The 464,726-nt window shown below is 41.7% G+C and overlaps 10 protein-coding genes and 3 long non-coding RNA genes across 75 annotated transcripts in view; 7 read left to right on the top strand and 6 right to left on the bottom strand.

The window, feature by feature from the left end:
- The first annotated feature begins 2,245 nt into the window (after positions 1-2,245).
- ANKRD37 (ankyrin repeat domain 37) lies at positions 2,246-6,133 on the top strand. Its single transcript, XM_028744824.2, has 4 exons — positions 2,246-2,855; positions 3,063-3,215; positions 3,691-3,782; positions 4,477-6,133. The coding sequence occupies exons 1-4, from the start codon at positions 2,829-2,831 to the stop codon at positions 4,724-4,726; spliced, it is 522 nt and encodes a 173-aa protein (XP_028600657.2). The 5' UTR covers positions 2,246-2,828; the 3' UTR covers positions 4,727-6,133.
- On the bottom strand, positions 4,444-18,375 carry UFSP2 (UFM1 specific peptidase 2). Of its 3 annotated transcripts, none has more exons than XM_028744817.2 (12): positions 18,148-18,375; positions 16,390-16,468; positions 15,454-15,637; positions 15,293-15,359; positions 14,622-14,779; positions 13,395-13,587; positions 12,232-12,378; positions 11,485-11,649; positions 10,735-10,859; positions 9,366-9,442; positions 7,260-7,384; positions 4,444-6,752 (listed from the first exon to the last, which is right to left on the bottom strand). In XM_028744817.2, exons 1-12 carry the CDS (start codon positions 18,181-18,183, stop codon positions 6,666-6,668), a joined length of 1,443 nt encoding a protein of 480 aa, XP_028600650.1. In that variant the 5' UTR covers positions 18,184-18,375; the 3' UTR covers positions 4,444-6,665. The 3 variants fall into 3 exon arrangements, with proteins under 3 accessions (XP_028600650.1, XP_028600649.1, XP_028600651.1); XM_028744816.2 differs by lacking the exon at positions 18,148-18,375 and adding an exon at positions 17,975-18,067; XM_028744818.2 differs by lacking the exon at positions 18,148-18,375 and adding an exon at positions 17,628-17,959.
- Positions 18,376-18,461: 86 nt separating this feature from the next.
- On the top strand, positions 18,462-30,133 carry CFAP96 (cilia and flagella associated protein 96). 2 transcript variants are annotated; one of them, XM_028744822.2, is made up of 9 exons: positions 18,462-18,653; positions 20,611-20,661; positions 21,038-21,194; positions 23,475-23,694; positions 25,039-25,176; positions 25,287-25,362; positions 26,743-26,922; positions 27,957-28,129; positions 29,791-30,133. In XM_028744822.2, exons 3-9 carry the CDS (start codon positions 21,095-21,097, stop codon positions 29,837-29,839), a joined length of 936 nt encoding a protein of 311 aa, XP_028600655.1. In that variant the 5' UTR covers positions 18,462-18,653; positions 20,611-20,661; positions 21,038-21,094; the 3' UTR covers positions 29,840-30,133. The 2 variants fall into 2 exon arrangements, with proteins under 2 accessions (XP_028600655.1, XP_028600656.1); XM_028744823.2 differs by lacking the exon at positions 20,611-20,661.
- A 1,805-nt stretch (positions 30,134-31,938) lies between these two features.
- Positions 31,939-44,651, bottom strand: CCDC110 (coiled-coil domain containing 110). Its single transcript, XM_077934268.1, has 7 exons — positions 44,547-44,651; positions 44,341-44,439; positions 42,723-42,775; positions 41,324-41,389; positions 40,368-40,478; positions 37,522-39,466; positions 31,939-32,504 (listed from the first exon to the last, which is right to left on the bottom strand). Exons 1-7 carry the CDS (start codon positions 44,605-44,607, stop codon positions 32,317-32,319), a joined length of 2,523 nt encoding a protein of 840 aa, XP_077790394.1. The 5' UTR covers positions 44,608-44,651; the 3' UTR covers positions 31,939-32,316.
- On the top strand, positions 44,433-150,371 carry LOC114604632 (uncharacterized). Of its 5 annotated transcripts, none has more exons than XR_013394260.1 (9): positions 44,814-44,940; positions 45,184-45,264; positions 53,883-54,103; positions 101,799-101,920; positions 103,505-103,640; positions 104,821-104,881; positions 111,497-111,581; positions 132,203-132,420; positions 136,987-150,371. It is a non-coding gene; the product is annotated as an uncharacterized LOC114604632 (long non-coding RNA). The 5 variants fall into 5 exon arrangements; XR_013394258.1 differs by lacking the exon at positions 53,883-54,103 and adding an exon at positions 130,974-131,472; XR_013394259.1 differs by lacking the exons at positions 44,814-44,940; positions 53,883-54,103 and adding an exon at positions 44,433-44,796.
- Positions 47,435-71,141, bottom strand: PDLIM3 (PDZ and LIM domain 3). Of its 3 annotated transcripts, XM_028744955.2 has the most exons (8): positions 70,751-71,141; positions 64,253-64,404; positions 61,695-61,779; positions 56,076-56,143; positions 51,510-51,773; positions 50,113-50,243; positions 48,563-48,674; positions 47,435-47,996 (listed from the first exon to the last, which is right to left on the bottom strand). In XM_028744955.2, exons 1-8 carry the CDS (start codon positions 70,841-70,843, stop codon positions 47,807-47,809), a joined length of 1,095 nt encoding a protein of 364 aa, XP_028600788.1. In that variant the 5' UTR covers positions 70,844-71,141; the 3' UTR covers positions 47,435-47,806. The 3 variants fall into 3 exon arrangements, with proteins under 3 accessions (XP_028600788.1, XP_077790398.1, XP_028600789.1); XM_077934272.1 differs by lacking the exon at positions 51,510-51,773 and having other exon boundaries at positions 70,751-71,136; XM_028744956.2 differs by lacking the exons at positions 51,510-51,773; positions 56,076-56,143 and adding an exon at positions 56,825-57,012 and having other exon boundaries at positions 70,751-71,136.
- Positions 84,893-242,648, bottom strand: SORBS2 (sorbin and SH3 domain containing 2). 50 transcript variants are annotated; one of them, XM_028744900.2, is made up of 30 exons: positions 242,561-242,643; positions 195,177-195,299; positions 167,617-167,666; positions 164,066-164,158; positions 160,077-160,103; positions 157,627-157,751; positions 156,162-156,770; positions 148,549-149,037; positions 145,725-145,866; positions 144,520-144,695; positions 135,894-135,960; positions 133,925-133,969; positions 131,823-132,000; positions 130,127-130,241; positions 120,261-120,344; positions 119,151-119,207; positions 114,312-114,361; positions 113,068-113,255; positions 110,338-111,921; positions 107,951-108,039; positions 106,444-106,490; positions 105,186-105,300; positions 104,953-105,081; positions 103,921-104,124; positions 99,718-100,524; positions 97,537-97,731; positions 95,420-95,527; positions 93,145-93,194; positions 88,476-88,582; positions 84,893-87,260 (listed from the first exon to the last, which is right to left on the bottom strand). In XM_028744900.2, the coding sequence occupies exons 3-30, from the start codon at positions 167,624-167,626 to the stop codon at positions 87,199-87,201; spliced, it is 5,952 nt and encodes a 1,983-aa protein (XP_028600733.2). In that variant the 5' UTR covers positions 167,627-167,666; positions 195,177-195,299; positions 242,561-242,643; the 3' UTR covers positions 84,893-87,198. The 50 variants fall into 50 exon arrangements, with proteins under 50 accessions (XP_028600733.2, XP_077790380.1, XP_077790377.1 ...); XM_077934254.1 differs by lacking the exons at positions 156,162-156,770; positions 195,177-195,299 and adding an exon at positions 153,053-153,070 and having other exon boundaries at positions 149,002-149,037; positions 157,627-157,682; positions 242,561-242,644; XM_077934251.1 differs by lacking the exon at positions 195,177-195,299 and having other exon boundaries at positions 149,002-149,037; positions 156,162-156,305; positions 157,627-157,682; positions 242,561-242,644.
- On the bottom strand, positions 215,414-218,670 carry LOC144328891 (uncharacterized). The gene is made up of 2 exons (XR_013394254.1): positions 218,423-218,670; positions 215,414-217,895 (listed from the first exon to the last, which is right to left on the bottom strand). It is a non-coding gene; the product is annotated as an uncharacterized LOC144328891 (long non-coding RNA).
- Positions 242,642-273,435, bottom strand: LOC144328892 (uncharacterized). 2 transcript variants are annotated; one of them, XR_013394256.1, is made up of 4 exons: positions 273,222-273,435; positions 273,013-273,119; positions 260,812-260,885; positions 242,642-242,685 (listed from the first exon to the last, which is right to left on the bottom strand). It is a non-coding gene; the product is annotated as an uncharacterized LOC144328892 (long non-coding RNA). The 2 variants fall into 2 exon arrangements; XR_013394255.1 differs by lacking the exon at positions 260,812-260,885 and having other exon boundaries at positions 273,222-273,428.
- Positions 273,436-374,704: 101,269 nt separating this feature from the next.
- On the top strand, positions 374,705-386,622 carry TLR3 (toll like receptor 3). The gene is made up of 5 exons (XM_028744949.2): positions 374,705-374,843; positions 378,102-378,546; positions 380,537-380,728; positions 381,658-383,474; positions 384,876-386,622. The coding sequence occupies exons 2-5, from the start codon at positions 378,106-378,108 to the stop codon at positions 385,102-385,104; spliced, it is 2,679 nt and encodes an 892-aa protein (XP_028600782.2). The 5' UTR covers positions 374,705-374,843; positions 378,102-378,105; the 3' UTR covers positions 385,105-386,622.
- Positions 386,623-390,538: 3,916 nt separating this feature from the next.
- Positions 390,539-427,092, top strand: FAM149A (family with sequence similarity 149 member A). 4 transcript variants are annotated; one of them, XM_028744951.2, is made up of 14 exons: positions 390,539-390,975; positions 404,811-404,921; positions 406,304-406,436; positions 408,370-408,512; positions 409,138-409,263; positions 409,820-409,996; positions 410,957-411,147; positions 412,991-413,145; positions 414,876-414,979; positions 415,273-415,494; positions 419,314-419,434; positions 420,473-420,601; positions 421,493-421,571; positions 424,691-427,092. In XM_028744951.2, exons 1-14 carry the CDS (start codon positions 390,539-390,541, stop codon positions 424,762-424,764), a joined length of 2,202 nt encoding a protein of 733 aa, XP_028600784.2. In that variant the 3' UTR covers positions 424,765-427,092. The 4 variants fall into 4 exon arrangements, with proteins under 4 accessions (XP_028600784.2, XP_077790399.1, XP_028600785.2 ...); XM_028744953.2 differs by lacking the exon at positions 390,539-390,975 and adding an exon at positions 402,197-402,437; XM_077934273.1 differs by lacking the exon at positions 421,493-421,571.
- Positions 427,093-435,603: 8,511 nt separating this feature from the next.
- LOC114604215 (cytochrome P450 4V2-like) lies at positions 435,604-453,801 on the top strand. Its single transcript, XM_028744129.2, has 11 exons — positions 435,604-435,898; positions 439,702-439,814; positions 442,176-442,261; positions 442,770-442,960; positions 444,008-444,077; positions 444,608-444,734; positions 444,942-445,133; positions 446,379-446,481; positions 447,673-447,807; positions 447,918-448,097; positions 453,265-453,801. Exons 1-11 carry the CDS (start codon positions 435,688-435,690, stop codon positions 453,435-453,437), a joined length of 1,581 nt encoding a protein of 526 aa, XP_028599962.2. The 5' UTR covers positions 435,604-435,687; the 3' UTR covers positions 453,438-453,801.
- A 6,355-nt stretch (positions 453,802-460,156) lies between these two features.
- The window catches only part of LOC114604282 (cytochrome P450 4V2-like), a 7,617-nt gene continuing 3,047 nt past the window's right edge, over positions 460,157-464,726 (top strand). The window contains exons 1-6 of the mRNA XM_077934604.1: positions 460,157-460,671; positions 461,703-461,815; positions 462,325-462,410; positions 463,261-463,451; positions 463,808-463,877; positions 464,413-464,539. Of these exons, the coding sequence (XP_077790730.1) occupies positions 460,461-460,671; positions 461,703-461,815; positions 462,325-462,410; positions 463,261-463,451; positions 463,808-463,877; positions 464,413-464,539 (798 nt within the window). The 5' untranslated portion in view covers positions 460,157-460,460. The remainder of the gene's footprint in view (positions 460,672-461,702; positions 461,816-462,324; positions 462,411-463,260; positions 463,452-463,807; positions 463,878-464,412; positions 464,540-464,726) is intronic.

The raw sequence follows: 464,726 nt of genomic DNA on the forward strand, positions 1-464,726 counted from the left end.
GTAGAGAGTGTCAGGTGCTGGGAAACCTGAGTTACAGATATGTGCTAAAATATTTAGGACTCACTGCTGGTTTCTGTGATGAATGAATTATGCCCATAAAGGGGGGGGGGGATGACTACTGCTAGCAATAATAAATTAGATTCTCTTTAGAATAGCAGTAGCCAAAGGCACATCACAGTCTTATACTTTAAAACATTACACGGACAATCTCACTAAATATAGCACTTCTAAATTCACACTTTGTCACCACAGTGGCAGTGACAAAGTGTAAATTGTTCTCTCTTACATTTCTAGCTCTTCTGTAAATTGGCAGGGGGAAGATGCACACATCTTCCCCTTTACACAAGACTCAGATAAGAGGAGAAGCAAGATTCAAAGCTTTCTTCTTGCTTCATTATGCAGCATCTTAATGATTCTGTCGAAAAATCAGGATTGAAACCAGACTGAATTAGCTCTTGATTCTGTTTCATTAAGAAGCCGTCAAACTAAGATGCTGCATGTGTGCATGGGACAGGAAATATTTCTGCGGACAAACAACTATAGTGAATGTATTTGCTAGGTTTAGAATTCGTTTTTATCATAGGCCAGATAAGCTTTTATAAATTTAAAAAACTAAGTCCTGTGGGCAGTCTACATGAATCTATTCTCTTAACTTAGTGTGTTAAATATACTACAGCGGTCCCTGCAGGAGATTGGCATACACACCCATAATAAAATGTGAGGGATTGTGATGTAAGAATAATCTCCATTTACTATCTTAGTTGCTAATTGTTAGATATTTCTTTGCTTAACTCCCTTTTCTGAATAAACTCTTTATGCCTTCTATTGCCTTTAAGTCAGTACAGTGTGCTAGATGGATTACTGTGAACTGTAAACTGTCAATAGTATCTAGAAGTTTATGAGAAATAACTCAAGTTCTTTGGTTTCTATTTGTAACCACCATTGCTATGCATAGATACTATTTATAAACTGAGCATTAAGCAATATGGTTTCCATTTATATGGTTCTAGATGTTTCCAGTTCTATTGTTTACTTGTATGGAGATATGTAATAACATACTTTAGCCAAGTCCGGCATAAGAAACACAAAGGGTAGCCAGAGCAGCTGTTATCCCAAACTATTGAGTTGGCTTGCGTGGATGAAAGATCCTGTGCTTGGCAACCATTGACTGTCTCTGGGGGTCAGGAAGCCCCCCCCCCCCTTACTAATTCAGAATGAACTTAAGTATGCATTTCCCCCACATGGGACACAAATAGCAACTTGAGGAAGCAGTAATTTAAAACCAGGAAAATGATGGGGGTGAAGAAAACCCCAGCTTCTCAGCTGACTAAGTTCCTGTTTACTGATCTTAGCCACATCTATAGTTTGGTTCTTAGCCATTAACCAGTTTGCAGCCTTAGGCAAGCCGCTATTTATTTGTCTCCTATATGCATTATGAAAATAACAGCACTCAGCTATATCACCAGGCTGTTGTAAGGATTACTAGAGATAACATATATGAAGCAATTAGTTTTTAATCATTATTTTCCTGGAACATGGACAAATATCAATCCAAATTATTTTCTTGCTCATTACTTCCACCTAGAGTCTCTCAAATATTTGAGACACCAGCGCTGAAGTAGTGAACCACTTTTAAACTTTAGTATCTGCTCCATATGGAATTATTTGCTTCAAGTGTTTTCATGACCAATCACATTGTAAGACTTCTTGCTTCACATCTTATAGAAACAGGCTGCAGTTTAAAGGCATTTAAATATAGAGCCTGTGGCTGATCATAGAACTTAAGATTCCCATTAGGCTGCCCAGCATAGCTTTATCCTTGGCTAACTGGTTCTAGCAGGTATAACTCCCAGCTCTCAAACTGATTACCATGAGGTCCTGAGCCCAATTCAGTATTAGTCTTTAACCTTTAAAGCTGCAATCCCAAATACACTTGCTAATAAATGCTAAGCCCCACTGAACACTCTTTAAAGAAATATGCCTATAACATTGAGCTATGAAGGCTGAAATGATCTGGGTCCAGGATATCTAAAGCACTCCCCCATAGGCTTTCTCATACCTTAAATAAGAGAGGAGCTGCTATGGATGCCCCTTCATTCCAAGCTTTTGTGAGCAGTGACACCCAGCCAGCCAGCCTTCTTTGTGATAGCATCCACTCTTTTGAAGCACCTTTCTAAGAGAGGCTCAGCTGGCTACCTCCTTCCCTATATCCAGGTAAGCGATTATGGTGTTGCTTATTATTATTTTTAGTGCCTTTATGGGTAGTTGACTGTTTTAATGCTTTGCAGCATTATCTTTTCTGGTTTTTGGCCTTATTTCTTTGCTTAAGTATCTCGAATGCATTTTATCCAAGACCCACTTCAGAAGGAAATGTCAATACTTATTACAGAGGGATTGTTTTGCTTCCTGCCTTCTTCTCTGGAGGAGGCTGCAAAGGGAGGGGGGCAGACTGCGGGTGGCTGAGTGTGTGGGTGTGTGATACGTGTCTAGCTGTACTGTGCTCCATGGCTGCCCCACCTGCCATAAGTCTTTCCTGCTCCCTCCCATCTCATAAGCATAGCAAACACAGGATGCATGGGGAAAGCAACAGCAGGAGCCAATCAGGACACAGCAAGGCGGGTCGAGTTGCATGTGCTCTTGTTTGTGTACGTGCAAAAGACAGCTCCCGGCAGAGAGGGCGGGATTGCAGCCAGAGTGTCTCACTGTTCTTTAGCTGGCACTGCCCGTCTTGGGTTAGATTCACTGGATAGAGTAAAGCTGTGCTGGAAGTCAACCAATCCAACCACAACTTTTGCCGCAAGTATACTGGAGGAAGGCAAGAAGAAATAATGTTACTGTTGGATTGCAACACAGAGGTAATGCTTGGAAAGCCTTTGTTTTTAATGTGCTTTTAGATTTATAGATGTTAACATTGCCAGTTAAACTCACAGACTTTTAAGATCAATGAGAAGTCACACTTCTACAATGCTTCATCATTTTCATCATCATTTATTGGGAACCTTGGTTTTTGCTACCGAGGGGGTAGGAACAATAAATGTTTCAAACATTTATCTGACTTGTAGGCTGATGGGCAGAGCCACCTTTTGGAAGCTGGGACTGAAGTGAATTTAGCTGCTGATGGATTTTGTCAGTCCCCAGCTCATCTGGCTGCTTGTGGAGGACATGCTTTCTTCCTACTTTGGCAACAGCAGACAGGAGCCAATCTGAACCAACAGGTATAAGTTATGTTTTCTATTTTTCAGGAAGGCAGTCCGGTTCCAACAGACCTCATCCTCTTAAACAATAGCTGTCCATTCTAGTGTAACACTTAACACTACGAACAAGGTTGATGCAAAGCTAGATATGCTAGAATTGTTTTGATAGTACTTCGGTTTAGCATATACTAGGTGCCATTGTATAGCAAAATGTTAAAAAATCACTATTTGGGGGGAGAGTAATTTTGGTTACAATGCACATATTTTCCCAGTGGGGCCCAATCCAGAGAACTGTGGGCTGTACGTCTAATTCTGTTGCAGGAGTTGGTCTTGGTTTGTGAATTGTGCCCTTAAAGATAAGGATTTTTGGATTGGAGATTGTGGCAATTTTTAGTAGTATAGCACTACGCTAGAGATCCCCACCACTTTTATAGTAACTGATTACAACCATTATGTACGGCTATGCTTACAAAAGGAAACCTCTCTGTTTATTCAGGACTGGATTGGGGAAGCTCCAATTCACAAGGCAGCTAAAGTTGGGAGTTTGGAGTGTCTCACTTTGCTGGTTGCCAGTCATGCTGACATTGAGTAAGTGTACAAATTCAATTACTAATCACATAATGTATCCAAACAAAGCTATGGTGTTTATATTGAGGAAATGTGAATGGAGATTTGAATATGAACCCTAAAGTTAGCAACAACAACAAAAATAGTTATTACTGATCTCTTTAGTTTTGGGAAACAATGCAAGGGGAGGGGAATTATTACAGCGGAGTTATTTTGATTAAATAAAATATGCTGTACAAGTTTGAATTGCAGTTTAATTTATGAATAATCACTTGCACACAACTTTTACAATGGCCTTTGAGGCAAGTTTGGTAAAGGATGGAAATTTAGGTCCCGATATACTTTAGTTAGATCTACTTAGGTTTTACTGAAATCAAGGGGGCTTAAAATTAGCTATGCCTAAATTGTCATGTTGATTTCAACATAACAATCATGACCTTTAGTTAGATCAGAGCCATGTAGCTCTATCTTACACATTTAGCCAGACGTAGGTCCTATTGGATTCAATGTAATTTACTCCCCCAAAACAATGCAAAGGATTCCCAACTAAACTCATTGAGACCCGCTTTTGGGTATTTAGAGAACTGCACTCTTAAAAGTGTTTTTAAAATTCATAATAGTTCACTTAACACTTGTTATTTCACTTTACTTTATCAATAATAATCATCATCACTCAGTCAAATGTATTGATTTTGTTTTAATTCTCTTTTCTTAGCTTGCGTAATAAGAATGGTGAAACAGCAGAAGACCTTGCATGGGCTTTTGGATTTTTGGACTGTGCACAGTTCCTCAGGAAAATGAAACACATTCAAAACAGGAAAGCAACAACACAGCTTAGTTACTCTCTGCATGATGACAGCTTGCTTAAAGACACAGAGGCAAGACAGAAACGAGCATATGAAAGCAAGAGATCCATAAGCAAGAAGAGGAGGAGATCAAATGGTATGGAATTTAGCTTTCACTAGACAACAGATACAAGGCAGCTTCTTCAAAGCACAATGTTTTATCTGACACAACTTCTATCTGTTAAAAGATGTATCAAACAGGCACAGTGAAAATGAACATATTCATTTGTATAGTAGGCTAGCTTACACACCCACACCCCTCTAACCTGGCAAGCAAGAAACCAGAGTTCAAGGGCATGCTTCAGCCATGCAAAAACACTCAAGTGGGAGGTGGAGATGGAGCACAGCTGGTGTGATGTGTGGCCTGGAGAGAGCCCCAGGACCAGACAGGAAGGCCTGGAAAGCCACATTTGACCCCTGAGCCCAAGGTTTATCACCCCTGCCCTAGGACACTTCAATCACAGTAGTGCAAGTACAAAATGTATTTCAGATACTGTTAGTTATGCAACCTAATCCTGAACAGGCTTACTCAGAAGTAAGCCCACTCGATTTTAGTGGAAATTCTTAGTAAGAGTGTTTAGTATTACTGTCCCAGTCTAGGAACCCTATCCTTCCTCCTTAAACAGCACCCATTTAATATTACCTCTTCCAATGAAAGGAATACAGATTGCACATTTATATAACATTATATACTGAGTGTCATTTCCTCACCACACAGCAATATGCACTTAGAATTAAGGAGAAGGGCTCCTTCCAGGACAGGTAACAGGTATTTCACATATCTGCCTAGGTCTTCTCAACAATCTTTTAAAGGGTACCACAGTCTCTCTTGACATTTTGAGAACACAGCTCCAAACAATTTTTAAAAGTGTTTACAGTTCACAGCCATATTATTGCGCTCTTATGCTGGTACTGTATACATGGTCATCTCCACTCATTTTAATTGGATGATTTGTTCTGTGTGTTCAAGTGTTGCTTTTTTTTTGTTTTGTTAAAGTTCTAAAGGGATTTTTTTTTGTTTAAAAATTCTCTATGGTCATTATGTTGACTGCTTATATAAGATGGAAAACTGACATAAAATGTTCTAAACAAAAAAGAAAGCTGTAACAACCCTGCCATGGTCAATCTGTATGCAAGGGGTGGGGGGGAGAGCATCTAAGCTGCCAAAGGGAGTGGGAATAAGCAACTACCTCCCACAAAACTGATTTCTAAGACTGAGATATGCCAAGCTGAAACCGAGTGCTATGTATAGGTTAGCAAATGCTTAATTCAGATGCACGATTTATATATGAAATACAAATCTTCTCTTTGCATTTAAATAAAGATGAAGTCTTCGATGTCACGTGAAAGCCAATTACTGCAAGAAGACGTGTGAACACTAAGAACTTTACAAAGAAATAAGTCTGCATCTCAAAACCAAATATTTTGAACAGTGCCTTCTAAGAAGGAGAATGGGTTGCTTCTTGAAGAAGATTTTAAAAAATATTAATTCCTGTATTCACACAATAAAAAATATGTATGTATAAATTGTGCCCTCTCTTTCTACCATCTATGCCCCAAGTAACTATGTGACATTTAGCACTGATTTTGTGATTGGTATTTTGTTCCTTCCACAACAAATGCTCCACATATATACACACACAAACACACTCAAGGAGTGCAGAGGAACAAAGATGGTATATTAAAAATTAGCATTGTTATGAGGTCCCAAGATCCACTTTACAAATACCTTTAACCAGTGTTCAAACAGAGGATTAAAATGTACATGATTTTGTTGAGCAGTGTCTGAACAGATATGTATAGGATTGCACTGTTAGGATCAGATTATAAATGCAGAAAAGCCAGCTATTAGGAAATAACAATGTTTGATAATCAGGTTTTATTTGAAACTTCATTATTTGGACTCTAATATATTGGATTAGCATTTTTATTTTAACTGGTGGTGAGCAACATAATACTATGTTAAGGAAAAATAAATAATCACTGCTTAAGTGTGTTTGTATACCTATATGTATTTACAGAACTTCTGGTAGTTCACCATGATCATCTAAATAGCCATTTAAATAGTTTTTGGTCGTTGAGGAAGACACAGGTTATAATAAGCATCTTTGTTCCAGAAATCTGGACCCTTCCATCCACACCAGCCCTGTACAGAAGAAAAACAATACACTATTAAGTCTGTTGCTTCTAATAAAATAGCTGGCATTTTAGTAAAATTGATATGAATGTCAGAGGTTTTGTTCTACTAATTCATACACACCAAGGATAACAAAACACCTCTTGGATATTCAGCTCTGTTGGGAATGTGCAGCAGGAAACCTTGGCTTGCAATTCCTCTTCTCTCCCCATCATGGCCAGATTGGAAACTTTTGCACCCACTTTTGATTAACTATTGTTTAAAATTATGTCTGAAGCCTAAATTGTAATTAATCTTAAGCATGGCTTATTGCAACAAACCAGCTTCATAAGCAATGGTTTGAAGATAACTTGTTTCCAAACAAGATACAGTTACATCACCATTTGTCAGGTAAAGATGAAACAAAAAGTCATGGTTAATGATAGAGAAGTGAATCGCAGACTTTTTAAAACATGTCACAAAATGTTCCCTTTCAGTATTAACATATGCAGTTGGAATGTGAAGGCAGAGTCTCACCTTTTCTAATATAATATGCAGATCCTCTGCTCCGGTATAATGTGGGTCCAGGATCAGAAATCTTATGTGCCCTGTGATCTCATTCCATGCTACTCCTAATATTGTGTGAGCCAAGACTCCACCACCTGAATAGAGAAGAGGAGAGAAAGAAGATGGAGAGGTAAGACAGTACATTCAGAGACAAAATTATCATTTGCTAATCATACTTTTAAATGATCCTCTGAAGTCAAGAAGGAAATTTTCATTTCTGAACATCTAAAAGTCAATTCTAAAAGCCTTTCGTGGAAGTGCATGGTAGAAGAAATCTGGACAAAGGCTGAAAGAAGCCAAATTGGAACTGTGCAGGAAATAAGCTATTATAGATAAACATGCACAGGACTGAAAATAAAATGAGTTAACTGAGAAGGAATTCCAACTGTGTTCAATGGGGCTTACTCCCTAGTAAGTATATTTAGAATTGCACTCTGTTTTGTTTTCAGCAATATAACCACTCAAAACAACTGATAAGAAAACATCATGTATGATCCTTAAAAAAAAGTCTTTTCTAGAGGTTAGGAAGTCTAAAGAAAATTGCCCAAACAGTATGAAATATCTGCATAAAACACAGTTTTTTTTAGTGTCAACAGCAAGTTGAGAACAATGTGCTGAAGAGATGAAAAAAGGAATAAGTGAACACTGCATTTTCTGTCTCTGGAGGCTAAGAGCACATCAAGTGGGCAAACATAGGCTAAAGCATAAAATTGTAAAAGTAGGTCCTTTATCTTACTAGATGTTGGCGTACACTATCCGGCTCATAAGTTGTGTTATCCCATTAGTGGGAATGGAAGTTGTGTTGTTCCACCATGTGAAGAGCACCACTCTTGTGATGTTCAAATTGGGGCTGAGAGAACTGAATCATTTTGCTCCCACTCCCTCTTCTACAAACTTGGACCTTGGAAACTGAATAGAATGTCTAAAATTACAGGAGACACCTTTGGCAGCTGATGTGGAAATCCTCTGAAAACATGCCTGGGTGCTGTACATCTTTGCCACAGGTGCCATTTGTGAAAACAGAGGGCAAGGAAGACATTCAAGTTGTATGGATAATTACAAGGTCTCTTGGAAAGTAAGTTTAATTAAGCCCCATCTTATTTCTTAAGTAAGATGGGACAGAAACAACTAGTGGATGAAGGTCACCTACAGGGGCTCTTATCTTGCTTAAGACTCCAGAAGATCTTTTTTCTTTAAGGAGCCGCACACGGGATAAAAAATAAAAATAAATCACAGGCCAGATGTTTCTTTACTGCTGTTAAGCCACCTCAAAGCTATCTAAAAAGCAAGGTAAACAAAAGAAAGACCATGATTCACAATCATGTGGTGATAGAGGTTTTTGTTAAAGATTCCTGACAAGCTCTGCTTTCAAACACTGCATTCCTATGTGTGTTTACTCAGAAGGATGTCCAGTTGTGTCCACTCCCAGAAAAGTGTTCATAGGATAGGACTGCAGTCTAAAAGAAGTTACTCAATTTATAGCTTCCCAGATTGGAAATCATTAAGTATATCCTGCAGACTTTAAAAACAATTGGGGAAAGAATATTCTTTTTCAGTTTCTAAGTTAAGGTCATTATTCTGAATAATAGATTTCTTAGACAGTAAGGACCAGCAAAAACATATCTCAGGAATAGCTTAGATGTTCTTTGGAAATGGAACATTGCACTAATAGACTCAACATGTCAGTAGTGGAAAAAAAGTTGCCACAGACATAGCTTTACATTCTAAGCCGTGTGTTCCAAATTCTCAAATGATACAGCTCTTCCCAAGACTGCATCACCTCAAAATGCAAATAGAGGATCACATGACTGAAAGGTGTCCATTTATAAAAAGGAAAATGTTGGTAGAAGCAGCTTTTCCTGGATGTGCTATTTTCTCCCAGGAAAAATAGTTGCAGAACATTCAAACATTTAACAAGCAATCCCTTATCTGTGTGCTAAAGTAGCACAGTCCCAAGACAGGGTTAAGAATGTAACCAGAATCTCCAAAGCCAACACACTGCTTTTAAAGGGCCAGGGGCATATTTAGAAAAGAAAAGTTGGGATAATGTGGATTGGGCGGTATTTAAAATCTTACCAATCATCACTGGTGTTCCCTCAGTCTTGAAATGATTAGCAAGTTCTCTTCCCTGAGAAGCCAGCTCAGACCCTTGGCTAGAAGAAAAAGTTGTCATCGTTTTCAGCTAGTGCTTAAATTGGGGGTGGGGGGTTCATGAAAGCCACAAGTTCCAATCCATTATATTCCTCGCAATCATGCACACCATAGCCTGATAAAAACAGTAACGTCACAAAAGACTGAGCCCCCTCTGCCTCCCCCTGACCTGTGTTTTGAGCATTGCTTTCAGCAGTACCCATCTAAGGTGTGTTGCAATGGATTCCCCTGAAAACACGGTAGTCAGAACTACTGGTAATGTCTAAGTTGTAGCATTCTCAGTTGAAAAAAACCACCTCATTTTAAGTACTTCAACAGATGAACGGTATACTGGACTTTCTTATTTTCATTAGAGAAATATTGGAAGGAATGATATTGGCATTGCCACTTATGACAAATAGTTACCAATAGTTATATATTCTTCATGAAACTATACAGCATACAGGTCAGTGTATTAAGCTGCACTCTTCATAACACAAATTAGGAACTTATACAGCTTGGTTTTTCTCTTTGCAATCACTTAAAACAGCACATTGACTACACATTAAAGGGAAATCTCCAAGGTGCTCTACAGATGCTATAAAAACATCACTACTGGTATGTCTGCCAGTCCCAATAATAAAAATCTAAAGAAACTGTATGCTGCTTCTAACAGTGACAGAAAATAACATTAGGATATTTTTTTACGTAGAAAACGGAAACCAATTTTACAAAGGTTATAGTATTATATCAGTGGTAAAAATGTTGTGTTTGGTCTAGAATGAAATTACTATTGAATAAAATGTCCTCTCTTTAATTCCATTTTAGAGTTGACCATCATAAACAAAATAATTCAGAATCAAAACATTTTTACAGTCTCTTGATAATGAACATAATGGTCACTAAATAACAAAATATCCAATCGCTATCCACTCAGGTGCTGACTGTGCTTCTTTTTGTTAACATGGAATCTGGTGCATTATCTGTCATTTAATGGTGTATTCTATGATTTGCGCTATGGTATTGTGGCTCATCCTCTGAGGCACTTGTTTCTTCACCTGATTCTTGAGCCATCTTGGTTTTGTTAGAAATTAGGAACAGAGGAAGCTACCATACACTGAGTCAGACCATTGATCCATCTAGTTCAGTATTGTTTACACTTACTGGTAGCAGCTCTTCAGGGTTTCAAGCAGCAGTTAATTCCCAGCTTTATCTAGAGATGCTGGGGATTAAAGATGGAACATTTTGCATGCAAATCATGTGTTCTGCCGCTGAGCTGCAGCCCTTCCTCAGTTTTCCCCGTGAGCATTCTTACCTGACGAAGAGTATTTTTGAAGTTATCCCTAGGAGTTGGTTCAGTACAAGCTGCACTTCGATAGAACCAATCCATTGGCGTGATCCAACAAATCCTGGTTGCTTGTCTCCAACATCAACTAGAGCCTTTGGAACCACCACAAATGAAAACACAAAAGTAACAAGTCATTTGTACCATAACTGTAATTAATAATAATAATAATAATAATAATAATAATAATAATAATATTTACCTGTCTACTACTATTTTAAATCTGGTTTATTAAAAACAGGACGGGGTAAAGAGGGGGAAATATCTTTACAAAATTAAATAATTATTCATTACAATTGATACACAATTTTATTAACATAAGGTGTGCTGTGGAAAAAGCTTGACTTAAGATGTTACATCTGACACCAAAACTGCCCCTGCCATATTAAAGTTTGCTTTTAGCCAGTATATGATAAATATCAAAATAGAAAATGTATATAACTGTAATTATAGGCTAGACTAGGATCCTTCTGCCCAACATGGTATATGAAGCCTTTTATCAGGTGTGTCCATTTCCGATCTAAAGTGGAATGCAGACACAGGTTTGCCAGCTCAGTGCTGCAGTGATGGGGCACAAACATAAAGTAATCATTCAAAATGCAAGCTTCAGAAATGTCAAACCGCATATAGTCTGGTAAGTGTAGGTGGGCTATCCCAAACATACAATTCCACTGGGAGCTGTTGTTTTTCAATGAACCCAAACCTGGAAGTCTTCAGTACCTGTTGGATTTCCTTGTGTGTTGGTATTGATCGGTCCATGTATCCCTGATGCCTGAACCATGAGCATATAGTCTGTAGAGACCGATAGGCACAGCCCCAGCCATTATCATCAATACGATCCTGCATGTAATGATGGTAACTATATGTGCCATATACCACATACACCTGGGTAGGAAAGAAAAAGCACATTGTAGTCCTGCATGTCAGGTTCAGAATATTATTATGATAGTAATTTTGTATTTCAAATTGGTATTTTTATTGCTGCTGTTACTAATTTTATTAAAAGTATTTTTATTAAAGATTTCTGGGGGCCGTAAAAACCAACAAGAATATGCTACTAAAGGGAAAAAAGGATGGAGAGCCAACAGGAAAGCAAGCAGAATCAGGTAGTAATTCTTCATAATTGTGTCATAAAATGTTTAATGACCATGTGGAACAGCCACTGAGAAAGAAGTCTGGGGAGAGCTGTCTAAGAGCAGCTAGTCCCATTGTGTGTTCTGTGCTGTCTCCCCTCTCCTTTCAACACTGCCAGTATATTTCCCAGTAGAACACAGTGAATTTGTTTGCAAATTAGGGGACTGGCACTAGGATACCGCTAAGTATGCATGCACTACGAAGAACCATCGATGTCAAAATGTTAACTGCAATTCCCAAGAATAGCCTCCCAGTTCTCTTGCAATGCAGTCAGCATATGTACCTGTTTCCTTATTGGGCCATTAGATGAGAGCAAGTACAAATGAAACTCACCATCCCAGACTCTATACCAGGTGGGTTGAGATGTACATGTGGGTTCCTGAGATATCCATCTTTGAATGGTTCATCTGGAAAATGATAGGCATTAGCCCTTCGGAAATAAGGTCTGTCAAATGGTAGATTAAACCGTCTATGTAATTCCTAAAAGCAAGGTAAAAATGAGAGAGAGTGTGTATCCATAGGAAACAGAAAAGCCTTTGCAGATTTCAAGCCATCAAGCTCTACCCAGATTCTCTGAAGGAAGAACCGGATGGTGTGAGAGATGTGCAGATGACACGGAATCCAGTAACCTAGCATTTCTTCTTTCTCTTTGCCTGGATAATATGTAGAAGAAAAAAACATGTGGCAGCATCACGCGCCAACTTTCTCTCACCCCACAAAAGCAACCCATGAAATAGCACAAGAAAAGGGAAAGCTTGGCATTTGATGACATCACATTACAACCTTCATTTCTGTGGATGTTACCAGAGGAGGGAGCAATGCTGCACTACAGCTTTTGGCAGTAGCCACACACATATATCACAATGTCTGGCTTTGTTTGTACTGAGTGCCCAGCACACACTATAAGGAATCCCTGTGCAAATACAGAGCAATTTGTATATAGAAAAGGCACACCCACTCTCCTCAGGCCACACCCCCACCAGATGTGCTCCATACATTCCTTGAAGACTTTTGCCTGGCTGGAAGGTCTCCTGCATAATTCCTCTTGCTTAACTGGATGGAGGTTGGAGAAGCAAAAGTGAATGAAGAAAACTGATTTCTGCATGGCTGTGAGGTAGTCTATTTTACAAAGGTAAGCACCAGAGTTATATCCACTTGATCCATTCACTTTGGACACACCCAGCATCAGCATGCAGCCCAAGGAAGGTTTCCTATGGGAGGATGTGACCTTCAAGCTGACAACAGTCCCCCATTCTTGTGCTATTTTAAAAATATCATAGTCGGAAAAACAGTATACATCATAATCTGTATGGAAGTAGACATAGGCCACTTGATAGTAATGAACTTCAGTACTAGAACCTAACATAACTTTTAAAAGGCCAGTTTAGTTTAAAAAAGAGAACTATAGATTACTTTTATTAATAATTATATAAAGTAAAACTATTAACTATGCCATGTTTTAGTCACCATCCAAACAATCTTTCAACATAAGGTACCTGTCTGTAAGTCTCCAATTGCTGATCAGAAACGCCTGTAGGATATGAGATTGTAACAAGGTGTTTTTTTCCTGGTAGCATGAAATGAAATTGTTCAGGTACCACAACAGTTGTTCCTCTCATATATTTCAAAATGCACTTTTCCATATCAGTTAGCTGAGTATGAATCGCATTCACCAGGAGACTTCGTACACTGCAAGATATTGATGGAACTATTTAAGAACACCAGAAAATCAGAATAACTTTCTTACTCTCAAACTATGTGTATTTTTCAAGAGATGGAGGAAAAAGTCCCATAATACGCTGCTTTGCTTCACTTTATACAGTTGTATCTATACTGGGGTTAATGACAATTGACCAGTGAGTGTGCATATGCGAAAGAAGGCATGGAGCATGTGCTCAAGATGACAGAATTGATTGGGGATTTTGCACATTGGTCGTTTTAGATTACATAGTCTAATAAAAAACTTAGGATACATCTAAACAGCTTTTTGTAGCCTTTTTGGATTTATCAGCAGCTTTTGATATGGCAGACAGCTTTTGATATGGCAGTTCAGGAATCAACTGAAAGAAACCAATACAGATTGAGGAGTACTTGTTTAAATTCAATAACGACATACTGGCACATATATAAGAGTAAAATGAGCCTGCCTATTGGCACCTAGTCAGTTTAATATTTATATAAATGGCAGTCTATATATTGAAAACAGAGGATGCATGCTCCACTGCAATACGTGGCAGGATTACATTGTACTACATACTATCTCTTCCTTGCTTAGGCTTGAAGAAACTTTTTAAAGGGTTTATAACATTTTGTATGCATAAATATAAAATAGCACTACCCAAAGCTTACCAACACTGTGCCTTTTTCTTCTCGCATCATGGTGTAGCTGAAATACTACTTCTCTCAAGCCCAATGAAGATAACTATTCCCTGCCAGAAGATTTTAATTAATTTCCAAGTGCATAACCTCTAGTTATAACATTGGGTTATGTTATGCACACCTTTAGGTATTTCAGTCTTTCTGAACAATCTGCTTCTTGGGCATCTACTTTTCTGAGTAACAAGACAACAATTCAGCACACTTCTTTTCGCCCTAATTATTACAACTGTAGATTTAAGGATGTTATAAAATTCAGCAGAGATATATCCACCTTCGCATGATAAATATGCAAAGATCATACAATAGAAAAACTCAAGCACATCCTTTATACATAATCTACTTACTTCCGCCACACTTCTTCTGGAGACACGGAGACAACAGCATCAACTGGCAAGGTCATGCTTATGTAGTGATGCCCCCTGCTCTCCTTTTCAATGATTGGAGAAAGAGGATCTAACGAAGTTGTCATTTCCAGCATAAGATCTATATTTACTATAGGTTGCTGTAAATAATAACAATTTAAATGTGCAAGCTGTGCAGTTTACTGCCCTTGTTTTCCTTAACAAAGCACAAAATATTTTTTGTGGAGGGAAATCTCATTCTTAAAATTGACCATGTTAAAAGGGTTAAACACCTTTTTCCTCCAAGCATCACAGTTCCAATCCAAATTAGGTGCCCTGTAACTGCATTTAAAAGAAATTAAGAGACAAAGATATCTAACATCTAATTTGACCCACAGACTCGCAAGGAGGTGGGGTAGGGGGTTGAGCTGACTGATCAATCCACCAGTGCAGTATTATAGCAAAACAGCAGGACTGCTATGCCTATGTTGCAGGCAGATCTGCTGGGAACATGTTAGGATCTGCAAGTCAACAATCGCAGATGAGATTTTAAAATTTTATCGGAATGTGTAAACTTCTGCATTTACACCAAATGCATGATTTGGCTATAAAAATGTCACAATGGTTTCACTCACTCAGTTCTACAAAGCCATAGCAAGGAAAGGTAAACATACCAGTTCTTGTAACTTTTTATCTTTCTTTTTTGAAAACCTGCGTTTGTTATCATCTTCCTGCTCAAATCTGAAAAACAGTAATAAAATCAACTCATACTGAGAAATGCGTATACTATCAGAACCCTCAAAAATCATTCTTATTTTTGTTGAGCTATACTCACTGAATAAATCGTAGTATCTCCTTACATGCAGAATCATCTGTAAGCTCTGTTGCAACTGAATTTTTACCACTATTTGGCCACAGATACACTGAGCTGTGACAGATTCTGAATACCAGCACATCTGAAGCCAGTTTGGCTGAAAGATCACTGAAAACATACTTCAGTCCCTCTTTTGTTGACGAATCTAAAACACACAGAGAAAAGAAAGAAGATGAAAGGAATTGGGGAGATAGTTGCACATTTTAAATATTCTGAAGGATGATGGAACAAAAAGAAATAGTAATTTCTTTAGTTGTCAAAACTATTTGCTAAAGTGAAAGCATAAAACTGCCTCAGACCTACTTGCCCATCTACCTCATTATTGTCTGACTGGTAATGACTCTCCAGTATCTCAGGTAGAAGTTTTTCCCATCACCTGCTATCTCACCTTTTTAAGGGGAAATAGTCCAGGGACTGAATGTGGAACCTCTGGCATGCAAAGCTCTGCCTTCTTTTCTGTGGTATCCTTTACTTGGGAAGGAGGATGGATTCACTCAGCTTCAACTATTTTTTCAAGCAAACCACTTAACAAATTAGAGGCACAAGTGCTTGTGCTGATTTTCTGGTTTATGTCTTACAGAAACAACTTTGGATGCTGCCCATAAAACCAACATTGGCTCATTCACTTTCTGCTGCTTTGTATTGTTTATATGCTGATGCAAAACCAGAGAAAGTTATAGTGCAAAAGGACCCACTGCTGCTGTTGTGCTAACAAAGCATTGCAACTGTATCTGGATCCTTCAAAAAATATTTTTAAAGGACCTGAATCCTTAAAAATTATGCCTGCCTAGATCCACCAAAAACTTATTCCCATGCCAATCTGGTTAAAATGAAATATTTTCCTTACATTAGTTTCAGTAATAATATTGTAACACAGTGTTTGATATGAAGACTCACCATCAGTAGTGGCAAGTTGAAATGCCAGATCAAGGCCACCTCTTATTCTAAAAAGTATGTCCATAGTCTCTAAGATGACCTATTTGGAGGGTAAGAAAAAGTTGAGTTAGTATGAAGTGCTGCTGCTTTGGTTGTAAATTTTCACAAGTTGTGATTGGAGTGTGGCCCATGCCTAACACTCAATTCTACTCTCCATGCATCAAAACTGTATGTTGTTAACGTGCTGAATCTCATTTATAAGATGAAACTAATACAGTACACCTCTACTTCACAATGGAACTGAAATATGATGCAAGACTGAACTGAAACTGAGATTTGAGTGCTCAGGAATGCTCAGATCCAGTCTCATGATAAGGCCATGACAGCAATCACAAAAAGCCAGTTGACATTTTGTTAATCTTAAGACTCAATAAAAAGGTGCAAATGTGTGCAAGGAAAATTGTGCTAGGCACCATGTTTACATATTAATGTCCAAATCCTCCAGTTCCCCATCTGCTAAGGGAAGCTCATTTAGCATCTATGTGCGGGAAGTGTGCAACAAATGCTGGCCATAGCCACAACAGGTCTCTTCTGTTGGCTCCTATTAACATGTAATCCATAACTGCTTAATTTGATCATTATTTAAGGTTGCATCTTATATGTATTACATGCTGTTTATTGCAACCCTAGTAAAAAGTAAAGGACCCCTGACAGTTAAGTCCAATCATGAATGACTCTGGGGTTATGGCGCTCATCTCGCTTTACTAGCCGAGGGAGCAGACGTTTGTCCGCAGACAGGTTTTCCGAGTCATGTGGCCAGTATGACTAAGCCGCTTCTGGCGAAACCAGAAAACCATTTACCTTCCCGCCGGAGTGGTACCTATTTATCTACTTGCCTTTTGACATGCTTTCGAACTGCTAGGTTGGCAGGAGCAGGGACCGAACAACAGGAGCTCACCCCATTGCGGGGATTCGAATCACCGCCCTTCCAATCGGCAAGCCCTAGGCTCAGTGGTTTAGACCACAGCGCCACCCGCGTACTAGTACTTAGACCAATTTAAAATTTGTAAATCAGACTCTGGAGCAGGTATTTAGTACAGGAACATGCCTTACACAACCCACCCAGTCATCCACACATTGGATTTGTCTGCCTCAAACGCCTCATGTGCATAGGCTAGTATAACCTGGTTGTCTCCCAGATTCTTTTTTATTGTTATTACTGTATTATCATTTTAGGGCTGGTGTTCTTTTTGTATTACCCCAACTCAGAATTGGGTGTGGACAGGCCAGAACTTTTCTTCACCATCACGTTTATATCCCACCCCACGAATCCTCAAAGGAGGAAAAAAGAAAAATGGCAGTCATGGTTCCTCATTTCATCTTCACAACGACCCTGTGAGGTAGGTTGTGTTGGAAGACGGTGCCTGGCCCAATGTGAACTTTATGGCCCTGTAGGCATTTGAACTTTTGTCTTCCAGGTCTTGGTTCACTTATTATATTCCTCCACCTTACTCCATATTCTTGGTGGTGGGGAAGATGGAGGGGTTAATAAACTAGGGGGAATCCGGTCTTTCCTCTCATTGGCCACGCCAAGTCCAGTGCCCACCGGCTGCATGGCAGAGTTAAATTTATGCCCCAGGGAGGCACTGTTTTGTTGGCAGAGGAGCCCCATGGCAGCATCGCGACCGTCCCCCAACCCCCTCTCTTCCTCTTCCTTCTCCCCTCACAGCGACCCCTTCCTCGCGCGGGGAGAGAGTGGCGGTTACCCGCGTCACTTACCACGTCCGTCAACGGCACGCTCAGGGGCGGCTGCATGGCTCCTCCCCCTCAACCTGAGGCAAGGTTAGAGCTACTCCTCTGCACACGCCCCTAACGAGCTGACACGTCACCCTCTCGCTGCCTCTCCAGGGCAAAGCAAAGACACCCCTCTGCGTTTTTGTTTTTTTTTAAAGCCACCGACGGGCTTGCGTACGCCGGCATCCGGGCTCTTGAACTACATTTCCCGTCATGCCCTTCTCACCGCGCAGCCGCCGCCGTCGCGATCCTTTCGGGTTGTGCCATACGAGAGCTGCGGGCGGGGGGGGGGGGAGGAGGAAGTGAAATATTTAATGATGGTGCTAACCCGAATCCATGGCAACCGCGCATCAACAAAGAGACGCTTCTGCGCAAAGGAGAAATTGGCGCTTATTGCGGGTGGAAGAGGGAGGCCGAGGAAGTTTCTGCTGCTGAGCCAGAGTAGCCCATCTTGGTGGGGAGAAAGGGAGGGAGAGAGAGAAAGAAAGAAGGTGGGTGACGACAGTTTTTAAAAATATTTTTCGTATCCTTAAATTTGTATTTTTTCTGTTGCGAACTAACCTGGTATTTTCGGATGAGGGGCGGTATACAAATTTAATAAACAACAATCATTCAAGGGCTTCCTATTTCCTGCACCGAACCTGGGCTCCAAGCCCTGTTTCCGACAGCTGTGAGGCATAAATGGTGCAAACTGAAGGAATAATTAGCCTAATTGTAATGCAGTTTCTTCCCTAAAAGTGTGTGTGTGCCTTGTGAAGAGAAACTTTAACGTGCAACGATAAATGCGTGTCATGTGTATGGATACAGCATTACACGTGTGCGCTTAAGCCTTTCCCGGGGCACCAGGTGGACTGCAGTCATTTTGCCATTTTGCCCTTGCTATTCTTCCAAGGGCTCACAATTGAATTTGTGCTTCTTTTTTTACATGGTGCTTTTATTGCTTTATGCCTAATAAGGTACAACTAGTATTTTATCCATAGGCATTTAGGATTGTGGCAAAAGTTCTTTCTCAGCAGGTGGTGCAATTCTTTGCAAGCTTAAGTTTTCCCAAGCTTGGAGGTTGCCTAAGGATTTCGTTCTCCTATGCTTTATTAATTATCTATATAAACCTGCTGGGAAGTTTGGGTAGAAGTGTCATCAATATGCAGATGACACTTAGCTCTCCCATACTTTTCCATCTGCTTATTGCAAAGAGGCTGTTGAACTTTTGAATTGGTGTCTCAAGACTGCACTGGTTTTAGCAGATGCTTGTCTGCATCGATATTTAAAAGTCTGGATTGCTGAGGTGCCACTGTAGCCTTATGAGGCTTTGCCCTCGGGTGGGAAAAAGTATTGCATCCGGGAAAGGGAGATGGGAGTCAAAACAGACACTCAAGGAATAGTTTCAGAGGAAAAGCTTTATTTCTACCATCCATGAACTGGTAGAATGAGCAAGTGTGATAACTCACAAACAAGCACGAGTTCACAGCCATTTGCACAGAGCATATATTCCCCTTCTAGTTCCCTCCCCTTTCTCCTCCTCCTCAAGAGTCCTCCCTCGAGTTCCCCTGAGCATGAACAGAAAGCTCCTGTCTTGGGACTCTTTTGGACTCTTCCCAGGAAAGGGGGTGAGAAGCCAAGGGGTTGAGGAGCCTTGCAGTTCAGCATGTCCAAGATGTTGCAACTGAATGAGATAAAAGTCAGTTTTCAGGCTTGCTTTGAACAGAGCCTATTCATTAGCTTTTTGAAGCCTTCTCGTGCTGATAAAAGTAACATTTTGCCTATGCACAGCATCTTGTGAGAAAACAGAGGAAAACTTTAGCTGTGGATTTTTAGAAGACAGAAAAGGAATTTTGGACAGTTTTGAGGCCTGGGGTGATTATTGAGGGGGTGTGTGACTTCGGGCCTAGGTGGGGTCACCTGTCCTCACCTCCTTTACCACAAAGTGCTTCAGTGGTCCCTGTTTTGATTTGTGTTGCCTCATACAGATCCTGCCAGGTTTCTGAATATGATGCACATCCCTAGTAGTTTGTTGCTGATCAGTATTTGGAAGACTTTTATATCCATAACATAAAAATCAACTATTTTTATCTGCTTAAACTGTGTCAGCATAATGAAACAGATAATAAATGGATTTTTGAAATCCAGTAATATATTAATGCTCATAAATCACATAAACATACTAATCTTTGCACATATTAATATATAAGATGGATTAAAAAACAACAATGAATGGAGGGAGGGAGAGGAAAGCAAGCATTGGAACAGCTGCACCTTCAGTGGCCAAAGGGATGGTCCAGGTTGGTCTCCCCCTTGTCAGGATTTTCCGTCTGGGAATGAGTGCATATTCCAAATGACACGTAGTATCAGCAGAGTGCTGTTTCCCCCCTCATTGTAATATTATTTATATTAGCACTTTTGCTTCACGTACATTATCTCAAGTCTTACAACACTCCATCTATATTTCAGATGAAGGAATGAGGGGCTTGCCTAAGGCTATGCAGTGAATTTGTGTTTGAGGTGAGGCTTGAGCCATTTCTGTACTTCAATATGCCCAATCCTAGCCTGTTATGTTTCCTGAATTACTTATTGAGACAAAAAGTAGGATCAGCTATGTACATACCAGATTGGTGGTCTAATTCTAGGTGTATGAGTGTGAGGGAGAGTAATACATCAGTTGGATCAGAGAGTCTGATAAAATAGATTCAAATGAATTTACTGCTGCTTCATCCGCTGTGCCAAAGAGAAACTAAAAATTCTGTTTGTACCTTAATTTGAAATTTGCTACTGAGTTCTGCTATCTGTTTAAACCAGTATTTTCAGCAGTAAATTGACAGTGATTGTTTTGGAAATGTCTTGAAAACTGACATGTATGAATCCATCTCTTTTTCTCTAGGAAAGGAAGGAATTTGCACATATTTTAGAGTAGCGGGGTTATCACACAAAAGTAAACATGCCTTCAGAAACAGGAAAATCAGACATGGAGAGGATTGGCCTCTTTAGTGAAATGGAATATATTTCTATTGGGGATAAATATGTCTCACCATTTAACCGTAAGTATATTTTTTTCTCATTTTACAATACTGTGTTTTTTCTTTCTGGGGGAAAAAAATCTTCAAAACTATGAATGGGTTATAGCAAGGAAAATAAAACAGGTATGTTTGACATTAACTCCTCATTACACATGAGAAATGTTTAAAAATTGCTTTGATGAATCCTTCACTGTGTAAACCTCAAATGTATAGAATAAAGGCCAACATAATTTTTAAAATTGTGCCAATGTTTCCAGGACACTGCATATGTATAGCAGCATGAGTTGGAAGCACTGCTTTGGTAGTAGCTAGCAGTAAATGTTAGTTTATTTGCCTTATTTAACCAATCTAGTTTGTGGCATGGGAGCTTGGGTAAAACTGCAGTGAAGAAGGTAGGATGATTGGAGAGCTGCTCCATCGTGCTGTTGGCCAGTTACATTAGTTCAGCCTATATGCTGAAGAATTGATGCTTTTGAATTATGGTGGTGAGGAGACTCTTGAGAGTCCCACGGACTGCAAGAAGATCAAACCTATCCATTCTGAAGGAAATCAGCCCTGAGTGCTCACTGGAAGGACAGATCCTGAAGCTGAGGCTGAGGCTCCAATACTTTGGCCACCTCATGAGACGTGAAGACTCCCTGGAAAAGACCTTGATGTTGGGAAAGATTGAGGGCACAAGGAGAAGGGGACGACAGAGGATGAGATGGCTGGACAGTGTTCTTGAAGCTACCAACATGAGTTTGACCAAACTGTGGGAGGCAGTGGAAGACAGGAGTGCCTGGTGTGCTCTGGTCCATGGGGTCACAAAGAGTCAGACACGACTAGAAGAATAAACAACAACATATGTCTATATATTGTAATAGGAAATGACAGTGGGTTTGTGGCTATTAGGCAGGATAGAGGTGTCCCAATGCTTTACAGAGGGTGCCACTAGAGTTCTGCATTGTATGCCACCACATAGAATTGAGAAAGTAGCCTCTATAAACTTCATCCACAATAATTGGGGGCTTTTCTTACAAAAGTGCTTGGATTGAAAGCAATTCACGCATTGTTGTTGTTGTTGTTTAGTCTTCCACTGCCTCCCGCAGTTTGGTCAAACTCATGTTGGTAGCTTCGAGAACACTGTCCAACCATCTTGTCCACTGTCGTCCCCTTCTCCTTGTGCCCTCAATCTTTCCCAACATCAGGGTCTTTTCCAGGGAGTCTTCTCTTCTCATAAGGTGGCCAAAGTATTGGAGCCTCAGCTTTACGATCTGTCCTTCCAGTGAGCACTCAGGGCTGATTTCCTTAAGAATGGATAGATTTGATCTTCTTGCAGTCCATGGGACTCTCAAGAGTCTCCTCCAGCACCATAATTCAAAAGCATCAATTCTTCGGTGATCAGCCTTCTTTATGGTCCAGCTCTCACTTCCACACATCACTACTGGGAAAACTGTGGCTTTAACTATACGGACAATTCATGCATACTTCTTTGCAATTAGAATCTTTAATAAAACAATAATAACTTCCATCTGGGTCCTGATTATCAGAGAGGAACTTTTCTTTCTTTACCAGTTCATGGGCAGTTTAACCCCAATTCTTTACCCCTACATGATGTTATTCTCCCATCTAGTTAAAATTCTTTTATATATATTGGGGAATGTGTTTTGAAGGCAGTCTTTTTCTGCTATTGCTTGGAAAAATGCCCTGTTCAAATAGAACCAGGACACAGTTGACCTTTCTCACTTCCTAGTTTGTGATAATTATGGTTTCTTGTTATGTCTGAATGAGGCAATCTGTGGTTTTATCCTGATCTGCCTGGACTTTCTGCCCCATCATCCTTCAGTTAAACTTCTGTATGGTTAACCAGATTCTAGGCTCAATAATTCTCAAACTAAGGGGCCCTGGGAATATTTTTGCAATAGCATTCCTTTTGGTGTAGTAGTAGATCTTTAGATTATGTTAAAATCTATTCCAGGCGTCTATTCCTCAGAAACAAATTACGTTCTTACAGGGGGAAAGGGTCAAAAATCTCTAATTAGGGGTTCCATATGGTCATATTACTACCCTCTACTTGGAGGCAGGGTCAGGGTCTTTAGTTTAGAACAAATGTTCACAATTATTACTTTTCAGCGCATCTTGAAGATATATAGCTTATTGTAATGTCTTATTGGCATAGATGTAGTAGCAGTTCATGCCCTAAATTTCTTCTACATAGTTCAAGAGTCTGAAAATCTGGCACAGATGTAAATATCTAAAAATTAAAACTAAGTAAAGCCATGCCCATTAAACCAAAACTGACAGCACTAACTTGTTTTAAAGGCCCCTTTAATGAAGCTGCAAGCAAGAACAAGCAGATGTTACCAGGGGGTAACAAAGAGAAGGCAGCTACCCAGGCAGGTTACTTTGACCCTGTATATGCAAGAATTTTTGAAGGTGAAAGCTATCTGAATCCTGTTCAGCTAAGGAGAAGATACCGAATGGCAGAGTCAAAGAAAAACCTGAGCAAACCCTTCCTTCCTAGTAATGGAGAGAAATATCCGTAAGTGCTGGGGAAAGGCGTTAATTTTGGTCCTCATATGGGTTCTATTTATTTTTACATGTTAAATTAAAATAACTTTAGAAACCTTGAAAGATTCTTTTGTTAGGCTTTTATTTCTTGCTAAAATAAATGTATTTACTTCTGAATTTTATATATACCTTTGGTCCCACAGTTTCTATGTCACCCTCCACCACTGTGCATCACATTTTTTTCTTTTCTATGAAAGGAGAATAAACAGCTAGTGGAATGGAAAATGTTCATGAGCACACAGATTAGTTCTTTCTCATAGAGGAACCAAGGAAGCATGCATGCCTTGGGCTCTAAATCACAGGCCAGGGTCTTGAGGGAAGACCTAGGTTACGGTAGGTCTTTCATTTAGTGATCCTGAAAATGAAGCAGTTCTTGACAGAGTTGGTAATCAGTAGATTAATGTGGCTTGGAGAGGAATATAGAAGAAGAAATGACCAATGTCTTTTACTCCACTGACACATGTGCCACAAATGCCTTTCCCCCTCTGGGGCTGCTTATTTTAATTTCTACAAACTTTCTCAAACTTCCCAGGAGCCATTTCTAGGATACAATAGGAGAATGCAGCTATGGCAGCCGAAGGCATGTGCAGAGAGATGAAGGGGAATCATTTGGAGATGGCTGTCTGTTGTCCTCTATTCCCACAGGATAACCCCAGGCATTAGCCCTTGTCAGGGGAAAAAAGGGATTCTGAGCATGATGGGGCCTCTGGTCTGATATAGTACGTTAATTCTTGCATTTCTAACCAAACCAAATATGAATATTAAAATGCAGCACTAAATAAAAAAAAGCAGCCAACCACTGGCAAATACAGATGTTTGAATAAGGTTTTGAGCATCTTGCAGTGCTATCCTATACATAACTACTCAGAAAAAAGTCCAACTGAGTTCAGTTGTGGTCACTGGGGAAGAAAGGCAGCTTATGTATGCTCATTTTTTTACCCTGAAACTCCCATCACCTCCTCAGTTGCTCCAGAGGATTGAGGGACCCTTTAGATCAGCACAGGAGGTGGCATAGATCGCTTGCCCCCCACCCTCTCTCTCTCTCTCTGTGTGTGTGTGTGTGTGTGTGTGTGTTTGTTTCGTTGAAAATAGCATCCCACTCCACTGATGAGAGCCTCTACTGAATCAACGAACCTTTTGTCCCAGGAGGGAAAACCTTGGACACAATACTTAAGGCAATATTTCTTAGCATAAGCTAGCAGTGTTTCAGTCCAACAACATTTGGAGGGCCACAGGTTCCTCATCTGTTCTTACATAATTAAGTTGCAAATTTAATGGATAAATATTTGCTTATTTGTTTTTTTATTTATTTCAGTTGTGGTATAGGAACCTACTATGGAACAATCGGTGGCCCATGTGCTTACTTCAGTGCGCAAGCAAAAGACAAAGTGCCATATGTTGCACCTGGGAAGAATCTGTATACCAATCCAGGGAAGAAGGGAACTGGCTACGGGTAAAACATGACATCAACTTTCTAGAGTTGTAATAGTCTCTGATATGTTTTCTTTAATTTTAGAGGCTTTTGAATGTTGGTGTCACCATTATTTTCTTTTCTTTACCCAGGTATGCAAATCTTACCATAGGTAAACCATACCCACACTCAGTGGAACTGTATGACACAGGAAGGATAAACTTTAAGGTAAAATTCTGTTGGATTTCCATTTAATTAATGTCTGTGAATAGAGAACATTACCCTGTTTCAGATGATCCGATCTTAGTTTGCTCTGTGCTAATGAGAATGTACATGAATCATATTTCTTTTGTAAAATGAACTAGTTAAGACTGTTAGCTCTTTGTTGTTTCAGCTTGCTGATTCAAAAATGGGAATTGTTCCACTGTAGCATTCTTTCTGTTTCATAAGAATTTTTATTAGTACTCTCTAAACGTTCATAGTTTGTTATCTAGTATCAGCAATGTGCTAGGTAGCAAGGTTTACAGCCCTCTCTGCCCCATACTGAGACCGACCTGATCATTTTGATGGATTACTGTCTTGGGCGTGTGTGTTGGGGGGTGGGGGATACACCATTAGAGCCCTCTTAGACCTAACATTGTAACCTGAACTCATCGTCTGAGCCAACCACAATATGTTTGAAATTAGTCTACTATGAACTTAAGCCACATCCCTTTTGGATATAAGCTGCTCAAGTCCTTTCTCAACAACTAGGAGATTTGGATAGTGGCCCATTGGTACAGTCATTGCCTTTGGGGCCCATTTGTTTGTCCCAGATGGAACTACTGACATGAAGCCCTACTATTGGGGGGAAACTGAAAGGTGTTGGGAAAGTGGAAAAGCAGGGAAATGGGAAAAAATCCATTTACATTTACAAGCATTGCTCTCTGCTTCCTATTACTTCAGTAAGGGTCATACCCTTCATATATCTAGTTTGCGTGGTTCCTGTGTGAAGCTTTTGAGGAATATGATACTGTGCCAGCAACCCCAATGATTAATCTGAGGCAGTCCAAAGCTAGGCTGATTATTCTTTCTCCTATAAGCATTAATTATTTGGATCGAGAAGGAAAGATATCATTTCCTCCATTCTGCAGCTCTGCCATGGTACACATTTCGTACAAATCATGTGTTAGCCTTCTGATATAACCCTTTAACATGTACCATGGATTGGGACTCTGTAGCCCTCCAGAGGTCTTACCTGGGCTTATTTTGTTCTGGGCTTATTCTGTATACCACCTTGATATCTAATTGATGAAGGGTGGTGTTATTATCAATGGATGGATGGATGTTGTTGGCTAGTGGTTTGGGATGGTGAACTACAGGTGTCCCACTCCTGACATGTTCAGATCGCTAATGTTGTTACACATCTGCATCTACTTTGTAGCATTTATTGCATTATCATCTCAAACAGTGCAGTCCTGTGCATGTGTTTGTTCAGTTTAGTAAGACTTACTATCAGATAAGTAAACATAGGATTCCAGCCATAAATTATTTCCTAGTCATTCCCTATTGAAAATAATCTTAATTAGAAGTACTCAATGTGATATCTTTCCTCTCTGGTTTACACAGAAAATGAGTGAAGAACACCACCGTTTGATGAAAGGTGGAGCTTTCAAGTTGAATCTTTACCCACGAGAATATTTTGATGTAAATCCTTACCATGATGACAAACCATTGCCACCACCAAAGAAACAACCCCCGCCAGCACCAGTTACCCATCCATTTAAGCCAACTTCTCCTGCAAAGAAGGTGCAGTTGTTCTCTAAAAACGTTTCTTCTTTGTCATTTAATTTTTATTGCAGACATTTTCATTTAGCTAGAAAGAGAAGATGGGTGTGATGGTTTACTTTTGTTGCAGTTTAGAGAGCTATTTTGAATGGTGGAAACATAAATAAGTTTGAAAAATTGTTTTTACAATTATTTATTTAATCAAATGGCATTTTGTTTAAAGGTGGTGCTAAGAGTAAGTGGGAAATATCCACAAGTCCTGAAGTGATTTGTTGTTATTCTTCGGTCTCGTCTGACATGTTTCTAATTTCTTCAGCTCTTTCTTGAAGGTGCTAATATACAAAGTAAACTTATTAGGGCTCCAAAGTTTGATACATTAATCAATGGAATTAATAACATTTGAAATTGATTAAAATGGTGCTCCCAGTAAATTGAAGAGCCATTTTTAAAAAATAATAATACCAATGCTAATTTTTTTAACAGAATAGTTTTTTTTTTTTAAAAATGCAGCATTATTTTATGAGGCATTCCTCCTTATCTCTTACATTGGATGTAATGCCTTTTCTAAGATGCCGTAATGACACTTGTGCATCAGTGTAAAAAAAAGTATTTTTCTTGCTTCATAACTATTTGTTTTACTTATGTGCTAATTTAATTAATCAACTAAAAGTTAAACGATTGACTAAGATTTCTTTGGTGACGCCTGTAAAATGTAGTGGAGTAAAGATGCAATTGAATGTACTTACCCAGGAGTTAGCTCCACCTAACAGAATGGGACCTACTTCTAGGTAGCCATGCAAAGTACACCCGCTGAAATTCACTCTTGTGCACAGCTTTTGGGGATGAAATAGGATAAATGTACACCATTTTGTGCTGCTTAGGACTGTGATAAGCAAGTTTTCTGTGTAAGCATTTGGGTTTTGGCTGCCTAGTTATTTACATAATACACTCTGTTTCGTGAAATAATATTTCTGAACTGCTGCTTCAGGCTCTGTATTTTTGTGCGAAGTATTTTTGTTACCAACTTATCAAAATTCTTTATCCTTGCTTTCCAGCCTGGGGGCATGAAAGCAGGCACATTTGATCCTTATCCAACCCATTCCGTAGACCCTTACATCGTTAAACAGGCAAAGCCTGTCACAACCAATAAACAAGGGCGAGTATTTCATCCTTCTCCTGGACCGAAGAGCAGACCAGTAAGAAGTATTATGTCATTAAATGTTGAAAAGTAAGTATGACATACCTTTTATTACTTAATGTTCGCGATAAGTTTTGCTGCGGCTTCTTTGAGAGGCGGAGCAAGGTGGGGGCAGTGGGGGTGGCCCACCTCGGGTGTCATCCTTGAGGGGGGGTGACATCGTCGCGGGTGGCACCCCTGGGACGCTCTCTGCCGCAGCGCACCCCCCTGGGAAGCTCTCTGCCACTAAGCACCCCCCCCCCCCCGGGACGCAAGCTGCCGCCACAAGCTCCACCTCTGCTTGTCCCCATGTGGCATGGTGCCCCCCGCCCCTATGGGTAGTTTGCCCACCCCTGGGCGCACCGCCCCAGGTGTCCAAGAGGCTTCTTCCACCACTGGCTTCCTTCTGTCGGAACATAACTCTTACGTACTGAGTTGAATAGGATCCAAAATGCAGCAGTCTGTTCTAGTTGGTCCTAGAACAATAGGATTCAGAATGCAGCAGTCTGATTGGTCCTAGAACAATAGGACCCAGAATGCAGCAGTCTGATTGGTCCACAGGAGCCACCCAATCCAGCTCCAGGTGGAAGTGACTTCGCAACCTGATTGGCCTACAGTAGAATCTTGGAATTAGCCTATCACATGGGGCCCATTGTGTAAATAATGTATATAAAGTAGACATTCTGGGGGAACTTCCATTCCTCCTCACCACTATGAGCTGAATAAAGAGCATGAAATCCACTCTCAACTCCGAGTATATTTCAACAACATTCTCTGGTCTGGAATCCATTCTTCTTATTTGTGGGAATTTTCTTACTACTTACTCATTGCTGTGGGTAATAATACTTCAAACATACTCATGGGCACTTTGATCTATTTTCTCTCCTTATGTTCTAGATCAGGAATGGGGAGTCTCAATTTCCTAAAGCTGAATGCACCCCTCTAGATTTCTATCTGGCTCCCAGGAGTCATAGAATCCTAACAATTGGAAGGCATCACCAGATGCCTGCACATTAATTATTTGCTTCATAAAATATGGCTTGATTTAAACTGATTTTAATAATAGTGGCTGTAATATGAAGAGTGGTTACGATGATTCCATTAGGTCTGTTTGCCAGATATGCCACTTCATGTGTTTTGGAGATCAACTTCCATATAGGCCTTAAAAAGTGGGATACAAATCTAATGAATTTGTGCCTCTAGTACTGCAAGTAATATGAAGACCCTTTTTAGGTGGGGTGGAGGAATGTGCAGGTTGCCAGTTTACCTTCTCAACAGATAAATGTAAGTGAAAGGAAGGTATTGTTAGCATTATGCAACTGGCTGAAACTGTAAAGTTTCCTTCCTTCCTATTTATCTATCTATCTATCCATCCATTCACCTCTAATCCAGGGCTTATTTCAGTGGCCTGGAATGCAGCTATGGAGAGGTTCATTGTTTAAGACAATTTCACCAACTATGGGAAAATAGTATTATATCAAAAGTTGCATAATACTCTATATTATTAGTATTATTATTTTTAAAAACACCATAGGTTTTAAAATGAAGAATAGAATATGTTACTGACTACTGTATAAGCTCTAGTTTGATGCGTTAAGATCTTGTTTGACAATGAAGAGCTTATGTGGGAAAGCCAGGGTGAAGAAATGGCTATTTATCTTAGCAAAATGTCACAAATGCTCTGACACTTTTCTTTCAAATTTGAATTTCAGATCATTAAATGCAACCAACTACACGAATCCGCAAGTGATGTCATATTAGCTGCACCAAAGCAAGGTGAATGAACTTTTTAGATACTGCAAACAGTAGCATTTTAACAGCTTAAGGGTGTCTGAAGCAAATAAAAAAAATGTGGGAAATATGTCAAATATGGCTATCCTTTGCCAAAACTGTTTACCACACATGACGATGTTTTATGAATATATTCTTTATATATATAAAGAAATAGATAATATATTTACAAATAATGTTTATAAAATGTGAAGTATATTTTGGTATAAATGTTATTTTGATTGTATGTAGCACTAGCAAAAATAAATACTTGCACTTGATGAACCTCAAGCTTATGTCCAACCATTTACAAAATCTTGTTATGGACATCTAGTCTGGTCCTAGTTAATAGATATTGATCTACTAAAAGCTATTTCGTTGGGTTCCTAAACACTCTCGTATGGCTACAAGAATGCAATCTAGGGTATAGGCATGCAGATAAGGGCTGGTTCTGTGCTGTGAGACAAAGGGTGATATCCATTGTGAGTCATTCTCAGAGTAGGCCAATTGAAAACAATGGACACAAGTTAATTGATTTTAGTGGGTCTACTCTGAGTGTGTCTAACACTGGATATCACGTTCTCATATTTTTCAAAAAATTAAGAGTTTCTAAAATTAAAGTTGAAGATTTAAGGAATATCTGGGAATCCAGATCCCCAAAGCCTCTTTCCCATGGTTGCAACTCCAAAAGCTCCACGGTGAGAGACTATTCCAAGTGTTCCATTTCCTCCTTTCTTTTGCTATCATGGTGAACCTTTAAAGTCTGCAGATCTCTCTTCCTTACCCCCCTATTCCAATCTAGACTAAGGTTACCAATTTTTTTTCAAAGAATCCAGTGGCACTTTTTTTAAAAAAAGAGAAAAGTTATTAAAAAGTTATTTTTAAAGAAAATTAAGAAGTAATATCTTCTCTTCTGTGGTCTCCTCTGTCACGCGGCCTTCCTCTGGGCCCTGGCCTGCTCTCTTGAAGCGCTAGCCACTGTGGAGTAGGCTCGGCGACGTGTCCTTGTCCTCCTGGTGCTCTCCTACCTCTGTTCCTCAGCGGTGGCAGCGGTGTGGCAAAGTCAGGGCTCCTCTCTTTTTTCCTCCTTCCTCTTTTTCTCTTCCTTCTCCTCCTCCTCTCCCCCTTCTCCCTGCGTTGGCTCCGGGGTTTTCCTGGCCCCGGAGCGCTGCTGGGCAGTCGGGCGGGTGCTCTTGCTCCCAGCTCAATTTGGGTCATGGTGTGTGTGTGAGCGGTTCCCCGTTGATGCGCCGGGCGTCCCCGGTTCCCCCTTGACAGTGGCGGCGGTGGCAGCAGCAGTCTCAGCAGCCCAGAGCCAGTCTGGTAGTGCAGTTGGCTCAGGCTGTCTTCAGGAGCTGCTCGCTGCTGTGGCGCCTGCCATTTTGCCTCGCCAGAAGTCCCTATATGATGTGTCTTGTGCCGTTGAACCAATCATGCAACATTCATTCTCTACTAATAAATCTACAACACTTAAAATATAAATCCGGGGACATTAAATGAAATCCGGGGACATTCCGGGGACAGATTTTGTCTGGGGATGGATTTGTAAATCCGGGGTCTGTCCCCGGGAAACGGGGACATCTGGTAACCATAATCTAGACACAATGCTATTATTGCTTTGATAGGAATGCAGTGGGGGATTAAACAACAGATCCGTTTAAAATGCTTTTGGTCAACTTTAAAATATGATTTTGATGCTATTCTGGGTAGCAGGGTTTTTATTATTTTAAAACATTATTGGTTTACTGGAAGAACTATAAACGGCAGACACTATCTTAGAAGGAGCATTTGTTCCTATGAAAAAGAGAAGAGGAAATGAATTTTCTAAGTAGTCCATTTTCTAAATGCATGATCTAAAAAAAAGTGTTTGCCTCTTTTATTATGTTCAATAACTCATATGAATAATTAGCTAAGATGTCCTTAATGGGATGACCTAGTATTATGGTTTCCTGCAAGGTACCCTTAACTTCTACTTTAGTTTTGTTTTTCTCTACCAACTACAAATAGTGTCCAAAGAAACATTGATATAAAGCACAGCAATAATAAAACTCTTTCAAGTGTTTTAAATGCAAAGATTTTGGGTACAATACTCAAGTTTTACATTTCACCAGAAATTGTCTTTATTTCCAGTTTGCCTCCTTTTATATTCAGTGAACAATTATGACAAAGCTCAGATGATTACCTCCTTTCTTAGAATTGAAATAGCATAACATATCATTCAAAACATTGTCAGGTGTTTCATTCTTTGAGGAAAAAGCTCCAGCTGAAACGAATGGGAATAGTATAAAAGTAACCATAAATATGTATTATGTGTGTGCAGCTCAAATCTCTTTCTCATCTACAACCTCAAGTTAGTTTCTTTCATAGTACTTAGATTTCTGATTGCTCTGCTCTTTGTTATGCTTCTCAGGCACAACCATTGGAAAATAGAGTAGTGCTTAACTTCTGTGGGCAGAACCCTTAAAGCACTAAGTAGCAGAGCAAATAGTGCTATATTTCTTCCGCACAGCAGTTGGAAAACCCGACTCTTTTATGACGGATGTGGTGCAGCTGACTGAAAAAGCACTGTAGAGCTTCTTGGTGGTGTTGCGCTTCTTTTCTGTATAGAGTTCCTCCTCTTCCAGTTTCTTTCGGATTTCAGAAATCTTTCCACACTCTACCAAATTGGAAATGTTAGGAAAGAAGACAAGATAGCTTTAAGATCTAATGAACTAACCAACTTAATTATTTGCAGTGGAATTCCCACAGCTGATAGGACGTAAAACAAACTTTCCTTCCCTGTTTGATAAGTATATATCTCTCCCTTAGATGTTTAGGAACAAATAATATAGCATGCAGTCTTGAGAGAGACAGGGTAGTTTAACCTTCTCTTCTTCCTAGGTGAGTTAGTGGGGCGCTCAATGCACTCAAAAGTTAGCCTTACAGGAGCTCAGTGATTCTGCCAAAGATGAGGACAGAGGGTGTAATCTGTTGACAGACAACATCCCTGCTTTTGCAAGACCTTTTAAACCTTGACCTATGCCCTTAGTGTATAGGAAAGTTCTGTGGAGATAGTAGATGTCTAGGAAAGAGATATTTCAGCAACAGCTATCATCTTCCAGTAAAGGAGAACATGGTAAGTGCCACACACAAGCAAGTTTATATACTTAATCTGTTTCACATTTAAATGTGGAACAATCATCCTGATTATTGCAGTACTTGTAACCACAACTGAAAGCTTTCTTCTTGTCTGATTTTTGTGTGTGGGTTTTTCTCTATATTCATAAATACAGAGCAACTAAATTGCCTAAGTCTGTTAATCTACCTAAGCAGAGGCTTGCTCCATTTCAGTTACAAAAGGATGGAACAGAGCTGTTTGGCTCCAATTTACTTGGCATGAAAGTCCCTACCTTTGAACCCTACAGTGAGATTGTTGCCACCCACTGTAACCCCTAAAGATCTGGAAGACTCTGAATGTTCTGTGAAGGGACTAGAGGATGCTGTCAGTGTCACACCTCACTTTAATGCCATGGCAGTAAGCAGGGGGAACCACCTGTGCTACATAGGGACTTACTTGTGCTCTTGCATTGGAGTTGGGAAGGTGATGCCCAATCCTGTGTGCACAGAGCACAGGAAATTGCATTAGGTATAATTATAATTGGAGGGAAGCTTGTTTTAGATGTGTTCTGACACCATCAAGATATTAATTCAATTTTCAAAAAGCAAATGAATGAAATTAGAATTCACATTGTAAACAAAAAGGCACTAAAATATTCATGCTCTTATACTTTTATGACAGACATAAATCCACCCTCCCCAAGATTTGCAAATACAGACATGAATTGATTGCTTATCTGCAATATAATGCAATTGTCAGAATACAGATATATACACCATTGCATAAAAATGAAATTGCTGTATTGTGTCAGAAGAGGTGTAATGGGTTCACATATTAATTCTTATGGGCAGACACCAAAGGGTATGAATTTTTTACAAGCTATCACTCTTTCTACTGAAGTAACATTAATATTCAGTCACTCATAAACTTTTACAGCCTTTTGTGTGTATGTAAATAATGCAGAGGCTATTTCAGCAGTCTGTCTGAAATAGTATCCCTGTATTTTGCAGTGGGTATGTTTATGACCCCATGGCATGGACACTATTTGCACAGATGTGGCATTATTCAGTCTGAACAGAATGTGTGGTAAAATAATTTATATGGACTCCACATAGCAGCAGGTCTATTGAAGAGACTGGTGCCACTGAGAGTAACTGCATATATTTGGTTGATGTGCCATTCTATGGAAAAAATAGCATATCAAATGCTTGGTGTAACTATGTAGAAAGTCCTAGACACCAGTGGTTTGGATTTGCTTCAGCTTCAGTACCAATTATACTATATATGCATATAAGGTTGGCCAAACCTGAAGGTGTGGCCAACAAATCAAAAAGAAACACAAGGAACAGGCCAAAGATTTGCAAATTTTCAAAATCTGACTACTGCTGTCAAAGGGTTGTAAACCATGCTTCATAGACTATAGAAATATATGTAGCAGAAAAATATAGACCCTGGCTGTATTATTGCTAACAATATAACCATCCTGTATTGCAACGGGTTGCACTAGATTACCCTTGGGGTCCCTTCAATGAGTCTGTGATCATTATTAATCTACAGAATAATCTCAAGGTGATGTACAATAAAAACAGCAAAAACTAATAAAAACTCTCAAGAAGCATAAATTTTAAACAAAGCTAAAACTACTAAACAGACATTCACAGAAAAGATCCATTTATCCAGTTGGGGAAGCCTATCGGAACAAAAATGTCTTCAATTGTTTCCAGAAAGTGCAGGTGGAGGCCTGTCATAGTGAGATGAACACTATTCCATAGAAGGGGCAGCCACACTCAAAGCCCTGATCTGAGCAGGCTTCTGAGATCTTTGGAATTTACAGAAGAAATTTGCCAACAGACCACAGTGATCTACTGGGTATATAAGGGCTAAGGCGGTCTCTCAAGCAAGCTAGTCCTAAACTTTATAAGGCCTTATATGTTAGAACCAACTCTTTGAATGTAGGCGAGTAGCATATCGGCAGCCAGTACAAATCCTGCAAGCAACCTAGTCTTGGCAGGCTGCAGCAGCTGCAGATTCCAGACCAACCCCAAGGACAGCCCTGCAAAGAGCACATTGCAGTAATCAAGCCATGAGGTTACTGGTGCATGCACAACTGTGTGCAAGCTATCCTGATCCAGGAATAGCCAGTTATCTTAGCAACTGAAGTTGGTAAAATGAGGTAGGTATCCGAGGTAGGTATCTTGAGCCTCATCCACCGCTATAGGTGTTAACAGTCTTGGCCCACCCTGAAGAGTTCTGCTGGCCAATTTCTTGAGGACACAGTGGAAGCAGCAAAATAGGTTGCCTTTGCTGCTTTCACTGCCATGCAGCAAGCATGGTTATGTGCTCTTAATGCATGTTCAGTCGTCTTTGCAATAGTATTTCCGTCACCTGCTTTCTGGCAATCACCCAGCCTGTTTCACTGCATGTAGTTCCCCAGTGTACCAGGAAGCCAAATATGCTCCACATTGTCAGAGAGGGCACTCAGGAGCAATCATATCTCTGGTCCTCTGCATCTTAGTGCCCTTAGTGAGACAAGGGCCTTCTCAAGATCACCATTTCTATCCACCAGAATATCTCCCAGAGCATTCAAGAATCCATTGGACTCAAGTCTCCAGATGCGAGCCATTCTAACAGGTTTCCCAGTGCTAAAGGGGTAAGTTGGTACTTTTCACCAGGAAGTGGTCTGACCATGACAGTGGGATCATCCGAGAGCAAAGGAAATAAACATGGTGCCCTCTAGATGTTGTAGACTATAGCTCCCATCATCACTGACCATTGACCGTTGGCCATAATGGCTGGGGGCTGTTGGAAATTCACAACATTTGGAGGGTAACAGGTTGTCCTAGAAATTATTAATTCAGTAAGTCAATACAGTCATACCTCATGTTATGTCCGCTTCATGTTACGTTCTTTCAGGTTACGTCCTGCGGCAATCCGGAAGTACCAGAAAGGGTTACTTCTGGGTTTTGCCGCTCGCACATGCGCATAAGCAGTGAATCACAACCCGCGCATGCACAGACATGCCACTGAGGGTTGCACTCTTTTCATGTTGCGAACGGGCCTCCGGAACGGATCCTGTTCGCAACCAGAGGTACCACTGTATTAGTGCAACTTCACTATGGTGTTCATATAGAAATATATAAGATTGTGTTTTACATACATTTCATCTTTCTTCTGAGCAGGCAGGCATAGGCTTGTGGTGTAAAGCATTTTAAAATGTGTGCATATTGTGCATAGCTGCTACCAAAATTTACAATGATTAACTGGATTGAGCTAACAGGATTTAATGTCATAAGGAAGTATTTTTATCTTCTCATATGGCCTGCTCTTTGGAAGCAATACAAACTACTTTGATGCCTGTAGGATATGAAACATATTTGACTAATGCACTCTTCCCTATATAGTTGTCTCAGTGTGGTGGTTTTGTTTCCAGGTATTGTTAGAACTTGATGTTATAATTCTGTAGCTTCTGCTAGTTCATCAGGCTACATTATTGCTTGTTTAGCCATCAGGTATGTATATACTATACTGGATTAGGCAACGATATGTGAAAAAAGAGATGTAAAACTTCATTATCATTGGTTACCTGTAAAACATCATCCCAATTTTTTATTCAAAGACTTAAGGGGAAATGGTAGTAAATGGATAGGAGAGTTTAAAAACAGGTTTCAAAGAAGAAAATTTTATTATGCTTTCTTTGAAGGACAGATTGTTGGAGTTTGTCTGGAACTGCCTGGAAAAAAAGACAGCTTTCTTTAAGAAAAAACCCCCTGAGCAATTCACTGTTGGAGACTGTGGTATCTACAAACCTATATAACCATGATGTCTCAGGAATCAGTCAAATAAGTCACTGAAGCTAATGTTTATATTTCACTGATGGTAGGTTAGTTTAAACCAATTCCAAAAGCAATCAAAGCTAATAATTCTTATGACCAGCTCTTTATCAACATTAAATAGATTTCTCCCAGTTTGTTTATGACATAAATGAGTAAAAAGCATCTGTCAGGATCATATTCTACACACATTTCAGAGAAAAGGTCACTTAAAAAACTATTTTCTTACCAGAACTATAAATTTATAAAAAGCTGAATTCATTGAATTTTTTTATATGTAACACAGACAAAATCAAATGTGTTTTAAAAATCAGCTATACCTAGCAATTTCTCTCAGTACTGGTTGTGGCTGAAAATATCTATAGATTGAGTGCACAATATTTCCCCCCCCCCCCCCACAAGTCCAGCTGTGTCCAGACCTCATGCTCAGGTCTGTAATACTTCTGGGCCAAGGGCATATTGAGAAGGGGGACCACTAATGACTATATGAGTTATATACCTGGGTGCACTTCAAGAAATGACTGGCTTGCACATGTCCAAGGGTCTTGCCTGAGAGGGAGGGGAAAGGCCTGATGAATTGCTCCCTAAGATTTCAGGCATTGCCAGTGATTTCTTGTTGTTTTTAATCTAAGCATTTATTCCTTTATTTTACATTAACCCTAAGGATGATACCAACTGTCATTTTCCTGAGAATAATAAAGACTTAGAACTGAGTTGAATTTTACATATCAGAAAGCAAAACATACCTGGTGAGTTATGTATTAAAGAAATATGCTGATAGCTAGATATTTCTTCACAGATTTCACTGGGATCTGCAAATTGGTCGTTTTGCTTTTGGCTTCTGGCATTATGCCTTTGCTTAAATTGTTGATCGACCAAAGCCGTAACTTGGTCCCTGAGGCTAGCATTATTCTTTTGGAGACGGCGCGCTTCAAACTGCAACACATCTCTCTCGTTCTCTGTAGAGCGTACTTCATTTTCCATCAGCAGGAGCTGCTCGCTCAGTAGTCTTGTTTTATTTCTGCAGTCAGAAGCCTCCTGTTTATATGCATTCAGCTCCTTTTTAAGAACGTGGTTTTCGTCTGTCATGTCTGCTACTACCATTCTCATCCTCTCACACTCTCGTTCCATGTTTGACAAGTTAGTTTTCAAAACTCCAATTTCTATTTTTGTACTTTTGCGTTCCATCAGAAGTTTTTCCTCAGTATTAGTTCTGCCTGACTGGGCCTCTTCAAGCCCCTTCTGCAGGACTTCTTTCACAGTGAGCACCTCCTGCAATGCCTTTTCAAGACTCTGTTTTTCATCTTTAAGCGACTGTGTCATCCTAATAAGAGCCTCCAGATTCGATAGTGTCGTTTTCTCATTTATCTTCAGTTGTTGCATTTCATTCTGGTTTTCTCCAACCACCTTTTCTAACAAACCCTTGTTGTCTGTTAGCTGAAGTACTTCCCCGCCTAGCTTCTTATTTTCTTCTTGAAGGGTTGAAACTTGTTTTTCCAAATTTTTTAAGGACACAATCAGATCGCTTTTTTCATGTGTGGAAAAAGCCAAGGTTTCCTGTGTTTTCTGGTCTTTCTGTTGTAAATCATTTATCTCAGACATCATACGTTGATTCTCAGAATAAAGCTGCTCCTGCTTTTCTTCCAGAGCTGACTTTTGCTGTTGAAACTCCTTGCATTTCTTCAGTAGTCTTTTCACTTCTTTCAGGCATTCCTTGCAATCTTCTTCAGATTTAACTAGCCTTTCTTGAAGGCTATTCTTCTCATCATGCAAATCCTTGATTTGCTTCTGATATTTTGAATTTTGCTCTGTCAGAGACTGTATAACGTCAGTAAGAGGTTTCGATTCATTTTCATCTTCATGGCTCATCACCTTATTACAGACATGTTGAGATTCTCTGTCAGATGTCTCTAACCATCTGACTTTTTTAGCATATTCATCAGACACAGCACCACAGAATTCCTGATGCTTTCTGAGCTCTTGGTTTGTGCTAAGCTGCTGCCTTGGTTGGTCTATCTTTGTTGGTCTGTATTTGGACAGGAAATTCATCTGCCGCTTTCTATCATATGCTGCTTGTGCAATATTTTCTTTAATATGCAACTCATCGGAATCCTCTAGTTCTGAAATCCCCCTAGGTTTAAAATCCTCATATGACATTCCCTTTTCTATTAGATCCTGTTCTGACAGATAACCAGAATCATTGTCTTTACCACTCATAACATTAGGAGAGTTTTGAAGTTCAAAAGTAAATAGTTCATGCTTACATGTCTGTTTGCCGTCCTCTTTCGTATCCTTGAAAGAAGAACTCACACTCTCAGTCAAGGACTCCTCTTCTTCCTCCTCATACTTACGGAATGCCACACACACTTTAGGTTCATCCTGATTTTTCTTCTCCCTTCGAAGAGTCCTCTCTTCTGCTTCCAAACCAACAAAAGATGGGGAGGAAAAGTTGTTGGCAGACCTCTTCAATATTTGGTCAGTATTCCAAGGCAGAATACCTTTATTTCTACACGTTGGGGCATGGTTTTCAACTGTTATATATTTTGATAGAACCTGATCTGGAATGCGTTCACCTGTGACCGGCTTTCCAAATACAGTGTTGAAATTGGTTTGTAGACAATTACTGGCACCTGGTCTGTTACCAAGATGAAGTTTTTTCTTCAATGGAAGCGCTTCTTGATGCCCTCTTGGCTGAGAGACGGAGAAAGGGATGACAGTCAGATCAGAAGGCCTTCAGTATTTAACAACCGAGGAAACATAGCTAGGAACCACCAATGAGTTGCATAGAGTGGCTATTTTCAAAAGGGAATATAGGTTTTGATACAGATTTTATTCCACAGAATCACTGCCTCCTGACATCTGCACCTTTCTCTCTTTGCAACTGTCTGAACAGCATTTGAAAGTATGCTAGTTCTCCCCAATTTATGACCTCTAGTTACTGCCTCCCTTTCCTTTTGTGTCCCTTCTCCTCTCCTTTCCATCTTGAGTTCTTGTGTGTGGGTGCTTGTTTTTAAGATGGTAGGGCTGTGGGCAGGGTTGGTTTGTTTGAATATAATCATTGTACACTATCTAGCTTTTAAGGCATTTTAAAAATCATTAATAGTAGGGAAAAGCAAAGAGTGATTCAACAAGGAATTGGGTTGTGCACAGATGCAGTTTGCGACCGCTTGGGACAGACCCTGGAGAGAAGGAGCCATAGAGTGTGGTGGGAAGGTGGGGACCTTCAGTCCTTGCAACTGTTTCATTGGGGCAAGACCTACTGGGATCACTAGGCCTGTGCTGTTTGGTTTCTTTGAATAAAGAGCTACCATGTTTTTGTTTTATTGCTGACCTACGCCTGACTCTAGCTCCTGACCTCAGGAAACTGGGGCATTTATGTCCAATATTATCACAAAGTCAAGGAGAATTATATCCTAAGTGGCAGTACACCTGCTCCCTACTTTATGGAGCACTGTGGTGCATATTACATGGACTGCTCTCTGGATCAGCAATGATGGTAAATTCAGCTGAGGGATTAGTTCCTTTGAACCGTAAAATGCCATTATATAATTATTGTCAGCAAAACAAAACAAAGCAAAACAACCCCACATACCATAGTAGTGTTGATAGGCGAGCTGGTCAAAAGTAAATTGTCTGGAATAAATTCTGGGCTCTTCATATCAGTTATATTTTTATTAAGTATATGGTTGATTTCAGACTGAACCTGAAGAAACAGGAAGTGAGATAGTTATTCTTATCCTGCTTTCATCCTGTTTATATTGGTTTAAAGGCAGAGGTGGAAGGTTTGGCCCTCAAGACATTGTTGGACTCCAGCTTGTATCATCCCCAAGAAGCATGGCCAATAGTCAAGGATGATGGGAATTGTATTAGCCCGCTAATATTGAGAGAACCACACCCACGTTTTAAGCCTGGTAGCAACTTATTTTTATTCTTAAAAATACTTGAGTACAAATGTATGCATGTCACTTACTCAGAAGTAAGTTCCACTGCGTTCAGTGGGACTTACCACCACCCAACCCTACAGCATTTGCAGAATTTAAATATTTAGTATTACTGATTATCAGATGTGTTGCTGGATAGCAAACCATGGTATCTCTGGCTATAATATTTACCTCTGGAAAAAAACAACAATAATATTTATATATGCATATATTGTGGGCAAGCATGACCAGTCCCTTCTTGCTTCCACAATGGGAAAACCCCAAAGTTTATCAGAACTTTGATATATACGTATAACCATATCTTGTAGGAATGGGAATTGTTGGAAAAAGTAAAGGGAAGGTGATTTGACACTTGAAACGGCCTTCTTCACCACAGGCATTTATACAAAGTGTCCAATAGCCAGTCAGCTGCAATTTATCTACTATCTGGAATTGGGGAACCAAGTGGCAGATGATCATGCAAGGAATTTTGAGAGGATGAGGTGATCCAGAGCAGGAGAATAACAAGAAAAAGTTGACATGTAAAAGCAACATGCGAATATTAGAGGCCTTTAGAAAGGTTGTGTATTGAATGAGGAATTAAACCTTGTTTAGGGCTTGGTCTTACCATGCTGACATTCTGCAAAGTTTGTTGTCGAAGGGCTTGAAATGAATCCAACTGCTGTTGTAAGATCTATATTGTAAAATTAATTAATTAGACATATTCTGCAATAGTCTGCACTTTTTCTTCCTATGCCTAGATTGTGATCTTTACTTGCTATTTATTATCTTACCAGATATAAACTGCATACCATTGTAGCAGGAGGAAATTGTTGAAGGTATGGCAGGGCACAATGGCAGAGCCAAATCCAGGCCTGATCACTGATCTAACTCCAAGCTGGCGCAGCCATCAGGCCCAGATCAGGTCTCATGCCACTTCACAACAGTACTGAGACCTGCTCAGAATCCTATGGATCCCATGCCAGCTCAGCGCTGCCCCCAGAACACATTTTGAGTTTTTCCACTGACTCCTGCTGGTGGGACTCCTCTTTGCTGGCTGGCTGAACTGGACAGAGAAGGAATTTGATTGCTCTGTTAGACAGTGATCTCTCTTTAGGCCATGTACAGTTTTGAAAACAGTTGATCTAGGTATATTTGATATCTGTACTGTACATGTTGAATTCTGTACTATGTTCACAACATTGCTGCCAAAAGAAAAGTCTTATCTTTGCATCGGGTTATCCAAATGTTTCAGGATAATGAGGCAAGCCCGTTCTCTCTTTATCTTAAAGAAACGCAAACATTAAAAACCTACCTGTACAGGGCTGCCTTCAGATGTCTTCGAAAAGTCAGATAAATATTTAATCCCTTGACATCTGATGGGAGGATGTTCCACAGGGCGGGCACCACTACTGAGAAGGCCCTCTGCCTGGTTTCCTGTAACCTTGCAATGAGGGAACCCCCAGAAGGCCCTTGGAGCTGGATCTCAGTGTCCAGACTGAACAATGGGGGTAGAGACACTCCTTGAGGTATACAGGGCCAAAGCCATTTAGGGCTTTAAAAGTTAGCACCAATACTTTTAATTATGCTCAGAAATGTACTGGGAGCCAATGTAGATCTTTTAGGACTGATGTTATATGGTCCAGGCGGCTACTCCCTGTCACCAGTGTGGCAGCCGCATTCTGGTTTAGTTATAGTTTCTGAGTCACCTTCAAAGGTAACCCCATGTAGAGTGCATTGTAGTAGTTCAAGCAGGAGGTAACCAGAGCATGTAAAATTATGGCGATCCAGTGTGCAGGCAAGTAGGGTCCCAGCTGGTGTACCTGATGGAGCTGGTAGACAGCTGCAGGAGCACAGGCTGGACAATCCTAACAACATATTATGTAAGAACAAGGGAACAGCCTAAAGAACTTTAGTAAGGTTAAAATCCATACTGAACCACCTTCTCTTCTAGCCATTATGTATGTATTTTAGCAAGGATATTATCCCTCAGCCAGCCACCCAAAATCCAAAACAGATAAACTTACTTTTAATGCTGATGGTGGCTGGACTTGCCCATCTCTTCCTGAAGCAGATTTATCTGAAAAATCAGTGCAATAAGCCCTGAAGAATATAATGTTGGAATGTCTGGAGGCTTTAAACTTTAGTACTTTGACCAGGAGTGGAGAATCTATGACCCTTGAGATGCTATTGGACTCCAACCCCATCAGCCCCAGCTAGCATGGTCAGTGGTCAGCAATGGTAGGAGCTCAACAGCTTTTGGAAGACTACGTAATCACTACCCCTGACCTATACCAAGAGTGTGTTCCCTAAATCAAGAACATCTTAATGCATATTTACACTTGTTCCTTCTGACATTCTGTATTTTTATGTGCCTCTTTCGTTCTTAGTAAGCATATTCAGTATTCATGCCAAAGTGGGAACAAATATAAGTTACTTTTTTGTTACCTCCATAAAAGTCATAATTTCTAAGGCTTGGAAATTTACATATTAAAGGTCCTAAGCCTGTTTGAAACACTATATCCAGCAGTAAATTTGCCATCGTATAATCTGGTTGATACTAGAAGATATTCCAGAATATTTTATTCCTGAGAAATAGAGAAAAATATATGAACAGACCTGCCACTGGATAGCTCAGGCAGTAGAGCATGAGACTCTTAATCTCAGGGTTGTGGGTTCCAGCCCCACGTTGGGCAAAAAGATTCTTGCTGTGCAGGGGCTTGTAATTCTACAGTTCTATGATTCTCTCAACTGAGTCCATGTCTTTATATGTCAAATGTTCCACAGCCATAAGGAATCATTTATGGTGCACAGCTTGTTGCTTTTGTGTAATAGTATTCAACAGGGTCAAAGAAGATGTGTTCTCCCGCCAGTTTAGCCTTTGTTGCTGTGGCTGACTTAAACCCTCCTCCCCCAATTGGCTTTTGCCCATGGAGGGTGAAACCGACAGCCCTCCCTCCCTCCCTCCCATTCATTTCTCCCCATGTGTCATATCTTTGTGGGCCATCTTAGTACTGATTTTGGTAAGCCCCTCCAACAGCCTTTTAAACCAGTGTTTCCCAAACTTGGATCTCCAGCTGGTTTTTTGCACCACAACTCCCATCATCCCTATAGCTAGCAGGACCCGTGGCCAGGGATGATGGGAATTGTAGCCCCCAAACTGCTGGAGACCCACATTTGGGAGACACTGTTTTAAACTAAAGTGCAGGGGTACAAATCCCATAAATAAATAAGTGACATTGCCCTGCTGACCACAGGAAAAAGAAAATTGGCACTCAGTGGCACCTTAGTTCTGGAGGTTGGGGACAGCTGTGGAAATGAAGTACTTTACCGCTGGTTACTGCTAGAGTAAGTAGTTTGGGGAGAGAGGTGCAAGGGCGCATCCGGGTGCTGAAGTCTGTTAGTAATGATTTTTTAAAAAACTGTTATTTTCACATTATGATGGAGGAAGGGTGCAGGGAAACATCTCACAGAGGGTGGGCACAATAACCCACCACGGCGCTGTGCTGTTGCAGGAAATTACATCATTGCCCATCGCAGCATCCCTACACCAACCAGGGAGGAGGACAGGGCAGCATTTTCAACAACAATAATAAAAGTGTCATCATAGGCCTGTCGACGTCCAGGTGAGAGGAGTCGGCTCACCTGCAGCTGAGGCGTCTTGGCGCCCCACGGGAGAGCCTTTCTCTTCCTCCCTCAGCCTCCCGAAATTGGGGGCGCTCGTCCTGCCGCACTCCTGGGTTCCTGCAACGCAGTTTGCGTTAATACTGTTAATATAGATGTCTCCTGCCGGAAGCTTTCCCCGCCCGCCCGGCTAACTTTTAACCCCTCCCCGCTCCCTCCTGACTCACTATAGCCAACACCGGCTCTCATCATTCCTCCTCGCGTGCGCCCGCACGATCCTAGTCCCATTCAAACTGAGGCTCTCAGGCTTTCTAACCGCCACTCGGCTACCTGGGGTTGCTAAGGAACGTGTTTCCATAGAGACGGGGGGGGGGGCGCGCGCGCGCGAGGGAAGGTTGCTTGTGCAGCGTCCTCTACGTCACGCGTCGTTTCGCTACGCCCCCTGGAGGCCGCGCGCTACCACTGCAGGATTCTGAGGTAAATTCTGAGGTAGATTCGAAAAGTTGGAATAACCGTCATTTTAGATGTTCGTTAAACGGATTTTGTCACCTGGGGAGTTGTAGAGCAAAGCACCTGAGCACCCAGGGGGGAGGGACACACAGTATTATGAGTTCCTAAAAGGTAGGTTAATTGTGTCAGAGTCATTTGTTCGAAAAGGTGGTTCTTGTTCTTGTTTTATTTTGCCTTTTAAGACCCAAGCCTTCTCAAGGCTGGTGGCACTATGCAAAATAAGAAATCCCAGATTGAAACATTACTGCAATAAGTATAGAAGAATCCGTAGAATAGAATCAGATTGAAATTCTGCCAGTCAGTAAACCAGTATGTAATAATAATAATAATAATAATGGCTTTTTTTTTTTTTAGTCAGAACTCGATGGAACTCAGATCTGGCACCTCTCAGGTGGGTGCCATTGCCATTATAAGAGAACGAGGGAGAAGTTCATGGTGAGTTCCGGCACCTTTTTTCCGATAAAAATAGCACTAATAATAATAATAATAATAATAATAATAATAATAAAGTTTTATCTGTTTGAAAACTTCAAAAAAAGGAAACCAAAGTTGAGGGGGAGGTTAGAGAGTTCCTAAAATTATAAAGATCTGAAAACCAGGGACACTATTTCTTGGTTATTTTGAGTTCAGGTCTCTTAAACTACAGGAAATATTGTAATGTAGCCCCACTATTAAGGGTCTCCAAATAGTTCTAGCATTTAGAGCACGGTTAGCAAACCCTTCCTACACCTGTTCCACAGCAGCTGAGGAGTCCAACCAACTGGGCTCGATCCCAACAATATTATACAACAGCGTATATGTTACTGCTATATTTAAAAGTTTACTCTGCATTGTGGTTTTGCAGGTACCTTTGTTTGTTATAATGGTTTTGACTAGCATATAAAATTAGACCTGGCATGATGTCACCATTGTCGTGTGGTAGCAGCAGCAACACTTCTCCTTTCCATTTCAGTAGATTCTTATAGAGAACAAAAAGATTCTGTCTCATTTATTTTAATATAGCAGGATTTGAGTCTTATATGTCAGTGTTTCGTGACAATGAAAGAACTGCAGGCTCAATATCTATTTCATTGGAGAAGGAAGATTTTCTGTGTTCACAGTGAGACCAATCCCTCCTGTAACCCACGGGTGAAAGCAAATTTTATAACTTGTTTTGCTTACAGAAGGTTCCAGGATGAACCCCAAGCCATCTTCAGATAGGGCTGGGAAAGGTCCCTGGTTGAAACCCTGGTGAGCTGCTGCCAGTCAGTGTAGACAATACTGAGCTAGATGGATTGATGGTCTGACTTAATATAAGGCAGTTTCTTATGTTTCTATGTGCACTCCCTACCGCTTAAGCCTCCAGCTGAATAAATGGTACCTTGACATGGTAGGGCCTGTCTTAGGAAATTTATTAGTTGCTGTGGCAACTGTGCTTTTATTTTCCCCCACACATAGCATAAGGGAACTGATGGACACAGCTTGGCCCAGAAAGCAGCAACTTTTCAGTTGACCACTGCAATTGGCAGGTTGACAGTTGTACAATTTAGTCATTTTAGACTTTGGATTTAAGGCAGGGAGGCCTCCATAGATGATAATGTTTTACTTAACTGACTTCAAAATATACTAAGCCATTGTTGTTGCCTTTGGGGCCCTGGAACTCCACTGCAGGTTGATACAGATAACCAAGGTACCCTAGGATAGTTTGGTCATCTGTGTGGGCTCTCTTTGTGAGGATTGCCATACTGACAATGTAGATTTTTTATTATTGGGAAGAGCAAACATCTGTCCTTGTAAGGTAACTCGCCAGAGTTAATCTCTTCCCCTGTATTTAACTTGTTGAATGACCCCACAGTAAGTGTCATGTGCTGGCAGAAACCTCTGGCACACAACCAAACATGGTTCACATATCTTATGCTACTTGTGTCTCTGTTGGGAAAACGATATGCATCGTGCCCTCTGATAGCTTTATTCTCCAGCTCTTTCCTTTCCTCTGAGAACTCAATTCACAAGTACATTTGCAATCTCTTCTCATGTATTTGTTTTCAATGTACTCCCAACCACTACTCTTTCCCCAGCAAAAATCATTTTGGTGTCTCCCAGAGAAGGGGCATATTTTCAGGTGGGGGATGTGGCCTGGGGATAGAGCCAGAGGCTAGATGGGGGCCTGGATTAGGAGGTTTAGAAAGGGTTTGAGGACTGATGTTTTTCCTTCAGGTAAGATATAGGTTACATCAGAACATTGCAATAACAATGCCTTAGGGAGATAAAGTAGGCTACAGTCTTAACATTAAGGTATATATTCCATTTTCATACTAGCCATCACCTGTCAACAGTCTTGCACTTGACTTCTCTAGACACGAGCTTAAACTTATTTTATCACAGAGTTTTCTTCCAAAAATGTATGAGGTTGAAGTTATTTTTCCCTATGCAGATACAACAACTGCTAATTTGAGATATCTGCCTCTATTTCACTTCCCTTTAAAAACTTGTGATATTTGCCACCACTGCTTCTACCACCACAAGTCATATTTCTTCAGACATTATATTCCTGAATGTGTCTTCCCACTTCCACTGGATATGAAGGTAACAAACACCTGGGGAGTAAATGCTGCTGCAGAACATGTCTTTTTTAAAAAAGCCATTTAATTGCACTTGTACAGAGAAACAGAGGTACATTTTAAAAATACAGTATGGTTCTCTCACTGTAGATTACTCATAGTATTATACATGAACTCAATTTGCAAAGGATCTTAATATAGCATGTCAGATTTATAACTCATTGGATTACACTGGCAGCCATAGTGATAATGTTTTGGGAAATAATCCCATAGATACCAACATGGGCTACAAGAATGATCATCCTTCTCCCAACTTCTCCATCCTGTCTCCCTCCCTGTTTTAAAAAGCAGAATGCTGGATTGCATTCAGTCGTATTGCTGCTGTAAGCGGATAGTGCCTTATGTGAGCATGCAGGTATTTGTGTCTCTCCGGACAGCTAAGCCTTGGGATAAACAGTGACGGCTTCATATCCCTCTGGGGGCCTCATACGAGCTCGTGCATGAGCTTCACAGTATAATTGCCCCTCCACAAAGAAGTAGCCTTTCTGCTTCAGGTTGAGGTTGCAGTCAGAGCACACGAAACATTCAGGATGCCTGTACTTATCACGTGCCTTCACCACTGTGCCACTGTAGATCAAAGAAAGGGGGGGGTGAAAATAAAAGAAGTTAAAGTTCAATTATGAATATACAAAATCGGGTTTCTTAAAAATAAAAAATAAAAATAAAATATACCTAGATGCCTGCAAGCCAAAATTTGACTGATGAAAACCACTAAGTAAATTTCAGATACCTTCACCTCTGCAGCTCCTGATCATATGCTGTTACAGCCAATCTGTACAGCATCTGTTAGGCACCCTGCTGAGGTTGAATTTCAGTGGGAGCTAAGAAGAGCATGTAAAATCAAGAAGCTTCGCCAACATTTCTTTTAGAGCAACACAGGCTATGCAGACTTTATTTATAGCATTGTCCCAAACCTTATGTAACCTTTTAAAAATATATGCTGCACCAACAAAATAAAACAAAATGCATTAAAATGTGTAATAAAAAATAGCTCTATAAAGAGGTATGAATGCTTTGAATTTTGTTTAACTTCATGAAAGAGAAATCACAGATACCCACCCACCACAAACTGATGTGAACTTTTCCAAAGACCTATGCCATGAATCAATTAGAAGTAAAATAAAATATCTTACACAATTCCATTTCCACACTTGTCACACAAGGGCACCTTTGGCACACTTCCCCCAGCAGCAGGTACCTTCGTTACTGGTGCTTTCACACTCCTTATAGCAGGGGCCCGACCATCTGGAGAAAAAGAAAAATATGCCACTTTTGTTTACAGGACAGGACAGACCTCAAGGCTTCTTCTAAGTGTCTTGGGTTAAATGCAATTTAGACGGAGGAAATGGTGTAGGAGAAAAATTATTAAAAATACTCCCTTAGTGTCACATTCTCATCTGCAAAGTTACTAGATGAGATTGCTCATTAGTATTAAAACAAAATAAAAGAAAACAAGGGATTGCCTAACAAAACACATGAAGCCTGATTATTATTTTAACCGTCCAAATTCTCTGGCATAATGTTGGTCATTTCCTCAATTTTTAAGCTGTTTTTAAAAATAAGTTTACTCATTATCTGCAGGTGCCATGTCTATAGCCTCTCTCCCTTAGGCACATTCCGATAAACACTAGGGGGCAATCCTCATTCAACACAATTGGATTTACTTCTGAGTTATGGGACTGCTCAGTAAGTTACAGGATTCCATTTAATTAAGCAATAGATATATGCTGCTACTTTTATCTCCCTCTCATTTTTACTGTGAACACATGGTCTGCATTTGTTTAACCCTCTTGGTTAACATTTTATATTGGTATCACTGTGCATGTTCCAGTTAGGCTTTACTTTATTTAGTGCCTTTCTTCCATTATGGAACTCAAGGTTCCATGTGTGCCTACTTTACAGTTCTTTATTTGAATGGCTATCAGGGGATAGCTCACTCTTTAAAGGAATATTTTATTTGAAGTGCACTCCAATCCAAGTCTCCCATCTCTGTAAGAAGAGAGAACAGCAACCTTGGAAGTTTCCTATCAACAGGTTGAGTAGGCACACAGGTTACCTGGTCACAGTGTTCCCCACAATAATGAGAAGTATCTTACGTCTAGCTAAATTATTGTAATTCTTTCTTAATTCACATCTGTATATGTTAATCATAGCACGCAAATTTTATGCAGGCTTGTGCCCTTTTTTTGGTGATGTCTTCCCTCTTTTTTGACAATGTGTAAGTGATGTCCTGAGTTGCCTCCTATTAAGTAATTAACAAGCCCAAAACCTGCTTAGCTTAAGCAAAGTGGCTGCATCCAGAGGCGCTGTCTTGCGTGCAAGATTGGGGGCTGGCATACATCATGTGTGAGTGATGTCATGTGCCTGGCACACAATGCATGTGCAATGTTGCACCAGCGGGAGGAGGCCGAGTGCAGGACAGTTTAGTGCCTGACTCCTGAGCATAGGAGAGGTAGTTGCATCGTGCAGCTTCCTTTCTCAAGCTCAGGAGGAGGCAGCCACTGAACAGTGTCGTGCTCAGCCTTCTCCGCCCTCTCAATATTGAGGGGGCCTGGCCCTCTGCTAGCATATATTGAGGGGGCCGAAGAAACCTCTGCCCCTAGGAGGTGGCGTGCCTGGCTGCATCATAGACATGTAATGCAATGTAAGTGAAGAGAGATGCCGTACAAAAATGGCAACTAACCAGATTCATCAGAGACCATGTCTTGGAGAATCTTAAAGGAACCGGACTGACGTGGCTTACTCGGTCCTTGCTGATCATCATGTAGCAGCCTATACACATCAGACTGGGGCACTGCAGCTGGTACTGGGTCACTGAAAAATCAATGAGCTGCATGAGATAGTTAACCAGTAAATGTTCACTATAATTGCATTGTTTAAAACAAAAGTGGAAGGCACAGAACTGAATGAAGTCAGATCATGTTCCATTCTAGCAATGTGCAAAAGAAAATCTACACAGAGAACAAATATAAAGCTCAGAAAATGAAGTTTACCAGTTTCAAAGGAAATTAAAGCTTAATCACTTTAGATTTAACTCTTGATTTTTAATCATCATCTTATAGGCAACTGGCGCATCCCACAAGAAGGGTTAAAGCTTCTATTAGTTACTAGACACAAAATACCCCTAGGGAATAATATGGCATTTCCAAGTTCATACTTGGTGAAAATGAACCCCATCAACAAAAACAACTCAAAGCTTTTTTTTTACATGCTTGCCACTACTTGTAATATGATAAATAAACATTTAGTCCAGGAGTGCAGTATGGGTAAAGTCAGTTCACTTAATGAACACCCCAGGGAATCACTGTCCAGAAAATGTAGCTACTTTGTGAGTGCACACAAAATTCTAAAAGTTTAGAGATGCCCAATTTCCAGCAGATTAGCAGGACAATTGCTATATACTTTAATGTAAATGTAATTTATATATAGGGCAATTTATCTGACTGTCTCATTTCCTGTTGACATCAATTATGGGACTCTTGTGACTGTTTACAAGCTGAGTAAACAGTGACTGTTTACAAGCTGAGATTGAGATTTGTTATCAAGTCTCTAGTTGTCAAACTATCACAAAGTAGGAGCTGGACATATAAGGGGAGCTATATACCCATATCAAAGTAACATTTACACAAATTGTATAAAGCTATATAAAAACTTAACCAAACTTAAAACTCTTCATTTCCCTAGGAAGTCACAATATTTTCTTTCAAGCATTTGTCCCTAATTTAAACATAAGTTAGAATGCATAAAATTTTCACAAACCTAAAAACATTTATATGAAACTTAACCAAACTTCATTTTTAATCTCCCTGGCATGACACAGTGGTTCTCCTAATAATTCTCAATTTAGGCTACATTTTGTCCATCTGTACATCTTCCATAGAACATTTTCACCAAGGTGGCAGTCTTTATCCCACTGAAATTGATGACTAAATAGGCATTGACTTTCAGAATTTCACACTGACTTTCAAATTGGCATGGTTTAGATATATTTAAAAGTCTTAACGACTAATGAAGCAACAATAATGGCAGCACTATTCATGCCTTAGAAATAAGCTAACCATACATTGTGGCTTGGATTACCTTATCGGGGTGGCTTCCCCCAGTGCTGTAGAAACCTGCCCCTGCAGTGTTTCCATAATATTGTCATCTGAATACAATTGCATAGGTGTGTTAAACTGAGCATGTACAATCTTGACACCAGGCAGTTCCATTTCTAAAGGAATGTTGGGGGCCATCTTAGATGCAGCTTTCAATTCGGTAGGACAGATAGTGCTAACAGTGCTAACTGAAGAGGGTGTGCTACGTCCGCTGCCGCCGTCAATACCGGAAGGAGTACTGCAAACACTGTGCCAAAAACCAGTACACAAAAATACGTGATGCAAACCAGAGAGGAAAAGAAGATGAATAACAGGGAGCAGAAGTATTCCCCAGAGTGACAAAAGCGCCCAAAAGAATCAAATGCAAGAAAAAACACATTTTATGAAAGATAACTTTTGTGTATTTTTCTACTGAGTATAATCTGCCATAATTTTAAAGAGATCACAACTATTATGCAAAACTTCTAAGTTTTATAGTTCATCAAATGTTTGTTTGTCTCATACTACCTCCTTCAGCACATAATTACGTCAAGGATGGCACAGGTTAATGGCCAGATTCAAACAGTAAATCAGAATCAGAAGAAATTTTGGAAGTTAAAGCTTCTCTTGCCAATCGTATGTATAAAATAACAACTTCGTGAGATAATACTGATATTTCCAGTACTGTTCCAATGCATAACTATGATGCTTGCACAGCATTGCAACAGCACTAGTGGAATCTGTTTCCTAAGAACACATTGAGGTAATGGCACCACAAGGCATCCCAAGCACCAGTATGCTAATATAGCAGGTGTAAAGATCTGTTAATTATTTAGTCTTTGATGCCACAGAAATAATCAGACGTGTCAGATTTTCTTCTTGCATTCGTTTTGGATTACAAAAGCATGCATTCTCTGTCAGTTTTTAATTTAGAGTCATCAATTTTAAATATTCAATGGTCCAAGACACAAACTACATAGACTAGGACTGTATTAGGAGTTGACCACATATTTTTTTCTTGGTTCAGAATTGCTATGTGACACAAATCTCACTGTGGTAGGAAAAGCTGTGCCTTCTTTACCCATTTAAAAGCCATTGGAACATTACCAATAGAATCAACACATGAGAAGCTGAGAAGAAGAAGAAGAAGAGGAGGAGTTTGGATTTGATATCCTGCTTTATCACTACCCGAAGGAGTCTCAAAGCGGCTAACATTCTCCTTTCCCTTCCTCCCCCACAACAAACACTCTGTGAGGTGAGTGGGGCTAAGAGACTTCAAAGAAGTGTGACTAGCCCAAGGTCACCCAGCAGCTGCACGTGGAGGAGTGGAGACGCGAACCCAGTTCCACAGATTACGAGTCTACCGCTCTTAACCACTACACCACACTGGCTCTCCAGTGTGGAAAAACACAAAAGGGAATGCCTAGTAGTATGAACAGGAAAGACTCAAGTTGCTCCTAATGTATTTCTTATTTATTGTTGTTGTTTAATAAATTTCTATGTACAAATTCAGGTATATATGGGGTGGACTACTTGAGTCTAATTCAAATGGGATGGGGAGTGGATTACTGGCTAAATAATGCTCAGTTGTGGCTAAGCCCTATAATAGTTATATGGCATGATCTGCCTCCTAAGCATGGTTTACTAAGACAGATAGATGGAAACCCCCTTAATTTACAGTTAATTTAATTTGGGAGCTTAGGGGTAACTTTGAATATTGCAGGAGGCAATTAGCAAGAAATAAATGGGCAACTTGTACATTTCTCCCATGGTGAGATGCCCATGGGGTGCCCATAGCAGGTAACGAGAGGTGTGTAAGTGCCCTTTTTAGTTGTTAGATGGGAACTGTGGGGAGTGAACAGACAGTTCAGCTGCACATCCTCTATTGCCAACATTACCATTTTTTAAGATATGTGAAACTACTCTAAGGATGTGGACTTATTTAGCAGAAATATAACAAAAATAATTAAGTTTTAATTCTGGATAAACATGCTGTAGGACTAATATGTAAATACTACAGCAGCATAATCCTACTAAACACGTTACGTCAGAAAGAAATTATACTCTGCATGCGTGCAAAGGACTGCAGCCTTACAGAACAATCCTATGCCTCTTTCAAAAGTAAGCCCCACTGATTTCAGTGCGTATTACTGCCTCCCAGACAGTGAGGGTGTAAAATTATTGGACTGGAACCTTAATGTTCCAAATTTGGTGAACATTCACAGTGCCAAATTTTGGGAACATTGAAACCAGATTTCTGATTCATCACTTTTAGTGACTGATAGCAACATGTAGATTATTTGTTGCATCTACTGATACCTCTGAGTTTTCAGACATTCACAATATTCATTATTTGTCATCTTTCACTGAATTTCAGGTGTTTACTCTCACAAATATTATAAAGAGGGAAGTATCACCTACAGCTAAATGGCAGCTTTATCTACATCATGGATCCTTTTTCATTGAACTAACTTCCCTCAGGGATGCCATGTGGAATTTAAGTAGGACCATGTTGTCAACTGCCTTAAGAAAAGTGCATTCCTTACCATCAAAGGCAAGACAAAGAATTCCAGAAGAGCTGCACATGTGCCAAAGCAAGTAAGAAACTTTACAGTTGCCAGATCACTCAAGCTAAATATCCATACAAGGGGATAGCCATACAGCCACACACCGTTACTCAGAAATAAAACCATGATCCATGTTTGGAAAGCATGAGCAAAGCTTGTCAATGATGATGCTGTTAACTCCAGAAGCTGAAGTGCACTGTTAACAGCCAGGTATTGTTAGAAGCAATAGGGCACTTCCCACGAGTGCTGCAGAAGGAGAAGGAGTGCATTTAGCAAAATATTTCAGACGCCCACCAGCTGATATTTTATGTTGCTATGTAAACTCAAAAATTATGCTCAGCATGGAACTATATACTCTGCAACACAACACAACTTATTCTTACAACACAACTTGGGAGATTGGTGAGGGAGGCCTTAGCTATTGCCTGTTGGCGCTGGTCCTAGGGCATACAGGGTACTGCCCCAACAACCTCAGACTGATCTCAGCCAGTCTTCCTCTGCCTGCCTGCCTTGATAATAATTTTTATTAGTTTTCAATAACAATCTAATAATAGCCTCGCTATAGCAATACCAATTTATACTACAATTACCAACACCAATCGTTCAAATACCAAATTATATAATTTAGATAAGGTGGCCCCCCGCATGCTAGAATTGATGGTTTGATGATTTTCTTTATTTCTGCGTTCCAAAATCTTATTAATTTCAATTGCATTCTGGTCATAATAATAATCCCTTATACAGCAACTGCAATATTAATAACTTCTATTCGTGTTGACACATTAAATGTTTTATAAAACTACAAGTGAGGCACTCTGCCTGCCTTCTTGCCTACAAAAAGTCAGAAGGTGGTTCCACCTGTCATCATATCTCGCTCCACCTGATGTTGGTCTCCTGGACTTCTGCCCAGCAGTCGAATTGTGCACCAGCCCCTGCCCCGCAATTAGTGCTTCAGCACTAGGAGTGGTGATGTGCATGCCAGCTTCTGTGGTGGCACCCTGGCTTTGAAACTCCCTGTCCCTTGGAATTCAGTTGGCACTTACTCTAAAAAGCTCAAAACATAGCTTTTTTATTTAGACTTGAGGGAATGGTCACTGACATTTAGTAACTTATTTTGCTTTTATTGTGTTTTTAATGGTATGTATGGATGTGAACTGTATTTTACTGAATTTAACTGCTACCCACCCCTAAGATTTTCAGATGAAAGGCGATGTGCAAAACAATCTAACCAAATAAACAAAATAGTATCATTTGCCTATGAAATAGAAATTGAGAGTATCAATGTGTAATTTGTTAATGACACATTAACTGCAAAATGGTCAGCTCCGTGCAGGACATAAACTTATGTAGCTCTCCATTTTCAACCCTCAAGTAACATCCTCCATTGAAGAATTGTATAAGAATGATCATTAAGCATTCCATAAAGGACAGAAACATCCCTATCAAACTATCCCTGCTCTATTTCATCAGAGTGCCATCTTGTTCTTATCCACTGGCGTCCTTGGATGTACACTGGGTAGCCTTAGCCTGTGGAGGTTCCATATGAGGTCCTTCCCTCCTTTCTTATTCTCCCTTCTAGCCCAACATCATAGTGTTGTTGTAGTTTGTTTGTTTGTATGTACGTTACTACATATTTTAAAGCCCTGTAAGTAATGTTACGTGTGATATTTCAGTTTTGATCTCTGTAATGCACCAAACAATTCTCTGATGTAGGTTCAGTTGAAATTAACCTGATTGCAGGCACATTACTGCTTGGCAGATTGTTGTGACTTTGATCAATAACTGCACAAAAAGTGTGCCCTTTCACTACTCTTCTCCATGACAAATGAAACAGGTGTGTCTTTTGGCATTTGATGGCATTTGATCTCAGATTTATAGGTGCTGCAAAGCAAGCATTTATTCATTAGAAGGCTTTACAACATACTGAAATAGCATTGTTACTGTTTTCATTAAAAAACCAAACACCATGCACCCAGTTACAGATTACACAGAGAAGTTATAACCTGCTCGGGCCAGAGACTATGAAAGGTTTGGGCCGAATGTTATGCTTGTGTTCAAAGTAGCCCAAGTCCTGGAGAAGAAGAAGAAAAGGAAATACAGGGTTGTTGTTTTTAACTTAAGCAAGCATATTTGCTTCCAGAAAAGATTAGTTAACATACATGTTGTAAATTATTGAGTTGTAAGTTATATAGTAGTAACATTAATACATCTGATGTTATTGTGAGAAAAAGAGAACAATAGGAACAATCAAGCCAAAGTTAACTTTTTAGGCTACAAGCCTAAACTCATGTACTTTGGAATATGTCCCATTGAACACAGTGGGACTTACATATGTGTACACATAGGATGAAGCTGCACACCATTTATATATATATTGCCTGTTGCAATCAATAAGACTTGCAGTCTGATCCTATCCATGTTTACTCAGAAGTAAGTCAAACCAATGGGGCTTGCTCCTGTGTGCATCTTGTGTGTGCATGCACATAGGATGTGCCTTCAGTATTTAGCTTTGGCTGGAATGTGCGTAATAAGAATAATGTCTTGTGTAGCCAACCCCCTGAAAGAGAAATGTCTATAATATTGGTCTTGCTTATTTGAAGATTCATTTTAGAGGTAAATTTTTTGAATAACATTTTGTATATTTTGAGCATCAGGAAAGAAAGAAAAAAGAATAGCAAGAGCTGGACTTGAGACCATGAAGCCAGTTAAACAGATGTTGCAGCAAAAGACCATCTTAGAGCATCTTACTTACTTTGCAGGTGAATTGGGGATAAGGCCCCGTAGCTGTCCATGAAGAGCATCATGTATATTGCCAGATGAATACAGCCCAATGGGAGAGTTATAGGCAGAGCTCACCACCTGTCTTTTGTTATCGAGGTTTGCTGCTGCAACAAAAGGCTGGGCCCTTCTGTTGTGAGCTGTACCAATGGGCTTGAATTCCTGTGCATAACAGGCAGACAAAATACACAAAGCTACAATGCACATTAAAGCCAATAACAAGCACAACTGGCAATGCTGCTACTTATTAATAAAACGCATCTTGCTGCAAACCACTAAGCAAGCATCCTGTGTTTCACCATAGAAAATATATAGAGGAGTATAGGGAGGATATATACTTATAGACAATAACATGTCATTGCTAATTTCTGTAGAAGAAACTGTAAATTTGGCTGTGTAGCTAAATATGGCTGTAATTAGATATTACATAAGAGGTGCAGTCAATATTAGCAGCCACCGTGCCCTCTGTCTTCCCCAGTAACTTCTAGTAATCCCAATATGAGTCAACTCACATTGTCATTGAAGTTTATTTGTCCCTGCAAATTGCATCCAATAAAAGGACATGGTATTGCAAAACTCTGCATTACACATGTAATGACATAGTTTGGATTGCTAGACGTTATCAGGGATTGGGGAGGGGGTTCTCTGTCTCAGATTAAATAACAGAAACCTGCAATCCTAAACATATTTAATTTGGGAGTAGGTCCCATTTAAATCAGTAGGATTTATGTCAGAGTAAACATGTTTCAGATTAAACTGTGAAATGATACTTTCAGTCAGTCTTGGACATGGATAGCTTGCCCTGGCCACAAGGCATTGGTAACTTTAAGACTTCGATTATTGCAATGCTCTCTGTGGAGTCAACATTGGGCCCAGTCTGCTGCAGCTGTATTGCTGGTAGGGCCAAACTACCACCAGCACATGACTCTAGTGCTTAAAAGCTTGCACTGGCTATCCTTATATTACTGGGCCAGGTTCAAGGTTCTTGTATTAATTACTGCAGGATATTTATAGCCGTCAAATCAAAAAATCATGTTTTTCTAGCTAGGCACATAATAGGGGCTGAAGCTCATAGAGTTTTCTTTCGGTTCTTACTAGAGAGGACTGTGAGATCACTTCCCTTTTGTGTCCTGACAGGAAGAGGCATAACTTAGTATGCTCCTCCCTTCCTGGGCACACCTTTTTTTCTTATAATACCTGTAACCTCCAGCTCAGACTCCATATCTAAGCTAGACTTTAATGTCTCTTAGTAACTTAAATAGCATTTTAAGCCTGCCTACATTTTGCTGCTGTAACTGCTGTTCTTGAAGATGTAGACTGAGTGAGTAAATTTTATTTTAACTTTTCCAGAAAACCTATTGTGTGGTTATTATTTGAGGGGGAGGAAAAGGTGGGTAATATCAGGAAAATCCAGCCTGCCTTAAAGCACCCTGGTTTATTCTAAAAGGCTAAAGCTAGCTTATACAAGCTCCCTTTTAAGTGGCAAAGGAATGGCACTCTGCTGAACTCAACAATGTGAGGAAGGATAAAATCTAATACATTTATCCTCTCCTAGCCTCTAATCAAATCTCAACAATTACAAAACAACAATTGGGGTCAGATATTTTAAGGACCACTGATTCCTTATATTCCTGCCTAATTGCTGAGGTATTTGGGGGAGTCACTGTTAGTGATCCCCCATAGCTCGCATGCACAGTTCATAACTATGTATTCAGTATTGTGGGTCCAGTTCTGTGGAATATGCTCCTGGCTGGGATCAAACAGTCTGCCTCTGTTTAACTTGTGGTACTTCTTATTTTAGCAGGCATTTTAATGCTAAGATTTTCTGATTTTATGTTTTAACCAGATTTGTGCTTATTGAATTTTTTGTAACCTTATTGTTTACCACTTAGAGGCTACTGTTGAAACAATCCTAATAATATTTTGCAGGAGGGATTCAAGCACATTCCAGGAAATTTAGGTTTGTGCAATTAGTGTGGATCAAAGTACTCTAGCACAACAAAGCCATTAAAAAAAATCTGCTTTTTTCAATTTGGAAGGTAAATAGTGTGGAATAAGCAAATGATTCACAGGAAGATGTATAAACACCCTGTAAGCAAATCAAGATGAATGCTCCTTGTTGTATATCATGGGTAGGCAAACTTAGGCCCGGGGGCCGGATCCGGCTCAATTGCCTTCTAAATCCGGCCCACAGACGGCCTGGGAATCAGCGTGTTTTTACATGAGTAGAATGTGTTCTTTTTATTTAAAATGCATCTCTGGGTTGTTTGTGGGGCATAGGAATTCATACGTTTCCCCCCCAAAATATAGTCCATCCCCCCACAAACTCTGAGGGACAGTGAACCGGCCCCCTGCTGAAAAAGTTTGCTGACCCCTGTTGTATATCCTCCCACAAATGCATCAGAACAAATGCTCCATAAAGACCAGATATAATCTAACTTCTGCATAAGCTTTGTGTAACCAAGTCAAGATTAATGCTAAATAAACAAGCTGTCTGGGAGTGCCCACAGCAATTTTTGAAATGAAAAGGCTAAATAGTCATTTAAACTTTTTAAAATGCATCTATTTTCCACATGCACAGCCACAAATCAGCTTAACCTTCAGTAAAAAAGACATGGACACATAATAGGTATATATATGTGTGTGCGCGCGGGGGTAGATCAGTGTTCTAAAAGTAGGCAAGACTAAACTGAAAAAACCCGCATATAAGCAAACACCATAGTGTGGAGTTCTAAATAGAATGCTTCACTTCATTGAAGTCAAAGGACAAAAGTGCCACTGAAACCAAAAACCTACATCTACAGCCTACTTAAGTGAGGCTGTTCACTTGCTTGAGTCATTTTGGTTGATTTAGTAAACTAATCTTTAAATAGTGTCGGCACACCTGGCATTGAAATATCTTGTAAACTCAGCCACATGTTTCAGCTGTGCACATTCTGTAGCTAGAAGCAAATGCAGCAAACCCATAGCATGCCATATTTAGCACATCAGCATCCTAACAATAAAATCTGCAGTTGTATTTTTTTATTCAAACACCCACCCTTCGTCCATATAGCTGAGAAAATGCTTAAAAATGTGGGAAATATTTGTTAATATCTCAAAAGCCAGACAGGTTGAGCAAGATTTCCACTTGTTTGGTATATCAACCTAGTGGGATTGTTGATAAATGCAAAGTTTTATACTATCAGTGGGGCTTACTTCCAAGTAAATGTGCTTGTGGAATCAAGGTGCATTTCTAAGAATGCAAGTAAATCCTAAATAGTCAGAAACCATGTTATATCTAAATTAACTGATAAATATATCATCAACTAGTTTTTAACTGGGATTAGTTTACAGATGGAAGTGCAGAAAGAGTACATATTATAACAACATCATATTTGTAATGTCTTACTGTAAAAGTATATCATTGCTGCAATGAGTTTGAGTTAATTTTAGTTTCTAGAAATATCATCATGTGCACAAAGTGTAAATGGCAAAGCAAGCAACAGAAAAAATAACAGTCCAGCTTTTGCATTTATCGTATGAATAAACCTCTAAAATTTGTCTGATTTGTTTGATAAATTCACTGACAACTCAAGACCAAATTTAAATAGTAATCACTGCACATAATTTATAAGTCCCAACAAAGCTGTTAGGGGCATAATCACACAGATAGCTCTAAATGGTGGACATCTTTTGAATTTTACAAGCATCAGAAGAGTATTTTCAAACAAACCAGTTGGCCTGTTTATCAGGATGGCATTGTATAGGTTAAAATGTGTGATTTGAAAAGACCATTTTCAGCATTATAAAATGAATTCAGTATTTTTGATTTTGACATATCATTTTTTTACTGAGATTTCAAACAATGCAGTATTTCTATTATGCGTGCCTTAGTTTCCAAATATTATTACTATTCAAGCTCACGGTGTGGTGTGCCCCTAACAGATATCACAAGTTACTTCAGACCAGTTCATCTAGAATAATGACTACCCGAATGGGTAATCTGTTTAGTGTCACACACTAACTAACCATAAGCATGCATTGTTAAGAAAGTTACATCAGTGTTACATCCAGGATGGCTGTAAATCAACCAGGCTGAGGATACAGTAGAGGGTTTCTGCCTGACCAAGAAGATAAGACTCCCTCAGAATTCTGAGACTTACAAATTTCAATTTGGGGACACATCCACATTATACATTTAAAGTACTACTATACCACTAACAGACAAGGCTTCTCCCAAATAATTCTGGCAATTGTAGCTTGTTAAGGCTGCTGAGAATTGTTAGGAGACCCCTGTTCTCCTCACAGAGCTACAATTCCCAGTGTGGTTTAACAATAAGTCCCTCTTCCCAGGAAACTCTGGGAATTGTAGCCCTGTGAGGGCAGGGGGTCACCGAACAATTCTCAGCTCCCTTAACAAACTACAATTCATAGGATTCTCTGGGAGAAGCCATGGCTGTTCAAGTGGTATACAGTAATAGTGCTTTAAATGTATGGTGCGGATGTGGCCTGGGTTAAGACAGTAGACTTATTTGGATTAGGTGTGATACTCAGGTGAGTGAGGATGGGTAAATTTAACCAGGGGTCCTTGGGGCCTTTCCCTAGAAGCTGTTTTCAGTGTCGGGACTCGGCTCTGGAACATGTGAGATATTAAGAATTTAATGGCTCAAGATCATGTCCAGAACAGATGTAAGAATCTTACAGTTTCCAATGGTTTTTCATACAAAAGTATAGGGATGTACTGCTTTAAGATATCTTATGTTTAACAGGAGGTTAACTAGACGTTGGGAAACATAATAAAGATGTAAGTAAGCTGCTGCAAAATACAATGGGAATGCTGCTGATTTAAAGTGATTTGCTACCTGTGGTTCAGCTTCCAAGTTTACTTTGAATGGATGTGGACTACCATCTTCTGTTATTTGTGGAGACCACATTCTTGTTTCTGCCCTGTAGGGTGAAAAATGAAGAATCCTTAATATAGCACATCTGCATTCAATGTGTTATGCAATCCTAAAGCCCCCAAAGCTTTTGTCTCCCTTTTATCACAACATGAAAACTTATCTTTTAAATAAGTTAACTTTTTTTGTATATTAAATATTACATGAAAAGTAGACAATACTGAATTGGTAACTAAAGAAAAATAGGACAGTGGTCCTTTCGTTTTTGTTGAGTAGGGAAAATTTCAGATAATGCTTGTAAGCTTACTTGTGGCAAAAGAAAGATAAGAGGAATTGTGAAAGTCTAAGGATGCTTCCAAATGGGGGTTTAATACAGTGGTACCTCGGGTTAAGTACGTACAGTGGTACCTCACAAGACGAATGCCTCGCAAGACGGAAAACTCGCAAGACGAAAGGGTTTTTGTTTTTTTGAGTTGCTTCGCAAGACGATTTCCCCTATGGACTTGCTTCGCAAGACGAAAACGTCTTGCAAGTTTGTTTCCTTTTTCTTAAAACTGTTAATACAGTTGCGACTTGACTTCGAGGAGCAACTCATAGCACACGGTGTGGTAGCCTTTTTTGAGGTTTTTTGAAGACTAGTGATTTTTGAAGCTTTTCCAAAACTTTTCCGACGAATTAGTTTCGTCTTGCGAGGCACCACTGTAATTCGTTCCAGAGGTCTGTACTTAACCTGAAACTGTTCTTAACCTGAAGCACCACTTTAGCTAATGGGGCCTCCTGCTGCTGCCGCGCCGCTGGAGCACAATTTTTGTTCTCATCCTGAAGGAAAGTTCTTAACCTGAACCAATATTTCTGGGTTAACGGAGTCTGTAACCTGAAGCGTATGTAACCCGAGGTACCACTGTATTGCAAATGGGTCATTGGCAACAAGTTATGTCAACTTAACAGAATTATCTCAGACAGGGTAAATCTAAATTAAATGTGGGTGGGATGCAAGCTGGCATTTTGAAGTCAGTGTGTATGGATGCTTTGTATGCAAAGTGAAAAACTTTGCCTAAGCAGCACTGATCCCCCCAATAAATATCTATCTGGGAGCACCCCATAGCAATACAGGCAGGAGTGACTTGCTGGGTGGGGTGGAGCCACTATACCAGCTTCCTAGCAGATGGACTGCTGTTGCTTATTCAGAGGGAGAGGAGGGGAGAGGCAGTGGGGATGTTGGCACTAATCTGCTGGTGTGTTTGTGCCACACCAACCTCCCCACTGCCTTGTCCTTCCCAGTAAGCAACAGCAACACACCTACCAGGAAGCTAGCAAAGTGGCTGCGTCCAAACTGAGCCACTTCTGAATCCAAAGTGTGTGTTTTTAAACAAAACATAAAATGGATACAATCAACCTGTTTTGGGTTTTCTTTTAAAGAAAAGGTTGTGCTTGGTAAGAATGTGCACAGTGGAAAAGCTGAAGCATGTAAGGACAATGGTAACATCAAGAATAGAATGGGTGGGCTGTATCTTAAAATGCAATTAGGCGAAATGCAAACTTTTGCCCTTTACTGCAAATTGAGCTGGGACTTAGAATTTGGTTGCTTTGGTGTCTGTGAGAAGAAGCAATGCCCCAAGTTTCCATGGACAATAGCATACTGGAATTTGAACCAGCAGCCTTGGGCCTGGAGACAACTTTCCTTATACCTCAGAGTCATACTCCCTTGCTGAATTCTTTGTTATCTTATCCAGCTACTGTCTCCAGCTTCTGCAGTCTCACATTCCTCTTGTTGAGTCCTGCAGGGCCCTGACTAACTAAACATTGCCCAATCCAATTCCAGCTCACTCTTGAGCAGCAGGTTATTCTGTGCTCATGCTTTCTCCCTGTCCTTACTTTGCTTGCTTCTACCTGATTGGCCCCTTGACTAGCATTTCTTGCTCTCAAATCACCCACTGATGGGTGGCCTGGGAGACAGCCTGATTCGATTTTGTGCCTTCCCTTCAAGGCCAAACTGAGTACTATTTTGTTTTGAACCTGTAAGGAGCAGTGCTGTTTATCAGAGGGACTATTTAGTTGAAAATAGTCTGAGAAACTGCATAAGATATATCACACCAAGGGAAACAGGACTAGGAATTGTCATGGAAATCTTGCCACATATCATGCCAATAACATCTAAATCTAGGATGTTGGGCCCAGAAATCTATTGGATCCATGGCTATGAATGTTTGAAATCATCAGATAATGGCAAACTTTAATTTAGATGGGAAACATTGAATCCATTACAGTGGTACCTCGGGTTAAGAACTTAATTAATTCTGGAGGTCCGTTCTTAACCTGAAACTGTTCTTAACCTGAGGTACCACTTTAGCTAATGGGGCCTTCTGCTGCCAGTGTGCCACCACCGCACGATTCCTGTTCTCATCCTGAAGCAAAGTTCTTAACCCGAGGTACTATTTCTGGGTTAGCGGAGTCTGTAACCTGAAGTGTCTGTAACCTGAGGTACCACTGTATTGTACTCCAAGAATATAGTGAAATCTTACCTCTCAATTTTCAGACAGAGCTGGTGTGACGCTGCTTTAATTCTCTCTTGTGCATCATTGTGAGTCATGTTCTCTGTGCCATAGCCGTCGATAGCTATAATGATGTCACCAGGGCACAAATTGGCTTGTGAAGCTTTGCTTCCTGGAGTGATCTGGAAAAAAACATAAGATGTTTCTTTTAAATGATAAGTAGGCCTGTTTCCACCTAAGAAGTTGTATTGATCTCAGTGCAACTTATTTTGACACACATAAGGGAGGCGATGAAACTTCACTTAATTTCAAGTATGAGCTGTAGTTTATCTGTGGCTCATTGTGGCAAGCATGTAAGCATTAGCTTCTATTTTTTATTATTATTTTGGTGCTAGCTGATATTTTAGCATTTATTTATTTATTTCATAAAATTTATACACTGTTGATTGTAGAAAAAACAAAGCTGTTTACAAAAAACCCCCTCAATAAAATTATACAGCAATAGTTTAAAACAAGCTTATGTTCAAAAGAGTTTTGGCGCTGCCAGTGAGGACAGACAACTGTCATCTACATTATGTTGCATGACATGGAATGTGCAGCAAGGGACCATGAGTCAACAAGTCTATCTGCAATGGTAATATCAATTTCTCAGTGTTTTATATGAGTTATAATGCCATTGTTTAGCAGTATGGATGTATAAAACAGAAACTTGCTCTCTAATATTTTCTTTATCTGCTTTGCATATGGATGGGGTGATGATGGTTGGCACACAGGTTATATAATTTGTTGTGCTTTATACAGTTTTATGCATGTAACAGGTTTTGTGGTTGGCTTAATACTTTTGAAATTTGTCATAATTACAAAACAGAGGAAATAGCAAATATTGCTCATTCAAGTCTGGTGTAGGTGATGGTTGTGGCCTGGCAACCTTGGGACTAGTTTCTGCCATGAACCACTCCTTCCTATTGGTTTCTACACCTCTCCTTGTGAAAGAGAATGTTAAACTGCACAAGCCTTTTCTAGAAGGCTGAAGAATTACAGAAATATTTCTCCCTTCAAAAAATACCAGACATGAAGTATGTCTGATAGAGAGTTTAGCAAGTGATATATTGGCTTGAGCAAATGCTAAGGGTTTTGGAAGTTCCAGACCTGATCTCCTCCTCAGCACATTCCAGTGTTGCACAGTGGTAAGAGTGTCAGGCTAGAAGCTGGGAGTCCAGGGTTTAAATCTCCACTTAGCCATGGAGTCCACTGGGTGACCTTGAGCCAATCACTGTTTCTCAGTCTTACCTACCACACAGGGCTGTTGTGAGGATAAAATGGAGAGGAGGAGAAGCATGTACACCACCTTGAACTCCTTGGAGGAAAGGTGGGATTCTAATTGTAGCAAGAAATAAAAATTTCAGACAACTGAAATGGTTTCCAAACTCTTGTGGCATTGTCACAAAGTGACCAAACAGAGAATATAGTCTCACTTTGGGGATTTATTTTTTTAAATTATAATTTTGCCATTGAGAACACTTAGGGGTAATTTCTGGTATGTTGCAGTTTCATTATAATGCCCTGCACAGCACAGGGCATTTAGAAATCTCATCTGGTGCAGCCTTCCCTAGAATGTACCAGTTCAGACTCCAGATAGGAGATTCCTTGTCTACATAATTCGCCCCTCGTATGTTAAAAGCTAGTGTGACTGAAAAAAGTTTTTGATGTGCTAAAAATTTTTATGTGCACCCATGTTGGATTTCTACCTGTCATGCCATTAGTAAAGGCTCACCAACCCTACTAGGGAATAAAAGTTGTCTGCCTTACTAATGTGTGGTTCTTACTGATGTGTGTATCCTGGTTCTCAAAAGAGAGAGCTATTGCTTGGAAGCATCATTGCTTGATAAAGCTTTTTTGTGAAACATGACAATATTGTAATCTACTTGTCAGTTGCCTAATCTGTAAATCCAGCTTCTCACAGTTATTAGATAAGGAAATATTTTGTTTCTTGCATTGATGTGCTTAACTGTTTCTTAGCATGCTTTGATTAATCCACAAACTGCTGTTTTTGCCTTAGTTGCTTTTATTTTGGTGGCCTTCAAGCAAGCAGTGCAGTATGTTGACGATTGGGCTGCAGTTCAATCCACTTCTATACTTAGCTTGTCTGGATTATCTGCCCTGAGGTTTTACATTTGCTTGAAACCTTCCAGAGGGTTGTCTTACTGTATTTGGTTTGGGTAACCACAGATAGCTTTTTGATTATGACATTACTTCTCTAGATAAACAGGTGGTAGTAACCCCTTCTGTCTCTCCCTTGTGAAGTCTTTACCTGATTGACTAGGCTACTCTGTTTTGCTATGGTCTGTTTAAAACTCTACGCTACTAGAAAATCAATTCCAAAAAGATTTATTGCTTAATTTGAAAGCTATTTTTGAATGATCATGCTATCTTGTCACAAATTGATGGGAAATTGGCATAGCTAAAGAAATATTTTTTAAAAAATATGTACATCTTCATCTTGAAAAACATAGATCTGTCCTGTATCATTTTCCTAAGGATTCAGTACAATTCTCTTAAAATGATAGCCTGAGCCACTAGGAAATAAGTCCCTCATCCATAAATACCTTTACGTAGAAAAGTCCAATAAGTTGTCATTAAAAGCTCCCAATAGTGAAAAGTTAAAACTCTACAATGTATGGTAGACACTATTGCCTTGATGCAATTATTCTTTAAAGGTGTGGCTCCCTTTAATGTGTACAACATGGGGAACCTGCAGCCCTCCAGATGTTGTTGATCTATAACTTCAGTCAGCTCCACCATGTAGCCAAAGACCTGGAATGACAGGAACTGCATCTTCTGAACGGCTGCAGGTTCCTTGTCCATGGTATACAGTATACACGGATCCCACTCAATCTTCAGGTGTTCCAGCACTCACTTCAAATAAGGGTTCAGTTCTGGATGTGCAAAAGGATGCTCACACAGAGCTTGTTCCTTCCATTGAAGTGTATAGGGAAAGTCTGATTATCCAGGAGCTCAACTTCATTTACCGGTACTTGGAGTTCAACCTGAGATAAATGTATTCTTAAAACTGTAACTGTGGCTGTGTTCACACTTCCATTTGCTGTGCACTTACTGTGTTTCCACTGTTCAGTTTTAAATTTGTGTTCACACAGTGTTATCAAAAATGCATATGTATCCTGTACTTTGTTATAAAATGCTACGGTTTGGTGTTTTGTTTCTCAAACAAAATAATTTGACTCCCATATATATTTCCTGTGGTTTGCACATGGATAGTTCAAGATACCCTCAAGCCAGTTACCTTAAAAATGGTTAACCTAAGCTGCTTTAGGGCCATTGATTTTAGAACTTGCTCTGATAAATCCACATCTTTTGGATCAAGGAGTTAAGGTTTTATTGAACTGATTTAAAGTATTCTGGGGCTTGGGCCCGCACTTTAGAGATCCATTTCTAAATACCGAACTGTTACATATAAATGAGAAAAAGAATCAAAGTAGTTGACATATGTTAACATCAAACAGATGTACCAGTAAAACTCAAGGCATCCGTCTTCACATTTGTCTTTTTATGTAAACACGCCTTGCAGTGCGGAGCAGCAGGCCTTGAAACAGACAGTTAATGAGTCTTGTTCAGCAGCTCCCAAAGCTACTTGTCTCACAGTGACTCAGATAATACCAAACAATTTACTTCTCAGTAATTAGGTATAAATGCAGCTCCTCTTTTGTTAATAGAACTTTAAACTTGACTGAGCTTATTGTAAACAAATGCAGGCAAGAAGCCTAGCGTTACTAAAATACTTTTCTTGAGAGATAATGGAAAGTCCTTCCCTCTTATAATGCCATAAAAGGCAATAGGAGTCCAAAAACTCCACAGTGTCTTCTATTGTTTTTAAGCTCAGACATTGTTTCCCTTTCTCCAGTGTGTCCATGTCAGATGCCATAAGCATGCACCACATCAGCTTACATGTGCTTTGTGCATTTTATGAAGGTTAAACACTCAGAGTGCATGGAGTTCTGGTGAAACAAACTACTCTTTGTTTATGGTACTAACTAGCTGTGTTGGTTTTTCTTTGAGTGCCTAAATTTAGTACCTTAACTCTAACAAGAGTTCTGATTTGAAATACTGTTAAGTCAGCAATAATTCTTCAACTCCTTACACTGGCATTTTTTATTTGTGTAGTTGTACTTTTTCAATCAGACAAATTTGAGAGGATAATACGTTTAGATATTCTCATTCTGAAAGGAATACTAGCTGTATATGTAGCATCCAGTGAAATTGAAGTTGTTTGTAAAATAGTGATATTGAAAGTACATATGGAATTTTTAACACTTAAAGGGCACGATCTGCTCTGTAAGGCTACGATTCAGTGCACAGTTATTTGTGAGTAATCACCACTGAATGCAATAGGAATTTATTATGAGTAAGCCAACAAAGGGCTGTGCTGTTAATCACTTTTCAAAGTTCTATTAATGTCAGTTAAGGATGTGCCTGTCATTTCAATTGACCTCAATGAGATTTAAACTACTTTGTTGCAGTAGGAGCATTTTTATTTTTGTTATTTATTTCAAATATTTATCCTATCTTTCAGTCTGTAGAGGTCTTCAAGGTTGTGGCCAATTAATTCTACTTGTGCATGCAGTAAAATGAAATAAATGAGAGAGGTGTTGAAATCACAGTTCTTGCATAAGGCATTGGCACTGACTTTATTTGATCAGCATTATAAAGTAATGGAAAATGCAGAAATGTGAATTCCAAAATTAGGTCTCACAGTTTTTGTCCACAATGGCAACATTCCACATCCTTGTGCATGCTGCCTCAGGATAAAGATATGGAGTGGCTGTGCATGTTTGGGCAAAAATGTATATCAATCTGGATGGCTCAACAAGGATTTATGCTCCTGTAAAGGACGTTGTGTACAGATGGTGTGGCCTTGAAATAGTTTGTTGTTAATGAATCAATCCTAAAACTATATCTCTTTGCTGATTTTTGAGGTCAGCAAAGTAACCCCAACTGATTCAGTATGAAGACTCTCTGAGTTAGCATTGTAATAGACATGTTAAGTTGCTCCTAGATGAACTCAATAAAATTACTAACCTGATTTGCTTTAGGAAGGTATATCCCACTTGACAACAAGTTCCCAGTTACAAACTAACAGGGTGAGTGTGTAATCATTTTGAAAAATATCTGAAGATAGCACTCAGAAATGTCTACATTTGATCCTTCAGTTGTCCCCTTATTAGGCACAATTAATTACATCATTACCCCACTCTCCCCGTGAACTCTCATTATGCTGATTTTGTGTGAACTTACCCTAAATGTGAAAATAAATATGTATAGCTCCTTTCCCCAAGAAGCTATCCTGCAAATTCCTTTTGTACAACTTAGTTAAACTAGTTAACTGACACCCAGCTGTGTTGTTGTATGGAGATGCACATCTGGAGTGGCTTGAGGAGGTGATGAAATGGAAAAGCAGTGGGCTAGAAAAGGATTGTGTCCCCTTGCTTCTCTACCTCAAATTTCTGACTCCTTGAGTTTCTTTTCACTAGAATAAGTAGCATAAGGGTTTCAGTTGAAGAGTTTGCATGATGTTCCGTTCTTTATATATGCCATCTTTGTGCTTGAACAGGGAAGAGAACATCCTTTTAAATTTTCAAGTTATCATATGCACGTTAGAGTTCCAGTTAGGTGAAGTGAAGTGGGTGGCTGTGTACCTCTCAGTTTGAAAGCAAAACATCACAACCAAAAATAAGGAGGTGGTTTCTATAAACTTGAGGGAGCCCTGGGTAGATTGACGTATGCAAGTTTGTTAATTAAAATAAAACCCCCAAAATGGTCCAAGAGGAACCTGTGAGTTTCCAGGACATACAGAATATGATAGTAGTTGAGCCTATATGGAGAAAGCAAGAACAGACACATCTTATTTCATCAGAGATGGAAGTTCTAGATTCACATTAATGCTATGGTTAGGAACTCCTGTATTTGCTGCTACATTTTGCTTTTTTTTGAGGAGGAAACTCAAGTATGCAAAAAATTGAATTTATCCATTGCTTTCTACAGGTTTCTCTCATTTCTGTTCATAGGGGAGGTGGGAGGAAGGCTCTGAAAGCATTGGAGGGGTGAATAATCAAGATGTTACAGGAGGAAGCAAAGGAAAAGAAGACACATTCTCCAGTTCCTTAGTCTCCAAACCCTGACTCCCCTTCATGTAGAAACAAAATGCTCAAGTTTGGGGCTGGCAGCCAGAGTAGATGAATACTACATCAGAGTAAGGGGTGCATGGGAAGAAATAGCAGTGTCAAGACTGCTCACTCTTCTTGACAAGCATATTAAAAGAAACCCTTCAACCATTGATTGCACAGTGCAAAATTAACAACCACCTGTGTTGTGTTCTTTAAAAATACAAAGCATTCAGCAAAGCATGTATTGTCTGAGTAAGACACCATCACCTCCTGCAGACTCCACACTTCCACAACTTCAAGGATGCCATTGTAAGAAAAAGAAAAGAGAAGAAAAGGGAAAAGGACATACCCTGGATATGATTAACGGCTGCTTAAAATCTATCCCTCCTGTCAGCCTGAAGCCCCAAGGCGCCGGTCCTGGGAGGACAACGTTCTGTGGCATTTTTCAGCAATTTTCTGAGGGTATCTTTAATGGTTCCCTTTTCTTCTTCCTCCTCCCTAGATCTCTGTAAGAAAGGGTTCCTGTCAGCTTAGCAGTGGTTCCCTGGACTGAGCAGTTGAGCCTCTCTACAGCACGCCTTAGAAGTTTTCGCTTTCCAGCTGCTGTATATCACCCCTTTATCTCTGCTCCTCAGTGACGTCAGCAGTCCCAGGCTGCCTCCACTCAGAGGGGGGAGCAGTACCAACTTTGGTAAACTAAAATCTGGACACTGCTCTGTGGACTTTACAACTCCCAAGCAGCTTATTAGCTGTTTCCCAGGAGTCTCCCAAGCCTGCACTCAGTGGCGCTTCGGGTTACAGCCTCCTGTTGGCCTCTTAAAACTGGCCGGCTTCCTTTTTGATGATGTGGTGATTGAATTGTGCATCTCTTGACCACCGAATCTGTGCTCTCTAACTCTCTGGCTGTCCTGCCAGTCAATTAATACGCACCTCAGAATACATAAATACATAGTCTTCCTTAGTTTGCCTCTGCCTCTGTTTCCCCTCCACTCTTCTCCCTTGATTCCTATGTGCTGAATTTTGGTTAAGTTATTCAGGAAAAGTCCCTGTTCCCTTGTAAATTCATCATGCATATTGATGGCACTTTATAATAATTAAAAATGGCAAGATATTTATTTTATATAAATAATTGGTTTACAAAAGAGACAGTTTGCCAAGCACTCATTTCCCTGCTATTCACTTCCCACATCATCTCTTTTCTTCATATTAATATTTAAAATTGCTACTATAAGATTTATTCATGAATTCATTTTATTTCTTAGTGTGTTTGTCCTGCCTTTTGGCCAAGAAAAAAGGCTGAATTTCACACAATTTGCATTCTGTTTTTTTCCAAAGAACTCAGGGTGTCCTATTCTGTTTTCACAACAACCCTGTGAGGTGGATTGTATGACAAGAGTGCCCAAGGCCATGCAGTGACCTTCAGAGCTGCAAAGGGATTTGAATTCAGGTGTCCCCAATTCATGCTTTGGATGCCGTTGACATGATTTGGTGTAATGTAAAGGTTTGATCCCCCCCCCCTTTCATGATGAAGGTTTTTTTGCCAGCATGGTTACCATCACAGAACAAAATTGCAAAGCAGGTGAGGAAGGCATGAAGCACTCATGGCCTGCTCAAGACATTTTGCAGCCCAAGGCAGAATAGCAAATAGTGCTCTCCCTAAGGCTATGTTCACATTAGTAGTTTTAAATGTAGCAAATATATCCCCCCCCTCCCCGTGTTTCAAGCCATATTTGCATGGTGTTCACATCAGAGATGGGGCAGGAATGTCTTCACCAAGCATGCACAATCTTTTAAGTTTTCCCTTGCAATCTGCTTGAATTCTCAATTAATGAAGCTGTTCACACCATTCTGAAGTACTAAGTGACTGCTGTTAGTTTTCTGCTTCAATGGAAGGTGGTCTCTTAGAAGTAACACATGAATCAGCAGTATTTGACAGGAAACTACAGGATTGATATGGATTGTGGCTAACGTGAACGTGGCTTCAAAAACTAGCAGTAGGAGCATCCTGGATGTGGAATATGTAGTGATGCAGACATACCCTAAATCAAGGTGCAGAATATTATTATTTATTATTGATTACATTTGTTGGTGTCTTTATCTTGCCCAGGGCAACCCAAAGCATGTCCAAGGCTGGCCAGGTTATTTTGGCACTTGAAACAGAAAATCCCATATGTGCTTCTTGATGGAAATAAAAATACAACAATAATAGATGAAATAACTAACAATATGCTATCCTTCCATGACATCCAAGATGAGCTGCCTGAAGCACTTGATGAGGATCTGTTACTTTTTGGGAGTTAATGAATTACAGTTCATGATGGGTAGGGCTGTAAATTAGTAGTTAATTACTTGTGTTACTTGGAGGGAGGTATCACGTTTAATCCCCGAAGTGAGACATGATCATATGACTTTGGAATTAGGCTTGATGGTACCTATAGAAACTATTGGGCTAAACGATTGCTTGGTTTGATTTGATTATAATTTACCTTCCAGCACATAGCATCAGAATCTGTGTGCAGACAGACCAGAGTTTGGTTTCTCAAAAGTATTTTGAATCCATTTTTAAAATTTACATAGCTGTTTGTCGCAAGGCTCCTCCAGATTACCTCTTTGAGCTTTCAGCCTGATTTACTTGCATGGAGGTTAGAATATGGCTGTATATACCTTTAAAGCACATGACTTTTCCCAAAGAATCCTGGGAACTGTGGTTTGTTAAGGCTGCTGGGAATTGTAGCTCTGTGAGGTGTAAACTGTGGCTCCCGGGATTCTTTGGAGGAAATATAGGGTGAGTGTTCAGACTTAGGCCAGTCTTTATTGAATATTCATTCGTTGTTTGCTTTACGCTGCTCAGATTTGTTTGCTATGACATTGAACATTTAGTCTAAATTGCTGCTTCAACGTTTGTATGCCTTCCTGTTAATCGTTCGTTCATCCCACTCATTTTTAGTGCATTTCCCTGTCACTGTCCTAAGCACAAAACCCTCACTTTTACAAAAATGTCTTTGTTGTGTTGGGGTGACAGACTGCTTTAATCAACTTTAATTGAGCATATCTAAATTTCCTGGTATGTATTTGAACCCAGTACTGGCGCTGTGGTCTAAATCACAGAACCTAGGGCTTGTCGATCAGAAGGTCGGCGGTTCAAATCCCTGCCACAGGGTGAGCTCCCGTTGCTCGGTCCCAGCTCCTGCCCACCTAGCAGTTTGAAAGCACGTCAAAGTGCAAGTAGATAAATAGGTACCGCTCCGGTGGGAAGGTAAACGGCATTTCCGTGCACTGCTCTGGTTCGCTAGAAGCAGCTTAGTCATGCTGGCCACATGACCCAGAAGCTGTACGCTGGCTCCCTCGGCCAATAAAGCGAGATGGGCGCCACAACCCCAGAGTCGGCCACGACTGGACCTAATGGTCAGGGGTCCCTTTACCTTTACCTTTTACTGACAGTTTGGAGATGACCTGAATGAAATTGGTTGAGCCAGTTTGTTAATATCTGCTTTCTTCATAACTGAAAATCTTAAGGAGACATTTTCCAATTTTTTTGTTTATGTTTTTGTTAAGTGGTATGAAATATAAAAATTCTTTTGAAACGAACACCAGTCTGCTGAAGTGCCATTGTGTGTTCTGGAACCTACTATGACAGCTTAGTCTTGTGACACCTGAGGCAGTAGGACTGACTCTGGTCAGTAGGGATGTAGGTTCTCTTACATTTTTACAGCTGGGATAAATCAGTTGATAACATTTGAGTCTTGGTGACATTTTTTCACAGCTTTGATTGGGGACATGGCTAATACTTTAGCCATGGTTGCCATAGAAAAATTGGCCTTGTTTATTGGCCTTTAACAAACAGCAACAGCTGCAAGACAAATATGGTGACATGTTTTCAGTCTGGGGATGGGACGCAAGCCAGCAGTTTGGCAGATACAGAATCTAGTTAGTCATACTCAGGCTTTTCAGTGAGTTGACATATGTAGTCATTCAGAGATTGCTGTAGATAAGATATAAGGTTCCAGCCCTCTCTTCTTTCAACATAGTGTTGTATGAGGCTAACCAGGGATCTGCATCAGTCCTTCCTCTCCTCTCCTCTCCTCTCCTCTCCTCCCCTCTCCTCTCCTCTCCTCCTCCTCTCGTTGTTTCATTGCCTCTTGTCTGTCCCTGCGCCATCTTTCATGAGATTGTGAGCATACGATGTACATGTAGGAAGCAGTCACAGGGCAAAGACGAACAAGGAAAACAAACATGGACCTTGAAAAGGCCACCTGGTGCACCCACTTGTGAGTAAATGGAGGGAGCTGCTCCAGCTTGTTGCTTGAAATCATAAGCAAACATGCCCACTCACACAAGGCAGAATGTAACTTGAATCTTAGGGTAGGGGGTCTGTGTGTTTCATAAATAGAGTTGCCAGATAAAATAGTTTATAGAGTAAACAGGGATTGGCTCTACAGATGAACTACTTTGGAGAAGTACATGTGAGAAATATAGGCAGGACCAATTCAAAAAATATGAGATGGTAAGAAGACGACAAAATCCTAATGTGTCTTGCCTAGTGTCTTTAGTTGTTGTTCTCAAAGTTCACTCTTTAGCAATTGAGAAGACTGTTGCCACATCAGGAAAAATGCAGTAAAATATGAGGAGGAATTCACACTGTGCTTGAACTTGTCAGTGTGATATTACCTTTGCAAACACTTATGGCACATTCGGGCCAAAGTTAAGCACTTCTTCTTAACCCTCCAAATGAAGTTAATGGGATGTACAAGAGCTCAGTTTTCATGATTGTATTGGGTTTTGCATGCTAAACCCTCCAGGAATGCAAAATTACCTTATTACTTTCTGATCTTTGACTGTTTTTGGAGACACCTGTCATCACTGTACTAAAGATGGTTAGTTTATCCATATCCTTGGGGAACTAAAATCATGTACAGTTCCATAAGCTACCTGGATCAAAACTACAGTCTGTTTGCACTGTCAGAATTTTGAGAGAATGTAGAATTCACAAAGTCCACTGAGTTCTTAAATAGCTGTTATTCATGTCTTGTGGCATTTAACAGAGGTGTGAGAAAGTGAGAAGAGGCTAAATTTACCTGTTCAAAGATATCAAACTTTGACAGTTTGAAAGTCAGAAGAAGACAACAAATAAATCAGTGTCAATGAAACAAACAGGCAAAATAAATCCTTAATACAGTGGTACCCTGGGTTACATACGCTTCAGGTTACATACGCTTCATGTTACACACTCCGCTAACCCAGAAATAGTGCTTCAGGTTAAGAACTTTGCTTCAGGATGAGAACAGGAATCGGGCTCCGGTGGCATGGCGGCAGCTGGAGGCCCCATTAGCTAAAGTGGTGCTTCAGGTTAAGAACAGTTTCAGGTTAAGAACAGACCTCCGGAACGAATTAAGCACTTAACCCGAGGTACCACTGTAAGTCTTATAGTAGCTGGAATCTTGAAGCGTCTTGGGGCACTGCATGTATTCTTTCCTGTTTCATATTACAGCCTCCTGTACTTGGGACATAGCCTATCCCTGGAAGGAAATTCTACTTTGAATGATGGAGCAATTGCTCTGGATTCTTTTAGTGAGCCATATTAACTGACTGAAAAGCAAGTAAGCTCCAGATTCTGTTGGCCACACCTTTGACCCATTGGATTCTTCCAGGCTGGGCTCATAACCAAGTGTAGATCAATGTGCAGCATTCTTGACAGGGCCAACCCACCCATGAGGCAAGGTGAGGTGACCGCCTCAGGTGGCTGGATCTGCAGGGGGACAAGTGCATTGCCCGCTGCTGCTGCTCTTGGCAAATAGGAGGCACTGCTGGTCTCCTCCCACCCTTGTTTCTGAAGTAGGTCTTTATTCTCCCATTATTCCTTCAGTCCTTATTGCCTGGGGTGGGACACCATTTTATGGTTTGCCTCAGGTGCCAAAATGCCTTAAGCCAGCCCTGATTCTTGGGCAGCCCCACAGAGCCTCCAAAGGGCACACCACAGATGCTAGCCCTGACCCCCCTTTAAACAGTGCTCCAATAAGCAACTGTGTTTGGTTGCTGTCATTTTAATTTACCACAATATCTCTGATATGAAATTATTCTGGGGCAAGGGCAGCCAAAAATAGGTGACTAATAGCTAATATAGAAGGCAATCCGTATTTTAACCAAGAAAATGAAAAATGAAAACCAGCTGGCAAAAAACAATGTTTGACTTTAATGGAGCAGGACTGCTGCACCCCCTGTGATCTTTCTGAAATTGCCACAGTTGTTATTTGTCCAGTCACCCACATAGCCACCTTCATTAATCTGTCTCAGTGAAATCTGTGCAGTTTAAAAGCAGTGCTATAGATTTATTATGAGGAATAATGGTACATCCTCAGGAAAGTACTCAAAGCCATCTGCTTTGCAGAAAAGCAAATTAACACAGGAACTAGGCCCAGTAAATGGTCTGAGAACACCTAATGCTGTAGCATTCTTGAAGCTAAGCAGCTGTCCAGATGTGGATTAGAAGCCCATAGCAACCTCTATTAGCTTCTCTGAGATTTCAAATAAGACCAGGGCAGAACATTTTTCATTCACTTAGGCTTTATTAACAAGAAACAGGCCCGCAGCACCTTAAATAATAACAGATTTATGATGGCATAAGCTTTTGTAGACTAGTGTCCACTTCATCAGATCATAGAATCCTGGATTTGGGTCAGTGAAGGTCATTTAGTCCGATCCCCTGACAATTCAACAAACCTACCACTACAGCATGCCTGAGAGGTGGCTCCCAAGCCACTGCTTAAACTCTTCTAATGGAGAGTCCTCCACCTTCTGAGTCAGTCTGTTCCACTGTCAAACAGCAAGTTTTTTTCTAAAGTTTATTCTAAATCCTTATTCTTGTAATTTGAATCCATTGGTTTTGGATGTATCTGCTATAGCAGAAGAAAATACATTTGGACTATTATGTGATAGCCCTTTTCAAAGACCTTATTGGCACTATATATTTAAAGCAGTATTATATTCCTTTCAACAGTTATGGTTTCCCCCTAAGAATTGTCCTAAAATGTTTGAAGATATATCCTTGGATTGTCTTGTATCTCCCCAATCCTGTAAAGCTGGTCAGTATTATTAGCCCCCTATTTAAGATGGGAGACAATGGGTGAGGATTGGGTTTGCTTTACTTAAACCACTTAGTGATTTTGTGACAGAGATTCAAAGCAGACCTTTACTGGTTTGTACCTCAGTCTCATAACTACAGTGGTACCTTGGGTTAAGTACTTAATTTGTTCCAGAGGTCTGTTCTTAACCTGAAACTGTTCTTAACCTGAAGCACCACTTTAGCTAATGGGGCCTCCTGCTGCCGTGCCGCTGGAGCTCGATTTCTGTTCTCATCCTGAACCAAAGTTCTTAACCTGAGGTACTATTTCTGGGTTAGCGGAGTCTGTAACCTGAAGCGTCTGTAACCCGAGGTACCACTGTACTACAATCACAACAGTTCTCTTGTTGTAGTTCTTTTTCTTTTTTTTAAAGAGAGGATTTTTGGGAGTCCAGAAAAGGAACCAATAGTTGGCATCTGTGTCACCATGTAACTATTCTGGGACAAAATGTACTGCTGAGCTGACCAGCGAAGTGTGCAGAGCAAAAAAGAAACTTAACACGTTCCACGTTGTCACTCAGGAGCAGTTCTGCAATGCACTCAGCAAGTGAATGCTATTTTGCTCCAGGGGAAACCTCTGTGTACCAGAACCTAGATTAGATATGACATCACCCAACCATGGATTATCACAGACCACATTCCCAGAATTCCACATTGTACACAAGATCCTGAAATCAGCACTTGCTACAGAGCTAAGTTGTGCAGAACTGCAGAGCATAATAGCCCTTTCCTGGAGCTGCCTATGTGCTTTGGCACTGCAGTTTCATTTTCTTTCCTTGGGTTTCTTATTGGATTCAAACATTTTGCATGACATGTAGGGTGGGCGGACACACACACACACACACACACACACACACACACACACAGAGAGAGAGAGAGACTTTCAGCAATTGCATTTTGTAAAAGTATTTTATTTATGTATTTAGACCTTTTACCCCACCTCATTCTTGAAGACTTGAAGTAGGAAACACTATCATTTCCAAACACAATTAACCACCAGCAAATCTTTATCTTATTTCTTCTGCACTGATATAAAGTGAATTTTATTGTCTTTAAGGATAGAGTTGTGTAGGCTTTAAAGATAGAGTGAGAAGGCTGAAAACATGACAGCAATGATTGGTGAATTCTCAGAAGCTGTGTAGGTTTCCTTTTTTAACAAATTATTTTTATTAAAGATTTTATTGGATTAGGAAAGTTCATACAGCGTCTCTGCTTTCTGTTCATATAATCCTTTATACAGATCATTTATATTCAATGTGAGACACTAATGTTACAGACAGTATAAGGTTGAGAGAGAAGAGAGGTGGGGAGTAAGAGGGGAAAGAGAAGGGGGGTAATGTACTTTCATTCTTTCACATAGCATATGTCAGCATCACATGAGTAGGTTCTCTTTCTATTAATTTATTAGTTTTCATTGGTGGTGAAAGAGGTTGGAGGGCCCAGGGCATGGTTGGTTGCCTTCAGTTGACTGCAGTGTGTTTTGTTTGTGTGTGTGAGGCAGAGGGTTGTTGGGTTAAGTTAGCCATATTGATGGGTATGCTGTTGGTGGGTTCTTGTTGTTTTGTAGGGTTGTGTATGTAATGAAGGGGAGCCACACCAGGGAGCTGTGTGTGTTTCTCTGAAGGGGAGTTAGCATAAATAGCGGCATTAAGTAGTGACACTTGTGTTTAGCTTGAGATAATATAATTGAGATGGATATCCATTTCCCCCCAGTGAATACAGTGGTACCTTGGGTTACATACGCTTCAGGTTATATATGCTTCAGGTTACAGACTCCGCTAACCCAGAAATAGTGCTTCAGGTTAAGAACTTTGCTTCAGGATAAGAACAGAAATCGTGCTCTGGCAGCCCGGCGGCAGCAGGAGGCCCCCATTAGCTAAAGTGGTGCTACAGGTTAAGAACAGTTTCAGGTTAAGAACGGACCTCCGGAACAAATTAAGTACTTAACCCGAGGTACCACTGTACCTCAAATAGAGCTTCAACATAGCTCCCCCCTTCCCTGATACAGTGGCAAAAATGGGCAACTGCTTTCTGTTGTGCTGACAATTCTTGTTAGTGCAAAGTGTCATCCTTTCAAAGAGACTTCCTATCCCTACTACAACCCAAAAAAAGTGAGGTAAGAGTGCTGTCAGTAGAGCAGCCTTTCCTAGACTTGGGTCCCCAGTTGGACTACAGCTCCTGTTATCCACAGCCAGCACGGCAAATGATGAGAGATGATGAGGCTGTAGTGCAACAGCATGTGGGGACCTGAGGTTGGGGAAGGCTGTCAACCATGCAACATATTCTCCAGATTTCACTGCTGCAATGCAGGAGTGACCAAAGACATTTTGCTGACTCAGGAGAAGTGCAGGATGGTGGTGCCTCACCATATTCCATGTAGAAAAGCCAGCTAGACTGGTAGTCAAATATTTTTTTGACACTGGCAATGAGACAACATCTTCCATTGTACCTGAATGCAACAGGCTAGCTTTGGTGGCACAGAGCAGGCCATGTAGCGCGCACACAGCTCTGTCATTCCCTGACCCTCAGCACTTGACCTAATGATGTCTGTCTCAATCTGCCTATTGGTAAAGCTGGCTTTTGTAATGTGTTGTATGCAGGGTTGCCCTTGTAGACTGTTCAGAAACTGTAGTTAGTTCAAAATACAGCTATTATCCTGTGTTTTTCCAATGCCCAAAACAACTGTGCTGACTCCTGGTATGTTTCCAGGAATGATTCAAGTGCTGGTGCTTGCATTTAAAGCCCCAAATGGCTTGATGTCTGGATACCTGAAGGATTACGTTAGCCTGCTTGTACACAAAGATCAAAATCAGAGGCTTTTATCTTGGTGCCCCTGCCATTTGAAGTGATTAGGGAGTGGGAAAAATGTTCTTTTGGTAGGCACCAGGAAAAACTCTTTTTATCTTGTTTTCTAGAGCTTTTTAACCATTTTTAACAACTGTACCTTTTACACTTTATTGCTTTTATCTGCAGTTTAGATTTTATTGTTTGACAAGTTGCAGTGTTTTCATTTTGTATGTATTTGTGGATTGTGGAAGGGTGGCAAATCACATGTTTGAAAATAATTATATTGAATTATATTGAAAATAACCTCCAAATATCTCACAATCTGTCTCTCTTGGTGGAAATAAGAGGTTGCCAATAATGTGGTTGTGCATTGTGTCAGTGGACAGCAACTAGTGGCTTACAGGCCAAATTACAGCTTTGGGGTAACTGCCTCAAGATGACCTATGTTTACCTCACTAACCATCTGCTTATTTGTTGATTTAAACTGATTTAAGAGTATTCCAAAAGCCACTTGAGTTTGATTTTTAAACAGATAAAAATTTATGGCAGCTGTGAAAAAAAATTCCTAAGAACATAAAGAATAGCTTTGTTGGCTCAGACGAAAGACCCATCTAGTCCCGCATCCTGTTCTCACAGTGGCCAACCAGGTATAGGTGTGAAGCCCACAAACAGGACATGAGTTCAACAGCACTCTCCCCACTTGTGTTCCCCAGCAACTGGTGTTCAGGTGTAATGCATTTGATACTGGAAGTAGTACGCAGCCATCATGACTAGTAGTCATTGATAGATTTATCCTCCATGAATCTGTCAAAGCTCCTTTTAAAGCCACCCGAGTTGGTGACCACTACATTTTCTGTAGGTGAAATCCATACTATTAACTATGCACTGAGTGAAGAAGTACTTCCTTTTATCTGGCCTGAGTCTTCCAACATTCAGCTTTGTTAGATCAGTGTTTCCCAACCTTGGGCCTCCAGCTGTTTTTGAACTACAATTCCCATCATCCCTGACCACTGGTCTTGCTAGCTAGGGATGATGGGAGTTGTAGTCCAAAAACAGCTGGAGGCCCAAGGTTGGGAAACACCGTGTTAGATGACCTTGGAGAGAGGAAGGCAAAACTTCACTGTATCCGCTTTCTGCACATGAGGAATAGTTTTGTACACCTCTGTCATGCCCTCCCCTTTCTTGCCTTTTTCCAAAATCAAAAAGCTTCTTTCTGTATATGTGATTGGATTCTTTTGGTTGGCTTTTTCTTGCTCTAAACCATCATTTTGAGGAGAGGTGACTTTTCTTTAAGGCAGTTGTACAGAGCTTCCTTGTAAGAGGAGTGTTTTGCATCTTAGTTCCCTTTGTCCACTTACCGTAATTTGTTCATATTAGATGATGAGCTTGTCACAAGTTTGATAGCTATATTATAATAAGAATACAAGAATAAATTTGAACTGGTTCTCACTTTGAGAGCCTTTGCAGCATTTTAGTGTTACTTCGAATGTATTTAAACCACATGTAGCTGACTGTCAGTTTGGCAGGAACTTGAAACAGACTTATTATTTCATGAGCTTTAAGTGTACAAAGGAATTTGAATTGATGTTTTCGGGGGTATAGCCGAATGAACACATTTTGCCTTGCACATTTAAGAATAAGGCATTGTCTGAAGGACAGTTCAGTAGCTAAACGCTTATATTTTGTCCGTTGTCACAACTCTGCCAGTTTCAAGGCTACCCCACTAACATACCTGCAGCTCTTCCAAGGGAGTAAAAATAGCAGTGACCTAAAACCCTGTTGGAAAGATGCTTACTTAATGCTTCTTCAGATAGCTCTGTGCTATTTCATGTTTGGTGACAGATCATTTTGTTTTTTAAATGTGCACCCCATGTTCCTGTTAACCCATTGCAGGAATTAAAGAATTCCCACTGCATTATATAAGAACTGTAGAAACTTCCCACCAACTTCTGTGTAGTGAATGGAGAGGATTACTTTAGGTCAAACCACACTGCCAGGCTGTCGAGGGTTATTGGAGGAATCTATAGCCAACAATCTCTGATTTGCAGAGATTACTGTACAAACTTGGCCAGAAAAGGTTATACAGTATAAGGAGTTATTACTCCATTTTCTTTGGCCTATTGATGTATTCTTGGCTGGTCTGATTTCTCTGCAGTTCCTTCCCTTTGTTGAAGCCAGTGTAGTATAATGGTTAGTATGTTAGACTGCGATTAGCTAGACTGAAGTTCAAATTCCTCATCCAGTGATGAAATTCACTGACTGACCTTGTAGTAGTCACTTTCCCCATGCTTAACCTACCTCACAAGGTTGTTAGTAAGGAACATATTGCAAGTGGAGGAGAGAACAGTGCAAACTTTAGAAGACATTATTTCTCTCAGAGGACCCGGGGAGCTAGAGCTTACCCCTCGCAGAGCTACAATTCCCAGCACCTGTAGCAAACTACAGTTATGAGGATTCTTCAGGGCAACTGAGGTGCTTTAAATGTGTGGAGTGTAGGCATAATACATGAATTTAAAATTGATTTCTAGATAAAGTAAGATAGGGTCTAGATTGTGGAATGAAGGATAAAACATACAAACAAGGACAGCATAATGCTCCAGCTGGTGCTTTCCTCCGCTCTTTTGTGAAATATCAGATTGTTTTTAAATTGTCACTTCTGAGATACAGGCTTTGCTTGTCTTGACATCTTCCCACACTATCGCTTAAATTGTAATACTTACACCATAATAACTGATTTCCCACCAAATAACTAAACCACATTTATTTGCAGGCAGTGCTTGGGATGTAACAAAAGCTGAGGGGTCAAATAAAAATTAGATTTTTAAACCAAGTAAAATAATTTAATCATAGAATTACAGAGTTGGAAGTGATCCCCAAAGCTCACCTAGTCCAGTCCCCTGCAATGCAGCTGTTCTGTATGGGGATTAAACCCTTATCAGCATCACACTCTAACCAACTGAGCTAATTTGAAGGTCTCAAATGTTATACCTTGTATGCCATCATACTTAGAGTCCCGAAGAAATTTTTTATTCAGAATTTAGCCATTTCCAGGATTTAAATTATTCTCTTTACTTTAACCTGCAACCTTGGTGTTCATAGCACCATGCTCTAACTAACACAGACGGTATAGTGGAGGGAGAATGGAGGGGAGCACAGCTCCAGGACCTTTTTAAAGGAGCAACAATTAGGAAACCTGCTGATGCATCAGAGTAATTGGCAAACCTTACTTGCTCTGCAGGTAAGAGGTGATAATGAAGCAGTTAACTTCTACTATTGTTTGTGACAGATTAACATAGGGAAAGTCAGAAAATGTGCAAAAGAATTAAGAATAGGCTAGAGGACTATTTTGACAGGTGGACAGGCCTGACTTAAAGCTCCACTTTCTACAGGGAACTTCTAGCACGTTAAAAGCCAGATAGTAACACTCTGTGCACAAAATTAATTATTGTGGAGTGGTCATTCATTTTAGGAATAAATCCTTTAGCAAAGTATGCATGAGGCTCCTTTGAATGCTATGCAGGGCTGTTGGGACATGCCAATATTAAAATGTGGGACACAGATCCGCTGCAGTGCTTCAGAGTCTAGGATTCCATGGCCAAGAAAATATACTGTATTTGTAAAGCAGCTTAACACATTGTTGTTTAATTATTACTCACGCTTGAATATGAGTCATGTTTAATGGAGGGGAAACAATTGCTGCACACAGTATGGCTATCATCAGCATTTGCCATTCAACACTTTCGTATGACACAATGATATACTATCTCCACCCATTTTTCTCTCTGTGATTATTCCTGATAAAAATGGATGAAACATTTGCTGTACAGTCTCTTTCTTTGCATTTAAAATACTCTGAGCTTTGTAGACTGATGTGTGGTATAAGAACTATACTTTATGGCTGATCTGTGTGTTCAGGAAAAACAAAGTGTGACCGTTTCCCTGCTAGCTGTGCATGTGTGCTGTGTTTAGCTTCAGCATAATGCCTATATTCTTACAGTCTCTTTATTTCCCCAGCTTACATTATTGCCTGGGGTCATGATATCCTATTTTTTAAAATTAGTTTTTAATTATAGTTTTTCTTGTGTTACAAAACAGGCAAATAAACAGAGAAAATTACAGTTGGGGAAAATGAGGAGAGAGAGAGGAAAGGAGAAAGATGGGGGTGTTGTTCTTTCATTCTGTTGCCTAGTGTGACATGTGGATAGGTCCTTTGTTTAGATATTGCCATTGTGAGAGTTTGGAGGGTTCAGAATTTGGTTGGTTGTGTTCAGTTGGTTGCAGTGTGGCTTGTTTGCATGTTTGTGCGGTGGGGTAGGTTTTTGGGTCAAGGTAGGCATATTTATTTGTATGCTGTTCGTGGATATAGGCCATTGTCCTGTTTATGTGCTAAAGAGGAACCACACTGGGTAAATGATATCCTATTTGTTGTAGAAGCAGCAGTAGAAAAGGCACTGTGTCGTTGCTTTCTCTGGTGCCTCTGTTGTTTATAGGATAATGAACCTTGCTGTTCAGGATTTTAATTCCAGCATATTCAACTTAAATGTGTGATGATTTCCAGTAAGGATGCTAATCAAAAAGGCATACCAGTGTACTCCAAGCAAATTTTATTAGAAGTCTATTCAAGGGAAAAAACACAGAGACCCTTTGCATGTAAGAATTCAAAGTCAATTACCTGAAAGCCAGGTATGAAAAATGTTCTATTAAAATCAGATAGAGAATAGAAACAGTGCTTTTTTAAAATATCACAGGCAACAGACATTTAAGTCTTCCATCATAAATGGCATCAAAGATAGGTATTGATTTCACAGCAAAGCTGCATGCACATCTAGTTTATAATGGAAAGCCTTTGAAATATAAAGCTTTTGCCATGAAATTTGCAGTAATAAAGGTATGCTGCACAAATATGATTTATTGTCTGTCTTACTGACATTTCTCCATAATAAAGACATATGTACATTTTTTAAAGATTTGGTTGGTAAAACCATATTATACTTCATAAAACTTTTGCAGCAAATGCTATTTTACAGAATTGCACTATCCAAATGTGCTTATACATTGGGAGGAGGACAGGGGTAAAGAAGACGAGGAAATGTTGATATTTATTAGTGGAAGGGGGGTAGCTTTTCTTCTTCAAAAAAACCCCAACAATAAAATGGCTCTGTAGAAAAAAAACCAAACATATGTACAAAATGCTACAAGACTACAAATATTTGTGAGAAGATCTGTCCTTTACCCAGAAAAGGGTTTTGTTTTGTTTTTGCCTTCTATATGGTGCCAGCAAAACCAAATCTGGACTCTTACATAAAGCCATAGATGTGGGAAATCATGTGTTTTCCCTCATACACTATTGATTCCTCTCTTTGCATAAGGAAAACAAATACTATATTCAAATATTTGATACTATTTCATTACATCCACCCACATGTACCTGTGTTCATTTTTGTGCCTTTCTGTTTCTTTCTTTTAATGCTGGAGGGCCAGGAAGAAAATATTGTTCAGGTTTATTAATGTATGTGTATACATATGTAGGAAAAAATAAAAGCATTGTGTGATACTTTCTGCAGAATTCCCCCAACTCGGTGTTGCAGTAAAATTGTGCACTGGATATTGGTTTTTTTTGTTGCAGAAACTTTGTATGATAAATGAATGTTGAATACTGTACTAGACTTTCAGATATTCTGTTGAACTCAGGGTATTTTTGATGTAGTAGAGAAGCATACGACATCAACAATTTCATTATTGGCTTGCTTAATTGTTTCCCAGTATTTTTGTTTTGTTTTGTACACTTCTTTAATATTAAGCAGTAAACATGGATTCCTTTGGGATAAGTTTGCCCATATCGCTGATGTTGGAAGTGGGGCCTTTGAACATGCACTTGCAATAGGAAGATCTACTTCTTCTTGCAAAGACATGCATACTTCTCTCCTGACTTAGGGCATTAACATATGCAAATACAGAAGATGCATTTCATCTGCTTCCATACATCATTAATGTATGACTCACATATTTTCTCTATGGAGAGAGAACACTGCTTTAGGAACATCTGCATGCCCTCCCGGACATTAATGTGTACACATGCAGGAAGTGCAAGTTGTGCTTACTGTATTTGCAAATAGCTTCATGCATGAAGCTGCTCTTAGCTGTGGAAACGGGGGATTTAACCAATGTATGACCTCCGTTCACTCAAGCCTCATGAAATCTTTGAGATCCAACCAGAAGTCATGGCTTGTCAACTATTAAGAGCAATTCCCCATTTGAATTATTCCTGCTCAAAATTTTATAACCACTCTGCATATGTTGCAGCATACAAGGCCATGGAAGCTATATGTCTGAGTGATTATTATATATTGCAAATGAGTTAAAAACAGGCAAATGTGTGACACAGCAACGTAAAAGCAACATATGCTGCTGAGCTTAAAAAGAATGTGAAAACTCAAAACAATGATTGAAAAGTAGTAAGCCACAACCTGTTCTATATATGAGGTGAAAGAAGATAAAACATTTTTCTTAAGGACAGTACTGCAATTTCCCTCAAATAATATGGATAACCACTTGGAGTGTCACAATGTACCTTCCATTAAGCTTTTTCTTCTTGGCATATTTCAGATTGGTAGGGGCAGGCAAATATTTAATGCATACAGAAAAAGATGTACTAAAGGTTGAACTAATTCCTCTTGTTTCATAAAAGCTGAGTTATCCCATTGTAGCTGTTAACGGTAATACTGCTGGCTGGCGGATGAGGATGGGAATGGTGAGGATGAACTAGATGACTTCTACCTGGAATTGCAAAGCAGCATAACAGAAGACTGGTGGAGCATGTTTTCTAGCAGCTTTATATGCAGATGTGTTGCAGAAATGCAGCATAAATAAGTAGGAAAAAAATAAGCAACATTTCACAGCCTCTTGACATAGTTTCCAGGGAAAGTACCAAAGAATTTTGTTCTTCTGGAGGTTCCTGAAAGTAGAAGTAATAAGTGAAACATGGCAGTAGTGGTAACATATTGCTCTCTAGAGAAGATAGTTACATTTCATTTTAGCATCCTTCATTAGTATATTCAGCTATGTAATTTGGAAAACATGGAATAATACATTGCAAAAGGGAATTAAATATCACATTCAATAAAGCCACGGTAGGTTTGGGGAACCTTTAGCCCTCCAGGTGTCACTGAGCTACAATTCCCTTCAACCCCAGCCAGCATGGTTAGTGGTGAGAGATAATGGGAGCTGTAGTTCAGCAATATCTGGAGAGTCAAAGTTTCCTACACCTAAGCTGCAGGTGCAAAACAGGAAAAACGTAGAACTGTTGGAAGTTTTAATTACAGCAGCTCACATTGATGAGGAGGCAAGATGGTTTTAAAATGCAGCATGCCTCTTCAGCAGTACAGGTAGATGCAGTTGAAACTTCGAAGAAACCTCTGATATCATCCATGGTTCTTCCCAAGTCCTATATTCAGTTTTGTTGGACAGTGCTTTCTTAACAGGGAACAAGTGTTACTCAAATGCTTGTTCCATCGAAGTTAACGGGGAAGCCTTCTATGACCAATGCTTAGCACGTGTCAATGCCAGGCATTTGCTGAGGTGTAAATGGAGGGAGCCACTGAGCTCTGAATATTGCAATCTCAGTGGTGCAAGAGAATTCTGAGGGTGTGCTCTCATGTCAAGCAAGCAATCCCACCAGTTAGAAGCAGGAAGATGAATACACACTGCCTCTGACTTGGCCAGGTCTCATATAGTGGTCATCTGTAAACCTTGCCAGTCAACAGCTCATGCTTGGGATGCAAGAGCCCAAACACCCTACACTGGTTGGCATACTGCTGCATTATCAGTGACTCAGATACAAATGGTTATGGGATTTGGGAAGCTCAAAACATTTTTTGGAGCTGGCCCTTTGTGCAAGCTCCATGCGTGCTTTACAGCATCTGCAGAACTCTGGGTAAGGGGATGATATGCATTGTGTGTGTGAAGGAATTAATGCTTGCCACATTCTTTCTAAACAGTGTGATACAATTCATACCAAAGGTTTTTGAAAAGATTCTAACAGGTTTAGTGTCACTGCAGGTATCTCATGAAGTCTGATTTGCCAGCCACAAAGTACTGAGAGTATCCTGCTATGCAATCTCTGAGGTAGCACATATATCCTAGAGCACTACTAAATTTAAAATTAACATACCCACAAACCATCCATCATCACATTTTTCCATCACATCAATGACATCTCCCTCTCTGAGCTCCAATTCATCTTCGTTCCTAGGAGTATAGTTATACAGAACCTGAAACCTTAAACAGGACAAATGGATGCATTTAAAGAAAAAAAATTGAGCAGCTTTCATTTTTACTTAGCTGGAAAAGCTTGTTAAATAATAATCCTTTGAAGTTAAAAATAGGTTGCTTACAGGTTGTTGTAGAGACTACAACTCATTATACATATGGAGTACTTTGAGCACTTGAATATTCTATAGAAATGCAAATTATTCTAACTTACTATTTATTTAAAACAAAAAAAATTCCTTTTGACTATGGCAGACCAACACGGCTACCTATCTGTTACTATTTATTTGGTTAGCTTGTCAACCGGCTACAGTTAAGCTCTGATCATTTCCCTATATCTTCCTTCCTATTCTCTTGTACATGACTGTATTTTCATATAATAACCAGGCAGTTGTTTACTAATTTGCCAAGGGAATCCAGACATCTTTCCACAGAGGCTTGGATCCTAAGGTAAGTTAACTTCACCAAGGTCACAGAAGTTCCCTGTCCCTTAATCTCTGTAACTACCTGCACCCACCAAAGTCTATCTGGAGAATCAGAGGACTCTCTTGAACAATGTGGGATGAGTAGTTTGTATATGTGTGTGGGGGGGAGGCCTACCGAAGGAGGAAGAGTTATCAAAAACTAATCTTGGATTTGAATATAAGTTAGTTCATGGAAGGGATGCTTCCCACCCCTCCCCCAGTAGCTCCCTCTCATGGACTGGCTGGATGCAGAGGAGTGGGGGGGGGCACCACCTGGGGAATCCCCAGAGCCAGGGGATTGGCGGTGAGACAACAATGAATGGTCCGAGGGAGGAGGAGGAGCAGACTGGGGGGAGGTGGTGTTCGAAGCAGAAAACAGAGTTTAGTGAGCAGAAAGAGGCTGTGGCAGAGAGAAGTTCTGACTCTGAGGCTGGAGAGGAGGTTGGGCAAGAGGCAGAGTTGAGGGAGACACCCCTCCTCTTGTGACCAGCTCCCCTCCCCTAGTATCCTAGAACATGCAGAGAAATGAAAAGAACGGAGATTGGTTTTGTGCAGACACAGTTTGCGACTGCTTGGGGAAGACCCTGCAGAGGTGGAGCCTTAGAAAGTGGTGGAAAGGTGGGGACCTTCAGTCCTCACAGCTGCTTGATTGGGGCAAGACTAGGGCTGGGCAATATTAGATTTTCAACATTGCAGTGTATCACCAGCCAAACATCACAGTTTGTCAATATATCACTATGTTGAAAGAGCTGTGTTGGCCCCAGCCTGTGAGACCCTGGGTGAAACCACTTCAGCTCTCACTGCGCAGGAGCTAAGGTGCTTTTACCCCAGGGATTTGCAGGCTGGGGTGAATGCAGCTGGCCCCAGCCCGCTGCTCGGCACGAAGGCTCCCACCCCCCAGCTGAGCTAGGCCTCAGCTCCCCAAGATGGAGAGAGCCCTGCAAACACAGCCTGACAGGCTCCGTTTGCAGGGCTCCTTCAGCTTTGCTGGCAAGGAGGGGGGGGGGCAGGGAAGCGGCTTCCTTTTCCTCAGAGAAAGAGGCTGCTTGCTCTCCCCCTTCCTTGCCTGAAGATGGAAGGAGTGCTGAGACTGAACCTGACAGGCTCCGTCATCAGGGCTCCCTTTGCCTTTGCTGGCATGGCCCTTTCAGCCAGGCAGCATGAAGCAGAATCTCTGTTCATCCAGCGCATGCACATGCTAGAGTGACGGGGTCTTATTTGCACACATCAGCCTGAGATCCCTAATCCTCCTACTTGTGTGCAAGTAGAAGAATGCTTCCTCAGCTGGGGAGCAGGAGCAGTTAACGGAGCCCCCCACCCCACCACTGGCTCATGCCAGCTGGTGGCAGGTTGGGGGCTCCATAAAACTGCTTGGCTGAGGTGAGGGCAGCCACGTGCTCCTCAGCCAAGCATTTTAAAGAAAAGGAGGGAGGAACAAGCTGTCCTGCCTGCTACCTTGCTGTGTTGGTAGCAGAGGGACTCAGGAACTGTGGTGGTTTCACTAGCTGAGTGAAACCACCATCACAGTCTTACCCTCATATCGGTCCTGGGTGATATATTGCCCAAGCCTAGGGAAGAGTTGCTGGGATCACTAGGCCTGCACTGTTTTGGTTTCTTTGACTAAAGACTTAACTGCAATGACACCATGTTTTTTATTGCTGACCTGCGCTTAATTCTGACTCCTGACACTCCCTAGCCCATCCTTTCAGGGGGCATAATTGACTGCATGGCGAAAATGAGGATAGGGAATGTTTCCTTCCATGAAGTTACTTAAATTAACTTCCTTAGGGCCAAGCCATAGTATCTATTGTGTGGATACTACATTTCTTAAAGATAAACTTGTAATAATTTGTTCCTTAGGGAAAACAAATGTATTCTCCCTACCACCTCCTCCTTAGTTCATCTCAGCAATCTGCCAATGCCAGATGAAATGTGAACTGGGCAAGGCACCTATTGGTTTGTGCCTGTGACAGCACCAGACCTATTTCCACTGAGTCCTCTCTTGCTGCATCACACAAGTGATGGAGAGCTCATGCAGTCCTTAAAAGATAAAGGTGCATGTGTATATAGGAGCGAGCCCTAGTAAGGCTGTCCCATCCTGGGATTCTGGAGAATTTAAATTTTAATGGACTGAAATGTGCCCAACTGTGATGGATTGTGCACTGGCATTCTTTTTATTGTCTGCTGTTATTACTATGCTGTAAGCAGAGTTACAGGGACGCGGGTGGCGCTGTGGGTAAAACCTCAGCGCCTAGGACTTGCCAATCGTCAGGTCGGCGGTTCGAATCACCGCGGCGGGGTGCGCTCCCGTTGCTCGGTCCCAGCGCCTGCCAACCTAGCAGTTCGAAAGCACCCCTGAGTGCAAGTAGATAAATAGGGACTGCTTACTAGCGGGAAGGTAAACGGCGTTTCCGTGTGCTGCGCTGGCTCGCCAGATGCAGCTTGTCACGCTGGCCACGTGACCCGGAAGTGTCTGCGGCCAGCGCTGGCCCCCGGCCTCTTAAGTAAGATGGGCGCACAACCCTAGAGTCGGACACGAGTGGCCCGTACAGGCAGGGGTACCTTTAAGCAAAGTTACAGGGTTGTGCAGTAACTAAGTAAAATAGATCTAATATACTGAGTGTTCAGATCTTATGCTTCATTGTTAGAAATTATTGACCGACTAGCGAGAATGTTGAACAGGAACAACCAGTCATGTCTTCTTTCCAGAATATAAGAAGAGCCCTGCCAAGTCAGAACAAAGGCTCATTCTGTTCTCACAGTGGTCAACCAGAAACCTATAGGAAGCCTGCAAGAAGCATCTGAGTGCAACAGCACTCTCCACTCTCCCCATTTGTGGTTCTAAGCAGTTGGTATACAAAAGCTCCCCCTCTTTACACCATTTGCAGGCTAACTCTTGACTTTTTCCTACTTTAAGTACTATGTCCAACACATCAACAAAGGAGGTATTTATGTATAAATCTCATAAGCTAATTCACTTCCCATCATAATTGGAAATAGAACTCATTTCTGAGATTAAAATTGCATTAAGTTCCAAAAGTGGATTTGATCAGTAATTTGTAAGTTGCCTGTCACCACTAAGAGGTGCCAGAATATTCAGTGTAACAACTTAATTAGCATGACATTTACTTGTGTGTGCTTGAATTTCAACTACAACTGTTAAGTTGTTTTCAGTAATGGTGATACATGTTCAGATTTTAACACTCCAAAGGAGCTATAAAAGGAAAGCTTTCGGCAACTGAATAAAATGATGCAATACACCAGCTACACAACTTGCACAACTTCCACTGGCATTGTTATGTGCAAATGAAGTCTGTCTAGATTTTCACAAAAAATGAAGTTGCCTTCTACTTAGCTGGACCAATGGTCCATCTAGCCAGTACAGTTTCTCCTGACTGGCAGAGCAGCTTTCCAAGGTCTCATTCAGAGAGTTTTTCCAGCCCTGCTAACAGTACCAGTGAGGTGGTGCATTGCTCACCTAGCTTCCCAGCGCCAGGTGTTGCTGCTGGTTATTGAGATGGGGAGGGGCAGGGGAAGCTCAGTGTGGTGTAGATGCAGTGGCAGATTGGCTTTGCCATTGTGCTCACACTGCACTGAGCAGCCTGTACTTCATCCCTTTGCCTCTAACCAGCAGCGATGCTCAGCATGCATCTCCCCACTTCTGCCTAATACCCAATATCACTTTGACTGAAGATAACAACATAGAGTTGTTCCTTGCCATAGAGTTTTGAAAAAGCTCTCTAATATGTTCATGACCAGAGTGCACAACCCAACTTCAACTCACTTTGAAAGGGATGCTGCTGATGTTATGCCTCTTGTGCATGAACAGGAGCTTTTGAGTTTTAGGAGCGTTTAATGAATGGCAATATGGGTCATGGGTCTATGTATGAGTCAATGGTGAGAGTCAGAGGCAGATAGCAGCATGTTTTGAAGGGACAGCCAACACCGCCCATATCATTACACATATGTTGTCCATGCACTGCTGTGCCATGGGATGCAAGCTGCCTCAGTAGACAGCTTCTGGGATGGCAAATACTCCCTACTCAACCACACTAGAAATTCACCAATGTCATTTAGATAAAAACTTTAGTAGATTAAAATACTTACGGTTCCCCCCCACTGTGTATATTTTCATGAGCAAACACAGGGCGCTGTGGCTGAAATGAAATGAGTTGAAATGTAATAAGAGTATAAATGGTTACAAATCCAGGTATAGCTTTCCACAGTCCTATATAATTTGCACCCCTAGGACCACCATGCACAGCTCACCAAGTGCTCAACAACAACAACAACAATCCTCCCCATATTACTGGTCCTGAGGCTGCATATAGAAACAGTTTAACAAATAGCTAAAGGTCACAATGCAGAAGCACATAGAGCCAAGTAGGATATTTGTGATGCAGGCCTCATTTACTGGCTGTCTGCTTCACAAATAAATTAAACAACTAAAAGCAAAGCAAACCAACCCCCAAAGCGTAAAAGAAAAGAGGAGATGCTAGGATTTCTTTAACACCTTTTGCAACCTTAATTATCATCAGCATAAATATCACCATGCCAAAGAAAGCTGTTAAGTGTCATATATACTGCTAGTCTATAAAATGCACAGATGAATATACAATTTTAATCCAAACAAGCAGCCTCAGACAAGCAGAAAGCAAATCAGTGTGAATAACACTGACCGAACAAGCAGCCATTCCTTATGATTGCTCAATACCACATTCTTGCAAAAGTACTCTCAGATATCTAATTGGCAACTACCACATGCTATGTTTGTTAATGATACTGCCTAGTTCTGAGAGGACTGTGGAAGGTTTTTTTTTTAAAACAAAAATAAACTATCCCATAGGGAATGAGAAAAGAGAAAAACAAATTATTAAAAGAATGCAGATAAATTATCAACATGTAGCCTTTTAAGGGGAAAATGGTAACCAATGCCAGTATAAAAAGCTGAAAAGCAATTTTCATTTCCCACCATGGATTGGCATTAATTAAAGTTCTGAAAAACAAACTGAATATTTTTAACATAAAAGAAACTGCCTTTATTGAACAGAAAGGTAAGTAAACATACATAAATACCCAGCAGACTTAGTGTAACAAAATAAATATGGAAGTTTTCAAAATATAAAAGAGAATCCATGGTTTAGGATTCATGACTTGAAGTTCACAGGTCAAAAGAACAGCTATTAGGGTACATTTATGTAACTGTCTCATAGTTTGATTTTATGTGGATCCTGATTTTATGAATGGACCACCAATGATGGACATGAAGTGAACAATGTAGTCTGAGCTTTTTCAGATCAGTATAACCCAATTCCATCTTAAATGCGAGAGAAAGGTAGTCCTTGGACTTGCAGGACTGGACTTGCAATGATTTGTACCAATTATAGACGCTAACTAGTCTTCAAGATGGGTCTATCAAGAGTACAGCAAAGTAATCAAGTCTCGGGATCATATGGTCAACAAATGGTTGATGAGAAAAGAATATAGCTTTCTTGGTAAAAGGCCCTTGCCTTTTACAAGCCTCATAAATAATTAAGCCTCTTAAATAAGCATCCAATAGTTTTTCCGTGTAACTGTACATGATTGTAACACTATAAGAACACTTACATTTTTTCAAACATAAACATCTTAATGCAAACATGATCATCCCTGACTCCTTCTCTTGTAGTTCAGATAAATGAAGTTTGTAATGTATACAAAAATGATTAGATTCAAATATGTATAACATTTGGTTTGTACATAAAATGCAGAAATCACACACATTACTTTCAAAGACAGAGTATGGACAATTATAATAAGAGATTAAACTGTATAGAGGATGCAGCTTAATGTGAATAAGCAAGAAAAAGCTGATGCAGATGGTAGCTCAGAGAATCAGTGCGATGAAAAAGCATGGCGTCAAGTGAGTGCAACATATGTTGCCATAGCAGCAAAATATTTTGGTGTGTGTGTGCGATCGTGCATTTGGAAACAACAAGGAACAGCAACATAGACATTACGAATGAGGTCTTCTTATTTAGTCTTTGCAAATGGTCTCATAAGTAAGATACTTAGAAATGAGAGGAACTACTTAAGAAGGAAGGGAGAGTTAAACACAGATTGGTTAGAGAAATTGCTTCTTTTTAGGGCTGTTTCACACATACTTGCAATTTACAATTCCCCAGCAGAACGGTCCAAATCAAGCACAGCTTCCTGTGGCCTCCACACTTTTATCACTCAAGCTTTTTCCATTTTAAAGAGAAGTTTTTCCATTTTCCATTTTAAGCCTTTTCCATTTTAAAGAGAATTTACTTAAGCATGTGAGCCCCAGACTTCACAATGAGAAACCAAATTCCTTATGCTAGGGGAAACCTGGCAATATCAGGGCCATATGGTACCATACCCTATGTAAATAGCTGTGCCCTCTGACTGGCGAGCTGCAAGATCTCCTTGTCATAACAGGGCTACGAGGAGGTTTGCCGATGACAAATATCTCTCTTTTTAAATCGGCCTGGAAAAACCATAAACATGGGGGTCAATTCATCTAAAAGTTCTAGACGGGCAATTTTACTGTTGTCATATCATTCTCACTTGCAAGCTGCACAAACCAGCTTTCAAATCTCCAAAATGCCCTTGTGCAAAAAGACATGCACATCTGTTAATCCACTGTGTCACAAAGCTATGATGATCATTTTCCTTAATTCGACACTCCCCCCACCCACCCCTGTCCTCAAGCACTTAAAAATTGCAATGCCTACCAGTCTACCTGGGGAAGAAGATCCTATCACACAATGCAGCACTGTACATTTTCAAGTTTAATAATGGAGCAACTTCAAAAGCAAACAGCACTCATAGCCAGGAGGAAAATATTAGTAGCTGAGGCATTATAACTCTCGAGAGATTAAAAGGAGATCATTGCGAAAATCTGACCTGCATTCTAAGCATCTCAATGTGTCTTTTGCATGAGTGAATATAAGTAGAGAGGAAGTGATATATGAAAGGGAGATGAAGCTGATGCCTCCTTAAATTAGATTCCAAAGCTTGACTGAGAAGATGGGTGTGAAAAAATAAACAAACAATTACAGGATTCTAAGAGTGCCTTTGCACATTCCAATAAGTGTTGAAGCAGACAGTGTGAGTCACACATTCCTTCTGCAAAATTCAAAAGCACTCTTACAAAGTGATTTTTTGTGTGTGTCAAAAAGCAATGATTTATTATTTCTCAGTGCCATTACACTAGTTCTTGTTTCAGTTGTAGTACCTGCTAATGATAGAACAGGCTAAAATGCTAACTGGATTTGTAGCACCATAAGCAGTGCATGAATAATATTCTCTTGCAGGAATTCCTGCAATGGTGGATTGGATATCTGTGAATAGACCATGAAACTGTGAGTGGCTTACCAGTGTTGGTAGGAATAGCATAATTCAATGAAAGGGAATAATGAGATTTCAGTTCAGATTGGCTACACCTTCCCCCCACATGATTCCAGATGTGTGGTATGCTTTTGATCTAAAATGTCTGTATGTGAGTTCAGAAGGGTTGCTATGCATGATTTATAATTGAGCAATATGGAAGTGGTATCAACCTAGGCCGAGTCTAACCAGGTGCTTCACGATGAGACACACCACCAACTTGGCAAGAAGCCCCAGGCCTCCTGAGTCCCTTCCTATGAGACTAGGTGTGTTATCAAAAAGAGAGTCGTCTAATTATCTGTTTGCTGGTAGGAATGGCAAGGTATCTGAGGCCTGTGATAGCCTCTTCCACTTGTCCATTCCCATCGGGACTTCCAAGACCATGGTTCTCCCTAGTTAGTAAGTTGTCATGTGTATGGGGATCCCAGCTATGCTGGTGTCTCAATTCTAGCCTGGCTTTGTGTACTCCTAGAACTGACTGGGAAGCCAGGCAGGCAAGTGTAATTTGGCTCTCAAGAATAGGAATGAATATGCTTGCTATAAGAGTAAGAAATACATATGCATGCTAGGTAGCTTGTTCAGGATTTTAATGAGTTATTTATGTTTATACTGGCCGAGTAGATAAAAGTCCACACCATAAAATTCAATAGTGATTTTCCAGAAGATTGGATGAAGGGCTTTGGATGAAGTCCTTACTGATAAAAATTTGTATAGCAAATGTCTTAGTAGTATTAAGGAGGAATCAAAATCTAGACAAGAAAAATTGTAGGAAGTAAGGACTATGAATGATTCTGTGTGCCAAAATTTTATCTCTGCTGATTTATATATTTATTGTTTGGCATGTCCTAATTCTGATGCACTGATTTCCGTAGTGACATAACTTTTGCTCAGTTGCACCAGTGTATTGAAGATTGGAGTATTTGGTGAATGGTGTATATTTAAATACTTGGTGCTCCAACATTTTGATCTGACTGCATGCTTATGTCATTAAATGTTAGTCACCATCAAATCTGATTTTAAATTATTAGGTTAACCTCCAGGCTTCCTGAATGTCAGGCATTTGAGAAAGCATGCAGCATTTCATATTCTAACAGATATTGTTGTTACCTTTAATTTTGGAGAATGTTTCTCCTGTCTGTATGACAGTTTGGAAAGGAGAGGGGGTGAGTGGGTGACAGCAGGCTTGGAAGATGTAGAAACGCATTCAGAGAAAGATGTTTTGGCTGAGTGAAATGGAGGACTGGAAGCAAGGCAAGAAGGAGAGGTGGAAGGTGCTTGCGTCTCATAGGGAAGTGAAGCTGGCTTAAACATTTAAAGAAAGACAACAGTAATTGAGCAGAAGAGCAATTACAAAGGGAGCAATAAAGCAGAGAGAGGAATACTGCACCACCACCAGTGAAAGGAAATGAGACACCCCCAACCTTCCCACCCATTGCTGTGTTCAGTAGGGTTAATTGAGTACATATAGGACAATGCAGTTATTGGAAATACATGGATCGATCTCTGTGCTCAGCAGGACTGCTCCCTATCTGCTTACTTGAATAGCAACTCCCTGTTCCTAGCATAGTGGGTCCCTGCTCCTGCACCTCACAGTGCAGCAAGCTGCTTCTTAAATGCTCCCACATTTAGAAAGCAGTCTACAGTGAAGGTCAGGGAGGAAAAGAAAAGGCTTGTGCATGTAGAGTTAACAAGTATGCCTGGAAAATGTTTGCTGGATTGCAGCCCTTGTCTCTCTTGGACAAGGATAGCCAATGCTTGCATTCTTGCAGGTGGCGAAGGCATATTCTGCTTCTCAGAAAAGGGCCTGAAGCATGTTTTGTCATGCAAACTGATCACTCCATGCAGGTTCAGGCTTTAACACTGTTGGGAGCAAGTCTAACCCTTCAAGCGGAATGCAAGTGACCAGGGACCACAACAGACACACTGTTTTTGCTGCCTGTGTGTGCACAGTGGTGATGCTGGAAAACAAACACTGGGCAGGCCATTATAAATGGCTGGTTCCACAGCTGGGATGCTACATACAAATTCTTAAGAGAGATGTAACATTAGACGAAAGACAATCTTACAAGCCAAAAATCCTCCCCCCTTTTCTTATGAGTAAAACTGTGGGAAACATTTTATGACAACTTGATTAAAATTCAGTAGAACCACCAGGGACTAATTAGAATGGCGCTGGGGCCAGACTCAACTGCTGCCAGTTGGCAGTTTCTAAAGCTAGATGGTTCTTTTTTGTTATCAAGCAAAGCTCTGTGCTCAATGATTGTGTAAACTGGCTACCCTCACCCTTCATGTGGTGGGGTAAGCAGAAGTTGTTTGTGGCTTGCTCACATTTCAAGGAATTCAGTGTTATACACACCATGTGTAGGTATAAAGTATAAAACAGCATTAACTTTAATGGGTATTCTGGGTAATGCTTCCTTTATATCAGAAACCTATGGGGAATTGTTCAAGTTAAGTAGATCAGGGTAGCCAATGCAGTACCTTCCAAATGCTGTTGGATTACTGTTACCTGACTACTGGCAATGCTTGCTGAGGCTGTCAGGAATTTTAGTCCAATGACATCCGGAGGACATGTTGGTCACTTCTGAACAAGAGAGTGACCTATAAATAAATGGGCATTTCCTGAATGACTTACTGTAAAGTTTTCGAGTCAAAACTAGATGGCATGTTAAAGGTGTGTGTCTCTGAATAAATAGCAACCCATGGTGGTGCGACTTGAATCAGTGCCCTTTGTAGAGGGAGAGGTGTTAATTATCTATTAAAAGCCAGAAGTTTCTGTTTGCCATAGGAGAAGAGATGGTATAGCTACAAATAGCATCTCCCCTTCTGGGGCAAATTGGCCGCTGTGGTCTGGTGGTGGAGCATTTGTATTGGGGAAATTGCATGGGGGTGACAGATTTTACACTCCTTCCTCCCTAGGAAAGTATGATCACATTGGCATGTCTTCTAGTTTGACCAGGAGTTGTGCCAAACTACTTAGTGCCCATCAAAGGAACCAATGGTTTTTCATTCCTGATGACAGCCACAACTAATGGCAGCTAGCTCCAGAAGGAAGGAAGGAGAGACTTTATTCAGTTAGGGTAAACTAAATTACAATGTGACATTTCTTCCCATCTCCAAAAGAAAAGAACTGGAGAGAGGGCTTGTGTGTTAATGTGCATGCTACTGTTCTCAAAATATTCCAGTTTATACTAGAAAGGCACATGCAGGCAGAAACACACACAACAGAAAGTTAAGACTTGAATTCATGATGAGAATGTAGGAGTTTATCTTAAGAAGTTTAAATACCTCTTTTTTAGTATCTGGTGAACTGTCCCCTTCGCAAGGTATCATAGGTTCTCTCTTAACTGATATGAGTGACTCTAAATTGTCATGACTCAGCTCTTCCTCTATATGAAGCCTTGCCAGTTGTTCTGTTACATCAGGGGCACGCCTGTAGAAACCTGAATCTTTACATTTTGACCGGCCCCCTTGGATTATCGCTAGCAGCTCTTCACAGATTTCTTCTTCTGGTTCGTCAGTCTCCGTCAGGGTTCTGAATAATGGGTCTTCTTTGGAGAGAACAAGAGCAGGGCCTGCTATTCCTTGAACTTCCGGAGTTGTTTGTGAGAAATTTTTCCTTTCCTTGGTGAGGCTTCCTCTCAGCTCTCTGAAATTGCTACATTTACTTTCGCTCAGATTTACACTATTGGTAACAGGCTTACGCACGCTGTCATGAAACCAGGTTGCTGGAGGAGGTGATTTACAGGCAGATGAAGAAAATGGCTGAGGTGAAGTTGGAGATTCGGGGATGGAGTGGGAAGCCTTTGGTGAGGTAATTGGAACAAAATGACCATGCTTTACTTGAGGAGTGATATTATCTGAATGCCCCAGCACGCTCTGCGGACCTGTCAAAGCTAGAGTGCCAAGTTCCTCTAAATCAGAAAGAGTGAGTTTGGGAAAAGGTGGAGGAGTTGGGGAAGGTGTGCTTGAAGGTGAGACGGCAAGAGTCAGTGACAACCATTCATCGGTGACAGCCTGAAGATTCCCTTTATTAGAATCTGGACAAGGAGAGGATCGGTACCTGAGAGGAGGGGATGATGCTTTGGAATCCAACTTGAGAAATAAGGGAAAGCATAGAAATTAAAACAAAGTGAAAAAAGGCAATGGGCTCAGGTAGGTGTGTGTGTGTGTGTGTGTGTGTGTGTGTGTGTGTGTGTGTGTGTGTGTGTACACCCACACCCACACACCCTATGACATCTCCTAGCCATAGGATATTATTACATTGAGCATAAATGTCTGAAATCATTATCACATGAATCAGAAGAGCAGAAAGCATATCTGAAAAGTGAAACTGTATCAGGTTCATGCCCAGAGCTTAAATGTCAAACATCAAGACAGATCTGAATCACTGAGTTCATGAAGTGAATTTGATCCATGAGAGTTATGTTCTCTCTACTGTCCTTTAGTAAGCCTATGACTAACGGTCCAAATGTTATTGCCAAAATTCCCCAAACCATGGCTATTCTTATTTTTAGAGCAGAGTGGTGCTGTCAAAAAAATAAAAATGCAGCTCAGATTGGGGTACTATTAAATACTAGTAAATATTAACACCAACTGGGCAATCTCAGGTTGTGCAAGCATTAAAAAAAATTCATCACTTGACATGGAAACTTTGCAGAAACATTTTAAATACAACTGCATACTGCATTTGACGTATAATTACATGTCTTTCGAAAGTATACAGCATTCCGATGCTACTTATTGCACATCATAGACAATAATTGTAAACACACACAGCCATATATTTTGAATATCCTTATTGGCTGAATCATATTGTAAAATTAAATATTGATTGAAGTTTCCTTCTGGCAAAATAAAGGTCCTTTTTGTAAGAACGGGAAGAGTTGGGATTCATACGTATATTGCATCGGTAGATATCCATTGCTTCAGTAAATACTGAAAATGTAGTTTTTGTTATTAAAACTTAAAATTAAACCTTCATTTGAAAAGAAAAGATAAAAACTTTTGAGATAATTCTTGGAATGATTGAAATCAACTCTAGGGGTAAAGGGAGGCACCTTATACAGCATCAGACCACTGGTCTATCTAGCGTGGTATTTTCCGGACTGATAGGCAGCAGCTCTCTAGGGTTTTATCTACCTCACACTAGCCTTCCCCCCTTCCTCTCCCTCTCTGCACAGCAAGAGAGAGACAGAGCTCCGTGCGATAGCTGGTAGCCAACTGCCATTCTTTTCAACCCTGTTGCCACAGCTGGGGTGACACAGTGTCAGGATACCACTCTGAGGAACACTCTTGCAAGGAAGAGGATTCAGTGACCCTTGAGCAGGAGGCTTGGCAGAGCTCTTTATTCTCTTTTTCTCTTCCAGGCTTGCCCTCAGCCAGGTCTCAGTGAAAAATACCCAGCCAGTATGGGCACCAGCCATATATAGATCCCACAGGGCCACTCTTCTCTTTCCATGATACAGGCTACTCCTGCTTGCACCAGTTGGTATGTATGGTTGTGGGGACAAGTAGGCCATTTGGACCTATATATGGGAGGGTGTGTGCAGGCCTGTGCACACTTCTCTGTGCTCTTCTGACAAAGGGCAAGTGAGCAAGGAGAGGAAATTGTTTCATAATTTTCTCTGTGATGCAGTTAGAGCAATGGTCCTCAATTTTATCATTATTAGGGACAACTTGATGATTGCTGGGGGCCTCAGATGACTACTTACTACAACCTTTTAGCTCTTCAGCACCACCAGTGCAGTATTGTGGAAATGAGGTGTCTGAGGTTGAGAAAAGTCCTTTTAACTGGTAATTTTTAGGGAAAAATAAGTAAACAGCATTTAAAAAAAATGAAGATCATGGGTCATAGGCCAGAGCCTGGCTATTTTGAGACATCTGTCCATGGTCAAAAGAGACTTGACCCCAGTCATTAGGAAAAATCAGGTGCAGGGCCAAGTACAGGTGATCTCTACTGAAATATAACCTTTGTGTAGACCACAAAAATGGAGCTTGCCGACCACTAGTGATCTGTAGGCCACAATATGAGAACCTCTGGGTTTGAGGATGATTTGAACTGATTACATGGTAAACATTAAAAGAGTTCATCAACTATATTTTTGGTGCTCAGAAGAGACAAGAGAAGTGGGGATGGAAAGAGCTCAACTGCTAGTCGACATATGTTTTGGACACATAGAGAGGGAGAAAATGAATTCTGTTTGCAAAATGTTAAAGCTTTTTCAATTAGCACCCCTCTAGTAATCATCTATAGATAGAAAATATTATGAACAATGACACATAAAGTGATAGTTCTCCACTAACATCCAATATATTCATGGATTGAAGAGATTTTATGGTGGGTGGTGGTGGTAGTAAGAGAGTCTATTCTCTCTTTTGTTATGAAACATTTAGGTGGAGAGTGTCCACCAATTGCTAGCTGCAACTGTATACTAGCAAAATACCCTACTGACACCTGCACATATTAAAGTGCTGGAGAAATTGCAATTAATAGTACATCACAATGACAGTAACACCTCACATTCAAATAGTTTATCATAGTGTTAATCCTCTTTTGTTCAACATCTGACACTACAAGAGTGGAGATTTGAGATATGATTTTAGGACAGAAACATGGCTTGATGGACAGGATATAGATTGTGATCCATCAGTGGACTGCAGAATAATTTCTGATGAACTGTTGCTGCTGCCCACGCAGGTCCTCAACAAAAAGGACAGTGAAATACACACAGCACTGGCACCATACATTTCTGTATAAGGATGCCCATGCCTCTGTAGCACCAAGGCAGTCTATTCAAAGCTACCTGTGGGTTGCTGCCACTTCTACTAAGCGATAGTATAATTATTGCCTGTTGTATGCTATTATAAAGAATACATGCATTACTACACACATCTCCTCCCGTTATACATATTTTTATACACATCAGTTGCTTGACAAACTAGAAGGCAAAATTCAGAGAAGTGTGAATTTTGAAGGATAGCTTCATTTTTGTTTAGGCATTGTTTTGGGAAGTGCAGATTAATTAAGTTCACCTTAACCTGAAAACTGAACCAAACTTCTTCCTCATCACAGGTTTATACATGTGAAAAGAGGAACCTTCAATTTGACCAATCCACATTGCATTTACGGGAGCAAGAAACTGGACGAAGTGGAAGCAGCTTACAATAAACGGTAGCAAATGAAGTGGCTTTCCATTGGCTTTAATACGGTTAGTGCTAACAAACTCTGAGAATCATTTTTTTAAAAAACAAAAAGGAAACATTTTTTAAAACATAAAGGTAACACAATGGGGAGAATTTTTTTTGATATAAATACTGCAAACAAAAAACTATGCATTTGTGTTTTCATAGAGGAAAGTATTGTAAGTATGGTAGTGCTGTGTGCTGGATCGTTTCAGTAAATATGTACCAATTCCACTGGTTAATTTGGCTCGAGTCTGTGCATAGGAATATTCTAGACATGTTTGAAAAGATCAAAGTTCTCCTTACCTTAGTTGAACTTAAATTATGTATTCTGTCGCTGGAATAACTCTGGGGTATTGGAGGAACAGGAGAAACATCTGCTCCTTTGGTGGCATTCTTTTTTATGATTTCCACATAGGACACGGGGAAGATTCCTTGTCGGTTGGTTCCTGGTAGTTTGCCTTCATACCAGTTTTGATCAACCCGTCTAAGGAGAATTACTCTGTCTCCCTGGAAGGCAAAACTTGGAAGCTGAGATGTGATAATTTTCTACAAAGCATCACATGTTCATTACCACCCAATCTTTCAGGTTGTGGGGGGTAGTGTAGTGACAAAGAGTGAGAGTTGCGAGCCTGAAAACTCCAACCCCAAAGCTCACCTCAACCAGGGGGGTCTTGGTACTTTCAGAATGGCCCACAACCACAAAATGAGAATAATGTGGAATTGAGGAATTGTTCCTCCTGATTTTTATTCCAGAAAGATAATTGTAAAAAAGATTCCTCCCCCTCCCCCCGGTTGCTCTCTACAGCAACTTTTCTTACTAGTGGAGACAGTTTCTAGTTATTTATTTCACTCAATTTATATGATTGTATTTTTAATTTTCCACTGTTGCTGTAACACACTGGAAAGGTGAGACACATGTAAAAACATAAGAAGAGTCCTGCTGGATAAGACCAAGGACCTATTTAGTCCAGAGTCCTGTTCTCATATTGGGCAACCAGGCGCCTGTGAAAGGTCTCCAAGCAGGAAGGACCTGAGCGCAACAGCACTTATTTCAAACAATATATTGTCTAACTTATAGGACCCTTTTAAAGAGATTAGCAAGATAGCGTATGTGAATTATTTCGAACACTTCAAATATGTGTGAAACACTAGGTACTATTAAAAGTTGACTAGTCTCTTGTTTTTCACCTGTTTTCTCATTAGATGAGCCACAAATCTCACCAGCCACAGTGTGAAACAGCAGCGTTCCGTTCCATCACTTCAGGTAATTTTAGTTCTGAATAACAATACTGTTTAAATGCTTACTTGACAAAGAAGCTGTTAGTCATTGCTTACCTTTCTCAGTGACAGTTCCACATTTGTATCTGCATTGAAATTGTATTTTGCAACAGCTTCTCCAATCTCTGCAATGTGTGCTGGGGGTGGTGGCCTTGCTGGCTGTGCTTTTTCGGGGGGAAGAAGTTTCTGGAAAGAGAATGGTGGTTGCTTTAAATCAGTCTATTCAGTTTGCGCAAGTACTCTGCAAAGCTAACACAGAAGGGGGGAAAAAGATGGCAATACACACAAACCTCAATGTAAGAAATTGGAAAAATCCCAACTCTTCCATAGTGTTCACCCTCATACCAGTTTTGATCCACTTTCCTGAGGATATAGACCGTATCGCCTTTCTTAAAGGATAACTCCCTGTAACAGATATTTATAAACAGTAATGTTAAGCTAGCTGTTTGGATTTTCTGTACTTCAAATGAGCTTTATATTGAGATCTGATTTGAATGTTTATTATTATTATTATTATTATTATTATTATTATTATTATTACTCCTCCTCCTCCACCTCCTCAATGTCTGTGGAAGGAGAGTCATGAGCACATAAACTGTAATTGATGTTATTGGCCTAGTGCAAACATAAAAACAATTATGATGCTTTTTTCTGTGAGAACTTGCTTTAAGTTAAATACCCTTCTATTTCTGTCATTCTTTAGTTCTGGTTCCCTCCTCACTTTTTGTATTTCTCTTGCTGAACAGGAATGTAAAAGAACAATATTGGTTACAATGTACATGCAAGCAGGAAAAAACACCATATAGTGATACCTATAAACTTAATTTGTTCTGGAAGTCCATTCTTAAACCAAAGTGTTCTTAAACTGAGGCATGCTTTCCCTCCCACCGCCAGTGCCCTTCCACTGTTTGTCTTCCAGGGCAGAGTTCGCTAACTGCAACACCTACTTCTGGTTTTGCGGAGTTCATTGTGTGAATAGTTCGTTAACAGGACTGTTTGTAGACCGAGGTACCACTGTATTTCCATGTCCACATTAGCAGCATCTATTCATGTGCTCCCATTGTGCAAAGGGAGCTAAAATGAACTTTTAGTATCACACATAAATATACATAGTTCACTTTAAAACTGTTTCCTGTATTGGGATGGGGGAGTCTTCAGTTGCTATCCAACTAAGGGTAAATCCATTGAAATTAATGACTTTAAGTTACTAACAATATATATCGCCCTTCAGCTTTAAAAACCAGTAACATTTTATGTTTCCTAAAATTTATTATGCCTTTGATATAGCTGAATACTTCATGAGAATGATTCTATGCATTATTTTGCAGTTAAACACTGCAGAGACTCATTCAAGTTAAATGACTGAACATTTGCATATTGTAGAATGCTTAAATATTCCACAATTAGCCCACAATAGTTTAACTACATCTAATCTACAGACTCATCTAGATCAATTAAAAGTGCTACATATAGCTCTTGTTTCCTCTGCAAACAGCTCCAACATACATAATAATTTTTAAAGGAAAAACAGCAGTCACTAATACTTACTTAGGGGTTTGAGCCTTAAAATCATATATTGCTCTAGCTGGCAGTCTCTGAAATGGAGGGAAAGAAATGAGTCTACATGAATATAAATATTTAAATGTTATGTTGAAAACTTTGCAAAGAAGGGAACCATTTAAAAATCTTTTTTATGTAAGCCCTTAAGTAAAAGGCCTAACATTTTAAAATAATAGTGCCTCCAATGTCTCTTATTAGCATTTATGCTATAAATGATTTGTCTATTATTCAGTTAACTTATTTAAGAGACTTTTATATTGCTTTTTAACTGCATGGCATACTTTCCAACATCTGGGGGATGAAAATCAGGATGAACATTTTTTTAACAGGATGATTAAAGAGTGTTAAGGAATCAGGAGTCACAGATAGGCCAGAGTCCGATGATTGTTGCCTATATATACGCCAGATTAGAAGATCCCCCCAACTTTCAATCTCTGGACCATGTGTCAATCCTTTTCAGTCTTTCTCGCCCCACCAATCCTTTCTCCATTGTCTGCCTCTCCTTTCACACCTGCCTGCCCTTGCCCACCTCCCTGCCAAAGCTCCCAATTTGAGCCGCCCTGCTCAAATTGGGATGTTTGGCAGGCATGGTATGGCACCTATTTAGTTTTTTGGTACCTGTGAGTATCAAATGTGCAATGGGAACCTGAGGGTGAGCCTTACTCCATAAATGCTAGTGTGCCACGCCAGCCACTGTTGAGAGTGACAAATAATCATCTATCTCACATAAATGCATTTGTCATTGGAGCCCCCTCAATGGAGACACAACTCTGTCCCCCGACATGTTAAATGCATTCATGCATTTAACATTACAGGCAGTTAGGCCTTCAGAGACAACATCAAGACTTCTGGGGACCAGAATCTCACTTTCTTCTCCCTTTCCTTTTTCCATCCTAGTTCCATTGTGTTGGCAAATAAATTACTGTATACACTCGAGTATAAGCCAACTTTTCCAGCACATTTTTTATGCTGAAAAAGCCCCCCTCGGCTTATACTTGAGTGAGGGTCCTTTTGGGCTGCTCCTTCCTCCTCCTCTGCCTTTGCCACTGTTGGCGGTGGTGGAACGAGTAGCCAAAAAGCAGCCCTTTTGGGCTGCTTGTTCTTCCTCCGCTGCTGCCACCACCAGCCTCTGTCTCTTGGCAGAACCCTAGGTGGGCAGGGAGACGGGAGGGGCTGGGGGGGGAGAGAGAAGCCCCCTCTGCTGTGAGCGCATGCACATGCACACACACTCCAGCCCACCAGGAGGTTTGTGGTGTGGTGAACCACCTTATACTCGAGTCAATAAGTTTTCCCAGTTTTTTTGTGGTAAAATTAGGTGCCTCGGCTTATATTCGGTCGGCTTATATTTGAGTATATATGGTACCTGTTTTGTAGCACCTGGGCAAGAAAAAGTACCATTGATAAACAGTGGACTTTTATAAATGTCAGTGACAACTACAGAGAATGCCTTTTTTGGGTTCAAACTCTTTTAAATTATTCATTTTCTTTTAAATACCTCTCTCTCTGGAGTTCCTCTTCTTTCCTTTGGAGCACATCGACCCACATCCGTGAAAGCAGAATAGTTCCCAGGAGACTCCTGGTCTACTGAAAATAAGATGCCACTTCGTGAAATTCAGTTTAATTAAAAATAAAGCCGTTGGGCTCTATTTGAAGGGGCACTACATCTAAATTATATGCAAAATGCAAGTCGGGGCTAAAAAAATAAAAACCAACAAATGAAAAGGACAAACAGAAGCTAAAAACTGAACTGTGGGAAATTTCTTCCACTAATACTTTATGCTTTAAAACTGAACTTGAGCAATTAAAGAGCAAAAGCAGGACCAGAGCATCCTAATTCTAACTTGTACAACAGTGATTTGAGCAACTAAAGGAACAGAAGTATGAGATATTAAGGATGCAAAGGGTAAGAAAAGCATAGCAATGAATCATAAGATTTTAAATATGGAACCACATGCAAGGGAATGTATCGGATACATGCCACAATCACAGAAAGGTGAACTACATGACATTTTTCAGATTATCAATAAGTATGCATTCCTCTTTTATATAAGTCCAGAACTAGACAACTAGGATCACAACTGCAACATCTATCTCTGAGCCACTTTCTCACTGAAAATCACTCCCACAGCTCCTGTTCCCCCAGGAAGGTGCCATTTCCCAAAAGAGCATATTTGGGGGCAATTTACAGTGGTAGAACAGATGATGAAGAGTAAAAGGTAGGGTAAAAGGTAAAGGACCCCTGGATGGTTAAGTCCAGTCAAAGGCGACTGTGGGGTGCGGAACTCATCTTGCTATCAGGCCAAGGGAGCCGGTGTTTGTCCACAGACAGCTTTCCGGGTCATTTGGCCAGCATGACTAAGCCGCTTCTGGCACAACGGAAACACCGGGACGGAAACCAGAGCGCACGGAAACACCATTTACCTTCCCATCGCAGCGGTACCTATTTATCTACTTGCACTGGTGTGCTTTCAAACTGCTAGGTTGGCAGAAGCTAGGACAGAGCAACGGGAGCTCACCCCATCGCGTGGATTCAAACTGCAAACCTTCTGATCAGCAAACCCAAGGGGCTCAGTGGTTTACACCACAGTGCCACCCATGTCCCTATGAGGAGGAGTAAAAGTCCTCCCTGAACTGCACGATTAAACTCAGATCATCCCTACCCTTACTTTTATTTCTAGAAAGAAAACCCCCAGGCTAGATGCTTACGGAATGAATATGCACATAAGTGGAGAGCACTCGGAGAGCCCTAGTGGCTTGTGAGGAGACCCTCCCCACAGCCTAAAGAGGATGTGCTCTTTGGGCTCCAGGGAGGGTCTTCTTGCGATCTGGAGGGGCAGTGGAGCTCTGTTGAGGCTGCTCAGCCTCCTCACCTAACAGCTTACAGTTGTTTCAGCAACCCATAGTTTAAACTAACCAGAGCACACACTGAGCGTGGATCCAACAGAAAACTAGTTAGTTAAAAATGGATGTTTCCAAATTCTTCCTTGGAGAAGGGGAGGGGAGTGCACAAGCCTGAGGCTTGCTGCTGCTTGTGCACATAATGCTAATTTATAGATTAGTGTTATGTGTAAAACAGGCCATTGTAGAGTTGAATATCTCAGAATAGTATTCTGTGCAATTAATATATACCAACATCTTTTTGTTGTTGTTAAAATGGGACGTTAAGCTAAGTTATGCAAGATGGAACTGTTAGAAATGGCTATCAATTCTCCTTGTCTTTGTCTTCTGGCCTTTGTGCCTCTCAAATCTGAATGGAGGCATTTTAAAATAGTTAAAGAGATCTAGTTTTGCCACCCTCAAAAATGAATAGTTGTACAATGGACACTTCTCTTAAAGGGTCTAACATTCTATTTACCTAAAAAGGGAGGGTTAACTGAGCAACGTAAAAATACGTTTCAGCTATAACTGTGCATACTCTTTGTGAGCCTAGTTAGAACCAGTTAAAAAAGCAGCTTTTCTTGCATTGTTTAATGCTATTATTGCACAACATAGCTTCTCTAATAGCTTCCCATGGTCTACTGCCTATGCATTTTATTGGGATATTTTTGCCCTGATCATAGGCATCTTCCTACCTTTAAAAACTCTGGGTGAGGAAATTACATCACTTCCTTGGGAGCAGATTTTCAAGGGTGTGACCTTCATTTCCAGTATGAACCACAACTTTACTATTTTAGAAGCCTATGAAGATCTGATAATTGCATCTCTATGCACAGATAGCTTTAATTTTACACTCATCAATGAGCCTTTCACTCCTATGACTTTTTGCATAACAAACAATTTGTTTCTAAAAACACAATATAAATGCAATGACAGTGGGCTGGAAGTGAAAGGATAGGGGGTGGATGACTCAATCACAAGCATAAAGAAAAGGAGATAATCAACCTTGGAAACATAGTGCACTATCATTTTCTTGGCTGCTGCTGTTGGTTGTTTCCATGTCTTGGTAAGAGGCACTAAGTGGTAATCTTCCACATTCGTTCTGGTACAAAGGGCAATGAATAGCACCATCTTGAGGCAGTGGATGAAAAGGCTGGAGCATGGGACTCTTCCTAAGAGCTTTAAGGGAGGAATTCCTCTCGGGAATGTCTGGAAGCAGCTCAGAAATAAGTCTGTGCAAGATGCTGTTGTCAGGCAAGCTTCCCCTTCTTCTTTCTGCTTTGATTTGGTCACAGATATCTTTAAGCGCAGAGTCCAGAGCGTCAAAGACAGCTGATTTGCATTTAGTCTTTTCAGCCTGCTTTTTGGGGGCTGCCGTTTTTTTCCTCCGGAAAGGCACTGGGCTGACTAGGAATGCTATCTTAGAGAGGCCAGAGTCAGAGTCTTGTCTTCTAGGGTCTTCTGGGGTACTTTCTTGTTTAGCCCTTTCATGCTTCCGCATGGTGGTGAAGCGGGTGTACGATGCTGGGCACCTCCCTTTGCAGGAGCTGATGAGATGCTTGTGATGGTGATGGTGGTGGTGGTGGTGGTGGTGGCCCGATCCATAAAAGCTTTCCGACGACGTAAAGGAAAAGTGGTCAAAATCACTTTCACTACAAAAGGAAGAGCCTTCTATCTGTATAAAGTCACTGAGGTCAGAGACCACCCCATCTTGGTCACTGTCTGAAAAGTCCAGATTAGATCTTTGCGGTTCCTCACTAGTCACTTCAATGTGAATTGGCACCAGAGTTTTAGATTTGTAATTCCGTTGTACCTGAGTAGCATGTCTGCCTTGGTTTTCCTCCTCCAGCAAGGACTCGATGGAAAACCGTCTCTTTGTACAGAAGCCATTTTTAGGGGGTTCGAGGAGGGTTACTGCTGACAGTGCTTCTTCAGCTAAGTTTGGCATTGATTTTGACTTCTGAATCAGCTTTTCAAATTCAGATATTCTATTGGGCACCATGTCTCTGGGCACTTCCTCAGCAGAGGAGTCTTTCCAGCCCTGCAGCAGGTCTTTATGCTGTTCCTTTTCATACTGCAATACCCTGGACTTTACAGAACAGATTACCTCAGAATTCAGCAAGTCTTTCCGATTGATACGGTGCATCCTCTTATACATTTTCAGGAAGCCAGGAGCGTCGTGTGCTGATCTATGACGTGCCCGTGAGTGACTGGAGCCACGGCTTTCAGAAGCATATGGGGAAGCCCAGGTAAGTGTGGAGCCACCTTTCGAATCTTCCTCACATAAGAGAGACACCATGCTTTCCGATTTATTCTGTGGGTCAGGAAAGCTACAACGATCATCTGCTAGCAGGTCATCACAACTGCGAGATTTCCGCTTGGGAGAGGAAGTCTCTTCCGTGCTGCTCCAGATTTCTGCATTCTGACGGGACATTTGCCAGCCATTCTTGTAGCTGATTGCCCTTCTTGAGTCACTTGGCACAGCCAAGCGCTGTCCATAGGTTCTACAGTAATCTAATTCATTTGAGCTGCTGTAGTTGGGCACTGAGTAACTGGAAAGGGGTGAACACACTTTGCTAATATCCCCACCTTTATAATCCACAGAGCAGCATGGTGAAAAAGAGACATTGCCAGAAATTAAGAGATTCAAAAGTAGATAGGAAATAAGACAATCAGCACATGCCAGAAAGAACAGAGAGAAGGCAGTTAGTCTTCCTAACCTAGCATTAAGCACTAATATAAGATACACATTACCAAAGCATAGGGGATGAAAAACAGATCTAAGCCTTTATTAGACCCTGGGCTGCAATCCTTTACACACTTACTGGATGTAAGCCTCATTGAAATCAATGGTACTTACTTTTGATTGAGTAGACAGGTATAGGATTGCACTGTTAAAATCTAAAGGTTCAGCAAATAGAATCTCATGCTTCTACTAGCAGTTAAATATTTTTATAGGTTGCAGTGGGAGGACCGAGCACCTGTTTCCAGCAAGTCTACCAGGACTGTCTCATTTCTGACCATATGAAAATCCATGGGTTTATACGCAGTGATCATGTCACCTCTTTAGGGCAATCAAAGCAGACAAGTCAAAACACACATCCTGTTCAGAAACTGATAGCAAGGCATAGCAAGAAATGTAGAGACAGACTTCTAACCTAGACACTTCTAAACTATCTTTCCCTTTCCTCAAGAGGCTGCACCCTTGGTAAGATATATGATGGATTCAGTTTAACTGTGAACAAATGAGAGTTGGTTATTATAATGCTCTAGTAGCCACAGCCATAGCCTACTAGGAGGTCTCGTATGTAGGGGGGGGATGTGTGCCCCCCATTTATTTTTGAGATCCAAATCCTCATTCAAACTCTTGTGTATGACAGAAGGTATAACATTCTTTATATCTTCAAAAATAGAACATTCTTTTCTGTCCAGACAACAGAAGAAATGCAGTTAAATGGCATGTCATACATTACAGTCACAAATGCTGACTGCATTAAAAAAACAACAGAATATTCTTCATATAGAGAACTTTTTAAAATACCCAAACCCCAGAGGATGAATATAAATATAAGCACATAATTTTGACTTCTTGCTTGTAGACATTTGAGAGATCAGTGAATGCTTACCATCTAATAACATTCGGCATCCATCAACAGCTCATCAATATTTTGCAGTTTATAAGGAATGTTTGTATAATTACATCATAGCCTGTTTACAACTGTGCTAATTTCTTACCTTTTGCTTTTGAAGGAGACGATGGAGAAGAGGTTGTAACAGGCTTCCTAAGTGTAGAATATGTGCTCTGCGTATTTGTATGGCCCAGACTAGTCCGATTTGCATTTTGATCACTGTGTGCCTTCTGATGAGGTACCGCTGGCTCAGACTTCCTTCTTTTCCTGTAGTCACTTGCAGTACTTGTTGAACTAAGGAAATAAGCAGTATGAGTGTCATTGCACAGGACGCATTAAAAAAACTTCAGTGATGTTCTCTTCACCCAGTGCCGACTTAATTACGTAGTAATAATAAAAACCAAACAACAAGATGATTAGGCCAAATAGTGTGACAACAATCTCATTTTGAACCCGATTTATTTGTTTACATGTCTCAAGCTCTTTTAAGTTGGCAAGAATCAGAGCTGGGGTCTGTTGGTTGACAACTTTGTGGCCTTGACTTCTTTTTGACAGCACACAAAACATACAACACAAGTTCCAGTTCCCTACAGCATCTGTGGGATGCTCTTTTGCAGTTTAGCAACTGAATGGACAATGTGAAACATAATTACCAAACTATGATTTTGTGGAAGAACAGAAAGCTTCCTGAAGCACTGCATGACACTAACAACAACAAGTCCAGTTATAGTGACAGTGTAACCTGCCTGTTTTTCACTTCCAATTAGGGGGTACCTTAATAAATTCAAAGCATTTTCCAAAACCATGGTTTCCCGGCAAGAAGGAAGGCTTCTACTGCTGCCATATAATTTACAGACAGTTGACATAAGCCTAATGGAGAGCTGGTGATTACATTATTCTTAATCTGAATGCATGATAAACATGGCTAGCAGCAACATACATCCTTTCACTTCATGGGTTTGGCACTTGAAAAACAACACAAAATGAGAATGCAAACAATTTAACCACACTAACAAATCTTGCGATGGAGGTGCTGAAAACAGAGAGGAGGGAAATTTGATGGTGTGTGGAGCATCAGGACAAATTATGCTTCATATTCAAACAGAAAGGGACAAGAACAGATTATTAGATTTGTACTGAGGTAAGGAGTAAGGAAACATGCATATCAGTCTGGGCATAGCAAAAATAGGGAGGGGTGGAGCCTCTGCTTTACCCAAAAAGGCTATATGGAAATGTCTTCCTGTAGGAGGAAGACCAAGTCCAGTTACTTTCAAATGCAAGCTGCTCTCTAGATGAGCAGAAGTCTCTGTACAGCCCCCCCCCCCGTTCATTGATCAAAGTTATTCTTACCTAGAAGGTCTGCCCAAGCCTCTGTCTGTTGGACTGTAATATAAGGAAGTCTGGAGGTACAAACAAGCAAGACAGTTAGCCTTTCATATGGGATTTCACTGGTATAATTCATAAGAAATCACTATGCAATGACTATAGGAACATCATAATTTATCACACCAAGAGAAGCTTGAAAAATTAGAAGAGAGGCAGCTTTCAAAGTTAATTTTATGTCCCTCATTTAATACCTGAAAGGTCAAGCAGCAAACTGTTCCTTTTTAAGCTTGTTCCCAAAATGATAGGTGCAATGATTTACATTGGCTAAAAGGTGGAAGCTATAAAATCTCAGATAAATACATTAATCAATCAGTAAATGAGAGACTTGAGATATCCTATAATTACTTACCAAAGTATTAATGTCAAAGAAAGCTTGAAATTCTCTGTATACATAGCTTACACATCTATAACTTGCACGGCCACTTGGTGACCTTCTTAACTTCATGTTAAGAGCAGAGTTGGTCCCACCAACCTAAAGACTTTTTCCGTTGCTTAAGAAGTGACAGCCGAATGACCTTTGGGAATGCAAATACTTAAAACTTGTCAATATATGCTCAGTCCTTAGTGACACACTATTTTTAATCTAGTCACTTAACTGGTGTGAAAGCTTGCGCTGGAATTAGACACACATCGTACTACAGTTTGTGGGAGCTAGAAAAAGAATCATGTTATCCCAGGGACATCTTTTCATGGGCACAAAACTATGCATTCACATATTAAGCATATTTTACATTCAGGCTATGTAATTTCAGAGATGACCCAAGGAACTGAAAATAGAATTTTCACACTGTGTGCTACTGTTCTTTGTGGAAAAGCAGGAGGTCAGGCTGAAATCACACATAAAATGTATTATGGGAAGCAATCGCTATTGCATTGCATCTGGGTGAACCCATTTACTTTTGGCGAGTGACAGCAGAGCTTGTATTCGTATTTACATTTTAATTTTCTTATACATCACTTCAGTAATTTCTTTTTTCGCTGTGCCGAGAGAGACGGCAAAAGAGCTTTTGCATCACCACCCACCCAGAATGGACTCCAGAATTTATTGAGCCTGGGCACCAGACTATTCCTGTGTTCTGTCCTCTTCCTCCTTGCTGTGCACCACCCTAACAGTGGGGACTGGGAGCCCAGCAGGAGACAAGGCCGGTGGACTGCTGAATCTGCTCTGCCTCTTATAGTGTTAGTAGCTATTCTGGGGGATCCAGTCAGCAGTGAGTTCCCTGCCAATCTGCAGGCTCTTGCCAAATGCCTAAACATGCTGACTACTGACATCAGGGCCTTTTACCACAACTGGCATTCATTACAAATGCATTGTATAGTAGAACACAGAAACAAAGGAAGTTGCTATGTGCTAGCTGCCACCTAACCCAGTTTTGTCTATTCTGACAGACAATGGACGGGGTATCAGGCAGTGGCCTTTCCCATCACCTGCTACCTGGAGAAGCTAGGAATTAAACCTGGCACCTTCTGAATGTGGAGCATGAGTTCCACTACTGAGCTACAGTCCCTTCTCAGTAATAAGACCCAAAAGTAATTTGGGAACAGGATCTGTTGGAGATATTTAAGTACATAAGAAGAGCTTGCTGGATCAGGCCAGTGGCCCATCTAGTCCAGCATCCATTTTTCACAGAGGTCTGTGGGAAGCCCACAAGCAAGACCTAAGTGCACCTCCTCTCCTGCAGATCTCAGAAACTGGTATTCAGAGACGTACTGCCTCCAACTGTGGAGGTAGACCATAGTCACTATGACTAGTAGCCATCAATAGCCTTTTCCTCCAAGAATTTCCCTGTTTAGGGAAGTTTTTAATGTTTGAAGTTTTATTCTGTTTTTAGTGTTCTGTTGGTAGCTGCCCAGAGTGGCTGGGGAAACCCAGCCAGATGGGTGGGGTATAAATAATAAAATTATTATTATTATAACCCTTTTTTAAAGCCATCCAGGTTTGTGGCCATCACTGCCTCCTGTGGGAGCTAAAATACCAAAGGAGCATACACATTTCCAACATCTCCAACTTGATTTTTCCCTTGGAAACCAAGTTATGCAGAAGTCATTATCAACAAGTATTCAAGATCTTAATCATATTTTAAAGGCAGAGAAGTAGTATTTTTGAACATAATAGAAATGCAGTTGAAACCTAGAAAATGATTTAATTTAGTATGCACTTTAAAAGTGTAACATTTTAAGAAAGTTCACACACCCCAATTTGATCATGAAATAGATGCTGATGAGACAAGACACTATGTGTATTATTATTATTTATTATTACCGTATTTACTCGAATCTAATGCTCACCTGTTTTTGCCAAATTATGTTGCAAAAATTAAGGTTTGTATTAGATTCGATGGCACATTTACATTTGCCAGCAAATACTTTTTTCTGTTTCAAGGTTCTAAAAATTGAGGTGTGCATTAGATTTGATGGCACATTAGACTCTAGTAAATACGGCATTTAGATTTCTTACCCACCCTCCCCCATAAGATTCCAGGGCAAGTTAAAAAAATATAAAAACATAATATTAAAATCAGTTAAACAAATGTCTATCAAAAAAGAATAGGGTAAGTCCTAAAACATCTCTCAGGTATCAAAGACCAAGGTAAAGAAATGTGTCTTCAGCATGGGATGAAATGAGAATTATTCCAGTGGAGTTTGCAGAGAAAAAAGCTTAAGAACTGGAGATGTGAAAAACTTACTTGAGTTTAGTCACCAATTTCATTGCTTCATGCAAATGGATGAACAAATAATGAAGGGGATAGCTTACTTAACAATATAGAATAGTGGTTTGTTTCTCCCTAACAAACCAGGATTCATAAACCAAGAACAAACCTTGATTTAAGGTTGACTTGTTAAGGAGAAATAAACCATCCTTCTGGGTTTAAATGAATATTAAGTGAAACCTTTCCTGTTTTGTTTAACTGCTTGTGCACCAGCATGCAGCCAGGGCTGACCAACTCCATTTTACTGCTGAGAGTGAAGGCTAAGATTCTATCTCCAGAAGCTCATTTGACAGGCAGCTGAATCTTACGTCAACACTTGGCAGTAGGACAGTATGGTCTACCTCACCTGGGGGAAACAGCAAGCTGTATGGTATGCACTGCTCTGTTCTTTAGGACCTTGTGGCTATTCCCTATGCCTCACTTTGCCTAAAGGTAGGGCCAGCCTGCATCCATCTTATGCACAAAACATTTCCTTAAGTCAAAATTCATGCCTTGTTATAATGTGTAACATTACCTACATACAGCTGCCCAAATAATTGCAAATGTTGCTTATTCTGCATTTCATGAACAATGAAGAGATATGAAAACCACACATCTCCAAGAAATTAGGTTAATCATAGTAGAGTTGGAAGGGACCTCGAGGGTCATCTAGTCCAACTCTGCAATGCAGGATGCTAAGTTTTCCTCCAGATTGCCTCAGTCATACAGAAACCTCCATATCTGTCTTGTATTTTGATATGGGCAAAATATGGTGGCTACTCTATTTAGAATGGCTCCAGGAAATGACTCAGCATTTTAAATGTTTCTTCAAATTGTCCCATTCCACCCCCTCGATGCTGTCCCTATCTTTTCTTGCTGTCTCATGGAAATCTTAAACCACTGCCTTGTTTTAAACTGACAACAAAAGAGAGAGAAAACGTCAGAACTGTTTAACTTTGCATTTTCTAAAACAAATAGGCCTCGTTTTCCTTTAAGCAAGGTGGAAATACATTTCCTGCTGAATTTAATGTTTCAAGGGAAAACTGTTTTCAAAATATTTGTGACATTGAGCAAACTAATTTGCTCATTATAAATTGCCTGTTCAGGGGCAGGTACTAACTGTTTGCAGCTGCAAAATGCATCACCAAATCATCACCAAATTTTATTTTTAAAAGTGAAAAGGAGATATACAATAGTGCAAGTTAACGGTACCTGGAGAACATCATCAAGGTATTTGAATATTACCAAAACAGTCCTGTTTGTTTCATTTTGAAGGCTCGTTTTTTGGTCCTGCTAAACCGTAAAATATTCATACTGCTACACTCTGTTACATTCTGATACATGAAGGATACCAAGGCTCTCAAATCTGAGGATGTGCATATTGTCTACTCTAGATGACAAGAACTGCCTTCTACTTTCTATGCTGCTGGATTAGAGAGAGGGGCCACTGCCAAGTTGCCTAGTCTCTGCTATTCCTTGTCTTGCTTCCTCCAATCCATTCATCTCACGTGTGCCTCTGGTCTGCTGAGAGATGCCAGCTACCAACCTCTCCCTCTCTTGCTGCTGCCTAGCTGTGCTCCTAGGCAACATGACTTGCTGGGAGCAGCCACCAGCAACAACATTCCACCAAAACTCCAACCCCTGTGTCCTGATTTGTGTTCACTGTGTAAATCCCAGAAATTCCAGGGTAAATAAGCAGAGCACTGGACCTGGACATCCTGCTTAAGGCAATTTCACACTGAAGAACAACACCTAGTTTCTTCTTTCCCTTGAGAGAAAGAGGAGAAGGCACAGAGGCGGCGGCAAGACACAGAACAGGTCAGAAGAAGAGCAGTGAGCATGTGCAGCAGTCAGAATGGACCTTTGTGGAGAAGCAAGTATGTCTTGTACGTACAAGTCAGGACAGGAGAGTGCAGTGTGCTGCCTCATTGCCCGTATGAGGGACCCTCCACTGATGCTAGAAAGAAACCGAGTTATAATTGTACTTAATTAGAAGGCCTGTTTATAGGGTGTTGTGTCTATGAGCACTACATAGAAACCAAGCGAAAGAGAACTCATGATGTATGCAGTTCCCAAGTTTTAATCATTGATAGAAGAAACATGCTTAATTTACCTCATTGGAAAGACCTGGAGGATTGTCTTGAACATAATCCAAAAGCTTTTTAGGAGGCTGCATCATTTTAGCAGAATTGCGAGATGAAATGGAGGAGAATCAATGGCAGCAAGGAATGGAACATGTGGAGAAGGTGAACATAGTTAGAAACTGAGTGTGGACAGATTACAAGAGTGGCACAAACATAACAAAAATGTGGGGAATAGTGAATGTGGAAAATGTGCAACAGAAAGTATACAACCATCTTATTAAACCCTTGCCTAGTTTAAAATCAGCTGCCTTAATTCTTACAAGACAAACAAATGTCAAGAAAATCCATTCAAATATATCACCAGCTCCTATTTAGATCTCTGCTGATTTTTAGGGTGAGGGAAAAGTGTTCTGGGGTGCAAATAACCAAAGTTCTGCTTCTCTCCCTTCCACCTTCATTCATTTTGTTGGACTTGAATGAACAGCTAGGGATGCTTGGGTAATTTTCTCTTTGAATTCTGATACAAACTACACTAATCATCACCTACCAGACTAAGGTACAGACCCAGACATACTCATTCTCTGTATTTGGCATTTCTGTTAACATTGTGGTGCAGTGTAGAAGATGGTGGTCTCTTTCTCTACTTATTTCATTATCACTGATTTTGTGTTTCTGCAACTATAACAGAAGATCTCTTAGGGTCTAAATTAGAGTAATGATCAATTTAATTATTAAATCTAAACAAGCATAGTAAAACTTTAATAAAAAGTATAACATACTATGTTTTTCTTGTCATTTAAAATTGCTTTTAGATATTAGTCTCAGGAATCAGTACTCCAAATTAGTGATCATGTGTGTTTTCAATAGTAAAGGGCTCAGGAAAAACTATTAAAGGAAGTTCAGTTTGGTGAGCCATTCTTATGAAACATTCTCTGAGCTTTAGTGGATTTTCTTCAAACATTCCAAATGTATATACCACAACCACAATATCTAACACACGAGACCTTTGACGGTGTGCATCTATTATTCCTTTTTTAAGTCACTGAAGCATGTCTGGAATCTAGGCAATTTGATCTAGAAAAGTGTAAACTGCATCTTATTTCCTAAAGTTTATCTATTGATATTCTAGCCTCACTTACCGGGCGTCCAAACTCCAGCTCAGAAAAGAATTTATACCAGGGTTCATTTTCTAAATCTATGTCATCTGGGTTTATGCGACCCGTCTGGAAGAATTGTGAAGGAGAAAGGGAAGGAAAAGGCACACACTGATCAAAGTGTTGGAAATGACATGGCACACTGATGACACACAGACATTAACACAAATAATAGGAAAGAAAGAGTGAAACAAAAACAAAGGGATGGAGGGGACTTCATGGTGAAGTGAGATTTGATTTGAGAGTTGTCACACTGTGGTGGTTTGAACTCCTCCTTTTCAGCTTCTCCTCCAAAGGATTGTTGTGTACACACAATACAGAAAATATGATGGGTTTTTAAGAAGATTACATCAGATTACTTTGTGCCGCTGTTTCTTTTTTAAAAAAGCACTATTATACAACAAATAGAAGCATGTTTGGTTGCATTCGGGGATGCAGTATATATGCTTTCTTTTTCAGGATCTATGTAACTCTCAATGATAGGTAAATGCACATGATTTGGGGCAGAATTTGGACGACCCAAGGAAAAAAAGTTAATTTTGCATTTTGAAGTCAAGCACTCTGAAGTAGTATGCAGGATGATGACAGCACAACCACCTCCTTCAGCCATTATAAAATAAACTACTCATATAGTACTGACAGGTGCGTCTCTGTGTGTGAAATGTTTCGCATCACTACCTGACATTTGAAGAAAAAGGTTATTTGGGGAGATGGGATCTAGGGTGAGTTCAAGGTACTTGGCCAGACAGGCAGCTAGTGCTGTCAATTTTGGACAGCATGTATGACTTTTCAAGGATGGGAGAATAAATGTAGCCACCCTTTCAATAAATAATCAGGTGTCTGAATAATCATGATGAAGTAGTTAGAGAGTGTTGAATTTGGAGTGAGATGACCTAGTTTAAACCCCCTTTCACCCATAAAGCTCACTGACCTTTGACCACTTCCTCTCAACTAATTTCCTATGTTGTTTCGAGAATAAAAAAAATAAAGGATGGGCCACATCCTTGGAGGAAGGGCGGTATATGAATGAGATAATAAAATATATGTTATTAATTTTTATTTTCCTGGCAATTTGATATTCATTCAGCACACTGATTTACCCCCAGTGGTGATGGTTTGTGAAGAAGGCAGCCACAGCTGATTGGGTGCTTCCATGAGGGTCTGTCTTTAGTGTGCACTCTTTAAAGTGATGAACAACTTTTTAGAGCATCATCAATACATAGTCAAATAAAGCAGCCTTTTCCCCCCACAGTCATCATGGGACACATCCTTTTGATTCACCTATTGTGCTGTAGAGGGCAGCAAGAAACAAGAATTTCTGCTCAGAGCCTTTTGCAATTGTACAGCCGCAGCTTCACCTTTCAGGACAAGTCTTTAGCAAAATTATTCCCATCAGAAGCAGCAGGAGTCTCAAATAACATCTAACATCCTATATTCCAAGTGGGGGAATTAGGTGAACACAAGAACAAGTGATTTTCCTTTTGACACCACTGCTGAGCATCTTCCTTTTTGCCATGGCACAATTCTTTTTATCTGCTACTTTGGTAGCTGCTGTTTTTTGTTAGTTATAATTTCTTTATGAGTTACATTTTTTAATTAGTCACCATGAGACAGTATGGAACCAAAGAGGAGATAAAATATTTAAAGTAAATTTCTTACACACAAATTCAGAAATTGCCATTCCTGACATTCCTTTAGGTTTTTTTCAGATCCACAGAACAAATGCCCTGAACTTACATACTGCTCAGAGTGCCAGCTTGTAAGCTCAGATGCTATTAGTTTCCACCAGCTGAATATCACAATTTGTGTTAGCTGTGCAACAGTAAATGCATTAGTGTTAGAGTAAGCATCCCCAGGATTCCCCTCTTTCATTCACCATGCCATACCATCCTCTTCAGTAGTCAAATGCTAACATTTCTGGCTTTGTAACACTTTTCTGTGTTTATTTTTCTGTGTTTACTCATAAAGATGATGGATAACTACCATGCACAAAGCTTATTACTTTCTGTCTCCAATTTTTGTTCCATGATTAATTGAAAAGTTGAACTTGGTTCAAGTACAATATTCTTGGTCAGATAAAATGTGGTTTATCAGTCTGAGAAAGAGCAGTGTCCTTCCTTCCTTCCTTCCTTCCTTCCTTCCTTCCTTCCTTCCTTCCTTCCTCTCTCTCTCTCTCTCTCTCTCTCTCTCTCTCTCTCTCTCTCTCCCTCTCTCTCTCTCTCTCTCTCTCCTGAATGACTTGATGCAAGGTTTCCAGAACTCCTTACATAAAAATCAGAGAACTGTGGTTAAGGCTACCGAAAATTGCTAACCACAGATTGCACCAGTTCACAAACAAGAGGACTGCAGCCCTTGTTTAAAGCACTGTTTACTGGTTTATATGTATATAGGAAACTGGATATAACAGGAAACTCTGGAAGTCTTGCACTAAGGTAGGAAGGAAGCACTGTGGCATAGGTAAAGGTAAAGGTACCCCTGCCCGTACGGGCCAGTCTTGACAGACTCTAGGGTTCTGCGCTAATCTCACTCTAGAGGCCAGGAGCCAGCGCTGTCCGGAGACACTTCCGGGTCACGTGGCCAGCGTGACGAAGCTGCTCTGGCGAACCAGCACCAGAGCAGCACACGGAAACGCCGTTTACCTTCCCGCCCGTAAGCGGTCCCTATTTATCTACTTGCACCCGGGGGTGCTTTCGAACTGCTAGGTTGGCAGGCGCTGGGACCGAGCGACAGGAGCGCATCCCGCCGTGGGGATTCGAACCGCCGACCTTTCGATCGGCAAGTCCTAGGCGCTGAGGCTTTTACCCACAGCGCCACCCGTGTCCCAACAAACCATAATTTATCAGATTGAGATCATTCCATCTGAACTGAGTCAAATGTATTTTTTTGGGGGGGGGGGGAGGGCATGGATATAGGAAGGCATCTAGCTCAAAGGTTTCTGAATATGGAGACTCCATTTGGTTATTATGACTAAAATGATCTGCTAGAGAAATTTATGGAGAATGTCCTATATCTAGACTTACATGTAGATAAGCTTTTGACACAATCTAACATTGTGTACAACTGCAGCTGGTTGACTGGTGGAACCCAAAGGGACTGGAGAAGAGATCATTGAGATGTGATATGATAGCCATCTTCAAATATATCTGAAGGGCCATCATATGGATGATGGAGCAAGCTTGTTTCTGCTGCTCCAGAGCATAGACTCTGGACCAATGAATTCAAATTAGAAGAATGGATATTCTGACTAAACATTAGGAATAACTTTTTGACAGTAAGAGCTGTTTGACAGGGGAATGGACTACTTCAAAAGGACTACTCCAATGGACTCTCCATTGGAGGTTTTTAAATAGAAGCTGGATGGTCATCTGTCAGGGATTCCTTAGCTGCTGTTGATGCACTGCAGGGGGTTGGACTAGATGCCATTGGGATCCCTTCCAACTCTATAATTCCGATTCTGTGAAATAGGCTTGCTCAACTGGTTTGTTAACTTGCCAACTGGCACAACATCTATTCAGAATCCTGGTAATCCACCAGAGCCTGATAACAGGCTAGTGAGCGAATGTTGCGTTTCTGATTTTTGTAATAAGGTAAGCCCATACACCAGGGGTCAGCAAACATTTTCAGCTGTGGGCTGGTCCACCATTCCTCAGACCATGTGGTGTGCCAGACTATATTTTGAAGAGAGAGAAAAAGAACAAATTCCTATGCCCCACAAATCACCCAGAGATGCATTTTAAATAAAAGTACACATTCTACTCATGTAAAAACATGCTAATTCCTGGACTGTTCATAGGCTGGATTTGGAAGGTGATTGGGCTGCATCTGGCCCACAGGTCTTAGGTTGCCTACCCCTGCTATACACTATACATGTTTAAAAAGCTGCCCCCCCAAAAAAGTAATACAGCAACTCCATACAGCTATGTGTGTAAGCAGGACAGTAAAAAATTGTGTTACTTGATCTGCACTGTCAAAATGTAAGATGTTGTGTGTGCATAAATAAAGAGGCAACTGAGGTCTCAATCAAAAATAGAGCCCTGGATACATATCTCCACTTTTTGTCCTGGTACTAATTTACACATGCCTCCTCTCTTTATATGCTTTTGGGGGAGGACTACAAACTGTCAGTTGAAGGTATGGGGTTTTCTTCTTAAAAAATGCAGAATTTGCACAACTGTACTCATGCATGCAACATGCATACAAACAGATGTTGGGAAAAATCATAATTTGTTTTAAAGGAAAAAGTGCTCTAAATATATTTCAGGGATGGACATGTATGATCTAACATTCATTATTGAAAAACATTTAGAGTTGTTTTTGATGCAGCACTCATGTTGCTGAGCTGTTTCAGTGATGTCTCATTTTAGATTTTATTTTTTCTTGCAGAATTTCATAAAACTGCACTAGTTGTAAGCCTTACTGAGAGTTATTTTGACAGAGAACATGGAATATAAGCACCTTGAGAGCCAAAAGCAGACTTAGAAATAACTGAAAGGGCTCAACAAAACAAGGGCTGCCCCCCAAAACAGCTCTATTTCCCCTCCAAGTAATTGATACTTTTCAATCAATGATGTGACAAACCCAACATAGAAAAATGTCTGTCAATTATGAATTGCACACCCAACCCTGTGTAATATGGGCCTCTTGGGTGGGCAGTTCCTTGTAATAATTTGATAGCCTTCCTTTGATGAAATGACAGATATCCATGAGGCTATGAATGCTGCTTTCTGACATACTGAATAAAGCAAAGCTGTAATGCTAATTGAGGAATAGCACTTTGCCAGGGTATCAAGATGACATCTTTAAAAATGTATTTGCTCCTCTTTTTTACCCTGGACTTGGGTCCAAACTAGCCTGGGCACTGAGAGAGGTCCTCAGTTGGATCTCCCACATATTATTTAAAGCATTAGGGAGGGGATCTGAGCCAGGAGTACCATCAATATGGTTATGTAGTAAATAGCAGCTTCAGCTTGTTCTGTTGAGCAGTGCGCCTATCTATGTTTGCAGACTGCTTGCCTGGAATCTCTAGTCAACTGAGGCCAAGCCACATGTGATAAGGCCTTACATAGGCCTCCCTGTATTTTTGCCTCCAAATCTCACAAGATACAGGGGATCCCGAGTAAAGAGATTATATGCCTCTCTACTCTCAAAGTGGCTCTACTCTCCCATGACTTCCCTTCCCATCTTGTTGTGGTGTTCCAGTTTCCCTAGGCATCATGCACTGCTGTTGACAGTAGCCAGGAAGTAGAGAGGAAGGCAGGTGGTGTTGCCTCTACTTCCTGTGCCACAACCCCAGCACAGATGGCTGGAGGGTTTGTTTGTGTTGGAGGGGAGGGGCTTTCTATAATAGTCAAACTCTGAGTTGGCTTAAGAGCCTCTACCTCAAGATGAAGGATAAGCATCATCGCACCTATGATGCCTGGTAAAAACATTCTTGTTTAGGCAAGCTTACCCAGAGGCTTTAAATATGTTGGTGTGAGTTTTAAACATGTTTTGGTATTTTAACTTTTTATATGTTTTAAAGTATTGTATTTTTTATTGATTTTATCTTTTGGTAAACTGCTTTGAGGTCATTGTTGTTTTTACAAACAGGCAGGCAGTGTATAAATTTTGCAAAATAAATATCTATAGATTTTGACACATGGCATACTAAAATGTAGAACTTTCAACTTCTGTTTTGAGACGTTTGAAATGGCACACCTGTTTGATACAAAGCGCCTTTTAGGATCAAATACATATTTTTTGGTATTATTTCTAAGTACATATTTCTAAAGCTACTGCTAAAAATAATATACATTCTGAAGAGTAAAAACATATGAGCACAAGGAATACTGTGTACCTCCTGGCTTTGACTGCTAACTTCTTTACATTTTTCTCCATAAACAGAGGAACGCAGCAGAGCTCTTGGAAAGCGGAGGAATTGGGGTTTAGCTTGCTAGAGGAATGATAAGACAGGAGCTCTCAAAAGCTGTTCAGAAGATAATTTATTACCCAACACATTTTTAATATAACTATTCTTCCTCAGGGTCAACCCTGATTTCAAACTATTCCACACCATGCCTTTCCCTGCTTTTTGAGATACTTCAAAGTGCAGTTTTGGTCCCTTTCTGAAAGAGAGGAATAAATTATTTTCTGTATGCTTTTGAAGTCTCCTCCCCTTTTGATCCTGTGTTTGGTGCCTTTCTTTCCCTCTTCTGTTATCTTTTCGGAGGAACTCAGCAATTGAAAAAACTATGAAAAAACAAGTCTGTGATGCATTTAAGTATCCAGGGCTGCTAATGTTACATTGGCATCATGGGCAGTTGTGTGGTTTCCAAATAGCTAGCATTCAACAGGCCCTTGAAGCAAAACCTCTATAACCTATGCCTACAGGGGCCATGTGTTTTGCAAAAATGGTGAAACTGGTGAAAATCGGCCCTTATGAGAATGAATGTGGCCTCCCTCTGGCTTGTGCTCCCCTCCTCCTCTTCCCTCCCCCACTTAACCACAGTTTAGCATGTTGTCTGAATCCTAAACATGCTTAAATTTGACTATGGTTAGTGAAAACAAGCCATCTTCACAAATGATTGCTTGAAGTTGGCTTGTTGTTACTAACCATGGCTAAGAACAACTGCATTTTTTCCTCTGGTCAACATTGTTAGTACTTATTATTATTACCACCAAAGAGCAGGGTACGCTCCCATTTTCTTTTCTAGCAAGGTTCGGGCAACTTTAACAGCTGTGTGACCAAAAGAATTTCAACACACAAAAGTTCTGCTATGCTAGAAGTTGCACCTGCTAAATGTCTTCCTGTCATAAGCAGTTAAAAGCACAGGAGGATTTCTAGAGAAGGAGGTGCCAACCATACATCAAGGAAGCAAATCTGGAGCCTTTAATACTATGATTCTAAGATCCAATTGTGAAAGCAATGTGGGTGAATTCATGATGTGAACACAAGTGATATCCCTAAAGTGCAAAACCACATTCTTTTGCTTTCTGGGCCAGAAAATAGTCTCTCTCTCTCTCTCTCTCTCTCTCTCTCTCTGTGTGTGTGTGTGTGTGCGCGTGCACACACACACACACACACACACACACACACACATATATATATATTTATGCCCATTCTCTCCATATTAGATTTCAATTCGCGTTACAGCCCCAGGTAATGGGAATTAATTTCCCACTTCATGAGCATGCTATAAAAAGGCAAAAGTCCCAATTATAGTGCACTCTGTAGATTGCATTTCTTTTGTCCACAAATTTTGCAGCTCTGACACAAAAAGACATTGCCTATTACTTTATGCAAATGAACTGTTTTACAATTAACATCAGTTGTACAGTGAAGACTTCAAAATTAATGTTACATTAACAACTTGGCTCTGTGCTAATTGATTTAGCGTCTGTTCAAAAGGAAGCGATTGTCAGAACACCACAGCTACCGTTTAAGATCCAGACCTCCAAAGTTCTTTGAAACATTTAACATTTTGCAGCTCCCTTTGAACATTTAGCAACAAACTTACTCAATTTGTCACAACGTGAAATGGAGTCCTTGGCAATCAGTGCCAGCTACAAGCGCAAGCAGGGTTTGGGGAGATGGTTATATTTAGATTACATCAATGATGAATCTCACATAACTAAAGCTTTATTCCAAGGGGGAAATCTGGTAAAAAATAAAGTGAATTAATTTAGGATTTGCTAGGCATTACAGTGGAACCTTGGTTCCCAATCTTAATCTGTTCTGGGAGTCTGTTTGATTCCCAAAACAGTTTGGGGACCAAGGCAGGGCTTCTGATTGGCCGCCGCAGCTTCCTGCAGTCAATTAGAAGCTGTGGAAGCCGCGCTGGGCATTTGGCTTCCAAAGAACGTTCAAAAACTGAACAATTACTTCTGGTTTTTGTTCGTTCCAGAGCCAGAAAGTTCAGCTCCCAAGGCGTTCAGGAGCCGAGGTTCCACTGTACTAAACAAGGGTGCATTTGTGAAAAATTTCAATATGCAGAGTTATTTGTATTGGGTGGGTTTTTTGCTCCATTATATTTCTATTGCAGAAGTTGAATACCAGACAAGGATAGTTATTTGAGAGTGTTTGAATTATAAATGTTTCTGAAGTGGTGCAGAGGAGAGGAATCCAAACCCCTAATCTGCTGTCCTAGAGAGGATTTGGATAGGGCAGAAGGCTCCCTCCACTCAGCTCTGCCATTACCAGCAGAAACTCCCCAAATGGGCTGTTTGGGGTGCAGGGATTAATGCAGAAATGGAACTTATGAATGCGCACATGTAATACTGACACAGACTGGAAATTGACTGATTTCTCCATGTTACTGTAGAGAGCAGAAGTATGGTAATTTTCAGCAGTGATCTTGTATTTCTCATAACAAATAATTTCACCCCAACTTCCTTCAGATTGCGCAGTGTGCCTGTCCATGGGAGGCAAAGCACAGACATTTTCTTAAATCAATATAGGGTCAGGTTTTTATGCTTGGCCTTCAGAAGTTTCAATAGATGTGATATTACAGTTAATTCATCACTACTTTTTTTTTTATAAAAAAAAGAATGGTACACTCTTATTGTGAATGTTGGCTGGTCGGAATTGGCCAATGTTAACTTCAATTTTTCCCAAATATCAAGTTACACTTATCCCACATGTATATAAAATTTCATCATGCATCATATGCTGATACAAGTTATTGCATTTGTGACAAATAATCTATATTCCCACTGAAACCTTCATTATTAATCATACTTGAGAAATAAAAACTGGAAACTACCCCCTAACTGGTTTAACCGATAAGACAGGGAAATATTAAGACACACCCATTCAGTGCAGTTTATATGCTAAATAACTGCTATGGTAAAATTCGGCTTCAAAAGCAATGGCCACAAAGTAACATGTCATAAGTAAAACTCAGCATTTGGGTACCTACATCAATCAGTATTTTAATTCCTGAACAGTGGAAATATAAAATCATTTACAACTTCTAAAATGATATATTAGAATGCTAAAGATCAACCCTAAAAATGCTGAGTATTTAAAGACAATTGCTGCATCCAAGTTAGGCAACATAAATTGTACTGGTCTGGTTAAAGCCAGCTGAGCTAGACCACCACCTGGGTAATGAAGAAAGATACTGCCTTTGTGTCCACTAAAGGTATAAAAGATGTTACTTTTGCAAGGACAGTATTGTGTTTTAGTACGTTTGAGCAAAGCACACTTCCCCCAAGACTACACATATGCAATAAAAATCAATGAGCAGAATATGCCATAGAGTTACTGGGAACATTAGTGGTGATTTTGCAAGTATCAGCCTTATTAAACATGCTTTTAAATAATTTTATATGAAACCTAGCTTAAAAAATGCAACAGAGACATTTAGCCACAAGTTAGTGTGCATTGAGCCATCATTTGTGAAGACCTCATTAAGCATAAATAATGAAAACACATTTGTGGATATATTTTTTCTGGAGTGCCTAGGAACAAGGATTCCCCCCCCCCCCCATGTGTAACAACTTTCATGTTATACATGTGCTGGTAAAATTGCTACAAAGGTGACAAACTCCCCACATTCATTCTGCAACTAGGGGCTTATAAGACTGCTTACCTATGTGACAAGTTAAATAAGAACATTTTTCAGATTGAGTCCAACATTTAAAAAAATCCAAAGTAGTCAAATGTGGCAAGCAAACCAAAATTGTGACATTTCAGCCACAAAATGTGAACTCTTCAACCACCAGAACAAATCTCTTTAAAAAGAGTTCAGTGCTTTTCATTTCTTTTCAAAGCATTTAATGATATCCGTTAAAACTATGTCAGCTTTTATGACTAGAAATGAACTCATTAAACTATTTGTCGTGTTTAAATACAAACTGACTTCACTTACCGGTCTCTCATGTTCGAGGATAGAAGACTTCCCTGGCTCGTATTCAAAAATACTCCTTGGTTCTGAACGGAATTTGCGTGTGTCTACTTTTCTATCAGGAGGGTCCCACTCATTTCTAAGATAAAATAAAATTTGACAACTGAATTAAATTATCTTTCCCACCAAGCTCTATTCATATATAAAAAAAATGTATTGTGGGTACTGCAAGCCTACTTTCTCCATGTGCCATTTGTAAAATCACAATAAAACTGACACTAAAAGCAGAGATTTCATAGAAAGGAAAACCGTGTTTCGCAATAGCATAATTAGTGACATTATGGTATTTGAAAGTCAAGAGGCAATGCAGCAGTTTAGATTTTTTTTTTAACCAGCTTTTATAAACATGAAAAATGTTATACAAACAAGTACACCAAGTTTCCTCATGTCGTTTGTGTATCACAAAAATAGCATAATAAATGTGGGAAAGTATCTACAACATATGTTTCATTATTAGTGGTTATTGTGTAAATTCTTGGTTTATGAATTGGTTTAAACAATTAGGAAGAAGAAGAAGAAAAAGAAAAAAGAGGGGGAGTGGCGAGTGGGGTGGGGTGGGGTGGTTATTCTACTTAGTGTGTGTGAGGGGTTGTGTCAGTGTTACTTGTATGGGTTCTCTTACTATTCACTTGTATTTCCTTGGTGGTGAGAGAGGTTGGGTGTGGTTGGTTGTCTTTGGCTGGCTGTAATGAGAATTGTTTTTGTGTGTGAGTGTGTATTTTTGAATCAGGCTAGCCAGATTGAAAAAGCAATGACAAACCCAGACAGCATCTTAAAAAGGACCATATAGTAAAAGCTATGTTTTTTCCAGTAGTGATGTATGGAAGTGAGAGCTGGACCATAAAGAAGGCTGATCACCGAAGAATTGATGCTTTTGAATTATGGTGCTGGAGGAGACTCTTGAGAGTCCCATGGACTGCAAGAAGATCAAACCTATCCATTCTTAAGGAAATCAGCCCTGAGTGCTCACTGGAAGGACAGATCGTGAAGCTGAGGCTCCAATACTTTGGCCACCTCATGAGAAGAGAAGACTCCCTGGAAAAGACCCTGATGTTGGGAAAGATGGAGGGCACAAGGAGAATAGAACGACAGAGGACGAGATGGTTGACCAAACTGCGGGAGGCAGTGGAAGACAGGAGTGCCTGGCGTGCTCTGGTCCATGGGGTCACGAAGAGTTGGACACAACTAAACAACAACAAAGCCAGATTGATTCGTATGCGGTCGGGGGATTCTTGTTGTCTTGTTGGGCTGTGTATGTGATAAAGGGGAGCCATACCAAGGTGAAGGCGTCGTCTTCTATTTGTCCCTGTGTGAGTTTAAGTATATTGGTTAGTTTTTCCAATAAGGCTGCTTCCCATACTATTTGATACCCTTGGTCCATGCTTACTCCTGACAGGTCTCTCCAGTGTCTGGTTATGATGTTTCTGGCTACTGAGAGTAGGTGGGTTATGAGCTCTTTGTGGTGTGAGTGGAGCAGTTTAGATTGTTAAGTTATTTATGGTGAAGCAAGGCACACTGTGTAAAAGCATTTGCAGCAAGTATAAAAATACTTCTTATGTGCTTTACACATTAAAAGAGCCTGAAATAATGCCTCTCACATTATGCCTCATGGAATTTGCTGCTTCTAGATTGACTGCTACAAAATGGCTGCAAGGCTTACTTCTCTGGTGCAGATCGTTGCCGTGGGCGAATTGGTGGTGCTGGGGGTGGTGGAGGTACAGGGGACGAGACCTTAAAGGCCTCCGTGCCATTGTCAGAAGTACTTTTCGTCAGCGGTCTGTATGTCTGTGTTCTTGCAGCAGGGTGTGCTTGAGCAGAAAAGGATGGGCTGAAGTTACCTAATAAAATGACAAAACAGAAAAAAGCCAAAATATAACTATTAAGATCACTTGATATGATACATATATGCCACATTCAATTATGGGTTTTAAAAAATTAATGTGAATTTAATGGTAGTTCTTCTTGGCTTATATCCTCAGTTCCATGAATGGAATAGAGTTTACAGAATGGAATTTTCCTGCTTCTTCTTTTCCTCTGCAGCAACCTGTACCCCTAAACATCGGCGCCTAGAGACTGGGGCATCCTCTAGAACAGACTAGCATGTGGCGTGGAAGGCTGCAGCAAGAAGGGCAGATTTCCAAAGACCAGGGCTCCCAGGATGAGAACAAAAGAGTCATCCACTTGTACGCCGTCACCTTGGATTCCACATCATATACCCAACACAGAGGATACTTGTGGACCTATCTTTGAGAAGAAGGGTATGTAACGACAAACATTTCAGTCCCTAAACACATTTATTGGAAGTAAAGCCCACTAAATTCAACAACTGGTCTTGACTGGAGTGGGCAGACTTCAGGCTTGAGGGATCTACTTTGATTTTTACTAGAACCCTGAGCTCTATCAACTGGAGCCAGGTTCAAAAGAGTAGATCAAGTTGAGGCAAACAACATACTCCTAAAAGTTAATAAAAAGGGTGCCTCTAGGCAATTGTTCAATTTAAATAAAGTGTTTTTGGTACCAGTAGCCCCATATTGATTCATGGTAAGCATGGCTTGCAAAACTTGTAAACCATAAAGTGAAATGCAGCACACCACCTGGGTATAGGGCCGTATCAATGGCTTGACAGGACCCCTATTTCTGCAGTCCAAAGCAAGTGGTTTATCACGCCCTAGGTGGACTTGATACATGGATAAAAGGTTCTGTTCACATTTCTCTAAAATCTGGAAATGCCTTGAGGCACAGCCATAGTTGGGATAATTTACTGCTGGCTGCCATTGTTATCTTGGTGGTTGCTTGCTAGCAGAAAACTGAAAAAGAAATACACACATGCTTGAATTTAAGCCTGCCTTTGTTAATTTTGTAACAATGCATTTCTGGTTAGTAATATAATATTTATCAGCATTAGTTCTGGACAGTCACCCAAGCAGATCACATAGATGTAATTTTTTCGCAAGTGAAGACTGAATCTATGCGGATTGTAATGTGAACTTGTGCAGACAGTTTTAATGGAATGCACAGTGTGGAAGCTTGAGTTTTGGATTCATGTTTTGTCCCATGGTAAAGGGGATGATCTAGTGAAAATTCAATGAAACAGAGCGCCAAACTACATATTACACTTAATGAAGAGCATGCAGATACAGTTCTGGATTTATTTTAATTAATTACAGATGCAGGGGGCTTTTCCTATGCTTCCTGGCTACATGGCCAGAAAGCAGGCAATTTTTGTCCCAAATGTGACAATGTGTTGTTATATAACAATTGCCCAAATAACAATTGCCCACCTGCTGTATAGTTTAGCCCTGAGCAGAATTTATTTATTTCAGTGTTAACTCTCTCATATTAAAATTAATGAGACACAAAAATATATGACTTTGGATTGTTCCCATGTTTTATGCATACAATGCAGTATTCTACTCAGCTACTACCTTTATCATCCCTAATGCATGTTGATGGAGGTTATGCTAGGAATCAAGCTCTGCTTTGAAATTGTTCCCAAAGCCAGAATCTGTCCAAATTAGTACAAAATCAAAGCACTGGAAGGTCACCATTGAAAATACATTTTGGGTTATTTGGCTGGAAAAAGAATTCACACACAATCATTCAGGTGTCAGGAAAATAACGAAATGACAACAATACACTGAGATCCCACAACACAACAATAAAAACTGCAGTTACACAAGCACAAGAAGGATGGGCCTACAAGGTTAGGTAATCGCCAGAATTAACGAGAACAGACTCATGAAGGGAAGGAATAATTCCTACCAGTATTATATGCATAGGCAGTATTATACATGTCTGTGTCATCATCTACAAAAAGAAAGATAAATGTTATAGTGGTGCAACACTGGTCCGCTTAGAACAGCAAGGCAGCTCTACCATCCCAAATACTGTAAAACAAACAAACAAACAAACAAGCAAATTGTAGCCAGCTTTATACTTCAGGAGTCTATCTCATATGCTACCAATCCTGGATCGCATACAGCTGTTCTGTCACTTGAGATGCAAATACAGCAATATGCTCTATCCCTGAGCTATGGCCCTTCCAGTTAGGTATGGAATATTTAGCTGATTCGTTAGTTAAAGGTAAAGGTAAAGGTAAAGGTACCCCTGCCCGTACGGGCCAGTCTTGCCAGACTCTAGGGTTGTGCGCCCATCTCACTCAAGAGGCCGGGGGCCAGCGCTGTCCGGAGACACTTCCGGGTCACGTGGCCAGCGTGACATCGCTGCTCTGGCGAGCCAGAGCTGCACACGGAAACGCCGTTTACCTTCCCGCTAGTAAGCGGTCCCTATTTATCTACTTGCACCCGAGGGTGCTTTCGAACTGCTAGGTTGGCAGGCGCTGGGACCGAGCAACGGGAGCGCACCCCGCCGCGGGGATTCGAACCGCCGACCTTTCGATCGGCAAGCCCTAGGCGCTGAGGCTTTTACCCACAGCGCCACCCGCGTCCCGATTCGTTAGTTAATCTACAATAAATATTTAATCAACTTAAATATGGCCCTGATTAATTGGCAGTGGGGGTTTTATGTTAATTATTTTTAAAACAGGAATTTAAAAATGCAACAGGTGGCAGCATCACCTTTCACACACATCCAGAAAGGCTTTTTTGAAGATGGTGCCATTGTAATGTATATGTAGATTAAGAAGGCAGTCCTGACCTCCTGATATTGCCTGTTTGCAGAGGGGGTGTAATTGGGAAAAGGCATAGGTATTTGTCCTTTGCTAGTGGAGATGGATAGACTGAGATTGTGGAGGCTCCCTACTGTACCCTCAGAAAGCTTGGTGGATAGAAAGCTACCCCCGTTTGATATTCTTGATTTTGATAGCAAACCTATGGCCCCAAAGTGTGGAGCATTATGACAATAGAACAAAATCAACTATAGATCTACTGGATTCAAGGATGTTTTGTTTCCGTGTGAGGGACTGAATTTAGGCTCTTCATCTATGCTAACCTGGAGCAGATGAAGCTAATTTCTCCAGTGCTTTTGGTGATGGTGGGGAGGGTGTAGATACAAAATATAGTGATCCACTGCGCTGAAAAGCCCAGCAAGAGTGCTCCCCTCAGCTTCCATTTTGGCTGCCACGTCCATCTTTTAGCTCCCTCTCCCCTTTGCTCCTCCAGGATTGCTTGGTTAATCAATAAATTAACTGTTATTTGATCAATATCCTGCTTAGCCATGAAACTCACTTCATAACCCTGGACCAGTCACTGTCTTTTATTCTTGGATTAAACATTATTCTCAGTACTTACTACGCAAAGCGACTCCTTTTACAATAACTAAACCATAGCTTGTGGATATGAGGAGAACCAAATGACTCCATACCTAGGCTAGGATCATTTTGTCATTAACTTTGTTGAATTTATAAAAGGAAGAAAAAAAAGAAGAGCTCTTTATTTGATTTGTTGCCTTGGCAGGATTACAGCAATGAAATTTTTCCCAAGCTAATTCTAAGGGATGAACACAAAACCCTGAGCTACTTTGTTTCCCTAACACACTCATTGTAGCCTCTCTTATTTTTCCGTACTTCTTAAAAATGTTAATTTCTGTTGGAGAATTCCTTAAGTTTCCCCCACAGAAAAATGCACCAGCTGTATTGAATATACTTATTTGGCTTGAAGTGCCTACTGGACCTTGGTATTTTATTATTGAATGACCACTGGCATATATTATTATCTGACAGCAAAACAGCAAGATGTATGAAAATACAACAAGGAGAGGAAGTTGGACATACCAGGCTTGTGAACCATGTGTATTTGCTTGAACATCGTCTTATACCAGTCTTTCGGCCTGTCAACTGTCTAAAAATGACAAAGTTTAAACAATTAGCAAGAAAACAACAACAAAGATTAAATTGGTTATACAATAGTTTGAATTAATGTACAATAGAGGTAACTAGGAGGGTCGTTTACTCCTTTGACGGGTCCTCATACTTAGCTGATGGGTGTATTAATAATACAAAAATAATAATGTGATTTTAAAAATCACCTTATTTGCAGAAAAGAACCTCAAAAGCAAGGAACGAACAATAATAAAATCTCAATTCAATATGTAAACCTATTAAATAATCATTAAACTGCTCCAGAGTTGATAATGACCAGGTGGGGATTCGCCTTCTCTGCATGCCTACTGGAATAAAAATCTCTCCAATAGGCACCAAAATCTCAAAAGTACTTGTCTGTTAGCCACCTGAAGGGAGTTCCATACTAAAAGTCCAGGCCCATGTCACCACACTGGGGACATGACTCCATAAGACATGCTTCTCCTGGTAACTGCAATGACTGCACCAGCATATAGGGAGCAAGACCAACTCTCAGGTTGTGTTTGGCTTAATAGGTCATAGATGATATAGCTCTGTCTTTTGCAGTACTATTTAATGTCTCCTTCATTAGGAATGTTCGGATTTGATTGATATCTCAGTACTTCAAGGCACTGGATTGGATAACCTTCAGAACTGCTCCAAAGAAATAATTCTGTGGAAAATAATGGACTAGAAAACTAGGGATGGAATGAGCATTTGAAGCGGGGTTGCTTGAATATTCAAATGAGTGGGAGCATAACATAGCCAACCTTGAGCTGAGTCCAGGATAACCTCTAAACTGTGCACCTGGTGGGAGTACAATCCTATCCAGCATTAGCCATATAGCTCTATCCAGATCAGCAGATTTACAGGACTTACAGGACCTTTATGTTCAACTCATTTGCCTTCATTCATCCCCAAACTGACTCCAAACCTCTGTTCAGGATTTCTACAGACTCCCTACAATGAGAGGTCATCAGCATACCAACGACATCTTAACTCTAACCTCCATATGATTTCTCCCCAGGGCTTCATGTCAGTGTGGGACAGAATGGAATCCTGTGGCATCTCGCAGGCCAAAGGCCATAGAGTGAAGTCCCCCAGTACTGCTTTTTGTGCTCATCCCTTTGGAAAGGACCGGCACTACCATAGCACTGCATCCTCGGGTCTCACTCTGGCCAGATGACCCGAGGAAGAGACTATGGTTGATGACGACGATGACTGCCAAGAGGTCCAGTAGGACTAGCAGAGTTACATTTTGCCTTTGGCAGAAATGTAAACAAGGTTGGAAAGGATCCAAATACAGTGGTACCTCGAGTTACATACGCTTCAGGTTACAGACTCCGCTAACCCAGAAATAGTGCTTCAGGTTAAGAACTTTGCTTCAGGATAAGAACAGAAAAAGTGCTCCGGCAGCACGGGGGCAGCAGGAGGCCCCATTAGCTAAAGTGGTGCTTCAGGTTAAGAACAGACCTCCGGAACGAATTAAGTACTTAACCCGAGGTACCACTGTATCCATGTTTCAGGTTCTGAACAGTAAACTACTCCATGGGTTGTTGAGAAAGCAACTCGGCTCACCCCTGCTTTATCCAAGGAAAGGTTTCTTGTCTTGGGAGAATGGGGAGCAGTACCAAATCAAGCCTTACCAAGGGTTCCAACTGGAAAACCAGTAAGCTCCTCAAGTGCTTTCAGTATCAGCTGGAAGGGGGGTGGGGAATAACAACTCATCTTTATAGATAACTGTCTTTGTGAAGCATTAGTCCTTTCCTTTGTTTTCAGCAAGAAGGGCTAAATATAATATGAATGATCTAGCACAACAGGTCTTCATAGGTCCTATTTCATGTGATTACATTGAGAGGGGTAGGGGGAAGCGCAGGACTGGGTGACTGCTCCTACCTCAACATATATCAAGTTAAAATGGGTGCTTATGTGATTATCAGCCTAGTGCTACTGGGAGCCCTGATCATCTGAGGATGCATCAGCTGTGAACATGCATGTGCTGAGGGAAGGGCCAGTGGGGTGCTCCAATGGTCAACAGGAATAGTCCTGCCATCTCTCTACACACAGACTAAGCACATGGAGGAAAAGCCACCTTTTATTGGGGCTAAATAAAGGAGGGATGGTGGGAATGCACTACATGAAGATTCGTCATTACTACAAAGGCAAATAATTAAATTAAGTGTTAGCGTTATCCACCAATGCATGCAGTTTCAGTTGCACTGAAATGTATTGAATTGCTGGACAAATTCCTTTGATGTAAAAGAATTAAGCACCACAATTATAAAATCAGACTGTAGCAACGATGTAAAAAAAGGAAGAGATGTAAGTATTGTTTGAGAGGCTTGAAGAAATAAATGCCGTGGAGTGATGATCAATGAGGAAATTCACAGCTAACGGAGGCATTTATTCTTCTCAGTGGAGAGTCTCCTCTTTGCCCTACATTCTGTTTAGCCTTTGTAACAATCCATAATCAAGCAATGCTTTGTGCAAACAGGCTTCTAATTTTCTCTGGGCAAAAGCCCACTTAAAAAACAGAAAAGCTAGCTACAGTATTCCAACACTGCTTAAGTCAAACAAATCCGGATGGACCGGATTTAGTTATTCACACATAAATGAAAGGCCTCTTTGTCGTACAAATAATCAGAAGGTTGACCGTGAAGCAATTATAATGGATTGTTGGTTTAAAGTAAAACACACACAATCCAGTAGCTACACAAAACTTCTTGCAGCTCGATTCTTTTCTAGATAAGATCCTTTGTAGTGGTAGTCAAATCCATTGACAGCAAGCATCTTTTATTCTCTTTGTAGGCACAGCCAATATACTCACCATTTACTTTTTTTTAAAAAAGCATTATAATTGGATATAGTGTAGGGTATTTTAAAAATTCTTATTACCAAATCCTGGGAATCTTGTAAATGCACAACTAAGCTGTGCATGGATGTAAGCTTATTTTGTTCCACTGAAAACAATATGGAAGAAAATAATCTTAAATCCATCAGCTTAAAAGGTAGGGAAACAGGCAATGCTTAGAACCAATGTTGAAGCTGGACACAATAGTGGATTCTAGTTTGTCATTGGTATATGTGCATGTGTGGCAATACTGCATTCAATTCTTTATCTTTCCATAGTGCTTAGCATCACATTGTGCTTCTCCCCATCTTAGCACCATGTTACTGGCTGCTGAAGTGGTGGGGTGTTATTTATCACTTGCCAGAATTCCTTCACTGTCAATGCATCTAAGGGACATGTTGGTAACTTTGACGAACTTCAAATATTAATGGTTTTTCTGTGGAAGTTTCCATGGGGGAAACTGCAGGAAGACCTGTGTGGGATGAGGGCATTAGCCTCTCTATTTTGATAAGGTTTGAATGAGCCCTTATATCTGGGGTTCTAGCTGACCTGAGTTCTGCAGTCCTACAAGCAAGTGTTTAACAAGCACCTTTTGCAAACACTCATACCAAGCACTGGCAAAAGTTAAGTTTATTTTGGAAAGAGAAATTGGGTTGCTCATAAATTAGGTGACAGCATTTAAATATTCAATGGGTCAGTGGGGGAAAATCATAAGACAACAAGAAATGACATCAATTATGTTAACAGTAGCATTCATTTTTTTTTCAAAGTCCACTATGTTCAACTGACAGTAAACCTTTTCTATTCCTGAAAATTCATCATCTGTCTGTACAAGTATCATGGATGAAGCAAAATAAGACTTATTTATAAGAAAAACAGCTAATCTCGAAGTCTGCCACCTACAGACACAGCTTTAAGAAAACATACAGTGCAAGCTGGCTACAAAACTGCCCATTTTGGGGAACAAGTGGTTGAGAAACCTGGGCTGCATTTCTGGTGCACAAGGACGTTTTTTGCATGGTCATTCATGGCAACCTAAAGGATCACAACTTCTAAAAATGCAGAGTAGTGCCAGTAAAAAAATGAAACAGAGCACACCAAAAGCCAGTTGCAAAACCACCTTAAACAGTGATGCATGCAAGCTGCAAAGATAACAAATTTGTACACTCATTCCTTCCCTGTAATGCATAATCCTATGATCTTGATAAAATGTCAGACAACACAATTCTATTTTGATCTGAAGTCTGTATCCCTCTATTATCTGCACATCATATCCTAATATTTCACATTCAGTGTTCTACATATACTTTCCAAAGACCTCTACATACAAAAGCTGCTTCTAAATCTGAAATAACTGACTTGCATAAATTTTTGGTTCCCATTATTTTAGTACATTGCATCTAACTGAATGCTGCATAGTTTGCTTGTCTATCTTGCTCAATATACAGAAAACTATCATGTATTGCATTAAAATAATTGAGTATCTGTAACTATACTTGGAATACATTTTGATGAGTCCTCAGCCAAAAACTAAAGAAATGATATAATACACATTCTCATATATGATACGGAATTTTTTTAAAGAAATGAAACATAAAAATTTACATAGCCAAAATATTGGAGTCTTTTAAGATGACGCAGTATCTGAAACTGGGTGTATAACATGAATGTAGATATCTTTATCTTAATTTTCAATTTACTTAGCACTCCAGCTCTTTGGAGTATGGTACAATGACCAAACGTTAACACAGAGTATAAAAATGACAATGATGTAATTCACTATAGGGCACCTGTAGTTGTCTAAGCTGCGCCTTGTAGATCTACCTAGAAGAACTAGTTACTCAAGGTTGAAAATTTGGTTTTCTATGTCAGAGGCTGACAGTGAGCTTAATTGCTGTAAGCTCTTGGAAAGTGACCAGGGTTCTTAAATGGGCAGGCATTACATGCTGCAAAAATATGCATTTCCAAACTCTTGGCTGAAAGATATCTTTGTTCAAAAACTGGCCCAGTATACAGTAGACATATTTACTATACTGCTGAAACCTCCCTTTACTGCCGCTAAGCTTTGCTTTATGAAGAAGCTAGATTTCTCACTTCACATAGACAAGCATGCTTACAATATTTATGCTCCTACAAATGGACAGAATGAAATCTAAGGAAAAGCTTAATATCTGAATAGACGCTGTCCTTTCAATAAAGAGCAAATTCCACATTCTGGTTTTCCTAAGGATAGCTTTTATACAATTTTTGGTGCTTGGCATTTTGCATCTGAAGTGTGCACAAGTCCATCTTCTGCAGCTGCCACCTTTAAAATATACGGAAGGAAGCCCCATCTCCAGTTTATAGGTTTCCCTTGGCCAAGATGCCTTTCGTGGTGCCACCATAGGAGCCAACTCCTAGGGGCTGAGGTCCATTTGCCCCCCCCCCCAAGTTGATGGGCTTTACCATTCAAATGGTATGTGTGTGTGTGCCATGACTTGTGATCAATTACGCAGAGTGGGGCTTCCCTGCCCCCCCAATATTATATTCAAGTTGACACTCCTGGATGCCACTGAGTAGGAATTGCTTCCTTGCTGCAATCTACACTGCCCAACAGCTCAGCTTCTTGGTCTATGCCAATCTGTACTCAGCTTAGAATGAATGAACAGAGACCAATGAATACACTGCCAGCCAATGCAAAATTAAAAGGCAGAATAAAAAAATGAGTAAGTCATTTCCTCCCATCAGTGATGCCATGGACACTCTCCAGTAGGAATCCGAGGCTGTTGCAAAACAATTTTACAAATGGCAATCTTAATGTCAATAAAGGAACAGCTTGATGGAGAATTGTGTTCAAAGCAATCTTCCGCTGTGGTTGGAGTACCGAGTTCTGCCAAATAGGCACACAATCCCCTGGGAAGATCTCTGCATCCCTTCCAACATATTGTGTGCATATGTGTGTTCCTGTTGTAAATCATTTTTTAAAAAAGAAATGTCTACAGAATCTGAAAGTAGTTAATGGATTGCAACCAAATTATTTCTAGTGGGCAATGCATTTGATCCTCAAATTGTTAAGTGTCCGCTACTTAAATGTTATCTTATCTACAATACTTTTTTATAGTAAGCACATACAGCTGCTGGGAGGGATCATTAGACAATATGGAGTGCAGTGTCAACAATATGCTGAGCACTCTCAGCTTTATTTTTCTTTCAAACTGGATCTGGGAGCTGAAGTTAGGTGCTTGTGCAAATGTTATGGGCTGGATGAAGGAGAACTTCAGATGAATCCAGATAAGACAGAAGCGATTATATCCACTTGAACAGCTAGAAAACTGATCCACCATTGTCAATTATGGGTGGCTTTCAATGCTACTTTTTAAAGGCACATCTGACATCTGTGCACATTGGTATTCTATGATTCATTCAGACACATTGCTGGAATGTTAACAAGCATACCAATTTCCCAGCGAAGGTGCAAGCTCAGCAAACCACTTGAAAAGGAGAAAGTATATCAACTAGACAACTGGTGCCTGATTTAGGGCATATTTACACTGAATAAAAAAGCCAAATTGATTAGCAAAATTTCCTTTAAAAATCAAATCTCCCAATTTCCATTCTAATTTCTAACTGACAAGATGAAATTTAAGTTAATCACAATAACTAATATGCTCCGCTGGCTTCACTGAAAGTGAAACAGTGACTGACAGTGTGATCTTGTGCACAGCTACAAAGAAGCTTCAATTGAGATCAGCAGTGCTTACTCCTTGGTAAGTGTACCTAGAATTGCAGACTAACTGTAGCTGGATTGGTAACTCAGGCAGAAATGTGGTTTACACTTGATTATTTACCATCCCTCCTAAAAAGATGTGCATGATAATGCACAGTTTTCTCTGTACTAAATTACAGAACACAGCAGCAGCAGCAACAACAACAACAGTACTAAGCCCTGTTGAACTCAGCAAGATGTATGGACAAGTACAGTGATATATGATCCAATACAATTGCATCTGAAACACTTGTGCTGTTTTGCATGGATCTTAAGATGAATATGCAATCAGTAAAAATTAAAAAGTAACTGATGCTGCAGAGCATTAAGCACTCCAACTTATCTAGTTTGTGTATCTGTGGTCACTTAACACATACCTCTTTGTTTATATGACATTCTGAGCAAACTATGTAGCTGCTATTCTATACATGCCTAATTGGGAGTAGGTCCTATTGAGGCCAGTAGGACTTACTTCTGAATGAGCATGCCTAGGACGGCATTGTGCATGTCTTAAATCACATCGGCTTATAACATTTTATGCAATAATAGTTCTACAAGCTAAAAACATGTTTTTATATAGAAACAGCTATCCAAAAATGGGAGGAATTTCATAGCCAATCTTAAAGAGATCAAGAGAATCTGGAGGCTTAAATATATAGCTGGCAATGGGCCAGGCCCATTAAGTACAGTTGGGAGGATTTTAATTCATGCTCTTATATAACTAATAGCCATCCTATTTGATTAGTCTGTGATTCTTTTAAAAAGACACAGAGGGATCTGCCTCTGTTAAATGGGATGGAAATGTCTTCAGAATTGTTATAGTGAGAGTTAGTCATTTTAAAAAAACCACTTTACATGACTTAGCTAGATCACAACCATGGTAAAAGGAAGCAAGAACTGACTGAGCTTCTCCCCTCCCTTATTCTTTTTAAAAGCCACAGTCTTACCACTTAGAGCGAAGTCTTTCCCTATCACTTTTTCTCCATCAATTCCATTTCTCTCTCTCACCCCACCCCACCCTGTTCCCCTCTCCACTGAATCTGTTCCTGGCAACGCCACATCCCCGTATGTTGGTCTTGGCCGGCAAAGTATACCCACAGCTGCAATATCCTTGCACCTCCCAAAGAGTTCACCTGCAAGGGCTCTGCTGCCTTCATCCTGGCTCCTAGTCGTTTCATTCAGCCAGTGCAGCAGCAGCAGCAGCAGCAGCAGCAGCAAGAACTCCTTCAGACCGGCAAACAGTTCCTTCCCTACAAGAGCTGCAGCTGCTACTGCTGCCGCCTGGACCGGCCAGAAGGGGATGCCGGGGCAGCAGCGTGGAAAGAATGCTTCAGCATAGCTAAAAACAAAACACTTCAGTGTGGCATCCTGAAAGCACTCAAGCACTAACTAGTGGCAAGCTGTCAAAGCTGACCCGAAAGCTTTTTCCACCCGCTCAGCAAAGGAGAGCTAGTTCTGCACTGGGCTTCCTGGTGATAATGGTTAAATAAATGATTGCCTGGTGTGTGTGTGTGTGTGTGTGTGTGTGTGTGTGTACATTAATTCATCTTATAACTGTTAACTCATGAATACAAGGAAGGATTAGGCATGCAAGGACATCTTGATAAAAGTTACAAAATGCACCAAACTTTAGGAAACTTTTCAAAGGCAAAATAAACAAAAGAAGGAAAGGTGGAGCAAAGGAAAGGAAAGGAAAACAAAATACAGAGAAAGCGGCAGATCTTCTCACAACTTTACAATGAAAAGTAAAAAAAAAGTCAAGGCTCTCCAATTATACACCACCAGCCTCCCCCTTTCCCCACTACTCACAGAATTATAATCATGAGTCCCCTGATTATGCACATTCTATTACACATTATATAAGCCTAGAAGAATGTGAAAAAGCCATTACCAACAATCAATTCATTGTACGACGTGTTCATGCACTCACACACACAGAGCCACACTCACTCAACATTTCCTACCGTTCTAATTGCAGTTGGGATTCCTGATTCATCGACTGGGCCAATCCCTGCATAATGTGGTGCTTTAATGACTGTGACTTTCTTCTCTTCCTCCGAAGTTCTGCAGATTGGTATTGTGCTGGTGGTACTGCTGCCGCCAACAGAATGAGCATGCTGTGAGTATGTCTCTGCGGATTCTACAAAGATAATGTTAACACAGCGCTGTATAACCATTTAATTAACATGCTTCACCTCCGTTATCAGACTAGGCACTTTCAATGTGGCAAATTGACACAGGATTAGGAAGATGCTTCATGATACTAGATATTGGATGAATTGGGCCTCTGTGCTCAGGGGGACTCAAACTCCGTAGCACACCACATGCTCTGTTTCTTTCTAGAAGGTTCCAGATGTGTAATGTCTAGTGTTTTTTTAGAATCTTTAGAAACTTTTTGACCCACCTCATTCCACCCTTTCCATTTCCCTGATATTTTATAAGGGGCAAACATTTATTTCTGCTATATTATGAGTTCAGTTATTGGGAACGTATTGCTCAGATGGTAACAGGAGGCAGCACCTATATCTTTGCAGTGTCCCTCACATGCCCCCATAAAATGCCTTGGGATGACAATGATTCTGGGTAATTTAGGGGTTAAGAAAATGGTGGCTGGGTCACTGACAGCCACTGGCACCAACTCCAGGGGGCCCTGCTGTGTGCCTGCAAACTTTTCACTGTGGGTGCCTGGCCTGCGGCACTGACTGGGCCAGGGTCTCGCCCTCCGTTGTAGGGCTTCTGTCGGGGCCCACTGTGGGCGTGGACATGCACACATGCTCTGCCACCACTGCGGAGGCACAGAAGTGGCACCAGAAGGCAGCTGTGGCACACAGAGCAATGTGACAGCTTCACGTTGCAGCACACAGTGCTAAGCACCCACGGTCTGGGACCCAAATCAGCAACTCTGCTGACAGCAAAGCTATGATGCTTCTACTGCTGCTGCCAGCAATATAAAAGCGACACATACACACACACCCCTGCCACCATAGCTTAAGAAAATGTTTTTCTGTTGCACACATTATCCCCTGCAGAAATCAGAGAAATATCCTCCAGATTCATGGCTTACAAAGGGAGCAGTGTCATTCAGAGGGACATTTCATTGCAGCCCTAGTATTATTCAGTGTATACATTTTTAAATAAATGTATGTTATTTGTTTATGTGGGAACTCACCCATTGTTCTGCTCTGTTGCAGGAGAACCAGGCTTGAATTGAGTGAGACTGGTGGGGAATATCCTGAAGGGGAAAAAGGCCTTTGAAAGTGGCTCATGGGACTGGTTGCTGAACTAGAGTTCCCATTCACTGTTATCTGAGCCTGAGAGGTAGAAAAGAAACAAAGCAAAAATCACATCCCAGTAAATTAATCCTAGAACTGTCCAAATCCTACCATCCATGTACAGAAGGTGAAGAATGAATTGCTATCCCTTTAGCAAAGATCCAGCTGTCAGATTCTTAGCTATAACAGTCCGTGTTCAGGATTATGTCCCCTATGCAACCCTGTTCTATTCCCCCTACAAAAAACAGCATGCTGGAATTATGGGAAGGCATCAAGAAAGTCTTAGGTCAAAGCAGTACAAAATGAAAGAGACAGTAAAACTTGCACTTCCAATTTTCTCTTGAAGGCAATTTTCTCTTCCATTTCCAAGTGCTTAAATCTTATTGCCATTCACTTGAAGACAAAGAAAAAAGATGCCAGGAAGAAGAGCTGAAATCTCCTTCAAATATTGTGGCCAGAATCTGGATGCAAACTAGATGTGATGGTCAAGTTTAACCCACAGCATGTTCTAAAAATATAATACATGGCCAAAGTAATCCATTGTTATGTGATTAACATCCTAGGCAATGAATTCTGTCACACATCTTGCCTTTTTTTGGGGGGGGGGGGAATAAGTCATTGCCAATATTTGGGCATGCTTTGGTTTATTAAGAACACACACTGAAAAGCTTTTTTTCAGTGCATGTCTACTCAGAAATCAACCCCATTAACTTCGATGGGGTTTGGCTCATTTGTAAGTATGTGTGGGATTGCAGCCTTAGAAACCGATGGCTATAGATGAAGAAACCTTACTTTGTGTGATGCACCAACTTGCTTTTCCTTAGCACTTCTGGTTGACTTGTAACCTCATGTATAGCAAGGAGGTCACATCCTGAAGTCATGCAAACTTTCTAACCTTGTACCCATTTACTTGGATTAAAATCCCACTGAGTTCTAGCATTCTGGTTTAAGTATACCAAAGATTCCATTTACATTTGTCATGTTAACCCTTACAGCATGATACTGGATTATAACGGCTTTTCATTCAGAAAAGTCTTCTAGAATCTACTGTTTTATTATCTTGTAATACAGTGACCTATAAAATATTAGATATTCCAGCTTGTTTTAAGAGTGTGACCTGTATCTATAGGATGCTTCATTTGAAATTAACTAAGCAAGTTGCTGATTTTAACTCATATATGTATATATCACATGTATTAGACTTTTGAGTTATACATAAGGACAAGTGTATTTAAACAGTTGAAGGGAAGTGACAAGAATAAAGAAAATGCATTCCTGGAAAAGAAAAGAAACAATACATTTTGTAGCAAGTGAATGTCAGAATATCCATAGTTTTATTCCTGGAAGACAAGAATGCTTAAGAGGGGAAATGTTAGTTGGAGAAAAAGTGAAAATCGGAAGCAAACTCATGCAGTCAGTGATCACTGCTAATGGAAGATAATGTTGGGTTAAGTGCTATACTAATCAAACACCTTAAAATCCATTTTTGAGGCATACATCATACATCATAGTGGTCGCTCAGTAGTTTCTGACAGGTTTGTAGTTGTACTAACATTCTGTTTGAGCATTCTATCTGCATGTGCATTTATCTAACATCTTAAGATAGTTCTGCCTATATTCCAAATGTCACTTCCTTTTTAGCACAGTGAGACTGAAGAATAACCATTACAAGATTCGTTCAGGGCTTAATTTGAGCAAGAGTTTTCCAGAGCAAATCCCCAAAGAGTCTGTTGTACTGCCAATGCTTGGCACTGGAACATAAGGAGCAGAGATAAATGAGACAGCATCTCCAAGAATGTGCAAAGTACTTTTCCCTCGCTACTATGAGCTGCTTTGACTGTTGCACTGTTCCAAAATGAACTGTGTGTGTCTTGTGTTTCCTGTTTCATTGCACCACCATTACAACCAAAAGACAACTTCTACAATTCTCACACTTCGGTGGGATCCATGCTCCCTGATAGGCTGCTTGTGTATTTCTTAGGTAGGAAAGATCCAAATGGGGTGAGAGGATGTTGTGGAGAAACAAGGAACACAGGTGACTTGTGCTTCTTGTTCACCACACCACCACACACAAACCTACCTGTCTCCACAACCTGCCTCTAAATTGATGGATCAGAACTTCTAGATAGAAGGTTAAAATTAAAACAGGTATTGTAAAAAATACTATTATACCTCAGCCTTAACTATGAATACTTTAATTATCTGTACTGTTACAAATTGTAAAAAATTAAAATAATACTGTCATGTATTTTTAAAAATCCAGAATAAAACAATAATTATTAAACACAATATAATTAAAAAGCAGTGCAGCAGATAAAATAATGTTCAGCCTTTTTAAGGCCTGGGAAAATGAGGATAATAAATATTTAAGAGCTGATACTTCCCTGAGGAAGAGTATTCCAAACACTACTTGTTATGTAGCGAGCGATTCAGGAGCACTTCAGGCTTCTGACTAATTATCCAAGGAAGCTAGGAAGCTACCATCACATCTATCACAGGAAGCATCACTCCTCCAGAGTACTGGGATTATTGATCAGCAAATTTAGATTGCGTTTACATGTAGCGAGTTTGAAATGTTCCCATTAAGGAAAGTTATAGAACCTGAGTAGGCCATTTCCAGCATGCTCATCGAGTAAAAGGGACAAGAACAAGGGTTATCTCTTTTCCACTTTGATAGCCTGGTTGAACAAAATGGGAGGAGGAAAGAGGAAGGATAATTACATGAGCTCTGGCAGCAGTGGTGGTTAAGGTGGTGGCATCTGACACAGCAGACATCTGGCTCAAGGTTGGGGAAGGTGTTTCAGAACAGTCAGTAGTATCATAGTTACAGCTCTGGAGATCATCTAGAATGGCAGTGGAGGACTCGCTCACCGGGCGAGAGGAGTACTCACTCATGGCTGAGTCGGTCATAACAGAGGCCGTTTCAGTCCTGTGGATAGTACTGTCAGGAGCTAGGAAAGGGTATGCGTATGAAAAACGTGAAAGGGCCAGGGTTCTATACAAGCGTGACGGCCAAAAATCATCCCGTGTTGGCAAAATAAATGATGTTACGGGGTGGGTGCCACTGTCGGGTGAGAGAGAGGGTCTGTTAATCGATACCAATGAAGGAGGTGGTGAAGGAGGCAGTGGCGAAGCTTCTGCTGAAGTTTGTCTGTGTGTCTGTGAAGCATTTACCTCCATCACATTGGCAGTTACTTTCTGGTTTCCAAGCTGAGTTTTGAGAAACAAAAGAACAAATAAACATATTACTAAATTTATTTATTTTTTACTCTTTTCCTTACCCTTTTGTTGTGTACAAGAGTTCTCAGAAATCAAAAAAACCCACACACCATGTGTTTTCTAGCAGTCTTAGGAAGTACACAGTCAAATAGATTAGGAAATAAACAAACTCTGTATTACAAAAGAAAACACAGTAAGTGAATTTGTCAAGTATTAATGGGAAGCAATGCCAGAAACTACAGTGTGTTGGAATAAGCCTGATGTTCATTTCCAAGATTTTAATTGTTTGACGTTTAATTCAAATAGTGTTCCGCCTGTTTATCTGCCACAAACCTTAAAAGGTTTTTCTTCCCATATGCAAAATTGGAATTGCCCTTTGGGCCAATAGTAAGCTTAATTCTCAGCCATATCACTATTTCCATAGTAGTAACCAAAGTGTCTCATTTTAGGACTAGGCAGCTGACCTTCTCAGCCAATGGTAAAATGTATCACAATAATAGCCGCTTTCACACACTATGCATAGGAAGGGGGCTCTACACAATGAAGCGAAAGCAGGACCGAATCCTGGTTATGCCCCATTTCATATGTATCCCTGCCCACCTGCTCAAATATCCATGCACCATGTGCAACAAAACCATTTTATGCCAGAGTGACTTTTTCCAATAAGGGAAGTGATAGAGAAATGCACTTGAAAGTGTGGGGTAACATTTGCTTAAGGCAACAATATCTAGCCTCCCTAAAGACAAAAACAAATCGGAAAGCATAGATAGCTAGCATTGTCCGTTTTCCCTATAAACAAATTGGGATCAACACTCAGTAGCACTCAATAAACCAGGCCTCTGAAGTGACCTAAAACCTAGACTTCAGTATACTTTAAAAGGAAGTTCTCTTGTACAAAGTAAGTTTTTGTAAAACTTTTTTTACAATTAAAAGAAATCACAACTTCAAATTTGCAAATGTCTGTGCTGCAGGTTGAACTTTTTTTTTTTAAAAAAATGTAAAGTCTAGAATTCACAAGTCAGCAGACTGATGACTCTGAGCTGATTGACTAAAAATGAGGAAACTATTCTTTTTAAGAATGAAGGCAAAATAATGGTACCTAAATAGCACTGATACTCCTAGAAAACAAAAAGAGCGAGTGGGGTTGGGAAGTGAAGCTACCATGGAAAATGCTCACTTGGTAAAAACCCAAGACTGATGTAATCACCATTGCTACTCAAAAGGTACACAGAAAGTTAATATACAACCTTGAAGGCAGCTGGGTAGACAACTCAGAGGAAACTTGATGTTCCTAAGCAGTTAATATAGCAAAATATTTAATAAATGTATGTATGTATGTATGTATGTATGTATGTATGTATGTATGTATGTAACTTCTAGGTCTAATTTATAAAATCTGTAACAGTGTCATCAGGAACATAATGGGAGGGGTGTTTCCAGCTTCCCCACTATAAGAAGCTTCTGCAGGGAAGGGACTGAAGAACATCATGGGAATGGTGTTTTTTTGGATTAAGGTGAAACTGTTATTTATTTTTTCTTTGGGATGATGCATGTTGTTTAAGTAATCATGTTATATTTATAGCTCTGAATTTTTTTGGGGGGGGTATGTTATAATAGTTGCTATTGTTTTGCTGTGCTATTATGAAACAGTTTTTGTAGTGCTTGGAATGTATCCCTGTTTACTTTGTTGTAAGCCACTTTGAGCATGGCGTGTGTGTGTGTGTGTGTGAAAAAGCAGCATACAAATAAAATGAGTGAGTGAATGAATGAACAGTGAGCATGATCTAAGCCATGTTTCCTCTATGAAGTGAAATTTATTTTTCATGCTGAGAAATTGTCCACCGAATATGCAGATTTTAGAAAACAACAGCACATTCAATTGTGAGTATGAGGCCCGGGAACTGAGAGCAATGTATATGGAAGTCATGGAATTCCAGATAGCACACTCTCAAATTAGAAATATCTTACAATGGAAACAGGTAAATGTGAAATTGACAAATATTGAGGGTTTGCAGGGGACAGTAGGGGGAATGAGAGGGGGGAACAGTTCTGTTCCGCAAGCAGAACAGTAGCATTGGATACAACACATAAGCTTAGGTTTCTTCATACTTCCTTTTCTTTTAATGTACTGTAGGCAGGGTGGCAAGCATATCAGTGATAAAATAATATGATTAAAACCGTATCATTGCACTCCCACGGCCAAGGACCCATGACTGGAGGCTGCAATTGGTGGGAGACAACTGGTCCAACACACTGGCCCCGTGCAAGGCAAGACTGGTTTTGCCCCAATCTTCCTTTCTAGATATTCATTGCTCAGACTTTGACCTGACCTTGACCTGCTGCTGATCCTTCCCAGAAAGGTCTTGCATGCCTTATGATAGGCTGTTTCCTACCATCACTTGCTTAAACTTCTTCTGCATGCATCTGAATTCCACAGGAAGTATATATACACTGTCTATGTATTGAGTTGTAATCATTCTCCAATAAAAAATATTAACCTGATAAGAAGTGTTCCCTCACATGCTACATTTTTTTCGAAAAGTAGTTGTAAAGCATCACAAGAACTTATCTGTTGTAAAAATTCCTTCTCAATTCCTCATAACATGGTGAAAACCGATACCCTACAGCTCTTTAACGTTGTTTTCTAGGATATAGGGAACGAGGGGCATATTCTTAAGGAATTATCACCATGTAAGAATGGAAGATAAAAGTCACTTTGCTGTGATTTTTCCATGTCAAAAAAACAACATGTTCACGAGACCACTATTTGTGAAATGGAAATTCCCCCCAAAAAACTTGAATCCAAACACGTTGTGACTACTCTTAGATTTTTAGACAGTGGTCTTGGATAAACACAGTGTGCTTATTACAAATCTTTGCACCGAGATATATTTCCCAGATTGCTTATATAGGCAATTAACATTAAGTATGTAGATACAGATATATTATAAGCACTGTGGGCAATTTCAGATTTTAATAAGAGGTTCGTGAATGGGTGCATGATAATGACACCAAATTGCTGGCCTTGCTTCAAAGGAACAAGACACGATTAAGATTCTAAGATGAAAAAGTGAACTGATTGTTGTTAATTAACACATAAGAAAAGATAGCACACAAAACTCAGATTTTAACACACACACACACACACACACAAACACACACTTGGGTAAAAATACCTCTTGCTTTAATTGTTAAGAGGGTCATGCTCAACATTTTAAAATTTGGTTGCTTAAAGTTAGGTGTAAAAGTTTTTTCCAATTTTAAGTCTTCAATTCATGGAACTAGTCTAGTTTTATGAACACCTGCATTCCTTTGGGTCCCTTGTTTATGTCTGTAAACTTCTGATAATACAAAAGAACAGCACCAACAGCTGCATGAAAATATGCTGTGTTTTGAAATATCAAGCCCCCCTTTTCTTTTTTAAAAATCTTCAATCTTCTGCACTTTCCCAAGCACAACCTCTTTTGGACATGTAGGACAATCATCCATGATCTAGTAATTGGTAACACAGAATTTCACAATATTCTTTAACTATTCTTTTGTTAGAATGTTTACATCTTAATGCTAATACGAACCTACTTGGCTCATCTTTCCAATACATTGCACTACAATATTGGTGGCTATGGTGAACTCTTCCTACACAGTGTGAAGATTATGTGTATTTTCCACCCTCCCACAGATGAGAAAGGGATCTAGTTCCCAAAATACATAAATACAAATCCAGGCATCTTGCGTCAAAACAACAATACACATTTTACAATCTAAAAGAAAAAACACTTGTCTCAACTGCACACCTCTGCATGCAAGTATACTGCAGCATCTGCACTAGTGGTTTCCCTTAAACATAAGCACACCTTAAATTCTTGTGGATAGATACAATGGCACTCTAACATATGCATATTCACCAGGAATCTTCATGCTGTTCACACACTTCTTAGTGCAGCAGTAAGCACACATTCTTAGTGCAGGAATGACTACACAGGGCCCTTTCCACATGCTCTCTCACCTTTGTCTGGGCACTCACCTAGAACCATGAACATACTTGTCATTAGGATTCAGTTTACATGTCCTATAACTTCTCTCAAAACTGGAAGTTTGAAATACATTTTGCTTTTTACTGAGACGTATACAACAGGTCTTATATCTGCCCTTTCCCTATAAGGAAACTAATTCAATTCCATATTTTTCTTCTACTGACACTTCAAACTTTCTGTAAAGTGTTTAACCTCGTTGCTGAAATAAATCCACACTTCCCTATCCAATTATGGCATACCTATGAACATTTCTGTGCCTGAGGCAGTACAGAAAATGGCAACCCACTCCCAGTCAGGGTGCGCTATATTCAAGACTAGTCAGATCATAGAGACAGGAATTGCCACAGTACCTCACGTTTTCAGTAACAATACAATAATAAATGAAAATAACAAATTGCTTCCCTTTCATGACACCCCAAGCAAGCTGCCTTGGGCAGATGTTTCATTCTTCCTAACAGTAGGACTGGCCCTGACTGCCATTACAATAACTGTGACCCAAACCAATATGTAAAAATTCCAGATACCTGGTAGATGTTATGATCTGCATGCCAATGAGAGCTTTAAATGGGATACCTAAGGTTTAATTGTGGCAAAGTAAATGATTGGACGGATGAACCTGACAGACTCATTTTATTTTACTGATATGGAATTCACCAGTAATTTCTCCTATGAGCTCCCCACCAAAATAAGTGAGAGCTTTACTAAAAATTAATGTACTACTAAAACCATATTTTTTATCAGAAATTGCAAGGTGCCTTTATTTCATGAAGACATGATATATATATGATAGCATTTCCTGAATGCTTTGGCCCAGTGTTGAAAAAACCAACCCAGCTTTCTACCAAAAAGGCGGATTCTTACTAAAAATGGAAGAAATAAATGTGAGTGGCTCATACCACTTCCATAGAGTGAGCCTGCAGTGAAATCCACAGGCTATCCACCACATAATAAAAGCAGGAAAGCAAGTGCTTTTTTCCTGGTTTCCTGGAGAAACATAAGCTGGGCCTTGGTTTATGTTTTACCAAGAGATTGCCAAAAGAAATGTTTTTACAAAAGCTGGTAACATTTGGAGGCTACTAAAAGTAGCTCCTTACTGGAATGCAAGTCTCCAGGCGATTCAAGTAATAACATCCCCACTTGCTTTTTCAATTGTGTGGGCCCCCCAATGTGGCATTTTTTACTCATTCCAGTTTCTCAGAGCAGAGGCAGAATGGCAAAGAATGCTCAGCTCTGTCTGCTGCCCAAACTAATCACCCTCTTGCTCGTTTAAAAGCCCCTCTGTAGATTGGCACATATGCTTTGCTTGCCTCCATCTTCCATCTTGGCTGGGGTCCAAACTGTCCTATGGGATTTGGAGTTTATTTTTGAAACTGAAGTCGGCTTCAAAAGCTGTTTCCCATGTTGAGCCAGGTCTCCCACCCCCCTTGGGCAAATGCCAGTTTTATGCTCCCCGCACCATGGCACACAAAACTAGTTGGGACCATTTTGGATCCTGGGCTTTCACATTTTGATTCTAGGGATTCAGGACACGAACATCATGACAACCAAACTCCGCTTTTATTCTGATTAATAAAAGCAACACCTGTACTAATATTAATACAGTTGTAACAATTGTTTAGCTTTCCCATAGCTCTGTCTGTATAATGATTTATGGTAACTCATTTCTAAAATATATAAATAAAACGGTTCTATAGCAACCTTGATCAGATCAGATTCCAGGGTGCTGCACTGCATTTGCAGATCCTAATGCAATTATATTATGAATCCTCATATCAGCTCTGAGGCAGTTGCATTTCTTGGCTCGAACATTAAACAGCACCCTCTCCATATCATCACAATCGAGCACTGGCATCTGGCAAGTCATTAGACCAGAAAGAAACAACACCACCACACTGTTACGCCTCCTCCTCTGATGTCAGAGAATTTTATCCTTTTGGAATTGGACTCTTTATGAAATACTTTTCTGTTAGCCATACTGTTCTGTTGCTTGCATTTAGTATACCAAAGAGTGCCGTCAAAAATAATAAAAATTGCTGAAGACATCAGAACAGTTGACCTTGTTCAATGATCCTGTTTCTAATGAGGCATATCTTATGGGTGACTGGGGTGTGTGTGCAGGGGCAGAGATAACCCCTCTGATTAACATAGGGGTGCTTTTTTCAAACTTGTGTTTTAAACAGCAGAGCCTCTAAGGAGCATGGCGATCAGAGCAGCTTGTGTGAAGTGTGAACACACTCACTCAAGATGTAATTAATGCCAATATCCCTAGCAATTCAAGCGCCTACATAAATTAACAGCTCAGTCTTCTGCCTTTGTTGCGGAAGCCTTGTAATCTGTGCACCACTAAGGGCTGGATTTAGATGCATCTTGTAAAGCCACTTTATGTGCTTTTGGTGTAATTAAAGAAGAATTTCATCTGTGAAGAACGACCACAGAATTCGTGGTGCAAAACAAGCACAACAGCTGGAATCCAGGTAGATTGGCACACATGTGCAAAGGACTTTTGTGTGCACAGAGGTGGACAGGATTGAAGGGTTTTCTGATTTATTTATTTATTTGTTCAGCCCCTTGTACTTAATGGAATGCTATGCTGGTGTGTTTCCTAACCTTTGGAGACAGGTTTTTGGTTTTTTTTAGGATGTGTAGGTCTGTAGGAGGAAGGCGGGGGTAAGTGGGGAGAAAAGCCATGCACGCATAGAAGAGAAAACATGCCCCTCTGGATCCCAGACACTTCCTTTTAGGATTTCAATACCTCCAAGCAGTGTCATTCAGGTGTCACTCAGACTGCCTTCCCTACAGAACTGAATTTTGCAATACCTAGGACACAAGCAATAAGGTGCGCACTTAACAGGTACCTAAACATCACTTGTTCCTTCCCTCTCTCCATGTACTAAGGCAGGCCATAAACATCTTTGAAAACCAATAAAAAATAAACAGCAACACTATTCTCAATACGGTGTTTCAGGTAGTTTTACCCAGGAAGTGTAAACCACTACTCAGAGCCAGGTGAGTAGACTAAAGAGAAAAAGGTTAGGTGACACAGGAAAGATCTAAAATAAACAAGAGAGAAACATAATATACCACATTGCATTCTGTGGACTGTGCGGAAGGAACTGTAGACATTTGTTGCATATTGTTTGGAGGCGTCTCTGAAGTGTCTGGAGAAAGCCTAGGTGGATGTTGTTGGCTTTCAGGCGCCGCTTTATTATCAGGGATGGGAGCTATCTGAATGGAAAGAGATGCTTTGTGTATCTCAGGTACTGGGTTACAAGCGGGTGAGACAGGCCTCCGTGGAGTTGCTGGGGCTTCAACAGGCACAGGCTGCTGCTGTACACAAGAAGGAATACTACTAGATGCATTTCGTGCCCTAGTTAATTTCAGGGCAGAAACTCTACGTTTTTGACCTGGTTGTTTGTGGCCTTGGCGGAAACTTGTTCTAATTCCAGCTATTGTTTTTGTGCTGTAAACAGAGGCCAGTGGCTTAGTGGTTTTGTGTGTATAGGACACACTGCTGTTAGATTTTTTAGAATAAACTGCCCTCCGTATAAACTCCTTGTTAGTACAGTGGTCAGCATCAGGAGATTTCTTAGTTTGTTTGGTTGTTACGGACCGGGAGTTAATTTCGCTCTTCTTGTGACTAATTATTCCAGATCTACTCAAACTTTCTTTCCTAGGAGGAAGTGGGGGTGCCTTGTGTGCCAAAAGCATCCACGCAACAAAATAAATATTACAGGAGAAAGAGAGAAAGCAAAACATTAGCAGGAAAGTAAACAGAGATAAAACATGTCACTTCTTAAACAGAGATACCGACACAAATCCAGCCAATGGTTTTGAATCAGGCCTCAACATTCTTCATCATTCCAGTTTGTAAACATTTTTTTTTTTTTTGATGTTTGGAAAGCCAGGATGCATATATTAATTGTAAATTCATTGTGAGGTCAATACTGACCCATTAACATGAAGCATCCCCCTCTTGGGATCAATATTGCTAGTTATCACCTTTAAATTATAGAGATGAAAATTAACAAGATAGATCACTGGAATGAACAGACTGTTCTGATGGAAATTAATGTATAGCCCCTTAAATTTTCTGGTCAACAGTAATAGAAAGTGTGTGTGTGTGCGCGCGCGTGCGTGTGTGTGTGTGCGCATGTGTGTGCGTGGGGGAGGGTATCTTAAGTAATTTGTAGAATGGATGAATGTTTCAAATTTATGTCAAACTCTATACTTTGGGCTACAAAAAATAACCGTGCTGTTGTTCCAACACCAGGCATATGTTTCAACCTGATGAACACTGCATAGCTGTGCTTTACTCCTTGAAAGGAATTCAGTGCATGAGTGAAGCAAAAGCTGTGCATCCAAACCAGTATTTGTATGCACAGCCAAAACAGAGGTCATACTACAAACCAATGCAATAATGTCAGGAAAGCACCCCAAAAGCAATAATCAAATGGAAATTGCCTCTCCTTACTTCACAAAATCACAGTATTAAACTTTAGAATTTCACATAATCTCAGAGTGTGAGTCTGCATATCTGCCATTTTACCTGAGCTGGCGATCTCTTTTCTTGTAGGTTTGGCCGGACACTTCGAAAGCCTTTTGCTGCAAGAGAGGAGCTGCTAGTGTCGCCATTCAGTGTTTCTCTACTCCCACTGTTAAATGATCTCCAAGCTTTTATATGAAAAGAAATCCAAGCAAATTTATTTCTGACAAAGGATTTGCTTTGATTATGTCAAGTAACTGAAATGAGCTCTACAGTGACTGGAATCAATATAATACAGATGATGTGGCACAAACGTGAAAGAAGTCTAAGGGATATAATGCACATACGTCAATAACAAAGGGTACATTCATACTATTTGCAGCCAGTCTGCCAGATTACAGCGGAGGAAGACGGCAGACAAGTGCTGGCCCATTCCATTGGCTCAGTTGGAACCAACTGCCATTTGGATCTTCCTCTTCTATAACTATCTTCCTAAGTGGTTAGGCAGTCTGGTCATTAATGTGACTTTATGGGGGGAAAGTGCCTGTTTTTGCTTGTTTTGCTGTTCCCTCTCTATCCTCCCCTGCTTTAAATCATGCCCTGTGCTATTTTTCTAGAAAAAGAGGTCCCGGAACTCACCTCCCTTGTTCTTTTTTAATGGCAATGGCGCCCACCTGAGAGGTGCTGGAACTGAGTTCGGGTGCATTATGGCTGGGGGAAAACCCCCTAATAGGACTGTAGGCCTGCAGGAACAGGGCTATGTTGTTTTTATAATAGATATGTATGAAATGCCTAGAAAATACTAGGCATTACAACATCATGGGAAGCCAGAAGCAGCGCTGCTGAGCTCCTGACTAGGTCAGGATTTTATGATGGTGTTGCTTTCTATTGTTTTGCTTTATATCACTCTCTTAATCCCAAAGTCAATTTACCTACTGAATTCAAGGGGACTTGAAATGAGGATATCTGTATGGGATTGCACAGTAAATATAGTGTAGCTGTATATGCCTGGCAGGTAAGGAGTCCAGGTTGCAATTGCCTCTGGATTATGAATCTTAACTAGGGAGCCCTGGGCAAATCAGTACCCTTCACCCAAATGTATGCCTTAAAGTAGCTATGTGGATAAAATGAGATAAATCCCACACATGGATTATAACTGTTGGGAGAGGAAAGGCTAGTTCTAGATTCTTCAGATAACACTAAAAAATAAATGAATGCTCAAATCAGAACAACATTCCCAGATGCTCTAATCCTTCAGCTTTTGCTTATGTCATTTACTGATTTGCCACATTTGGTCTGGTTTTTACATGTATCTGCCCTTAGTCAGTTCAGGAGAATGCATGGGTACTCCATTTGTACAAGCCTCTTAGATGTAGCTTCCAGCAAAAACGGCTGCCCCCATGACTTGTTTTGCCACTAAATGATACTCAAGAGATCTATGGATTCCTTGTGTTACAGAAGCAGCAGTCAATGGCATGGAGCGGGGTGAGGAAAACTTGCAGCACAATGATATGTTGAACATTCCTAGGGAACAGTCACGGGGCTGGTATTTTTCATGGCATTTCTGTGGCATTCATGATGGCCAGTCCTGTCCTTGAACGACGGGTATAAGCTGGAGCAAAGCTTTTATTTCTAAATTTAAATTTTGTCATAGGAAGGTGCTTCCTGCTGAACCAAACCATTGGTCCACCCAGCTCAGCAGTGGGCATACCAACTGGCAGTAGCAATCCAGGGTGTCAGACAGGAATCCTCCCCGGTCATATTTGCAGTGCTTTAGGTTTGAATCTAGGACCTTTTGCATGCAGAGCCTGTGTTCTACCTCCAAACAGTGAATTGGGTGTAAGTTTGCCTTTGACTCAGATGCTTGGCAAACACCAACTTAGAGAGGTGAAGAAACGCAAAGTGTATACACATGGCTTCCTTTGGGAAGATGGAAAAAAATCAGAACTATAAGCTATCCAAAAGAGATGCTGCAGGATTAGACTGATCGCTGCAGCTAGCAGCTTTATTGTTGGCTAAAAGGACCAGTAAAGCCCTTATTAACTGAAAGCTGTTCCAAATTATATCTCATGCAGCAGTATAGTCTTTCTGGTGTAAGGTTGCAGAATTACCCATTTTATGCCCACTGGCACCTTAAAAACCTCCTGCTATACACCTGCAAGAACAGATTTCTTCTGTTTCACTACCGCTTCGTAACTGAAGATAATGAGCACTTTTGCTATAAATTACATAGAAATGTTGGTATGTAATGTAGGGTCTTTTTGGATGAGTGGTCTGCATTTAAAAAAGTCATTAAGAAAGCAAAAAATTAGGTTATCATCCATTATATAAAGGCCAGCAAATGTAAAAGAAAGCCTTTCACACGTATCAAAAGTCTTTAGTTCAAGATTTAGAATCTCAAAATTAGTACAGTTTGGCTAGAGAAACAGTGGGGAGGGGGTTTAAATGCATGCCTTATTTATTCCACTCACAGTGTTGTTATATTCAGCTTAAAATAACAGCAACCTATTTACCTGAATCTGGTGACTGAGAATCAAGTCCTAAAGAAAGAGAACATCAAAGTTAATATGTGGAAAGTACAGTTAGCATTCCTACTTTAAGCTTTGATACCACTGTGGTAGACAAGGGGTAATTCACTTACCAAAAATTATTGGCACACATACTTTAATGACTCTTACTATACCGGCATATGTAGCCAAGGATCTTTTTTTCTAAAGACCACAATCTTAAGCATATTTAAGTTGGGCATAAGCACTGCTGAGCTCTGAAGTAAATTTTGCTAAGTAAATATGCACAACATCAGACTGAATGGCTCATTATGCCATTTTTGCTCGGTCAAAGAGCCCTCTAACCTTCATTAAAGTTATGTGGCCCAAAACAAGAGTGAACAAGCATAACACAACAGCACTTTTGCTTCAATTTCACACTGGTTCAGCTTGGATGAGACATTAAACCATAGTTTAGCACTACACAAGTCAGCATCAGACACATATACTCCTTTTTCCTCTATGTTCAGAAGCACATAATGAGCACAGTGCCTCCTTGACCTAGCATAACCTATTATGCTATTATTAACAACCCAATATCATAAACTTATGTGCAGACCAGGGGAATTGGACCCATTTGACCTTGCCAGGTCAATTTGTTTTAAGAGATGGCAGCAATAGAAAAACCATTCAAATCTCAAGGTAACTAAAAGCGTTTTGGGACAAGTTAGGGGGAAGCTAAACTAAGGCAGGGCATTCTAACGTTACTATTGTCAGCAACATTGTGACCTTATTGATAGACAATGTATGAACCTCTGCCATGGTGCCCTTCTTCATAGAAATTGATTGAAATCCCTGCTCCATTGTTAGTCTTTGATTAATTATGTGAGGGTGCTTTAAGATGCATTAGAGAAAATTTTATAGACAATTGCAGAGGATTTGCTCTATGGCAGGCACAGGCAACCTCAGCCCTCCAGATGTTTTGGGGCTACAACTCCCATGATCGCTAGCTAACAGGACCAGTGGTCAGGGATGATCAGGGCTGGAACTCCGATGCAAAGGGCCCTTGTGGCCACCCCCTCCACACCCAGTTGAGCACCCGGCTGATGGTGCGATCCTGGGCAGATGCGGAGGCCACAGTGGCAGCCGACACAGGCGCTGCCGGAAGATCCTCAATCAGAAGGAGCGATGAAGCTGGAGCCGGGTCTTCCACAAATGCTGGAAGAGGGCAACGGCTGAGGGCGTCGGCATGGCCCATCGATTTCCCCGGGCGGTGGATGAGCCGGTAGTGGTAGGCAGCCAGGAAAACAGTCCATCGCAGCATGCGTGGTGAGAGGACCGGTGGAGTTGGACGATCACCGGCGAGGAGGCCCAGGAGTGGCTTGTGGTCAGTGATGAGGTCAAAAGTCCTGCCATAGAGGTATTCATGAAACCTCTTCACTCCAGCCACAAGTGCCAATGCCTCCTTGTCGAGCTGGCTGTAATTCCGTTCCGTCGGAGATAGTGTCCTGGAAAAGTAGGCGAGCGGTGCTTCTCTTCCATCTGGAAAACGGTGACTAAGGACAGCCCCGATGCCAAAAGGTGAGGCGTCGCAGGCAAGGACCAGCGGCCTGGATTCACTGTACTGTACCAGCACACTGTCCGAAGAAAGGAGAGCCTTGACCGCGTTGAAGGCCGCCGTCTCCCGATGACCCCAGGCCCAAGGCGTCTTAGTGCTAAGGAGTCGGTGAAGAGGCTCAGCCACTGTGGCTTTGTGGGGCAGGAACATGTTATAAAAGTTCAGCAGCCCCAGGAACGCCTGCAACTCCGTTTTGTTCTTTGGAGTGGGGGCCTGCTGGATAGCGCGGATCTTGGATGTGGTTGGATGAAGACCGGAGGCATCGATAAGATAGCCCAGGAACTCTACCTGTGGAACGGGCTCCCTAGCAAGACGCAGGCTGCTGGACTTGCGGATCTCCTGAGCGGAGCGTTCAGCAGCTTCTGAGGCCACAGCCTCCTCAATGGCTTTCTGTAGCGTGAGGTCTGGCTTGGCTAGGAGACGCCGTTGCAGATGGATGTCCCGGACCCCGCAGACGATTCGATCCATCAGGGCATCATCTAAGTCTCGGAACTCACAGTGCATTGCAGCCTGTCGCAGGGCGGTGGTGTAGTTGTTGATTGACTCCCCCTCTGCCTGGTTCCTGTGGTAGAACGCATGGCGGGCAGCAATCTTGGACGGCTTTGGTGCGTAGTGGTTGCGGAGCTTCTCTTGGATCGTGTCCCATGGTGATGCCTGGACTGCTTCAGGCGCAACCAACGCTCGGGCCGTCTCAAACACCTCAGGCCCACAGAGGCTGAGGAATAGGCCCCGCTTCCGATCCTGTGATACTGCTGTCAGTTCGTTGGCTTGGAGGTAGCAGTCGAACCGAGCGAGGTAGGAGTCCCATGATTCAGAGGCTGGCGCAAACGGCGGTAGAGGCACAAGTGAAGCCATGATTCCGATGCCGGCGTGAAGGGCGATGGATGGAACACAGTGCTCTAGCCAGAACAGTCAGCTCTGAATTGGTTCTGCCCAGTGATTTCGCTCAGTGATTTCGCTCTGTGATTCAGCTCAGTGATTCAGCTCAGTTCAGAGGCTGGCCGCATCTGGCTGTGCTCTGATGTCCATCTATCCCATCCTCGTCGCCAGTGTTAAGTCGTGGGTTGACATAGCAGCCGGCACAGCGATTTCTTCAAGTAGCTCTTTATTCTGGTAAGCTGGAGTAGAACTGACAGTGAACAGCTCAGCCGGCCTGTATTTATAGGCAGCCGGCTGTCACATTGTAACCACAACAGCCCAGAGTTCCCGCCTAAAATAACTGCCGCGGACCTGAGTGAAAACTATCTACAGACCTGAGTGAAAACTATATACAGTATCCCCCTGTTGGCCCAGGGTGAAACTACACTACATAACAGGAATTGTAGTCCCAAAACATCTGGAGGGCCGAGGTTGCCTATGCCTGCTCTATGGAATCAATCTCTTTAAAAGAGGTATATGATAGTAGTTGTAGGCTGAAAAGGGCATGTTCTTCATGAGGCAGTGTCCAATTTACCCTTTGCAAATTTCCTTATGTCAGCTTAGTAAGGAGCTACAAAACATGCATTGATTAACTGAAATTCAATGGCCAAACTCACATTAATTTCTGAAACCTGGTTTATGATTTCGAACAGCCAAAGGGAAGGATTTCAACCCAGCATTCTGAAGAGTACTGAGAATATTGTAAATGCTACATTGCTTCCAATTTGGCGATGATGCATGAAAACGGCTTCCTATAAAAATTTGGCCTGGCATTCATATATCTTGTAATAGATACTGACTGGCGTTACAGGACACTTGCACTGTCATTTTATAGAGAATATTATGGTACTTTCCTTCTTCCATCCCCAAGGGATTTCAATCAGTTTCTAGCTAAGCAACCACAGTGATAAAATAGGAAAAAAAATGAATTAGTACTACTTAGTCCCACTTAAAAAATTCTGTGCCATTGGTCGTCCACTGCCAGAGACATCAGTGTATAGAAGTGTGGATGGATACTCCATATCTCCCCTCTGTTCTTTAAAGAACACCTCTGCTTGATTATGGCTCCAGCTCACATGATCACTCTCCCTCAAATGGGGGTGGGGGAGAGAAGCCCATTGATTTCAATGGGTCTACTCTGAGTATGACTTGGTTGGACACTACTCAAAAGCTATTATTTCACATGAGCTCTGGTGTGGAAAATAAGTTCTGGGGCTGAGCCCAGATAAGCTCTCGTTCAAATTAAGGCATGTGCACTGCTGGTCTAGTTCTCAGTGGACACAGCCCAGAATGCCTGAGAAGTTCCCACAAGGACATAGCTTAAGATTACATCAGCAGGACAGAAACATTTCGTAATAACAGTTGTGAGCAGCAGCTGCAGCCACATTCATTATCAACCATGATATTCAGCTCCAACACTGTACAGAAACCATGCCACAATGGCACCCAAGTGGGACATTCCATGGTTAATATTTAATACCTGCTGTCAATAGGTTTGGAGAACTCTGAACTCTCTTCACGGCTGTTAATTTGACAGACATGGCAGCACGTTTGCGAGCACACCCACCACTATCTGAAAGCACAAAATGACACAGGCCCACAACATAGAGAGAGCAAGCACATGCAACACAGATCAAGTGGAGTTAAGTGAACTATGTAAATGTGGACATAGAACTCATGCGGTTAGAAATTGCTGTTGATCTTCTGGGTTTTGTACATACATACCGAAGGGCTGGGGAAGCTGTAGTTAATTATTACTGCCATTCCAAAGAATACCCAAGCCAAGAGAGATTTATCATGTGCTTTCCAGTACTGGAAAGACCACTTGTTGTGTGTACCTAACTCACCAAAAAAAGACTAAAACGGAAGATCAAAATTGACACAACATTACTTTTTCAATAAAGAACACATTGTGTGGCCCTAAAAAAGATCTGAGTCATAAAGTAGGATTTGTTGTGTGATTTGGTATGTTCGTTCATGGAATACTTTGATACAGATTACTAAAATGGGTGTCTTCCCCCTATGTGTAACAGGAGATATCTAGGAAGAAACTGAATTGTGTTGTTACAGGACCCTCTCCTAAGTGTCTTCCAGATAAGCTAGATAGATAAAGGAGAACATTTATAGTCCATTTAAAGGTAGTGCAGAATGGGGAGAAGACTCCAGTCCTCTAGAATGCTGCATTTTTAATGTCTGGCAGTTCTTTGTATCTTCCCTTTGACATCTGTGCCTATACCCTGGATGGACAATGATGAATACAAAGGTCTTGAATTCATTTTGTTCCCTGAAATACTGGGGGCATCATGAGCTGCAAAGTTGCCTGCGAGTGCTTTTGGCCAAACTGCAGGCAGTAGTGCTCTCTTCCCCCAAGGTATATGCACACTGCTGAAACAGGCAATCCTGGGTAAGTTTGCTCCTAAGGTTAGATGGGCCTTGCAAAGCAGAATATAGCTGAAGGGACAGCAGAAAACTCAACCATCCTTTGGGTGCGTTGGATCCAATCAAAATCCCATCTCAGCAATTTCTAGCTGCTCAATCAGGTGTAATTTATGTGGCCCGTTCTTTGCAAGGGAACAGCCAAGTCAGCATCATGATGTTGGGCCACGTTTAAAATTGCCAGCTCAGGGAATGTATGCTCTTTGTAGTCAGCTGAAGGAGAGCATCTATTGTGAGCCCAAATTTAGAATAAAGCTGCCACTAACAGGAAGATCATATTGGGTGTCTTAAACACATGGCTACTATACATCCCACATACTACATGGCACAATCTCTCACTGAATAATTATACGAAGTACAAGAGTTGTGGTGATCAATCCTAATCCTATGCAAGGGCAAGGAACCTGTCTACACAGGGCATGTTTGCTAAAGCGAAAGGGAAACTCAGCTTCATTTGATCACAAATTCTCTGCAGCTGCAAGCCAAAGTTTCTTCAGCACCAAGGGCAGGTAACTTTAAAGGGGAAAGATTCCATGCAAATTCATTAATTTGAGTATTCAGTGCACTGAAGAGTGGGCTTCCTATCAAAAGTAGTTGGAATATGGAGCAGTGATGGTGGCAGAAGGAAGCCTCTAGAGTGCATGCTATTGTTAAGTTTAGAAAATGCTCTTCAAAACTGTGGGTGGTCTTCCTTTGCCTGCTGCTGCGTTACAGAAACATATTTGATAAATTGCAAGAAGTTTGCATCATCATGATTTAACAGTAACAAAGTTAAGCCTCACAGATTTTTGCAGTCTCTGAGGGCGGTGTGTTTGCTGTGGTTTGTATTTATGTCTTTCATTTATTATATAACAGTTGGCTTCTTTAATCATTTTTAAATTAGATGCATTTATCACACATATTATCATCGTACATTCCTGCCTAAAATATTTATTGGAGGACACTAAATATATATTTTAGCAAATTAAGTTTGACCCATTCATTATCCATCTGTGAAAAAAAGGGAAGTGAGTCTGCAGATTGCCCAGACATTTTGTGGTGAAGAGTCCTTTGAAATTCTTTGAAATTTTGTCTGCTTAGAAGCCACCAGGATTTACACATAGCTTGGACAACAACCCACTTTAAGTTTAAATGCTTGGATTTTAGCCAATTTTGGGTGCAACACTAACCCCACTTACCTGGGAGTAAGCCCCATTGAATCCAATGGGGCACATTGGATTCAATGGGACTTACCTCTAAATAGACATGGTTAGAATTGTGCTGTTAGTCACACTGGAGATAGCGGCACCACTAATAGAAGCTATTCCTCAGTGTTAAGGATATACTTAGATTCTGTCATTGAAATTAATAGGATTTGGGCCAGTTCTTATGTTACAGCTACAACATGGTTGCCACTCCCCATGCGATGTAGGATTGCAGAAACTGCGCCAGTGTGTGTGTGTGTGTGTGTGTGTGTGTGTGTGTGTGTGATGTAGGACAGGCTTTCTCAACCTTGGTTCCCCACGTGTTTGTTGTTGGACTACAACTCCCATCATCCCTGACCACTGGTCCTGTTAGTTAGGGATAGTGGAAGTTGTAGTCCAACAAACATGTGGAGACCCAAGGTTGAGAAAGGCTGATGTAGAAAGAAGCAAACACGCTGTTCAATATTTGAGGCCTTGCTTCCAGTTCACTGCTGACTTAAGTTCAGAGGGAGGGTAGAAGAAACACAATCTTCTTGGTTAAGGTGCCAATGCTCTGAAATACTCCATCAATACTGAAATACTCCATCAATGGCTTCCAAAATTTGGCTCTATAATTATTATTATTATTATTATTATTTGCAGAAGCTTAACTGGTAACCTGTTATCTAGGATGATTCTATCATAATTTTATTTTATCATGCCCTTTGATAGTATCTTGATTATTTCTATCACTCTATTGTTAGTTGATTTGCGCTCTCACCCATTGAAAAAAATAAAAGCAGAGTATAATTTTTCTTAATATGTATGGTAATCCAAACAGGATTAATGACCATCGCTAACTACCACATTTTCTGACCCAAGATTAACATTAAACATAGTGGTCTCAAAAGGCAAGTATGCAATGTATCCTAAACTGAATTTTAGGAATATGAATAGGTGTTTAGAAATGCACCAATAAAAATACTAATTTTCTGCAAAGTATGACTGTGATCCTATACAAACTTGCCTGAGAGTAAGTCCCATTTAATTCAATGGAGCTTACTTCTGATGTCTGGGATTGCACTGTAAGTAAGTCACAGCACAATCATTTTAGAATTAAACAGCACACCATAAACACAAGTGTCTTGATTTATGCCACTGTGTTGGACTATGTACATGTGCATTGTGCCCCAATATATTTTACTAAATGCCAGAAAATATATTGAAATGGAACACACATGCATATGCATGTATAAATCCATATATTTATACATAGCAGCACATATAAGTAGATACACATAGATAAGTCATCTATATTTTTTTACAGTTATTATTTGAAGCAAATTAGGATAGTTCTACTTGCATTTGAACAATATGCTTAATGAAAGAGTTTAAGCCTAATATTCCCTGCCCCACCATAGAAATTGCATACCTGTATTCATTTTGACTCTGGATGATTTGCTGTTGAAGTCTTCAGTTTTCCTGTCAAATACAAAAGCAATCTATTAATTTATCACAAGGGCATAAAATGTTTTTGAGGTGGTGGTGGAGGAGGTGATAAAGGAGAGTTACTGGTAACTCTACATCTTGTCAATGATTGCTGTATTTGGCTTTCATTGTGTGGTAGTAGGCCCCCGATATGCTTCTATACAAATGTAATTGTTAAGTTTCACCCTCTGTTGTGTTCTAATCACATGCATATTAATTGATTACAAACTTTGTCCAGAACTGGAAAGGATACCCTATTTGGGCTGCAATCCCAAAAGGAGAATATTCCCTAGAACATAGCGTGGCATTTCTGAGGAAACATTCCTAGAACAGCACTGCATGTTGTCTAAATTCACACTTCCAAAATTGTCTGTAACTTAAAGACATTTATTTATTAGAACAGTTTTTACTTAATTTTTAATATATGTAACCCTTCAGCCTGGGTGGCATCACATAAAAGACCAAAACCACCATAACGTAACATGTAAAAGGTAAAGGTAAAGGTACCCCTGCCCGTACGGGCCAGTCGTGACCGACTCTGGGGTTGCGTGCTCATCTCGCTTAAGAGGCCGGGAGCCAGCACTGTCCGCAGACACTTCCGGGTCACGTGGCCAGCGTGACGAAGCTGCTCTGGCGAGCCAGCACCAGCGCAGCACACAGAAACGCCATTTACCTTCCCGCTATAAAGCGGTACCTATTTATCTACTTGCACTTAGGGGTGCTTTCGAACTGCTAGGTGGGCAGGAGCTGGGACCGAACGACGGGAGCTCCCCCCGCCACGGGGATTCGAACCGCTGACCATACGATCGGCAAGTCCTAGGCACTGAGGTTTTACCCACAGCGCCACCCGCGTCCCTTACGTAACATGTAAGTATCAAATAAAACCCAAAGAATTTTGATAGCAACAACAACCCCCATAGTCACTCCAACAAAACAGTACAGCTTTCATCATCCAAATGCCTGGACAAATAGGAAAGTCTTCACTTACGCTTAAAAAAGTTGACTGTGGGGGAAGATGTGGTGCCCCCCACCAGGAGCAAGTTCCATAACTAGGGTGCCCCACCAGTAAGGCCCTCTCTCAAGTTACCACCCTCCTAGCTTTTGCTGTGGGTGGGACAATCAGCAGGGTCTTTCTTGCTCCCTGCAGCCCTCAATCAGGTGGATGTATTGAGGGGAGAAACAGGAGAGACCCAGGCTCTGTTTTGTAAAAAGGACCATGAGGTCATATGTTGGTTTTTACAAGGTGTACATTATGTTTCAAGCGCTAATGTTGCGTTTTGAATGTGGTTAGGCTGAGGCAGTTCTTTCTACTGGCTGTGTAAGAATTACTGCTTCTGAAGACATCAATTCAACACAGTAAAAATCACTGAGTGCAAGGAATGCTGAATCAGGTCCCAACCGAGCCTGCCAGATACTTAACATGCACTGAAAGCAAATTATAAATACATTAATCCAAGAAGTTGGAAGGGTTTCAGCAGCTGTGGTATTCCGTTTGGGGACTTGATGCTCCATGGCATTCAAAACACAAACGAATACACAAACAAACAGGAAACAAGACATGAAATAGCAACTAAAAAGGAGCCAGAGCGATGCTATCTAAAGGCTGATAAAATTGCTTTTAACTACGGGTGATGTTGTGACTCTGTTTATTGCATATAGTGCTGAAGTAAGCAAAACTGTGTCAGGAACACAGGTAGGTGCTACTGGTGATGTTACATCCATCAAGGATTCTCCCCCACCCCCTTGAATAGAATTTTGGGATTTGCAAGAAGCATGTTGCTTCTGGGTTACCTCAGCCTATTAGCATCCAGGCACTTAGGGACAAACTATTGCAGTGTTGGCTGCTGCCCATTGGGACTGGTAGAACATAAGGCAGGAGGCCAACAGTAGATGGAGCCACAGCCAATGACAGGTGGAGCCAGGACCAGTGATGACTGGAACCAACTAATTGTAGTTTTGTTCCCATTTCTCCCTTTGTTGAGTTCTACAAGGGCAACACTGAGTCTAAGGAGGAGGAGGCTGGCAGTCAGTGTCACCCTCTGAACTTGTAGGTAAGAAGCCAGCAAAGGACTTATGGTGGCTAAGATTGAGGTGGTTGGGTGCAGTGCTTTGAATGGACTCGCCTCCACTTAACTATTAAACATGACCACTGGACCGTTTCTGTGCAACTGGAACTTTTATAGGTGTTACCTAGGCTGGATCTAGACACATCCAAGAAGTGATTCAGTTAAACGCGTTGTAAACGTTATACAGGGGAATCCCATTGGCAAAAGACTGGACTCCACAGTGCCATCTGGTGTCACAGTGTTATAACGCATATAAAGTGTTTTATCTTTACAAATGTAGCTGAGTCCCTAATGTTCATTTTGAACCTGTTGATTGATATTAGGGAGGGCCTCTTCATTGTACTGTTTTCAATGCCTATTACAAAAAAGAAGGAATTGGTTCAAGCCTATCTAACCATGTAAATTTGACATGCAATTCTACGTTATTTATTTTGAATGTGTATTGCAAAAACTGATTTCATTTCCATTTTCAAAAAACAAATAAGGTTAACTTCTTTTAAATATCTGATTTTCACAGTAATTTTAATGTATGTTTTATGCAAGCCACTTTGAGGCTTTGATGATTAAGCAGTTTATAAATTTGATTAAGTAAATAAAAATGAATAATAGGAAATAAGCACCCCGTTCTAAAACCTATGGCTCTGCAGAATGCCAGCTGACATGAACGGGGATTCTGGTAGTAAACTCCTTGGGTTGTCAGCCCGCAAAATGCACACTGGATGCAGCCCTTTGAATCTCTCCCTAATGCAGGCAAAAGGGAAGGCATGCATCATTTTGCCATGGTCCTGCTGCCCGCCTCCTTCCACACCAGCTGTTCTTTACTGAAGAAGTAAAAACAACAGCAGATGAGGTGAGGGTAGATGGCAAGTCTGGGAAGAGAATGGTTGGGAAGAGCAGAAGCAGACATGTCTCTTTCTCTGAGGTTCAGGAGATCTGGCCTGCAGCCTCATACCCATTTGGTTCTGGTAGACATGTATAGGACTGTACTTTTAAAGGATTGTGTCCAGTGCTCAGTTTTTTAGATGGTGGGAACTCCACAACTTCCACTGAACTGCCAATCACTCGGTCTTTCTACAGTGACACTCATGTAAGAAATACTGAATATATCAAAAATAAAATAATTTGTCTAACAAATAGGGAATTCTGACAATTCAAATCATTTTTCAATGGCCATGAAAAATATTGTCCGCAACTCAAGAAAAAAAGCATAATCTCCTTCATCATATTTAGAGTGAAATAGCTGCCGTCTATATAAAAGCTTTAGCGCAGATCAAGGTGAATAATAAAGAAAAGGACAATTGCAGGAATTCATGGAATGTCTAATAAAATTTCTTGTCATTCAATTTAGAGAGAAACGAGACTCAAGTTAGCCCATCAAACTCTCCCCAATTATTCAAAGATTAAAATGAGAGTCCAGTCTGTTTTGTTCTATTTCAATAAACAGTCTTTGATTGTAACGCTGGTTTCCTTAACAGCCACAAATTATTCCTGAAAGCATCAGATTCCTGGAGTGTTTCCTCGCTGCTGGGGAGACAGCATTTTAAAATGTTCTGTTAGCTGGGAACTGAACAAACAGTAGCACCATGAAAACAGGCTATAAAATGCAATGCTACACACCAAGCCTCAGCAAAGACACACTGAGTACAGAACTCTTTGTACAGAAGGATGTCAATGTGATTTTTACTGAGAGCTTTGATTCATTTACATAAACTGTATTTAGCTCAGCTGAAGTTATATACATTTTCACTATTTGGCATTATTAGAGTGCAAAAATGTATAGTGGACATGTTGTGTTCTGTTGTGAAGATGATGCTGTCTTGTCTTGCCTCAGTAACGGACTGGATAAGAGCCAACAAACTGAAGCTGAATCCAGATAAAACTGGATGGATGGGAGGTTGCCTGCTCTTGATGAGCTTACATTTCCTCTGAAGGAGCAGGTACACAGCTTGGGGGTAATTCTGGATCTATTGCTGTGGCTTGAGGCTCAGGTGGCCCTGGTGGCACAGAGCGCCTTCCATCAGCTTTGGCTGGTAGCCTAGCTGTGCACCTATCTGAACAGAGATAGCCTAACATCTGTTGTCTATGCTCTGGTAACCTCTAAGTTAGATTTCTGCAACTCAATATAGGTGTGACTGCTTCTGAATATGATTCAGAAACTTCAGCTGGTGCAGAATTCAGCGGCCAGGTGGCTCATCAGGGCATGATGGTTTGAGCATATAACTTATGGTTACCAGATTTTTTGCAATGAATCCGGGGGCACTTTTTTTTTTTAAGCTGAGTAGCAACAGGGAGTCAGTAGTGGGGATGGTGAGGCAAAAGACCCTGGGCCCAAGCATCATGCATATTGTATAAAGGTGCAAAGCTCTTCTTTCGCACCCTGTGAAACATAAATGCACAGAGCTTTTTTTAAAAAAACTGGGCAATGGCTGGCCGGCCGCAACTCCCGATCCTCCCCTGATCAGTCAAAACAAAGGGGGAAAGGGACAGGAGATTGCACAAGAGACATGATATGCACACAAGACACATCATATGGAGACTTCCGGCTAGGAAAAATGGTGGATGCCACGGCAGCGAGCAGCTCCTGAAGCCAGCCAGAGCCAGTTAACTGCGCTACCAGGCTGGCTCCGGGCTGCTGAGGCTGCCACTGCCATGTTTCCCGGGGTCAGATTTGCAAATCCGGGGACTGTCAATGGGAACCGGGGATGTCTGGTAACCCTAATATAACGGTCTGTCAATTAGTTTCTGGGCCCAATTCAAAGTGCTGGTTTTGAACTATAAAGCCTTAAAGGGCTCAGAACCACAATACCTCAGGGACCGCATTTCCCCATTTGAACCAACCCAGACCCTGCAATCACCATCTCAGGCCCTTCTTCATGTGCCTCCTCCACAAGAGGTCCAGAGGGGGGCAACACGAGAATGGGCCACAAGCTCTTCACTTGTGGAATGCTCTCTCCGGGGAGTCTAACCTGGCATCTTCATTTCATACCTTAAGATGCCAGGCAAAAACATTCCCCCTCTTCCAGGCCTTTGGCTAATTAAACAATCTATGGCCTTTTAAACTGTGGGTGCAGGCAGAGCCTTCTTCTTTTTGTTCGTTATTGTTATTTGTTCGTTATATAATGTTTAATGCTGTATTGTGCTTTAATATTCAGTTGGGAACCACCCAGAGTGGCTGGGGAAACCCAGCCAGATGGGCGGGTTATAAATAATTTAAAAAATAAAAAGGAAGAAAGGAAGAAAGGAAGGAAGGAAGGAAGGAAGGAAGGAAGGAAGAAAGAAAGAAAGAAAGAAAGAAAGAAAGAAAGAAAGAAAGAAAGAAAGAAAGAAAAGTTATTATGGTATGTATTTTTGTTTTTTAATATTGTAAAATCAAAAGACACCTGCTTCTTGGGAGAAAAGCAATGACAAACCTAGACAGCATCTTAAAAAGCAGAGACATCACCTTGCCAGCAAAGGTCCGTATAGTTAAAGCTATGGTTTTCCCAGGAGTGATGTATGGAAGTGAGAGCTGGACAATAAAGAAGGCTGATTGCCGAAGAATTGATGCTTTTGAATTATGGTGCTGGAGGAGACTCTTGAGAGTCCCATGGACTGCAAGAAGATCAAACCTATCCATTCTTAAGGAAATCAGCCCTGAGTGCTCACTGGAAGGACAGATCCTGAAGCTGAGGCTCCAACACTTTGGCCACCTCATGAGAAGAGAAGACTCCCTGGAAAAGACCCTGATGTTGGGAAAGATGGAGGGCACAAGGAGAATAGAACGACAGAGGACGAGATGGTTGGACAGTGTTGTCGAAGCTACCAGCATGAGTTTGACCAAACTGCGGGAGGCAGTGGAAGACAGGAGTGCCTGGCGTGCTCTGGTCCATGGGGTCACAAAGAGTGGGACACGACTAAACGACTAAACAACAACAACAAATATTGTAAGGCGCCCTGTGTTCTTTGGACAAAGGGCAGTTTGGAAACAACAACAGGCAAATATAAACTAGGGGGGGATCTATTAACTGCGGTAATTTATATACTGCCTCACAGTTTAGAAAAACAGTTCTAAGCAGTTTACAAGCATTTCAAGCAGAACACATGGACTCTATATGGACACTGGAGGAGATGGGACACCACGAAATATCAGATGTGCCCTGCATCTGAGACATATATTTATTACTCTACATAAACATCCAGAATTTTGCGCATTGAATGAAGAAACAAGTCTGCCACCCTTACCACCATCGAGTGACACCAGGTGATCTGATGGAAAGAATTCAAGGTAAGACAGACTGTTGTACTTAAAGGATGTGTTTGTGTTCACTGAGTATGCCTCAAGCCACTGGACTTAGTAGCAATGCTGGGGAGACTTTGTGCCATTACATTATCCCATTTAAGTGAAAACAAAGCAACAGAGCATAAAGGCATTTGACAAGCTGTGTGCTGAAAGGTGGCAATTTGATCCTTGACCTTTAGTGCTGAAATGTGGTAAGTCCTGTCTCTTTATATGGATTCCCCACCACTCATGCCCAAGATATTTAAGCCATTTTCTGAAAACCAAACCATGTGTGTCAGACCAAAAATGTCAAGGAAGTGATGCAAATTGACAGCACAATATGCACATTTCATGGGTGGTTTTTATAGCTGCAAAAATAGTTCTTTACAGTGAAGCAAATAATAAAGAGTTCTTTTTAGATTCTAAGTATCTCCAACAAATTAGGGTTTATTTAGCCATTCAGATGGTGCATGCAATTTTTTTGGCTTCAAAATTAAACAGGAAGAAAACAACTTTTGAATAAACACCTACTTCACATTCACAGCCTGAAATTTGCTTTATATTATCTGGCTTCTTCATGCTCCCATGCATTCTTTCATTACCCAAAATTAATTGGACAGTGGTAATCCTTGGACATTGCTTCTTCTTCTTTTTGTCTACATTATGTCAAAAGGGTCTGGCACATATAGATGTGCACTGTCAATTAAAAAGTGGCCAGGCACAAGGCTCTCTAAAACATGGGTAACAGACTGAGAGTCCTTTCTGGTTTCGTGCGTTTATTTAGACATTTTTCTTCTTCTCTCCCCCCCCCCCCATCAAAATATCAAAGAATCAAGTAGCTGCTTCTCAGACATTAGACACTGCCTTCCTAGATATTACAAATAGCTAGCTAGCTAGCTTCAAGTCCAATCCACAGATGCTCCTGCAGCAAATATGAATTTAATAAAAGCCGGAACAGCTTGTAATCTGTATCATCATGCCAGATTTGAAAGCCAACTCAGGAAGATGAATTGGTGCACTAACATGGCTTGGTCCTGCTACTCTGGCGATTGCCAGAAGGTTTGGAGCAGGAGCCTTGGAGACCAGGTGCTCGTTTTCTACTCACTGGAGCACAAAGGCAGCTGGTGTCTTCTGCAAGGAAGAAATGAACCATGCAAAGCCAATGAGTTATTAAGAGAAAGCCTGTGGAAATCAAGGATTGACTCTTTGCTCTCAATTCTGTCAACCGGCAGAGATGGGGAAAACGTAGCCAGTCATTTCCTATGGTTGGGAAGTGGGATTGACTCTGGTTCTCCATTTGATGATCTATTTTGTGGATGTGTCCAAGAGGAACAATTCCCTCCCCTCCCCAGCACTTTCCCTTAAGAAAGTCTACATCTCTCTCTGAATATTTAAGTGATGAAATTAAGACCCAAATTAGAACGATTGCCAGGTATGAATGGTCAAGTTCACTTTTAGAATGGGGTGGTGACCTCTTGGCCATTCAGATGTTGTTGGGCTCCTACTCCCGCCAGCGTACTCAGAACAGCTGATGGTCAGGATGATGTTAGACAGCATCTTCTGGTTCCCCACCCTGGTTTAGAAAAGTTAGCCCCTTTACCCTGCTGTGCTTGAAACAAAAAGAAAGCAGATTGTATAATCAGCTGTTTAAAGAGTAACTCAAGCATGCCAGCCTCTTTCAGTCTCTGAATTAGACACAAGCAATTCCACAAAATGTTGCTGTGCCCTAGTGAGGCTCTCAAACTAAGTTTGTTGTCCCGACTTTGAAGAATCTAGTGGTTTAGCAAAATGATTGTGGCAGTGGCACTCAACTTATGCGAGGTCACCTTAAGGGCTGCCTGAAAAACCCCTCAAGAATTTAGAAGCAGTAACACAATACTGTCTATGTTGTGGACACAGTGCGTGCGTGTAACCCTCAAGATGGAGCTAAGCCTATTTACGCTATTAAAAACTAAAAGCTGCATGCATTATTATTAGAATCACACAAGATGTCAGGGCAGTCTGTCCTCCCAAGTATGAGTGCAGTGCCCTCACACACTTGCAGCGCTGACTGTATTTCACATCCATTTTTGGGTTGCATATTTCTGTTTCTTTTCGGCCAGAATGTAGTGATATTTTCTTTTTTCATCAAGATAAGAGGGCTCTAGTTTAGTGCGATTATTTTTAAATATTTGGCGCAGTTTTCTTTTTAGCTGGAAACATTCATCATCAAACCAAGGGCTAGCGCTATGTTTAAGTACCCAAACTTTAGGTGGAGTACTAAGCTCTACGAACATTTGGAAGATTTCATTATAAATTTTCGGAATATCACTGTGGGAATTAGTGGTCTTTAAGTTGGATAATATTTGTTTTCTCAGGTTGGCTGTAAGTTTTTGCCCCACTGCTGCACTCATTTCCTGGGACCATTTTAATTGGGTCATTTGCTTGTATTGAGAAGGTTCTATGATATTGTACTTGGTTATTTTGGTTTCGACCTTTAAGTTAATAGACAACGATAATGGCTGATGGTCGCTTTCAGTACGCGTTCCAATTTTGAGGTCCATGATCGAATTTATAATATTATAAGGGACAAGAATATAGTCGATGACACTGCATCCTCGGGGGGAGAAGTATGTAAACTCCCCGCTTCTGTCGCCTTTTGTTGAACCGTTCACAATCTGCAAATTAAAGTTGTTACATAATTCAAGTAGGCGTAGGCCTTCGTTGTTTACAACCCTATCTCTGGAGAATCGTCCTATTTTCAGGGCATGTGCGATATCATTATCAGTATTCCAATTTAGTTTGCTACATAGTTGTTCATTGTTGGTTCCCACGCTTGCATTAAAATCACCTGCTATTATCAGTGAGGCGTTTGGGTATTTATCGGTCAAATTTTCTATATAAAAGGTTAGTTGTGACCAATTTTCACTGCGGCTGTTGTTTTTAGTTGGGGGGATATAGACATTTACAAGTAGCAAAGTATCGTCTTTTTGGGTTAAAAGTAGAGCTTGTGCAAGTGGTAAGCATTTTTCTAGCTGCTTGATTTCAAACCCTAAGTTGTCTTTGATCATACAACAGAACCCTGCTTTCGGCCGGCCCTTCGTGTTTGTTTTCAGTGCGGGTTTCGTATAGGAGGTGAATCCATTGATTTTAATATCTCTAGTTGACCATGTTTCTTGTAGAAGTATTAATTCAAAATCTTTAAAGAAGTTCATTAGGTCTGGGTCTCCGTCTTTGTTTCCCCACCCTGCAATATTCCAGGACAGCAAGCGTAGGATCCGTTTTTGAGTTGGTGGCTGGTTGACAGCATTTAGTCATTCTAGTTCTGTTATTGAGTCCAGCGAGGGATTTTGTCTTGTGCAGATACAGCCATTTGTCGCTGCTTTTCGGTGGGGAACATAATGGTGGATCTTTTAGACTCTTTTTTAAAGTGCGGGAAATTAAAATTTCCTCCCTTTCTTGATTTTCTTCCTTAGCTGTTCCTTGTTCCTGAGAAATTTCTGTGGTTGGTGGACTGTTATGGACAGTAGGACTGTTTTCAGTCTCTACTTCCATTTCTTTGGCCTCATTTGGTGTTGAGCTCAGTGTGTCAGGTCTGTTGGAGGTCATCTTTTGTTCAGCAATGTTAGAGTCCTTTGTAGTACTTAAATAAGGGGTACCTATTTCGTTTGGAGCTAGTATTTGATATCTCAGCCAGGAATTTGTGGTTACACTGGTTACTGGTTACGCTGCCATTTTCGCTGCCCTCCATCAAGTCTGCTCGCTGATTTGCTCAAAGACTCCTATAAATCAAGATGGTATCAGTACCTCGAAAAAAAGATTGAATCTTTAGGCATCGAGCTGGAGCCCCTGTACAATTCTAATGAGCAATACATTTTCCATAATATCCTAACTAGACTAAAGGATGTCGAGAGACAAAATATTATGGCAGCTGTAAACAAAATTTGCTCCCCCATATTCTATGATTTAAACATCTTAGATAGCAGAGCCAATTATGTCACTAAATTAATAATCCCAGCCCAACGTAGGGCTTTTATGCTGGCCCGTTTGAATGTTTTTCCCTCAGCATTTGTCAGGGGAAGATATCAAAACATTCCCAGAAACAAGAGATTCTGCAGATGTTCTATGAATGTCCCGGACACTGTAGAGCATATTCTCTTTCACTGCCCATTGTACAGTACGCTCCGTCAACGCGTGCTGTCCCCTCTTTTGGGTGGTCTGGAACCCCAGCAAGGTGAATGTGTGGGATTCTGCCTATCCGACGTTGACCAAAGGGTAACGGCGGGGGTAGCCGAGTTTTTGGTAGCAGTCCTCCAAGGAGCAGGTTAACAAGGAAAACCACTGATTTTATATGTATATATATAAATATGTATGTAGCCAACTGCTGCCTTTCTGTATATATTTTAAGGCTTTTATATGCTATTTTCTCTTTTATGGTTTTATTTGCATAATGCCTAATAAAGGTTTGATAAGTAAGTAAGTATTTCACATCAATCCAATGGCAATTTTGACAGCACTTGCAATTTTCAGCTACGTGAAGACCCCCAAAACTCACAGACCTTGCGTCTGCTGTTAACCCAACTTGTACACACAATGCTGCCTCCTGTTTTATACCTAATATAGTCCTGCAAGTCTTGTCACTATTAAAAGCAAAATATCTGCTATTCTGCCCCCCTATAAATAGCCAAAGTAAACATGACCACGAAAATTAAACTTGGCAGGGCTGAAAAACTCACATGATTATGAACAGTTAAAATAACTGCTTGGCTTTAACAATTGCCAGCACTTAAGCCTAAAAACCTTTGAGATTTACTTCATTTCAAGCCTGAACTGAACCAGTTATCTACTTGTTTCTTCTGCCATTGTTCAGATTCAACATTTATCCATAGCTACCCTTTCAATTTTCTTCTAATTAATTAATGATCAGGAATGTTGTAAAGATTTTATTCCAGTTAACATCTTAATTAGTGACCAGGAATAAGTTTCATCAGCATTTAGTTGCTGAAAAAGCAGAATGAATTAAAACAAAGGAAAACTGCTTATACTGTTAAGAACACTAATTCATAGAGATCTGTTGAGATAGAAAGCCTTCAATAAAATGTGATTTACCAGCCGAATTAGGTCTGGAGCTAGAAGTCATGTGTGAAAAATTAAAGAAGGCATCATTCTGAAAGAGGTCTTCAGGAGAATGGAAATTTCTCTGGAGAAGTTAGTAAAAAGAGAGAGAGAGAGAGAGAGAGAGAGAGAGAGAGAGAGAGAGAGAGAGAAGCAGAATGGGAGTCAGAGGTTGAAGGCAATTAATTATGTTTCCCATTAATATGACTCTGGAGAAATTCTGCCTGCGCTATTACATTTATTAATGCCTTTTATCCCAGATGATAGAAGCTATTACCACAGTGTGTATGCTAACTACTGACTGACCTCTATTGCATTCATATGCAAGTCTGCTTCAATCTTTAATTTGTTTAGATTATTGTCTTGTCCTGCCTAGAAGACTCTGCATAGGGCATTATGCATTTGAAACAAAGCCCAACAATAATAGCATGTAAAGAACTGTAATATAATAATACATGCCCAAAACACCAGCAGTTAAAACTGTTGAATCCTCTCCACAGCATCCAGTACCAGCTTCATCCTAGTCCCCAGAAACCAGCTTGAATAGGATGATATTGCAACTCTCTCTTACTCTCTTTTTGAAGATATGAAAATTCCTGCACGGAATTAAGAGTTCCACAATGGTGAAAAAGCTGCCAATTTTCCAAGCACACTTTTCATTTGACTTTTGTATGCATGGCTTTGCAAAGAAGGCTTACATGAGCAGGTGCTCAGGCCATTTTTCAGGTGGGCAAACCAAATGCATGTTTCAGGCAGGTAGGGTGGAGATAAGATGGATGAAGGCCCATAGTCTGATGTGGAGAGAGAAAACGTGAGCATCCCAGTTCAGTTTCCTGCATTTCCACATCAGTTTGTGGTTTGTTTGTTTGTTTTTAAAGTCCTACTGAAAATTCGCCAGCATTTTAGTGCAAACCTTCTTTAATACTTTTGCAAAGCAATCTCTCCTAATATAATGCATTCTTGTATATTATTTTGAGTAATATATGCATGAACACACACACACACTTCACCATAGTATATGCTTTTTTGTATACTTTTCTTGGCTGCAGAAGTGTGAATCTTGAAGGATGGCTGTGTTTTGGTTGACCAGGCCTGATAAACATACCAGAATCCTGGCCTTTTGCCACTGCCTAGTCAACAAGGCAATGTGTTCTGTTCGCTGAACTTCAGGCTCTATATTTGCCACTTTCCAATTCAAGGCAGTCACTGAACTCAAGGGCCTCCAAGCCTATATTTGGATATGGCTACCCACAGCCTTGGCCTGGCCCTGACTGCTAGATACCTTTCCATACCCCAGCCTTCTTTGACATTAGGACAGCTCAGCCAGTTATCACGAGAGGCTTTAACAAAACCACTACAAAAGCCCTTAGTGTGTTACAGGTAAAAAGAAATGATACGTTTTTAAAGGCATACTTCCTTCTAGTGCTGATCAGTATCTCCTTTATATCTCGTTTAATCTGATACAAACTAAAGGACATGGCTGCCTACTAAGGGAAGGAAAAATGAACAAGAAATATAAATGGCCTTTTTATATGATTATGTCGTTCTTTTCTATTGCATACATTTGTGCACAGTGGCATGCATTTTAAGAAATCCACTTTCATTTTTTTCTCTGGACTTAATAGTTTTGTTAGGTAAGTAAAGCTACATCTCTAAGACAATTTTATGACACCATTTAGTTGATGCCTCCCTCTAAATGTGCATTTTAACAGCACATTATTAAACAGGTAAGGCAGCAATATATATATATATATATATATATATATATATATATATATATATATATATATATATATCATTATGGGTATGAAACAAGAGATTAATTCTAATTCTGAGCTTTAAATTGCTGTCCCTGCTCAACTTGCTTCAGTTGTATTTCTCTGTTCTGCTATCTAAAAACAAAGACATTCAGTCTGCATATATTTCTAATACCTGATGATTATTAAAAGTCATATATATTTTGCTACTGGACCAATCGGGAAAACCTCTTCATTTCCCTTTTGTAGCATCCAATATAGACAGATTCTGGAGCTGGCTGTCAGAATTGATGACAAACCATCACAGACTCTTCCCACTTTCTACTTAGCAACATGACTATATGGAAGAACTAGAGCTACTGTCTGAAAGTTAAAAACCCACCAATCCTCATTATCAGCTTATATTACAGCACTTTCAAATGTGTGATGAACTTTACAACAGTTGTGATTTAGCCTAATGTGGCTAAATCAAAAATACAGACAAGGAAGGGTTTAGCAAACAGTTGCATAACTAGAGTGGGTGTGAGGAATGTCCCAAATTATGTGCAAGATGCGGGATAATCAGTCTCATATAACCAACATGCTTAAGTCTAATTAATGCACGAAGGGGTTAATACCATAGAGTAAGCTGTCCTGTCAGGCTTAGTATGTCCAGTTTCTCTCACCTTGGAAGGAACTAGGTACCTGAGTAACTCAGTGGGTGAAGAGGTTAGAGCTGATTGCTCCAGCGCAGACTGCATGGCTCAAAATTATCCACATGGAATTCGTAAAATTGTCATAAACTGTAAGTAATAGTTTTATTAATGTCACATGGGCATTATTTTGAAATATGAAAAACATTTATATATGTAAAATATATTTAGTTAAAATAATTTTGGCTCAAATTTACCTGTTAATAAATTGTTCTTACGTCATTTTGTTAAATTGGGATGTTTATTGGAGCCTCAATTTAAATTGAATGAGCTAACTTGCCTTTATAAAACAATAGTTGGATATTGTTTGTAATTTTTCTTATTTAAGTCTAATTCTAAATATCTAGATAATATTTATCAGTCTATTCCCCTGTGGAAAAAAATCATTAAACATATGATCAAAGTGGCTGTCTGGTGCTGAATATAAACAGGAAAGAAAATACATTTTGGTGTTGTTGGTTTTTTTACAGTTTATACTGCTGTCACTTCACTCATTTGAAAATCTTCATAACAAAGATGATAGCTCATTACTGTTACTGTTCATTAAATATATATGTTAACCTACTGCAAAATGCCTCTAGGCGACTAACAGTTAAAACAGAGCATACAACCCTACAAGCGACTAATTTTCAAAATACCGTACAAGTCATCAACTTCACTGACAAAATTCCAACTTAAACAGAAAACTAAATAAACACAAAATCCCTATTTGGAATATTAAAGCCAACGGCTGAGAAAGATGGTACTTCAAAACACCAAATACTTGCTACTGCAGCTAAAACTATCAACATACTAAAGGGGGGGGGATTCTTGCAAGGGGGAAAGGCTAGAAGGTATACATCTCTTGGGGTGAGCATTCCAAAGGCAGGGGGCCACTGCCAAGAAGGCCCACTCTTTCTTGTTCCCATTCTGCCCATGTTAGCAGGAGGGCACTCTGATAAAGCAAGAAAGGAATGAATATTAGGATAGCTTTGCTGTCTCAATGATATGAATACCAGCCCAGAACCATTTGCAAGTCTACTAGAATCTATAGCAAGGTTTCCACCACATCCACTGGTTTGAATCAGGGAGGTCTCTTTTTTAAAAAACGATACGATTGCAGTCATACAAACACATACAGAGCAAGAGAGCGCAAAGGGCCTAAGAGTTGTTCAGGGCCCTGCTGTTTTTCAAGAAAAAACAAATCTATCTAGGAAAGAGCTGCTAAACATAGCAAAGCAATAAGGTAGCACTTGTATTTGCCATGAGGTAAAAGCTATTTTAAAAGAGATTTTAATATATTTCTTAAAAACCAAAACCAGAAGAAACCTACAAAGAATTTCATTTCAAGAGTTGAACATTCTTCATATATATTTTAATGGCAAGAGTGCCTAACCTATGGCCATCCAGAAGTTGTTGGACTACAACTCCCATCAGCCCCAGTCAGCAAGGGGTTATGGGAGTTGGAGTCCAGCAACATTTGGAGGCCCACAGGTTAGACAAGCTTGCTTTATAGAAATGAGCAACAGAACACAGATGGATGAAGAGCATCCTTGTCAAAGGCCAGTTCCCTATGAATGGACCACTGCAGGTGTGAGAGAACCTTGAGGAACTGGCACCCTTTCTTCTGCTTTTGGATTCTGAAATGAGCAAGCAGCTACCTTGAAAGAGATGCTGACTATTTATGGCTCCTAATAGACTCAAAGGCCACAGAGAATCAATGGAGGCTGTTAAATGCTTAGCACTTCTGAATCTCAGGCCAGTTATTTAGGTGCCAATCTTGCGCAGCAGAGTTGGTTTTTTCTAAAGCTGGAGTGGCTTGCCAAGGTCACACAGGAGGGCCGTGGCAAAACAGAAATAGAACCCCATATCATCGCCATAGCTGTAAGACCATCTTTCATCCAAAGTTGTCTACTTATTGCAACGTCTGTGTTTAAATTAGTGTTGGGTAGATCTGGAACTCAGGCTTTGTTTCCAGCCCTGATACAAAAAGATAGAGAGAGAAAGCTGCAATTCTGAAAGTTCAGTTTTCACCCGAAAGTCATGGCAAATTTTATTCTATGGGGCTATATTGTAGCGATGCTCACATTTGAATACAGGTGCTTGGAACAACTGGAGTACCCTCTCTCTGCCAGAAATAATACAAATCACTTTTCCCTCCCTGCTGGTATGCTGGGACTGGTAGGCATCTTTGCTGCTGCCGCCCAAATCTCTTTACTCATTTGAAAGGGGAGTTGTAATTAGGAAAAAAACCACTGTTATGGACCCTTGCTCCACAGGCTCTGGGGACTAAGCAGTTGGGGAAGTATCCCACCCCCCAGCAGTCTTCCCAGTTGGGTCCACCCAAAAATTCAAGCCAATGATACAATCCCACAAATGCCTAGCTGCATTATATGTGCTGTTCTGTTCCGTGGAATTTGAACATTGTTACAACCTGCTTACAAATACATGTGTTCTTCCTAAATTGCTGCTTCAAAAAACATTTCTGCGGCAACTTATTGTTGGATTATACCAAATCATAAATAATAAATTCCACATAAATATGAAATCATCTCTCTTGATAAAATGTTAAGCAGCATTTTCAGAATGAATACTAATAGCTTGTTTGTTAGGAAGCAAAATATTCAGCATATCCATGTACTTCATAGCCTCTTTTTGAAATTGCTGAGCATTGAAGGGGCTTAGTTTCTAAACCATAAAAAAACCATTCCCCCTCCATTTGATAGCAACATATTTGGGCCATGGAGGATTCTGTCTTAGGTGCATGTACTGTAATTGTGCCCCACCCAGAACAGAAGCAAGTATGGAGACTGTCTTCTTACGATGGAATAACCACAGTGTAGTTTGTCTAAGGGGTAAATGTGAGCTCCATAATTAGAGAGACGGCTCATACAGCCTAGTTTCTAAACCATAAAAACAAACCATTCCCCCTCCATTTGATAGCAACATATTTGGGCCATGGAGGATTCTGTCTTAGGTGCATGTACTGTAATTGTGCCCCACCCAGAACAGAAGCAAGTATGGAGACTGTCTTCTTACGATGGAATAACCACAGTGTAGTTTGTCTAAGGGGTAAATGTGAGCTCCATAATTAGAGAGACGGCTCATACAGCCTAGTTTCTAAACCATAAAAACAAACCATTCCCCCTCCATTTGATAGCAACATATTTGGGCCATGGAGGATTCTGTCTTAGGTGCATGTACTGTAATTGTGCCCCACCCAGAACAGAAGCAAGTATGGAGACTGTCTTCTTACGATGGAATAACCACAGTGTAGTTTGTCTAAGGGGTAAATGTGAGCTCCATAATTAGAGAGACGGCTCATACAGCCTAGTTTCTAAACCATAAAAACAAACCATTCCCCCTCCATTTGATAGCAACATATTTGGGCCATGGAGGATTCTGTCTTAGGTGCATGTACTGTAATTGTGCCCCACCCAGAACAGAAGCAAGTATGGAGACTGTCTTCTTACGATGGAATAACCACAGTGTAGTTTGTCTAAGGGGTAAATGTGAGCTCCATAATTAGAGAGACGGCTCATACAGCCTACATTGAACTAGAAAACAAAATGTCCATAAAACCAGGGGGGGGGGGAATGGCTGCAAGGGATTGGGCAACACTGCAGGTATTTGAAACTCTTTGGCAGGTGGGCAGGACATAATGATATCAGGTGAGCCATTTTCCTTTGCGCCCATGCTTTGCAGGCTCTGAAAATCAGCTTTGCAGGAACCAGTGATCAGCAAATTATATTTGCCCAGCGAGACAATGTTGTGCTTTTGAGTGCTGGGGAAATGGGTTATCTGCAAGACAAATCTAGCAATCAGGAAAAACATCTGGGCCTTGTACATGTAACAATTGCACAACAGCCATACTAAAAATTCTATGGGAAGGCTCCACGCAAGAGGTATGTGGAATTATTTATATGCAGTTAAAACAACCCTGAAGCTTTTCCATTTGATTCAGTTTCTACCACAAAAGAATGAAAACATACATTTTCTATGCTTATATACTAAAAGAAGCAAAACTATCTCTTCTAAAAAGAAACCAGACCCTAGATTGTTGGCATTCCTGAGTGAACACCTGGAAATTTAAATTTTGATTTACCCTTTGAAAAAATGTTTTAAAGCATTTACATGAACCACATGTGCAATTTTATGGTATTGTCCCCCTAAAAACCATTCTGGAGGATAGTGTGTTGGATGGTTAGCATGTATCATAACAGACATATACTTACACAGCTAAGCTGATAGGCATGCCATCAAAGGTATTAAGTGAGCCAGCTTGCTTTTACTCATTTCTGTAGTAACTGAACAAAATTTGCAACCATGTCACTTTGACACTGGCAGCCTATTGTGGTGGCAAGACCAAGCTACCAATTTATAATTACCTCTGACTGGCCTTCAAAAAATGTTCCCTCTTTTATATAAAGATCAGCCTCAAGCAACTAATCAAGCAGGTGACATGTTCTCCCCATTGGTTTTGAAACAGAAGGCAATTCAGAACCATTTTCAATATAGTCATTAAAATAAAAACTGAAACCTACTGATTGGTAAATGTCCCAAGTCTTTCTTCTAACTGTTCCATCATTATTGTCCATCCCCACACAACTCCTGCTACTTTTCTGCCTTCCCCCCACTTTTTGTTTTGTCCTTGCTACCCACGCATGATGAGTTTATTTCAGCTTCCTGAAATGTCTCTTCAGTACCTTTCTGGATCAGCATACAGTTCACAAAAACCATCTCATTCTCCTTTGTAGTAAACCTCCAAGAGGTTATCATGTTTTCCCCCCTACAATGAAGTATAGGGAATCAGTGGCCTTTGAAGTTCTCTGTTTTCTCCTTTGCTGCAGCTCAAAGGAGGATACCTGAAGCCTCTGCTTCTGTTTTAGATTAACTGCGGTTCAGCATGTTGTCTGAACCCTAAACTGTTGTAAATTTTAACTACAGTTAACAAAAACAAGCCAGTTTCATAAACTATGGCTTGTGAAGTTTGGGTGACACAGCTAGCCAGGAGTAATAGAAAACTGGAAGAAAAAGCCTGAAGGTGTGGGCAGCATGTGAGGTTAAGTTCAGCCCCATCACAATAAGCCATGGTCTACCATGACATTTGTACGCACCCAATAAACTGAAAATAGAATGCCTTCCTCACAAAGAAACTGCATTCACACACTGAAAACTCCAGTTTAGTTCTTCAGAGAATATATAGGTTCACCACTTTTGGAATATATAAATTATAGTAAATCATAGAAAACAATTACATATACCAAAATAGATTGTTTTAAAGGTTCTCAGTTACTTAAAGGCAAGATGCAATGCCCAATCAATATCCCAATTAGCCTTGAGAAAACTAAATCGGATTAAATTCAAGTATGCTAGAATAGCCAACTTTTGAAGGGGCCTTTAAGCATTTCTCTGTTAAATATTGCAGACAGTGTGATTAATATTATATGAACTACAGTGGGCTACATCAATTTGCAAATGAAGACATCTTGACACCTTTAGAACATGAATTCTAGCAACAAAGATGTACATCCTGCTTTCTTTGCTCTTTTATGCCCTCTAAGCGATCACTTGCCCAGGAGTTTGTTAATTCTTCTCCAAGGCCATGCTGGTACTTCGGGGGAAGCTGGCAAATGAATGCTCTACTTTTGCATTTTAAAAATCAGTGTTCTGTTACAAGATTTTGAAAACATGAAACGTAGGGCCTCATTGAATAAAGCTGTTTCCACCCCTTCAATAGTGAAAATTCTAAGTCCCACCTGTATTTGTCTCTAAAGGTATTTTCATGGGGTAGGGTTGGCTCAATATAAGAGTACTTAATCATTACATCCCAGAATAGGCACTTGGACATGTTTGTGCCACTGAATCTTGTCACATGCTTGCTGTGGGCTTGCCAAAAGTGGCTACAGAACAGCCTTCTGCTGGGCTTACAGACAATTTCCATGATATCTGAAGTCTGTAAATACTTCTGCCCTGACCATTTTTTCTTCCCTCATATGTGCAGACCCTCCAAGTGTCCCTATTTTCCAAGGAATTAAGTTCTTAACCCGAGGTACCACTGTACACTCTCTGTACATTGCTATAGCTCAGCTATTTGGCCAACTAAGAAAGCCCACATTGTGCTACATGGCTATTCCTGAATCTCTCCTCTTTCCCTTTTCTTCTGTCACCACAGCACAGTGGGGTTTGTTTGTTAAGTGGTGCTGTTGTTAACCTCAGCATTGCACTGCCTGAGGCAATGGACCTCTAGACAACATTGAGAGTGAAGCCAATGAGTGACCCATTTCATTGAAAGGACTGCAGTGAATGTCACTGCCCATTCCCCCACCCGATCCCCACCCTGAAGGTGATGGGCAGGAAACCAAAAGTCTTCTGAGGTCAAAGAAAACTTGGTCTAGCCCTGCTACCAAATTCTTATAGTACAGGAAGAAGGAAAAACTCATTGGACAGCCTCTCTCGCCCCTGCCCACCGCATGCAATAGAGCTACAGAGATAAAATGAGAGAGATATCAAGTGGTGACAGCTTAAGAAACATAACAGTGATTGAATGGGTTGGATAATGGTTCCCATCAGCACCTCAGTGACAAGGAAGGAATACACATTTCAGCACGTCAAATCAGATGCAATGAAAGAAAGAAAAAACGGCGAGAGGTTATGGTAAGGTGTGATAAAGCAAAATTAAGTAGGACTAAGTTTCGAAAACCATGTACAGTGGTTCCTCGGGTTACATATGCTTCAGGTTATATACACTTCAGGTTACAGACTCCGCTAACCCAGAAATATTACCTCGGGTTAAGAACTTTGCTTCAGGATGAGAACAGAAATCGTGCTCTGGTGGCACGGCGGCAGCAGGAGGCCCCATTAGCTAAAGTGGTTAAGAACAGTTTCAGGTTAAGAACGGACCTTCGGAACGAATTAAGTACTTAACCTGAGGTACCACTGTAAGTTGTTTTTGACAATTATTTTCACAAATTATTTGGTGTGGAAGAAAACCATGAATGCTCATAAAAAGATTGACCACCTAATTTGGGCGGTGTAGAAACTAACAATGGATTAGTTTTTTATTGTGTTTCTCTGCCATCCCTATTCTTGAGTGCTGCTTTTTGATGACATTATTGAACAAAAGTAGTGTATAATTTGAGAGGAAAGGAACACAGAGCCTTTGTCTTCCTTACTTCAGCAGAGAGACATTCAACCAAACAGACAGAGGAAAAACTTCCTCAGAACAGCACAACCAGTAAACATCATAGCAGTCTGCCTAACTGGTAAGCGCTGCCAGCACCATAGGTGCCAACTCCCTGGGGCCCTGGGTGCCCAAGCACCCACAAAATTCCCCATGAAGGGGTAAGGCACCCACAAATTTCAGTGCCAGGGTCATGCACGCTGCATAGCACCCACAGTCCTGGGCACCCATGGCTGTGGGGCCAAGTTGGCACCCCCAGCCAGCACCAGCAGCACCACCACACCCTCTTGGTTAGCTGCCTTTAACATGGACAGAATTAACCCTTAAGTGACAAACTGCTGTTGCACTTCCAACAGGTGTGTGGCCCCAAAAGTATGGATGTAGATCTGCAGTGGGCTCATCTCTCCATCTATGCTCATCTAGCTGCACTCTTTCAAAAGCAGTACATATATTGGCATTGAATGATTAGCCAAAATGGAAATGCTCTTCCATTTCAAGGACCATGCTATTTGTGATCTTTAGCATAATTAGAGTGAGGGTTTCTTCTGTTTGAGGCAATATTGTCAAGAAAAGGTATTTTGCTAAATGATCTTCTCATGCTTCTTAATAGCTTAATCTGCGTCTTAAGTACATGGATTTGAAAAATAAATTGATTCTCTGCAGAGTGTGACAGCCCAATCTCCAAACAGAATCCTGTAAACCAGTGGAGCCTAACTGTGAATTAATGCACTGGAAAACTGCTGAGAGACAAAAAAGAATACTAAAAGCAGAGAACCGAGGCACCTAATAGATCCTGCAAGTGGCAACATTGCTTCAGAATTTATCACAAGGCAGAAAAATGTGACATCCTAGCTAACACCTCATTAAAAGCAGTGGTCGATAAAAGTGGGGCAGATATTCATAAAGCATGGTGGACACTCATAATCTAAGGACACTTCCAGATGAAGGCCTTGGTGAGTGTTGAGCATGTCGATTCCTGAAAGACCTACAGTAGTGATTGTGCTGATCCCCATGCTAATTACTGCAGATTGGAAAATCACAGAACACGAGTGTAGTATTACACCAACAAGTGTAGTAAGAACCTAAGAACAGCCTTCTGGATCAGGCCAGTGGCCCATCTAGTGCAGTATCCTTTTCTCACAGTGGCCAACCAGATGCAAATGGGAAGCCTGCGAGCAAGACCTCAGCACAACAGCACTCTCCCCACCTGAGGCTTCCAGCAACTGGTATTTAGAAGCATTATCACCTCCTACTGGGGAGGTAGAACACAGCCATCAGGGTTAGTAGCCTTATCCTCTATGAATTTGTCTATTCATCTTTTTAAAGCTATCCAAGTTGGCAGCCATCACTGCCTCTTCTGGAAGCAAATTCTGGAAGCTAAGGTTATAAGAGAGGAAGAAAAACATTTCTTTAACCTCTTTCTCCACACAATGCATAACTTCATCCACTTCTCTCACGTTGCCTCTTATACACATTTCCCAAACTCCCTAATAATAATAATAATAATAATAATAATAATAATAATAATAATAATAAAATTTATATGCTACCCATCTCACTGGGGTGCCCCAGCCACTCTGGGTGGCTTCCAGGAAATTAAAACATCAAACACAGTAAAACAACCCTATATAGGGCTTTCTTCAGATGTCTTCTAAAAGTCAGGTAGTTGTTTATTTTCTTGACAGAAGGGTGTTCCAGAGGGAGGGCACCACTACCATGAAGACCCTGGTTCCCTGTAACCTCACTTCTTGCGATGAGGGAACTGCCAGAAGGCCCTCAGAGCTAGATCTCAGTGTCCAGGCTGAATGATGGGGGTGGAGACTCTCTTTCATGTATACAGGGCAAAAGCCATTTAGGAAGGCCCATTTTTATATACTCCCTGTTCCACTTTCTATGCTGGTGCTACTGTGGCAAAAGAAGTTCAAAGCACCATAAGAGGAAAAAACACAGAGGGGGGAATCTTCTGAGGGAAAATAAGGGGAAAGGACAAGAAGGAGCTGTCCAAGATGAAAACAGCAATCCAATCAGCAAGAAGAACTGAACCACAACCTCCAGAGATTTTGATAACTGCTTATTCAATGGCATGTTATTTAAAAGAACAGAGAGCAATCTGAAACTGAAAATGCCCGCAAGAAGTTGGGGTCTCTATAGAAATACAGTGTTCAGCAGTATAGATGAAATATGTGGCTGAATCAGAACAGGGAAAGAATGCAGTCAGACATGCAAGAGGAAATGCTTGTCTATTCTTAATGCTCTCTCCTTCCTCAATAAGGGGAAGTCTGTGGGCAGTGCTACGGCATTCAGCCACCATAGGATAAGCGAACACATGCAATGGAGACTTACAGTGTCTTTTATTATATTTGTTATGTTTTATTCACAAATATATATAGGAGGACCATAGCTGAGGTATACCAAGTCCCTCAGCACACAGCACAGCCACAAGTCCTGCACCAGATCCCCAAACAGCAACTGTGTCCAAAAGAGCCTTCAGCTTGGACCAATGTACAGCTCTCTCTCTTCTCTGTCTGATCATCTCTAAAACTGCATGCTTCCTACATCAGCCGGGAAAAGGCTGTTTTCTCACTGACACCCTTAAAAAGCACCGGTCTCAGACCCCACCCTGCAGATAAATAGTCAATTCAGGAAAGCATCCTCACTAATTAAGAAAACTGTTGTATTTAATCCCCGTCTCTTAGGCTGTGTACACACAGTGTTTTATTCTAGAAACAATGGAGACTGAGTGTTTGTTTTTTCTACACAGTCCACATATAATCTAGTTCTGCTGCATATTTTATTGCACCCAAAAAGCACTTCTTGAGAAAGTGGTTCATTCCCAAAACAAAAGCTCATTGCGGATTGATTCTTTTTTACCCTGCATCTAATGACATAGTAACAAACAGAGTTGACACTTGGGCTACACCTGTATGGAAGCGGGGCTGGCTTGGGCAGGAGACAGCTACACAGTCAAGCCTGGTGTGGTAAGATGGGTTGGAAGGCAAGTTGCTGATGGGGCCAGCCAGCAGCTGGAAACACAGGGAGGGACAAGCCAAAAAAGAAGGAGCACAGGTATAGCTGGGAGCAGACAGAGCCCTGGCAATGGGAAGTTACAGTAATGGTCTGTCTGTGGGTCTCCACACCTGCCCAATGAAGTTGTGGGTAAGCATTTACCAAGATTGCAATCACCACTTCCTTCTTCATTCACCTGGGGAATCTGTGTGGAATGTGGTGGGCTTTCAAATGTGCAGCAAGTAATCACAGCCACTCTTGGGGGTGGCAGGATCTGAAATCAGCATGTTGAGGATGAGTGCGAATGACTCTGGACTGAGAAAACAAACAAACTCCTACGCTTTTGTGCTACACATACAAAGATAACCAGTGTTGAAGCTATGATTCTTCAACATCAACTTCGTTGGACTGGTCATGTTGTGTGGATGCCTGATGATAGTCTTCCAAAGCAACTACTCTGTTCTGAACTTAAAAACGGAAAGCGTAATGCTGGTGGTCAACAAAAGAGGTTTAAAGACAAGGCAAATCTAAAAAAATGTAGTATAAGCACTGACAACTGGGAAACACTGGCCTGCGAGCGCTCCAGTTGGAGAACAGCCTTTACCAAAGGTGTCATGGACTTTTAAGACACTTGAACTCAGGACGCATGGGAGAAATGTGCTAAGAGGAAGGCACGCTTGGCAAATCCACACCATGATCAACTCCTGCCCAGAAACCAATGTCCCCACTGTGGAAGGACGTGTGCATCCAGAATTGGCCTCCACAGTCACAGACTCATTGCTAAAACCGTTTTTATGGAAGACAATCTTACTTGGCTACAAGTGATTGCCAAAGAAGAAGAAAGACATTACTTTGTATGCAGTCATAGGCAAAACCATACTGAGCATCTGACAGTCAAACTAAATGTGAAATACATAGCATTTCTTCTTCTTCTTCTTCTAAACTAATTATGGGGAAAGCAGAGACCAGTTAACACTATGAAGTCACCAATGGGGACTTTCCCTGCTAAAGGTTTCTCTCTCTCTCTCTCTCTCTCTCTGTGTGTGTGTGTGTGTGCGCGCGCGCATGCAGAATTATCCTGAAAAATACAACTTATGTGTTTATTACAGCAAACCATAAAATAGTCATTAACACTGGAGTATCAGTAATCAACCATGTCAATACAATATCTTTTTCAAGTTCATATGCAGGTAGTTTTTAATTTCTTGAGGAAAGCGTTTGGTGTTGAAGTTTTTTCTATTTTAATAATAGCATATGCTCATATTTGTGAGTACAATATAGAACTAATGTATATGTATTGGGGTTTTGTGTTTGTGTTGTGTTTATTGATCTCTGTCAGAAACCAGGTCACAAAATAACATCACATTACAAAACCAGGTCACAATATAATGTCACATTACAAAAGACGTATCTACCTACTTGCACTTCTTGCCCTGTAAAGTGTTACATCATGCACCGACAGAGCCATGGATCTAATACCCTTAAAATGTCAGTGACACCTGCACAACCTCAATCTATCCTGAAATTACAAAACCTATTGATGCATTCTGGATTTTCCCAGATGCGCGATATAGCCTTTGTTTAGATTACGTGAAAACAATCCTGTGAAAAAGGCACTGCTAGGGCAAAATATGTGAGAGTTGTTTACAAGAATTGGGAAATAAGGGTGCAATGCCCTGTGAGAGCAACTAAGCTGACAGAGCTTTGGATTTTGCTCAATGGATACAACCCAGAATACAGTTAATATGCTTAAAACCCCACTGAAATCAGTAGAACCTAAGTATGCTTTCTTACCTCTCTGTACATGGCCTTCCTTTGATATTCTTCAAGGATCTGTAGGTCATCAGGACATTTTTTGCAAGTGATCAAATATCCCTTCCTGTGATATAAGCATTTCCCCCTCTAAACAGTAGAGATCTTTTTTCCTTATAGCTCAGAAAGGTGGGTATAAAGGGAAGGGGGCCTGGTTCTCCGCAGGTAGTAATTCAAAAAACTTAAGTGACTATGTAAATAGAAATGACTGCTATCTGATAATAAATCACATGCAGGCACCCACAGCATAACATGGTTATGGTTAATATGCTTGGGTAAATCACGAACTGTAATGGCCTGTCAGCATTAAAATGAAGGGGGTGAGGAGATTATACTATTACATTACAGGGTGGCAGACGGGAGGCGACAGAACAGCTGTGATTGTGTAGAAGTTATATCTTTGTACCCAGAGAAGGCTGAGGCAGGACATTTGTATTACAGTCTGAAGGCTGGTGGAATACGAGAACTTTGCTTGATTAATCAAGTTAAGTACTGAGATATGGAGGACTTGCTATTCATTGGCTCAGAAGCAATTCTTTGATCTCGTCAGCCCAATAAATGTACCATTTTGATTTGTGCAGCAGGGGCAGTTAATGAAAGACTGGCATGCTTCTTCATTCCTTTTCTGGGGAGCAGATTTAATGATTTATGGGGTGATCAGAATGCTCTGTTTATGAAGTGTATGTCTGGCGCTCTCAAACATATCAACCAACAACAACTGTCAAAGACCAGTATTTCCTTAAGAATGTCAGAGTGATATATGCTACTTTCTGGCGCACTGGTGAAAATGGCAGCATTTTCCAAGAACTGCTTAATATTATGATGCTGTAGCTTAGAGGGTGGTGGAAGTCTGTTGTATAAATTTGGAATTATCATTTGGATAAGCCATTGAAGCTGCAATCCTATGCACACTTACTTTGGAGTAAACTTCATTGGACTCTGTGGAGCTTGCTTATGCATAGGATTTGGGTTCAGCTTTATACCCACTGCTATGGCCTTTTCCCAGTTATGCCACAACAAATTATTTTGGTAAAAAGCAAGCCAGTGATACATAGTGAATTTTGAACTGCATATCTTTAATGTGCTCTAATTGTGAGAAACTAAAGACTTCAGTCCACACACCTTTAAAATACAACTGTACAGCAAAGACTGCATTCATAAAGATGCAATAAATCCTGCTTTTTGCGGGGAGGGGGACTGCACTCTCCATTTCAGGACAAGTGATGTTTTATTATATTCCAGGCAGTCAATGCAGCGATACATATAGCCACCTGAAAAAACAGACTGACCATTATATTTTGATAATTCCATCACTTCAGCACTGCAAAAATCCTATGGTGGTGTTCCTACCAGAATCTTTGCCTGCCCTATTTTGCAGTACTGTATTCAAAAATAAACATGAATCTCCTTTAATCACATCTAAATGAAGATTGAGGAATATGAACTATAGTTCTAAATAATTGTGGATTTACATCTGCATATATCTGACTATGCTACTAAAGTAATCAACATCACAGATCTTCATATGAAACAGAGAAAGAAAATTATAAACCTGAACAGACCCTTTTAAAAAAGGCAGGTATGGGGAAAAGAGTAGTAAAACGAAGGAAGCACAAAACATAAACAAATCACGGCTGCAAAGCTATACAGTACTCACCCATAACAATCTAGGTGCACAGGTTATCATAGAAAAGCCACCGTGTCCATATAAATCATCACTGCCAAACTCTCGCAAAGACGGCACCACATCATTTTCCGTCTATGTTCCAGAATCAAAGTACTGAAAAAGTCCACGGAAGCGTTTGCTTTCACTTTGACGAATGTAGCAGTAGAGGCAACACAAACTGAACTATATTGATCCACAGCAGCAGTCAGTTGCCTCTTGGCTCAGTATGTTTAGTAACTATTTGGTTTCACACTGTTTTGTTTGGATGACTCACACACAAGATGCATCTCCCTTTAATATTTCAACTTGTGCTGCTTTCAGATGTCTGGCTGCTAGCCTCTTTGCAAGGGGCGATTTTGCATATTGTGTCTCAAGTGTGACTACAGGAAACCACCCTGGGTGTAGCAAGAAGCTTTCCATTGTTTCCAGCTTCCACAGGATGCAGGATTTTTGAACAGGTTAAGTGCCACCATCCTTCATCTCATTCCCAGAGATATATATGCAGAGATATGTGGCTATGAAATAAGGTGGAAATGGTTTGCTGCATGCTAAGAATGAATGACAGAAAGCATTTTCCAAAAGTAAGAATGGAATGTTGCCAAAACTATGGAATTGTCTTTGGGAGGTTGGAAATCTTGTTGCCCTGAGAGTTTTGGCTAACAACCCTTGCTGCAACTTTGAACTCTAATTGACTATCAAACTGTAATCCATAATTACCTTTGTGTGCTGGGTACTTGCAGGAAAGAAACTAAAAGTACCCACTCCACCCTTGTCACATTTTGAAAAAAATAAGGCTATTAGCTCTTTGATTGGCCCTGCTGCCTTGCACCCATTCCAAACCTGACAGTCCTGTGCTCCTACTATGAATACAGGTACAGAAATAAAACATACAGTTCATTAAAGCAATTAAAATCATATAGATATAAACACACATTTCGTCCTCCTCTCTCTCTCTCTGGCCCTCAAGCCTATAGAAATTTTATCCTGATCTGCACTGAAGTCAGTTTTTGTTTTTTTCTGCAACCCCCTCAACTAATGTAGGAGGAAGCATTTGTGAAGCAGTGCCATTCAGAATCTTCAGGTGATCTTCCCAAGAGAATTATTAGAAAGAGAATCAACTGTTTTCTGTACTCACTGTACAGGTTACAGTACAGAAGAACATGGTCAAGAGATTTTATTGCTCCAGTTCCACACACACACAAACAACCATTCATTAGCCAAAGTTCCATTGAATCATCCACTCAATGGTGCAGATTGAAAAAGCAAGAATAAATGTTCTATGCTTCATGTGCTCATACTACGGAACTCACTACCACTCGTATAGCCTAAAAAGGAATTAGGCAAATTTGGAGAGGACAGGGCTATTGATACCTACTATTCATTGCTTACTAGTGCCAGAGTGTAAGCTGCTGAGCATAGGAGCCAATTCCTAGCAGCCAAGGGATCTTCACCCCCCCCAATAAAATATTTGAGGGGACCGTCCCCCAAAGTTCATGGGCATTGCCATTCAAATGGTGTGCGTGCAGAACTTATGTCCAGAACTTACTGCTTTTCTGCCTCACTGAAACTTAATCAAGAAATCCTTCCTTCTTTATCTTTCTTGCCTCCTACATGTAACATCCATTACATTATTTTGTGGGGCAGCAACTAAAACTGAGTGCAAATATTCTTGCAATCACACAGTCATATTCACCAATTTTCCTCGTAGCGCAAACATACAGCCATGAAATGTATCATGTGAATTGCTATGGTTCCCAATTTATTACTGAGACTACTCAGGCTTAAAGGCAGGGGATAGCTTTTTCAGTTTATTAGCATAATGTCTAAATAGTCTAAACTGTGTATGGTGGCTATTTCGCAGAAGAGCAAATGGCACGTGGCCACAGTATGTAGTCTAAACTCTCTTAGATTCTGCATTCCTCAGAACAAGGAACCATCTTATTTCTGTGTTTTCGCATAGCAGCTCTGACTGCATTTTCCTTGTTTAATGAATAAATAATAACGCGTGTTATTAAACCAGAGGATAGCCAGCTTTAGCAAGAATATTTATTTTGGAAAGAGTGGTTAGGGTACAGGAAAGCTGCTAAACTCACTCTTGATTTTAAAGTACCGTAATTCCTTCAGAATTCATCATATCCATACATTTAAATAACTTCCTTTAAAAAAGACCTTAGCAGATCATGTTAAGCTTCATCTCAAGATGAACGTTCTGATTATTCTAGGGTGTAGTTTTGGCCATCTTCCAATTTCCTAACAGGAGTTTATTAAAGTAGCTTGGTAAGCCTTCATTTTGGTCATAACTGAAAAGTAGCCTCTGTTCTTGGGGAAAACATCTATCTGGGTCAAGCACCAATAGCTAGCAAAATCAGCTTATTCCTCAACAGACAAAGGATTTGGTTGCTGCTGACCTTGAACAATAAAGATTTTGTCACTCACCCTGCTGAAATAATGCATTCCTAGAGACCTGCAGCAAACATTTGCTTAGCAAGTTCAATCAATATATGAAATTCATCTGCAATCTCCATTGCCTGTTTGGCCTCTCTGGCTAAAAGCCCCCAAGGGCTCCCCTTGCCTGCCTACACACTGACAAGCACACACTCCCCATCCTGTCTTTATGGGATTTTGATACTCTCTTCCTAGCCACTCTCTCTTGCTTCCTCAATCTCTTTCCTCATCCATTTCCTACTTTTCAGCCCAACGTCAATTCTGTCCTGCTTCCTTTGGCCACCTGAATTATTGGATCTGTTCTCACTTGGCCTTCCAGCATGCAACCTATTTTTCTACGCCAAACAATGTTGCCTGCAGCATACAATCACTACTGCCTCTAGTTTCTGTATAATTTTTTTCTCGGGCCTTCTACCCAGCACTGGGAACTCATTTCCCCTGTTTCACCAGCCCTTCATTTAGAGTTTGGATTTGATATCCCGCTTTATCACTACCCGAAGGAGTCTCAAAGCGGCTAACATTCTCCTTTCCCTTCCTCCCCCACAACAAACACTCTGTGAGGAGAGTGGGGCTGAGAGACTTCAGAGAAGTGTGACTAGCCCAAGGTCAACCAGCAGCTGCATGTGGAGGAGCTGAGACGCGAACCCGGTTCACCTGATTACGAGTCTACCGCTCTTAACTACTACGCCACACTAGCTCTCTAACTATTCTAACTATTTACACTGTGCAATGATCCCAATGCTTGGTGGAAGCCTTGAATGAGGCTAAGTTTCAGGACACTTCCTTGGTGGTGGCAAGGGGAGAACTGTTGGGGCTTCATTCAAGGTCCTTCAAACAGTTCAGTCATCATCACTAATCAAAATATGAGTCCTCCAGTTCTTCTGCCTCCCCAACATCACACAATCCAAAGATTACAAATCAACGGGAGAGTCCTTTAACATGTTATATTGTGGAGCCTACCATGCTTCAAGCCTGGGCATCCTACATAAGACTTCAGGTGGCTCTCACTCTCTGCCAATACAACTTCAAGGTGCTGTAAGCTGGTCTCTGCCTGCTTCCCTGTGAACTTTAAGCTTCAAGGTTTCTAGTAATCCTGTCTCAAGGGTGGAATTTTAATCCAGGAAGAAGGTAGGTCTCCACAGATCATATGAGACACTAAGCACATTATGTCAAATTGTGACCATCATTCAGCTTTAAGCACCCAGGACAACCAAACATATGCCAAAAAAGCAGGGGCTTTCTGGAGCCATAATATGGTTAACAGTGTGCGTAAATCTTTTGATGAAAAGAAAAATTAACATATAAGTTTAAAGTTAATTTTCCAAATATCTGTTTTCTGCGAACCAAACACAAGTTAAATACTTATTTCCAGCCTTCAGCCACTATATTTCTTTTCTGTCAGGGATCTTAAGAGAGTTTTTCCCAGCTAAATTGACACCTCAAACCTCATATATTGTGAACCAACAAACTGCTGGTCTCGCCTGACACTGTAGCCCCATGCAGACCATGTGGCAAAGCCTAACTAGCTGTTTACATAAAATGGATAGTCAGTCTGTGGATGGGGAGCTGAGTGTTAGGTTTGAGGACAACTTAATTGGCAAGTTAACTGAATGACATTTGTTAAACTGATACATTGGTACCTGAATGTTAAGAGCTTCCAAATGACCCTTTGTTGCTGATGCACGTTTGCTGATGATACAGATAGATGTTTATGAGTTGAATCAAGACTTCTAAAAAAAAACCCTAAGGTACTCTAAGGTGCAAGAAAATAGGGAACAATCAGGGATACATTTGACATGAAACCTCATTTGACAGCTGTGGCAATAAAAATCTAAAATGACACACAAACTTTGCAAATTTAGCTGTTTTGGAATGCTAATGGAACTATGTAGTCAGCCTTGCAAAACTCTTGTTCAAATCTGCTAGCTCAGAAAATCACCAGTTTGCCAGTTTTATGTCATTAATATGGATGGTGACAGAAGTCTACTACTGTACTGAACCACTGGAGAATATAGATGGCACTGGAGAATATAGATGGTGACAGTCTTACCAGAATCCTAAACTTGATGACCCTCATGGTCCCTTCCAGCTCTACAATTCTATGATTCTCAAAACAGCACATTTGGTACAATGGCTGCCCCCCTAGAGCTTTTGCAATCAACACAGCATCACCAAGGCAACTATCTGAAAACAAACAATAAATGTCCATAAAAATGGCAAAAGTAGTTTCTTTCCAAAAATAGGTTTTTCCAAAATAGTCTTTCCAAAATAGGTTTTATCTTAAACAATTGCAAACACAATCCTGCAGTAGTCATTGTATCACCATCCTGTTCATTGTCTTGTTGTTCCCCTACAACCTCTAGCACCATTTATGACTGGTCCACTAAGTCAAATCCTTTATCGTAGTTTAGGGTTACCATACGTCTGGACATATTTGGAACACTGCATTCATCAGCAGTGTCCGGTGTGGTCTTGCTCCGAAAAAAGCTCATCAACTTTGGGCAAAAGAAGTGCAACAACTTTTCTGTTCGGATTTTCACTGTTTGAAATATGGCAACCCTAACGTAGTCCACAATAGAGCTTGAGAAACCTCCTGTTTTTTGGTGCTGGCCAGAGACACTGAAACCAGGGGTATTCCAGGTATGAAATAGGCTGCAATACAAGGGATGGAGGGCTGAGTTCAGTTTGGCAGGTCACAAGTTGTGAAGAACTGTGATAGAACTATCATTACTAGGGGTGCCGCAAGGATTCAATAAAGCAAATTTGAGGCAAAAGGGCTTTATAAGTCTTCAAGATGAGAACAACCACATCCCCCTATACCAAGGACCCAGTTGTTCAACCTGGGCTAGTGGAAGGTGGCAGCAAGCAATCAGGGGCCACAACAGTGCTTGTGCTCATCCCACCAGGGAATCCACATTGGGAAACTAACACTACTGGCATCATTTCTACAAGGTAGAAGAGCTTCCTCTTTGATGTAAATAGTTCCCCCAAAAGGGATTATGGAAGTGGCAATCTCAGTCCCATACCTGGCACAAAACCAAACTCTACTGAAGCTTCCATACCACTTGCCACTACTGCTTTCCCTTACTCCAAAGGAAAGGGATTGGAGCAGGAAACAGTGAAAGAGGAGCTAAATGAGCGAGTGCTCAAATGAAGCACTCACAAAATCTCTTTTTGGTGCAAGACTCAAATTCATGCTTTTATTCCACACTAGGCTATCTCATCAAAAAGGTTTTATAATTTTGTAAAATCTGCAGGATCTGTTTGCCCGGGGACTGTGGGTGCTTGCAGACAATCTGGCTATTTAGCATTCATTCTGATGTGTTTGCAGGGCGGTTACATGATGTTGTGTCAAAGCAAGTGTTACCCCATACTTTCCAGTCACTTTCCTTTTTAGCAAAAAGTCAGATCTTTTGAGGAAGCAGGTTTGTTCCGCCAGATCTCCCAGTAAACTATAATTGTGCTACCTGAATTTGCCAGTATGCAACTGAATCCTGAAAACAGCAACAGTCCAGGAGCACCCTGGGTGAAGCAGGAAGGGAATTTAATAGATGTGCCATGAGCAATGATAGCTCCCTATCACAGCACCTTCCAGTCTGTGAAAAACTTATGCTGCAGATGATCTTTTTCTTTTTTACATCCCAAGGTAATTTTAATGTAAACAAGCAGATTTTGGCAGGAACTCCCAGTCTGCTGTGGGCAAAACGAACCAAGATCCCTAAACAGAAGCTTCTTTGAATCCAACCAGACCTCCTTAGGGCCTGTAATTATGGCTAAAAGGACTGCAAAAAAGAAGAAGAAGAAGCAGGTGACTGCCAGTGCACTACTCTGAAGTCAGTGGTTTGAGGACCTCAGCCAAAGCTCATACCCATCTACTAGTAGAAGAGTTATGTATGTGGCCTTAAAATCCTTAAAGGGCCATCATTCACCAGGAGTTGCTCCAGATTCAGTTTGAAGTGTGATCCTATCTGAGCAGCTGTTAAGCCTGGAATTCAGGCTGTTCACTTGATTGACTGCTGTTTAAATCACACAGTCACGTCTGCGGTGTCTTCACAAATTATCGGAGCATTGATGCTCTCAGGTGTTTATACTAGAATTACTGTATGAGAGCAGATAATCCAATGCAGATGTATATGCACAACCTACTGATGAAGGTTGTGAGGTAAAGGCATATCCAGCCAACAGAGGGGTACATTTTATTACTGGATAATAGTGGTACTTCATAGCACTTTTTAAGAAACTTGCTTTTGACAAAGCATGTTAGATGTAAGTCATGGAACTTTGGAGTGTCAGGCATAGCCCTACTGGCTTTAGCCCAAACGTAGCAGAGTTTTCCTGCACAGCGAAGAAGCTAGTTGCGGCGGTAATGACTAGTCAGCTAGACTCAGAATAACTATTTACAGGATTTATTAAAAGGAGAAAATAAAACCAGCAGAGTTTCTGCATACAAATCAAAGTAAAATAAATCCTCTCTTTCTCTCTCTCTCTCTCTCTCTCTCTCTCTCATAACCATACACAGCACTTCTACTCCTAACAACACCTCACCTCAAACTGAGCTAGCAGTCCCTTGATAACAGAGCAGAGTGCTGGTCGTTAACCAATCAGAGTAGTTTCTAGGTCAAGCAGACCTGGGCTTTCTGCCAAGAGTAAATTGACACCACCTTGAGTTAATTGTGAGAAGCTAGAATCTGCAAGTTTCCCACGAGAACCAATTAACAGAAACTGAACACCCCCTCACAGATTCTGCTGAACAATTAACACCAAATACACCTATGTAGGAGATCATTTTTCCAGCAAACCTAAACCCTTGCACATTCGCTTGTTCTTTATCTTTGCCAATGGTTTAGTTAACACATCTGCTACATTTTCTTCACTTGATACATAAGTACAGGTGATTACATTGTCTTGTACACAGCAACGTACATTTTGGTATTTTACAGAGATATGTTTGGAACGCGATTTGAAACCCTCTGTTTTACTTAAGGTTATACAAGCTTGATTATCAATGTAAACTTGTACTGGTTCTCCACAATTTACATTTAAATCTGCTAACAAATGCTTGAAATAAATCACCTCGTTGCACAATTCACTCAATGCGGCGTACTCTGATTCCGTTGATGACACACTTACAACGTCTTGCTTGCGTGACCGCCAGCTGATTAAAGCTCCACCGACCATTATGACTAGTCCTGTGACAGATTTTCTATCCGGCAAATTTCCCCAGTCACTATCACAGTAGCAACTCAACATTTCATCCTCTGAAGAATTTAATTGTAACATATAGCCAATTGTCTGTTTGAGATACCTCAGAACTTGTTTTACCCCTTTCCAGGCATTTAGTGTGGGTTTTGAGACCAATCTACTTAATATGCCTACTGCATAGCTAATATCAGGTCTGGACCACTGTGCTATATACAATAAACTTCCAATTACAGAGTGATATACATCAGGATGTTCAAATTCAGGACTCTCATCTATATGAAGTGTTTTTATGAAACCTGGATCCATAGGCACCACTGCCCCTTTGCAATCCTGCATCCTGTATGTAGTCAGTAGTTGTTTAACTTTGTTCTGCTGACTAATTAGACAGCTGCCATCTTGGGCCCAGCACACTTCCAACCCTAGATATGTCCTAACCGGGCCTAAGTCTCGTCATAATCTTTTCCAGGCCTCTGAGAGTATCCTTGAGCCACTAAACGAGCTTTGTATTTGTACTCTCCTGTCACCAGAGGTTTAAGTTTGTACACCCACCTGCAGCCTACAATCTTTGCCCCCTCAGGCGCTGCTACTGGTGTAAAAACCTTGTGCTCATTCAGAGAGGACATCTCTTCCTCCATTGCCTGTTTCCAGAGCTCTGCCTCCTCTTTTGGTAACTTTAACACCTCCTGAAAACTCTTGGGTTCTGCAATCACACTAAACACATTTGCAGTATCTGGGGAAAAACGCACCGGAGGCACTCCTTTGTTTTGTCTTTTAGACCTTCTGGGAGAAAATTTTTCTTCTGACCCACTTTCCTCCTCAGAACTACAACCTCTCTTTTGTTGCTTAGCATCTGGTCTTTGGCTAACTCCACTTTCTTGAGAGCTCTTATCTGAACTTTCCTCCCCCTCAGACTCTGATTCTCTGTGTCTACCTTCAGAGTCATGAAGCTCCTGGGAAGGTTCAAACCAAACCTCAGTATTGGCATGTAGTCTCTCCCAGCCACTATGTTCACAAAAACTGGCATTCCTGGAGATCACAATGCCATTTGTCCCTTCAGCAAAGCGGAAACCTTTTCCCAGCTCCTGGTAACCCACAAACACTAACTGTTTGGTCTTAGGATCTCCCTTCTTCCTCATTTGTTTTGGAATTAATACCCAGGCTTTTGATCCAAACACATGCAAATGGTCAATTTTGGGTTTTTTCTGAAACAATTTAAAGTACGGAGTTGTACCTATTGTTTGATGAAAGAGCCTGTTTTGGAGATAACACGCGGTGAGCATGCTCTCCCCCCAATAAGACATGGGCAAATCAGCATCATCAAGCATGGCAAACATCATATCTTGTAAAGATCTGTTTTTTCGCTCTGCAACGCCATTCTCCTCTGGGGAAAAAACGTTCGTTTTTCTATGCCCAATGCCACGCTTTTGTAACCAATCTTTAAAGGCATTTGACATAAATTCGCCACCTCTGTCCGTCTGAATCCTTTTGAGTTTAGTGGACAGAAATCTTTCCACAGATGCCACCCAGCCTTTAAACTTAGTGAACACGTCACCCTTATTCTTCATGGGAAAAACCCAGGAGTAACGCGTGGCGTCATCCACAATTGTTAGTGAAAAGCGCGATCCACCCCTACTTACAGCAAATGGACCAATTACGTCCATGTGAACCAGCTGTAGCGGTGACTCACTAACTCTGTCACTTCTGGGGTAAGAGACTCTGTGGGTTTTAACCTTTTTACAAACATTACAATCAAGGTACTTGTTACAGCTCTTTAAATTACCCCCATCAGCCAATTCAGACATTTTTAGTACACTTTTCCAGCAAGCATGCCCCATTTTCCTATGCAATAAGTGCACACAGTTGTCATGTATAGCTTTGTTATTCACTGCAGGCTGAGATTTACTGACTACTGCTGCAACTTGAGATCCTGCTTTAAGCCAAAACAAGCCTCCCTCTGACTTAGCAGTGCCTAAAATCTCACCAGCCTTCTTAATCATGCAACTGTCTCCTTCAAAATGCACTTTAAACCCAGCTTTTAGCAAACAATCTACAGACATCAGATTGCTCCTTAATGAAGGCACACACAGTACATTTTGCAGGCATTCACGAAGACAAGGAACAAAAACTGCACCCCCCGAAATCACTTCAGAAGTACTTCCGTCTGCTAGAGCCACCTGGCTGCGCTGTGCTGAGTTCTTGGAAACAAACAATTCATCTGAATTCACAATGTGGCGAGATGCTCCCGAATCGACCACCCAGACCGCTTGTTTCTCATCAGCACTCTTGACCTCGCCGGTCACCAGCTGAGCCGACTGTTTTTGTTTGAAGAACTTCTTTTTACGCTGCTGCTTCTGCTGATCTCGTCTCTGCTCCTGCACCGGCAACTGAGACTTGACCAACTCCGGACATTGTTGTTTTAGATGCGCTGAGGACCCACATCGGAAACAACGCCTAACAGCAAACGCTGACTCCTCACCGGTACGCTGCTTTTGCTCCACCTCTGGCACGGCATGAGAACTCCTTCCAAACCGCCCACCTGTAGAAGCCTCTGCAGCCAACGACCTTTCTTGCCTCTTCTGCCATTCTTCAATCAAACGCCCAGTAACGTAACTGACTGATAAATCATGCTCCTGCATGCCTTCTAGAGACAAAACTAAATTATCCCAGCTTTCCGGGAGAGAACTCAAAATAATAGCCACCTTCTCCTGCTGGTCTAACGCACAGTCTCTTTCCTGTAGCGCAACAAACTTTAACTGTAAACTGTGTAGGTGTTCCTGCATTGTAACCCCAGGCTGTAACATTGCCTTGTACAATGCCTTGCGAATGAACAGCTTGGAAACCGCTGTCTCACGCACATGGAGTTCTTTAAGTGCTTGCCACACACCTCTAGCTGTCTTGATTCCCCTCACATACGGCAACTGGGAATCTTCCAGCCCCAAGACAATTGTGGCCCTTGCTCTTTGGTCTTTATCGAGGTCTTCATCATCAGGCTTCGCAGGAAACTTACTCACCACTTGCCAGAGACGATCCCTCTGCAGCACTGCCTGCATGCGTTCCGACCACAGCAAGTAATTGGAGTCATTCAGACGCTCAAAAGCCATCTGAACTGGTTGTGAGGCCATCTTGAGAGCGATGTCCCTGGAACCCGGAACCAGCTACTCACGACCACCGAGAGAGAGAACAGGAACCACAGCACCCAGCACTCACACGCTGCAGCTGTTGTCCTTGTGTCCGCTGCGTCACCAGCTCACCACGGTCAGGAACCAGCCAGGAACAACAACCTCTGGAACTACTGGAACCAACGCCGTTGATGCTGACACCACCGCAACTCAGGCTGGCAGCACAATGCCCATAACCTCATGGAACTTTGGAGTGTCAGGCATAGCCCTACTGGCTTTAGCCCAAACGTAGCAGAGTTTTCCTGCACAGCGAAGAAGCTAGTTGCGGCGGTAATGACTAGTCAGCTAGACTCAGAATAACTATTTACAGGATTTATTAAAAGGAGAAAATAAAACCAGCAGAGTTTCTGCATACAAATCAAAGTAAAATAAATCCTCTCTTTCTCTCTCTCTCTCTCTCTCTCTCTCTCTCTCATAACCATACACAGCACTTCTACTCCTAACAACACCTCACCTCAAACTGAGCTAGCAGTCCCTTGATAACAGAGCAGAGTGCTGGTCGTTAACCAATCAGAGTAGTTTCTAGGTCAAGCAGACCTGGGCTTTCTGCCAAGAGTAAATTGACACCACCTTGAGTTAATTGTGAGAAGCTAGAATCTGCAAGTTTCCCACGAGAACCAATTAACAGAAACTGAACAGTAAGCTTCCTTACTGATACCAGCTGCTGCTGTGCCTTTAACACAGCTTGACAATAGCAAATAGTTCCTCATCCCATTACCCCTTGCTTCATGCAATGTTTTGCCTGACAAGGAGTTCTAGAGAATTTATAAGCTTATCATATTTTTTGTGACTTTTTGGTTGGTCCTAATAAAAGTTATTATCCAGTTTGGTTTGTTGTATTTGCCTAGATATTTTTTTTTTTAAGGGGGTTAAACGCTGTTGTAAGCTAGTTTGTTTTTGGCAATTGCAGCAAAGAAGTCTCCAGCTTAATCTTACCAGGCTGAATTAATGCAGTCACAATTTTGAAAAAAATAATATAGTCCTTAGATGTGCAACGTTCCTAAAAGTAAATGTGCCAAACCTAACAAGGTGTTAATGAATCAGCATGAAAGTTAAACATAAATATATGAACTTGAGCTACAGTGGTACCTCGGGTTAAATACTTAATTTGTTCCGGAGGTCCGTTCTTAACCTGAAACTGTTCTTAACCTGAAGCACCACTTTAACTAATGGGGCCTCCTGCTGCTGCTGCGCCACCGGAGAACAATTTCTGTTCTCATCCTGAAGCAAAGTTCTTAACCCAAGGTACTATTTCTGGGTTAGCAGAGTCTGTAACCTGAAGCGTATGTAACCTGAAGCGTATGTAACCCGAGGTACCACTGTATAAGAAAAAGTTAGCATCCCTTAAATATGCTTAGTCTCAAATGTGCTATGCTTAAAGGAAAAAAGAAAAGTTGAAGGCATTTTTCCCAGCTGTTAGCTGGAGTCCAACAACATGGATGCAGTTGAGCCAAGAAGAATTCTGACCCTAATAGGATCACACTTTAGCCTTTGAAAAACCTCTACTGTACTGGAAGCCTGCTTCCTATTTTCATTAGAGAACAACAGCTCCTTTTACTAAAGTATCACTAACATTAAAAAAATCACAGCCAAAACCTTTTGAATGTTAAGCTGATGAAGAAAAAAAACCTGAACAGTGAACACTCATGAAGTTGCCCCTTTCAGGTCATGTTGAAAAATCAAAAGAAAGATTGTACAATAGGTATTATTTTGATTCAGTCCTTTGGCTAGAGATAATTAACTTGACACTTTTCTGGTGTTATTCTGTTGTCATACTTTGAAAGCAGCTATTGGGTTGGGATTTGTTTTTGTCTTTTAGAGCTTCTCTGAGGGTATGTGTGTACATGCAGGCCAGGGAACACATTCTGATATTGATGTAACAAGCTAGAGCAATTGGATGCTCTTTTGGCACATATCATCACAACAATGGTATACAGAGCACTAATGAAAAAAAATTGATTGTATAACATTGATTTGAAAGTTTTTTTGTTTCTTTTTAAAAGAAACACATTGGGCCATAGCCAAGGCCTCATGTGAATAATTATACCTTCCTTTATCCTGTGCTTTGTAAACATGCAGGCATAGATAAAAGCAGGAGCTCCAATTCTTTAACATTCTCCTAGATCTTCCAGTACTTGACAAAGGTAAATATACCTAGCTTTTATACTGAAGGCTGCTCTCCAAGTTACAATTAATTCTTAGCCAGAGGATTACTATTACAAGTCATTAAAATGACTAAAATTGTAACCTGGGAAGGCTTCATATAAACATGCTGAAGGTCACAGAGAAAGCAGCTCAGAACAACTGCAAGGAAGTAAAAGTAGAGTGGACAGAGAACAGCCCGGAGGGGTGTCCTTTATATTAAGATATTCTTTCTCCCATCCCTAAGGAAAAGCTTTCAGCTTTAGTGCCTAATCGGAACCATATACAGAGAATCCAAAAGCGTACTTACACACACACACACACACACACACACACACACACACACACACACACAGTGCAGGCTGGCCCATTATGGAGGATTGCCCCATCAACCACAAGAATGTAAGAACAGCCTGCTGGTTAAGAACAAATGGCCCATCTAGTCCAGTTTTCTATTCTGGCAGTGGCCAACCACATGCCTGTGAGAAGCCCACAAGTAGGACCAGATCACACTCCCTTCCTGTGGTCTGCAGCAACTGGTAATCACCCCCCCAACCAGGGAGAAAGAGCATGGCCTCCATGGGTCCATCCATTTGCCCTCAGCCATCCCTTGCCTTGCCTGCCTTCTTACTTGCAACCAGTCCAGGGGGTGGCAGTGCTGCCTTTCAACTTCCTTTTCTTTAGTCTCTCGGTGTTGCTTTTGTAAAACTCAAGCTGATGTGTCTTTTGTTTTTGTTGAGGGGTATACCAGGGAGGGATATACCAAACACCCCTTGGTCCATTGGTTTCATGATATAATGAACAAAGGAATCAGACAAAGCAGTATTATTCATTGCTGGTTAATATGAAGGAAATGTCCCTTCATGGGGGGAAGAGCTGCCTGTTGAATCCTCAGTTAAGACAGGTCCATCTTCAACTTCAAAGATCCTGTATGTACTTGGAATGGTAAGGGGTGGGGTGCTACCTCTACCCCTGAGGCTCTGACCTCTCTCTGTAATTTCTCAGAAATCTACCTCTCCTTCCCTTCTATTTGTGTTCTGTCTTCCTGCCTTTCTCCCAGGACCTCTTCTCCATCATCATGTCCATGTATCCAACTCTCAATGTCTCCTAAGCTTTCTACCTGCTGCATCTCTCCTTGCTGGGGTTTATGATCAGCTACATTTCCTCCCAACATGTGGGACAACTGAAAAGGGAGACTGTTGTGTGTAGATCTCCAGCTTGTTGAGCTGATGTGGGAGACAGCCACACAATACACTCTCTCTCTTCAGTTGGGTGCAGCCTCTTGATGACATCTTGGTGCGTTCTCAGAAGGGTACAGTGCCTGGCACCACTTATCACCCAAGCCTTCAGTTCCAGTGATGTCCCCACAAGTAAAGGTGATGATGATGCTAGCAGTGTTGGCAGGACAGACCCCAGCAGTTTTCTGATATTTGTATCCTGCCCTTTTCTGTCATGGAACCCAAGGAAATACACATGTGGTTCCCAGGTGGTCACTCATCCAGGTACTGACCAGACCCAGACCTCCTTAGCTTCAGCAGATGGTGACCTCCTGTGCCTTTAGGTCACATTCTGAGACAGTGGCAGACTAGTATGTGTTGACATTTGACATGCTCAAATGTATGCATGATATTGCTTGTCACACTATAGTTTTCATTCACTTCTGCTGCCCTGCCTTGATGCCCAAACACATGCACAACTTGAGAAGGTAAGTGGAGCCAAGTTGAATCTGGAAAGTGTTCAACATTCTTTTGTTTAGATAGCACTTTAGGCTCTGCCAATGAACACCCTAATCCAGCTTTGGCCATGCATAGTTATGCATTAGGAGCGCCATTTGAAACAAAGGCACATCAGTGAGAATAATGCAGTACTGACAGACATTGGATGTGCATTCTGATACATTTTCACTTTCTCTCTCATCCTAGTTCCCTGTGCAGTTTGCCAACAGTTTGCACATCAGCCATCATTCCCCTCTCTGTGCATGTAGTAGAAAGCAAATCAGAGCGAAGGCGAGGGGTAATTGTTTGCACAAGCAGGACAGCAATATCTATGTCAGAAATTTAACATAGTAATTTATCGTGGAATTCCTAGCAAGAACAGCCCTAGGAGTGAAATTTATACTGTGAGAAGCCGCCACCAGCAAAATCTTTATAACATGGCAGTAAGCAAGTTATGAACAAGACCATTCTATGAGGTCTGATAGAATACTGTACTTGAAGGGTATATAAAAGCAGGCAGTACTCAGCATTTAGCTGGTGGGGATGTAAGCAGTAGTAGCAGCGGGTATGACATCAGAACACTCAAGCAGCTAGTAGACACAGAGGGAAAATAGATACCGCTGAACCTATTAAATATCTATTATTAAGCATTCCAGTTAAGCTCTCCCCACGCCTGCAATATCTGTCAAAGTTCCATGCTTCCAGCCTATTCGCCTGTAATTTCATCTCTAAATACTGAACACCACAAGGCACTCATTTTCTTTGAAGCTATACTGCTTCAAGAGGCCTCTCATTACCAGGCATGTTTAAAACCTCTCTTTCTCTCTCAACCATTCCCATTCATCACACAGAGACCTGTAATCTATGGAATATTTCTGACTGTACTCTCCTGCATAGATAGGCTTTATCCAAATCTTGTTTTCCATTATCTGATAATATCTCAAAACCAAGTCTTCTCTCCTTCCTGCATGTGCACACACACATACTGAAATTTATTCATGGACTCATACAGATAGAAATGGACCTCAGAAATCATCAAGCTCAGTCCCCTGCTGATGCAGAAAACCTACTGCTACAGTATCCCTGATAGGTGACCATCCAACTGCTGCTTATACACCCCTCGTGATGGAGAGTTAAACATTATCCAGAGAAGGCAGTCTGTTCCATTATGGCACAAGGTGTGCCACCAGAAAGTTCTTCCCAACGTTTAGTCAAAATCACCCTCTTTGTAATTTGAACATGTTGGTTCAGATACCACCCTCTGCAGAATCAGAAAACAGCTTTGTCCCATCATCTATGTAATAGCACTTCACATATTTGAGAACTGCTAGCACATTGCCTCTTAACAATCTCTTCTCCAGGATAAATACATACTTGCTTCTTCCAACTTTCCTTCATCACATTAGGTATCCAGGCCCTTCATCATCATTCCTTTGGACATGTCCCAGTTTGTCAATATCCTTTTTAAACTCTGGCACCCAGAACTGGACCAAGTTCTGCAGGTGAGGTCTGACCAAAGCAGAACAGAGTGGTATCATTTATTCTTGTGAAACCAACATTTTATTTATTTACTTCCTCACCTTTTGGTCCCAGAACCGATAAGGCAGCTCACATATAAATTCACACAGAAAATACTTAACTGCTACCAGAGTCCAGATATACTCTGCTTACAATTGTGCTTCTGGTTGCACTTCAAGCACTGGATGCACAATAGCCTACATCTGGGAGATTCAGTGATTCATTGAACTAGAATGTCCATTGCTATAATAATTGCTATGTGGTCCTTGGTTGTGGAGGCATCTGCTGAGATATTGCCAAGGCTAATTCAAAACTAGGTTTTAATCTAGGCTTTGAGAAGTATGGAAAGCAGACACTACCACTCTCTCATACATTACTATGGCATTTTGGGGACCTGAACTTAGAGTTGTTTTGGTGTTGTTTTTAAATTTCCCTACCTGGCTGTGCGTATTTCTCATGTGCAAAGGCAGAGTTGGAGTTCTCATACCACCAACTCATACTTTGCTTCATGCCCCATAGCAAGGCTTACTCCCTGCTTCCAAACAAGTTCCCCCCTAAATCATTATGGCAATAAGATATTTAAACGGTGACACTGCATCGGGGCCAGCACAGAACACACAGTGATTAAATGTATGTATTTTTCCATCCAAGAATCTGAAATGGGCCTTCGTGTTCAGGGAAGAAAGCTTGAGGTATGATCAGCCAAAGCCAAAACACTTTCAAGCGCCATTGGTCTCAAAGGGACAGATTAAGCATATATTTATAACTCTCCAATTTAAGCTATTAGGTCTGAAAAGTATTTTACTTTCTTTGAACTGCACTTTCCCCCTTTTTAAAACTCTCTCCAAAAGCAATTTTAGGAAAGGCTTTGAGAAAAGCCTTTACTATGTATTTCAAAACCTGAAAACAATCCAAAATAATTGCACAGCCTTTTCAACCTGTTATCCCTTTTCCTGGTTTTGCAATAATCACTACTGCTATCTCAATGTCACATACCTATTTAGATGGTCTGGCCCCATTTATAAACTTTTCTGATCTGCTTCTTTACAAAAGTTTTTATGTACACTATTTATTTATTTATTTATTTATTTATTTATGAATGAAAAAAAATCAATAAGGTTCTCAAACTGCTTTACAGATCTATGAAAATGAATATCTCAGGACTACCATCCAAAATGACTAAAACAATGTTGCTGTAAGATTAAACCCCTCTATTAACTTAAAAAAAACAATCCCTTCATTGATGAGATATCTAACTATATTTTTACAGCCAGAAAACTTAAGGGCCCATTCAGACAACTTGTTTCTTCAATACTCATCCAGATTTGCTTGCACAAAGCTTACGCAGATGCTAGACTATATCCCGTCTTTAATGAGCACTCATTCTGATTTGTTCATGGGGAGGTTATATGACAAGGAACATTTGTTCTAAATTCATCCTAATTCCCTTGTGTTGTGATTACATGTCTTCCCACTTATTTCTCTGTCACTTCCTAACCACAAAATTCTGAGCGTTTTTTTTTAAAGTGTTTTTTTGTGGCCAAAGCAACAGAACACTTTATAAACCTAAAGTTCTGGTATGCACTCGAATCCCTCCCACAAAATACTGTCAGCCTTGGAGGCAACCTTTGTTTCTTAAAGCACATTTACTAGGTCAATAATAACTCATAGCAGGGATAAGACACCTGAAGATTTCCCAGTGCTACAGCTCTCATTATTATATGAACTGCCTTGATATTTTATGACGAAGGGTGGTGTATAAATTTAATAAATTAAATCAACCCTGACTGTTGGCTATGTTGCCTGGAACTAAGGAAGGTGGAGTCCAACAAAACTGGAAGGTTCTCAATCCCTTTTATAAATTATAAGGAAAAGACAAGTTAAACAGTGCAAGAACTCTACAATTGGGTATGTTTCTAAACATGTTTTAAGAGAGACCAGCTAAGGTTTTGTTTTTGAAGTTCCACTTTTGCCTGCTTTAGGAGCATGGGAAACTGCCTTATAGTGAGTCAGGCTGTTGGTCTATCCTGGTGAGTACTGCCTACACGGACTGGCAGCAACTCTCCAGGGTTTCAGGAAAGGGTACATTCCTAGACTTTACCTAGAGATGCAGGAGATTGAAACCTTTTGCATGCAAAGCAGATGCTCTATGACTGAGCTATGGCCCTCCCCCTCCCCCATAACAAAAAAACCCTGTAACATTTATATATATATATATATATATATATAAGAATAGATGAGTCAAACTACTGAGCAAGAAAGGGCAAAAGCAGCCAGCTGGCAAGACAAGCTGTAATAAAACTGCTGAGGTTTATGTGCACATTCATTTCCCTATTTAATTACACACACACTCTTCTCATCACCACAGCAAGTTCTACACTGTGGTTGCATTTCATATGGAGAGAATACCCGGAAACAGGCATCCATTCTGTCTGCTGTACCTGCTGATCCTTACAGCAACTAGGGAAACAAATTCTGAGGGACGAAATGTAACTGTAAATGGGGGGTAGTTTTAATCTGTTTCAGTATTTCAACTTTTGTATGTTTTGTTTTGTTTCATTATGAGATTTTTATTAAAGTTTTTCACAACAGAGTAAGATAACTGTGAAAAAAATACAGAGAATGGAGTCCTCTCCTGAAAGCAATTCTCAGTCCCCGGCACCCACAGAAGGTAGCAGCAGCTCGTCCCAGCTCTCAGCTGGGATCCTTCCTTTCTCCTCCCAGCCTCTCACTCTGGGGAGACTTGACCTTACCCAGGGCCTACACAATCCCTGGGTCTTATCACAGGCCCCAAACATAGGATTCCAAAAGAAGAAGAAATGACAAAAGAAACAAGGAGAAAGGAGAGAGAGAAAGAGATTAAAAGAAAGAGAGAAGCAACAGAAAATGAAAGACAAAAGGAAAAGAAACATTAGAGAAAAAGAAAAAGGACCAATTTTTCCTCTGATGGCTACATTCTAAAAAGTGTGTGTTAGGTGGGGGAGGTAGGGGAGATTATTTAAGATATTCAGTCCATGGTAACATCCATCTTTCCCACTTTCTGTTAAAGAGTTTTTCTTTTAGGTCAAAGTTTCTCAGAATCATTTCTTTCCCCCCACAAAAAGCATGTTTTTAAAGCTCAATTGTGAATTTCCCCTAGGTTTTCTTGTTTCATCTTTTTATAAACCACTCTGAGTTGTTTTTACAACTGAGCATTTATTTAAATAAAAATTATTTAAACAATAAATAAATAAATAAATAAATAAATAAATAAATAAATAAATATTCCTTCCTGTCACGTTTAAGAATAAATTTCATGACATTCCATACACCTACATTAATAATGGTATCAGGTCAGCAGACATACAACTTCACAAGATACTAGAAGTGTGTGTGTGTGTGTGTGTGTGTGTGTGTGTGTGTGTGTGTGCGTGCATGCTGAGCCCTTTAAAGTAATTCTGAGCTTACATTTATTACGGGGTGGTTTTTGTTTGGTGTCTTGCAGGTTTTCCTCGATTCTCCAATACACCAAACTCTTAAATCACGTCAGCACAAAAAGGGTTTTTCAACCTGTGCTGCGGGCCCTTCAGCATGCTCTTTGTAGAGATGGGGAACCCTTTTTCAAGCCCAGGGTTGCACTCAGCCCAAGGGAAAATTGCTGGGCAGAATAGAGGAACCTCTCATCAGATTGATAGACAGACCTACACACCTGAATGGGATTGCCACCTTTTTGCAAGCACAAAAAGATAGCAACTTGCTCAAGGTCGTTTGGAGTTCATAATGAGCTGGGGTTTGATCCCTGTTTGATAAGCTTAAGTATTTTTCCTGCAGGATTAAACAGGCTACCAGTTATGATAAATACACACTTTGACTTCCTAAAATATTAGAACTAATTTGGCAAAGAATTTGGACACTTAGTTAATGGGTTAGAAATGTATATCGTCAATTGACTCTAAGTGGAACCTGCAAGCATATATTTATCCAATTGTTTTTAATTCATATGAGTCACACTCTCTGCTAGTAGCAGCACTGGAGGCAACACACAGCATCCAGTTAATAGATACATTTATTATTTCAACAGAGTAGAATTACAATAGGTTTTTAGTTTCCATTGCCCCAGACCAACATATAGATGACAATAGGCTCCTCTGTGTGCAGTTGATGCAGATGTGTATCCAGATGTTTAATCTGTACCATATCTTCATCTAAACCCCATGAAGCTGGTGAGAAGGCTATGGATACAAATGGTAATGCACTTTACCAATGAGGACCATTCATTTTTACATGCGCACAACTAAAGCAAATAAAGCTGTTGTGGTTACCCTCTCCACATGCCATACAGAACCTATGTGAAGCATTTCAAAAAGTAGTTTAGGAAATTCAGCCTTTCATGTTGCACAAACACACGCACGCTATGCTTCTTGTTTCAGAACCATATGAAGACATCTCACTCATGGCAAACTCCTACTATATTATTAGCAGATTAAAGACAAATATCTCAATGCCTAGTTTGACTACATTAGTGGTGACATTGAAAGCTACAGTATATGTTACCACTGATAAAACAGAAGTGATATTCTGCCACACTACAGCAGTGCATTTCAGATGCAACTTGACTTTTTCTTCTTTCTTGACCACAAAATATGATACAGAGTTACAGTTCATCTGACAAGGCTTGACTCCGCACAATTTCACTAACTGTTCCACAAAGTGTAAAGGACACTTCAATCCCAGCAATTTGCAACTGGGCACATTTGTAGATATTTTTACTTCTTTATGTTTTGCCAGACTGTTACGGTTTTATTTTTCCTAAAGCCTCCCTAAGATGCCCATTCCAGATATTTTTCCCATGCCTAACGTTATTCTGGTGTCCCCCCCCTCCCCATCCTAAACTAAAACAAATTATTCGGCTTACCAAAATGTCAGTCACCCAACACGAACTGAACATATCTTTATATAGTAAAAGCATCCAAAGCAATTGCTCAAGATGGTGTTATAGAAAGGGACCAGCTTATAGTGGTAGACTTATTTACAGCACAATCCTATGCACTTTTACTCACAAGGAAGTCCCACCGTATTCACTGTATTTTTTATTAATTGTAGGTTGCTTTTTGTCCTTTTGTTTTTGACATACATTGGTACCTCGGGTTACACACACTTCAGGTTACATATGCTTCAGGTTACAGACTCCGCTAACCCAGAAATAGTACCTCGGGTTAAGAACTTTGCTTCAGGATGAGAACAGAAATTGTGCTCCGGCAGCGCGGCTAAAGTGGTTAGCTAAAGTGGTGCTTCAGGTTAAGAACAGTTTCAGGTTAAGAACGGACCTCCGGAACGAATTAAGTACTTAACGCGAGGTACCACTGTAGATGTAGTTCTGTCAGGGTTCACCTGGGAGGAAAGGAGCTGTTTCATTCATTCTAAGGCAGGCTCCGATCAAGCTACCTCTACTAGGGCCTGTGAGAAGAAGCAAGAAGCCTCCTGTTATTAAGAGACAATAACAATTCTGAAGCTTGACTTGGCCATAAATCCAGAAGATTACTTCCCCAGAACAATCCTGAAGGAGCACACACCCTCGGACTGTGGCAGTGCATTCTGCTGTATACTTGGACCAGGCCCTTGTGATATGACTGTCAGGGCACAAAACAAAGTCATGCACACTGTCAGATGCAGAGCTTCCAGTGTTGCTGGAGGAGACATTGCCCCTCCATCCTGGGCAGTTCCTGCAGCCAGTAAATTTTCCTCCTCGCTTCCCCTTAGAAGAAGTAGGCTGGAATCAATGTTAGCTTGCCATGGTAATTGGAAGAGGGAAATGTCTGTCAATTCTTGACAAATACCAGCACGTAGTGTTTCATATATTAGTGGGGCTGAAAGGCTTCCATGATGATGCACAATCATTCTTCTACTTGGGGCCATGTAGTACTGAGGTTAGAGTGTGGGACAAGGGTTAAAATCAACACTCAGCCATGAAGCTCACTACCTTCTCAGGGTTGTTGCAAGGATAAAATAAGGATAGGGATAACCACGCATGCCATCTTGAGATGGGATATATATGTAAAAAGTGTGTGGGGAGGGAGGGGAATCTAATCATCTTCCCTCATTGCACAGAACATAAAGAGAACAAACTTATGGTAATAAGAAACTTCCTGCATATGTAGATGAAGTGACTTGCTAGACCTCCTGAGAAAGAGCTGACATGTGCTGAACATAATTCGCTTCACAAACAAAATGTTAAATGTTTCCAAGCAGCTACCAAAACCCCCCCACAAAAACACCCACCGCTCTTAGCATCAGCGATATCAGTGATAATAAACTTTTTCAGATTTCTAGTAATTATGCACATCAAGCAATTTTAAAGCCCCATCTGTGAGCACATGATGTGCAAATATTTTCTGCATGTTGAATGTAATCTAAAGTAGTTTTTTGGTTTTTTTAGTAGTATCCATTTTCTAACGTAAGACTGATGAGCATGAAGGCCATGATGATGTGGGGGGTGGGGGGCGGAGGGAAGGGGGGAGCACAAGTTAGCCCTTGCAAAAAACCCCATCAAATAGATGAATTGGAAAACAAAACTTTTAATTTAGGGACAAAACCGAAGAGGAGCTGGAGATCCAGGATCAATCTCCCAGCGTTTTCATTCTTACCTAAAAAGCTGGCATAAGAGGTAGGGGTGTGGGCATTAGCGTCCCAATTTTCACCAGGCTAGGTAAAGGTAAAGGTAAACCGACCCCTGACCATTAGGTCCAGTTGTGGCCAACTAACAAAGCTCATCTCGCTTTATTGGCTGAGGGAGCTGGCGTACAGCTTCCAGGTCATATGGCCAGCATGACTAAGCTGCTTCTGGCAAACCAGAGCAGCGCATGGAAATGCCATTTACCTTCCCGTCGGAGTGGTACCTATTTATCTACAGTGGTACCTCGCAAGACGAATGCCTCGCAAGACAAAAAACTCGCTAGACGAAAGGGTTTTTTGTTTTTTGAGCTGCTTCGCAAGACGATTTTCCCTATGGGCTTGCTTCACAAAACGTCTTGCAAGTTTGTTTCCTTTTTCTTAACACCGTTAATACAGTTGCGACTTGACTTCGAGGAGCAACTCATAGAACGCGGTGTGGTAGCCTTTTTTGAGGTTTTTTAAAGACTTTGGTGATTTTTGAAGCTTTTCCAAGACTTTCCCGACACCGTGCTTCGCAAGACGAAAAAAATTGCAAGACGACAAAACTCGCGGAACGAATTAATTTCGTCTTGCGAGGCACCACTGTACTTGCACTTTGGCGTGCTTTTGAACTGCTAGGTTGGCAGGAGCAGGGACCGAACCGCCGACCTTCTGATCGGCAAGTCCTAGGCTCTCTGGTTTAACCTACAGTGCCACCTGTGTCCCTTCATCACTGATGAAGGAAAAAGAGGGAAACCTTTCTCCCTGGAAGGTTTTCCAAAAACCATTTTGAGGTTTCATTCTACAATCAAGCCCCACCACTGCCCAAAGTTGCTATGAGTTTTACAGTCAAAAGTACTTAATTTTGAGAAAGGTTTGTGTATGTGGGTGTGAATGTGCGTGCATGCAAGGATTAACTCCCTCCTTCTAGTGAACCTAATGAAGCCCTTCATCATACCAGCTGGTTAGGGAGCGGGTGAAACTATTAGAAATGTGACATTGGCCCTAAGAGTCAACAGTGCTTACAACCGAGAAAACATTAATATGTCTCAAAATCTCTGGTGCGTTCCCGCCAAGGCCAGTTTTCGCCCCTCCTGCCATAGAGATAGGCAAATGAGTCCATTTTGGTTTGTATCAGTTCCTCATCTTTCCAGGCTTAAATTTAGTTCTCCACCTTCCTACATCAAACGGCGCATTTCTCCTTATACATCCTTGTATGTAATTGCACATAAAAATGTGTACATTAGGAGAAATTCACACTAAAGTACTGGTGGATTTTCATTTTCAAAGTAAACAAATAAGCAAACCACAAACAGATATGCAATTGTAGAAAACTGAACTTAAAATTGGGGGGAAAGGTGATAAACTGCGAAATGTTGAAAAATGGAGAGATTTTTCAATCCCTATTCAAAACAATTCTTGGTAATGGAGCACCTTCCCTGAGGGGAAAGGCAAAAATGTGGGGTGGTGTGTGTTTTTTTTGGGGGGGAGAGGGGTTGTTAAGAAAGAAGATGGCTAGAGGGATGATGTGAAGTTACGCCTGGTGTGAAGAAAATGGCTAGAGAGTCAATTCTTCCCAGCTAGGCCTGTTCGTTGTGAGAGGAAGAAGACACCTAGAACCTTTCTAGAAAACAGCAAAACCTTCACTGATCATGTACAGCTCAAAGTGCTACTGCCTTCTCTATTCATAGGGCTAGCAGGAGACTATTACTGACATAGAGGAAAAACAACTGGCACTACATGGGGCTTTTCTTTTATTGCTCCAAAGCGAATATAGAGTACATGCATCCATAAGTGGTGAATTACCATATTTTTCGCTCTATAAAACGCACCAGACCACAAGACGCACCTAGTTTTTGGAGGAGGGAAACAAGAAAAAAAATATTCTGAATCTCAGAAGCCAGAACAGCAAGAGGGATCACTGCACAGTGAAAGCAGCAATCCCTCTTCCTGTTCTGGCTTCTGGGATAGCTGCGCAGCCTGCATTCGCTCCATAAGACGCACACACATTTCCCCTTACTTTTTAGGAGGGGAAAAGTGAGTCTTATAGAGCAAAAAATACGGTAGTTTTCATGACACATTTCAGCTCCTCTCACTACACACTGGTCTGCCCTGGCCAACAGTTTGGGAATAAATGGGTTACAAGGCCAAATTTGGTGCGGATGACCCAATCTGGGGTGTCAGGCTTGAGGGTTACTGGACAATCTACTGGTCCAAGTTTTGTTTTGTTTTATTTATTACAGCAGGACAATTTATAACACTGAATCATGACTGTGGTCATTATCATGAACATATCCATCCATTCGCATACACCCATGAGAGAGAGAGAGGAATCATGCAGGCAAAAAAAAAGAATCAAAATCTTGAAATGGACTACAAAGGCAATTGAAAAATAGAACAAATGGATGGTTAGATGTGCCTAGCCAGGGATACTATGTAGCACAGAGCCACCCCCAACTGGTTCACTTCCACTGGCAGTGGCTCTCTAAGGCAACAAGCAAAGGTCTTGGGTCACTGTGCTACCTAAGAACCATTTTTTAATCGCTGGTGCAAGGGACCATCTTTCTGCTACAGAGCCAATAATCCAATATTGAAGATATTGTTTAGGAAAGTTTTTAATGTTTGATGTTGTCGCTTCTTATTATTAATATTCTGTCGGGAGCCACCCAGAGCCAGGGGCGGAGGAAGGGGGGTGCAGTGGTTGTGGGCCACCCCAGGTGTCACCACTGGGGGGGGTTTGACAAAATGTTGCGTGGCACTCCCTGCGGGGCCTGCAGCGTGCCTGAGCCACACGTCTCTCCTGGGAGAGACGTGGTGGCTTGGGCGCCCGCAGGCTCCGCACTGCTCAAACGGTCCGCCTGCTGCCTTCCCCCCGAGCTGTAGGGCGGCTGAGTGCAAGGAGACAGGCAGACTCTGGAGGCCCCGTGGTGCATCCCACCCTTATGTGCAGCTCACCCCACCCTCACCCCACCCCTATGGGTGGCTTGCCCTGCCCCAGGCGCCTGAGCTGCTTCCTCCCTTGCTGCCCAGAGTGGCTGGGGAAACCCAGTGAGATGGGCGGGGTATAAATAAATAAATTATTATTATTACACTGGAATTTTATTTTCTAGATTTCAGGTACAACACCAAAGTCAGCTATAAGGTTCCCTATATGTTGGCAGGATATCAGGTTGAGTTATTTCACTGTGTGGAATTTATTACAATTGAGAAATGTAACTGATATGTTGTTTACAGCCAGCAGAGGCTGAGCATCGTACAAAAATCTTGGTCCCCCCCCCCAACTAACTACATTTCTTGTGATATAATCTTTTAACATAAGGGTAACATAAAGTACCGATTGATTCTAACATGCTGTTTTTACAGCTAGGCAAGTGTTAATATTTATTAGATCCATCACCTTTAGTTGCCCAAAGAGGAACATTACTCTTGTTAGATATGGGTATGAGGGAGAAAGAAGCCTGCAGAATACATATTAAGGAATACATGGCTGAGAATTTTCTACAGCTGTTAGTGGGCAGGCACTATAAAGTAACACTTACTATGATGCCAATGATTCTTTGGAAAGCTGTATGCGATTATATATTGTGGCCTATTCATATACTTGGAAAATTTTGTACATTCAAATCCTGGATCTGCCCGTCATGCTTCCAGATTCCTCAACAAACACAGCATTAAATGCATATAAACAATCATATCCATGCCCAATACATATAATATTTTATTCTCCCTGCCTCTCTATGGATCCCACTCTAACACACATAAAGACCTTTAAAATCTATCATTTCTTTATTTGCATGCTGCCTTTCCACACAAAAATATGCTCAAAAAGCAATTTACACGCGTAGGAATAATTTCATAGTAATAGCAATAATAAAACAGCAGCGTATAGTTAACAGTATACTAAAGGCAACATTTCCATATAAGTTTAGCAACTTTTTACCTCCTGGCAGCAACAAAAATAACAAGGGAGTTTGAACAGTTTCAACTTGGTCCTAGGCTTCACTACATTAAATCGTTCTGTATCCTTTTATATATTGCAACACAGTAGTACCTCGGAAGTTGAATGGAATCTATTCTGGAAGTCTGACTTCCAAATCTTTCAGAAACCAAGGCACAGCTTCTGATTGGCTGCAGGAAGCTCCTGCAGCCAATCAGAAGTCACGTCGGACATTCAGATTCCAAAGAACGTTCGCAAACCGGAACACTCACTTTCAGGTTTGCGGCATTCAGCAGCCAAAACGTTCAACTCGCAAGGCGTTCAGGATCCAAGGTACAACTGTAGCAGTATAGAAGCTTGGCTTTCCCCTTGATTTCACTCTCTCATTCCCTTGCCACCCAGTCTGTCACCAAACCAGTTTTACAACTTTCCAGCCTCTCTGCCAGTCCCCTTGGCAAAAAATAAAAATAAGAATTCCTTCATCACCTCTTGCCTTGACTACTGCAATCTTCTCTCTGGCCTTGGTCCACCCACTCTTTCTTGCCGCCTTCCAAGCAGCTCTTGCATATCTACCTTGGGTAACATTTTGGATCACTGAAACTTTCACACGATGAAAACAGCTCCTAGATTAGCTTTCAACGGCAAATAGGGATTCCTTAAGAAATGCGATATTTGCAAATTCTGATTGGACCAGAACTAACAACCCCGCTTTGCATCGGGCAGAGGAGAGGGGACTGTCAATTTGGCAGAGGTGTTTCTCCGCCGAGACCTGCTATCCCCTGTAACTGAGTGATACTAGAATAATTTTCTGTCAGTACAGAGCTCTGCCCTATTCTACCCGCCGAACATGCGGGCAACCGAAAGTGCTTCTGGCCAGATATCTACAGAAGAAGAAGAAGAAGAGTTTGGATTTGATATCCCACTTTATCACTACCCGAAGGAGTCTCAAAGCGGCTAACTTTCTCCTTTCCCTTCCTCCCCCACAACAAACACTCTGTGAGGTGCGTGGGGCTGAGAGACTTCAAAGAAGTGTGACTAGCCCAAGGTCACCCAGCAGCTGCATGTGAAGGAGCGGGGAAGCGAACCCAGTTCACCAGATTACGAGTCCACTGCTCTTAACCACTACACCACACTGGCTCTCAGAGAACAATCGATGGAAAGCTCCAAGATGAGGAATTTGGAGGTGGTGAAGTGCTAAGTCATTGGATCCTGGTCCAGGCTCACTGCTACCATGTGACAGCATCAGCCCAGATTTGGGCTTGATTGCTGTACCAGTTCCAGGTTGCTACAGCAGTTTGCCTGCCTCCCATCTTCCCCCCTGATCTGTGTGGACTGCAGGACTACAGCGCACTGCTCCATTAGCCCCTGCGGGCAGTGGCCATGGTTAGGATTTGATATTTACTGGCTTTCATACTTTCCAGTTTACTTTCACAATTCGTGGTTCCAAAAAGTATAAATAATTTTCTTTAGAATGTGCCTTTTAGGAGAGAATGCATTTTGAAATGCATAGCTGGAGGCAAAATGCTTCCAGCTTAGAATGATGAATTTAAGTATCTATTTAAATGTGATTTGGGGGAAGCATTTGCATTTATAGATCCAATCATTGAATATTATGGGTAACCATTTCTTTTTCCAAAAATAAATTTAGTATGAATATAAACAACAACAACAACATGAAACCAAGTATGGTCATTAATGCCATGCTCTTATTTTGCTTTCAAGGATCAATTTGGCAAAGTAGTGCAGAAGCAGAGTGGAATGGGCTTAAGGATGAACACGTGTAGAAATGATGTGAACAAAGTGATTCATCCATCTCTGGAAATAAGAAACTGGTTGGTGGAGGCTACGCGCCTGTTCTCCAGTGACACAAATCACTGAGATTCAAGCATGCGCCTATCCATATTTTCCCATTCTGAATTCTGTTTCTGAACATCATCAGTTTGTTTTATAAGGACTGGATGCTCTCTTTACACACACCCCCATCTGAGAGGCACTAGCGAACACTGGCTTTGCTTGCATTAGCATTAATTAACTGCAATGCTAGCTATTAGCTTAATACAAGATAGGCATCTGCTTCATGTTCTTCATACTGCCCCCTTCATCTTGTTCCACCTCATCACATCGATGATAAGTGATTTATGTTACTCCTCATTGCCTCTTTAATGACAATTAGCAGTGCAATGTTGAGCAGCATTGAGCAAAAGACCCAGTCCATTAACATTCTCTCAATCCACATCCAACAGTATGTGTTCAATTCTCATAGTATTTCCCCCTTTTCCAGTGTTCAGGCATGAGTGTTGTTACTTATGTAGTCAAAATGGCATCACTCATGCACAAGGTCTCATTTTTTTTTCAAACCTTATCCTCAGCTTGCCACACAAGTCTTCAGAAATGTTCATCAGCATCTAAGCATGCATTTCTCCTACTTTTTTGGGTTTTTTTGCAACTCCCCCCAATATACTCATTTTTGCAAGCAATTCCACCTAATATAGGGAACCTCGCCCCCCCCCCCCAGATGTTGCTGAACTACAACTCCCCTTTGCCTTGACTATCAGCCACACAGGCTGGGTTGTAGTGTCAGCAACATCTGAAGAGCTGAAAGTCCCCAACCCCTGCCTTAATATAATTCATTTTTGTGCATTACTTTCACCAATATGTACTTTTTCACACACACTTCCCCTAACACACACATCTTCTGGCTGGAAAACTGCTTCACAAAGTTCAGAGAAATGTGGATTTTGAAGGACAGCTGTCTTTTGGTTTGCACATTGTTTTGGGAAGTGCAAAGTGAGTTAGCCTCGCCTTAAAATACCAAGCAAACCAAATTCTGCCTTCATCACCAATGCACAAGACGGAGATATCTTTGTGACTTCAGGTTAAGAAGAAGAAAACACTAAGGGAGGAGAAGAGAACCCTCAAAACTTTGCAAGGAGGACGGAACATACTTGGTGGCCCCATGAAATGCTGCTTGATTCTTTTAGTTTGGGTGGGGGGAGAGACCAGGCTAGAAGGACTAGACGAGTACTGTGGAGAATCATAGAACTGCAGAATTGGAAGGGACTACAAGGGCCATTTAGTCAAACCCTCTGCAATGCAGGAATCTTTTTGCCCAACATGGGGCTGAAAGCCATGACCCTGATATTAAGAGTCTCATGTTCTACCGGCTGAGCCTTATAGCTGACTGATCGGAACAGAAGCTACAGCACACATTATGAGCAGGGGCGGAGGAAGGGGGCAGTGGGGGTGGGCTGCCCTGGGTGCCACCTCTGAGGGGGGTGACAAAATGCCGGGCGGCACTCACTGTGGGGCCTGCAATGCACCTGAGCCACACATCTCTCCTGGGAGTGACACGGTGGCTTTGGCGCCCGCAGGCTCTGTGCTGCCCCAAACGGTCCGCCCGCTTCCTCCCCCTCAGCTGTAGGGTGGCTGAGAGGGAAGAAGCAAGCAGACTCCTCGGAAGTCCTGTGGAGTGTCCTGGCCTGGCTGGCTCCGTCCCCACGGGTGCCTGGCCCTGCCCCTGGGCGCAGGGCATGCACGTTGCCCCAGGCGCCTGATCAGCTTGCTCTGTCGCTGGTTATAGGGTCCCCTTGTTCTGTTTCTGTGGCTCAATTTTTGCCATGTACTTATTTAAAGCGCCTTTACCCCACTCATCATCCAAAACAGCTCTGAGAGTGCTCACAGTTCTCCAAGCTGTATGAATTACCTCCAGACTCCCCCCCCCCCATTTTAGTTTAAAGGATAGTTAGAGAAAATCGCTGACCTACTTCCACCCCATATAATTTACATTCAAGCATCTCAAGTGGATGCCGCTGGCTCGGCTGCTAAATTTTATCATCATTAGGTTGCAAAGATAATTTCTTTTGTGGTTCGGGGATTTGATCATGTCATGGAAGTCGACTCCCTTTGAGCCCAATTTTAGATGCAATTTGCGGAAGATGTAGATCCCCGATTCTCAAACTTTGCGCGCTTCTCTCTCTCTTTTTACCCCTTTCACCCTGAGAGGTTTGCTTGCTCAGTGACATTGATCTTAAAAACCCAGTAGCTGAGAGGCTTACAGAGGCAGCTTGGGCCAATATTCTTTATTATATCTGGAAGAGTGTCAAATAGATTTGGTTTCCTTTTTTATTTTTTCCCCCCTTTTAGTATTCTGCCTTGTCTGGAATGCTGATTATATATTTAACATTCAGTTCCAGCTGCCAGCTGGTTATATTGAATATACATAAGCGAGTCAGAACATCACACAACAAAGCCTAGAAGAATCAATATCAGAATCTAAGAACTGGTTCATACTTCCAAAAAAGAAGTAAAAGAAGAAACTTGATAAATTTAATATTCTTCTCCCTCCCCTAGTACTTGTGACAAGTTGAACTCATGGCATTCCCCTGTAGAGAACATCAGTGGCTTCTAGTAGTCCTGAAGGAAACCCATGAATTCTACTTCTTGTGAGACAGCAGAAGCCATTTCTCCTTTCACAGTTTCTTTGAAGGTATGAACAGTGTCAGCTGAGTTCAGGGAAAACTAGAACACTGATGGCTAAACTTTGCTGTACTGCAGAACACCGTGTTTCTTTGCTTGTTCTCTGTTAATCACCATATTCTCATATTATGTGGCTGACAATGAATCAGAATCACAGAATTGTAGAGGTGGAATACAGGGATATGCAGCTATCACATCACAGTGTTTCAAGAAACATCCAATTGTTGGACAGGAGTAGCAACGCTTTACTTTTCCATCTGCTCTTGTGTTCTGTAGAACTTAATCTGAGTGAATTGATGTGGAAGTCTTTCACAGTTCTCCCAGTGCCGATACAGACATAGCAATGGTACTCTTAACTAGGGATGGCCAACATGATGATGCCCTCCAGATTTTTGGACTAGAAATCTCATCGCACCTAACTATTTAACATGGTGGCTAGGGCTGCTGAGAAATCTAGTCCAAAATACCTGGAGGACCCTCACTAACAATCCCTGGCTTAGATATTCAGCTTTGGCTGGCATAACTGCTGAGACAACACTTAAACATGGGTTATGCTGATGAGAGAAGGAACACAAAAATCCATCCTCTCTCTCTTAACACCCCAGCCCCTATGTGGCAATAAGAAAACACTGGTCTGCCAAGACATACAGACCAGACTAATAGTCCACAAAGCAATAAATTATAGGTAAAAAGGTAAAGGACCCCTGGATGGTTAAGTCCAGTCAAAGGTGACTATGGGGTGTGGCACTCATCTCGCTTTCAGGCCGAAGGAACCAGCGTTTGTCTGCAGACAGCTTTCTGGGTCATGTGACCAGCATGACTAAACCACTTCGGGCATAACGGGACACCGTAGCATGGAAATGCCATTTACCACTGCAGCAGTACCTATTTATCTACTTGCACTGGCATGCTTTCGAACTGCTAGGTTGGTAGAAGCTGGGACAGAGCAATGGGAAGCTCACTCCATCATGGTGACTCAATCCGCTAATCTTCTGATCGGCAAGCCCAAGAGGCTCAGTGGTTTAGTTAGACCACAGCGCCACCCACATCCCATCAATCAATTATGCCCTTATAACAATGCAGTGTTTGAAGGACTTATATGTAGAAACTATTACTGTTTGAGTCTCACTCAAACGAATTAGTTGTAGTTTTGGTACATCATTAACTGCATCAACTCTTTAAACAAAATAAACTGCTTTTTTTGTAGTTCACTTTACATACAGGAAGAGAGGCAGTGAAGGTACTGCAGTTTAACAACAACAACAACAACAACAACAACAACAACAACAACAACAACAAAAAGCTATGCATTGTCCTAAAGAGGCATTAATTTCAAGTACATTTGTTGGACCCCAGACCATGCTTTCACAAAACTAATCTGAAGTTCCAGTGATTTTTGCAATTCCAGATGAGCCCAAATTAGTTTAGTACTTGGCTGTTTTGTATATCAGCCCAGCTCTTGTCCCGTGTCACATAAATTACATATAAGCAGGGAGATACTAATTTTTGCGTGTGGGAATAATTATTTTAAATTCTTTACCACTTTTATGCAGCTTGATGAAAACGAACATTTTAAAGGAAAGATGTAAGTAGTAATTATTTAATTTTCCTGTTTTCTGACATTTGGGGTGGCTATATACTTATACTTACAAACGACAACAGAATTTACACTTTCTTCTGCATTATTTATATTGCAAATGTATTTTGATGTAGATACTCAAGAACGGTGGGAAAGTAATATATTGAGTATGAAAAAATTCTAGTTAGCTAAAAGACATTCCACAAGGGGTGAAAAATCTCTGAAGAGGTTTATTCAACCATGCATACTTCAGTTGTTACTTCTACAGCACATTACCCCCAAACAATTTCTCAGCCTCCGTGAGTACATGAGGTTCAGCTACCAGAGCTTACTAAATATTTGATCCTAATTAGACCTAATGATCATGTTTGTTTCTCTCCATCTGTGATTTTGCAGAGGCAACCTTTGAGTTAATCCTGAGGACCTGATGTGGGGTGTAAGCATTGTTGAATGGGTCAGGAACAGTGACCAGACTGCAGTGAAATTCAACATGTAAGTAAGAAGAAAGTCTGACACGCTCACAATTACTTAACAGAAGCAGAAGAGAGAACCTCAAAAATGAAGAAATTAGTTAAGCAGGAAAGTTGTAAGGGCCAAGCTCCTTTAGGACATTTGGAAGTTACTTAAAATCATTTTAAAAGAAGTTCAGATGAATCGTGTACCGCAGATCAGGAAACACACCAAGTTCAAGAAGATGCCAGAATGGTAAATGAGTGAAGTCAAGGAAGGAATGTTATTGCTGTTAATGTGTTTTGTAAGCCTCTTTGAATGACTCATTTTTGGAGGGGAGAAGTGGACTGTAATTTTTGTGTGTAAGTGGTATGAAATAATAATAATAGCAAGAATTATTCCTTTAAAAATATATTGCTAAAAAAACAACACCCCACTGGCTTCTGAGAAACATCTGGCTGGTTACTATAGGGCTGAAAAAGATAATAGACTAGATGACTCTTGGTCTGCTCCAGCAAAGCTCATCTTATGTTCTGGTGGAAATCAATTAGTAAGAAAAAGTTAGTTACCAGCTAATCTTTTGATAATGCAAGTACCCACATAATACTTGAATATTTTTGACCACATGACAAATATAAATTCTTTTGGGTGGCATGAGAATTTAATCGGAAATACAGCACAGGCAAAGAGGTTAAAATCCACTTCCACCAGCACTTCAGTCCTGATGTAAGTATCACACACTGTAGCAGCGACAACAATATGGGACATCCTATTAACAAATCCTGCATTACATCCATTTTGGCTCCTAGCCTCAAATATATGCACAGAAGGAAAAACAACTGTTTGCAATGTGCCAGAAAGAAACATTTAGGAAAAGAGGAGGAGAAGTAGCACTTGCATGATTTGAAAAGCAAGAGTTAGCTGTGGCCTTGTGAAGATTGATTAATTTCCATCAGAAACAAAAAGATTACTAGATAAGACAAGGAAACCCTTCAGGCAAAGAGAGCACGAGCAATTTGCTTCTAGCTTGGCTTAGTCAGCACTATAAAATATTGATGAATACTGCTGCTTGAAACAGCATCTTGTAGTGAGGAAAGAGTGCTATTACTTTGAACTTTATCCACTGGTGACTTTAGTAATATAAAGCAGGAAAGATGGTTTTACAGAAGTAATGCACTTTTTTCTCAAGGAGAGTATATTTACTTAATATCAAAGGAACGTGAAGGCATGCCATTTCAACATCCAATTTTTTCCCATGATCTTTACTGTGCAACTTGAAATCTACGCCAGTCAAATTTAAAATTTACAGCATTTGATTTCAGGAATTTGTGGGCCTCCTACATTCTGTAACTGAAATAAACTTAGTATTGCTATATAAAATGACCACTATTGCATCTGATGACCTAAAACTCAGAGCTATAGCTCAGAAATGGAAAACAAATGTCTTTGCACGGAAAAGGTCCCATGTTCCCTGAATCTCAAGGTAAAGGATGTTGGGAAACAGAGCTCAGAATCAGCAATACCTAATACCCTAAAGCAGGTCCCCTCAACCCGGTGCCCTTCAAATGTTTAAAACTAAAACTCCCATCGATGCCCACCAGCATTGGCAATGGTCAGGGATGATGGGATTTATAAGCTGGATCTACACTGATCTGTAAAAACGCTGTAAAAATGTAATATAGCACTCAATGAAATTTTCCATTGCTGACAGATTGCTGCTCTACAGTGCCCTCTGGTGTCACATTTTAATAACACATTTTAACATTATAACCAATCAGTGTAGATTCGTCCATAGTCCAAAAGATGTGGAGGGCACTAAACTGGGAAAGGTTGCTATGGAGAGCCTGACAGTTGAAGTAAACAGCTCTCAACTTGATGAACCAGTGATCAAACTTCATAAAGCCAGCTTCAAACTCACAAAATTAAAATCACATGCTTCTCAGAGAATAGTAGTGCTCTTGTAGTGTCTCAATTAATTGTACAGATCAGCCCTCCTCAACTTGATGCCTTTCAACCTTGTGCACCAGCACAGTGCTGGGGGCCAGGGCTGATGGATTGGTATCCAAAACATCCACGTTGGGGAAGGCTAGTGTTGATTAACAGAGCACTGTTTTATTCCCCTTTACTGTGTGCTTCAGATAGGCTGCATTCCAGGGCCAACCCAAGACATTTTGACACCCGAGGCAAACCACAAAATGGTGCACCCATGTCAGGGATGAGTGAAGATCTACTACAGGAACAAGGGGACAATAATGATCTACATCGGGAACAAGAGTGGGAGGAGAACAGCAGCTCCTTCTATTTGCCAAGAGGCTACTATAGAGGTGGTATGGGTGGGGGGTACTGCTGAGAATGCTCAGATCTGACTTCCAAGGAGTGCACCCTAGTTGTTGCTCCTCTGTAGCAGTGGCAGCAGCAGCAGCAGACAATGCATTACCTGGAGGGTAGATCTGCTGCTCCTGTGGATCCTGCCACCTGAGGCAGTCACCTTGCCTGCCTCATGGGTGGGCTGGCCCTGCTGCACTCTCTTTCAGTATAAGATCTCCATATAATTATTTCATATTTTGACGTTGGATGTCTCTGCATTGTTCTTTCTGTTGTGGGCCTCCCAGTTTCAAGTTGTGCCTATTCTGACGAGACAGTGTTGCTTCTGCATTCGCAGGTCCGTGATCACCAGCTGCCATGGACCAAGGGGTGCCTATGGTTGAAGTTAAACAATATGGTTGTTCATGGCTACAGACAGAGATTTGCCAGGCCATAAATTGCACAACCTGCTATCATTTACAATGTTATGTCGATAGACAAGAAGTGGCTTAGCTGCCAACAGACTTTCGGAACATCTGTTTGCCCTTAGGTGAATGAAATGCAATGACTGGATGCGCATGGGGTCACGTACCAATATAATACAAACCCAGCATAAGGCACTAAAAATACTGCTTGAATATTCTACTTTCACTCCCTCTTGTCAGTTTCAGTCACCAAGCTGTGAGGCTTATCACTGGGAAGACCTCTCTACAGCACAGCATGCGTTTTAGCTAAATGAGAAGAAACTGCCACACTTTGTCAGATCTGAAAGTACTGGGTTGTATAATTGTTAAATGCACATTCTTCTGCTTTAAGGCTAACAGAAACCTATGGCTGTCACAAGAAGAGGCTTACTTCCCTAACAGACTGAATGTTTATTAAATATCAGGAACAGAGCAGACTTTTAATATATACAACTGCATTAAGTCAATTCCTTAAAAGTTTACACCACATTGATGCAGCAGGTACAACCGTTTCAGATCTTTAGGTATTTGACAGCAAATCACGCACAGGACTTACATAGTGCTTTTCAACATTCACACATACACATCTCAGTAATTCTTACAATACATCTGTGAGATAGATTAATAAGTTTACCCCACTACTGTCTCTGTGTGTTTGTGTGTGTGTAGGGCAGCAATTAAGAATGAAAGTTCATGGATGAGCCATTAGGCAGGATTCAACTAAATTGTTGTGCAAGTGGAACAAGGGCCACTTGTGCAATGAGATTCCCCTCTCTCCTCTCCTCGTGCCCTCTAAGCCTGCTCTGGAGGGTTGGGGGAAAACCCAGGCTTGTGGGGCATGGGGGGGGGGAAGGACGGGGAAAACTCCATTGCGCGAGTAGACCTCATTTCACCTGTGCATATCCCACTTAATGCTACATTTAATTATTTAAAAATAATAATTAATAGCAGCAGGAAGTTCAGGGCTTGGTGAGAGCTTTAACTCTTAGTCTACACCCTTACCTACCCACTAGACACCTACACCAGTCACACCCCCTGGCTGACATGCTGTCACGGTCAGTCTGAAGAGGGTCTATGTGAGTGCAGATGTAAGCAGGGCTCACTCCATGAGGAAAGAAACCCACACTGATCAGCATTCATGGCCCTGTGTAAGGGGCATTGCCCTCATACACCCACACAGTCAGACACAAATTTCCCCTTTGGCTGGGGGGGGGGCATAGCCAATGTGCACACAGGTGTCTGTGGGGCGGGGCTTGGTTGCTTTTACATGCGAGGTCCCCTCTTGCATTCACCCTGAATGCCTGAAGGCAGCTACGATAAGGTGTGGAAAGCTGAAGATCCTTTAGATGACACGTGGGTTTCATATTTTGAATTTTGTGGCTCCCACTGTTAAGTGGTGCAAACAACTCAGCTAAGTCCTATCCGTATCTTAGAAAGCAACTAGCCAGTGCTGGCCAGACAGCAGCACTAACATTGCACTATGCAGGTGCTGCTAAAAGTAGTGCCAGTGTTGCCAAAAGCACACCCAGTATTGAACAGGGTGATTTAGATGCAGTATGGATCATTTTCAACAAGCTTGGCCCATGCTGATGCGCACATATCATAATGCAACACCATCAATAATAGCCAAGATGGCACACTATGGCCTTGGCTCAGAGATTTACCAGCCTTCCCTAACATTCCATTGTTTCTTGTGAGACGTCTATGATATTGTGTGTGTGTGTGTGTTTATTAAGGGTTTGCTGTACAAATCTTTCACATCTGTATGAGAATAATTATTATTTTTTAAATCCTGTAAAGCTATCTACAAACCACAGCACACTTTGGAGACAGATATTCTGACAAGATTAATAATAACAAAAAACCTGCTTAAGAACTACTGTTGGGTAAGACCTTGTATTTATACGTGTGGAAACAGGATACTTTCAGAGAGTATCTAGGTGGTGGTGTGTGTTTTTTTAAATGAACCCAGTTCTGTCATTCTTAATGTCAGCTAAATCAATGGACTCTTTGTGGAATCAGGTGGTAAGCAGTATAAGGAGGTTCAAAGCACAGGGTTCTGTTTTAACAGGTGTGCTTTTACCTATTTTATGATCCCCAGAAAGCGGGGTTTTCCCAATTTTCTATTAACCTCAGAGGGTTAAAAATTATTTATGGGGTTATTCACTCTTTAAGGCAAAATGGCAGCTGTTTAATGAATAAGGAAATATTTTAGGGAAAACAGGGCCATTCAGACAGCTGCATTAATGCACCAATAACCACAGTGATGTTTCATGGAGGATAACATGCCCAGTGTCGCCCAGTGGTCAACAATATTGACATAAGGCAATGTGTACAACTCACATTTGTAGGTAATCTAAGGCCCTTTTTTATAATATTGAAGCAGTGCAGGAATCATATCTCCATAGCTCTTTCCCCCACCTTGTTTAACATTTGGAAGCTCAGAATCACATTGGGTTTGGGTGTGTTCCAGTTGTGCAAGGCTCTTGTGTAAGAGAGGGCAGTGACTGGATGGGAAGGACTGTGTGACTGGCTACACACACTAGTGGTTCTGGCTTCCAAACCAGTATGGAAATGGCATAGAAGGAAGTTTCTGGGAAGAGACTCTTACGGCATAAGACGTATGCTGTTGTGAGAGATCTCTAGCTCTGTTTAAAGGACAAGCAAATATCATTTTGACCATATTTAGCAACATGATTTGTTTGCCAGGCAGTTTTGTTCATTAAACAAATGAACACTCCTGTTTCCACAATTCAGCACTTAAAAAATGAAATTATATAAAATATTTCCAAATATATGTTATTATATTAATGCATTGCAATATAAACACTTTTGAATAATCTGCTTTGTGTTCACCATCATTTTGCAAGAAGAATTGTATGCCCCAAATTTAAAGTTAAGTCCATTGGCCAGTCTATGGGAAATTGAAATAGCTCTACCAGAACAAATGTATTTTTAATGTTCCGCTACTTTGTTTAGACAAATATAAATGATAATTTAATGATTTAATGAGAGGCTAACATTTGAAAACATACAAACTTTGGAGAGAGAACTAGCACCATGCTTTCAGGGAGTGATTTTTAGAAGTGCTGGATATAACCTTCGCACAGTGAAGCATGAACAAGCTTAGCACTTGCTGTGAAACAGCACAACAGCATCCACAGAGAACTACTGTATGTTAACCTTTAAAATGAGTTTTACAGTGCAATCCTTTACATGCCTACTCAATAGTAAACCCCAGTGAATGCAACGGGCTTACTCCCATAGTAAGGTAAAGGACCCCAGATAGTTATGTCTAGTCAAAGGCGACTATGGGGTGTGGCGCTCATCTCGCTTTTCAGGCTGAGGGAGTCGGCGTTTGTCCACAGACAGCTTTCCGGGTAATGTGGCCAGCATTACTAAACCACTTCTGGTGCAACAGAACACCGGGATGGAAAACAGAGCGTAAGGAAACGCTGTTTACCTTCCTGCCACAGCAGTACCTATTTATCTACTTGCACTGGTATGCTTTCAAACTGCTAGGTTGGCAGGAGCTGGGACAGAGCAACGGGAGCTCACTCCATCATGGGGATTTGAACCGCCGACCTTCCGATCGGCAAGCCCAAGAGGCTCAGCGGTTTAGATCACAGCGCCAGGCACATCTCTCTACTTTTTTTTTTGACCTTTACTCCCAGAGTAGTAGGTATAGGCCTGAAGCCTTAAGGATGTCTTCAGGTGTTCACATGAATGTTCAAAGGGTGGACAGGAGAATGCATGCAAAGCTGCTGCCCACATCAATGTGTGTACTGCTTCCCTCTCAGTTCCTGCCTGAATGCAAGTAGAACCATCCATGTGATCAGGGACCCTGGTAAAGAGTAAGATCCCTGATCATGTAAGGTGTTCTACCCACTATAAAGCTCTTTGCAGACCTTCCCCACTCAATGTAGGGAAAGTCCAGGACTGAGGGTGTGGGACAAGAAGCAAGGGGATGTTGGGGGCAGGACCTATGCCCCATCCACAGATATAGCATTCATATGCTGAGGCAAAAGCCTGAACACGCCCTTAGTTAAACACACATGGCTTCCTGAAAACAACATTAAGAGAAAAAACAGAGCTCCAACAGAAGGCTTCATCTGAACATCTGTGAACTGGAAACTGTTTTCTTAAGAAGATTCCCCCCCCCCCCCATTTACTTTTGCAACTCAATCTATTTTGCTCCTCATTTACTACAAATATACAGCCTAGCTCTCACGACTATGTAATTTTCACTGCTGTTTAAAAGACTTTGCATAGGAGGTGAATGAGTAGGAATAAACTGTGGGCACACTCTGGTTTCAAAATGAACTGTAGCTCTGCTACTGATTCAGCGTAGTGTGAATCATACACTTGAGTATCTACTAATGAGGGTATGCAAATCAAAATATTTCAGACCTGCTATGCTAGAATCAATGTAGACAAGAGGTGGTTCTGCTCTGTGCAGAGGGGAACTGGGACAATGCTCACGTCTTCTTCTGAACCTGGGTAGGTGGTGAGACTCAAAAAGTGGGGCCAAAAGTAGCATATGCACAGCAACTGACTACCCAGAAACAAGAAGTCAGAAGCCCAGACAAATAGGGTGTGGTCTAGACGTTATTTCCATCACTGAAAACCCAGAGAGTGATTCAGCTGAACACCATCCCTCTGCATTCTTTCTCTCTGTGTTATTTCTAGATATGCCGCAGAAAGTAAGTGACAGAGAATTAAGAAATGAGAAGGGTGTGCGTGTTGACAAATGTACAAGAAAGTGCCTAACTAATGAGCTGAAAAGCAATTCCTCAATAACCCTAGATGAAGAGAAAAACAATACTCTCTTACAATACGCCTGTCACAATACCAATTCATATTCATTCATTCATTCTCATTCTCATTCTCATTTTCATTCTCTCTTCCATACCAGCTGTCAGGGAGTGGCAGGATGATGAGTGTGCACTAGGGGGAGGGAGGCTGGAGTGTGACTTGGGAGAGGGAGTCAGTGATTTGTGAGGAACTGGACTGGCCAGGAGACAAGAGTCAGAGGGTAGGAAGTTTCAGAGCTTGAGCGTGGAACAAAGAATGGGTGAGAAGAAGAGGAGGAAGAAGAGGAAAGTCAGGCAAGTGAAAGACCAGGTGCTTCCTCACCTTCTCTTGAACCACTGTCTCCAAGAACCAGGATGAGATTTAAAAGGGATGAGCAGAGGAAGCTTTCGTGCAGGTGTAGTTTCCAGTTGTACACAGCCTGTTGGGGGAAGGTACATAGACTGGTGGAGGGGAAGTGGTCCCCTGTTGTGGCAACTGCTCCATAGAGCACGGACCTAGGAATTTCTAAACCTGCCCTGGCGACAGAGGGCATTACTCCCCCCCCCCCCCGGATTCTTGAAGGTGGATAAGCTGCCTAAAGGTTTTAAAGGTAGCATGAGGGCTCAAGAAGCCATTTGTTTGTCTTTGCCCCCATTCAACTAAAGAGGAGGACAGAATCTTTTTTTAAAAAAGGAAGAGATATCCAGGGCTCAATAAAACAACACACAAGTTCACTAAATAAACTCATTAATAATGAGAAGCATGTCAGACTAAAAGAAAAACCGGCTGAGGCTGTAGGATGCCTACGAAACTGAACTGCGAAACACACTCATACCTTGATCCTAAACAAGTATAATCAGAAGTCAGTCCTATGCAAGCTCTTACTCCAAATTACTAATAACATCAGGCTCTAAGTAGGTGAATATGTCAATTTTGGCTTCTCTCAGTTTCTCACTTTTCCATTCTTAAGTACTGTTTTCCAAATTTCCACATCTCACAAAAATTTAACAACAGTTTAGTGCAGATTTCTCCTAATAGACACATTTTGTATGCAATTTTGCCTAATATACATTTTTTTGCCAAGAATTTTCCCCAATATAATGTATGAATGTATGCTATCTTCACCAATATATACATTTTAGCCAAGTTTATGCATTTTTGTACATGTCATTTGGCTAGAAAAGTGCCTTGCAAAATTCGGAGGTGTGCAGTTTTCTAGGCTGTTTCTGTTTTGGTTCATGTATTGTCTTAGATAGTGCAGATTTGGCTAGCTTAATCTTTAAAGACAAACTGAATCAAACATCTCCCCCATCCCTACTTTGTGATTTATAAAAAGCACAGGTGTGAAGCCCCAAGAGATGTTTCAGACAGACAGACAGACAGACAGACAGACAGGCAGGCAGGCAGGCAGACAGGCAAGCAAGCAAGCAAGCAAGCAAGCAAGCTGCAAAGTGAGTGACTATTTTAAATGAAGCACCAGCAAAGAGAAGGAGTTGTGTAAACCATTCCTCACTGCTTACCGGCTCCAAATCCCACAGCTCCAAATCCCACAATTGCTTTTCCCTTATGGCACTCCAAACATGTTTCATTAGCTTTGTTTATTAATTCCCATCTTCTCCATTTCCAAGTTTAGTGCCATTCATTTAGTTTATTAATTTAATCCATTCTATATAAAAAACACCCAGAGCAGTTTACAATAAATAAAAACAGAAATAATATTTGTTTTCATCTCCAACCCAGCAGGGGAATGTGCTTTCTTTGTATGCATTTTAAGAAAGTCACACCAGTGAATTCATAACACACATTTGATCTGTAACATATAGCTTACCCCTTAAAACCAAGAGATTTCCCTTCTTTCTACACAATTTTGAACCCTACAATGTATTCCTCAATGTAAGCAAATGTTACTCTCCTCTCTGACATTTATTTTCTCTTCCATTAACTATTAACTTATACAAAGGAATGAGAAGTAAATTTCCAACTATTGATTTGACCTCAATGCTTTATTTGTGTTAAATTCTTTCCCCTAAGTTTCAAGCTTCCTCAATGTTGCAGCCACTTACTTGGGAGCTCTTTTCCCCAAATTATGTGAGAGAAGCTGGAAGCTGGTTGTGCTTTCTTAAAGTAAGGAAAATGCACTATGATTAAATTCAAAGACATTTCATCCTTCATTATTCATGCACATGCTCCATATTAATCCCCTTAACACTTAAATTTCATAACTAAGGGCTTATCCACACTATCCTCCATGCTTTCCAGGCATAGCTAGCGCTTTAAGCTCCTTGCCTAAATACATTTTTTTTGAGCTCCCTCCCCCACAAACTCTACTCTTTAAAGCTGAATCAGAGCAAATGGCAATTCACGGACCCATGTCTGGAAAGAGTGGGGCAAAAGGTGTGGGCAATCCCTAAGCCTTGTGAGTCCTAGCTACTGTTAGGTTTCATTGGACCTTTATCTATCCTTCCCATGTCCCTCCAAACTATCTTATCAATCATGTAGCCCAGGGTTTCCTAAACCTGGGTCTCTAGCTGTAGCTGATGGGCTACAATTCCCATCATCCCTGACCACTGGTCCTGTTAGCTAGGGAAGATGGGAGTTGTAGTCAAATAGCAGCTGGAGACCAAAGTTTGGGAAATGCTCACAGAGTCCTATGAAACTGGATTCCATCCATGCACCCAAATCCAGAGACCAGGGCAGACTCCGCCTTGCACACAAGGCTCTAGTAGCCACAAGCAACTCCATTCATGTCAATGAAAGAAGCAAATCTGCAATTGGAACAAGATGTACCTAATATGAACCTGCATTTTGTATTGAAAATGCTGTTTGGGGTGAAGAGAGCTCCATACGTATGTTAGATGCTTTGGACAGATCAGAGGGGTGGGATTTTCAAGAAGCAATACATTTTTGAAAGCAATATTTCTACAATGCACTGTATTAATTTTACACTGGAAACTAAATTCAGAAACATTCCAAGATGAGGTGGCATTTTCATTGTCAATAGCCTAATAAAACACACATGTGTGCATTTTCTCATTTGAATATTTATAAAAACACAGGAGGCAGTTCATTTTACAATCCTCTGCATGGTTACTCAAAAGTACATTCTGTGTTCAGGTTAAGTACATAGCATTGCATTCTTATTCAGCTAATGGCCCAGTGCGGACAATTATTACCAGCTTCATAAAGCCATAGTTTATTAAGCCAGGAATTGCCTCTTCCCACCCTTCACATCAGATGTCAGTGAAAAGATCCTAGCTTGTATTGAGTCAGAGTTCCTTGCTATGGTTGAATCAGGGAAATCTTTCTTATAGCTGGTTAACAAACCAGGAAAATAAGCCAGGAGTGCTCAACTCAACACTCATTCCTGGCTTAATAAACCGTGGTTTATGAAGCAGAGAATAATTGTCCAAAATGGGTCAAAGTCAATTATGCCAAGTACTCCTTTTACTCATAGCACTGAGCTTTTGAAGGCTTACAGTGTTCCCTGGGAGTGAAACAGGTAAGTTAAACAAAAAATGCAAATGGGGAAATTTCGTATTACTTTTTCACTAACATACTTGACACCACCATTGGAGAGTGAACAAAGAACACACTGTCAAAGACGAAACCTGCACAGAATGTTACCACTTGTTTTCTATGAATGCAGAGGTATATTTACTAAAAGAAAGACATTCCATTCCTCTCCAGAGATTTCTCCTTCATTCAGAAGAACTACAGTGCTGTGTTCATAGTGTTTGGATTCCAGGTTACATCAACATTTCAGTTACAGACCCCTATTTGCAGGAGCAATATTAGTTTGATATATTAAAAAAATGCAAGCTTAGACTTCAATTTGGCATTGCTTGGTTCTAATTGGAGGAGAATTTTAAGTGTATGTAATTTGGCTTTTGTGAACTAAGTGAGGGTACTTAAATATTAAACAAACAGAAAAGAATAATGTAGAAGACATTGTTCGGCACAAAATCTTTTAATTCAAATTTTATTTCCATTAAAACTAATACTCCACGCTCTGGTAACTACCAGACTGGATTATTATTACGTACTCTACATGGGCTGCCCATGATGATGACCCAAAAATTTCAGTTTGCTCCAAAATGCAGCAGTCAGTTGCTCACATTAGTGTTTAAAGCCCACCCCCACCCTCTTGGATATTAAGATCAGCAGTGGAGGCCTTCTTAGCAGTTCCACCACCTTTATAAGTTCGGGGGCTTGGATAGAGCATTCTTTGTGGCAGCACCTAAAGTTGTGGCATTCCCTCTCCACAGAGGTTCATCTGACAACTTCATTATGTTCTTCCTGCCACATGCTGAAGACTCACTTTTTTACTCTGGTCTTTGACACCTGAGTTATATGTTTGTAGGACCCACCCTATTCTCTTGACTGCAGTTTGTTTTAAACTGATTTTAATATCATATTTTAAAATTGCTGTAACCAGCAAAGGGAATTTAGGGTGGAAAGCAGGTAGGAAATCAAATAAGTAATCAGTGGCGTAGCAAGGTCAGGCGGTACCCGGTGTGGAAAATTTCTTGTCACCCACCCCCCCTCCCTGCCACTGAAATCTAGTTGGACTCCCAAGAGACTGCGATCTACTCACAGTATAAAAAGACCGGCTGTGATCTCCCCATTGTCATTGTTGTTGAGCTTTTTAAGGGAAGGATTGACCAAAGTTGTTAAGCTTTTTCAGGGGTTGCAGGGTTTGGGCCCCGAGTTGAGAGAACTTCTGCTTCTCTCCTTCCCTCCACTCTCCACTTGTTTGCTTGCTTGCCTCCTTCCCGTCCTTTCTCTGCCTGCGGGGCTGTCAAAACGAAGCAACGCAAAGCAGCGCAACTACCCCCTTCTCCCGACGGCTCCAGGTAGGCGGGAGTCGTGGGCGGGTGGCACGCCAAATGTCACCCCCCTCGGTGATGACACCTGGGGCGGTCTGCCCCCACCTTGCTCTGCCCCTGTAAGTAATAATCATATTTTCGCAGTATGGTGTGCAAAACACTTGCCAGTTTCTCCTCCCCCTGTCATAGGTCTGTCCAACTATGAAAGTAACAAAAAACAAGAGGAAGTACCTACAAGACTACTACTATTTGTAGGGTGGACACAAGGTATCTTTAAGCTTTTTCAGCTCTTTCTCAACGGTACCTTCTTCTGAAAAATAGTCATCTTCTTTTGAATGGTTTCACTAGAGATCACACCCCTTCTGGATTTGCACGTTATGCCCCTTATCATATAAAATGACTCAAGCCTTAAAATCAACATCAGATTCGCCCTCTGGCTTATCATTAGCAACAATACGAGTCAAAGAGTCCAGGGATGAGAACTAAGTGGTGATGGCATTGTTGATATGATGTTCCCTCTCTAAGGGGTGGAGGTTAATAAGCCCACCCTTCCTATTCTTAGATGAATTCGTAAAACATTTTAATTCCATAAAGGGCTTTATGATTGATTTCTGCTGTTTTTATTTCTCTTTTCTGGTTTTTAAATGCTGTTATGTTTTTATCTGCATACTGTGCTTTATTGTCATGCTCTTATTGTGAAGCTCCTTTAGAAAACTAGTTTGAAAAGCAGGATATAAATAACTAGCAACAATTTCCTTCATCCACATTTTCCTGGGAATTGGCAGTCTACCCACCAACCTTTCAGCTAAGGTGGGTGCCTTTTTTCAAAGCCAACAGAACATTTGCATAAGGAAGCTTTAACCCTTCATCATGGCAGCTCATTGCTGGACAGTGGTCAGACCAAGGAGTCCGACAGAAAAAAAGGGACAGGTCACGACCGAAGGATTTCAGGAAGGCAAGTGGAGCTACTTATATACTTTTGCTATTCAAGAAGCAAGTTGCAAGGCAAAGTTGAGAAGAGATTAATAAACTGAAGGCAGAAGAAGGCGGCGGCAACCCATAGCAAGTATATTTTCAGCAAAATGAAGAGATAAAGCTTTTCCTGTACCCACTTCAGGCTGTCATTGGAAGGCTGGTGACGGCTGTCACTGCAGATACTGAAATGAATTCTGAACATTTACTGTATCAGAATACCAAGGACTAAGGAAATACAGATCAACTCAAAAATATACAATTACATCCCCTTATTTCCCTCCCTTTTTTCCAGGAGAAATGGAGTATGGCAGCAAATTATAGTATTCCGAGTTTCAAGTACTTGAAAGCTAGCAAACAATTTAAAAAGAAAGTCACTGACTAGTTTGCTTCAGACCTTTTCAAAGGCAATTACCAGACCAAATAAATTAATAGGAAAAAAATATTATTTTCTTAAAAACAAAATTAGCATTTCATTAAATTTCCTGAATTACTATTAATTTAGCAACACACAGCATAAACCTCACATGCCTCTGCACACCCTTAGCTTGCTGAGATTTCAAAGAGACACTCTCTCTCTCTCTCTCTCTCTCTCTCTCTAAGAAATACCAACTCTCTATGGCAGGTTCTTACAGTATGTTAATTAATGACCAAGGAATGCCAGCTATGAATGCAGAATGAAATTGTAAATCCCTAACACACACACACACACACACAAGCACACACACAAAGAGAAAATTACCGGTCAGACGAGTCTTCTTGTTTTTCAGATGTAGGAGATTTTAATATTTTTGTTCTTGTACATCAAGATCTTGTTAACTCAGTTTAGCTTCTGTAAAGGTCTAAGTTTAACTGGAGAACAAGAACCTGCAATAGAGAGGAAAAGAGAGGGCGATAAGAGCATGAAAGAATTTCAGCTGCTGGCTGCAGCTACTGTTCTAGGAGCATTTGAGCTATTTTCAGCACCGGACGGGTTTGTCTGCAATAAGAGAAACCAGAAAAGTACACAGGCAGGAAACTCACAACAACTTTGTTCACTGTTCAGATTCCACATCCAAACTTGCAATGCTGAGCAAAATCAGTTTTCAGACAATTTAAAGCAGCATGCCGCACAAGAAATAAACCCTGATTGACTTCATTTTTCTTGGATCGGGTGACCAGCCTGGAAAATACTGTAAATATTATGCCTCCTTTTAATAGCATCAACCCAGATTCTTTGAATGAGCAGCTTTCTCTTATATGCTTTATTTTGCTTCCAAGGCTTTTAGATCTCACTGGCTCACTTGGCTTCCTAAAAGGGAAACCAGAAGTTTATTTCCTGTTTGCAACAAAATGTTTGGAATCTGCAACCCTTCTATTTTTGAATGCTTAGTGACCTAAGAATGATTGTTGACTCTATAGCGTTTATGTGACAAGGGAAATGAGGAGCCAATTGGTATTGCAATTGCCCACCTATTCACTACTGCAGAGAAGGAACAACTGCCGAAGGTTTCTTCATGTTGGGATACAATGGTAAGCATACTCATCAGGTACATTACAACAAGAACAACTTTAATATCTGTGTCTATATATAACACTTTCGACTGTTCAAAATGGTTAGTGTACATTATCCTGAAAGAATCCTGTAAAATAAATCAATATTACTTATTTTGTAAATGGGGTGACTGAAGCTGAGGTGGGGGGCAGCTTAGGTAAGTTTATGGAAAAGATGAGATTCAAACCCTCAACTTCCTGATTCCAGAGGATCAGTCTAGACACCATTTTCACACTGGGGAATAAAGAACACTAACTTATTAATTAGACTCCCCCCCCCCAATATTCCATCATTATAGATGTGGGAGATTTAAAATGGAAAAGGAAGAAGAAATTGCTGCCGTTTGCAATGGCCAGGAATGGAAATGAGTCAGGAGAATACAATCAATATTTTTTTTACATTACTGTTGTTGTTTTTTTAATGTCCACAAATGACATGTAATTAATGAAAACACTGTTTTGACATGTCCCTTGCATCGAAATGTATGTAAGTTAGGTAAATACTTTGCAACTTACATTAAGTAGAAGATAGCAAGATGAATAATGTAGTAATAATCAAACTGCAAGGGACGCGGGTGGGGCTGTGGTCTAAACCACAGAGCCTAGGGCTTGCCGATCAGAAGGTCGGCAGTTCAAATCCCTGCGACGGGGTGAGCTCCTGTTGCCCGGTCCCTGCTCCTGCCAATCTAGCAGTTCAAAAGCACATCAAGTGCAAGCAGATAAATAGGTACTGCTCCAGTGGGAAGGTAAAAGGAGTTTCCCTGCGCTGTTCTGGTTCGCCAGAAGCAGCTTAGTCATGCTGACCACATGATCCGGAAGCTGTCTGCGGACAAATGCTGGCTCCCTCGGCCAGTAAAGCGAGATGAGCGCCACAACCCTAGAGTCGTCTATGACTGGACTTAAGGCTCAGGGGTCCCTTTACCTTTACTCAAACTGCCGTGGAACAGAAACCAGCAATGGTTGTGGGGCAAATACAGGTCGGAACAGAAATTGCTGCCTTCTTATATGCCATCATGCCAGAGAACTTTCATGGATGTCCTCTACAAACATCTTTCCTAACTGGGAAACCCTTCATCACCAAGAAACAACCCTCATCTCTAACAGTTTATCTTGCAGTGCCTTCACAGGACTTTTATTTCCACTAGGTAGAAAATTAGCTCATTGATCCTCATATCAAGGGATGGGGAGAAATTTACTCGGTCCACATTTTAATGCAAACCCATCAAATTTGCACTTTATGAACCAATGAATGAACCCTTCAAAATTCACACTTCTCCAACGTTTGTGATGCAGCTCTCCAACCAAAGAGTGCATACAAAATGTGTATATTAGAGGAAAATGCATGCAAAAATGCAGATATTGCTGAAAACAATGTGCAAAACTCTGATTGTATTAGGGGAAATTGCTTACAAAAATGTCTATATTTGGAGAAGTGTGCACAAGAATGCAAATGAAAATTAACTAACATATGTGGGACATACAAAACTTAAGACTGGAAAAATAAAAAAAACTGGGTGATGAGATTTTTTCTGGTTCCGCTCATTCCTCATCTAATGCACTCAGAATGGCAACAAAAGGATCAATATCACCAAGACCACAAATGAAAATTGAATGTTGCCTATTTTGGAGTGGTTCTGCAACATTATTGTTGTTTGCAAAGTAATGCTCAAAAGCTTTGTTTCAGAAGCAAACACAAACAGCGCTTTATGAATCAACCCATGCAATAATTTTGCAACTTCCTGTCCATGTGACTGACAACTTCCTTCTCTTAAAGGTACAGGCAAACTTTACAGAACAGGGGTAACCAACATAGTACCCTACAGATGTTTTGGGCTACAGTTCCCATTAGTGCCAACCAGCATGACCAATAGTGAGGGATGATGGGACTTGCAGTCTGTAACTTCTGGGAGGGCACCATGTTGGCTACATCTGTTCTAGGAAATGCCTCAGGAGCCAGTAAGGTGTATTGGTTACTGTGTCAGACCAAGATCTAGGAGACCAGGATTCAAATCCCTACTCGGTCATGAAGCTCACTGGGTGACTCTGGGCCAACCATTCACTCTCAGCTTAACATACCTCACTGGGTTGCTGTGAGGATAAAAATGGGGGAAATGAGAAAACGATGTGTGCCTCCTTGAACTCTAAAAAGGGAAAGGTGGGATATAAATGTAAAAATAAATACATAAAATAAAAATACAGGACACTATAGGAGAATCTCAGTTGAGAAATGGATCATTCAAATATATGTGTTTGTTACAGGAGTTGTAAAATCAAGATTCATAAAAGATATCCAGTAAAAGAGCTCAGGATTGAATGAGTGGTACATCTGGTTAAGAACTTAATTTGTTCCGGAGGTCCATTCTTAACCTGAAACCGTTCTTAACCTGAGGTACCACTTTAGCTAATGGGGCCTCCTGCTGTTGCCGCGCCGCCGGTGCACAATTTCTGTTCTCATTCTGAGGTAAAGTTCTTAACGAGAGGTACTACTTCTGGGTTAGCCGAGTTTGTAACCTGAAGTGTTTGTAACCCAAAGTGTTTGTAGCCCGAGGTACCATTGTATGCAGACAGGCAGCTGGTTCTTGCCTGGACAAGACAGAAATTCCCTGTTCTCTCTCTCACCAAGGAACAAGTTCCAGTTCTAGCCGCTTTTCAAAGAACTACCCCTGTTCATTCCAGCCCTAAATACTACACTGGGCTGCTTGCTCCACTTCTCCTTCAACACTGCTGTTTTGGGGTTTTTCCACACTAGGGAGATACGGCTACTCTTGTCCCAGCCAGCAAGATGCAAGAAAAAACAAATGTATGATGCTCTGCAGAGCTATATTTCTTTCCCTTCCCTGAAACAGTCTCCTCAAGCAGACAGCTTCTCCATCCACCTTCAGATCCCCTCATTTACCAGCGGCACAAAATTCAGTCTTGCAACTTGATTGTTTTGCTGTAAATCTATCTTACCTGTCACTATGATAGCATTTACTAAGCTTGTTAAGTAGCACTGCTTTTGGGGTGAGTTAATCATTTGCAGCAACTGCCCACAATAATTCTCCGCTTTTGCTCGATTTCAAGAAATATGTTTTATAGGTCGCAAATATTATTAAAATTTTTGCAGCCAGCCTGTCTGTCTCCAGGACACGACAGATTTCCATAACTCTGAAAACAGCCATGCCAAAAAAGAAGTCCAGAAACATCACCCTTAAATCTAGACAACTGCTTGCCAAATATTTTGCTACACCCTATGTTTTAAAACGGGAATGGGGAACCTTTGGCCCCCTAGATGTTGCATAACAACTCCCATAAACCCCAGCCAGCATGGTCACTAGTGAGGGCTAGCTGGATTTGTAGTCCAACAACATTTAAGACCAACAGCTCCCCACTCCAGTTTTAGGCAAGGTTATTGATATTGCTTGCCATTTTTGATAATACTAACGTTTTAGCAAAAATATGAAAGCCTTTGGGAAAGTATTAAGTCAGTCGTACATGCATTTGCCCATCTGTTGTTAGCCATAATAGCAAAATAGAACCACATTCACAGACAACATACCTTGCAATGCCAGATGCTGGGGAGAAACGGAGAAGCTATCACCTCCACACTCTGCTTGAGAATACCGAGATACATCAGGCTGGCCACTTATGGGCAATCATTTTGCCATTACCTTCTAGATCAGGTGTGTGCACCATATCTTGTGATCGATTATGCAGGGCAGGGCTTACCTGGGTTACCCAACATCTTATTCAGATTGGTGCCCCTGCTGCCCCTGAACCTAGAGCGGGGTTTCCAAAAATTGGGTCTCCAGCTGTATTTGGACTACAGTTCCCATCATCCTTGACCGCTGGCCCTGCTAGCTAGGGATGATGGGAGTTGTAGTCTAAAAACAATTGGAGTCCCAAGTATGGGAAACCCTGTTCTAGATCCTCCCACATATTTGCACTCCCTTGTCAGTTTTATACTAAAGTTAAACCTTTGGAAAGGCTACTTCCTGAGCTTGCCACACCACAGACCAACTCCTGGTCCTTTGCACTTGTTTCTCTTTCTGTGAAAGCACGTATGACTATGAGTGGATTATGGGCCTCTCCTGCAAGAAGGTAAGAAAGGTGTTTTCAACATGTTCCCTGGCCAAGATCTGGTGGAGACGTCCTTCCCTGTGTTACACCTATGGTGGAAGGGTGGCTGCGGTGATCAGAGAAGACTTCCTTGTCGAAGCTGTGCAACACATCACATCATGAGTTTCAGTGGTCCCCTCTTTTGCTGTTCAACAATTGGTGTTTTTTTGTTTTTTGTTTTTTTTGTATTCCAGCAAGCTTCTGCAATGCTTAGGACACTACTTTAATCTGTCATGTCTGATCTCTATTGTATTTTAATTATGTTATGGTTTTACTATCAAATTGCAGCTTTTAACTGATCTAAGTCATCTTGAATGGTGTATACATCAGAGGGGTGGTGGTAAATAAATAAAGAAGGGTCAGCTGGACTGTTGTGGGCAACAGACCACTTACTGAAAGGGTGTTATAACTATTCCCATTAACAGTTCAAAGCAAATAAAAAATAAAATTGGAGACATTTGAATGCCAAAATCTAGTCCTTAAGTCCAGTAAAACTGACCTACTTCATGACTGCCTACTGCAGAAGACAGCTAAAACAAGCAACTCCTTTCTGCATATTGTCATAAGCCGAAACACATTTGAAAATCCTAGGAGTGAATTGAAATGCTTAAGAGTCAGCAATCAAATTGTTTAGTTTTCTGAATAATCAGGCATTTGGGATCTTCACAGCTCTGCTTCAAAGCAAATGGTAAATAATATAGTTTTTGATCTGCAGCCACACAAGTAGAATTCTGCTTGCTGAAGAGGGCTTTCCTCCCCCCACCCCAGCTCCCCATACCACCCAAAAAGCCACTCCAGAGAGACTGAGGGGGCTGCAGTGGAATGGGGAAATCAGTGGAAATCAGTGAGGTTGTCTTGCACACATGGAAAGGCCCTTCCACCCATGGAAGTCATCTCTGGATCCCATCCATCATTGCAGTGTTTGCCAACATAGTGTCTTTCAAGTTTTGGACTACAACTCTCATCAGCCTCAGCTCTGGTGGCTGGGGCTGATGGAAGCTGTAACTCAAAACATCTGGATGGAATCAGGTTTGTGAAGGCTGTGTTATTGGGTGCGGTCTACAAATTATGAGGCCTGCTTAATCAATAGAACACAGGTTTTAATTTTGTGTTTAAGTCTGTGATAAAACAAAGAAATCCTGTTGAAGCTGCACACTTTTAGGACTGGATTGTAAGTGCTGTGAATTGTCAGTGGGGCTTAGACACACCTGCTTTTCTCTGCAACCACCATTTCCGTAGCACTACTGAGAAAACAACATACCAGGAATGGGGAAGCTGTGACCCTTCAGATGTTCTTGAACTGAAACTCCCATCAATCTCAACCAGCAAGGCCAATGGTTATTTATGATGTAAGTGCCTCATCATCTGGAGGGTCACAGGCTCCCCATCACTATCATATGATGTAATCGTGAATAGAAATATAATTTTGTTAGGAACAAGTTCAAAGCCAGACTTTTGCCCTTGGTTATATGAATGACTTCTTGGCCGAATGACACTGGTAGGCTATGACTGTAAAGTTTAACTACCTGAAGGTAGTGTTCCAGAGCAGTAAGAAAGAAACACAGACCTTTTTAACGCAACCACAGAACTTCTGGATGTACTTGACTATTCCTAAATCACCTGTTTGGATAGCATCCATCATATAGCTTAGTTACCTGGTGGCAATGGACTTAGCTATATCTGGATGGTGTCAAGGAGTTTCCTTGTTATCTATTGGGGGTAGGGGGCCAAACCCTACAAATTAATATATGGTAAGATTTTGATTATTTGCAATATTGAAGGGAAGATTGCAGGCCAGTGGAAAAGTACAGGCTAAGATTCCTTTCCAAGCCAGTACCTCACATGGGATAGAGGCATTAACATGACAAAAAGGTTTGATGGCCCATCTAGGAAGAATCTTGGGCGTAGGCAGATAGAGCTTGCCATGGTGGCGGGGTGTGTATTTCAAGTGGCAGGGGAAAAAAGAGACTTTAGAGCAAGGTGTGCTGAGAAGAGAAAGAAAAAAAAAAAGACTGGGATCCATCTTGAGCAGGCTGGCTGAAGGCTGGGAGAGATGCCTTTAACTCCAGTGCTGCACTGCTGTGAGGAACAAGCCCCTCTTGCTGTAAGATTCAGACTCCCTCCATGCAGACTGAAGGTGTAAATATATGAATAAATCATATTTCTTAAAGCTAAGACAGTCTCTGCCGTTTCTCCATTCTCCAAAGAAACACAGATTGCTTTGGGTGAGTGCCAGGAGCCCCCTGGCATCTTACTACCACTTGGCAGAGAGTTGGGCTGGGACCCAACTTCCGTAACATCCTGATACATTCTTGTTTAAGAAAAATAATAAAGTTATTTTCTATTTTTCAGACTGGTGTCATCTGAGCCTTCCATGACAACCTTCATTTCTTAATATATTTTCCCCAAATATGCAAACACTTTCTCCCCCTTGCATGTATTTGTTAAATTGCATGGAAGCATTGAATTAAAGAATTTGACCAATAATAACTATTTTCCCCTGAGAAAAAAATATTGGTGGGTATCCACAGATGCCATGGGGACCGTTTACCAAAGCAGTCATCTATAGCATGTTTTCACTCCTGTAATTTCCTTGAATACATGTCTGAGGGTGGGGTAACAATCAGGGGACCCCAATAGATCTTTTCTGTAGGGACAGCTTTGATAGATGAGATCAGGTTAGCTGGCAGCTGGCCCAATGAACACTTTCATTCCTCTTCTCAGATGGTAAGGTGCTAAGCTGTGGGAAGCTTTGAAGTTGCAGATTAGGTTGCTGACAGGTGGACTGATTCCCCACTTTCAAAGGCATCCTTCCTTAGACAGAAGGCTGCCCAACTGATTATGCTGTCATCTCTCTCCTCCTCAGCTTGAGTAGAGGATGGGTGCAAGTTTGGTCCAGAGGCACCTCACCTATAGTTTAGCACTCTGGCTCCCTTTCTCCTGTCCTCTGTCTCTCATCCAGACAAGCACAACAGAGGTTTTCCCTTTTAGGAGGGAATGCTGAATGCTCTATTAAGTACCTTCTGCATCCACTTATTTGGCATCACACTCAAAGCTGTGGGTGATAAGAAAGGGAGCAGATGTCGGGAAATCACAAAAGCTTATTCTACTTAGCAATGGGAAGGACGATTTGTTTCAAAGGACATATTCAAGGAATCTGGACATTTGTTACCATAACTAAGGCACAATGAACAATAAGGTGGCCAACCTGTTTCTCAAATGCATTACTTCAGACTGCCAATGATAGCTCACAATATCAAATACTCCTCTATATGTAAAATCCTTGCACACAGAAAAGTAGATACCAGGGAGGATTCTAGTGAAGCCATCTGTCTTGACATATCAGTTTTCCATGTGCAGGGAAAGCATACCAATCAATCAATAAATAAATTCCCTCATCTAAGTAGAACAGTTCAGAAAACAGGTCAGTTGCCTTGTCTACTATTTGTGAGAACTAGGCCTCAGAGTAAAAGGGAGATCATTTTGCCATCTTGCAGAAAAGCATCCATTGTTCCCTCTGAAAAGGAATGTCCGGGTAGAGGATCAGGGCTGTGTAGAATACCTGGTAAATATTGTGTTAAGTCAGTATTTGCACATTTGGATCTTAAATGTGAAATCAGGAAGTCTAAAAAAGTCATCTAACTGCAAGCAACCGTGTTCAGGCTATAAAGGTGGCATGGGACACCTAAAAATGAGCTTTTATTATAAACCCTGAAGGCAGCGCCAGGCTAACAATGCCATGTATCATTTAGTCCCCTGGTGGATCCCAGGTCTGCCTTAGAGGCAATTCAGAAAGATGGATCAAAGTAAGAGATGACTGGCTATTCCTGCTAGTGACCCAAAAAGGACAAAGGAGAGAAGAAAAGATAGGTGCGAGGTGACAAGGATTATATACGAGCCATTCAGAACTACAAAATGTTCTGTGTGCTGCAGTGTGTGCTGCCAATGAAAAGAAATCACCTAGGCTGTCAAATTTCAGAGGGATAGACATCCAAGTGTGTTCAGGGTGAATTTTAGAAATCAAGCTCTGCTGGGCTACAAACTCATACATCCACACTGTCCTCATTTTTCTGGTACCTATCCCTTCTAAATCACTGCGGCTATTTTACAATTGAGGGGCGGCTTTATGTTGTTTATGCGTACACATGTGCACTAGCCCCAACTCGCTTTGGGCCAAACTGCACATTACATTATTCACACTGAGCAGAGGGGATCGTGCTTAAAATCATGCTCGCAGTCCAGGTAGCCCCCACCCAACAATTTCCTGTAAATCAAACAGCCCCAAGGTGGCCTGAGACATTTTGAATGCTGAGGCCAAATATCCCACTGACAGCCCTGCAAGGGCTTCACCTCAACGACAAATACTTCAAGCGTATCTGGAACGCCTCCCTCTCACAGGAAGCAGCAGTACATTTTTATTGTCAAGTTCTACATGCTACCATTCGGTTAACAATGCCACTGATATATATGGAGGCATTCTTCATGAGCAGACTTACTGCTTTTGGGGAGAAATGGGACAAAACAAAAATTGGCCTTCCAGAGCACAGACAAACAACATGGCGATGGGACTTTTCTTCTTGTAAATTAGACGGAATGAAATTCAAATGAATGCTTTCTTCATGTCAACATAAAGTGCTGTAAGTTATCATCTAAACTGGAGGAACTCATCACTCAGAAGCAATACTTTTTCCTGATAAAGGAAATATGTGTTATCTCTTCTTAATGTATATTCAACTGTTAACTCACAGTCACCACACCACTGCAAAATTAAGAAAATTCCATACCCTCCAATAGTTCTCTATTAAAATAGGGATGTCCCATTCCATAATGTTAATTTTACTATTTATACTCCACACATCCTACTGAGTTGCCCCAGCCACTCTGGGCAGCTTCCAACATATATAAAAACATAATAAAACATTAAGCATTAAAAAAACACTTCCCTATACAAGATTGGCTTCCAATGGCTCAGGGGTCGGATAACTCCATACCCTCCAGCATTTCTCCAATGAAAATAGGGACATCCTAAGGAAAAGTGGGATCAAATCAGAAACTGGGATGGCTTCGCTAAATCAGGGATGTCCCTGGAAAATAGGAACACTAGGAAGATCTGGAGTTCTACTGGGGGAAAGTCAACAAACTTTCTGTGTTCTCTAGCCTTTAAAAGCCCAAAGCTTTATATATATTTTTAATTGGTATGTATCCACAGATATGCAATTTTATGCAGTTTTACTGTCAGCTAACCTGACACGGGTGGCGCTGTGGGTAAAAGCCTCAGCGCCTAGGGCTTGCCGATCGCATGGTCGGCGGTTCGAATCCCCGCGGCGGGGTGCGCTCCCGTCGTTCGGTCCCAGCGCCTGCCAACCTAGCAGTTTGAAAGCACCCCTGGGTGCAAGTAGATAAATAGGGACCGCTTACCAGTGGGAAGGTAAACGGCGTTCCGTGTGCTGCGCTGGCTCACCAGATGCAGCTTTGTCACGCTGGCCACGTGACCCGGAAGTGTCTCCGGACAGCGCTGGCCCCCGGCCTCTTAAGTGAGATGGGCGCACAACCCCAGAGTCTGTCAAGACTGGCCCGTACGGGCAGGGGTACCTTTACCTTTACCTTAACCTGAGGCTGTAATGTCTCCAGTCCAAAGCCAGGCAGGTCCATTGTTATCAGTGGGCTTATAATATGTATAAGGAACTATCATAATGCAGAACCTTAGTTTAAAACAATTTCTCTTCTGGCTAGGTGCTGAATATAGCAGGTGGAATCTACATGCATGTGGAAGCATGCAAGTCATCTGAAAACAGTCCATAAGGAACGTATAAAGCTCAATGAAGTCAGTGGGACTACTGGTGAGTATATCTATACAGTTGCATCTTTATGTTGAAAGGCATTCTTCACACATATCTTTCTAAGGAATCTTTGCTGTATAGGCTAGACAAGATCCCATTACTTAGGTCATTGTTTTCACAGGATATATTTTAGAAGACCCTTGAATGTAGTTAATCTTACCTGCACCACCTGGTGTATGTTGTGTGTGCTTTGCAAACTTCCATACCTATAGGTATGCAATAGGTAGTTGACAGCAAGGGGTGAAATATTTCGGTCCTACCTCAGTGGCACTGGTTAATCATTAATACACCATTTTGATTAATTCCAAAACAATTACAGCCAACACCAATCTAGCTGCAACTGATTAATTCTGGACAGGAACATGCACAGATCTCGTCAAATGTCTTCATTTGAGCATAGCTTCACATATATCACCACATATGCTTCTGGTTTCCTCAGTTAACTCACAGTCAACAATTAATTTTGTAGTATGCTAAAATAATGTGTTATGCATCCAAGGAGCAACCTTATCCTTAGATTATGCCCTGATTCTAACATTATGCTGCTATTTACAGCCTGAGCAGTATATACCAAGTCTGAGAGATGTGATCTTTGCAGGACAAGATTCAAATTTCACTTCCGTCACAAACCCTATCAAATGGCCTTATGCGAGTCACTGTTCTATCAACTTTTCACATCCACATCTGCAATATGGAGAGAATATGGCTGACAGGACTTCGAGAGACTGATGTCCTACTTCAGACATCATATTTCTGAATGAGCCACATCTTTGTTGCCACTTACACCCCCTCTCCCCGGTCACTTTCTTCTCCTTACAAGCTCAGCTTACTGCAGTACTACCTATTTGGCCAATTCAGTTTGCCATGATACCCAAGGTGGAAAGCTGTAGTTTGAGTGCTCCTTACAAACTTGAATGGCAAACAAATATTTCAATGTATTTAATTTACTTGTATTATTAATACATTTATGGCTCACCTTTCCTCCAAAGAGGGCTCAGGGTGATAGGTGTGAATCTCCCCCTCCTCATTCCATCCTCACAACAACCATATGAAGTCATTTACACTGAGATAAACTGACTGGTCCAAGGTCACTTAGTGAGCCCCATGGCTGAGTGGGGATTTGAACCCTGGTCTCCCAGGTCCTAGTCAGGCACTCTAACCACTACAGCATATTGAACCACTGAAACAGGCCCATGCATTTTTGAAGAAATGAAATGTGATTTTTAAAAAGAGAGAAAGACTGTGTCGAGCAAGATCACTCCTAACCCCAAACCAGACTGATGAAGAATGAAACTGAGCTGTTTCCCCTAATTTCAGAAATACCATATTTTGTGCTCTATAGGACTCACTTTTTCCCTCCTAAAAAGTAAGGGGAAATGTGTGCGCGTCTTATGGAGCGAATGCAGGCTGCACAGCTATCCCAGAAGCTAGAACAGCAAGCAGGATCGCTGCTTTCACTGTGCAACAATCCCTCTTGTTGTTCTGGCTTCTGAAATTCAGAATATATTTTTTTCTTGTTTTCCTCCTCCAAAAACTAGGTGCATCTTATGGTCTGGTGCGTCTTATAGAGCAAAAAATATGGTATTTTCTGCGCTACTCCAAGTTCAGAAGCGTGCCTTGCTACTGCAGTGCCAGTAGGTCCTGGGAAATTCCAAGGGCCACCCATACTCTAGAAAGAAAAGTGGGATCTGAACTTGGTCCTTTCTTTCTTTTCATGTCTGGGGCATACCTGTTCTGCCACCCAGTAAATGGAGAGGGAATGGAAGAGGAGGTTTCAGGGATTGGGGTGACTGGCTGGCTGGAAGAGCCAGAAGTTATTCTCTAGCCTGGATTTTAATTTGAGCTAGAGAGGTATGTTGAGGTTGCATCAGAAGCTTCTCAGAGAGCCTGGGATACCTCGCTTGCACCTGTAAAATGCTCCTTCAGTAGCAATGTTATTTAACAGTTAATAACACATACAGGGCAAATCAGCATATAAACCAAACAGAAGCCTATTGTTTAATGAGACACCTGAACGTGCTGCCAAACAATTGCTCCTTAATTCTAACAAGGTCAATTCTCTTTACATGCATTGTATTTTTAAAATACTGTAAATAAATAAGAGAGGCTAAGAATGTGATGCAATCAGCTCTCTGCCACACAGCAGAACGGATCAGAGAAACAGAACATCTCTTCCCAAGCAAACTGTTCACTATCTTAAAACTTAGGCAGTGTGAAGATGGGCAGACTTTGTATTAAAAGTGAGTCCTGGGGGTTGCCCTATAGCCTAGAATTTATAGCATCACACTCAAGTGTAACTAAGAAACAGAATACAAGGCAGGACACCCCATTTTTTCTCACGAGATCTCGGTGGCCATTTTGGGTGAGAGTGAGGTGCAGGCCATGTGACTCTCCCAGCAGCATGTCTTGGAAGACGTGCGCCCCAGTTTTGACTATGCAGAAAAGTGTGGGCTCATTTTTAATCATTCTCATTAAGATGGATGAGGCAAATCCAAACAGCTGCTGTTTGCAGAGGTGGGGAGACAAAACTTGCTGCTCCCCTATGTATGGTCAGTTTAACTGCTGTATATTTTACATTCTCACATATATGACCTAAAGGCTGCCCTTCATAGTTATGGTGAAATGCTACACTGGGAGATACCAGTCCATCTTAATGAGAATAAATTAGCCTCAGAAACTCCAGGGAGAGCAATTGCAAAAGCAGGCATAGGGAACCTGTGACCCTCCAGATATTTTTCAGCACCCATCACCCCTGACCATTGGGCCATGCAGATTGATGGGAGTTGTAGTCAAACAACATCTAGAGGGCCAGAGGTTCTCTGTCCCTGCTATAGTTCTGCTATGAGATCACTGCAATAGGCAAACCCTCTCTTTGCCCTTGGGTCATTATAAGAATGCATTCTTAACTTACAGGCCTCAACAGTGGCGTAGCGTGGGGGGTGCAGGGGGGGCCAGCCGCACCAGGCGCAACATCGGGGGGGGGGCGCTCGCAGCTCTCTGCCCCTACCTGGCTCACTCACTCTCTCTCACTGCAGTGCTGGCTGTGCCCCGGGTGCTGACAACCCACGCTACGCCACTGGGCCTCAGAACTAGACAGCCAGGAATTACTTTGCTTCATGGCTGACTCAAGAGCATCTTGAAGCATCTGGATGGCTGCTAAGAAAGCAGAATACTGGCTGAGTTAGACCTCTGTCTCATCCAGAAAGGCACTGCTTATAGTCTCTCATAAACATAATTTTGCTATTAACTAAATGGCTCTGCTGGATTTATTCTTTAGAAACCAATAAATGCCACTAGTAAAACTGCTCCTTTTTCTACAAATAGCCCAGCAATTCTGCTAAGGAAAGTTCAGTGTTACTTGTGCATTTCTAATGGATGGATGTGGGCCAGCCAAGTTAAAGCTTTTTAAAAAGGGAAGTTTTTTTTTTTTAAAAAAGTGGGAAGTATCAGTTTTCAAGTATCAGAGATAATGAATTAGGGAAATAGTCTCAGTGCATCATCCAGAGAATTAAACACAAAATGGAAGCCTTTACAATTAGGACCAAGAGAGAAACAATATTCTTTTAACTAGAAATATCTCACACTGCCAGTCTGTTAGAAATTGAACTGGCAACCTGGAAAATGAGCTTAAGCAAAATCAGATTGGAAGAGATCAGGCTGTAGGGATTCCTTAAAGTACAGAGGCAGGAGAACCTGTCACATCTATTCTAATTAGTGGATTAGGAAACAGCAGTGAATTAACTCTATATACCAATCTTCACTAAGGGATGACACAGTTGTCAAAGGAAGGCAATTGCTACAGAATGCATTTGCTCACTATTATGAGGGCTGTTGTGAAGATCCAAGTAATGAATTATGCTTTGTTATTACACATGGACAATGTGAAGCCTTGCAGATGGCACAATATAAAAATGCTCCAGTTCCAGTCTTGAGGAACCTATGAAGCAGCAAATGGAATCATAACACACATCACAGTAAGAAGCGCAAGCGATAACAGTATCACAGTATCATTGATATATTCCAAGTGACAGTTTAGGGTGTTGAAACGGCAGAAAACGCAGCAGTGCCAAACCTGAGGCTGTTCCTGTCCCACGCCCCTGCAGTTCTTGAAAAACATTCCCCCCTGAATTTTTTGCTGCTCTTCAAAACTTTTTGGTGGGTGGGAAGTTACCACTTTCCTTACTAGGTCTCAATGAGCCCTAATGAGACCTCTCATCAGCAAGAAGAGCCAGTGTAAAGCTGAAGAAAGCATCCTTGCACTGTTTCCCACCCTCCACACTTCCTCAGGACCTACAGGATCATGCACAACACGGGAATGCAGGAGGAATTCAGTGAGACATGATCTTAGCTCAAGTGGTAAACACATGAGACTCTTAATCTTAGGGTCATGGTTTTGAGCCCCACATTGGGCAAAAAGATCCCTGCATTGTAAGGGGTTGGCGGACCCTTGTGGTCCCTTCCAATTCTATGATTCTACGAAGTGGACACACCTGACCACTCCAGGTTAATGTCGGGTTTGGGGCAGGAGTGCACTTGGGAATCGGCACTTTATCATTTTCCTATTCCAATCCCATACAGGTATCCCCACATTTGCATGCAACCACAAATACACATGGCACTGGGAAATAAATAGAACCACACCAAGAAATGGCAGGAGAGAGCTAGAGTGTCCTCGTGGCTCACAAGGAGACCCTCTCCGGAGCCCAAAGGGTATGTTGGTGAGGGAGGAAGAAGCCCCAAAGAGACAGGAGGCACAGCAGGACTTTGTTTAGGCTGCTCAGCCTTCCCACCTATCAACTGATACATGAGAAGCATCTTCCAACCTCCAGCAGACTCCAGAGTTTCAACTCTAGTTATTTTGTTCTGAACTGAAGAGACAGTGGGAGAGAACACTGGAGATCAGGGGGGGGGGGGGAATAAGCATTTAGAGGGTGCTCTCCAAATATGTGGTTTTTGTTTATGCACAGGGCCCTTCAGAATGTAAACCCAATTTTAACAGTGGGGTTAAATACACACACCTGTATTTCCTGTATTTGTATATGATTTGGTCTGAGGGCTGTCTGCCAGTCTTCTCTTCTTGTTTTTTTGGCTGCAGGAAGGTGATTGTATTGCTAACATTTCAGCACAGCTCTAGCCCAGATTTAGAGAACCTGTGGCCCTCGGAGTTTATGGGAGTACAACCCTACTCCTGCCAAAACTCAACTCCAAATTATTTTGGGCTTTGGGAACTCAGAAAGGACAAGCCATTACATATATTTAAGAAGTTGCACTTGGGATGAAGACAGATGCACCATAAAAAGAAAAGTCAGTGCCTTCTTCAGTCAAGTGGTAAACCTGACTCTGCAACTGAACTAATGGAGCTTATCTGGACTGAGGGGGAGTAAAGACTTATCCCTTGCCTTAGCCAAATACAGACAGTACAGGATGTTCCTTAGCTCAGTGTTTCCCAACCGGTGTTCCGCGGCACACTAGTGTGCCGCCGGACGTTGCCTAGTGTGCCGTGGGAGGGAGGCGGGCGAGTCGGGCTAATCCTCCGACGAGCTCCACCTCCAGACCCATTGCTCAAATCCTTTAACCCAGGAGGGCGGGGGGGGGGGGGGGGGAGAAAGAGAAAAAAGAAAGGGTGGAAAAAAAGAAGGGGAAGAGAAAATATTTTTTTAAAAAAAGGAAAGAGAGGGAAAAAAGCGAGGGATGGAGGAAGGGGAATAAACAGAAGGGGAGGACAATGAAGAGGGGCGGGGCTTGGCAGGCAGCAGATAACTGGGGAGGGGGGCGCGGCTGGCGGCGGCTCAAGGCAGGAAGGGAGGAGCTGCCTCGCGGAGAGTCTTGGGCTGCAGAGATTTCCCGTTCAGGAGCGCGGGAGGCCACGCCGTGGATGGGAATCTCCTCCTCCTCTTCCTCCTCCTCCTCCTCCAGGAGAGAGGGTGGTCCGCCCCACCGAGTCGGGCCTGCTCAAGCGTGGGAGCCTATAGTTAGAGCTCAGCTCCTTTTCTTGCCTTCCCCGCCCCCCCACGGAGCACATTTTCCTCTCCCCCCCAACCCCCGCATGTAGAATAGAAGCCCTCCAGCCTCCACGGTGCACAAACTCTCCCCTCTGCAACGAAGCGCTTTGTTGCATATCTTTGGTGAGGTTTTTAGGCAGTCTTGGTGCACCTTAAATCAGCGCTAATTGCGCCTGGACGCAGTATTTACTTCCGAGTAGGCCCCCTTCTCCCCCCCCCCCCCGGTAGCACCTGACGTTGCTATTCGTATCATCAGGTTTGTTTGTTGATAATTTAATTGTTTTAAAAGCATCATGCTAAAGAGCTCTCTCCCACCCCCAGACCCTTGGGCAAAACAGAAACACACACATACACAAACACAGAGATTGAGCCCTGCAGGTTTTATGAAATGAATGGATTCTGAATGCCTGTTTCAGTGGCTTGTCCGCCTTAGGCTGCTGGGCCAGACACCTGTTACACGGTGCAGTCCGTAAGCTGTGAGCGCTGCTACCTGCCGCAGAGACCACGTAACGACAGTCTTGAAAGACCTACATTGGCTCCCAGTACCTTTCCGAGCACAATTCAAAGTGTTGGTGCTGACCTTTAAAGCCCTAAGCGGTTTCGGTCCAGTATACCTGAAGTAGCGTCTCCGCCACCATCGTTCAGCCCAGACACTGAGATCCAGTGCCAAGGGCCTTCTGGCAATTCCCTCACTGTGAAAAGTGAGGTTACAGGGAACCAGGCAGAGGGCCTTCTCGGTAGTGGCGCCCGCCCTGTGGAATGCCCTCCCATCAGACATCAAAGAGATAACCATTACCTTCTATGCTGTTACTAATTTTTTATTTTTTTTTACATAAGTAAAAAGTGACCTTTCCCCATCTGGCATGGTGGTGTGCCTCGAGATTTTTTTCATGAAACAAGTGTGCCTTTGCCCAAAAAAGGTTGGGAAACACTGCCTTAGCTAACTGACTGCCCAAAAGCCAAGAGCATATGTTGTTGTTACTGCTGTTTTGAAAAACAACCCCCCGAAACACTGAATATTTAAAATAGGAACATAATTAATCGATGATAATTGTAATCTCTTACCTGGAATTAAATTATCTATTTCACCACAGCTTTGGACGCCAGCTTTGAGGACTGCCAACCAGACAGACACACGTGTCACATATGAAAATCCCTGCCAGGTGAGTTTTGGTTGATACCCTCATATTAGGAATATTCAGGCGAATTATAAAAAATGTTGCCCAGGTTTTAGGGACTTAGATGAAGTTGGTTGATAAATACTTTTTTTGGTTTTGTGGTTATTTTATGTTTTTAATAGTATTGTTAGGTAAACTTTTAAGATATTAGCTGCCGTTCAGAGGAAGGGCAGGGTATAACAATGATGTAATAAATCCTATATAATAAATATGATAAAGACACACACATATGCAATTTGCATGTATATAATACACCCATATAAATATGCACAGTATGTATATATGTGTATGCGACACAGAAAAATTAACTCTAAACTGAGCAAGAATTTCAATGAAAGGTACCTTGACTTGAAGTCCAATCAAACACTGCAAGCGGGGGAGGGTTGGGGATTGTATTTTGAGTGTTTAATCCAGATCTAGAAAACAGCACATCCTATGGTGAAAGCGAATTATGCAGCCACATAATTAAGAAAGCTGAAAACTTGTGTGTGACACGACCCCCCCCCCACTTGACAAGAATAAGGTTGTGTAATTTCACTCATGGTTTGAACCGAGATTCTCTCATCTGGCACTGAGTATAGTATATATGAGAGAGACTTATCCACATGCACCTGTACTCACATGTAGCCCTTTAACTTAACAAATAACATGGGACAGGGGTAAAGAAACAATACAATAATTTAAATGCTGAGGTCGCTTTTTGTTGGCAAATAAACATATTTAATATTTGGTATGTTATCATGTGCTACTTCAGCTTTTTGCAGGCAAAAGAGAGAAAGAGGAGATAGATATTGTTTGCCACTGAAGGTCTCCTCAGAGTACCACTGATGGGAGTGCAGGTTGTGTTTGTTTCAAGCAATTGTGGGAAGTATATTTTGCTTTTTTTGTGGCTGAGGAAAGATAAGTGGATGTTGAGACCACAAGAGGAGATTAGGGATTCTATGCTTGTACTGCTAATAAATCACACTCTGCCCACTGATTTGCAAGACCAAATTACATTTCAGAAACTCTGGGGAGCTAACATTGGGTGGAAGGAGGTGATGATTGCCTGCACGGTCAGTGCTTAGAAAAGTCTAATGCGAATAATCTGGACAGGACATTGGAGCGCTTTTCTGAGTAACTGGGAGTGCAACTGGCAGTTTTTGCCTGCACCATTTGGTACACTGGAAGCCTGTAATCCTGTGGGGAGGTGTCCATTATTAAATTCCTTCCCCTATCAGAACAGATCTTCCTGGGACACTAGAGCAATGATGGCCAAATCAACAATGACCACACACTATGAACTCCTACATGACTGGACTTCCAACATTATCGCAATTCATTAGAAGGAGACATACTACCGTGGCTCCCGCTCTGCTAAAGGCAGCATCAGCTAGCATCCTACATTTCTACACATTTCTTAAAGAGTGCAGGTAAGCTATGCTGGACTCACTGCACGGCCAGAACTTGCAAATAACCTGTTTTCTATATAGCTGGAATTCTGCTACATAGGCAGTAGAAGATGATTTGTTCTTACTAAATAGAAGCATTTAAGCAGTGAAAATACAACTGTCTAGTTCCACCCTTAGAAAGGGTAACAAAATTACTTAGTTAGATACTTGGTGTGATTCAATAAAAGAGAGGAACCTTTTTTGATGACTAGTGAAGATGCTGAGTGGCAAAACGTAAGCATAACAGCAGAAGTGGATAGCATGATGGGGCAGCATAGATCAGCAGGACATAGTTGCAGAGCATCATCAGACAGGGAAAGAAAACAATCCCTTGGATTTAAAACATTTCACCCGAGTTGTGGAGATTATCACTTCCAACCACCTTTTTTTTTTTTTTTGTATTCCTTCCAGGAATGTGACCTGTCACTGCTTTTCTTCCTAGAAAAAATGTGCTCTACTCACCATGAAATTGTAACAGTAAGTGCCACACTTATTAACAACAAAAAAGACGTCTGGGTACTGCATACCTTTGAGTACCCCCCGAAAAAGCACTGTGACGTGTCCTTTCAATGCATCCACACCCATCACAACTGGTATGAAATTTAACAGTGAACTGAAACTCCCTTCCCATTTTTTCAGTCTCGTTTGTTATCTCCATACTCCTCCCTGCAAGGGGAAGGTTTTCATTTGCTTTTTTGAGAGCACAAGAAAGAGAGATTTCTGTTAAATTCAGTGTGTGTGTTTGGCTTACCTAACTGTAAGGGGACAAGGCTGAGGTTTCTTCCCCTCACCCCCACTTTTTACACTTTAAGAAAAAAGTCTGCATTTTGTCATGTCACTATCACAACCCAGTGTTGCGTTGTGCAGGTGCACAAATAAGAAGAAACTGATATGTGGCTCTGTTGCAGTTGCCCTGTGGAGAATTCATATGAAATGACCACACTGCAAATGCTTGCCCAAAACACATGAAATGGTAAACAGGTTAAAATCTGTTGTGTTTTTGTTTAGATGTGTTTTTTTAACTTGGGTTCAGACTTATAATTAAATGAGAATTTTACCTACCAAAGAGCAACACAGCCTGCAGATCTCTTCATTTAAGGAAGAGTTTATCTTACGTAGCAAAGTTCTGAAATAGCACAACTTGAAGATGTTCAAGGATGACTTTCATGACATGTTTATTTATCCCCTCAAAATTTTAACCTGCAATGACAAACATGCCCCACCCACTAACAAACAATAAATGGAAACCTGCACTTTTGCTCAGAGATTCAAAACTAGTTTAAATGGCATTGAATCATTTCCAAATCCTCAAGTGACCATTTTAAATAGCTGAAATAAGTTCCAGCCACTGAACTCAATGGCTGGGTCTCCATATTCACTATGGCCAACTCTCTCTCTCTCTCTCTCTCTCTCTCTCTCTCTCTCCCCCCCCCCATTGCAAAGGGGCAGAGGATAAGGTAGGCATTTGTTCTTTCTTTGGTTGCCTTTTTGCAAGGTTCCAGAGGGTTTTCATGGGTATTTTTATCACTTTGGGGGCAAAAATTCTGTGGTTGGGAAATCTCCCCAGAGGAATCAATGGAAATTTTTGACTCATTATGCAAATGCTTGCCTAACAAATGATTTTCTGGATAAGGCTTTGAGCTCAGCTAGTGAGACCTGCATGCATACCTGTTCCACAACAGTTCCACTGTTGGGGGAACAATTCAGAACTGGTGGTTACTTTTTAAGCCTTAAATGGCTTAGATTTGGAATAATTGACTGCAATCCGCCTCCTGCTCATAGCTGAGGCACCATTGGTTGGGGGCAAGAGGCCATTTCTGTGGTTTCATCCAGATTATTGAATAGTAGCTAGAGCCCCTTCAGCCTTCCAATTGTTTACCACCCAGTTAAACCTTCCAGCAGGCATTTGTCTGCAGGACAGAAACTTTTTACAAATTTGGTAGACCCTCATTTTAGAATATTTTTTGCTGCTGAACCTGCATCCATCATATGTTGCTGCTTTAAGTATTTTATTTGATTGTTTTATTCACTGCTTTTTTATCTAGAAAAATAGGTACCAGTACTCACCATGAAGTTGTTACAGTAAGTGCAACACTTTTTAACAACAAAACAACAACAACAACAACAACAACAACAACAACAGAAAAGGTGCCGGTACTGCATATTCTTGAGTACCCCCTGGAAAAAACCCACGCTGGTTTTATTGAAAGCCACATCAATTGATGCAAATGCCACCAAAGGCTGGGGCGTATTTGTAAAAAAGAAAAAAGATCATACTGTGAAGAAAACCAAATGCAAGAAGTATATAAGTTAAAAAAGTGAAATATTGTACCTACTTAACTACAGTGTCCTATTACCACTGAATTTGACCTGCACACCAATTTAAGAAATAATTCCTGATGAAAGCAACTGTTAAAGCCAACTAGCTGATTTTGTAAACGCACACACCAGTCTTTAGACGATGTATATCAATGCACTCACTTTTTAGGAAACTTTCTAAAATATATTTAATTGACTTCAAAGCAGCATCTGCTGCATTTAAAACAGCAGTTAATTTTAAGCTCTCTAGACATCCAAGTCTTACTGTCATAAGAATGCAATATTGTATTTTACAGCAGTTAACTTACTATGCTCCCCCCCCCCATGCTTCACCATACAACTAGACTGTATTTCATGCTGACATGTGCTGCGTGAACAGGTGCAGACTTCAACAGAAATTTCTCCTAGGGCTAGTAGTCCTGAGAATACTGTATGTGTCTTGAATCTTGGAATTGTGTGTAAGCAAAACCATAAATCAGCTACCAGACGTCTCTGTGAATCAGATGTTGTGTCGGTTCAAAACACGTGCAACTGTACAGCTATGCAAAACGGGAATTAAAACTCTCTCTTGTGCTTGTTTAAAGATGGGATCGAAATCTCCATTGCAGGTCAAGTTACATGATACCCTATCTGTAAACTGACTCCTAAAGAAAAGAGCTCTTCCAAAGAACTGTGTGCGCCAAAGTATGTCAAAGCTATGGTCTTAGAAGACTGACTTATTTATGGTCAAATTGTCATTCATTCATTTTGTAGGTCAACAGAGGCACACTTCTTTTGGGTGCTTTCCTCCCACTATGCCCCATGAATTCACACAGTTATCATTACACTCTTTTAAAACTGTTATACCATGGATTGACAATAAAATGAAATCATACAGCTGATGAGGGGGAATAGTTTCTGCTATCAATGGAGAAATGAAAGGTGCAGCCTATACAATATTTTTCACTCTTCTGAGGAGGATGGAGACTATTAGCTTTCCTAAAGACATGTCAGGGCAGTGAGGAAGTAGGGCTCCCAAACAGAATACAGTGGTACCTCAGGTTACATACGCTTCAGGTTACAGACTCCGCTAACCCAGAAATAGTGCTTCAAGTTAAGAACTTTGCTTCAGGATGAGAACAGAAATCATGCTCTGGTGGCGCGGCGGCAGCAGGAGGCCCCATTAGCTAAAGTGGTGCTTCAGGTTAAGAACAGTTTCAGGTTAAGTACGGACCTCCGGAACGAATTAAGTACTTAACCAGAGGTACCACTGTACAGCAGCTCAGTCTCAAGACCAAGGAGTGAAGGCCAAGCCAGGTGGGCCGTTATTGGCTCATCAGGACACCCAACCCTGTTGGGCTTGAAAGCTGAAGCACACCGCCCAGCCATTTGCAGAAGTTGAACCGTAAAGCAAAAGATTCGGTTCACCATTCCTTTTGCATGCAATTAGCCCAAGTGATGCAGGGACTGTGGCACACTGGGCCCCAAAGTCCCAGATGTAAGACCCCCACTAAGGCTCACAACAGGAGAAATATGCACACTATCACAACTTTAGTCCCTACTTTTGCCAAGAATTCAGCAATCCTTTCAAATGATGAAGGTGGAGAACCAGTCTGTAGACTACATGGTTTCATACTGGGAATTATTCCTCTCCTCTAAAGGGTTCACATTCCCATCCCATGTGTATACTGGGCCTCCCAGTATTTATTCTGTGATAACCCTAAAACCCAAATCTAACCACAGTGTTTCTATCCTTACCTATTCTTACACATATCCCACTTGAATGATTCTCCACATGAGACCATATTCCTGGAATATTAAAACCAGTTAATGATCAGCGTAGTCATATGCTGATGCTTCTGTCTCAATATATAGTATTTCTTTCAGACTCTGTAAACACACCCTTCCTCTGTTTAGCAAGAATTTAGAATTGTTTTGGATTTTCATTCCTCGAAATATTTAAAACCGATCCTGTTTTAAACTCCAAGGACTCAATCATCTATTCTGACCTTCAGTCATAGCTGTTATTTTCTCATAGCAAGCTATAGCTTCTATAAATTAACAGACCATCGATTGCTTTTACTGCTTTTATATGCCTGCAGGGCTTTGTTCCATTTCCCCCACTCTAGTATGAGCACTGCTGATATTGATTCTGTTTATTCTCTACAACACACTCTTTTTTGCTGTCCTCCTTCACTCAAGCATGTTGGTCTTAAGAACTCATTTATAGGGATACAAAATAAATTTTAAGCAGTTGTGATTTAAAGGAATCTTGATAGCAGATTAACAATCACAGGGTTGTTATTGAGATAATAGGGTGAATGCTGTATATCCCACACCTTTGACAACTTGGCAATTGAAGTGTCATATAAACACAATGCTTTTCTTTTAAACCTGAAAGGTAAACGACAACTGTACACACACAAAAATAATTTGTGTTCATAATTTTGCATAAAGTCTTGGGGAAGATCTTTCAGCAAAGCAATACTGAAATAAAAAGAATATGCTCCAGCTTTTTCAAGTAGAATTTCTTTTCCCATCAGATGAAACGTGTAACATTTGACTTGAAAACATCAAATCCACAGTTGCACCCAAATCAGTGCTTCTTTCTTGTTAAAAAGGTGTACAGTTCAGAAACAAGTTGTTTTTCAAATGAAAGAAAAAATTCAACAGTAAGAAGTTCAGCATGAACAGGAAAAAAACATATTTGTTTTGGGTTTTCTTGATTTGTAGCTTTGTTGAATGTGACATATTACCTGTCAGGGCACAAGCAATTCAATAAGCAGTAGCAGTTCTATGAGAAGGCAAATTCTCCGACTGTCAATCGTATCTCCACGGGAGGGAGTTCCATAATTAGGGGACTTCCAGGTGTTACCACCAAACAGGTAAGGCTTATTGGCATCACCACCAAGAGGCCTCCCACACTGTTCTCAAAGGCCATGTTGGGACATACTGGAAAACGTACTCCATCAAATATTTTGTCTCCCCTCCAAGATATTGGGTTTTGTTTTGTTTATGTTTTTGTATTTCTGCAAGCTTTGGAATTCCCCCATTCCCCCCAGCCTGCCGATATCTCATGTGTGGAATGGAAATACGTGCAATTTGGGCTACCTAAGAATCCACATTCAAAGGAGTTTGCTATTAGTATATATAATTACAGTAAGATCACTATTAGGAGACATTGGTTGATGACAAAAACCCTGAATCATACCTTCGAGTGAATTATGGGAATGCCTCCAACATAAATTTAAAATGTTCATGTTTACAGAGATCATATAATAGTTTTTAAACATATATTTTCCAGTGCTGTTTACTTGATTTCTCAACACACTTTTGTGATTACTGTAAAAATACAGGCAGACTTAGTATGATCCATATGATCCAAAGATATGGCTTTGACATCTGTCTGTCAACAGAGTCAGAATTTGATCATGGCAATGAGTGGGACATCTTGCATGCCCATATCACAGGGATGGGGAACCTGTGACCCTTCAGGTGTTGATTGACTCCCAACTCTCATTAATCCCAGCCAGCATGACAAATGGACAGAGATGGCAGGAATTATGCCCCAACAATATCTGGTGGGTCACAGATTCCCCATCCTTGACATATTGTATGCATTCCCATAATCAGGTGTATGAGAGTCTGGGCAAATGGCAAATCCACTTAGATGAGCAGGAAAGTCAACAGAGACAGAAAAGAAACCACAACAGTGATAACATAAGCCAACTTCTTCATTTGCATTTGAGACCTGATGGAATGACAAGTCAAGCTGCGTCCCCCACTTCTGCTCGCTCTTCTCACCATGCAGCCAATATTTAATGAATACAGAACATGCAGAGTAAATGCTTTCACACATTTAATGTCATGTGTAGTTTGGTCCTCAGTAAAGAAGCCAAAAGCAAATTTGTAATCATAAATGGAGACAGTGTTCTCTTTCTGTGGCCTGGTAGCAAAACACTAAACATGTTAGCTTTAAATCTGTGTACTTTTTGAATGGGAATCTGTTTATGTTTTTATTTCATTCCATTTACTGCCTTAACTTAGAGCACAGCTTGTCTTGTTCATAAACCCTAGCAAAGCAGGAGCACCAAGTGACAGAAGGAAGTATTACAAAACACAACAGCCATCCTCACACAAAAGAGCAATTGGAAAGACTGGCATATAAAGTAGTTCCTAGGCAGCCAATCATTCAGTCACCAACCAGATGATGACCCCATGTGCCTCCAGACCATAGGTGATACCCAACCAAGTCATACTCAAGAGTGAAATCAATGAACATCAGTCAAATCCCTTTCTTACAATGGATCAACCTTAGTATGACTAACACTGGATCTTACACCATATCCTGAGATCCAAATACTTTATTTCCTGCACATTGTGTGACTTGAACTTGCTACAAAACAGCACCATACTGCCAAAGCTGGGATATTTCACGTGATCATTTGTCAAATTTTTGCTTTCAGAGCTCTGTATATTCAGCTGCTAGAGACACACATCCAGTTTTCACTGCAGGTGGTAAACCTGTGTTACTACTTCAAGATTGCAGGGGTGGAAGGGGGGCTCAACATGATTGAATGCTCCTCCAATGCACATAAATTTCCTCCACCTTGAGAACTGGCATGTCAGGGAGATGTAGCGTTCTAGCATAGCCTTCTCAGCCTTTGCATGTGGGCTCTTTTTTATTTTTTTGCTGTTGTTAGGGAGGTGCATGTGAAGATCCCACCTGCATTCTGATGGATTACAGTCAAGACAGATTTACAATCTCAGTGAAAAATAGGCCTTAGACAAATATCTGTAAATTACTGTCCATTAAAATGAGCATATTGACAAACAAATATAGATTATAAGATTCATATTCTTGTCAGTAAAGAACAGCTGCTGTAGGTTCTGCCTTTCTGTAACTTACAGGTGTACGAAAGCTGGACATGAATGGCATTCCATTAAATGTCAGTTTAGTGCCCTCCCACAACAAGTGCTGGACAATAGGGAACATCAAGTGAATTAATTAATGCAGATGACTATTTACCAATAGGCAGTTTACCAAGCTGGGCATGCAGCTGCATGATAAACTGGTCACCTGTATCATCTTGCTAACACTGCATTAAATATCTTTTGTTTCAGTGGCTTAAAGGTAAAGGGACCCCTGACCATTAGGTTCAGTAGTGACAGACTCTGGGGTTGCGGCACTCATCTCGCTTTATTGGCTGAGGGAGCCGGCGTATAGCTTCTGGGTCATGTGGCCAGCATGACTAAGCTGCTCCTGGCAAACCACAGCAGCACACGGAAACACCATTTACCTTCCCGCTGGAGCGGTACCTATTTATCTACTTGCACTTTGATGTGCTTTCGAACTGCTAGGTTGGCAGGAGCAGGGACTGAGCAACGGGAGCTCACCCCGTCACGGGGATTCAAATCACCGACCTGTTCGGCAAGTCCTAGGCTCTGTGGTTTAACCCACAGCGCCGCCCGCATCGGTTTCAGTGGTTTACGGTTGTACCATGGGGATGGTGAATATGTGGACCTCCAGATACTATTAGGACTGAAACCCCTATCATTCCTGACTACCAACCAGGCAACATCTGGAGAACCACAGGTTCCCCCACTCCTGAGTGCCCAGAGACTATTTCCCCCAAATGTGTGAAGGACCTTCCATACTGCCTTGAACTGCTTTGAGGAAAGACAAAATATAAAAGTAACAATAAGGTGTACTGGCCATCATTTTTTGTCATCTCTAGAATAAGTCTTGATCAGCTTGCCAACATCTGGCCTCCCAAAAACAAGTCTGCCTTTCAATCCAACTGCCAAGAAAAGAACTAGAGATGATGAGGCAGTTACATATATTTATTTAAAGGTTGATGCACTGGCACAGAAAAGCAGGTAGCACCATCTGCTTTTCTACATGAAACAGAGCAAACAAGGGAATGGAATGAAATCTCTGCCTCCCTGCTCTGCCTTGTTACGCTTGTTCCCCATACGCCTGGGGCAATTTTACTCCAGTCCAGCTTGGATACTACAGCTGAGCTAGACTAGGGGCCTAACTACATTGCTTTTGATCACCTGTGCCACTGCCCCAAGTTATTTGATGAACAGAGGCTAGACCCCTATTTTGGGCGGCTAGAGCCCTATTTGGGTGTTCCCGCCACAAGATTAACAATTGTGTCAAGGGATGAGTGGGGCTCTGCCTGCCTGCCGCACCCAGCAGCCCTTGAAATCCATGAGTTGGGCAAAACGAGTTGTACAAGGTAAGTCGCCTGTTTGTGCCTAGGCTCCACTCCACAACACAGAACCCTAATTCCACACTATAAGCAGGGGAAGCCTAGGTACATATAGCAAGCTACCTTCTGCAGACATCTCCCTTTCCAATTCATAAGATGAAGCAACACAGACAGAGTGGGTGCAGCCTCTGGGCACAGTTCTGCTCTCCCCACTATGCAATTAACTACTTGGTTCCTTTTGTGCCATGCTTTTGAGGGCACTCAAAAAAAAAGAGCAAGGAGGATATTCTCCATTACTTCCAAGTGTCTGCAAATCCAGTGTGAAGTGAAGAAATAACATTACTCTTCTTGAAGCCCTCTGTACATGTTTGAGAATTTAGCAGAGGGGAGCCCCCCCCCCATCTCTCCTGACATATCTTTCCCTCATTAAACCACATTTGTCTCTGGAGTTGTTAGGGTCCTCCAGGATTATGTGACTAGATTTTTCTGAATGTGCAGACAGCTCTTAAGGCTCCAGTGTATTACTTATGACCGAGGTCAACGTGCTATTAAAAGCAGAAGAAATCCATGTTTAAATTGAAGGTATGTTTCAATGAGCACAGCTCCATTCAAATACCATTTCTGGAATCCTGTGGGAACACTCTTTAACACAAGGTAATCCATACATTATGAAGTTGCAAGGAAAAGGGAATTTTCTGACAAACTTAAATGTTGACACATCCCAGCATGTGTACACTGTGTACACACACAGAGCAACTTGTGTGTACAAACTTCATTCATTATGATCTGCACACAATACTTACATTAGTCCCTGTTAAAAATGCCATCCTTTTAAAAAAAGCATTGTGTGAAGCAGCACTCAGTGTTTAACAGTGGACTTGACACAGAGCAGAATCAATAAATACCTGTTAAATTGAATCTGTGTGATACTATGAATGAATGACACATCATAGCAAAAGGGATGGGGGGGGCAGTCAGGTCCTATATCTGAAAGATCTTGAAGTGTAACAAAAGACAAGAAATATAAAACAGGCCAGTTCAAGTAACTTAAGTGCTTGGAGATTAAACTAAAAAACAACACAAAACATAGAAGATGCTTTGCAAAGGACTCGGTAGACAAGCGACTCTAAATGTGAATGTGTAATTCTGTGCACACCTGAGTACAGCATTTCCCAATCGCATTTAATAAATGCTCATATATACATACGGAAAAGACATCTGAAAATGTATTGGACTTTGGCACCTTTATTGCTTCACCAACACATAATACTACCTTTGTTACTAATTTACCTATTGACTTCGGTGCAGCCGTCTGCAATGTTTAATCTAGCAGCGATTCTATTATGTTAAGTATATTCTAAAGATTATCCAGTAGTGCTTTGAGAAAGCATGGAATTTTATAAAAACATGAAAGGCACTCCAGGTTTTCAACAACGTTCTAAGCAGCCAAAAATGATGGCATTCTGGCAAAACAACAGCCACCTATTACTAGTAACCTGAAGTGAGTACAATTCTCTCCTTTACCATAATTTAAACATTATCTGCCTTACGCTATGTCAACAGATTGCGGTTTTATTGATCAGTTTTACGAGTTATTTCAAGAAACCAAAAGCCTATACGTTTAGCACCTAGACATATGCCAGAACCACTCTGCTTCAGTAAGGTCTATAGACATTCCATGTGTGTATCTTTCATTTCCTTTGTCCCCGATATTGCTCTTAACATGCAGCTTGCCACCGAGGTTGTGTTTCAAAGGAGTTTCGCTCTCCACCCCAGTCTAGCTGCATTTGTGGTCCATGTGGAGAACTGGCTTCCTTTATATCAATCCAGCCCCCAACTCAGGCGCACAATGGGTGTGTTGTGCTCCGTGTGTGCCTGAGTGTGGGTCTGTGGGAGCTCTTTGAAAAGGAGGTGTGAACTGTTTCTCTCCTACCTTACTCGCCTCTTAACAGCACAGCCATCAGAAACTAATCAAACACAGCAACGGGGCGTGCAGCCCACAAGACGAGTGCAAACGCCTCTTTTCCCTTATGACCTACATACTACAACAATGCAATGTAATGCAATGCAAGAGCCGTGGTGGAGAGGGCAAGGGGTGGCCGGTGCTCTTCCAATCTAGTTATATAGCAACATTCACGCCGGGCAGAATGTCAACACCGCAATATGGAGGGGTTTCAAGGGCTTCAGATGGTTATACTTTTAAAAACTCTCCCCAAGTCCTGGGGCATACTGATGATTTCCTAGAGTTGGGACAGTGGTGGTACAAAAGGAGGAAACCCCCCCCCCCCATGCACATCATCATCTCTGAATGTGGAAACGAAGTGAGAGGGGGGAGTTAACACAGATCCCAACAGCAACTGCTCGCTTGCCGTAGTAGCCCAAGCCTGACAGTTCGATTATCTGTGTCTTGAAAGAAAGGCTCTCTCCACTATACACATCAAAATAAATAATAGCCCGGGCAATTGAATGTAAAGTCAACATGGACGGCTTTTTTCTCTTCTTTAAAACAACTTAATGCAAGCGAAATATATACATACAGACATATACCACTAGGGTCTTCAGGGCTACGAACTGGAAGCAGGCGAACAAAAGCTTACCTTTCTCGCCGAGCAGCTCAGGCGCGCGCGAGCAGCAGCAGCAGCAGCAGCAGCAGCAACCTCCTTCACCGACTAAATCCACAGCCAGATGCTCCCAAGACAGCAATCTGTTAATAGGAAGTGCATACAAACCTGAGAGGGCTTTTTTTTTTTTTTACACTTACACACACACACACACCACAAGACAGAGCTCGTCTTGAGCTGCACACCTGCTTGCTTGCTCTCAGCTAGGGGTGTGTTTTGCATGAAGCGACGGCAGCAGCAGCAGCAGCAGCAGGCGGGCAGGCAGCGTGCAGGATCAATGTTGTGAGGAGAGGGCAACACCCTTCTTTTGGGTCACCAGCTCGCGCTCTGAGAGCCCAGCCGGCGAGCTGTGGAGATAACTGCAGAGGAGCCTCGCTTCCCACCCAGCCCCCACCCCAACAAGACGCGCACACGCGCGCGCACGCACACACACAAAAAGCAGCCCCTGCCCGCGCGCGAGACTGAGATATGTACCCTTTATCACGCTGCATTCCACCTTTTCTCAGCTGGGGGTGGTGGGGGGGGGGGGGAGGAGAGCAGAGGCGATAGGCAGCTTGTCAAAATGGCAGCTGGGAGGCATTCCCGGCTCTATTAATTAGACCCATAATGGGCTCGTTTCTTCAGTTTCCTCGCAATAAATTACGCCCCCCCCCCCCCCGCGCGCTTTGTGTACTCCACGCTAAAGCCCAGCATAATATGCTAACACTCTCTTTACTCCCCTTCCCCCCCCCCCGCCCGCAAAATGGCTGGTCCTTTCAGCACTGCTGCAGACAGCTCATTGGGTTCCACTAGCTTTCTGTAGCCATGGCAACAACCAACAGACTTATCCACCAAGCATGGTTGATCATGTGCGGATCTCATCCTCCCCCCCCCCCCCAACACAGGAGGTTAATTGCTGTTTGTCTTATAAGTACCAGGAAAGGGGGTGGGTGTTCACGCAGACATTGCCAATCTCCCATTAATTAGATGCGACGGAGATTTTGGGTCGTTTGCTCCAAACCTAGGTGGAGTTGGGAATGTTAGAGCCCTATCCTATGGGGAGCATAAAATAAAATAAATGCCAGTATTAACACACTGCCTGAAACTAGCTTTCTTTCTTTCTCTTTTTGTTTTCTTCCTCATCCCTTTCTCTTTCTCTTCTTCCTCCCTCCTCTCCTCCCTCTTTCTCTTTCATTATTGTATGAAGTGGCAAGTGTAGAAAATTGGTCAGAGGCTTGTAAAATGTTTATAAGGCGATCGTCTGCTTATTCTGAAGCTCCCTCTTTATGTCTGTTGGAATCCCCTTGTTTATTGAAATGCCTATCTAACTATTATCAACAATAATACTTTTTCCAGAGCAACTTCGCTGTGACCACTCTTTGAATGGTCTTCCATAAATGTGGGGTGGTGGGGCAAGGGGGAGGGAATCAATAGTATCCAGTATTCATCCTAAAAGTGTAAATCAAGAGATCTTAACATTTGTTGCCTTCAGTGTGGAATGTAGACAGAATGTTACAAGCACTGTTATTTCGGAGTTCCACCATTGTTTTTCCAGCAAGGCCTTTAATGGTTGGTCTCCAATGCATTCAACAAATGAAGCTTTTTATCTTGGGACAGAGATGCAGAGATGGAAATGGCTCCACCTTTAGAATTTCTGCGTTATCTCACATAAGTATTTATCACATATTTGGTGAGTTCTGCACAGCTGAGAGATCTGTGGGGATACTGAAGGATACTATGTGAGTTTGCATAAAACTTATTGACATGCTTAGTGGTTATTGTACATCTCTTCTCAGAGCTTACATCCTGCCATATAGTGCCTTATTCTGCAGTTGTACATGCTTTATATCCCAATTAGATGTTCCTGCTTACTCGTAGCAGTCTGAAGAACTGTGGACACTTTCGCTTTGTATGGTTGCACCAATGATACATTAGGACACCACAACATTTTTGTTTTAAAAATGTGCTTTCCTTCTCTTTTTTCGTTTTAGTAAAACGGGGGTGCCAGTGCTCATATATTGATAAAAATGCATTTTTATCAAGAAGTGGCTGCCATAGGCAGCTAAGAAAGAGGTGCTGAGTAGACATATTTTTATAGCTATGTCAAGCATTTGTAGATTTTGCTCAATACAAGCAGTCCAGACCAATGCATGGTTACTTAGAAGTTCCACTGGGATGCATTCTCAAATAAGAATGCACAGGACTGCAACCAAAGTAGCCCAAATGACAAGGGTTCCAAGAGGTGGCTTCCCATACCCCTGTGCTAAGGTAAGGGTTGTCAACTTGAATAAAATATTGGGGGACCAGGAAAGCCCCACCCTGCATATTGGATCACATGGGGCAGCACACACACAGCATGTGAATGGTAATACCCATCAACCTGGGGGGGGCGCCCCCTCACATATTTTATGGGGGAGGGGGGTGTTTGAAGGGACATCAGCCCCTAGGAGTTGGCTCCTATGACTAAGGCTGTGTACACACAATACCTATAAAGCACATTCTTTGCCTCAAATAATTGTGGGTGCTGCAGTTTACCCCTTGCAGAATTACAATAACCAGCCAACAAGCCAGGGCCAGCCCAACACATTTTGGCACCTGAGGCGGACCACAAAATGCCACACCCCTCCCTTTCAGGGAAGAAGAGATGTGGGAAGATCTTTATCAGGAACAAGGTGTGGCAGGGGGGAGATCAACATTGGGATGCGTTGTCACCGTGGATCCCGTCACCTGAGGCAGTTGCCCCATCTGGCCTCATAGGTGGACTGGCCTCCCCTGTATTCCTGTGCTTCTCTGAAAAGCCCCTCTGGAGGGTCGAGGGCCTTCCTGAACAATGAGGAGCTAGGCTTAGGAACTGCTGAGGGAACCCCCAAATCAGGCTTGAAGGAGTGAAGAAGTTCATGGAAGTTAATATGCGGCACCCCACATTGTCCAGGAGGTCTCCCAACCCTCCAGAAAGATTTTCACAGAGTCTCTGTTGGGGAAGGGACCCTTTCCATCCATGAACTTCCTTAAGGTCAATGATATATGTACAGGTACTTGGGAGCAAGTTTCACTGAACACAATAGGGCTTACTTCTCAGTAAACATGCATTGGATTCCTATGCACGTTGTTGTTATGAGCTTGTCCGTTCTGTTTGGGACTTGGGGCTTGGCTGGAACCTAATAAGGAAGCAAGATCTGTTGGGGTGTGAGCTTCCTCACCCTGTGCTCAGCTTGTACATGTGTAGTTAAAACCATATATCCTAAGAACACCATGGTCTCCATTGACCCTCATTCCTAGGAAACTGAACTCTGGGAAAGTGCAGGAACCCTCGGAATCTCTTGCTGCTCAGAGACTGGGGTTGCATGTAGCAATATCTTAGGATGAAGTCTTGGTGTTTTGCTTTTCTTGGGCCTTACTCCAGTTGCTTGATTTTCTAATGTGGGATAATTATTATTAGCAGCAAATAATCAAGTATTTTTTTTTGGGGGGGGGGGAGGCGCTAGCTGATTTTAAGAGCCTCAGGAGCTCCAGACAGAGAACACTGCCAGCTACTATGACTCAAATTCTCTTTCCTGAACCATGGCCCATGGGCACTGACCAGTATGGTCTCTTTTTTAGTACCAATCTGCTGATTTTGCTGCTGACTCAAAAGCTGCTGGCAGATGCGCACATTGCAATTTCTACAATTTATTACTGACATGTAATTACTTTGCATCACTTACAAATACCACTTCACTGCAATTAGTTTAGGAACTCCTCGACTGTAAAGTGTACAGCAAATAGAGAGATGGTACTGCAAATCCCTATTCGCCTCTCAGTGGTTTGTACTAACCTTAAACAGAATTGTACAAAGTTATGGAGCCACCATACACTCAATATCTTGTTAGGCTATCCCTGTCCAAAAAGGGACACAGTTGGGACACTAGCTGAAGCTGATGGAAGGCACTCCATGCCACCGAGGCCACCTGAGCCTCAGTGAATAACAATGGATCCAGAAGCTGTGTGCACACTCCTTCAGTGGGAGTGTAACTCCATCAAGAGCAGGCAACCTCCCATCCAGTCTAGGGAACCACCCACTAACTTGAGCTTCAGTTTATTGGCTCCCATCCAGTCCCATTACTGAGGCAAGACAAGGCATTATCATCTTTTGCACCTGCTGAAGTTTCTGAACCATCTTCAGAGGCAGCCCCACATAAAACACATTGCAGCAATATAGATGCCTTCCTATTTAGGCAGGCTGTGATTCTGCATCATTGGAGGTACTTGTTAGCCATTATTCTATCAAAATTCTGAGTAGTTTGTAAAATATGCAGGGCAGGGCATTATTCTAACTTCTGCTTTATTTCCTCCACCATTTTTTGGAATCACCTCTACATTTACCATGCACAGTAACTATAATTTTTCACACTTTGCCAATCTTATCAATTTGGGTTGTGAGACCATGCTGTAGAGCAGTGTTTCCCAACCTTGTGCCTCCAGCTGTTTTTGAACTACAACTCCCATCATCCCTGACTAGCAAGACCAGTGGCAAGGGATGATGGGAATTGAGGTCCAAAAACAGCTGGAGGCACAAGGTTGGGAAACACTGCTGTAGAGAGACAGAGAAAGCAAACCACACACAAAAAGGCTGCCTAGTAAACATCATGCCTGAATATGTTTTGGGCCTGATTTGGTACACAGTATTTCACACATGTACACATACAAACCCCTTCTCAAAGTTAGCCAGGGCTAAGGAAGACACAATAATTTCATTACCTTCTATTTGCACTATTTCCACTCTGTGGGTTGCTAAAGCTAAAACCCATAATGGACATGTATTTTCTTGCAGGAGTGAATGTATTAAATGAAGTAAAGAGGATGGCAACCACCATAGACTTCTGTTTCTGCATAACTAAAAAATGGTAGATAAGAAAGCTTGAGGAAATTTCTAAGGAACCATGTGATTTCTTCGACCTCTCTTCTTCTCCATATTAGCCCTGAATAGCCATAGGAATTGGCAGTGACATTCCCACCCAGAGACCATATTATATTGGTTTGGCCTGGGTAACCCAAACATTATTGCTGCATGTTCACCCCACAAGTTGCAGAGTTTCAAGATCTGGCATGTGTTCACAATCCAGGCTTCAGTTATAGTCAGCTATGTTTAAAATCACCATTTGCCATAGTTGCTAGTCTACATTTAAACAGAGAGGCATGGATGTTAGCTTGTTCCATGAACTAATGCTGTCGGTCTCTCTGCTTGGAGCTTTACTCATAATGACAATCATGTCTATCACTCCTCACTTTGAGGACAAGAGTGGCAGACATTCCACACAGCTTGTCTCCAGTCCAGACAGATGCTTTTATCCTCACATTGTGCATGATTGCATGTTATTGCTTCCAGTTGCTATTTGCCCCATGCAAGAAGCGTCCAAATTCCACTTCAGTAAAATTGGCAGTACCTTTCAATACTCGCAGAAGGGTTACAGGCGGGTGCACTTTTCAAAACACATTCTTGTGCTATTATTCTCCTACCCTGGGGAAATTGGGACATGTGAAATTAATAGAAAAATTAGAACAGCTTCTATGAATATATATATGTATATATGGAAGCACTGCAAATCACATTGCTTTTTGATATAACTATCTGCCCTTGCATGCAACTGGCATCGCTACACAACAAATGCCAGAAGAGCAAATCCTAGTGAAGTAGCAATTACAGGAAATAAAATTACCCTTCTAGATATAGGATTGCTATAATTATTCTTGAGGGTAATTGAATATCCAAACTGGGAAGAAAGTTAAAGGCCGATCCAGTTGGTTCCTGGTGTGTGCTATGCGGCAAGCACAGCTAATCTGTTCATGGGAGAGCTGCCAAAGGGGAGGGGGACCTCCCACTGGCAGAAAAGGGTGGGGAGGATGCAGCAGGCAACTGGCTCAGTCCCTTAGTGTTTGACCATGCCTGAACAACATTCTCTGAGTTACAGAATTTTTGCCATCCTAATCCAAACTAAAAACGAGGTCCATGCAAAAAAAGGTGGTTCAGATAATGCAGTCTGAGCTTAGTTTATGGTGGTTCCCCATACTGTACTTTCATTTATTTATTTGAATTCCAAATGGGCAGTTCATGAATGCACGTTTGTATTCTAGATTTTTGTAGCAATTTCAAAGAGATTGTGTTTTCAACGTCTTTGTAACAGTGGTTTATGGTTGTCAAGCAAGTATCAATCAATGGCTTTAAAAATTAAGTTCCTCTCATGTTTCCATGCCATTTCCCTGATAAAAGGCCCTGCTGCTTAACCTGAAACTAGAGAAAGATGTATGTGGTAATGTGCAAACAGCCACAAACAACTTGAGATGGCATGTCTCAGTCTTGTGTGTCTGTTCACCTGCTGCAAAGACCAGACTGAATCTTCACAAACATTTTAAGAATGCAAGTAGGGGGAAGTACTGTAAGAGGAGGTCTTGAAGATAAGCAGAGCCAAGAATAATGTACTGTGGATAACCTCTCACTCATGCATCCATGAGGATGTTGACAATTGGGAGGACAGCACTGATATCAATTAAATTCTAAGGGTTGTGGTCCTTAACCTCACTCACACAAAAGCAGAGGCTAAAGCTGAGCCTGAATTACAATCTTATGTCTCCTTGGCATAAGTCAGGCTTCCTCAGACTCGGCCCTCCGGCCTACAACTCCTATGATCCCTAGCTATCAGGACAAGTGGTCAGGGATGATGGGAATAGTAGTCTCAAAACATCTGGAGGGCCACGTTTGAGGAAGCCTGACATAAGTCTTTCCTCTGCTACATTAAGGTCCTGCCTGATTCTAAAAGAATCGTAGTCATTTAAGACAACTTAATGATGCTTTACCTGACACATACAAATTGGCTGCCATTTTGGAGAACTGTACTGAAAAGGCAAGTGCTCAGCAGCCTCACTGCTAGCCTGGGTGGCAGGCAGTGCTGTTCAGGACAGACTCAGTAGTTTTATGGAGCCTGGTGAAACTATACTGGCTCTTAGTATCACATGACCACTGTTGACCTATTCTCCGCAATTCTACTTCCTGGCCATTCTTTCTAATGCAATTTTACAAAAATCCCAGAAAATGTATTGTTAATGGAGCTTCTAGATTTTGAATTTGAAACTTGGATTTATGCTATTATTCTCAATTTAAGAGGGCTAATGGCTGATCAATATTTAGTTTTGAACACGTAATCACATACACAACATAGAGTTGCAATTAGTAAAATACAAGGTGTAAAATGATGGCTATCGATTGGCATTGCGGAAAATTAGTCTTTTTTTATAATGCCCATCATGCATAATACCTCAAACTACTTACGATAAACCCACATTTTAATTTTTTAAAAAGCAGATTGCAAAAGCTAACATATCAAAATGATTTTAGAGGAAAGGGATCCTTCACTGGTTGTGAATCTTGTTTACAAACTAGGGTTTTACTAGGGGAGCTGATCTGTCTTGTCATCGCTGCAGTGAAGTCAATAATCCTAACCAAGTGTCTCATGTTTTATTATATTCCATGCATACCTCGCCAATGAGAGTTGAGTACTAGGTTAGTGTTCCGTTTTAAGATTTCTAGGATAGCTTTTCAAAGAGACCCATGAACAAGTACGAAGGGATGGACCTGCTATCATGGCAAGTGAACTCACCTTGGGCATTTTTAATTTTTTTTTAATCTGTGGATTAATATTCATGAATGGTTGGGACAATTTCAGCTGGGCTAGGGAAAAACATTCAACATAAAACAGAATATACAGAGAGGAGCTGGGAAAGAGCTGTTGGTGAGTTTTGATTCTCCACCGAAGGAAAATCTTGTTTACACATAGTGTCAGGAAACTTGGTCCTCCTTGAATAATCAGGGTATGAGGCTAGAACCTAATCTTGTAGATAATAATAATAATAATAATAATAATAATAATAATAATAATAATAATTTATTTATACCCCAGCCACTATGGGCAGCTTCCAACAAAACACTAAAATACAATAACCTATTAAACATTAAAAGCTTCCCTAAACAGGGCTGCCTTCAGATGTCTTCTAAAAGTCTGGTAGTTGTTGTTCTCTTTGACATCTGGTGGGAGGGTGTTCCACAGGGCGGGTGCCACTACCGAGAAGGCCCTCTGCCTGGTTCCCTGTAACTTGGCTTCTCGCAGCGAGGGAACCGCCAGAAGGCCCTCGGCACTGGACCACAGTGTCTGGGCATAATGATGGAGGTGGAGACGCTCCTTCAGGTATACTGGACCGAGGCCGTTTAGGGCTTTAAAGGTCAGCACCAACACTTTGAATTGTGCTTGGAAACGTACTGGGAGCCAGTGTAGGTCTTTCAAGACTGGTGTTATATGGTCTCGGCAGCCACTCCCAGTCACTAGTCTAGCTGCCGCATTCTGGATTAGTTGTAGTTTCCAGGTCACCTTCAAATGTAGCCCCATGTAGAGTGCATTGCTGTAGTCCAAGCGAGAGATAACTAGAGCATGCACCACTCTGGTGAGACAGTCTGCGGGCAGGTAGGGTCTTAGCCTGTGTACCAGATGGAGCTGATAAACAGCTGCCCTGGACACTCTGTATTGTGTCTGTTCTGACCCGCAAAGGCACAAAGAGCTTAGAGATCAGCCACTTTCAAATCAGGGCCCTTGGCACACAAACAACCAACACCAAATGAGAGAAAGTGCGGGAATAGACATAAATCCTGATGTGGATGCCAGCTACCTGCCTTCTGTGGCTACTGCAGCTAGGGCTAGGTAAAAGATGATGAAAGAGACAAGGGAAATGCTGATTGCTTTGCTAAACATGACTGAAACAATATATTGCTTAAAGCCCAGGCTTAGGTCACTGGCTACCAGCATGAAGCTCATGGACCACAGTTTGGGAACCTCTGTTCTAGAAGGTACGGTATTTTTATGAGCTTTTTTCCTGACGCTGTGATCAAGTTCTTATGTAATTCGATAGCACAAGGTGAAAATTGTGAATTAATAATTTGGTGTTAATTGTGTATGTACCGGTAGGATAAACTATGGTTACTAACTGGATAAGAATCTCTGCCCCCTCCACATTTTACTAGAATTTTGAGTATGACAGAAATGACAAGTCATTAGTTATATACAAGTCAGAGAAAGGAATCAAATGTCAGAAAGTGACAGTGAACTACACATCACTGGAACTCCTTTAATGATAATATGCATCCTTACAGCTTGTTTCTCCTATTCTAAATATGGCTCGTGATTTTGTTTACATATTGAAGCCCCTTGAGGTGACGTGTAATTTCAAAGGAAACTAGCCATCTCTCTGAGGTGGTAAGTTTTGACGCGAACCACTGCTTTGATATGGGAGTACCTAAAATAAACACATCTCTACATGAAAACTATGGTAATATGCACGAGAGGGAAATTTACTCCCCTTCATATAATGGCACCTTTCTCCAGTATGCCTCCTTTGAATGTGTGCGGTTTTACAGAGGAAGCCCTGTTCTCTGTGTGTCAACTGGTAATAGAGTTCCTGGCGCATTTAGTTATCTGAGGAGAAATAGTTTGGCCATTTAAGGTGATTGTATTGCCAGCCTAACCAGTGGGTCATGAGCCTCTGTATAATATAACCATAAACCATTGGTTTTCAGTGGGTGAGTCTAAAGCGGTCTGAATTAGGGCTCAGCCAGACTTCCCTTGGTGCTGTGTTTCTAAGCACAGGTCTGCAGTTTAAAGCTCTATGCATGCTTTTTTCTTTCTTTTCCCCAGCACTTTGCCCATGAAAACCCACTATTTACTGCTGAATTGGAGCTAACAGCAATTTGCACAAACCCCAACTTGTCATTTGTTCCACTTCAGTGTTAAAGAGCAAGTTTTCATGGGGAAAGTGCTTTTGGGGGTGGTGGAGCATATATATAGCTTTAAAATACAGACCTGTGCCTAGAAAGCTTGGGGCAAAAAGGTAAGTGTGGATGAGCCCTTAAACTGGATTGCAACAATGGCACTACAACATTTCCCTTAAAAAATGAAAAAGGGGGAAGGCATTGAAGGGGAGAAGGAAGAAGAGGGGCAAAGTACATCTATGCTACAAACAGGGGTGGGCAAATCTGTCATTTTTTGTTTCTCTCAGTTTTTCATATTTCACAGAGATCAGTTCTCCACACTTTTCCATTGGTTTGATTTTTTAAAATTAAAAAGCCCTCATGAATATTCACATGCATTTTAAGTTAATGTATTTCTGTATGCAATTTTGCCTAATATACACAACTTTGCAAATGTATTTCCCCTCAATATAATGCGTTTTAATGTTATTTTCACCAACACAAGCATTTTTTATGCATATGTTCCCCTACTGTGTGGGACGCGGGTGGCGCTGTGGGTAAAAGCCTCAGTGCTTAGGGCTTGCCGATCGAAAGGTTGGCGGTTCGAATCCCCGCGGTGGGGTGCGCTCCCGTTGCTCGGTCCCAGCGCCTGCCAACCTAGCAGTTCGAAAGCACTCCCGGGTGCAAGTAGATAAATAGGGACCGCTTACTGGCGGGAAGGTAAACGGCGTTTCCGTGTGCTGCGCTGGCTCGCCAGATGCAACTTTGTCACGCTGGCCACGTGACCCGGAAGTGTCTGCGGACAGCGCTGGCTCCCGGCCTATAGAGTGAGATGAGCGCACAACCCTAGAGTCTGTCAAGACTGGCCCGTATGGGCAGGGGTACCTTTACCTTTTACCTTCCCCTACTGTACACGGTTATTTTGATACACATTACTTGGGCAGCAGGGGTGGGGGTGGGGAGAACTGCATTTCAAAATTTGGAGAACTGCAAATTTGGCACCATGGTTTGGAAAGGTAAGTTCGCATTAAAATCCAGTCCCTTACTACATGTGCCAGTTCTATCTATGCTAATTAAACTGTCATTGTTTCCCCACAAAAGATAATAGTTTAGTACAAATGCTAATAAAGCTGTAAGAGATCTCTTAATCTGCTCCATGCAAGTGTAATAGTATGTACAGTGCACAAATCCCAAGGTTCCTTTGGCATAAGGAAAGTCTGTCAAGCCAGTATGTCACTGATTTAATGATTTGTGCGAGGTAGAGAGATTTTAAAAAGGGGAAAGAGAGGAATATACATTTTTTCCCCTTAAAACAAACACACACACAAAAACTGGATCCTATTGTCCAGATTAGGGCTAAAGCAGGTAGTTGAGCTGTCTTCACCTATTTAAGATTCTGTCCGTGTTTGCATTTCAAATACAGTGGTACCTCAGTTTACGAACTTAATTCATTCCAGAAGTCCATTCTTAAACCAAAGTGTTCTTAAACCGAGATGCGCTTTCCCTACTGAGGCCTCCTGCCGCCAGAGCCCTTCTACCGTTCGGCTTCTGGGGCAAAGTTCGCTAACCGGAACACCTACTTCCGGTTTTGTGGAGTTTGTTCACCGAATACAGTAGTTTGTTAACAGGACTGTTTGTAGACTGAGATACCACTGTATAGCATATTCAGTTCATTTGCTGCAGTGCCACAGCTGTGCATTGCTACAGAATTTCATATGTTGTTTCAGCAATGAAAGTCAGTGCCAGGCATAGAAATATCTGATAGCTTTGTTAATTCCTAGAGTCCTGCATATATAATATGCCCAAGAAGATGTGGGTCGCTCAAAAAAGCTGACCCACTCTTAAGTTTCCCCAACACCCACTGTGAAAGTGAGAACTATTGTATGTAATACGTCATTTCTAGCTCACAGACATTATATTTTTTTAAAGTCCTGTGAAGAAGCATCATGGGTAAAACTCTCCGGGAAGCTTTGCTGTGTAAGTTCCAGTTAAATGAATGGTAAGAGCTTATTATTTAAGAGGTACCCTGCATTTCCCTCCAGTGATTTCACAGTGGCTTAAATATGGCCTCCAAGGGGACCTTCATTCAAGCTGACAGTGTTAGGCGTGCATAGCTTGCTTCAGTAATAGACAGTCCTCTTGAGTGGTTCCTAAGCATTTCAGTGCCAGGGCTTTCACAACATAGCTTCCCAGAGGATTGTGCCCATGTGTCAACTGAAGTCTGCGCAACAATTTATTAAGCATGCTATTCTTTCTCAAATATTTATATACCAGTTTGGTTGTGGTGTTTTGCTCAATAATGCCTGCACAGCTAAGAGCAATTTAATCAATACAATCATGCGTAAAATAATTTAAGCAATTAAATACCGCAAAGGAGAAAGCCCAGCATCTTAGCAAATCCATCCAAGTTTCCTAAAGGGCTGGGTAGGATGGATATTGGCAACCTTTTGTTGCGGCGGAAAGGTTGTAACCTTGGGACCATGATGTAAAAAGACTGTTCCACAAAGAATAAGGAGAGTGTTCTTCACTTCTGAAGACACACACATACCTTTATATGTTTTATTCACCACCAGATTTCTTTAATGCCCCACTGTTCAGCATTCAGGATAAATACTGGATGCCCAGAGGTAAACCCCACTGAAAACAAATTGCATTTTCAAGCCTGCTCACAGACATGCTCACAGTATGTAGGCTCCATACAGGGGTGCCATCTCTGTGGGGCTGTGGAGGTTGGACCCCCCCCCTTTGAAATTTTCAGTGAAGGAGCTGGGCCCCCTATGAGCCACAATCCGATGAGTGTATCCATGGCTGTCATTAGCATATGTCCCACAACCCTTGCACCCCTGGGTAAAGACGGCCCTGAGTGTGTCCCTCCTATGAGTCACACCCAGCTAGTTATGCCAGGCTGGGCTGGCTTGTTTGGTACTTTGATTCAGTCTGATGTTTTACTAAATAAAGGAATTCTGGAGAGGATCTAGCACTCAGGAGTTTAGTGGATTATTTCCTCCTGGCAAAAAAACCCTGTAACACTATGTTCATAGTTGTATTCTTGCCCATCTTCCTATTTCACTCATGTAAATTCAGAGGGAGATGTGGAGAACAGAGAGCAAAGCTGAAGGAGTGTCTCCACCCCCATTGTTCAGAGGTCCAGCTCCGAGGGCCTTCTGGTGGTTCCCTCACTGTGAGAAGTGAGGTTGTAGGGAACCAGGCAGAGGGCCTTCTTGGTAGTGGTGCCCACCCTGTGGAACGCCCTCCCACCAGATATCAAGCATATAAACAGCTATCTGACTTTTAGAAGACATCTGAAGGCAGCCCTGTTTATGGAAGCTTTTAATGTTTGATGTTTTATTCTGTTTTTAGTGTTCTGTTGGGAATCGCCCATACTGCCTGGGGAAACCCAGCCAGATGGGTGGGCTACAAATAATAAATTTGTTTGTTTGTTTGTTGTTAAACATCATGCTTACCTTTTTCTATTTTCTTTGAACTCATGAGCCAGGAGAACCAGAGAAAATAGTGCATTAACACATTATGGAGTGTATTTCACTGTCTCCACACTTTCATTGGCTTATGAACCTGGATTTCCTAATGAAATAGCAGGTGCCTTTCGGGGTTACTTCTACCACCCTCTTTCAGCCATTTGTGAGTGAATTTGAGGGCACTTTAATTATTTACAACTTAAAAGATTGGCCCACCACAGTTTTCCCTAGCAGTGAGAACAAGTTTTATTCAGACTTCCAAGGTAGCATTTTTGGAAAATATTAACCAACGCTTCATACCAAAGTTCAAAAGCACTGTGAAAATAGTATCAACTTGGATGGATCTCACTATTAATCATTAGCTTGCCCAAAATGAATGTAAGCGGAGGAGGAGGAACGGAGAGAGAAATATTTAAAAGGTATATAAAACATATTCATTACGTATCTTTCCCTTAAAGTAGAAAAGTAACATGATTATGAGAGCTTTCAAGTCTAACCCAGACATCAAACCTTATTTCATGGTTCCGACATTTTAAAACATGGAAACTTTGTTTGTGGGCATTAGAACATAATGGTCAGTTTTGAGAAGTGGCAGTGTTTAACTTCAGTCGTTCTTGGTAAGGTATAAATACTATTGGACATCATGCTTGAGCAATGTTAAAATGCCTGGTTGACAACACGGCTCTAACAGCCAACTTGATAAGGAGCAGATCAGCTTATCGGTAACATTCTTTTCACAAAGAGGTCGGTGTTCTTTTAGGTCCCTGAAGTGCAACAATTCACAATCATTCCAAAAATGTCTTAATCAAAATATTTATAGAACCACTGACCTTGCTCTTTTTTCTTTTTTGGTACCTTGTGCTTTTGTGGCACTTTGTGATTTTTGAAGCAGCACTGCACAGCACACAGGTATAAGGTCCATCTGACCACAGCTACAGAATGGATGGAGTAGCATTGCTAGAGAGGCTCTTTATATGCCTGTCTGTCTGTTTCCCTGTCCCACAGTACAATGACGGCATTTTGAAGACAGATTTTTTTCCCCACCAGAGTTTGAGAAACAGAGACAAAGCTAACTTTAGAGAAACACCTGGACCTATTGCAAATTAAAGCCAGGCAATTCTGGCTTTAATTAATACAAACTGAAATTAACAGCATGGGTTTTGTTCTGCTATATAGACTACAAACCAACAAGAACCTAGTTTCAAATATACAGAAGAGAAAATCAGCCACCCTCTTGCTTTCTGATCTTTCTTGGCTCTTCAGCAGCTAAATCTGCCCCATCTCTATGAACACTAGGTATTTGGGGGATGGAGGGGGTATTATGAAGAAGCGTTTTGTAATAAGTTATGTTCTTGTTCTGCTGTGGCCTCTTGGAGATTTTTGCATGGCTGTCCTTAAACAAATCTGCAAAACCTTAACTACAGAACATGAGACATTGTATCTCCTAAACCACTCAGTAAGATTACTTGAAAATTGTGCTTTGCATTGTAAGATGAGAGATGCAATTGTCATTGTCGTATATGAGTCTGGTTAAAAGGAGAGACAGAGGCCTGAATTCACCAGTGACAGCTGAAAACTGGCCATGTTGGACTCTTCCCACCTCATCTATTTCCAGACAATGCTTAATTGACAACTCTCATGGCTCAACCTGGGAGGAATTGAGGGCTCCCAACCCAGATGTTATCAAGTGAGTGGTTAAGTGTTGCAGTTAGGGCTTAATGAAATATGAGGAGTAGGAGGCCAGGTTCTCTACACAGAGGCACATATCGAAAACAAATTGACTATGCACACAAAGCTTAAAGTAAGTCCCATCGGTCTAAATGGGGCATATATCTGAGTGGAGGAGCATAGAAGCCCACCCTCAGTGACACAGGGGGCCATCGCTTCTCTTCTATCATATAGTTCCACATACAAAGCAGACATTTGTGGATCTTCTCCGGAAGGATGCATAAATCTGGAGTGCAAGTTATTTTTTTGTCGCATTACAAGAAGCAATAGAGGGCAGAAGTGTCTTTTTGGTGTAATAAGCATTCTACCAAGCCTGGTCAGATGTGGGCTCACATTATATGGAAACAAGATCTACTCTACAGGAGGCATGTTCCCCTAGGATTTAACTAATGGCAAGGCTGGTTACTGAGCACCTGAGAGTGCTCACTGGACTGGTGTTGTTTAAGGGAATTCCTTCCTTCCCTCTTTTTCTTTTTCTTTTTTATACATCTTGAGCACTGGCTGATGGGCTCAGCACTCAGAAGGGCCCCTTACCAGCTTGATCTGCTGTCCATTCACTCCCTACTGGGCCCAGCTCTCAGCTATGCTAGCTGGCTGCCTCCCTCCACTGCCCTGCCTTGTCTGGGCTTTGAGAAAGGACCATGGGGGGGTCCTTCGTATCCCCTGGCATTCTGAGAAAGGTGAAGAGGCATTGGCTGTGCCACGGCAGCCAGAAAGACTTTAAACTTGGAAATCTATATATGTCTTTCTAGCTGCTGTGACAAACTGCAATAGCAGCACAGGCATTCTTCTGGCCGCCTTGTCTCTGAAGATACCTTTTCTCAAAGCCCAGTTGCCAAGGGAGATGGCAGAGAAGCCTCCAGTGTAGGTGTGACTACTACTACTATATATCTATACCCTACACCTTTCCCCCACCTGACGAGACTCAAGGCAGCTATCACAGCAGCAAAGAATATTTTAAAACAAAAGTAAGGATGGCAGAAGGGGGGGATTATGGCGAGGCCATTGGTCAGGACATGACTATGTCCTCCCTGAAGTTTAGCACCAGCCCTGAAGCTGGGTGGGCAGCTGGTAGGCTGCAGAATGCAGATTACTTGGAGAGATGACTTATAGAATGAAAGAAAGGATACCCAACAAAATCCATTGGCCACTGATAAAGAAAGGTCAGTGCGTTCTTTTTCTGAGTATTTCTCTCCCTTTTGATAATAAATTGATGGGGAATATTTGAAAGAAGAAGAAAAAAGAGTGGAATATTTTTTCAGCAAGGCACTATGGGAAGCTGTCTCCAGGACAACTTGTCTTCTTTCCCTTGCCAGTGTGTTGCATTATGTGTGAGAACATACCTGGAGGCAGCTCCTCTTACATTCTTTATATAAAGCACATATAGTGAAGAAATCTATAATGAAAACGAATATCTTAAAAATCTGTTCTTACAGCATGCAGGCAAATATGTGGTCTATGAATACTACACCATCAAATGGACTATTTAAGCAACAGTTTCAGTCTGACAGCATTTCATCAATATTGCTGATTTCTTTTCACTACATAGCATTCAGGGTGATGTTATATCCTGGGTTTCGAAGAGCTGCTTAGTATCTCCATTTCACAAAGCTGTATTTCTTGGAAACAGCTTTGACAAAAAATAGATTGGTAAACAGCCTAATGGGAAGTAGATCACTATCTTTTTTATTAATCTGTGCAAAGATCTGAAAGCAGCTTGATCCTCACTCCCATCCTGGAATCAATTTGCTATAAAACAGCAGTAGTGTATGTATGTCCTTTTCCCACCAGAAATCAAGTTCGCAAAAGGTCTTTTTTATCCACTCCCTTGTGAGTGTCAAGCAAGGTTTTTGGCTATTTCACCATGATGCAAATGCAAATGTTCTCCGAACCACTAATAGGGCAAGTAACTCGTGTGGAATAGCTTGATATTTATAAGGCTGTCTCTATTTTAGTTGGGATTCCGTCCTATCCATCAAATTCAGATTGCATGATAGAAGATGTTTTGGTATTCTTGCACCATAAATCTGCATCCTCTCCAAATTTCCCTGAATAAGGAAAGCACACTGGAAAAGTGTGGGATGAGAATGGCTTGACTCTCATATAACCTTCCTGCAAACAACACAGAATGATTCCTCAATAATTAGCTGGCGTCATAAAACCTCCCCTTAAACTTTGCGTAAACAAATTAGAATGAATGTTCAAGAAACAGGGGAAGCAGCCTAAGAGCCTCAATTTTATGCTGTTTCTACACACTATAAGGCACATTCAAACACAATATTTCCCTCAAAGAATTCTAGGCACTGTAGTTTACCCCTCACAGAGTTACAATTCCAAGCAACCTTTAACAAACCATAGTGCCCATAATTATTTGAGAGGGTGGAGAATGTGCTATGAATGTGCTTTAAAAGTACAGGGTATACACAGCCTTGGTGACAACAGGCCTGGCTTACTGGTATTACTATGTTGCTCAGCCTTGCTTGGGCCACTGGATTTGCCACTCCATACAAGGAGGGAGGAAGAAGGCTAGGCAGGATGGTGGCCAGCTCCCTTCAAAGGCCCCATGAGATGCAATACCCACTGAGATCTTGTGAGAAGGCCACTCCTCCCCTCCAAGTATGGCAGCTGCTATGCTAGCCTACAAGTTAGCCAATGGCTTTAACTAGCTTTCCAAGCAGTATGTGGTAACTCCACAAACACACTTCAAACTGTAGTTTCTAGGCAAGGTTCTAACCACAGTTTCCAACTTTAAATGGCATGATAAAGTATGGTTAGTAAAAACCAGAAATGGAGGAAGAAATGTGCAACAGGTGAGGAGGGATGAAGCTGGGGGGTACATGGGTCTGTGAGATCTCTATGATTTGGTATTAATCTGAATTGAATTAGGTTATGGTTCCTTTTCCTGCTTAACCTTGAATCTGAAAGAATCCACTCAAAGATCATATTGATCAAACACCTGAGAAAACCAAACCACCCAAATTGCAGGACTTGTAGAACAAGAAACAGGAGAATACAAAGAAGGGGGGAAATGTACTGCAGACCTTTTTTGCTTTTCAATTTCAGGTCCCATATTAAGCACCATTTAGCACATGAAAACTTTTGCAACTCAAGCAAATAACAGTGTGCGTTTCTGCTTTTGGGGGAGAAGGTGAAATGGGGTATATGTAAGCATGCAATGCAACACTAGGTTCCCACCCTGACCAACTCTTACCTATTTTGAAACTGCAACAATTATTTCAACAGATTCTTCACAAATGCAGGGCTGGCGGCATAAGCGTAAACCCTGAAGCAAATTCTAGCAAAAATATTTAGCTATTAATCTTCTTCCTCCAAAATACTCCCACATTCCTCCTGCTCGGTGACATCTTGTAACTATCCTGTCAACAAGCCCAAATACATGTAAGCCAAGTGGCATAGGCATTGGAGTTTTTTTCATGCAAATGCCAGTTGAACCATGTTACACATTGGATGCATCCAAGGTAAAGGCACATAATAGATGAACAGGATTGCAGTGGCCCCAAGTGTTGTTGGTAAAATGGCCTGATTCAATTTTAGAAGTGGTGAAGCAAGGCATGCCAAGTGCTCATAGGGATATCAGCACTCCTAAATGAGCATTTCAAAATGTTAAGTGTTTTTAAAATATATATATTAAAAATAGTTAGGGACGCGGGTGGTGCTGTGGGTAAAAGCCTCAGCGCCTAGGGCTTGCCGATCGAAAGGTCGGCGGTTCGAATCCCCGCGGCGGGGTGCACTCCCGTTGTTCGGTCCCAGCGCCTGCCAACCTAGCAGTTTGAAAGCACCCCTGGGTGCAAGTCGATAAATAGGGACCGCTTACTAGCGGGAAGGTAAACGGCGTTTCCGTGTGCGGCTCTGGCTCGCCAGAGCAGCGATGTCACGCTGGACACGTGACCCAGAAGTGTCTCCGGACAGCGCTGGCCCCTGGCCTCTTGAGTGAGATGGGCGCACAACCCTAGAGTCTGTTAAGACTGGCCCGTACGGGCAGGGGTACCTTTACCTTTATTAAAAATAGTGAGGAAATTAAAGAACAAAGTTACAGGACAGAAGGGGCTGTCCTTTACAAAACTCATAATTAACTTGTAGAATTCATTGCTCCCAGCAGTGGACCATGTGATAGAGTTGCACCCTGCACCTGATCTCCCTCCGGCTGCATTGCTGCTGAATATAGGGATAGAGAGGGGACAAGGGGAAGTCAGCATGGTGCAAAAGCCCTGGAAGAGCCAATCTGCTGCTCCTGCTGGCATGCTTGCACTGCACTGATCTTTCCTCTGCCTCCTCCTCTGTCCATCCCAGTGAGCAGCAGTGATTCAGCCAGAGGGAGGTCAAATGAGCAGTGCAGCAGCACCATGCTGTCTACTGCAGATGGCCACAAGATGTTGTTGCAATGATGGCCACCAACTTATAAAAAGGTAAAAGGTAAAGGGACCCCTGCCCGTACGGGCCAGTCATGTCCGACTCTAGGGTTGTGCGCCCATCTCACTTAAGAGGGCGGGGGCCAGCGCTGTCCGGAGACACTTCCGGGTCACTCTGGCGAGCCGGCACCAACGCAGCACACGGAAATGCCATTTACCTTCCCGCTATAAAGTGGTACCTATTTATCTACTTGCACTTAGGGGTGCTTTTGAACTGTTAGGTGGGCAGGAGCTGGGACCGAAAGACGGGAGCTCACCCCACCGCGGGGATTCGAACTGCCGACCATGCGATCGGCAAGCCCTAGGCGCTGAGGTTTTACCCACAGCGCCACCCGCGTCCCACCACCAACTTATAGGTAGCTTTAAATTAGATATAGCTTCCATTAATTTGTCTGTCAAGAGCTATTAAGCATGAGAACTACAGCTCAGTAGTTAGAGCATCTGCAAAAGGTCCTTTGGTCTACTTCAGTAGGGTTTTACCTGAGCTTTTGAGGAAGCCAACCCATCTTCCATAGTAGCAACCTCTGTAAACAGAGGCAGAAGTGAATGTTCTGGACGGACATGGCTGCTCTGGTTAAAATCCCACTGAGTTCAATGAAACTTGCTTCCAAGTATGTGGGTTCCATGGCCTAAATTGGTATTCTGAAGTCTGCAGTAAGATGTTTTCCTCTCTTAACAATCAAAGTTACAGCCATTTGTACTCGGCCTTCAGCTACGCCTTCCTACTGTAATACATTTACCCACAAAAGCAACCAAGACGGAGCATCGCTTTTAATCTAAACTCAATTACAGAAGAAAGTGGGGGTGTTTGGGGGTGGGGAGGAGGGGGAGTTGTGAACCTCTGTAGTAAATGTGAAGGCATATATGAAGGAAACTGGAATAGTCACATCACCAAACGGTAATAAGAGATGAACAGCATGACTCACAATCCAGAGAGCTAATTTTTGAAATGTTTGATAATAACTGAATTTCCGTCTTTTCAAAGCTGTGTGGGGGAGGTATGGATTCTATGTTCTGATCTGAAAGTTTAAACTGATAGATTATCACATACAAAGAAAGGGGACAGTTAGTTACATAACAAGCAGCTGTAGGTGCATCAGGTACAATGTGTGGGCAGTCTCAGGCATTTCTAAGAAGTATGTTTCTGTAGGTGTCAGAAAGTAATTTATTTTCCATCCTTCATCAGCATCTAATGTAAGTGTAGCATCTTTGTTATTTGCCTGATATTTGAGGATTTCAGATTTTTAAGTACTACATGGATACATTACAGTTTCGTTCAGAAAAAAGAAAGGAAACTAAAATTGATTCAGTTAAGAAACCTCTCAAAGTGCTGTATTGGATAGATCCATTGGACACATAAAGGCTACATGCTGCTTTTAAGGTCTGGGAGTTGCAGCTGGTGCAGAATGCTGTGGCTAGACTGGTAATGAGAACAGACCACCAACATGAGATATGACACGTGTTAAGAGAGAGAGAAAAGCCCTGCACTGGCTTCCCATTCACTACTGCACTAGGTTCAAGGTTATTAGACCAATGCACAAAGCCCTGAATAACTTAGGTCTAGAATACCTTAAGGACCACCTTACTCTGTATGGCCCAAGTCAATTGCTGAGATTGTCTGGAGAAGCACTATTAGTGGTCCCCCATGGACTTAAAAGCATGACTCATGCCAACATGAAGTCATGCCTTCAGTGTTGCGGGCGAACTCTGTGGAACTTCCTCCTGTCAAATAGGCACCATCCTTGCAGAGCTTCAGATGCCTCGTTAAAACAGTTTCATTTCAGGAGGGCCTTGGATAATGAATGCTTCTCGGATGTGTTAACATTTTCCCATTGCCCTTTCTAAAATTTCCAAGATTTTAAACGTCTGAAGTTTAATTTATATTTTAAATTTTGTTATTTTGGATATTTTTCTTGTTGCAAGCTGCTTTGAGAACTCAGTGGTGAAAAGTGGGATCTATCTATCTATCTATCTATCTATCTATCTATCTATCTATCATCATCATCATCTATCATAAATAAGAACACTGCATTCAATTGCAGAAATAGCTCAAGGCATTTGGGTACCTGAAGAAGAAAATTCCAATGGCACCCACAGGGTGATAAAATATTAAACAAACAAACAAACAAACAAACAAACAAACAAACAAACAAACAATAATGCCCGCTAATGGCAACCTTAGGTCTGCCACTAGGGACAAGCTGGTTCATGCTGCCTAATGGTAGACCTAGCTATGCTACGGTGCCCCCCCATTGGTTATATGAGCATCGGCATATGAGTATTTAGTTTTTCATTCCGCAGGAGAAATAACACTTTCTAAGATTTCCTATGGTCAGGGTTACGCTGCGCCAAGCATATCTTGCCAGTTAAGTGCTGGTTGTGTCAAGTACACCACAAAAGATACATGAGTATACATCTGAGGCTCTTTCTTGGTTACCTCTGTGACATACTGTGGGAATGTGGAAAATGTTTCAGCCTGAGGCAACCTTCTGGAGGTCACATGGTGGGCAGTGCCAGAGGCAAAGCAACAAATGTAAATTTTACCATTGTAGACTAAGCTCCTTGCTATACACATACCAACCCTGCCTAGTCTGCATCTAGACAAGCAAAATACATTGTCAGATTTCCAGGACACACTCCAGCCAGGCAAAAATATTTTGGATGCAAACATGGCCCAGTGAGGGATTTGACCTAGAGAGAGTTCTAAGGGCCCGATAGAGAGGCCTGGGGTGTGGTGCAGGAGACAGATTTAGTCCCTGGCCTAAGATTCTCCACCCCTGCCATACTGCGTACTGTAACTGAAAATGCTTCCTGTATACTTGTGCACCAGTGGTAGGAAAGGTCTATAAATGAAATAATGATGCAATGAAGAATCCGCTTCCTTGGAACTTTCCTTTCACCTCTTGCTCCTTCCTTCTGCCTCCTTCTCCTATCCGGTTTATCAGATTGCATTCTTCAAATCTTTTCACTCTAAATTGCCCTCCTATCACTTCAAGAGACAAAACATCCATTTCCTTTCGATATAAGGTCTCAAAATTTATTTCACGTTAGTCCAATCTCATTCTCTTCATGGTGTCAGGGTTCTGGGGGTAAGTCGAGCTTTTCAGAAGTCACCATCCAAGCGTCAAGAAACATTGCTTGCTCAGCTTAAGAAGATGGATGGAGAGTAATAAAAATATATTGAAAGCAATGCAGAATAATGCTGGAGAGTTTACAAAACAGTTATATACTGCAAGGAAAAGAAGACTGAAAGTTTATAATAGGAACTCCAGGGCACTCTAAAACAATAAGTGGACTCTTAATCATCTTTACACTCAGGATTGTCCTAAGGATAAGTCGGTACTCTTGGCCAGAGTAGGAACACAGACTGAGGTTTCTCTAAAAGAATCCATAGTAGTCTGGACATTATTGGATTATATACAGTGGTACCTCGGGTTACATATGCTTCAGGTTATATACACTTCAGGTTACAGACTCCGCTAACCCAGAAATATTACCTCGGGTTAAGAACTTTGCTTCGGGGTGAGGACAGAAATCATGCTCCGGCGGCGCGGCAGCAGCAGGAGGCCCCATTAGCTAAAGTGGTACCTCAGGTTAAGAACAGTTTCAGGTTAAGAACAGACCTCCAGAACGAATTAAGTTCTTAACCCGAGGTACCACTGTATTAGTATTATAGCTTGGAGCAAGATTCCACTCTTAGATTTTTCTAGTTTCTCCTAGTTTCTGTCCAATGCAAGTCCAGCAATAGAACATGGGGTTGGGGTTGGAGTGATCCTACACAAAAGTACTTATGTTAATCTACATAGGGCACATGGAGGCAGCACTTACCTAAGAAAAGCCTACTGGATCAGGCCAATGGCCCATCTAATCCAGCATCCTGTTCTCACAGTGGCCAGCCAAATGCGTGCAGGAAACCTGCAAGCAGTACTGAAAAGTTACATCTCTAACAACTCTGAGATGTCAGTTTGAGTTAGACATATGCATATGCAAGGGTGCAATTTTTCCCTGGGTACATATTAAGATCCTAACACTAGGCCCTGCAGACTACAGCCTCAGCCAATGTATATAGATGTATATAGATGTTTAATCCATATTTGCTGCCTAGGTTTTATTTCAATATGTTTTCTTCTCGGATAGCAGATATAAGGCTGCTTCTTTCATTAAATGTTATTTTGGCAACAGTGGGGTGCTCCTGTATCAGGTCAAAGCAAATGGGATGTTAGGAGATCTGTGGGAGGGGACTAATCCATTGAGGGCTGTGGTGCTGGTGGGGTGTGTGTGGTTTAACCCAATTAAAATCACCCCTGCAAGCTCCTAATTGCCCTCTGAGGAAAGCACATGAGCATACACTTGGGTCTTGAATAATTACCACTAGTGCTGTGTCAAAACCTGTTCTCCAATTTCTTGAAAGTTTTCTTCAGCTGCAAAAGAAGTTTTCACTTTTCTGCCTCTATTGCAGTGTGGGAAGTATTTTAACTTTTGTATTTTTTAGTATTTTAAACTTTTGTATGTTTTAAAGTATAGTTGTGGGTCCCCCCTTGATTTCCTTATCTTTTTGTAAATGCGCTCTCTCTCTCTCTCTCTCTCTCTCTCTCTCTCTCTCTCTCTCTCTGTGTGTGTGTGTGTGTGTGTGTGTTTCACAATCAAGTAGTATATACATTTTAATAGATAGATAGATAGTTGGGGAGAGTGGATATTGAGAACCTGAGACTAGCACACTGGCTATGCTTGTTTTTAAGGGAGGTTTTTCCTTTTTAAAATAAAGGAATCAGTGCAGAGAGGTGATTTTCTTTATCACTTAAAGTAATAATAATGAACAGCAGCCAGCCACAGAGTAGAGAGCACACCCACCCTCTGTACTTAGAGGAGAGCCTGACCAATGACATCATGGGGTTTTCAGGAAGGCTTCAGAAAAGAGGTGATTTGCAGAATGAAAGAAAGGGTAGTCACAAACACCATTTGGCCTCCTTGAAAGCATACTGAACACAACAAGAGCTCTGTACCCCACTCATTTCTCTCCCCTCTGATAACCTTCATGTTCAGTTTCTTTCCTCATTAATTGATGGCGAAAAAGTAACTTTCAGGACATCACAGTACATGAATAAGGTGAATGGTTCAGCCCAATGTATTCTGATATACTACAAGCAGATTAGTATAATAAACAGTTTTCAAAAGTTGCACAGTCTAGGGGTGGAATGGCAGTTAAAGGAGAAGCAAGCAGCACATTTTTATGGGTTTTTTTGTGGTGCAATGGATTTTGTATAAATATTAGCCTCCAGTAATTCACTGAGTGCCATTTGCTGTGCAAAGCACTCATTCTCAGCAGCTCATCTGACCCCCCCCCCAGTGCTAGGTATTAACAGGATTTTGTATTAGGGAAGGTGATATGGGAACATTCAAGTCCTGGGAAGCAGCTCTTTGAATACGAAAGCACAGACAGTTAAGACTAACTTTTGTTATTGAGTCACTTATCAGTATTCACTTTCAAAGCTTCAGTTGTGCACAGGAATTTGAGGAATGGTAATACACTTGTTCACCTGCACATCTTTCTCTCCAGGAGAGGCAGTCTATTAATTCTTCTTGATGAAGATCCATAACCAGCATTCACTTTACATAATTGCCCATCAACTTTAGTGGCTCAGAGTCTGAGCTTGTCTAGATTTTATCCTTGCCATGGAGACAGCACACATCCTGGCCACATGGCTCAGAGCAACTCACAGTATGAGTCAGCCTGCTCATAAAAGTGTGATTTGCCATGATTGGTGGATAGGGGGAAAACACTCTCAATGTGATAGTCCCAACTCGTCACAGCAGCTTCTAAATGTTATAGCTCTCTCTTTGCAATTCAGAATTAGGACGCAGATCCCAGGGCGAGTATATTCAGGGAACATTATCATTTGTCCTTATGTGAAGATGGCAGTGATTATTACGCCGTGTGCGCAAATGGTAGCTATCTGAACAACTCTACTGAAGAGCAACAACACAGGTAGGAAGACATAGATCTACAACATATCACTTTTGTACACCAAAAATGACAAGGAGAAGGTAAGAAAAAGCAACACCTACAAATAATATTGCCACCACTTTCCTGACTGAAGGAGAAACTTGGCAAGTGTACAAATACTTCCCCCCACTACTGTCTAAATTGTCAACTAAATAAAAAATTCACTGGCATTTGCTAGCCAATTACAACAACAATTTGGCAAGGTCATCACACCATCATCATCCCTTTGATGACATTGTGTGAACCAGTACCATTTTTAACATCCATAGCACACAGTTTTCATATCTTGAGCAAATAAGATTAAATAACTGTAAATGGTTTGGCATTGCTATAATTTGTTGAGCACCATCAGCTCATTGTCAAAGGAGTCATACATGTTTTTGCCCACACTGGAGAGGAGTGGGGAGGCCAATGAATGAAAATATACAACTAATCAGGAACCAGCATCAGAATCCTAGACATGTCTACTTATATGTAAGCCTCATTGAATTCAGTAAGATTTACTCCTAGATAAGCATGTATAGGACTGCAGCCTTAAAGTGGAAGAAATGCCACATTTTCAGTCTTCAAAAATTGGCAAATAGAGTTACCTTATCTAAGGAGAAAACCAGAATTTGAAGCAAAGTATTTTAGCAGGGGGTAGAATTTCAGACTGAAAATTAAAATGGCTGCCATTTTTAATTTGATTGCATCAACTTGGGAGGCCTAAGAGCCACAGATCCCTTCTGTTTCCACTGTTAATTGCATTTACCAGCTCTTATTGTGTCTTATTTAACAGAGAACTCTACCTAATTGGTGGAGCTCCATTAACCTCATATATAATTTCTCTCTCTCAGCACTGGATGAACAGTACCAATCAATGATCTAATTTTACTTTTACTTTTAAGTTCTCCAATTAACTTTCTCCCCTTAACAATGCTGAAACATGTGTTTTTTTTCTACTCAAACAGTATAGTCATTATGAGTACAATGAATAATCCTGGAGAATTGTCGTTATTTAACTGGATATAGAAACATTTTGCTTCAGAATGCACTGCTTATTTCTGTATTCTCAAATTTCATAAGGTGTTCTTAAAATAAAAGTATTAGTTTTTAGGCACCAGGCAAAAAAGTTTCTATTGACCCAAGTTTTTGGTTCTTAATCTGTGGGGTATTAGATATATTTGTGGCCTCTTTTCTGCTCATCTTTTTAGTGGGTTGGGGTTTGATCTCCCCTTTTATGTATATTATAGATGTGTTTTTTATTTGTTTTATCTATTGGTTTTAATCTTTGTTTCACTTTGCAAGTGACCCTGGGTCGCTTTTTTTGTGAAAAATACTGACATTGTATTTAAAAGCAAGTTTTGGGGAAATCACTGCGCCTTTCATTTAACTACAGGAGTTTGGGATTGGGAAGAAGAGTGCAATGTGGGTGAACCTATTTAAGAAAGCCTATTTAGTAAAGAGAGACTTCAAAGGAAAACTTCATCAACTATTGGCTTATGTAACATAGTTATATTACTCCAAAGAGAGCTGTTCCAAAGGAGGTTACAGCAATAAACCTGAGCCTCTTAGATAACTGCACAGGCTGAGGTGTGGATCAGGCCATAGCCCACTGCGAACCATGAGGTCACGGTTAAACACTTTTAATGTCCCGTTGATTTTAATAGGTGATACCGAAGCACAAGCTTCTGTTGACATTAGTGGGATCTTAACGTCCCTCCCTTTGGTGAGACTGTGTGTCATGGGCTTTCTCTAAGTTTGCTTCTGAACTGATTTTAATAACAGCACAAGTGAACTAGCTTGGGGAGAAATTGGCTTCTATTGTTCTGTGGCATTGCATTTGATAGTGTGAGCCTGAAGGCACAAGCCAATGTAATTGTTTGACAGCCTGTATGCCTACTGGAAGCAAAGTGAAAAGAGCCTAGTATTTTGTATACCTTAGTGGAGCAGGCCGTATGTTTGTATGTGCCTATTGAAATTTACCAACAGCAGCACCTTACTTACAAGAGCAGTCCTGCACCATATTTAATCACAGGTAAGTTTCACTCTGTTCCACGAGGCTTATTCCCCATAAAGTGTATTTTGAATTGCAGCATTTGGATACCAGTCAGGGCTCAACTATCTCTGAAAGTCAGCTCTAGGTTGGAGAAATCTGATTCCTTGATACTCAGGTCCAAAGTAGACATGATGTTATACGCATTTTTGCATCCAGAGAGCTACAAATTATTGGAATCACGGTAGGGTCCAATGGGTGATTTCCTCCTGCTGTAAACAGCAGCTCCAGAGGAGGGATTTTATTCAGGATCACAACAAGGGAGGAAAAGGCTAATTTTTCCCTCCATGCCTGTTGACACCAGCCTCACTGAATGTCCCCAGGTTCTAGTATTTATATGAGAAAGACAGAGTGCTCTCTGTGTCTGCTTTCTGTATCATGCACAATTTTATACACCTCTGTCATATCCCCCTTTATTCATCTTTTTCCCCCAAGCAAAAAAAGTGCTAAACATTGGACTTTTTCAACCAATCATTTGGGCTGCCATTTTCTTCACCATTTCCTGCTCCACATCTTTTTTGACATGTTGCAACTAGATATGGACCATTTCAATAGTAGACACACCATACTATTTCAATAGTAGATACACCATAGTACATATAACTGTACTACAAACTTGACAGTTTTATTTTCTATCCATTTCCTAACAATCCCTTGCATGAATTTCACATCTTTCACAGTTGCTGACACTGGGTCTTTTATTCCTTCGGTTGGGAGGCATCCCTTGACCTCCTCTTGCCTTTTGGTGCAAGAAGAAAGCTTTGGTGGAAGAAAGCTTCCATGGCTAATGTACAGTTTTCTTTCCTTACAGAGCTTGTTGAAAATTCTCTGGCCTGACTCCTTCAGTGGTTTGGAGCCCAAGTCTTGATACCAAGGGCTTGCATGCACAGCTAAGCTATGGGAGAAATTGCCATACTTGGAAGCTCACTGTAGTGACCCTACTGCAAGGCAATGCAGATCAGCTACCTGAAACTTACAATGTCAGTTCAGACAGATGACCTTATGCAATAACAAAACCTTGCAGAGTTTCCATTCTATTCCATTTATTTGGTTCTACAAGATAAGCCGGGTGACAACCTCTAGTGTGACAGTTAATTTTAACCTCCCTATCAATACACTGCTGCAAAAAGTATTCCATTGTTATCATGAAGCAAGGCGGCTTGATATCATTTGTACTAGTACAGCTATCAAAAGGGAAGGCATAGCTGGAAACTGACGCAAGCTTGAAAACCCCAGGAATGACGTTATCACTGTACAGGCAGGCAGATTAGAAGTAGAGGCTCTTCAAATATTAAGAATCCAGTTGAAGAAATCCAGCATGCTCTTGTTAGTCATGTCTTCTCCCTTACTGAAGAATTTTTCTGTCATGTAGAGGAGTATATAGAAGAAATGAAGTCACTTTGGCACAGGAAAGAGTGTACACACACACACACACACACACACACACAGCAGACAACATGATTTGGGACAGACTGTTGCTGTTTCCATAAATCTGCATGAGGGTCATGACTCACTATGACTCTTCTTCTTCCATTCTGTCCCTTTTTACTGCCTGTCCAGACGGGTAACAGGCAAATTGCTGATGTTTCCCTAGCTATATTGTTATAGGCCTTGCTCTTAATACTCTCTGTACATATGAGTTGCATTATACTTAATTTGGCCATATGTCCAATTTACTCCAGCAAGCAGTTGTTCTCCATGGTAGCTCAGTGGTACAGTACATGCTTTGCATGCAGACTCAGGTTGGGTTTCTGGCATCTCCAGGTAAAGCTTGAAAAGCCCCTTGTCTGAAATTCTGGAGAGTCATTGTCAAATATGTAGACCACAGGTAAGGAATCCGTGTTCCTCCAGATATTGTTGGAGTCCAATTCCAATTTCCATCAGCACCAGCCACCATGTGCAATGGTCAAGGATTATGGGAACTAGAGCCCAATAACATCTAGAGGGCCACATGTTCCTCAGTCAGGTGGGGGTGATGAGGTTGGCTTGTCTCACTCTGTAGACAGTACAGAGTGAGATGGACCAATTGTTTGTTTCAGGATAAGACAACTTTCTAAGATCTCAAGTCAAGGTCCTTCCCACCTGCACCATGTGAGATCCTTTAAGTGAAGATACTAAGTCTTTAACCTGCAACCTTCTACAAATAATTATGTGCTTCATCACTATTTCCTTCTCCAATGGATGAGTATTTGTGTTTGTTTGCCTGGGCGCACTATTTGGCCACGGCTCAGAATTGACACTTGAGCTCTTCTTCACTGGAGGTATTTAAGCAGAGACTAGATAAATATGTTGTCAGAGATCTTGCTATTGGGTTGGGTGAGGTGACCTCCAAAGTCCCTTCCACCTCCACCATTCTGTGATTTTCATATTCACTGAAACTATTTTTCTTTTGATAAATGCAGGGTGTGTCAAGTATAGGCAGCAGCAAAGGGAAGATTCCCACCATTCTTGATTTTCTAAATTGATTCAGACATGCCTGTTCGCCTACCCAAATGCTAATGCATGACAGAGGAAGGCTTCAAACACTGAAAAGGTCACCATGAAGCAGAAGGGGAGGGGCAGGAATGACAGGTTGCATTACTAATGAACCTACCTTGCAGGAGAATAGGTGCAGGACAAACTTTGCATCTTTAAACAGAGTTGGGGCTACGGAAGAAATTTGCTTAAGGAGGGTTACTCTATCAGAGATGTCTGTAGATGTAGGAAGAACTTATGATTGAAGGCACAGTGATGCTAAGAAACTGTGTGTGTGCATACGAATATGTATTCTCTCTCTCTCTCTCACACACACACACACACAGAGAGAGAGAGAGAGAGAGAGAGAGAGAGAGAGAGAGAAATGGTGCTAGGATATTATTTACATACAGTCATCTGCTGGCATCTCCAGGTCTCCCCATACCAACATTGTTTTAAAAAACCACAATCTGAAGGTGTTTTACTCTGTGGTAATTACTGACAGAATTTCAGAGACTGTTCACAACTTAGGGGGCCAAACCAATTGCACTGGTGGATAGGTTCATAAGCAGCCATCATAAGGAAAGAACAAGTTAAGAACCAAGCCATATTTCACAGCATGGGTTTGCTGACTCAGGCAGTGAAGAAAGCACATCCATCCTTAAAAATGTGCACTTCTCAAATTTTCCAATGCAGTTCTCCAGCCAAGTAATGTGCGCAAAATCCATATACTATAGTAAAGTGCATAAAAACACATGCATTAAGGAACACACCAAAGAAAACTGAATTATTAGGGGAAACTGTTTTGCAGTAATGTATTGGGTAAAATTACATATGTATTAGTAGAAATTAACACTAAAAAGCTGATGAATTTTCATGAGGACATAAGAAAAATAGCAAACTGATGTGGAAATGTGGAGAACTGAACATAAGTTTGGAAAAATTAGAAACTGAGAAAACCCAGAATTGACCAATTCACCCATAACTAGTTTCAAATCATGCTCTCTACTAAGCATTTTTTAAAGGTACAAAGGCTAAGTATAAGACATGCGAACTTATTCATTAGCTGATAGGTCTTTTCTGAAAAGATGGTGTTGATGCTGCCTTCACAGAGCAAGACTTTCCACACAACTTTTTTCCTGGATAGTCAGGTATGCAGGATTATGACCATAAGTTTCGAGGCCAGGGCAATCTAATTTATGACCCATCCATGATCGTTTTGGTTTTTTTTATATGAAATTGGGAAGTTGCACAGAATGCTGCAAAAACCTAGCCAGCTATTAATCTATCACTTTGAAAGCTGGATAATACATATTTTAAATAAAGGGACAGAAAATATTGCTTTTGTTAATTGGCAGCCTCCAAGAGCAAGTATTTAAAGCCTACCTTATAAAGCATGGTTAAATGTATTGTCACTTCATAGGACTTTTATTGCTATTGCTAATATGCCTGAGCTCCCAGTTTCATTAAATACATCACCATGCATTGACAAGATCTGCTCCTAATAGCATGAAGCGGCCCACTGCCAGCATTTAATTTATTGGCCATCATTTATATGACCAAGCCTTACAATAATTAAAATGCAGGCATGACTGCTGCTAAATGATATTGCTTTCAGTAGCTCGTTGCCCATGATATGTCTTCGTATGTTAATGCATTTCAGAAATTCAAGTGACAAGTGAGGCTCTGTGGAAAACGACAACGTAGGGTGTGTTTCTGGGAAGGAGGGCCTTTAAAACACCCCCTTCTCAAGCAGGCACCTCCCCAGATTGTGCAGGTGAGAGAATGAGGGACTAGGAAGATGCCTCTATATCTATTTCTGTATATCTTTACAAGTACCGTATTTTTCGCTCTATAAGATGCACCAGACCACAAGACGCACCTAGTTTTTGGAGGAGGAAAACAAGAAAAAAAATATTCTGAATCTCAGAAGCCAGAACAGCAAGAAGGATCGCTGCGCAGTGAAAGCAGCAATCCCTCTTGCTGTTCTGGCTTCTGGGATAGCTGCACAGCCTGCATTCGCTCCATAAGACACACACACATTTCCCCTTACTTTTTAGGAGGGAAAAAGTGAGTCTTATAGAGCAAAAAATACGGTATTTAAGTGGGGCCCCACAACAAAATGGTGTGTGTGCGTGCATCTGGGAAAGGGGTTGAACAGAGTGACCAGGTGAAAGAGTAAGGGAATGGGAGCAGATTTCAAAAATCTATAACACTAGATAGGTGCTCAGTTTACAACACGTGATGAAAACCGCACAAAGGAGAGAGGTGGAACACTGCCAGGCCATGCCTCTGTCAGCGCATCGCTTTGCCTTCTTTGCCTCCATGCATTAGAGGTTAAAGGTCTGAAGCTGCAAGCCTCCTGCACTCATGGAAGCTCTCCATACTATTTGGATTCCTGCATAATCAGGGTTCTAACTAGGGATGTGAGAATCTGCTCCTTTCAGGTTTTTCCAGTTTCTCACTTTTCTGGTCTGAAGTTGACTTCTCTATATTTCTCTGTATTTCTACGTTCCCCCCACATTTCTTTATATTTCTACACTGTATATAAAAAAGGGTCCTCAAGAAACTTCTACAGCATTTTAATGTGAATCTCTCCTAATATATACATGCAAATATGCAGTACATATTCTTGCAAACCAATTTCCCCAAATATAATGCATTTTTGTATATTATCTTCACTAATATATGCATTTAATATATGCACACTTTACCCAGGTGTATGCATTTTGTACATATTCTTTCGCAAAACTCAGTTGAAAATGCTGGACTAGATGTGCCTTTAGTCTAATCCAAGTCCAGTCCAGTCCAGCAGGGCTGTTCTCACATTATTCTAAAGAAGCAGACCTTGTTGTGTTAGAACATTGCCATGCCTGCTGACATCTATATCTTAACACCTTTGCATTGCTGTTAACAAATGAGGTTGGAGGCAAAGCCAACAGATGTGAATGAACTCATTATGTAACATGGTAGCCCCAACAAATTTGAATCACACCAGGTTCTTTCTCAGGGGAAATCTGACAAATCCAGTAAGCTGGAAACTGCTTCCTTCCCTTTATACTTGCTTGCAGCAGTCAGTCTTTCCCAAAAAGAGTGCAATGTGAAAATGCAGCCATTTCCAGCTTACTAGTATTTTATATTTCCCTTGAGGAAGAACCTGGTGGGATTTGAGACATATTTGGACTACAAATTCACTGAACACATTGTTCGGTTTTACATCTGTTTTCTCCAAGGGAGTGATACACATCTCCTTGCTACAGACAAGACCTGGAAGTGTAGGGGAGAAATAGCTCTGTGTCCTTTGTATTTACATCCACAGAAAAAGAGGACATGGGTCACCCAAATATATATATATTTATACACACACACACACACACAAACACACATATACATATACACACATACATTTGCATGTGCTGATTTGAATATTGTGATTCAAACTTAATTACTATTATTTTAATGGAAATACTATATATCCCTTCTTGTTGTGCTCTTTCTTTAAGCTGGACTTGGACTCTGGCCACATCCCTCCAAATTTCCTTTCCTCTGTAAAACTGAATACATTTCATATGTTCATCCTACTTGTTTGCCTGCTTTCCCTGCTTCTTTTGAAAGCTGTGCCCCCTCACATTTCAGCGGAGAGACTTCCTTCTGAGTAAACAAGCATAGCATAGCATTATCATTTTCCTAGAGTTCAGCAGGACTTACACCCTGATAGGACAGATTTTGCTAGTAAAGGAAAATAGCACCCTGTTTGCTAGAATCTGAGCTTGGATGTGCAGGCTGGGTCTGTAAGGCAATCAAGACTTGCTGTCAACAAGTATTAGCAATAGGAAGAGTTTACCAGCAAACTGTAGTCAACAGGTTTATGTACACATCATGCCATCTTCACAAGCATTTCCTGCCTCCGTAGATAAAACTGAAGCCCTACTTTGACCTGGAGGTTGATTCAGTTGAAACAAGGCATTTGACCCTGGGAGAAGCCTTAGCTCAGTGGTACAGCAGTCTCTTTGCCAATTATTTTTTATTGATTTTCCCATTTTAACCCAATTATACCAATTATTTCCAAATTAATACAGTTCTGTTTATGTACTGCGGACAGTCTCAATTTAACCCCTGGCATTTCTTTTGAAAAGGATCTCAGACAGACCTTTGGAAATCCCTGCAAACAAGAGCAGATTGAGTAGGCAAACCAATAGCCTCAGTATAAGTGGGATTCATACACTTCTAGGCCACATAAATAATATCTACAAGTGGCACACTCCAGTCAAAAGGTATGCAGAGGGTCACTTGGGGGAAAAATCCCTTAGAGACATCATCGGAACAAGTTCAGCAATTGCATCATACTCATTACAGCAGGCAGAAACCAGGAATATCATACTCGTGTAAGCATTGCACTTGTCCGTAATTGCAGTCCAGAGAGGGAGGGAATCGTGGAAGTTGATCTGACATAGCCCTATTCCAAATCTAACTTGCATGACTCTCCAGTGGAAGAATGCAATCTGCTGGACTAATGTAGTCCAGCTATTCCATTTTTATTCCCTCCCTCCCTCCTCGTGCTTCTGCAGTATGTTTACAAGCAACCAACAGCTGCTAGGATGCCAGCAATTGCTCCCAAGGGATTACGATTAATAGTAAATCTGTATCGTAGCTGGCTCTCCAGGAGAACCTCCTCCCTTCTCGAGCATGCTTAAGGGTGGCAGCTAAATCTCACTGGTGACTCAGCTACTCAAGAGATTTGGTCTCATTACTGTAAACTAGCCTGTTAAGGTAAAAGTGTTGTCTTTTACCTAACAACATGCCAGAAAGGAAATAGTGTGTTGCAGAGGGAGAACAGGACATTTAACATTGTAACAATACTCCCTAGGAAAAAAATGGTTTGATTTGGTAGAAGGGGATGGGGAAATCAGGATACTGATTTATGAATGGGACATACCACAATGTTATTGACATTCCAGAATATAATTGCAATTTACAGTAAGAATCCTAAGTCTGACTGATATAACTCTAGAATTAATTGCATTGTAGCATGTCTGTAGTGGAAGAGAGTCTACAGTAGCCATCTCCAGACCTAGAACATGAAAAGGTTTAAACTAGCTGTAGGCAGGGGCAGAATGAGGACAAAATTTGGCGTCCCTCCCCTGTTTTCTGTTCTGCGCATGCTCTCAAGTGCATCCCCTCGGCTTGGCACCCTGTGTAGGGGAATTGCCTGCACTGCCCTAAATCTAGTGATGCTGTAAGAGCATGCCCAGAAGCCCCACCTCGCTGGCCTCAGACATTCTGCCTCTCAGATCTTCAAGCATTTATGTGTGTTCTGCTGAAGGTATTTATATATCACCATGCAATTGGGAACCTCAATAAGGCTTGATAACCTTGATAAACATGGAAGCCTGAACACAGATATAAGACCATTTCAGATCTTTGTACAATGGTCTGAGAGGAGCCTGTGTGGACACTGGGTATGGAGCTTGTGCCTATGTACCTGCCCCTCTGCCCCCCCCCCAAAGATCCTCATTAATTCAGGCAAGTGCATGAACAGGGCTTATATAAATAACGCAATTGCCTTCACTTGCAATACTGACATAAAGCCTGCACAGTTAAACTGGATTCATATTCATAATGCCTTGTAAACCACTCACAAGTCTATTTTGGCATTAAGTGGTACAGTATATATATTAATACCTAATAATGATGATGTTTTGCATTATTGTACTTTGTATACACTGCAGAGGTTTGGACTAGATGGCCCTTCCAACTCTATAATTTTACTTTATGGGGTTTGTTTTTTTGTGTTTTTTTTAAAAAAGTATAGCAACTACTTAAATTATATCTATCTATCTCTGTAGCCTATCCGTAAACAGATGCCTCAATTAAATTTTTCTGAGGAAGCATGTGTTAAATGAATGTAAATCATTTTTGTGCACTGTTATCAGATCAAGGTGCGATTTTCACTTAAGAGTGTGTGTAAATCATTTAAAAGTATAATTTTGTTTCGAAAAGAGGGAGAGTTGCTAACAGTTCTAAGCAAAGACTCATGTCTGGCAGTTTAAAAATATATGCAAAACCCCTTTGATTTACTCCTCATAAAGATGCAGGCAAATTTCTCTAACTCTCTGCCTGCTTCCTTTCTTTTAGCATGTTTTGAAACAACAGCTGTGCAAATTTGCTATGGATTAAAGCATTTTGGCTTGCTAAATGGCTTGACGACTATTGTTACAGGATTGCATAAAGGAAAGAAAAACTAACTGATCCACATGCTATCTCATAAAGACAAGTAAGCTCAATATTTTATATTTGTAGAGTGCTCTGGGGGAAAGAATATCCCTTTTGTAGCTTTTGCAGTTGTGCCAGACTTCCTATGATGAATGAGACCAAATGCATGAGCAAAACTGTATCAAGGGGCTTGGTATAAAGAAAGTGTTCCGCATTGGACTTTAGAAACAGGATGACTTTGGCCTCTCTCATCTGTAAAAATGTAAAATATATGAAGATATTCTGCAGCATTTTTCTTCTCTTTACACATTAGGATAATAAAAAACCTGTTTAATTGACTGTTAACCAGTGACTGTGCTTTAGCAGTTATAATTACCCCAGCTAGTATCTATAGGGGTGTGAGTTCTTCCATGATAGCAGCCAGCAGAAACTATCACACAGTGGCAGAGCATCTCCAGTTAAAATGGTAGCCAGTCCTTATGTCAGCACCCAGCAAACCTGGGTTTCTGCTGGGACCCATATGTACTGGCTGAGTCCACAAGGTCTGATGCCTTTCTTGTCTCCCTGAAACCCCCAATCATTAAATCCAACCCCTGCCAACTATGGAGGTCAGGCTGTGGTGACCATTTTGGAGGGGTGCCAATTGGCTGTATGGCTCCAACTGGCCCTGAGTGGCCACCATTTTGATTTCTAAAATGCAGTGCCCAATGTCTGCCACAATTTCCAGTGTCAGAGGATTTTTTTTCTGCTAGCAAGCAACATGGAAAGTTGTGCAGCACAGCTCTGCTTAGCTCCGGTGGCGGCAGCGGCTTGCTTGTCCCGGGTGCCAGCAACTCACATTACGCCACTGCCAGTAGTAGCCATGTGAAAGATAAAACAAAATGTGGAAATTAACAGGTAGGGAAATGTTGGGAAGCTGGAATAAACTGCCATGTGAATGCAACCTGAAAGAAAATTCTTCATCTCATATCATAGGCTCATGAATGAGCTTTTCAAAAAGGGCCAGTGTCAGACAGTGGACCAGATAGAGGATTCATTGTGAGGACTGTTTCTTTTTTATTAAATCCTAGAGAGCATGAATTTTGTATTGACTTCTGCAATGGTACTCTCCTATTATGTATGTACTGTTTTATGTACTCTCCCACTTTATAATTATTTCTTTCATACACTGTGCATTTAAATATTTGTAGTGTATTTCCTCTCTTGCATAATGTTTGGATTTTGTAGTATTTTTCAAATACTTACCAAATTTGTTTTTGAATGCTTGCTACTCTACAAGTTTAGGTAATTGGTGTGTTATGATTCTTTGCCCATTAACATCAGTAAATAAAGCCACAGTCTGATCAGCAAGTATGAACTCAAAGAGCTAAATGCCTCAAACTTTTAATATGATGATGCACTTAATTAAGCATCCTTGGGAATAATTAAGTATGAATGAGTCCATATATAATTAAGGAGACAACTTTTATGACTGATGTACACAGAACTAATTTACCACCTCTGAATTGCTCCAGCACATAGGTATGATTATGCTCCTATGCCTAATTGCTTATATACTCATTTTATTTTTCAGCATTTCTCTGTGTTTAAATGATTGCTATGTTTTGTCTTCTCACAAAAGTAGTACTCTAATGGAAAAATGCATATACTTTTATCAATCAGCATTTCTGTTACTAACTTTGAGAAAATGCTAAAGTAAAGTGTTCTAAGGGCTGCTTATAATAACAATCTGTTTCTGTACGTGGCAGCAGTCCTGATTGTCCCTGGGTACATTTTCATGTTGCAAAATGTAACTTGTGAACTGGCTGATGACTAATATAGTTAGTAGTAATTAATGTCCCTGATCAAAGTAGCAGTTTCACACCCAGTCACTGCAATCCTGGTATATTCGTGTGTGCATAACTTTGCACGCAAGTTGTTGACATCCATCTGTCTCAAGTGTGTATGGAGGTCCTGGACCACCTAGATGACAAGTCCCCACTATTGGCCTCACAGATATGGTCTAAAGGAAAGCAGAACAGTTTGTTTGACACCAGCTTGCCTGCAGGAAGGAGGCGTACAAGGCTCCATCCAACCCTCTTAGGGACTTCACTCCGGATATGTGTAGGATTTGTTCCTTAGCCTTTCCATCTCCCAAAGGTGTCCCACAAGGCAGCAGAGGTTTAGGTTCAGGTTCAGAGTTTTCCTTCTCCTAGATGGGCTACCTTCCCAGGTTGACAAGCCCCATCTGCCCCTCACTTTCCTAAACAGCACACACAGAAACTGCCTTCTTGACCATTGGACCCACTATTGGTCTCCTCTGCTCAATGCACTAGAGCCTGTCTTCACATGCAGAGGAAGTCCCTAACTCACTGAAGGTTTGAGGGTGTGGTCACTGTCACATGCTGACAGCATCTAGGAGCCACAGGTGAGAGTTGAGTGCAGGGTGGGGACCAAAGGTGGACAAACTACCCCAGGAGGAGCACAATGTGTCCCCCACCAGAAGTACTACCCCTCCCCTAACACCTCATATGCACATAAGAACATTCCTGATAATAGCTAGGAATGCTCACATAAGAACATAAGAAAAATCTAGTCCTGTTCTCACGGAAGCCAACCAGATGCCTGTGGGAAACTGAGAAGCAGGATTCAAACACAAGAAAACTCGTCGCTCCTCTGGTTTCCAGCAACTGGTATTCAGATGCATTGCTGCCTTGAACTGTGTGTTGTACTCTATGAAGTAGCCCTAATCGCTAGCATTTTAGTGGTGTCAACAACATGTCTACATATAATGGCTATGCCCTATCTTTTCATTCAGAGGACCATGAAACGAACTATTCAGTTTTGTGGTCCATCAAGTTGAGGAACCTCTGTTCCTACTACCGCCATTCCACGGTTGTAGAAGAGGCATAGTGGAAAAGAAGGGTGGGAGGGATTTGTACAATCCTGCACATCTATCCCCTCCCCTTCACAACCAATTGCATAGGTGGAACTGGCTGGAAACATCACTTTAGATTATGTAGTGCAAGTTCACTGTAGGACAGTTTCAATGAGATGGCTGCTGTTTCTTTAGGAAATTATTAAACATTAATTCAACTCCATTGAGTGTCAGATTAACTTGGTATATTAAGTTTAATGGCTGAAAAACAGCTCCCTTTTTAAAATCCTGCTGTTTTGACAGAGCTGGAGAATGAAACTAGGCCCGAGGTTTTAAAAGCCCCAGAAAAGAACAAGAAAGGAAATACATGCTTTACACTCTTTAAAAACCTTTTTTGACTAACTGCTCCCTCTAAAACCTATGTTCATGGCATCAAATATTTACCAAATGGAGGTTTAAACTGCTACAAAGGCAGTCTTGTCTCGAATGTGGGTACTGTACAGGAAAAGTGAGTTGGGGAAAAAGAACAGCTAACATGCTTGATTTACAGCTTTCTGCAAACTCTTCTTCTAAGCACATCATAGCCTGGAATGGCATAAACAAAGTAGGCTGGTCTCAAATAATTCTGCAGGGTGAGCCTCATTGAAATTATGTGATGAAACACTTTGAGGAGTGGAAGTTTTAAAAATAGAAATCTTTAAAACAAGGCCTCTGTTTTGTGGTTTCTCAAACAATTGGTTTTAAACTGATGGTTGTCGAAAGCTCTCCCCCCTTCAACATTTATCCTAGCTTCTTCTCTGGAGGCTTTCCCAAACAGTAAACAAGCCAACCAACCACACTTTACTTTTTGGAGCCATATTGCAGATGTATTTACTTTAGAATCTTAAAGAGTCATTTAAGAGTCATTCCCTCTGCTCTGACCAAGGAATTCTATTTCTTTGAATAAGACTAGAGATCTAGCCTCTGCACTCTCACTCTTCACTCAGTCATACTGGCCATCTAAGCTCTGTGATTGAAGGAAACCCTCTAGGCCGCTATACCGGTCTGAGTTTGGTCAGCTGACTCACCTGGAAATGGTCAGCTGACTTCACAAGCTAATGAAGACACACCAGCATCTAAAGAAACTATCCTCCCAAGTTGGCTTCTCAGTTTTCTGGCTACCTCGTTGCTTCAGCAACAGCACCATCCACTGTGTCATGTGTTACCCACTATCGACCTCCAGCCAATCCATCTGGCCTATCTGACTATTTGTATCAGGCTCAAAGGCCTAACACTATTAATCTACCTCCTGATGGAGATTCAGTTGTAGACTTTCTTCCTTCAAGCACTCAAGCACACACACACACACACACACACCCCGCTGCAAAATGCATCTGTTCAAAGAAGGAACACTAGCTAAAGTTGCTATTTCCTGCTGCTGAGTCAGATACCAGTTTTTGCATATTATTTTCTGGTATACATTTTTCTTCTTCAAAATTGAGTCATCTTGAGCATATGGAGAAGGCAGGATATAAAAATTAAAATAATAAAATAAACATCGCTGACAAGGATGCACATGTTCCCATCTGTATACCAAGGCTCATTTCCAACACTGTTATCACACTGCTCGAAAAAAATAATGGAGGTTATCAACAGTTACTAGTCATGGTGGCTATAATCTCCCATATCAAAACCAGTATGCCTTTGAATAGGAATTGCTAGGCAGAGCAGGATTGCTATTCCACTCATGCCTTTCTTGGGGGCTTCCCATAAGCATTTAGATGGCCACTATGAGAACATTATACTGGAGACTAGATGGGCATTTGGTATAGTTAAGAGCAGCCTTATGGCTTACTATCTGAATGCACCATGACTATACCTGGATGGGGGGCAGTAAGCTTAAGTAATGGAAAGGTCCAATTCACCAACTTACACATAGAGACTGTGCCTCCCTAGCCTAATTGCTTTTCTGCCAAATACAATATTGCTCATAAACATGCCTTAGGCACAAAACATTTGAAATCAGTCCAATCCAGTATGTTGGTTTTGTTTAGCCCTGTGCCTAATGGGTAAGGTCCAGTGCGGCTTTTGTTCAGAAATCTATATAGCATCTCCATACAACAAGTGAGGAAAACAAAAGCTGTCACTATGCCTCAGAAAGCGCTCATATAGCTTCTGCATTCCTAGTTTTCCATAGAACTCCTAGATTTTTTTTGGGGGGGGGGTATTTGATCCCCAACAAATAATTTGTGCATTCCCCTGTAGTTTTTTTTGATGGACATACCCAAGTAATTGGCAAGTAACCAGTTAGACTTCTGCATAAAAGCTCCCACCAGTTTTTGTTGAAAGTGAATCATCCTGAATGAACATTTGCATGAGGCTTCTTGGTGTGTTATGAAAAGAGGACAACTATTCTGAACTCATTGGTTCCCTAGCCTGACTTTGCCAAGGTAATGCAAATGCAGGATCAGGAGAAATTGGTAGGCCTTATCTGACGGTGTATTTATGGTGTCATAGTAACTCTCTAGAGACGCGGGTGGCGCTGTGGGTAAAAGCCTCAGCGCCTAGGGCTTGCTGATCGAAAGGTCGGCGGTTCGAATCCCCGCGGTGGGGTGCGCTCCTGTGGTTCGGTCCCAGCGCCTGCCAACCTAGCAGTTCGAAAGCACCCCCAGGTGCAAGTAGATAAATAGGGACCGCTTACTAGTGGGAAGGTAAACGGCGTTTCCGTGTGCTGCGCTGGCTCGCCAGATGCAGCTTTGTCACGCTGGCCACGTGACCCGGAAGTGTCTCCGGACAGCGCTGGCCCCCGGCCTCTTGAGTGAGATGGGCGCACAACCCCAGAGTCTGTCAAGACTGGCCCGTACGGGCAGGGGTACCTTTACCTTTAGTAACTCTCTACATGAGAAAATTAGGAGGCACGTGGTGGTGCTGTGGTCTAAACCACTCAGCCTCTTGGGCTTGCCGATCAGAAGGTTGGTGGTTCGAATCCCCGCGATGGGGTGAGCTCCCATTGCTCGGTTCCTGCTCCTGCCAGCCTAGCAGTTCGAAAGCACGTCAAAGTACAAGTAGATAAATAGGTACCGCTCCAGCGGGAAGATAAATGGTGTTTCCATGCACTGCTCTCGTTCGCCAGAAGCGGCTTAGCTAGCTATCCACATGACCCGGAAGCTGTATGCCAGCTCCCTTGGCCAATAAAGCAAGATGAGCGCCACAACCCCAAAGTCATCCGTGACGGGACCTAACGGTCAGGGGTCCCTTTACCTTTACATGAGAAAATTAAAAAATTGTCCAGTAGCGCCTTAGAGACCAACTAAGTTTATTCTGGGTATAAGCTTTCGTGTGCATGCACACTTCTTCAGATACACTGAAACAGAAGTCACCAGACCCTTATATGTAGTGGGAGGGTGGGGTGGGGTTTTTCTCAGAAGGGTAGTAGGAGATGGGTGATTGGCTCAATAGGTATGGTAAACTGGCGAATGTCAATGATTGCAAATAGTCCTACAGGAAAAAGCAAGGGATAGTATGCAGATGACCAAAAATAGCTTTAGCATATGTAATGATACAAGAATCCAAAATCTCTATTCAGACCAGTTCTCTCCATACTTTTCAGTTTAGTGATAAGTTGTAATTCAGCGACTCCTCTTTCAAGTCTATTTCTGATTTATTTATTTATTGTAATAAGACAGTTGCTTTGAGATCCTGTATTGAATATCCTGGGAGATTGAAGTTTTCTCCTACTGGCTTCTCTGTCTTGTGATTCCTGATGTCAGATTTAGGTCCATTTATCCTTTGGCATAGGGTTTGGCCTGTTTATCCAATACAGAGAGCTGAAGGGCACTGCTGGCAGATCTACAGCAAACCTTTTTGGAACTAAAACTGAGATACTGGATTCTTGTCTCATTACATATGCTAAAGCTATTTTTGGTCATCTGCATACTATTCCCTTGCTTTTTGCAGGAGGCAGGGGAGAGCTGAGCCGGCACAGAAATAAGAAATAATGAGAAATAAGCCCTATTGAATTCAATGGGACCTACTCTTAGGTAGGTTTTTGCCCCCTTTGTTATGTTTAGAGTAGGCCAGATGAAGTCATTGGGATTCAAGTTAGGACTAACTTAAATCCTATTGTTTTCAGTGGGTCTACTCTTTCTGGATCCAGTTCAGGGCAGGGAACGCCATGTTTGCCTAGTTACATTTAATTTCTCCCCATGACATAACCATGCCAGTTAAAACACAATAAAAACACAATAAAAGGCTACATTCTCTCTTCGCAAAAAAGACACTGTTCACGTCCCATTGCCAGAAAAGTCCCCAAATAAAGATTAACAGTGTGCCATGAAGGTCAACAAATCTAGAGCATTTTGCATCAAACAAGGAGTATACTTTCAAGATGACAGTTCCCCAAAGGCAGTTTTCTATCACTAGATCCCTCTCCGTGACAAGGTCAGATGATGGTGAATCAATAAGCAACTGCCACGGATGAGCAGCTATCCTCTTGCTTTATATCCAGCATATGAAAGCAAATTGAAGCCTTCTCCACTGAACTCGAGTGCCATCACCAGCTCCATATGGAAAACAGTATAGAACTGCAGACATATTCCAAGAACAAAGCAGCAGAGAAGAAACCTATATAGTCTGCATTTTGCCCTGGAGCTTCTGTTACTGAAGCAGAAACCAGGGGATGCACCCTGACCTTCTTGTTTACTGTAAGTCCATATGCCTTTAAGAACTCATCTCAACACTAGGAAAAATGGGGCAGGCATTTCATTGGGAAGGGAGGATAGACATACAGCAATAACCGAGTGCTGTTGATTTTTACACAGTGGAAAACAAAGGACTTAAACAAAACTGGGGATGAATAAATCACTTTGGCAAGTGCTGAATTACAGTCCACCTGAGGAGCATAGTTTATGAAATCCTATATTAATCAAAGAGTTTTATGGTGGTGTTTACACCATGCTTTTTACTGTAAATGCATTTGGCACACTTTCAAAATAAAGTGCAAATGTACTGGTGTGCCATGGTTAGGTTGTCTGCACCACCTTATTTTCATAAAACCCATCACTGAAAATAAGATTCAGGAGAGTGCCAAGTCTGTGCCTCTCACCATTTGCCTCTATTTCTTCTCACCCACATTCAAGAGGCAATAACTTTTCCATTCTTGCTTCGCTCATGTTTAGACAAATGTCTAATCCCTTCCTATTGTGCTGTCCTTCAACCATCACCATTAGAACCTTCTCCCTTTTAGATGAATAATTGCAAATTCAGCTGTTAATTGGACTGTTTTTAAAAGAAAATAAGCTGAATTTGTCTTTGTATTCCAAACATTCTTCATCTCCGATGTTGAAGCCTTTCCCCTGTTTGCAAAATGTTAGAAGCAGTTTTGTTGTTCATATGCCACTAGGCACACTTATTTCTTGAATGGCATTAATTTCTAATCTCATTCTTATACTGTCCATGTGCACAATTGCACCATCTGTTGGAAGTATGACAGACTTCCAACAATTATGTATTCTGTCTAATGATCTGAACTGATTCATATCTCTTACTAAGCATGTGGATCTTGTGCTTATACTTTTCATAAGAATATCTGAAGATCTCAGAAGACTTTTCAAAATATACACACACATTTGTAATAGTGCTTGGTTTCTGAGTGGTTTAGCTAAAGTTTTAATAAATTAACTACTGTAATAGTAAATGCATGCAAATTCTACAGATTTCATTGAACAGAAACTTGTACTACTTGAAACTCACAGTAAAAATTAGTTTTTGAAAGCATTGTCTTTTAAAAGCATAGTTTTTAAAAGCAGATCTGTAATCCATGCCTTCCACAAATGTGTTAAAGGGGAAAGATGGGACTTAGTGGAGCCTGACTTAAGGAGATGGGCTTTGGCACAGAGGATTTTGTGTAGCTCACAAGAATGAGAAGAGTTTATAGACTGCGGCTTCATTGAGGAGTCTTTCATTTTCCACTGAGATCATTTTAGCTACTGTACTGTTCCATGTATAACACGCCCCCTATTTGGGAGGACTCCAATTTCATAAAATGGCCCAAAGTTGATGAGCTTTTTTTGGGGGGGGGGATACAGTAAACCACTAACCCGATGGTTGCAATTGCTCACCCCACTTGCTAACAATTGCTCACATCTGCTACAAGCGTCTGTCCGATCGCCTATAGCGGAAGTAAATAGCAAGCACAATTGCCGCAGCGGCAGCCAATCCTCAGCAGCCCTTGACACATCAAACCATCACACACCCATTTCCCACAGCCAATACAAAGAAACCCTTGCCACAGCCACCAATCACAATACCATTAAAAAACAACAACAAAAAACAACCCCTAGTCTTATACATGGAAAAGTACGGTACTTGCTTTTACAATAGGTATAGAGAACTTGTACCTTTTCAGATGTTGTAGGACTATAACTCACATCATCCCTGATAATTGAACAAGCTAGCTGGGGCTGATGGGAATGGGAGTTCTACAACATCCGGGCCAGCAATATATTCCCCATATATGATTTAGTGTGACAGCTCAGCAGGAAAGACACAGAGCCATCATACATTGAGCATCACCAGAAAGATGTGGACAAAGGCTTGTCAGGTTAATTCAGACTAACAATTTACATATCTCATTGCAGTTCTTCTTGCCTTGCTTCTACCCTTGACTCTCAGTCTCCCAGCCAGCAGCAGTCCTTAGCCTGTCTACTCCTTTCCTGCCAAGAGAACCAAGGTTCCTTAAGAATTTATTTTCTCCCATCCAAACTGACCTTCACAAGATTTTGCCAACTTTCTGACATCTACATTTGTGGCCTTCCGTAGAAGATTTAAGATCACATATTTTTCTTACATAAAAATATGTAAATGCAGGCCTACAGTGCTGATATTATGATATATTTACAACATGAATCAATTTATAACTCAAAATACATCCTTCTCTTGATGAAAAGAGACATTTGATCAGCATTAAAAAGCCCATATTTAATAGTGATGACAAGAAGCAAGCTATAAATTATCCGTAATAGTGGGCAATCCTATGCAAATGTTACCCTCCAGGTTAGAGTGGTGTTAAAGATAAGGGCTAGTCTTGCAATCTTATTATTTTCATTGGACTGGAAAGGACCAGGGATGCAGTACAGCATTCAATAGTCTACCTACTGATGTTCTGGTATAATTAAAAGAGTTTCGAGATTACCTTTGTCCTAGGAGGCAAAAGCAGCTGTTCCAAGACTGAGCAATACTGTCTTGCATGATTTCCAAAGAGCCAGGTGCTATGGCTGTCAGCCAGAACAGAATGACAATTGGGTAATCTGTGCAAGAAAGAGCAGTTTCTGCTCCTCCTCCTTACTGGCTGAGAGAGTTAAGTAAGTCAGCTGATCCCCGAGAGTCTTTCCCTCCATTTACACTTGTGCTGGCAGAAGGGCCTTCCACAGGATACCAACATAATCAGATGGGAACTCAGATGCACATGGTGGCAACTACATGTAAATAACCACAAAGGCAGAGTAATAACTGTGGGACGATGTGGCTAACCCACTGATTTTATTAATGCCAAATACTGTAGTATTTGTCAGTACAGTGGTACCTTGGGTTACAGACGCTTCGGGTTACAAACTTCGCTAACCAGGAAGTGGCTGCTCCAGGTTAAGAACTTTGCCCCAGGATAGGAACAGAAATCGTGTGGCAGTGGCTCAGCAGCAGTGGGAGGCCCCATTAGTAAAAGCACGCTTCGGGTTAAGAACTGTTTCAGGTTAAGAATGGAGCTCTGGAACGAATTAAATTCTTAACCCAAGGTACCACTGTAATTATCCACGCAAAACCTGAACACTTTGACTCAAAATTGCTACAGACAAGGTGCTAAATGGAGTGAAAGTAGATGCAATCCTTTTGATCAAAGCAGAAAGCTATATGACATTTCACAACTTCCATAGGCATCTAGTTGGCCACTGTAAGAACAGAATGCTGGAATGGGTGGGGCTGTGGTGTGATCAAGCAGGGCTGCTACCTATGATCTTAGATAACTGCACCCACAGAATGCCAATTAGCACTGAGCTAATATTCTGAGCTCAAAGGCAAATAGATGACAGGCTGGTTGGTTGTTCTTTTGCTTAAAAAACCTCCATCTTTCTGTCAGACAACTATCTTGTCTCAGGGAATACAAGTTATATTATAGGAGTTGGATGTTGGCTATACAGAAATTTTAGGGTTCAACACCAACACCTTGCAATACATACATACATACATACATACATACATACATCCGGACTGAAAGCAAAACTACAAAACATACGAGTCTCAAGCACATTGATGGTCCACATGGAAGAGTACAGCAGAACATGTTATGGTGGAACATGGGCTTCAGAATTCACCCATCATTTATTTAAAATATCCCTAAGCCATAAGGTTGGGTAACCAGTCATTCACCAGAAGTTGGTGGACCACTACTAGATAAGAAGGAATCATGTGACATAAGCGTTACCTAGTCTTATGAGGATGCTTACTCTGGTTTCTGCTCAGTCAAAGTTGCTCTTGAATTGCTGGTCTGTTAGTTTGCTTCCAGACCTGATCTGTTTCACGTATTCAAAGATTATTAACTATAGCCGAATACCTGCTTGGGTCCTATATATGCCACTAAATGAAATGCCATAACTCAGAAACATCATGGACAGTTAAACTCTCTAGATGGTATTGTTTTAGTCAGAGTAGACCAATTGAAATTAATGGTTCGAACTTAGTCACGTAATGAATCATAGAATTATAGAGTTGGAAGGGACCATGAGGGTCATCTAGTCCAACCCCCTGCAATCTTTTGCCCAATGTGGGGCTCAAACCCACAACCCTGAGATTAAGAGTCTCATGCTCTATCGACTGCGCTATCCCAGTTCATTAATTTCAGTGGGTCTTCTCTGAGTAAATCTTAGTTGAATACCACCCTCTGTTTTCCAACTGTGCTCTAATTATAATTTACTCAAACCTGAGGGTGGGTCCTGGTCCTAAGTGAGGAAGGACTCAGAAGTTAAAAGATTAGTCAACGCTGTGTTTTGCATCAGTTAGAAAAACAGAGATATAGTGAAAATGATATCACAAACTGCTTGACTCAATAGTAAGTAATTTATTTTCAAATACAAGGAAGGATTCTGCCCACAACTATTATTTGAAGTGTTCATTTGCAAACAACAGAAGCTTAGCCTTTATGATGAATGCACTTCAGTTCAGAGGCATCTAGGGAAAATATGGGGGTTTTGATTGCCAAAACACAGGGAAGACTGAGAACAGCCCAGCTGAGCTGGAATTACTCATGTTTTAATAAAGTCCAAAGCTACAGTAAAAAAAGGTAAAGGTACCCCTGCCCGTACGGGCCAGTCTTGCCAGACTCTAGGGTTGTGCGCTCATCTCACTCTATAGGCCGGGAGCCAGCGCTGTCCGCAGACACTTCCGGGTCACGTGGCCAGCATGACATCGCTGCTCTGGCGAGCCAGAGCCGCACACGGAACGCCGTTTACCTTCCCGCTAGTAAGCGGTCCCTATTTATCTACTTGCACCCGGGAGTGCTTTCGAACTGCTAGGTTGGCAGGCGCTGGGACAGAGCAACGGGAGCGCACCCCGCCGCAGGGATTCGAACCGCCGACCTTTCGATCGGCAAGTCCTAGGCGCTGAGGCTTTAACCCACAGCGCCACCCGCGTCCCCCCCAAAAAAGCTACAGTACTGTTGTATTAACCAACATGTGCCAGTACATTTCCCTTAGAATGTGCTTTCACCCCCAAACCATGTTCAATTATAGCAGCATTTCATCTTAGTTTTGTCTACCACTGTCTAAGAACAAACATGTGTGTTTCCCATTCAAATACCCCCCCCCTTGGAACTGTTGGCTTTCATGTATTCTCATCCTCTCTCACTATGCTGAATTTGCACAACTGCATCTACAGGGTAACTTTAATCCATTTTGATCCTGCAGGAGTCCTGAGACAGAACAACAAAACATCCAGATTTAGTTTCTGCCAGCTATAACTTTATGAACAAATGAAATCAACAAGGTCCTTAAGGAAAGCAGGGCAGATGCATGTAGCAAAAATGGACTGGGGCAGCAAAATGCTCCCGTTGTTAATGAAAAGGGGAATTAGACATGGTGAGGGACATCACAAGACTTTAGGCTAATCAAACAAAAGCTTGTACCTCTTTAATGAGAAAGAGGATTTTGCAGAGGAAAACAGTTATTGGTTGTAAGTGAATCACAGCTATTGAAATCCAAAGCAGCAGTTGAGGCGGACTTCTTCTTTTGTAGTGAATATATTAGCAACAGACTGAACTATCTTTCTTGCCACACCACAGGGGAGCCTGATAGCCCTCCACATGTTCAAAGAATATGTGAGGTAGGTTGCATGAGCTAAGCACTTGCCACTACTAATACACCCAACAACCATGACCACCCCCATTCTGCATGTTTTGGACTCTATGTGCCTAGCAGTAGAACAACAGCCCTTTTCCATGGCTGTCATGGGCAGGGTATAAATAATATATGATGATGGCGATCTTATTGACATCCTTTGGTTGTTCTTGTTGACATCCAACACCCTATTAGAATGTGGTTCTTTTTTGTTTTTTTAATTGGGTTATTGTTTTTAGTTTGATTTTATATGTTTTGGTCTTGTTTGTGAACCACCCTGAGACCTCCGGGTATAGGACGGTGTATAAATTGAATAAATGATGGTGATGGTGATGATGATTGGGCCAGGATCCCACCTCTTGCATAAAGGAGTGGGTTCGTCAGTGCTGAAGGAAATTGTTCTCCTTGGACTACACTGAATAGGACAGTCTGACTGAGCAATGCCAGGAGGGAACCTTCCACTGGTGCCACTGGAAGTTTCACTTCTGAGGATGACAGCAGCAATGGGATGATTTTTGATGGTACCATGGCGAGAGGAGGAAAGGGCTAACCTTGCCACAAGTATCACAGTCCCAGTGGAAAACCACTCCACCTTCAATCAATTCTTTAAAAAAATTCACAGCAGCAATTGCATTTCACAGACAAACAGAAGGTATTTTTAACTGTCATATTTTTCAATAATAACTGCTCCCTTTCCCTCTCTGACCTGAATCATGGCATTGGGAAGCATATTAAGGAGGGTCAGGACTTTTTTTTTCCAGCTGGAACTTGCCAGAACTCAGTTTACACTTCTCTCAATTTTGCAGGGCAATTCTCCAGCCAAGTAATGGGTATACAAAATGCATATACTAGGGATTGTGTGCATGAAAATGCATATAGCAGTGAAAATATACACACATTGTATTTGGCAAAATTCTTTTGCAAAGATGTGTATATTTGGCAACACTGCATTTTAAAATGTACACTAAAATGCTGATGGATTTTCATAGGGGTGGAGGAAAATCACACACTGGTGTGGAAATGGGAAGAACTCAACTTAAGGCTGGAAAAATGAGAAATGGAATGAAACCAAAATTGACAGATTTGCCCATCCCTCATTGAGTTACAGTTAGTTTCTCCCAGCCCTGGTGTACCTAGTGCCATCTCCCATCTGCTATGCTTCCTCTCCTCCATCTACCTCCTTTCCTCCTTTTCATCCCTGCCTCCCAGGCCTTTATCTCAGTTGGTTTACCTACTGCTTCTGCAGTAGCAACATCTCTGGTTTCTCTGGCAACCCAGCAGGCAGGCTGAAACTCCACACAGTTAGCATCCTCCCCACCTGCCATGACTTATTTTAGCTTCTCAAGCAAATGTGCCCTCTTCACCCCAGTCCAGTCCAGGTCTCAACTGCTTCACAGACTGAGATAGCAGGATGCTTATTCTGGAAGGAAATGAAGCAAACCAGCTTAGCACACAAATGGTAAGTAAGTCATATTTGAAGGGGTCCTAGAGAAAAGGTCCTCTTTATTCGGAAGGTAAAAGAAAGGAGGTAGTGCTAAACATAATAGCCTGGAATGTCATCAGGGAATAAATACGAAGATGACATTCGAGCAAAATAGTAGCGGTAAGTTGGTCCATCCCCCCCCCCCCAATTAATGTTTCCAAAGCAAAGGCCGGAATGGGGTTGGGGTGATGGCCCATTTCTTGGGAGAAGTAAATGTAGTGATGTGATGGCTGTGTTGACTAACCAATTATCTAGCAGAATAACACCCCAAACTGGAAAATGTCTGCTCCATGCAAACTGCCTATGCAAACAAACCATGATGTTAAGCCAATGTTTATTCTTGTGAAACAAAACAAACCACAAACTCTGGTTCAGCTGCAATGCTGAGCCAGGGATCATGATTTCTGGCTCTCACTTCTTCTAGGGGAAGAATGAAGTGGGAGCAGTCTCCACATTCATAGTAAACTACTAGCAATGGTTTACTATGTGAAGTGGGCCAGGATGTCTTCAGCCCTTTTACTTATTTTCTATCCCTGTTAAAGCGGAATTTTTCTTTTCTGACCCACAACGTTCTCTGCTTCTTCCTGATTGTGTGGACACCGCTCCTCCACTACGAGACTATGCCTTATCCCTCACCATTCCTCGATCTTCAAAAACTTGCTTCTTTGTTTTTTTGATCTTCAAAAAACTTGCTTCCTTTTTGTTCTTTGGTCCACTGCAATCCCGAATTTGGGCGCAGCCGGCCTATAGAGCTGGGTAGTGGATCGGAGTGAAGACTGCTGCACTCTGGTCCATCACCGAAGCACCGCCCCCTCTGGCCACCTAATTGGCCAATTTAAATCTTGAGGATAGCGGGCCATCTCACCCTCCCTTGCAGAGGGGGCAGGGAAAATTCCTCAACAGTCAGGCTCCAATGGTGAGGACTTTTCTCCATGGAGCCGAGGGCTTGCTATGATGGGCCACAAATGCTGCCCACCTGGAGACTGTGTAACCAGTCATTTTCTATCCCAGTTAAATACAAATGATTCTGCATTCTAGACAGGATTTTGAAAAAAAAGAGTCCCTCCTATCACCCAGAATCTCTCTCAGTGGTCCGGTCCCCCCCCCCCCATCAGCATATTTTAAAAATACAAAGCGGGTCAGATAAAAATCTGAAGTCAAGCCAGTTCCCACCATTTGTGAGGAGAATTAAATCCTGTTCATTGGTGGAGTTAATGGAAGCAAAGGAAGATCAATTTACTGCAGCACAGAGGCACTACTATCCCTGAACCCTGGGTAACTTCCCTAGGACAAAAACTTTTGCCATACCTTACACACCTCTTTGGGATGTAATTGGAGTCAAATGGTGCACAATTGCTGTGAAAGGAGTGTACTATTCAGTCAATGAGCTTTGTAAATGATCCAACTTTGTTCAATGGGCTTTTTTAAAAAAAGAAAAGAAAAACCACACACACCTCCATTCAAAATATTGCCATTTCTACCTTTGTAAAGTATCCCTGGTATTCCATGGCAAGGAAGCAAACGTGAAGCAGCATGTGTTCTGAAAGGATACACTCAGTAAAACAGTTACACAATAGTTAGGGTCAAAGAGGCTCTCGCAGCCTGAGTGCTTTTGCGGATCACAGAGAGCTCTTTGCATCAGCAATGCCCCTTGTTCAGGGATCACTGTGTGTCATATACTGTTTTGCATTGATTCGCTGAACTCCCAGACCTATCAGCTCATCTTCTTTCGATGAGACACAGCCAATTTCAAGTACAGTTGCACTGAAAGTCCTCAGGAAAATCTTTCAGTATGAAAAGGAGGTTTTTTTGGGGGAAATTATACATTTTCTCCAAAGACTGTCAAATGCTTATCTTATGTATGCCTGTTGGCTGTTGCTTGCACCAGTCACTTCTTCCTATCACTGGGGATCTCCTTCCTCACAACACAATCACAGCCAATTGGGGATCATACTCTGAATGTAAAGATTTCAGATGGCCATGTAGCCAATCAGGCTTGGCATCATGATGACATAATGGAAAATGCCATAGTGGAGGATAAAGAAAGCCAATACAGAGTGAGAACATGGCTTTCTAGCTGGGTTGAGGGAGCACATCTGGTCTTGAATACATTTTGTGGAGGGATCAGCTGCCCACACTATCATAAGGAACAGACAGTGCAGGTACTTCCCTACCCAAAACTTCTTTCTTGTCCCATTGTTCTCCAAATTCTTCTCATTTGTCCACCCAAGCTGTCAAAAGGGATCCCCTTTCATCGCCTCTGAACAGGGCTGCAAATGAAGGGGTCAAAGTTAGCTAAGCCAGAATTTTACACTTTCCCAATTTGAAAAAGGGGTTCTCTTATAATTCTGCTCACTTTCACTGTGCTTTCCTAGACTAGGGTTTCTGAAAACCAACATTTTGTGTGCTCTACAACAGAAAATTAGAATCCCAATATTATTTCCAACATAATGCTAAGGTAAACCTTCTGTCGATGCAATGATTTCCTGCCCTGCAGGATAGAACATTCTTCCTACCTCCCCATCTGTGCTCTTTAAACTTGCTGAGGATTTCCTCCCCAACCCTATGGAACAGGGCGGGGGATAGTGTAGCGGCACTAATCCTTGCAAAAAATCCTCGCACTAGCACTAACCTTGTAAAAAGTTCACTGAATACAGTAGTAGTCCACTGGTGTCTTTTACATTTATAAAATAATGGTGCTTATTCAGGATGTCCTCAGGGCACAACTAATAAATTTTGGGGGATCCAGAGTATGCCATTTTGCTTAAGAATTGGATTAAGTTCCTGGCTAGATCTGATCAAAATCTACATTGTTTATCATTCTTCTCAGCAATCCCAGCAAGTAGCAAACATTCAGTGGTCTATCCAAAATCACAATAGTCATGCAAAAATTCTAGGGCTGTGCACAACCCTTTAATCCTGTATCAGTGCAGATCCTGTGCTTCAGAGTGGCTCTGATCTAACCTGAGCTGATCCAGCCCAGATCTGTGCTCTGAGCAGATTCAGGGGCCTTCCACAGTGTTTAATTAGGGTTCAAAACCTTAATTAAAGATGTAGTCCAGGGAGGTGGGAGAGGAGGCACACAGAGACTGTTGTGTACATCTCCTTCTTCCCCCTCCCAACCTCATGTTTAATTGGATTTTAAACCCTAATTAAAATGCAGTTAGGAAAAAGGGAGGAGATGTCTGTGCATCTCCCCCATCTTCTCTGTTATATCATCCCCCCTTCTGCTTTTGACACCCACAGATTGCTTTGAGTGGACCCTATCCAACCTGGGGTAATCCAGGGTTGCCACAATCCTATCCGACTAAATCCCAGGTCAACCCAAATCAGCTAGATTCAGTTCAGGATCTGACCAGGTTTGGTACACAGTTCTAACTAGCAGTAGCTTGAAGCCAGTTTCTCTCTCTTTGTTTATTCAGTGTCTCTACCACCAGAAGTTGACCAGTGCTAACAAGTAAGAAGCCCAGGAATGTCCCATTTTTGGATCGATTTCATCCACATTTTACTGAAAATAAAAATTTTGCCTTCTTGGCGATTTCTTTTTATTTAAATAGATGATGATGGTAATAACAGATTAGGCAGTTTATATAATAGTATATCATTTATTTTATAGTGAGTCTCTGCTCATTATTTTTCACATTTCCTTGTCGGAGTACAACAGTAATTAAGGAAAAACAATGCAAATGAATACCATTCCCATCAAGTGAACAGCTCCCCCTTGACATTTTTTAAATGTCATGAAAATGTTGCTACAGTCAGTTACACTTGGATGTTTAATTCACAGAGAAAAACTAACTAGGGATGCAATGGCCCTATCAGCTTTGAGTAAATAAAGACATAATTGAAATGGCAGACATGCGGGAGTTCCTCCGCTACAGAGGGGGGTTGGCAGAAGATGACATACTAAAGTCAATTGATACATCTTCTATTGGTCTTGCCACTGGCTGTCATGACCCCATACCTGTTGACCTTGCAGATTGTGGTGAAGGACCGAAGAGGAGCAGGTTCACACTACTTCCATGGGGGAATAACTGCCAGTACCTTATTCAGTGCCTTCCCAGCTAAAGGACACAGCTTTTTCACCATCCAGACTAGGAGGATGATTCTTCTGCAAAAACCTCTGTCTCCCCAGCTTCACAGAAATCAAAGGCTACCAAATAAGGCAAGTGCCTTAAGCAGCCAGCCAGATGGAGCATACCATATTTTAGGCTTTGTCACCTCAGCCTCCATAAGGCTTCCATTGGCTCTAGCTCCCTGCAGAGAGAACATCTGCTATATCTACCTTAGCATGACCCCTTGGAGCTGTCCTAGGTCCTGTCCATATGTTTTCCTCTTAAAAGCAATGACAAACCTAGACAGCATCTTAAAAAGCAGAGACATCACCTTGCCAACAAAGGTCCGTATAGTTAAAGCTATGGTTTTCCCAGTAGTGTTGTATGGAAGTGAGAGTTGGACCATAAAGAAGGCTGACTGCCGAAGAATTGATGCTTTTGAATTATGATGCTGGAGGAGACTCTTGAGAGTCCCATGGACTGCAAGAAGATCATACCTCTCCATTCTTAAGGAAATCAGCCCTGAGTGCTTACTGGAAGGACAGATCGTGAAGCTGAGGCTCCAGTACTTTGGCCACCTCATGAGAAGAGAAGACTCCCTGGAAAAGACCCTGATGTTGGGAAAGATTGAGGGCACAAGGAGAAGGGGACGACAGAGGACGAGATGGTTGGACAGTGTTCTCGAAGCTACCAGCATGAATTTGACCAAACTGCAAGAGGCAGTGGAAGACAGGAGTGCCTGGCGTGCTCTGGTCCATGGGGTCATGAAGAGTCAGACACTAAACAACAACAAGACTCCCATGTGAGAAAGGTTCACTATTTTGGGGGGGGGGGTGCGTGTGTGTGTGTGTGTCTGTGCGTGTGCACATGCACCACAGAAACATCAACAAGTTTCATTTATTGCAGTGATGGAGATCTGTAGCTCTCCAAATGTTGCTGGCCTAAAATTCCCATCTTTTCATAACTCTGGGATCTGAAGAGGGGGTATCTGAGGATGAGGCTGGGGATTCAGAGTGGGAAAGAGAATTGCCCTCAGGGCCAGCACCAGATGTACGTAATCAACCAGAAGCACATGTGCAAGAGAATTTCATTATGCCACTACTGCTCTGGTTTGAAGTTGTCACGTTGCCCTCCTCTAACTCAGAAGCCGTAGTGGATCCATAGTTGACCCCACTCTGTTGGAGTCAATGACTGCCAAACAAGCTGGAGTCCTTAAGTAAAGATGAACCTCTTGCCAAAGACAGAGCCAGCAACTTAGACACAAACCCACCCTTTACGAAAAAATTAAACAAAATAAAAATAATTGCAATTATTTCTACCACTACTTACTCACTTTTATTTCAGCTCACTTAGCATAGATACCGGCAGCATTATATTTTGAAGGCAATTAATACAACATACCTATATTTTTGCACTTCTTCCAGTTCACATGGGCTTGATGTGATTACTGGCCACAAGACTTCCATAAAGTGATCTAATATCTGCCTCCTTCATTAAGTCTGAATTTGCAGCATCAACTTTCATTATTAATAAGCACAGAACATGTTAAACCAAGTCATCTTTGGCAGGTGTTTCAATAGTATAAAAATGGAAAACTATCACTAAACAGGCAGCTGGTAACAAACTCTGAATTAATTTCTAACCGATGTATTCTATAAAAGTGTATTCATCTATGAACCAACAACATAGTGAAGGGGATGAAAAATTAATTTGTATTTCATAATTTTCCTAATACCATCTTGCTGGCCTGACCTTAACAAGAAACCCACAGAGCAGCCCACTAGCTTCAGCACCATGGAAAGCTCCGGGTGAACAACTTGCTCCAAAAAGAAAGTCTAAGGGTGAAATGAAGCCTTTTATACATCTGCGGCCTGATTAGCTATTTCATCCTTGAGCAGCGGAAGACCTTAAAGGGGCAAGTCTCTGCCTTGGATGTTAGCACTCCTCCTCCTTGACAATGGGGATTTGCATCCCTGGTGCAAAGGGGTATGTTCCTTGAGTAGTGTAGGCTCTTCGGACCACAGAGGTCCTAGTTCAAGTACCCAGTTATTTAAAAATGCTCTCTCCCTGTCATTTCTCACATCAATTTCAATGCTCCTCTACTTCCACTTAAGAATCTCCATTTTACCTTCTGACTATGTAAATTTCTTCCTCACTTTCTGCTTCCCAATAATTTCTTTTCCTCTGTCTCCTTCAGTTTAATCTGCCATTCCCATTCCCATTTCCTTCACCATTTCTTCTCCAGTCTTCTAGCATTCCACTTCTCATTTCTACATGGCCTCCCCTCCTCTGTCCACTTTCCTCTCTGCCTGCCAACCCATTATCATAGTCAACTTCCTCTTAAACCTTTTATTGACCCACTCACTTTAGATTTACTTTCTCTGCAATTTGTTAGCACTTACCGGTAATCCTTGCACATCCAATTTGTGTAATACTTCCATCTGGCCATATTGTCTCTTCCCAACTTTGTTGTCCCTGCTGGAAGGGATTGTAACCCTTCTGGAAAGAACCTTGTTATTTGGGTAACCTATAAATTGTGCACGAAAACGTACTAAATGCAAGATGGGAATTTTTTAAAAAGAAATTACCTTAGAGTGTGGGATAAAACAAATTAATAGTGGTGTAGGAATTAATGCTCAAGTTGCTACAAGAACTTACTCTTCTTTGCTATGATAAGTGGCTGAATACAAAGATATATGTTACCTTACACAGAAAGGACAGAGACCAAAAGTTGCTGATATTTGAGGAAAAGACACCTGTGCAAAAATTAATTTCTCCTCTCTGTGACTACCTTCTCCCATATCTTCTGATTCTCCTTGAGCCTTAGGATATACATTTTATAATTGATTAAAATTTCAAAATCACAGCCCACCCATGTCCTTTTATCTATGCCTTCACTACACCCCACAGGCCTTCCAACATAAATCCCCCACCCCATTCAATTCAATTCCTACATTTTTGTCATTATTTATCCATATGCCTAAATCCAAAATCTGACTCCATGGCTACTGAATTCCCTTTCAACCAGCCTAATGATCTAACCCCCAGTAATATGTACCCCAAAATGGTCAAATAGTTTGTGTGCTGCCCTTCTAACCAAGCAGCCAATGATAAGCCAAACCCTGGAAGTGGGGAATTCTGTTATTTCATTTGACCTATGGAAACAAGAGGCACAGCAGCAAGCTTGGTGCCACTGTACTGATGGAAGGAGTCTGGTGGCATTGCTTGCAGGAATCTAATAAATGTAAAACTAGTGTTTAGTTCTTGAATGCCTCATTTAAAAATAACATTATTGATCTGGCATTTTGCTGTTTAAATGGGCCCTTAAGACTTCTATTCTTGTGTCATCCAGAATTGATTTTTAAAATCTATAATTTAAAAAATCAGAGTTTTAAGCATTCCTGTATCATTAATGTGCCACGAACTGCTCATTTTTGCTGTAAGAAATCTATGCATTGATTTTAAAAAATGTCACTTGGGAGTTGCACTTCCCACCACAAGATAAATTTTTTTGCATGACTTACATACCGATATCAAGTACATTCACATGAAAGTGACTCTAAATGTTCCCATTGTGGACATTTCCCTTTGTGGACAGCTCACAAGCCTCAGGCTCAGCCTGAGTTCGGGCTTCAATTCCCCATAGTCATTCAGACAAGCTTTGCCTGAGCTCTGTCCAGCATACTATACAATATTTGCTGTAGATTGGCTTGGCCACAGGAGAATGTGTTCAGATGACCTCTGCCCTCAAAGGGAAGACTCCTTTTAGCATATCTTCTGCCTGTGAAGTATGTGGCCTGCTATGCACTTAACCTAAATCCATGACAAGATTCTGGGATTGTGTACCAAAGCTTTTCTCCCACTTTTTGTCTTGGCTCCTTGAGTCATTTCATGGATCTACATTGTAAATAATTAGTACACCACCCCAATGCAAGTCAGATACTTTGTTAAACTGCTGTGAGGTTCATTGTACACTTGCTCAACAACTACTGGCTTATGCGGAAACAAGATAATTTCTCTCTCTCCTGCAGGTATTGGGGAAGGTCACCATAATATCTTGCTTAGAAATGAATAAGGCCTATTATGCAACAAGCCATCTGTATGCCAATGAAGAACTGATGACAATAGCTGCAGAAAACCTTCAGATGTGTAGTCCTCATAAATATGTTCTGTAAGCCTGTAGCAGTTGTATATCTACATGCCTGAGCCATCAGATTGCGAGTCAGCTTGCACAAGTAGATATACGTCCCTAGCCTTTATATTGGAAGGTGCTTTAAGAAGTTATAGCCTAGCTACAAACTACATCCTTGACCTTTTTAAAGGACAGCTGCATGGTGCTTCTACTCTTCAGCAATATCAGCTGTCTTTTGTAATTCTCATTAGTAAGGCAATTGCACATCTTCCTCCCTTTTGTTTTATTGGCTTCTGTAATCTGAAGACTTCCTTAGTCTTCCCATGATATATAGTAATGGATTGTCTGAGTGGGAGGCACGCAAGGCCCTACAGCACTGTGGTCTATGAAATGAGCCACACTACAGATATATTTTAAGCAGCAAACAGGTACCGTGAAACACCTCCTCAGAACATCTACAGGCTGGTTTATAAATGCACACACTCCATTGATTACTCAATACAGTAACTCATCAAGGAATGTGTGTGAACTGATTCTGCTTGAAATTATGATGGTTCAGCTAGTGTAGGATGATATGGAAATTCCATCTCTGGTGTTTGATCTGTGATGGGGAATTCCATCCTTATGAATAAACAACTAATGAATATGTATGTGTCGAAGCAGCTCCATGAAAGCTTCCGCTAATTAAAGGACCAGCTCACACATGGCTTGCAAGAGCTGCAAAAGCTGTTATCTGGTGGGATAGCACAGCATGGACCCCTTTCCTTCCTGATTTCCAGAAAAGCAGCATAATAGTCCATACCCGGCACTGCTGGGCCATACAGATGCTGGAGCAGAGAACCAGAGCAGCAGTCCTGAAGGAAGCTCTTGCAATGGATTAGTGATAGGTTCTAGCACTAGCGCCAGATGGTGGTGAGGTCCCCCTTCATGCTGTGGAAGGAACTTTACACTGGCTTAAAGTGCACAATTTCATAGTGTTTGGGTCATCAGTCTTTGTAAGAAAAGCTGCTAGAGTTTGGCTGGCATAAGCAGCTACCCTCAGGCTCAGTGGCATGTCTTGTGTTAGAAACATGAGTTTCCTCCTCCAATAGGCAACTGATCTAGAGCCTTTCAAGAAAATGTGGTTTTCCTGTAGGGATCGAGCAGTCATGATGTGGACAATATTGCCCTAAGCCCTAAGCAGACATTTTGACTGGGTACATTGATTTTACTTGAAGTGGGGGATCTGGAGTCAGACCCCACCACAAACTACCATGCAGATTGTGTGTGTGTGTGTGTGTGTGTGTGTGTGTGTGTGTGTGTGTGTGTGATATAGGCTTTCTTCCACATACCAGAGCAGCAACACTGGCAATAGAACTGTGTCCTTTGCTGCACCTGAGGACAGCAGACTAGCTTGCAAAGGGCAAGCCAAGCCATTAGGGTACATACAGCTCTGTCCTCCAAAACCACACAGTTGTTTCCTCTCATAGATTCCCATCACCTGTGCCAGCCACCTCACTTGGCCTAATGGTAGGGCTGGGCTTACACCTGCCATTTCAGACTCCTCTCCTGTTTTCAACTTCCCTGCCTTTTCATTCACCAGTGCTGGAATGTGCATCTCTCACAGTGCAATTCCTCCCTGCCCTTCTGCGTATATCACTCGATGTGCCTGCTAGCATACAGAATGGAGAAAACAAAAGGACATAGCTGACCCCCCCACCCCCCATGGTAATGTCTTGGTGGTTGGAATAAGTCCAGGCAGAACTTAGAAACAGAGCTAGCAAAAAGAAAGGGGGGGGGGAGAGATGAAGTTATAGCAATGGGAGGAAAAAAATAAAATAAATTCAAGGACACAATGACAACTGCTGTGAGGAGCCTCTGACTGTTACAGAGGTATTAGAACGTTGCCATGGTTACAACTTTCCCCCCACAAAGGGATAAGCAGACTTTTAATAGAGGGATTTATTGATGGTTGTGCTGTATCAAGAGTGTCCAGCAGAAACTGGCAGAATGGGGGAAACTGTGATAAGCAATTAGAGTGTCCTAAGCAGGCAATGAATAAACTTCAGCAGTCCCCTGGGGAAACACAAGAGTGATTATTTGAAAATGTAGCATAGTTTCAAGGAAATCAGAGGCAGCTGGTACCCAGGGGGGCACTGCCATTTGTCTCCAGAAATAATGCAGCGTTACCTCAACTACTAAATACAGTGGTACCGCGGGTTAAGAACTTAGTTCGTTCTGGAGGTCCGTTCTTAACTTGAAACTGTTCTTAGACTGAGGTACCACTTTAGCTAATGGAGCCTCCCGCTGCCACCGCCGCGCAATTTCTGTTCTCATCCTGAAGCAAAGTTCTTCACCCGAGGTACTACTTCCGGGTTAGCGGAGTCTGTAACCTGAAGCGTCTGTAACACGAAGTACCACTGTACTGTGCAGTGAAACAGTTACATATCTTCTTTTTCTCTGTGTCTGCAAACACAGGCCATTTTATCACCCCACCCCTAATTCCTTACTTTGCTGCTGAATATTATTTTGCTCTGAAAGTAATAGTCTGTAGTCTATCTTGAAAATCACACACTGCTCTTTTTCCAGCTTACCATATAAAGACCAGTTTACATAAGCTCTCCTCAGGTGCTAGCTCACCCCCCATGTCCATTTTTGGAAGGCAATTCTTTGCAGTGGGGAGCCTTGTATATATGGGGGGGGGGTCCCTATGTTTTGGAACCTGAGAAAACCAGAGCTCCAAACACACAGAAGAAGTCACCACAGTTCCGTGTTTTTATGCCTGAAAGGGGGTGTAGACCCAGCAGAATCAAACCATTAGCTGGCCTGTACCACTCCAGGTAGGGGGGCTGCATATTTGAATGGTTTTGCATGAAAAACCACCCTGAACATACCAAAATAGCATGTCAGGGAGGTATAGGCTGATACTTTCTCTCGGGCTTGCTAAATTTCTACAGGCAGGAAGTTTTTCACTCAGAGCAACACAGCATATAGGGCTGGATTGAACTAAGCTGTTGTGTGCACAGAAAGAGGTCTGCTCCGCTCATGCAATAGGTCCAGAGGTAGATTTAGGGAAGCATGACTGGTTCACCCACACTGGGTGCCAAGTCGAGAGGGTGCTGCAAGAATGACTTAGAATGGGAGGCAAGAGGCAGGTGGCACTGAATTTTGGCTTCTCAAGGGGCACTGCTGAAATCTGAAAGTTCAAAGCCCACCACTGACAGGACTGAACCCCCCCCCCCCACTTTGTGTAAGCAAACCCAGACATGCAAAATGTGGACATGTGTTTTAAAATGATTTTTATTTGCTTACTGGTTGTTGTTTTTTATCCTTTCAAATTTTGTGGTTGTTTTTTACTCTTTTTACTGATATTTTTATTGTGTTGTTTTTATAAACTGCTTTGAGCTTACACTCCAGCAGTATATAAATCTTGTGAAATAAATAAACGTGCAATTGTTGTTATGGTGGATATGTTTGAGGAAAATGGTGGTTAGGAACCCTATTAGTGATAACTGCTCCCTGCCCTAAAGTCTTGAATAGCTGCAGGGCTGAATGGGGGAAGGGTAGTAACCTGCCAAATATCTGCTTACAGATAGGTAGCCGTGTTGGTCTGCCATAGTCAAAACAAAAAAATTCCTTCCTGTAGCACCTTAAAGACCAACTAAGTTAGTTCTTGGTATGAGCTTTCGTGTGCATGCACACTTCTTCATGCACACGAAAGCTCATACCAAGAACTAACTTAGTTGGTCTTTAAGGTGCTACTGGAAGGAATTTTTTTGTTTTAAATATCTGCTTGTCATTTGTCTTTTAGACTGAGGAGCACCAACAAAAAATGTGGCAATACTAGCTGTCATGCGTTGATGGGAAAAACACTACATGTCAAAGGCTTACAAGCTAAGCCTCCAATAAAGGGAGGATAGAAGCAGAAAAAAGTTCCACTGAACACAGTGGGGTATATAGCTACCACTTTCGTTAGTCTATGTATATATGTGCGTAGATAGATAGATATCTGTTCCCAAGCTAGGTGAGAATTGTTACCATGGTATCAGTTTTACACTACCGAAAACGGGGATGGGGAGAGATAGGGATTTATGTAAGCAAGCGAACCACAAATGCAGCACTGTCGATTTAGAGCGGACATTTACCCACTTGAACAACTTCGCCAGGGAATATTTTCTTTATTAGGAAATGAAATTGGAGGGGGGAGGAGAGACAACGAATCAAAAGCAAGCTGAAATTCTTCTTCACATCTGAGCTAGACCACTTGTTCCATAGAAATGTCAAAGCTGGGATTCTGTGCCCACGTTCTTTCATTTATGTGTTATATAAACAAACAAGACAACCAGTTTACTTTGGTGGGGGGGGTGCGCGCCACAAAATGCACCCCAGAGCAGTTTTCAACTATCGACAATACAAATCCATGAAATCTAGCAATCAAATCATTAACACATATAAAATATTCGTTTCCATATAAGGTGCACACACTGACAAACCGTCACACACACTATGGGCTGCTACTATGGGCTTGTACAATTTGCTTGCCAACCCTACCTAACCCTTTGCCAACTTGCCCACAACTGACCCACCCCACTCCTTTGACACCGTATCCACCCCTTTGCCTATTCCATGTGGCAGTAGTGGACTTTGGGCTCCCAAATTTCAGTGGTGCCCTGTGCAATGCTAAAATCCTTCTATAACAGGTGTAGCTAATGTGGTACTCTCCAAATGTAGACTCAACTCCCACCATCCCTGACCATTAGCCGGGCTTACTGGTGTTGACGGGAGCTGGGGTCCTACAACACCAGGAAGGCACCACATTGGTTACCTATATTCTACAGCAACAATCTCATAGAATAAATAGTCTACAGACTGTAAAATATAGCTTATTCTAGAAGTAAGACCAGAAGACCAGAGATTCAGGGCCAAGTATATACCTACTTTGAGACATCTGCCCCCTTCATACATTATGCATATGAAGTGTTCCTCATGAGTTGATCAAGGAGTGGGGCCACACCCCTGTGTTAGGACGTACCACTGGCTCTGCCTCCTGGACATCAGCACAGATGTCTGCTTGGAGGAAACTTACATGTGAGCAGGAAGATCTGTCATATCAGGACTCTAGGAGTAGATCCATAGGTTGGTGCTTACAACATTCAAGGTCTGTGATCCACAGAACCTTTCCAACAATGGCTCGATCTACTTCTCTCTCACACTATGTATATATATCTCCATGCAACTATGAATATCCATTCCCCTGGATAATACAGATGCTAATCTTATATATAATTGTCAATCTAACAATATATAACTAATATAATTGAGTGTGTTGCAGGGTCCATGTCACTGCATTATGTTTATGTCACAAATACCTTAATTTTCCATCTTTCCTTTCTTTCTTGCAACCCCCTTCAGTAGTTTGTTTCTTGTGTATGATAAACACTTATGTATCAATTTTATGCTAATGCACCCACAGTTTATAGCAGCAGCTTAGAATTCAATAGTGCAATACAACAAGGGAAAGGAACAAGGATGGGAGAAAAAAAATAAGCATACCTTGCTTCCATGGCTGCTACATGAGACAGTTCTGGGTTGGAAGGAGAGAAATGTGATCTGGTCCCAGCTGATCTAATGGAGGAGGCCTCACTATATGACCACTTCCACTTTTGCAGTCAGGTGGAATTGTTGCTGATGGTGATTGGTTCCAACAGAGCCAATGAAGGATGCCGTTTGGCCAACTAGTCTCACCTGTCCCTCTTTTGTATCCAGGTGAAATGGCCACTGAGGGAGATAGTTATCACTTTCTCTCCTTTTACCAATGGCTTTGTATAGTTGTAATATAACATACCAGTTACTTGCAGGGCTTTTTTCAGCCAGAACTCACTGGAACTCAGTTCTGGCATCTCTCAGATGGGCACCATTGCCATTATAAGAGAATAATGGTGTTCATGGTGAGATCTGGCACCTCTTTTTCTAGAAAAATAGCACTGGTTAATTTTATGGTGGGACAAAGCTGCCCTCCTGACACTAGCATCACTCCTGCATATCTGGACAGGGCTTGGGCAGGGTGATGGGGTAAGGCTGAGCAGTTTCTCCAGTGGGATTGACAACCCCAGTACAGTGCTCCTCTTTCTGCAACAGCATGGCTCTGGCTTCCTCCACAGCCTATCTGGGTAAACAGCAACACCTATGTCAGAAGGGCGTCTTCATCCCATGTATACCATGATTGTGTCATACAGTTTGGTAAAACAAAGAATGCAACTTTACATTGCTCTATATATGTGAAGGCAAAACACACTGTTTAAGAATCACATGCCTGAAGGAAGTAAACCCCATGGTGCTTAAAGAAGCCTTGTTAAGCTTGTTTAGGACTGCAGCCTTAGGAAGTTTATAAACTGTACTGTAAAATGGTGGGCTTTCAATTAATCCATGCAAATGCATATAAGGTAATTTACACCCTGGTCCTATGCATATTTATTTTCGTCCCCCTGGCATTGGAACTGTTTTTCAGTAGCAGAGCCCATGCTTTGCACATGGAAACATTCACATTCAATTCACCAGATCTCTACTCAACATGATCTCAGGTACTGGATTTGGAGAGATCCCTATCTGAATCCTTGAAAACCTGCTGCCACCTATATATATCTGCACATAGGAAAAAAGTATCTTTGTAAACTCTACCTTTTAGCTATGGCCTGAAAACTCCTTCTGTATGAGAAGCAAGAAATAGTAGCTTAAGTGATGTGTGGATCCTCCTAGACAAATTTGGCAGCGTTAAACACACCACATACCAGTCCTATGTAACTCGACTCAGAAGTACATCCCTTTGACTGAGTAGGACTTACACACAGGAAAGTGACTCCCAGGACTACAGCCTTAAGCTGCTGTAGTGATAGTTGGTTTCAGGAGGACTAACATGTTACCTCCTGCATTGCTTATTTCAGGGCTTGTTGCACTCATTTTTAATATGTATACATGTTAAAGCTTAACCCACCATCCACAGTTGATAGGAATAAAACTCTGGCTATGCAGTATGCAAGGCTGGTTTCCCATATATATTAAGAAAGGTGCCCAGAATGGAGAAACTACTCAGGTTTTTCCTCCCAGGTACGTGTCCTTGTTTCAGATGGTGTGTTAAAAGGGCCTGAACCCAGAGTGCAGACCGCTGTCATGCAAATGTGCCCTTCAACACAGTGGCTGTAATTATTTATTGAGAACCCAATGGCATTTTAATTTATGAGACAACATACTATTGAGAACTCATTACATTAATAGCCGAATTGCATCTGGATTCATTAGGCTCAAAACTCTAGAGCAGCCAACAATAGCCCCTGAGGGCACTGGATAAAATTCTAACTTGCTGCACTGTTAATTGCTCTTGATGGACAACAGGAGGAAAACAGGGAGCAAAAGAATAAGCACTTTCTACAGTTCACATCTACAGATACTTTTTTTTTTAAAGCAGGGGAAGAGTTTTCATTTTATCAACCTAATCACTATGCCATCTTTTACTATCTCTCAGGAAAACTGAAGGACATTGTTTCATGTTTTACACCAGCTGGTCACATGATTGGATAAAACATTAATGTCCTGGAGGAGCAGAGCTGTACTGATAAACAGAACTGTTTAGTAGCACTATGGCTGTGCTGGATAGGACTGGTGGGAGTTGTAGTTCAAAACATCTGGAAGGTGGGGTGGGGGAGGCTGGGTTAGTACCATGCCACAACTTTAAGCTTCATTGTTGGAAGAGAGTCCCCAGCACAGCCGTTATTCCCTTCTTCTCATAAAAAGAATTTAGACACAGGGCTGGAAGATTAGCTTTTAGTTCTCTCCTTTTTGTTGCTCATCTAACTGTAACAAATACCCATTTCAGTGCAGCAAATGAAACCAAGTTATAACAGAAGCAACAGGAACAATAAACCAAGCTGACGTATGCAACCTATTCTGTATCTGATATGGCTGAAAAGAAGTCTCTCTGCTAATCAACAGAAACAGAATAGTGTGTGTGTGTGTGTGTGTGTGTGTGTGTGTGTGTGTGTGTTTCTCTTGTTGGACAATCCTACCCTGGCTATAGCCACAGGGGGAAAACAAACCTGTTACAACTTAGCAGTTAGCACAGGAGAAAAAGCATGCTTGGGGAGGGAGTGTGTGAGCTCCCCTTTCAGCTTCATGCAGTCATATATATCAAATCAGTTCTTGAACGAGAACAAGGTTTTGGTTTAACAAATAAAAAGGTGCCAGTACCTTGAAATGACAGCATTCCAGCTGCTGAGAAACGTTGCAGTCAGACAGCTCACTCGATGCTAGCTGGCACGAAACAAGTTAATGTGCCACCTGCTTGTATACAGTAGTGGTACTGCCCCTTCTCGTCTATCTGATCCACCTGGTAGCCTCTGCCAGTAGTCGAGGCACCTGCAGCAACATGTATGTTCTATTCATGCGCAGTCAGTTCCATGCTGTACTATTTGTCCAGAGGCATCAGATCTTTAGAGCCTCCTCGAATGTGATTGGCTGCTCCCCGAGCTCATTGTACTTCTCTGGCCTTAACCTTCAGTGTGTTCAACATGCTTCCCGAGGGATATCTGTCTGTCTGTGTCAGAGAGAATTAGCAGCTAAGGGAACGTTGGCAGGTTAGGAGGAGATGGTTAAAAATACCGTTTCCTCCCACCCCACCCCCCAGTCTCCGAAACAGACTTCAACGGACAAGACTAATATTTAATTTTCCAAGGCTGTGGGGAAACTGAACAGTGACAAACCAACAGTATTGATAACTTCACAATAGAAAGCTTTGTATTTGCATTCTGGAAAATAACTCGACTGAACAGGATTAGCCACAGTGCTGAAGTGATCCGTTTTAAGGAGAGTTAGTATAATCACCCTTAAATGAAAAACAGAGAACAGACTATATTAAGAAGGCTATTTTAAAAATACTAGAGGAAACTGTTAAATAAGGGGAGCTAATCCATTTCAGCAGGTGTTGTACAGAGCATTGCTTAAGCAAAAATAGCCTTGCCTATTATTGGTTTGAGGCATTGTTGTTGTAGTTTTTAAATAAACAAGCCATCATGAAAGAAAATGCATTTTTTTGTTTATTTACTAAAAAAATGGGAAGCATGATAAAAATAGAAACAATCAGAAAAATAACATGAAAAAAATGCTATCTGCCAACTAGTTAAGAAAACTTTACTGGATCAATCCACTTCCTTCTAATAGACATATTAATTGTAGTTTAAATAAAATATGCATGTTTTGTTTATCTGAGAAATAAATACTATTAAACCTCAGGATATGACTTTTGAATCTATTTATTTATTTGACAAGATTTATATACTGTTTAATCTGCAAAATCCTGTAAGTGGTTTATATAAAATTTGAAATGTGGGAGGGTATACCAATTAACAAACCCAAGCTGCCACACATTGTTAGAAAGGCCATATTTCATATTTACCTTCTTGTTTCCTGTTGCAAGAATCAAAATGACTTAAAAGATCCACATCTTTGTCTTTTTGCTGCTTTCGGGGGGGCGGCGGTTGAGAGGATCCCTCAAAAGACTTGATACACTGCATGTTGGTGGCAGAACATCTCACTATCACTCAACACTAGGAAGATGCAGTCGGAGTTACCATCCAACATTTGAAAGAAAAGCCCTGGAACCTAGCTGTTACAGGACAACTAAAAACCATCTAACGACCTTAAGAAATCACAAAGCCACAGACTCCTTTCAGAACACTTGGCAAGACTTCGTTTATTTTGATAATGATGATGTAGATGCACAAGGGCCAGACTGAACTGCCCCCTGTTTGGAATCTATAAGCTTTCTGTCTGCCCATTTGTAACCTAACAAATGAAAGCATACTGTTGGTCCCTGGCAATACAGAGCAATAAGACCTTTATTCTTTGCTGTTCATTACCTAAAATATGCAGTCGTACCCCACAACACACCCACTTGCCTATCTACTTCTTTGTTTCGATATGCTGAAGGTTGCACTGAATTTTATCTTATTTACATCCCATTGAGTTTATTGTTCATGATATTGAATTACATAATAAAACTATTGAAAACCAAAAAGAAAAAAATCCAAGCAACTTGAATTAATATAAATAAGTGTGCCTTTTTCCTCTTACTGCTCAAAATACAACCCAACCCCCCCCCCTTTTTTGTTGTTTTCAATGTCTCTTACAAGCCTAAGAGCTTTCTGAGCTTAGCCCTTCTGTTGACATTTTCTATACAAGCTCTGGCTATATATTTGTCCTTGCTGGTTTGCTCCTCCTTCCATTTTCTTTAAGCATCCCTTTTAAATCTGAGCTCAGCAGAGAAGTCTTTATTTATCCAACTGAGTTTTTTTAGATGGGGCGCTTGGGGGTCACCAGTTACCACCACACATCTCCTCTTTGGAGCAACTGCATGGTTCCTTCTATTCAGAGTCCTCTGAGTTCTCCTTGGTGCTCTGGGCAGTCTACAGTAACTGTTATTGATCCAGTGGTGCAAAAACATTGTCTATTGGAAGGCCCTGCAATCAGCCACAGAGCATCTGGTTATTTTGCTCCTGTGTGGGGTGCTTTTCCCTGTGCTGTCCTCTTGTGTTTCCTTCCTTTTCCTTCAAGATTGCCCATGTCCTTCTAAAAACACTTCCTGTGCTATATCTAGAAATTCTGCATCTCTGCTGATAGATAGGTGTGTGTTAAGCCCTTGTATATTCTCTTCCAGCTGGGATGTCAGCATGTACTTGCTGCAGGTTTACTTCTATATGTCCCCAGGCAGAAAAACAAACATAGCACTGATCTTGCAGGTCACCAGTCTCTCAGTAGACCTGTTGGTTGCTTGCTTGTACAGTAGCTGTTTCTGCCAACTTCCTGGATCCCTGGCAATACTTCCCCAATAAAATTGCATGTAAAACTCTCTGTTTGCTACCCATCTTCACTTGCTCTGTATCTAATGAAATCTCAACATTTTAAATATGCACATGCTGTAGCTGATTGGATCAACCAGAGGTCCACATCAAGTCCCTAGTTTGTCCAGAAAATTTAATAAACAGTACCTCACATTTTACAAATGAAGATGACTTAAGAGGTAAGAAAATGGCTTTAAAGTTTAAAAACAGTGGGGGAATGATAATATTGGCAGCTGCGTGTCTCTTTAATTTTTCCTTCTTATTCATGCTAGATGAGCCTCAAGGAAAAAAGGAAAGATTTCAACATATGTTAGCAAACACGTGTTCCCCTTCCTAGATGGCTTCATCAACCTAACATGTGTTTACTTCCAAATTATCTTAGCTGGCATAATTTTAATTATTAAACATCTGTTTCTTAATTCCCAACAGTAGTGCCTTTTTATTAAAATGTTACAAAAGAGCTTGCCCATTCCTTTTAGTATCAAGCTTTTAGAACAGCCGGAGCTTACCTAGGAACCACACTCACTGGAAAGCAAATTCAGGCATTGGCTAAAGGTAATGTTATCTGGCAGGCCTTGAGACTTACCAGTAAATGTCAGCAATGTATGTCACATGGCTTGATTGGTAAATAATATTTTCCAATATCCCATGAGATAAGTCAAAATTTATTGAAAAGTAATTAGGCAAAGCAAAAGTGTAAGATAACGTTAGAATGTCCCCAAAGGTCAGCATTTCATTTACCGTATTTTGTCACTAGCTTTCTGAAATGTTATACTAGTATATGTGAACATACAAAAGTGCTTGACATAAGTTTAAAATACACTAAAATTTCACTAAATGTGCAATTTTATGCACAGCAACTTCGTAGCAAGCCCCACTAAAAAGAGTGGTATTTGAGTAAATACACACTGAATCAATTGTTATGTTACTGCAACCTCAAATGCTTTTGATGCAGCGAGAGAACTGCACTGAATATGCCCTATTTCCAATTTCCGGACTAACCTATTTTTTATGTCATCATCTGAGAGACAAATTCTTTTCTGGACAAGTGCAAATGAGCTGATCCGTTTGGACCAGATTTGCGCAACTTCAGACTCATCAAGCAAAACACAGGTCACCTCCCTGGTGGCTGGCAGTCCCCCATTTTTGCAGTCCTAGCTAGGCAGGCTGTAAAAAGGCAAGATTTATTGAACACCTAGTGGGCCACAATATATGGTTGATAGGCTGTGCTTGGTTAGATGGGTCACAATTTACTTGTGCCTGAATTGGTTCTTACCAGGATATTTGTTGCAGCATCACACAAGGTAATGTTTTGTGGTACTGCATAAAAAAGTCATTACTGACATTAGTATAATGTATAGTATAGTATTGTTTAGTAATTTATACATATAGTATAGCATTATAACGTTTATAGGGAAGTGGCATGCTATATAGTATAGAGGAAGATTTGAATGGGTCAGATGCTATTGTAGGAGAATGGTTGAATTGCATTGCGTCCAAAGAAATGTAGAAATCCAGGATGCAGATGGACAGTGAGAGAAGGTCAGTGGAGGACTACGAAGTTGGAGGCAATGCGATTTGAGTCTGTGTGATAGAAAATGACTGGAGGTAAGGAAAGGAAATGACATGGATCTTAGCAGCTTCCAGCTTTCTAGCCCTTTCCAATCTGCTCACATACTTAGAACTGGCCACCTTGTTTCCTAAATGAAGAGGAACTGAGTTGTGATCTTTGCAGTCAGATTGAAACACCAGCCAACACTAATATGTAAAATATGTAATTGCAGATCTGCTGGCTTAGCCGTGGCAGACAGACAGTAGCAACAAAACAGATTGCCTGCCTGATAAAGTCCATATGTTTGAAATACACCAGACATTTGGCTTTTGCTCCTTTAGGAAAGCCTTGGGGAAATGTTAGGCCAGTAATCTAAAGCTCCACAGGGCAAGTCAGCTCTTTCTGGGTGCACAAATTCTACTCTACCTGTCTTCTGCTGCCTCCAGAGTTAAAGGTGGAATATTTGATCATCTTGTGAAATGTTACAGAGAAGCAAGATATGGGAGTTTCCTTAGAAACTAGGCTTAAATTCAGTAGTTTTCTTGGTACTGTGGAGGAGTAAGTTCAGAGTACTGTACTTAGAAATCTTCCAGGTTTGTCAGAACTTCAATCCTTTTATACAGTTAGCTGATAAAACTTTAAAATGCACACCCACAAGAGGCCTACACCCAGAGATGCAGCTGGTAAAATGATGATTGTTAGAAATCTAGCCTCTTCCAACTGTAGCCAGAACTAGCAGTCTTTGGCTCCCATACATGGTTGGGGACTGCAGCCACTTTGCAGTGCCTCACAGAGCATAGAATTTGCGCATTTTTTCCAAGATGCAATGATGTAGAGTGCTGATGCTTTTATGAAAGAATTCAACACGTCCACAGATACCTCTCAATAGCTACTATGAGCCATGAGAGCTATGCTTCTTGCTTCTAGTTTCTCAGAGGGAGAAAGCATTCCCCAAGCGGGGGAGGAGAGCAGTGAATCTAATAGAAGAGAGCAACAGGAACAACAGAGAGGGACAGGATGTTCCCAGGAAAGGCAAGGGTTAAGTTCTAGCTCAGATTCAGAGGAGGGGAGATACAAGCCAGCTCTAGTGAGGAGGTTAGAAAAAAGAGCGGAAAGCGAAAGGAAGGGTGCATTTTGAGAGTGGCTGGTCACAGAGAAGCAGAGCTCAGAAGGTATCTGAAATAAGTGACTGAGGAATAATAGTTAAGAACCGTTTATAAGATTGTTTTGTTAATACGCAATAAAAAGTTATAAAAGAACAAGAAGCGTTTGTGTGGTGATCTGAAGAGGACAACGACTGGTCCTGACAGCTTCTTATGAACATCTCTATCCCACCCTTCAAGATTTGAGATAAAAGATAAATTTCAATTGTTGTGTCCACAAGCTAAAAGCAGTAGCTCTAAAACAGCAAGCACAGACCACAAACCAAACAGGTGTCATTTAAGTGAGAGTGTCGGGGGGGGGGGAAGGATCTTCACCTTATGCCAAAGATAGACATCTGGCAAGCCTCTTTGGAGAGAGCATTCCAAAGTTGGGGAACTACTGCTGAAAAGACCCTCTCTCCAATAGCCACCTGGCACACCTCCAATGGCAAAGGGACTAGGAAGAGGAAAACTTAATGTATGGTCACTCACATGGCTATCATGGTTACAAGCTGTGAAAGAGATTTAAAGGTCAAAACTAGCTCTTTGAACTGACCCTGGAAATAAACCAGGAGACAGTGCAGCTGTCAAAGTACTGGTATGATATGGTCAGAGTTAATGACAGTCCCAATTAGTAATCTGCTTTAAACTAAATGGGGTGCCTGAGACATCTTCCAAGGCAGCCCCATATAAAGCACATTACATGAGTCTAGTGAAGTCTCCATGTTCAGAGTAAACCTCTAAGTTCCAGGTGGTGGGAGCAAGCAGTAGGTAAAGGCTTCTGTTGACTTGTCTTCCTTGTGGGCATGACACCAGACTGGCCAGTCTTAGAAAAGGGAGTCTAGATTAGACAAACCTAGCAGGACTCCTCATAAATTCTTACGGATTAAGCTCTTAATAATAAATTACTTTATATAACTATTCTGCAGCTGAGGGTCAAAGTCATTCCTTTTCTGCATGAATCTATTTATGTGAATTGGTAACAGACTTGTGTAATTAATACCCTCATTTGGATTCCTGAATATCACGTGTCACAGAGCAAATTAATGCATTACATTCTATACAGGGATGGGGGAGACGCAGACTGCATTTACTGGTGAAATCTACCTAACCCACCCTGTGGTGGGTGGAAATAGGGGTTAGGAATGGGGGGGGGGGGAGAGGATTTGATTCAGTTCAAATTTAAAGGCAGTCCTGCCACATTCACATTTTCCATAACAATATGCCAACCGAATATGTCAACCAATATGCTTAGCCATTTGCACTTCTCTAAATTTGCAAGGCACTTCTGCAGCCAAGGAATGTGTGCAAAATATGAGTGCTCATAAAACGCATTTGAAAACAGCATACAAAAGACATTATATGTGGGCAAATTGCTTTGTGAAAATGTGTAAATTTGCAAAATTGCATATGAAGGCAGGAATACTAGAAGAAATTTGCACTCAACTGCTGTTGAGTTTTTGTGAACGGAGGTTGAGAACTGAACTTGAGGATGGGGAAATGAGAAATGGAGAGAACCAAAACTGAAAGAAACCCAAAGAAGACAGATTCACCTATCTCTAATTCTGGATCAGCATTCTTCTTCTCTGACCCAGAGTCTGAACAACCGGTCTTGAGAGTTTGGTTCAGCAGACCCAGGTCCTGCTCATCTCCTGTCTCTCCAGTACCTGCACACACACACACACACACTCAAGTCCTGCTTCTTCTCCCATGGCTGTTTTTTCTCCTACTCTGCACCATGTCCCAGTAGCTGAACATAAGAGCTCTGCTGGATCAGACCAAGGGTCCACACAAAGTTTAAGCAATAGCCCTTTCTCCAGCTACTACAGTGGTACCTCGGGTTAAAGATGCTTCAGGTTACAGATACTTCAGGTTACAGACTCCGCTAACCCAGAAATAGTACCTCGGGTTAAGAACTTTGCTTCAGGATAAGAACAGAAATTGCACAGCGGCAGCGTGGTGACAGCGGGAGGCCCCATTAGCTAAAGTGGTACCTCAGGTTAAGAACCGTTTCAGGTTAAGAACAGACTTGCAGAACGAATTAAGTTCTTAACCCAAGGTACCACTGTAGTATTATTTAGAGGTGTAGCTTTTCTGCTACAAAAGTTATTTTCCTGATTTAAATAACCTCATTGCATGAATATTGCAAATTGCGATCTATGATTGAGCAAGGTATCCTCGCTCCTTATTCGTCCCCTCTTCTCACCACCACCTCACCTAGGTGCGCCTCCTTTTTTGTGATGAAGGGCAGTATAAATATGCAATAATAAGGAAGATGCAAGCTGGAGTTTCCTCCCACTATCTTCTTAATCCCAGAGTAGATAGACAAGCAGGGTCAGCAATGAGACCTGGATATTGGAGGAGCAGGACAGGAGAAGCTGTGGTTACATACTCTTCTGCAGCTGCTGAGCTGTTAATGAGACAGGCAGGATTTCTAGGTTGTGACCTGGCAGCCTTAGCTGTGGCAGATGCACTTAAACAAGGACATATGCAAATGAGCAATAGCTGGTGATTTTCTTCTTCGTCCTGCATAGAATCTGAGCTGCCTTGCACTTGGAAAGCCAGATCAGAATTAAGTAGGCTCCAGGCCCTTTAGTGACTCACACGCTCATCCTTCCAAGGGCTTCTCTTTCCTCATCATCTGGTGCCTGTATACTCATTTTCACATATTTGTTTGGGCAAAAATTGTGTAACCTTGGTTTAAGCTGGTAACTGGTCCACATTTGTCTGCCTCAATAGGTTTTCCCTATACTTTTGTGTTTGCACACAATCCATTTAAAATGAAATTGTCTTAATATGGCTTTGGTACACCTCAGCATTTCTCTAAGGTGACTGTTTTAAGATCTCCCACAGTAGTTCAATGTCTCTCTGCTGAAGTTTCCAGACTCCCAGTTTCCACGAAAAAAGCAGAGGTGCACAGGTGTATATGCCTGTGGAAGTGCAGAAATACCCTTTGGTTTATATCCTATTCCATGAGTGTGCTGCCACCTAGCAACAATTGAACGGATTCAGCCTTACAAACATGTGACTAGAAAATCAGAATACCAGTAGCACATCCATGCCAAAGAAAGTAAGAACCCCACTGGGTTCAATAGGAGTTACTCTGAGGTATGGATAAATTTGGGGAGAAGTTAGATTCAGATTGCATTAAAGGTGAACCTACCTCATTCACATTTTCTGAAGCAGTACACAAACGAAAACATTCTCTGGGTTTTGCAGTGCCGTTCTCCAGAATTGAACCTGAGTAGATAAATATATAGAAATTCTTTTAATACTCTACACATTTTAAAATCATAGTGATAATTTATTTCCAATTTTCTTCTACCATGTTTTCAGAGTTAAAATAGGGTATTTTTTTCTAAAGGTTAAATTGTATTGATTTAATGGGGTTTTTTTGTAGGGGCGGGTTGCATTTGCTATTGGAGAACATCAGTTGCTCAAAAAGCATCAGGTATCTAGCTAGAGTCTTATAAGTCAAGTCAAGTCTTTTTATTACGGTCATTTACCAGTGTGTTCTGGGTGGACATTTATCTGTCAGAAATAAATACAGTGGTACCTTAGGTTAAGTACTTAATTTGTTCTGGAGGTCCGTACTTAACCTGAAACTGTTCTTAACCTAAAGCACCACTTTAGCTAATGGGGCCTCCTGTTGCTGCCGCGCAGCAGCTGTTCTCATCCTGAAACAAAGTTCTTAACCTGAAGCACTATTTCTGGGTCAGCTGAGTCTGTAACCTGAAGCGTATGTAACCCGAGGTACCACTAATAATAATAAAATAAAATAAAATAAAATAATAATAATAATAATAATAATAATAATAATAATAATAATAATCATAATCATAATTTATTATTTATACCCCACCCATCTGGCCGAGTTTCCCCAGCCACTCTGGGTGGCTCCCAATCGAGTGTTAAAAACAATACAGCATTAAATATTTAAAACTTCCCTAAACAGGGCTGCCTTCAGATGTCTTTTAAAGATAAGATAGCTGCTTGTCCTTCTGGCCTAGGAGTGTTTATTAATAATTATAACCCCATTATCTCTCTCTCTCTCTCTCCCCTTCTCATTATTTTTTTAAATTTTATATTATGCCATCAACATAAAAAGTAACAGTTGTCAACAACCAATTTGTTGAGGTAACATAAGTCCTGGGTCTTATAAGAAAACTCCACCTTAAAACTAAGTTGAGAACTAGTCCTGAATTAACTTTCTGTACCTTTCTTCATTCTTCTTCCTCTGTTAGCTGAAGGTTGGCTAAACCAAATAATTGCTGTTCTCTTTACAGATAAGAAAGTGAGGTTAACACCAGTTGAAGTGCTTGGTATGTCACAAGGAGATGGCAGCCTTCACTTTGAGCAATTCCCTTGATTGATTACAATGATATGATCCGTTCAAAATTTTCATTGAGAGCTTAATCTTGCCCTGTGCAATGCTTTCCATTCCACACTTGATAGCGATACCTTTTGTACTGTGGTAATCTAGTCCATTATATCTGAATTGCCTTAATCTGTGGAAATCCAGGTTTAAAAAACTGGCAGGTTGAGAAGGGATGGAATGTGAAAAGCCCAGAAGCCTTGTAAAGTACAGTGGTACCTTGGGTTACAAACACTTTGGGTTACAGACTCCGTTAACCGGGAAGTAGTATCTTGGGTTAAGAACTTTACCTCAGGATGAGAACAGAAATCACACACTGTCGGCAGTGGGAGGCCCCATTAGCTAAAGTGGTACCTCAGATTAAGAACGGACCTCCAGAACGAATACCACTGTACTCTTTTAAGTGACTGAGAATGATAATGGACTAAATTTTTTTTTAAAAGAAGAAGCTTTTCTCTTGGGAATTATACCCAAACAGTAAAGAAATTTATTTATGTATGCAACTACAGCTGCAAGAATGTTATTTGCCCAAAAATGGAAAGAAAAGGACAAGAAATGAAAAGATACATAAACTTATGGATTATGCAGAAATGGCAAAAGTTACTGGAAGAATAAGAAATCAAGATAAAAAACTTTTTATTTAAAAAAAATGGAAATGGTTTATTGAATATTTACAAACAAATTTTAAACAGATAAAGACATTGGCATGGTTACTGTAATCTGCAGTTTCAAAAGAATATATAATAAAAATAGATGAATAAACAAATAAGTTAATTTACACAGGAAACGATAAAATTTAAGGAACCACAGAAAGGGGGGGAAGGAATTTGAGGTTAGAAATGTTAGAACTATTGTTAAACTATTGAAATGTATATAAATGAAAACTATAAATAAAATTATAAAAAAGAGAATGATCATAGGCATCAATTATTTTTTTAAAAAACCATTAGATCATTGTTATGCATATACTTATGAGGTAGTATTGAGTGATCGTGACTACCTTGTGGGAGCAAATTTTGTAGTTCGCTTTACACTGTGTGGGGAAATCCTTTATTGTCTGCCCTAAATCTTCCAACATCATGAGTCACTGGATATCACTGAGTTTAATTTGTGTGTGAGAGAGATAAACTTTTCTGTCTGCTTTCACCACATAATTTTATACACCCTTCTTGCTCACCTTTTCCGTAACAGAAAAATCTCCAGGTGTTGCCATTTTCCTCACAATAGAATTGCTTTGATAATTTAGGTTGCCCTTTTCTCAACATTTCCCAGCTTTACAGTATCTTTTTTGTGGTAGGATTATGAGGGCCACATTCACACCGTACATTTAAAGCACACTGATGCCACTTTAAACAGTCATGGCTTCCCCCAAAGAATTATGGGAATAATATTTTGTTAAGGCTCCTGAAAGTAGTTTGGAGGCCCCTTTCCCCCTCTCAGAACTACAATTTCCAGAGTTCCCTGTGAAGAGAACCACTCTGAAAACAGCAGCTCTGTGAGGGGAAAAGGGGCCCTGAACAAACCACATTTACCAGAATTCTCTGGGGGATGTTTGAAGTAGTATTATGATGCTTTAAATGTGTACTGTGAATGTGGTCTACAGCTGTACACAATATTCCAAGTGTGGTCACACCTTGGATATTACTGAAGTTATATATTATTATTGTTGATGTTGTTACCTCACATCCTGACTTGGGTACTTTATTCACCAATCTACTGTATCCTTACTGGATGAAGTAGCTGTGTTTACATAACTTTTTCTACGTCGAAAAAAATTCTGTGTTCATTTTTTCTGCCTGTATTTCTCTTCTGTTTTTATCTGTCTCTCTTCGTACATCCCCTCCCCCCCTCCCTATTGATTTTCCACATACTTTCATCTTTTTTCCTTCTCGGTGTCCAACGCTGGTCTTTCTTTCACACTCTGTCTTTTCTGTCATTGTCTCTCTGGTGGTTGTAAATTATTGGTTGCATTTTTTTCAATTTCAGTTGCCATACGTAGTCCCAAAGGCCTAATCTTTCTCTGACATTTCCTATCATCATTTTTCTTCGTATGCATGTTTGGGCATATACAGTCCAGAAATATGTACAGCTAAGCCATTCACTTCAGTGGACTTATTCACAATTACTCTTGTGTTTGCCCTCGCACTTGCAGGCTGTGTTTAGTTTGCACTTGCTGTACCCGTTTTTCCCATTGTGCCACACTGGAACTCACCGCTGTCTTTCTCTCTGCTTGCTTTTGCACCCAGCGCGCGCGCGCGCACACACACACACACACACACACACACACACACACACACACACACAGTATATCCACTTGCAAGGAGTGATATATCCAGCTTCAAGAGGTCCGCAACCTAATTTTAGTGCCAATTCTCAGTTCTGGAACAGGTGAAATAATAATGAGAAAGCAGCTTTGATGTGTATATGAGGATACTGCATTTCCTCACTGGCATTGCTGAGTAACCCTCTTCCATACATCTGGGACTGTAGGAAGAGCTTTCAAGATCTCACTTCTAAAAATTAACTATTACCGCTAAACGTTTTGAATATACACATGCTTTAAAAACAATGTGGAATGCTCTCCAGCAATTGCATGTGTTAAATTCTCCACAAATTTGCCCACTTCTGAGCAAACACTCTTGACTGATCACAAGCCAGCAAATGGCTGCTATTGTTTTCTTTTGCATGCTTCTGGTAACCGATCCTCAATATTAAATAGGCAAATCGTGTACTTTTTCCTTGTTGTCTTTGCCCACTTGGGCAATGAGTCATGAAGCTGTTACTCACTTGAATCTGCTCTGCATTTTATAATTTTGAAGGGAAACTGTTTCTCGTGTTTATCCTTTGATAGGCATTCTGATGACTGTAAAGCAAAACATTTTGCATGGTAGTACAAAGATGCTTTTATATATCTGTAAACCTTTGCACTGTGTTTCATGTATATACACATATTGACTCAAACTGCTTTGGGATGCTGCTGTGCATTCTGGCAGGGGAAAAAAGGGTAGTTCTGCCCTATATCCATCAAACACCTGCTTTTTCTTCTTTCCTCCCATCTCCACAGTGCACACTCCTGTTCTGTTTATCCCATAGGTCTTTGGAGGCTCAGTTCTCATCCTAACCACTATGCACTTGTACAATAACTTAAGCAAAGTTATGGGTGGGCAGACTTTAGATTTGTATTATAATAAATATAATAATAATAATAATAATAATAATAATAATAATAATAATAATAATAATTTATTTGTACACCACCCACCTGGTTGGATTCCCCCAGGCATTCTGGGTGTCTTCCAGAATATACAAAACATTCAACACTTGTGTTTTACTAGAACCTCAAAATCTCCAACCAGAGCCAGGTACAAAAGACACACAGAGCTAAAGTTCTGTGTAAAGGAAGTTCCTTCTGTCAGGGACCAGAATCCTCTTCAGGTGATGAAGCAGAAGACTTCAAAACAGAAGGACATGAAGGGCTCACTTCAGAAGTAGGGCTAGCCAAAGACATTTCAGCACCTGAGGTGAGCTACAAAATGGCGCCTTCACCAGGAAAGAAGGGGTGAGTGAAGATCAACATCAAGAACAATGGGGGAATCAAGCTGTATCCATCAGCCAAACAGGGAAGCTGCTTTTGGTGATTCCTCCTTCACCCTGCAGCACTTCATGGACTCAGCTACATTGGTAAAGAAACAGCGTTTTGAACCTGCTATAAACATGTAACACCAGATGGTGCCAGAGAGCAGGGATTTTTAAAACATGATTTTTCATAGAGATTTGTTTTCTTTTCTTATAACAATCTAATTTCTGACTTATTTATAGCATCCCCCCCCCCATGTTTGGATCCACCACTTGTCTCCCAGATCTATGCTGGATGGTTCCCCAACTCCCTGGAGCAAATTTAATGGGAGTGTGTGAGGCTGCAGTGAAAGGGGGGGGGGAATTGCTGAAAACAGCTGAGCATCACCATTAAACACAACCCAAGGGAAACAACAGAGTATGGAATGATTTCAGTTGCATATAATGCAGTTTTGTAGTGGATTGGGAATAGGGGATTGTGGCAAAAAGAGGGGGGGACTCTCATAGAAAGAATGATGACTCTTTTTCAACTCTCACCTTCCCTTGGTGAGTGATGTTGATGTGCTTGACTGCTTACTGCACAGCTGTTCATTTCAAAAGATTCCATGTGTTAACTGGATTGGTATGGATTTTATGTTATATTATTTTTGCTATATCGCAAAACTGTCTTGAAGACTTGGCTTAGGGCAGAATGAGGGAGTGATGTGTTAAATTAAAATAAACATATTTTCAGGGATGCGGAACTTTGGTTTGGTCCCCATATACCTTAGTGACTCTCCCCGTATCCTACTCTGAATTCTGTGTACTAGAGCCAAGAGCAGCTTCTGAATATTATCCTTAGTGTGGCAGACGTACTGGGCACTCAAGAAGCATTCCGGGTGCCTGCTTACCCCTGAAATTATGTAAGATATTTTTATTTGGCTGCATAGTCAGAGACTGGGGACAGATGTGTTTATTTTAGTCTATTTCTCATATATGCTGTTTTTAGAACTTGTTTCAGAATTTGACTTAAATGCCTTGGTGGTTTCAGCTGATTTATGGAATGAATTTGCTAAACCCTTTTACCTAATAATAGATTCTCTGCTGTTTCATGCAGCCCTCCATTAGTTGCCTATGCAATGTTCTAGTGTGGGGATACTGGTTAGACAGGCTATGTTGGGGTGGTGCAAATATGACTGGATCTCCTGGGTGGGATGAACTAACTGCTTCTCCCCAGCTCCCAGCCAACCTCGCAAGTCCACAGGCTAAAAGCCCAAGGCAGCCTCTCTCCTTTATGTTCCAAACCACAAGCGCTTGAGTGAGACAGGTGCAGAGAAGGTGGGCCTTATATGGCCAAGTGCATAGAGGGAGCCTGTCACTGGCATGAAGATGGGACTCAAAGTGTAAGACTCCGTGGAACCACAGAGCAAAGTGTACAGCTGAGTGAAAGGAGATACCCCAGCTTCATCCTTAGAGAGAGCTGTCCCTGTCAGAGCCTCTAGCTCATTAACGACGTGTTAATCATCGTTCAGCAGCAGAGATTCAAAAAATGAATCACCACTGCTTATCATTTAAACCCAGGATATTAACGTCCAGCAACTTTCTGATCATTCCTTGGGGTGAATTTTGACAACTCTATTTCTGCTGTTTTAGTGCAGATGTTGCAAATGCTTGAGTGTGGCAGGGCTGGGAATGAGGTGAGAAGGCAAGGGAAGTAGTATTAAAGTGTGGGTGGCAGGCTAAACCAAAGCATTCCATGTTTGTACTGTCTAACAAGCTAACAGATGGATTGCGGAGTATGCTTTTGTGCACCAGAGACTACTTTGACAGATGGGCCCCACGACCAGGAGAGCTTATGCTACAATATATTGCTTTAGGCTGCAATCCTATGCATACTTCCCTGGGAATGAATCCCATCAAAGTCAACAGGGCTGATACCTGGGTATACAGGACTGCATTGTTAGTTTTTCAACTGCCATGAGACTCTCTTTTTTTAGCTGCATGGCTAACCTGCTAGAACACTACTGGCAAATAGACATATTTTAATTTTTTAATCAATCTGATCCAGTTTCTACCCAGTGCTTTCCTTTACATTGTCAAGAGTAAAAGAAGATGATACTGGGAAGTGGGGAGGACGGGAAATTTCTCTATCAATTATCATTTGTGGGTAGCATTCTGTGTCTGCAGTAATTTCCACTGACAAAGTACAGAAAGAGCATGGGGGCTGCAGTTCATGGTAGGGATGGTGCACCGTAGCCATTCATTTTAGTGAAGCTTGCACAGGAGAAGTCCCTGGTGGATTGTGCCCTTTGTGTTTTTACAGGTTTATCATGTGTTGCATAATACAAGCGCTCTAGTGATCCTGGCTAAAAAGAAAGAGTGTCCTGAAATAGACCTGTATCACTTTCAGACTGACCTTTTCATGCCACAGTTAAGAGCTCTCTCGCTAAGCTACCTCTCTGATCAAATCTCACTGGGCAACAGTTTTGCTGGTCTAATCTTTCTATGGTTGTTTAATATACAGTTTGTTACACACACACACACACACACACACACACACACACACACACACACAGAGAGAGAGAGAGAGAGAGAGAGAGAGAGAGAGAGTGTAACAGACTGGCAATCTTAGATACCTTGACTTGGGACTAGGCCATCTTGTTTTTACTAGGATTCTTTAGAATTGTAGTTGTACTAAAAAGTTTATAAACTCTATTGCTGTTGCAGCAGACATTTCTGGGAGAATTGCTATGCCCCAAAAGTTAATCAACCGCAATCCTTTCCAGTTATTTATGTGCTGACAATATAGTGGTAACTGTTTTGATTGTACACCCCATTAGGCTCTGCCCCCTAAACTTATGCATGAGCAATGGACTTTATAAAAAGACCTCCTCACTATTGTTACTATGTTCAACTATACAGGTGTGGGGGGGACTGTCTGTGTGTTTGAGAACCCTGCTTTTCCAGAGTTCTTGAAAGCATGGAGGAGAACTCTCCATGTGTACAGTTGGGCATGCAGGGATCATACATGTGCACGAATCAGGGATGTACCATATCTCCAAAACAGAGTGCTGTATGAAAATATACTGGGTAACATACAGAGGGGGGGGGGGCGCCATCCTTTTTGGGCCAGTGGTATATTTCAAATTTTGAGAGTGTTGTGGGTGCACAAACTTCCTTATGCTTACCATGGGAAATTGGCTAAGTCCTGCTGGGCCTAACTATGTAGATCACACAATTGATTTTACACATATACACACACGTTCTGGACCCAGCAGTCAGACTCCTCTGCTAGAGTTAATAAGTCAGGAGGGACAGGTGTCAAGAGGGCATGTGGATAGATCTATTGCCACCAGCACCTTGTTAATGTCAGCTGAATGTATAAGCTGGAACTGATCCCATAACGCATCATTGATTCTGGCACTAGCTACTTCAGTCCGAGCTGCAGTCACTGCAGAATCAAGATCAGTCCGAAGCTGAGTGCCTTTATCTTCAAAGCCAGTTGATTGCAATGGGCCCTCAAATGCTCAAGAGGGCCCTCCCCCACAGTGGAGCAGGACCAGTTCAAGACATTTTAGCGCCTGAGGCAAACCACAAAATGGCGCCCCACCCTCCCCGCCAGGGAAGGGGTGAGTGAAGATCAGGAACTAGGGGGAAGTAAATATATTTATTGGGTTTTTCTGCCTCTGTAGATCCTGCTGTCTGAAGTGGCCACCTTACTTTGCCTCAGGGTTAGGCCTTCTGGCGGTTCCCTCACTGGGAGAAGTGAGGTTACACGGAATGAGGCAGAGGGCCTTCTCACTGGTGGCACTCACCCTGTGGAACACCCTCCTATCAGATGTCAAGGAAATAAACAACTATCTGACTTTTAGAAGACATCTGAAGGCAGCCCTGTTTAGGGAAGTTTTTAATGTTTTATTTTGTTTTTAATCTGTTGGGAGCCACCTAGAGTAGCCGGGGAAACCCAACCAAATAGGTGGGGTATAAATAATAAATTATTATTATTATAAGGGACTCAGCTATATAGCTGCAAATAAAACATTTTAAGTGTTGTAAAGTGTAATATACAAATATGACACTAGATGACGAAAGTGAGCTATGGAAAATTCAATGTATTTTTTTCAAAACACTTTTTTTAAAAAAGCATCTTCACAGTGTTTTTTATATGTGTGTAGATTCCACCAAGATGTCCAGGCATCGGGATTACGTCTAAACAGTATATTTGATGGCCTTGTTTGCCACTTGACAATATTTGACAGGTTTAATTTTGTTTACTTTTTTAAAAAAAGTATCATAGTAATACTTGTTTTGGGGGTTTGTTACTTTTCCATTTCCTTTCTAATGGGCCAACCGGCAATTGTTTTTGAAGGCTAAATGGCTACTTGAAGTCTGCACTTTTTGAATACGGATGTCTTGGCTGATCTATGTAAGTCATATTCATGGCACTAATTTTAAGAAAACTGAGCTTAGAATAATTAGAATAATTGTACATAATACTAAATCAATATTTATGCATCACAAAGAAAAATAAAGCTTTTACCAAGCAGTACTGCATTATTCAGGAATTTCTTAAGATACCTTTTCCCCATTAATTTCTCTCTCACCCCCCCTCCCTGTGCTTCATACACAGATGCCAACATAATATAAATCAAGATGTCATTCCTTCAAAAGACCAAGAAGCAACATTTTGTTATTCCAAAATTAATCTCTTTCCCTGGGAACTCTCCTGAACATGGCAGTGTTTTTATTTCCATTTTCTTTTCCTGTAGCTGCCTGTCAGAATGTTAGTGTACATTTCCATTTGCAGTCTTAAGTTTTGGCATGCTTCTCTTTGCCTGTTGCCCATTTCCAAACCTTATTTGTACTGACTATTTTCTCTCATGCTCTTTTCTCATAAAGATGCATTTGTGATGTTCCCTAACAATGAAAAATAGTTGCACATGATGTAAGGCCTTGTGGTGGGACAACATGTGTCTGTTGACCTTAGCCTAGCACCTTCTGTGCACAAGCAGCTTTTGTATTATGGGAATGTTGTGTGCAATCACATGTTAAGTGAATTGCAGCCCTCTCGCTTGCACTTTGCCAGGGATGATGGGGAACCTGCAGCTTTAGAAATGTTGGTTTCTAACTCCCATCATTTCTTACTATTGGACGTGGGTGCTGGGCTTGATGGGAACTGGAGCCCAACAATGTCTGGCAGGGCACAGGTTCTCATGCGTATTCTGTGAGACTGCCCAAACCTAATCACTGGTTTATAAAGATAACGGTAAAGGGACCCCTGACCATTAGGTCCAGTTGTGACCGACTCTGGGGTTGCGTCGCTCATCTTGCTTTATTGGCCGAGGGAGCCGGCGTTCAGCTTCCGGGTCATGTGGTCAGCATGACTAAGCCGCTTCTGGCGAACCAGAGCAGCGCACAGAAATGCCATTTACCTTCCCACTGGAGTGGTACCTATTTATCTACTTGCACTTTGACATGCTTTTGAACTGCTAGGTTGGCAGGAGCTGGGACAGAGCAACGGGAGCTCACCCCGTTGTGGGGATTCGAACCGCCAACCTTCTGATCGGCAAGCCCTAGGCTCTGTGGTTTAACCCACAGCGCCACCCGCGTCCCAATCACCGGTTTATAGTAGCAAGTAATTTACCAAAGCAAAGAGTAAAGGCAGGTTCACATCTGCATCTGCATTACAAGGATTCTATTCACCGGGTTATTCAACACTGGATGACTCATAGCTGAATAGAAGAACAGTCTCCATGGAAAAGCACAGTGTCTGTTTTTTATTTGTCATTGGCCACTCTCTCAGCCATGTCACTGCTTGCAGTTATCAAATGATTAACTTGCACATGGGAACCAGTTGTGTGTAGTGCGGGAAGCTGCAATGGCATTCCCACAATGTACAGAGGGATATGACTTTTCCAAACTGTAATTGCTGAAGACTGAGCCTCTTTAGCCCTGCCTCCATTTCCTTTGCCCTTTTCTGTTTTCCCTATGTGGAATTTTAGAGTGTAAGCTCCTTGGGGCAAAGACTTGTCCTCTTGTACACTGTAAAGCAGGGATTGGCAACACACTTGATAAACTTGATAAACACAGAGAAGGCTTTTTGATTCTTCCCCCATCACCAGCCCATTAGCATTTCTTCTTCTTCTTCCATTGTGCTTCACAGGGTGGGCGGCAGCCTTTTCCAACCCAAGGGTTGCATTACTTCACAGAGAACCTTCCTCAGCCCAATTCCAGGGGTGGACAGGGTCAAAGTCAAGAGTGGTCAGCACAATGGATGTCCCTACATCCCAGCTACCCAAAAGCCTGAGACATTTTCACTCACCCCCACCCCCATCATTTCATTTTCCATCAAAGAAAGCAAAAGACATGATCATTCCAGTTGGAGATAGCGCCTGAGGAGGGCACAGAGCAGGGCTGCTGAGAGGTGTGACCTGGGAAGTGGGCACAACAAAGGAAAGTCCTAAGAGTGGAATAGAGAGTCCCGGAAGGCTGCATTTGCCCCTGGGCTTGAGGTTCCCCACCCCTGCTTTACAGCTTATAAGAGGGCAAGTCTCTGTCCCAAGGAGCTTACATTTTAAATTCCACAGAGGGAAAGCAGAAAAGGAGGAGGAGGAGGAGGAGGAGGAGGAGGAGGAGGAGGAGGAGGAGGAGGAGAAGAAGAAGAAGAAGAAGAAGAAGAGGAGGAGGAGGAGGAGGAGGAGTTTGGATTTGATATCCCGCTTTATCACTACCCGAAGGAGTCTCAAAGCGGCTAACAATCTCCTTTCCCTTCCTCCCCCACAACAAACACTCTGTGAGGTGAGTGGGGCTGAGAGACTTAAAAGAAGTGTGACTGGCCCAAGGTCACCCAGCAGCTGCATGCGGAGGAGTGGGGAATCAAACCCGGTTCACCAGATTACGAGTCAGGACTAAACAGGGAAGCAATTATTTCTGGTACACATGCTAAGTTATAAGCTCAGTTGCAGAAGGGCCTAGGAATAGGGATCTGTGCCAAAAACCTTGGTGTCAAGGAACAATTTAAAGCTGCTGCAACACTGACAACATAGGTATTAAGATTGTGCAGGATGGTGTTGGTGTGAATGTGAGGCACACATCAGCACACATTTTGTTCATAAATCAAGGAGATATTGCAGTGCAGCTGTTTGGAAGTCTTACTTTCTTACTTCCAGAGTCCTCTATGCAGGTGCATCTGTGGAGGGGGGGGGGGGGGAGGAGGCCTGGAAAATGTTGTCTCTAAGTTACTGGAGCATAGTTGCTATGCCATGTAAAGGGCTATGCAAAACACCTCAAAGCCAGACACTTTGGGAACAGCGTCCAAATTCCATCCTTTTGACATGAATCTTAGCTCAATGGCTTAATTATGCAACCGTAGTTTTGTGTTCCAGCCTGTTACAAAAGGAAGGAATTTTGATTGCATGGCTCAAGGGCAGGTCACAAGCCTTCCACTGTGAGTCTGAGCCTTCAGTTACTGCAAACCAAGTGTATGAGGCCATACCATACAGAGCTAATTTTGATGAAAAAAGATGACCAGGTGAGACTTTTTTCCAGTTTTAGGCATGTTTTTCACAAGTGCTGGGTTTCATTTAACCAATAGATGTTATAACTTTTAAACTCTGTCCTTCAGACTTTTACTTACAGTTTAATGCCAGTTCAGTGATTCTAAGCACCTTTATTTGGAAATTCTGTGGAATTTGACTTGACTTACTGTGACACATCTGCTGAAAGAAAGAGAAAGAAAGAAAGAAAGTCATTTAGTTTTCGATTTACTAGCCTGCTGCTACCTCCTGAAGTATTTCCCTATGTTAGCACGTACCCTCAAGTATGCTGGAGTAACCTGGTTGTTGCTGTGGCTCCCAGGAGTGCAGCCAGACCAACTTGTAAAATTTGTTTACTTTGAAAGCAGCTGCATGGGGCCTGAAGACTGCCTCAGTGGGAGAGCTGTGAAGCTGGTTGATATTGGCAGAGTTGCCCTTTGAGGTACAGGTATTTGGGCCCCAAGCCATTTACAGCTTTGTAGGCTAGTATTAACACCTCGAATTGTACTTGGTAGCTCACCGGCAGCCAGTGCAAAACTTTCAAGACTGGTCCCATCTCACCAATCCAGCAGCTGCATTCTGTGCTAGCTGCAACCTCTTGAGTTCTGTCAGTTCTCCAGCCAACAGGAATGTTGTGTTTTGTGTCTCTTGTTTCCCCCCTAATTTAACTGTATTCAAACTGCTTTTCTTTTGTCTAAATAATATTCCTGATCATGCACTAGTATTTATATAATGTCTAAAGCAGGCCTAGGAATCCTTAGGACCAGAGGCCAGATATGACCCTCTGTCAATGACCAGGAGTTGGATCCTTCATGGTTGGGTGGTATAGAAGAGGACTCTGAACCTTAAAGGGAAGAACATGCAGGACCATCCATGTCCCAAGGAGGTGGCACTGTGATCCACTGACTGTGGACTACGCTGTACAAGACCCTTGGAGACCTAAGCTTCCCCTGCTCCATCGCAAGAGGTTACTAGAGAAGGTTGGGTCCCTTTAAGCCAAACGGCATCTTGCAGTACAGGTGGTGCTAATCAGGCTGTAACTGACTCTATCACTATGTAAGCATTCGGTTTCAGCTTGTTCTTTGCTGGAGCAAATTTAGAGCTCTGTGTTTCGCAGCAGCAACACTGCCTTGCCCTGCCCTACATCCTGGCTGAATTTCGTCTTAGACTGCAGAGGACGACATCTTCTAGGCTTCTCTTTTTGGCCCTTGGAAGTCTTCCCAGGCCATCACTGGCCACACTGTAACTCAAATATATTTGCCTGGCTGATGAGTGTCCTTGGGCTCTGACGATGCTTCATGTGGGTCTGGATGGAGAATAGAGGGCTGTGCGTAGAAACTGGCCTAGTGTATACAAAGGTAAAATTTACATACATTGCTCCACCCATTTTTACCTCTGGCCCCACCCACTACTTATGTGTGATTGTCATAAGGTTGTCCAGAAGGGAGTGTGACCCTCAGGTTGAAAAAGCTTCCTCAAACCTGATCTAAAGCATTTCCATCAGCATCAACATGTTTTGGTATCAATGTGCTACATTTAAGTCGGCACTAAATCACACTGTTCAAAGTTAGATTTAACTATTAGCAAGAACACAATCCACACAGACTTGGTGGAGTGTCGGGCCTAATGAGCACAGCAGCTCATCCCTAGTAGGTCTTGCCCCATGGATCAGTTGCCAAGACTGGAACTGTCTAAGTTCCCTCCTCTTCAGGGTTGTTTCCAAGCAATCAGAGACTGTGCCTGTGTGAACCCAACCTCTCCTCTGCTCTGTTCATGCCTCTTCTGGTTCCAGGAGACAAGGGGGGGGGGGGGGAGGAGGAGAACTTGTCACAACAAGAGGGAGAGACACTTGTGACTCTGCACCAGCCTGACTCATCTCTCTCTCTTGGCCTCCCTTATCCCACTCTCCTGCTTCAGCTTCTGCCTCTAATTCTGGACTTCTCTCTGACACAGATTCTCCCAGCTCACTAAGTCCTGTTACTTCTTGAGCTTCCAACACGTCCTCCCCCCCCCCCAGTCTTCTTCTGACCACTCATCATTTTCGCACCACCACCAACCCAGGCTCTGAGCCTTCTTCCCTTGGGGGCTCCCCAGTTGGTTCCTCCCACCATTCCTCTGCGTCCAACCAGTCCCTGACATCTAGAAGTTTTTGATAAGCACATAGGAGCTTGCTCACTGATACGTATTTCATTATGACATCACACAGCATGATATCATGCCAGCATTTCAACAGTATAATGGTGTAGTTTAGAATGATTAAAAGTGTCCAGATCAGTTGAGTCTAATATTCTAAGACTGAACATGTTTCTAAGAGCACTTCAAAGTGTTTTCAAATCTACAGACAGTTTTCACAGTGTTCAGCTGTAGGCTGGGTCAGTTTGACTTGAGATGCCATGGATATATATTTTTTTCTGGAAGTATTCCAGAACACTCTTAAAAATAATCTCTAGCTGGGGTATGGTGACACGCTGGCCAGGATCTGAGAGGTTAGCAGGGGGCATCTAGTCTAACCTCTGCCCAAAGGCAGGCTCACCCAATACAATAGCTGCCCAGCAGGGCAACCTATGCAATTGCAGTTCAGATTAAGGTTGTCACAAGCAGGAAACTGAACAACTATTAAATAGCTTAAGGTGATTTAAGCAGGAGATCCAAGCCACATCTTGCAGAGAAAGGCAAGAAGACACCAACTCCACATCTCCCAATGTTACTAGACAATTTGCAGGGGGGAGGAGTTAGAGAAAGAATCATTTCCTGGTCCTATATAGAATTATCTTGGAAAGCTATTTATAAAAAGTCACAATACAGTCAATCTCAGTCATTTCGGAAAATCTTGATGCTCAGACATCCTTGATTGTCCCATCAGCTACTATACTGGTGGTCTTTACTTCTGACATTGAAATTCTCATTTTCATGTGACCCGAATGATAAAGTACAGCACTGTGTAACTTACTGGAATGATGCAAATGAAGAAGACTTCACTTCCTTTATTATCATTTTTCTCTGGTGCATAATTCATCAATCTGTTGAGGTACACACATTTATGGGTGTCAGAAAATGAAGTGGAAAAAGCAGGGCTGGTTCAAAGAAGCATATTCTGTGCATTTTCTCCAACCCCGAAAGTGTTGACAACTTAGAAGAAGAAAACTGGGGATGTCAGGAAAACTGTTTAGCCACGCAACTGAAAATTGCACACCCAGCGCTAGCTCAGCAAATCCACTCCAGTGTTGGTCTTGCTGACCTTGACCATACCATGGGGGTTATTGATTCACACAGAGACATTTCACTTCAGTATTTCTCTAGCAAGCAAGAGATGGCAAGGCTAATGTGCAAAAGGAGAATTCCTTTTCTGTCAGAGGTGCCATTTCAGATTTCCAGGAGGGGCAAAGTGACCCATTCTCAGATAAACTCCAAGAGTGCAAGCCTATGTGCGTTTAAACTGAATTTAATTGGGTTTACTTCTGAGTAGCAGGCCTGGCCCATAATGATGCACTCATTTGGGAATTAGTCCCATTGGCTTTTAAGTGAGATTTACTTCGGAACAGGATTTGACTGTAGATTGCATAATAATAAACAAATAAATAACAATGCAGTGTGTTTTATAAGCATCTGCTATGGCTACTCTTTATACTTCCTAATACAGTTGTACCTTGGTTTTCAAACAGCTTAGTTCTCGGTTTGGCTCCCAAACGCTGCAAACCTGGAAGTGACTGTTCCGGTTTGCAAACTATTTTTGGAAGCCGAATGTCTTATGGGGCTTCCGTGGCTTCTGGTTGGCTGCAGGAGCTTCCTGCAGCCAATCAGAAGCCATGCTTTGGTTTCCGAACTTTTTGGAAGTCAAATGGACTTCCAGAACAGATTCTGTTCGACTTCCAAGGTACGACTGCAACTCTTGTATTATTGTAAGCACAGGACATATATTTACTGCTTTTACAGGGGATAAATGCTTTTGTGTTCAACACCTAGAGCACATAACTCAATTTAATAGATTATTGTTATAAGCCTTATAACAACTATCATTAACTAGAAACATAAGTGATATGGGATGGAGGGGGGCGTTGTCTGTCCCCTGCTTTCTTTGACTAATATTTGGGTTTGCCCATATGTTGTGAGGCAGGATAGCATTACCAGGGGTTACCATGGACACATGTAGAAAAATGTGGTACCAATACTCAAGTTTATAACCATGCTGGAGTGGATTAGCATGCATCTGTAGCAAGAAAAAACCTGCCGTTGTAAGCGCATGGTGCCATGCCCATTTACAAAGACACATTTGTTGTGTTTTTGTAGTAAATCAAAGTTCTTCATGGAAAAGGAGCTGGGAAGATTCAGGTAGAAATTGTGTTTCTAACTCTAGTATGACAATGGCTGCAATCCTTCAGCCCCTAACTTGGAAGTAAGCCACATAGAGCCCATTGAGGCTTACCTCTGAAGGACATGCATGTGATTGCACTGCAAGGCTGCAATCCTATAAAAATGTTCTTGGGGGAAGGTGTACTGAGCATAGTGGAATTTAGCTTTGAATAAACACCCACAGGCTTCTTATAACATTTTATTTTAGAGTGAGGGCTGAGATTAGTTTCCTCCTGTTTTAATATTCTGGGCATTGACCTTGGCAATCAGTTTGTTACAGTTTAATTTAGACAGGGGAAAATAGGATTGTATTAGCAGTAATGGGGAAGGGTAGGGAAGAATGACAACCATAAGAGTGTCAGCAAAAATGGGATGCATTGTGTTGTAAATGGAGGCTTTCGAGGCTTGAAGCTCTCAAATGAATTTGCTCCGACAGCTATTCCATTTGACAGCATGCACAGTGCAACCGCAACCCCCCCACACACACAAACACAGAGGCAACATTTCACTTCACTGCTGTATTCATAGATAAGAATGATCTACTTATGCATGCAGTTCTGATGGCATCTTAGATGAAATACAGTCTAGTGTTTTAAATGAATGTATAGACAAGGATTGGGTCCCCCTAGATGTCAAGACTGATACTTAACTTATTCAGAAGTGTGGCTCTTTCCATTGTTCTTAGTAATACACAAAATGATTCACCATTAGAAATTGTACTGTTTTGTGGTTTTGGTGTGGTCTGTTGATAGCAGTTTATTGCGGGCTTTGTGCTGGTTTCAGCAACGTTTAAATTAACAGAAGTATTGTTGGTTTAGTTGGTTTTAATATACTGTTATATTTTGTATGTATCTTTTTGCAAAACACTTTGGGAAGGTTTTTGGTTTTTTTACTGCTAAATAAAACAAATTTATATACATAGATAAATATAAAACATTGAGACTTTATCAGAATTAGACAAAATGCTCTCCCTCCTTGCTCCTATTGGAAACATTTTAAGAGCTTGTGGGGTGTTATAATGGATTGGATGAGGTGATATTTTTTTTTAATATAGCAGACAGATGAAGAATTGGAAGTTCTTTACTTTCTGACTCTTATTTTTCTATCTTATTCTTTAACCTCTTTTCTGTTCTTTATATTTCTTTCTTTCCCCCCTTCTTTACTCTCCCCCACCTTCGCTGTTTTTATTGTATCTATCGAAAAGTCTTGGTTTGGTTAAAAAATGGGAAAATATATCAAGTTTTGTATATATATATTTCTAGAACCCTTAATAATTTTTTTTTTAAAAAGGAAACATTTTAAGAGCTTAGATAGCTGCCACTCATTTGTATAGTACACTTGAAGTAGTTAGTGGCTGTATAACAGCTGCTGCTTTTTGTGATGCTCTTCATGTGGTTTGAATGTAGTAGTTCATGTTATACAGTTATGTAGATGTTCCTTGGATTTTAAAATTATTGCATTTCCACCCCAACTTTCCTCCAGGGAGCTTAAGGTGGCATACACTGTTCTCCCCTCTCTCCATTTTGCCGTTACAACAACCGTGTAAGATAGGTTAGGCTAAGAGGCAGTGACTGGCCCAGTGAGCTTCATGGCTGAGAAGGGATTGAAATTCTGGTCTCCAAGGTCCTAGGAGAACACTCGTCTAAACCATTACAGCATCACTGGATACCTTGAGTAGGATCAAATTAAAGAAGTTAAGACTTTATTCTAAGGCCACTAACTTATTTTTGCTCCTGAGTTCTGGCACCCTCTAGCTTTGGACCTGGCCACCTTTGCCCCCCAGTCTCTTTGCCCAGCCACCATTTTGTTTTCAAATTAACAACATACAATACAGCGGGCTTTTTAGAGCTAAAGTGCTGCAGTATAGGGGTGTGTGTGGGTGTGTGTGTGTGTGTGTAAAAGGCACAGAGAGATTGAACATTTGGTCCCTTGTTGAGAGACTACTGTTTTTAAGCTCCTCGCTGTCCAAAATATTGTATCTCGTTTCTGAAAAGGGCACCGCGCAAAGGCTTATGCAAACTGACCACATCAGATTCTGGGACAGAAGGGGTATTTTATCAGTTTCTCCCAGCCATTGGGACCACATTTGCTGGGGATGATGGTGGTTGTAGTCTAAAAGAAAGAAAGAAAGATTGCACCTGCTAGGGGAAGGTTGAGGGAAAGAAATCCCTCTCAACAAACTTCATCTGTGGATTATATTTGTGTTGCTACAGTTCTTAAGTATTAGCCCTTCTTCTGGTGAAATTAATGCCAAACTTCCATTCAGTATGACTCTGAACATGAAATTTATTTGGCCTGAAGAATTTACTGCTTGTAAAATCGTACCTTAGAAGTCGAACAAAATCTGTTCTGGAAGTCCATTCAACTTCCAAAACATTTGGAAACCAAAGCGCGGCTTCTGATTGGCTGCAGAAAGCTCCTGCAGCAAAGCCGCAGAAGCCGTGCTGGACATTCGGCTTCCGAAAATTGTTCGAAAACCGGAATGCTCACTTCTGGGTTTCAATCATTCTGGAGCAAAGGCGTTTGAGATCCAAGGTACGAATGTATTCACAAAATCCTCAGGTTTGTTTGATATTTGTGTGTGTGTGTGTGTGTGTGTGTGTGTGTGTGTGTGTACGCTAGCATGCTTAAATTCTGTGCAAAGTTAAGGTTGCCATCTAGTGGTTCTAGATTAGAACAGTGGGCTGCATATTCCTTTGTACCAAGAGCTCAAGGGACAACAATGAGATGAGATGAAATGAAATACAACGCAACAGAGGTGCTTACCTCTGCAGACCCAGAGTTAGTGGGTTCCAGACTGAATACAGATTGAGTTTGTTTTCCCTGTCAATACAGGCTTCTTTATTCCTGAGCTTCAACATTTGTTTGGAGCATAGATCATGCTCTCAAGGCTGCTTCTGTGCATGGGGCTTTTTATATCTGCTCCAGAGGATCTGCACAATTTAGCCTAAAATAAACATGTTTCTATGCATTTTATCCTAAAGTGGCATTTTATATGCATTTTAATCTAAAACACACATTCTTGCACACATTTTTTGTTATTTTGAGACAAACACTGTATCGCAATACTTGGGAGAATTGTGAAATGTGTATGGGAAGTGCAAATCAGGTCACTTTGCTTAAAAATACAGGCAGAAATAAATCCTTGAGCACAGTAGTGCACAAGTAGAGTTGTGGCACTTGTACTGTCAATGAGCCTTTAGGCCAATATAGATGTTTACATTCTCCTTTCAAGCCTGATTGAAGCAGGAGCCTCTTTAAGCATGTTGTGAAAGTGCCATTAATTCTCCTGTTACCATTTCTCTTTCTCCCTCTGTGAGGGAAAGACTGGGGTGCATGGTCAGTGAGAAATTAGGTGCACATCTGAAGGCCCTGTGCTTATACTGAATTCCTAGAAATCTATTTGTGGTATGTTTTCTCACTGGCTGCACAGAAGCTCATTAGAGTAGATACAATGGTTGTCAGTTTGATTCTATGCAATACCATCAACAGTACATATTTGTTTTTTCTTAAGTTATTCTTGGGGGGGGGGTGTTGTTGGTAGCTATGCTGGTAGTCTGGCCTCCATTTTGCATTTACCACAATGCCCCTGACTACTATTGTTAGCATCCATCTATCCCAAGATATAATGAAAAAGTGTATCTTCAGGGGTGAAGTCAAACTGTTGTAGAGTTGCAGCGTCTGCTGTGGCTGTAGAGACTGATACGGGAGAGACATGTTTTGTTACAGCCGAGGCAGAGGAAGGTGTCCAGTTGTGTGTTTCTTCTTTCTGCACATTCCTCCTCTGGTCACTGCTGTAGATACACAACTCAACTGTCTGCCTGCAGGGGTTTCTCATACGGTGAGGTTAATGTTGCCCTACTATCATTGCAGGGTATTGGGGGGGGGACAGGTAGGAGGGAGGAAATAGTTCCTTGCACAAAAAAAGTGGCAGATATTTAGAGAATATCATTGTGCAGAACTGCCTTTTTTGAGGGAGGGGCAGAGACAAAACAAAACTGCTCAGGAAAAGCTCTCCTGAGAAATTTCAGTTAAGCTCTTAAGCAGACATAAACAAGTTTGTACTTGCACAGTAATTGATTGCCGTTATTTCCAGCCATGTAAACATTATGTAGACACATAGCACTGTTTGCAAACCACTAGATGGAGGTATTGCACAGGATTTCAGACATCATCCACAAGCAACTACATATGTATATTTACCTACATCCTATCTACCCCATTTTCTGGTACTCATTCCTGCAAATCTCTTTTCTGTTCTCTCTTTCTCTCCCCCCATTTTCAGCAGATTTGGGAGACACCTTTTAATATTTGTTTTCTTTTGTACACTTTTCTTACCACAATCAAGAGAATGACACTGACACCACATTAGAATCAGACATATTGGCAAACAGGGCTTTTTTTTCCTCTAGAAGAAAAGGTATCAGAACTCACAGCCAACAGACTTTTGTACGAGTAGTACAGGGGATTTCTCATTTATGCAGGAGTTACTGTAAAGCCCATTGCTTTTATTGTAAAACTTAAGGCGATAGAAATAGTGGCTAATCCATTTATGCAATAGCACATCTTTCCTCCTCTGCCAAGATGGTTGTGAGAAAAGGTGGGCACTTGCTTGCATAGAAAACCTATCCCCCCCCCCCCCCAAGTAGGGGAATGGGAATGAGGAGAAAGAATTCTGGAGCTATCCTGTACAACTTTCTTTGCACGTACCTTTGGAGCGTTGCACTTGTGTTTGGAGCATTCATCGCAGTACTCAACTAAGTTCTTCTCAGGGAAAACCTTTTGAAATTAATGAACCTAAATCAATCATGTCTATTTACTTCAATGGGTCTGCTATGGGTAGGATTACATACCACACACTTATGCCAGAATACATGTGTGAGGTGAGGAAAAACTGGTAAGGTGGAAGAGAAGAGGTAATTCTGGAGGTTTCTGTTGAAATGAGTGGGGTGTGTGTGTGTTGCTCAATGTTTCTGTTGTTCTCCTGTACTCTTTGCACAATATCCCATTTTCTTCGAAAGAGATGTTTTTTAGCAATATCATCACATTGGCACCAGCATAGTAGTGAAGTAAGACTTGCATCCTAAGTGTGTGTGTTCCTAAGTTTTCCATTTACTTTGGAGATGTTGTTAACCAATGTTATCACCAGCATCATTATAGCAGTACTAGGGTTAGGACTTGCAGCCTGTGTGTGTTGCTGGATGCTTTTGTTATCTCATTCATTATTATTCTGATCACAACACACTATGGGCGGCCTATTGAAATTAATAGTTCTAACTCAGTCATGGTTCTTAAAAGCGGGTCTACTCTGAGCAAAATTCATTTGAATACCAAAGTGTGTGCAGACTTTTTTTTGGGAGGGGGGCATCTCATAGCTTACCATCATAGCACATAGTGTCACGGTCCGGTTCACGGGCGATCAAAGTCCCAGCTGGGGACGTTGGGACCGGGGAAAAGATGGCGGGGTGGGAGCAGGAGCAGGAACAGGAGTCCAGAAGCCAGGAGTCAGGAGTCAGGAAGCCAAGGGTCAGGAAGCAAGGACTCACGAAGTCAGGGGTCCAAGGATCAAGAAGCAAGGAGTCAAGGAGCCAAATGCAGCAAGGCAGGGAACGTGTTGCTGTGGCAAAGAGCTGAAGGTAAATGCTGACCTTATATCCCTTCCTGGCTCTTGCCGCCAGGTGCTGTGAGTTACCAATCGGCCTCACCTGTGCGGCCGTGCCTTGCCTCTTCAGAACAAACTTAGGAAGGCCCCAGTCCCGCAAAGTCCTACTGGTCACAGGGCCTGGCTCCCACACACACTCCTGACACATAGTTTAGTAAGGTACTAAGTATTTGTAACAATGCAGTTCTTTAATTTTCAAAATCTTTGCAAAATAGGGAGAAAACTAGTACACCTTAGCCATGCTCAGTGGCCCCATTGGCAATGCCCTCATGACCTCAACCAGGTCTAGCGGGCACTGCTGATCTCTTCTAATAATATCATTGCAACATGGCCATGGAGGACCCTTCAGCAGTTGAGGACAACTTCTCAACATGAAAGGAAAAACTAGAGGGTTGTATAATTTGAGAGCCTTCCTCAAAGATATCTCATAGAATCATAGAGTTGGAAGGGACCCTGAGGATCATCTCTTCCAATCCCTTGCAATGCAGGGATATGCAGCCTTGAAATCTCAATTAGATGACAAGTGCCATATATGCAGAATAATTGCCCCTGCTTTCCCCCATCATGAGGTCACTTGCTAGGATAGCCACATTTTCCCCAAGCATGAGATGAATACACTCAGAAAAATGACAGTTAAATGTTGGAATTGATTATGTCGCACTTCATGTGGATCCCAGTTCATGAATACAAACTGCCCGTGTTCATCCAGCCTCAAATGGGATTTGATCCTGATACTGCTTTAAAAAAAAGCCCACCGCAAACTGGTAAACCAGACAAAAGTGGGAAGTTCTTTATGAGTGTGTAGGAAAACATTCAGACATTATTATGCATACAAAAAGATACTTCCTTATACACTTCTTTCATTTTTCTGCCTTGAGGGGCAAGGCAAGGAAACGAAAGAACTTATTCTATTATTATTATTATCATTATTATTATTATTATTATTATTATTATTAGCTTAAAATAACCAAAGGCTTTACCTTCTATTTTATATTGAACATTCATATTTTGGAATGAATTATTATTATTAGTAGTAGTAATAATAGTAGTATACCACCCTATGCCCACAGTTCTCAGGGTGGTTCACAAGATAAAATCACAATATAAATACAGAAAAAAGTACATAATACATACATTATATACTCACCCCTGTTACAATTTTGGTCCCAATCAAACTAGCTGTAGTATGTTGTCTCTTAAGGAATAATCATGGCCTAATCATCTCTATCCATTACAAGTATGTGTGGTAGATTAATCAATTACAGCTTTAGTATCAGAGTAAAATCTCTCTTCCACCTCCAATTAGCCGGCGAAATTGAGTCAGGCTGGCCAAGAGAACGGAGAGCTGTGATCTCCTGTATTTTCTCATTTTTTGTAATAAACAAACAAAAAAACAAGCAACAAACAACCCCCACCTTGGGTGAAGTGATTCAGTTTAGGGCTACAGAACAGTGTGGGGTGAAGGCCACAGTTATGTGGCACACATTCTAATGGGGAATTCATGGTACAAATACAATTGCATACCGTGCCTCCTAGGTTTTCCTAAGCTGTTGTGGAATCAAGGTATCCTGTCAACAACTTGCTTTTCTTATTCCTATCAAGCCATCGTGTGGATTAATATGGATTCTGAGTCCATCCGACATACCTCACTTTGCTGCAACGGCCCTGCAAAGTCGTAGAAGAAGAAGAAGAGTTTGGATTTGATATCCCACTTTATCACTACCCAAAGGAGTCTCAAAGCGACTAACATTCTCCTTTCCCTTCCTCCCCCACAACAAACACTCTGTGAGGTGAGTGAGGCTGAGAGACTTCAAAGAAGTGTAACCAGCCCAAGGTCACCCAGCAGCTGCATGTGGAGGAGTGGAGACGCAAACCTGGTTCACCAGATTACAAGTCTACAGCTCTTAACCACTACACCACACTGGCTCTAGTCTCATTTAAACATGATCCTGGGAAATAATGAAGAATGGAACCGTGTGGTGCTGCACATGCTGATTCCTTATTTAAACTGGACACTCCTACATATGGAATGTTAAGCCTGACGTTGTATATTCTCAACTGCACTATGGATTCCTTGGTGGGCTTCTGCACCACACACAGGTGAGGCCACCAGGTTAAATGATAGCCCTGTTCATGTGGTACTTGCCAACTTCTAGGGACCACCCCAATATAATATTTGAGGGACCCGGGGTCCCCTAAAATTGATAGGTATACTACAAAGGTTGTAATGCCTATCTTATAGAACCATAGACTTGTAGAGTTGGAAAGGACTCCAAGGGTCATCTAGTCCAACCCCCTGCAATGCAAGGATCTCAGATGGCCATCCAACCTCTGCTTTAAAAACTCCAAAGAAGGGAGACCGTCCCAGTCACACAGCTCTTACTGTCTTGATGGGATGGTTGCCTTTCTGTCTTCCCCTTGGTTTCCCTTGATGTTTTGCCTGCTGGGTCAAGTGCAGATATATTTTAAAACCAGTCCCACTTCCATATATCTTCCCATTTAATCAAGGTTACTTTGGGGTGGGGATTGGATGGCATTTTGATGAGAATGCATGCATGAGCAGCAAAATTAAAAATAAATAAATGCATGCAGCAACAAGTCCATTGCCAATTATAGGGCAGTACAGACCATTCTTCTGCGGCATTCTTCATAACCTGAGTGGTGCTCTACCCTGAGCAAGGAATGCATATGGTGGAGGGAGAGGTTCCTCCCTGTTATACAAAAGGTAAAGGGACCCCTGACCATTAGGTCCAGTCGTGACCGACTCTGGGGTTGCGGCGCTCATCTCACTTTATTGGCCGAGGGAGCCGGCATACAGCTTCCAGGTCATGTGGCCAGCATGACAAAGCCGCTTCTGGCGAACCAGAGCAGTGCACAGAAATGCCATTTACCTTCCTGCTGGAGCGGTACCTATTTATCTACTTGCACTTTGACGTGGTTTCAAACTGCTAGGTTGGCAGGAGCAGGGACCGAGCAACGGGAGCTCACCCTGTCGCGGGGATTCGAACCGCCGACCTTCTGATTGGCAAGTCCTAGGCTCTGTGGTTTAACCCACAGCGCCACCCGCGTCCCTTCCCTGTTATATAGATCAGGTCAATTCAATGGGCTAAATAAAGCATGAATAAAGATTTGTTTTCGTTGCCTGCATGCAACATAAAGAAAACTGCTCTCAAACTCCCTAAGTGCTAAAGTAAGGGTATTTTCAATCCTGTTTACCCTGGCCTTTGACAACAGAGATATGTATCTTATTCCTGTGGTTGTAATTTGTTTCAAACTGTTTTTAATAATGAATTTTAAATTGCCAGAGCCCAGCGTGGAATCTTGTGGTGAAGGGCAGGTAAGAAATCTAAATAACAATAATAATCCTCAGCATGCTTTAAAAACATGCTCCATTTGTGTGTGCAAATGTGCTTTACCAAGAAAAGCAAATCTTCAAGGGTGAAATTTTTGTTGTGGGTCACTTAACATGTGCTATCTGAAAGTTCTAAGTGCAGAGGAGAACAAGGAAGTGAGCCAAACAGATGGGCTGTGTTTGAAGTTTGCAGAGCAGGAGGTGGAAAAACGAAAGTAGGAGGCTTGCTCCTTTCTTCCTGCTTTTCTTGCCACTCCAGTGTCCTGCCTTCTTTCCTTTGTTCCAGATGAGTCAGATTGTGCAGGCCTCTTTGAGTTCCTGGTATATTTAAGAGAAAGTTTTGGAGACAGTTAGCAAAGAGCTGCAGTGCCAGGAATGTGTTGATCAGCCTCTGAAGTTGCTTGAACAGAGTGGAGAACAATCAGGCTGCAAAGAAATATAAAGTAAGTATAATTATCATGGTACTTATTTTTTGTGGGCCAGCTTTCAGAACAGAATTCCTTCATTCCTTCCAGCCTCCTGCAGGCCCTTCATTCATGCCTGAACTCAGTTTCAGCCTTGCAATTTTTAAAAAAGCATTGCATTCTAGTTGGAGCGCAAAAACAAACAAACAAAAAAACCGGCATTCAAAGAGGGATGTTTAGAACGTTGTAGCAATTTTGGCAGACCTCAAAGCAAACTAAGCTGGAATAAAAATAGAAGAGGAAGCAATACACTTTTTTTCTGCAGTAACACAGAAAAGAAACAAGTATTTGTTTTGAGAGTTTAGGAAGGTATGTTCTGTATAGTCTGGTGTTGCTCATACTTTCTCTAGTTTGGGCAGTGTTGTGGATATACAGTTTGAGCCCACCCTTGCCAGAAATCAAGGTCTTTTGATTAAAAACAAGAAAAAGAACTGTCTTTTGATTAAAATCAAGAAGAAGAGCCAGCCCCTTCCCAGGTCCCAAGAATTAGATCGTTAAAGAAGAAAAGAGTTTCCCCAAAGGTTAACATGAAAATCCTAGCCATACTGTAATCTGCAGTATTTATATTAACCTGTTTCAAGGGTCTTGTTCCCATGATCTGTGGTAGTGAAATCTAGTGTAGTGCATAAGTCCCCTTAAAATCAGTGTTTGCTTCTGGGATGTTTACTGCTGAATAAAAACATGCAAAGGCTTCAGCTGAGGAGGTTCCAGATTTCAGGGTTCATAGCTGCAGCTCTGGTATAACCTGGAGAAGTTCAGTCCATATTTAAGCAATTGTTCAGGCTCTCTCCACTTGTTAGATCCTTCAGTATTTTGCAGGTGACAAGTAGTATACAGCAAAGACTCCATGGCCATCCTTCCTTCTGTTTTCAGTGTAACAAACTGCTGAAGCACATTTCTGCCTGCTGGTGGAGTGTTGCCAGCTTACTAACCAATCCTTTGCTACTGTGCTTCAGTTGTGGCTTCCTGCAGCTCACAATTGTGGTTAAACGGTCCCAAGTGCTGGAGGTTTGAAAAACTGGCAGCCCCGCTTGTTAAGAGGAATTGTTCAGGGGGAATTGCACACTATTTTGAGGAAGACATTGGAAATTTAGGTTTGCACAACTAAAGTGCTATGCTTGGCCCAGTGCCACAAACCCACTTTTTTATTTAATGGACTTGTTGTTGTTGTTGTTAGCGAAGTGATGGGGGAATTGCAATGAAAAGTGTGGGTTGAGTGAATGATTAGCAGGGAGACATGTTAACACCCCTCAAGCAAATCTGTATGAATGTGCATTGTTATATAACTGCTCCAAAAAGCAAATCAAGGTGAGGGTTTAGTACAGACTGGTCATAGTCTCGCCAATCAGGATGAATGCTGAATAAGCAAGGTGCTCTGGAGCAGCCTTTAGTTTGCAAAAGCCACTGGCTTCTGAAGCAGGGTTGCTAGTCCCAACAGTTTCCTTTTTATGGTCAGCTTACTAATAGTATAGTGGAAGGGTAGTCCTGGGTTGTGGTTGTTTTTTAAAGGCAAATTAGGGACTGTGATTTACCAAAGACAAGCACCAGAAAGCAGGAAGTGTGCCTTGCAGATAGATAAGGTACCAATGAAAAGTATTGGTAGGTCCCATCCTACCCTTCCAGTTTACATAGAATTTGTTTCATTAGCCCCCTACTTCATTTCTCAGATTTTTATACTAGGGTTTCCAAAATTGTGATCCACTTCACTCAGGTGGTTTGCATTGTATCTGTGGATTTGTGGCTGAAGACAGGAGATAGCACACCCGCCATGTTAAACATCCATGTTGATTTTTAATTGTATTTTATTGCATTTATTGTTGTTGTTGTTGTTATTTTATTTATTTATTACCCTGCCATGACAGCTACTCTACCCTTTTGTGGTCCTATATTCTCCACTTCCTAACCCCTCTCCCCCAGACTGGTCCATGATGTGAATGACAAAAGATTAGTGCAAAACCAGGACCTGTTGCTTCCTCCATTGTGTACAGAAGTGGCCCTGGGGACATGGTCCTGGCTTTCCAGGACGAAATGATGGGTGAACATGCTTGGTAGATTGCAAGCCTGTTTTCCAGTAAGGTGCTGACGGTCTTTTAGAATGACATAAATTCTGATTCAGATAAGCAGAACGCCATGATCATACGCAGTGCAAAGGAAGCCATTTTTGCTCCAAGTTATTAAAATACATTCTTTCCCCTCAAATAATTCTGGGCACTGTGGTTTACGCAGAGAACAGCATGATAAGTCTCTTTTTTAAAAGCATTTGGGGTATAAGAATATTGCATCAAGGTTAACACTAGGATCTGTTTTTAATAAACAGAACTTTGAAACTTGTGGCCATGAAACAAGGAGAGGAACTTAAAAGCAGATGTCAAACTGTTAAAGGCACTTTTGTATAGAATCCCCCCCCCCTTCTTTCAGTATCAGGCACAGATATTCAACACACTCACCCCCTGTAAGCCACACTGGCTATGCCAGTGCCAGTGCTTAAGCCTGCTAGTCAAAATACCCAGCAAGGCACCAGTGGGATCTGATGTGTGTGTGAGAAAATCAAAGCAGTTGGTTTGGTTAAATGTCCTAAGATATTTCCTTTCCTTTTGTTCAGCACTGCAGTTGAACCAAGGTTTTGTACACACAACTGTATCCGTACCAAAGGGGCCTGCCAAAAACATTGGCCACTTTCTACCTAGTCAATCTTAATTTGTGCTACCTGAGGGGCAAGAAGAGATACCAAAGAAGTAGGGGGGAAGGCCCTTCCTTTGGTTCTTCACAATTTCTGTTTTCCAGACATGCTTTCCTAAAAGCTAAACCCAAGTCACCACTTAGGTACTTAGGTTTCTGCTCTTTGGTGCACATCCAGCCCGTGTTTCCTACTGACCTCCTCTAGAAGGCAAACTGCTCAAGGGAGAGAACACATTTCCTTGGTATGGCCTGACCTTACTCAGCTTTCCTACCTGTCATCTCACCTGGAGGAAATGCTTGGGAAGAGACAGATTTGAGCATACCATGGAGATGGATGAGAGGAAACATTCCTTCCCTCTCATTTATATGTCCAGTATTCAACTTTCTCCATATGTGATCATTTAAGATACAAAGGATGGTAGTGTTAGGGTTGTCAGCTGTAGGTTAGATGATATATCTCAGAAATATAAATTATTGAGCCTTACTTGCATTTCTTCAGCCTGTATTTTATCTTTTGAAAACCAAACATTAATGTTAAATGTGCGTCTTCTTTTTCAGGAAAATGAGGAAGCCTTTTATTTATTGGATATGCTTGTCTTTCACCCTCTTGACCATCTGGGTTCACTGTGAATCAGCTGGGAGTGTTTGCAAAATTAAAGATAATACAGCAGACTGTAGTCATTTAAAGTTGACTCAGATTCCTTCTGATCTCCCAACCAACATAACAGTTTTGGATCTTTCCCATAACCAGCTAAAAACACTTCCACCTGCAAACCTTACAAAGTATGGACAGCTTGTTTACTTAGATGTAGGATTCAACACCATCTCTAAACTGCACCAAGAACTGTGTTTGAATTTGCCTTTGTTAAAAGTTTTGAAGCTGGGACATAATCAGCTGCATAAATTTCCTGACGATGTTTTTATTCACTGTGGCAATCTGAAAGAACTTAATTTGGGATTCAATATACTGGAAATAAAAAATGAGCCTTTCATCAATCTGAAGGTAAGAAGCAACTTTCACCTGTGATTTTGTACATGAACTTGGATGATGGCCGAGTCAAATTCAGATCAGCAGGGAAGAGGGGTGGGTAAGACATGGCAGTAAGTAGTTGCCTTACACAAAATCCAGATCATGGATCAATCTGTCTGGCTAATAGTTATTTTTTACTGGCAGCACTTATCCAATTTATCAAGGAGAGGTATTTTCCAGATGGGCCTGAGATCCTTTATTCAAAGATTCCAGGATTCAACCTAAAGATGAGTACACAATGAAATAAATGCTCTTATATATGCCTCCTCCTTGTCATTAGAGCCTATAAGGGACATGGGTGGTGCTGTGGTCTAAACCACTGAGTCTCTTGAGCTTGCTGATGAGAAAGTCGGTGGTTCAAATCCATGTGATGGGGTGAGCTCCTGTTGCTTTCTCCCAGCTTCTGCCAACCTAGCAGTTTGAAAGCATACCAGTGCAAGTAGATAAACAGGTACCACTGCGGGGGGGGGGGGAGGTAAATGGCATTTCTGTGTGCTCTGGTTTCCCTCACGGTGTCCTGTCCATGACCCAGAAAGCTGTGGACAAACGCTGGCTTCCTCAGCCTGAAGAGAGATGAGCACCGCACCCCATTGTCGCATTTGACTGGACTTAACTGTCCAGGGGTCCTTTTACCTTTATATACATTTGTGTCAAATTCAACCAATTGTACATTTCTTCCTACTCTCTGTTTTAAGTCAATCCTGTGATCCATAAACATGTAAGGGGGTTACTTGTTAATGTCAATACGTCTGTGTAGGAGTGAATAAGAAGCTTGAAAGTTTATGATATTGTGTAATAAATGTACATGTACATATTCTGGAAAACTGTGGTTGGCTACGGCTTCCTAGCATATCCACTGCAAGTACATGCAACAGATTCCATGTGCATCACATATTAGTAATTTTGATATACTTTAGTTATAGACTTATTTCTACAGATTGCATCCTTGGAGAGTTGTATCTTGACACCTAAACTGATGCCAGATTGAAGAGAGGAAATCTCTTTCTCCTGCAACACACGAACTTTGGCACAAACGTTAATTAAGCTGGAGTTCCCCATTACATTCAAACTGAAGAACTTGGGTGTCAGTTAACAAACCAGGATAAAAAAGCAGGGTGAGATCATGGAAGGACCATGCAGCCATGGTGCTCATCCATGGCCTCATTCACTACCCCTGGTTACAGATGTATGGTCGTGGGCTATAGCTATTCAGTAGCACGGGAAAGCATTTTGCCCGTGCTTTTAAAGAAGCTTCATTTATTGTCCAGGTTCAAGGACGAGCTACTGGACCTTAAAACATCCAGACTATGGTTTAAATTAAATCATAGAATCATATAGTTGGAAGGGACCCTGAGGATTATCTAGTCCAGCCCCCCACAATGCAGGAATATGCAGCTATCCCTTACAGGATCGAACCTGCAACTTTGGCATATTATCAGCACCACACTCTAACCAACTGAGTTATCCAGCTGAAATCCTAGAATTAAATTCACTCAAAATACATACAAATTTCTAGGACCTGTCTACCTAGCACATTTGAATTAATTTCACCTTTCATGACTTCTCCTGAGGAATCTTGAACTTGTCATTTGTGAATACAAATGTAAATTCTTTGCACACAAAGAGAAAAAGAGAAAATTAAGCACAATCCCCATGTATCCTGTGCAGAAACAAAGTTTGAAAGCTATAGTATTGAAATATATTTAGTGGATAAAGCTATCATCCATCCTTTCCCATGATAGAATTATTATATTTTATTTCATGACTCCTAAAGATTACAAGCTTAAAAGAGTGATAGAGCTAACTGATAAAACTTGATGCAATCTGAAACAGCGTTTCAAACATACTGTAGCCATTGTTTGACATGTTCTAACCAGACCGTGTAAAACTGAGTTTAAAAGCTATGCAGTCAGTTGTGAGATGAAGGAAAAGACATAACTTTCTCCTCCTTTGTCTTTCTCAGAAATTGAGTTTGCTCGATGTCTCTCACAATCATTTAAGTACTCCCAGACTAGGCTCCCAGCAACAGCTGGAGAGTCTTCAGGAACTTGTGATGTCTCAGAATAAAATTACTGAATTGAGGAAAGAAGACCTAGAATTTCTTAGAAACTCTTCGTTAAAAAAACTGGACTTGTCATCAAACCCCCCAATGGAGGTAAATGTCATACAGATGGGCTTGTTGTATTGATGTTAGTTGTACAGATGTTAACTGTATTGAGTTAGGATAACCTTAGCAGGCCATAATACAGGTTTGTGTTATTTTAAATGAATTTGATAAATGAGTAGTTTAAATACCTTATAGGTAAAAATACTAATATATTCGCTGTTTTCTTTATATGATTGGCAGCTTAAAGAATTTTGATTAGCATGTCCTGTTGCATAAGAGGGAACACAGCTTACATAGAGTTGAAACTAAATACAGTGGTACCTCGGGTTAAGTACTTAATTCGTTCGGGAGGTCTGTTCTTAACCTGAAACTGTTCTTAACCTGAAGCACCACTTTAGCTAATAGGGCCTCCTGTTGCCGCTGGAGCACGATTTCTGTTCTCATCCTGAAGCAAAGTTCTTAACCCGAGGTACTATTTCTGGGTTAGCAGAGTCTGTAACCTGAAGCATATGTAACCTGAAGTGTATGTAACCCGAGGTACAGTGATCCAGCTGTTGCTACTGCAAGAACAAGAGAGAAGACTGGAAGGCAGTAAGCTCAGAGGCCCAACCACAGGCCACAATGGCTAGAGCATCTTTCCAGAAGAACATCTGTGGTTGTGGTCTTGTGCATGTGCCTGCCAACCTGCTTGTCTCTCTTCATCTGAGGGCTGGGTTCCTGCAGGCTGGATGTGATATGGGAAGAAAGAAAGGGGCCCCCAGGGTGGCATGGTGCCTGTAGACTGTGCACCCTTACAGAAAGGCCCAATGGGAACAATGCTACATTATGACAAATACTGTTTTCCCCCAACAAAATTGTGCCATTAATCAGTCACAATTTCACACACATCCCGAAACAGAATTAGCTGAATATTTCAGTCCAGGGCTAATTTCATGCAGCCACTGTTTTTGTAACCCCATTGTTTTGTATCTTTCTAGTTTCATCCAGGATGTTTCCGTGCTATTGGTAATCTCTATGGTCTTCTCCTTAACAATGTTCCATTGGGACCTGATCGCACAAAGAATCTTAGTTCTGAATTATCAGGAACAAGAATTCAGAATCTTTCACTGAGCCATGTGCAGCTTTCACAGATTTCCAACTCAACTTTCAGTGGAATGAAAGAAACAAACCTCACAATTTTAGACCTATCTAAAAATGATTTGTCTCGCATTGAAAATGGTTCTTTTGTCTATTTTGAAAATTTAAAGAGTTTGAATCTAATGAATAATAATATTAGATATATATATTCTCATTCCCTCTATGGGTTGCACAATGTAAATTATCTGAATTTGGAAAACTCTAATATAAAAAAAATTAATGATTCTGCTTTCCGGTGGTTAAAACATTTAGAGTGCCTTATTATGGATGGCAATAAACTTCTGGAAATTACCCCTAATACATTTAAAGGTTTAGAAAATTTGAAAAAGTTGAGTTTAAGCGAGTGCAATCTGACTGTAATAACAGAGAAAACCTTTTCATCTCTTGCTAATTCTTCATTGCAGTTTCTCAACCTAACAAAATGTGGAATCACTTATATGAAGGCTGGTGCCTTTTCTTGGTTGGGACAATTAACATCTCTGGATTTAGGTTTAAATAATATTAAGCAGGATCTCACTGGCCATGAATTTCAAGGTCTCAGTAATATTGAGACTCTCTATCTTTCTTACAATAGTCATCTGAATTTGACAAGTGAATCATTCACTTTCACTCCAAGCCTTAGAAAGCTGAGACTCAGAAAGGTTGGTTGCAGTAATCTTGCCATCTCTCCCTCACCATTCCGTAAGTTAAGCAATTTGACTATCCTAGATCTTGGTAACAACAACATAGCTAATATGAGAGAGGAGATATTTGATGGACTCCACCAGCTTGAAATTCTGGATTTGCAGCATAATAATCTGGATCGACTGTGGAAGCATGCCAACCCAGATGGCCCTGTTCTGTTCTTAAAAGGTCTTCGAAACCTGCGTTTACTTGATTTAGAATCCAATGGCTTTGATGAGATTCCAGGAAAGGCTTTCAGTGGCTTATCTCAATTAAGAAGCTTGAATTTCGGAAAAAATAACTTTAATTTGTTTCCAAAGTTTGTCTTCGATGAACTGGCATCTCTGAGCTCACTCTTCCTAGAGAAGAACCTTATCACGGCTGTTGACGAAAAAGTGTTTGGGCGAATTTTCACAAATCTGAAGGAAATAAATATGGAGGGCAATCCTTTCGACTGCACTTGTGACAGCATAGCTTGGTTTGTTAATTGGCTCAATGGAAGCATAACATATATCCAAGGATTAAATAATTATATCTGCAACACCCCTTCTAAATATCATGCTAACAGGATTACACAGTTTGATACCTCACCATGTGATAGTGCACCCTTTAAATTGGTCTACATTGTGAGCACTTCTTTGGTACTGCTCCTCATCTTTGTAGTCCTACTCGTCCACTTTGAAGGGTGGAGAATCAAATTTCTCTGGAGTGTGACCGTAAACAGAGTCTTTGGCCACAGGGAATTAGACAGGCCACTGCTACAGTTTGATTATGATGCCTATATCATCCATGCCAAAAAAGACAGGAACTGGGTGTCCAAAAACTTTATTCCTCTTGAAGAAAACAGTCAACCAGAAATTAGGTTTTGCTTGGAAGAACGAGATTTTGAAGCTGGGATATCTGAATTCGAAGCAATCATCGACAGTATAAAAAGGAGCAGGAAAATTATATTTGTTGTAACTGAACATCTCTTAAAAGATCCATGGTGCAAAAGGTAAGCTAAAATTATTTTAATAACTGACATTCCATTTGTTTGTTGTTGTTTTTAGAGCATGTCTTCACTACCATCTTAAACTAGCTTCAAACCTTTAAATTGGTGTGATTCCCAGTCAAAGAATCTTTGGGGCTGTCTCTTTGGGGGAAATGATGAATTCAGTAGCATTCCATATGTTGCACTCAGATTGTCAGGACTCGAGAATCGGGAAACATCCCTGAGGATAATAACTACCGTATTTTTTGCTCTATAAGACTCACTTTTTTCCTCCTAAAAAGTAAGGGGAAATGTGTGTGCGTCTTATGGAGCGAATGCAGGCTGTCCAGCTATCTCAGAAGCCAGAACAGCAAGAGGGATTGCTTCTTTCACTGTGCAGCGATCCCTCTTGCTGTTCTGGCTTCTGAGATTCAGATTTTTTTTCTTGTTTTCCTCCTCCAAAAACTAGGTGCGTCTTGTGGTCTGATGCGTCTTATAGAGCGAAAAATACGGTATTTGCTCTTGCAACTAGGGTTTGAGAGGTCACAAGCTGGCGGGGGGTGGGAACACTCTCATATATTTAGGGAAAGTTGCAAACAGAGGTGGCAGTGTTCATGCATTTAGAGTAAGGGCAATGCTTCTGGCATTCAGTCCAAATTATTTGGTCTTGTCACATAGCCAAAACGTATTAGCAACAGGGCATCATAACATTTGCATGGTTGTTGCAAGATCCTTGACTGGCTGTGGCATGAAGAAGCTGTGACTTAAAACAAATGTGGCTTCAAAGCAATTGCAGGTTGTTCCCAAGCTGTCCTTGACTTCTCTTTCATAATTGCTTGCATGCGGTTCATGGCAGAATCTCAACACTTCTGGAAACAGTTTTCATGGAAAAAATGATCACTGCCTCTCAGCCTAACCTGTACCTCACAGGCTTGCAATGGGGTAGAACCATGGGCACCATAGGTAGAGTGCAATTATAATCATATCCTCAGCTAAAAACACGACCACCTGAATACCCTATTCCAGGGGTCAGCAAACATTTTCAGCAGGGAGCCAGTCCACTGCACCTCAGACCTTGTGGGGGGCCGGACTATATTTTAGAGGGGGGAATGAATGAATTCCTATGTCCCACAAATAACCCAGAGATGCATTTTAAATAAAAGGGCACATTCTACTCATGTAAAAACACGCTGATTCCCGGACCGTCCACGGGCTGGATTTAGAAGCCGATTGGGTCAGATCTGGCCCCCGGGCCTTAGTTTGCCTACCCATGCCCTATTCTGTGAACATTGCTTGTTTTTGTTAGCATTTTACCATTGACTCAGAGTCACCACATCGTAAGAGAAAATGAGCAATTGCATACATTTGTAAGTGAAATATTGTCATGTCCCAAATTAGCTCTCATCCCCTTTGTCTTCTGTCCAGGTTCAAAGTGTATCATGCCATACAGCAAGCCATTGAACAAAGTCGGGATTCCATCATTCTAGTTTTTCGGCATGACATTCCTGATTACAAATTGAAAAACGCACTCTGCTTACGAAGAGCGATGTTCAAATCTCGCTGCATCTTGGAGTGGCCAGTACAGAAAGACCGTCATGGTGCATTTTACCAGCAGTTAAAATTGGCACTTAAAACTAGTAGCAGGGTACTATGACATTTTAAAAAGGATCGGAGTAAATTATTTTGTATGCTTGAATTATCAGTCAAAATGCTACCCACAATATATAATATGAATGCAGGAAAAATATAAATTGTTACCTAATGAATGTAGAACTTTCCAAAGTGTTCTAGAGGATAGAGATAGTAGCCTCAACATCCCTTCTCACCACCCCATAGGAGGAGACAGGCACTTGAAGGGGAAATCATTTACCCAGCCAGATGAGAGCTCTGTTTAACGCCCTCTGCTGTGCCTTCTTCCCACAGGAGAAAAGTTGTTCTACAGCAGGCAGTCTTGATACCTCTTGCTGGAAGATACAGGGCTTGGAGGCAGAAAATGTAGATAAGGCTTGATGCCTAGGGTAGATAATGGTATGACAGTTAAATAATATATGGTGAATTGGCTGTGTCCCTTGTGATAGTTAATAGGCATATAAAGTTAACAGGTTTATAATAATGTATCTGTATTGTTGGAAAAAAATCTTTCTTTGTTTAAAAAAATGTTATGTAGTTTTTCATTCTGAGTTTTCAGTGCTGACTCACCTCATTTCTTCTCCTTATCCCTTCCCCTCCCTATTTTACTCAGAACAGAGCTGAAATTAATGGATCCAACCTCATGTTCATTGGTTTCAGTGGGTCTACTCTGTGTGAAACTTAGTTGTTTATTGTTTATTTTCTCTGGGAAACACGCATGAGTACCCCTGCCTACTCTACATTTTGATTCATGCTTCATCTAGCAAATCACCTGGAATAGACAAAAGGTGTGAGTGATCAGCTCACTCAATAGAGGAGAGATTTATGACTGTACAGGTTATCAAAGTGTCTGTGTGTGTGTAGGACTAAGGGGATTCCTTCTCAATCTCTTTGGCTTTGGCACATACAAAATAGGGCAACCAAAAAGAAAGAGATAAGTTCAATTACTTTATCACTATGGTCCCTTAGTAAATCCAGTGTAAACAAATTTGGGGGAAACAGGCATTACCACACAGGGTGGGTCTCTTATTTTGTTACTAAAGAAACTCATTTTTGTATATTCATTTCAATATATTTTGTATATTTCTTTCGGTATTAGAAGCCACAATTTTGGGAGCATCTATGGACTCTCATTAGGACAGCGTCAAGTCTATATATTTTCACTATATTTTTCTCCTTTCTGTTCAGATTCAGTGTTAAATATATGCTAATCAAGAAGACCTGTTTATGACCTGATTAAGAAGATACATATTTCAAACCATACCGTAACTACATGCACATATATTAAAAATATATAATGTTTTATACTTACTTGAATAAACTCCCCCAGCTTTGGTACATAGTGACAGGTTGTAAATATTCTATTTGAATAAACTTGATTTTTAAAAATATGCAGTTTTGGTAATTAAATTGTTATGAAATTTAGGGGAAAGGGCAAATATTAAAAAAACAATAATAGTTTTTGTATATATATAAATTGTGTCTGAAGGGACGCTTTCAGAAGATCTAAAGTTGAAAATAAAGGATCCTGTTTACAGATGAACTGGTATGTGACGATTCCTTAATTACAGTAATTGGATTATCGCCATTGTGATGTGCTCATCTCATCTTTCTGATCCTCTTTTCACTTGAAGTGACAAGTTCTCTTGTCTAGTTTAAGCCATGAAAGCTGAGGAGGCTTCAAGGTGGTAATGCCAGGTTTCTTTCCAGGTAGATTATACTTTCTCCTATTTAAAGAGGAGCTCATAAAGATCTAAATTCCTCTGCTAGAATAAAACAAACAGCATGTACTCAAGAGAATCATGTCACCAGTTTTAGGCACCCAAGTGAAGTACTTGAAAAGAGGCCTCTCTGATGCCACATAACAAAGCTGTTTTGGGAAACGTAGAGGAGCTTTATGAGCAATATGTGTTAAAACATAGAGATCCACTGAGCAGGGAGAATCTGCTGGGCACCCCAAGGCCTTGACCATGTCAAAAGTAACTGTTTCCAATATTTCCTATGGTTGGGGTGCATTTTTTTTAAATTCCAGCTGGCCAGTAAGGTTGAACTTGCACATTGAGTATAAATTGCAATAAAATAGTTCTATTAGTTAGAAAACAAAAGTAAATGTATCCATGAATTCTGAACACACTGAACTGATGCAGTGAAAAATGTTTTCATAAACATTTGGCTAGGTTAGCTTTATTTGGCTAGTTTAGCCTAATAAACAAATAGGTTATTGTATTTATATGGTTCCTGGGTTTTTGAACTTTAAAGAAATGTGTCAAAAACCTGGGCCTGTCATGTAGAAGGGCTAACTGGCTTATTTTTGTTTCAGGCAGTTAGTTTTAAATATTGATACTATGGTAAATTTCCTACAACTACACTCCCAAACATTCCTTATGGATGTGTGAATTATTGTGCAAACTGCTTGGAGAGTAAAAGTAAATGCTGCCAGCCAGTTAGGGATTTCAGAATGCCACAATGAATGAAATACACCTTCCATCAAAATCAGCAGTAGGAAGAAAGATAGCATCTGAATGCGCAGCCAGCTGCAGCACAGACAATATCTGCATTTGGTTGCACAGAGGCACACAGCTAATGGCCATGGCTACTAAAGGCAACAATATCTTGAGACTGTGGGAAGGAAAGACAGAAACGGTGGGCTATATCAACCACAAATTTGCAGCGTATTTGTGATCAACTGTGTGGAGTTTTCACATGCCACATTGCAAACATACTGTACGCATGTATGATGGCCAATGCTGCAGTCCTGGGTGTGCATACTTTGAAGTATGTCCACTGAATACTGTGGGACTTATTTCTTAGGAAACATACTTAGAAGTGCACTGTAATTCACACTATCAGTTCACTATTTGCACATTCAGTGGCATACCTAGGCTCCCTTCCGCCATTCTCTGGCAAGGAGCTGTATGCCCCCTGCCGCGGTCCCTTGCACTGCTCTGTTGAGGCAGCCACAGCAATGGAGGAGTGGCCCAGAGAGCAGGTGGGCAGACTCCGAGCCACAGCAGAGACATGTGGTTTTTGCATTCCTCTGGGACTATGCCCTTGGCAGGGGCAAACCTAACCAACCCCTAGGTACACTCCTATGCAGCTTTAATATTGAAAGCCAGAAATGGGATGCGCTCTCACATTTACAGAGATCAGTACCACTAGATGCCAGAATGGGAGGTATTTGTGTCTCTAGTTGTCTATCCCCATCTCCTAGTGGCGATTTACAAAGAAACAAATCTTGCATGTTAATTGGTAATAGCACAAATGTCACATCTAACTTTGCCCTGGGCCCACTGAATCTTTATTGCACAATAAACTGATTATACAGATCAGTCAAATCTTGTTTCCCTAATATGTTTCTCTAAGGCGGTTCTTTTCTAAGACCAGATTCCCGCTATTAAAAAAAAAAAGCTTTTCTAGAAATTTGAGTTTGCTTTGCTCTCTTCACAGCACAATAAATAGTTTTCTTGAAAAATAAAGCTTGTTAGATAACGGTAATCACATTTTTTGTGTCGCAGTTTAGTTGTCAAGACGTGCTATAAATGCATTATGCAGTTCTTAACAATACTCTGCTGATCAGTCTTGCATATTTTACTCTTTTTAAAAACCAAAATCCAATTATGTGTTTTAAGTTTATAAACCAAAAATACATGATCCGGTTCTATTCAGAATTAAGGTGTAACTAATCTGCTGAGTATTCCTGTAAATTATAATTTAAGAACGTAAGCACCACCTGAATCAGACCAAGGTCTAACTTGTTCAGCATCCTCTTCAATAATCCAGGCAACCAGTTGGTATTATGTGGTCTAACAGAAATTGCCCACTGGTCCACTCTTAAACCACTGTCTGTCTTACCTTTAAATACAGTGGGCCGTACTTCTGAGTAAAAATGCACAGAACTGTGCTATTAAACACATTTCCTAGGGAAATGAATTCTGCTGAACTCAGATTTACTTCTGAGCGAAATGCTTAGCAGTTTTCTATTCCTATGGCACTTAAATACAGCTGGATGGGTTTTAATCTAGGTCATTTGTTTCACATCATACACAATTATTCATTGATATACTAAATAATATGCAACTTACATAAAAGTTGTTTTGTCTTCATAGATATTGAGTATGTATATTATTTTTTAACGTGTAAACAGTTCCCGTGACTTCTTCACACATCATGGGGCAACAAAGTTTGTTACAGATCCATGTACCCAGGGAAGGGAGCTGAAGCCAAAAAAAATGGGCTCACTGAAAACACACACCCAATCCCGAAACGACAGACATTCAAACCGACTCTTGCCAAATTCATCCGATAAAATATATTTGAAGGGTTGGAACCTCGTGGCACACTTAGAATGGGAACATCTCACAGATTTAAGCAGTACAGTGGCACCTCAGGTTAAGTACTTAATTTGTTCCGGAGGTCCGTACTTAACCTGAAACTGTTCTTAACCTGAAGCGCCACTTTAGCTAATGGGGCCTCCCGCTGCTGTCGCGCCGCCACTGCACGATTTCTGTTCTCACCCTGAAGCAAAGTTCTTAACCTGAAGCACTATTTCTGGGTTAGCGGAGTGTGTAACCTGAAGCGTATGTAACCTGAAGCGTATGTAACTTGAGGTACCACTGTAAACAGGTAGACTCCACTGTACGGCTGAGGCCTCACATTCTTACAATATTTCTCCAAGCACATTCCTTACAAGTCTGCTAATGAATGAGAAGGCTTGGCTGGGATCCTTCGCTGAGGCATATGGCTTTCTAGAGGCAGGGAGTTATTTGTTGTAAAGGGGAAGAACATATTCAGACACCCCAGCCCTTCGCCTGCAGTCTGAAGGGAGAAACAGCTGACCCCTCGTCACTTGCTTCTTGTGGGAATTAGGCCTTTTACTGAGCTCCAAGGAGCTTTACATACTTCTAAGGAAATGTCTACACAGCACCGGGCTGAAACTATGTGGCATATACTTTAAAATATATGGGAAGTAGTACCTCCAGAGAAAGCTTGCCGTTACAAGGGGAGGAATGAAGAGCGGGCCCACAGGGCTTCCCGCCCAAGCCTGCAGGTTTCTGTTTTGGCAGAGCTGTGGCGCCGACGTGCGCAACGCCCCTTCCCTGCTCGCCTCCTTCCCGCCGCCTCGAGCTCGGTGAGGGCGCGCGCGGCTGCAGAAGCATCTGCTGCTGCTAAGTGCCCAATTGCCGGCGCCTCGCTCGCTTTTTTGTTTAGCTTAGCAACGGGCGCTCCCGCCCTCCGTCGGCGGCACCAGCGAGCGAGGCAGGCCCGAGGCAGCCGCAAGACCAGGAGACTCTCCCGCCTTCTGACGGCGGAGTCTCGCGCCTCGTCGCTCGAGCGTGTGGCTGACTGAAAGAAGGCGCTCCTTCGCTCCCCGAGTCCCTGAGGGAAGCGGCGGCGGCGCTCTCGCCGCTTGTGTCTGAGGTGACGCCGAGAAGCTCCTCGGGCCGGGCGGAGGCGGCACCATGAAGGTGGCGGTGCTCGACTTGGGCACCGTGTTTGCCAAACTCTTCAAGCCCTCTTCTTCCTCGTCTCCGCCTTACTCGCCAACCGCCGCCGCCGCCTCCCCTTCCAGCAGCGCGCCTCCGCCCAAGGCGCTGCTGCCCCTTCCTCCGCCTCCGCTGGGGTCTCTGCCCTCTCGCCCCGCCGCCTTGCAGCCCGCAGGGGGCTCGTCTAGCATAGCGGCAGCCAGTCGAGGCGCTCCCGGCGGGGCGGCGGCGAAGTCCCCCGGAGGCAACAGCTCTCCGCGCTCGGCGGCGGCGGCGGCGGCGCCGTCCCTGCCGAGGGAGCCCGGGGCTTGGGCAGCGCCCGCGGGCAAGCAGCTGCTCTTCGTCACTCTGCCCGACATCGGCGAGGAGGGCGCGCCCGACGCCGACCCCCCAGAAGAGGCAGCGGAGCCCAGGCAAGTGGGAGTCGCGAGGACCCCGCCAGCTGGGGCGCCCTGGGAAATGCAGACCCTTTTACCCTGCGGTAACATAATCTCCGGGTGGTTGTAGCTACTTGGCCAACTGGTTGCCTTCTCAAGGGAGGCATTTTCTCCTTAAGGGGCGAGGAGACACTAACTCCGCTTCCCTGCGTTTCTGATCAGGTACAGAAGGTGGAAGAGAATACAGAGGCTGTATAGACCTTTTTATTTTGAGAGAGACAGCTTTGTATTTTTTGGGGTGGTGAAGGATTTGCTTGCCTTGTTAATTGGAGAAAGGTTTTAAGTTATTTCTAAGACTGCAAATGCAAGATCTCATTTTTTCTGGTGGTCCAGTTCATCTTGAATAAACCTCATACTCTAGTTCCCAACTTGCAGGATATTTTCCTACACAGTTCCCATGGATACCATTCTATGTTCACTTACTTGGGAGTAGGGCCTATTTAACTCAGTGGGGCTTACTTTCAAGTAAACGTGCAATTGATAGAGCTGTAGAAAATGTGTTTTGTATGTTCCTGGTTTGGAGTTTTGAATTACTTTTATATATATTCAGTGCATTTAAGCTTTTTCCATTTACACATAAATATAGACCCTACCTGCCAGTCATAGCTCTAAAGGTGCTCTACAACATACTGTGAAGCAATATGATATAAAACAATTTTCAGTCTCTCCTGCCCTGTGTCCTGTATGAAAGCTTTTAATGTGGGAGAGAAATTCTGTGTGCTGTGACCAACATATGAGTGCTAACTATGCATGTGAAAACATTTCAAAAGTTATTGGCTAGGCTATAAATTCAGAATAAAAACAGCTCTCATCCACTTTCTTTCTACTGTTATTAGCATTCACATGTGTAAAGGCAGTGAAGCGCAAAAGTGCTTTTAATTTCATATCTGAAAACGCCCACAGTTACTAATGTCAGTTTTCCACAGATTAAAAAAAAAGTCAATGAACCTTTTCTTAAATTAAAAAATGACCTACTTCCATTTTGTATTGTTGCATCAATAGCTTCAAAAGTGATACACTAGAGATGTTAAAACATTGCTTGTGAAATTGCTCTGGAGGTTGTGCCTGTGTACCCTCACGTTTGTGTTTCAGGACCAATCTCCATAGAGCTATCACTCTCCCGAGGCACTGTGACTCCTGATTGATATGTCATGGAGCAAATGGGAGAAACTTGTTGCCATTACAGAGCTTCACAGGAGCCTATGACAGGCCAGTGTCAGAAACAGAAGGTGTATCTAGGTGGGCCCTTTGCTCTGATCTAACAATATGGTTATTGCGGTATTATGTTCCTCATATGAATTTGGAGGCACCCATTGTCACCAAAGGCACATGATGACTGTGGCTGTTAGGGCTGGACGATATGGTCCAAAAAAGATTTGAAGTCCATATCATGATATTGGTTTCATATTTTTTGACCTGGAGATATATCACAAATCATGGTATGCTTGTGTGTGTGCTATGCAAAAATCACAATGTGGGAAAAACCGTGAAGCCAGCCAGTGCTCCTCTCGATTCCTGCAGCCCCTGTTAACTCTGCTGGCTCAGCTCTCCCCTGCCTCCTGCAACGGGCAGCGAATCACAAGAGCAGGCACCAGTAAAAATCACAATGCAGGGGAAACTGTGAAGCCAGCCAATGCTGCTACATAGCTCTATTCTTATTTCAGACCTCATGATGTATCAGTATATCACTATGTTTAGCTGTTGATATACATCATGATGCTGAAAACCAGATATCACGAGTCCTAGTGGCTGGTGCAAGGGAGGCTGAAAGTATGGACACAAGAGACTGATACTGGGTTCAATTAGGCTGCAACTTTATTGATTATGCAAAATAGTAGGTTTGGCTAAGGCATTGGGCATGTATCCAGCATCAGGCAGCTTAGGAGCCCCATGAGGAGTCACCTTCAACATGGATTGGGTGCCACAAACCTGCGCAGGCCTCCATTGGGTCTCCCTGTGGATTCCCAGACAGTCACCCCTCCAGGACCCCTCTAAGAGGCTACTTATTCTCTAAAGTTGTGACAGTTGCTATGAGGTAGGTGAAAACCTGCAAGCCAACCAATTTGCTTGCAGGAGAGAATTTCTTCCTGTCCGCAAATATGGCATCTGAGTAAACCATAGCAAGGTCCATATGCCACTCACCCACTCCTCCACTGGGCGGCCCCTAACAGACTGGGTGGGTGGATGAATAAGAAAATCCTTTAACGGTCAACCAAGAGGGCAGCCTGCACTTGGCCGCTCCCTTAAATAAGCCAGGGGCAGGCTGAGCACAGCTCTCATGCCCCTGCTCCCAATTGGCATTGTGGGTGCTGCCTGCCCATACCTGAAAGGTCCATTGTGGCCAGAGAGGGGGTGTCAGGTCGCCATCCCATCCCCTGGCCATGCAGGAGTATGATGGGCTCCCCAGATGAGCCTCAGCCATGCCGTACGGCAAATGCCCTCCACTTGGAGCCTTTGCAGATTTATATAATCTATAAATATATCTAGCAAGTGTTAACAGCTACAACACTAATTAACATGAAAAGTTGGGTCTCCTGATGACAACTATACATGTTTTACCATACATTTGCTAAGGTGTATTTAACATCTCCAGACATGCTTCTCTTGATGCTGAGTTTCTTTGCATATGTTTAATAGCAAACCAAATATTTTATTCATATTAGGAAGGTATGTGGTGAACCTGCATTGTCTGCCTTTTAGAAAAGAAAAAGATACATAAGAGGGAATAAGATATGCCTCTTAGAAGAGGAAAGGCTATACCTTCACATTAGCATTTTTTTAATTAGACATTTCCACTTAAGCTTTTAGAAGAAACACCCTAATAAAATATTGATCATTGCAGCCTCCTTACCCTGAGTTCCAATTCAAGTTTACCTAGACTCCAGAATATGCTATTTATTTCAATTGTTATTCAGCCATGTGTGGAATGCATTGCCTCATGAGAACATAAGAGAAGCATGGCTGGATTAGGCCAAATGTCCATCTGGTCAGCACCCAGGCCTTACTGCAGCCAAGAGTCGCCGATGAGAAGTCCACATGCAGGGCTTGGGTTTTCTGGTTAAGAAAACACCTGGAAAGGCCTTTTGCAATTTACTGAAGCTGAAAAAATAATGTAGCTTGTCAACAGGCACTTCAATTCAAATTTAAGATATATTGTAATTAACCATAAATTCACACAAAAGTTTTGAGAGTATATTGCCAGTTAGTTTCATTTGAATTCAATTTTTTTCAATTACTTGTGGAAATGTGTTTGCCATATGCCCAGATTGATTCCTGGTGTGTCATTGGCCAAATAGAAAATTCTAATTGCTGATGTTAATGTATGCAGGTGATCTTGGAACATGAACCCATTTGCTTGCCCAGTCACCGTAGGTAAGTTCAAGATGCAGAAGTAGTTAACCTAGTTTGAAAATACATGTGAAAGCCATCTTGTGAATTAATTCTAAATAGCTATTGGAGGCATTGGGCCAGTTCATGCTTGCACATTCATTTGAAATCTCAAAGCATCAAGTGATGACTTGTATGTATAAATGACCCTACACAGGTCAAATGCCATAGGTAGAATTTCCATCTTGTGTCACCTCAGATTTAGTGTTTCAGAGTGGAGCCAGTTCAGATAGTCAGTCATCATCAAGGGATCTGCATGCACTTGTGAACTAGGCCATTAGATGCAGGTGCCTGGTGCAGGGGAAAATATAACTTCATGTTCGCCAGATTTATAGGTTGATCACAGACTGCTGCTATCCAATATGTACAAATTTCCAATATGGATGACCTTATTGGTGAACAAATTCAAAGTTTCATCATATGCATGGAAGGCCTTATCAAAGAGCACGGAAAACACTGCTGACAAAAGCTATTTTCCAGTAGTTATGGAGTAATGTATTTAAAATTAAATGTTTATAGGAAAGTGGAATATAAAGTAAAAATTTAAATCAAAGACCACTAGACATGCAGCAAGTTTGGTTTTGATGAGTGAAAGTCAGATGTAAGCAAATGTTGTGAGCATCATGGGAATAGCTGATGCGATTACAATGTGCTTGTGTGCATGCATTTTTTCCGGTAATGTTACTCCTGAGGTTTCGTTCCTCTATTCAACAGACATGTTTTGCACAGCTTTTCTGCTTTCAATTGTAAATGCTCCCTGGTAATGAACAAAACAGCTCTGCCTTGTTGATTTGGTTGCTAACAGGGATTCACAGATTTTGGCATGGTTTATTCATTGCCGGCCCTTGTTTGTGGTTGCCATCGACCCATTCTTCTGAGTCCTCCTGAAGGGTGTGTGATTTCTCTCCTTATGCTGAGCTTTTGCAGATGTCAGCAAGGTAAGATTCTGTCTTCCAAAAGGACCCAGTGATAACAGAAAAACACCCTTCCCCAAGTTCTCTGAATTACAGATAAGAGGGAGGAGGGGTAATTCCGTTCTTCCCCTGGTTGTTGAAGACGACATGGCAAACATCTCTCCTACATCCCTAGGCCACAAAGAACTCAGAATCTTTGTGCTGGTCAGGACTAAGGGTAGTTGCCAGAGAGAGGAAAGGGCACTGATGCATTTCTGGAGTCTGGTCACTAAGAGTCATGCATAGCTTAGTAATGAGCACTGGGTTGTATTCAACTAAGTTATACTCTAGAGTATATTAAAACCACTGCTTCTTTTTGGTCCAGCTCTCACTTCCATACATCACTACTGGGAAAACCATAGCTTTCACTATATGGACCTTTGTTGGCAACCTGTCTCATATATAAAGCTCTATGTCCCGAGGAGGATGGCTTTGTAGCTTCCCATTGCACTGTCCCTTCCATTAACATCAATACATCTAGATGGGCGGGGTATAAATTATTATTATTATTATTATTATTATTATTAGTAATAATTCTACTCTGAGGGGGGCTAGCACTGAATGAAACCTTTTGTTCAGAAACAAAAACAACACAATGTTCCAAAATATTGCTTCCAAAATATAGGCGAAAGCCACATCCTCTTGACAGGAGCAAGAAGATTTAAAATGTATTCTTCTTTTATGAATGATTATAGAGGAGGAGGAAGTGGTGGTGAGATGTACTTGTGCTATTTTGCAAGGGCAGCTTAGAATTCATTGGAAACTGAATAATAAATCCACTTGAGAAAACTCAGCAAGGCCTTTCATTATATCTGCATTATTACAAGAGTGAGTAGCAGATGCATCAGACTCCTCTGTTGAAGTCTCATGTCTAGCAACCACTTTAATTGTACTTCAAGGTTCTTAGGAGGATGAGCACAATATCGGCTGCTTCTATGTTAGGCAATTAGCCTGGAATAGACAAAATTTGTTCATTCAGGTTTCACAGAGCATCCAGATGATATTGATGCCAACTCATTGTATCCAGCAATTTTTGTGGTGGTCTCCCATCTTTTTTCTGACCTGATTTCTGGCATTAATAAAATAAAATAAAACATAACAGCAGTGTCAGCATTCCAGTATGGATTAACAGTATGGTAGATACTCTTTATAACTGCTGGTAATAACTTCCTCCTTGCCTTTTCTCTTAAAGTAGCTCCAGAATCCCTACATCTCTACATTAGATGTAAGGTGACATAGTTGGACCATAAATAAACAGTTTTAGAAAGATCATCAGCAAACAACATCCCTACTAACACATTTCCAATAAACTTCTTCCAAGGGAAAGCACATATTTCATAAAACAAGACCATGATAAATATTTTCAGTAGCCAAGCCAAGCGTATAAAACTTGTTACTCTGACCAAAATTTACAAGTGCTTAAGAGGGCATTGCTTTGAACCACATAGCTAAAAAGTTGTGTTTGGGGAGAAGACAATATCACATCAAGGAGATAGAACTCTCAAATGCAATTTTAAAATAATGAAGAAAAAGGGTGGTACATTTTTAACCAGTTATATCAGTTAGATTTCATTCAAATGGCACTATAGCAAAAGGATCCTGCTTCTAATTCCAGCCCACCTTACTTCACATAATGGAGGGATCGATGTTTACAAGGTCTTATATAATATAACCAGTAATATGATGGAGAGATTATTGCTATCTGCAGCTTGTGCCTTGTTATAAGATTGTATTCTTACCATTCTTAGAGGCACATGGACCATTTCCAAGATTTTTATTCAACCTTCCATCCCTTCTGTTTCAGGGATACTTGATCTTGTTATAGTAAATGCTTCCTATCTGATCCCAAAGAAATAAAACACCTCTACCAAGACACTAATTAGTCTCCTTTTTGTGACAGTTAATTAAGCTGATTGCATTTTTCTTGACTTATAAATTATTTATATACAAAATACATTGCAGTCATTTTCCCCCATTGACACTATTCTTTCTTAATACATATGCTGCTGTCAGAACTGAAGTATAGCTAATCATAATTAACTTTTGTTATGAGTTTGAGGTGCAGGAAAGTAGGCTAACCCTTGGAACCTGCAAGTGTAAAAATATAAGGCAGGCTAGCTTCCTGTTGAGGTGATCACCTGAGTGATGGGCCATTAGGGAGGAACAAAGGAAGTGGATCTGGGTGAGGCAGCCCCTCCATCAACTCAGATAGTTAGTTGGAAGGACAAGGCCTGTTATGTGAGCCAAAAGTTGGAAGAACTGCAAGCTGGACAGATAAATAGTATGTTTGATTTCTGTTGGAATCCAAAGTGGTGGCTATGGGAGAACTATGATTATCTTTGGGTAATGCTTTGAACCCATCCACATTGCAGTAGCATAATTTAGCATCTCAGCTGAGGGGGGAATGAGGAACAGGTGTGAGCAACACACAAGCATCTGCTTTGCTGCTAATTAATGCCCTGATGTTGGGAACGATTGAGGGCACAAGGAGAAGGGGACAACAGAGGACGAGATGGTTGGACAGTGCCCTCGAAGCTACTAACATGAGTTTGACAAAACTGCGGGAGGCAGTGAAGACAGGAGTGCCTGGTGTGCTCTGGTCCATGGGGTCACGAAGAGTCGGACACAACTAAACAACAACAAATGCCGAGGAACTCTGAAGGCAGCAACAGAAGATCTGGAGTAAATGGGAAGAAAGCTTCCCACCACAAACTAGAATGGTGTGTTGGTCCTTCTACTCCATTAAGTCAGTGACGAGGGGTTGGATTGCACACGAGTTCTGATGGATGTGCTAATTAATAAAAGTTTGAGGTAGAGGTATTTTTCGCTCTATAAGACACACCTTTTTCCTCCTAAAAAGTAAGGGGAACTGTGTGCGCCTTATAGAGTGAATTCAGGCTGCGCAGCTAAGCCAGAAGCCAGAACAGTGAGAGGGATCGCTGCACGGTGCTTCCTCTTGCTGTTCTAGCTTCTGGCTTAGCTGCGCGAAGCTTCTTCAGGGCATAGGGAGTCTTCATCCCGCTGCCCTGAGGAGTGTGCGGCTCTTGCTGGCTTTTGTGGGAGCCCCTCAGTCTCTTCCCCCACCTCACGGAAAAGCTCCCAAGAGCCTTGCTCCCTTTAATGAGCTGTGCGGAGCATGTGTGCGGCTCTTGGGGGCTTTTCTCTGAGGAGGGAGAAGGGCAGCCCATCAGTGACACACGCGACTCATGAAAGGGAGCGCTGAGCAGAGCCTGGGATGCATACAGGCTCTGCTCAGCGCTCCCTTTAAAGAATATTTTTTTCTTGCATTCCCCCTCTAAAAACTAGGTTCGTCTTATGGAGTGAAAAATACGGTACTTGATTCTACAGCTGGGTTTTATTTTAATTTGGGAAATAGCTACATGAACTTAAAAATATATTTTAATGACTGATTTATTTGCATGGTAATGGGTTAGATGAACCTAGTCCTAGAACTGATTGAAGCAAGATGTTGGAAGTAAAAATTAAAACATGAACGCCAGACAAATACTTGAATGACTTGTTTCGACCTGAAGGAATCTATCTACATAATTAATAAATATTTATATTGTTTATGAATTCTGGATTTGATTTAGTGGCTTATGATTACTTTTTTTAAAAAATGTATGATATTTATCTGATGAACTTGAATTTGATTGTAGTAGCATAACTGGATTAAAATCTATAGAATGAATTAAGAATTTGTATATAGTATATGCTAGGTTGGTTTTGTTTAAGTACAAAGGCATCTGGAATTGTGTAATATAAAGGTGTAATTGCATGACTGCATGCTGGGGGAGGGGTTGGGAGTGGGGAGAGATATTACCCTAGGAAGAGAGACAAGAAAGAAAGGTGACAGGAACCCTCTCTATAGGTTTCTTATTTGACAGATTGCTTGAATGTCTAAATTGCCCATAATATGTGAAAGGTTAACAAATAAGAGACAAGGTATGCTCATTTCAATTAAACAGGACAAGGGAAGAAAACTAGAATTACTATAGTGTAAACAGTCTAATTAATGGCGACATCTAGTGGTGATGTGTAAACTCATCATGGCTGCCGAAAACAAAACGTATTTTCAAGGCATGATGGCATGGTTTGGATGCGCATATGTCAGGCATTTATAGTTTAGTTTGAGTATAGTTTAACTGTAGTTTCCCTTTTTTAGCTCAACCTGGAAACTTTGTTGGAGCAAGCCAAGATCTTAAACCAGTCTGAAGTTTCCTCATGGCTTGTTACAAACTTGATAACATTCCATTTCTTGGTACAGATGTACTGGGAAGCAGTGGTTAATGGAATACCTCCTGGAGTATTATTGCAGGGCTGGGGGAAAGGAATGGCACAAGGGTGGAACACATGGGCACAAGTAGGCTGAACAAACTCTGCAGCAGAGTTAAACTGTCCTCTGCTGAAGAAATAGAAAATATACCAGCATCACTTCTCATGAAATGGGCTTAAGCACCAGCAGGCAAGCCAAGTAATAGATTTATATTTTTTTAAAATTGTTTCTAGCTTTGTGGCATCAAGTAACATTCTCAATTTCATTCTAATAAAAGAGCTAAGATTGGACCTAATTCTTCAGGGGTGGTAGTACTACTTGGATGTGCTGCTAACATTTATTCTATCGTGAAACTAATGGAATGATGTAAACAATGCATGATGTTGAAGTGCTGTGATTATAAAAAGGTAGAAGACCCCTGACAGTTAAGTCCAGTCGTGAACAACTCTGGGATTGCGGCGCTCATCTCGTTTTACTGGCCGAAGGAGCCGATGTTTGTCCACAGAAAGTTTTTCCGGGTCATGTGGCCAGCATGACTAAGCCACTTCTGGCGAAACCAGAGCAGCGCACGGATTATAGCTGCTTTCAAAAATGAATAAATTTAAATGCAGTGGCGGGTGGTGGTAAGACTGCCAGTTTTTTTCGTGTAGCAGCAGAGGGGTGGAGTATTTAATCTTTTCTCCACTATGCCATTTTGCCAATCAAAAATTGTCCTCTTCATGTAACCTGCACCGCAGGAGCAAAATAGATGTAGATGTGTTTTTCCTTTCATGTGGCAAATAAAAGTCAGAGGAAAAATTTTGAGTATATTCACATGCCCCTAGCATCATCAACTACCGTATTTTTCGATCTATAAGACACACCAGACCATAAGACGCACCTAGTTTTTGGAAGAGGAAAACAAGAAAAAAAATATTCTGAATCCCAGAAGCCAGGACAGCAAGCGGGATCGCTGCCCAGCGATCCCGCTGGCTGTCCTGGCTTATGGGATGGCCGCGCGCAGCCTCACCCGGGCAAGGGGAGCCTTCATCCCCTGCCCGGGAGAGGCTGTGCACAGCTAAGGCTCCCCCAAGAGCCGCGCTCCCTTTAAAGAGCGTGCGGAGTGTGTGTGAGGCTCTTGGGGGATTTTCCCTGAGAAGGGAGAAGGGAGAAGGAAAAGCCCCGAAGAGCCAGACACACACTTCACACTCTCTTTAAAGGGAGCACTGAGCAGAGCCTCCCGCCTGCATTTGCTCCATAAGACACACACACAGCTCCCCTTACTTTTTAGGAGGGGAAAAGTACGTCTCATAGAGTGAAAAATACGGTACATGGGCCCCTGCAGAGGTAGCATTCTTTTATACATCTAGAACTCTCTTTTTGATAATACTATCATTTGCCCTTAGAGTAGCCTAGAATAAGGTTCCCCAGTTGTCCACTGTGACCTTCCACATTTGTAAAAATAGTATTGGTATATAATTCCGTCAGTTGCAAGCAAACTCTGCATCTGGTGCCTCCAGACTGTCAGTATTTTGTGGGAGGGATTCAAGAGCATAACAGAACTTGAGGATTGTGCATTTAAAGTGCATCAAATAGCTGTTGCCCTAGTGCAGGGGTTCCTAAATTGTGGTGTAAATTTCATTCAGGTTGTCCACAACATTTCTGTGGATTTGTGATAATACATTGAAAATAGGGTATGTATTAAGCACATTAACCTTTTCAGACTGTGATTAGGGAATACTGCACATGAATGTACTAATTATACATGTTTTGATCGCAGGCAAATGCCCATTTTAGGCCCCAGTGATGTGCATCTAAGCTGTAACATCTAAACTGTAACTTCTACCTGCCCTACCTCTCTCCTACCTGCAAGGAATGGAAATATATATGAACTGCACAATTTTGAAAAGAACCAAATCTCCCCACTTCTGTATTTTCTGATGTGTATGACTGTTTGGATGGAAATCTGGCATTTCAGACACAGGACTTTATAAACCCTTCCCCTCAGTTCCAATGAAAGGGCTGCAGGAAGATGCACCATGAATCTCCAAACCCCCTCCCCCATCTCTCTCTCTCTCTCATGCATGCCATGGTCCAGAACCTGTCACAATATTTTGGATGATCAGAAAGGAATGAACACCAGGAGAAATTGCGTAATGCTAAATAACGGTATAATGCTAAATAACGTTTTGCTGCCTTTGTTTACTCAAGCTGCTTGCTGACAGACTCAGGATATGATTCCAGCTAGACAGTAGTAGATGATATCCATGTCCTCTCAGCATCAGACAAATGCATTGTGAATCAACACTGTGACAGAAGTACATTATTGTGCAAGTCAGACACACCCTTTCAGATTGCAGACGCTGTAGCAAAAACGTAACTGGTAGATTTTGCTTGTCTGTACATTATTGCACTCCCCCTTCCCCTTCAATGCAGCTGTTTTGGAATGCTGTTCTCCACAAGATGTGTTTATATCTGGGAAGCGCAGCCCTTTGAAAAGCACTAGGAACAGAGCATGAGGCAGAAGCAAAGCTGGAACAGCCTCTGGGAGCAGCTTAGTACTGCAAGACCTCCCTTCTTTCTCCTCCCCTCTTTTACACACACACACACACACCTCTCTCTCCTAGAGGGAGATGGAGGACAATGTGCTGAAATGAAACGACACTGTGTGTTTGTGAAAGGGAGCGAGCAGAGCTTGTTGAGGAGGGAGGGACAGAGAGCCTTCTCTGGCTGTGCTTTTTCATGCGCTTTGTTAGCGGGGTACGTTGCCCCTGCCATTTGACTGTGGCTTCCAACCCTCAGCAACGTGAGCAACAACCGGAGCCAGAGCTGGTTATTATAGGGTAAGTCAGAAGGGATGAGGCTTAAGATGGGTATAAATGTATATGCATATTCTCAGCTCATGGGTCTCTGGCCATTTGCTCATCCACCTACTCATATTCAGAGCAGTAAACTCGGCCTTAACGTGCACTAGCCTTATGCAGAATTAGGGAAGGGAAGGGGGGGGGAAGCATTGTTGGCCCCTCCTATGTTTCTGTTGTAGTGCCTTGTAAATGCTGCATTTCCAGATAGGGTTGTAAACACCCTAATACAGTGCAGAAGAAAATGAACACACTGGAAATACTAAAATGTAAATATGATATTTTAATGGTGCAATGGAAAAAATAGTCTTCCCTCCATTGCATTTGTACAGTATTCTTAATGCTCTATTTTTATTATTATTTCAAATTGAATTTAAGGTGGGGCTATGCTACATTTGGGGAAATGTTTACAGTGTGAGCCATCCCAACCAAGTACTGATTTAAAACTCTGTACGACCTAAGCATAACAAGTGCAATGTGCTTGCCTGTCCGCAGGAGTAATTTTGAATGAAAGAGCTTAGCATGCTTTCTGGTGCTGTATTTCCATACCTTTTCCTGTACTTTAAAATTGTTGGGCTCCCTATATAGTACTACTGTCACAAAGTATATTATTACAGGGATATGATTTCAGGTTCATTATCCCACCTCCAAGCAGTATGTGCCTTTTATGAGGAAGTGGCAGGCCCCAGATTTTCCTTTCAGATGTTCATTGGAAGAATTTGTCGATCATTAACTATGATATGAGTGAATGAATAGTCAAACTTGTACTTCACGGAAGAAAACAGCCTAGATTTTCATCTAAATAGTGACGTTGTGAAAACTCATTATGTATTACATTGGACTTTATTGTATTTTAAGAAAAGAGACTTCCTTTTAAACTGTCACAAGATTTTATTTTTCAGAAGTGCACATGCTAAAAAATAGTGATTCACTGGAAGGGGCATATCTACACGGCTTAAGAAACTGGTGATTGGCTCCCTTATTGCATGGATTTTTTTCTTTTAAAAAAACCCAACCCATGGGTTTGTTTCTTATAATATGTGAAGTGGCTTCGTAGCAAAGGCGGGGCAGGGAGGGGAGGAGAGCTTACAATTTTCAACTATTTATTTGTTGATTTTATTAAATTTGTGTACTGTACTTCATCCGTAGATCTCAGGGAAGTTCGCAACAGAAAAATACAAGACAAAAAACAAAATACATAATAAAAACAAGAACAAAAAACAACCAAATAATACCCCCTCTCCTCTACCTTCTCCCACAACACTATTTCCTTTCCCAAGCCCATTTCATTTGGTAAAATCAGGGCTTTTTTCAGCCGGAACTCACTGGCCATAACTATCCCCAGGGCTTTTTTTCCAGGGGTAGATCCCAGGAACTCAGTTCCGGCACCTCTCAGGTGGATGCCATTGGCATTCTAAGAGTACCAGGATGGTGTTCATGGTGAGTTCCAGCACCTATTTTTCTAGAAAAAATAGCACTGATAGCCCCTAGTAATAAATATAAATACAAAAATGGGTTTTCAGAAAAGTGGCTCTGGCTACAGGAATTGGCTGGTGTTTTCCCCCCAGTCAGGGGTGATGTGAAGAAATTAAACCTTTATCAGTGCAGAACAACTCCTTTAGTTCAAAAGAGGCATAAACAGAATCTAGCAATCACAGGACAGCTTCCCTGAAGTCTGCCCTCTTTCCTCTCTTTTTGCCAGAGTTCTACTAAGGGCAGTAACATATTAACAGTAAACACAAAGTTTAAGGTGTTCTGCAAATTTCCTTGACAGACTGAGTACCTTTCATCCTGGTAGGCCTGTTTCGGGAATAGAGATGGGGGTTATGGTGCTGTTTCTCTGCCTCTTGCTCACTTCTCAAAGTGGCCCTCCAGAAACCCCCCCCCCCCCAAAAAAAACCCAACTCTTGCTGACTAGGGACATTCCTGCCTAATACAAGTCCTATGTTATAAGTGATTCAGGGCAGGCTATAATACATGGCTTTTCACATGGTCAGCTTCCAAAGAGGCAGTATTAGCAGAACACTCTGTAGCCATGAATACATGGTATGCTAAATGCTTATATGTAGGGTGCAATTCAAATGTGAACCCCAGTCTCCTATTACTGCCATAGGTAAGTAAGTACCCAGTGAGACACACACCTGTGTGGATTCAAGGTGGAACTTGTAGACACCTACGACTATAAACCTCTCTTAAATTTTAATATATTTTGATATCTGACTCCTGCACAGTGAAGTTGACATTAGGAAGAATGTGTGTTGGCAGAAGGGGACAAGAGCTGAAATCTTAACTACATACGAGAAAATTGAATTAATTTGGCTTCTCTTTTCCCCTTCCCCCCTTCTTTTCTTCCAGAAAAGGACTATCTAAAGGAGACGCAGACCGCTGTTTCCAAGGAAAGAGTGAGGATGGCCTTCCAGCACCTTTTACCAAAAGCGTGCAAGAAGCCATTGATAAATATACATTGTATGTGTTTATGTCTGACATTATTTGAATAACAACATAAGTATGTGTTAAAAGAATAAGATAAAATTGTGTGTGTGTATGTGTGTGTGTGTACAGAGAGAGAGAGAGAGAGAGAGAGAGTAGAAATTGATTTTGGAGATCACAGCATTGCAGCATTTCTGGGGCAGCACCTGTCCTAGCTACATTATAGCATGGCAATTTGAAACTGGGGGATTTCAAAAGTATTTTGTATTGTGGCATTCAGCTTTCAGTGGAGGGGGGGGAAAAGGTTGTAAGTTCTTTAGAGACAGCGCAATTTCCTTTTATGGGCCAAAGTAGCTGTTTGAATCCTAGTTAGCTTTTGGTATTGTGACTTGCATTTTCTGCTGAAATCATTCTTCTTTAAGATTTTGTGTTGGGGAAAGAATGCTCAACTTTAATTTAAGGAAGAAGAATGGGCCAGAACAATGGCGTAAAAGGAGAGTAGTGCAAATCTTCTACACATGAAAGTGTTCATTTTGTTAGCAAGGTTTTGCAACAACCCCCTCCCCCTCAACCTAGGAAACTAAGTGCAGTCAAACCTTGGTTCCAGAATGCCTCCATTTTGGAATGTTTCGGCTCCCAAATGCTGAAAACCCAGAAGTAACTGCTCCGGTTTTCGAATGATTTCAGACGCCAAACGGCTTCCGGGGAGTTTTTTTCTTTTTTCTCCATTGACTTTGCTGACCGACCTTTGATCTTCGGTTGTCAAATGTTTTGGAAGTCGAAGAGTCTTCCAGAATGGATTACGTTCAACAACCAAATGGATTACGTTCACTGTACAAATTGGAATATTCCAAGAAGTTGTGCCTGAATATCAACAGCTGATTGTATAAAAAATTGCTGGCCTTTTGGCTTCACTCTTACTTTTCTTTTTCACTGTATAAATGTGTGGCCTTGTGTATGTCTGTCAATTAAGTATGTCTGTCAATGCACCAACAGAACCATAAAGAGTCTTGTGATTGTTGGAATGCAGTTCCTATCATCCCTAATCATTAGCCATTCTGGCTAAGGCTGATGGAAATTGGAAGCTGGTCTGCAGGGCCACAGTTTTTCCATTCATACCCTAATGCTAAACAGAGCTTCACCTTTTTGTACGGGGAATTAAATATTTAAATTTTGCCAGTATATTTGAATGAGATATTGACCTTTTGCCCACAAGTCAAGCAATGGCACTTTATATTTGCTAGCTACTATTGCTGCTCTTTAGGGCTTTCTGGGGTGGGGTGGGGAGTTAGTCTTTGTCCTTAATGAAGTCCTTAATGAAACACATGTCCACAAAGTCCTTAATGAAACACAATTGCTTTCTTTCTTAATGAACCATGATGCCATGACTTACTTTTGAAATGTCTTTCCATCCACAGTGTCTCTGTTTCATCACTTTCATCAAGCAGACGGACAACACCAACAGACTTGAATAATTCTTGGTCTGGGATTCAGAGTTGCACCACTGGCCCATCTACTGAAAGAAGCTCTGTTTACTCCTGGAGAGATGATGTATGTTAGCATTTATTAACAGGTTTTGTGCATCCTCTCCTGAAAAAAAAATCTGAAGTCTTTATTTGCCTATATTACGTCCTGTCCTCCACTGCACTTAGCTGGAAATCAAGGTCAATTTTTATACTCAGCTACGTTAGAAACTAGTTTTCCGCTTGGTGACTTCCTTGACTATACTGAGACTTAACGCTGTTTTGCATGGAAAAATCCAGGCTTGCTAAACTATTGTTTACCTTCCTTACTGAACACTGTTTCTGCCTTGCATGCTGCTTTCAGTGCTGTGATCTTGATCAGCCAGGTGCAAATATGGTTGGTTTAGATCAGGGGTAGCTAATCTCTGACCCTCCAGATGTTGTTGGACAACCAAAGCCAGCATGGTCAGTGGTCTTAGAAGATGAGAGCTGTAGTCTTGAATACCATGGATTAGCGGTCTGTGATCTAAACCAATATTTTTTAATGCTTAGTCCCAGTGCTACTTGTCTAGAAAAAGAGGTGCCAGAACTCACCATGAATTGTTCTGTTATAATGGCAATGGTGTCCACCTGAGAGGTGCCAGAACTGAGTTCCAGCAGAAAAAACCCTGCTCAGTGCTCTTCTGTACTCCAAATTAAAATATTTTACTTTAGTATTCATCATTTATATAAACTGTAACCTCACCCTCTTCTGCTGGTGGTTTTTTGGTTTTTTTTTTTGTTTTGTTTTTTTGCTATGAATCTGTTTTGTTTCTCACATTCTCCTTTACCTTCACTTTGAAACGTTCTTGTAAACCTTGCTCAGGTCATTTTGCAAAACTTGCTACTATGCAAATTAAGACCACAGCTTCAAATTCCAAATCTGAGCACCTCTGTCCTGAAGCAGATGTTGCTGCCCCATACCTACCTGAACAGTTGATGTTTCCCCCCCACCACCACCATGAGTCTTCTCATATGGTCAAAAGCATTTTTGTAGAAGCTGTTTTGCCCATGCAAACTAGTCCTTTTCAACACTGACAGGAAGAATTTAACAGCCCGGCGCAGTGCCAGATGATTCTTCCTCCATTTGCAAATAAAGAATGCTTTGCTAGCTGCAGTAATGATGCAGGTTATTGTCCATAAGACCAAGCTATCTGGAGCCCAATTTCTTTGATAGTGAAGGAGTGACATACTTGCGGGCTCATAGGCCTGTGAAGCCGTTTGCGTTATTAACCTACCAGCCTTCCTCTTTCTTCCCATCACAGCAGTGAACTAGGAGAAATGGTTTATACCACATCATAGGGCCAGGCAGAGAGTAGAGGTTCAAACCTCTCTGGCAAGCCCAGCTCAGTGACGTGTGAGGCATTCAACTAAATTTTAATCAGTGCAGACCTGCTGAAATAAATGAACAGGACTAAATTAGGTTCATTCATTTCATTGGGTCTTCTCTGAGTAAAACCTAGTTGAATACCAACCAGAGTCATTTCTTCCCCAGCACAGCAGTGTGCTGGCGATAAAGAAGAATAATTCACCCATCCTCATCTTTCTTCTTATCACAGTGCTGGGATTGGGGGAGGTTTGGGGTGAGTGTGCCTGAGTGTGTGATGTGCATGTGATGCCCATATGAGTATGCTGTGTGAGAGAGGGTGTGCTGTGCACTGCATTTGTGGTGAGTGTGTGTATGTGTAGTATGTTGCTGTATATGGGGCAGTGTGTGTGAGAGAGTGATGCAGCTAACATGTTTAGTGAAACATAGCTCTCGGAAAGTTGGCTAACCCCAGACCAAAGGAGGATAGCCTCACCTATTTTGGTGGAGTTCCATTCTCTGAATAAAAACACTATTTAAAAGATGTGTGACTTTTCCTAAATAACTACAGTGACAAATATGTAATTTTATTCAGTTTCAATTTTTATATTATTTTTATTCAATTTTAAACATATATAGAAATATTATTTGAAAATATTAACCTAAAATTCCCCAGGAATTTGATAAAGCTAATACACAAAGAGTTCATCAGCTGTTTTGGGATGTGGATGAAATGTTGTTTGAAGGCAAAGTGAGTTCCCAAACCGAGAGTCTAAAGGCAGAATGCAAGGATTGGACTAACAGATCACTTCACCTAAGGCAAGTCTATGCATGTGGATTAAATAATTTCTTCCTAGAAGCATTTTCACTCAAATGTGTGCTTTATTTGCTTTTTATGTGTTGGCTTGAGTAGTGAGCATCTTGTGAGTTGAATAACTGCCCACCCTTTGAATGGAAGAACCTATATAGCTGCCCAGTAGAATGGCCAGATATTAGCTTAATTGCTTCCAGATGGGGTTTCCATGATTACTTCCCATTGATAAGTAATCCTAGATATTTAAATCTGAGTACTTGTTCAAGGGTGTGACCATCTAGAGTCCACCTGGACTTGGTAGTCTTCTTGCCAAATACAGTGACCTTGGTTTTTATTGTAGTTAATTTTTAGATGTTATTTTTTACGCAGTTGTCCAGATTTAACCAGCATCCTCCTAAGTCCGATTTTATTCTGAGATAACAAAACTACATCATTGGCATAGAGCAGAATTGACACTTTACTATAACCAAAGGTGGTGGTGGGGGGGATTAGATTGGCATTAACTTACACTATTTAAAGTTCTGGCTTCCTATGCTTTTCAAAGAAAGAATGTTGGTTCAGTTGTGTTGCGTGTATCTGCATTTTCTTTTCACTTCATTAGCCAACCCTATATTTGTTCTTTTTATGCAGGATTTTGGGAAAACAGCTTATTTTCCCAAAAGATGAGGGCTTTCAGCATTACCAGGGCAGAACTGCCAGCTCTGTTTACTCCAGGTCCTTACCTACCCTGAGTGAAATCACCAGCAGTATGAAAGAGTAAGTTTTTATTTTAATGCAGACATATTCCTATTTCTGTTTGGTTGACATTATTTTCTATTAAAATGCGCTAGTACACATTTTACATATTCTCAGAATATGAATGCAGCTGCCTTAGCGAAATGAACAGCCATTATTTCTGAAGCTTTGATCTTTAATGCAAAGCTCATACTGTGCATTATGCCATTTTCTTGGTTAAATAATACATTGGACAACTATTGGCAACATGAGACATTTGTCCTGGATATAGGTCTGCAAAGCAGTGCTCAGGCACCTGTTGTAGGTGATTAGCAAAAGAATCCCATGGCTTCTCACAGTTACAACATCCTCCTGTTTTTCTTCTACCTGGAAAAATTCTGATTTCTTGGCTGGGTTAAAGCCACTGGAAGACATGTCTGAAAAATGATAGTTGCTGTATTTCTAGCCCATATTTTTTTGCTTCGTGACATTTTTTAAAAATGCTTTAATTGCTTAATTTTACCTTCCTATAAAAAGATTAGTGTATATTTAATTTTTGCACCTTTTCCCCCTTCTGTGTTAAAATTGCTGTCTTTAGGTTATGCATCTCAGGCTCTAAACTGATTCCTGCAGCTTTTCCAGTGCAGAAGGCATTCAGCTCTGAATTACCAGAAATTTCTTTAGCAAAATCACCTGTTTATTCATTCTTGGAAGAAGAAATCTATGATGCAGAAGGAAAAATTGAAGAGTATCTTGCATTCGACAACAAGGAACTGTAAATGTTTGATTTTTAATGGATTATAATGCACCTTGAAAAGAACCAGATCTACCTCTAAGAACTGTTTCATTTATTATAGAATGGCAAATACTATCATGTCAGACCGTACACCACATTAGTCATGTGTTTAAACTAGTGTACTTAACCTGCCTGCTGTTTATTTTGGTTACAAAAGAAAAATCCCTAGGTCTCCAATCTGCTGTGGACTTCCAATCCAGATTGTACCATTGTACCAATTTGCAGCTGAAAATGGTTCCTACCAGGCTGCTGTTGGGTCCCAAGTTGCTGTTTGCAGTAAACAACTTTCAGATGCAAAAGAGAGAGGGGAAAAAAGCCAGGAAAGAGCAATTATCAGGAGAAAACCCATGTGGAGCCCCCAGTCTGGATCAGAAGCACATTCCAAATCTGCTTTTTCTTCAAATAAAAGCAGTCACATTAATAATAATAATAATAATAATAATAATTCTATTATTTATACCCCTCCCATCAGGCTGGGTTTCCACAGTCACTCTGAGTGGCTTCCAACAGAACACTAAAAACAGAATAAAACTTCAAACATTAAAAACTTCCCTAAACATTAAGCACACATGTGCCTTCTGTCGCAGTGGGTTTGACTAGATGACCCTTGGGGATCCCTTCCAACTCTACAAATCTATGATTGTATGAGTAGTTTATGATCAAATAATAGGGGGTTGGGGCTAATCTGTATGACCCAGTGGCTAGAAACACATTTGACATGTGCATAGATCCATGCATGTCATAGGTTTTTTATATAACATAGTAAGCATCCCTGAAGAATTTGAATATTACACAATTAATGCTCATTGTTTGGCAGATTTGAAGTAGCACTGTGCCACCTTTTTTATATAACAGGATTGTGTAAATAGAAGTAGACTGTTTTTTAATTAATAGTTAGTAGTGCTTGGTAATAAAGATTCAATTTGCTTCAATCATTAGTGATGATGAAAAGTTGGAGCAAAAGATATATCAACTTGCCCAAAAGAGGGTTAAACATGGCATTCCTCCTATTTCCCCCAATGCCTGTATCAAAGATGCTGTAGTAGCAGAAGTTTTCGATCACGTCTGGAAGAATGTAATTCAAGTACTGGAAGAATTAATAAGGAAACACTGGGAATCATCTATCACAGGTAACTGGAATGTTTATGGAAAAGCCATTTGTGAAAACATTCTTAAAAATGGATGCTTTATATGATCTCTGTGGTTCCAGGAGTTCCAACGCATTCTAAATATGTTTTAGAAATGTATTGTTACGAATTATGGTTGTGGGAGGGGCTGGGGGAGTTGACTGTATGTCGAGACCTTCCTAACCCCTGGATGCAGCAAGTGGTAAAATGTAAACCAGGCTAGCTTCTTGTTGAAGTGATAGCCTGGGTGATGGGCCATTAAGGGAAGAAAGGAAGTGTTTGAATCTGAAGCTGTGGATATGGGAGAAGCGAGGCTTCTTGGGGATGTTAATGCTGTGAACCCTCCATTGTAGACTCAGGTTGTATATACAGTGGTACCTTGGTTTAAGAACAGCTTACTGTATTTTTCGCTCTATAATACGCACCCGACCATAACACGCACATAGTTTTTAGAGGAGGAAAACAAGAAAAAAAATATTCTAAACGAAACAGCGGATGTATGATTTTTGTGGTTCATGCTGTGGCTACAGACATGTGATCTGACGGTGAGTTTGGGGTAGCCCAATGCAAAAATCCTGAGGATCCATGTGGATCCGTGCTTTGTAACCACGTTTTTGCACCACTGCGGCCCCAGGCAACAGTGGGTGCGTGATTTTTTGGGTGCAAGCTGTAGCCATGGACATGCTATGTGATCTGATGGTGAAATTGGGGTGACCCAGTGCAAAAATCCTGAGGATCCATGTGGATCCGTGCTTTGTAACCACGTTTTAAGTGGGGAGGGAAGGAAAAGCACTCAAGGGACAAGGAACACGCGTGGGGTGGGTGGAGAAGGATGCTGTTAATAATGCAGAAGAGGGGTATAAGAGGAGAAGGCTCCTCTCCTCTCCCGCTTTGCTCCTTTAAAGCAAGCAGGCTCTCTGTCCCTCTCTCCTCCCCACTCAGCGGCTCTTCTCCTGCTTTGCTGTTTCAAAGCGAGCCACGGAGGAGGAAAGGAAGGGGAACCATGGATCCTCTGCTCACAACTGCAGCAGATCCCCCCGCCATCCGTAGGCATTCACTCCATAACACGCACAGACATTTCCCCTTACTTTCTAGGAGGAAAAAAGTGAGTGTTATGGTGCAAAAAATACGGTAATTTATGAAGAACTTGGGTTAAGAACGCTGCAGACCCAGAAGTAGGTGTTTTGGTTTGTGAACTTTGCCTTGGAAGCACAACATGTTTAGCTTCCTGTTGAGTGTGTTCCATTTGAAAATTGAGTCCCCCGCTGCTATGGGAAAGCACGCCTTGGTTTAAGAAGCTTTGGTTTAAGAACGGACTTCCGGAACGGATTAAGTTCGTAAACCAAGGTACCACTGTATTTGTAAATAAACCACATAGCAGTGTCCTCTGTGTCTCATTCTCAAAAGAAACACGAATCCAGGGTAAGCACCTGAAAGTCCTGGAATCTCACACTGCTCAGAGGTTGGGGTGGTGTGCAGCAGTAGAGATGGTCTGTGCTAACATATCCATATGCATGGTATCATATTTCTGTATTGGTCTTCATGGCCCAGTTCACATACACTACTGGGGTCCATGATGTGTGTTAACTATGGTTTGTGCACATGTGATTGGGCATGTGCAATATGGGCCTATGGTTAGCACTGACTCCTGAGATGAGAGTGAAATGGTAAGAGGAACATGTATTCCTAAGGCTTGCTTTGATTTCCAAACTATGGTTTGGAGGCAGTCAGCATTATTTGTGCATAAAGTTGTTACCTATTCACCAGTTTACTATGCTAAAGCAAATGTTTACATTTACGTCTGATTGAAATTTGGGTGTGTGGTTTTTTTTTAATGATGAACTAGAGAATGACAAACAGATGGAGAAATTGAAAGCTACTGGAAACAAGTTACCACATCTATCCATTTCCCGTGTTGCAATGGATACATCAAGTGTACCCCCATCAAGAGGGTCAGAGGCTCGAGGCACATCTGTTGGTTTGCATTTTGTCCCATCACAGGTAAAATATCTTCCAACTAGCTGGCATTAGTCAGCATATGAAATCCTATTTTCTTTTTTATCAGCAGCACACAACTTCTCCAGTCCCCAGGCCCTGTGTGAGGTTTTCCTCTCCATTCCTTCTATCTCGGTGGCCGGTGACCATGCCCAGCCAAGGTCTCTAGCATGCCAGCCACACTTCAACACACACCTCTGCTGTCCTTAAGATGTTGTATGCAGTGCTGCTTTTTTTTTTTTTTTTAAGGAAAAAGGTGCCACCGTTCACCATGAAGTTGTTACAGTAAGTAACAACTAAGTACCACACTTTAAACATTTGGGGCAGGGGGGAGGGAAGGTGCTGGTACTGTGTACCCAGAAGAAAAGCACTGGTTGTATGACATATACAGTGGTACCTTGGGTTACATACCCTTCAGGTTACATACGCTTCAGGTTACAGACTCCACTAACCCAGAAATATTACCTCAGGTTAAGAACTTTGCTTCAGGATGAGAATAGAAATCGTGCTCCGGCGGCAGCAGGAGGCCCCATTAGCCAAAGTGGTGCTTCAGGTTAAGAACAGTTTCAGGTTAAGAATGGACCTCCAGAACAAATTAAGTACTTAACCTGAGGTACCACTGTACTGATTTTCAGCATTCCACAACTGGCCTTTTGTTTTTAGCCTTTAGGCTTCCTGATAGGCAGCAGCTGCTTTTTAGATGTGTATGTACATGTGTTTATTTTGTGTGTATACGTAAACACAATCAAGACAAACCTCTGGTTCTGCTTAGCACTCTTGCTTGACACAATGCATTGCAGTCCTTGAGCCACAGAGCTAAAAAAAAAAAGGGGGGGGGGAATTCCTATCATATGTATTTAGTAATGCTGAAGTCTCCAGTTTTCACATTCTCCACATAGCCTGTACATAGCATGTGGCCAACTCTCATAACCATGTATGAAAGAGGCCTATTGCATCTGTTGCTTGTGGCTAGTTCCCATATTTCCATTCAGGGCCACTGATGCTGGCACAGAAAGTACTCATGTAATCAAGATGCAGGCATGTAAACATGATGCAAGAATTTTTTGCAGCAGTTGCTATACAGGTTGATATTTAATTAAACACCCACTCCTGTGCACATCTCTCTCTCTACTAATCATTATTCTTATTATTGATTGCAACATGTGCAAGATAACTCATGTGTTACTTGTGGCCTGTACAGCAGTACCTCTGGTTACGAACTTAATTTGTTCTGGAGGTCCGTTCTCAACTCGAAACCGTTCTTATCCTGAGGCGTGCTTTCGCCAATGGGGCCTCCTGCTGTGTGTACACCTCTGGTGCATGACTTCCGCTCGCATCCTGGGGCAAAGGTTGCAACCAGGAGCATCTACTTCTGGGTTAGCGGAGCTCGTAACCTGAAGCGTGCGTAAGGAGGACGGTTTGTAACCAGAGGTATTACTGTAGATATGTCTCAACAAAATTACACTAGTAGTTGTTATTATTTATAATAAGACCTGTCCTGTAGGGTAATTCTGTGTTATTGTGTAAAAAGAGAGAGGGATAAGTATAGAATTGGCATTCATTTCTTCTTCATGTTTTCATACATGCTTTTTGCATCGGATGAAATGTTCTTCAGCATCTGCATTGGGTAACTTTGCACATCTTCACCCACAATGTTGCACATGTTTTAGGCCTTCAGACATATTGATAAATTACCTCGAAAACATTAAGTGATTTGCTTCTGTTGCTTTCCTTAGATCCACCGGTTTCCCAGCAATTTACACAGCGATTTAAATGGTGTCATGACAATCCAAGCTAAGCCACTGCAACAGAGGCACTCTGGGCTAACAGAAAAGATACAGTATGTGTTGCAAAGACTTATGAGATCACATTTCACTCTCACAGTGCATGCTATATTTATTTTTCAATCTATATCTCAACATACGGTTCTATGAAGCCTTTCTGAAGTCAACATTCAATTTTATGTTATGTGTTTTAATTTTGGGCCTTGGTGAAATTATTTTATTTCAAATATAAAATATAATTAAAGCTGCATATTCTCTTCTGCGGGGGAAAGGGCTTTTGGGGTGGGCTGCAGAAGGGTTGAATCTTATATAAGTGGCAACTACAGTTGCTGAAATTGCTCTTTTTCAGGAATGAGCAGGAAGACAAGCCGCAAGTGGGTTCCAGTGTTAACTCAGCACGAAATCGGCTGGGGCGAATTCCTGACAGTAGTGTTCTCTCATGTTCCCGAGTATTGCTTGGATCCTCTAGAAAAACAGCAGGCCACCGTAGGCTACCGTCAATAGCTACAGATCCTCTGCGCTCAAAGACCCCCAATGTTTACAGCGATGAAGTCCTTAGGGGGACAAAACTGTGAGGCTTCATTTCTACCCTTCATTTCCGTGACCTTAGTGACATATTAAGCTCAAGCATGGGAGTTAGGGTGTGTTTCACCACCCTGTGGTTGCATCTCAGAAACAGGCACTGAGACCAACCCTCTTTTATTACTGTTCCCTCCTACACATTTTGAGGGTAGCTTTGAAATTCTGAAATGAGTACGCGGGTGGCGCTGTGGGTAAAAGCCTCAGCGCCTAGGGCTTGCCGATCGAAAGGTCAGCGGTTCGAATCCCTGCGGCGGGGTGCGCTCCCGCTGCTCGGTCCCAGCGCCTGCCAACCTAGCAGTTCGAAAGCACCCCCGGGTGCAAGTAGATAAATAGGGACCGCTTTCTAGTGGGAAGGTAAACGGCGTTTCCGTGTGCGGCTCTGGCTAGCCAGAGCAGCGATGTCATGCTGGCCACATGACCCGGAAGTGTCTCCGGACAACGCTGTCCCCCCGCCTCTTAAGTGAGATGGGCGCACAACCCCAGAGTCTGTCAAGACTGGCCCGTACGGGCAGGGGTACCTTTACCTTTACCTTTGAAATTCTGTGAACAGTGGCTGGTGAAACCACAGATTCAGGTAGGTAGCTATGTTGGTCTGACACAGTCGAAATAAATAAAAAAATTGTCCAGTAGCACCTTGTTGTTGTTGTTTAGTCGTTTAGTCGTGTCCGACTCTTCGTGACCCCATGGACCAGAGCACGCCAGGCACCTCTGTCCTCCACTACCTCCCGCAGTTTGGTCAAACTCATGCTGGTAACCTCGAAAACACTATCCAACCATCTCGTCCTCTGTCGCCCCCTTCTCCTTGTGCCCTCCATCTTTCCCAGCATCAGTGTCTTTTCCAGGGAGTCTTCTCTTCTCATGAGGTGGCCAAAGTACTGGAGCCTCAGCTTCACGATCTGTCCTTCCAGTGAGCACTCAGGGCTGATTTCCTTAAGAATGGATGCGTTTGATCTTCTTGCCGTCCATGGGACTCTCAAGAGTCTTCTCCAGCACCATAATTCAAAAGCATCAATTCTTCGGCGATCAGCCTTCTTTATGGTCCAGCTCTCACTTCCATACATCACTACTGGGAAAACCATGGCTTTAACTAAACGGACCTTTGTTGGCAAGGTGACGTCTCTACTTCTCAAGATGCTGTCTAGGCCTGTCATTGCCCTTCTCCCAAGAAGCAGGCGTCTTTTAATTTCATGGCTGCTGTCACCATCTGCAGTGATCATGGAGCCCAAGAAGGTAAAATCCCTCACTGCCTCCATTTCTTCCCCTTCTATTTGCCAGGAGGTGATGGGCCCAGTGGCCATGATCTTCGTTTTTTTGATGTTGAGCTTCAGACCATATTTTGCGCTCTCCTCTTTCACCCTCATTAAAAGGTTCTTTAATTCCTCCTCACTTTCTGCCATCAAGGTTGTGTCATCTGCATATCTGAGGTTGTTGATATTTCTTCCGGCAATCTTAATTCCAGCTTGGGATTCATCCAGCCCAGCCTTTCGCATGATGAATTCTGCATATAAGTTAAATAAGCAGGGAGACAAAATACAGCCTTGTCGTACTCCTTTCCCAATTTTGAACCAATCAGTTGTTCCATATCCAGTTCTAACTGTAGCTTCTTGTCCTACATAGAGATTTCTCAGGAGACAGATGAGGTGATCAGGCACTCCCATTTCTTTAAGAACTTGCCATAGTTTGCTGTGGTCGACACAGTCAAAGGCTTTTGCATAGTCAATGAAGCAGAAGTAGATGTCTTTCTGGAACTCTCTAGCTTTCTCCATAATCCAGCGCATGTTTGCAATTTGGTCTCTGGTTCCTCTGCCTCTTCTAAATCCAGCTTGCACTTCTGGGAGTTCTCGATCCACATACTGCTTGAGCCTTCCTTGTAGAATTTTAAGCATAACCTTGCTAGCGTGTGAAATGAGTGCAATTGTGCGGTAGTTGGAGCATTCTTTGGCACTGCCCTTCTTTGGGATTGGGATGTAGACTGATCTTCTCCAATCTTCTGGCCACTGCTGAGTTTTCCAAATTTGCTGGCATATTGAGTGTAGCACCTTAACAGCATCATCTTTTAAAATTTTAAATAGTTCAGCTGGAATACCATCACTTCCACTGGCCTTGTTATTTGCAGTGCTTTCTAAGGCCCATTTGACTTCACTTTCCAGGATGTCTGGCTCAAGGTCAGCAACTACACTACCTGGGGTGTACGAGGCATCCATTTCTTTCTGGTATAGTTCCTCTGTGTATTCTTGCCACCTCTTCTTGATGTCTTCTGCTTCTGTTAGGTCCTTTCCACTTTTGTCTTTTATTATGGTAATCTTTGTACGAAATGTTCCTTTCATATCTCCAATTTTCTTGAACAGATCTCTGGTTCTTCCCATTCTGTTGTTTTCCTCTATTTGTTTGCATTGCTCGTTTAAGAAGGCCTTCTTGTCTCTCCTTGCTATTCTTTGGAAATCTGCATTCAATTTCCTGTATCTTTCACTATCTCCCTCGCATTTTGCTTGCCTTCTCTCCTCCGCTATTTGTAAGGCCTCGTTGGACAGCCACTTTGCTTTCTTGCATTTCCTTTTCATTGGGATGGTTTTCGTTGCTGCCTCCTGTACAATGTTACGAGCCTCCATCCATAGTTCTTCAGGCACTCTGTCCACCAAATCTAAATCCTTAAACCTGTTCCTCACTTCCACTGTGTATTCATAAGGGATTTGACTTAGATTGTATCTTACCGGCCCAGTGGTTTTTCCTACTTTCTTCAGTTTAAGCTTGAATTTTGCTATAAGAAGCTGATGATCTGAGCCACAGTCAGCTCCAGGTCTTGTTTTTGCTGACTGTATAGAGCTTCTCCATCTTTGGCTGCAGAGAATATAATCAATCTAAGTAGCACCTTAGAGACCAACTTTTGAAGAAGTGTGCATGCACATGAAATCTTATACCCAGAACATACTTAGTTGGTCTCTAAGGCTACTGGACAATATATTTTTTTTATTTCCACAGAAACTAGATTCAGGTCTGAGGGGCAGCATTCAGGTTGCAGAATTCAGCCATTCTTGGCACTGAATTTGAATTTGACTTGATGTAGGTTTTAATTTATTTTTAAGCTTGCAGCCCAGTTGTGTGTGCACTAAAAACCAATGGCCAGATCTTTGAAATGGTTCCATTTGACAGTTAAGGGGGGAATAGCATGTACAGTCAATGGGAAACATGAGCAGTGGTATGACTTTGGCATCGACACATTATGGGAGAACATATTTTAAAGGGATGTGTTGTCTCTCACAAAGAACATGATACTATATCTCTCTAATTAACAGGAATTCTGTTGTTGTTGTTGTTGTTAGAATTGTAGAGTTGGAAAGGACCCAATGGTTATCTAGTCCAATCCCCTGCAATGCAGGAATCTCAGCTAAATCATCCATGACAGATGGCCATCCAACCTCTGCTTAAAAACCTCCAAGGAAGGAGAGTCCACAACCTCCTGGGGGAGACTGTTCCACTGTCGAACAGCTCTTACTGTCAGAAAGGTTTTTTTATTTGTTGAGTCAGAATCTCCTTTCTTGTAACTTGAAGCCATTGGTTCAAGTCCTACCTTCCAGATCAGGAGAAAACAAGCATGCTCCCTCTTCCATGTGACAGCCCTTAAGATATTTGAAGATGGCTATCATATCTCTTCTCAGTCTCCTCTTTTCCAAGCTAAACATACCCAGCTCCTTCAAGCTCTCCTCGTAAGGCTTGGTTTCCAGACCCTTGATAATTAAGAACAGTTCCTGCAATGATGGAAGGAAGTGAAATACATATAATCTCATGTATCCTTATTGTTGTCCCACAGATGTACTGCCTTAGATCGCTTGTCCTCTCCACTTCTGCCTACAGCCCGGAACAAGCTGCCACCGATTACATCAGATGCTGTTGAGCAATATCTTTCCATTCCTGGATCGCAGCTAGGCTTTGTAAGAGAGAGTGTGTGTGTCATTCTTTGTTTTATACCATTAGCAATTCGATTGAGAATTTAACAGTATTGTCATTGGAGCACTTTAAATCCTAGAGAAAATCAAGCAAGTACAATTGTTAGTTGCTGGGCTTGCAAATGATAAAATTAGGTTCCATTCTCCTTCCATCTATGAAGCTTGCTGAGTGGCCTTGTAAAAATCATGCTCTCTCATTCTAACTTACAACTTCTACATGAAATCAGCAAGACGTAATAACTTTTAATAGTTTCAGCAAAATGTATTTTTCTGTAACTTTTCAAGGATCTTTATTCAATTTGTTGCTCCACTGACACTTATCCATATTGCTTCATTTGTTGCACATAGTTACTGCATGATAGTTTGTTTTGTGTTTTAATTGCTTCACTTTTGCACCATATGCTTGTTCTTTGTTGGCAACTTAGTTACAGTGTTGTTTAAACAGCTACCCATTTTCCTGCTGGGAAATATCTAGCTTGCATTCCCTGAATTGGAACTACATTGTCAAATATTACAATGTAGTTTAAGCACTATGGATATGAATTGACAAAGTAAGTCATAGCAGCCTTAGCATAAGTCAAGCAAGCAGCTGCTCCAACCTTGTGAATGGTAAACTAAGGCCAGAAAAAAAGATGGAATTGTTTACTTTTCAACCTCACCACCGATTGAAAAAATAACAAAAACCGTGGGAAGGAGAAGACCCTTGCTACCTTCTCTGGGGCCAGTCACCCCACTTCTGCTTCCAGAGATAGATGCAGACAGGAGCTGCAGATCCTTTCTAGCCTTTTTAATTCTGCTTGTATCTGTCTCTTCTAATCCATTTGAAACCCAATTGAAAAAGCCTAAGTAAATAGTTTTAGAAGCTCTTTTCTCAGTGTTTTGTGACTAATGGAAAATTAGCTTTTGGGAAGACAAGAAATAATCAGTTGAAAAGCAAAAGCATACTTCTGCTAATAATAATTTGCACTTTTCCCAGTGATGGACTTGCTTCTTTTTCTCAACCCTACCCCAAACATTTTCCAGCATAAAGGAAGGTATCCTCATAGCAGAATTTCCAGCGCGGTACCTGATGGTGCAGAACGGCGGCCACTTAGAGAGCGAACTGTCATAATAGATCAGTTTTCGAGACCCAATACTACTCACACATTTCGGGTAGGTATTTGAAAGCTTTTGAGACTCTTAATAAGAAACTAGAATTGAAATGGGGGGCGGGCGGGAATACCACTCTTTTATTCCCTGTTAAACTGTATTAGATTATTCCTATGTGCTTAGTTGTCTGCAGTCTTGCAATTCTGGGAGGAATTATTTCCTGCCTTCCAGATACCATTCCTTAAATACAAATTAAAGTCTTCACATTCTCATGCTTTGTAGCCCAAACCATGCTAACCATGCATAACAGAGTTTTTAGCTGACTTGCGGTTACTCTACACTTTGGGACAACCCTGTTTTACAGGTGCTGAATTTTTTTTTAGAAAAAAAGAAAGGAGACCCCCCCCCAAAAAAACCACACACACACCCCAGCCTCATAAGAAATGACACCAGATGTTGAGAAGCTGTGGTGTGCATGTGTGTGGAATGAACACCCTGTTTTGTGGTGTTGGGGATGGGAGAATGATCCAAAGCTAGAATATCCCACTTGCAAAGATTTGGATGTTTGCTCACTGTTTAACCACATTATTGCCTTTAGTGCTGAACAGGAAAGTGGAATTAGTATTGGACATTTTTCAATGCTCCTTGTGGAATAGTTACATCTTCATTGCTCTTTTTCATGTCACGGGCTATATGCAGGCTATATCTTTAACAGACATTCAAAGCACATTTCCCCTCAAATAATTCTGGGCTCTCTGGTTTGCTAAGGGTTGTTGGGAATTGTTTCTCGGTGGGGGTATACAACAGGGCTCATAATTCTTTGAGGGAAGGAATGTACTCCAAATGAGCTTTAATAAAGTGTGTACGCAGGCATAGTCACTGTTTGCCCTTGACTTGTTGGGGGGCGGGGCGGGCGAATGCTATAAAGGGTAAACATCTGTTTTTCTCTTTCAGTCAGATACACCTCATAAAATATCATTGACTCCTATGGATTTTGCTAATCAAATGTGGACAGGTCATGGGGTATTGATAGGTAAGACCTCTGTTAAAGAAAAGAAGATTGTAGCACAAGATGCCAATCCCCTCAGAACTGTGATTCTCAGTTTCAGCATATTAGCATTTGTGGGAGAATGGGGTAAATTGAGCAATAAGCATTGTATTCTACATCACAAGTTGAGCCCAAAAAACAAATGCTGTAAACCATTTTATTCTAGTTTGCCTCTGTATGAAAGAGGTGCAGTAGCAGGCAAAATTTAATGGGGCAGCAAGGATGGAGAAGCTGTGGGTGTTGTTGGACTACAACTCCCACAATCCTCATCCATTGGCTATGCTGGCTGGGGATGAGTGAGGTTCCAAGGAATAGAAATTAGTATAAATCCAGTAGAGAAGGGACAGGGAACATGTGGTCCCTCCAGATGTTGTTAGACTCTAATAGCATTTGGAAGGACCACGTGTTCCCTGTCCCTTTTTTACTGGATTTGTACTAATTCCTATTCCTTGGTAAAATCAAGGATTTTTGATAAATTGGCCATAGACTTTCAATAAATTGGTCAGTTTTTGCAAAGCAGCTATTCACTTAGTGTTTACTATTGCAGCCTGAGTAAACCCCATTATTCAGTTGGAGGCCCAAGTGAAGATGTTTAGGGTGGCTCTTTTCAAGAGTTTGTAGCTATACTTACCGTATTTTTCGCCCTATAGGACGCACTTTTCCCCCTCCAAAAATGAAGGGGAAATGTGTGTGCATCCTATGGGGCGAATGCAGGCTTTCACTGAAGCCTGGAGAGCGAGAGGAGTCGGTGCGCACCGACCCCTCTCGCTCTCCAGGCTTCACGAAGCTATCTGCAAGCCTTGGGAGCCCGCGGGAGTTCCCGCCAGGTTCCCAATGCTTGCGGACAGCAGCCTGCAGCCCGAAACCCGGGGAGCACACCCCAGGCTTTGGGCAGCTCTCCGCAAGCCTTGGGAGCCCGGCGCGAGTTCCCGCCGGGCTCCCAAGGCTTGCGGATAGCAGCCTGTTCTGGGGGCTGGGGTCGGGGGAAGCTCGGGCTTCCCCCGCCCCAGCCCCGCACCTGGGGAAAAAAAAGAATTTCCCCCCCTTTATTCCGCCCCCCCAAAAAAACCTAGGTGTGCCTTATGGGCCGGTGCGCCCTAGAGGGCAAAAAATATGGTAATTCATCTAAGACTAAGTCACTGGTTCTTGTTCAGCTGCAGTATTAGCACAGAGCCAGCAGAGGGCTACCTTTCCACTGGAAAGCACCAATGATAAGCAGTCCTTTTCTTCTGCCACAGAAATTGGTTGTTGCTATTTTAAGATCTCATAAACTCATCATGTGTACGTGTAGCATGACTGTTCATGCCAGGTTACAATACCTCCTAGCCCAAGCATATTCTCCAGAACTGTTCTGTTTGTGAAATACACAAGAAATGGAAACTCTTCTTCAGTGTAAAAAGTAAATTAACTGAAAAACAATCCTTCTTTAACTTTGGTGATGTAGTGAAAGGTGACAATGCTTGCAGAAAAACACACACATTTTTTTGCTGTGTTGAAGTTCGCCATCAGTTCATGTTGTCTACCTATTAAACGTGAAATAATGTATTTTCTTGCACTTGCACAGACTACTTTTAATAACAAAATATCCCCAGAGGTATTCTGCCCATGATTATCCTTGTAGGGTAGTGAGTTTTGATAAAACCTCTCAAGCAAGGTCTAGGGAACTTAGTGCACAGGCAGAAATTCTGAGAACTAGAAAGGACACTGTGTTAGATGCTAAGAGACAGAAAGTGGGTAGACATAGGCAGCAGGCTCACTAGAACCTGAGTTAAGGTTCAGCAGAAGCCTGTGAGAAAGGGCAATGGGGGTAGCCTAGTGACTGGTGAGAGAGCAGTCTGGTGGGGTGGGGGACTTGAGATTGCAAGTGGAAGTAGCTGCATGTTGGCAAGAAGCAGAAACAGTGCTCTGGCTAGGCAGGCAGACTGAGTTGAGCTGCAGGTGATGCTAAATTAGAAAAAGGGTATTGGTGTTAAAATGGGAACCACAGCACTCAGGAAGACATGGTTTAATCGTTCCATTTGCAGTTGCAATCCTGATGGCAACACCTCCCCTTCCCAGCATTTGTGCTAATGGGGGGGGTTTCCTCCAAAGTTAAAAGCAGCATGGGGGGGGGGCGTTGGTTCATATCAGCATTGTGGTTGGGGCTGAAGAATTAAACCTGAATAGTCCCCCTCTGTGTATGTTGTCCTGATGAAAATCAGGATTGCCCATGCCTGCAATTTAAAAAAAACAACCTCTGGTGTGCTTTCTCATGATGCATTGTGAAGTTTGGGCCCTAGGGTTAGAAAGCTATGGGGGAAGAGGAGAGAGTTGGCCTGGCTGAAAGATCCAGCACCAATTTGACAGTAGACTGAAATGCAATGATGTGAATGAGGCAGAAACTTGAAGGACTGGGGATTGCAGGAGATGTGGAATCGAGAAAACAAGTGGCTTAGGAAGAAGGCAGTGCCAACGCTGGGGAAATCCCTTTGGCAGGGATCAGGAAGGGTGTGGATCAGGTAGTTATCATTAAGAAATTCGTCAAGGTGATTGAAGTCAACCTAATTGATGAACTCACCTAGGGTATTACTTGTCAGGCTGGCAAGCCTCTTCTTTCTCCCATTTGCAACACTGGACTTATCCCCAATGAACATTAATAGAGAGATTGCTCTTGCTATTACCATGCATAGGGAAAGAAAGGATGCACCCCCAGAAACAGCTGGCGGGGAGTGAAAACTCGCGCACCTCAAACAAGGACTTGTTACCCCAATGGTCCCTAATAGCAAGTTTGGCTTCTCTGCTCACAAGCCTTATATGAGGTTGCAGGCCCTTCCTACCTCTCCTATGCTCTTGCCCCTAATTTGCATAGGACTGGGTGTCAGTCCAAAACCAAAACCACATCCCTGCTCTGTCTGAAATAGTTGATCTGTACTTAACATATTATTTGCTTCAACTTGTGTATTTTTCGATCAGCTTCCTGTGACACTACTGTTCCCATTTTACTGATAGGAAAACAAGGCTAGGAGAGGTCACTCGCCAAAAGAATTTGAGCATGAACCCTTTTGTTTCAAATGCACTGTATCCACTTGACCCTCAATATTACCTACTAATGTTTTTGCTTGCAGGTTCACAGTTCCATGCCAAATCATTCCAGAGAAATCCACCTGTATCTAGAAGAAGATTTCAAGTTGCTTCATAACATATAGCAGAAGGCAAAAACAACAACCAACCAACCTGATCTGTACTTTATGGGACTCTGCAATACTCCCAACTATATTATCAGAAGGGATGGCGTTCCAGTATTGTAGTTTTGTGCCTTAGTGTTCTGTGTCTCTGCATACAGCCAGCTTGGAAATTGTTTTACCAAAGACTCATTAGCAAGCGCATCAAGACAGTGGCATATATCTGGAAAACAGAATATGAATTGGTGCCAATTTTTTTCTAAAGGCAGAAGTCAAGTTTAAAAGAAAGTGCCTTCCTGGTTCTGTTCTGGGTTTGTTTGTTTGTTTGTTTGTTTGTTTGTTTGTTTGTTTGTTTGTTTGTGGACCAGGTGCAAGCAGAGCTGAGCCAAATTGTCATTAGCTTTCCTTTTCTTTTTCTGTAGCGAACAAGGGAAGCTTTCATAAAGCAGCTAAACAAATTGCACAAAATTTAAATAGTTTCCCTGTTTTTTATCAAAGTTCTGGGGCTCAGGGAGAACTGTGTAAAAGCCCTCAGAGGCTGGTCTTTAATTATCTGAGCTAGCCCAGAGAACTATGAAGCCTTGGGAGGAAGGGTACTCTTTTCACAGAGAAGCATGCTAAGGAATTTGAGCTAGACTTTGCCTCGGTTCTTTTGGCGGAGCTTCCGTGATCTTGGTCAGACAAGTTTGGCGGGGGAGTGGGGGGTGTTGCACAGGCATTAAAGCAACTTAGAGCCATTAAAACAAACCTTAGCAGGGCGTTCACACATTTCCTTCTAATGAAAATTTGAGGAAGCTAACACTGCAAAAACCAGGAATTGTTTCCGCAGGAATGAAAGTGACACCAAAACAGTTGGAGTTGGTTTTAGCTCAGCTGTAGTAATGCAGTCTATAAACCCTTGAAGAGTATGATAATCAGATTTAATTCCTGGACTCTTTTTGTTATGGTTCCATAAGAAAAATCTATCCCTTCTCTCTGGCTTAGCTTGGGCAATCTCTAAAATTAATTTTGGAAGTGAAGTAGGCATAAGTTGCTGCAGTTTGGGTTCAAATATTTTCTTCATGCACAAACTTAGCTAATGCACATTGATTAAACACCATGAAAAAACAAATATTGATGCAATCCCATCAAGATCCTTTTTGTGCAATTGCATTAAGAACCTTTGGCCATATATTACTATTGCATAGACACAATATATTATTCTGAAATCAATGGAGATTTGAGTACTTGTTTATTCTATGTGGTCTACACATAATCTAGATATTTTGCATGTTTTTGCCCCCCACCCAAAAGCACTTTTTGAGAAACTTAGTTTCATTCTGAAAATAGAAGTCATTGTATATTTCTTGTGCATTACTCCACAGTGTGTCCATTTGAAGCCAGAGGTACCCACACCTGCCCATTGACATGGTAGGGCATATATACCAAGAGAGCAATAACTTCTTCCTTCTCCATTCACCTGGGGCATGTAAAGGGATGAAAATGTATGGATAACCTAACCAAGAGGAGGGTTTTCAAATGTGTATCAAGTAGCCACTCCTACCCTGGTGGACAGTAGGATCTGGAATTAATCTAGATCAGGCACCCCCAACCTTCGGCCCTCCAGATGTTTTGGCCTACAACTCCCATGATCCCTAGCTAACAGGACCAGTGGTCAGGGATGATGGGAATTGTAGTCCAAAACCATCTGGAGGGCCGAAGGTTGGGGATGCCTGATCTAGACAGAAAGCAGCATGTTGGGGGCAAACATGAATGCTTCTAGATTGAGAAAAACAAATGGGTTAGTGTGCATGCACACTGCATAAAGGTACCTTGATTTTGTTTTGCATCATTTTAATAAGTTCCCCTATACCCTAATTCACATAGTTAATATTAAAATAATCAAAAATATGAAAATCGGTAAAGTACATATATTGAGGTGTAAACTAACTGTGGAAATCAAAACAGAAGAATTGCAAAGTTATTTCTGTGTTAATGTATGTATCTTTATATCTTTAATCATACGTTATTTGTTGTTGATTACCATTGTTGCATCTTCCTACCTTCTCTTTGTTATTAATTTGGCATGTCACCCTGTGAAGGATAATTAGAGGGCTGACCATCACGTATTACCAGTAATTAATACATCAAGCACTGTAAAATAGCTCAGATGGATTTGTTCTCAGAAAGAATTAGCAGCAAAATTATATCATAGACCCTCATGGACTTAGCCCACTTGCTGGGCTGCAACTGATATTCTGTTTATTGAGTTTTTCCTTCCTGAACTTCTTTGATGTCACCTGCTAATGTAAAATGAATTGATTTATTTAGTACTTCAGCAACCCTAATAAAAATTTGCTTCACGAGCCAATGAATCTGTGGAAATGTGTACGGAACCATTTTTGAGGACTTGCTATTTTCATTACAGTAGTGATAACTCTTGCCATTTAGCCAAAAGACTAGGCCCACAAGTTTGTTTGTAGTGTACGCATGGGAGGAAACATTGTTTGTTAAAAATGACTGGCCAACTCACCCACGCAAGTCTTACTTATATGAAATGCATGTGACTAGATCAGAATGCTTCATTGCTGAGCCCAGGATTAAAATCCAGGTTGTATTCAAACTGTATTAGTAGTCAAGAAAGCTTTTCATAACAGCTTGAGTCACATGATTGAAGGAAAGATTCTTGAGCAGTGGTTTTGTCCCTTCCTGCTAATGTTTAAATAAGCATATCAGTCTTGTTCTCCAGCACATTTATTTAAAAAATGTTCTTGAAAACAAGAGCCACTTTTGTTCAAATACTTTTATCCAGCTCCTCCAATAAGAAGTGATTTAATTTTTAAATTGGCAGTTGCTTCCATTTCTTTTGGTCTGAGAGGACTGTACTGGGCAATAATTCATTAGCTCTGAAGAGTCTGTAATTCAGTGCTCCATTGAGTGTCTTCCCAAGTGTGCTTTATGAACCCTCCTTGGCTGGCTATGGGAACAGCCAGAAACTGGGAGGAACTTTAGGGCTTGATCTCCTTACTGGAACTTTTGAAGGGGGCTGAACAAACTGTCATTCTATTTCACCTGTGGCGCATGCTTTCTGCAAACGCTGTATTTGAAGAACAAATAACAGCTCCATTAAACTATGTCGGAGATGGAAGGGCAAGGAAATGGATGAGAAATGTATTTGCAGAATGGGGGGGGGGACGGTATTCAAAATATATTTGTGGCTGTATAACTGGAGAAGGCAAAGTTTGCCTATCTGCAGGCTGTTTTCTCAACTGAGAAAGAAACTGGAAATGCTGACAAGGCAGCTTTATCTCGTAAATTTAGGGAGCAGTCTGGTTGCAGCAGCAATAGCCTGTGACTTGCATGTTAATCATACTCTGCCTTTTTGGGGAGGCTTTAAAAAAATGAGGGAAATATCAAATGCACAAAACTGTGAGATGACAAAGGCAGTGTATTAGAGGGGCGTCTGCTGCTACTGTGCACAAGAGCCACTCCAACTCTACTCCTTTTTTTAATTTTCTGTCTCCTAAAATGCAAGGCAAGCTGTCTTGATAATCACTGGAATAAAGTTACACCAGGGGCAGCCTTCCAGATGTTATTTGGACTAAACATTGGCCATGCTGGCTAGGGATGATGTAAGTTGTAGTCCTACAGGATCCAGAGGCCAACCATGTGGGATACCCATCCTGGTTATACTTACAAGATCTATAGCTGCTTTTCTCCCTCCCATTGTGTGAACACTTAAAAGGGCTCACAGTCTCCCATCTGTATGCAGAGAAATGTATGCAAGGCATTCACTGCCCTTGATAGTTCTGTTTGGTTGCTTATATCTTGCCTGGGTTTTCAGAAGACGCCCTAGTGAGCAGAAGTATGGAAGAAAAGCACCTCTTTCACCTTGAAGTTGAGCTGGAAAAATTCAGGAGTCATCTTATTGTTGATAGGATGTCTTGGCTGTCATGAATCATCGGTCTTTCTTCTCTCTCCCCACCCCCACTGATAAAGACTGTCACAACTGAAGATGAAAAGTTATGCCTACTGCACTAATGCCATGATCTACAACAATAAACGACAGAAAATTTCAGATTCGTCCCCATTGTTACAGGACTAATTATCTGTTAATATCCAATGTCATATGTGCTGGTGTCCATTATGAGTTTGTGAAATTTAATTCCATAGTTTAACATTGTCATTTTTGGAGTTTTGTTTGTTTGTCCTGAAGCCACTACTAATTAATTTCACCACCTGATCCCTAGTACCAGTGTTTTGGGGGAAGAAGGAGTGGGACAGAATAATTTATCCCACTTTGTTCAGTCAATGGAGCATATCAGGGTTGTTGTCTTTGGTGCAGCAACAACTCTTCATGCGCTGAGCACATCATACATTTTATGTCTGTATACCTTTCATATAGGAGAGACCAGAGTTTGGACTGCACAAGTGTTCTGTGTGCTTTATGTGGAAATTGGACAAGCTAAACTGCCAGAGCTTTCCAACCTTTTTTTGAACAGGTGGGCACATTTCAAATGCTCTGAGAGCTGGGGGAGACAGTCAGAAAATGGCTGCCATGGGTTGCATGGCATAACACAAAGGGTGAGATAGTACAAGTACAGTCAATTACTAGTTCTCCTCTGACTGACCCAACCAAAAACCTCAGGTTTACCATGGCAAGTCAGCTATAACCTGATGCTCCTGATCTTGGAGATGCAGCTGTTGAAAGCACAAGAACTCTGTTTTCCCCAATGTCAATACTCAACTGAATCCTAGGCTGCTAGCCTGTACCCACTTAGCTGAGAATAAGCCCCATTAAACACAAAGAGACTTCTGAAGTAGACATGTATACCACAGTTGTGTAAGATAACTATATGGTGAATTCTTAATGAGTGCCTGGACATCGGCTGCTGCATGACAGGAGACATACCTAAGCCTTTGCACTTTACACATTTACACATTTCACATTTGTCATTCTGGCACTTGCTGTGTAATAGTGTTTGCAAAGGTTATTGCAGAAAATACCGTATTTTTCACTCTATAAGATGCACTTTCCCCCCTCCAAAAATTAAGGGGAAATGTGTGTGCGTCTTATGGAGCGAATACAGGCTCCATGGCTTCAGCGATAGCAACACGAAGCCTCCAAAGTGCAGTGATAGTGCTCCCGCCGCACTCTGGAGACCCCTCTCACTCTCCAGGCTTCAGGGATAGCCGCCTGAAGCCTCTGGAGTGCAGCGGGAGGTCCCACTGCGCTCTGGAGGCTTCAGGTTGCTTTCGCTAAAGCCAGGAGAGCCAGAGGGCTCAGTGCGCACCGATCCCTCTTGCTCTCCTGGCTTCGCTTCACTGGTGAGGTGCTGCACAGCTTTCACTTTCTGCACATTGCCCCTTCAGCAAAGCGGGAGGAGAAATGGAAGGGGCCATTTCCCCTGCTGCTTCGCTGAAGGGGCGCTGTGCAGAGAGGGAGAGAATTTTTTTTCTTGTTCTCCCCCTCTAAAACAAGGTGAGTCCTATAGAGTGAAAAATACGATAACTTCTAGGTCATCTCAGATGAACCAACCACAAGAACAATTCATTCTGGTTGCCAGAAAGGAAGGAAGGGCAAACTACAGAAATAATAAGGAAATAATTATTTACTAAAATAATTTTAGAAAATAAGAGAGCAGCAGCAGAAAAAGTGCACTAAAGGGGAGCAGAAAGCAACCGATGGAACATGATATGCTGGTGATCGTCAAGCACAAATAAAGAGGTACCAATTGCAAACAGTAGGAATGAGCGTGCTACTGCTAAAATAGACCATGACATACTTAATAATAATGTAAAGCCAAATGATTTGCAATATGGATAAGAGACTGGGTTTTAAATGAAATATTAAAACGTTTAAAGTATGCTTACACTGCTTTTGAAAAAGAAGATCCTGTGAGTAATAGCTAACTTTTTAATTAGAAAAGGATCTAGGCTGCTACTTAGCTAATACAAATATTGAGTGTTTATCTTGGATTATGGCAAATTAAGGCCAAACCAGGTATGTTAGACATGTATTACGATGTTGTGCATGCCTCTTCAATTAGTTTTTCTGTTTAGTTTGGAGTTGCATAATTGAAGCATTTCTAAATAGTTATTCGGAGAGTTGTCCTTAATCTCCTTCTATTTTACTTCTGGGGTATTAGAAATTGTTGGGACACAACAAAGAAAGAAAGGTTTGCGTAGTTTGTGTAGCTTCTGTACTATCTCCCCCTTCTAAGCAAATAAAAAAAATGTCCATTTTTCTATACATTTGATTTGAAACAATACTGCATTTCTTGTAAGCTTATACATTGTAGCTACATTCCACCCCAAAAATATATTCAGACAAGGGTGGAGGGGTTCCTCCCATAGGTTGAGATGCACATTCTAGCTGCAGTTAATACAGATGTAGAAAAGACTATTTTATTATCTACATTTCCTTCCAATTACTTTACAAGAAGATTTAACTGATTATTTTAGGAATTTCACAACCAGTAACTTGTTTACTATTATCTCAAACATGACTGCATAAACATTTTGCGGCATTTCAAAAAGATTTGGTATCTTCAAATGTTTAACAGGGTAAGTAGACTGACCATTCGTGGTGTCCTGCCTCCAACTCTTGAACCAAAGACCCGAGTTCTCGGCTTGGGAAATTCCCCAAGTTTATTTTATAATTCAGAATGTGATTATTTCATCAGTTCAGGGTACAGGTTACAAAGTTCAACAGGTACATTGGCAGAGACTAGAATACATAGACAGGCATAACTTGTCCCAGAACTTGATATGCCTCCCCTGCTCTACTTTTACAGGTGCAGCGCGGGGTCCATTGTTCATAGAATTGTAGAGTTGGAAGAAAGACAGAGGATCAGGGCTTTTTCTTTTAAGGATAGAACATGCCAGAACTGAGTTCCAGCACCTCTCAGGTTGGTGCCATTGCCTTTATAAGAGAACAAGGGAGGCATTAATTGTGAGTTCCAGCACCTCTTTTTCTACTGCTGAGAATCATTTAATCCAGCCTCTGCAAAGACAGCTCCAGCCCTGCCCTAGATGGTGTCACAGCACGCATGCCACATGGCAGCAGAAACTGGGGGTGATACAATCTTTATAGCTATGCTATGTTAATTTTAACACACACACACAGGCAGAGAGAAACTTTGCCTTGATTGAGGCCTAAACAAATGCAGTGGTACCTCAGGTTACATACGCTTCAGGTTGCACACTCCGCTAACCCAGAAATAGTGCTTCAGGTTAAGAACTTTGCTTCAGGATGAGAACAGAAATCGTGCTCCGGCGGCGCGGCGGCAGCGGGAGGCCCCATTAGCTAAAGTGGTGCTTCAGGTTAAGAACAGTTTCAGGTTAAGAACGGACCTCCGGAACAAATTAAGTACTTAACCCGAAGTACCACTGTAGTTCAAACTTACTGATATATTCTTGTTCAGCAAGTTCACACCACAGGTTTTTTCCTGGGAGTTATCTTTTTGTAGAATGTGGCTTTCATGTAGGAAACAGAGTGTACTGAAAAACAGGAACATTCAACCACTGGTTTCTGAATGCTACCATTTTTGACATGTTTTCTGTGCATTTATTATTTTTGCATAGAGACTGATGTTTGCTTGGCAGATGTTGTTTTCGAGGATGAGCAGGTGAAATAATTCCTGAAAGTGTGGCTTCATTTGTGTGCTTGCATGACGGAGCTAGCATCTGATTCCTGGTGCAGGAATTAATCACCAGGTTTATATCGCTATTGAAATCTCAACAATCTGGATGTACAGCAGTTTTAAATTAGTGGACTGCGTGTGAGGACAAATTTATCACCTGAGTCCCATGCCAGGGTGTATACTTGTCTAGGATTAACGATATATAACCTTGTGACCTCCAAATATTTTGGATTATGACTCCCATTATTTCTGACCCAATGTTGGGCACGTTGGGTGGGGTTAATGGGAGTTGTGGTTCAAAACAACAAGGTTGGGGCAGGCTGTGCTAGGCTGTGTGTGGGTATCAGTCTGTAGTCAGCTGCACCTATCAGTTTGGCTTTGTTGATCTCTTTCAACTGACCTTTAAAGCCCTAAACGGCGTCGGTCCAGTATACCTGAAGGAGCGTCTCCACCCCCATCATTCTGCCCGGACGCTGAGGTCCAGCGCCGAGGGCCTTCTGGCAGTTCCCTCATTGCGAGAAGCAAAGCTACAGGGAACCAGGCAGAGGGCCTTTTCGGTAGTGGCGCCCGCCCTGTGGAACGCCCTTCCAGCAGATGTCAAAGCGATAAACAACTACCTGACATTCAGAAGACATCTTAAGGCAGCCCTGTTCAGGGAAGTTTTTAACGTGTGATTTTATTGTATTTTTGGTTTTTGTGGAAGCCGCCCAGAGTGGCTGGGGAGGCCCAGCCAGATGGGCGGGGTATAAATAATAAATTATTATTATTATTATTATTATTATTATTATTATTTCATTACTTCACTGGCTGGTTTGAAGAACGCATACAACAAATAGTTTAGGTGTGAGGCTCCTGTCCAAAGAATAAGGGCAAATGCAACTGCATCATAGGACTTAGCCATTCTGTTGTGAGTTATGGGTGGTTGCTGGAGCTGTGGAGTTGTGCACACTGTTTTCCAGTATGAGATGGTGATTAAGAGGTCGTTGTGTGGTTGCACAGTAGTACCCAGAAAGTGAACCAGACACTTAGACTGATCTAGGTGCAAGCAGTCAAGTCCTAGTGGAATTTCTCAAGATCCTCCTTCATATATGCAGTGTACAAAAACACACCTTAGCGGGTCAAGGAATCCAACATGGATCTAAAACATTTTAGCTGGAAGAAAGCATTTAACTAATGAAAAGTTGATGAAACCTCAACAGGTTGCATTCAGCAGAAGTCAGCAGAAGAAGGGCCATCCAATAAGCTTATAGGTTTCTTTCTCTGTCTACTCTTTCTCATGCAGATAAAGCAAACTGACCTACACCCTGACATCTCCAGCTGTTGGGCTGCATAATGTCAATATTTACTATGTAACTCACTGGCTTTTACAGGTCACTGATAGTGATTTGGCAAACTTTGCTTGCTCGCTCTGGTTTCTTCCCTGGGTGTTTCCAGTGCATCCACTTCTAACACAGGGATTGCCAAAGTTTGGGTGTTCAGGGAAGAACCGGCCCGCCAATGGGGTGGGGTGAAGCATCTGTCTCAAGTAGTGGAAGCACAAGAGGCGGTGCCTCCCCCCCTGCTTCCGCTGCCTTGCAGAGTATTCTACCCTCTCACCAAGGGTGGACAGAGAAGATGAGTAGGGACACCTTAAGGAATCCCCTGGCTCTTGCCAATATCAGTGAGATCTGGGGCATTCTTGCACACAGTGTTTCTATTCATCTTCCCATGGGCAGACAAGACAAGAAGAAATGCATGCAATTTGGCAAGAGCCAGGGCATTCCAGGGATGGTGGCAGAGTGGTGCCATGGCAACAGTGGAAGTTGGTAAGGAGCAGGAAGTCATGCCGTAATTCCTGTTTCTCCACCTAAGGCCCACCCCTGCTTTGGATAAAGGTGTGGCAGTAGCCAATCAACAAGACATTGTGCAGAGTATAATTAATACTCATCCTTTCACTGTAATGCAGGTTGGTCAGTATTTTTATTTCAATCTTAATTGTTGAGAAACTGAGATAAAGATCACAAACAATCCATTAAATGGATTCCAGAGCATGATGTGTGTAAACAAGAGTTGCTGACACTGAGCAGGACTCTAATCCAACCCCCAGACTGTCTCCCCACTTTTGACCCAGCTAGCCCAACCCATTGGTTGGTCAGCTCCTCAGCTACCATAGGAATGGTAGGCTTGGAGGTGGTGTGGCAATGGGCACTGCTGGTTCTCCCTTCCTCTCTGAGAAGCCTGGGAGTGCTGGGATGGGTTCCTCATCTGAGACACTACCCAGTCTGCCTCCGCTCCCCACCTTGGAGTCATCTTCCTCTTCTGACCACGCATTCCACTCCTGCGCTGTCCTAGTTGGTGCCACAGCACCCATAACACACAGCAGCTGAAAATGGGGATAATACCATCTTATGGCTACCCAATGTAACTTTTAATACATGAAGAGGGAGAGAGAAGGACTGAATGGGTTCAGAAGCATGGATGTATCCAAGAGTTCCTGGAACTGGGCACACTCTGCTGGCTTTTTGGATCTAGGGCAAAGGTTACATTCTGTCCCAACTGTTTACATATGTAGATATTTCTAAGCTACACTGCAGTGTTTTGAGCCCCATGAAACCTTTGAACAGATGAGATTTCTTAACTATGATCATAACAACCTTGCCACGTTTTCTTTCATAAAGGTCAAGTTCTGTCCAGTTATATGTTTTGTTTAGCCAGGGCACAGCCTGGCTCCCTCCTTTGGCAATCTTCACAGAACTCTAGCCCAATGGTTGCCATTAATTTGATTTGAATTAATTTAATAATGAAATAATTTTAGAATGTTGTATTATTTTATTTTTGTTAGCCACCCTGAGTCCGGCTTTGGCTGGGGAGGGCGGGATATAAATAAATATGATGATGATGATGATGATGTGTGAGGAAATGTTTTCCTTCTCTGGTCCTAAATCCTCCCAACATGCAGCTTCCTTGGATGTCCACGAGTTCTAGTGTTATATAAAAGAGGAAGTAAAACTTCTCTCTCTCTCCATTTCCCCAGGCCTGGCGTGACTTCAGACCTCCCCCCAGGTCGCCTCTTGCTCGCCTTTTCGCTTGGCTACCGAGCCCCAAGGTGGCAACCCTTCTCCACCCCCGTGACTCTCTTCCTCCCCGCCCCCGCCTGCCCTCTTTGACTAGAGGCGGAGGCCATCCCGCCCCGCTTCTCCCTCCCGTGACCTCCTTCTCCCCTCTCGCAGTCCTGCCCCTCGCCGGCTCCGCCTCCTCCTCTCGCCCCGGGGCTTCTTTTCTCAGCAAAACGTTCCGCTTCCCGGATCAGAGCGACGCCGTCCGCGCTCGGCGACGATGGGCTTTTGGGCAATGGCTCCGGAGGGCGAGCGGCTCTTCTCCTGGGCGCTTGCCCTGCTCGCCGCGCTCGCCACGCCGCTGGCCGTCTGGGTCGCCCGCTTGCTGCTCGACCATTACTGGAAATACAAGGAGCTGAAGCCCATCCCGGGGATCAGTCCCTGGTACCCGCTGCTGGGCAACGCGCTGCTCTTTGAACGCGGTGGGGAAGGTAAAGGCCAGCGGGGGGGGGGGGGGGGAGCGGCTGCAAAGCTTGGCAAGAGTTTTCCGAGGGGGAAAACGAAAGTAGCCTGGTTTCTCAAGGTTTGGAAAGAAGCGTCTGTCGATCGTAACTTGTATACTAAAAGCGGCGAACAATACACAAGGGAGCGGCGCTTCCTAGGATAGGCACAGAAAAGATACAGGCACTGTATCTGTCCTTGTATCTCTTAATTTCAGTAAGGTGAGATGCCGCACAGTCATGTTCTTGTTTGAGATGTGGCTGAGATGCAGCCATCCATCTTTTTACTGCAAATGTGTGAGTTTATGCTTTCCCGGAAAAGGCTGGTTTTTACTTTAATATTCTTTAAACTTTTCTCTTGTATTCCACGCTGCACTTGTGAACAGGGGTGCCAACTTGAATAAAATATTAGGAGGGCCCAGGTAAGCCCAGACTTACATAGTTGATCAAAAGATAAGGCATGCACACATCATTCGAATTGCAATGCCCACCAACTTGTGTGTGTGTGTGTGTGCCCCCCCCCCCCTAATAATTTATTGGGGGTATCTTCATAAGTCTCTGGGCTGCTCTTCCAAAACTAGGCAGGGAGGATGAGGATAAGGGGAAAAGTAGAGGGAGTTTCCTCTGCTTGTCATTGACTCTGACTCCAACTACAGTTAGGGACGCGGGTGGCACTGTGGGTTAAACCACAGAGCCTAGGACTTGCCGATCAGAAGGTCAGCGGTTCGAATCCCCGTGACGGGGTGAGCTCCTGTTGCTCAGTCCCTGTTCCTGCCAACCTAGCAGTTCGAAAGCACGTCAAAGTGCAAGTAGATAAATAGGCGGGAAGGTAAATGGTGTTTCTGTGCGCTGCTCTGGTTTGCCAGAAGCGGCTTAGTCATGCAGGCCACATGACCCGGAAGCTCTACGCCAGCTCCCTTGGCCAATAAAGCGAGATGAGCACCGCAACCCCAGAGTTGGTCACGACTGGACCTAATGGTCAGGGGTCTCTTTACCTTTACCAACTACAGTTGGGCTCCCCGCCTTCTGCCCCACCAGCCCCAGTGAGAACTAACCTAGGGCACTGGCTGTCTCTTAACTGTGTATTGGAACGCAGCTTTCTTAGAGGCCTCTCAGGCATTGTTCTTGAACAGAGAATTGCAACAGGAGAAGAAAGTGCATGGAGTTTGGCCTCACCATCCTGGTTCAGAACATCACCAGCACTCCACACCACATGCCTGAAGTGGTAGGTGATTTTGTCTGCCTTGGTTCCACCATAACAAGCAACCTCTCCATTGACACTGAGCTGGACAAGCATACTGGCAAGGCAGCTATGTCAACGGCACACCTCTCCCAAAGGTTACTGGAGAATGTGATACTAATGTCTAAGACCAATATGAAGGTCTACCAGGCTTGCCTGTTGAGCACACTGCTTTATGGAAGGGAGTTGTCGGCAGCTTACAGCTGCCAGGAGTGATGCCTCAATGCCTTCCACATGCGCTGCATCAGGAATATTTTGGGAGTCACATGGCAGGACAGCATCTCAAAGAAATATGTGCTCTCCCAAGCCGACGTTCCCAGCATGTTTGCACTCCTGTCTCTGTCGACTTGGTCATGTCCACAGAATGGAAGATGGCAGGACTCCCAAGAATGTGCTCTACAGGCACCCAGCCCATTGGCAGACCAAATCTGTGTTACAAAGATGTCTACAAACGTGACGTGAAGACTGGCAGCATCAACCCCATCGTGTGGGGATCTCTTGTAGATGATTGCAATGTCTGGAGACAGGCAGTCAGGTCATGCATCCACAGCAGTGACCAGAGGAGGAATGACTGCTGGGAGGAGCGCAGAGAGGAGAAATGCCATGGTGCACCTGTAGCAGCAAAACCAGATGCCTTCATCTATCTTGCCTGCAATAAAACATGTCCCTCCTGTATTGTTCTCTACAACCACAGCAGGTGCTGTAATTCTCCAACGGTTTGACTTTACCCCCGAAGGTGCACAGTTCCATTGTCTCCCAAGACAGACAGATGCCAGGAGAGAGAGAAAGTATCATCAACATCCCCCTGTGTTCTGGCCCCAATGAAAATGGGGCTGCTGCATTCAACTTCCCCTCTTATGTTTTGGTCTCATTTACTGTACCTCAACATTCTTGCGCCTTGGTTTTCCTGAATTGAGTGGATATGTCTTAAAGGACATTCTCAGTACAGTGAGTTGAATGCATTTAAAATGTTCCCTATGGTTAAGAACCTGCATGCCTGAAGTCTTTTTATTATTATTATTATTATTTGAGAAGGTCAGGGATGTTGTGGACAAGGCTGGTGCATAGAAAGGGGCATTGGGAAAGGGAGCTGATATGTATATAGCTTCAAGCCCCCTATTCATGTTGAGATCCCTTCTTCAAACATAGAACCTGCAAAGGGCTTAGGAGCAAGTTCAACTGAATGCTGTTTTACTTAAAAGTAAGCACTGCAGTTTCCAAAATAGTTACATGAAATCTCCTAGGTGAATCAAAGTGTTTCCAAACAAAGTGTGTTAAGAGCATGTTACATAAAGTAGCTACATTAAGAGCAGGAAATCAAATACTTTAAGTATCTATCTTGGGAATTGAGTAAATTGGTATGGTTAGAATTTTTTAGAAGTATTATTATCCAACTCTCAAAAAAGGTGTTCTTTTCTACATTCTTTGCCTCCTGAGCAATTCTGCAATGCTGAATATTCTGCCTACCGTAGTAGACATATTTTTTTTGACAACTACCAAACTTAGAAATGTGAGCTGCTGCTGTTCTTCTCTGTATACAAAATGTGGCATTCTTTTGTCACATTTGCCACAATGTATGAATTATTTTTCCAGCCTAGGAAAATGTCATTTAATTGTTTGGTTGCTGAATCTGAAGAGAACTCACTGGGCCCAGTCTTGATGGTCCACCAGTCAAAATCCCCCTCTCCACTTACCCAACCAGAGTGCCAGCTGTTGCATTTGGGCCTGAAACTTTGTTTTGCAACACCCACATTCTGTGAAATAAATTATCTGCTGCTTGCATAAACAGAAAACATTGATCATGTAAAACACCACACAATGAAGGGGTTTCAGCCTCTGTTTCAACTGAATCACCTTTAGCAAAATCGTTTACAAGCATGGTTATTACTCCATTATAGGATGGGGACTGTATTTGCAGAGGTGCAGATGTATCTTCTCTATCATGGCTGGATCAGCTGGCCAGTTATACAGACTTTCATTAGAAGAATATATGACAGGACCTCTTTGCTGGGCTACAACATCTCCTGCCTCATCTATTGCACTCACGTCATTTTAAAGGACTAAGGGTGTCTGTTCTATTCAGGACAGATCTATTACTTCTTGAGCCACCTGATTTGCTGTTGCTTCTGGGTCCCTTTCTCCAATTACATAGTCACAATGATCAAATGTGGATTATTTTATGTGCTGTGCGTGCCAGAGTGGGGCCCACTACCCACTAACAATGGGGAGCCTCTTTATATGGAATCACCCATGAAGAGGGGTTATTTATATGGTTAAGATGAGTTGTAAGCAAATGTAAATGTGCTCTTATACTTTCTGATGTTTACCAGAACTGATTGAGTGTGCTACATGAATTTAAACTTGATGTGAAAGTGGGAGGTTGGAATGTGTCCCTTGTCTCTTGCAATCTGAATTTAGGAAGAGGGGCCTCCTGCTGTGTGGCTGTTGATCTTTGCTTAGAGTAGGTGCTATTCTCATGAGAACAAGTAGCATAGAGGTGGGATATTGAATTTCTTATTTTCATACCTGATGCATTTCCTTCCTCCCAACCCAGCTTTCTTTAAACAGTTGATCGATTACACTGCGTTGTTATGGAATACCCCACTACTACAGCTCTGGGTAGGACCACTGCCCTTTATTATCTTATATCATCCAGAAACCGTAGAGGTGAGTCTCTCATTCTTAGTCTTTACTACAGGTTTGAAGAACTCTTACCCACCAAAGGCCACATTCCCTTGGGAATAATCTGCCAAGGGGTGCATGCATGCCTGTGGTGGGTGGGGCCGAAGCGGATGGTGAATAGGGCCAAAGTGGAAACACGCATTGCACAAGCATGTACCTTGGTCATCCGTCCTCTATTCTCGCATACGCTTCTCACTCCATCCTTCTACTCTCTTGTTAATTTGCATATTCTCTCTCTCTCTCTCTCTCTCTCTCTCTCTCTCTCTCTCTTTGCCCCTCTTCTCCCCATGGGGCAATTGGACTTAGGAAAACAAGTTTCCCTTAGTCCCCGATTCGCTCCCCCCCCCCCCCGAAGGTTTGTTTTCCTAAGGTGTAATTTCACCCCCCCCCCAAAAGGGTAGGGGAAGGATGCATGGGGAGCGTTAACTCTTTCCTCCACAGCTGCTGCACCTCTCTGAAAATTGCCTTCCACACTGCAATCAGGCTTAGAAAAAATTGTTTGGTGTGGATGGGAGGTAGCCCTCCCAGTCCTAATTCCATCATTGGGACAGGATGTGGATCACAATATGTGATCCTACTGCACGGTGCTTTTATTCTAGAAAAAAATAGTAAGTGTCACACTTTTTAACAGCAACGACAAAGAGGTGACAGTGCTGCTTACCCTTGAATAAAGGTAAAGGTAAAGGGACCCCCCACCATTAGGTCCAGTCACGGACGACTCTGGGGTTGTGGCGCTCATCTTGCTTTATTGGCAGAGGGAGCCGGCGTGCAGCTTCCGGGTCATGTGGCCAGCATGACTAAGCTGCTTCTGGCGAACCAGAAGTGCATGGAAACGGCGTTTACCTTCCCATCTGGTACCTATTTATCTACTTGCACTTTGATGTGCTTTCGAACTGCTAGGTTGGCAGGAGCAGGGACCAAGCAACGGGAGCTCACCCTGTCGTGGGGATTCAAACTGCCAACCTTCTGATCGGCAAGTCCTAGGCTCTGTGGTTTAACCCACAGCGCCACCCATGTCCCTCTTACCCTTGAATACCTCCTGTAAAAAAAGAGGAATGCTGCTGCACCTTTGAAATAAACCACCCCCTTCATAAAGCAGTCTGAATGAGAACTCAGTCAGCTGCCTTTCATTGGAGAAGATAACCTAAAAACTCTGTTCGTCTTCCAAGGCGGGTTTGCTCAGCATGTCCCCATGAAGATAAACGTAACCCAACAGCCATAGCATTGCCATTCTACCAGGTGCTTTATATACCTCTCCATCTTTTACTTGGAAATAAGTTCCATTGTTTCTAATGGAGCTTGCTCAGTAGTGGGTATCTGTTTAGGTTCATCCGCTGTCCTATGCACACTTACCTGGGAGAAAGCTTGAATGGACCTTTTGGAACTTACTTCTGAAAAGACTCAGATGCAATTGCATATTAAAGGCGCCAGTCCTCTGCATTCTTACCTGGGAGTAAGTCCTGTGGAAGCTGCTAGGACTTAATTCTTAATAAATATAATCAGTGTTGCTGGATCCAGTCTTGGATCCTGCTAAATTGGAAGCACTTCTGCAACCCAAGAACAGGAGTGAGATAAATTGCTTATGTAAAGCTTGAGCTGTACAAAGCCTTGAACTTCATTTTGTACTGTCAGCGCGAGGATTGTTTTTAATGCAGATATTCTGTTAATGATCCACTAGTCTGAAAACATCAGCAGAGTGCTGTTATCTTTGTTCAGTTGTTGTTGTTTTAAGTCAATCCTATTATAGTGATAGGCATTTTCCATTATATCTGTTTGGATGTATTTTTTTTACATGTGGAGGTGGAGGGTTTTTTCCTTGGCAGGATTTTGACAATGGCAGCTGCTAAAGGGATTAAAAAGAATTCCACCTGCCAGATTCAAGGAATGACTGGGTGTAAGGTTTCTACCACTTATGCTGGACAAAAGGATTGTCTGTGGGCAGATACGGTTGAACAGTGGGATTAAACTAGGCAGGGCAGCCTGGTTTTGATTTCCTGAGAGGAAGATCAGAATTCTAGAAGCTGCTAAGAGTGTTTTATGGGTGGTGTAAGACAACAGCCCATTCTAGAAGGATTTTATCTGTCCAGCGACAGGTTTAAAGTGTGAAGTTAAGAAGGATCTTAAATACTTCATTACCAATCTGATGTCAGGACCTACCACACCATCAGAGCATAATCAAGCTCTGGAATCTAGAGAGAAAGCAAAGGAGCTGCTAAGACTGCTAAATCAACAGCCGTCACTTTGAACTCAACTAGAATATATTTTAGATAGCGAAGGCAGCATCGAACAGATAGCATTGGAGGGCAAAGTCAAGAATTTACGTTTCTTAATCTCTTCTGTCGGCAGGTTGTATTGAGTAGCTCTAAGCATATTACAAAATCCGATCCTTACAAGTTTCTGCATCCTTGGCTGGGCACAGGGCTTCTAACGAGGTAAGGAAAATACACCCCTGGAACATGGGTGCGCAGTGTACCCCTTTGTCGCACCCCTTGGAACACAGTGTAGCTGGTGTGTCCAATACTGGTTGAGCTGTTAGTCCTCCTCAACACATTCTAGTTCCAACTCCACGTGTCCACCTCCTCATGCCCTATTGAATATGTGAAAAGGGCTCCTCCTCGTGCACAAAGGTATTCACTGCAGATGGGAGGCCCCTTTCAGATGCTGTGCTGAATATGGATTTTGGAGACGGGGCTTCGGCTGCAGTCCTGCTCCATTTTCCTCCTGTTTAGTAACTATGCTAACTCATTTTAACAAAATGTTTTTTTGGGGTGGGGAGGATGGCCAGCTGGGGGCAAGGAGGAATAGAGTGAACTGAAGCACTGCGTGCTGCAGTGTTTTGTTCCAGCTCCTGCTTGAAGGCATCAATGCATTTTGAGACTTGTGTGCATTTTGAGACTTGTTTGTGTAGAGAAAAATAATATTTAAGTTTCTGTTTTGCAGCACTGGGGGCAAATGGCGGTCCCGAAGGAAAATGTTAACGCCCACCTTCCATTTCACCATTTTAGAAGATTTCCTTGAAGTGATGAATGAACAAGCCAATATCCTTGTTCAGAAGCTTGAGACGCATGTGGACAAGGAGCCGTTTAATTGCTTTTTCTACATCACATTGTGTGCCCTTGATGTAATCTGTGGTAAGTGCTGTGGTTGCTGTCAAAGTGTTGCAATAAATGAGGTTTAAACATTCCTGCTCATTTTCTGGAAGAATTGAGCAGAAGTGTTGTTTTCCAGTGTTAATAGCTTGTTATTCATTTAAATGCAGATTCAGTGATCCACAGTGGAGAACACCAGTGGTTTTGAACCTGTGTGCCATGGCACCCCGGGGTGCCTTGAATGATGGTCAGGGGTACTGCAGGCAACACTGGCCTCCGTCCATCTTTTCTTCCCCTCTGATGCCCTCTCACGTCTCTGCCTCCCAAAGGCTTGTGTGGCTGTTGGTTACAGCAGCCCTGGCTACAAGTTCCCCAGGCAAATGGTGCCTCTGGGGCTGCCCAGGGATACTTCCCAGGCCCCTGTGGGGCAGTGTGAGAAGGCACCTCTCTTTGGAATGGGGTGGGGGGCAGCTCAGAGACCAGGGGCGGCAGCTGCAGGAGAGGAGAGAGAAGGCTGAGGGAACATTCCACAAGGGAGGGTGTTTGAAAAAGCGTGAGAGGCTGCCAGCTCTGCAAGCAAGGGATCACATAACTGGGCTCCTGAACCCCACAGGGGTGCCACAGAAAGAATGTAGTTGGTCAAGGGAGCCGTGGACTCAAAAAGGTTGGAAACCTCTGATCTACACTGATAGAGAAGGGAAATAGTTCATTGTCAAATTGTAATCAAATTGAATCACTGTTGATTTGTAGTCAGTCCGAATGCAGGTCAGGACTGGGACACAAGAACACATACTATGGGACCAAAAGGGAATCCCAGGAGACAATGACCACAGGTGTGGTATTAGTACAATAGTACTACAATTTGACCATATGGTTCAGTGCTTTGCATGGAGGGCACCTTGGGTTCATATCCTGGCATCCCCAGATGAGTCTAGGAAATACTTCTCTCTGAAACCTGGGAAGTCAGTGTAGACAGCATTGAGCTCGATGGGCCAGTGTGTGACTCGAAGTAAGGTCTCCCTTTTATGTCCTGTTCTTGGTTTGTAGGAGCATGATTCTTTGATTGAGTTCTTTCTCTCCTGTTCCTAGAAACGGCTATGGGCAAGAACATAGGAGCACAACACAATAAGGATTCCGAGTATGTCCGAGCTGTCTACAGGTAGGTGTCAATGTGATCTCCTTTCCAGAAGCAGGGATGGTGAACCAGTGGCCTGTCGGAAATCAGAGATGCTGGTAGCTGGAGTCGAACAGCATCAGGAGGGCCACAGGTTCCCCATCTCTGCAGCAGAGCCTTAATCCATAAAAACTTTTACTGGGGGCTACACGGAGAAAAAGTCTTTTTCCTCTACCATGCAGATAGCCTTCTGCACGATAAATTTCCAAAGGCCTGCTTTGTGTGATCTTCCTCCCTGCCCCTCATTGGAGCTGAATAGCACAATTTAGGGCCTCTATGTGGGTTGAATGCTCACATAGAAGCTGCATTCACACTGCATCTTTGCAGTGGAGGAGCAGGGCACTGCTGTGGCTGTATGTCCCAAACGGGGCTCTGTTTTACATGTGAATCACTTTTCTCTGCATCTCTACATGTCACTCTGATTTGCTCAGCCTACTAGCAAAAATTTGGGCTCTTTCATGCACTTTATGGTACTTTCCTAGAAATATATCCAGCATTGTTGCTTGTTACCCTAGGATGAGCGATCTGATTCACCGCAGACAGAAGTCTCCCTGGCTCTGGCCTAACCTTCTATACCTCATGTTCCAAGAAGGGAGAGAACATTACAGGAGCCTAAAGATACTTCACACCTTTACTGATAATGTAAGCTGCTAAATTTTCCTTACTATTGCCTGTAGTTTGTTTGATTCCCTTCATTCATTCATCCATCTGTCGCAGTTTAACAGTGCACTGACCCAGCGCATCACTTATTTCAGGGGACAACCGTCGCATTATTTGGCATTGCAGGGAGTGCACACATTGGATTATGCAACCTGAAAAATAAACAGCTTTTTTGTTTGGCTATCTAAGGTTATTGCAGAAAAAGCTCGTGAATTAAAAAACCAGGAGCGACATAAAAGCAATGCTGTCAGCAACGGTGATCAAAGCAAGCGCAAAGTCAGGAGAGCTTTTCTCGATATGCTTCTGAATGCCACCGATGACGATGGGAAGAAGTTGAACTACCTGGACATCCGAGAGGAAGTGGATACATTCATGTTTGAGGTATAGAATGCCCAGTGCTGGTTTAGGTTGCAGAACTCTTCTGGAGCAGCAGAAAACAACCTTTTCCCCTCCTCAATATGACATCCTTTTATATATTTGAACATGGCTATCATATCACCCCTTAACCTCCTCTTCTCCAGGCTAAACATGCCCAGCTCCCTTAGCCGTTCCTCATAAGGCATCGTTTCCAGGCCTTTGACCATTTTGGTTGCCCTCCTCTAGACACGTTCCAGTTTGTCAGTGTCCTTCTTGAACTGTGGTGCCCAGAACTGGACACAGTACTTGTTCATGCCTCTTTGACTATTTTGTACAGAGGACTTTCTGTTGATTTTGGTATGGCTGGTTGACTTCTTCATCTCCTCCTACACCCACCCTTCACTGTAAAGTCCCAGGGCAGTTTATATCTAAAAAGGGATAATACAGCACATTACAGCAAATAAACCAACCCCATCCCATGCAACACAATAGATACATATAAACAAACCAGTTTATATGTATACCAGTTGGAATGTAGGGGAGTCCTAATGATAATAGCTCATCAGCTGAATGTCCAAGGCAAGAGGTGCATCTTCAGTGGCTACCTCACATGGAACCATCTGATGTACCTCTGCAGAGAGAGAGTTTTGGGGCCATGACAGAGGAGGCTCTGCTATGCTGCTTCTGGGCTTTGTTTTGTTTTCTGGCTTTTAATTATTTTATGTGTTCTGATTGTTTTCTGAGTGTTAGCTATGTTGAGGACTAATTTTTTAAGTGGAAGGACAGGATATAAATAAAATTAGGTGACACCCAGAAGCAAAGTTGCAGTGTATGTGTTGTTGTTGTTGTTGTTGTTGTTGTTGTTGTTGTATTAGCCAATCTGACTGGGTTGCCCCAGCCATTCTAGGCGGCTCCCAACAAAAAAATAAAAACACAATAAAACATATCTAGATAGGCATATCAAACATTCTGAGAAGACCTTTTCAGATATGGGAATGACTTAGGAGTGTCAGTCTGCCTTTGGCACTTGCGTAGTGACCAGAGCTGGAAGAATCCCTGGCATCTGCTATTGCCTATACACATAAATTTTTGAAATATTCATTCTTGTGTATGTGGCTGGTGCCTTAGAAGTTTAGATTTGTGCAAAACCAAAGGTTGTGGGTGCTACAGGATTTGAAATATTTTGTTCAGGTCCTGAAAAGGGCCAGCAGCTGAGATTTCTTTTTGTGTGTGTGATAAAACATTAGACATTTAATTCTTTCTTCCAAGGGTCATGATACTACCGCTGCTGCCATGAATTGGTGCATTTACTTGCTTGGGTGTGATCCAGAAGTCCAAAGAAAAGTTCACTGTGAACTGGATGAAATTTTTGGTGAGTTTTCCTTTCCTCTGGGTGGGAACCTGGGCAAATGTGGTATACAGGTGTTTATCTAAGTAAATGCTCATAAATGTCGCATAATTCCTCTAACACAGAGATGGGGAACTTCTGGGCCACAAGTACAGATCCCAGTTTGGCCCATGAAGCTGTTTTCACCAAACCACACCCACCTGCCCCACACCTGATGTCCTTTGTGACTTTGAGACTGGAGCAGAGGTGGATGTGGTTACAAGAGGACAATTGGCATCTTAAAGGGTGAATGACCACTGGGATTAACTGTCCTAAGGCGTTCCCAAGCATGCAAGGGGTTTCTCCATCGGTGGCCGTCAGCTGAACAACAATGTCTGCTGAGGAAAAAAGTCTGGTTGCAAAGGTGGTTTGGATCCAAAGCACATTTGCAAGTAGACCTCAAAGGGGATTCTTTTAACTGCCATTGCAGTTGATTGCAGGTTACAGCAAGCCCTTGTGAATTCTGAAAGGTGGGCAGCACCACACAAATAGACCAGTGGTGAGGTGGTGAGAAGATTAAGGGTCTGGCCCCCTGGTTGGATCCAGTTCCCCATCCCTGTTCCAAATCATGTCGGGAAACTATGGTCCTGCAGACTTTCCTAGAACTCCACTTCCCTTTACCCTCAGCCAGAAGGTCCAGTGCTTAGGCCCATGTCCACTCCAGCTCCAAACATTACACTTTTTAGGTATTGGCTGCACTGTCTTGGCCTGCACATCAAAGGCTCCCAGATAACATTCTGCAGGTTCAATCTTTGAGGCATTGCATCCTGTCACTTCACTAGACAATGATGCTGCACTGCTTTAACTCTCTTAAAAGGGACCACCTAGGAAATAATTGTAGCTTAAAACAAAAATAGGGTTTTTATTTTGCTGGCTAAGGAGAGTTATGAACGCTTGGAAGTGCTGTCCCCTAGTGGCCACAGAGGCTAGCAATGCCTTCTTGCTGACAAAAAAGCTATTCTGGAGTCAGGAGCCAGACCTCATGCTTTTTTGTGCTGTGGTCTTTGCAGCTCTAGTGTGGTCAGACCTCAGGCCAGCAAAAAGGAAGCCCTGATGAGCTGGTTCTAAGCATAAGCACAGAAATGATTTATGGCGGTTAGTGGGTTAGACCCCACAATGCCTCCTGCTCCACCATAAATTAAAATAGGTGTCAGAATAACACATGTTTATTCTCAGGGGACTCCGATCGTTATGTTACCATGGACGATTTGAAGCAACTACGGTATCTGGATTGTGTTATTAAAGAAGCTCTTCGCCTCTTTCCTTCCGTTCCATTTTTTGCCCGTACACTGAGTGAGGAATGTTATATAAGTAAGTAATTCAGGTTGGTTAATGCTTTGATGCACTGTGGCTATAAGCTTAGTACTATTGGGGGTGGTTCTGGAAGAAGAGACTAACAAATATCTCTTCTTCTTTGGCAGGAGGGTTTAAGGCACCAAAAGGGGTTGATGTCATAATTGTGCCCTATGCACTGCATAGAGACCCTGATGTCTTCCCAGACCCTGAGGAATTCAGACCTGAGCGATTTTTCCCTGAGAACACAGCTGGGAGGCACCCATATGCATATGTACCTTTCTCTGCTGGGCCCAGGAATTGTATTGGTATGTATGAGAATAAAGAAAATCTCTATCTCTTCAGAACTCCAGAGCACAGTATGCTTCCATTACTGATCTTTCAAAGGGAGATTTTTGTCATAGTACAGTGGTACCTCAGGTTACAGACGCTTCACGTTACAGACGCTTCAGGTTACAGACTCCGCTAACCCGGAAGTAGTACAGTAGTGCCCCGCAAGACGAATGCCTCGCAAGACAAAAAACTCGCTAGACGAAAGGTTTTTTTGTCCGCGATTTGCCTCGCAAGACGAATTTCCCTATGGGCTTGCTTCGCAAGACGAAAACGTCTTGCAAGTTTGTTTCCCTTTTCTTAACACCATTAATACAGTTGCGACTTGACTTCGAGGAGCAACTCATAGAACGCAGTGTACATAGTAGCCTTTTTTGAGGTTTTTAAAGACTTTGGTGATTTTTGAAGTTTTTCCAAAACTTCTTTTGCAGCCATTTGGTAAGTTAAGCTTTTAAAACTTTTTTTGGGGGGGTTGGATTTTGGGTTGGGGTGTTTGGAATTCAAGGACTTGGTGTTGGGGAGGGGTTTGCGATAATCTGGGGGCTTGTGGGCCTTTTTTGGGAATTTTTATGATTTTCTGTGACCACTGGGCCAGGTTGTTTTTTTTTTGAAAATTTTTCTGAGTTTGAATTTCTGAGTGCTGGCTGGCTAGGGGAACAGTTGGGGAGGTTTCTGCAGAAATCTGGGACCATGTGGGTTTTTTTTTTGGAATTTTTATGATTTTTTGTGACCACTAGGCATGGTTGTTTTTTTTCAATTTTTTTTTCTGAGTTTGAATTTCTGAGTGCTGGCTGGCTAGGGGAACTGTTGGGGAGGTTTCTGCAGAAATCTGGGGGCTTGTGGGGTTTTTTTTGGAATTTTTATGATTTTCTGTGACCACTAGGCATGGTTGTTTTTTTTTGAAAATTTTTCTGAGTTTGAATTTCTGAGTGCTGGCTGGCTGGGGGAACAGTTGGAGAGGTTTCTGCAGGAATCTGGGAGCTTGTGGGGTTTTTTGGGGAATTTTTGTGATTTTTAAATGTTTTTCTGTCATGTTTATAAAGTTAATTTATTTTCCCTTCAATTTTTGAACTGCTCTTTACAGTATGTGTGACTTTAAAGAGCAGTTAATAAACTGTTGTTGTACCAAATTTGGCTTTGTTTGGACTTTTTTTGACCATAGGAACGCATTAATTGATTTTCAATGCATTCCTATGGGATTTCGTGCTTCGCAAGACGAAAAATTCGCTAGACGACAAAAATTGCGGAACGAATTAATTTCGTCTTGCGGGGCACCACTGTACCTCAGGTTAAGAACAGTTTCAGGTTAAGAACGGACCTCCAGAACGAATTAAGTTCTTTTTTTTAAAATATTTTTTTTTAAGTTTCATATTACCAAATTAAACATATCAAACCAATTAGTCCAAATTGTAACAATACATATATAATCCAATTATTTGCCAAATTATAAATTCTTTTTGTGGGGGGTACCCATGCTTCTCGATCGGCAGGAGTCCAATCCTCAACTGTTTTCTGCTGCCTTCATGTTAAGAATGATATTTTCAGTCTCCTCTTCTCAATCCTTGTCGTTACACATTTTCCTTTTCCTTCGCCTCCAAATTACTCCGCAAGTGGGTTGAAAAAAATACAGTCTTATTTGTATTTCTGTGTGGACTTTATACTGCTCTCTCGTAGATCCCAATAATCCAGGCATTTCCGCTCGAGCAAGCACTTGCCATCTTGTCGTTCAGATGAAATACAGTCTAAAGCTCGCTCTTTAGCTTTCCCGACCTGTTGCATCGTAAATTAGCCTTTTTCCAGGAGGGCCGCCCCTTCCAGTTCACAATCTCATCGAAAGAAATAAATCTTCGGCTCGCCCTCCCCCAAGACCAAAACCTCCTGCAACACAGGTCTTGTATCCAGTTTCCATTTTAACTGCGTCACAGAGAGAGCCCTTCTTTCCAAATCCTTTACAGGAAATTTATATCATTCCCACACAGTTCATATTCAGTCCCATTTGCCAATTAGTTGCTGTGACGGATCCTCTCAGAGGGAGGGTTATTAGTAATCACATAGAGGAAAAAAAGATAAAAAGTCATTCCCCTCCCCCTTTAAGTTCCGTTGCACTGCAATCCACATACCAGCTTGTCTGTAGTGCTTTGATTAATCTTCCATCTCAGTCTTCTTCATTTTGGTGGTAAAATTGTTAGCAGCTAAAAACCTCCTGCCTCTCTTGAAGCATGTGCATTATCTTTCACCAAATTTTTCCTTTTAAGTAAAGCAACTAATTTCGCTCCTGAAAGTAGCTTCGGAGGAGTTCCGAGATCCGCCGAGGGTTTACACCCAGTGCCTCACCCCCTCCTTCTTCCGAACTCGGGGGTGATTTACGGCAACCGCGGGTGATAACTGCATCTATCCCCCCTGGAAAGATGTTAGGGAGACTGATTTACTCCCCATAATCAGCCTCTAATTACCTCGTGCAGGCTGGATAGATGTTAATATCCGCCATCTTTCAAGGCGCCCCTAGCGGCCCCCCAGAACGAATTAAGTTCTTAACCCGAGGTACCACTATACTTAGAGCAAGGCCTACAAATGTATTGTTGTTGTCAGGACTGGCCCTAGCTTTAGGCAACCTGAGGTAATTGCCTCAGGCAGACAGTGCTAGAGGATGGCAAATCGGTGCTCTTTGACCAGCTGTGGTCCTGCTATTGCCCAGTGAGGCCTTCCACCTTCTCCATTGCTCTAGAAAGGAAAAGAGGGCATGAATTTGACCAAACTGCAAGAGGCAGTGGAAGACAGGAGTGCCTGGCATGCTCTGGTCCATGGGGTCACGAAGAGTCGGACATGACTAAATGACTGTGATGGCCTGGGATTCCGATTCTGAGAGCGAACCGGAGGAATCCCAGCCGGCACAGGGGTCCCTGCCTCCAGGGCCGGCTGAACTGGGGCAAGGCCTAGATTCTGAGGAGCCTGCACCTGTGCCAGATCCTCAGGAGCAGGCACCAGGTGAATCCATTCTGGCCCCAGAGGTGCTTGAGGACTCAGTGTCTACAGGTGAGCCTCCCCCGGGACCCAGTAACCCTTCGGCCTCTCCTGAACTGCAGAGGCTTAGAGCAGAGAGGCGAAGGGAACTGGTTTCTCCCAGGAGGAGTGCTCGCCTTAAGGCCAGGAGAGGCGGGGCTCCTGGGGGCCGGGACCACCCCTGGCCTTAGAGAAGATAAAGGCCAGTCAGCCCAGTCCCAGGTTGCGGGAGCAACGTTGTTATTGAAGAGCGGTTTCGGCCAGCATCCAGTCCTGTTCCTCCAGTGTTCCTGTTCCCCGCCCGGCTCCCTGTTTCGGATCTCGCCTCGCACCTTGTGGACTATTACCAGGCTAGTGACCCAGGACTGAACTTTGACTACGATACCAGTAACCTTTCCCCCGGGACCAGCACAATGACTAAACAACAACAACGAGTCAGTAGCAGAAGCTGTCTAAAGGGGATGATTATCCAACAGCAAAGCTGAAAGATTATGCAATCTACTAAAGCCCCAGCAACACTGCACATCTAAAGCAATATTACACCATCTTAAATGGTGATGGCTTCTCCCAAAGAATCCTGGGAGCTGTACTTTCTTAAGGGGTCTAAGAGTTGTTACGAAACCTCTATTTCCATCAGAGAGCTATAGTTCCAAGTTCCCTAGGCAGAGCGACAGATTGTTAAACCACTCTTGAGAACAGTAAGTGACAGAAGTGAATGCACCTGAGTTTAAGTTATATGAATGGAGATTATGTCTATCCATAAGGAAGAACAGTAAGAGCTGTTTGGCAGTGGAACAGACTCCCCACAAGAGGGAGTGGAAACTTCTTCCTTGGAGTTTTGTTTTTTAGCAGAGATTGGATGGCCTTCTGTCATGGATGCTTTAGTTGACATCCCTGCATTGCAGGGGGTTGGACTCGATGACCGTCAGGGTCCCTTCCAACTCTACATTTCTATGATTTTATGATGCTAAACCTCTTCAAGCATTTCACACACTCCTTCCAGTGGCTTTATATACATCCCCTCCCCCCCACTACCTTCTTGGTAATTTTGAGTAAACATCTGAATAATTATAGAATTAAAAGGTAAAAGGTAAAGGTACCCCTGCCCATACGGGCCAGTCTTGACAGACTCTAGGGTTGTGCGCCCATCTCACTTAAGAGGCCGGGGGCCAGCGCTGTCCGGAGACACTTCCGGGTCACGTGGCCAGCGTGACAAAGCTGCTCTGGCGAGCCAGCGCAGCACACGGAACGCTGTTTACCTTCCCGCCAGTAAGCGGTCCCTATTTATCTACTTGCACCCGGGGGTGCTTTCGAACTGCTGGGTTGGCAGGCGCTGGGACCGAGCAGCGGGAGAGCACCCCGCCGCGGGGATTCGAACCGCCGACCTTTCGATCGGCAAGCCCTAGGCGCTGAGGCTTTTACCCACAGTGCCACCCGCGTCCCTAATTATAGAATAGTGTTTAATAATTCTTAAATTAATTTGACAGCCCGACCTCAGTGTCATGTGGCAATAATAATAATAATAATAATAATATTATTATTATTATTTATACCCCACCCACCCTGGGTGGCTTTCAACAGAATATTAAAAATGTGCTAAAACATCATAATAAATACACATTATTGCTCTAGTTAACTCTATCTTGTCTTCACTTTCCAATGCATAGCACAGTTGTACCTGGATCTAAAGGTTATTTCTACACTATTAATCCACCCCTTCCAGTTTTTCAGTCACTCCTGCCAGTGGCTGTAAATCCGTTACCATCTGTATAAGTATAGAAAAGGGTTCAATTATTTTTTATGAACCTGAGAATCTGACCTCAGTGTCACATGGCTCATACTGAATAATATTAAATATGTACAGTATTACAGTGGTACCTCAGGTTAAGAACTTAATTCGTTCCGGAGGTCTGTTCTTAACCTGAAACTGTTCTTAACCTGAGACACCACTTTAGCTAATGGGGCTTCCTGTTGCCACTGTGCCGCCGCTGCACATTTTCTGTTCTCATCCTGAAGCAAAGTTCTTAACCCGAGGTACTATTTCTGGGTTAGTGGAGTCTGTAACCTGAAGCGGCTGTAACCTGAGGTACCACTGTATTTCTCTGGCTAATTGTATCTTGTCATTGCTTTCCAACCCCTCTGCAGGTCAGCGCTTTGCACAGATGGAAGAAAAGGCTATTTTAGCCACCATTCTACGGCGCTTTTGTGTTAAAAGTACGCAGCAACGTGATCAACTCTGCCCTGTAGGAGAACTGATTCTTCGTCCTAATAAAGGCATCTGGATTCAGTTGAAAAGGAGATCGTCTTCTGGCTCTTAAAATAAGAAACACTGCATTTGGACTACTTGAGAAGAAACACTTGATTTTCACAGCAGGACATTTCAGACTGCCCAACCCTACTAGGACTTCTTTTTGTTAACCAAAGTTGTGCTGTTGCCTTTAAAAAAGTCAGCAACTGCAATGCAGAAACTGATGCTTGTTCAGTTGATGGGATATTCCAAATGACTTTGTAATTCTTAGGCATTGACCTAGGTTGCACTAGCTGATTTTTCTTATCCTAAAGAAAATGAGCAATTTGTCTTTAAAACTCCTTTATTCATTATTTATGCACATAAGTAGGGAAATACAGATACTGAAGTATTTTAAGGATGTATGACTATAATAAAAAGTATGAATGAAATTACACCTGAGCACCAGAGCAATCTTTTCTTATTGGCTATCATGGACCAAGATGGGATTAGGACCACCTAGTACTCAAAGGCTTCACAGAAACATTTAACTAAAGAAGCTCAAGATTTGACATTAGTGAAAAACTATCAACTTATTTATTTATTGAACAGTGATTATAAGTTATTAATTTTGTCCAAAATATTAAGAACGGTTTTACAGGTTCTCAATCATCATAATCAATGTGGATTTCTGCCTAAAAGATAATGCCAGAAATGTGTTTGATATTTTGGAATATCTGAATTTTCATAACGAGAGGCAATCTGTTTTGGTATGTTTGGATGCAGAGAAAGCCTTTGAAATGGGTATTTTTGTTTTGTTTAGACTATTGCAAGATATGAACTTTGGAGATAACTTTATTAAATGGGTAAAATTGATAGTCTAGATAAATGTTAATAGGGACCTGATAAAAACCCTTTGAGACACAGAAGGGGACAAGGCAAGGGTGTCCATTTCCCTTGCTACTTTTCATCCTGGTCTTGGAAGTCTTGCTTAGAGACATTAGATAAGATGAGAATTATGGGAGTAAAGATAAGAAAAGAAACTTATAATGATGACTTCATGTAATAATATTAATAATACTGATAATATATTTATACCCCGCCCATCTGGCTGGGCTTCCCCAGCCACTCTGGGTGGCTCCCAACAGAATTAAAAGCACAATAAAACAATAAAAACTTCCCTAAACAAGGCTGCCTTCAGATGTCTTCAGATGTCATGTTAGTTTTGGAAAATCTGCGACGGAATGAAAATTCTTATGGTTCAGCTAAATGAATTTGGTATGTTAGCAGGCTTTTAGGTTACTCACCAGAAAATGAAAATATTGACAAGGAACATGTCAACAGAAGATCAGAAGGTTTTGATGAAGAAGAAAGGGTTTCAAATTGGGGGTGGAGTAAAATATTTGGGTATTACTATGACAAATATGACTTGCATGTTGTTTCAAAATAATTATGTTAAGACATGGACTGAAATAAAAAAAGACAGGTCAAGATGGGAGCTGATAAAATTGTCATTGAGTAGAATCTCAGTGATAAAGATGAATGTTTTGCCTAGAATGAGGTTTTTATTTCAAAATTTTGACTAATGATTTATCATTTAAACAATAGCAAAAAGTTTTTATTTGTTTTTATGGCAGAGGAAGAAACCACGGGTTAAAATTAAAGTACAGTGGTACCTTGGAAGTCAAACGGAATCTGTTCCGGAAGTCCGTTTGACTTCCAAAATGTTTGGAAACCAAGGCACAGCTTCCGATTGGCTGCAGAAAGTTTGGGAGCCAAAACATTTGAGTCATAAAGCATTGGTCAACCAAGGTAGGACTGTATTGCAAGATGCAAAGGATAGGGGAGGATTGGGCATACCTGGCTTGAATTTGTGTTTTGCCGCTTGTTGCTTAGTGTGGATAAAGTATTGGGTGGCACTGAAAAATAAAACACACTTGGAACTGGGAGGACATGATTTAACGTTTGATTGGCATGGGTATTTGTGGTATGATAAACTTAATGTGGATCTCAAAAATCGCTTCATTAAATGTGCCGTATTAAGACTCTGGAATAGATATGAATCTAGGTTATGTACAAAGACACCTTCATGGATTTCACCACAATAAGCTTCTTAAATAACAACAACAACAACAAGAATAAATAAATAAATAAATATTTTTAAATATTCCCCCCCCCCAGCCAAAGCCGGGCTCAGAGCGACTAACAACAGTAAAAGTAACACAGTTTACATAAAATCACAATCTATTAATTGCAATACATTCTAAAATCAATTCAGAATCAAATTAATGGCAACTATTGGGCTAGAGTTCTATGAGGATTACCAAAAGAGGGGGTCAGACTGTACCTTGGCCTGGTGGAACAGCTCTGTCTTGCAGGCCCTGCGGAACTTGATATCAAGTTCCGCAGGGCCGTAGTCTCTTGTGACAGAGCGTTCCACCAGATCGGGGGCCACAGCCAAAAAAGCCATGGCTCTGGCTGAGGCCAGCCTAACCTCCCTGTGGCCTGGGACCTCCAAGATGTTTTTGTATGAAGACCACAAAGTCCTCCGTGGGACATACCAGGAGAGGCGTTCCCATAGGTACAAGGGTCCTAGGCTGTATAGGGCTTTAAAGGTTAAAACCAGCACCTTAAACCTGATCCTGTACTCCACCGGGAGCCAGTGCAGCTGGTATAGCTCCAGGTGAATGTGATCCCACGGTGAGGAACCCGTACGGAGTCTCGCCGCAGCATTCTGCACCCACTGGAGTTTCTGGGTCAGTCTCAAGGGCAGCCCTACGTAGAGTGCGTTACAATAATCAAGTCTGGAGGTGACCGTCACGTGGATCACAGTGGCTAGGTCAGGGCAAGAGAGGTAAGGAGCCAACTGCTTAGCTTGGCGGTGATGAAAAAATACCGCCTTTATTATAGCTGCAATCTGCACCTCCATGGAAAGGGAGGTGTCGAAGATTACACCCAAACTCTTAATGGATGGTGCTGGCACTAATTGCACCCCCACAAGAGATGGGAGTTGCCCCCCAATCCCATATCGTCCCGACCCAGCCAAAGGACCTCTGTCTTCAAAGGATTTAACTTCAACCGGCTCCCACGTAACCATCCAGCCACAGCTTCCAAAAATCTGATCAGTGTGTCAGGACGGCCATTCATCAACAGATAGAGTTGGGTGTCATCAGCATACTGATGACAGCCCAAACCAAAACTCCAGACAAGCTGGGCAAGGGGGCGCATAAAGATGTTGAAAAGCATCGGGAAGAGTATTGCACCCTGCGGCACTCCACACAGCAAGGACTGGCTCGACGACAGGTTCCCCCCCGCCAAGTGCCACCCTCTGTCCCCGACCAGAGAGAAACGAGCGCAGCCATTGAAGGACTGTGCCCTGGATCCCCATGTCAGCGAGGCAGTGGTCCAGGAGTTTGTGATCGACCATGTCAAAGGCTGCCGGCAGCTCTAAAAGAATCAGCAGCCCCAACCCACCTTGATCCAGCTGCCTGCGGAGATCATCTGTTAGGGCGACCAGAGCTGTCTCGGTCCCATGACCAGAGCAGAAGCCGGAATGGAATGGATCCAGAGCCGATATAGAAAAGAGGCGATAGGGAAAGAATTGACCATGGGTCGGCAAACTAAGCCCCAGGGGCTGGATCCGGCCCAATCACATTCTAAATCCGGCCAGCAGATGGTCCAGGAATCAGCATGTTTTTACATGAGTAGAATGTGTGCTTTTATTAAAAATGCACCTCTAGGTTATTTGTGGGGCACAGGAATCAGTTCTTATTCCCCCCCCAAAAAAATATAGTCTGGCCCCCCATAAGGTCTGAGGGACAGTGGACCAGCCCCCTGCTGAAAAAGTTTGCTGACCCTTGGGGTTGACCTATTAAGAGCTATTAGAGTGGAGTCAATAAGACTGTAAAATTAAAACAAGGGAATGGTTAACAATGGAAGGTTATAGATTCCAGTGGTTATCTCATTTACAACTAGCAGAGAGATCAAAGTTGGATGAAAGGGCTAAGATTTACATTGTGCTATGGTATATAGATGATATAGAGATAGAGATAGAGATAGATAGATAGAGAGAGAGAGAGAGAGAGATAGAGATAGAGATAGAGAGATAGAGAGATAGAGATATAGATATAGATATAGATATAGATATAGATATAGATATAGATATAGATATAGATATAGATATAGATATAGATATAGATATAGATATAGATATAGATATAGATATAGATATAGATTAGATTAGATTTAGATATAGATATAGATATGGATATAGATATAGATATAGATATACGGTAGATATAGATATAGATATAGATATAGATATAGATATAGATATAGATGATATAGATATAGATATAGATATAGATGATATAGATATAGATGATATAGATATAGATATAGATATAGATGATATAGATATAGATATAGATATAGATAGATATAGATATAGATATAGATATAGATATAGATATAGATATAGATATAGATATAGATATAGATAGATAGATAGATAGATAGATAGATAGATAGATGATAGATAGATAGATGATAGATAGATAGATAGATAGATAGATAGATAGATAGATAGATGTATTGACGCTTTCAAACTCAGGTGAATTTATTTAGAATGTACAAAGGTGTTGCAATTATTTGTGGGATGAATATGAAGGGACATTTTATCATGCCTGGTGGAATTGTAGAAAACAACAACACCCTAAGAAATATTGGATGCAAATACATACATTGATACAGAAGATTTTAAAAGTTAACATTCAACTGAAACCGGAACTTTTCCTGCTAAGAAGAATGGATATACAATTAGAAAAGCACTATGGAATGTTATTTCAACACATGACCACAGCGGTGAGACTTTTATATGCACAAAGATGGAAACACAGCTCCACATCTCACTGCTGTATGAGTGCCTTCCAGAGCTGGGCAATGAACAAGAGTTCCTTGGTCGGAGATGATCCACTGCCACTCTTGCCCTGCCCTAGTTAGTGCAGTAGCACCCATGACACATGGCAGCCGAAACTGGAGATAATACCATCTTCATACCTAACCTAAGTAATTTTTAATATCTGTAGAGAGATGGGAGATTAAATGGATTCTGGTGCATGATGGGTGTATCCAATAGTTCCTGGCACTGGACATACTCTGCTAGCTTTTTGGAGCTAGGGTAAAGGTTACTATCTATCCCAAATGTTTACATAAGTAGATATTTCTATGTCACACAACAGTCTTTTAAGCCCTATGAAACCTTTGGACAGATGAGATGAGATTTCTTAACTATGAGCATGTTTTCTTTCACTGGACCTGATTGTGTGTGCAGCCGCTGCCTCGGATGTACAAATTGAATAGCCTTCCCCATCTCTTGATCTTTATGTGAGCAAAAGCTTCATCTGCAATGTTTACTTTTTTCCCTAGCATGAAGATAAAGGCTACCTCCAGACTGCAGCTGCTTTGTGGGAGGCATTCAACTGCATACCACAAATTCAGGTTTGTGCAGTTATGGTAAATGAATTAAGGAGCTCTGTCACAATGGAGAGTGTTTGTGGGGGTGCAAGGAGAAGCAATTAAAGTGGATGTGGTTGCATTGCTCCACAGATCTGCTTAAGCATCGAGGTAGAGTTCAGAGCTTCTGCAAGATGAAGAGGTCTCCTGGCTGTTAGCCATGTGAAATGCAAGAAAGGGCTGTAGCTCAATTCCAATCTGCTTTGCATGTGCAACATCCCAGCTTCAATGCCTGTCATCTCCAGATAGTATAAAGATTCCTGCCTGAAACTCTGGTGAGTTGCTGCCAGTAGTGTAGGCACTGAGGGGGATGAACCAGTGGTGTCTGACTCTGAATATTCTACATGTTCTTATGAAAATGAGAAGAAGAAGGGCTCACTCCATTGGCTCTGCTGTGACAGGCCAGCTTCTTCAGGTCTCCTCTCCCCCCTGGGAAGCAGCCATTTCACCAGGCTGCCTCAGTGGGAGAGAGAGGAAGCAGGGTTCATTGCATCCGCTGTACATCCTGCCCATGGGCATAGCCAGGATTTATTGGGGGGGCAGGCTTTATGTTAGGGAAGCAGAAGAGAGTTATCTGTGATGCAATTGGTCAACTGGTTGTGTTTTTATTTATTTACTTTATTTGGGGGGGGCAGCTGCCTTCCTGTCCCCCTGCCTACGCCTCTGCTTCTGCCTCTGGTCACAGTGGGCAGCCAGATGGCTGTGGGAAACCTGCAAGCAGGACCCAAAAGCATATGCTGCTCCAGACGATATGCAAAAGCATGCCGCCTCCAGCCATGACAGCCGAACATAGCCTCCGTCATGGCTAGTAGCCACTGATAGCCTTGAATTTGTCTAAGGTAAAGGTAAAGGTAAAGGGACCCCTGACCATTAGGACCAGTCGTGACCAACTCTGGGGTTGTGGCGCTCATCTCGCTTTATTGGCCGAGGGAGCTGGCGTACAGCTTCCGGGTCATGTGGCCAGCATGACTAAGCCACTTCTGGCGAACCAGAGCAGTGCATGGAAACGTTGTTTACCTTCCCGCTGGAGTGGTACCTATTTATCTACTTGCACTTTGATGTGCTTTCGAACTGCTAGGTTGGCAGGAGGAGGGACTGAGCACCGGGAGCTCACCCCGTCGCGGGGATTCGAACCGCCGACCTTCTGATTGGCAAGCCCCAGGCTCTGTGGTTTAACCCACAGTCCTTTAAAGCCATCCAGGTTGGTGGTCAGCCATGGCTCCTGTTGGAGCCAATTCCACAGTTTAAATTGCGCGCTGTGTGAAATCCTTTCTTTTGCCAGTCCAAAATTCACGAGTTCTCGTGTTATATGAGAGGGGAAGAAAAACTTTTCTCTATATCAGGCCTCGCACGAGTCTATACCTCACGTGGCCCTTTCGCTAAGCTAACAAGTCCCCAAGGCAGCCACCTTTCTTCAGAGCGCACTCCGCCCTGTGTGAATGGAAAATGAACCCATCCCGCCGGTTTCTGCTTTGCCGTGACCTCCTTCTTCCCTCTCGCACTCCTGCCCCTCCCGGGCTCCGCCTCCTCTCGCCTTGAGGTTTCTGCTCTGAGCAAAGCGCTTCCCGGATCAGAGCGACGCCGTCCGCGCTCGGCGACGATGGTCCTTTGGGCAATGGCTCCGGAGGGCGCGCGGCTCTTCTCGTGGGCGCTCGCCCTGTCCGCCCTGCTCGCCACGCTGCTGGCCGTCTTGCTCGCCCGCTTGCTGCTCGACCAGTACTGGAAATACATGGAGCTGAAGTCCATCCCGGGATTCAGTCCCTGGTACCCGCTGCTGGGCAACGCGCTTCTCTTTGAACGCGATGGGGAAGGTAAAAGGCTGGTGCCAGGTGGCGAGGCGCCCTCTCCCTCCTGCTGCCAAAGGCAAGCGCGCAGAGCACGGGCGCAGTTTTCCCAGGCGGGTGGCGACAGAGATAGATAGATAGATAGATAGATAGATAGATAGATAGATAGATAGATAGATAGATAGATAGATAGATGATAGATAGATAGATAGATAGATAGATAGATAGATAGATAGATATAGATAGATAGATAGATAGATAGATAGATAGATAGATAGATAGATAGATAGATAGATAGATAAGTTCCCTTCTCTTGAGATTTGGCAGACATCACCTGCCCAACGCGACGCTTCTGGGACAGGCACAAATAGGAGGCGTTGTGAAGCAGCCACCCTCCGCCTCCCAAACGGATCTCCTCGCTTTCGGTGGTTGTTTTGAGACCTTGCTTTTCGTTTTATCGCCTCATTTCAGCACTGTACAATACAATCATTATTTATTTGTTTAGCGAGAGGCGTTACAGAAGATAACACATTTTTTTAAAATATATATATATATATTCACAGTTAAAATGATGATCAGAAACAGACATTTTGTCAGATAAGAGTTTGCTCCCCTGAAGAATTTAACTTATCACCCCGACAAACTAAAACTACCTCTCTAAAGACAAAACTGGCCACTTTTTCAGAGGTGTAGCGGGACCTGTGCCCCCAATAAAAGGTTAATCTAATAATCAATCTCTCACTACCCATCAATCATGTGGAGCCCCTTTGTATAGAATCACCCATTAAAGGGTGATGACCATTTACATGGTCAGACTGAGTTCTAAGCAAATCTAAATATACTCTTAGATGGGAATGATTGAACATGCTACATAAATTAAAACTTTACTTGAAAGTGGGAGGCTGAAACCAGCTCTTTGTCTGAATTTTGGAAGAGGGGTCTATTGTGGTGTGGCTTTTGATCTTAGTTTAGACTATGCAATAAATTTATTAGAACAAGTAGCCTAGAGGTGGGATCACTGAATTTATCCTGTTCAAACCAGATGCATGTCTTCTCAGCCTTCTTTCGGCAGATGATGAATTACTTTGAAGACTTCCGGAATGTCCCACTGCTACAGCTTTGGGTAGGACCACTGCCCTATGTCATCTTATATCATCCAGACACTATAGAGGTGAGTCTCTCATGCTTAGTTTTCTCTGCAGGGCTGGAGAACTCAGCACCACCAAAGGCCCCGTTCTCTTGGGTTTAGAATGCCTAGTGGGTGGTGCTGTAGCAGGTGGTGAACAGGGGTAAAGTGTAAGTCAAAAATGTAGGAGGAACAGAGCCAGCCCAAAATATGGGTCGTAGTTTTGAATCAATATGTGGCCATCAAGAGGTGGGGTCACAGTGGGAGTCATTCCCCTCCCTGCTATTTTGTGTGTGTGGTGCACAGTGCTTGGGTCAATACGATTTCCCATGGTCAGAGTGCAGGGCTTCAGTGCCCTGTAGAGGTCCTTACCATTTTGATGTCAGGATCTGGCATACCTTGGGGCATAATCAAACTCGGGGAAACTAAATAGAAAGCAAATGAGCTGTTACCTACATTGCAAACAGCTTAGGGGGATTTGTGGTCAAGTCTGCTAAAACACTAGCCATCACTTTGAACTCAAATATATTTTAAATTTTCTGTCTCTTTGGCAGGTTGTTTTGAGTAGCTCTAAGCATATTACTAAATCCCGTCCTTACGAGTTTCTGCATCCTTGGCTAGGCAAAGGACTTCTAACGAGGTAAAGGAAAAAGCACCCCGGGAATGTGGTTGGGCAGTGTACCCTTTTGGAACACAGCATAGGTGGCATGTCCAGTACTGGATGAACAATGAATCTTGTTCACAAGTTTCACCATACACGTATAATGAATGAGTGAAGGAGGAAGTGGAGATGAAGTCATAGGTAAAGGTAAAGGGACCCCTGACCATTAGGTCCAGTCGTGACCAACTCTGGGGTTGTGGTGCTCATCTCGCTTTATTGGCCAAGGGAGCCGGCGTACAGCTTCCGGGTCATGTGGCCAGCATGACTAAGCCACTTCTGGCAAACCAGAGCAGCGCACGGAAATGCCGTTTACCTTCCCACCAGAGTGGTACCTATTTATCTACTTGCACTTTGACGTGCTTTCGAACTGCTAGGTTGGCAGGAGCCCCAGGGACCGAGCAATGGGAGCTCAACTTGTCGCGGGGATTCGAACCGCTGACCTTCTGATTGGCAAATCCTAGGCTCTGTGGTTTAACCCACAGCACCACCTGCATCCCAAGTCAGGCACACCTGAAATCCATCCCACTGCCCACTCTCTACCTGCATGTGTGCTACTGAAAAGAGCCATTCCTTGTGTACAGAGGCGCCTATTGTAGATGGGCGGCCCCTTTCAGATACTCAGCTGTGTGTGTGGACTTTGGGTGCAGTCCTGCTCTATTTCTCCTGTTCAGTACCTCTGTAACCTAATAAAATGGCCAGCTGGGGGCAAGCGGGGGTGGGATGGAGTGTCTGGAAAGCTGTTCCAGGTCCTGCTTGAAAGCATTGCATGTATTTTGCTTTGAGATTTGTTTGTGTAGAGAAAGATAATGTTTAAGTTTTTCTTCTGCAGCACTGGGGGCAAATGGCGGTCCCGAAGGAAAATGTTAACGCCCACCTTCCATTTCACCATTTTAGAAGATTTCCTCGAGGTGATGAATGAACAAGCCAATATCCTTGTTCAGAAACTTGAAAAGCATGTGGACAAGGAGCCATTTAATTGCTTTTTCTACATCACATTGTGTGCCCTTGATGTAATCTGTGGTAAGTGCTGTGGTTGCTGTCAAAGTGTGGCAATAAATGAGGTTTAAACATCCCTCTCAATTTCTGGAAGAATTTACTTTTTGTGCTGCCTGAACAGAAGAGTTGTTTGTCATCTATATTGAGCACATTCCATATTTTTTTATTTTTTAAAAAATCATAAATTCATAGAACTGGAGAGTTGGAAGATACCCCAACTGTCATCTAGTCCAATGCCCTGCAATGAAGGAATCACAGCTAAAGAATCATTGGCCGATGGCCACCCAACCTCCAGTGAAGAAGAGTCCACAACCTTCACAACCTTTCATGGATTGTAGGAGCAGGATTCTTTAACTGATTTTTATTTCCCTTGTTCCTAGAAACAGCTATGGGCAAGAGCATAGGAGCACAACACAATAAGGATTCAGAGTATGTCAGAGCTGTCTACAGGTAGGTGCCAATGTGATTATTCTAGCAGCAGGGACGGGGAACCTGTAGCCTGCCAAAGGTCAGAGATGCTGGTGGCCGGAGTCAAACAGCACCAGGAGAGCCACAGGTTCCCCATCTCTGCAGCAGAGCCTTGATCCACAAATACTTTTACAGGGGGCTAGATGGAGAAAAAGATTCTTTCCCTTCCACAATGCAGATAGCCTTTAGCTTGAACTTGACTGTCTGCATGATAAATTTGCAAAGACCTGCTTTGCATGATCTCCATCCCCACCCACCTTTTTGGAAGCAGATTGCACAATCGGACCTCTATATGGGATTATGTAGACGCCCTGCTCAGTGGAGGAGCTGAGCACTGCCCCAGTTCTATGTCATGAACTGGAACTCTGATTATCTGTTTCACGTGTCATCCATATTTCTCTGCCTTTCTACACGGCAGTCAACTTTGCTCAGCCTAGTAGCAAGAAATCTGGGCTCTTTGCTGTACTTCTCATCACTTTCCTGGAGATATACCCAGCCTTGTTGCTTGTTACCCTAGGATGAGTGTTCTGATTCAAGAAAGACAGAAGTCTCCTTGGCTCTGGCCTGACTTTCTGTATCATATGTCCAGAGATGGAAGAGAACATTACAGGAACCTGAAGATACTCCACAGCTTTACTGATAATGTAAGCTGCCGAGTTTTCTCTTTTTGCATTATATTTCATAGACACAGATACTAAAGTGTGTTCTGCTAAGATTCACAATGGTGCCCCCTGCCCCGGACTCCGGAGCCCTGTTCAAGGCTTGTTAGCCTGGGCATGTGTGGGCAAAAGTTTGCAAAGGGACATGTTGGGCCAGCCCCCAACATTGCTG

Source organism: Podarcis muralis, chromosome 9 (genome assembly GCF_964188315.1).
Source record: "Podarcis muralis chromosome 9, rPodMur119.hap1.1, whole genome shotgun sequence".
NCBI classification, from domain to species: domain Eukaryota; kingdom Metazoa; phylum Chordata; class Lepidosauria; order Squamata; family Lacertidae; genus Podarcis; species Podarcis muralis.

Bases quoted from the DNA above. Each gene is read 5' to 3' on its own strand.
- PDLIM3 (XM_028744955.2), bottom strand. From the start codon at position 70,843: ATGCCACAGAACGTTGTCCTCCCAGGACCGGCGCCTTGGGGCTTCAGG. The intron at 61,780-64,252 runs GTAAGATTTCAC...TTCACCCTACAG, and splicing joins CTCTGTCTGAAAATTGAGAG to GGCAGAAACAAGAATGTGGT. The intron at 47,997-48,562 runs GTAAGATATTTT...TTTGATCTACAG, and splicing joins AAGTGTGGAAATGGAATTGT to TGGCACAGTGGTGAAGGCAC.
- TLR3 (XM_028744949.2), top strand. From the start codon at position 378,106: ATGAGGAAGCCTTTTATTTATTGGATATGCTTGTCTTTCACCCTCTTG. The intron at 378,547-380,536 runs GTAAGAAGCAAC...TGTCTTTCTCAG, and splicing joins AGCCTTTCATCAATCTGAAG to AAATTGAGTTTGCTCGATGT. The intron at 380,729-381,657 runs GTAAATGTCATA...GTATCTTTCTAG, and splicing joins CATCAAACCCCCCAATGGAG to TTTCATCCAGGATGTTTCCG.
- UFSP2 (XM_028744816.2), bottom strand. From the start codon at position 18,040: ATGGGGCTCCTCTGCCAACAAAACAGTGCCTCCCTGGGGCATAAATTT. The intron at 11,650-12,231 runs GTGAGTTTCATT...TTTCCTACCCAG, and splicing joins CTGGTATAGAGTCTGGGATG to GTGTATGTGGTATATGGCAC. The intron at 9,443-10,734 runs GTAAGAATGCTC...TTTTTCTTCTAG, and splicing joins TCAAAAATACTCTTCGTCAG to CCAAGGGTCTGAGCTGGCTT.
- LOC114604215 (XM_028744129.2), top strand. From the start codon at position 435,688: ATGGGCTTTTGGGCAATGGCTCCGGAGGGCGAGCGGCTCTTCTCCTGG. The intron at 442,961-444,007 runs GTAAGTGCTGTG...TCCTGTTCCTAG, and splicing joins TGCCCTTGATGTAATCTGTG to AAACGGCTATGGGCAAGAAC. The intron at 448,098-453,264 runs GTATGTATGAGA...ACCCCTCTGCAG, and splicing joins TGGGCCCAGGAATTGTATTG to GTCAGCGCTTTGCACAGATG.
- FAM149A (XM_028744951.2), top strand. From the start codon at position 390,539: ATGAAGGTGGCGGTGCTCGACTTGGGCACCGTGTTTGCCAAACTCTTC. The intron at 406,437-408,369 runs GTATGTTAGCAT...AAAATTCCCCAG, and splicing joins TTTACTCCTGGAGAGATGAT to GAATTTGATAAAGCTAATAC. The intron at 415,495-419,313 runs GTGAGGCTTCAT...GTTGTCCCACAG, and splicing joins GTCCTTAGGGGGACAAAACT to ATGTACTGCCTTAGATCGCT.
- ANKRD37 (XM_028744824.2), top strand. From the start codon at position 2,829: ATGTTACTGTTGGATTGCAACACAGAG. The intron at 3,216-3,690 runs GTATAAGTTATG...CTGTTTATTCAG, and splicing joins GAGCCAATCTGAACCAACAG to GACTGGATTGGGGAAGCTCC. The intron at 3,783-4,476 runs GTAAGTGTACAA...CTCTTTTCTTAG, and splicing joins GCCAGTCATGCTGACATTGA to CTTGCGTAATAAGAATGGTG.
- CFAP96 (XM_028744822.2), top strand. From the start codon at position 21,095: ATGCCTTCAGAAACAGGAAAATCAGACATGGAGAGGATTGGCCTCTTT. The intron at 21,195-23,474 runs GTAAGTATATTT...CTTGTTTTAAAG, and splicing joins ATATGTCTCACCATTTAACC to GCCCCTTTAATGAAGCTGCA. The intron at 23,695-25,038 runs GTAAGTGCTGGG...TATTTATTTCAG, and splicing joins AGTAATGGAGAGAAATATCC to TTGTGGTATAGGAACCTACT.
- SORBS2 (XM_077934245.1), bottom strand. The intron at 157,752-160,076 runs GTAAATAGGTTG...TTCATATAAAAG, and splicing joins TTCTCAGTCACCAGATTCAG to CTTGGAGATCATTTAACAGT. The intron at 104,125-104,952 runs GTAAGCAATGAC...TTTGCCTTCCAG, and splicing joins TGGAACTGTCACTGAGAAAG to GGAGACAGAGTAATTCTCCT.
- CCDC110 (XM_077934268.1), bottom strand. From the start codon at position 44,607: ATGGGACTAGGATCGTGCGGGCGCACGCGAGGAGGAATGATGAGAGCC. The intron at 42,776-44,340 runs GTGAGCCGACTC...CTGATTTTTCAG, and splicing joins CCAAGACGCCTCAGCTGCAG to ATAAATCTGCTTCAGGAAGA. The intron at 32,505-37,521 runs GTATGTTTTGCT...CCAATTTGGTAG, and splicing joins TTTAATACATAACTCACCAG to AGTGTGGAAAGATTTCTGAA.